General features: G+C 43.3%; 1 protein-coding gene, 1 long non-coding RNA gene and 1 pseudogene across 4 annotated transcripts; 2 read left to right on the top strand and 1 right to left on the bottom strand.

The window, feature by feature from the left end:
• Nucleotides 1–46126: 46126 nt before the first annotated feature.
• On the bottom strand, nt 46127–68079 carry LOC147912981 (uncharacterized). Its single transcript, XR_015549363.1, has 4 exons — nt 67742–68079; nt 60038–60132; nt 46988–47069; nt 46127–46362 (listed from the first exon to the last, which is right to left on the bottom strand). It is a non-coding gene; the product is annotated as an uncharacterized LOC147912981 (long non-coding RNA).
• CAMK1D (calcium/calmodulin dependent protein kinase ID) lies at nt 66726–475011 on the top strand. 3 transcript variants are annotated; one of them, XM_087420821.1, is made up of 11 exons: nt 66726–67183; nt 223967–224098; nt 315483–315557; nt 414634–414772; nt 420396–420522; nt 439209–439284; nt 460021–460133; nt 461639–461717; nt 468184–468271; nt 469196–469317; nt 470893–475011. In XM_087420821.1, the coding sequence occupies exons 1-11, from the start codon at nt 67092–67094 to the stop codon at nt 470915–470917; spliced, it is 1068 nt and encodes a 355-aa protein (XP_087276947.1). In that variant the 5' UTR covers nt 66726–67091; the 3' UTR covers nt 470918–475011. The 3 variants fall into 3 exon arrangements, with proteins under 3 accessions (XP_087276947.1, XP_004425420.1, XP_087276948.1); XM_004425363.3 differs by having other exon boundaries at nt 66727–67183; nt 469196–469313; XM_087420822.1 differs by lacking the exon at nt 66726–67183 and adding an exon at nt 162475–162493 and having other exon boundaries at nt 469196–469313.
• On the top strand, nt 148149–148259 carry LOC147912980 (U6atac minor spliceosomal RNA; annotated as a pseudogene).
• Nucleotides 475012–501718: the final 26707 nt, after the last annotated feature.

Raw genomic sequence — 501718 nt, 5'->3', positions numbered from 1 at the left:
CTCTTCATTGATATGAGCATTGTCCATAATAAGCCCCCAACAAATGGTAGGTGTTAGTGTCATTCTGCTTTGCAGACCTCTGTATACTAAAGGCAAATTCTTTTTAACAGAATCAAGAAAATTTTGAGTGGAAAGGGACTTCAGAAATCATTCAGCCCGGTTTCTTTTTTTTCCCTCCCTGCCTCTCTCTTTCTCTAATTTCCTTCCTTCCTTTTTTAACAGAGGAGTAAACTGCTTGCCCAGGGGAGTTAAGACTTGTCCAAAATCTTGATTGTAGCAGAATCAGGACCACAAAGGGACTTCTAGTCTGATGCTTTTCTCTAAGGGTTTTTAGCCTAATATTTTTTATAGGAAGTTTCAACCAGGACAAACTATTATTTTAATAATATAATTTTCAAAAAAGAATAGTTTTTTAAATAAAAGTACAAATTCATCTCACACGTTTGTATGTAGAAGAATTAAATAAAAGATTAAAAAGAGAAATTAAAAGAAGAAATAACAGTCTTTGAAAGATTAATTCAATTTCATGTTTATATTAACCAGGCTGATCTTGAGAGGCGACTTAGCCATTTTTAGACATTTTAAAGACAGGATTCCTGTTGAAAAGTTATTGTCTTAGTCATGTGTTGTCTTGGCTCATAGAAAACAGTTTCAGTTAAGTATGCTAAGAAAATAAATAGTAATAAGCTCACCATTCCTACACAGTGCAGGTGTATTATGTATACGTGTTAAGAAGATGCTTGAGGAATGGGAATATAAGACCTAGGAACAAAAAAGTAGTTGGAAGAAGTAGCTGAAAGCCCCATATTATGGGGTTGGGCAGAGTCCGGCATTAATTCTCTGTAGAGAGAATGCATTCAAATGTGTCTTTTTTTCACTCAAGGGAAACCAAAATAAAATAACACTTCTGAATATATGTAGGCTGTTTGAAAAACTAACAGAGTGGAGCACTGAGAATGCGGCCGCAGCGACTCATTTATTCCGTGAATATTTTATTGGGTCCAGGACAGCGTTAGGTGCTGCGTAGACATCCTGAATGTTCTGCCTTCACAGACCATGATAAAGAGAAATTGTGATGAGCAGGTACAATAAAAATGAAGAATGGCGTATTCCACAGACATCGACTTTGATGACAGAAGGAATCTCTGAGGAGGCGATAGTTAAGCTGAGACCAGCGGATGAGAAGAAACCAGCCAAGTGAGGAGAGGCAAGTACTCCACACAGGAGCACGCACCTAAGACAGTGCTGAGGTGGGAAAGGCTTTAGTGGAGGTGCAGCAACTCGAAGAAGACCCCTAGGTGAGGGGAGAAATGGGCAGGGCCCGGCTCATGCCAGGGCCTTTTGCCCATGGTAAGATGTTGGGATTTCATTCTCAAGTGAGGTGGGAAGCCATGGGGAGGTTTAAGCAAAGGAGAGACAATCTGATTTAGGGTTGTGAAGTGTTATTCTGGTTTCTGTGTGGAAAGCAGATGAGTTAGGAGAACGGTGCCTACTAGTGATGATGGTGGCTTCACTCTGGGACTGGCATTGAGAGGAAATGAGGCAGAAGGATTTGGGATGGAGTTGAGAGGAAGCAATGACGGGATGTGGGGTGTGAATCGGGACTGATGCCGAGGTTTCTGATTTGAGCTACCGGGTGGAAGGTGATGCTGTTTTTCTAAGAATGTGAAAGACTAAAAGAGGAACAAGTTAGGGAGAGAAATCAAGATTTTGGTCTTGGACATGAAGAATTTGAGGTTCCAGTGACTTATCTAAAGAAAGATGTCAAGAGACAATTGGATAGAATTCAAAAGGTAGTGTGGGCTAGAAATAAAAATTGGAGGAGTTAGCACATATTAGCATTTAAAACGATTGGAATGGATGAGATTACCTAAAGAGAAGAGGCCCAAGGCTTTTCTGAGGGAAATCCAACAATTAGCACTTGTGTAGAATAGTAAGACTTGACTGAAAAGTCATGGCAGATGAGGAAAGAAAACCAGGAGATGGCTTGTGTTGAACTATGAGAGACACTGCAAAGTTGAATAAGATAAAAATATTGTTCTTATGTATCGCGAGTAGTGATCTTGTAATTTGTTAAAAGACCTACTGTGAGTGTTTAATGTGAATTTAGACTGGTGATTCTTACTGAGTTTTAGGTATTCAGTATAAATCTCTTCACACAACCGAAGTTAATATTTAGCAGTATAATTATTTGGGGATTCTCTGATCATTATTTAATTTTATTAAAGCCTCAGTGTGAACTAAAGATGACTTAAATTGTACTCTCTGCATCACTGATATTCTTGCCTGTTCAAGACTCATGCTCAATGTGTAACGTTCTTCAGTGCATTATCTCACCATGTGTTTCTGGAGTTTTAATCAAGTAAAGACTTAAACTGAATTTCTCCTACTGAATTTCTCCTACTAATTACAAGTGGCCTGCTCCCAGTTCTCGAAAAACAAATGTACAAAACATCAGCAGTAATTTTGGGATAAGATGAGCAGCTGGGGACTCGACTACCCATTCATAGTGTATGTACAGTCAGTCATTGGGGAATTGAGTATAAATAACAAAACAATCTCCAAAATAAGCTACAACCATTCTTAATAATTTGAGGGGAAATCGATTTTTTGAGACTCTGGAGAAAATTATAACTCTCCTCAGAAAAATTTTACATACAATTTGAGGGAGTCATAGACCCCAGGTTAGGAACCCCTGGGCTAAAGCCACATAGGATGAGATTAGAAGCCAGTGCTTCTGCAGGTGTAGAATGGAGCCATTTTGTAGTGTACCTCAGAAAAGCGGAGCACACAGCTTTAGTCTTAAATACAGTGTCTCACATGTGTTTATGTAATTAATTCATTTACAGTATGTCCCCTCAGAGAGCAATTTGTCAGCACCCATAAGCAAAGTAAACTGTGTATTAGAATTCAACCAGAGAAGAAGAACCAGTACAAGATACATATGTACCTACATAGATATGTATATAAACAATCTCCTCATTATGTGTGTGTGTGTAAATAAGGGATTTATTACAAGGAATTGACTTCTGCAATTGAGAGGGGCTGGCTAAGCAAGTCCGTCCAAAGTGTGTAGGGCAGGCTGGAACTCCACAGGCGTGGGTGGAAGCTCTCGTCAGCAGCAGGTGGAATTTCTTCTCTCTCCTCTCCTCAGCCCTGCTATTAAAGCCCTCCAAATGATTAAGTCAGGCCCACCAGGATACGCTCCCTTACTTAAAGTCAACTGATAGGGACTTGAATTACATCAGCAAAAATCCCTCCTCAGCAGGACTGAGATGAGTGTTTGACTGAATAACTGGGGACTGGAGCCTAGCCAGGTGGACACATGAAGAGCCGTCCCAGACTGGATAAGAAGATCACCTTGTACCTACAGAAGCCAGTTCTGGTGATGGATTGTAACAGATCTATTTCAAGAGTACACCATGTGATTAAAGTAATTCTGATTGTTTTTACAAGAGCAAACTGATTATTCACAGGAATAGGTGTTATCCTTGAAAGCAGGTGCTTTAGAGAACTATACACTTATTTTTGCTGCTCCGAAACCTTTTCTTGAATCTTTTTGGAAGTCCCATCAGACCCATTTATAAGCTGCAGAAGAAAATCTATCTTAGTTTTTCAATACCTTGTTTTTTGACAAAAAGTAATATACAGCTCTATACCACTTTTCTTTCTTATTCATCAGACTTGGTTCAGAATTTTCCAAAATTCAGATGTCAGCTTCAAGAAGCCTTAATCCATCTTCTGTACCCCTAGGACACTGATCTTTCTGAAGCACAATTCTGGTCACACCAACGCTTAAAGCTTCACAGAGGCTTCCCGTTTCTCATAAGTACAGAGTTCTCAGGTGGGCACTCAGAGCCCTGGGCAGTATCATCCCAATCTGTCCTCGTGGCCTCACTTCCTTCTCACCAGCCCATGCTGTTCTCCAGCCAACCTAGAGTGCTCGAGAGAGCCGAGGACGTCTGTACCTCTCACCTGTTCCTTTAGCTGTGCCTCACCCTCTCACCCCCCTCAGCCCCTTGCCCAATTTGGGTATGAAAAGCCAGCCTTCGAGGTCTGGCTCAAGTGGCATGTTCCTCATGAAATTACCCAGAGTGTCTTCTGTGCTGAAATTTTCACAGCACTTTGATATTACTATTACTTTTGCACTTGGAACCCTCTCCAATACGTGTCGCAATCCTGCTACGAATTGTGACCTTAGGGCAAGAATGGTGTCCTCGCCTGGTTTTCCCACAGCACTTGGTGTGCTGCTCCCTCTTGGCCAAACAGGATGTGTTAGCATCGCCGAAGCTGTTCTGACATAGAAGCAATTCAAACTGAGTCCCCCAAACACAAAACGAACGCAGCTGCCCCGAGGTCAACAATTTGAATAAGGCAACTCTCAATTATATAGGTTGCTGTCTTTTTTATTCACATTATGGAATCATTACTCCAAAAGATTACTAAGGAGCTCTTGTTCTTTCCTTAACTGAACCAAATCATCAAAAACAGTGCTGCTGTCTCACCCCACGGCATTCATGATGGAACATGTACAAGGCCTTAAACTGTGAATAAATTCCAACTGAGTAATTACTCCTGCCTCCTTGTTCTACAGACACACTATGGAACGTCAGTATAGTCTACGACCACTTGCTTTTTGTCTTTTACGCCTCCTTCCCCTGTCCCCATGCCCCACCACTAACGAGCATTGTCTCAATATGAGGCCTGCACAGACAGAACTCGACCACGGCCTGGGGAGCTGTGCCTTCCATACATTTACAAATCATCCCGAATGATCACCTCTTAGAAGGTGATCTGTTTTTGTTTTGTTTGTTTTGCATTTAAGTGGAAAATCAGGCTTTTGATTGTTGTTGCATGTGAGCGTAGTCTAATGGTCACTCAGGTGGACCCGCGAGCCAGGCTGCCTGGGCTAGCATTGGCTTCGTCACCTGCTAACAGCACGGTCCTGGGCAAGGTAATGGATGTCTCTGGCCCTCTGTATCCTAATCCATAAAATAGAGATGGCAATGGCAACCTACCTCACAGGGTTGTTGCCAAAAGTTGATGTAGGACAGTTCCTGTTATCATTGTAAATGCTCAGAAAATAGAAGCTCTTACTGCACTATCTCATTATCATGGTGGGATTTCAATGAGCTGCCTGGCTCTATATTATAATAACCCAATAATATTTTCTGCTGTCTGCCTGCCTCTGTGTTTGGGGGAAAGGTTCTAATGAGAGACTCCTCTGTTTCTTTTCTCCATTCTACCTGCATAGCCGGCCTTTTCCTACCACAGCATTGCCTGTACTGGAACCAACATTCACCCACCTTCTCAAGGTTCTCAGTCTTCCTCCCTGACATACAGTGTGTGCAGCCCCAGAGCCACCCACTTGACCTGGGACCAGGAGGGAGCAGCCTTTGGTTGAAAAAAGAACAGATATCAGGAAGTCTTCAAATACAATTATATTAAAGCAGTAGATTGGGAACTGAAAAGCAATGCATCCATTCAGGACACAAGAAATGACCAATCTGGTATTAAAAAATTCTAAGATAGGGAATGCCAAATGCTCTATGTACATTACCTAATTTTTAACTCTATGGCTATATGAATTAAGCAATAATTTCCCCCACTTTACAGAAGATGAATCTGCAGCTCAGATCATTTGCTGTAGATAACAAGCAGTCAGTTACAGGGGTAAGATGCAAACCCAGATACGTCCGAGTCCAAAGCCCACACTCTTCATCCTATATCATGCTACTTCAATAACCATAGAAGAATAACCTGAAGTCTGTGCAGGTTTATGAAGACTGTAGTCAATTAATCTATGGCCCTTTTAATTTTCCCCTACAAGTAACATATATACAGCTTTCTCAAAAAAATTCTAGTGGAGGCCGTTGAAACAAGTGGTTCTTACTTTCATGAACTAGATACCAAGTGCAGGGACAAATTTGGAAATAATATACAAAATAAGACTTGGCAACTCCTTGCTACTTCTAGAACAGACTTCTTTCATTGTTCTATTTCAAGAGTTATGATTCCCTCGCCATTCCAGTCACCATCCACTTAAATCAGTCAGGTTAGCTCACTTTCCTTCCATAGTGGAATTCCAAGAGGCCAACCATTCCTCCCTCTGGTCGGGGAGACAGCCCCAAGTAGGTGAGCCCTGAGCGTATGCACTCTGCTCCAGACTTCCACCAGCACCTTCCACTTTATCTTGGTTTTGCAGTTCAGTGACAGTACTCATGGTTCCACGTGTGTATTTTTATCACGTGCCCTCAGTTAAACTTGGCTTAATGGGGTCCCTTCTAGCAAAGCAATAGTGTAGCCACATGACTTGGCATTGTGCCCTTGTGTTTTTAGTCCACGTAGATTCTGACTGAATAGATCACTCAACTTTCATTACATTTGAGGAAAACAACTACAAATCTGAAAAAAAAAAAACCTGAAAAACTGAAAGCTTATGTATTGTTACCGGGTGGATACAGCTTTTCTTGCCTTCTCGACTCTAGAGTGTAACCATAATGCACCAGTGTGGCTGTTGGGAGTGAGCAGCAGAAGCAGTACAATATTATAGAATTTTCACTCGGTTTTAAGTCTTAGGTTGCTATATTTCTTTTGTCTGATTTCCCTTTTTCCTAATTCTTGGATTCCATAGGTTTTTGAAAGCTCTGGGCTGGTAGGAGGCAATAGTCGCTGACCTCGAGAAGATTTATAGTTCAATGATGAAATAGGGACACACGCTTTTATAGCATGTCTAAGAAAAGATACGTGGATGCACGTGTGTTAACAGCCAAATAGCAGTAAATGAAGGCAGGCCTTGATTTATAAATATTTCATTTTATAAGATGTAAAAAGTGAAATTTCATAAATTAAAAGTTGGTTTAGGGGGCCGGCCCGGTGGCATAGCGGTTAAGTTCATGCACTCCGTTTTGGCAGCCCAGGGTTCGCAGGTTCGGATCCCTGGCGTGGACCTACACGCCGCTCATCAAGCCATGCTGTGGCGGCGTCCCATATAAAGTAGAGGAAGATGGACACAGATGTTAGCCCAGGGCCAGTCTTCCTCAGCAAAAAAAGAGGAGGATTGGCAGCAGATGTTAGCTGAGGGGTAATCTTCCTCAAAAAAAAAAAAAAGTGGTTTAATATAATTTGTTGAGTTTATGAGAAAAGGTCTCTACAGTAAAAAAAAAAAAAAAATCCTCCCATTATGCAAATACCTATCCATCAAATGATCAGTCCTAAATATGGTTTGTTACATATCAGTTTTCCTTAATGCCACTCAGCTCTGTATATACTAGTATGACATTTGGGAAGTGAGAGAAGTCGACTGGTTGAAGGGGTTGTTCTTTCTTTGTTGGATTTCCCTGACTTGGACATAAATGATAATTGGTTGTGATTAGAAGAAATAGGACATAAAAGTATACCTTGTGGGTGACCGAAATCTGAAAAGTCAGTGTCTTTAAGGAAGAGCTGTGTGCAAAACCGTAGAAAGGCTTTGGTTCCTGTCTTCAGGCCCTGCATTTATTTGCAGTTCACAGGGCGTTTAACCACTAAGAAGTTCAGCCAACAATTTCTCTGAGCAGGTGGAGGCTCGTCTTTCCTTTGATGGGATGCTTTCTTCAGAGGGACTAAGCCAGTCCTTAATCTCATTGATTTCTTTCCAGTCACATCATTGCAAAACATCAGGCTAAAAGGCATGGTTCATTATTTACCTCCCTCCCCAGCCCTCAGCCCCAAATAAGAAAGGTGAGGGGGAGCAATGGGGCAAGATAGAGTACAGATGTTACGTATGTATGTGTATGTGTACACACACACACATTTACAAGTGTTAGTTTAAAATTGATTTGCTGTGGCATTTAGGCAACACTTGAATTTGGAAATAAGAAAGTGTGCCAGTAACATAAAGGAAGAATCATCAAAAGATGTAATACCACAGCTTGAGGGATGACTGCGGATGACCTCATCTCTGTGGAAACTTCTCAGTGTGTCATAAAGTAGGATAAACAGACGTGGAGCCAGGCCAGAACCCTGGAGTGCTTTTCTCCAAAATGTCGTCCCAGACTCACAACAGTCACTAGATAAATTGTAGGTCTTCTCTCTTTCTTCTTTCTTACTCTTTTCATTCCCTCACCTTCCCCACTTCTTTCCTCCTAAGGAGTCATCTTGTTCAGCCACAGTTTATAAGCAGGGCCCATTGTTTAGTTCTGAGGAACGGGACAGGATTATATCCAGCATTCTACATTTATTCTTGTGGGAACAACTGACAGCTTATTCTTTAATGTCTACAAATTGCTTTGATGAAAAGCGTTGCATAAATGCCAAGTAACATTACTGCTTTTAGGGGTGTTTACTTTCAGCTTGGTAAAAGGCATTTATCTCTAGGCCCAATGGAAGCTCAAACTTCCACTGCCAGAAATTATATCTGTTTATCACACATACAAGAGAAGCAGAGATTCTTTTTTTTTTTTGTGAGGAAGATCAGCCCTGAGCTAACATCCCTGCTAATCCTCCTCTTTTTGCTGAGGAAGACCGGCTCTGAGCTAACATCTATTGCCAATCCTCCTCCTTTTTTTTTCCCCAAAGCCCCAGTAGATAGTTGTGTGTTATAGTTGCACATCCTTCTAGTTGCTGCATGTGGGATGCGGCCTCAGCATGGCCGGAGAAGCGGTGCGTCAGTGTGCGCCTGGGATCCGAACCCGGGCCGCCAGTAGTGGAGCACGCGCACTTAACCGCTAAGCCATGGGGCCGGCCCGCAGAGATTCTTGTATATGTATTCGTGACACTGAGATCATTGTAGTTCTTAATTATTTAAAAAAAAAGGAGGTCACTCAAAGAAAGCGGACATTGGCTAGGGACAGAGGAAAGAAAGGATGGAGAGGCATATTCTCCAATACTCTTCAAGGCTGTCTGACGTTGATTGCAAGGGAATTTAGAATTGGAGAAATACATGGAGTAGGAGGAGATACAACATTTAAATAGACAACTTAAGTCCAATGCAGAAGGATCCAGGCTACCTCTTCCAATAAATTAGTAGGTATGAGAAATGAAAAGGTGCAAGGATAGCAGATGGCTGCTTCTCATCACCATCTGTTGTCATGGAGTTGCCTTCTTTGAAATCGAAATGAGAATCCCTGGGATGAGCCTTAGAAAAGGAGAGATAAAGATCCCACGATGTGATACGCTCACTTCTGGATTTTGAATGCAAAATAAAGCTGTGGCAAAATTTGAATAATGGGAAGAAATGCGATCAATCAGTTAAGAAGCTTTGGTTGCAAGCAACAGAAACCAACTCTGGTTAACTATAGGAAAAGGAATGGATTGGAAGGATTTGAGGCACCTCGGAGAATTAACAGCAAAGCTGAATAAATAGGCCACGGAGAGGACAGGGACGCAAGCAATTTCAGACGTCCAGTGGATAGTGTCACCAGGACTCAGCCACCAAAGAGATTCTGGCTTCTGTACTGCTGTTACTCTGCTCAAGACTCAGAATCCCAGGAGAGAGAGTCTGATTGGCCCAGCTGAGGTCAAGGGGCAATTACTGCTAGTTTGAACCATAGTTCTCTAAATCAGAGGAGGAGGGGGATGCAAGGCACAGTGCTCGGGGAAGGCCTCAGGGAAGAGGAGAGGTTTAATGCGATGCACAAGGCCTAATGTTTAAGTAGTGGTTGGAAACCCTGGCTAGCAGGGCAGGGCGCTTTGACAGTCCCAACAAAACCACGTGCACCAGGAGAGGGGTAGTTCCCCAACGGAAAATTGAGGAACCAACAAAGGGAGTGAATGCTGGGTGATGAAAACAGATGTCCATTACACATGGGCGGGCAGTGGAAAAGACAAAGAGAATGCCACGCAGAGAAGTTCTGCAGAGACTCTTACCAATCCTTATTAGATATCTAGGACATCACTCGGAGGCTCTGCCGCGCTCAAGGCCTCACTTCTTACTTATCTCTGGTGTTAATTTCTCTTCTCTGTCACATACAGTTTCATACCTGGATGTCTACTTAGGAGTTCCAATTCTACTTCATTGAACTCGAGTCAACCAAAGGGTATCGAGCAGTTGTTACATACAAGACCTCATGCTAAGTGCCAATTAATGTTATCCCTGACTTAAGAAGGTCAAATCTTGGGCCGGCCCCGTGGCTTAGTGGTTAAGTGCGCACGCTCCGCTACTGGCGGCCCGGGTTCGGATCCCGGGCGCGCACCGACACACCGCTTCTCCGGCCATGCTGAGGCCGCGTCCCACATACAGCAACTAGAAGGATGTGCAACTATGACATACAACTATCTACTGGGGCTTTGGGGGAAAAAAGGAGGAGGATTGGCAATAGATGTTAGCTCAGAGCCGGTCTTCCTCAGCAAAAACAGGAGGATTAGCATGAATGTTAGCTCAGGGCTGATCTTCCTCACAAAAAAAAAAAAAAGAAGAAGAAGGTCAAATCTCATAGAGAAGTTCATGATCTAGCCAAATTCATGCTCTTTACTCCACATCCACATTTTTTTTTAATTCATTTATTTTTTGTGAATAGTACATTCCCAGACCATCAGCCTTGAAACCTTGGAATCATTTATAACTCAACCTTTTTCTTAATCTCGCATATTTATATCACTTATCAACTTACCCCCTTAGCAAGTCCTACCAATCCTTCCTTCCAACTCCTCACACCCATTTCTGCATTTCTGTTCCGGTGACACTACTTGCCCAAGTCCTTGTTATCTTATACCTATTTTCTGCACCAAGTAGCTAAGCTAACTAATTTGGATTCTACATTCCTCCTGTCTCTCCTGTCTGAACACAGCTTCCATAAGCCTTCCAGTAATTTCACTCTGACCTACGTAAACTCATTTTCCACTACTCCTAAAACATGTCCACAGGCAGGTCAGTCTTCTCCTTGTCCTTCAAATATACCACGTTATTCTTGTTTTCATGCCCCTCAGATCGTCCTCCTTCTCACCTGGAATGTCCTCCTTTATCTCATCCATCCATTTAACCCAGCGGTTCTCAGCCCTGGTTAAACATTCTCGTCACCTGGAGAGGGTTGTTTCTTTTTTCATTACCAGTGGAAAGGACCCAGCTAGATCAATTAAGCTCAAATAGCTGGGGTTTCAGTATTTTTAAAAGCTCCCTCATGTGATTCTAATGTCCTGCTAAAGTTTAGATGGACTATTTAAACATTAGGCCTCGTGAAAGTATCCATAAACCAATCATGCCCCTGAGGCCCTCCTGGACCACTCCAGCCACTGTGCCTTCGATCCCCGTCTTTCTTTGAACTTCTAGAAAACTACAGTCCACTTTGTCCAAACTAACAGCTAATTCTCTACTTCACTGTATTATTTCCTAGTTGTTCCTGGTGTTTTGTTTATATTATAAGCTCCTTGAGGACAGGAACAAAGGCTTAAATGATTAGTAAGCTCTTCCAGATAATGAAATATAAAATAGAAGGAGATAAGTCCAAGAATGTTTCAAATGACTGTAAGTGGGCAGTAGAGTGGAGAGCAAAGTGTTATGGGCTGAACTGTACTCCCCCCCGCCAAAATCCATGCGTTGAAGCCCTAACCCTCAGTACCTCAGAATGGGGCTGAATTTGGAGAGGGCCTTTAAAGAGGTCATTAAGTTAAAATGAGGCCGTTAGAGCGGGCCCTAATCCAATCTAACTGGTGTCCTGATAAGAAGAGGAAATTTGGACACACAGAGAGACGCACACACAGAGGAAAGATCATGTGAGAACACAGCAAAAAGAACATATGCAGACCAAGGAGAGAGGCTCAGAAGAAACCAAACATGCCCACAACTTGATCTTGAATTTCTATCCACCAGAACCTGAGAAAATTAATTTCCATTGTTTAAGCCACCCAGTTTGTGGTATTTTGTTATGGCAGCCCTAGCAAACAAATGTATGAAATAAAGGTGTGGGCAAATTAAAATGATGAATTTAATGAAAATAATCTAAATTGCTCTTACAAGCTCTGAGCTGTCAGATACCACTGGTTAACAGAATCAGAAACCATTGTGGGTTGCCATTGCGGGCAGTAGCTGATGCGCTTATTACTAAATGCTGGAGCATCATCACAAAGGATATTAGAAACACACAAATGCACAGCCACACACATGGAGCAGAGAAACATCTACACCTGGGGGGCGGGGGTGTGCAGTTCAGGTGAGCCCTTTAAAAGAAGGTACAGACCTTTCCTAAAGTGAGAGACTCGAAGCAGCAGGATCTCTGTCTCCATGCTGGCTTTGAAGATGCAGGCCGCCATGAATTCTAGAGCCCAGCAACCACTAGAAGGCTGATCTTTCCCTAGTCAAGCCACCAGCTGAGAACACAGCCCAGCCAACACTTGGATTTGAGCCTCATGAGAATCCAGATAAGCATGTACTTCTGACCTTCAGAAACTGTGAGACAAAAAACTGTATGTTGTCTTAAGCCATTAATTTGTGACAATTTTTTTCCATAGCAATAGAAAACTAATACAGAACATATTTCCTAAATCCTGGAACATTAGACCTAGGGCCCATCATGTAAAGCTCAAAGGAAATTAGTTTTTGAACACCAAAGAGTTAGGATGACTTCACACACCAGAGAATAAACTTATGGAACCTGTTATCCAGAGAACTGATACAGTTAAATAGGTTTTAGAAGGATTTCCATGGAATTATGGATGACCTTTTTAAAAAATTAGGGCTTATTCTCTACCTGCTTCCAAAAATGATTTGAAGTGACTTATAAGGTATGTTTGATGACAGTTAAAAAGACAAATAGAAAATAATAAACCACAGAGATGAAGAATAAGCAATATCAAAAATCTTGGCTAAGTATTAAAAGGAATTTAGTTTTGAATTTCTTAGAAGTCAAAGGTAATATGATAAACTATAGCAGAGATTCTCAGCCCTCGGTGTACATTAAAATCCCCTGAGAATTTGTAGAAACCATTAATGCCTGAGTCCCATTCCCCAGGATTCTGACTTAATTGGTACAGGGTAAGGATCAAAAGAAAGAGTCATTAAAAACTGCCCCAAGTGATTCTAATATGCAGCCTAGGTGGTGAACCACTGAACATAATTTTTATGTTCAAACAAAAGTGCCCATACTAATTTATCAGGAGAGAGACATTGTCTTTTGGGATCTATATTGTGAAATTTGTATAAAGGAGAATGTCTTTATATTTTACACTTTAGCAGTTTTGCAGAAAGTGGAAAGATATTCTTTATATGGCCATTTTTTATATTGACCTTTGACTAAAAACAGACATATCATCAAAATATAATTTTCAAAGGGATTTCTGTGGGAGGCTTAAGTAAATAAGTTTCTGATGATAGAACTTGATAGAGGAATTGGAGTTTAAATTTCCTAGAAATGTGAATGGACACATCTATCTTGGCAAATCTACTTCAAATATCAACCATCTTGGGAAAGGTTGTGGTAAGGACTGGTAACAAAACGTTCAAATTGAGCTCTCCAGTGAGAATCTATGGTAAAAATAGTCTGTTTAACTGAATGAAGAGACAGGATTAAGCTTTATGTATCAGACTTGCAGGTGGCACCTTGAGATTCATTTGCAAACACCTACATGTCAACTCAGGTTTTACACCAATCACAATTGAGATTTGATTTTTCAAGAGAACATTCTCGACCACTCTGATTTTCAAAATGTTTTGGTATAGATTCTACAAAAACACAAGTAGCACAGGACTTATTTTGAGATTAGTTTAGTCCTTAGATAATCAATGGGTTTGAAATCAAAAGCTGATGATATATCAGCGAGCGCTAGGGAAAATTATTTAGCAATTTTTGAGCACTTACAATAGTGGTTAAAACACATAGTACTTGCTACGTGCCCACCCTGTTCTAATCACTCTCTCTATATTAACTAATGTAATCTTTGTGGCAACACACAAGGTAAATACATTATCATCCCATTTTATAGATAAGAACACTGAGGCACAAGGAGGTTAAGTGACTGGCTTAAGGACAGCCCAGGGCTGGCCCTGTGGCGTAGCGGTTAAGTGCGCATGCTCTGCTGCTGTTGGCCAGGGTTCAGATCCTGGGCGCGCACCAACACACGGCTTGTCTGGTCATGCTGAGGCGGCATCCCACATAAAGTGGAGGAAGATGGGCATGGATGTTAGCTCAGGGCCAGTCTTCCTCAGCAAAAAGAGGAGGATTGGCATGGATGTTAGCTCAGGGCTGATCTTCCTCACACACACACAAAAAAGGGACAGCCTATTAGTGGCAGTTGCAGGATTTGAATCCAGACATTATGGCTCCTGAGCCTTTGAACCAATCCGTTACGTCACACACACAAGACAATGGCAGGCACCATAGGTGATTACAAGAATAAACGTAAAACATTCCCTGACCTTGGAGAAATATATTCCAGTGGAGAAACAGATGTGCACACACAACTATACCTGGGAGAAAGGAGAAGGCTTGAGTGGATTGCAAATGGAAGTAGCCAACGTGAATGATGTTGACCCAGATACTAGGCATTCCTGTAGCTCTTCCTCATTCTTGAAGGGCCAAGATTCGCTCTGGTACAATTTACTTTCAGTCTGAAGAACTTCCTTTAGCCGTTCTTTTAGAGCCAGTCTGCTGGTTGCAAGTTCTTTTAGTTTTTCTTCATTTGAGAATGTCTTTATTTTGCCTTTGTTTGAAGAATATCTTCATGGGACACAGAATTCTAGATTGAGAGTTCTCTTATTTCAGAACTTTTAAGAGGCTGTTCCACTGGGATCTGGCCTCTATGGCTCCTGAGATGAACTCTGCAGTAATTCCAATCATTGCTCTCTGATAGGTAAGATAGTTTTCACTAGCTGCTTTCGAGATTTTTTTTTTCCTTTTTCCTGGCTTTCAGCAGTTTGATTTTGATGTGCCTGTGAATGGTTTTCTCCCAATTTACTCTGTTTGGGGTTCATTGAGCTTCTTGAGTCTGCAAGTTGATATCTTTCATCAAATTTGGGGAGTTTGGGGAGTTTCAATTATATTTTCTGTAACAATCTCTCCTCTTACCTCTGGGACTCCATGACACAAATGCCAGATCTTCTGATATTATCCTATGGCTCATGTGGTTCTATTCATTTTTTTTAAAAAATACTTTTTCTCTCTCTTCTTCAGATTGAATATTTCTATCCTGAAGTTCATTAACTCTTTACTTTGTCAACTCCATTCTTAATCTTTCCTGAACATTATTCTTTTGTATCCACGGACATCTGCATGAAACGCATCTATAGACAGACCACTTTTTTTACCTATGTTCTCTCTTCATATTCCCATCTGCAACATGAGACGTGTGTTTCCATCAGGGTGGAGGTGGAGGGTTGGGTGGAGGAAGTGAGGAGGCCATAAAGAAGTGAATTCCCAAAGGATGCTCAGACCCAGTGGCCTTGACTTCAACAGACCAGAGAGAGCCAGTTCTCCACCCCAAGGGGCTTCCTTGCCACCAGACCAGCAGGAAATGTGTTATACATAGTGGGCTGTGGGCAGCAGAGAAAGGAGCAGCTGTTGCCTCATGGAAAATTCTGCTCTTAGAAAAACCTTTGGGGGCTGGCCTGGTGGCACAAGCAGTTGGGTGCACACGCTCTGCTGTGGCGGCCCGGGGTGCGCCGGTTCGGATCCCAGGCACGCACCGATGCACTGCTTGTCGAGCCATGCTGTGGCGGCGTCCCATATAAAGTGGAGGAAGATGGGCACGGATGTTAGCTCAGGGCCAGTCTTCCTCAGAAAAAAGAGAGGGGATTGGCATCAGATGTTAACTCGGGGCTGATCTTCCTCACAAAAAAAAAAAAGAAAGAAAGAAAAACCTTTGCATTGCTTCTGTTTCCCTTTCTCTTCCCTCAGAGTTTGTTATTCAAGATGGCCCCAGGATAATGGACACTCTCCTTGTGGGGATGGAGGTGGGAGAGTAGGGAGCAGAGTCCTTATATTTCTCTTCTTGTAGGGTGTCATCTGTTCCAGCTGCAGTTACTCCACCTGAAACTGAGTTTGTGACTCGATCATTGACCTGATGAAGAGGGCAGCAGCAGGGCCCAGCTTGTAGTTGAGGGATGGGCATTTGGGGGGCGGAGGGAAGCTGGAGCGGGACTCCTCAGAGCAGCAGGATTCACTCAGAGGTGTGATGATGCCCTTCCACCATGAGTTCTGTGCCTGCCGGTCCTCCCCCTCACCTCCTCGCTACTCCTCTGTTCTCGGCACTGCTGTCTCCCTCCTCTCCCAGGATGACTTTGTAAGTGCTACTTTCAGCTCCTCTCTAGGGCCTTGCAACTATTTCCCTTGCTTCTCACCAGTCTGTTTCCCTTCTCCAACTTGCCTCCTACTGCCTAATTATGCCCTAGGCGTTTCTCCTTCCATCTGTATCTGTATCTTCTTTGGCTTCTTCCCTTCCTTCTAGGTTGGTGCATCACAGACATGCCCCTGGAGTATTTTGGAAATGGAAAAAGAAGAAAATAGATCACCAAAATCCACACTTTGTCACCACTGTACCCCACTAGCCTTAGTTACCTGTGTTAATTTTCTTTCCTTCTAACATTTTATGTTGACTGCTAAGACCAACAAAGATGAATGTTTTTGTTTTAGACCCTTAATCTCTCCCCTCCATGAGTGAGCAGTGAAATTGGGGAGGAAAGGCAGTAAGGGAGCTACAAAATCCTCGAAGTCATTCATCTGGTTGATCTCCTATCAACACACTTTCCTCCTTTGTTCCACTTCAAGATTCTCACCAAACTGACTTCTGCTCCTGGGCTGCCTGTGGCTTCCTTTGATGGTCCTCCCTTCCTCAGAAGCTGATGGCGAACTTCCAACCACATTGCTTTTGATGTCTCAATTTTCTCCACCCACTTCCTCCTTATGACTCTCACCTGACCGATGGCATTGTCTGTGGCCTTTTCTGTCCCACCTTTCGAGCTACACCCAGCACCTGGCTTCCAGAGAGCTGAATTTAAATGCCCTCCTGACCCCCAAAATTATTCTCAGGCACTCCCCCATTTCCTTAAAAGCTAATTGTGATACTTCTCGCCCATCACTGCTTATTTCTTCTGGGAGAGTGACTTCCCACCACAATGATCCACGTTTACAGAACGATGGCCTCAGTTGGCCAGGCTGGCTCTACAAAATTAGCCACAAGTGGCAATAATTGTGATTGTGCCTGGAACATACCAGTGGGCATTCGATAAATGTTTGTTTAATCTTAATCTGAGCAAAAGAACTCAGAGTTTGGGCAAAAGAGAATTCTGATTTAAATTTTTTAAAAATTGCAGTCAACAAGGTATTTATTTCATGGCCATTATGTTTCAGGCACTGGTTCTTCTGATATTTGCTGTGATGAGATATATCATCAGTCAACCAGCCAAGAGCATTCATTGGGCGCCTTCTGTGAACTTGGCACTGTGAAAGCTTCGGGAGGCTGGGTGTTTTACAGGTTGGTGGATATGGGGGTCTGTTTGCTGTAAGACTAGGCTGACACATCAAGAATCCTGAATGTGGCCTCGAGCTTCTCCAGTCTCCACCTTAACAGGTCTGAGCATCTTGCTCAGTTGTCTTCCCCATAACTACCAAGCCGCAGATCCACAACTCTGATTTCATAACCACACAAAATGCAAAACTTCACACCACTCCTAACCAGTGTGGGTTCACTATCTAAAGTGAGCTCTAAGATCTACAGTGAAGACCGTGGGACTAGAAATAAGGGAACCTTGGTTTCAGTTCTGGTTCTGCAGGTACACATTCAATTGTGTGAAGTTTTCATAAGTGAGTGGGATGCCCTGCATCCTTTAGGTGAAGTTTCAGAGAGACACCACTGGGTAGCCCTTTCTCAAGATAAAAAAAGTAAATAGCAAAATCCAGAGTCCATGTGCTCAGACCACACGTTCCTTTCAGGTTGTTTGAAACCAATCGATCAGTGACCGTAGCTGGAAAAATTCCTTTACCTTTTGAACCATTTGGGCATGAGACAGTACAACATAGCCTAGAGCCTGAACCTCTGGATGAAGGTTTTTCTCAAATTAGGAAAGGTAATTAACATTTTAAGAAATATTTTTCTGTGAAACAGTCAAATTCCTTCCTCAATTTGTTTCCTGGATTTTATGATTGCTGACTTTCGGGGCAGGGAAATCTCAATCCCTATTTATTAACACTCAAATCCAATGGAAAATGTATTGTCGATTCTTTTGTTTTTAAATTAGGAAATACAAGCTCAAGCTGTTCTTAAACTAGTCAATAAATGTTGTGAATGCAGTTCACAAAGTTTATAGAGTGGAGAAAATTGGCCTTGTTTCTTTCACGTTACTAAAGGAATTTACCACAAGATGGCACCATGCAAGTGGTAGTTAATAAAAAGGCTTACCCTGTGTTCCTCTGACGTTAGGCCCTCATACTCAAGAGCAGTGGCGTATGGCACATCCCATAATTTATACGGGACAAATGTCTATCTTGCCACGCGGGTTTTTAGTGACTAAGGTCTTCCTCTTATGTTCTTTCAACCAAGCCCTCCTGGTAAGTCTAGAAAAGTCTGCAGTGCTTGTGATTCTCATTTCTGAGTCTGCAAGGATGAGTCTGAACTCCAAGGCCCAGTGACAGCCATTGTTGTGCTATCAACGCAACACCAAACCCACAGTTACTCACATATTTTGAGGAGAAGGTGGCTTAGTTGGGTTAATCCCTGAAGGCATTTGTTGAGTTTTCCCCTCAGCTCCTGAAGGAAAGTGTGGGAAGGTTATGTTCAGGGTCCTCTCTCTCTTGTGTTTTGTTGTTGTGGATTTCCTTAAGAGGCAAACACTTGGTTTCCTTAATTTATCTGTGGTAGATCAGCAGCAGAACTAGAAAGGTCGGCAGTGCTTGTGATTCTCATTTCTGAGAATGCAAGAATGAGTCTGAACTCCAAGGCCCAGTGACAGCCATTCACTTTACACACGAAAGCAAACCTAATGTTTTCTCCGTTGGACGTTCAAATCCCGGATAACTGGATGATTCGGAAATTGGAGGATTCCAACTTTCACGTGGTTTTTGATGCTTGGAAAGATAATCACAGGAAAGGATGTGTTCTTTTTTAAGTGTGTGAAGGGAATGGAGTGCGGCAAGTGTGTCCTTGAAGTTAAATAAAACTTTAACTAGTACTACCCTGTTGCCACGTAGCAAGGTAAATATTTGCAGAGCGCCTACTGTTTCTCTGGATTTGGGGCATGTGTCTACTGGGTATGAGACAATCTCTGTGGGGAAGTTAGCCTACCCAGTTCTTATCTCCCCCTTGTGGCAGAGTTCCCCAACTGTGACACAACCTCCAGAGGGAAGGGAGGCCTACCAGTTCTTATCTTCCTCTCTCAGCTGGCACTGGGGCATTCCGGTGGCAGAGACCAATGGGTCATTTGCAGGAGCCCTGGAGATAAGAGGTAGGCCCAGAGGTTCATCTTCTCAATATACATTCCTGGAGTTGTAGGATTTCCTAATGGCCTGTGATCAGAATGCACTGAGGGGTAGACCAGTTAGCTCTGGTTGTTGGGGGCATGACTCTGTCAGAAACACTAAAATATTGTGAAAGTGTAACGAGATGGAAAATCATATTTTTCAGAACTTTTCTGAGGTAGAATATTCTCAGGGGTAGGAAGAAATACTTTGATAAACGGCTTAAGGTGAAGGTCAGCTTCCCAAGCTCTACCCCACCCCACTCCCGAGGGCTTGCTAGAGTAATAACAACAAGCTGCCCAACTGCCTTCCAAGTGAAGAACTTGTTTGCTAAGCGGGATACACAGTGAAAGGCCTGAGCTACATTTTTAGGGACAGAAGAAAAGAGGCTGAGTTGTCACTTTCTCCTTCTCTATCTCCACTCTCCCAGCAAGTTCTCATAATCATCAAACAAACCCCTAAAGACCATGGATTAAAGGAGTGCCCAGTGACAAGCCTGTTAGACACCAAATGTGTGTACCCTGCCCAGATCAGAGAGTCACGGGGAGGAGTCCTCAAGGAGAAGTATGACAAGAATGTGAAAGGACTATTATCCGAGTGCCCACTGGGCGAGGACCCCAGCTTTTCCTGCTTCCTTGTTGTCTCTTTCCCCCAGGCATCTGGGGACAATAACAACAGCCATATATTCTGGATTTTCAAGAACTGTCCAGTTTGAAATATTCAGTCCATTTTTTTCAGGTAAATATATTTTAACTTGACAGCCAGGTCTTATATCCTGACTGTTGGCTCAGATATTAGTCACCACAGACTCAAGAGCTTTGAATTCAATGGTTCTCCCTTTTCTGCAGTAGGAAATCCCCTACAAGATGAACAGAGATGAACCACTTGGAAAACTGCCAGGCCAGGGCTGTGTCGACCCCAGTGGAACGCTATGGTTGATGCTTAAGTGAATTAGTCACAGGAAGAAGATGAGATGGATCAAAGACCAGCCTCAATGGAGATAAATAAAGAGCTTTGAGTTATTCAAGAAGTTGCTCTCTCGAAGTGTGAACGGACCTATAAAAACAGAAATTCAGTCTTCCGGCTCTAGAAATTTTGCTGCTTGAGAGAAAGCTCTCTAAATTGTCCAGCCTGATGGCACATCTTCTGGGTCATATTTAGCAGGCCCTCTTTCCTTTATCCCATTTCTTTCCCTTTCTTAAGTTCCTCTTTGGTTTTGCCAAACTAGTTTCTCGAGTCATCTTTTCATGGTGGGTACATGGGCAGTAAACTTTCTGAGTTCTTACATACATGTCCAACCGTGTCTATTGTCCCTTCACATTTGATAATTTGAGTGGGCAGAGAACTCTAAATTCAAAACCATTTCCCATAAAAATTTTGAACGCATTGCTTTATTGTCTTCTGGCATAATTAGTTTACGTTTTAAATATTTAAATAAGAGTTTCTCTCAGGCCATTTCCTTCAGCCATCAAGGCTCTCCACCCCTATTAACTTCTGCTTCTTAGACAAAGCATTTCCTCCTAATCAGGGTGGGGTAATAACTTTTTGTTAGAACTCACTTGGAGAGAGCAGTCTGTCTCAAGATGATCAAACACTTACACTCAGGGTGGAAAGCTATTAATCTTTAGTGCTAGGGGCTGGAAGCTGGGCCTTTTACGGAATTTGTGACTCATCATCCAAGAACCTAAAAGATTAATTTGCTCCTGTTCTTGCATGGCTTGAACATCAGCTGGATGTCTAAAATCTAGCACCTAGACACCATTTTAACTAATCTGGGAACTACATATTTCTGATCGGTGCCAGAGTACAGAACACTTGTTTGGTAAATTGTCAACTTCCAGGTCTAAAAACATCTGCCACTTTTGCTGAGTCACAGGGTAAGAGACAGCTAGGACACTTAGATGTCGGTACAAAAGACAGGAGTAATTCATGTTCTTGGCGAGAGGTGGTAGCTGATCATAGTTCCCTCAGGATAACTGATGAGTGTGAATGATGAATTATCCCAAGGGAGAACTTGCTGACAGTCAGAGCTGTTGGATGGAGTAGGATGGACTGCCTTGGGAACCTGTCAGTTCCTCCTCATAAGAGTTATTCTTGGTGGAGATACTATAAATCAGATCCAAGAACCCGTTGGATGGTTGGAATACATGATCTTTAAGTTCTTTGTCAATCATGACAATTAGTTGGCAGTACTTAGTGCAATGCCTGGTACACAGTAGGTGCTCAATATATGCTAAATAACATGTTTGTGGACTGCAGTATGCCTCAGCTGCCAAGATGAATGGCACGACGGTTTTCATTTGCTGTAATTCAAGTTGATACTAAGCAGGTTTTAGTCACAACTACCATCAACTACTTATATTGAAAAATTAACAGAATAGGCTGAGTTTGAATTGGGCACTCAATTTTGGTCCCAAGCACTTTATTGCTTGAAGTCATTTATCAGCACTACCACTAACTTGGTATTGTGTAGACACAACCAACACACAGAGGGCATGAAGCAGTTAAACAGCAAAGCTCTACTTAATCGTCTGGATTAGGCGCAGATGGAAGGGCTTTTGAATAATAGGAAAGAGGCTTCCAGGCAACACTTGGCCTGCAAAATACAGCTTTTCTTGTCTGTGAGGGCTGAAGAGGGCATCCCAGAGTGTGGCCCATCTCCTTCATCTACCCACTTGTGTGGTGTGGCTAGGGACAGAACCATAATGAGGGGAGAATAGAGACACGGTTGTCGGCTCCCATTTATTCAGTGAGAAAGTTAGAAAAGATGGAGCCTTTCAGATAGGATTCAGAGAGGCTGCCAAAAATGAGCATAACAACGTCAACACCAAGCAGTGCCTGGCCTGCTGCGCCGGCTGACAGTCAAGGCCAACAGTCGAAGAAGGATCTGACAGCCCAGGCAGACGGCCCTCACCTCTCCCGGTTTCTGAATCAAAAATTGGAACTTGTGGTCTGATAGAGGATGTTTCCTGCTTCGTGAATTTATTTTCATGTATGAAAATAATATTACAATAATAATCACAATCATATTACAAGTTTATAGGAAGATGCAAAAGAGAATAATTTATCCATAATTTTATCACACTTCCAGGCTCCCTGAAGTCACATATAGTTTATTAGAGATAAATGGTTTGTGACAATTGTAGTGCCAATATGCTTGTAATTGGATTTTTTCCTACTTAATATATCAAATGCATTTTCTAAACATTTCCTCCCAACTTTTATTTCACACCTTTAGCTTCCTGCGGCTAAATGGTATTTCGTCCAGCGGAAGGAATAATAAGGTCTAACATGTACTTTGTTGATTATATGCTAAGCTGACTGCCGTGTGCTTTCTGTGTTTATCTCGTTTATTCCCCCCAACTTTAGGATGGCAGGTGATATTATTCATCTCTTCTTTTCAGATGAGGAATTTCGGAGAGCGGATGGTAACGCTCATGAGTGGAGGAACTGGGGTTCAAACTAGGTCTGATTCCAGGGCCCAAGCTCCTAACCAGGGTGCCTAATCCCTCCCTTTCTACTTGAACATTTAAATTGCTTGTTTTTTTCTTTTCTTCTTTTTGTTTTTTTTCCTGAGCTAACACCTGTTGCCAATCTTCCTCTATTTTGTATGTAAGCCGTTGTCACAGCATGGCCACTTAGATAGGTGAGTGATGTACGTCTACGCCCAGGAATTGAACCCCGGCCGCCAAAGCAGAGCATGCCAAACTTAACCACTAGGCCCCCGGGGCTGGCCCCTTTTTGTTTCTTTTGTTATTACAACTAACCCTACAATGAACATCTTTACCCATAAGCCATTTGCAATGTCACGTTGTGACTCTAAACAACAACAGAGTCAAAAATTGTGAATATTTTGATGACAGTTGATGCTTTGTGACCAAATAATTTTGCGAAGAATTGTGCCACTTTATAACATATAAATTACATATAATTATATAGCACCTTCTTTATCCATTTATAAACTACATCCTTGCCAGCATTAGTTTTGTTAATTTAAATTTTGTTTTGCCAGTTTAGTAGCAAAATGAAAATGTAACATTTTAACTTCTTTTATTATTTGAACAATTGAACATTATTTCATATATTTGTCCATTGGCTATAGTTCTTTGAATCATGTTAAATTTTTTTTTTCATTTATCCATTGGAGACATTTAAAAAAAATCAATTAATAAGACTTTGTTCATAGTAATAAAGATATTAACGCATTGTCAGATTTGGTACAAATATTTTTCCTGGTCTCTTTGCATTTTAATTGCTCTTTTCATTTTGACATAGTTTCAAAAGGTCATATAGTCAGATATAGCCATTTCTAAGTTTTTTATTTAATATACTGCTTCTAGACAAAGCTGTCTCCTCCAACCTCTTCTCTAGATATTTCAAAAATATTTGAATTTATTTTCCTGTAGTCTTTCTATTTGGTTAAATAATACTATTTGAAATTTATATTGATTTTGGTGGGAGTTATACACCTAACCCGCTCCAGGCTGTTTCGTAACAAACAAACAAAAATCCAAATCCCACACCCTCTCCAGCTACTATTCTTTCCCTGATCTTCACCTCCCACTCACACCTCCACCCACTTCAGTTTGGATTCCATACCAATTATACCAAGACATCTCTCTCTCTCAACTCACCCATGACCTAGGCTTTCATTTCTGTTGGGTAAACTCCTAGGTGTAGAATTGGTGGATTGTATGGTAGGTGTCTGTTTAACCTTATTAAAAAACTGCTAAGCTGTTATCCAAAATGGTCATTCCATTTTTAAACTGCCACTAACACTGTAAGAAAATTCCAATTGCTTCACCTCCTTGCCAATATTTACTATTGTCAGTCTTTTAATTTTAATCGTTATTGGGTATAAAGTGGCATGTCACTCTGATTTTAATTTGCATTTCCCTAATGACTAATGATTTTGAGCATCTTTCTTTTTTTGTGTTTGTTTTTTAATTTTTTAAATTTTCTTTTATTTATTTATTTTTTTATTTTCTTTTATTTATTTATTTATTTATTTTTTGAGCATCTTTCTATGTGCTTCTCTGCAATGTGTATGTTGTCTTTGGTGAAATGTCTGTTAAAGTCTTCTGTCCATTTAAAAATTGGGTAGTTTGTCTTTTTCTTTTTGACTTGTAGAAGTACTTTACATATTCGGATATAAGACCTCTGTCACATATATGTATTGCATATTTCTCTCAGCTTGAAGCTTGCCTTTCAATTTTCTTAACGGTGTTTTTTGAACAGAATTGTTTTACATTTAATTATTTCCAATTTATCAATCTTTTCTCTCATAGATAATACTTTTGTGTCCTGTCTAAGAAATTACTGCCTACCTCAAGGTCATGAACATATTCTCCTATGCTTTCTTCTAGAAGCCTTATAGTTTTAGCTTCTACTTTTACGTCTAAGATGGATCTCAAATAAATTTTTGCATGTGGCGTGAGGCAGGGGTCAAGGTACATTTTTTTCCATGTGGATATTCAATAGTTCCAGCAGGACTGGTTGAAATGAATTTTCCCATTAAATTGCCTGGGCACCTTTGTTAAAAATCAACTGATTGCATTTTACACACACACACACACACACACACACACACACACACAATTTCTGGACTCCCAGTTCTGTTCCATTCATCAGTTTGTCTATCTTTGCACCAGCACCAACTGTCTTGTAGCTTTATGTAAGTCTTGAAGTCAGGCAGTGTAACCCTTCCACACTGGCACTTCTTTTTTCAAGATTGTTTTGGCTATTCTAAGCCTTCATATTTTAAAATCAGCTTGCTAATTTCTACAAAAAGCCTGGAGGGATTTTGATTGGGATCATGTTGACTTTATGGATCACTTTGGGGAGAACTGACATCTTATCAAATTGAGTCTTCTCATTCATGAACATGACATCTCTCTCCGTTTATTTAGGCATTTTAAAATTCTTCTCAACAACGTTTTAAACTTTTTAACGTAGAGATCTTGCACATCTTTTATGTAATTCTAAGTATTCCATAGTTTTGATGCTATTATAATAGTATTGTTTTTAAATTTTATTTATTGTTAGCATATAGAAATAGAAATACAACTGATTTTCGTATATGCACATTGTATCCTGTCATCTTGCTAAATTCATTTATTAGTTCTCTTAGTGGTTTTTTTGTTCTGTTTTGTCTTTTGTCCTCCCCAGGGTTTTCTACATACACAATTGTGCCATCAGTGAATAATGACAGTTTTACTTTTTCCTTTTCAAGCTCTTTACAATTAATTAATTACTTAATTTTTGCCTTATTGCACCGGATAAGAACTCCAGCACAGTGTTGAAGTAGTGAAGGCAGACATCCTTGCTTGTTCTCAGTCTTAAAGAGAATATATTTACTATTTCGACTTTAAATATGATGTCTTGGGCCGGCCCCATGGCTTAGCGGTTAAGTGAGTGCGCTCCGCTGCTGGCGGCCCGGGTTCAGATCCCGGGTGCGCACCGATGCACTGCTTCTCCGGCCATGCTGAGGCCGAGTCCCACATACAGCAACTAGAAGGACGTGCAGCTATGACATACAACTATCTACTGGGGATTTGGGGGAAAAAAATAAATAAATAAAATTATAAAAAAAATAAAAAATAAAAAATAAAATAAATATGATGTCTTTATCATGAATGGGTGTTAAAATTTGTCAAATGCTTATTCTCTACCCACAAAGATGGTCGTATGAGTTTTTAAATTTTATTCTGTTAATGTGGTGAAATACATTCATTGATTTTCAAATGTTAAACCTGCTTTGCATTTTTGGAATAAACCCCACTAGATTATGATATATTATTGCATATATATTTGCTTTATTTATATGCTTTGCTTTGCTAGTATCTTGTCAATATTTGCATCTTTGTTCTTGAGGGATATTGGTCTGTACTCTTCTTTTAATTTGTAGTGCTCTTATCAGGCTATTTAATAAGATTTGTGTTAGACTATTTGTTTCAGTCCCACAAATCATTGAATCTCTGCTCATTTTTTTCCTCAATCTTTTTTCTCTTAATTGTTTAGTTCAGAATATTTCTGTTCATCTGTCTAGGTTCACTGATTATTTCTTCTGCAGTGAACAATCTCCTATTAATCTCATGTGATGAAATTTTATTTCAGATATATTTTTCTGTTCTGGGATTTCCATTTGGTTCTTTTCTTTAGAGTTTCTATATTGTGCTTAAAATTCATCATTTCTCTCCTCTTTGTGTCTATCTTTTCCTTCACAATCTTTACTGTATTTGTTAGCTAATTCCAACAAATAGGTCATCTGTGGGCCTGCTTTTATTAGGTGTTTTTCTTCCTTTTAACAATGGGTACACATTTTTATGCATCTTTTCCTATCTGGTAACTTTTCTTTTCTCTGAGTTGATAATTGGCTAGTGGCAGGAAGGTTAGTTCACTGAAAGTTATTGATAGCAGAACTCTTCCTTTCTTCTGATTTTTACATTAAATAAGTTAAAAGTGATTTTCAAAAGTCATAAAACCTGGGTTGTAATCCCATTCCCACTACTCATTAGCACTGAGAGCTTGGACAAGTTACTTAAATTTTATGAGCCTCAAAAATGTCCTCAGATTTAAAATGAGGGAATTAGAAGAGATATCTTCGAGCTCTAAGATTTGGAGATTTTATGATTATAAGATGTTCGCACTAATGGGGCTGGCCTGGTGGCTCAAGTGGTTAAGTGTGCGTGCTCCGCTGCGGCGGCCTGGGGTTTGCTGGTTCGGATCCCAGGCACGCACCAACACACCACTTGTCAAGCCATGCTGTGGTGGCGTCCCATATAAAGTGGAGGAAGATGGGCATGGATGTTAGCCCACGGCCGATCTTCCTCAGCAAAAAGAGGAGGATTGGCAGATGTTAGCTCAGGGCTGATCTTCCTCACACACACACACAAAAGATGGAGCACAGGTGGTGGGGACCAAATTTTTAACTTTTTCACCTCCTTTACCTCTGAGCAGTTTTGCCTGGGTGATTTCCTTTGCTAATGAAGCCAGCCAACTGCAACTAACCCACCCAGAAGGCCTTCATCTTTGAAGTCCTTTTTGTCTCCACATCTCTCTTTTAGGAGGAAGGTATCTTTGAATCAGAAAGAACATCTGTGCTGATAAGCGTGGATGGAGAACATCACAAAGCAGAGAAAATTGGTGTCGTTGGAATTCATCACCAACGCAAATTTCTGGCTCCACCTCAGACCCACTGAATCAGAAATGCTGGGGGTGGAGCCCAGCACTGTGTGTTTAAGAAGCTCTGCGGGGCCAGTGATGACAATGCAGACTCAAGACTGAGAACCACTGGTATGGGAGAGTATAGCAGAAAAGAGCAGGAACATCTAAGAGGGTCTTGGGATGGGGGAGGGGATACAACAGTAAAACCACATAGAGGGATTTTTTTTGCTTTTACTCTTAAAAATAGAAACTAGAGTCTATTTTGGTCTCTGGAAAGTGGTTACTCAAAAAAGTAGGTGACATTTCTTTGGATGCTCTTTAGGCTGTTTGAGAAGCAGAGGAATGAGGCAAAAACCACACGGAGGGCTGCCCTGCAACCACACTGGCTTCTGTATGGATGGAGGTTTGGTGTCGGTCGTTCCCAGGAGGAGTCCAGGCTTATCCCCTTAGCCCCTCATGGAGCACGTGCCTCAGTTCTTCCGTGGCCTGAGTGTGGGCATCCAGCCTCCAGGTGGGGCTGGAAGTGTAGTTTTAGGAGCAGTCTGGAAGTTTTGGCTGACCTGGCTTGGGGTACACAGCATGTGTTATCTTGGGAGCACACCAGGTCCTATGATTTTGTTTCCAAACAGGGAAAAAAATTAAGGTGTTTCTCTGGCTGGAGGAACAGTGGAGCCAACTTCTGTGGAGCAATTGCAAATAGACATAGATTAAAAAGAAGGAGGAGGAAAGCTGATTAGTGGTTGGAGTAAGACAGAGTCTTTGTTTTAGATAGTTTAAAACCACAGAGGTTTGGTAAAACAAGGAATGTAGGCTTGTCCAGGAGAGGAAGAACATACTCTCGAGTGTTTACTGGTTTCCAAGGGATTATTAAATCTTGTTGAGAAATTTCTGCTACCTGGTAGAACATTGCTTTCATCACATCAATCTCTTGCTCAAGACCTCACTCCTCCCCGAATGCCAACGTGAAGGCTGCCTTTTGCTACAGCCTCAGGCCTGGGCTCTTCCCTAGGATTCTAGCCTCCTTCCTTAGCTTGATCCACTCTCACCTTTCTAACCTCATCTCTGAATTCCCCCAAGACCAACTGCTGTTTCTTCCGAGCAGTCTCCTCACGTCTCCCAGCACATACCACCCTCTTGCTCATGGCCATGCCTTTGCTCAGCCTGTCTGTCTTCCTAAAGTGCCTTTCCCTTCCCCGAGCTAAACTGTCCATCGTTCATGACCCAGCAGCCCCTCCCTGATTATGTCAGCACACACCAGGCTTTCTGTCTCCGTAATTCCGACAGTCATAGGCTCTACCGCCAATTTTGTGGCCAAATATACACTGTCTTGCAGTTTTTACGGACTGGCTCTCTATCTAGCGGGTTCATTCCACGGAAGAAGAAAGCTTAAAGTCAACCTCCTTTGGATTTTCGGCGAGAGCTGGGTTAGGGCTGATCACAGGGAAAATGAAAATACTGTATCATTGTTTGCTAGAGGAGACATTTGGTATGTTGGTTATCGATGACTTGAATCAAAGGATTCCCAATTGCGTTCCAAGGAACTCTAGCTGGGTATGATGTTAATCATTCTGTCCACCATATAGAACGCCTCTTAACGTCTAGACTGGGGACACCCCACCCCAGTGACAGCAGTTTCTTCATGTTACCAGCGTGGTTCTAAGTTAAAGACAACTGGCTGAAGCTCAAGGAGGGCAAGAGAATGAAAGTGGGGTATAGCGAGGGGCATATTTATTATTTTTGCTCTTTAAATTTCAATGCTTTGTCTAATTGGGGGAATATGTTAAGAAACATGAAGGACAGGCTAATTAAAACATGCTGAAAGGGAGGAAGGAAGACACACAAGGAGAAGGGAGCTCAAGAGAGTCTGACTTTCTCAGGCAGCCCTGTTTTTTTCACTGGGCCATTTCTGGTCAGTTCGTTTGGACCACAGTTGCTGTCCATTATTGGTCTGTGTATTTTGCTCATAGTCTGTGGGGAATTTTTCAGTTTTATGTGAAGAGGTGCTAGGCATTTTCCCCCAAATATATAATATGGCTATAAAATTCTAACAGGTTCTTCAGATAACATTTCCTCTTTCAGACATTCATGAAGTTGGAATGAATAGATTGCCCAAATGTAGAGGGTGCATGGGCCGATGGATGTGACACGAGTAGAAACCAGACCCAGCTCACATTAAAAATCTGGGCACCCCAGGGGCTGCTACTCTTTCTTTACTGACTTCGGTACGTGCATATCCACACACACTTAAGTCTCCTTTGTTCAACATGGACAAAACTGACAACCCCAATCAGTCATAAAGGAAGACTAGCCTTACCCCTCACTTCCTTTGCACTGATGAAGTTCTTTTTAAAAATTATATTACTTTTGCTTGCAAACAACATGATAAATTCATAAATATTAGAAGTGTAGATAAAAAGAAAGCATTCACTCAAAAGGACATCATCTAGTCATAACTACTCTTACCATCGCCAAACGCATTCCACTGTTTTTTCACATGAATGTATATCTAGAAGTATGTAAGTTTTTTTTTTTTTTTTTTGGCTGAGGAAGATTGGCCCTGAGCTAACATCTGTGCACATCTTCCTCTATTTTGTATGTGGGTCACTGCCACAGCATGGCTGATGAGTGGTGTAGATCTGCTCCCGGGATCCAAACCTGCGAACCCCATGCCGCTGAAGCAGAGCATGCCGAACTTAACCACTATGCGATGAGGTCGGCTCCATAGAATTATGTAAACTTTTAAGAGTGGTGTCACAATGAAGGTATTGTTATAAAGTTTTTCATTCATCAGTACATCTTAATCATATTTTCATATTATTAATCGTCTACATCATCATTTTTAATGGCTAATAATACTTCCTTTGTGTGGAGGTACCATAATGTTCTAACTATTTTCCGTTGATTGACATTTAGGATTTTTAAAACATTTGTATAAATAAGGCTTCAATGAGCATACTTTACATACATCTTTGGATACTAGTCTAATGACCTCCTTAGGATAAATCCTTACAAGTGGATTGACTAGGTCAGAGTACACATTCTTTTAAAATTTTTCCTACAAATTGCTAAAATGCTCTCGGTAAATGTCCATTCCTAAGATTCTTGCCAACAACAGGCACTATTCTTGTCTTTAATCTGATACATTTTCCTGGTTTTGATGGAAACTAGTGTTTTTACAGCAGTAACAGCAACTAGATCCAAGCGTACAGAGTAGCCCAGGTCTGGTTTGCTGTCCCAGGAGAGGATGCTGCGATGGTGCCTTGCTCCTGGAGATGTTAGTGCACAACGCTGGAGAGCTGTGTGTGAATCAGTGTTTGGTTTCTGCTTTTGTGCCCTAAAGAAAAGCTTCCTGATAGGCTAGGCCCTGGACATAAGGAAGCCATCAGCTACATTTCATTCACATCCCGGCCTCCCTACTCTGCAGCTATTTTATTTCCTATTGTCCATTCTTCTCACTTTCTTCAGGCCCCAAATTCTGCTGCTTTTTACATCCTTTTCCTCCTATCCAATCCGGCACTCAGGAAAAGATCTAGGATAAGTCATACCCACCTTGATATGAATTTAAATCAATGAGCTTATTTTTCTACTTGTTTGAGTTTAAAATTTATCCCTAATAGGGCCGGCCCCGTGGCTTAGCGGTTAAGTGAGCACTCTCCGCTGCTGACGGCCCGGGTTCGGATCCCGGGCAAGCACAGACGCACCGTTTCTCCTGCCATGCTGAGGCTGCGTCCCACATACAGCAACTAGAAGGATGTGCGACTATGATGTACAACTATCTACTGGGGCTTTGGGGGAAAAAAATAAATAAATAAGTTCAGTAGATACTCCCCAAGATATTAAAAAAAAAAAATGTATCCCTAATAGTATACAAAAAGCATTGTTTGTAATGAAAGAAATATATCAGCTGAAGAAAGATTTTTTCTTTTTTTAGCAATCCTTACAGATCAACTACATCAAGCCTAAATAGAATTAAGATGCACCTGAGGAATTGCAACCTTCCACATAGACCGTTATCCTAGTCAACACTGGGCAAGGGACAACAGTGACCATATGGGAAGGACATGTGATTCTCCTTGTCCTCGGTTTCAGGAAGGCGACTGCTCTCTGTGTTTTGGGTCTGTTCCTCAGTATGCACCAGTGGTGCACTGGTAAACCAGCTCTCCGAGGGGAAAAAAAAGCCCTGATTTGTAGCATTTGCAGATTTCCATGGTGTGAATATTCGCATGTGGCAGATTTCAAGCTACCAACCGTTCAACGACTGGCTCACTGTATTCCTGATTACTCAACAATCAGCTCGTTCATCAAGACAGCGGTTGCTTTTTCAATCTGGTATTCAGGGACCACACTTGTTTCACCTGTTTATTAAGATGGGCACACCGGAGGAATTGCACCTCTACATTACATATATGTTAGGTACCATGTGAAATCATTTTATGAAGATGACAGTTGATGGCTAACACCTGTCTGACATGTAAGGCTAGGTGGTCTCTTCTGTACTACACTGGGCTGTAACTAGACGCTCACAAGAGGGTTTAGGCAGTAACATAATTCTCTCTTGAGAAAAATTTGGGTCCTGCCTCTTTGGGGATCGTGGTCTTTCTTTGAGAAGGAGAATATATGTCAGATCCCTTAATTATCAAAACAGTTTGTCAATTCTGGGAGCTGGTGTCAGGTAACTAAAGAATAGGGAATTCCTATCTAGCAATGCAGACAATATGAAAGAACATGCCTATGAGGCCACACACACACACACTCTTTTCTAGATCACAGTCTCAAAGTTTAGTGGGCATCAGAATCACCAAGGGAGTTTCAAAAATGTAGGTTTCTAGCCCCCTCCTCCCAATATTCTGACACAGTAGGTCTGGGTGGGTCCAAGAATCTACACTTTATCAGCAGCTCAGCTGAATGTGTTATAGGTTTGGGGGTTTGTGGGGGACACACTTGGAGAGGCCCTAGTCTTGCCTCCTCTGAGTCTCACCCTTGTATTAAGGTTGGTTATCAGATATGAATATGTTCAGACCTGTAGAATCCCCCTTGCTTGGCCACAAATCAATATTCTATGCCCTTGGCTTTTATCAAAGGCCAATACAAGAACCAGCTACATGAAGCCAATGTATGTTTTCACTCTTGTTTAGATTTAATAATAAATTCTTCTTAGAGTTTAATTTTAGTTGGAGGAAAAAATCCTCCTCTTTATTATCTTAATAGGGAGCCATCTCGATTTTTAGCCCCCAAGATGCTCAGAATGAACTAAATTTAGTGTTCAATAACAATACTTGCCCACCCCTGGTTCCTGGTATAATTATGACTGCCTTTTTCTCCATAGTTTCTGATGTCTCCACTTTTATTTTAAGGTGCCTTAAATCCTTTTTGGAAGTACACAGTATGCAACAAAGCAAAAAATAGATAAAACAGAGAGAGATCTGTTAGATATCATTATACTAACAAGGGACAAAATTTATCTCTTGTTACATCCAGAGCTGTAGATCAGTAGAGGACTTCATAACACAGTATTCCCAGACCATTTCTTCTGTCTTTTAACATCTAGTTCTCTTCCCTCCTACCTTCATTAGCCTAGGGCTATACCTTCAATAAAGCCATCAATAGTGCTATGGACTGAATGTTCATATTCCCCCCAAAATCACATGTTGAAGCCCTAACCCCCAAAGCGGTGGTATTTGGAGACTGGGCCTTCTTCAGGTGAATAGATTAGGTCATGAAGGTGAGTTAGATTGAATTAGAAGGAAGGTTAGATTAGATCTTGAAGGTGGGGCCCTCATCACACAATTAGTGGCCTTACAAGAAGAGGAAGAAAGAGAGAGTGTCTGTGGGGGGGGATTTCTCTGTGTTCATATACTGAAGAAAGGTCATGTGAGGACACAGCGAGAAGGTGTCATCTGTCAGCCAGGAAGAGAGCTTTCCCCAGGAACCTAGGTGGCCCACACCTTGATCTCGGACTTCCCAGCCTCTAAAACTGTGAGAAATAAATGTCTGCTGTTTAAGCTACCTAGTTGATGGTATTTTGTTATTGCAGTCCCAGCTGACTGAGATAAACAGCATAAGCACTGTTTATCTAGGCAACTACTTTATACCCAGTACTCTGTTTTGGCTGCTCTTTCTCTGGAAAGGGGAAATATTGGGCAGATTTCTAAAACTGGACAAGTCTAACTTTTACATTCCCTACTCACGGAGGGACTGGTCTCTGTGACATTTTCCGACAAATGCAGCTTCCTGGATATGCAACTGTCCCAGGAGAAAGTGCGATCCTACCTCATACCAGAGGAGAAGAGCCACCAAATCCTGTCCAGCTCACAAGCTGTGCGCACCCATCTCCTTGCTCTCTCATGGTGGTGGGTGAGTGCCTCTGTAGACCCCTAGGAAGACGATGGTCTTGAGTTGAAGGTGCTCTGTGAAACGCTGCTCACCTCAGTGGCGTGGTCAAGGCTCTGAGCTGTCTCGCAGTACAGAGTTCTTATCAACTTCGAGTCATCCAAGGTTTCCCAAATGATTTGACCATAGGACTCCTCCCTTTTAATTTTTACTTTTTGAATAACGCCTATTTGATATGAGCAACCAAAGGGTTGTGCTTGAGACCTGGCTCCACTGAGTGCCAACGGATGCCCTCCCCTCTTTGAGGTGGGTCAGTTTTATGTGCCACCACCGACAGCAGCTGCCCCTCAGTCTGCCCTGAAAGAGAAAGCTTCACACTGAAAGACATGCTTGTTTTTTTTTAAAGCCAAACAGAGATGATTCTAGAACCATAAGGCAGTTGTCATGAGGCCAGCTACAATATCTAACAAAATAAAGGCCAGAGTGATCTACTGGTGGGAGTTATTGTGAAGAGCAAAATGGTTGGGAGGAAATAATAGAGATTTGAAAGTCTGTGAGGGGCCGGCCCGGTGGTATAGCAGTTAAGTGTGTGCACTCCGCTGCTGGCCGCCCAGGTTTGGATCCCAGGTGTGGGTTCGGATCCCGGGCGCACACCGATGCACTGCTTGCCAGGCCATGCCGTGGCGGGGTCCCATATAAAGTGGAGGAAGATGGACACAGATGTTAGCCCAGGGCCAGTCTTCTTCAGCAAAAAGAGGAGGATTGGCATGGATGTTAGCTCAGGGCTGATCTTCCTCACGAAAAAAAAAAAAAAAGTCTGTGAAATGGGAGAGAGGGAAACAGAGATTTGTTGTTTGGTAGGTATAGGGTTTCAGTCTTGCAAGATGAAAAAGTTCTGGAGAGCTGTTGCACAACAACGTGAATATATCAGAGCCTACTGAACTGTACACTTAAAAATGGTTAAGATGATAAATGGCATGTTATGTGTTTCTTTTTTTTTTACCACAATTTCAAAAAAATAGTCTGTGAAAGGTAAAGGAGAAAGGATGGGGGAGGGGACACACATATCTGGAAAGTGAATGCTTAAAAGTAGGTATTCGTAATAGAGAAACCTGGATCCATCATATAACCTGGAGCAGAGCATAGCTCTCTCTCATTTTTATTTTCTCTCTGTCCCTTTTGTCTCTTGTCATTTTGATCTGTAGAACCTGCTGGAAGACTAGACAAAACTAAGGTGGCCAGATACAGCGAGGTCACAGGTCATGTTGGCCACTCTTTTTTCAGGAGACTGAGGGTTGCCTACATCTTTAGTTAGTCCTCAAGGCATCTCAAATAGTGTAATAGTTCTTGATTCCTCCAACGCTAAGTCACTGCTTCAGGCCCAAGGTTAATGGAAGGGGGAAGAACTAATTCATTGATTAACATGTTGGGTCAGAGCCAGGCCTTTGTTTATGCTGAATTGCACTTTGGACTCAGAAATTCTGCCAAAAAACCCTGTGACAATGCCATCTGATGTGAGATTGAGACCATTAACTGGAAACAAGAGAAGCTTATCTATAATGTTCCTAAACTCCTCCAGTGAGCATGAGGATGGGTCCTTTTCTTCATACAGAACTGAAAAAACTGGGTGTCTGATGAGATTTGAGCCATAGGCAAGTAATAATTAATGTTATAATAACTAACATTTTATATCATGTTTGACATTCTGCAAGCCCTTCTATCTAAATCATCTCATGTGGTCCTGACCCACTGGAGGTAGGTCCTAGCATCCCCCTGTGAAGTTCAGAAAGGAAAAGTACTTGCCTAAGTACTTGCTTAGAATGACTAGTCAGTCATTTGTCTAAAGTTATAGAAGTGGTGATGGAGTTAGGATTTGAACACCGTGCTTTCAACAACGCAGGGCAGGAGGTGGCTTGGTGGTCACAAATGCTGATGAGATGCATTGGCAAATCCAAGAAGAATTCTGCTTTTAGAAGGGACCTACATAGGAAACCTTATTTGAGTTCTGATTTCTTGTTTGACCTCACCAATCCATTATGCTCGACTGTTCTCAAGGGTCTTACAAGGCTATTTGAGCTACTAAATACATCTCAGATGTGAACATGGTTGAGATCTAAGGACAGGAGGATAATCTCTGCAATTCTGATAAGCGTTCAGTCCTTTTCCCAGAATGAGGGCCAGCACAGAGGCAATGGTTCTCTTGGGTCCCAGCCTGCAAAGTCATGCAGTGTGCACTGCCAGCTTTCCACTGAGAGGGCCTCCCAGGTTCCAAGGCGGAAGGCCAGTGATGTAGACGATGAGGATGGGCTTTAATCTGTGAACTAGCTTAGCTACACAGAGTCCACGGCGAGAAGCAGCTGAGTTTCTGGGCCATTCTGGTGATGGAACTGGGCTTGTGTGAACAAGAGCCTCCCAAGGGTGATCCTGCTCTTAGTCTGCTGGGCAAGGAGCAGGCGGCGGCGACAAGGAGCAACAATACAGCTGATCACCAAAGACTTCAAGCTCCTCCACCTCTGGGTATTTATTCTTTCCTCATTCCTGCCCGAGTAGGAAGGAGAAACGTAGATGTCTTCCCCAAATCCTGTTCTGGTGAGAGTGACCTTAGGTGACAAGCGTCATGACTATAACTTCAATTTCCCCATTTGCAATAGACGTGCAAACCTTCCTTAGGATGACATCCATAGAGCCTTTCAGTCTGTCACCATCTTCTTTTTACTCTTATCTCTTACAACATCCCCCGGTGCACAGTATACATGGTCACAGTAAGCTATAGACTGAATGTCTGTGTCCCCCCCAAATTCACGTGTTGAATCCTAACCCCCAAGGAAAGTGATGGTATTATGAGGTGGGGCCTTGGGAGGTGATTAGGGCATGAGGGTGGAGCTCTCGTGAATGGGATTAGCGCCCTTATGAAAGAGACCCCAGAGAGCTCCCTCACCCCTTCCATCCTGTGACTACATACCGAGAAGACGGCCGTCTGTAAACCAGGAAGCAGGCCCTCACCAGACACCAAATCTGCCGGGGCCTTGATCTTGGACTTCTAGCCTCCAGAACTGTGAGAAGTAAATTTCTGTTGTTAAGTTATCCAGTCTACATTATTTTGTTATAATGGCTTGAATGGATTAAGACACAGTGGATATTTGAGGTTTGCCCCGAAATCACACTCATTCTCATCTTTGTTCTTTGCTTGTGATTTTCCCTCTGCCCGGAATGCTGCAGCCCTGAGCCCCATCTATAGAATTCTCACTTAACTTTGAAGACTTGTTCAGAAGGTGACCACTTACTCCTGTGCACTCCCACAGAACTTGGCATATACTCACATTACAGAATCTATCAAAATTTCACCTGATTATCTTCCCCCACTCCTAAATGGGGACTCTGTATCTGTCAACCTCCTAGCACATTTCCTGCACGTAGCAGGTGCTTGATACTACCAGCTGCAAGGAATTGATATTATGCAGCTTGGAGCTTCAGATGAACGCTCCAATGGGTATCAGAGAGGCCTCCTAAGGGAGGCATTTATCTCTGTCATTTATCTCTAGCGTCTCCAAGCACGACCCATCCTTCACTGCCATTGAAGAATAGTAAGTAGTCAATTTACTTCTAGAGGAGGGGTCCTCATAAGTACAGTGTGCTCTAGAATGTTCCTGTGCTAACAGATTTAGTGACTACGAGGACCACAGCTGTGGGCAGCAGGAAGCAGAAAGCACTGGCCAGAACTGGCAGCCTACCATCTCCATGGAAAGCTCCCTTACGATATTTCTTCCCTCCCAAAGGACCAATATGAATTTCCCCTTCGAAAGGCTCCAAACTGCAAAATCTTAAACTTGCTTGCATCAGACTTCATCAAGTGGCGTTTGGTCTTCAGAGAGGGATTTCATTGGGTGGAAACACCAGGAGGAAAGTTGGAGCTTTTAAAGGTAGAAATAGGACCAGTTCCTTTCAGTATTAAGTGGTTCTGTCAAAGAAGGCTGGGGAAAGCCGATGAGAAAGAAAATGGTCTCATTTCGGTCTCATCTCAGACACCTGGGCATCTTTCAGATACATGGTTGACTCTAAGGCAGGGGGAAGAGAAACTATCCCATTGTTCTCTGCACTCCCATTGTTACCCCACCCTCATCACAAAGAAGGCAGCCACAACCCACCCATCGGGACAAGCCATAGGATGGCTTGTTCGCTGCTAAGTCTCCAACACTTAGTGTAGTGCCTGGCTATAATAAATTCTCAATAAATGTTGAGTAGGCAAATGGATGAATTATCTGCTCAACAATTCAACCACAAAAATGCCCAGTGGATCCATTTGGGCAAACTGCTTGAAGGATCAAATCAATCATCACTTTAAGACAAGTAAGCCTCCTGTTTGTTTTATTAATAAGACTCATCCTAGGAATTTTTAAAATTAAGGTATGTATTATTTTACCGTATTCATTGGAATAGTTTAGGTCCTAAGTACAGAATTTAGATTCTTGAGGGCAAGGATTACACCTTATCTTTGCCTCCTCCTCACCCAAATGCCAGCTGATGATGCTGTGAGGTGATTTGACAGAGTAATCTTGAGACGTTGAATATTTAAATACATATTTTCTTTAACAAAAGATTTTTCTCCATTAATTATATTACAACTAATACAGAGTATTTTGCCAATAGAAATGATCCCAAATGAACAGGGTACATATTTGATATGCTCTTTTTACTGAAAAAATAAAAAAACTTGTTAGTATAATACATAGGACTTTGGGTGCACATATGCCTGTAAAACCAGTTGTAGTTTTTGTAAAGTGCATCTAAGAATGAGAATTTCTTATTTAAAAAAAAAAATCCTGCAAGAGGTAGAGATTTCATTTTCCAACATATGGTAATCTGCCTTGAGAAAATTCTCCAGTTTATGAGGGGGAGTTTTGACTAAGTGCCAGAGTGCTTTTCTGACAAGTGTTCTCACAATATTAAGTAGGAAAAAGTTTCCTGACTTGACTTTAATTTGATTCTCAAGGATTTAAAGATGTTTTCTTTGCAACCATGGCAATGTACAAAACTGGAAACTATTAAAAGGCAAATTAACCATGTAACATTAAACCTAATAGCATATCCGTTAGGAGCAAACTAATGTATCCACTTGTCAACATTCGAATCCCCTCAGATTCTGTAGTTTTGAGACTTCAACTCCCACAGCAAAGTCTCTGACTTTGGAGAAACTTTGACTGGAGAAGACATCTCTCTGTCTCTAAGTGGAACTTGACTTTAACTGGGATGAGTTGTTCTATCCAGTGAAGAAGATTCTGTCCCCGTCCCAGGGTGAGGATGTTTCATTGAATCACGATGTTTACAGCCAATGAACTCTTCCTAACGCTCCAAGTGCTGGGCCCTTGGTTCAATAAATAGTTGCCAACTTAGGTAAACCAGATATCCTGTGTGACACCAAAAAGCTAGAATTTTTACTTTCTTGACTTTGGATTCCAACCAACTATTCACGCATTGTAGTTCTCAATGGATCTGCTGCTCCTCTGTCTTTATGCTCTCTCTTCTTTGCTCAATGAGATTCTTGCTAATACTAAACCTCCAAGAGGAGGGCTGAGGCTGGTCCTTCTACTTCCCTTCCAGATGGTACAGCTTTTCCTTCACTCTCAGATGGGCTTGCCCATCCTCTCCACCCAGCTCCATGCAACTTTTCTTGGCTGAACTTTCCAGCCCTGATCACTACAAAAATCATGGTGAACACCCACGGGGTGCCCCTTTCCCCCCCGCACTCCCCCAAGTGGTTCAGCATTTACCAGGTTTATTCCTTGTCCCTTACTATAGCAATAATTGATGACTATTCCCCTGAAAACTCTTGTGAAATGAAAGCTTCCTCTTTTCTGAATTCTCTTCAAAAGTAGAAGTAGACCCAATTTTCACAAACACTGGAAATCTCAGTGCCAATTTCCCACCTGACACCACACAGGTTACCCCACCTGTGCTCTTGGCATAGCTCCCACTGTTTTTGGTACTGGAAGTGGACCCAGGAACTAATGAGATAAAGTGGCAGTGGGCAGAGAATGTTCTAGCAAAGAAGAAGGCAAAATAGTTCCCTTCCCAGGAGATGTTGCCTACATGCTCCCGGGAATAAACATTTCTCAGAGAGTGAGAGAAGGATTATCATTGGGGCTCAAATTTTCAGCCTTTTCCTCTTGTGGTGTGTGAAGGTTGTTGGTGTTTTTCTTAACATTGAACGTTACAGAGAAACAGTCTGCTTACAAAGACAACTCGTGTTTTCTGGGCACAGCACCTGAAGGGAGGCCATTGAAGAGATGTAATGGTAGAAAAAAGGAATGAAACCAGCGGTGTTCAATGAGTTCCTCTGCCTCTCTGGGTCCCAGTTTCCTCATGAGCAAACTAGAGGTGATAATGACCACGGTAATAATTCCCTTAAAGCTTTGTTGGGAAGAGTAAGAGATGATACATGTAAAGCTCTTAGCACTGTGCCTAGAACATACTGAGTGCTCAAGAAACAGCCGCCTTGGGAGGCTGGTTCCCCCAGGTCCTTCCTCTTTGCCACAAGGTTTTCATGAAATTCCTCACTCTCCTTGGGGGCTGAAACCCCCCACTGTGACCCCCCTGAGGATCCTACTCTGTGACCTCATAGCCTTCACGATAAAGATAATCACAGCTAATGTTTATCAGTACCCACCGTGTGCCAGGCACTATCTAAATGCTTTATATGCATTAATTCACTTAATCCTTGCAAATATGCAATGAGATAGAAGTATTATTATTTCTAATTTACATGGGAGGAACTGAGGCATGGGGATGTTTTATTTCACTGCCCAGCTGCTGCAATTAACAAGACAAGAAATAACAAGCGTTATTTCTTGAGGATGTGGAGAACAGGGAACCCTCATACACTGCTGGTGGGAACTCAAACTGGTGCAGCCACTATGGAAAACAGTATGGAGATCTCTCAAAAAACTAAAAATAGAAATACCACATGATCCAGCTATTCCACTAGTAGGTATCTATCCAAAGAATATGAAATCAACAATTCAAAAAGATATGAGTACCCCTATGTTCATCGCAGCATTATTCACAATAGCCAAGACATGGAAGCAACCTAAGTGCCCATCAATGGATGAAGGGATAAAGAAGATGTGGTATATATATACAATGGAATATTACTCATCCATAAAAAAAGACAAAATTGTGCCATTTGTGACAACATGGATGGACCTTGAGGGTATTATGCTAAGTGAAATAAGTCAAACAGAGAAAGACGAATACTCCGTGATTTCACTCACATGTGGAAGATAAACAAACACATGGATAAGGGGAACAGATTAGTGGTTACCAGAGGGAAAAGAGGTGGGGGAGGGTGAAACGGGTAAAGGGGCATATATGTATCCTGACAGATAAAAACTAGACTGTTGGTGGTGAACATGATGTAATCTGAAATAATAACATACACGTGAAATATATACCTGAAATAATAACATACACCTGAAACTGAAATAATAACATACACCTGAAATTTACACAATGTTAAAAGCCAGTATGACCTCAATAAAATATATTAAAAAAAAAAAAAAAGAAAGCCACTGGCCACAGGGTTCAGGCTCAGGGCTACCACTTCAGTGACACCTTTAACTGCAGAGTATTTTGTGACCTGATCGGAAAAAAATCTAACAACTATTTGTAACACCTTTTTGAGGAAAGTGTGTTTTGAGTTCCAAAAGCCAACATATCCATGAACTTTTGGATCAACGTCCCTTTGTGAAATCAGGGCTGCTGGTAACGGGGTGGGGAGTAGGGCTCCTGCCTGTCTGTTTGGGCTAAGCCATGTTATAAGGGAGTCACCCCCACCCTCACACAGAGTGTGGCTCAGACGCTCATCTCCCACACGTCCGGAGTGTCATTCTTCTAAGTCAGTGGGTCTGGCAGCCGTCCAGCAATTGTTTTACGCTTTTGGACAATCCACCTGGACTGGCCTACGTTCCAGTGGCTTCCTACACGTAACTCTCCAGAGACGGCCGTGCTGTTTCAAGTGCTGTCTCGCATGTGGGAGGTCTAATTTACAGAATGGATCTTCGGGTTATCAAATATTTTAACTATTACTTGTCACTTGGGTGACATTTTCTATGCTCTTTTCACATGTTAGCAGCAGGGAGACGGAATAGCAATTTCATCTTTTGTGTCCTTTCTTTATATAAGAGGGAGTGTTTAGTGCCTGCTTATAAGGAATTCTTTATTGCTGATGATTATAATAGCTCTACTTTCACGAGCCTGTCCTGTGTCCTGGGCAGTAGGCCCAGCTCCTTATATGCATGCTCACCATTTTCACAGATGAGGAAACTGAGGGTCAGAGGAGGCAAGCCATAGGTGGAGCTGAGGTTGAAACTCTAGTTCTGTCTAGTGCCAGAGCCTGTTTTCCTAACCATTAGGCTCTCCTGCCTAACGCTGCCTTGTGGTCCTCCACAGGGATAAAGGTGTCTGTAGGGCTAACCCAAACAACAAGAAACTTAAAAAAATTCCTCTTTGTTTCTGGAATCCACAATTTATGGAATTTATGTTTTATGTAGGCTAATATTGAAAATAATTTGCATTTTGTGAGTTTACAGCAGCTTAGGGTGTGGCAGGATAAGACTGCAGCTTGGGAGCCTGGGAATCAAGGGAAAAAACTAGACTGAGGTTAAAAATTAGCATCATGGGGGGCTGGCCCCGTAGCCTAGTGGTTAAGTTCGGCACACTCCGCTTTGGTGGCCCGGGTTTGTGGGTTCAGTTGCTGGGGGCAGACCTGCACCACTTGTAGGCAGCCATGCTGTGGCAGTGACCCACATACAAAATAGAGGAAGATTGGCACACACGTGGGCTCAGGGCCAATCATCTTTACCCCCCCCAAAAAACTTAGCCTCATAGAACCAACAAACGGTGGCTGTAGAAGTAGGGAACCAAGAGTTAGCTATGGGTCCAAATTTTATGATACATATTATAAAATGATGAATTTCCATTTGTAATGCAATTGCATTAAGTTCAGATGCTTCTAATTTGGAATTCACAGCGACCGAGCAGTGGCTGAGTTGAAGCTTTCCTGTGTTTACTTAGCAAAAACAATTTCTTTAAAGATCGTGCAAATGGGCCGGCCCCGTGGCTTAGCAGTTAAGTGCGTGCGCTCCGCTGCTGGCGGCCTGGGTTCGGATCCCGGGCGCGCACCGACGCACTGCTTCTCCAGCCATGCTGAGGCCGCGTCCCACATACAGCAACTAGAAGGATGTGCAACTATGACGTACAACAATCTACTGGGGCTTTGGAGGGAAAAAAATAAATAAATAAAATCTTTAAAAGAAAAAAAGATCGTGCAAATGAATAAGATAAACAAGGACCTGGGCTGTTAGGTTAACTGGTTTTTGGTGAGTTTTCAGTGCCTTAGATGCATTTCTTTCCAGACGACAGTGAATATTAAGTACATGTCTTCTTCCCAGATTATTAAATTGGCCCCCATAGATTCCTTCAATCAGGCAGCCTTCTGTTAGCCAAGGTTGTCATCCTTTTCTAAAACATTCTGAGATTAAGATGGTCTCAGATTGTGAACAGTCTTCCTTCTGATTTAATGAGGTTTGACTCGCCTCTGAAAATTTTCATGACTGCACCCACAATATTTCAGTGACGGTCAATGTTTGGTACGCAACGCTGTCATGTACATATTTAGTATATACAGAGCCGTGAGGAAATCGCTATGAACGCAGGAAAACCCAACTAATTGCAATAGAAGGGGGTTGGTTCCCCGCTCAGGACTCTCTTTCTTCTCACGGCCATTTCTGGAAAAGACAAGCTGTCCCAGATTCATACAATTTTAGGGCTAGAAGGGAGCATCGATGTAGCGAACTCCCTCATTTTTAGACATTCCTCAGGAATATCAGTTTCCTTGAAAACACAACCCAAAGAAAATGTGAAGAAAATCGGATGCCTCACGGGTCTGTCTTCCTAGACTAGTGTTTCTGTGTGTGTGTGCGAGGAAGATCAGCCCTGAGCTAACATCTGTTGCCAATCCTCCTCTTTTTGCTGAGGAAGATTGGCCCTGCATTAACATCCGTGCCCATCTTCCTCTACTTTATATGGAACGCCGCCACAGCATGGCTTGACAAGCGGTGCGGTGGTGCGTGCCCAGGATCCGAACGTGCGAACCCCCAGGCCGCCAAAGCGGAGTGCGCAAACAACCACTACGCCACCAGGCCGGCCCCACTAGTGTTTGTTTTTAATGGCAGCCTCTGCATACCTGCTCCTATGCACAGCCCCTCTCTCCCCCTCATCCTGTTCTTGTTTACTCACTTACAGAAAAAAATGCAAGGCTGCCTCTCTAGCTCCAAGAAGATGAGGATCTGATGCTGCTTATTACACATACCTTTTTTTTGACATTCTTTTTGGGTTGTTCAAAATAGATAGCTAGATAAAAGGAATCACATCCATACTCAGGCCACGTAAAAATTTCAAAATTGCTAAGATCATGAATTTAACTGATAGTAACTACTATCTAGCCCAGTCCACTGGTAACTGTCTTTCAAATGTCGCAATTCATTCATTCATTCAAGAAGCATGTACTGATTGACTGTCAGGTGCCATCCATTTATAGTAGAGCAATAATAAAGCACAGATTTTGTCTTGGAAGAGCTCACAACCGAGCAGGTGAGGCAGACTGACTTATCTCTATCTAAGAGGGTGGGCACCTTAGTTATTTCCTAGTGATGGTGATGGGTTGTACTGACTCACAGCTTATTCAGAGTTTGCTTGCGAACCAGGGTACTCATTCTCAAGGCTAGTTAAGTGTGGGGGTGTGAGGAAGACTTGGGAGTGGAGGGAGAATCAACAACCAGGACCTCATTGGCACCATGTTCTGATCAAGTAGGCTGGTTGGACTCAGCTGTGACGTGACTTGTGATGATGGCAAAGGCTACGAGTCAAGTTGATCTGTAATGTTTTATAGCTGGATGAACCAGACAGACATTCCTAAATCCTTGACAGCCGATCCTACACTGATCGTACACAGTGATCCCACGTGGAGGGTGCTGGGTAGGTGGTAGGCACCTATCATTGCAGACACTCTTTAGAGAAGAATCTGAGCCCCAGTAGATGAAGTTCAATGTAAAGCCAGTGACTCATGCATCACTTCTAAAGAGTAGAGTAAGTGAATTCATTTCTACTTCTACAGACTCTCTGCTTATCCCAAAAGGTTTCTGTTTAGGAAAGTAAAGTTCCAATGATCATAACTTTCTACCTCCAAGGCTTGGCTTCCTTTATGGATTCAGGTAGCCTTGAGGTTAATACACCTATTCTCAATTAAGAAAAATAAATCAAAACAAGCTTATGTTCAGATTTCCTTACTGTTTTGGGATTTTTTTTTTTTTTGGTGAGGAAGATTGGCCCTGAGCTAACATCTGTGCCAATCTTCCTCTATTTTGTATGTGGGACGCCGCCACAGCATGGCTTGACGAGCAGTGTGTGGGTTTGCACCCAGGATCTGAAACTGTGAACCCTGGGCCACCGAAGCAGAGCACATGAACTTAACCAGTACACCACCAGGCTGGCCCCCCATTACTATTTTGTTTTGATTTTTCCAATGCTGTAAGTGTTCCGTTTTTATAACCTGACCACGCTTTTTATTTTAAGGTTTTTCACCACAGAAGAGGCACAGAATTGGAAGATCCTTTCTTAGGTTTAGCCCAGACATCTGTTTCTCAGCACATTTGTTTTTTTACATGATTATTTTTTTATATGTCTTTTACATGACTATTTGTCTTTTACACGGGTAATAACTAGGAGAAAAGAAATGAGAGGAATCGATGGTTTTTATTTTCAAATAGAATTATTTATGAAAGCACATGCATGAAAGATCTCTGAAGCAGCGAAAAGTTCTATATGTGTATTGTAAGATTACAGTAATTAAAGCAGTGTGTTATTGGCCTAAATAGTAAAACACAGAGGAACAGAACAGAGAAGATAGTCATGAAGCTGATCCCAGAACACATAAGAGTAGATGACAAAGGAGCTTTCACAAATTGTTGCTAAAAGGATGAATTTATGTAACAAATTATTTAATGAATGATGGTTGGAAAATGAACTGCCTAGGAGAAGTCTCAAGTTATATTTACTTTCATCATCAGAGGTAAAGGCATGTCAAAATAAATTCCAGATGGATTAAGAGTGAAATTAAAAAGGGAAAGATCAATAGATGGGATTATACAAAGTGTAAAACATTTTTTGGTCAAAATATCAAGCAAAATTAAAACACACATTATACCAAACAGCAATCAAATATATTAAGAGCTTTTATTTTTTATTTTTTTAAATTTTACTTGTTTTTTCCCCCAAAGCCCCAATAGATAGTTGTATGTCATAGCTGCACATCCTTCTAGCTGCTGTATGTGGGACTCGGGCTCAGCATGGCCGGAGAAGCGGTGCGTTGGTGCGCGCCCGGAATCCGAACCCGGCCGCCAGCAGCGGAGCGCGTGCACTTAACTGCTAAGCCACGGGGCTGGCCCAAGAGCTGTTAAAATATAAAATGATCAATGCTTTGTACCAATAGAAAAATGAGCGAAAATACAGATAATTCATAGGAATACACATTAATGAAAAATGCATATAAAAAATTTTGTTACTCGCGAGTAACAAAAATGATGATTTAGATGCGATTCTATGATTCTATTTTTCATTTATCAAATTAGCAAAGATTAAAAAAATAATAGTTAACTCTAGGATACATCTGCAGGAAAACAAACCCTTTCATGTACTCCTGGTAAATATGTAAATTGGTAAAATCTTCTTTTTAAACAATTTGTCAATATGTATCAGGAGTTCTAGAAATATTCCCACCCTTTGCTCTAATACTTTCATATCACAAAGTAATCGGAGAGGTGCAGACCAATATTTATATCCTGGGATGTTCACTGTAGCCTTATTTATAATAATGAAAAATTGGAGGCAACTTAAATGTTCAACAGAGAGCAATTGTTAATAACGTTATGGCACATCAAGAAAATGGAATATTATGCAGCTAGTAAACATCATGTTTTCAAACAATATTCAACGACATGGGGAAAATCTCACGATATGATGTTTAGTGAAAATAGATATTCTTGTCCCGTTTTTGAAAAAAAATTATGAAGACACACCTGAATGTTAACAGTGGTTATCGCTTGTTGATAGAATTCCAGTTTTTACGGTTTGGTATCGTCCCGATTTTCTACAATAAACCTGTGTTGTGTGATGCAGAGCATAAATAAGAATCAAATGGGAATAAGCCACGATGTCTATTTTCAGTAAACTGAAAATCTCTGCCCACATGCATTTTTATTATATTTATTGTGCTCCATGAGTGAGTCAGACAATGCAAAGACCTTTATCCAGAATTCAGGTGCCTTCCTGATAGGTTCCCTAACCTACCTTTCTTTTTATCTTTCTTTGTTTCCAGCTCATCCTTTGGCCCTCCAGACCCAGCATCCTGGTCCCCTAAGCCGTGGACCCCTTCTCCCCATCTGGAATTTCCTCAGTGCTGCTCCCTGCACATTCAAGACCCCTGGGGTTCACCTCTACTCCAGGAACATCATCCCAGTCTGGCCTCTGAATTCCTACAAGCCTCTATTATATTTGCCTGTTACCTAACTTTCTCTGTGGGTGCCTGTTTCTGCAACTAAATTGCAAGTACCCACGGGGCAGCCACCGTGTGCCATCTAGTACAATAATACTTGGTATACTGGAGGTAGAGTTAGTACACGGTAGGTGCTCAATAAATATTGTCAATTATCTCATTCCTAATGTAATTATGGCAGTATAGTCCACCACCCACTTGGAGAACATTTTTTTTTGCATGTCTCCCCTCTACCCTATCCCCTAAAACAAGGTCATCTAGAGACCAGTGGACAATCAGGGGGCCTCGTGAGCATCCCAGACCCAATGGAAATTAGGCTGTAGACTGAGCAGACATTTATTACCCTTCCCTCGTCTCTTTGTGCTGTTCACAGATCTCTGCACCAGTAAGGTCTCACTTTCTATATTAACTCTAGGCAGACGCTGGGACTCTCCTCTCCTTTTAACCTTGCAAAGGAGAGGGAGCTGTAAAGCATAAAGACTTCTTTTTACTACCTTTTAAAATAAATGTAGATATCCTGCGTTTTAGTTACTGGAGTTTTAGGGAGGGTAGGGCCTGCCTTATAGGACGAGGGCCCAGGTGTATTTATACTGGAAACTAGGGCTGGAATGAGGAATGGTGGTGGGAACTGATGGCTATGAGGTACAGTTAAAAGTCACAGACTCGGAGCCTACATGGGCGGGGCGGGCAGGCAGCACACACAGGCACGGGGCTGGGGGTGAAACCAGAGGCAGAGAGAGGGGAACTGAGGTGGATGTACCGTGGAAACTCATGACGTTTAAGCTCTGTGACCCATCACTTGCTCAGGCCCTTGGAGGGTTCTAGCAATTCTATTGTTACCATCTTGATTGATTTTTCTAGCGAGGTCGCCCCACATTACATAAGCTTCAGGCCCCGCAAAACCTGGCTCCACATCTGGTAGGACTGTGGTGACCGGAGTGCTCTGTCTAAACAAGTAGGACTCTTCAGCTCCAAGTGATGACAGCTAGGCAGAAGTGTTCTAGAGCTTCTGATTTTTCAGGAGCAGCAAAGAATCCAGAATTTTGTATGAAATCTCCTACATTTTACATGTTGGCAACTTAACAACAAAAAAACAAAAACCGTCTCTGGCCAAAACAAGTCCTATCTATAGGCTCGAGTGAGCCCATGGCTGTCAGACTGGGATTTCCGGTTGTTTGAGCCTGTAGGAATTACAGAATTGCCAAACACTAGGGATGGCTCCATGGCTGGTACATCTGCCCTCCTTGTCCTCTGCCCATTAAGAACAGGTCTGGCCAGGTCTAAACCAGTGAGCTTTGCTCTTTTCCATGATTGCAGCCAACAGCCAGACATTCTCTGTCTGCCACTGATCACAGGGCAGGGAGCCGATCCAGAGTGTGGCTGGATGAATTGGTGTAAATTCATCCTCTTAAATGGCAAAGCCAAAGGAAGCACGTGGCCCATGAACAGTGATGTAACAGCAGAGTCACCTTGTGAACATCTGAAGACAATGAGGGATAGCTATTATTCTTCCCGGGCACAAATGAGTCTCGGGCACAAATGAGTCTTGGAGGTGGGTAAGTATTTTGTGCTCCTCTGTAGGGCTGCAGCCAATGATTTCAGGAAAGCTGTATATAACTCCTTAAATGGAGAGCAAATCACTTCTCTGTACCCTCAAATCCTCCCGAGGCCATGCAACCCAACATTTCATAATGGACTTCCACAATATTAACACTCTTTAGAAACTATAAAGGGCCCCCCAAACGAAAGGAACGGCTTCTGGGTACCATTTCATGCACAGAACATGAGCACTCTAATAAAGCTCCTGGTGTGACAGGGGACATCAGATGAGGCCACAGGCTGGAATTTGAGGCAGAACATGGCAGTAAGGGCTATGGGAGAGAGAGAGGCAAGGCTGATGGGAACAAGGGATGGCCACTGACAGCCCTGTGGGCGTCCCTCTGCTGTCAGCTCGGATTGGTGATAATGCTGCTTCGAGTAGTTGCATTTTGATCGCTAATTAGCCTGATGTGGGATCTGCTTTGCCACAGAGTGGCTTTGGGGGCTGCAACTTGGCTTTCAACTCATCTGTTGCAGTGACTAAGCATATCAAGCGTGGGGCTAGAGCCAGGGGGATCTGTTGTATAAATTCCACTTCTCCTGATTCTTATAGAGGCAGAAACAGAAGAGGGGGAGAGGGAGGATATGGAGGTATAGGGGAAAATTGCAAACATTTAATTCTCCTAGGGACATTAGGGACCATCTTCTTGTGCATGGCCTTCTTCTGGGAAAGGGCCCTTCAGAATCACCTGGAGGCCGTTTGGAACTACACATCTCACCACTACATAGAGATTTTGGCAGAACATGCCCTCCTCCACTCACCCCTGCATCCCCCCACGGTTTGCTCTATTCTAAGCTCTTTTTCTTGGCTGAGGCACTAGGCCCCTGGGGAGGAAGTGACCTGCCTACAGAGCACAGGTGAGAGGCAGGACTGAGCCTGGATCACCTTGTCTAGAACCTCATATCCTGACTCCTGGCCTAGTGCCCTTTCAACTATGTCCTGTCCCTCCTTGAGCAGGATGGTAGGCTTTCTATAGTTAGCTGGGGACAAGAGTTGGAGTCCCCAGGAAGGCTGTTTTGGTGTAGAATGGGAAGACCTGCCACAGCGCTGTGACTATTTCAGGGTCATGGCCATCTTTTCATGCCCTCTAGTGCTGGCGCTTAGTACCAAGCACAGGGCTGTACTTCTTGAAGGGACTCAATATGCTGCCATTTCATATAAGTCCATTTTCACGCTAAATTTAAAAAATCTTTATATTTTTAGAAACTGCAGCATATAACGTGTGATGGGAGAAGATGAAAGAAACAAGATGAAGAGTTTTTCTTTTCTCTAGGGAGTTAGACAGTCTGTCTGTCTGAAACCTCCCTGGTGGTCAACATCCCTGATATCTGCTTGGTACAATTGCCTCTCTTTGTCTACAAATTCATTCACTCACAAGTTAACATATGACTTCCTATTGTAATCCAGGCCCTAGTTCAGACACTGAGCATGTAAGACGAATGAAATACAGTGCCTGGTGTTTGGAGCACCCATAAAGAACAGTCTAAAAACTAAATCGACCCCTCCCTGATCATCCTTGAATTCTACTTTATATAGAATTCTATTTTACCTTCACACATAAGGGATCATTGGTTCACACAGGTAACTGGCCATTGAGAGAAGAGTGAAATATTTTTATTATTCGTATTTTATTTCCACCTGATCCCTGCTGATTCTTTTGCTTTTAAGTGAGTTAAAAATCCACTCTTCTTGACCTGCTGGTTTAATAGCACGTTTCATTCGTTTGATTACTCCTAACTAGTTGTAGCATTTAGGAATGTTCTAGAAACCAGTGGCATTTCTGCTTACATAAAAAGAGGGCCACTTAAAAATTGTCCAGGGTGAGTGGAAGAATAGCAAGGACTCATGCTCAGGCCTTGATGGAAAAGGGCCTCAAAAAAGTGGAAAAAGGGCCAAACAGCCTCAGATGATCCAGGTTCATGATTTCTCTGTTTTTGGTTGTTTACAGCTTCTCTGTGTCATATCTAGCTGTGGATTTTTAAAAAATTCATGTTGCTTGGGATTTGTTGGGCTCTTGAAACTGTGAGTTAATGTCTGTCATCAGTTCTGGAAAAATTCTTGGCTATTATCTCTTCAACTATTGCCTTTGTTCCAATATTTCTTTCCTTTCTGGATGCCAATTAAATGTATGTTACACCTTTTGAATATATCCTCTTTTTTAATATTTTCCTTGTTCTTTTTTTCCCTTTTCAAGCTGAATGCTGGATAGTTTTTTCCAACCCATCTTCCAGTTCACTAAGTCTCACTTCTATTAACCAGGCCATTGGGTTTTTTAACTTCAATGATTATATTTCTCAGTTTGAAACTTCCATTTGGCTCTTTTAAAAATCTTTTACGTCATTTTCTATAGTTTCCAGTTCCCTGTCAAAATTTTCAAGTGTGGCTTTTATGTTTATGAATATAGTAAGTGGAGATGTTTTATAGCCTGTATCTAAGAAGTCTCATTTCTGAAGTCTTTGTGGGCCTGTTTCCACTCATAAGGTCCTGTTTTCTTGGGAGCTTCAATTCTCTTATATGGCATTAGACGTTGAAAAAAAATACATATATATCAGGCATTGAATATATATATGATATTTTATATATATATATATATATATGAATAATGGTGGAATCTTTTTCTAGAGAAGTTTTTCACTTGTGTCTGCCAGGCATCAAGGGTACTTCCCATCTGAAGCCACCTTAATCCAAGCGCAAAGTTTGAAATTCCCTGGACTCAATGATGATGTGAACCTGTCTGTAAGCCTGAGAGGTATACACTTCCCCTTCTCCCAACCCTAGGGACCCAGCTTAAATGGCAAGTGGTTTATCTGCTTCCCCAACTTTGGAAGGCTCTGGGCTTCAGCCTTGTGAGGTGATCAAAACAAGAGCTTATTTTCAAAGCTGTTTTTTTCCAGATTGACAAATGCCTTGGGATAAAAGCCTTGTGGGCTAGGCCAGCGTCTCTGGGGTTTGTCCTCTCCTGGATCTTGGCAGGTGTTTCTTCACCACCTTCTTATTGCTTTGATGCTTTTAAGAAAATGAAACAAATATTTCATGCAGCTTTTCAAGTTGTCTTTGGTGGGAGGGTTGATCTGAATTACTCAGTCTGCTGTTGCCAGAAGTGGAAGTACCAGAGGACCTAGGTTCAAATCCTGGGCCTGTCATCTATTAGCTAGCTAACGTTGGCCATGTTTGTTCCCTCATCTATCTGATGTGTTCATTAAACCCTAGCTTCTTGACAGTGAGGCTGTAAAATTGAAACGTGAAAGTTTTTTATAAAGTGGTTCAATAACATTTTTGTTTTTTGTCTGTGTTTCACACTAGAATGTAAGCTCCATGAGAACAGTAAACTAATTATTTTCACTGTTGCTGCCCCAACAGTGCCTGGTACATAGTAAATGCTCAATAAACATTGACTAGGAGAAAGGGTTACTTTCTAAAGATGACCAAGTGCTTAATCAAAGGGTGTGTATTTTAAAATAAAAACATATTGGAAAAGCATACTCTTGGGGCTCAAGCTCAAATCTTCATAACAGCTTCTACTATTTAGAAGATCCTATTTCCTGTTATTAATTTATAAACCTGGTTGTTAGATCGATACAATCATGGTTATTTTGTTTTAGTTTTTCACTTGATATTATTTGGGCTAGATTCTTCACCTTAAGTGAAAGTATTATATCCCATTGCTTTGTGAAAACATGGTCTCAACCTGTCAGACGCTTGGGCTCATTCCAGCTGGGGCTATTATAGATGATACTGGCTTCTTTGTTTGCTGATGACAGTGAAAAGGATAAAATGCATCTATTGTCAAGCCTTGTTCAGGCTCATTTCAGAAGGAACAGGTCTGGGGGCTGGCCCAGTGGTGTAGTGGTTAAGTGCATGCGCTCCGCTGGTGGTGGCCCGGGGTTCCGATCCCGGGCGCGCACCGATGCACCGCTTGTCAAGCCATGCTGTGGCGGCGTCCCACATAAACTGGAGGAAGAGGGGCACAGGTGTTATAAAAAAAAAAAAAAAAAAGAGGAAGATTGGCATGGATGTTAGCTCAGGGCTGATCTCCTCACAAAAAAAAAAAAAAAAGAAGGAACAGGTCTGTCCGTGCTTGAAGCCCGGCATCTTCTATAGTATAAACAAAATCAACAAAAATTGAGTCTCCCCAGAGAACAGCTCAGGCTGCTTCCAAAGCAGATCAAGGAAGGAGGTCGTGCAATATGGAATTCAGGGTCACTGTTGCATCTTAATGGTTAAATTTTGCATTTCCATGGACAAAAATTATTTTAATAAATGCTCTATCAACCATTATTGCCACAGATACCCTTTTTTTTTTTTTAACTAAGGGGTGATTTAGAAATGGTAATGTGGTTTACGTTAAGCCATAGAGGCTGGGTGCCTGATTACCTCATTCAATACTCTTCCGCAGCTTTTGAGATAAATGATTAAAATAATTTTATAATCAGAACAACTAAATACCCATGTATGTTTTTATTTAACGATCAAATGATTGGGTGAAAAAGTCATGACATCAATAAGAAGTACCATTTATTGACTGCCTTTGTGTTATGCTTTACAGTTACTCATTATTTAATTTTCTTCAATTTAATTTAATTCAATCCGGCAAAGGAGAACTACTGTTATTTCCATTTTCCAGATACAGAAACAGAGACAGAGAGAGGTTATGCAACTTGTCCAAGGCCACACAGCTAGAGAGTGGCTGAGGCAAACCAGTGGTGCCAATTCCAGAGCCCAGGCTCTTTTCACTACTCACCACCCTCTGACTTCTCATTTCCATTGAAAGAACAGATGGCATTTTCTGTTGGCAGGAGTTCTTCAAGCTGCCCTGTTTGAGCATCCTCGGGCCCATGAGTTTGGGTGTTCATTAAATTCAAGTGTTTCTTTAGGACCTAGTGGTGTCTGCCCCTCGGGCTGTGGGTAAGGTGACTTAAAAGGTGACAAGGGGGTATAAGAAATGGCATCTTCTTTTGGAGGCTCAGTGAAGAGGTTAGACATCTGTGCACACAGAGATAAGCAACTGGAGTGGCCAATGAGGTGGTACATTCCATAATTATGATGGTCATTCAGAAATAGGAGGGGTGGGCATGCTGGTTGAGGGAGGGGAGCCCTGGCCCCCCATCTCTCATGAGATCAGGAGAGTAGAATTTAAAAGCTCCATTTTATAGATATAAAAGATGAGATAAAGCCTCCCCTGAACACAAGGATGTCAATTTGAAGTAGCATCCAAAGCCAAATTCGATGTATTTAGTCTTTCCTGAGTATACAGGAATAGCATAAACCTGGGATTTGGGTTTGGAAAATAAAAGATGTGAAACTCTCTTGGCGAGCACCCATTTGCCCCCTTCTCCCTCCCATTTGTCATTTGAAGGGGAGGCTGGTGGGGGAGGATATGATGGCAGATGGAGGAAGAGGGCTCTGACACTCTCCTTCCTCCTGGTTCACCTCTGAATTGAACTGGAGTGCATGCCCTCTGCGAGCTTGTGAATATTCTGATTTCTGGTGAAAAGCCTGCACGCAGAGGGTCAAATTAAAACTTTGGGCTTTGTGTAGGCACAGCAACAAAAAAGTTCAAGTGTCTTGTCCAAGGATGTGTATCAAGCCAGAAATAGAAGTCGGATCTCTGGCCTGCCAGTCTGGGGCTGCCTCTCATTTAACGTTCCGCGTGAGTCACAGACGCATCCAGTACAAGGAGGCAACTGACAGGCTCAGCATCTTTTCATAACCCTCGGTAGCTGCGTTGAGGGAAAGAGAGAAGTTTTTGTTCATGAGCTCATTCCAATCAGAATGTGTCCAGACGCCCAAATATTTGATTTGAGCCTGGTTGCTAAGAGACCTCCCACTGGGACCCAGCTGCCTGCGGGCAGGAGGGCGGTATTGGCATCGCTGCAGATTTCTGCCAATTTATTTTGAAACCAGAAAACCTGGAACCTCGGCCTCCTCAAGGCAGCCACGGGGAGAGGAGAGATCTGAGTCAGCCGAGCAACAGAGGAAAAACCCCCACTGACCTTCTGCCAGGGATCTGTAGGAGGGTTTAGGATAGAATTTTTACATTGTGATTGTTTACTTGCTGTGAAATAGGCCGGTATGGTAATGAAGAAGAAATTGCAGCTCTGTGCTTGGTCATGAGGGGAACATCTCGAAGCAACTCCAGGGGTTCCAGAGCCCTGCTGGATTTCTGAGTCAGAACTGGGCATCAGGAAGGCCGCCTTGATTCAAAATCAGAACGACACACCCAGCTTCTTGGGTTTTAATTGCCTCATGGCTTAAACCCCCTCAAGGGACTGCCAAGAGCAAAAGCATCTTCAATGAGGGTGAGGGGTCAGGGCACGAGGGAGAACTGGGGAAACCCCACTTTCTCAACAGAAGGCAGACAGCCGAACACCACAGGCTTAACATCTGTATTGTTATCAGTGAATGACCATCACTGCTTCCCCACTCTCCCCAGCAGAATAGAACCCTCTAGGCAGGACCCCTGGTCCCAGTGCCATTCCCAGGACCAGACAGTGACCTATGTAGGCCTTAAACTTTTTCTAGTGTATTTCGTTTCTGAATTTGGCTTTGGTACTTATTTATAAATAAAAGCATTTATGTGAGAAACATAGGTTTTGCTGTCAGGGTTTTTGCATGAGAGTTGTGATGGAATGCGAAATGTAAAGATCAGGGGTGGTTACCCCTGGCTTTCACCCAAAGCCCTCCTTTCAATAATGATTTGCTTGGAGGCAGTAGAGTCTACTGGGTTTTGCTTTTGGATAGAACCGTACTGTAGGCTCCATTCTCCTCTGCGTAGATTTGTGGTCTGGGGCAAGTTCTGATGCCTTAGTTTCCTCATCTGTCAAAAGCCATCCTGAAAGAAGCATTAGTGGGATTTGAGAAGAGCAGGTAGCAGTTTGGTGCTTGGGAAAAAACCAACTGGGAATAGGAAGGAGCTGGAAATTGAAACGGAAACAGAGAGTAAAGGGATGGGTCTGGGCTTAGCACAGTGTCCGGTGCGCGGTAACCAATTTCTAAGTCATTCTGAATTTGCTCTGAGACTGGAATGGAGGATGATAAAGGAGACACACAGCCAGTTCCACGAACAGAGGACTTTGAAAACCAAGAGCGAATAGTTGGAATGTAACAGGAGTCACAAATACATCACACAGCTGAGTCTTGTGATTCAAGAAGGGATCAGATCAGCAGGTAATATAATTTCCATCTTGGAAACCAGGGAGAAGATATCCTCCAGAAATGAAAGATACCTGGATCCAGAGAGAAGGCCTTTCCATAAAGCAAGTTTTTGCTGTTATTTCTGTGTGCTGAAGAAATCTGCAAGAGATATCTAAATCTGTCCCCCCCAATCCCTTTGGTTAATATACCACGTCATCCAAGGTATCAGTGACTTGTTCCCATGAAAGAAGCTGTGATATCATCAGGGCTGCATTACGATGTCATCACAGGATCCCTCCGGAGCCTGACCAAGAGAGACAGCCTCTTGTTTTGAATACAAATATCCCTGCTAATGAGGAACATTGGCAGGAGGAAGAAGAAGGCCACTCCAAACAAGATAAATGCAGCAGGCAGACGGAGGGCCAAATCTCGCATGGAGATCTTGAATATTCCACGGGATATTCAGCCAAAACCTGTCTCTTAGTTTTTCAGTCATGATAGATGACAAAGCCTGGGGTAAAAATAAACCCACTTCCAGTGTTGTTTTTGGCTGGTTCAGCAGGAAGCGCCGTTGTTAACCTTGAGGGGACTGTGGAGCTGTCTGAGATCTGGAAGCTTGGGCCTCTCCCGGGAGGGGAATGATGGGGGAGGCCAAGGAGCCTGAGAGCTACTCAGGCCTCAGTTCATCACTCTGCCCTTTTCTTAGTTCCCGTGTAAATTTAACTAGAAGGAAGGCTCTTCTCGGGCTGGTAGTTTAAACATCTTTTCCTAAATGTGTCAGTTTAAGGCCAGCAGTTGCATTAAGCAGAGTGACTACATTTGTCACGGGTGTAGTTAACACCCCGATAATTCCACACACTGGTTTGTGTACATCTGAGGTGTAAATTCCACGGACTCCTCAATCTGTGAACCTGGAAAAAGCAGCTGCTCCATGAATGCTGAGAAGCACTGATGTGACTTTTTGCCTGGTAACTTTTGGGTGGATATTTCCCTCACCTTCCCTCTGTTTTTGGAAACCCTTGGAGAAACAGAAGAACTACCGTGGCCAACAGGGATACTCTGTCAGCTTGAAGGAGCATATCCTTTTTTTAAAATTAAGCTATAAGTCATTCGCTTTTATAAAAATATTGGTCTCTGCTTGTAGGTCTATGGTTTAAATATAAAAACGGATATGTTTCCAGTTACAGACTTTTCTTTTTCTTTCTTTTTTTTTTTTTTTGGTGAGGAAGATTAGCCCTGAGCTAACATCTGTTGCCAATCCTCCTCTTTTTGCTGAAGAAGACTGGCCCTAGGCTAATATCCATGCCCATCTTCCTCTGCTTTATATGTGGGATGCTAGCCACAGCATGGCTTGATGAGCGGTGCATAGCTCCACACCTGGGATCCAAATCTGCAAACCCTGGGCCACTGAAGCGGAGCGCATGAACTTAACCACACCACCACCAGGCCAGCTCCCCCAGTTACAGACTTTTAAAGTTTGGGTTTTGAAGAGTTAATGCCAAGACACTCTTAGGAATAATGTATTGGCAGGATCTGGCTAATTGACAGGTTTCCTTCAGCTAGAAAACCCCCCTCCAGAAGTAAGAATCTGTGACATTCCAAGATTATTTACATCTAACATAAAATGCAACAATCTAGTGGAAGCCTTATGTGTGGATGTGTTTTTGGTAGAATATTTTTTCTTTTTAAACCATTCATTTTATAATCCAGGTAAAAAAACAAAGAGCCAGATGTGACAGCTATTTAAAAAAAAAAAGATGCGTACTATTAATACCTTGTGTTGATCGACTGCCTCTCTTCCGAGGAGTCCAAAGTGCTTTGCAGATGTTATGCATCCCCATATGTTATCCTCGTTTGAAGAAAGAACTGGAAAGTGCCTGAAGTCAGGGAGTGTGTTAGGCATCAGATGAGACCTGGGTTCTTTTATTTTGCACACACTTTGCTCTAGTTTGAACTCTATTTGGTGTACCAATATTGGAACACAAGCTACATGCCTTTCACCCAAGTTGTGTTTTAAAGAAGACCTCTATTGCTACCCACTCTGTTGTTTCGTTGTAGCCCTAAGGCAAAAGCCTGAACATGCAGACAGCCCTCGCCAGACCGACTGACAAATCCAATTACTTGTTGGCTTATTTCCTGCATCAGGCTGCTTGCAAAGTCATATTTGCATGGTGAACCCACCCACTCGCCAATAACATGATTCCAGGGCCACAGCTCTATTGGACTGGAGTTAAGATTCAGTGACCTGCCCCTGACTATCTTTGAGACTAATGGCTGCAGGGGATGTCCCAATAGCAGATTGCGTTTTAGAATCCTGGCTAATTAGTCTTTGCACATCCTTAGGATTTCACCCCAAACTTCAAGATTCCTTACTAAGTAGAAATTGAAATCTTTTACTAACATCAAAAGTAGGAATGTGGAGGGGGCTGGCTTGGTGGCGTAGTGGTTAAGTTCACATGCTCCGCTTTGGCGGCCCTGGGTTTGCAGGTTCAAATCCCAGTCTCGGACTGACACGCTACTCATCAAGCCATGCTGTGGCGGTGTAAGCCGGAGGAAGGGGGCCACAGGTGTAAGCTCAGAGCTAATCTTCCTCAGCAAAAAGAGGAGGATTGGTAATGGATGTTAGCTCAGAGACGGTATTCCTCACAAAAAAAAAAAAAAAAGTAGGAATGTGGGATGCAATACTAAAATTTTCTCTGGAGCTATTGGTCTACATTCCTGCAGAGGTGGACAGGATTGTATTGTGGTTAAGCTGTGCTCAACCAAGATTAGCAAGGAAACCACAAGCCCATATACTTTTCATGGGTGACAGAGCCATTACTGAAGTGCAGGGTGGGGTGTTGCTATGTTTTCAATTCTGATTGTCACACTTGTTGAAGCACTTAAAACATTTATTTGGGGCCTCAAAGGAAGGACAGTCGAGGCCTGTCACAAACAGATGCTTCAATTTCCTCCGGCCTCATCTGTGTTCCTCTCTGCTCACTGCACTCTAACTTGTCATACACAGCACCATTTCCTGAACGCAGAGCCTTCTGGGGGGCCTTTGTGGTGGTCATTAATGCTCTCTGCCAAATGGTTCTGGCTCTCCACCTTCTGAGTGCATGATAAGATTGTACTTCCCGCCCCCTTGTGGTTGGGTGAGACTGTGTCACTAGTTCTGGCCAATAGCTTGTGAGTGGGGTGAGGTGTGTTACTTCCAGGACAGAGCAAGTAACCGCTGGTGCAAGATCTGACTTGATTTCCCTCCGCCACAGCGACTAGTTCAAGTTCAAGACTTTCTGCCAGCAGGTCCCCACCCAATTTATGATGGATGTGAGACACAAACCTTTGTTATTATAAGCCACTAAGATTTGGGGACTGTCACCAGACTATTCTGATGGACACATCTTTCTTTGATTTTTGTACCTTTACATGTGTTTTTCCTTCTACTTAAAATCTGCACCCTCCCTTCTCTGCTTGGCAAAATCTTACTGATCCTTCCAGACCCAGTTCAAAAGTCTTCCTTTCTGTGAAGCCTCTTCTGACACCTCCAGGAAGTTGGACCTTCTCTATTCTGTGCTTCCCCACCACTCTCTGGGCCAACCTCCATTATAGCCTTAATCATATTTTATTCTTGCAATCTGTTTACATGTCTGTCTTTGTCTCTTAGACTTTGAACGTCTTGAAGGCAGGTACGTGCCTAGTTTATTTTTCTATCCAAACTGTGTATTTATTTCAAAGTACAGATGTCTCACAGAGAAATTAAGACATTCAGAATGGTTGACGGATGTAATTGTCAGCCCACCAGTGTTACAATTCATTGTCCCAATGCCCCCAGATATACCAAAACTGGTAACTTACCAAATATTGGAAATATTTCTTAAGATTGATTTCTTTCCTTCTTCAACATTATTTAAGGAACTGTTACATTTCAAAAATGTTTGTGGTTCAAATAGCTAAAAAGGAAGAAAGAACATCTTACAATCAGGCTCCCATCTTATGGTAATTACTCATTTTTACAGGAAAAGATTTTTAAAAGACATGAGGATTTGGAGAAAAATCAACCTTTATGGGCAATTTTTTGAGGCCATTGTGGTTGGTTGTTTAGGCCTGGCTCTGCTTATAAGAAATGGCATATTTATTGACTCAATGCCCTCAATTTTTTTGAAATGCATTTATGTACACCATCAAATGTACCTCCCTCAGCTGTTTGAAATATACCATAAAGTTCAAATATAAATTGATGAGATTCTATTTCAATGTCTGTTGGAGATCCTGTTCTGGGTAGAAAATTAGGGAGGTAGCATTGTTGTTTAGGCCTGGTTCCCCATGTAAGAGGCAGCATATTTACTGTTTCCAGTGTCCTTAATTTTACAAATGCACCTGTGCATATTGCCAAATGCACTTCCTTGAGTTAAGAATAGATTCTTTATTCTAACATGAACTGACAAGACTGTGTTTCAACGTCAGTTATAGAAGAAGCAAAATCCAGGTGTGGGAGAATGTCGGGAAAGGTCCCACACTTGTTTCAGGTCTAAGGCAGAAAGATCAAGGTTATGACCACTAGGTAAAGATCCAAGGGGGTGTGTTCACTTAAAAGTCCCCTGAGGTTTGAAAAAAATGAAACTAAAACAACAACAAAAAGATACATTTGTGGATTTAGCAGTCATTTCATTCTCCTATTTTGATTTTGAACAACTATCAATTCTTTTTCTTTATTAAAAAAAAGATGGTTTTTACATTATGATGGACATCTGTCATGTTTGCCTGCTCAACATCCATTCCTCCTCCTTCTAGAACAGCTTCTCAGTGTTTGTCTTGTGCCTTTTATTTGAGTAACACTTTGACAGAAGGATGATGGTGCCATAGTTAAGAAAGAGCGGGGCTCTGGAGCCAGGCTGCTTGGGTTAATTCACTCAGGCTGTGTGACCTGGAGTGTGGGACTTAACCTTTCCAAACCTCGGTCTCCTCCACTGTGAAATGGGAATCACAATATTACCTACTTCTTAGAATTGATGTGAGGATTAATAAATAAATACAGTAAAGCACTTAGAACAGGGCCTGACATATAATAGGAACTCACTGTTAGCTGTTATTATGAAATTCTTATGTGACAATTTCCTTAGGGACTTTATAAACATATTTTCTATCATTGGCTGTGGCTATAGAAGTCTCTAACAGGCTGAGATATATATATATATATATATATATATATATTTTGGTTTTTTCCCCCAATACATGTGACTTGATTTTTTTTTCCCCTGAGAAAACCAAAGGATTATTTCTTTGGAGATAAGTAGTTATACTAGGACATGTCTTGATATTGATCACCCATATATTTTCTGCTACATGACATACTCCTTGGTCTGTAGATTAAAGTCTTTCTTCATTTCTGGAAAGTTTTCTTGAATAACGTCTTTAATATTTTTTGTTCCATTATTTCAGTCTCTTCAGAAGGGATACTCTTTATGAATATATTGAACTTCATGTTTCACATAATTTTCTAGGTAATCTTTGTTCATGTGCCTTTTATTTTCCCACTGTTCTTTTTTTTTTTTTTTTTTTAAAGATTTTATTTATTTATTTTTCCCCCCAAAGCCCCAGTAGATAGTTGTATGTCATAGCTGCACATCCTTCTAGTTGCTGTATGTGGAACTCGGCCTCAGGATGGACAGAGAAGTGGTGCCTCGGTGCACGCCCGGGATCCGAACCCCGGGCCACCAGCATCGGAGCGCGCACACTTAACCACCAAGCCACGGGGCCGGCCCCCCACTATTCTTGATTTAGCAATTTTCCTTGTGCCATTTCCACTATAGTTGTTATATCTATAGTGGTTTTGTTTCCTGCTTCTTTCCTGAGTTCCTTCAGCACTTTTTTTTTTTTGCTGAGGAAGATTTGCTCTGAGCTAACATCTGTCACCAACCTTCCTCTATTTTATATGTGGGCAGGCTCTGTTTTATACGGCTGCTGACAAGTAGGGTAGGTCTGCAGCTGGGAACTGAACCGAGGCCACGGAAGCAGGGCACACCGAACTTAACCACCAGGCCACCGGGCTGGCGCCCCTCCAACTCATTTTTAATTCCTTCTGTTGTCTTGCCCTAATTTCCCTAAGCAAATGCATCTTGGCTTTATGTTCTTGTTTTATATGAGGTTTTTTTTTTGGTAAATTATGCTATGTCTGAACACAAATTTTACCTGTTCTAGAGCAAACTGTTTTCTCGTATTGATTCTTTGCTGCCATTGGTTTTTTCCTTTTTCTTCACACTTTTTTTTTTCTTTCTAATTGGAGGAATTTGGTAAAGATCTTGTGCTGGTTCCATCTTGACTTTTCATCACATGAACTAGATGAGTTCTTCCCTGAACAGCTATCCGTAAGAGGCTCATGTCAAGGAGTGGGCCTTAGACATTTTCCAGGCCAGCTGGAACTTTCCTCGGATCATGCTCAGGTTCTTTCTGGCCCAGATTTGTGACTAAAGTTTCTTTTAGTCTTTATCTGTTTTTTTTTTTTCAATTTTATTTATTTTTCCCCCAAAGCCCCAGTAGATAGTTATATGTCATAGCTGCACATCCTGCTAGTTGCTGTACATGGCACGCGGCCTCAGCGTGGCCGGAGAAGCGGTGCGTCAGTGCGCGCCTGGGATCTGAACCCGGGCCGCCAGCAGCAGAGCGTGTGCACTCAACCGCTAAGCCACGGGGCCAGTCCAGTCTTTACCTCCTTGAACAGAGATCTGAAGCGACAAGATTGAGTCCCTCTTCTTGACCTCGCCTCCCTGACAGACAGCTTTTTACAAAGGTGGCAGTTCTGTATGTTTCCTCATTCAGCTACACTTTTCTTAGGTCAACAACTTATGTTAATCGTCAGTATATAGGAAATATGCTCAAGTAACTCCCTTTTAACCATTTCTAAGAACTAAGTTCATAATTTAAGATGCCAAAAATTTTGCAGCATCTGTGAGAAGAGGCCTCGAACATCAAAGCGTTGTCAAACAATCTATTTGGTGGAGAGGATGATGCCCAACTTTTAATAAGGAAACATTTTCCTGCAATATTTCTTGTTGAGATTTAAACAAGTTTTTTTATGTAGGCTGTATCTTTATGAGGCCACCTGATAAAATATTTTTGATCAGTACATTTTTGGACCAACGAGTTCTTAAGATTTCAATGATTAATGATCTTCTGGATAAGCTTTTCATCATATGAAAAAACCCACTGATTTACAAGTCCTAAAAACCATCCAGTTTACATACCATTCTCCCTTCTACAACCCATGTTTTACAGGCTCAGGTAGGTAAAGTGTCTTACATGCAAACTTGGCGACAGACCTGGGACTTCAGCCTAGTTTTCTGGGTTTCTGGTTCTTTCCACTACCCCAGCTTGCCTTCCTGGCTTATCACTTTAGGTATTAAAGGCTGAATAGAGGTAATTTAGAAAATTTCAAATTTAGTCTATGCATTTGCTTTAAATAGTATTTATTTCCCCCACACCATTTGCCCAGTTCTGAACCTGGGCCAGGCAAACCTGATCTATTGGCAGGAGGATTGGTTGGAGAAGAGTTAGATGGGAATAATATTAGTTAATTCTTTAATGATGAGTTATTAAAAGTACCTCTTCTTTGGGCTCTTTATTGAAAATTTTAAGGGGCTTAAGGAAATATAAAGACTTGGGACCTAAACTTTAGGAACCCAGAATATGTGGCAGAGCTTTCTAGAGTGGAATTGTTGAAGAACAGACAGCTTCTGACTGATAGGTAATAACTGATTGACAGTGGAGTTGGGGTGGGATGAAGGAAGAGCCTGGCAGCCATCACCTATTCCTCCAGAAAAACACGGCAGGCTGAAGGAAATACTCAGTTACTGGAGAACAGTCCAAGCCAGGGCCCTCAAGTAAACAGAATTAGGCAGTGTACAGGCTAAGGCTTAACCATTCCTAGAGAATGGTGAGTTTTGTTTCTATTGCAATTTCCAGGATCAAGATCTTTTATTTTACACCGTGTCCAGTAAGGGACAAACGACTATACTAAAGCCAGACTGAATTTGTCTGTGGCACGTCTACCTATTTCTTTGGGCCACGGGATCCATTCTTCTGGGTCTGGCCTCCTCAACTCCCCATTAAACGTTTGAGTCTTGTCTCCAGGGCTTAATCTAGCTAAGGACAACTTGATAATGCTGAATGAACATCATTAAGAAGTAGGGAAAGAAAACTCCCTATAGCATTTCCACCAGTACAACAAACATCAAATAGCTGTCTTAACTCTATTTCGTCTTTATCTATCCAACACCCATTCATCCATCAGTTACTATGTGTAAGTTACTATCAGCCTACCCCAGCTAGGTGCTGGGGATACAGTGCTGCAAAAGGCAATCTGTTCCTTTCCCTCATGGACCTTACAGGCTGGTAGGTAAAGTCAGGGCCACAGAGCCACGTGCAACTGTCCCGTTGCTCTCCTTCCTCTTTGCTGCTCCTGGAAAACTGCCTCCCTTTGTCAGGAGAAAGAGAGAAAGAGAGAGATTCAGCACTTTAGTTCTGGGGACAAAAGCTGAGACCAAGAATTGTTTTGTGAGCCCTGGAGGCTGATCCTTAGGCAAGGAGCAGGGTGAAACAGAGAGGAAAGCACTGGATGAGAAGAAGGAGGAGTGGGAGGACAGGAAGGAGAAAAAGACAGAAGATGCTTACTGCAGGGCACAGGAGAGCATCAACTGGGATCTTAATTATGCCGGGATCCTACTCTTCATATTACCTACCCTTTGACACAAATAAAAGATACCATAGTTCTTCAAATATATTTCTTATTGAAGGGGGTGCTGTTTGCTTGCACATTGGTGATGTGCCCCAACTTTGAGAGAGGTTCCTTAGTAATCTGTCTTGTAAACTGGGTTTGTCGATTTAGTGTGTTTCTAACAGCCAAGTTATCCTCTATTCGCTCTCTTCAGCCTGGACGGCCTTAAGCTAACAGCTCCTGAAAGACGGAAACTAGCATGGAGGTGTGCAGGGCCGGGGCAGCCAGGTTAGCTTCTGACCTCCTTGGGGTCAGGGGAAGAGGGGAGGAGTGGAGGGCGGGCGGGGCGGGGGGTGCTTCTTCTGGGAGAGCACTGGGCGTGCATCCGGCCTGTCAGAACGAGGAAGAAGGTGCTGGATGAAGTCTCCTTTTCAGGGAGTAGAATTATTTTTTTCCCTTTTACAGTGAAATTGGAACAGTCCTGGGAAAATGGGACAGGTGTCACCAATCAAGAGACAGGGCTGTTTACCCAACTCAGCCGAGGGGCCCTAAGGGAGTGATATAGTCTTGATACAAAGAAAACTACAATTTTCTGGAACAAGAGGTAGTCCCTGCAGGTTGGGGACAGGGATCGCACATGGGTCACCCCCTGACAGGCGGACATGGGAGCGGGGTGGGCAGTCACGGTGCACCTCCAAGATAAGAGGCCAGAGGGAACACCGGGTTCGTTTCTCCAGCCTGTCGGAAAAGATGTTTCGAGGTACATGCCCTGCCACCGGGTGCCCTATTAAGCCCGCCGCGGGTGGGGCTCAGGAGGCGCAGCCATCCTTTCGAGCAGAGTGTGGGGCAGACGTTCACCTTCCTTCCACTAAGTCTCTGGGTTTCGGCCAAGGAGAGGAGAAACCAGGAGGGGCCGAGCAGGAGCGAAGGCCGGCCCAGGCCAGCCCAGGCCCGCCGCCCGCTCCCGCCGGGGCAGCCCGAGCGGCGCACGGAGCCCGCGCGGGGCCGCCCCGAATCCACCCGCCGCCCGGGCGCCCAAGGACCCCGGGAGTTCAGCTCCCAAAGGGAAAACTAGGCAGCGCCCGGCACGTCCTGCGCGTCCCCGGCCCCGAGGCTCCAGGCTTCCTCCTGGCCACGAGGCCCCCTCCCCCCAGCCAGAATTGGACGCTAGCGCCGATTTTGGTGCAATGCGAATTAGCTCCAGCCGCCGAGCCGGGAGGGACCCGCAGGCTCGGGGAGCGCCAGCCGCGGGGCCCGAGTCAACGCCCACCTCCGCCGCATCCCCGCCGCCGCCTCCCGTCGCCGTAACAACCGGCCCCTGGCCTGCGGGCCCGCACCGCGCCCGGGCCGGGGCCAGCGCCTGGGGCGCGCGGGGAGGACGCCCCCGCCCTCGGCGCCCCGCATCCGGGCGGCCTCGCCCCCCCGCCCCCGCCCCGCCGCGGCCGAGCGCGACGCAGAGGCGCCCCCTCCCGCCGCCAGGGAGGAAAGCCCTCGTGCCCCCGAGACTTGACTTTGCAGAATTAATAAAGCACCCCAGGGGGCTGGGGTCCTCCCGCGCGCGCGCGCGACGGTGACCCACACCTGCCGGGGTCCCGCGCACCTGCCCTCTCCCGGGCTCCGGGGCGCGCGCGGCGGCCGGGAGCGTGGCCGGGCAGTGGCCGGCGGTGCCCCCGCGCCCGGAGCACGGCGCTCCCGGGGAGCAGGACATCCCCGAAGGCGGCAGCGCGCGGGAGGCGGGGAGGCGGGGTGGCGGCCGGGGCGCGCGGGGAGGGCGGGGACCCCGCGGGGGGGGGATGAGGAGGGGGGAGGGAGGGAGCAGAGCGGGCGGCGGGGAGGGAGGAGAAGGGAGGCAAGAAAGTAGCAGAAAGTGAGGCTGGCAGCCGGCGGCGAAGGAGCCGGGCGAGCGGCGGCGGCAGGAAGTCTGTGCCCGAGACGAGCAGAAAGAAGAGCCCGAGAGGGAGCGCGGCGGCGGCGAGAGTGAAAGAGGAAACTGCAGAAGAGGAAGCTCTGCCGCAGCCCCGAGTCCTCCGGCTCCCGCGCCGAGCATCCCCGCGCCGCCCGCCCCAGCCCTCCCGGCCCCGCGCGCCGCCGCCCCCTGCGCCCCTGCCGCGGGCGCCCCCTCCTCAGCGCGCCCACCCGGCCCCGCGCGCCCCCCGCCGCCCCGCCTGCCCCCCTCCGCGCACGCCGCCCTCGTCTGCCATGGCCCGGGAGAACGGCGAGAGCAGCTCCTCCTGGAAAAAGCAAGCCGAAGACATCAAGAAAATTTTCGAGTTCAAGGAGACCCTCGGAACGTAAGTGGGGACCGGGGAGAAGAGGGTGGAGGCGGCAGCGGCCGCGGGTGCAAAGGCGGCTCCTGCTGCCGCCACCGCGGCAGGAACCGGCTGGCCGCCGCGTCCTCATTGTCCGGTTCTCGGCTCTGCGGAGCCCCCCGCGCCCCCAACGCGGGGTCTGCCTGTGCCCCGGGGCGCGAGTGGGCACCGCTCCTGGGCGGGGGGAGCTCTGGGCTTTCGGAGGACAGCCCACGCCGGCGGGCGACTTTCCACTTCCCCTGCCACCGCCGCCCTCTCCACTCTTTCTCCCCACGCGTGACTGTGAACTGAGCGTGGTGGATTTTCCTATTTACTGGCTGTGTGCGTTTACTCACCGTGTGTGTGGATGCACCGCGTCGACGAGAGACGTGGGCACGAGAAAATCGGGCTTCGGTCGTTCCCGTTTCTGCCCTGCCATCGTGTGTTCGTACAGAATTGACATCTGCACATACTAGGTGTAGGCAAGACTTTGGATGGCCACGCGATTAGGGAAGGGAAGAATTTCGCAGTGTTCACGGTCACGTGTGGGCAGAGCCTTACCTGAGCGTCTGTCCATTTCACACAGGCTCCGCCGCACACGCGGGGGTGCATGTCTCCAGGGGAGGGTCTGTGAGTGTCGCTGTACAGACGGCTTCTCTCCAGGGCTGCATTTGGTCCCATGCTGGTGGCTGCGTCTCAAGAAAGCAGAAATAATCAGAAGTCGATGGCGTGAAGGTTCCGAGCATGTGCTGCTCAGTTCCGCTGCTGTTCCCTTGCTGCCCAGGAGTTGGGTTTTGTTTGTTTTGTTTTGGAGTGCCTCAGAATAGATAGGGAGGCAGATAGTGAAAGAGAAGCAGGCACGGACTGGATGAGTCTGAAGTTCAAGTTATTTTCTTCCCTCATGTGATCAGTATCTGTTGTTGACCGGTATCTGTCAGTGTATATATTTACACACGCACGCATGTGCTGTATGAACTGAACATTTCGCAGGGGTTCGTGGAGGTGTTGATTAGGCTGGGAAGAGAAAGAGGAGATGTTTTGGATGATAAATCAGTGTGCTCTTATTTTCTTCCCTTCCCTTATTTTTTTTGGTGGTCGATTTGCTTTCCCAGAACCACATTTTCAAACCCAGATTGTTTTCTGCCCCATACTCAGAGTCCACTGGAGTTATTCGGTCGTTTTCCCTCACCCCGACCCCTATATCTGCAGTGGGTCCCCCAGAGGGAAGTTGTGAAGGCAGCATTCCCAGCCAAGCTTCTGATTCCCAGGGAAGCACACTTGCTGAGGACAGAATAGGGTCTCCCAGCTGTTGTGCTGCACTTTATGGAGGGCACCTGTGGGTATAGACTTTCTGTCTTTGTTAGAATGAAAACAGAAAGGACTTAGCTTTTTCATAAAGAGGAGCTCGGGGCTGCCTCTTAGCATGGCCAGTTTAAGGGGTGAGTTGTGGTCACAACTTTTTAAGATTACTGTTGAGGTTTATACCCGTTTGGGGTTGAGACTTTGAGATGCTCGAGTTACTGAGAAACAAGAGGCCTGCCCTTGCTTGTCATCCTGAGACCGATTAATGTGGCTGCGGATGAGGGGACCAGAGAGAGTGGAGTCCCATGGTGTGAGTGTGTGTTCCTTTGCATGGCATAGCCCCACCTGAGCCCCTCGCCCGGGTCCCTCTGCCTGCAGCCTCAAGCAGGCTGATGCAGTCTCCTCAACTGACTGCTGCTCCCTGGGAGAGCCCCGCAGCCGGACCTCTGCAGTGGCCGGGCTGGTGACGCTCAGTGAGCTGTGGCTTCCTGGAGTGGCTCCTGCTGTAGCTGGCGCTGTTTGGGGATGACTGCGGGTGGTTTCCGCCTCTGGGAAGGATGAGGATTTGCCTTCTGGTGCCCAGAGAATGTGGAACTCTTGCAGAACAATCTCTTGGACTCTGACCACGTTCCCGTGAACTTGGGTATGGGTCTCCGTTAGGGTTTCAAAGCTCGCCTTCTGCTTTAGAAAGAATACTTTGAAAAGAAGCTTCCCACTGAGGTCCCATAGGGCTGGCAGGGGTTCTAGAAGAATGAAACACAAACAATAAATTGATCAAAATGTTTTTACTCAATGATATAATAGTATAATAATCATAGATGACTTTATTAACTGAATACCAAGTACCAGGCGTTTTTCTAAATGCCTTAAACACATGATAACTCATTTTACTCTCATCATAACCTTATGAGGTAGGTATTTACTATTACCCCCAGTTGGCAGATGGGAAAACTGAGGCAACAGAGATTAGATGACCTGCCAAACATTAGCTGGTTATTAAATGTCAGAGCTGATATTCGAATCTAGGCAGAACAACTCATGATTATCCATATGGGGCTGAACCACTTTGTGGATTACGTAATGACAAATGTTTAATAATAATTTGACTTAACTTTAGAATTTGAAAAGCTAATTTTAATATTTATGTAAAGAAAACAATTATGGGGTAACCTGTTATCTAAGTATGTAACATTTCAAAGCTTTTAGATTATCAACATTATTTTGTCTCCTTGGGCTTTCTAGAAGTGGTCCGAAGTTCAGAATGCCCTGGGCTAAGTCCAACAACCTTGGCCTGAGTCTAAATAGGGAGATCACTCCCAGGCCCATCAGTGTAGATTTTGAGTCTGGGCTCCTGTGTTGTTTGTCATGAAACCCAGCATATGTCCTAGGCATCAGCGATTGTGATTGGAATTCATTTCCAAGGTACTCTGAGGGTCTGATTATTTTGTTTGTCACCTATGCTGTATGCTTTTCAGATCCAGAGGCAGGAAAGCCCTGCTTGGAGCCAGACTGTCAGCTTATGGTGTTAACGTGCTTTTAAAATAAAGGAGCGCTAGCTTTGCCAGACTTTGTAATCGGATATTTGGCTGCCTCATCCAGGTACCTTTCCTTGCAGAGCAGAACATTTACTGTTGAAGCTGAAGGGTCCAGCCATTTAGTCTGTGTGGTCAGAGGGACCTTGCTGCAGGTGGGAGGGAAGGCAAATGGGAGTGAAGGCTGGCCCAGGAGGGTGGGAAGAGAGATTGAGGAAGCCAAGGGCAGCATAAGGGAGAGGACTGGTCTCTGTGGTTTGGCCCTGGGTTAGCTGAGGCACCTCTGAGTCAGGCCTCAGGAAAAAGCTCTCCAGCTGTGGGATGCAGTGTAGCTCCCTTTGAAAGGGAATCCCAGAGCCTAAGCATACCTCTGAATAAGGTGGTGACTTAATTACTATTTATTAATCAACGACATGTTTTCAAATCCTTGGCACACCGTGAGAGCAAATAAATGTTGTGTAACAGCAAATTAGGAGTGGTAAACATTTCTGTCGGCGTATTTGCTGAGGCTGTTCAGGCCATCTCTACCGTAGATATCTTTCAGTGACTTCTGAAACCAGAAAACGAAAATATGCCCTTTGGAGAAGTAGACGGATGGGAAGCAAGCTTTGGTGTGATGTCCAGGAAATACCCCAGACACCTGGAAGTCACTTCTGTGATTTCCGTGCTATGAGAGGCGTCTGAATAGAGAATTCCTTAATACTTGACATGCCACAGAATGATGCGCCCAATATACCTCATTTCCCCTGGAGTATAGAAATGGCGTGTCCTAGAAAATAGATCTTCATCTCTGCAGGATATGAATACATGCTTTTCTTACAGACTGAACCTTTTACGTTGAGGTAATTGCTGTCTGTAGGGGGCTGGAGGAGGCCTCGAGGAGGATGTCAGCCTGGATTCCAGGTCTGGCTCAGCCGCTAATGGGGTCTGTGGGCTGTGGGTTGGTTGGTCATTTGTCCACATTATCCTCTCCTGGTCTCGGCTTCCTCATATCTGAAACCAGGGGGCAGGGAAGATGAGATGGTTTTCAGTGCCCTCCCAACCCTCAGATTTCGTGGCTCTCCCATCCAAGGAAGGTACTCGCAGTTGTCTTGCAGGAGGCTTCCACGTGTGGCCAGGGTGCCTATTTCCATTTGGAGGGACATTTTTATGCCCACGCTAGTGGCAAAGTGAAACAGCTCAGGACAGGAGGTCTTATCCCACTTACTGTCAATAGCATACTGCGTTCTCTTTTTCATTAAATGAGTGTCTGCTGGGTGTCTACTTTAGAAAGAGTATAAATAGAAATTTCTGTGGGGCAAGCACTGTCTTTTTTCCCTAGTATCATACTTACACTCCTTATTCTGAAATGGCTCCAGAAATAGACCTGTGGAGGACACAGATGATCGACTTATCTGAAAGCCAGGTGGAGAGCAGACTCAACTGTTCTTTTTTGGGGTGTATGTGTGGGGGAGAGGGAGAATGCCAAGCCACTTGAGGTAGTTTGTATATTTGACTGGCTGACTTAATAGTATTGATTCTGGGATTTCTCAGAATTTTAGAGTCTGTGAAAAACATTTGAAAGAATATTACCCAGAGGAAAATAGGAGTGGAAGCCTCTAGATTTCTACCCGAGGGTTTCCCAGCTGCAATATTTGTTAGAAGTTTGCATTTCCCGTGGCATGATATCAATTCACCTCTTATACATTTAAAAATATCTTTGGAGCACCTGCTGTATTCAAGGCGGGGAGGGGTATAGCACTGAACGGACAAAATGCCTGTTTTCTGGGAGAACATTCTGGTGAGGGAACCAGAAAATAAAAAAATGTGAATAAGTAAAATGTAGAGTGTGTTGTATATTGTACATGTGAGGGAGAAAAGTAAACAGGAAAGGGGATTATTTGGAGTGGGAGTGATTGCAGCTTGAAGTGGGGTAGCCAGGGAAGGCCTGAGGCTGAGAAGCAAGATCTGAAGGAGCCATGGGGATCGCTGAAGGTAGAATGTTCTAGTTGGAGGAAACACCAAGGGCTGAGGGCCTGAGGTGGGAGCGTGCCTGGTGTTTTTGAGGCCCAGCTACTTCAAGGAGGCTGGTGTGGCTGGAACTGAGTGATTAGGGGCAGGGGCGGGGGCGGAGAGTGGGAGCTGAGGTAAGACAGAAGTTGGGGGTGGAGGGTGGAGGTGGAGGGTGGCGCTCACGCAGGCCTTGTAGGCTTAGGAAAGACTGCTTTTGCTCTAAGAGAAATGGGGAACATTGGAGGGTTTTGAGCAGAGGAGTAATGATCTGACTTAGGTGTTTCCATGATCGCTGTGGTTGCCGTGTTGAGCATAGACTGTCGGGCTCAAGGGCAGAAGGGGAGGAAGTTCTGAGGCCAGTGCAATGAGCCAGGGGAGAGAGATGGGTGGTTTAGAGCTGGGAGGTAGCTATGGGGGTGATGAGAAGTGGTTGGGTTCCACTGTATTTGGAAAGGAGAGCCAATAGGAGTGGCTGCTGAATTGGCCGTGGGGTGTGAGATTCTCCAAGGATTGTGGGTTGGAAGGATGGTGCCATGTGGTGGTTTGGGTCAGTTTTTCTCAGGATTTTCTGAGCACCTGTGCTCTCTGCACGGCAGGGCTGTCCATGCTCTGGGAAGCTCTTGGGAACAGTTTAGAGAGTGAGCTCACGTCCTTTGGGCTTCTGGGCCCACCTTGTGAGGGACTCCTGCATTTTAAGGTGAACCTTTTTCCTTCCAAGAGCTTCTGTCTGGAAAGGGCTCTTGAAGTATCTCCTCTTCTGTCACAGAGGGAAAGTCGTGATAGGCTGGACATTTTAGCAGCTGGAAGACCTCCTCAGCTTTCTGTGAAAATGCTGGGTTTGCCATTAGAATTATCATAGAAAGAGCTAGATGTCTTTGACAGGTGGGCCTATTACCCATAACTGTCCCACTTGATTTGAGAATTTAAAGCCCAAATATTCTGTGAAAAATAATAAACAAGAGAACTCTTGATATTTCTTTCTTTGATAGGATGTTTTATATTTGCAGAGGAAAAGCCAAAAGTGTTCTTGATTGAAAAAAAAGATGAACTCTAGTGTCCCTATTGACTAGTAGAATGAGATTTGGGGAATTACGCTTTGGGGTAGAGCTTCTTCCCAGAGGGGCCGATGAGGCCTGTGCCTCAAGTAGAAATTTCTGGTTCAAACTTGGCAACTCAATGGATAGTAATTAGGCTTGGCAGGTGGACATTGTGTCCGCTGAGGGGAGGACTTCAGGGGTTAACTGGTTGAGCTTTTCTTTGGCTGGGTCTCCATAAATCCCTTTAATCTTTCCTTTCCCCAAATAAATCTCCTTAAATCCCCTTTAATCTCTCTCTTTCTCCTCTCTCCCCTCTGGGAGGGCTTAGGCCTTGGTCCAGCAGGGGATTTTCACCTTACCGGTCAACTTGCACCCACATTGGCAGACCCCAGGACCTTGTGCCTCTAATCCTTACCAGATTTTGCAGCAATCATCAGGGAGCCCACAGCCCCCTGGGGACACATTTCTATAATTGAAGAAGGAACTGCTTATGGGTGGCCAGTACGAAGCCTGGTGCCCTAGTCAGCTGACCGAAGTTTCTTTTCTGATTCAAGATGGTCAATTCAATGCACATGTAGTTACAACAGGAGGACACGTGGACTCTGGGAGAGAGGCCGACATGATCTTCTTTCTCAGTTCATGTTGGTTATGCCCCTTGGACTTGCTGTGTTGCAGCAGATCAGTTTTTCCTTGGGCTAATTTTCTATTAGATCCTGCTTGATTTTTTTTTTTTTTTTGGTGAGGAAGATCAGCCCTGAGCTAACAGCCGATGCCAATCCTCCTCTTTTTTGCTGACGAAGATTGGCCCTGGGCTAACATCCGTGTCCATTTTCCTCTGCTTTATATGGGACACCGCCACAGCATGGCTTGACAGGCAGTGCGTCGGTGCGCACCCGGGATCCAAACCTGCGAACCCCGGGCCGCCGAAGCGGAGCGCACACACTTAACTGCTTGTGCCACCGGGCCGGCCCCTGCTTGATTTTTTAAAAAATGTTGATTATGCAGTGTATGGATTATTCAGGCTCCAATCAGACCAAGGGTAACCTCCAAATGGACACATCCACAGGCCAAGTTTATTCCGTGGCAGACCGAATTCATTCCATGTCTCCAGTGATCAGCTGTGTGCCTGTGCTGTTTTTCCTAGTATTTCAGCAGGATTCAGAAATGGAGGGATTCTGTCTCTTGGTAACCCCAAATCTCGAGGATAAGTCTTTAAGATGGCGTATTTGCTGAGGCCAGGTATGGGAGGCATTGGGAGGCAACGGACCTTAATGAAAGGTAGTTCCAGCACAACCATTCATAGCTGTATCCTCTGGAGAGTTCCTAAATGGTTCTGAGTTAAGATGGAGATGGAAGTTGCCGCCTCGTGGGATTCTTGTAAGGATTCAATGACGTCTATGAGGTGCCTGGCACATAATTGGGGTTGAGTAAACAGGAACTGTCATCAGGTTCTAGTTGCCTTCCGCAGCTGTGGTTGAGGTCGACTATCCATGGATGTTCAGGGCCAGGACCCTGGGGAAGAACATGTCAGTGTCTGTTGGAAATTGATCTTTGGAAGCTCTTGTTGCAAATAGGCAGAATGGTGCATGTTTTAACCTCTCTAAAAAATTGATTTGGGAAACCATCAACAAGTCTTCAGTCAGCCAGGGAAGAACAATTGCTGGTTGTTCTACATAGCACAGTAGTGAGTAGCTAAGAATGTAGGCTCTGAGGTCACTGGGACATGGGTGCAAATCCTGGGTCCGCTGCTTCCTAGCCATATGGCTGTGGGCAAATGGTTTTCCTATTCTCAGCTTCATGTCCTCATCTGGATATGATGATGGATAAGACTAGTGCCTAATCTAAGGGTTGTACTGAGGATTAAATGAGGGTGTGTGGAAACTACTTAGTACTGTGCAAGCTCCATGAATATGTTCTCGGTTAGTGCTAGTTCTGTCTCATTGGTCCCTGTGGTGCTAGAATGCTGCTCTTCAGAGGCCATTTGCACAGATCTGGAGGGTCCATTGAGCCATTCAATATTTGGTCCCCGCAGGAGGGTGGTTCGTTCATATAGTGCTGGCATTAACCAAGAGACTCAGCCTGAAACGTCCTTCGGGCCAGCTCGTATGTGGAGTGACCTAGTTTGCTGTATATCATAGGCCCATTCCTTCCTCTAGTTACCTCATCAGCCTTGTCTCTCTGCACCTCTCCCTGCACCCCGAGCTGGGTGTTTTTTAATCTGTCCCTATCTACATCAGCTTGTGCAAGAGTCTTGTCTAACTGCAGTTTCTGTCTCCTCAGACAGCACACACGTCTGTGTGCAGCTGTCACCTTTCTTCAGCCTAAACATGCTTCTCCTTTCGGAGAATTGCTTCAGTGCTTCTCCTGTTTCTATTGGAAATAATGTTTGCATTTGAGGACTTAAGTAACTTAATTGCAACATTACAAAGCATCATGGAGATCTGTAATTTTAAAATCTATATATACTGAATTTTTTTTTCTTCAGTTATTTTATTGAGGCCATAATGGTTTATGACATTGTGTAATTTCAGGTGTACATTATTATGTATCAGTTTCTGTATAGACTGCATTGTGCTCATCACCAATAGTCTAATTTTCATCCATCACCGTATATATGTATATCCATCACCCTTTACCCCTTTCGCCCACCCCCCATCCCCCTTCGCCTCTGGTAACCACTAATCTGTTCTCTTTATCCATGTGTTTGTTTATCTTCCATGTATGTACTGAATTTATTTTAATGTTAGAATATTTAAAAAATGGCAACATGTTATATATACAGTGTGAACATGTGTTAATCAAAAATATCCTGGTAGGGGATTGTTGGATGAGGTGTGGGAGAAGATCTCAAAGGTTTAATTTCCCAGGTCACAGGATGTATGCGTAAGAGTTGGGGAGCTGATGGGCAAGATCCCTCATCTTGACCTCTCTGTTTTAGCCTTTTTGATGGCCAAACAAGGTCTGGGGTCACAATTTATTGGTACCTCTATAACAGGGTGAGAGGGAAAGAAAAGGCTCCCAGACTGAAAGTCATTGACATATCTGCTTGTCGAGAAGACCTCTCTGTCTTCATGACCACAGCACACATCACTGAAATTGCTTGTACACCAAATTGGATTTGGTGTACAAATCCTCTGTAAATGGAATCCTCACGGTATCGTAGTCAATAAAACCTTGGATGGTCCCTGATTTTCAAATGATGCTCCTGCCTGCCTCCTCACACCTCTGTCCTCTCCCACCAAGGCCCACAGTGTGGCGGAAAAAACAAGACCCAGAAACCTTTGTAGCTCTAGAAAACTTGTGGGTGGAGGGAAGAGAAGTTGTGCCAAGTGGGGAGACCTGGTGGAGTGATGGAGACAGCAGACACCCCAGGCAGGGCCAGGGCCCCCTGCCCCCAGGTATCTCTGCATATATGGGCTGATACTTCTTTAACCTAGAAAAAAAAAAGACTGCTTGAAATTTGCCTTAAAACATTAGGAGATACCTTGAAATGGATTGAGGGACCAGTCGTTAATGATGTAAGCGATTTTAAAGAAAGTATGTTTTCTCTATGACTTAACTGAAAAGAATTAGTATTTGAATGATAGACAGAAGGGAAAATAGGTAATTCTGGTCTTGGAACTTTGGGGGAAGTGGGGAGGCTCAAATGCGTTGTAAACTGGGAAGTTGAGGGCCGAGCAAGGCAAGCAGGAACAATACACTGTGGCCTAGTGGAGAAGGATCCTGGCCCGAGTGACCTCAGCCGTTACAGAACTGGGTCCTAGACTGGCCTGGGCCCTGGGAAGGGAGGGTGCTGTGGTGCTGCCTCTGATCTCTGCCTCCTCCTGAGGCACAGCCGTGCTCCCAGGACCAGGGCGGGACTAGTGACACTGTAATTCAGCCATGTCAGGGAATCAAGGCTTCTCCAGGTCCAAGTAGGATTCTTATTACCATGAAAAATTTCACTTCTCTAAGAAAATATGCCTCAAATAACAGCAACAACAAAAAGTTTAAAATGAACTTTTGGAGCAGACTTCGTTTAAAAGTTGGGGTTTATTGCCTGTATCTGGCAATAATGTATGAGAAGGATACTGCTTGGATGCTTTCTGCCTGTGTTCGCATGGTCTTTTACCGTAAAAATGGAGTTTGTGGTCCCAGTAACGATAAAAAACAATGTTGGCTTTTTATGGCCCTTTTGGCTCCTATGAGGGCTAGGAAATAATAACAAATATTTGTGAGTGTGTGTTTTTTAAATTGTGGTAAAAAATACATAACGTAAAATTTACCATCTTAACCAATTTAAAGTGTGCTGTTCAGTGGCATTAAATACATTTACCTTGTTGTGCAAACATCGCCACCATCCATCTCCAGAACTTTTTCATCTTCCCAAACTGAAACTCTGTCCCCATTAAACACTAACTCCCCATTTCCCCTCCTCCCAGCCCCTGGCAACCACCATTCTACTTTCTGTCTCTATGAATTTGACTACTAGGTACCTCGTATAAGTGGAATCATAAAATATTTGTCCTTTTGTGGTTGGCTTATTTTGCTTAGCATAATGTCATCAAGGTTTATCCACACAGAAGCATGTACCAGAATTTCCTTCCTTTTTAAAGGCTGAATAATATTCCATTGCATATCTGTACCACCTTGTATTTATCCATTCACCTGTCGATGGACGCTTGGAGCTGCTTCCACCTTTTGGCTGTTGTGAAAAATGCTGAATGAACAGGGGTGTATACAGATCTCTTCAAGTCTCTGCTTTCAGTTGTTTTGGGTGTGTTCCCAGAAGTGGAATTGCTGGATCATGTGGTAATTCTGTGCTTATTTTTTGAGGTACCGCCATACTGCTTTCCACAGCTGTACGGTGTTTTGCAGTTTGCAAAATGTTTTTACGTGCATGATTCCTTTTGAGTCTTAGAACAACCCTGTGAGTGGGCAGCAATTACTGCCCTCGTTTTAGAGATGAGAAAATGGAGGTTCAGAGAGGTTAAATGACTCAGGTGAAAAGGTTGCTAAGTGGCAGGTGGAGATTTAACAATGGAGATTTCTGACTCGTAATTCAGTTCTCTTTCTCCTGTGTCATGCTGCTTCCAGTTGGTTAGTGGAGTTGATGGGAATAGAGAATACTGACTGATTTAAAAAAATTCCTGCTGGGGCCAGCCCAGTGACGTAGTGGTTGTTAAGTTTGTTTGCTCCGCTTCAGTGGCCTGGGTTCGCAGATTCAGATCCAGGGTGCAGACCTACACACTGCTCATCAAGCCATGCTGTGGCAGCGTCTCATATATAAAATGGAGGAAGATGAGCATAGATGTTAGCTCAGGGCCAATCTTCCTCAGCAAAAAGAGGAAGATTGGCAATGGATGTTAGCTCATGGCCAATCTCCCTAACCAAAAAATAAGTAAATAAATAAAAAATAAAATTCCTCCCCCTTCTGTGGATGTATTATGGTACGGTAAGGAGACCATTGGAATCAGTTGTATGCTGGTAAACCCGCTCTGATTTGTAACAGTTGGTGATTTCCGTGGTGTAGATACTCCCACCTGGATCAATTTCAGGCTGTCCATGGTTAACCACCTACTGCAAAATTCTTGAATTGGGCTCTTATAAGCGGATGTGAGGTGACCCCAGCACACTGCTGAAGGAAGTGGAGGTCAGGAGATCTGAGTTGTAATCCTAGCTCTGTCATTTAAGAACTGTGGAATCATGGTCTTCTCCTCCTACGTCTTGATTACCTTGTTTGTTAAATGGGGATAAGTGTACCTGAATTACACCTGCTTACATTACAGACCTGTTGTAAGTCCCGAATGAGATAAGGTGTGTGTAGTCAGACCTTATACAAATAGAGGATATTATTATGTTATGAAGATTATAGCTTTAAAAATATTCCTTTCTCATACATGTTAGTATCATGCACACTCTTTGAAACCTAGCTATCGTCTTTTGGGCAAGGTTCCTGTAGAAATTGGGCCACGTGTCAACCTTGATTCTGAAAGCATCAACACAAAACCCAAAGTTTCGTAGCATAATGTGGCTCTATTCAAGTGTATGTTGTTTTCATTCTCAGTATTTAAGTGATTGATACCTTAAGAAAAACTCTAAAAAAAATTATAAAAGCAACATGTCGTTCTAGTAGAGAACTTGAAAAATATAGAAGAGTGTAAGAATCGACTGGTTGGCTGGATGGGTCCTGGGTAATCAGTCCCTCTGTGGGGGAGGGAGAGATCTCAGGAGAGACCCCAGAGGTCAGCCATGGGGGAGGACCTATGGGAGTAGGATGAGGCTGGGGTTGTTTTCTAATTGGTATGAAGACATTTCAATATTTTACCACCTGGTCTGATTGAACCACTGTGCACAGTTGAGTATTGGCTCTGGATATAGGGGTGGTGGTCTTTGTTGAGTGCTGTGGATGTCTGACTTTCTTCAGGGTGTCAGTATTCTGTGTTACCTTGGTGATAGTGGAGATAGTGTTGTTGGGATTATTGTCATGATCACCATCTCTACTCTGATCACCATCTCTACTCTCATCACCACCTCTAAACATGCTCGGGGTCAGCAGTGGGACAGAACCTGGTGTCAACAGGACCCTGCTCAACAGACTTCCCGTGGGCTTATTACGCATGTGGGAAGGAGGTAAAAAATATTCATATCCAAGTGTGGCTGACTCTGCCTGGTGGGGGTAGGACACAGAAACCTGGCTTCTTAGTCACTTCGTGGCATAAAATAAATACTGTTTGCTTTCAACTGAGAGTTTGTGTCCCTCCCAAATCCATATGTTGAAACCTAACCCCCAGTGTTGATGATTTTAGGTGGGGCTTTTGGGAGGTGATTAGGTCATGAGGGTGGAGCCCTCATAAATGAGATTAGTGCCCTTATAAAAGAGATTCCACAGAGCTCCTTTTCCTTTTCCTTCTACCATGTGAGGTCATATAGAAAATGGGTATCTATGAACCAGGTGTCATAGAACTATGAACCAGGAAGTGATAGGACTACAAACCCGGAAGTGTGTTCTCATCAGACACCGAATCTGTCAGTGCCCTGATCTTGGACTTCCAGCCTCCACAACTGTGAGAAATAAATGTCTGTTGTTTAGAAGCCACCCAGTCTGTGGTATTTTGTTACAGCGTTTGAATGGACTAAGACACTTGCAGGCACAGTCCTGCCTTCTGCCAAACTGCTCACCCCGAAACCTTCAAGCCAACCTCTCTTTAGAACATCATATTCGCAGTGAACACATTCTTGCACTTAGAAGGTGAAGTCTTTCTCACTCAAGTGGAGACCGGCTATGCCAGCTCCCTAATCTTGTGGGCCATGAAACTGAGGCACTTAGAGATTAAGTGGCCTGCCTGAGGTCTCACAGTTTCCCTCCACCATATCCAGAGTTCTGGTGCTCTGGCTTCCTATTGTCGTGTCATTCCTAATGATGGCAACAGTGAACATTCTGAGGCACCATCGCATCACCATCAACATAATGATGGTTACCAGAGAAGACACCATGCATGTCAAAGGTTTCCTGCTTCAGTCATTGTTTCTACGTTCCTGTATCCTCTGTAATTCATTTTGTAGGTATAAAATGAGCTCCTGAGGATGTATTTGGCTCCCAAGGATGCATTTGTCGCCCAAGGATGCATTTGGCTCCAGAGAGAATTTGGAGCCGTGAACAGTGGATGTCTTTGCGCACTCTGCGTGCTTTCCTCCTGCCATGCTATGGCTCCCAGGCCATGTGTCCCTAAGTTAGTGAGAGGGAACCACATTCAGAGACCTGAGAGCAGAGTGCGGGCTCCTGTGATCCCTACAGGGTCTCAGACGTGAATTAGGAGTGCCCTGTGCTAAGGCCTGTGTGGAGGCTTCCCCCTGGCCCAGCGGAGCAGACCTCGCACACAGGCAGCACCTGGCTCGGATGTGACACTTATGTGTGTCACGAATGTTTGTTGAATAAATGAATGGATAAGTGGAATAAAAGAAAGAGCGCTGGCTTTGATTAGATTAATGAAGTTCAAATCCTAACCGTACCACTTATGAGCTGTGAGACCTTGAGCAAATGATATAATTTTTCTGAGTTTCTGTTTTCTCATATTGAAGTGGGGATAACAGCACCTACCTTTCCAGCTTGTTGTGAGGTTTTGTTGCAGAAAAACAAAGGCTGTTAACCGTGCTACATGTTGTGGGCATGGGGCTAAATAAAGGAGCACTGATTTGATTTTTAAATACGTAGGTGTTAGATAGACCCCATTGTGTGATTTAAACTTCATTGAAAAGCTCTCTACCTGATACCTTCAGGAATACCATTAGAGATTCATTCCTTTGCCTTAAGGCATTTTCTCAAGTATAAGAATTTGAGCAATAATAGCCATTTATAGGTCAGTGTGAAAGAGTTTATATTTTGTTAGAATGTCCTTGGAGAAAGAGATGAGAAAGAGATCTTGAAAACCACAGGGGTTGGACTAGAATTAAGGGGTGGTAGTAATGTAAACTATGCTGGAGAGATTGGAGGCTGTAAAATCAGCCAGAGTCATGATGTTCATTCTTTCGTGCATTCATTCAACAGACAGTTCTTGAAGGCCTACTATGTGAGAAATACTATGAGGGCCTGGAATGTTCTATCTCTGTGGCCAGTGATGACCATACTCTTTGTGATCCTGATGGTTCATGTGGAAGCCCCAAAGAGAAGAATGTGACTTGTCCTCCAGTTGGGGGCATCATTCTTGCAGCCACCCCTCAGGTGGTTGCTCTGATGGTTGAGGTGTGGGAGGGGCTATGCCGGCTGTCTGTGGAAGGCCCTGCCTTGTCTGGTTAGCCTTCCAGCAGGATCCTAGTGGGGGCGGGGACATGGCAGCCTTTGAGTCTATAGGACCAGTGACTTGTGGCCACCCCTCCCTCATCCCAGAGTGTTCCTGGTGGCCATCCTCTCTTGTAGGAATTCTTGAATGTGTATCCCCCAGGTGTAACCTCATCCTGAGATTGTAGGAATGGCCCAGGTAGATGCAGGGACCTTCAAAAAGCTGAAAGACCTTTGTAAGGACCTTCGTAAACCCTGAAGGTCCTAAGAGCTGGGTGTCCTTCAGAAGATCTCTAGGAAGTTGGAGTTTGGGGTCTGCTGTGTGGGGTCCCAGGATGGCCAGTGGGTATTGTCTAGACAGACCCTAACCTGTGGAAAACTCCTGGGTCCGTTAAACACTGAGAAAACCAGGCCCTTCTTTACAAGCCCAGTCTGCCCCATAGGAATCAGAGAAACTTGAACTAGTCCTGGTGCTAGAACCTCGGATGGGTTTGTCTGGCCAAAGCCATCTGGCAATGTGCCTTCGTCTATTCCCTTTGAGCAGGCTTCAGACAAGACTTTTGAGAACTATGAGACTGAATCCACAGTTTTTTCTTTGTAAATTCATCAGATAGTATACATTGCGAGTCTCTTCCATGCCAGGCACAAAGGAAGTGTTGGTAAACGGAACGTGGTTCTTGTTCCCAGGGAACTTTCTGGGGAGACAGACAAATAAACATGTAATTACAATTCACCGTGACAGTGCTGCAATGGGGGGGTGCACGATATGGAAGCTGAGAAGAGGGGCACTTGGCCAGAATCGGGGCTCAGAAAGTTCCGGAAGTCAAGAGCCAGCCCTGATGGCCTAGTGGTTCAAGTTCTGCACTTTCCGCTTTGGCTTCACGGCTTCGTTTCCTGGTCGTGGAACCACACCATCTGTCTGTCGGTTGCCGTGCTGTGGTAGCAGCTCACATGGAGAACTAGAAGGACTTACAACTAGGATATACAACTATATGTGGGGCTTTGGGGAGAAGGAAAAAAAAATATAGGAAGATTGGCAACAGATGTTAGCTCAGGGCGAATCTTTCCCTGCAAAAGAAAAAAAACAGCAAAAAACCTTAAAAAAAGAAAGAAAGTTCCAAGAGTCAGACGTGAAAAAGATCTAACATTCCTCCGTAAGTGTTTATTGAGCTTGTGCTATATACTAAAGATAATGCTAACTTCTGTAAAACAAAGGAGCATGTATGTAATTTTAATAATAGTAATAATAATAATAGCAAACGTTTATTGAGTGTTTACCAGGTGGTAGATGCTATGCCAAGTACAGTATTTTACATGAATTTTTGCATTTAATCCACACGGCAGCTCAATCAAATAGACATAGTTATTATCACCATTTTAAAGATGAGGAAACTGAGGCCCAGAAAGGTTAAATAACTTGGCCCAGGTCACACAGAACTATCTGTATGGAAGAATTGGGATTTGAACCTAGATGACCTGTCTGGGGCCAAAGCCAGCACCCTTAACTATCACCGTAAAGGGTCTTCCCTGCACAGGTTGGTAAATTTTGCCCCCTCAACGCTTAACAGAGAAAATTGGATGTGTGCCCATATACCCACAACACAAAGCAGCAGGTGGTGATATAAACATGGTGCAAAGTGTTTTAGGGGTTTACAGGGAAGGGAAGTAATTTTTAACAGATGTAATAGATGGAGACGAATCATTCGAGCTCGTAACTGAATTGTTTTCTAGTATAGCTTCTCTGATGACCCACTTCCTGGATGGCAGTCATATATTCATTTAATGAGTGGGTGTTAAGCTCTTATGGCCAATGCTATACCAGCTGGGGCTTCAGTGCAGATGAGATATGTGGTCCCCTTCTTCCTGGAGTCACAGTCCTGTGTCCTACAGATATGCTGGCTTTATTCCAGTCTCTGTGCCCTGCTCGTGTAGCATTTCCTGCTTCCATCGCCTCCCCGTCGATTCTCCAGGGCTCCACTTAGGTCTGATCTTTTCCATCAAGCTTCCTCAGATGTACGCAGCCCACTTGGGGCTTCTCTGCCAATGTTTGTTCAATCTTAGAATCATCCTGTTGAGGGTCAGCTGTTCAAGCTTTTTTCTTTGTGAGAATGTTCTCTATCCGATGCAGCCGAGAGCTCCTTGAGAGCAGGGGACATCTCCCACACTTGGTGTCCCCTGTCTCTCCCACAATACCTTGCACACTGAGTAATAGAAGGAGGGTTTGTTTGGTTCAGCTTTAAAAATCCCAAGTACTGAAATTGCCTCCTGGTTGCTTAGGAAACTTGCTTTTCTAAATGTTTTCATTACTGATAAACTCTCCAGAATGCTCTGCCCATATTTTCTTCCTCTGGATTTCGTCTCTCTGCATCGTCACCGCTTTTCCACGTGTGGATTACTCACTTGGTGGGTTAGCTGGGGTGAATTTTTAATCTGTGGGGCTTTGCCTTGCTTCCTCTCTTAGCCTGTTGGCAGCTTTTTCTCTTGGCTGCCTTTGGGACTGTGCTCAGAGAAAGCACGCTGGTTGTCAGACCCCCCCAAAAGAATCTTCCTCGGTAGGATGGCCCAAAGCTAAATATAAATAATACTTGGTTTGTTACGCCCTTATATTTGTTGGGTAGCCACGGTTGGCTGTGTCCTGTGGTATCCTGTTAAATACTATTTTCTATTATTTTTCTTCTTGAGATTTCCCCCCTCACACATGGCTTGTTTGCAGTCCTGAGATTACTCATGGCAGCAGTGTGTACGTAGTTGGCTTTCATCTTTTCCCTTGCAAATCAGGCCTTTCATTTGTTTTATGACCTTTTTTTGCATGCCAATGTGTCTAAAACCCCAGGATGATCCCCTGCAGTTATCAACCGCATTATTTTTCTTCGGAAGATGTGATTCTGTAGAACTGAAGATGGAATGAGAAATTTCTGGGCATGTACAGTAGTGTTTCCCGATGTTCTTTCCCTCAGAATTTAACAAACTCTCTGTCTCGGTGTCCCAGATTCGTTGACTTGGAGGTGAAAATTTTCCTTGCTGTCAGTACCTGGGCCAAACCTTCTGAGTGAAAAAATATGCAGTTTCTCATTTGCCCACACCTGTTCTCTGAATGTACTAGATTTTCTGAGGAGGTTGCCAGGGCTGGTGTTAATGGGAAGGCATGGAGGTGGTTTGAAAAAGAAGAACAATGGCTACCAATATTTGAATATCCGCTAGCAATCAGGTCCCTCACTAGACACTTGACCTCTTGATGGGTCATTTAATCCGTCAATAACTCTGTGAATTAAGTACTGTTTGACAGTTGAGGAGAACTGACTGGCCTCAGGTCACATGATTCATAAGTCACAGGACAGCGGCCTGAACCTACAGGTGTCTGAAGAAGCTTCTGGAAGGCTGTGCCCAGCTCACAACTGTGCTGTCTGAGGTGCAGCAGGCTTCTCTAGGATGTGTCCTGGGAATCTGCACCACTGGCGTGGTCCTGGGGGCACCGGCAGGGAGAGTTCTGTGAGATTGTGTTATGACCACTGTTATTGAGTCCCCAGAGTGTCACCCTGCCACCCTTCTCCTCAGGCCCAGTAAAGCCTTGCCCTCGAACCTGGAGCTGGGAAGTTGTCTCATGCTCAGTCTGTGGGTGAGGACACTGGTACTTGGAATCTATGACCTGGCTCACGTTCATCAGAAACCTCCGTGCTGAGAGAGGAATGGGCCTAATAACTATTTTACAGGTCAAGGATGCGTTTTGTTATTGGGTTGCTATTTCTGTACTGGCAAAAGAAAGAAAATCATTTTTAAAACATCGAGAGAACTCTGAGATTTCAAATCAGACTGTTTGCAAAAAAAAAAAAAAAAAAAAACCCAAATCTAGCGTGCTCTCCCCAGGGTTCTGGCAAACAAAATGTAATGTTCTCTGGGACTTAAAAAAATACACGTCGTTTATAGTTTAGGTATCCATTAGCAAAAGGTCACGGAAGATTCAGGCAGATATCCAGAAATTCAGACAAAGTCTGGTTTATTTTCTCAAATGGCTAAAACGTGTATGGGAGAAGGGTTTCTCTCCTCATCCCTCTGTATGAGCTGGTGTTGAGCTGGTTCTTGGTGGCAGTTGAGTGACTAAGGGACAGATTCTTGACTCCCAATTCAGTGCTCTTTTCGCACTTTTTTTTTTTATTGTTGATGTTCTGCTCACACTAAAATAATTCTTTTTCTTTTCTTGTTACAATATGTTGTGTTTTTCAAAGTTTATTTGATCAGATTTACTTTTTCTCAGGGCTTGGTAATTTAAAAAAATCGTTATCGGGGCCAGCCCCATGGCCTAGTGGTTAAGTTCCGTGTGCTCTGTTTCGGTGGCCTGGGTTCAGTTCTCGGGTGCAGGCCTACACCCCTCGTCGGCGGCCATGCTGTGGTGGTGACCCACATACAAAATAGAGGAAGACTGGCACAGATGGTAGCTCAGGGCAAATCTTCCTCAGAAAAAAAAAAAGAAAAATCACTATTAACTACACAATAAAGGCCTCATCATATATTATGTATCTCAAATGATTTCTTTATATTTTCAATAATTGGAAAACACCAGGAGAGAGGCAATAGGAATATTAAAAAATTTGAACACCCACTCTGTTAAGAAAGATATACCAGCACGATGTGCACTGTTACTCATTGTTTCTCTTTAGGATCTGTTTTGAAATCTGTTTCCCTAATGATTTATATGCAAGATGACCTTTTCCTGCTGTCACAGGCAACTTCTCAGCATAAGAAGCAGTTAAAACTGTATTTTGTAGTGAGTTTACCTCCAGAGGTATCAGCAGCCCAGCTGTTGAACATTCCAGTTTGAGATGCCAATTTTGCACGTGGTTAATTCTGGAGAAAGTGTCTGACACATGCAGCAGAGCTCACAGGCCATTCCACAGCCTATTAGGCCTCATTCCTCTGGGATCCAGAGTGACGTCCAGGGTCCTGGACACCGATCCCTGGTGGGGCCGGCTTCCTGGGCGTGCAGGCTTCGAACTTGCACAGGGCCCCAAAGGGTCCCATGCTTTATTTAATGTGCTTTTCCCTCTGTCTTGAAATTCTTAATATTTTTTGAACAAGGATCTCCCACCACCCATTTTCATCTTGCACTGCGTTCTGCAAATTACGTACATGGTCTGATCCCTCTTAATTAAAAAGGTTTCCTCTCCACTCCTTTCAGTCTAATATCAAAGGTGTTTTAGTGATTAAAATTTTCTTAGAGTTAGTGGTTAAAAACATTTATTGAATACTGAAGTTTATTGGATACTTTGGAAAGTCTTGTATTGTGATATCATGGGTGGTAAGCACTACCTGAGTGTGGGCATACATTTTTTAGTATATAAAAAAATTTAGGAGGCACTACTTTGCAAACATTTGAGATGTTCCTAGCATGCTGTGGTCTGCAGGCTTTCTCGGTATCATAATGCATCTTATAAGTAGGTCGTGGTCTGTGGATGGAGACATAGCCCTGCCAAGGCCTGAGTCCCAGCTCCCCCACTCACCAGCCATATGTGTGTGTAATGCTGAGCCTCTATTTATGATTCATAAAATGGGCATAATAATGGTACACATTGTATAGATTGCTGTGAGGTTGTGGTGAGATGAGTCGTGTCAGGTTTTTTTTTTGCGTAACGGGTATTATATATTAAATGCTCAATAAATGTTAGCTGAAATCTCTTCATTTTGGGCTGGTTTTTGCCACCCTGGTTCATGGCGAAGTGGGGTATTTCTAACTCCTAGTTCGCTATCTTTCAAAAATGTGTCATAAAGTGGATGGATCATCTTAAATCCTTTAGGAGAACTTAAAACAAAAGTATGTCATTTTGAGTTGTTGTCCTTGCATATGTGGGGCAGAGATTGCTAAGTTTCCTGGTAACTGATAAGTCAGTGTAGCCAGAAATAATATTTGGAGTGTCAAGTTGAAAAGAGGTAAGAATGCGGTTCAGTACACACACACACACACATCTACTATATCATAGGCCCTATGGATACAAAAATGGAAAAGTCACAACCGCTCCTCGCCTCAACGAGCAATTAGAAGGGACCCTTTCATGGTATTGGCTACATGATCCCACAGAGCTAGAAAAAGGGAGCTGTTTGCTCCTGTGGTTTCTTCTCTGATGTTACAGTTCAGGGGCCGTGTGCCTGCAGTGTCTTAGGGCTCTCGTTGCAAGGAATGATGGGAGAGGGGTGTAAGTGCGAAATTCGTGGGTGTTTGGCCTGGATAACTGTAAGTGGGGGTGGGATGGCAACCGACTGAAGAGGGGGCAGCTCTGATTTCAGATCAGGTGAAACTCTTTTTCAGGTCTGAATCCAGCAGAGCACTGGATTCTAACACAGAATTGTAACATGGTTCCAGCTTCCAATTAAGCGGATAAATGATTTCAAATAGGAGATAAAGGTTTGGAATGTCAAGGTTTCCGTCACACTTGTAGTCTGTTTTATGTAATAATTATTCAGTTTGACAACAGAAAGGAGGCCAAAAAATCCTTCCTTTTATGAAGCAAATAACAGAATGGCATTTCTGCTTTTCGTGTGATGCTTGCCTTTATAAAATGGGATGATTTTTATCATAATGCACCCAAGTCGACATATTTTTTAAAAGCATTTCTGAACTAATTGAAGGCTCAATAATGATATAATGGGCTAGTTGGTCATTTACCCATCTCTTTTGGTTTAAAATGAATGGTTTGAGGTTCAGATGAAAACAATGAAAAGTATATCCCTATGTGAAGTCGCTAGTGCATTTTATGAATTTCTTCCATTTTGATTTAGTTGAAAGCCTTCCTTTTCCCTTTAGACTTAGAGAAATAAAAAGGCGGTGGAAGTGAAAAGAACCGTCTGTGCCCTCAAAACCATTGTAAAAGAAGGTCAACTTTGTACATACATCGAGCACTACCCATGGGCCTGCCACCTTATAAAGTCACAGAATTAACGCTGCCCCCTTCCCGGTGGGCTCACAGCTTGACGTGAGCAAATGTGACGCAAATCTGAATCCTTCCCAGAGAAATCTTGGGTCGTCTTTCTTAAATGGGAGGTCGGAAGAACTAGAAAAACAGACGGCTTTATTGTGAAACGTGTCATCTGTCCTGTTCCTCTGGTAACCAGGCCCAGCCCAGGTTGGTATCATATGGTGCTCACGTGGCCTGGGGCAGATGTAGGGACACCTTTTGGATTTTCCAGCTTCAGAGTGTTGACTCTGGAGAGGGCCTGGTGAACATCCTGTTCTTTGATCAGGTTGAGAAAACAGAGGCCCGGGTCAGCTGGGGCCCTTCCCCAGGGCCACCCAGCAGAAGGTGGCACATGGAGGGCAAACTCCCAGAGAGTTTGTGTGCAGGGCTCCTTCCATGGTTGCATGGAGATTCCAGATGCTAACTCTCTTTAGGGGACAGAAATGCATGTAGGTTCTCCTTTGAAATGAGTAAAAATGACTTAAATCTTCCTTCTTCTGTCCTACTCCCTTTTGATCAGAATCTCAGGGAGGCCAGAAGGGTAGTCGTGGGGAACCCCTGTCTCAGGCTCTTGTGAGAATTAAATGAACTAACATACGTCAGGTTCTTAGCACAGCGCCTGCCTCAGAGGAAGTGCTCTATCAGCATCAGCTCTTACTGTCAAGGGCTAGGCGACAGGTCAGCCATGGAGTGGGCATTGTTCTCTGTACTTTGTTACTCTGTGGCCTTCGTCTCTCGTCCTTCGGTGCCAGCGGCCTGGCTCTCCTGCCTGAGGGGACTGTTTTCATTTCAGGAGACCATGTGTAGGAGGAGTCCCATCTGCTAAATGATTGTTGGATTTATTTCTGTTGCCGCTTGATGATTTTTAGTTGTTGATGAATGGTTTTCTGTGGCTGACATTGCTAATTATGACACAGCCCTGCGTGTGTGTGTCTGTGTGTGCTATTTGTATATGATAGGCATTTTATACTGGCTTACTTAAGTTTTGTGTTGTCTTCTGGAAAGTCTGTGACTCACCTGAGCCCAGCACCCGGACTATGGGAGTTGTCCAGGGCGTGACTGTGAAATGAGCGCACATTAAGTATTCGAGTTTCGTCTTCTCTCTCTCTTTTTTTTTTTTTGGTGAGGAAGATTGGCCCTGAGCTAACATCTCTTGGCAATCTTCCTCTTTTTGCTTCAAGAAGATTGTCACTGAGCTAATATCTGTGCCAGTCCTCCTCTAGTTTGTATATGGGATGCTGCCACAGCATGGCTTGGTGAGTGGTGCGTAGGTCTGCGTCCGGGAGCCGAATCTGCGAACCCTGGGCTGCCAAAGCGGAGCATGCGAACTTAACCACTACGCCACCGGGCCGGCCCCTAACTTCTCTTAATAACAGCTACCAAGGAGACAGGTCCCCGCTCCCTGGTTTCTTTTCTGCTTGCCAACCTGGTGCTAACCTTTTTGAGACAGGAACTTCTGTCAGGTGCATATAATTTTCACAGTTAGGAAAACATATTGTCTTTAGACTCATTCTCAAGCTTTCAAAGTAGAGCAAACCTTTCAGAATTGATTAGCATCACAGTCTGAGTTTCTGGAAGGTTGTGGTGTGGCGTACACAGAAGCAGGCTGAGTTCACCTTCACAGTACTGGTCAGTTTTCATCATCTTATGAACTGGACAGTTTCAGATGTGCCAATTAGCCTGTGTCAGGAGCGTGCTGAAATGGGAGAAATGAGGAGTTTGGCAGGACCATTGCTGATTTGTTTTCAGAGCGTAGACATAGCCTTTTAGGGGACTTAGGGGTATAAGGCAAGAGGAGAACTTGCATCCATTGGCTTTTTTCCTACGCTACCTTTTTAAGGAAAACAGGCAAAAGCAATTGCATAAGCTCGTATTTGGAATTTATTAATGAAAAGCATGTTTTAGAATGTGTGTCAAGTCCCTCATTGTCTTCGGCCCAAACTCCTCCTCCTTCTATCTCTACAGTATGGTGTAATGATACTGCACGTAAAATCCTTATGGTGTGTATCACATTCACTTATACCAGATTATAAGCTACTTGTGAATGAGCCTGACACACCTTTTGGTAACTTACATAGGATCTTGCACATGAAAACTTAGAAATGAAATGGAAGATGTAACCATCTATCATTATACAGAGACACAAAAAATATTTATATTGTTTAGAGGGATTTTCAGCCATAAAAGTTTGAAAACCAGAAATTATAATGGACCAGACTACTCCATTTCCTGAACAGTTTAGTTAAGAAATACCATTACCATTACTAGTAGTAATAGCACCTACTATATTCCAGCATTTTGTGAATAATATGTCATGTAGTCTTCACAACGTCCCTGCAAGGTAGGAGTTTTTATCCTGTAAAAATTTTTAACAGTTGACACAGAGAGGATAAGTAACTTCCCCAAGGATGCACAGCTAGAAATGGAAAGATCCGGAATTTGAAGCCAGGTCTTTTGAAGTCCAGATATTTTCCCCTGTACCGTTGTATATGTACCCCAGTTAACCAAGAGGTTGCTCTAATGTAATTTGTTTAGGGGTCAAACTAGATAATCCAGGTTTCAGGATGTAGTTTTTGATCTGAAGTACTTGGTATGACTAAATAATCAAATTACGTAACTGTCAAATCCTTCTTTATTCTAGGCTTTACAGATTTAAATACAATTAGAATGGATCTTTCCAAATGTTTTTCTAGGTATTGTAAAGAGCCTTTTGTGCTAGAACTAATTCTGGTGAGCAGTTGAATGAGAACTCAGGGAAATTGACAAGAATTTCAGAACATGCTCAGAATAAAGTCTTCTTTTCAGCAGTGAATTGAGTGGCTGACAACTCAGGGAAATGTCACATTGACTTTATCTTAATGCCGGCTGCTTCAGCTTTGTATTTGCAGGTGTTGATTTCACCAGACACAGGCGTTGGGTTCCATTAAATCTGTCCATTTCAAGCCTTCTTGAACTTCAGAATTACTTGAGATTTTCTTGAACGTGTCGCTCTGCCTTTGCTACCTATTGCAAGTACAAAGAATGTTGAAATTCTGTTAGAAATATCTGTTGAAGAAGTTACCCATTAGGAAATGGGCATATTTCGGATCTTTTATAAATGGATATAACACTAAAATAACCTTTTTATCTTCCCACAACAAATATATTTAAGAATTCCACTCCCAGAGCTAACATCATTCTTAATGGTGAAAGAATGAATTCTTTCCCCTCAGATCAGGAGCAAGGCAAGGATGTCTGCTGTTGCCACATCTATTCAGTATTGTACCAGAGGTTCTAGCCAGGACAGTTCAGCAAGAAAAAGAAATAAAAGGCATCCAGATTGTAAAGGAAGAAGTAAAAGTGTCTCTATTTGCAGATGACATGATCTTGTAGAGAGAAAATCCTAAGGAATCCAATAAAAATCTTTTAGAACTAATATATGAGTTCATCAAGGCTGTAGGATACAAGGTCAATATACAAAAATCAATTGTATATCTATATTCTGGCAATGAACCATCTGAAAATGAAATTAAGAAAACAATCCCATTTATAATAGGATCCAAAAGAATAAAATAGGTAGAAATAAATTTACCAAAGAAGTGCAAGACTTGTACCCTGCAAACTACAAAATATCTTTGAAAGAAATTAATGAAGACCTAAATAAGTGGAAATACATCCTGTATTAATGGATTGGAAGACTTAATAATGTGAAGATAGCAAAGGTCCCCAAGTTTATATGCAGATTCAACACAATACCTGTCAAAATCCCAGCTGTGCTTTTTGCAAAAATTGACAGGCTGATCCTAAAATTCGTTTGGAAATTCTGAGGGCCCCAAATAGCCAAAACAATCTGGAAAAAGAACACAGTTGGGGTACTCACACTTCTCAGTTTCAAAACTTCTTACAAAGCTACAGTAATCAAGACAGTGTGGTACTGGCATAAAGACAGACATATATATAGATCAATGGACTAGATTTGAGAGTCCACAAATCAGTCCTCACATTTATGGTCTATTGATTTTCAACAAGGGTACTAAGACAGTTCAAAGAGGGAAAGAATATTCTTTTCAACAAATAGTGCTGGAACAACTGGATATCCGCGTGCAAAGGAATGAATTTAGGGCCGGCCCTGTGGCCTAGCGGTTAAGTGTGCGCGCTCCACTGCTGGCGGCCTGGGTTCAGAGCCCAGGCGCGCACTGACTCACCGCTTGTCTGGCCATGCTGAGGCCGCGTCCCACGTACAGCAACTAGAAGGATGTGCAACTATGACATACAACTATCTACTGGGGCTTTGGGGAGAAAAAGGGAAAAAAAGGAGGAGGATTGGCAATGGATGTTGGCTCAGAGCCCATCTTCCTCAGCAAAAAGAGGAGGATTGGCATGGATGTTAGCCCAGGGCTGATCTTCCTCACACACACAAAAAGAATGAATTTAGACTGTTACATCACACCATATACAAAAATTAACTCAAAATGGATCCATGACCTAAATATCAGAGCAAAAACTATAAAACAGAAGAAAACATAGGCATGAATTTTCACGATTCGGAGTAAGCAGTGTTTTCTTAGATAGGACTTCAAAAGCACAAGCAACAAAAGAAAAAACAGATAAATTGAACTTCATCAAAACTAAAAACTTTTGTGCTTCAAAGAATACCATCAAGACAGTGAAAAGACAACCCACAGAATGGGAAAATTTTTTTTTTTTTGCAAATCTGATAAGGGACTTGTACCTAAAATATGTTTTAAAACACTTATAACTCAATAATTAAAAGACAACTCAATTAAAAATAGATAAGGGATCTGAATAGACATTTCTCCAAAGAAGATATACAAATGGCCAATAAGCACATGAAAAGATGCTCAACATCATTAGCTGCCAGGGAAATGCAAATCAAAACCACAATTAGATCCTACTTCAGTCCCACTAGGATGACTGTAATAAAAACATGGATAATAACAAGTGTTGGCGAAGATGTGGAGAAATTGGGACCCTCATACACTGCTGGTGGGAATGTAAAATGGTGCAGCTGCTTTGGAAAACAGTCTAGCAGTTCCTTAAGAGGTTAAAATAGGGGCCAGCCTGGTGGCGCAGCAGTTAAGTGAGTGCGCTCCGCTGCGGCAGCCTGGGGTTTGCTGGTTCAGATCCTGGGCGCACACGATGCACCGCTTATCAAGCCATGCTGTGGTGGCATCCCATATAGAGTAGAGGAAGATGGGCACGGATGTTAGCCCAGGGCCAGTCTTCCTCAGAAAAAAGAGGAGGATTAGCATCGGATGTTAGCTCAGGGCTGATCTTCCTCACAAAAAAAAAGAAAACAAAGGTTAAAATAGAGTCACTATATGAGCTAACAGTTCTCCTTCTAGATATATACCCAAGAGAAATGAAACTGTGTCCACACAAAAGCTTGTACATGAGTGTTCATAGTAGCATTATTCATAGTAGCCAAAATGAGAAAATAACCTAGATGTTCGTCAACTGATGAATGGATAAACAAAATGTAGTATATCCTCACAATGGTACAATATTTGGCCATAAAAAGGAATGAAGTACTGATATATGCTACAATATGGTTGAAGCTTGAAAACATTAGGTTAAATGAAAGAAGCCAGTCACAAAAAACTACGTATTGTATGATTCTATTTATATGAAATGTCCAGAACAGACCAATTTATAGAGACAGAAAGCAGATTAGTGGTTGCCTAGGACTAGGGGTCGGGGGGGACTTGAGGGGAAATGGAGAATGACTGCTAAAGGGTATGGGCTATTTTTGGGGGGATGATGAAAATATTCTAAAACTGATTGTAGTGATCATTGCACAATTCTATGAATGTACTAAAACCATTGAATCAACACTTCAAATGGATGAATTGTGAATTATATCTCCATAAAGCTTTTATTAAAAAAATCTGTTTATCTATCTATCTATCTATCTATCTATCTATCTATCTATCTATCTCTCTATCTATGCACTAGTATTTCCTGCAGTATTTGACAGTTGGAAACAACTCATTTAATAATACAAAATTTATAAAATAAAATTTATAAAATAATACAAAATTTATAAAATAAGCACATCAATAGAATGTGACACTGCAGACTTTAACTCATGATGCAGAATAATATTTAAGAGCGTGGGTAAACGATATACTGTTTAATGTGAAAAGTAAGTTATCAAATAACATCCCGATTTTGTGTAAGAACATTTGTAATTATATGCATAGGGAGGGGTTGGAAGTATGTACGTCAATTATAGTGATGGTAGTCATCTCTGGTGCTGAAATGACAGATAACTTTAATTTTCTCCTTCTTGGCTTGATGTATTTTCTAGATTTTGTATGCTAATCATGTATTAGTTATCAGAAAGGGAAATTTTATGTACAATTTACATATAATAGACTGATTTAATACTTTAATAAAATAGTAAGGAACTAAGAAGATAACCTTACCTTTACATATTTCATTTTACAATTATTGCTATTCTCAGAATAATGACATTCTTCCATGTTTTGACACACATGCACCTTATTTGTATATATAATAGCTAACTTTTATTGATAGCTTGAAAAAATATATAGATATTGTAAGCTCTTACTAAAAGTTTTATGTGTGTATCTTACCGTGTCATAATTATTTCTTGATAAATGCTAGCTATAACCATTGGAATGTAGGTTCTGAAATATTTTATTCATTTTTAAAAAGTGGGCCAGAAAACTATCTCTCTTTCACGTCTGCCTCTCCCCTCCAGTAGCAAGTTGCTTTCATGAGTGAGTGAGGAAATGGAGCCTCTGGTGGGAGAGAAGAAACCTCAGGTATTTCTTTCCTGAACTTCTTTCTTTTCTGTAGGCATCTGCCACTTAGCATCTCTCCTGCGGCTTGTTCTGTGTGCAGCTGGAGGCAATTCTCGGAGCGGTGATTCTCAGAAGATGTCTGCTCTCTGGAGCTGTCTGTATCCATGGCTCCTTCACTGATATTTTGGGAGACTGTTTTGGGGCACTGGGTTGTTTTTCCCTCCGCTTTGGGAGGAGGTGACTGCTAAGCTCTTGTTGCTGTTGAATTTTACCTGAGTCCGCCTTGAAACTTACGTTTTCTCACTTTCAGCATTTCCCCCAGACTCCACCTTCTAGATCCTCTGTCTGCAAATAAATGGTGTCACGTAAAACTGGTTAAAAGCAGGGAGAAGAAAGCCCTGGAGTCTGCTGGTGTGCCTTCTTTTCCCAGGAAACATTTCCGGCAGTCTCAGTTCGTCGTCTCTGTTGGGGCTGTTAAGATGCACAAGAAGACATACGGATCTGCTAATTGCAGAGGTTAAAAAGCAAAAGCAAAAGCACATCTAAAGTGCCTCTTAAATTAATAAATTGCAAAAAATTCACAGTTGCAGGGCTTCTGAGGTGCTCGTGAGCAGCTCTGTGATTGCCTAAGGTTGGAGGTTCCAACAATTTTTCAGATACACTGTGCCAACGTGGAAGTTTGTCTGCTATGAAAGGAAAAACATCACACCCTGAGGAAGTCATGAGATATGGCATGAATGTGAGTTGTGTTACCATGCGCCAGAGTCACATTAGTGCCATTCCAGAAACTCTGTTGTTGGAGGAAAATGCTTTATGAGCATTGGATAAAGGTGCGGCTTGCAATTCCAGTGGTGAAGAACATTTTCATTAAATCTGCATGATTGGCATCCCAGGGAGCTGCTGGATATGCAACCGTACTTCACTGAAGGTGCTTCTGATCCATGTGGTTTGGTTCTGCAGGATCTGGAAAAGGAGGCAAGATCGTCTGGGGAGAGAAGGAGCTTGTTCTCCAGGGTGCTAGCGATTCATTGCAGCAGGTCCGGTTTTAAGGATTGTGTTACACAGTGTCTAGTCATGAAGTGAGCCGAGGGGTTTGGGTGGAAGGATGTTGGCTGTCATACGCGTGTTCCACGTGTATCTTTCATGCTGTGCAAGTCCTGGATGTGTGCTTAGAGCTAGGGCTGTGTTCTGCCCACTGCTCCTGGGACAGGCCTTTTAGGATACCAGGGACTCTGGAAACATCCTGAAACCGCTCCCCTGGGGGGATGTGGCTGGAGACACCTTCCTCAGGCTTCATCATGAGAGCAAGACTCGGTACCACCGAGATGCTGGCCTGGAGCAGCCGGGTGGCTTTCTCCTTCATCATGAGAGCAAGACTCGGTACCACCGAGATGCTGGCCTGGAGCAGCCGGGTGGCTTTCTCCAGGCCTGAGTGGGAACGTGACCTAGTTATTGTGCCTCCCAGCATGTTGGCACAATAACCAGACCTTCCTTCCTCCTCTCCTCACAGCAGGAATAATTCTGAGCCTCTCGGAGGCTGGAGGGCCAGTTTTAGTAACATGCCCTTTCCTGGCTGGCTCTCGTCCACTTATTTTGGGTGAGTGTGAGCGGCCATGAATTCGAAAGCTTTATTTATAAGGAAACTGTCTCGCTTGACCCTGGTGTCCTGGTCAACTCTTATCTGTATGAAGCCCTTTGCTTCTTGGGGAAGAAGCTGAGAACAAAGTGGTCACAAAATCTGTCACTTTGGATTGTCACCTGTGGTCTTCTGATTTTTTTCAATGCTTTCCACATGGATTTAGGCCAAAGGAGGGGGGTGAATTCAGCATGGTAGAAGATTTCCCAGAGCCCCAGGGAGGGGGCCACTTCTCTCTTAGAGCATTGAGTGCTGCCCATGGAATGCCTAACCCGAGGGGCCGGGTGACTCTAACTTCCGGGAGGTGGCTGGTGGTCCTGGATGGAATTTCATTTTGAGTCACGGGTGTGACCCATAGACTGCCCTGGCTGCTCTGGAGAAATGAATACGTAATGTTTACACTAAACTTGACCTTTTGTAAAGCCCCTGCCCTGCATGCTCTGTCCAACTTCAAGGCCAATGCAGAATTTTCATAGTCCGTTTGCTGTTGATTTGTACCAAGTATGCTGAAAAACCATAAAGTAGGTCAGTCTCTATTTTACTCCCCATGGAAGGGATTTCTCTGAGAGGTAGAATTCCAGAGCTGGAAGGGACTTTGTAAATATATAGCTTATCCCCATGTTTTACAGAGAAAAAAACAGCCCAGAAGGGTTAAGCGTGTTCGGGATCACACAACTAGTTAGGGAGAGAATAGGGCCCAATACGCAGAGCAAAACTCAAACAAGGGTGCAAGGCCAGGCGAGCATGGCCTCCAGGAGTGTGTCTGAAGACCGCATGTTCACAGTCTCTCAGTTCCCCCGACGCTCATGTTAAGGTAGAGCAGGAGCATCTAGTCTAATGTGTAAATGACACACCAGGAAACGGAAGCCCAGAGGGGTTGAGGGACTTGCCCAAGGTCACACAGCTAGTGAGTTGCTGATCCTGGTGTGAAATGCACGTCCAGCTATCCCCACGGACTGGTCCTTCTGGCCCACTAGATTCAGAACGTACTTAGGTTCAACGTATGAGAATATAGAATGCTGTCTGAAAGTAACCTTGACTATATGAGTCACGTTGATGGGATTCAGTTTGGGGTCTCAAAGTCCGCACTGAGTGGTGGGGGGTGGGGTTCAAGCTCGGTTCTGGCCGACTCGAGAGCTGCTGTGTTGTCACCACTCTCTGCTGTTAAGCGGGAGGAAACCCTTTTCTCGGGCACAGCTTACTGGCATCTCAATCTTGACCTTAGGGGGTGGAGGGGGAAGGTTGACCTTCTGTTTTAAGTCAGATTTCTGCCTGGATTCTTATTATTCTCAGCACAAAATCAACTAACTTAAAGCCTGTTTGGGGCCCTGGGGACAAGTTGTAGGAATCACTATGTAAATGAACTTTCCAGAGGGTTGCCTCTGGGAATTCCTAAAGCAGTCTTAGGGTTGGGATCATGCCTAAAGAAAATGCATCAAGCGCTCAATCTTAGCAGTTTATCTTCTGTTCAGAGTTGCCACATGAAGGCGGTTTCATCCCAGCTGGGGTCACTGGTTGCTTTTCACATTCTTAATTATTTTGCCAATTTTCCAGATGCCTTTGGAAATTCATGCTGACCGGTTTTTTTTTTTTTCATTCCATTTTGAGTACTGAATATTTTCCCGTCGCTACTTCAACTGGCATGAATAAAATATTCCTTTTCAGGATGATGGTTTTCAAATGTCTTTTTTAAAGAAAAGGAAAACACCCCAGATGGTTAAATTGATGAGGCCTGTTAAAACGTCCTTACAGTGCCAATGGGTGAATTTGGGAATAGGAATTCTGTCTTTCTCTAGGCCACATAGTGTCAAGTACAGTGCTTCCTGGTAGTAGGACACAGGAAGGAGCCAGGAGGAAATAAATAAATCTGAATGAGTGGAATCGAATCATTCAAGACTCAGAATAGAGTTTCCCCCTCAGAACCATCTGATTCTGTACTAAATTTATGGGGTAGTTACTGTCATTAACGACAATATAGGTTAAAATGGGGAATGATTAAAGATCATATAAAGAGTAAGTATAAAATATTCCATCCATCTACTCATTCATTTAATAAATTTTCATTTAGCTCTTCTTAAGTGTATGGCCTCGTGCTAGATCCTTTGAAAAAGACAAAATGCCACACTCAAGGAACTTACAGTATTACCAGGAGGAAAACTTATAAGCTGAAATAACTATGTGACAATTTAGAAAAGTCATAATTCCACAAAAGAGGGAAGGTGAAGAGAACATAAACGAAGCATCTTCCATACATCAGCCCCATTTATCCTCATAACTGGAGTGAGATAGGTTCAGAGATTTTAATTTTCTTACCCAGGGACATGAGCTAGTAAGCAGCAGAGCTGGAATTAAAATTCCTGAGAGGACAGTCCTCTGCCTTCCCTGAGCAGGGATGATGCTGCATGAGTTCAGACATGGAGACACTAATTCCACCTGAGGGGACAGGTGGTGGGAGTGTTAGAGCCAAACCTTGAAGCCTGGGGGTGTGTCCAGCTTTGGAGGTGGGAACCATGGGAGGACAAAGATGCCACTGTGGGAGATGGCAGGGTTGACATAAAGGGTGGGACTCCATAAGCTGGGCACAAAGGGTGCACGAGGGATCCAGTAGGAAGTAAGGTTAGAAAGGTAGATAAGGGGTCAGATCACGATGAGTTTGGAGTTCTAGGCTAATATGTTTATGATTTTAGCTGGTGATACAACCTATTAGGATATAATATTCTTTTTTTTTTTTTTTGGTGAAGAAGATTAGCCCTGAGCTAACATCCGATGCCAGTCTTTCTCTTTTTGCTGAGGAAGATTGACCCTGGGCTAACATCCGTGCCCATCTTTCTCTACTTTATTTGTGGGACGCCTGCCCCAGCATGGCTTGATAAGCGATGTGTAGGTCCACGCCTCGGATCTGAACCCGCGAACCCCGGCCCCCGAAGTAGAGTGCACAAACTTAACCACTACGCCACCAGGCCAGCCCCAGGATATAAAATATTCTAATATTAGAATATTCGAAACCAACCTCAGTGTTGGGTAGTGGGGATTGGAGCTGGGAGGGCCTGCAGGCCAGGAGGAGAGTTGAAAGGCTGGTGCAGTGGTCCCAGCGAGGTGGCCTGAACTGATGTGGTGGGGGGAGCAGAGGAGAGAGGGCAGGTGTGAGGGCCGCTGAAGCCTAGCGGCTGCTTCACCTGGGAGCTGGGAGAAGCAGGGCTGGGTTTGCCCCTCCAGTCTGACTCGGTGTAACTTGTAGCTGCTTCTTCATGGCAGATAGAGCAGTTTTATATTTTCATTTAAACACATGGTGCTTCGTGACCCATTTTGTTCTGCGTGCTTTGCAAACACTCACTCATTCACTCTCCATGACTACCCCATGAGGTAGCCCACTCTCCATGACTACCCCATGAGGTAGCCCACTCTCCATGACTACCCCATGAGGTAGCCTATTATTATTAGTCCCATTTTATATATGAGAAAATGAAAGCCGGCTCTAGGATCTGTGCTCATAACCATCACTTTAAGCCTAGCCCTCACTTCGGTGTTAACAGTGCATTTGAGATTCAAATTTTATTGTATTTCCCTGAATTCCTACTGTTGTCTCTTCTTGAAATAAAACGGTTGTAGTTTCCACATGGTGGAAGCATCCGGAAGGAGATTTGTCATGGGGGTTTTACATGAAACTGGATGGGAATTGCTGAACCAGGAGAAGGGGAGGATATTGGAATGAGAAGGACCAAGGAGATTATCTGCTAACTGAATTTTGGTCGAGCCTCCTCAATGCATGGGGAGGGAGGCAGAGGAGAGGGGTGCAGGGAGAGCAGGTAGCTTACCAGGACCTTCGGGATAGGCTGGAGTTCAGGGCTTCTGACATTTAGTGCAGTGATGAATGTTCTGTTATGCTTGGGGAAGACTTTCTGAAGAATAGTTTATTTTCGAGAATACAGGGCCTCCTTAAACTGGGGTCCACCGTGGGCTCTATGGGAGGGGGATGCTGGAGGCCAGCACTGGACCTCAGGGGGCTGTGTGGCCTGGGGGGGACCTCTTCTCCTCGCTCTGCTGCTGCTCTCTCTTCTGAAGATTTGCCCTGAGCTAATATCTGTTGCCAATCTTCCTTTTTTTTTTGCTTACGGAAGATTAGGCCTGAGCTAACATCTGTGCCAGTCTTCCTCCATTTTTTGTATGTGGGATGTCACCAAAGTGTGGCTTGATGAGTGGTGTGTAGGTCCGTGCCTGGGATCCAAACCCATGAACCTCTGCTGCTGAAATGGAGTGTGCGAATGTAACCGCTAGGCCATGGGGCCAGCCCCCCATTCTTTCTTCTTTATTCCACATCTTCATCATCTTCCTCCATTCCTCTTGTGGAATTAATAACTTCAGGAATTGTTGCCAAAATTGTTATTTTTCTGGTGAGTGCTCTTGAGATTTTTTTCAGTAGCAGGGCTCGCGTCCAGTGACAGCGTGTTCAAATTCTGGTTCCTCTAACTAGAATTTCCATAAGGATCTTCTACTTGATTTCCTTGTTGCTGTCTGAGAAAGAAAGCAGCCCTGCATTGGAGAATACTCCTTTTCTTGCAGGTCTCCTGTGGGTTAGGGGCTATGTGGACAGTTTTTTCTGATTTCTTCTTATCTCTGCTTCCCATCTAGGCCTTAGGTGAGCAGATCCTTGAAATCGTCTTAAGCACTTAAAATCATGCTTGAGTTCAGAGCCACAGTTGTGTTCCTTGGCTCCGTTTGCTGGTTCCTCTGGGCCATGCCCATCCTTCGCCTTCTGCAGCTGTTGCTGGCTCTGCTCAGTAGTTCAAGACCACATGGGCTCCTTGCTAGCACTGCCCACAAGGTGGGATGTTTGCTTGGTGTGTCGCCGTCCTGCTGCATGCTATTCCTGAGGTTTGGGTTTTTAACTCAATTCTCAACCCCAGGAAATGAATTATGGGGCTAGGAAGGAGCAGGTTTTACACCACATCTCCGCGTTTGGCCTGCAGCTGTGTTTGTATGATCTTAAAACAGTTTCTCTCTCATCTCAACTGTGCCCCCTCGGCGGACCCAGCTCATCTGCCGCTGTCGGTAATCTCAATTTTAATTAATCTTTCAAAGAAACAGATTAAGTTGATTGCTTCACAAGCTGAGTTTTGGTGTCCGTACCTTTCAGCTGCCTTCCAGAAGTGATTAAACGAGGAATTTTTATATCAGCTTTTATGCCCAGTTAAGATTATTTTTGGATCTTGTCTCAATGGTTTATTTCCATCATGTGCCTGTTTTTAACAGAAGAACTGAAAATGAGGAGTGGGGCTGGTTTTTGTCTCACTGTGGGTGTTCTTTGCTTTCGAACATCCTGCCATGGCAACAGTCTTTACTCCTGTCTTCCTTGTCGGCTCCATCTCCCAAGGAGCCTTCCCAAGGGAGCCATGCCGAGTCACCAAAGTTGAAGTCACACCTTGTGTTGGTTCTTCAGGATGCTTCTAGTTCTGCCTTCCCTTCAACTCCGAGCTTTTGCAAATAAAACTATCTATTACTGACCCACCCAAGCCAAGGTCCTGGGGCCACTGTTCTCAGGATCTAACTCGAGCACTGAATTTAACAGATGGTATTGCAAAAGGTCATCTGCTGGTCGATGACCCCCTAAGCTGTGCTCCTTGAGGGCACATGTTGTGTTTCCACCATCTCTGTGTCCCCAGGGCTTGGGATAGTGCCTGGCACATCTGGAGGTGTTCAGTGAGGGTTTTTTAAATGAGTGGATCTCCTTTAAGTGTGTGGAAAAGTTGACAGAGAGTAGTAAGGATCGCTTAGAGTCGAGGTGGAAAAAATGTTGGCTTGTAGCTGTGTTTTGTTTGGCCTGCATGCTGTTTAAAAAATTTCTGAACCAACACATTAGAAAAGGTAAATTGTAAGTAGAAAAATCCAGATTTCCAGCTTCTCTTGCAAAACGTTAAGACTCAGACTATGCTTTTATTGAGCAGTGGGCTCTTCTTTGAGGGGCCTATACACTGCCTTTTGCTTTGGCGACTTTTGCTCACCTGACCCCTAACATAATTTTGTAGAGCCATCCACACCCTCACACACTTGGAGTTGATAGCTAAAATTTTTCATCATAATGTGAGAGTTGCAAAGGATGTTATTTCCAGCTTATTGTAAATATTGACATCTTTACATAAAACTGATACATCATTCTTTTAATTGTAACCAGTGGAATCTACATCTCATAGAGACTTGATACCCACCATCATCCATTTAAAAAATGCTTGAATAGACTCTTCTTTAACCATTGGAATTTTTGCCTCATTCTTTTTTTTATTTGAATTCATAGTCTATTCCCACAGAATGTTATCCTTGGGTATTATATTTGTCCTTGCCAAAAAATGTAGATACATTTAAATTAAATTTCCTGCGGCTATAAAGGTCTATAAAAAAGTTCTTGTATTTAGTTATTATGATTGATTACTATTATACGTTTGAACAAAACATAAATATATTACAAAGTTTGATAAATATATTAAAAGAGGAATGTAAAATTTACTTGAAATATATCACCTAACGAAGAGCCCTGAAGCTCATCACTGCGGGGAGCTCTTTGTAATAGTTTTCTGCATCCATGGATGAGTGTTACTGATTGCTGGGCGAAGAAGGTTCAGCATTAGTTCATTCCTGTTTTTGTGTTTTAATAGATGTAAGCACAAAGAAACTGGATATAACCAAATAAGTAGATGGTACTAGGAATTGTGTTATAGCTGTCCTGCATTTTTTTGAGCTCTTTCCGAGTTATATGCCAGGTTGTTTATCCTGCCTGCATCCGTAGTTAGTTGCTACCAATAGTTTCTTCCTTTTCAGCAGGTAGTTCCTGAGGGGAGCATGCGCCCCTGGAGGTTGCACTGAAATTGGCATGGGGGTGGGGTGGGGTGGGGTGGTCCAACCTACACATGGCTCTTTGAGGCTCCCTGGCAGGAGGGAGTGGGAGCTACCTCCGCCCTCCCCCTCTCCCGAGTACATTCAGGAGGATGAAGGATGAGAGTCATTGCTGGACAGTACCCTCCCTAAGGTCAAGAACCATACCGTGGCTTAGTTCTGCTGGGCCCTCCCATGGCACCCAACCCAGTCTCTGTAATGTTTTAAATGGAATGTAAACGACAGTCAGTCCTCATTATTCACGGATTCTGTATTTGTGAATTCACTTATTCACTAAAATGTATTTGTAACCCCCAAGACAGCACTCGAGACGCTTTTGTGTTCATGCTTGGACATGAGCAGAGCAGTGCAAGTTCCCCGCTCAGGTTGAACAAGGCAACACTCTGCCTTCTCCTTTCGGCTCTCACACTGTCAACTGCTGGACTTTTCGCGGTCTATTTAGTGCCATGTTTTCTGCATTTTTGTGCTTTTGTTGGTGATTTCGCTGTTTAAAATGGCCTGTAAGCATAGTGCTGGAGTGCTGTCTAGTGTTCCTAAGCGTGAGAAGGCTGGGATGTGCCTTCAGGAGAAAAATACATGTGCTGGATAAGCTTGTTCAGGCGTGAGTTACAGTGTTATCAGCAGTGAGTTCAATGTTAATGAACCAGCAATACATATTAAATGAGGTGTCTTTAAACAGAAACACACATAAACCAAGGTTATGTTATTGATCGGTTGATGAAATGCTGTGAGCAGAGGCTCGCAGGAACCCGTCCCTGTATTTTCCCTGGGGGCAGTGGTTCAGTATTTGCGAATTCAGTGTTCCCGGTGACTTTATGGGACATAACTCCCGTGCATAATAAGAACCGGCTGTATATAATTTGCATGTGGATGTTATGACTTCAGAAATTTAAGAAAAAGTTTCAGGGTGATGTCTAGGTAGGCAGGTTTTTCGCTGAGAATATGAAGGGAGTGACAAGTATTTTATTTTATTTTTACAAGATAATCTTCAAGTGGTTCCCTAACAGGTGTGGCATCTATTCATGAGTCTTGAGAGTTCATCCAGAGGAGTAATGTTCTAATGATGGGAAATGCCTTTGCTATTTAAACTTAACTGTGAACTTACTTCTTGCTGCGTCCTTAAAGTCTGGGAGTCAGATGGAGGACTAAGGAGAACGCCTCTGAGGTTCTCTTTTATTATTTGATGAAAGCTTCTGTCACAGGAAGATAAAAGACCTTAGGAAAGAAGCCCGGAGTTTGGAAGCTGCGCTGACCTCCTAATTTACATTCGGAACCATCATTTATTCTCTGATTTCACATGGCTTAGATTGTTTTTTTAGTAACCGCTAGTGCCACAACCACTAATCCCTACTGAATAGTACGTAAAATGTAATCGTCATGGTTTTGAGAAGTTTATATTCTGAGCAACAGAGTGTATTTTAAGATATGACTTGATCCTTCTGGAATCCCCACCTGAGAGCTTTTGTCTGAGTGGACAGGGACTCCCAGCCTTTACCCAGAGTGTGATGTGGGCATTCGGGAAGTGAGTGCTTCTTACTTAATTCTCGTCTCCTCCCTCTGGGACAGATCTCTGGTCCAAGAATACCTTTCTTCTCCTCACCTCTCCCCTTTATAGAATGCTTTATAAGCTCCAATCAGATTCTAAGTCTGATTCTCCCCTCAATGAATTATAAAGCCACTGGTTTTCTTTCCTCCCCATGTATGTTGTTTTTATTCAAACATAATGTTATTTAATCAGTGCGTATTACTGAGCCCCTACTTTGTGTCTGGGCCTGTGCTGGGTGCTGGGGTCAAGGAGCCCACTTTCCGCTGGGGAGAAGGATCCATATCACAGTGTGGAAAGGCTGGTAGGGGAGCTTCCTGAGATGAGCCTCAGCATGGCGTGCTCAGGGTGTCTCAGTTTGCCTGGGAGAGTCAGGAAAGACTTCACAGAGGAGGTGGTGCTGGGTCTGAGCCTTGAGGGATGGGTAGGAGTTTACCAGCTAAGCAAGGGAGAGAGGGCTTCCAGGCAGATGGCCCTGCTCTGGTCCTAAGACCCAGAGGATGAAGGAACACGGGGTTCTGTTTTGGGGTTCAGGCAAGAATAGGGGAGTGGTGAGAAGAAGCTGGAAAGGGAGTTAGGGGCTGTGGTTGTCAAGGACTTTTTATGTCACATTTGGTAGTCTGGACTTTATCCTGAAGGTGGGAGCATTGAAGGGGAAAGATGATCAGCCTTTTTGTGCCTTGGAAAGACCACTTTGGACTTATCATTGGGAAGTTCCAGACAGGTGTCAGGGAGATCAATTAAATTGCTCTTGGATTCGTGAAAGGGGAGAATCGGAGGAGAGGTGAGCACCCAAACTGGCAGGGGCCATGGAGAGACAGGACAGACAGACAATATGCTAAGGTAGTCAAGTCTGGTTCTTTGGGGTCGTTTTGGATTTGGGAGCATCAGTCAAAGAGAGAAAGGCTAAGAGGTTTCATGCTTGGGCAGTTGGATGAAGGATGGTGAGAATACACACAGGAGCGGGTCTGGGGGAGAGAGCTAGTGAGTTATACATGCATGTAGACTTGCATGGCCCCATGAGCCCTCAGAGTGGAGATATCCAGGACACAAGAAAACAGATACCTCGTTATGGCGTACATACAGCTCCAGCATTATATCCCGGAAGCAAGGTTTTGTCTTTTTTGTCTTGTTTGCTTGTTTTTGCCTGCATTATCTACTTAAGTCATTTACGTTGATCTGTTGGTTGGCAGAAAAAGAACATGGAGCAAAATGTGGGAAAGTACCTAGGAGGAAAGAAAAATCTCTAATGATGTGGTCAACCTGGGCATGTGAAACCAGATGCAATGGAAGGCTGTGGGCTGGTTTTCAAAAGCGACTTACAGCAAGCTGTCACCTGCTGGCCATCCTGTGTTCACGTCTGCCCCGAGGAATTGCACAGCTGCTAAGAACACCAGTGCTGTCTTCAGGTGGTCCTAGTTCAGCCCTTCACTGGCACGGGACCTTGGGCACATCCCTGCTCTGTGCCTAAATGTCTTTCTTGCATAATGGTGATAATAGAACCCACTTTATTTGTGAGGATTAAGCGAGATAATTGATGGTGTTTCTCAGCCCCGTTCTTGGCATAGTGGGGACTCAAAAAAATTGTATCTAGAAATATTCCATGAACTGAACTTATTATGACTCTAAATTGACAAGCAAACATAAGCTGGGATTCAGGAATGATTTTCTAAGAGATTTATTTTTCGTGTAGGAAAGGCATCATAGAATTCCTGTAGAAAACTTTCCTATTAGTGCATTTAAAAAATATTCTATTTGCAAAAAGTCAACATAATGTAAAATAAGTCTATTATTAGTAATAATCTAAATTACAACAACTGTATTATATAATGCATTGAACTTTCAGGGTTCTTATTTTGCCGCCTACATCATCTCAACTGCTCCTCTCTCACAGGCCTCACACGAGGGCGGTTACTGTGGCCCTGATTTTACTGGTGAGAATGCCAAGGCCAGGGAGCTACAGGGACATCCGTCACACGGGTGACGGCACTGGGGCCAGTTGAAACCTTTCCTGTTGCTTTTGAAAGGAAAGGATCAAAGAGACAAAAAATGAGCATCTAGTTACTTGAGCTTTTGGAAGAGCAAGGAATTGAGGGAGAAACTGCAAATCGAGCAAATCCAGACCTTTCCTTAATATCTTTGGAGAATATACAGTTGCGTCTAATTCTCTTTGAAAATTTGGCACCCCTTATAAATAAATCTGCTCTTAATTAGTTGCAAAGATTTAAACAAGTGTAGAGAAGCTTCAAGAGAGAGCTATTTGTTATTGTTAATTATGTATCAGGGCCATACTAAGAATGGATTAGTCTTGATATGAATAACTTCCTGTGAAAGTGAGAATCAAAGATTTATAGAGTAGATCCACTTAAACATCCACTTTTTAATTATAAGGACCAAGGGAACTGTATTTGTGAAGTGCTAATTCATTTCCTTTGTATTTTTATTAATAAAGGACAGACCTATACAAATATCGAATCATTATGTTGTACACCTGAAACTAATATAATGTTGTACGTCAATTATACCTCAATAAAAACAAAACAGAAAAATAGAGGACAGACCCAGCTGCCAGCGAGGGCTTCTCCTCCCTGTGCTGTCACCATGGCCACACACATTGAGTTGACATAATTCTGGTCCAAAGCAAATATGTTTTAGCCTGTGCCGTCATAAGGTGGGTAAATGTGTGGTTTCTGTGGGGCCTTCTGAAATACTGAAAATAGCCCTGGTGTCCCCATTCCTCCCTTTGGGGACATCCATAGCTGTCTCCAGTCCAACCAGCTCATTTTGCAGACCTCGAGAGTTTAAGTCACTTGCCATGGTCAGAAACACAGGGACTTTGTGAGGTAATTCATCTTCGTATCCAGTGCAGATATAGGGCCAAGCAAACTGTGAGGCCAATCACTGGTGTTCTTTGTAGAAAACACGATGGTAGAGCTGTAATACACACTGTTTTTGTGTTCGGTTGGGAGGCAGGCAATGAACTGGGGACCCAACGCCATTGTTTGCTTAGAGTGTCTCTGTATTGACCACATGCCCAGAGTCCTAAGCAGCTATCTTAAAAAATTAATCACAGTCTATCAGGTCGAAACACAGAACAATTAACACCTGTAATTGTCTTGCTTTTTATGTATTGCATGCCAAAATCCCCAGTAAAACCTCACTCATTGAGACCCCCATAAATTTGGAATGCCAAGTGGTAACCAGCAGGGGTGGGCTGGAGTTTGTCTGAGCCAGTATCTAAGAAAAAGGAGTTTGCTAAGTAAACAAATGGTATCAACATGGATAGGGTCATATTATTTAACCACTTAAAGCTAATATTTGCCTGTGTAGTTAAGTGTTTATTACAACTAATTCTTAACAGGACCAACAAGACTTCTGCTTAGCAAAACTTTGCCAGCCTTTGAAAGTTGTTTATGAATCTCAAAGCCTTTAAATTGCATTTTTCTGGGAAAGTTTTAAGATCAGTGGAAGAGGGCAGGCGATAGTGTACCACTTGTTGACAAGAGTATGTGGCATGGAGGAGACGCTTAGCGCTTATTTGTCAAATGTATAATTGAATGTGTGAATAAAGACAGTGACATTGGGGTTGTGGGGTAACTAGTTGGAAAAAATAATACATCGAGTTTCTCAATGGGGGCCCTATGGGCACTGTGGCCAAGATGGTTCTCCTGCGCTGAGACCTGCCTGGGGCATCTCTGAACATTCAGCATCCCTGACTTCCATCCTCCCAGCGGCAGTGATGCCCAGCCCCGCAGTGATAAACCACACAGCCCCTACTTGCTTCCAGATACCCCCTGGGGAAGCAGTGCCATCTCTGGTTAGGGACCACCACTCCTCCCTAAACACCAAAATACATTCCAGATGTTAGAAAGTTGAATGTAAAAGGGAAATAACGAAATAAGTAGAAGAAAATATAAGTTAATATCTCACAGAAGATTTTTTTTTTTTTAATTAAGCTATTGGGGGCCGGTTCCGGTGATGTAGTGGCCAAGTTTGTGCGTTCCGCTTCGGCGGCCCGGGGTTCGCAGGTTTGAATCCTGGGTGTGGACCTACACACGGCTCATCAAGCCATGCTGTGGCAGGCGTCCCACATATAAAGTAGAGGAAGATGGGCACAGATGTTAGCTCAGGGCCAGTCTTCCTCAGAAAATAAACAATTAATTAATTAATTAAGCTATTGGGTTCTCTGCAAAATCATGCTTTGTAACTCAACCTGGTTCTCCTTCACTGCCTTATAAGTCTTTCTCTCTAATTATCTATTAAATTTTCTCAAGGGCTCTTCCAGCCTTTTCCGTACAGCTTGTTCTCAATTTTCTCTGCCTCTTTACAGAGAAGACTGAGGCAAGCCCAAGTGACCTGTTGCGCCTTCACTTCTCCAAACCTCATGATCCCTCCTTTCTTTCTAAGGAAGACTCCTTCTGCTGGGGCCTTATGGCCCTAGCTGCTGCTTCCTCGCTCACCCCCTCTTAGCATTTCCCATTTTGTCTTCTCCTCTGTCTCTTTCCATACTGCCTATAAACCATCTCAGACGTCCTGAAATTCTAAAGTAAATCTTTAACATCTATAGTCCTGCACCACTGTCTAGTACCCTATCTCGGTCCTCATGTTCACGGCTAACCTCAATAAATTCTCCTCAGCCTGGTGGAAAGAGCATGGGTCCTGCAGTGGGCAGCCCAGGGTGGAATCCAGCCCATTTGACCCCTCTGAGCCTGATGAGTAGAGTGGGGATGCTAATGCCTGCCATTCAAGGACAGGTCACCATGAGTGACAGATCTAAATGGTAGAAGGGTCATGTCACATCCCAGCTTGGACTCCTTCCGAAGCTCGCCATTGCCAGTGGGAGAGAACCTCAGCATATCACACAAGGCCTTGCTTCTTTTGCACATTTTCTTTGCTTACCATTCCCTCCTTCCTGCTTCAAATTCTGGTCCCACTGAGCTGTTTACGGTAACCATCCCCATCCCTGCCCTCCTCCCTCCAAAGCTATCTGCTTTGCTGTTTCTCATCTGGGTCTTTTCTGTCTGGCTCTCTGCTTTCCAGCTCCCTCCTTCCCCGCCATGGCTGACTCCTCGTTATTTTGCGGTAACGCCTTCTTCTGGAAGGTTCTTGGAGACCCCTCCCTCCACTCTATCACATTGTAGTACAGTTGTCCGTGGTGATACCAGGCTCCCCCCACTAGACTGTGAACTCCCCGAGGGCAGGGAGGAGGCTGCTTCAGGAGGTGTCAGAGGGTTGGGGCAGGAATAGCTGGCTGAATGAATATCCAGTCTGGGAGGAGATTTGATCCGCCAGTTCCAGCTGTGGTAGAAGTTGACAGACATCATTCAAATAGGTGATCTTCTTGAGCATTTTACAACAGTTCATGGTCTGAGTGCTTTTCCCCGAACAAATCTTCTGGGGAGAATAAAAACAGAATTCTTTCCCGAGGGACACGCTTTGCTGACTCTCTAATTTTCTCATGCCCTGTTTGCAAGTCCACAACTGCTGTCCCAGGTATGCGCATGGCGCAGTTGACTTCTTTGCTCGTGACAGTGTTTGAACCAAAGAAAGCTGCCTTCTCAGATCTTTTTCTTGAGACTTGTGCATATCTAGTGCAGACTGGGCGCTCAGGTTCCAGTGGGGATGTGGGAAAGCTGTGGTGATTCAGGAGCTCAGAAATGTGACCAGCCCTCCTTCTTCGACTCAGGTGTCACACACGGTACATACTCCAGGGGTGTACTCATCATTGGTATTTTCCCAGGCTCGTCTTTTTCAAGTAACATAGTATTTTTTCTCTTCTATGATTTTTATCTCTTTTTCGCCTTTTCCATTACTTATTTACTTACTTGGTTTACTCATTCTGTAGATGTATATTCAGCATCTTTCCTGAGCAGCTGCCCAGCTGGGTGCTGGGGAGTCAAATGAGCAAGATACCCATGGCCCCTACATTCATGGGTCGGAGGGGAAGTGGGGTGTAGGCTATGGATGTGTACACAGTAAAATAAAACAGTTACACCTTGTGATGAAGGCTGTGATAGAGAATCAGGGGAAAGAAGAGGGAATGCTATTTTAGATAGGCTCGTCAGGAAGCTCTCTTGTGCCACTTGAAGTCTTTTTTCTTTTTTTCCTGAGGAATTTGGCCCTGAGCTGACATCTGTGCCAGTCTTCCTCTATTTTGTATGTGGGTTGCTGCCACAGCAGGTTTGAGTGGTATAGGTCTGTGCCCTGGATCCAAACCCGCGAACCTGGGCCACCGAAGCCAAGCGCACTGAACTTAACCACTATGCCATGGGGCCGACCCTCCCCTTGAAGTCTTTTTTAAAAAAACAGCTTTATTGAGGTATAAATTCAGGGGCTGTACAATTCACCCATTTAGTGTACCATTCAATGGTTTTCTGGTATTTTATGTTATTAATTCTCTTTAAATTGTGGTAAAAATATATATATATAAAACAAGGTTTGCCATTTTAACCATTTTTAAGTGTACAATTCCGTGGCATTAATTACATTCACAATGTCATGCAATCAACACCACTGTCTGGGGCCGGCCCCGTGGCGTAGTGGTTAAGTGCGTGTGCTCCACTGCTGGCGGCCCGGGTTCGGATCCCGGGCGTGCACCGACACACCGCTTCTCCGGCCATGCTGAGGCTGCGTCCCACACACAGCAACTAGAGGGATGTGCAGCTGTGACATACAACTATCTACTGGGGCTTTGGGGGAAGAAATAAATAAATAAAATTATTAAAAAAAAAAAAAAAACACCACTGTCTGTTTCTAAAACTTTTTTATTGTCCCAAATAGAAACTGTGTACCCATTAAGCAGTAATTCCCCATTGCTCCCTATCCCCAGCTTCTGGTAACCTCTAACCTACTTTCTATCTCTATGAATTTGCCAATTTAGGTACTTAATGTGAGTGGAATCATACAGTATTTGTCCTTTTGTGACTGGCCTATTTCACTTAGCATAATGTCTTCAGGTTTCATTCGTGTTATAGCATGTATCAGAACTTCTCCTTTTTATGGCTGAATAATATTCTATTGCATGGATATACCACATTTCATTTATGCATGTCATTTGAAATCCTTTTTTTTAATGTGGTAAAATTGGTTTATAACATTGTATCAATTTCAGGTATACATCATTATACTTATATTTATGCATAGATTACATCATGTTCACCATCCAAATACTAATTACAGTCCATCACCATACACATGTGCCTAATTATCCCTTTAGCACTCTTCCCTCCCATCTTCCTTTCTGGTAACCACCAATCCAATCTCTGTCTCTATGTGTTTGTTGTTGTTGTTTCTATCTTCTACTTATGAGTGAGATCATACGGTATTTGACCTTCTCCCTCTGACTTATTTCGCTTAGCATAATACCCTCAGTGTCTGTCTATGTTGTCACAAACGGCTGGATCTCATTGTTTCTTGTGGCTGAATAGTATTCCATCGTGTATATATAGCACATCTTCTTTATCCATTCATCTGTTGGTGGGCTTTTAGGTTGCTTCCAAGTCTTGGCTATTGTGAATAACGCTGCAGTGAACACCGGGTTGCGTGTATCTTTGCGCATTGGTGTTTTCAAGTTCTTTGGATAAATACCCAGCAGTGGAATAGCTGGATCATATGGTAGTTCTATCCTTGATTTTTTGATGAATCTCCATACTGTTTTCCATAGTGGCTGCACCAGTTTGCACTCCCACCAGCAGTGTGTGAGGATTCCCTTTTCTCCATATCCTCTCCAACACTTGTTATTTCTTGTCTTGTTAATTATAGCCATTCGGACGGGTATAAGGTGATACCTCTTTGTAGTTTTGATTTGCATTTCTCTAGTAATTAGTGATGTTGAACATCTTTTCACGTGCCTGTTGGCCATCTGTATATCTTCTTTGGAAAAATGTCTGTTCAGATCTTTTGCCCATTTTTTAATAGAGTTTTTAGTTTTTTTGTTACTGAGCTGTGTGAGTTCTCCATGTGTTTTGGATATTAACCCCTTATCAGATATATGGTTTGCAAATATCTTCTCCCAATTGTGAGGTTGTCTTTTCATTTTGTTGATGGTTTCCTTTGCTGTGCAGAAGCTTTTTAGTTTGATGTAGTCCCATTAGTTTATTTTTTCTATTGTTTCCCTTGCCTGATCAGACATGGTACTGGAAAATATGCTGCTAAGACTGATGTTGAAGAGCGAACTGCCTATGTTTTCTTCTAGAATTTTTATGGTTTTAGGTTGTATATTCAAGTCTTTAATCCATTTTGAGCTAATTTTTGTGTATGGTGTAAGATAATGGTCTACTTTCAGTCTTTTGCATGTGGCTGTCCAGTTTTCCCAACACCATTTATTGAAGAGACTTTCCTTCCTCCATTGTATGTTCTTGGCTCCCTTGTCGAAAATTAGCTGTCCATAGATGTGTGGGTTTATTTCTGGGCTCTCAATTCTGTTCCATTGATCTGTGTGTCTGGTTTTGTGCCAGTACCATGCTGTTTTGGTTACTATAGCTTTGTAGTATATTTTGAAATCAGGGAGTGTGATATCTCCAGCTTTGTTCTTTTTTCTCAGGATTCCTTTGGCTATTCGGGGTCTTTTGTTATTCCTGTGAAATCTTGATATATGCTTTTTATTTTCTTAGGGCTTCCCCATAATTCTTATCAGATTAATTTGCCTGCCATATTGCAAGTAAATATTTCTTGATTCAGTTTACTGACAATTTCCAACAAGATGATGGTAGTAACAAGTCAGAAATGCCATTTCCTGGTGTGAGTGTGTGTAACTATGTGCACTTTCTTGAGTGAGTATATTTCTGTCTCTCTCATAAGTGAGATCATCCCATTGGTGAACATGTCTGGAGAAGATCATGTGGGGGGTAGAGTTGAATTGCAAGAACTTAGAGCAGTTCACCGTACCCCCCTGCCCCAAAGGTGTTTAAAGGAAAAGCCAGTTTCTTTGAAGCCTTATATTGTCTTGATTTACTCTTACAGTCTGCTCAAAACAGATTTGATCTGTCTCCTTGTAATAAATGTGTCTTGCAGGGCTGAAGAAATGCATAGAAAAAAAAAATCACTTCTCTGGAGGGCCATGCACCAGGGAAAGTGAGTTGATAAATCTTTTTGTTGTTGGTTTCATAAATCAAAAGAGGACGCATCCAGTACGATAAGGCAGTGGGGCAAATATATAATGTGTTTGACAATAGATATTAGTTCTTTCTTAGCTGGAGTGACATACATTTAATAGGTGGCCAGAGGCAAAGCAATTCTAGACCTCAGGGACAGCCTAGAGTCTAGCCTTTGTTGAGCCTCGGTTTTATCTTGAAAGATATTCTTTCCTCTGCCCTCTCTTATTGATTATTTTTTAACCCACCTCTGCAGTTCTACTCGATGCTTTTGCTCTTTCTGGGTTTCTACTAATTGCCAAAGGCGGCAGAGCATAATGATTTGTCGTAGTGGCTGCTGTGGCTGTGACATTCCAGAATGCTCATGGTGAACTATGCCCTTCCCTTCCTCAGAGGTCCTATCTCATGTTGAAATATGTGCTCAAAAATCTGGTGTGTTAATTCATTTACTGTGATTTGAGCCCAGCTCATGGCTCCCCCTGACGTCAGCTCACTAAACATTGACTCATGGAGCATTCATTTAGGCCAGTCTGGGTGCTGAGTAACCATCTCTGGGGTCGAGATGACCTGGGCTAGTCCTCCGTGTCTTTTTTCTTATTCCGTGGGCATATCTAAGCCTTGGCTTATACACTGCAAAGTTTTGAGTAGAAGTTTATTGTAAATGCATTTTAATTTGTAGTGATAGTCTCCCTGGCTTCTTATGCTCATTGTTGATCACAGTTACAAAGTCAGGAATCAAAATAATGGCTCCAGAACAAAGGCCAGCATGTCTGCTGATGTCTTTCCATCAGTCTTGTTTGAGGTTTGAGTCTGTCGGGGTGGGCTGGTATCTCAGGTGACGTAGGATGAGAGAAACAAGATAGGAACCTGAAGCCCGTGGCTCTAATAACACAGATGTGTTCCTTTCTCGCCTGCTTACAGCAAAAGGGGCTTTTCTTTCATCCTAATCCTCATCTCCTGGTGTTTCCTGGGACCCCACCTGTGGTTGAACTTGTGGCCTTGGTGGCTCTGGATGGGGGAAGCAGGAGACTGTCTGCTTTTTCGCCCCAGCCTTCTCCAGCATGTTCGCTGCTCCTCTTTGTCACCACTAAAGAAAGGAGAACAGGTGTCTATTAAAAATGAAACCAGTTGTAAGTTGTAGCAGACGCCTGGGTTGAGTGTAACAGAAACAGGCTGGGGTAGAGTGGGGGTGTTCGGCACTGAATTTTCCAGCCCCCTTTTTTTTTTTGGTCTTTCCCTTAGGTGAATCATCTGCTCACCTGTGTTTGGCCCTGCTGGGTTCTTTCTGTCCCTGGAGAGAGTTCGTGAACACCTTCCAACTGTCCTTTTCTACTTGGCTCACGACGGGCCCCTGCCCACTCTGGGTTGCATTACAAGGGTGGGTTCTGGGAGCCCGCAAAGGCAGTGCCCAGCCCTTTTCCCTGAGTGCAGCTTCTTAGCTGGAAGTCGGGCCCCTTTCTCTTCTCTGAGGGGCCTCGCTGTCTGGAGGTTCCAGGAGTGATGCCCGCATCTCTTGGCAGGTGGTGAGGTTTATTCAAGGGTTGGGGAGAAAGGGGAACCCAGGGAAATCTAAGGAAGCCTGCGATGGTCCCCAGGGATGCTAAGGGCAGGCCCGCAGGGGACAGGCAGCACACTGCGTCTGAGGCTCTGAGTGGATTTCCTACGCTGCCTGCACGGGGCTGTGCTGAGGCTGCTCAGGAATCCTTCTGGGGCCGTGCCGAGAACCTCTGCAGCATTCTGTGTGAGCCCTATGTCATCATGACAGACTGTCACCTCGCTTGGGAAATTGTAAATTTAGGGATTGTACTGTGGGAAGGAATCTTGTCCTGGATTCCAAGGGATAGAATGGAGGATAGCTACTATAAAGGCAAAAAACTCCTGTTAAAAGCAAATAGTAAATGCTCAGGGTAGGTACTTGCGCTCGCCAAGCCTCAGGTCATGCGTCTGCCAAGTGGGCTGATAGTGTCTTTTACTGCACCTGCTTCACAGGGCTGCTGGGTTGATCGGAATAAAAATGAGAACATGAATTTGAAAGTTGTCTTAACATATTATGCGTCTTATCTTACGCACGATGATAGTGTTGGTGGTGATGATGACGATGGTGATGATGGTGAGTCCTGGTACAGAAGGACATGGAACCATGTGTTTGAAGGAGAAGTTGCTGGTCGTTTGCTGGTATTTATGGATCTTGAATCCCTGGATGTGGAATAGTTCTGATTTCAAATATTCCGTTCCGTTGTTATACCATATATTTCAGACTAAAATTGTGCCATTATTTGTTTGGAAAAAGTATGTTATTTTCACAGAGTTTGATGGTGAAGAACCTGGGCCTGTGGCCTTGAATCAGGATCCTTTGACTTCTTTCTGGGTTGTGAAATCCGTATGCTTTGTACCTGGGGGCTTCAAACTTTAGCCTCATCAGAATCAGCTGGAGGGCTTCTTTTTTTTTTTTTTTCGTGAGGAATACCAGCCCTGAGCTAAAGTCTGTTGCCAATCCCCCTCTTTTTGCTGAGGAAGATCGGCCCTGGGTTAACATCTGTACCCATCTTCCTCTGCTTTATATGGGACACTGCCACAGCATGACTTGACAAGAGGTGCATCGGTTCACGCCCGGGATCCGAACCTGCCAACCCCGGGCTGCCGACGTGGAGCGCGCACACTTAACCGCTGCGCCACTGGGCCGGCCCCTGGTGGGCTTCTTAAAACCCAGATTCTAGGCTTTAGCCCCAGAGTTGCTTGGGGCCTGAGAATTTGCATTTCTGATAAGTTCCCAGCTGATGCCGATGCTGCTGGTCCGAGGCCCACACTTTGAGAAGCACCGCTCTGTACCATCCAGACCACTTTTCACAGAGCTGGTTCATAACAAAGTTTTCACTGGTGTGCAGTAAAATGAGGGAAATAACGTCCTGGGGTTTTCAGAAATCCAAATGTATAAAGTGGAAAGGATGGTCCCTTTTTTCCTTGAGATTTTGTCTTTCCTATTTTCTGATGGTAAATATCCTTTCTTTCATGAAATGATAGTAACAACATTGGTAGTTTGGATGTACTGACCTTCCTTGAAAAATTGAGTTAGCAACTCTACTCCAGTTCCTTGATTTTGAAAATTCTACGGTTGTCTGTCTGACAACTATCATTTAATAAATATTTAGTTTAGTTCCTTAATTGTTAAATTTTTTCCTTTTAAGTGGGAGGTGGGAGGAATAGAGGTGTGAAATAAGAGGCACATGTTTATTAGATTGGCTGAATCTTATTTTCTGTTTTATTTTCCGATGATAATTGTGGTAAACTTTTTCTTTTTGCAAAAACCTCATCTTGCAGCAAGCCCACTGTACAAGAAGACAGCAGTGTGTGTCAAGCAGTATACATTGGTTGTGACATGTTTCATCTCTGAAATCATCTTTTCCCTCTGTGGTTTCAGAAATAGCTAGAGAGACTGGTCAGCCACGAGGATCCTGGCCAGAGCTTTTGATCTGACATTTTATCTGTTTTGCCTCAGTATCTCATATTTGGGGGAGATGTTAGGTTTTATACAAACGTCTTGCATTTTTCAAACTTTTTACAGCTTTCTCAAGCCTCGCCAGTCGAATAAATCTAACACTAATGCCACTTGTAGGCCTCTTTCTGGAAGTGTTCTGATAAGCTTTCACCATTGTTTTGGAATATTTTAGGCAGAGTGTTGAAGAAAATTTAGCAACTCTTCCTCGTTCATTTGAATTTGGATAGTTTCCTTGAAAAATCCTCTTTCTTAGTCACAGTGTCCCAGCTTTTTGCCTCGATTTCTTGGATGATTGATTACTTTAATTCTGCATTTGGCTTTCCCTGTGTAGACATAGCTTTCGTTGAGTTTTTTCAGATCTTGCTTAATGGTTGGATGCAGTTCCAATTCTGGAAGTAAATGATGGAGAGTCAGTTTCTCTTCTGTCCTCAAAAGGTTCCATTTAACATTCATTTTGAATTTCTACTGAAAAAAGAAATCTAGTTAACCCTCTTTGATTTTCCCTTGTAAATCAGTCTGGTTTCTTAATTTGATTATGTTACTTCCCATGTTTATAGATTTCCTCCGCTATTTTCTTATGTCCCATTATTACAGTCAAGACCAACTTTCTTAGGTTATTAACTTTCTTAGGCCTTTCTAGTCTATTACTATCACTTGAAATGTGTTTGATTTTCTTTTTTTTTCCTGAGGAAGATTCACCCTGAGCTAACATCAGTGCCAATCTTCCTCTATTTTTTAACATATGGCCCCCCAGCACAGCATGGCCACTCACAGAGTGGGGTAGGTCTGCGCCTGGGAACTGAACCTGGGCTGCTGAAGTGGAGTGTGCTGAACTTAACCACTGCACCACCAGGGCTGGCCAGAAATGTGTGTGATTTTTCTGTTCAAAAATAAAGTTACTTACTAAGCCGCTTAGCCATTTCTTGTGATATCTTGGAACATATGTTGGTGATATACATTGATTTTGCAAGTATTTATATTTTCTAAAAATTATTTCTTCCAAGTGTTATGTATCCATGACTATTTTTCAGGGTCTTACTTACTTCTACACATTTTGCTTCTTTATTCTAAACTCAGTGCTAAGAAATTGCTTCCTTGTTTGAAGCAGATTGAAATCATGATTATTTCATCTTCCTTAAAAACGTTAGGCGTTTGACTGTGGGGCAAAAGTATTTATAAATATGATTGTGGCTATTCTTGTGCTAAGACTTGTGCAGTATAGCAGAATAAAAGACAGTATTTACAAGTCATTTTTAAAAATATTATCTTTCTTGGTTTTTTAGTATCTACATGGTTTTTTCCCTAGGAAACGTAGGCTAGTCCCTTTAAAAAAATCAGTGTTAACTATATTAATGGAGAGGTCTCTGCAAATGTCATTTAAAATTGAAATGTCTAGTTTGGATTTAACTTTTTATGGAATTATGCATGTAATTCCATTTGCATTTGCTGAGATTCTGTATTATTAATAGAATAGACAAATCAGCATTTTGGCGGTGTATGTAAGACTTTGCTTGTTTTTCCTGTCTTGATTACTGGTTGCACATAAAATTCAGAGAAGGAAAAAGAGGGTAGCACAGAGAGAAAGGATGGTGATGGAATGACTCAAGGCTCCCATGTCCTGTTTCTCCTTCTGTGACAGCCCTTGGCTGGAGGCCTTCATTTCTAAGCTATCCGGATGGGGCATGATGATGCTAATCCAGCACGTTGAGAGTAATCCCACAGATTGGAGTAATCCCACAGATCGTGTGTTGGGGGAGATACTGAAGGTGAAAAGGCTTCCTTGGCAGAGTGACGTTTCTACAAGGCAGGGATTCACTGGGCACTGGGGGGAGGTTCTGACTAGTCCTTCGCGATGGAGAGAGCCAGAAACCATTGCCATCCTCTCTGCCACGGTTTTTCCAGGGTGAGTGCAATTATGTTTGCCTGTGGATTCTGCACCCTGGCAGTCCTGTTTCTTCCCTTCTCTTCTTTCCTTATTAGTTCAGCCAACCCTGCTCAGCACTCCTCCACCACTCCCAGCTCTCCCAGGATGTTCTGCCAGAAACGAGCCTCATCGTGGGTGTGTCCTACTGGTCTGTTGGTGGACTCCCTAAAAATCTGCCAGCGCCAGAGATGCGGTAGACTGTGGGGCCCGTGGACTTTTTGCTGATGTAACATTGTTGGGGTTCTGGAGTCGGGCTGCTTGGGTCCGAGTCCCAGGTTAGTCATATGACTTTGGATGGACCAGAGGCTTAAGCTCTTGGAGCCTCTGTTTCCTCATCCGTAAAATGGCGACGGTAACAGTACTTGTCTCATAGGACAGTCCCTGGAAAGAACTTAGCACAGTGCCTGGCGTATAATAAGTTTTCGAAAAATAGTAGCTATTATTATTGCCTAAACACAGGGTGATGGACCATTCTGAGTTTTCTTCCATCTGTGTGTGTGTGTGTGTGTGTGTGTGTGTGTGTGTGACAGAGGGAGGGAGGGGGGAGAGAGAGAGAGAGAGAGAGAGATTGAAAGTAGCATAACCACTTTATGGTCTGTGGGGGATGTTTGAACACAGTTTCAATATCATGTCTTTGAAGAGAGCCAGGAATTTTGGAGGTGCCACTGTGCCAGAGAAAACAGGTTCCAGAGAAAGAAAACAGAGGCGGGATCCCTGGCAGAGCAGGAGGTGGCAACAGGTTTAGAGTGGCATTCAGCCAGGGGGATTGCTCAGAAGGTGGCCCTGAGGCCCAGGCTGGGGTGAGGGAGCACAGAGAGGAAGCATTTGCTGGGGCTGTGGGCTGGGGAGACAGGCAAGGGCCTGGGAACCAGGATTAAGCCACAGAGAACTGTAAGCCTCCTGGAGTTCCCTTTGCCTCCTCATTCCTTCAGAAATGAGGCACAGGCAGGCCTACAGCTGGCCACTGCTAGGACATGTGTTGGGGGAGCTCGTAGATCTCTGATGTAGGGGCCCCACTCTAACGTTGGAATCAAATGGACATTGAGCATCTGTATTTTCTTTCAAAGAAAATACAAAGAAAACCTCTTCCTGCCCACTGGGCACTCCATGCTCACTGAGAGACAGCAAGTGGCGCAAGAATGCATAAGCTCAGAGTGTCGCAGTAGAATAAATTGCTTGGTACCCAAAGTAATGTTTAGACCAGTCCTTGCCAGCAGGAAGCTCTCATTCTAGTAGTTCAGAGGAGGCAGATGCCAGGTCATCCAAAGAAACCTGTGATTACACATTGTAGTGCCATATGGAGGATAAAAGGTTGGCCAGCTGTTGACAGATGAGGGACACAGATGGACCCACTTTATCATTAGAGACGGACTTGCTATGTTACTGACTCATCCTAAATTATTAGTGTTCTCATTGGTGAAATTGCATTTATCTAAGTTGGTATCATACTTCCTGTGTAACTTTATACCTGAGTTTTTTCTTCCAACATTATACCTTAAATAACTTACCATGAATTATATAGTTGTATATATAATGCACTTTTTAATAGCATCTTATTCATCTTATTGTCTGGATGTGCCTTAATTTATTTATCTGCTCTCCTATTCTTCAACATTTGGCTTATTTCCTTTTTTTTTTTTGCTATTATAAATAACATGTGCAGGGAACATCCTGTGCATAAATCTCTCTTCAGAATCCTGATTCTTTTCTTTTTTTTCCTCCTGGTTTTGATTTTTATTTTCAGCTTTATTGAGGTATAATTGACAAATAAAGTTGTAAGATATTTAAAGTGTATATTGTGATGATTTGATAGATGTGTACATTGCGAAAGGATTCCCCCCATCTGGTTAATTATCACATCTGTCACCTCACATATTTACCTTTTTGTTTGTTTGTTTTGGTAAGAACATTTAAGTTTTACTCTCTTAGCAAATTTCAATTATATAATAGTGTTATCAGCTATAGTCCCATGTTTTACATTAGTTCCTCAGACCTTATTCGTGTTAGAGCTGAAAGTTTGTACCATTTACCAACCTCTTCCTATTTCGCCCACCCCTAGCCCCTGGAAACCACTTTTCTACTCTCTCTTTCTGTGAGTTTGACTTTTTTTCTAAGATTCCACACGTACGTAATACTACCATGCAGTATTTGCCTTTCTTTGTCTGACTTAGTTAACATAATGCCCTCAAGATCCATCTGTCTTGTTGCAAATGGCAGGATTTCCTTCTTTCTCATGGCTGAATAATATTCTTGTGTGTGTGTACATACCACATCTTTATCCATTCATCCATTGATGGACACTTAGGTTGTTTCCATGTCTTGGCTATTGTGAATAATGCTGCAATGAACATGGGTCTTGCAATAGATTCTGAGAAGGAGAATTACATTGAAAGATATATATTTGTTTTAAGGGCTCGCATGGTGCGATGTGGCTCTCAGAAACATTTTTACTAATTTACAGTCCTACTAGTAATGTATGAACATGTCCATCTTATCACATTCTTTTTTTTTTTGTGAGGAAGATCAGCCCTGAGCTAACATCCGGTGCCAATCCTCCTCTTTTTTGCTGAGGAAGACTGGCCCTGGGCTAACATCCGTGCCCATCTTCCTCCACTTTATATGGGACGCCGCCACAGCATGGCTTGACAAGTGATGCGTCGGTGTGCACCTGGGATCCGAACCTGCGAAACCTGGGCACCGCAGCGGAGCGCACGCACCTAACCGCTGCACCACCTGGCCGGCCCGATCTTATCACATTCTTGCCAGTGATTACCATTAAATTTCCTTTTTGCTAATTTGGAAATCCAAAATGAACCTTTTTTTTTTTTTCTTTAAACTAATCAAGGCATTACAAGAAAACCCCTTGATGTTCAGTTGAGCCGAGGTCCCAATTACTGCATTTGTTCAGGAGTTTCACACCGCCCCTGGGTGGGAGATGGAGAATGATGGTCTACCCGGGTCTACCCCTGATGAGAGAGGTCCACAGATTGACTGTAGATGAAACACTTCAACTGAGGGTGGGGTGTGGTTAAGGCATTGCTCACAGGAAACTTGAGCACAGCTGCCTGTTTCTTTTTTGCTTGGCTTTCCTGAGTGAGTAAACTTCTGTGTCTCTTTGACCTAAAATTTAGAAAGGTCCCTGAAAGGCCATCCATTTCAAACCTCATCTCAAGTGAATGGAAATCCACCCTGCTTTTTGAAACCCCGGGGGCAGTAGATTTCATAAGCATTAATGATTTTACCATATAGTTTCTTCAAAACTTGGCAGACATTATCTCATCAATATCCACCCCACCCCCTCCCCCCACCTTTTAAAAAATTTTAGGTAAGTGGGAGGCAAAATTGAGAAAACCGAGCCCAATGAGGTGAGATTGCTAGCCTGAGGCCACTTTCTAGAGGTTCCAGGAATAGTACTGGGTTGTCCCAACACCCACTGACTTTGGGGAGGAATATTTTCCAAGTTACTGTGAAAAATGGGAAAACCCACTAGCTAACGAGAGCCAAGTGCGTTTCCTGAATTTCCACAGCCTTTATGAACAACACACAGGGCACACATTAGAAATGAGTCAGACGCATGGTTTTCCTAGGGCATGAAGCTCTGTGCACAAACAGGTAGCTCCCCATTGGGCCCCAGTGGATTCTGAATGAAGCCAGAAAGTGATTCAGCCTTAGATCAAAAGAGAAAACACACACACAGAGACCCAAAAAGGAAAAAAAAAAATTATTATTTCTAAGTTTCAGAGAATAACTAATATTGGAAAAACTGGTTTTCAGCTTCTTAGGTTTTCACTTTATATATTTTTTTTAAAAAAAGATTTTCTTTTATAAATGAGCAATTACCATCATAGCTCTTTCATCTGGAGCCTGACTCTGGATGGATCCTACTTTTATAGTGACTTCAATAACTAAATTGAGTTTAAAACATTTTTTAGTAAACAATAAGAATTGGATATAATTTATATATATTTTTAGCCTTAGTGAAAAATCACATCTATGTAACTTGTAAAAATATGGTACTTTCCTGATACAGGTAGTGGAAGCATGACATACTAGCCCTTTTAATATTTTTCTATTGATGGACCACTTCAAATGGATAAACATTGTGTAATTCTTTCTATTATTTTATAAATTATAATATTTGTTTTTATAACTCCAACAAGGCCTTATTGACAATGGATTTTCTGGATTAGTAAAATTTTTTTATTTTTTATCTTTTTTTTGAGGAAGATTGACCCTGAGCTAACATCTGTTGCCAGTCCTCCTCTTTTTTGCTTGAGGAAGATTGACCCTGAGCTAACATCTGTGCCAGTCTTCCTCTATGTTTTTTTTGTATGTGGGCCGCTGCCACAGCATGGCTTCATAAGCAGTGTGTAGTCTGTGCCTGGGATCCGAACCTGTGAACCCCAGGCCGCCGAAGTGAGCGTGCGAACTTAACTGCTACGCCACCAGGCTGGCCCCTGGATAAGTAAGATTTCGAAATAACAGGTTTACTAATTTAATTAACTCTTTGTTTGGGACTTTTTAGGGGAAATCTTAGTCAAATATATTCCTTTTTTGAATTGTCTAGAAAAATGCAACATCCCAGAATACTTGGAGTTTCTGGTTATTTCCAACAGCCTCTCTCTTGCAAAGGGCTGTCGTGTAATCTAGGAAGACTGAAGATTTCAGGAGAAAACCAAGTGCGTTACATCAGGACTGTTAACAGCTGAAGCCGAGTTACTAACCTGCCTGAGAGTGACTTTCCTGTCCTCCTGTAAAATAGTGTCAGGTGTATTCTCTTCCCTTCCCAGAGGGCAGTCATCTTTCCTTGGGGCTCATGTTGGTGTATGGGACAACCGAGGGGTCCAGTGCTCTGGCCGTCAGAGGAGGAGGAGGGTGGCATGGTGCAGACAGGCTCCTTACACGTCACTGTAGCATCTGCTCCATGAGCTTGCCTCTCACCTCCTGCTAAAGAAGTAAACACGTTGCTTTCCCTCATGCCTAGAGAAGTCCCTCTTACTGGTTTGCACCGCCCACTCAGGGCCCTGCAGACTTGATCATGTAATCTCCAGCCTGTACCCCTCAGGAGGCAGGAGGTTTCCCGGGAAGTCGGCCCAGCTGCCTGCCTTTCTGGGTGAGGATTGCTAAGACCAGGCAGGTGTGGGCTCCAGGCGTCTGCACCTGGTCTTCTTCTCACTTTCGTATCCAAGCGCAGGAAGAACTTTCTCTCGAGCTTGAATCAGCCTGGGCTTTGCTCTGTGAGCTTAGTGAGGAGAATAAAATCGTATTAATAATGCACCTTGCTTATATGACTGATTCTGAGTGCCAGAGCCTTTGTGGGCAGAGCAATGTCCATTGTGCTTTTCATCAGGATTGCAGGGAGCTTAAAACCCAGGTGTCCCCAGTGAGCATTATCACCCAGTATAACCAGGACAACAAAACCATCTCCTTCGGTTTCCGTTTGATCCATGCCTTATTCCACTGTTCATTGTTTATGCTGGGCCATGTGCCTGGGTTCTTTTTGGTAGTCTCCAATTACACCCTGCTGATTTTATTTTATTTCCTTGAAACCAGGCATTGAGGAATGATTTTCATTGATTTCATTGAGTATGAAAATCCCCCCGGGTTCAACCACTCACAGTTACTGAGGAACAAATAAATCTGTTGCTGACGAATCTTTGGTAAGGATTGTAGCTGTGTCTAATAGGAGGGACAAAGGATGGAGGCTTTCCTTTCTCTGGTTATTCTTGATTTTCAGCGTGTGCTGGTAATGAGATAATTATACAATGTTATGATCAAAAAATAACTCCCTAGCTCTGACTGAAGGCGCAGCGTGTCCAGGAGCATTACCACATAATAACAGGTGTTACGAGGGGATGCAGTTCCCTGCAAGTGAATAACTGCTGTCTTTCAAGCTCCGGCATGCCACTGGAACACCCAGTTAAAATGGAAGAGAAGCTTGAGTTTCAAAAAAACAGCAAAGGAAGACCTTCCAGATAAATAGAAAATAGTATTCTGGCTTATGTTTTATTAGTCTGAGCTCTCTTTAGGAAATATATGGGTAATGTAATGATTTTTGTTTGTAAAAATTTACATAGTATTACTTATTTCTTTTGAGGGGTTGCTTAGGTACATGGCACTTGGGCTTATATCTAGAAGGTAAGATGATTTTACGGTCCAGAGTAATGGAAGAAAGAGGGGAACGCGTATGCTCCTTCCTTGTACTTCTAGGCACTTGAGAGTTTTCATCTTGTGCTGTCCATGGACCTCATCGAATATTATAAGGGTGACTACTTAATGTATCAAAAAGAAAGGCTCCTTCCGGCCCCGTGGTGTAGTGGTTAAGTCCGGCACGCTTTGCTTCGGCTGCCTGGGTTAGGGGGTTTGGATCCCAGGTGCAGACCTACACCACTCATCAGCCATGCTGTGGTGGCGATCCACATACAAACTAGAGGAAGATTGGCATATATGTTAGCTCAGGACGAATCTTCCTCACCAAAAAAAAAAACAAAAAAACAAAAGAGAGGCCCCTAAATCCTACCCTGTGACAAATAAATTCTATCTCTGGCCACTGAGTGAGGTGCTGAGGACTGCCCAGGTACACAGTGTCTCTTTTTGTCTGGAAGTGTCAGTGACAGTTTGGTCTCCCTCTGTCAGACTGATGAGCTTGAAATGATAGTGTGGATATCTCGGATTTGGATATGAGAAACATTGTCCCTCAGGTTTGTTCAGACAGCCATAAAAGTTTTATCCTGCCTAAGTTGGTTATTTTAGGGTTTGGTTCCTGTGGAACGGAAATCAAGAAAAAGACCCTGCATGGTGTGTATTGGAATTTAGGGAGGCCTTTTGCTAGCGCCCGGGTTACGACATTTGCGTCTGTTCAGGTGCGTCTGGTACCTTCCTGCTCAAGGTCTTGATCTGTCTTGTGCAGTGGCCGCCACCCCCCATCAGAGTACACCCTCCAGGGCCTGATGTCTTGCCCCATTTGCCTCTTTGTCCCCTCACTTCTCCACTCACTGCAGCCTGTACACCCTCCATGGAGGCTTCTCTCCTCAAGGTCTCGGCTGCCCATTGTGAAGGGCACTTCAGTCATCACACGTATGCTCATAAGTCCCAAGTCGCATTTCCAGCCCAGGTCTCCGTCTCAAGCCCTAGCCCTTATCTCCAGCGGCTCCCTGGACGTCCCTAAATAGTCAAGTCCAACATGTCCCAAGTGAACTGTCCCTTGCCATCCTGCCTCCCCTCCCCACTGAGTCCTCCATCTCCCAGTGGCCCTACATTCTCCTCTACTTGGCCCAGCCAGACATCCTGTTAAGATCTGGGCTCCTTCCTCTACCTCACATCTCTCCTCCCAACCCCCATTTCTGATCACTCTCCCACATGTTAAATTTCAATCTCTTGAATTTATGTATTAACAGTGACCACCCCCCTACCCCACGCCTTCCATGCAGATTGTTCACGAAGGGCCCAGAGTGATCTTCTGAAGCACAAATCTGATCGTGTTACTCCTCTGCTCAAACTTCATCAGGAAGTTCACGTTGCCCATATAAGTGTACGTGTAAGGAGAGTCACCATGTGCCTGGTGTGCCTGGGACAGTCCCAGCTTATGTTGGTTTTCTTAGTGCAAATACGTCCCTCTTAACATGTCCCAGTTGGGATGATAAACTGTATGGTTTCCCTGCTTATAAGGCCTGTCACAAAGTGCCACCCTCATGCCCAGCCTGTTCGCCTCCACCTTCCCTGTCCCATTCTGCTTCAGCCACATGGAACTCCTAGTGTCTGCCATGTTTTCTCTTCTATCTCCTGCCTTCACACACGTGGGTCCATTCACCTTGAATCTGACCCATCAGCTGCCTTGGCCTGGCTCCTGCACATCGCCTTGGCCTCTGCATAGATTCATTTTATCCAGGAAACCTTCCCTATTCTCTCCCCTGCACTAGACAAGATGCCCCCTCCTGTACGCTCCCCAGCATCTGTCAGCTCCGTGCACCACTTACTGTGCGTGTATTTAATTGTGCATGTTTCTTTATCTCATGCCTCAGAGCTACATTCTCATCTCCTTGAGGGCCAAGGACTGTATCTTGGTCACTGCTCTCCACGGTTTGTCCAGTGCCTGCCAATATCAACAAATATTGATAAATATTTGTTAAACAAGTAAATAAATGGGCCAGATAAAAGTAGGATTCCTCCAAAATAAGAAAACATAATGTATCAGTCATCCCAATTTGTATATGATGACAGGAAGACATTAGGAACACTAGGAGCTAGGAACATTTTTTATTGTGACGGCCGAAGAACTGGGAATATAGACTAGAAAATTCTCATCCTGCTGTTAAATAACTCAGGCTCACTGAGATTGTACTGGAGAACAGACCATGCCAGGTATATGTCACCTCTTTAACTTTAGCTGATCCTGGTATTATTTTACAATTTTCTCTTTAGCACAATGTTCGTGGTAAGTGGTTATTTTGAGCACTGCAACGATTCGTCTTTAATGAGACCTCTTTGAGCTTTGGAATAGTTAGCTGTGGAGTCAACCCTGTGACACCCGCAAGGCACCTTGCGCTACTTGTTGGGCTGCTGTGTTTTTGCTGAAGAGGGTTTTCAAGGCAACTGGGCATCTCTAGTGTTTCAGAGGGGGGTCCCAGCAGGAGAGGGAATTTACTCCAGATGATTCCAATAAAGAGACTTGAAAATGGAGGGGCTAATAAGTGTGGGTAGAGTGAAGAGAATCAGCAATAGCTATTTGGGTGCCCAAAGGCTAGTGCCACCTCTAGGCCAAGGGGCAATGGGAGGAGCCCAACAAGCCCTGGAGAGTGGGTGCCAGAGGGGACCGTGGTTGTGGGGACACAGCCATTGCTGGAGGCCTGGACTGAAGCATGGAGGGAACAGGAAAGAAATTCCTGGATCTCTCTCCTCTTGCCTTCTGCTCTTCTGATGGCATCCCACATTGGCCAGCCAAAGCCAGAGGGCCAGCGAGCCTCGGTGATGCCATCTGCCGAGGCTGGCCTCCAGGACAGAGAGTGGATGCAAGAGGGGAGAAGGCAGACTTGGGAGGGCAGAGAATAACCAGCCCCTGGTTCTGTGCTTCCACTGGCAATCTTGGAGGCTGAAGTTCTGTGCCCCTTCATTTGCTTTCATGCATTTTACTCCCAGGGAAATGTCACAGGGCTGGAAATACTTTTCTAGCTTTACTGAATTTACCCTTTCTTAACAGGAAAGCGCTGGATTATGTCCAACCTGCCCAGCATGCTTGCTGGCTCCTGTGAGCCCTCTCGCCTAGGCTCTTGGTTTGTGAATTAGACTGAGAGTTTTTAGGCTGCTGTTAAAGACTCATACCTCACAATTCTTTCTCACCAGTTGCTTTTCTTATCCTACTTTCAAAATTCTGCCTCATATGATTCCTCAGAGGCGTCCATTTCTCTCTATCTCTACTACCACCACCTTAGTCCAAGACACCGTCTTCTCTCTCGTGGGCGGGTGCAGTAGCTTTCCAGTGGTTTTCCTCCCTTTTGTGTTGTCCCTCATCAATTCAGCCTCTCCATGGGAGCCAATGCAATCCTGGAAAACAGCAGTCAGATCAAGGCACATGCTGTTCCAAAGCTTCCATCGCCCTCCCACAACAGGCAGAATACAACCCAGCTTCCTGAGCTTGGTCTGAGAGGACAAATGTGGTGTGGCCTCTGTCCACTTCTCCAGATCCACTCTCACCTCTCGCAGCCACGCCTCCCTTACCGCCCCCTCCCGCCACACTGGCTTTGGTTGAGTTCTTCCCCTACCCAAGCCCTTTCCCATCTCAGGGCCTGGTACCCGCTCTTTCCTCTTTGGTGGCTCTTCCTCTCCCTCCTCCACCCTTCTCTCTCTGCCTAGCTGGCTTCTTGTGCTTCAGCCTGCAGTTTAAACGTCACCTCCTCAGAGCCTCGTTTCCTGACTACCAAACGTCAAAATGGCTCTTCCCCGTCCCCTCGTCTCTCGCATAACACCTGTGACTCTGCACGTCCATCTCGGGGCACCCAGCACGTAGCGCAGGGGCTGACAAACCATGGGCACCAAGTTCAGGTCTGAGGAAGGTGCGACAGAGACCACACAGGTGCATCTGGAAGACGAGGGCAGAGGAGGTTGCGCCTGTAGCCGCATTCCTTCTGTGGTTTCGCTTCTGGGAAGTCCCTGCACTGTGCATGCATGACTGTTCGCATTAATTTAATTTACTGGTTTAGTATCCGGTGAGCCACATGGGCCGAGGGAGCGCAGCTCTGGGAACAACACTTCACCACCCAGTGTGGGGCCACCTCCTCCTTCCATTTTGTCTCCCACGTTCTATCCTGCTTGCTTTCTCCTCTTATTTTTCCCAGCCTTCTGACTTGCTCATTGTAGTTGCCACACATAATGATGAAGACACACACGCCCCTTCTCTCTCGCCTGCCTTTATCTCTTGGACAGAAGTCAGCAGCTGGGATAATCATCGAAAATCCTTTATCACTTCGGATTCTGCTCTTTTTGGAATGTGTGAGCATTTGGATGGGATTAACCGGATGTTCACCTTTGTACTTGCCATGAAAAGAGGGATTGCTCAGCAAAGCAATATGATCAGTACTTACCGGAGGGAAGCCACGGGTCTCTAAGAGACCAAAGCCTCTTGGATCACTTACCCTGTTCGTAGAGGGGCTGATGTCAGTGCGACAGCTTGGCAGCGCCCTGCAGCCCTGAGTTTTTGCTTCTGATGAGAGTGAAAGGGATCATCAGTGTGCTTCGGAATATCTAGAGCTTTCACGAAATCAAATTAGCCTTTTCCCCAAATCATTTGAAGTAGTTACACAACCTTCCTCCATCCTACTTGTGGGCCACATGCTGTAGTCTGAGAAGGAGGCAGTACTTTGTTGGTTTTGCAAGTGGGGAAACTGGGGCCGAGAGCTGCCCGGACTGTGAGGACCACCCGCTTCCTTAGGGGCAGGGCTGGGCTGGAATCACATGTCCTGAGCGTTGGATCTCTCCATTGTTTCTCTCTGGGGCTTTTCAGTCTTGGAGCTTTTGTGCATCAATGTGATTAATATTTTTAAATGCTTTTGTTGGGTTTTGAATAACAAATCAGGAGTTTCGCCTCGTTTTCTAATTTTTAAAAATTTATGCTTCCTCCGTCTTGTCCTTATTGCCTTATTATTATAGTAGGGAAAGGAAGAACAAATTAAGACAATAAACCAAAATGTTAGAGGCAGTTTTGTGGGAAAGTTAATCAAACACACATCTCACCTCTACGTCTGCCACTCGGAGCCCTGAGCTGCTTTTCACAGCTTCACTGTAATCCCTGGTTACTGAGGGCAGACGTGGAAACCGAGACCTGCTCTTAGCAACTTCCTTACCGAGTGTGAGTCTGAACCCAGTTCCTAGAGGGAGTCAGGTCTAGATGAATGAGGGCTATGGTCATTCAGTCACTGAGGTGTGAGAGTAGATAGAGAAATGGGGACCGAGAGGTTGAATGGGGTGCGGGACCAATTCTCAGACACCCCCAAGGGAATTGGTTAATTACGTACACTACCAAGAGGTAATAAATGACCCCCACTTCCCCAGGGAATAATTTGCTTAAAAGATTCGCTAATACTCAAGGAAAACCAGTGTGGCTCTTCAGAACGCCACCCTGCTTAGTGAGGAGCAGCCAAGGGCCCGGGAGGGGGGGGTGGAGGGAGTGTGTCCTCTCTTCCTCCAGGGGCAGCGACGTGGAGAATGTCCATGCTTTACAGGCCTCTCATCTTGCCCACATGACCACGTCTGACTGTTCTCCTTCGTTTCTGCTTCCCTGAAGGGATTAGCCAGGAGAGCTAGAAGTGATGACTATTATCCATCTTTTCTATATTACATTTTAAGATTTATGACCTCCTCGCTTCCATTGAGGGTTTGAGGCTGTTGGCTGCAACCTCTTGCAGCTCCTGGCTATTTTTTCCTGACATCTTACTACCCTCAACCGTGACCTTCCTTTCAGCCATGTGCTGGGGTCCAGACAGTCAGGGCATGCCTGGGAAAAGATAACCGAGAAAACTCGGCCGCATCTCATTGAGCAGAGCTGATTGTGGTGACCCTTTGGGTCTGGCATTATACATTAGGAAGAAGGATTCTGGGTAAATCTGAGGAATGGCAGCTTCCAGATTCTGCAGGCTCTTTGGGAATAGTGGGAAAGGCTTCTCCGGGAGGCTGGGAGCAATTCTTCACCTTTGGTGATGGTGAGGGAGAGAATGGGATCTGTTTGGCCCACAGAGATGGACTGGGACTTGCCCGAGGTGGTGGGGGGACAGCTCCAGAGAGTTTTCCCAGCCCCGTGAAGCTGTGACTCTGAAGTTCTTTCCCATCAGCCCACTTTCGTTTGCAGGCAACTCTGTGGGTGATTCAGGGCTCCTTCGTCTGCTGTCTTGTTTGTGTGTCTCTGGCAGTTCCAACTAGGGAGCTGTGGCCAGGTTTGAAGGCTTTTACTTTCCCTCCAAAGTGGGAATGAGTGAATGAATGAATGATGTCAGGGCGCCAGCATGTGCCTCTCTGCAGGAGATGTCAGGGTTGCTTGCCCCTTGAAGATGCCCCATCATCCAGCTTCACGGTTACCTCATCACCTATGCCCTGCTCTCGTTGGGGCTGACCCATGCTCGGCACCCCTTGAAGCCCAGATTTCAGCCAGCTTCTCCCAAGATGATGAAGTGTCCATGACAGGAGCTCCTACACAGCAAGTCATGTACAAGGTCCACAGAATCAGAGTAAATGCAAATGCTACGTAACGATTTAACAATCGCTGTAGGATCTCACTAGGTAACTGAAAAGAATCGCAGGCTGTGCCCAGATGCATTCAGGGCATGAGGGCAGGTGGGACACGAATTACGTCATTTCACTGGGGAGAAACCGACAGGCTGCATACCAGGTGCTAGGTCGGTTTCGTCTCAGCCAGACTCAGGATTACCCTCTTTGGGCTGTTCTTCTCTTAGAGATTAGGGGGCATGGAGAGCCCCCGGTCTCCCAGCTGAACAGCTTTCCTAACCTCAGCTACTTTTATGCCTGACACTTTCCTGGAGGTTTGTGGATTATTCCCATCACTGCCAAGTGCCCTTCTCCAGACCACAGGATTTAATTACCAACAGTTGATAGTTTTCCTTCTGCCCTCGTTTCCTGCTCCAGGTGCATGGTGTTTGTTTGTTTGTTTTTCCTTTCTCAGATTGAAGGGTTAGTTTTTTGTTTTTTTTTTAATATTCGCTTTTTCAAACAAAATAGTCTAAGCTTTCTTATGGTCTCTGTCCCAGTTTTGCTTGGTAATTTAGTCAATAAAATAAGGGTGAAATTGGGCCAAGGAAAGCAGAATCTGATAGTTCCAGTGCATGGAATTCTGGGATGCCTGTTGAGGATTCGCTTGATTTGAAGGGGACTGGGATTATTGTTGGTATCTCCACAAAACGCCTTACATGTGGCTATTCAGAAAGCTAGCACTTAGTGTTTATTTGCTGAATGGAAACCACAGAAAAGAAGGAAAAACAAGGCCATGGATTCAGAGCAGTAACATATTGTGATGGTTAATTTTGTGTGTCAACTTGACTGGGCCAAGGGATGCCCAGATAGCTGGTAAAACATTATTTCTGGGTGTTTCTGGAAGAGATGAGCATTTGAATCAGTGGACTGAGTAAAGAAGATTGTCCTCCCCGATGTGGGTGGGCATCATCCAATCCATTGAGGGCCTGGAGAGAACCAAAAGTCTGAGGAAGGGAGCATTTGCACTCTCTCTTCTTAAGCTGGATGTTTCTCCTCCCGTTGGACATCAGAACTCCTGGTTCTTGGGCCTTTGGCTTCTGACACTTACACCGTTAGCTCCCCAGATTCTCAGGCCTTTGGACTCAGACTGAATCACACCACCGGCTTTCTGGGTTAACCAGCTTGCAGATAGCAGATTGAGGGACTTCTTGGCCTCCATAACCATGTGAGCCAATTCCTATAACAAATCTCCTCTTACCTATCTCTCTCTCTATATCCTATTGGTTCTGTTTCTCTGGAGAACCCTGGCTAATACACAGAGTGATGAACCTGAAGATGAGCTATATGTTTGTAGCCCTGCTCCTTGCTGTCTCTCAGCGTTGTGTCTTTGGGGTGCTGTGAGTTGGTCAAGCCTCACCTTGTGAATGGCTGTGTTTAGAATCCCAGCTTAATAGGAAGGGACTACCTGTCTTATCAGGCAAGGATTTCAGGCTCCCAAAGGCTTCCTCCTGTCCAAGTTTGGTTGGCTCCTCAAGTGCCTCTTCTGAAATGTGAATGGTCCCTCTGAGTTTGAAGTTCATCTCTGCCTTAGTGTAGTAGGACGAGAAACGTGCTGTTCTTCATCTGCAAGGTGAAGAGTTGGGTCATGAGTATCTATAGTATCTATCCGAGCTTAGTTGGTCAGTCACAAAGTATGTACGAAGCCCCCCTGTATTAGGGATTCCCAAGACCACTCTTGGGTTTGATAATTTGCTAGGAATACTCACAGGACTCAGCATAGAGTCGTACTCATGGCCGTGATCTATTACAGTGAAAGGATACAGAGAAAAATAGCAAAAGGAAAAGGGACATGGGGTGAAGTCCAGGGGAGACCAGGTTTGAGCTTCCAAGAGCCCTCTCCCAGTGGAGTCACACAGAATGCGCTTAATTCCCCCAACAACGAGTTGTGACAACGTGTGTGAAATGGTGTCCACCAGAGAAGCTCATTACAGACTCAGCGGCTGGGGTTTTTACTGGAGCTGATGACATGGGCACCCTCTGCCTGGCATGAACCAAATTCCAGACTCCCAAAAGGAAAGCAGATGTTCAGCATAAACCTTTCTCCCATTGTGGAAGCCTTCATAGGCATAGTACGGTTTACTCCTCAGCTCAAGCAGAATGAAACACTTATATGGTTGTCCACCATGGGAGCAGCGGTGCCGTGGATTTCAGTGACTTTTCCTTAAGTCCTTGGGGTCTTACCTGCGGTGGGGCCATTCTTCTCAGGGTGCCCTTAGTGTTTCCAAAGGCCTAGGGTAATACTGAGCATTTTTGTGTATGTCAACAGAGAAAAACTCTCTTACTTTTCTATTGCTTTCTTACTTTGCATAACCAGTCCTAAAATTTTTCTCTTCCAAACACTAAAAAAAAAAAAAACTGTCTATTGGAGTATTTCTCAAATTGCAGTTGGCTGTAGGGTGATGATATAGAGTGTGTGGGATTTGGGATTAGACACATATTGACTTGTAATTTCTGACAAGTTGCTCTACGTTTATGAATCTCATCTGCAATGTGGGCGAGTCCTTCAGGGTTTGAGGTTTTGTGATAATGTGTATGGAGGGTCTGGCACTGAGCCCAGATCCTGGGTGCCCAGTAGATGGCCACTGTTGTAGTTATCAGGGGCCAGGAGCCGGGCTGGATCCAGTCAACACTGTGAAGTAGACTGGGGTCCTGGCTTATATATTCCAGGCCATTCTTCCCACTAGTAATGAGCCCTCATTCCTGGCCCAGAATTAACTGGTGGCTATAGGGATAATAGCGTCTAAGAGGTGATTGCTTAAAGATTCCAGAAATTTAAGGACCTAAATTAGCAAATCTCCATCCATGATTGGAAAATTTAAAAATTCCTTGTGCTGTTCTCAAGCCTATTAAATAATACTCTTGTATTAGTCAGGGTTCTCCAGAAAAACAGAACCAATAAGAGACAGACAGATGGGTAGAGATTTATTATAAAGAATTGGCTCATGTCATCATGGAGGCTGAGAAGCCCTGCGATCTGCATCTACAGGCTGGAGACCCAGGAGAGCTGGTGGTGTAACTCCAGTCTGAGGGCGGGAGAAGGCCCGTATCCCAGCTTAGAAGTCAGGCAGAGAGTGGATTCTCCCTTACCTTGCCTTTTTGTTCTATTCGAGCATAAACCACGTTGACTGCATAAACAGTTTAAGGACGGTGAACCACTTTTATCAGTTAGGGTAGTAGGAACCTTCCACAAATCTAAGTTCTCAGATGCCAGTCGAGGGCCAACCTTGGAAGCAGGCCTTTCCAAGGATAGAGGTCAAGCCTGCTCTGAAAACTTTCCTGCACACCCAACCCGGTGCCAGGCTTATCATAGAGCGACTCCAGGGCTGATGTTGTTGGCCCTTCACCCTGGGTGTTGGTCTTCCTTCTCTTCATCTTGGACCACCAATCACACATCTGCCTTGGAGAATCCACATTCTGAGAGCTCTTGGGGTCTTGTCCACCTCTAGTACTTTCCTTCACATCAGGCGAATTACCTCATTCGTCCTCTGCCCTGATGGAATTATGTATTTGGCTGTTGTCCTGTGTGAATTAGAAGGATAAAATGGCATGACTCCTCAGGACATTAATTCAGTTCCTTTCTTTTTCTTTTTTCCTTGAGGAAGATTAGCCCTGAGCTAACATCTGTGCCCATCTTCCTCTGTTTTTGTATGTGGTTTGCCACCACAGCATGGCTTGACGACAGATGTAGGTCTGTGCCCGGGATCTGAACCCGTGAATCTGGGCCGCCGAAGCGGAGCGTGCCAGACTTAACCACTATGACACGGGGCCGGCCCCAATTCAGTTCTTTTGTTGAATGGCATGTTCAGCTTCTAAGAAAACCCTGTTTCTAAGCACAGGTTATTCCATCAGCAGAGGTCTGTGGCCATGTCTTTTTCTTGCAGTCACCTTCTGGTTTGCTGTGATCCCTTTTCTGTTCATTTCACTGATCTGGGAGTTAAATGTTGTCAAGAAATTTTCTACTACTGCTGACCACTCACACAGGGTAGTGGGTCTACATGTCTGGTGTTGTGCTCAGAGTTATTAACCTTGAGATTTAAAATTCTCACCGTAGCTTCTGAAGTTTGAGACACCGTGGCAGAGACACGATGGATTTGTTCTCTGTAGCATCGAGGAAGCCTACGTCTTTCCTTCCTGCCTTGCCCCATGCGACCACACAGTTAATAGTTTTGACTTTAGTTAAATAACAACAAATAAACTTGCCTTTGGACACTGAATACAAATCACACCCTTGAATAGCACCATATTTCTTTCATTTTTTAGAAAGACACATACTTCTATTTGATTTTGGCTTTCTATGGAATTTTCCCAAGACCTCAGCCTTCTGGTGCAGAATTCTTTCCCATCTTCCCCTCCCAGTTATTAAAATGGAGCCATGCACCCCTCATGTGGGGGAGACCAGTGTCTGGATAGAATAGACATCAGGCACACCTTTCTGTATCTTCCAGAAGCTATTATCCCAGGTCCCAGTGCCTGGCTGTCTGAGGACTATTGTTCTGTGTACCACAGGCTGAAATTATTTTTCTTTTCCACAGCTCATTTTTGAAGTTATTGTGACAGGTACTTTCTGTGGGTAAAAAGACTGCGTGTGTCTCAGAGACCAGACGCGTTTTTTGTTGTGGTTTAATATTTATTGAAAGTGCTCACCTATGGGTGCGTTTATTCACTGGAGGCCAAACAGTGAGAGCCACATGTTTTCAAAATTATTCTGTGAATGTACATCCCTTTATATCTTCAGTAAGCTTTATCAACATTTCGTGAGCTACGGAGATTCAATGGATACCACAGAAACGTTGTGCATTTTATTGTGTGTGTGTGTTGGAGGGCTCGGTTGTGATGACAGCTATGGATTTTTGCCCTTACTGTTCATCCTCCCTCCTTCCGTTACATTTTAGCATCGTTGGAGTGAACATCTGCTGCGTGAACAAGTTGCTCAGCAGGACTCCTGTGTGGTTTGCACTTGAACCTGACGGGTGCAGAGTCCTGAGGGAGCAAAGATTTACTTTGTTTCTTCTGCTGTGTCTTTGATACCAGACAGGCTGAGGAGAGTTTGTTTTTCTCAACAAAATGGGAAAGAATTTGGTGGCCTGACTTGTCTTACTTTCTAGCAGAAACTTCTCTTTAAATCTGGTGAAAGCCAAAGATGGGGTTCCTCTGGCCTGGGGTTTATTTCTTGCAGCTCTTCATAAAAGTCTCTCTTTTTAAAATTTTTTGGTGAGGGAGATTGGCCCTGAGCTAACATCTGTTGCCAATCTTCCTCTTTTTGCTCGAGGAAGATTGTCGTTGAGCTAACATCTGTGCCAGTCTTCCTCTATTTTGTATGTGGGACGCTGCCACAGCATGGCTTGATGAGCAGTATGTAGGTCCGCGTCCAGGAACCAAACTCGTGAACCCCGGGCTGCTGAAGCGGAGCACGAGAACTTAACCACCACGCTGCTGGGCCGGCCCCAAAAGTCTCTTTTTAATTATGTAGTAATTATGAAATAGTAGATCTGTGGCTTGGTTTTGTTTTTTTTTTTTCCTCCTGCCGTTTCTTGTTATATTTTCGTCCTTTTGGATACGTATTTTTTTGTTTAATTTGGTGTGACAAAAGCCAAACTCTTTTTTTTTTTCACTCTCAGTCTAAACTTACCTCTTCTTTATATATTCTACTCTGTCTTCAGAGATGGGAACTAAAACCCCTGAGAAGCACTTGATAATAATCAGTTTCAGTAAAATCTCCCGAGCACAGAATGGACTGGAAATTGTATAAAATGAATTTTTTTGCACAAAAAGGTGAAAAAATGGAAATTTGCAATTTATTTTTGAATTTATGAAAGAGGATCTCTTTGATGGCATAAAAATGCAGCAGCAGTAATTCCTCAGGTCTTATTAGTGAATTAGAGTGAACCAGAACTCAATAAAATTTAAATCATAGGCTCAAAGAATTATTCGAGTAGTCTATATACTAGTAATTTGCTTTTCTTAAAACTTTGATTTCTCTTAAACATTATACAAAAGTGGACCTTCATCCTACTAACGTTTTGTGTTAGATCTGCAAAGCCCTTCCATTCATATTCACTGTAATTTCACCCCAAACCTTGAACACTCATCTTCAGTTGGAATTTTCCTATGTTTAAAGTCTAATGATGTGGCTCTTTTAGATCATGAAAGGTTGTATGTGGAATGTTTTTCTCTTCTTTTGTTTTGTTTTCTAACAAGGAAAAGATCAAAAAGAAACTTTCCACCATTATTGAGCATTTTGGGGAAAGTAGAAACCTGCTTCCTCCATTTCGTTTGTAAGGAGAAGCGCATTAGAAGTGAATATATTTGGAAATGTCCAAAATTCACCAGGAGAAGAGGCAGCGATGGCAGATTCCAGGCAAAACTCTGAAGAAGGCGGATATTTCTTTGCCTCCTTCTCATCTTAGGTTTTCTTCTCATTTCCTTGACTCTCTCCACTTCTCCTCCCTCACTTTTTCTTTCCTTTGTAATCTTTCCCTTCCATTTTGAGCCATTTGCTTTTACTCCCTTTATATATTATCTCACAGCAGTTGAGTAAACAGTGACACCCCTCTCAGAGAGATCTATTTTGTTAAGGAGTCTGGAAGACAGATCCAGAGAAATTCGCCTTCAATAGTGAAATTTTGGCTTCAGTAGGAAGGATATTTATGAGCAGAAAGTCATCTCAGAGAGTGTCTGTTTATAAGACCTGTTCAGTATTTCTGGAACAGAAATGATGGATGCCCACTGTGTGCCAGGCACTGCTGTCAAACACCCAGATGGATAAATGATGTCGCTCGTATTTCGAGGACCTGTGGTGGCAGGAGAGGGGACAGACAAGCATAGAAATTAGTAGTCCCAATGTAATATTGTAATTTTCTTTATGGAGGCATGAGCCACATGTTGTGTTCGTGTAGTCAGGCATGAGAATGACCATGGAAACCTCCATTTCCCTGGTCTCTGAGACTTTGAGGAGGAGAATATGCTAATTGAGTTAATGTGAGAGTTCTGAAATGAAACTACCTTGGAACCTGTTTAATCTACACGGCTAGAGTTTAGTTATACTTAGTTTTGGTTCCCGCATTTTGTTTTAGCTTCCTTCAAAATGAAGGATGGGCCTTAGGTCTGTTCTCTGCTGTTACTTGGCTTGCTTCCATGTTAGCCTTGCCATTACCGACTGTGAGATATATTGCACCAAAATATGGGCAAGAAAGGGGGAGACACTATTGGGCTGCAGAGTGGACAGACTTTCCTTTGGGAAGTACCATTGTTCATTCATGTTAATACACATTTTTAGACAGGAGACTGTCCTAAGGTCTTATCTTTTTCTGACTTGCCCTTAGCCATTATAGTCATCCCATTTGCACTGTCTGCAGTAATAAAAAGAAAAAAAATGGTTCCCAGTCTTTTTGATGTAAAAGTCATAAACCATGCCTTGACAACTGCAGAAAATTATATCACTAATTTATTTTTATTGCTGGTATAACTTTCAATTGCCTTCCTTATCTTTGCGCCTGACTGTTGTTCTCTGGGACGGTTAAGAAATGTTTTGAAGATCAGTTCAGAGGTGAACGAATGATGCAGTCATAAGAGCAGATATAGACGTGTTGTTGGCATTTGGTGAATGTCAAGTACTAGTTTTAACAACAATAAATTTGGGGAAGGAAGGAGAAGTTCCCAACTACTGAAAGGAAAATATTCTGTGTGAGAGGCTCCTGTCATTTGTAGATACCACTGTTCATTTCTGTGTCATATAAGAAATATGGCGTCTTTGCCTCGGTTATTACCTTCATCATTCAGCCTGCTAATATTTGAGGAAGCTCAGATTCTTCAAGTAGGGACAGTAGCCATGATATAAATCCTTTCTATTGTTGTAATCTCGCTCTTTGCAGCAACCTCTGTGCCAGTAATTACTGAACCCTTTGGAGTTAGAACTCTCAGTTCTTGTTGATCTAGTTTTTAGTCTCCCCTTTCCCTGATGCCTTCAGATGCTACGTATGTTGTATCTTGGTTTGACTTTGACTTCCTTTGAGAATTCTGTGACTTCTTCTAAGATATCATGAGACACCCTTAACTTCTTCCTCTTGGGAATAATTGGACTAAATGGAGGGAAGGGACTCTGGAACAAGACTAAGAACCATTCCAACAGGCAGGTTCCCCAATTCTTCCTAAAACACTTCACTTTTTCTAGGATAGGTTGTTTGATCTGATTTTTTTTTTTTTTCGGTCTTGTGTCTCATTTTAGCTTTGAAGGCAAAACTTGAAAGGAGTAATTTAATTATAAAGATTTATTCAAAGACATTGTCAGGACTGATAAAGGTATTGGAAGTTTACTGCATCCTCCTTTATTTCCTGTGTGTGCGTGTGTGTGCGTGTGTGTGTGTGTGTGTGTGAAGAATTTTCTGCAGAATGATTGACAGCTTTCCATCACATCAGGACGAGAGGCTGAATGGGCAGCCTTGGGCCTCTGTTGCCCAGTGGGCAACCTCCAGAGAGTTCTCTAGAGGAGAAATTGCAGAGCTGGACTCCTCGCCCTGGTTTGTTTGGAAAAGAGAGTTAAGCGGCACTTGAATAAGTTGAATTTTCCTTGAGAAAAACAAAGTGAAGGATTTTTCTGACATGAGACATTTTGTTTTGGCTCATGGGGCAGATTTTTTTTTCTCTTTCACCTTTTGTTTTCATTCTTTGTACTATTTTTAAAGACAGAAATGAGAAGGAATTATCCCTGGACCATTTCTCCCAGTGAGAAACATTGGGTGTGACTTTGCGGAACTGGAGTGTGGCCATCAGGAGAACGTATGGCAGAGTCGCCCAAAATGCTGACTCTGTCCCTTAGGGCCCTGAGATCTTGGCCATTTTCTTAAACTCTCTGTGCCCTGGTTACTTCATCTATATGATGAAGACAATCATCTCATTGGATGTTGTAATGATCAACTGAGATCATTCTTATAAAACACTTAGAATAATCTCTGGTACATGGTAAGCAGTTCCTGGTTATTATTGTATGATTGTACACTAATTCTGTTAGGTCGTATAATTCTGTTACGCAAGTTTCTAGTTTCTTGGTACACTGATGTGGTCTTAGAAACTCAGAACAAATGTCCACGCAGGCCAATGTTAAATGAATATTTGGCCATTACTTGGTCATTTGGATCAGACAAGAAGGCCAATCTAGCAACTTATTTTTTTCGTCAAAGCCTGGTTTGTCACGATCATTTGAAGCATGCAGAGCCCCTCCAAAGCGGAGTGGGCAGGGCCCAAATGGCCCTCTGAAAGGCTGCAATCACCTTGAGTAGCTGCCCTGGTGTTGAGGATATAAGATTGGAAATGGTCCTTTGTACAATATGGGGAGAATGACGCTTGGCTATTAAGCAGCTCTGCCAATAACCAACTGTGTGTAGCCTGGGTCAGGCCAGCTGTTCATTCATTCATTCATTTATTCATTTACTTATTTAACTCACTCCATTTGTAAACAATGCTAAGATATTTTAAAGTAAAGATATCTTATTGCAGCATTATTTACAACAGCCAAGATATGGAAACAACCTAAGTGACCATCAACGGTTGAATGGATAAAGAAAATGTGATATATATATACACAATATGGAATATTATTCAGCCATGAGAAAGAAGGAAATCCTGGCATTTGTGACAACGTGGGTGGAACTTGAGGACATTACGCTGAGTGAAATAAGTAAGACAGAGGAAGGTAAATACTGTATGATATCACATATATGTGGAATTAAAAAAACCCAAACTTGTAGAAACAGAGAGTAGAATGATGGTTCCCAGGAGCTGGGGGGGCGGGGGAATTGGGGAGATGTTGGTCAAAAGGTACAAACTTGTAGTTGGAAGATGAATAAGTTCTGGGGATCTAATTCGCAGCATCTTGACATTTTACCCCTAATAATACTTAACATGAATATCCACCCCTCATCCCCCCAAGAAAGGAAGGAAGGAAAGAAATTTCCCTATATAACCAAACTAACATTATCACAGCATACACAATCAATAATAATTTTTAATATCCTCCAGCATCCAGTTCGTATTCAGGTTTCCCAGCTGTGGTCAGGTCCTCTACTGAATTTACTTTTTGTCACTGTAGTCACTTCACATGAGGAACAAGGAGGTAGGACTAACTGAATGAGCTCTGAGGCTCATTTACGCGTGAAAGTTTTATGTTTAGTACCTTTAGGAATAGCTGCTCTGATTTTGTTCGTTTATCTCTTGTTCCTGGAGGAGGATTCAAAATTTATAGACAAACTATGGCTCTATAGCAAGATGAGGTGGAAATTTGGAAATTATTTGGTTCATGGACTCAATCGAGACAGGTTGGGGGTGCCTCAGACCGGGCTTGACCTGTACGTTGGGCAGACCTGGTATTAGCATAGGTTAGATAAATTGTACTCTGGCCAGAGAGAACGAGACAGTGGATTTGTTTTAGGCCTGACAGGTTTGGGGCTCATATTTTGTACTCTAATGCCATTTAGAGTTACAAGGAGGACTTTGACAGTCCTTTTGAGTTCATTTTGTTTTTTTTATTTAAGACTCTGGTGTTTTATTCAGGGAGCCTAAATGCTGGGTGTCTCAGGTTACCTGTCCAAGGAAACTCCCATTGTTCCAGAACTGAAGAATGACCAAGTCCTGCAGTGACTGCCTAGCAGATGTCTGTGCTCCCAGCCCCCGAGGTCACCAGCAGGTTGGCACATTCTCTGCATGGTGCAGGTGCCCCTGTGAAGCCTCTTCCCAGCTTCTAAGCCTTCCCACCCGGCCCTGCCCCAGATCATCTTGTCACCGGGCTGAGTCAGAACATGCCCTTTCCCACCTGAGTTATGAGCCAGTTGAGAAGTAGGGCTGAGGGCTCAGAGAGATGAAGACCAAAATATTAACTTTACTTTACTTTTGATAAAAGCTAAATTGGAGGACTGTGGTATGTGACAGTAAAGAGCTTCCTCATTCTGAACCTCGGAATCAGGTGGTGCTGGTCCCCTGCCAGCCTCCTCCCTTGGCAGAGGGGAGAGAAGCAGTGGGTGGTCTCCCAGCAGGCTCCCAAGAGAAGGGAGGAGGGAGGGGCTGACCTTCCCTGCTTCCTGGTCGTCCCCCCTCCCCCACCAGGTAAGTCCCTCCTCCTGCCCTGGGGAGGAGGGGGAGATAGGGGACATAGGGAAGTGCAGCCACAGAGACAGGGACATCAGAAAGGGAAATGACTCTTCCCATCTACAGTTCCTCTTGGGACCTGGCATTCCCCAGTGTCATGGGTGCCTTGTGGTCTCCTCCCCTGGGGCAGTTCCTTCCCTCAGTCTTAGCTTCATGGACTAATTTATTTAGAGAGGTGAGAGAAACGAGATAAGTTCTGATAATAGTATTGTTCAGTAAATACTGTCATTCATATGCTATGCACTCCTTGAATAGATAAATTTTTTTAAAAATTCATCTCCAAAATTTCCCCCCAACTCTGAATATTTGTTGGATGAATGAATATACCAATCACTTATTTGTATTTGGGGGGCAGAGACTTGAGGATGGTTGTGTGTGTGTGTTGGGTGGGGCGTGGATGGAGAGGAAGTGGGATGGAGAGCTAAGGCTTCCTGGAAGATTTATTCCCTAGAGGAATTCCGGGCTTCTCCAAAGGGGTGCCCGTGTCCTGAGAGTCCGGAAGTCAGCTCTTCTGGCTGACGGATCTTCTGCCCCTGGGTCCCAGGAACCATGGCAGAGACGTTGGGGACTTGAGACAGCACTTGTTTTGGGAGCCCCCTCCTTTCCCTCATCGAGGGAGAGGGTGGGGATGAGCCATCCAGGTCCCATGAAGAAGTTGGTGTGATAGGGAAGGAGGAACCAGGAGCTGCAGAGCAGGTGGATTGAGTAAGCAGTGATCGCCCATCCCTTACAAAGCATAGAAACCACGCTTTGTTTTGAGGCATGTTCTGAGAGCAGAGTATGGAGCAGGACGACGACGTCTGTTCACATCAATGGAGCAGAAGATTGCATTCCAGTTTTTTTTGACATTTAAAAAAATCGTGGTAAAATATACATAATACAAAGTTTACCATTTTAACCACTTTTAAGTGTGCAGTTCAGTGGTATTTAGCACGTTCACATTGTACCATCACCATCCACCTCCAGAACTTTTTCATCTTCCCCAACTGAAACTCTGTACCTGCTGGGAACCTGCCTCTGGTAACCACCATTCTACTTTCTGTCTCTATGGATTTGATTCCTCTAGGCACCTCATAGAAGTGGAATCATGCAGTATATGACCTTTTTGTGACAGGCTTACTTCACTTAGTGTGATGTCCTCAAGGTTCATCCATGTTTTAGCATGTGTCAGAACTTCCTTCCTTTTTAAGACTGAATAATATTCCTTTGTATGTCTATACTACTTTTCGTTTATCCATTTATCTCTTGATGGACACGTGGGTTGCTTCTACCTTTTAGCTATTTGAATAATGCTGATATGAACGTTGGTGTACAAATATCTGTTTACATTACATTTTTTAAAGTAAACTTTTTATTGGAGTATCATATATGCATTTCATTTTTGGTGACCACAACACACTTCCCACTCACATTGAACCTGAACTTGTTATACTATATTTATATAATATATATACACAAAAGTTAATGACTCAGGATGAAAGAGGCAAGGCTCAATGATAAAATGTATTCTAACAATATTCTAATTATATATGTAATATATAATATTAAAATATTCTATAATTAATAATATAATATGCAATGTATAATAACATGTAATGTTATATGTATATCAATAATGAATAATATATATTATATATAATTTATATACTATATCATATAATACAATACTATATATTATATATTATATAATATATTGTTAGAATACATTTTGTCATTGAACCTTGCCTCTTTTGTCCTGAGTTGTTAATTTTTGTGTACCTAAGTGTACATTTAATCTTGCTGGATCCAGTTCACTAAACCAGCATGTCAAGATCTTTTAGAATTCTGAGTCTTCCACTTGGTTTAATTTTGGGTCACCCACAAATATAATGGTCATATCCTCTCTATCTCTATACAAGTCTCTATGAGCTGCCCTGGTTGGCTTATTTCTTTGGGTCTTGCTGTGTAGTCATTCACCTATCTACCCAACTTTTCTGACCTCTAGTCCCATTCTTCGTTTCGTTCATAAGGACATCATGAGGGAACTTGTCACCTTGTGATATGTATGTCTGCACATTTCCATGCTATAACTGTTTACAAACCTGTTGAGAACTGAACTAAGCCAGGCTGGACAACATACTCTTAGGTTTTTTCAGTAGGGAACAGTAGCCACCGAAAAGTTGTAGTGAGTGTTAGTGAGGGTTAGCTGTTTTCCCGTAGCCTCACTACCAGGTTATAATGAAAGCAAGTTTCAGACCAAAGTCAGCATCAGATGCGTGTTAAACAGATGTGTGTTAGGAATCAGGCAGAATCCAGCCCATAAGTTCTGTTCTGTCACCTGAAGCCCCAGCTCTGTGCCTCTTAGGTGCTCTGATGACCACCTGGGATGAAAGCTTCCCTTGAGGCAAATTTGCCAATATTCCAAAAGCAGGATTCCATTATCCTTATGATAGGCACCAGGAAGCCGGAACTTCTGTACACCAATGGCCAGTCCTTTTTCGGAATCAAGTCTGAGGGTACAGGCTATGGATCTTGCTGGACAGATTCCTATACCCCGTCTGTTCAAGAATAGCAAGTGTCTAGAGCCAGCCCTGATGGCCTAGCAGTCAAAGTTCAGTGTGCTCCGCTGCAGCGGCCCGGGTCTGGTTCCCGGGTGTGGAATCACACCACTTGTCTGTCAGTAGCCATGCTGTGGCGGTGGCTCCTGTAGAAGAACCAGAAGAACTTACAACTATACACAACTATCTATTGGGAAGAAAGAAAAAAGGAGGAAGATGGGCAACAGATGTGAGCTGAGGGCGAATCTTCCCCTGCAAAAAAAAAAAAAAAGGGAGTATCTAAAATATTTTACCTCATTCTTAACACTTAGCATGCTAATTAACAAACTCCTAATTCCATCAAGAAAAAAATCGTTTCTGACATTCATTCTGCTAATTAGCAGAGGGTCTGGTATTACTCAAATACGGAGAAGGGAAGTGCTTCTAGTTGTCACTTCTTGAGTAAGGACTTGTTGATTAGGATGCTAGCTGACCAGCCCAGGACGTTCAGCTATAGTTTACATATAGTAAAAGTTCACAAATCTTATTTTTCTTTCCCACGTAACGACCACCTTGATTGAGCTATAGAACATTTCCAGTGCCCTAGAAGCCTCCCTGGTACACTTTTCCCAGTGGGAACACCACCCCCTCCCAAAGGTAATCACTATTCTGACCTCAGTAATCACTATAGCTAGGTTTTGCCTGGTTTGAATTCCGTATAAATAGAATCATACTGACATTTTGTGAGATTCATTCATGTTGTTGCAAGTATAAATTCTTTATTTTTTTCTCATTGCTGTGTAGTATTCCACTGTATGAAATTTTGATACCACTTCTACACTTGATGGGCGTTTGATTGTTCCCACTTTGGGGCTATTATGAATCAAGCAGCTCAGATCATTCTTGTGCATGTCTTCGGTGGATGGAGTATGAATTATTGTCCCTAGAATTGAAGTTTACATTCAGTAGCACATGGAGAATATCATATTGTCCATGCCAAATGCTTTTAAAGTAAATTGAAGGCATTGTACAAAACTATATCAAACAAAGGAATGAATTTAGTCTAGTATACTTGTGTTTAGCAAATCTGTTCTGGTACAAAAGCAGATTATTGCTTTTGTATTTCTTGACTGTAATAAATATTCTAAGCCAGAAGGTCAGTTTCCCGAAAGCTGAGATTCTCATGTGAAACTATGTTATTTCCTCATGCCTTTTCTAGAAGGGGTGGGAAAAGAACCTTTTCGTTAATTCTGCCAGTAGGCATCATTTTCTAATTTTAGATCTCATTGTGAAAAAAAGGCATGAATTACTGAAAACTCTGAGAACATAAACTAGTGTTGGGGGTCTCCTGAATTAGAATGAATAAGGTTTTGAATTATTCATTTATGTTTTTCTTTCCATGTCATTTTGGGTATTGTGATGAAAAAAATACTTGCTGCTGATTTAGAATCCCTGAATACTCTTATAAAAATTTAATTCCACCCATATTAACTAGGCTTTCAAGGCTTCTTTAGAGGGTCTGTTTTCCTCTAATAGGTTGCTTAAGGGAAAATCTGTTAGCCCGGAGAATTGATGGATGGAAACAGAATAGGGAAACTGAACTCTGACCACCAGTGGGGGATGCTGCATTGATTTAAATTTTAAAAGAGTCTGTGTTTTATGAAAGTGAAGAATTAGGTTAGCACTCCCCTTGGCAAGAATGGAAAAAATTCTAGTGACTTATACCACACACATCCCTCTTTATAGCACCTAACAATATTTTTAACAACCCTACATGAGGGGAGTCTGGCAGCATGAACCAACATCACAGAGGCGGCAGTCCTGTCCTGGGAATCTTTCCTGTGCATACATCTGCACATGTAATGAAATGACATTAGTACAAGGTTATCATTGAAGCTCTGTGTGTGACAACAGAACATCAGAAGCCACCAAGTCTCCATCAGTCAATAAGGGACAGTTAAAGGATGGATGTGTGTACAGTGGAATGCTATGCAGCTGTTAAGAGAGAATGATGAAGATGTGTGTTCTGATATGGAACGATGTTCAGCTGCATTGCCACGTGAAAGGAGCACAGTGGAGGATAGTGTATAGAGTGTGCTATCTTTATGTAAGAAAGGTGGGGATACAAAAATGGATAGGTGAATTTGCATATATTTGCATAAAGAAATACTGGAAGGATAAACAAGAAACTAATACAAATGTGTACCGTAGCAGGCAGAGGGGAACGGAGTGATTGGGGTGGATGTAGGAATGACTCCTTCTGCGTGTAGCTTTTTATATTGTGTTGACTTTCTGAATCATGCAGAAAACAACCATCCAACAAAAGTGAATCTGTCCAGGCATGCCCTTTGACATTGAACTAGACAAGAGTAGGTGGGCAGAAAGGGAAGCTGGTTGAATGCATTGTGAAAGAGTGGGGCTGTGCACTCCGTTTCTTGTCTCAGAAGCTTAAGTCAGTGCATCCAGTCATTCAGTGAGCAAATGCGTATTGAGCCAATCTGCCAATCTGACGTGCCGGGCGCTATCTTAGGTGCTGTTGCTGGGAGCCTTCAGGTCCAAGCTCTCAGGAAGCTGGCGTTCTTCAAGAGGCAAAAAGACAAGAAGCAGAGGATGAGTGAGAGAGAGAAGAAGCTCATGCTGCTAGGGCCTAGGGAAGGGGGTGAGAGGAGTCCATGCTGAGGTCAGAAGGGAGGCTAATTGCTGATCTATGTTCTATGTATTCGTGCTGCATTGGTGAACAATCTGGTTGCACATGGGATAATAAAGTGGGATAAATTCTCACTTTTAATCTTTTACTACAGCAGTCACTATACTCCAACCTACTATTGTTTTAGCAGAAGACCAGCATTTAGCTGAATAAATAAAAAATTGATTTAACCATCATGGTTTGTTTTCACAATAGTGGGGCTATATTGAGGATAATGTTATCTATATGATTTGTGACTATAACTATAGGTTATTAAACAGACAAGGTATTACTATGTCTATTATTTTTTTTCATTCAAAAAGTGGTTAAATATACATTGTCCCTTTACTATCACATATTAGCTCTAGAAAATTGAAATACACACACACATAGAGTTCTCACATTCCATATATCTTTGTGACAATCATTGTCTGAAAATACGATGGACATATTTCCACAGTAGATAATGTAGACATTTGAAATGTAATTTCTCCTGTGTTTGTTTTTTTCTTATTCTGGTCTTTTCCTGGCAGATTTCTCTTTCATAGTTTCTGAATCAGATGGAAGATTAATATGGTTATTTTAAAAAGTTTCTATGATGAAATGATTTTTGAGAGAGAGAGGTTTTTCTCGGTTTGTCTGGGTTCAATGACTTTTTGGTGAAACTTGAGAAACAAAGATCAAAGCCGTAGAAAAATGTGATGGTCAAAGTACTTCTTGTATCTCCAAGTCTACAACAACAAGTCTTGCTCAGATAGGAAGGAATAACAGTGCAGACTGGCAGCCAGACTTGGGAGTCTGGAATTTTCTTGGCAACCAAAGTCCAAAATATAGATTTCCTTGGAGCCAGCATATTCACAAACAGTCCTAGTTTTGTGATTTAGTTAAGAAAGCACCAGAAAGCAGATTTGTTTTAAGAGTTAAAAAAATGCAGAGTAATACAGATCCTTACTTCATCGTCATGATAAACTCCTCTCTGTAGAATAGTAAGGAAATGTCCAGGGGTCCCGAGAATCCACTGTCATCCTAGGAAATGCACAAGGAAGTGATGATGAGCGCTTGCCATTGTATTACCCCGTTCAGTATCGCTGAAGAGACTTTGGGCCATCTTTGAGGACTGGCTGCTTCAGAACCTTGTCAGGTCCGTTCTCCTGGAATCTTGGGGTGAACTCAAGAGGATGTGGTCGTTGCTTCCGAGTAGATAAAGGAAAAGAGAGGCAGTGACTGCGCGAGCGCTTCCAATCGGTCACCTGTGCTGGCCTCACAGGAATGTTTGACAGCATCACTGGGCCTGGCTGGGGGCGTCACCCAAGCTAGTCCATGATGGCCTGACTTCCCGTTCTCCATCACTAACGCGATGAGGCAGCCTTGCAAAAAGTGTTTGAAGTGCGTGAAGCAGCTATGTTCAAGGATAATGCCAGGAATCTGGGAACTGTGAGGATGCATGTCCGGTGCTCGCTAAGTTGCATTTTCCTTCCGAATTTAATTTCCAGGGAGGAAATAAGAACAACAGGGATGCAAATGTGAGAAAGGATGATGGGGAAATTCAGGGAAGGTGGCTGATTCGCTGATGCCTTTGCTCTCTGGGCCAGTGGTTTAACAGGAAACTTTTTAAAGGAAGCCGACCCCAAAGCAGTGCACCAGCCTCTGAAATCTTTCACAGTTATTTTTAGGCATTCTTCTCTGTGATTGTAGTCCATACACGCTCCTAACAGAAGACTAACTATGCCGACTGGACACTATTGTTTTGCCACATCTTTAGAGGAAGAAGTTTGTTGCTCATCCCAGAAACCAGACTGCTTTGCTCGGGAGCAACTCCCTGTTTTCTAAATACGCAGTAAACACTATTCTCTGCCGTCTACTTCACCTGAATATTCCCAACCAAGATTTCTGACATCTTTTGCACACAGCACAATCCTTAGCTCCTTTGTGAGTCAGTGAAAGAAGATGAGTGTATATTCGCAATGGTCTTAGTGTGTCGCCAAAGCCCAAATTCTGTTAATTTCATGAACAATAAATGGATCCTTTTATGGGCATATTTTACCAAATGGACAGTTTGTATTTCTGGCCTGTTAAGAGTATTTTGAATTGCTGATATGTATTTGGCCACATTTGTGAGAGTCTCAAGGCAGTCGGACAGAATGGGTGTAAAATACGATAGTAACAAGGACAGCAGAAACAGAAGGAGTTGATAGTGGTGTATTGCATCCGAGCTCACTAGACAAAATTTCTGTGTTGTTTGTGTTATTCAGCAGCAGAGGGATCAAAGGACAGACAAAACAGGCTCAGGGGGCTGATTTGAGTCAGGGAGCATTTATTTCTAGCCAATTAAGGTAATGGGGTCCTGTCATGTTGGTGAGAAGAGCTCAGAGGGCAGCCCTTAATGACAGCGTGGGCAAAGAAGATTCCGAGTGGGCTGGGAAGAAGAAATGAGCGTCACACCAGAGAAGGTGCATCTCTTGGCAGAATTCTGTCTGGCAAACAGCAGCTGGAATTCGTGTCAGGGGCAAACTTATTTCCTGACTAATTAGGTTAGGGAATGAAAATAAGCTCTATGAATTTTTTTTTTTAATATATATATAGATATATCATGTGTTGGTGCTTACTAGTATTTATTAATAAATTTGGTCATTTGTTTATATTCACAAGTTGACCTTTTTACGTAAACAACAAGAATTCATAACCTGCCAGCGCATATGTATCTGTATCAACCAATTTTCTCACGTCTGAGTTTGCCACGGGTGTGTTTTCATTACCAAGTTCCTGGCGCTTTTTTTCTCTCCTTGGGCCATCGACTTGAAGGATGTGTTGCAAGTGCTGAGCTGGGTTCTGAAAGCCTGGTTAAAATATATCTGAAAACAATAATAAGTCACTGACTGTTCCCCCTTCTTCTTCCCAGGGTTGTTGAATGCCTAAATGGGAAATTAACTAAGATGATTGATGTGCAAACACCTAGCACAGCTCTTGGCAGATGGGTGCTCAATAAATTGGTATTTTCCCTCCACCTCAGTAGCACTTTTCAACTTCCCCTGGAGGGTTCTCAAGTGCAGAGAGGGGTAAACACACAAACTCGGCCGTGAGGGGTAAACACACGAACTCGGCCGTCTCTGGATGTTTCACGGGCTCCCACTGAGGAAGGCTGATGCTCCAGGACGCCATGCATCATGGTCTTGTGCCTTCACCTACCCCCTGCACACATACTGTAATTTGAGTAGTTTAACATTAGTGGCTAACGTCAGACCAGGCAGAAAGGAATGGTCAGTATATTAACCCCAATATGTTTTCATATTTCGTATTCTTTGAAATTTGGCCACTTATATATGGTTCACAAGGCAATTCTCTTAAGCAGAAGGTTTGATTAAATAGCATACTCGTTCCCCAGCCCTTCTGGACACCGGGCATTTGCATGTACAGCCACAATGTGGAAATCTGATGAGAACACACCCATCAAGTACTTAGAGTTCTGTGGATTTTAGTTACATGCAGAGCTTTAATGGTGGATTTCTAATTGAAGGGTCAGATAATGGGGCAGCATTTCTTTACCAGCTCAGTTAAACAAAAATAAAAAAGAAATCCTGCTCATCTGTGCATTTCTGTAGCAGCCACTAATTACAGACAATTCTCAATTACCCATGAATTCAGGGATTCTTGCAGATAATTCTCTGATAATCCAAAAATTTCACTTTCATTGTTAGTTCTTATTTCTATTGAACCAATCTTTAAAGACAACGTTTGAAAAAAAAATGAGGTAACATTATCTAGGTGGTTGCATTTAATCCTCACTTTGGCCCTGTGATGTAGGTGTTACCCCCATGTTACAGATGAAGAGACAGAAGGTCAGGGAGGCTAAATGCAAGGTCACCCACTGAGTCATGGAGCTGGGCTGCAACTTCACCTCTCTGACTCAAGACCCATTCTCTCTCTCTCATAAAACCACTGCCTACCCACTAGTAGAAATGTGGTAAAATGTCCTGAAAGTTAGGAGGAGGCCAGAAAAAGGCTAAAATAATCTTGAGAATCATCAGTTTCTGAGTTATCAAGAATTGACGTGTATTTGAGAGAGTTAGCCTCAGTTTCTTCCTATAAAAGTATTGATAAGAATTGTAAGGAGCAAATGAGATAATGGATTAAAAATACTTTGATAAGTACGACCAGCAATAGATATGCCAAGGCAGATTGTCAGTCCTTTAAACCTCTGTCCCTTGAGAAGAGTCTGTGCCTGGGACTGTGTCTCTGGCCCTTCTGAGTTGTAGGAGGGTCGCCATGGTAGTTCTGAAGGGCTCTTTACGCTGGTTGAGAGCTACATCTGGTCCAGACAAATAACAGCTGCCAAACAAAGGGAATGTGTTAAACGAGGATTGTCATGGCCAGGAGCACATTTGCTTAAGATCTCCAGAACTTTCTGGCTAAAAGGCACACAGGGTTTTGATAACTCATTTTGAAGCAAACCAAGTACCTTGTTCTCTCTCTTGGCCCCTTGAGAAGCTTGCTCGTGAATATGGGGAGAGCAGGAGGACCAGAAAGATGCTGCCACGTTTAAGCATGGGGTGAATAGTAAGAGTTGGTGGTTGGGAATCCACCGCCATGTTTTCTTGACAGTTGGAACTCTGGTAAGTTACTAGAGCAATGTCCCAACCTAAATAGTGCAATTATTTAATGCATGTCTAGACATTTTCACCTCGGTTAAAAAAAATGAAATTGTCAGTTACACAAGGGCGTCCTCGTTGACTTTTCCCTCATCGCTGTTCATTTTCTGAGAACATCGGCTGAGACAGGCTTTGTAACGCCTGGTGTTGTAACTGGCACACTGAAGGATGACGTATATATTTGTTGAATAAATGAGCTACAGAAGCATCTGCAGAAGCCGGGCTCCATTTGTATGACCATCTGTAAGTAGGATGACCTCTTGATTGGTCTTTATTCACATGAAGCTTATAAAATATGTGCTTCGGGTTTTTTTAATTGAAATTTTTATTGAGCTATTTGTAGATTTACATGAAGTTATAAGGAATAATATAGGGAGATCCTGTGTCCCCTTTATCTGTTTCCCCCAGTGGCAACATCTTACAGAACTATAGCACAATTTCACAATAGCACATTCAACAGCATGTTGACACTGATACAGTCCACCCATGTCATTCAGATGATCTGCTGATTTTATTCAAATTTGTTTTTTTAAACTGATTTTAAAATGGTGAAGTATGATTGGGGAGAGTAAAAGCCAGATTGTGAGCTCCCATGGCAAAGGTGGAACCAGAACTTTCTGGACACCCATTGGGTTGAGGCTGGTTCCCCGCTGCGGGGGAGAGCTGAGTGTGGGATGACTATGGGGGTCCCCAGTGGGGAGGAGAGGTTTTCCTAGGGTGGCCTGGGGCTAAGAGAAGTAAAAGACTGTTGGGCAGCCCAAAGGGTAAGGCGGGAGCCTTGTCCTGCATTTTCCAGGAAGGAGCAGCCCCCTGGGGGGGGACCTTCCAGCCTGTCACCCCCCTTCACTTGCAGCTCATGTGGCAAGAACATGTGCAGTGGTTTAGGGTCGCAGGGGCCCTAAGTCTGGTCTACACCCGAATCCCAGACCACACCCTTCCCCTTCTGAACCAGAATTTCCAGAAGGTTTGAGAAGAATTAGCCTCTGTCTTTGTCATCCTTTCCTTTCATGTCGTTGTTTTTCTTATTGGATTCAGGCAAGCAAATAATTAGGTATTGGAGGCTGGTGGTGCCTCTTTTTATTCATTATTTAGCAGCCTTTTCCCAGTCCCAAATCTCCCATGCCCTCAGCAGCCCACACAGCATCATGCCCCGAGTTAACTCTTTCCTCTGAGCCAGACCTTCCCTGTGGGGTGTGCAGGCAGCCGGGAATACACTCACTGCTTCCACTTAGGCATAACCAAGAAAGGCAATATTTGCATAATATTCTTTTATTTGGTTTGCCACCCTCTGCTGTAGATTTGGAAAATAAAAGACACACCTTTCATAGGAATTACTATTTCTTAAACAAATAACTACATAACAACAGCTTACTATGTGGGAACCCTGAGAACTTTTTTCCCAGGAATAGCTAATATAATAAAAGGCTTTGGCAAAAGTGCTTATGGTATGATATTATTTAATAAGGTTTTAAGAATCCGGTTTTTAAATTTGCAGCTTCTGGAGAAAATAATGTTATATTTTACTTGGAGAACAATTTCATTGAAGTGACCCTTTCATGGGATTTGGAAAATGCACATGTTAAATTATTCTTTTAAGCCTTTGCATATAATCACTTTTTGCAGAACCTTGTTATTTCTGGCAGATTTTTTTCTCTGTCTTCACTTTTTTGGTTTACTAGGTTATTCTTCTTCCTAAGTATTGAACATTTTCTTTAGGGCATATTCTGATATTTAAGTAAATGGATGAATACCAGAAAAAATGATAGAGAGTTTCTGCCTGACTGCTTTGAATTTTTCTTTGGATCCAAAGATATATCTCAGTGATACCAAATGTTCACATATTAGAAAGCAACCAGATAATTAGGTTTTTCAGATTGTCTCAAAATGTCCACGATTATATAAACACAGCTAGCCTGAGGGCTACTTTTGCCTCCCCGATTTCACAATGATTTTCTCTAATGCTTTTGAAAACTTTGACTTTCTATATAGTATACATTGGCTTTTATAAATTAGGGAAAGTGTGCTTTTTTCCCCATGTTGTATGAGATATAAAGATTTAAATAAGACTGTAAAAATTGGCTCTAATCTTGCCACTCAGAAATAACCAGGCTTTTTCTATGCATAAATAGTGAACACAATGACTTTCATATTGTATTGTTTCTTCCACTTCTCATTAAAGGACATACCTTGCACATTTTCTCATATTGTCAATCTTTCCCCAAAATACTATATATGTCTTTTGAATCCCAAGAAACCCTGTCCTAGCTTGAAGTGTACATCATGGCTCAATGCACTGCCACCTCCGTACTGAACAGGGCCCCAGTGTGGGCAGGGGTTGACCTATCTTCTTTCCATCAGGATCCCATTAGCGCCCTCTCATCTTCCTCCTTCCTCCCCATGTGTGTTTTTCTACATGTTTATTTTTAGTGCTACTTTCTCCTTGGCCAATGTCGATCAGAAGCTAGAGGCTGAGTGGCCATTCCTTGCCTCCAGATTCTCTGCGTGTGCCCAGGCCCCCTGCAGGCTGTGGGCAGCAGGCTTGCTTCTCTTGGAGAGTGGGAGTTAGCCCTGGTTTGGATCAGTGTGTCCAGGTACAAATGGGGGCAGCTTCCTTTATGGTTCTCTTGCGTGTTTACTTTGGGGCCTGATGTCACATGTTCTCCATGTTGACTCCTAACTGGAAACAGCATCTCATTCAAGATGGCGCACCCAGTTTTTAGTGGTCGGTGTGGGGCTGGCTTTGTGTATCAGGTGACCGCATGAAGTATGTCCTGGGTCGTTGATTAGAGCTCAGCAACCAAAAACCTCGGGGTTAAAGGTCAGGAGCTCTCCTGGCTGCCAGGGTGCTGGCTGAGGGCCGTTCAGCTCATAAGTACTGAGACTCAAGAAAGGCAGGACCAGAGCACCCCGCCCCCTCACCACCCCAACCTGGGTTCCCCACCCATCTCTCCACCTGCTGAATGGATCTCAGATTTCTTCCGTCACTGTTGGCACAATAATGAGCAAGATATGTTGAAATGCTGTTTCTGAGCTTGACTGCGAGTCCCCATTTAATCTGAAATGTCTCTGCCCTTCTTATTATTCTCCTTTCTCCAGTACACAGCTGTTTTATGTGTCTAACTCACTTGACTGAGGTGTGAGGGCATTTTCAGATACAGATGACATGCTATGCATGCAATGCCCCATCATTTGTCTCTATTTATTCCTGTCTAAATTTATCCTGTGCATTGATGGCTTAGGCACCGGCGAGACCCGTGAGCCTCAGATGGTCTGTGCACATCACTGATTGCTCAGCCGAGTGTGTCTTCTGATTCTTTCCTTCCTGTGATTAAAAACCTTCCTTCTCTTCCTCTCCCTCGAGCGCACCCCTTCTTCCTGTATGGAGGCCTCGTCAACTCTATTCCAGCCTGCCTCTCCTGGCTCATTCTTTCCTCTCCCTCCGCTCCTGCTCTCAGTCTCACTCTTTTTGTGTTCAGCATTCATTCATTCATTCATTCATTCAGCTGTTATTGGATATCTTCTATGTGCCAGGCCCACTGCTTGAGGCCAAGTGTGTAGGGATGAGCAGCATAGTCCCTGCTTTCCAGAAGCCCACTGCGCTTACCTAGGGAGCCAGGTAAGCAGACGAGTGTCCAAGGTGGAGATTGCTCTAATTGTGGGCAAATGCCGACGGAAGCACAGAGGGAAGTGGGCACAAGTCTGTCCAGGAGTCAAGCAAGCCATCAGTGGTGAACTGAATCCCTTGAAGAATTTGCTAGGCCACTGTGGGGTGGAGGGAAGAGGGCAGGTGGAAGGAATAGCACACACAGAGACTGGAGGCATAAACGATGTGGCACGTTGGTGAAGATTGGCTAGCAAGATGATCCGTGCAGAAATCAAGGGCAGAAGTTGTACTTGGAAAACGTAGGCTGTGGCCACATCCTGAAGATCCTTGTATATCAAAATAATAACATGGTCTGTATTATGTGTAAGACACTGAGCATTTTATAGATATTAATTCATTTAATCCTCATAACAACTCTAAGAGGTAGGAACCGGCATTGTCTCCATTTTACAGATGGAAAAACTGAGGCCGGAGAGGCTGAGATTTACATGAGGTCTTTCAGACAGCAGGAGTTGGAGCCGGGATTCAAGCCAGGGAGTCTACTCTCGGGGACGAGAAGGCTCCAAGTTAGCCCTCCTCACAGCCCAGCTTGCTGCCTCTCACTCAAGAGCTGGCTGTTATCCTGCTGGCTTTAAGGAGCCATGGAAAGGTGTTAAGTAGTGGGGGAAAAGATCTGAAATTTGCACAGATAATTCTTTTTCTTTAGAGACAGATGGAGCCTTGATCCAGGAAGACTGCTTAGAAGCCCCTGCAGCTGGAAGAATCTGGTGGAACATTCTTTTAGAATCTCTTTCTCAGAATCATGTATACCGAAAAGGCAATTCTGGAACTTATTTTTAAACCAGCATTTGTTTATCACAAAACATGCCCTAGGCTAATAGGCTAATAGAATTTAATGTTTGCATTACCTAATAAATGTGTTTGTGATTTAAAGTATTTTGCTATATAATAAAAGGAATTTTTTTTTTTTTGTGAGGAGGATCAGCCCTGAGCTAACATCCATGCTAATCCTCTTTTGGCTGAGGAAGACCGGCTCTGAGCTAACATCTATTGCCAATCCTCCTCCTTTTTTTCTTCCCCAAAGCCCCAGTAGATAGTTGTATGTCATAGTTGTACATCCTTCTAGCTGCTGTATGTGGGACGCGGCCTCAGCATGGCTGGAGAAGTGGTGCGTCGGTGCACGCCCAGGATCCGAACCTGGGCCGCCAGTAGTGGAGCGTGCGCACTTAACCGCTAAGCCACGGGGCCGGCCAGGAATTGTTTTTTTATTAGACACTTTTCTTAAGTCCCTTTGGACCTTCCTTTCACTTCTGGGTCGGGTGGGGGGCTGGAGGTTTCCCTAACAGAACTTTTGGGGAACCACTGGAGAGGGAGGAGGGGGAAGCAGGTTGTCTGTGACAGTGTCCCTAACTGGTACCTCTTCCATGAGAGTTGTTTGTTTTTTTTTTTACCATTTTTTCTTATTGTAGTAAAGTATACATAACATAAACTTTACCATTTTAACCATTTTTAAGTATACTGTTCAGTGGCATTAAGTACATTCACATTGTTGTGCAACTATCACCACCATCCTCCTGTTTTTATCTTCCCAAACTGAAACTCAGTACCCACTAAACAATAACTCCCCGTACCCCCTTACCCCCCAGTCCCTGGCAACCACCATTCTACCTTCTGTCTCTATGAATTTGACTACTGTAGGTACCTCACATAAGTGGAATCAGACAGTATTTGTCTTGTTGTATCTGATTTATTTCACTTACCATAATGTCCTCAAGGTTCATCCATGTTGTAGCATGTGACAGAATTTCATTCCTTTTCAGAGCTGAGTAATATCCCACTGTATGGATAGACCACAGTTGGTTTATCCATTCATCTATCAAGGGGCACTTGAGTTGCTTCCATCTTTTGGCTACTGTGAATAATGCTGCTATGAACATATATCAGATATCTGTTCAAGTCCCTGCTTTCAGTTCTGTTGGGTATTCCGTGAGGTTTTAACCCCTCCTAGATCTGAGTTTGGGAAGTATAATGTAGTTGTGTTCATGGCGTAGAAGTTGCCTCCTTCTGCCCTTCCTTACCTGCCATGTCTAATGAGTCATATTTAGTATAATATTAGAGGTGAGTTTCAGGAGGAGTGTTTTTAGAACTGGTTCTCCTCCCCACTTTTATGAAATAAGCATAGTGGACATTAAACAAGAAGCATTTACTGACAAATGCCAAATAGGAGGTGACTGCTCCCTGAGCTGTGGAAGTGCCGGTGGAGATGGGGGATGAGAGAGGGAGGGACAGCCAGAGCAGTGGTGATTTGAGCAAAGTCTGGGAAGTAGAAACTGGGAATTCTTGAGTTTGTACTTCATGGTGGTGCATGAGGAAGAGACAAAAGTCTAGAATGAATTTCAGATTTCTTGGGTGACTAGATGGTCCCCTTAACCAGGATGACTGGCAAGTGGGGAGGGTGATGAGAGATCACGGAGCATGCATCTATTTTGGGCCTCTCCAGAATCAGGGAAGAAGCCCCATGGGCCTGCATGTGATCTGCAGAGTAGGGCTAATTATAATGCAACTGCTGTTCAATGGAACTGGAAAATGAAATAAAGATACTGTATAATTAGTGTGAATTTAGATCCTTATTCAAAGAAGATGGTTATATTTCTTTACGGAAATTTCTCTTATCGTGTCAGGATTTTATATTTTGGGAATCTGTAGTGAAGGTTAATATGCTCTTAGTTTGTTTCAAAGGTAACAAATGAAACTAGGAGGGTAATTTGATGTTAAAACATTATAAGTATTTCCACCTAAATTTTTGTACCCTACTTTGAACTTGAATTTGGGATGAGTCAGTACTTTTACTAGCACCTGCTTTGTCTAGCTCTGTAAACCCCTTCTCAGCAGGCTTACCAATCTTCATTCCTAGCAAACCCGGCTCTTCATCTCCTCTGCTCCAAGTCCTGTTAGTATAGAATTGGAGTGAGGTGTACAGTGAGAGGAATGGATGTTATGGGAAGGGTAATGGGTTCCCTTTCCGATATCTTGATCTTGAGATGCTGGTGGAACCTCCAGGTCGGGGTAAGTAGGTGGTTGGATATAAAGGTCTAGCACTCAGGGTCAACCTGAGGCTTGAGGCAGCTATGGAAGTCATCCCTATGGCCAAGGGGCTGAGCTGGCCACAGAGAAAATAAGGCACAAGAAGAGGAAAAGACCCAAGAGAGAAGACTGTCTTCTTCTTTGTCTATTCCTGGACCCATTTTAGGTGACAGAGTAAGCGGTAGGGCCAAGATTGAGAGATGGCATCTGACCTGGACCATTCCACTATCTTCATATGCACAGTGCAGACTCCTGAGCAGAGGAATGGGACAGGCTGGAGGAGACAGGACGAGACATGGTAGCTACCTGGGCTGGGGGAGAAGAGACCCTGGAGGAGACTGTGAAGAGAGGTCGGGTGATAGGAGATTTAAGAGAGGAGGTGTGTTGGAGGTCAAAGGAGGACATTGAGGGAGGTGGGAGCAGTCAAGATGCCAGAGGGGGCAAGATGACTGACAAGTGTCCACTGTTTCTGGCTGTGTCAGGAGGCCCTCATGACTTTGCCGGAGTGGGTTCAGGTAATGGTGGTGTATAACCCAAGATGGTATTCTTCCAGCCTGTTCTCTCCTTAGCTCTTGAATTCCAGACACTCTTGTCAGTCTGGATGTGATGCTTCTTATCACTGTTCCTTACTAAAAATACCCTTCAGCAATTCAGAACATGTTCTAAAGACTTCTGTTATATGTTTTAAATGCCAATATTTGAACTCAGACACCTCTAGTCTTCTCTCTGGAGGCATCTCCAGAAAACTCATATTACCTGTATTTTTGAACAATAAAACGGGGTATGCTTTTATTTTTTGGGATTTCCAACGACTAAGATGCTTGAGGAGCCAGAGTTTGTGGGCATCTCCATGGATCACAGGGAACATGGATTTAGTGACCCTGGGATCCTGGGGGACCTTGGGCAATGTACAGTAATATCTACCAGTTCCCCTTAACTTCTCTCCCTGGACTGTCCTTTTTTTTTTTTTTTTTTTTTTTTTTGTGGTGAGGAAGATCAGCCCTGAGCTAACATCCGATGCCGATCCTCCTCTTTTTTATTTTTTATTTTTTTTGCTGAGGAAAACTGGCCCTGAGCTAACATCCGTGCCCATCTTCCTCTACTTTATATGGGATGCTGCCACAGCATGGTGTGACATGCGGTGTGTTGGTGCGCGCCCGGGGTCTGAACCTGCGAACCCCAGGCCGCCGCAGCGGAGCGCGCACACTTAACCACTTGTGCCACCAGGGTGGCCCCCCCGGACTGTCCTTTCAACCACTACCCTGGAAATCAGAGCTGTCGTGGATTCTGATCTTAGGCTCGCTGTTTCTGAGTTACTGCTGTTGTGTGAATCTGTTCCACTGACACTGATCATCATAATAATAGGTGCAGAGTACTGAGTACCCACTGTGTTTAGGGCACTGGACCCGGTGCTCAACATATGTTCTCTCATTTAATTCTTAAATTATTGCCCTATGAGGTGAGTGATATTAACCCTCTTTACTAAAGGAGGAAACTGTGACTCAGAAAATTTAAGTAGGTGTCTTGAAGCTGATGATTCTCAAACTTGAGCATCTGTCAGAATCCCCTGGAAGGCTTGTTAAAACATGATACGGTCTATGCAGGAGCTGAAACATAATGATGTACACCTGAAATTTACACAACGTTGTAAAACAATGTGACCTCAATAAATAATAAAAAACAAATGCAGTCTGCCAGACCCCACCCCCAGATTGCTGGCTAAGTCTCTGACTGAGCTGGAGAAGTTCCATTTCTAAGAAGCTCCCAGGTGCTGCTGGGTCTGGTGCCGTAGGGATCACAGTTTGACAACGACTGCTCTTAGCCACTCAGCTGAGCGACAGGGCGGTGGTTCACGCCCGGGCCTGTCTGACTGCAGGCGTGCTCGTAGTTTTGTGTAAGTGCATCTGAGGAACCGCATTGGCGGGAGGCCTGCTCACTGCCGGGGATAGACTCAGGGCCTCCTAGTCGGAGATTCAGGTGAGCGGCGATTTCTCTTTTGGGTGAGATCCTGGTGGCACGGGTGTACTGAGGCGAAGGGAGCATTTGGGGGGCAGGAGCTGAGAGACTGCATTGCCTACATAGAACTGAAAACATTCATCACATCGACTAAAAGTCGGTCTGCTTTATTATCACTCCGTGCCAGCAATTCTAAACAATGTCTGTGATAAATACTCTCCTCCCCACTGCCTTTATATGCCACTGCCTGGCAGCTAAAGATAAAAACACTACAACACCCTTCATTGTTGGGGCTCTGGTAAGCTCCCCATTCAAGGGCCTCATCTTCTACTTCTGTATTTTCTGCACATGCCTAAGTGCTTAATCCACATCTAATTGGTAAATCCTTCCTCCTTCGTCTCAGTTCTAGTGCTGAAATAACCTAATTTAAAATACCCGAGGAATAAGTAAAATGCTGTAGAGCTGTGCATTTGGTAGGTGAGTTTCATAGCCATCCCTTCTGTGTATCAGACAGTGGTCTGACCACTGGACACAGGTGAACCCGTTGAATCCTCACAATGACCTCTGCTGTTGTCCTTGTGTTAAGAGTGAGGACACGGGGGTGCACAGAGGTTAAGTAAGTAACTTGTCCAGGGTCAGACTGCTAGTGAGTGGGCGGAGCCAGGATTCCCACCAGGCAGCCAGCTACAGAGCCCATTTTCTTAACCACTATGCTCTACTGCCCCTCAGGCAGACAGTCGGTGCTTAATAAGTGCACATTGGATGGTCACATGTTAGTGGGTAGGCATATTAGATGCCAGCAGTCCAGGGAGCTCTGGTCTCCAATGGGAGCGGGGTGCTGTGTGAGTCACTTGCTCTACTCGATGGTGACTCTGGGTCACTCAGGGGGACGGGAGATCCCTCCGTGTCGCATCGCATCTTTCTTGCAGGCTGCCGCAGCGTTTACCTCCACTGTAATGAAATGTGTTTTCCCTTGAGGGGGTGGTTATTGGTATTTATAGAGCATCTTATAGCTGAAGAGCTCCAGAAGCAACAATTACCTCTTAATCCTCTTAGCATCTCTCTGAAAAGAGGGAAGTTGAACTGGTACGGCCTGCTCCTCCTCCCTCTCCTGGCTCTCTCCACTCCTGTCCCCGTGGTCTACAGAATGCACACAGCAGCAAGGTGCAAGGAGGAGCGGGGACATTCGGAGGGAATAAGTCATTTCTTGCAAGTCACGTTCAGAGCCAGGTGGAAGGGTAGGGCTCCTTGTGGGGGCTTCGAGGTCAGCTCACCCGCATCTCCTCTTCTGCTGGCAATGCTTTGTACTACAGGTAGCTAAACGGAGAAATAACCTTCTTCCTGCTAAAGAAATATCCGCAGCCACTTCCACTACCCTCCTTATGCTCAACGAAAGCAAGTTTGAATTATAGGATCTTGTTTTCTTCTCCAGCAGTGAATTCATCTGTCTTGGCAGCTACAGTGTTCAAGACAAGCTTTTCAGAGGAATAGCAGAGAAAATGAAACGGAATGAGGTCTGGGGAACGTTCCTTCGGTGTTAGTGGTTTTTTCCCATATGCATGTGTATATTACACACATTTGCATCTAGGCCTGCTTCTCAGCAGCCTATGGGGCGAGCATGAGAAACAGCGCCTGGTTGTGACTGTCTTTGTTATGCATATGTAATCGAATTCGGCGGCAGCACCTGAAGACGTACTGAGAGGAGATAAGACTGATGTTGGTCATCCGAACACATCAATGGAATGCCATGATGGTGCTGGAGGGTTCCTTGTTTATGCCAATGTTTTTGTGTTACTAAGGGTGGAATAAAGCCTAGATAAATAAGATCCGCTATTGCCGAGGTTCAGGAAGTTTTCAGACATTAGGATCTCCTATTTCAAGGGTGTTAATAGTTATTTCTCTGGCCAGATCATGGTGCTCGCTGAGTGTGCAAAAGAGATAATGCAGTTAGAGAAATGCTCATCCTTAGTTTCCTGTTCTTTTTTTCTCATGATCCTTCATTATAATGTCTGGCTGGATTAGTTTCCTCCTTCTTGCCATTAACCACCTCTGCCCAGCCACTTCCGGTGTGTGTGTGTGGAGCAGGTGAAGCCCCCAAATTCCAGACTTTGGGAGACTCCCGTCTATTGTTGTTGAGGGGCCATCGTGTGGTCTCATGCTTTTGTTTTAAAACATTTTTATTTTATTTTTTCATTTTTATTTTTTGCTGAGGAAGATCTGTGCTGAGCTAACATCTGTACTGATCTTCTTCTGTTTTGTTTGTGGGTCACCGCCACAGCATGGCCGCCAACGAGTGGTGTAGGTCTGCGCCCGGGAACCGTACCAGGGCCACTGAAGTGGAGCGTACAGAACTTAACCACTAGGCCACGGGGCGGTCCCAATTTTTTTTGTGTGTGTGGGGAAAATTAGCCCTGAGCTAACATCTGTTGCCAATCCTCCTCTTTTTGCTGAGGAAGATTGGTCCTGGGCTAACACCTGTGCCCATCTTCCTCCACTTTACATGCGGGATGCTGCCACAGCATGGCTTGATGAGCAGTGTGTAGGTCCACACCTGAGATCTGAACCCTAGAACCCTGGGCCACTGAAGTAGAGCACACGAACTTAACCACTATGCCACCGGCCTAGCCCCTGGCCTCAATTTTTAATTTTTTTAATGAGCTGATTTCGTACCTGGGGAGCAGTGGCTCCAAGTTCAGGCTGGTGCACCCAGCCAAGGTTCTGAGCCCTGAAAAAGGGCAGACTTACATTCTGACGGCTTCACTCTGTGCCTATCCACATGTCTGTCATCCATAAGCTTTGCAATGGGAAAGACATACTGCACCAGCTGGGCTCTGAGCTCTGGCTCTCCCCCAAGGCACCCACCCCCTCTGCTGTGGTCCCCTCCCCTTCTCCCCTCCTTAGAATGTTCTCTGCAGCCAACAACACCCAATCACTGTTCCCTGTCGTGTTTCACCTCCAGATAGAGGAAAATGTATTAAATATGTGTTAAGAGAAAGGAAGGCCAGTCAAGGAGATTCTGGGATGAAACAGGAAGGAGGAAGCACGCAATACTTCTGCCTTCTTCCCTCCAGGAAGGCAACGATGCAGAGCTGTCATTATCTTCCACAGAATTATAGGAGAGAGCCAGAGTTCTTGGAAACGCCAGGGAAGTCAGGGAGCGCTTCCAAGACGGCTGAGGGAAGCCAGGAGGGACATTAGCTCGGGGGAGGATGAGCTCATAAGCGGGGACCCCTGTGCAGTGGAAATAATGACTTCCTTTGGCCTCCTCTGCGGAAAACAGCTTCCAGGGGATGGCTGGTGGAGTTAAGCCTGGCTTGTGGCTTTCTTAGATGTTCTCCAGGTTTCTGACATGTGTCAAGTGGCTTTAATGGAGAGGTCGTTCTGCAACTGCTTATGTGGTGACCGTGACTCTGTGCAGCTGGGCGTGTGCCCGTGGTGGGCAGGTGTGAGCGGAAGGAAGCAAGGACCTTCCTTGTATGCCCCACTGACATCTGTGTCCTTATTGGTCTCTTCCTTTCTCCTCTGACCCCAGCCATTTTCCTTTATACCACCAGCTACCATCCAGTGTGAAAAGGTTTCATATCCAATTATCATCCCGTGGGGAAAGATTTCCTTTGCAGATTTGTGTGCTGAGCACAGCAGAGCAGAGAGGAACCTTTCTGAAGGAAATGCTGTAACATTCTGCATGTTTTCCCTGCTGCTCAAACGGGTATTTCTAAGTAAGAATGCAAACAGGCCCGAAATAGAATGTATTAGTCAGTATAACAGAGAAGCGAAGTGTATTTTTAGCAAATGTGACTAAAGCATATTATTGGGGTGAGTGAGGGAGACCGAGGCGAGAGAAGAGCAAGGTGGTCAGGGGTGAGGGTCTTGGCTGCCTCGAGCTGTCCCCGGGGCTGAAAGACTGATGTGGCCTGAGGATGCCTGGCCGGTAGTGGCTACTGGGCGACTGAGGGCTCCTTGAGGATACCGTGCTGGTTTTAGAGCCCTGTCTGTCATGGAGGAAGTGAGTAGAGCCGGGCAGTGTGGTGAAGCCTGTGGTGAAGTCCAGAAAGGCTTGTGGCAGCAAACCCACCAGGTTGCGTGGAGAGGCTCCCCCCCAACATGACTGCCATCAACCCCTCTCTCAGTGGAGGATGGGGCAGCCTGGTCAGACAAAGCTGTGGGGGCTGGAGGAAGGCAAGGCAGGGGGGCTGTGAACACTGCAGCAATCCTGGAGGGAAGTTGGGGACTTATTATGGGGCCTCCCCCACACCACCCAAAACTCTCTATAATTCAATTTCTTGGTCTGCAAACAGAGTGTGTTAATACTTCCTCAGGGAGTCATGAGTCCAAACAAGGTCACAGATAAGGGAAGCTTGGACCTTTCAGAAGAAAATTGCTCAAAATACCAAGTTGTAATATTATTTTTTTCCCTGCAGATTAGCTAGGGTTTAACACCTGATAGCAATATGAGTTTGTGACGGCCTCTTGTAATGGCACTATTCGCGATAGAACAAAGTTCAACCCCAGGCGGGTCCTTCTGGTGTCCATCTGGGGCTCTGCCCAGAGGGCCTGATACCCAGGCAGTTTCCCCTCCTAGAGGTCCTGTGGCTGAGCTCCAGCCCTGGGGTCTGGTCTCTCTGTGTTGGCCAAGTTCACTCTGGGATCCTCAGCTTTCCCGTGGGTCCCTGACACCCACTCCCATGTTCTCCCTTGTAGAAAATGGCCATCACCGTTGTGATGGTTAGTTTTATGTGTCAACTTGACTGAGCCATGGGGTGCCCAGACATTTCATCAAACATTATTCTGGGTGTTTCTGTGAGGGTGTTTTTGGAGATTAACATTTGAGTTGGTAGACTGAGTAAAGCAGATTGCTGTCCCTAGTGTGGATGGGCCTTGTCCAGCCAATTGAAGGCCTGAATAGAACAAAAAGGCTGACCCACCCTTGAATAAGAGGAATTCCTTCTGCCTTTGAACTGGGGCATTGGCTCTTTCCTGCCTTTGGATTCGAGTTGAGACATTGACTCTTCCTGGGTCTCCAATCTGCTGGTCTTTGGGCTGGTCTTGGGCTGGTCTTTGGCCATCGGCTCTCCTGGGTCTCTAGCTTGCCCGTTGAAGATCCTGGAACTTGTCGACCTCCATAATCACATGAGTCAATTCTTTATAATAAATCTCTTTATTTGTTGGTACTCTTTCTCTGATTCTATTGGTTCTCTTTCTCTGGAGAACCTGACTAATATAATCATCTGCCAAGTCAAGTCACACTTTGTGGTCCACCCAAAATGCCCCCTTCTCTATAAGAGGATTTCATGAGAAGGCAGTGAGTGAGCAGAGCGGTAGAACTTGGGGTCTCTCCTTGTTTAGTCTTTGTATAACTGGCAGTGGGTCGGACACTTATAGCCATGGGGTCTCCACTTTTAGAAAATTCGATGCATAGGAATTTAAACCTATGCCAAAGGAGAAATTAGGAGTTAATTTTTCAGATTAAAATAGGATTCTTCACCAAGTCCTTTTAATTAACAAGTTCCCTCTTTTATTTGGAAAATTTTGGTTGACACTAACCCTTTCAGGAATACATGGATGACCTCAAATGAACTATCCCTCTCCTACTAGCCTCTGCTGCATATCATTGAGTGATCTTATTGATCAATTCATGAGGTTAATAACTTGTTGACTTATTTCACAGACTGTTCTCTAACAACTGGTGTGGACCGGGGAGTTGCCCTGTGGCAGAGTGAGCTTTGGTTGATTTGTACCTTTTTTTGTTTATTTGGACTTGATTTTATTGGATTCAGGCTGAGTCAATCCTCGAGTCCTTTTCTAATCATTTGATGCCTGCAGCAAGCCTCAGCTCACCGGAGTAATGATTCATATCCCAGAAGAAAGGCACCAGGTAACTGGAATCATTTCTGCTGGGTCCTACAAGGGACTCCTGTCATCAGGAAGATGGTATCAGGCTCAAAAGAGTTCTGAAGAGTCAGTGGGACTGAGATTTTTCTCTCTGTTATGACAGCAGAACGCTGTGTCCTACACAGACCCTTGCCCATATTCAGCAAACATCAATATTATCTAAAATGGAAAGTGTAAATTTGGGGCAGTGCATTCCCCACCCTGTAAAAATACCTATTAATATATCCTTATTAAATAATAAGCAAAGCTTATGGGTTCATGGCTTCTCCATTCTTGTGTTAACAACCTGGGCATTTCAGGATCTCCAGGGCGACTTCTGATGACGAGCACAAGCCTGGGAAATACCCTCTCCTAGGGCCTCAGGAAATCTGTTTCCTAAGCTCCCCTCCCTTCACAGGCGTCACCCGCTCTAATTCTCACGAAATCATTCACTCTAAGGTGGAAGTGACTGATAACGACTTAGTATTGTGCTTCACAGAGTTAGTTGCAAGTCCAGGGTAAAGTTTCCAGTGATAACTATTTAAAGGATGTAGATTTTTTTCCCTGAGGACAGAGGCTTTCCAAGCTTCCTGAAATCACAGGGGTGGGTGCCCAAATCATGTATCTGGTGGTGGTTAAATACACCTGCGGAGTCTTCCATGTGCCCTGGATGAGTATACTATGAGAAAATAACTTTATTTTTAGAGTCTCCTACCAAGCCCGGAACGAAGGGCTGACTCGGCTTCTCAGACCGCAGCATAAGCAGTGACTCTATGATGCTGGTGCCGGAGTAGATTTTTTGTAGACCGTCCACATGACGTGAACTAATGGAATGCATCCCAGCTGTTTTCTTTCCTGGTAGTTACTGTGGTGTATAACCACTCAAGCTATTTATACCCCTCCAGGTAACCTCCACCCCTCTCACTTCCGGGCTTTTATCCCGGGCTCTCACATACTTTTGCCTGAGGTTGACCATCTGCCTGGGCAGCTGTTCACAGGCGAGGGCCAACTCGGCAGAGAGCCACGTGCTGCCGAGAGCTCAGACACCTCGGAAGCTGCTTTCCAGCCTTCTGCACAGGGGAATGTATGGCTGGACATGGTGTTCCTTGCTCTAGATAGCGTGGGACAGCTGTGCACGGGGCAGCCACACTTGCAAGTCCCGGCGCTAAAGGTGTTGGTGACACCTGGCCTGGGAAAGAGCAGGCCAGCGCCACGCTGGTGTCTCCAAGTGTTTCTGGGTGCAATTTTGATGGCCCCCCTGGGAGAGCAGCACTCCTCATATGCCACAGCCCTCGCCTCTGCTGTTAAGCCTTAATTGGGCCCGGGAAACCACTCCTCCCTGCCTCGTGCGTGGAGGCAAAGGACTTTCAAGAGACGTTGTTTTGAAATGAATTAGGGTGTGATAAATGTGAAACAGCAATACTGCCCTTGGAACTGTCACCAAAGCCAGCTGCTTGCAGGGCCCTGTGACACTGTGACTTGCTAGATTCTTCTACCACCTGTGGCTGTTTGGTTCCTGTGGTGTGGAAAGAGAATTTGGGGGCTGCTCCAGCTTAATTGGAAGGTGGGGAAGTGATGGAGGGGAAAGAGGGTTTAAGGCAGAGGGAGGAAACAGGATGGGTGTTGAAGAAAAATATCAGAATGCCAGGCCCGCTGGCCCTCGGTTGCTACTTTCCTAGTTAGGCCAGGCTCACCTGCTTCATTCACTATGTAACGAAGAGGGAAAGAATGCTGTGCAGACGTTGGAGATTTGATAAATGCTGATTGAGTTGGACACAGTCAGATTGCCATGGCCCATTTCCATGCCTTTCACAGAATCATCCTGCCCCATGCACATTCGCTTGTAACTCCGGGTCCCTGGAAGGTATGAGTGTGTGTGTAGTCTCAACTGAACGTTTGTGTCCCCCCAAAATTCATATGTTGAAATCCATCCCCCAATGTGATGGTATTAGGAGGTGGGACCATTGGGAGGTGATGAGGCCATGAGGGTGGGATTAGTGTTCTCTTCTGTAAAGTATTGTGAGAGGATTAACTGAGATGACATACGGTATTTCGCACAGAGCCTGGCACAGAGAGAATACCCACTCGCTGTTAATTGTTTAAAAAAATCATTAAAAGCCCTGTAGTGATGATTCTCAGTCATCTTCTGTTTAATACATTTCTAACTTGAGGCTTAATTTTTTTTTTTTTTTTTAACGTGGCCTCTTTGAGAAGGATCATTATGGGCAGCATTGACTGTGGATTTCATTGCTGTAGGTCCCAGGCCGTGTCCTCCTGCTCTGGGGCTATTCTCCCAGGTGGGAGGTTTGTAGTAGAGAGCCTAGAACACCATCACGGTGGGTTCCCTTCACTAGGAAGCTGGAGTAACAGAAATGCACATGCAGCTGCCGTCATTTACAGCAGTAACTGTTCACACAAGGGCCGTATGGAGAGAGGGGAGACCTTCCCAATCCAGGGAGTTGGCTGCCTCTGCCCCCATAGTCATCCGTGGGCTCCCAGCCTGCCCATCTGGTGCGAGTGAGTGGACTGGCATAGGCAGAGCTTGGAGCTCCCCTCCGCTCCTATCCCTGCAGTTGGCCCCAGGTTGTTCATCTTGCTGGGCTGACTTTGCAGCCCCACTCCTGCCTGTCTCTGGCTGAGCGTGGATTTCCAGCTTCCATAGCCCGCTCTGTGCTTCCCGGGCGGCCAGCTTTGGCAGGTGTAATGTGGTTTTATTAATGAATAAACCCTTGAACATTTGCTTTATATGTTCTTCTTAATAACTTAATAGGGCGTTGTGACGTGTGTACTGACCCATATAGGCAAATCTTTTCGTGACACAATCTATAAACAACCCTTTTGCAGTCTCCAGTCTGTCCCTTGGGCTGTTCCCAAAACAGATCTTGCTGGTGTCTCCTAGAAGCAAGTGGCAGCGGGGCCAGTGAAGTGATTCTGTGAGGGTTGAGGGGCCCAGGCTGAAGTCTGGAGGGGGGTGGGTGCCTTTGGGGTGTGCACAGGGGCCCTGGTGAAGATGTGGCAGGTACCCACAGCCTGCCCACTTTACAGAGTGTTAGGGCAAGAAGGAACCTTCCAGGATCCCCTTGTTCAAGTTCTTAACCTTTCTACATTGTGTAAAATATCTGATGCAAGCTGTGCATCCTCTCATGAGAAAAATGCACCTATGCACACACACCTGCAATTTTGCAGACGATTTCAGGAGTTCACTGACTGCCTGAAATGTACTAATGGACCACACATAAGGGACAGCTGAGCCAGTGGACTCTGGATCCTCCCTATTCCCTTATTCACTGGTGCACTCGTGTCTGACCACTTAGCTAGGTAGTGGCAAAGCCAGAGCCAGGAGCTCGCTGAACTGGCCTAGACTCTCAATGCATTGCTCTTTCTACAAACCCACAATGCTTTCACCTAACCTTTCTTCCTTGCTGCTCTCAGTGACATCCACATGGAAAGGACTATTGTCTTATTGCATCTCAGTGTAGACGGTTTATTCCATTTGCTTTCCTAACGCAGCTAAGTTGAGGGGAGGCTTCATTACTTGCCCTCCTATACCCCAGTCTGTGATTCAAAGTTAGTTCTGGGAAGACAAAGAGGGAGGGAGGGTGTGTGACATCATTGCTGGCCACAGGGGCTCAACTATCCCACTTTGCTTGACGTTCCTTAGTTAGTGGTAGTTTGGATATAGAGAATAAGGTCATTTTAGAACAGAAGGTATACTAGTTTCCTAGGACTGCTCTAACAAAGTACCACAAACTGGTTGGCTTAAATAACAGACATTTATTATGTCAACATTTTGGAGGCTGGAAGTCCAAAATCAAGGTGTGGGCAGGGTTGGCTCCTTCTGAGGGCTGTGAGGGAAGGATCTGTTCCAGGCCTCTCTCCTTGGCTTGTAGATGGCCATCTTCTCTCTGTGTCTCTTGACATTTTCTTCTCTCTACATGTGTCTCCTTGTCCGAATGTCTCCTTTTATTAAGGATACCAGTCATATTGGGTCAGGGCCCACCCTAATGACCTGACTTTAACTTGATTCCCTCTATAAAGACCCTCTCTCCAAATAAGGTCACATTCTGAGGTACTGGGAGTTAGGCTTCAACATGCGAATTTTGAGGGGACACGATTCAACTCATAACAGAAGGCATTTGCTGATTGACAGGTCTAGGTGACCTTGGTGTCCCAAGCTTGACCTGGTTGAATGCCCTTTCCATAACGCTACACTATCAGATTTATTGAGACTCCATTAGATACGTTTCCTGTAAAAAATGACAAGACAAGTCTTTGGAATGTTGGAGAAAAATCTTGATTTTCCTGGAACATTTTGCAAGTTTGCCGAGCACTTACCTGACCAATAAAATCTGCTAGGGGGTCGGGGTGGAGGAAGTAAATCTGTAGGCTCAGCAGCATTCATTGGAGGGTTAGGATTTTCATGCTTGAGTCAATGAGGCTGTGTTTTGGAAGAATCTCACATCTTTGTTCTAAATGTCTGACTGCCCAGACCTGATCCCAGTTGTGCTATGGTCAATGAGAATGAACTTTCCATTGGAGTTACATTTTTATAAATGGTGTCAGTTATGTCCTAATTTAGGAGTGGAGAAATCACACTTTCAGAGAACGAACACAGAAGGAGATTAAGACACCACCACCAACATACATAGGTGAGGAATTCATGAGTACATTCAATTTCTCATGGAGGAAAGATGAGTTATGTCTTTTAGCCTAGAATAGAGCCTGTGACATCAACCTGTTTGTATCTGTTTTACGTTATTCATCGTATGTGGGATGGGATCAAGCAGGTTGAAGAGGAGCTGCGGCAGTGGGGTCACAGGTGTTTTCCGGTGGAAGCCACTCCCCTCGCCCGAGCTTTAGAAGGACAAATGGAAGATGCATGTTGTTTTAGAATGTGGGAATTGCGATTTGGGGACCCTGAGGGGAATTACCGTGTGAAAGTAATTGAAGGGATATTATAGGAGATTTATCCTTGGACTTGAGACCTTAAGGCGATAAACATCTCTTCAACACAGTGCTTGTGGAGGGAAAAATACTGGGCCTGCTAGTGGTTTCCAAGGGGAGCTGTAAGTTGCGTAGCAAGATGGGATGTCTCAGGACTGGCAGGTGTTGTGTCAGGACTGACGAGAAAAATCTCAGCCGTTTATAGCACAGTACATCAGATGAAGGTAAATACTGGAAGAAGCTTAAATTCAGTTATAGAACCAGATTATCTAGGGTGGATTATCTACAGGAAATGTTGAATCCCAGGCTAGTTTCACTCTGTGTATTTTTGGCATGCGGCTTATTTTTGAGTCATTTTTCCTTCTGAGCTGGTGTGTGCTTAGATAGTGCATGCTAATTTTTAACATTAGTTTTATACACACTCAGACACACACATTATACTCGAAAGTCTTATATAGTAAGACGAACCTGCTGCCTCCCTGCCCCCCCCAACCCCCACCATTTCAGCCTAGTGTGTCACAAAGCCTGATATTTTTGTATTCACTTGCGTAGTATTTGCTGTGGCCTTAGATTTTGTTACTTTTCACCTTCATTGGTTTGATTGATTAAGAGCTGGCTATCTCATTGTTTTGATTTTGAGACCTAGTAGTGAAACTGATGCTAAACACAAACTAGAAATCAGTGGGGTAAGAGTGGCTTAGAGGTGGAATTTCTATTTCAGGTGAAAATCTTCTCATTTAGACTTAAAAGCACCACTGTCGGGGCCGGCCCTGTGGTGTAGTGGTTGAGTCTGGCATGCTGCACTTCCTTGGCCCAGGTTCACAGCTTCAGATCCCGGGCGCAGACCTACACCGCTTGTCAAGCCATGCTGTGGCGACAACCCATGTACAAAATAGAGGAAGACTGGCACAGATATTAGTGCAGGGCTAATCATCCTCAAGCAAAAAAAGAGGGAGATTGGCAACAGACATTAGCTCAGAGTGAATCTTCCTCATTAAAAAAAAAAAAAAAAGCACCACTGTGAAATCCTTCAATTAGAAAAAAATGTAAACTGTGAACTTGTGGGCTGAAAACTTAGATTCTGATTACTTCCAAAGCAAGTACTTTTTCCCCCTCTCATGAATTTCTCAGAACAAAAATTTCCTGCCCCAGTTAAAGCCCATCCTGTTTATGGAAAACAAAAATGCCTTCAACTTTTTTACTGCCTAAAAAGTTCCCAGATGCAGACAAATATTTGTTTCTTCTCACTGCCGTATGGACCTCTGACTTTATAATAATGTAGGATGTAGCAATGACATCAATTTTAGTGACTGTTTAGAATGAGCTAAATGTTATCGAGGAATATTTCCAATTCAAACAATGATATGCCTTTTTCAGTTATCCAAAGCACTTCTATTTTAATGGGTCAGTTCTTTCCAGTTTTTTAAATTTATCTTAATTTTTAAAATCAAAGAATTTTCCAGTTAAGGAAGCAAAATGTTTAGCTGTCTAAGAAATGCAGAATGCCAGAATGGTTCATTTGGGTGTATTGCTCATTTAAGGTTTTATGTTCTTGGGAAAGTTGGAGAATAAACATTTAGGCAATTTTGAAAGAATGAAACACTCCAGTATGTTACATTAGTAGGATAAAGAAAGAAAGAATGTACAAGACAATTTATTGTTATCTGTCAAGGATTTAATGATGTGAAAGATTAAAAAAACTGGAAATATATATTCACCTAGTGTAGGAAAAGCTTCCTTTTTTCTTAAATGCTCTTTTTAAATGTATGTTTTCTTAAATGTTCATTTGTTCTCTAAAGGATGTGGACAGGTGTCTTAGTAAATTACCTTGGTTGTTAATGTCTTTATGAAGTTCATGTTCAGTTTTAAAACTTCAGACTTTTTAATGACTGTATTATTTGGGGTTAAGATTGACTGTAAGTCATAGAAAACTACAGATAACTATGAGTGAAATAGGATAGGGGCTGTTTGTCTCTTGTACAAATCCTGGTAGGTGATCTAGGGCTGGCGTAGTTCTTCGTGATGTCAGGGACCCAGGTTCCTTCTAGCTTATTGGTCTGCCTTAATCTCATGGTGCAAAATGGGGGCATCCGTATCCCAGGCAGCAGAATGGAAGAAGGGACAGAGAAAAAGAGGCAGAGGGCACCTGTGAACTGGCTACAGCTTATGCAGTTAGTCATGCTTAACTGCAAGGGACCATGGGAAATAGAGTCTCCATTCTGAAGTATATGGGTCTAGCTCAAAATCAGGGGCTTTTTCCCCACAGAAGGAGAGCGTAGCTAGTGGAGAACAGCTAGCAGTCTCTGCTGCAATAACAAGCTCCAGCTATAAATACAATAGAAACAGTCCATTAATAACATTTAAAAATAAGTTGAACTTCTTTTTGTGGTTGTTATGGACTTAAATTCTATTAGCTTTAAGATTTGGTATGGCCCTATATAGCAAGACCCGAAGTAAACATTGTTTGTTTAAAATTACGAAATGCAATTATTCACACTCTAATAAATTTTATTTAAATGTGTCTATCTGTACCCCAAATGACTGGGGTTGAAAAGTACACAATAATTTCACCAAAGCCTAGTTTATGAAAATTGACTAAACTTAAGCCAAGGAAGTGGCAAGACAGTACGAATTAGTTGATTAGACTGGAAGGTACCTAGGCTGGAACAAGAGATGAAGGACAGTGCAGGAATATATTTATTTGAGTGAGGTGAAGAAGGGTGGGAGGAAAGAGAGAAAACAGAGATAAGAGAAAAATGTGAAGATAGTTAGAAGTCGTAGCAAGGGAAACTTCTGTGATGATTGGGAACTCCTGACCAGGGTTCCAAGATGATAACCTGAGCCAGACTGAAGGAACTGATTGGCCCTGTGGCCAAGATCTTAGACGGACCACCTGATACCCACAGAACAAAGGGGAAGAAGACTTCTGGGTTATCCAGGTAGAGAAGCCCTTAGGCCACGACAGGTGGGTTTTGGTAACAGAGAGAGGTATCCAGGAACTCCTTGGCTAAGATATGGCTAACGTCTGTATCCACTGATGTGCCCAATTTCCAACTTGAATGACACCTGGATTTTGAAGAAAGGGACCACTTCAGGAGGCGTTGAGTTTATTCCCATTACTGGATGTCTTTAGAGAGAGGCCGGGAGACAGCTGCTTGGTGAGTGGGGTTGACACAGAAAAGACTCTGGCTTCCAGATTGGAGATGGGTGATGGGGAGCAGTAGGGAAGATGACCTCTGAGATTGAGAGTGGATGGAAAACTAACTGATGTTAAGACCCCAAGCTGATCTTGGGGCCCCCCAAAAACACCAAAGGCCTTGTTGCCATTGAACACCAGACTTTATTACATTAAAGTTTGTTGGGGTGCAGTTCAGTCCACTGCGGTCCAGCGATTGAGAAGCAGTAAAGAGAAACAATAATGATACTGCCTTGCTTTGTATATAGAATCTTTTTCTTCCACGGAATGTCATCTAAGTTTATGACTTCTGTCAGTGTTCACAGTAGAATTTAGGTAGCAGATATTCATGCACAGTTTTAGCAGAGGATAAATTAAGGCATCGATTGTGAATGACTTGCCTTGGGTCATACCTGACATCTACTTTCTTGGCTTCTAGATGGGCCTTTGTTTTTGCATCCATATCAGACTTACTGCTTTATAATCAGTTATGTTATTTGTTGATTAATAGGCTAGATGCAGGAGGGATGGAAAGGGGATCAGGTAAATAAAAGCTTCCTGGGTAGTTCTCCATATTTTGTCTTTTCATCAGTCTGAGTTCTTAGAGCCGAACTGATGCGGTCACTTAGGGGGACCAGTAACCTTGGCTAAGATGTGGATGGATGATTCTGGGTCACTGCCAGGAGCCTACTCCTCTTTCTCATTCTGATAAGAACCGTTCTGCTAAATCATTGCTGCCCACAATCCATATCTGCATGCATATTTCATGATTTTCTTACTTCTGAAAAAAGTAAGATGAAAAAAGAAAGACTTGTCAGAGCCGAAAGCAGAAATGAACACTTTCATGTTGCTGGCCCTGAGTGAGCTATGAGGATCGATTCTCCCGCCAAATGTGAACCTCTTACCAGGAGACTGTCCAGGGAGTGGCACACATGGGGTTTTATGACAGGATTTGGCTGGAACGACACATGAAGGACTGTTTTTCCACTCTCTTCAATAGTTGGGTTGGAAGTAGGGGACTTTTCACCTGAGAGAAGACCAAGGAGAACAGAACATAGAATCATTGGCGGATGGTCTGCCCTTTAGCTGTTAGGTATTGAGGAAACCCTTTCACAGGGCACTGATGGGCATTCGCAGCCCTATTACGTAACAGGGTATCTCTGCCAAGGCCTCGTGTTCAGTTCCAGAACCCTTACCAGGCATGCTGGGACAGACACACTGTCCATGGCCTGTTGAGGAGAAGGAGTTACAGGAAGAAAAACCCTCCAGGGTCATTTAATGAGACCATGGCACAGCCAGGATGCCCAGAGAGGGTGTGGTTTTGGCTCTGTGGAGGATCAAGAGGGGGAAAAAGCCATAAAACTTCTTTTCTCTCTTGGAGCAGAATCATTCACTGTGTGTGCCTCTCCAGCGCTGGGCTCACCTACTTTTAGACCTCACTGGGGATAGAGTCAGAGGAGGTCCAGCGTCACCCAGGGTGCATCTGTTCTGGTGGGACAGGTGACCAGCAGTGGGAGCCTTTCCCTTGTGGGATTGGAGGAGCCCTTGCTGTCACTGCCACTGCTGGTGACCTGCCTTGCTAGTGATTGAGAGTATATTTAGTATATAGCAGAAAAGACCAGGCTTTGAGGCCTGCCACCACCCTTTGTCTTGTGACTTTGGGCAAGTTATCCTCTGAGCCTCCATTTGGAGAGGATTATCTGTCCAAAGTAGCTTGGGACGTTCTGGCAGTTTGTCGTCTAGTCAGTCAGTCTTTGAGAAGACACCAAGGGGTGGGTTCTTTGTGAGGGACTTACTGATGAAGTAGTGCACCACGCTCTGCACCTCACATTTTGTTGGTTAGGCGTTATGTTGTCAAATTCCCTGGTTAGGACAAAGAAGAGGAAATTGTTCTGTTATTATATGCCTACTTTGTGAACACTTTCACATAGATTGCCTCAAGTAAGCCTCACAATTACCTGCTATGGTTGGCATTATATTTCTCCTTTCAGATGAGAAAAGTGACGCTCCCAGAGGCAACTCGCCAAAGACATCTGGGCTGATAATGGACGTATCCAGCATCCAGATCTATGCCCACTTGACTTCCCTGCCTATACTCTCTCTATATTCCACACGGTCTCTCAACTCAAAACCATTCTCCTTACACAGAGATGAAGGAAAACACAGGGGAAATGGAAATAGGGTAGCCCCAGCCTATGTGGGTAGCAGCAATGCCCTGTTTATTTTAGTTCATAATTTTTTTCTATAAATAGTGCTCTGGGGCAGAGTTTATTCATTCTTCAAATTTCTATTGAGCCCTATTATATTCAAAGCACCGTCTACTGGCGAAAATTCACCGGGGGTGCAGTGATTCAGAAAATCTGGTTCTTGCTTATACTATAATGAGGGACATAGGGGACTTTACATATGCTCAAGTCCTGGTTTACCTGGGGACATAGGTTGCCCTGTGCTAAATGCTATTCTGTGCCCTTATCCTGCTGTGTGCCTGGTTATGTATTCATTCATGTATTCATTCCAGCTCTGTGCTAGGTGCTGAGAGGAGAGTAAAAACAAGAAGTTACCTGGACCCCGTTCTCCAGGAGCTGATGGTTTATTTGAAGAGATAATATATCCCAGAGATTCTCAACTGGGGGTGATTTTGCCCCCCAGGGGACATTGGGCAACGCACGGCAACATTTGGGGGTTGTGTGTGTGGCTGCTAGTGTCTAGTGGATAGAGACCAAGGATGCTGCTAGACATCTGACAATGCACAGGATAGCCCCCCACAGCCGGGAATGATCCAACCCAGTGTCAGTGGTGCTGAGACTGAGAAACCCTGGTGTGTCCCAAGGGTGTATTCCCCAAAAGCCAGCTGGTGCTGTTGGGGCAGCGTGTGATAATTGCCCAGGTGAGCAGTACCAAGATGACAGTCATGGAGGAGAACCCACAGAGCTGAAGTCTCAGGGAGAGTTCAAAGGAGGCTGGACTGCCCGTGAAGCGGAATAGAATTTAGGCCCCTGGAGGGAGGAAGGGCAGCAGGAGTGGGTCAAGGCTTAGAGAGGAGTGAGTGTAGAGGAAGCAAGGCAGTGGGAAGACCAGCCTGCACGGGGCAGAGGCTGCGTGGGGAGTTGGGACTAGAAGGTAAGGAGGTGCAGTGTAGACTCTGGGGCAGAGTGACACCATGATGGATGCGGGGTTTTAGGAAGGTTGCTCTGACGGTGTGAGTGAGGCTGGTGGGAGAAAGGCTAGTCGGAAGCAAGGAGACTCCAAAAGGGAGAAGGGGGACGTGGTGCAGCAGATGGAAAATCAGACGGCAATCCATTGTGAGAGCTGGCAGGAACATTGGCCATCACCAGCCTGCTCTCAGTTTACCCGTAAGAGAATGAAGTGCAGGCAGATCAATGCCTTGGCTCAGTGGCTTAGTGGAGGCAGGCCTGGGTAACAGCCCAACCTTCATTGGGTGGGTTTTGTCCTCGCATTACACAGGGAATTACGTGCCTTCTCCATACCCTCCCACGGTAGGCGCTGTCTTTATCTGCATTTTGCAGAGGAGGATATGGAAACACAATTTCAGTAACCTGCCCAAGGTCCCATCAAGGGGGTGGCAGAGCAGGCTTTAATCTGAGCAGGTTGACACCAGGAGACTTGCTCTTAAGCAGTAGCCTTGGCCTCGCTCCCAAGCCGGGGCAGCTCATGCTCCATGAGGCCAAGCAGCCTGACTGCTGGCTGGCGGTGGAAGGGACAAGGGGTGATTCAGCGGGCATCGTGAAGGAGGAAGGCACAGGACTCGATGCCTGGCTGCCACTCGGAGACCTGCGTGTGCCTGAGATCCTGCGGGGGTTATTCGTTTGCCCTTTCCATCCTTCTCCCCTTGGAGCCCATCTTTACTGCAAGAGGGAATTGGCTTCCCTGGCCCATTGTTTCATTCATAACGTAGCATCTCCGCATTCTCTGCCTTGGCACAGGCTTCATCGGTTCTGCGCTGTTGCCCATTCAGTGTATCAGTGTGTGTGTGTGTGTGCGTGTGCATATGCATATATGTATGTGTGTGTGGGGTGTGCATGTGTATGTGCATATGTGTGTCTGTACATGTGTACGTGTTTGTGTATGTGTGTATGAACGTGTGTATGTATGTGTGCATGCACATCTCTACGTGTGCGTGTATGCGTGCATGCGTGTATGTTTGTGCCCATGTGTATGTGTGTGTGTGTAGGTGTGCGCGTGTGTGTACTGCTGGGATCGTGGGAGGAGCGTTTGCTTCTCTCCCTGCCTGAGCAGCTGGGTGGCTGTAGATAATGTATTTAAACACATTCAATGAGATGCGTGAACCAGAAACAGTCCTGGGAGCCGGGTTACAGCCAAGTAGCAGGTCCCTCTTGGCAGCGTGTGTCACAGCTGTCTGGCAGCCTGGGCTACTCTTAACAAGGGAGAGGCGGGCGGGCAGGGAAGGCACCAGAGCAGAGGGAGAGGAGGGCATGTGGGAGAGAAGACATTGGCAAGAGCCAGCTGGTGGGGAGGTGAGGGGGACGGGGAGCATTTGGGAGTAGAGATCTTATCACGAGACAGAAAACTCCAGTGAGGCCAGACTTGCTGGGCTGGCTCTGCCCTTTAGGAATAAATGCCACTGAAGGAGGATTAGCGACATTGGTGACTTACCTGACATTTGTGTTTGTGTTTCCTCACCAAAGTCTTTTCTCCCTTCTTCTATTGTCAGGCCAATCTTTCAGAGTTAGGTCTGCGGCTCCTGCAGGGTAGTCTCCAGGATGGAAGATCATACTAGAAGGTTTTCTCAGGGAGTCCTACTTTGTAGTAATGTTAAAGTCACAGTGTTTCAAAGTCCAGGTTCCTAAGCAGGGAAAATACTGGCCTTAGGAGACTTGGTGTTATTCCAGGAGACTAGGGTTCCTGTCAGACGGCGTCCGCTGGCTTTGATAATGGAAAAAATCCCACAGGGGTCCCTGCTTTCCTGCGTTAGCTGAGGTCTGTCTCTCTGGGAGAGATGGTAAGCATATTAACCATATGGCTGGATTTGCGATCCTCTGGGAATCTGTCTGGTCAAAGACGTTGACGGCCACTTTGTCCCTTTCTCTTAGCCCCTCCTGGGAGGTGGCTGCTCTTCCAAGTTTTCCGCGAGTTCTGCAGTGCACAGCCTTGGGTTACCTGACCCCGCTGTGCGTCCATGGCCCCTCTGACGCTCTCCTGAGGCCTGGGCCCAAATCTCTCTTGTAGGGAAGGCAGAAGGTACACTGGTTAGGAGCGTTCAGCGGTTGATAGCAACAAAGCAACATGCCTAAGCACAGGCTTCACTTCTGCCTGCTTCCAGTGGACGGCAGAGCAGTCACGGACTGTTGTCATCTTGTTTCTTAGTCTTTGGTGTTTTTTTTTTTTTTTTTTTCCTGGATTGCTGTTTATTTTTGAGTTTTTTTTTATGGTCGTTATTACTCCCATCATATCCTGATTGGTGCAAAAGCCATGAGAATGTGGAAAGTCTTAGTGAAGAGAGGTATATGATCATTGTTTTTAGTGCCATCGAGTGGATTCTGACTCCTAGCTCCCCTGTGGACAGCAGAGCGGTACCCTGCCCGGTCTTTTTGCACCATCCTCTCACCTTCTGGCAAGAAGATGAGTATTGCTTCGCTCATCTTTTCTGCTGCTGTTCATAGGGTTTTCATGGTGAATTTTTTTGGAAGTGCGTGGCCGGGTCCTTCTTTCCAGTCTGTCTTAGTCTGGAAGCTCCGCTGAAACTCGTCCAGCATGGGTGACCCTGCTGTGTTTGAAATACCAATGGCAGAGCTTTCAGCATCCCAGCAACACATCAAACATGATTATAGGGGAGCTCAAGTGACACTTGATGGCAAGGTTGGCCACTTGCACGGCATCACTTTGGATGTGAGAACAGATAGACTCCCAAGAGCCTTCAAGAACTGAACTGGTTGTAGGGAGAGAGCTTCTGGGCCTCTTTTCTCTCAAGGGTGCCAAGGAAGTGAACATTCTCCTGCCAGACTTGCTGGCAAGTGTGGGAGAGGAATACAGAGATCATTAGGCCTGCTCCGTAATTTTAAAGGCAATAAAATTGTGATGTAAAAAGCTTCTCAAAGGTGGATCAGAAGCTTCCAGATGTTACAATGTTAGGAAGACCAGTCTCTACTTTCTGGAGGGACTTTTCCTGGCCGAGTGGTCCATCCGGCCACTTCCCCGGCCCACAAAAGGAGATGAAGTTGTGCTCTTCCCAAGCAGTGCCTGTCCCTTATTGCTTATTCAGCACGGTTGCACAACCTAGCAGAAATAAGAGTGAGAGCAAACGGGCCGGCGCTAGTGTCTGTTTTATAAGAATTTAATTACGCTTCTCATGGCAAAGTCGGTGTCTTCTTTGCTTTATGGCTTTAGCACTGTTTGGTCTTTGTTAAGGTCAGGACTGCATGCTCTGGCGTGTGCCAAATACTAACAAAGGAGAGGAAAGTTGGGCTGATCCGATAGAACACATGATTTCAGACAGCAGCCTTCCCTCCCTGCTCTCCCGTTCCAGCTCCCTGTTGCATCACATGTGTTTGAAAAATCTATCATTTCCTCCCAGAGAAGGGGAATCCTAGAATTCATTCTTTTGTATGAGAGTCATAGATTAGCAGAAAGGAGAGTCTAGGTTGATCCCAGACTCTACCACAGGGTAAATGTGTGCAAGTCACTCAACTTCCTAAGCCTTTATTTTCTCATCTGTATAATGGAGGTATGATGCCTGTCTAGTTTGCTGCCTGGGGTGGCTGTGAGGATCAGAAGAAATAATGTATGAATGAGTGCTTGGGAAGTTTAAAATACTCTATACATTGTAAAGGAGTAAATGGAAGGATTCAGGCTCTCTCTCTCTCATGCTCACCCAGTGCTTGGTACCACGGGGCACTAGGATGGGGACCCTATCTACTGGAGGTCAAATGGTGTCCTTAGTTCCTAGCACAGTGCTCAATAAATGTTTGTGGTATTAATGAAAGGGGGCAAGGAAACAGTCTTTTACTATTTCCCTTATAAATGCAAGGCTGGGAACATTTTTCAAATTAACTGCACTAATTAATAGAGAAAACGATTTATTGGATTGTTACAATGCTGAGCACCTCATTAAAAATTTTAAGGCTAGCAAAAGAATGGAAATCGGGATCTTGCAGAGATCTCTGCAACCGCATGTTTACTGCAGCACTGTTCACGATAGCCAAGATATGGAAACAGTCCAGATGTCCATCGGCACATGAGTTGTTAAAGAAAATGTGGTCTATACACAATGGAATATTACTCAGCCCTGATAAAGAAGGAAATCCTTCCATTTGTGACAACAAGGATGAACCTAGAGGACATTATGCTAAGTGAAATATGCCAGTGATAGAAGGACACATATGCATGATTTCACTTACATGTAGAAACTAAAATAGTCAGAGTCATATAAGTAGAGAGTAGAATGGTGGTTGCCGGGGAGGGGGCAGGGAGAAATAGGGAGTTTTTTATTCCATGGATATAAAGTTTCAGTTAGCAAGATAAATAAGTTGTAGAGATCTGCTGTACAATGTGGTACCTATAGTTAACAATATGGTATTGTGCACTTTAAAATATGTTAAGAGGATAGATCTGGTGTTGTGTTCTTACAAAAAGAAGAAAAAAACCCACAAAAGAACACAAGGTAAAAAAAAGTCTTTCCACCATTCCAACCTGATCCAGTAATGTGATACTGAATTCACTGCTTGTATTATTTGTAAAAAACAAAAGATATTTAAAAAGAAAAACAATTTTTCGGGATAGGCGAGGAGGAATTTTTGAACAATTTGAAAACCTTCCAGCTACTGTTTGAATACACCTTACTGTCTGTGATAAGGCTACAGCCTGGACTTTTCTCGCAGCCCTATTTCTTCATGATTCTTTGTTCCCATGGGTGGTCTGTGTAGTGCATCCCTCAAGCTGATGAACACAGGAGAGAAAACCAAGAGGCTAAGAAAACTCTGGAAGCTCTGGACCAGTGGCAACAGGATTTCCCACATCAGCTCAGATGGTGTCTGCCTGCTCCAGGGCGTAGCTTTGAGGATTCTGTCCTTAAAAACAAGGGATGCCCAGCAACTGTGGGCATACCTTCTCTTTTTCATTTTTGTTTATCGGATGGGGGAAGGCTTAACTCACTGAGAAGAAGCACATTGTGCCTCAGAGGGCATCTCAATTCCTGGTTTCCGCCGTTAGAGCGATTTCCCACTAAAATCAGGAAATCCCACTGCTCCTTTTCCAGGAATGACAGGGGGAGTAGGTGCTATAGGAGGTTGACTTAAGCCCGGCTGCTCCTTCAGTGTCTGAGGGTTGCTGGCGAAGGGGCACCCAGAGGAAAGAGAGCTTTTTCAAATTTCCACAAAGGCACTGTGAATGGGCTAGTGGCACCATGAGTTTTCAGTTTCTAGAAAACCACCAACCAAATCACCCTTGACTCAGGCTGTTTACCCTCCCCTGGTCCCTTATTGCTATTCCTGATTCTTTTATTTATCTCTTATCTTTCTTGTCTTCAGCAGTGGCTCATTTTGATCCTTCTTTCATGTGAATGTAGATGCTTCTCAAGATTGTGTTCTACAATGAACTGCCCCTCTTTTCTCTTTATACCGTTGCCCTCGTTCACCTCATCTATTCCCTAAGCCTCACCTGTAATGTTGAGGCCAAATTGTTCTCAGACCTCAGGATCTCCTAGGGAGCTTGCAAAATGCAGAGTCATTATTCGCAATAGCCAAAAGGTGGAAACAACCCAAAAATGTCCATGGACAGATGAATGGATAAACAAAATGTGTTATATACACACAGTGGAATATTATTAAACCTTAAAAAGGAAGGAAATTCTCACATGCTACAACATGGATGAACCTTGAGGACGTTATGCTAAGTGAAATACGCCAGACACAAAAAGACAAAAATACTGCATGATTCCACTTATATGAAGTCTCTAGAGTAGTCAAATTCGTAGAGACAGAAAGTAGAATGGTGGTTGCCAAGGGCTGAGGGAGGGAGGTATGGGGAGTTGTTGTTTAATGGGATCAGGGTTTCAGTTTGGAAAGATAAAAAGAGTTCTGGAGATGGATGGTGGTGATGGTTGCACAACAAGGTGAATGTACTTAACACTGCTGAACTGTATGCTTAAAATTGGTTAAAATGGTAAATTCTATGTTATATATATTTTACCACAATTATTAAAAAAGCAAACACATCAATCTCCTCCTCTTCCCAACTACACTCCTTATCTTGAGGTCTGCATTTAGTTGATGTAACCCTGAGAAGGTTGGGAGGGGGGCTTGGGGAACCCACTTGATTTAGTTTCTGCATTTAAGTCAAAGTAATAAAAAAAGGAGTGTCCTTGCTTCTCTGGCCATGCTGAGGCCACATCCCACATATAGCAACTAGAAGGATGGGCAGCTATGACATACAACTATCTACTGGGGCTTTGGGGGAAAAATAAAAAAAAAAGGAGCGTCCTTTGTCCTTAGACTCTCTTTGAGAATAATAAAGGAAAATGAGTTCATAAGCAACATCAACACTTCTGGAAAGTTGCCTCCCCCCAACCTGGATGACTGGGTTGGCAAGTTGATGGTGTATGAAATCATCTTTGAGAAGGGAGTGTGGGCACAGAGGCTGTGACCATTCACATCTTACTAGATTTTCTGAGAGGCAGGAAGGCATCTCAACAGAGGAAGCAGCATGTGCTAACATTCAGAGGTTGGAGAGAGCCTTCATTTGGGTAATTGCAAGTCTTTCCGTTCAGCAGCTGCTAATGGGGAGGGCCCCGGGCGAGAGGCGTCCCCTCCCTTGGTGAGGGTGCCATTGCCACACTGAGCCGGGCGCACACAGCCATTTCCTGACCTGGAATCCCACTCTTGGAGGAAAAGTGATCAGAGACCAGTATTTGACCAAACCAGTGTTGTTTTATCGTTACATCCGTGAACATGGGTTGTCAGCTTCCTGTCAGGTGTGAATTTGCATGTATTGACACGGTTGGGGTGATGGCACTCTTTTCTTCCAGAACTCTGAGGTTTTAGAATGTGACTTCTGAGTGATCCTTGTCTAAAAACAGGTCCCAGCAAAGCCCTGTGCTATGCTTCACACACTGTGGTTTTTCCTCTGTTCACCCAGGACTTGGTCAGTGATTGTGGTTTAGAAGTTGTTACACGGTGCCAGGTGGATTCCACGAAGGCCTGTGTTACCCAGCCGGTTCGCTCCAGGGCTCCTGGCTGGGGTCATATTTCCACTGGGGGCTGGGATCGCTGAAAATAACATTCTGTGTTGTTGCCTGCTATCATTCTTGTAGAGAGGAAATGCCCTTAGACTCTCTAACAGAAATCACATTGAGAATAAGTAAAAACCTGAATAAGAACCCAGACTCTAGCCTTCAGCATAGGTGTGTCTCGTAGGCCTGAGCTCCAGGTGCGGCACTGCTCTGTTCAAGAAGGTTTGGGAGGCCGTGTGGGCTTTATGAAGCCATGCAAAGCTGTCTTCAGATCTCATTTAATCATTTCTCGTTATCCATGCTCCTTCGTCAACAAGCACATCTGAGAACTGAATATATTTTCACTAAGGTGGCTACACACGAGTGACGCAGAATTGGATCATTTGCCAAGAGGAGTGTGGTCCTGGATTTTCTGCCAGCTGTCAGTGCAGCCTCCAGGACCACCCAGTAATTCAGTCCTTCCCCAGAGTCACCAACGACTTGAGATTTCATTCCAGCCACCTGTGAATGAATCAGAGGCGTGCCTGCTTCAGGCTGCAGTGGGGACACAAATATACAAGCTTGGCATTTTATGGATTCCTGTGCATCCATTCTACAGGGAAGACGGTGGAAATGAATGCAAATGAATGCAGACCGGCAGTCCTGACAAGCCGTGAGAAGCCTTAATTCAGCACTGTGTACACAATTGATTTCTCATTCCTCAGAGGCAGTCCCTGCTCACTGATAAGAAATGGAGACCGAAGGAGGGAAAGGATTAGGCTCTGCGAAACTCAGATTCTGAAGCAGGAGGGTTTGACCTTCACTTTTCATTCCCTCAGCACTTATACACTGTGCATGATTTTAATATGCAGTTGGTGGTCTGCTTTGTGGCAAATAGGCTCCAGTTTTTTGTCATTGATCTCTACCCTCTCTACCAACTTCAGTGTGCTGTGGGTGGCCGTGAATCCAGGTTTTGGAATTGGCCTTCCTTGGCCGTTATGGATTATCACTCAAATGCTGTAGTTAACTCAGACATTTATTACCTGGTAGGGCCTAGAGGCTCGTGATTTTCCTCAGTGGCTGCAAATTAGAATCTCCTGGGGGAACTTTTAAAAAATACGCGTACCTGGGCCCTATTCCAATCCAGCTGGATCAGAATCTCTGGGTGGTTCCCAGACACTGGTATTTTTTTTCAGTCAACTCCTTGGATGATTCAAATATGCCAAGGTATCAAGAACCCTAGGGCCACACAGAAGGATCTGCGCTCCTGGATGGGCACAGAAACTTGTTTCCACCGCACAGATCATTAGAATGGACTGTCTATAATTTCTCACCAAGCAGCGGCATCTCAGAGCACGTCTGACCTAGGAGTGTGGAGATCCCTGGCTTTGTGCTATTAACAAGCTGCATGAGTTCACACAAGATGTGTGTTTTGTTTCTCATCTGTAAAATGGGGATAATGGTCCCCACCCTGTGTTCCGCAGTGGGCTGTGGGAAAGGATCCAATGAAATCAGACATGTTTGGGAAAGCACCCTGGAAAATATAACGAAGCACTATGCTAAAGGAAGCTATCATTATTCCCCAGCACATTTCGGTGGAATAAAAACCCCAATACGTTGTAACCTTGTCTAAAGCCTTAGCTTGTGGTTTGAGTGCACAAGTAAGAATCAGAATGTATGAACTCATCAGAATCTTTATAAAACCCTTTCCAAAAGAGGCAACTGGATGAATGGAGCTGGATACCTTTGTGATTCATTTGGGGTCAGTCAGCACCTCAGAAGGCAATGCCTTAACCTGCCTCTGGTTTCAGATCACCCTGAAGTTTCCACCTCCTGTTCCACCCAAAAGCCCGCTTTTTTGCCCCTGCCCATAGGGAGATTCGGGCTCAGTACTGAGCTGTTCTGAAAGATAGCATGTCTTTATTTTAATAGATAAGGCTTCATTTTTGCTTCCAGGATTTAGACTCCTTGGTGCCACTGGTGTGTTGTTTCTCTCGTCTTCAGTTGTGCCTTCGCGGATGTCTTTGAGCCTGGAAGTGGGTGTGGCACAGGGGACAGAGCATCTCTGTATTTTGTTAAACCCAGGAGGAAGGCTGTGCTCGTAAAAGCTCACTAAAGCTCATCAGGGCGTTTGCTGATTTCCGAGGGAAAAAAGGTTCCTGCTCCAGGTGATTTCAGTGTTCAAAGGCGGCAAGGGGAAAAACAAGGAAACCGCGCGGGGCTGGTGTTGACAATTCCCATCATAGCAGGACCAACGTGAACACACTTTGTTTAAATTTGCCCAGGTTGTTTTCTTTTCCTGAACAGAATTAATGGCACAGACCTCAAAGAATACAGTTGGGATTGTGTCGTCATCCCCTTATGAGTATCAAAGGTTTGGATTTACCGCCAGTCCAGCCCCTGAAGAGGAAATTCTGATGGGAACTCATGACCGTCTGTTCCCCAATCAGGTGTTTCTGGCTGCAGCTGCCTAGCTGGGCTTTTGCTGGCTTTGTTGACTGGCCTTTTATTTCTCTGCCTGTCGAAGGTCTCTTTCCTGGCCTTCCTGAATGTTCTCTACAAGAGGTGTTAGGTGGGTGGAATAACTGGACTCGGGCAGCCTTGGGGAAGTCATCATGTCAGGCTTTTGAGTTCTTGGGACTGGACGTAAATAAATCATGTGAGCCTCTGCAGAATGAAGCAGTGTTATTGTCAATGCGTGGGCCTTCTGGCTTTCGGTATTAACCTGCTAGTTAATCAAGTCATATAATGTGCGGCAGGCCCACAAAGGATGGCCTGTTAGGAATATGTGAGCTTCTTGAGGGCAGGCCCCGTGAGTTCTTCATAAAAATTGCGTAATAGGGGCTGGCCCGGTGGCATAGTGGTTAAGTTCGCATGTTCCACTTTAGCAGCCCCAGGTTCACAGGTTCGGATCCTGGGTGCAGACCTACACACCACTCATCAAGCCATGCTGTGGTGGCATCCCACATACAAAGTGGAGGAGGATTGGCACGGATGTTAGCTCAGGGACAATCTTCCTTGGGCAAAAAGAGGAATATTGGCAACAGATATTAGCTCGGGGCAGCCTTTCTCACACACACACGCAAAAAAGTGCTTAATAAATATTGGCTGAACCAATGACACATTATCTTCTATTTAAAATGAAAACTCAAAATAGTGAAGGCTTAAGTGATGGATGTGGTTGTATCCCCACATTTGTCTTCTTTGTTTAAGTCAAACATTTGTTCATCTCTCAGTCTACTTGATTGCAGTGGTGGGCTGTGTTTGATTCTAATAGCATTATAAATTATGCCTTCTTTACACAGGCATTTGTCACTGTGCTGTCCTGCAGAGAACAGAGTTCCCTGGGTTGTTATGATGAGGTAATGACATAATGGATCTGAAAGTGCTTTTCAGCTGGAGAGCAGTATGGGAACATTAAGGTTTCATTAATGCTAATACTAATAACAATTAGTTGTTTCATCAGACTGCTCTCATTATGAGGCCGAGGGTGATAGAACACATTATGGATTATTAGCACAATGGTAACCATGCACACACACTTGTATTTCTTATATTTAGCATGCTATTCATTATTATGCAAATTTCGTAACAATTTAGGTCTGCCTTGAACCAGACCCTGGAGAGTTTTCATCAATAAACAAAAATTTATTATGGTAAAAATAATAGTGCCCGTTCAATTCTAGGCTACCGTATGCTAGATGCTACACTGTTAGCTCACATTATCTAATTTAATTCCCACAATGATGCAGTGAGGCAGGAGTGTTATTTCCTCTTTACAGATAAGAAAACTGAAGTTACTTGTCTCAAGTCAAATAGGAAGTATATGGGGTAGGCAGGATTGCAACTCATAGGTCTGCCTTGCTTCAAAGTCTGTATCATTATTTTTATTTTTTGCTGAGGAAGATTGGCCCTGAGCTATCTGTGCCAATCTTCCTCTGTTTTGTACGTGGGTTGCCGCCACAGCATGGCTGACGAGTGGTGTAGGTCTGTGCCCGGGAACCGAACCCCGGGCTGCCAAAGCAGAATGTGCTAAACTTAACCACTAGGCCATGGGGCCGGCCCCAAAGTCTATATTAATAATTATGTTTTAGTAACAGTTTAGTTCATTTGGCTCCCTGGCATGATTTAACAAAGAAGGCTAGACTACCATAGGCTTCAGTCAGAGCTGGCTTACAATTTGAGGGAAGAAACAATATTATTCACTTTTCCCACTCATTAAGAAGCTCCTAATACAGTGCCTGGTACACAGCAAGTGCCATGCATTTATTGGTGTATGTCTATAACCCTCTTTTAAAAAAATGCCTTTTAATTTATATACAGTAAAAATCACTCTTTTGTCATACAGTTCTATGAGTTTTGATGCACGCATGGAGTCATGTCTCCAGTACCACAATCAAGATATAGAACATTTCCATTACCTCCCAAATTGTCTTGTGCTGCCCCTTTGTAGTCAGACCTTCCCTCCAGCCCTAATCCTTGGCTGCCTTTCCCCATAGTTCTCTCTCTTTTTTTTGTGAGGAAGATCAGCCCTGAGCTAACATCTATTGCCGATCCTCCTCCGTTTTTTTCCCTTTTTCTCCCCAAAGCGCCAGTAGATAGTTGTATGTCATAGTTGCACAGCCTTCTAGTTGCTGTATGTGGGACGCCGCCTCAGCGTGGCCGGACAAGCGATGCGTCGGTGTGTGCCCAGGATCCGAACCCGGGCTGCCAGTAGCGGAGCGCCTGCACTTAACCGCTAAGCCACAGGGCCGGCCCCCCCATAGTTCTCTTTTTCTATAATTTTTCGTTGTCAGAATGTAACATAAATGGAATCATATAGTATATAGCCCTCCAAGTCTGGCTTCTTTCCCTCAGCACAATGCATTTGAGATTCATCCATGTTGTTGCATGTGTCAACAGTTTGCTCCTCACATGAAAAGAGGTTCAGCATCACTAATTATTAGGGAAATGCAAATCAAAACTACAGTGAGATATCACTTCACACCCGTCAGAATGGCTATTATTAAAAAGACAAGAAATAAGTGTTGGAGAGGATGTGGAGAAAAGGAAACCCTCGTACACTGCTGGTGGGAGTGCAAACTGGTGCAACCACTATGGAAAACTGTGTGGAGATTTCTCAAAAAATTAAGAATAGAACTACCATATGATCCAGCTCTTCTACTTCTGGGTATCCAAAGAACGTGAAAACACTAATTCGAAAAGATATATGCACCCCTATGTTCCTTGCAGCATTATTCACAATAGCTGGGAAGCAACCCGAGTGCCCATCAATGGATGAGTGGATAAAGATGTGGTATATTGATATACAATGGAATACTACTCAGCCATAAAAAAGATGAAATCTTGCCATTTGTGACAACATGGATGGACCTTGAAGGCATTATGCTAAGTGAAATAAGTCAGACAGAGAAAGCCAAATACCATATGATTTTACCTATATGTGGAAGATAAAAACAACAACAACAAACAAACACGTAGACACAGAGAATAGACTGATGGTTACCAGAGGGGAAAGGGGGAAGGGTGGAGGGGAAAAGGGGTAAAAGGGCACATGGGTATGGTGACAGTTTAATTAAAAGAAAAAAAATACTTTGCTCCTGTTTATTTCTGAGTATTATGCCATTTTATGATATCCAACAGTTTGAGCCATTCACCAGTTGAAGGGCTTTTGGGTTGTTTCCACTTTGCGCAATTATGAATATAGCTGTTATAAGTATTTGCATATAGATTTCTATGTAAATATGTGTTTCCATTTATCTTGGATAAATACCTGAAAGTGGGATTGCTGGGTGATATGGTAAGGATATGTATAACTTTATCAGAAACTGCTGAACTGTTTTCCAAAGTGTCTGTACCATTTTATATTCCCATCAGCAGTGTATGGTCGTTCTAATTACTCTACGTTCTTGCTAGCTCTTGGTATTGTCAGGTTTAAAAAAAAGATTTTAGCCATGCTAATAGTCATGTAGAGATATCTCACTGTAGTTTTAATTTGCAGTTCCGTAATAACTAACAATTTTGAGCATCTTGTCATATACTTATTTGCTATTCGTGTGTCTCTGATGGAGTGTTTGTAAATCTTTTACCCGTTTTTAAAGATCGAATTTTCTGTGAGCTTTGAGAGCTCTTTAAATATTTTGGATACAATTCCTTTGTCAGATATTTGATTTTCCCATATTTTCTCTCATTCTCTGCTTTTTCTTTTCATCCTTTTAAGAATGTTTTTTGCAGAGCAGAAGTTTTTAATTTTGATAGAGTCCAATATTTCAATTTTTTTCTTTTCTAGATTGTGCTTCTGATGTCATAGCTAAGAACTCTTGGACTAAATCAAGATCACAAAGACTTTCTTCTATAAAAGTCTTATAGTTTTATGTTTTACCTCAACATAGATGATCCACTTTGAGTTAATTTTTGGTTAATTAGGAGTTAGGTGTTGTGGTTCCTCTTTTTGCATAAGGATTGTCCTGGCAGTATTTGTTCAAAGGGCTATTCCTTGTCCACTTTTGGAGAAGGTGCCTTGCACCTTTGTCAAAACTCAGTTGACAATATTTGTATGGGTCTACTTATGGACTGTGTTTTCTGTTTCATTCATCTTTATGTTAATTCAATATATGTTTTGCCAATACCACGCCATCTTGATTATTGTAGTTTTATAGTAAATCTTGAAATCAGGTAGTGTGAGTCTTCCAAATTTCGGCTTCTTTTTTCAAAACGTTTTCAACGATTATATTTTCTTTGCCTTTCCATATACATTTTAGAATTATTTTGTCAATTTCTATTAAAAACAAAAACCTACTGGCGTTTGGATTGGGATTGGGTTGAATCTGTAGATCAGTTTGGGGAAAACTACATCTAAATAATAATCTTCCAGTCCATAAACATGGGCTTTCTCTCCATTTATTTATTTATTTATTTATTTATTTATTTATTTAATTTTATTTATTTATTTTTCTTCCCCCAAAGCCCCAGTAGATAGTTGTATGTCATAGCTGTACATCTTTCTAGTTGCTGTACGTGGGACGCAGCCTCAGCATGGCCAGAGAAGCGGTGTGTCGGTGCGCGCCCGGGATCTGAACCCGGGCCGCCAGCAGCAGAGTGCGAGCACTTAACCGCTAAGCCACAGGGCCAGCCTTCTCCATTTATTTAGATTTTCTTTGATTTCTTTCATCATTGTTGTGTAGTTTTCAGTATACAGATCCTGTACACATTTTGTTGTATGTACACCTAAGTATTTCATTTTTTTGTGGCTATTGTAAATGGTATTGTTTAAAAATTTTTCATTGTTAATTGTGTGTTGCTAGTATGTAGAAATATAGTTGGTTTTTACATATTGGCCTTGTTTCCTGTGATCTTGCTAAATTCATTTAATAGTTCTGGATACTTTTTTTGTAGCTTCTATGGGATTTTCTACCTAAGTAATCATGTTATCTGTAAATGGAGGTAGATATATTGCTTCCTTTTCAATCTGTGTCCTTTTTATTTCTTTGTCTTGCTTTATTGCACTCGCTTGGGTGTTCAGTAAGAGGTTGAACAGGAGATAGGAGTGGTGAGATCTGATATCCTTGCCTTGTTCCTGAACTTTTTTGTAGATGCCCTTTTATCGGTTTAAGGGAGTTTACTTCTACTTTAAGTTTGCTGAAGTTGTTGTTGTTGTTATTGTTTTTAATCATAAATGGATATTGAATTTTGCCAAATACTTTTTCTGCGTCTATTGAGATGATCCTTTGGTTTTTCTGCTTTAGTCTGTTAAAATGGTAGATTACATTGATTGATTTTCAGGTGTTGAACCAGCTTTGCATTCTTGGAATAAATAACTCTTTGGTTGTGGTGTTTATCCTTATAAACATTCAATTTGCTAATAGTTTTTTGAGGATTTTTGTGTCTATGTTCATGAGGGATGTTGGTACCATTTTATATTCCCACCAACAGTATTTTGAGATCAGAGAAATCTTTGACTCATAAAATGAGTTGGAAAGTATTTCCTTCAATTCAGTTTTCTGGGAGTGATTATGTAGAATTGATATTATTTCTTCCTTAGATATTTGGTAGAATTCATCAGTGAAACCGTGTGGACCTTCAGTTTTCTTTTTTGGAAGGATTTTAACTGTGAATTCAATTTCCTTAATAGATACAAGAGTATATTCAGGTTATCTGTTTCTTCTTGAGTGATAGTTTTTATCTTTCAAGGAATTGGTCTATTCTGTCTAAGCCAGGCATCAGCAAACTAAGGCCCACAGGCCAACCACTTATTCTTGTAAATAAAGTGTTATTGGAACACAGCCACATCTATTTATTTACCCATTGTCCGTGGCTACTTTTGCATTTTAAGAGCAGAGTAGAGTAGTTATGCCAGAGACCGTATGGCCAACCAGCTTTAAATATTTACTTTCTGTCCATTTACAAAAAGTTTCCTCACTTCTGGTCTAATTTGTCAAATACACAGGCGTAGGGTTGTGTAGCATTCTTTTATTAGCCCTTTATTGTCTATAGGATCTGTAGCGATATCTCTTCATTCATTCTTGATATTAGTAATTTGTGTTCTTTTTTTTTTTTTTCTTGGTTAGCCTGGCTAGAGGTTTAAAAGTTTTAAACATTTGTTTGAAGAACTAGGTTTTGGTTTGATTGATTTTTCTCTATTGTTTTTCTGTTTTCAATTTCATCAGTTCCTGCTCTTATCCTTATATGTTCCTTCCTTTTGAGAAATTTGGGTTTAATTTGCTCTTCTTTTTCTAGTTTCTTGAAGTGAAATCTTATATTATTGAGTTAGGATCTTTATTTCTAATACAAGCATTTAATACTATACATTTCTCTCTAAGCTGTATTCCACAAATTTTTGATATGTTCTATTTTTGTTTCAATCAATTCAAGATATTTTCTAATTTGCCTGTCTTTGACTCATGGCTTATTTAGAAAGCATGTTGTTTACTTTCCAAATATTTGGGAATTTTCTAGGTAATTGATATTGATTTTGATTGAATTTCATTATAGTCAAATAACATACTTTGTATGATTTCAATTCTTTAAAAACTTTGATTTGTTTTATGATCCAAAATGTAGTATATCTTGGTGAATATTCCATATGCACTTGGAAAGTCTGTGTGTTCTGCTCTTGGTGGGTACAGTGTTCTGTAAATGTCAATTAGATTAAAATATTTGATAGTATTATTCAGGACTTCTATATCTTTGCTGATTTTCTACTTGTTCTGTCGATTACTTAGCAGTGTTGATGTCTCCATCTAAGTTTAATGTTGAATTTGTCCTATTTTTCCTTTAAGTTCGATCAGTTGTTGCTTTATGTTTATTTTGAAGTCCTGTTTTTAGATATGTACACATTTAGTACTGTTATTTCTTCTTGGTGAGTTTATTCTTTTATCATTATATAATAATCCTCTTTATTCCTAGATATCCTTGTTCTGAAGTTTACCTGATATTAAGATACAGCTTTCTTTTGGTTAGTGTTTCCATAGTGTATCTTTTTCCATCCCTTTAATTTGACTCTATCTGTATTCTTATATTTATAAATAAGTGTTTCTTGTAGACAGCATATACTTAGGTCTTGGACCTAAGTATACATTTACATTTAATGTAATTATTAATATAGTTGGATTTAGGTCTACCATTTTATTATTTGCTTTCTGTTTGTCTTTTCTTGTTTTTGTTCCTCTCTTTACCATTTCCTACCTTCTTTTGGACAATTTGATATTTTGAATATTCTATTAAAATTTCTCTGTTGGACTCTTGGTCGTATATCTGTGTGTGTGTGTATGTGTGTGTATTTGCTCTGGGGATTACAGTACACATACCTACCTTTTTGTAGTCTACTTTGAGATGGTATTTTGTCACTTGAATAAAATTTAAAAGCCCTACAACCAAATAGATTTCTTTACTGTGTCCTCTTTATATTAAAGTTGTATGTATTACATCTACATACATTAAAAATCCCACTTAATTTTTGCTTTCAATAGTCATCCTAATTATAAAGAACTTAAGCAGAGACAAATAATCTATCATGTTTACCCAGATAGTTACCAATTCTTTTTTTTTTTTTTTTTTTTGGTGAGGAAGATCAGCCCTGAGCTAACATCTGCCAATCCTCCTCTTTTTGCTGAGGAAGACTGGCCCTGGGCTAACATCCATGCCCATCTTCCTCCACTTTACATAGGACGCCGCCACAGCATGGCTTGACAAGCAGTGCGTCAGTGCGCGTCTGGGATCTGAACTGGCGAACCCCAGGCCGCCGCAGTGGAGCGCGCGCACTTAACCGCTTGTGCCACCGGGCCAGCCCTACCAATTCTTTAGCTTTCCCTTTATTCTTGAAGTTGTAAGTGTTCACTTAGTATCATTTTCTTTCAGACTGAAGAGCTTCCTTTAGCATTTATTTTAGGCCACATCTTTTGGTGATGAATTCTCTCTCTCTCTTTTTTAACTTCACTGAGAATGTCTTTATTTGACCTTTATTACTAAATGGTATTTTACTGGATATAGCTTTCCTGCTTTCAGCTTCCGTCATTTCTGATAAGAAATCTGTATTCATTTTAATCGTTGTTTCCTCTATATCTGATGTGTTGATTTTCTTTGCTTTCAAAATTTTTCATTATCTTTGGTTTTCATCAATTTGATTATTATCTGTGTATTCTTTTCTTTGAATTTATTTCGTTTGGCATTTGATGAGCTTCTCGAATCTGTAAATTTATGTCTTTCACCATATTTTGTAAGTTTCAGCCTTCTTTCTTAAAACATTTTTTCTGCACCAATCTCTCTGTTTGCTTTTCAGAGTCCTTAAGAAGTTGGTTTTTGTATTCTGTGCAGAGATTTTACTTGTAATGAATGGGAGAGAGAGACTTTTCTGGGCTTACTCCATCGTGGTCAGTTCAGCAAGTGTACATCCTCCTTTTTAAAAATGAATGGTGGCATACTATTTGGCACTTGCTTTTTTTTTTACTTAAAAATATATCTTGGAGATAATAATACTGCTATTAACAGTGACAGTAAAATAGCAGTCATTGAGTGCTTTAAGTACCAGGCACTGTTCTAAGCACTAAACATATATTAACCCATGTAATCCTTGCAACAACCCTCTTAGGTAGACAGTATTATTTCCCATTTTACAGATGATGATAGCTCATTGGAGAAATTAAGTAACTCGCCCAAGGTCACATAGCTAGTAGGTGGAGGAGTGACCTAGGTTGTCTGGTTCAAAGGTCCATACACATAACTACAATTATATAATGACAATGATAATAATATCTAACACTTAACTATCATATACTAGCACATGCTAGCTAGAAAATTGGTATGGAGATAAATGTACAAATTACCTTCAGAATGACATGCCTTTGTTAGCACATCACAGTTATCATACTAAGGTAACAAGTATATTCATTCTGCATGTAGGAAATCTGAGAAAAGTTAAGTGACTTGCCAGAGAGGTGGCAATAGGATTCTTTAGTATAGACAAGAGGTCTTTTCAATGACTGCTGCTGTCCACTCTGGGAGGTATAGTACATTTCTAGGCAGTGAATCTTGGAATAATAGAATCATAGGAGGTTATAGCTAGAAGAGACTCACAAGGTCTAATTTCACCTCCTGATTTTATAAATCACATGTCATGATGTATCAGAAAGCATCCTGTAAAAGGTAAAATGATATATGAATGTTAGTTGTTATCGATAAGGACACAGTTCTAGAGAGCTGAAGTGATGAAATCTTCATCTTCATTATCCTCACCAAAGCTGCATTTGTAGGACACAAATGGCCCAGGCACCCTGCGGGACACATCTCAGATATTTAAAATGACCTTGCAAAATAGATATTATAATCCCCATTTTTTTTGTATAAGGAGACAAATGCTCAGAGATGATAGGTAACTTGTCCAACCAAGGTGACACATTTGGGTCTAGATCATTCACACTTGCTTACTGAGTACTTCTTACCTTCTTACTGAGTATTTATTATCTTCTTACCTGAGTACTTCTTACTTCTTACCTTACATATGCCATATCCTAATCATGTGTAATTACCATGTAATATGTTGTCCCAATTGGGGGAATTTTCTGAGTTGAAGGGAGGCCCTAGTAGTAATTATACTTGGACTGTCCTGGGTAAACTGGGGCAAAGGGTCACCCTACCTATGAGCCTTTATTTCCAGATTGCATAATTTATATTTGCCATAGTTTGTTTGACATAGATGGTATAAAATGCTGTAGATGGCCAGTGTTCGTGAATGTTTGTTAATAAATCTGTTGGTCTTTTTTCTAAGGCCATTAGAGGTGAGCCACACAGAGCTGGGTATTCTTTTATGCAGTGGACAGAGGTCACTTACAAATTTTGCTCATTGTTGCTGAGCAAGAAAGGCTGTCCTTTAAGCCAATATGGTTTGAAAATATGAGTGCTATGAAAAATCATGAAGAAAATTCTTAAGCCAGTGTATATTTTAAAGATTCTTCTCCAGGGCTAGGTACTCATGAGCCTTTCAGGATGAATATGATTAAATATGGATGAGAATAGATGAGATATCTTTTTCCCTATATTACACTGAGATGAAGGAAGATCCATTGTCATGTGCTTCATGGAATTAAGGCTTTGGAAATGGAAACAACTTAAATGTGAATTTTCTCTTACATACTCATGAAAAAGATATCTAGCCAACTGGTCATGATGTATCAAGCTGGATAATAGGCCTTAATATACACAAGCACATAATGCTTATTGCTATTCTAAGGAAGAGAATTGTATCCCTATTCTATGTTTGGGGAAACTGAGGCTCAGCGTGGTTAAGTTACTGCACAAACTTGCCCAGCTGATTGGTGCTGGCGTAGGGATTTGGATCAAGGTCTGGCTGGCTCCAGAGGCCGTGTGCTCCTAAGCACTTCTCCGTAATGAACTGGGAAGCTGTTGGCATCAGCACAAGGAACGTGGCTAAGCTGCTCCGTTCAAGCAGTGAATGGGAAGTCTTAGGCAGGCGAAACTTCCTGGTGAACATGAATATCTTATTTGGGGGACGTGCTGGACTGAATTATCACCCCAGTGTTGTAAATGCCTAGACCTTGGGCCAGTCACCCTACCTTTCTTGGCTTTAGTTTCCTTTCCTGAGAAATGGGGAGATTGAACTTTATGATCTCTATGGCTCATCCAGGTCTAACAGCCTGTGATCTAAAATTGATTGGAGGCCCCATTCAGCATGGTAGATGTTCTGGTGGGTAAATACAACTCACTAATTGGCATGCTTATAGGTTAGGCTTGCACAACTTAATAAATGGAGAAGCGTGAGAGTCCTGGTGTGATATTTACAAGACCCGGAGATTTTATAGGGGTTCTTGGGGGAGGCAGTGGTTCTCATGTGCTGTCTGCCAAGAACCATTTTTGTGTATTACTTTGTGGACCCCTTCCACCTTTCTGCATTGCAGTTCCAAGCTTTCTCCCTCCTCTTCTGTCATTAGTCTGGAGAACGTGGTGATCAGAAGCCTGAGATTGTCCAGGATAATTAGAGCACAGGTTTTTAAAGGACCCTAAATGTGAGGCTTCCCCTGTGGCAAATAAAACAGGAGGTACAAGCTACATGAAGTTTAGATTAACATCAGTATTCTTGCTTTGGACATTAGTGGCGAGACCATCACAATTTGATGATGAATTGCTGATACTTGGTTTTTTTTCATAGTATGGAGTGTGGATTAGGGACCCAGTCAGGCAAAAAGTGAGGCTCCCCAGTGACCCGCTCAGGGTGCATTCGTTCCCCTTTCAGCCTTGTGCTGAAAAGAGTTAACGGTTGCCAGGGATGCATGGAAATTACCAACATCAGAAGGTTCTTCTTGTTCCGGCCCTTCCTCATCTGTATGCATCACATTTGCTTAAACATATTGTCTGCGGGCAAAGTCCAATTATTTGGAACCAAGTTACTAATGATAATCATAATGACTACAACGTCTACCATTGTGAACTGCCGTGGAGCAGTGGGGACGACAGGGAATCGTCAGAATTGAGAAAACAAAACAAAACTGAACACATTTTGCACAGAATCGCATGGTGGGGCACTCTTTCAAGACTCGTCTTCCATGTTGAAGTGATAAATTATAGGATGCAAAGTAATTATAACTGAGAAACGAGACTTAAAATTGCTGTCACCTGACATTACTTCTCTCTCTCTTTGTTTCCTAGCAATAACATTTTCAGAATGTTCTATCTGGGTCGGTCACAAGCTGAAAAATGACTTTTACTGGCTTTCCTCATGGAGTGGTTGATGTGGCAAATAACTGCTAAATGATGAGTTTGGGTATAGTTATGGAGGCCAGGGAATTGATGATAAAGGCAAAGGAGAGTTGCTGTCTCTAATTACAGAGATTTATAATCTAAGAATCAGGGAGCTCTCTCATGGTTCACTTCTAACAGGTCCCTAATCCAGCTCTTCCCAATAAAAAATATTCCAAACACCACACAGTGGAGAGCTTTGGCCAGGCTAGCCGGTCATTACCACTTGACAACACTTTCCCTGGGTAGGTTATTGAGCAATTAAATCATTCCTAGAATAGAAAAGTCTTAATTTTTTTCCATTCATAATTGGGTTTCTTTTTCTTAATTTGATAGCGCACCTGCCCTTTTTCTTCTTTGTTGTTTAGGCTTTGAAAAAACATATGTTGTCTGAATTCATTCATTCAACAGATATATATTGATCACTTGGCCAAAAGAGTCATGTTTAATTCTTTTCATTTTATTTGCAAGACTGACATATCTGAATGCATCACTGTTTATTGGCGGTGGTTGGTGTTTCTCTGCTCTGAACCATCTCCCTCTTGCATTGTTTGCCTGGTTGTGAGATTATTTGAATGGAAGGAAGCATCTCATGTATCACTCTGGGTACCATCTCGTCGTCATTCTTCTGTGATGTGATGCAATATTCCTTCAGAGAGTGACTAGTGATCAGTTTATCCTTTTAAAGCCTGATTTTCATGCCATAAACTTTCAGTTGTTTTTACTATTCAATCATACTGTACTTTATTGTGCTGAACTTTTTAGATAAAGTTTTCCATACTTCTTCAGTCTTCAATGCCATTATTTTAATGACTCTGTATTATCCTCATGATCTACCCTTCCTCTCACTACTCTTCACTATGACACAGACAGTCCACTCTAATTGGGTAGTTTAATGGCTATTTTATTAGTAGAGAAGTGCATTTGGCAGATGGTAACAGAGTTCCTATAACTAACACGGCGTGAACAGATTGTGGATTTATTATCTCATGTAAAATAATTAAAAAATAGGGAATCCAGGGCCAGCCCAGTGGCGTAGTAGTTAAGTTTGCACGCTCTGCTTCGGTGGCCTGGGTTCGCGGGTTCAGATCCCAGGCACAGACCTACGCACTACTCATCAAGCCATGCTGTGGCGGCATCTCACATACAAAGCAGAGGAAGATGGGCACAGATGTTAGCTCAGGGCCACTCTTTCTCAGCCAAAAAAAAAAAAAGGGAATCCAGGGCTAGTGTGGTGGCACTGTGAAGACACAAGGAACCTAGGTTCTTTTTATTTTTCTGTTCTGTCACCGTGAGCAAGAACTTCTGTCCTCAAGGTCAGGGTCACAAGCTGATTCCTGGAGATCCAGCCATCATGTCCTTATTCTAGAAGAAAAGGAAGGGCAAGGTTAAAAGAACATGCCTCACAGCCGGATCCACCCCTTTTGAAGAGCTCTTCTGAAACCTCACACGTTGGATTTGGCTTAAATCTCACTGGCCCTCTCTAGCTGAAAGCGAAGTTGGGAATTGTAATTTTGCAACTTGGTGTATCAGAGTAATGTTAGCTGTTGTAACAAAGAAATCTCCAAATTTTAGTGGCTTAACACAATGGCCTCTATTTTTCTCTCATCAGAGTCTAATACAGATGTCTGTGGTTGGCAGTAGGTCTTCCACGTGAGGACTGAGAGACCTGGGCTCCTTGCATATGTTGGAACTGCCCTCCTCTAGGACTGCAGAGTCCTCTGCATTGAGTAGGCAGGTGGCGAACAGTAATGGAGAGTCATGTGTGGGAGGTGTTTCTGGAACACCTAGAAGGGGCCCACACCATCTGCTTATGCTCCATCGGCTAGAGCTTGGTCACATACCCACATGTACCTGTAAGCCAGGGAACTAGAGGCCAGCTCTGTGTCCGGGACGCAAAGGAAACGGGTTTGGTGAACAGCTAGCCACGGGGCACGTTGCTGCCCCACTGACATCAGGATTCTGCTCCTGGGAAAGACGGGAAGACACACTGAGACGCACGAAATGAGTAACAGTCTTGGCCGCAGCCTGATGTGAGCTCCTGCTCATTTTCCCATGAGGACTCTTCCTGTTCCGAGTCACCCGGGTTGGCCTTGTCCCTGCCAAGTCTGTCTGGTGACACCAGCCCTTGCTGTTTTCTCCGTTCCCCTTCTTGTCTGTACCACAAATTTAGCTCTTAATTCTATGATGACTTGTTTTTATTTGTTCAGTGCTTCCTGGGTCTTGTCTTTTTTTCTCTAAACACATGAAAGCAGGGACTTTATTCTTTTCTTCAGTCATTGTTAGTGGTTAACTGTGCCCCAGTAAGTGGTGTTTCCTCCTCATGAGAATGGCCAAGAAGTCCTCTGTGAAATCAGTTTAAGGAAATAATGAGACCAGGACTTAAATAGTTAAAGTTAAAACTTTCTGGCCAACATCCAGAGGTCATTCTGAGGACTGCCGGGCCTCTTGAATCATGTTCTAACACTGTTGGTTGTGTTCTGAACCTGGACAAGGCCCCCCGTTCTCTGGGTCGAAGTTTATTCTAGAAAATTCCCACTCCTAAAAGGTTACTCAAATGCTCCTGCTTTTGCAAAGGTTCAGGGCTCAGTTTTGGCCAGGCCAATTTTGTTCTCTTTCTTCTGAATTCTTGTCATGTTTTGTGAATGTTTTTGTTTTAGGGCCTGTCGCCTCATCAAAATAATTAATATTTACTGATTCCACTAAGGAGTGAGTGTATAATTTCCCTCTTTTCATTTAATCCTCACAACCCCGTGAGGTATGTGGTGTCACTATCACCTTTGTACTGGGGAGAAAATGGGCTCATAGAGGTTGAGCAACGTGACCCCGATACTGTTGAGAAAGTTGGGCCTGTTAATTATCATGCTGGGATGGTATACATAAACCGGAACTGTTGTAAGGGAACTGGGACCCAGAGTCTCCTTCCTTATATGCTCCCGACTCTGCAGTTTCCTGGAGGCATCATTGTCTGTTATGCCTTTGGTTAAGTTTTCTTTAAAAAATCACGAAATATTTCCAATTTACTAAAAGGTTCAGAAAAATAAATGAACAGACTCCCGTGTACTCACCAACCAGATTGAGCAAATGTTAATTAACATTTTGCCATATTTGCTTCAGATTTCTCCAAAAAAACATGTTATGCATGTAGGATATAGTACACATCCCATTCCCTTTCCCTCCGCAGAGTCAACCTGTACCTGAAGCTGGTGTGCATTCTTATTGTGTGTCTTTATATTTTTATACATATGTATATACTACATGTCCTAACAATGTAGGGCTTAGTACTATTGGTGTGTGTGTGTGTTTATTTTGTAGAGTGACATACATGGAATTAGTACTGGGGGTATCTTTTAGTAATCTGCTTTTTCTTACCCATTATTATGTTTTTGAGATTTATCTTCGTTCATACATGTGGATCTTGTCATTCAATTTAACTGCTACAGAATATTCCATGGAATGACTATATCATTGCTTACTTTTCTCATCTGGGATATTTGTATCTCTCTATCCTTCTAGGTAAATATATGTAGCTCTAACATTCTTTTCAATAGCCATATAATAGTCCATGGTATGGATGTGCGATTTCAGTACTACTGGAATTCTTGTTGTTTTCATTATTTTCCATTTCTTATAGTGTTGCAGTAAGCGTCTTTATACATACATCCTTATATAATGCATTTATTTCTATAGGATAGATATCCTAAAATGAAATTTTTTTTTCTTTTTTTTCTGGGGAAGATTCGCCCTGAGCTAACATCTATGCCAGTCTTCCTTTATTTTGTATGTGGGTTGCCACCACAGCATGGCTGACTAGTGGTGTAGGTCCATGCCTGGGATCTGAACCTGTGAACCCGGGCCACTGAAGTGGAGCATGCCGAACTTAACCACCAGGCCATGGGGCTGGCCCCCTAAAATGAAATTTAACAAGTATAACCAGATTAGTTTCCAAAAATGTTGTGGCAATTTATAGGCAGCAATTTTCCCGCATAAATTGACCTTTTCGCAACCTGCTGAGAAGAAAGCTGTCCTGTTGAGGTTTTTTTTTTTAGCATTTTCTGGACTGCTGGTAAGATTGAGCATCAGTTCATGTGTTCATTGGCCACTCGGTGAACTGCATGTTTGTATCCTTGCCCACATCAATTTGCAGGACCGTAGCATCTCCGTTGGGCATGGTTTCTGAGAGCAGTGCCCCCTGGAGTGGTGCGTGTGGCAGCTTTAGTGGGAAGCCCTGGGTGTCATGGGGATATTAACTCTTTGTCTTATGGGTTGCAATCCTTCCCCTGCCCCTACCAAGCCTGTCATTTAAAAATTTTTTTTCTTACAGTGTTTTTACTATGCCTCAATTTTTCATTTTAAGACTTGAATATTTCTTCTTTTCCAATATGATTTTTGAGTTTTGTATCTTGCTTAAGAAGGTCAACTTATGCATACCTTCTAATTCTTTTCTCCTAAAATATTTCCAACATTCTATGGTATTTTTTACTCGGAAATTTAAGCGACATCTTTAAAGAATCCGGATTTCTTGATATGTCATTACAGCATGGCTAAGGCGTCGGAGCTCATTTACTAAATATCATTTGCTTGGATGCTGTATCAAATACGCTGCTGAAGAGCGGTGACATGACGTGTGTTCTCATCTTTTCCTTTTTAAAGTGTACACTTTGATCTTTTCTGTTCAAATCCTGTGAAGCTCACGAAGAGAGAAGGTACTGCCAGCCAATGGCTGCACACACTTGGAGGGGAGACCTGGGTTGGGATTTTTACTTAAAATCCAAGTAAAGAAACAAGGCCATTATAATTGTCCCTGATATTTACCCTTGGGAAAGACGCCAGGACTGAAGCATCCTGGAGACTGACAGATGATCTCTTTAGTTCTACAATCCTGTCATTTATGAGAGTCGAGACATCGTGATTTGTTCCTGGAAGAGAAAAAAAAAAAAGGCAGTAGTGACTAGAGAAAGGGAGTTCATTTTGCTGCTGCTTGTAGGGTAGATCTGATTTAATGGTGAAAACAATATGTGGGTCCAGTTTCTATTTTTAAGCATACTTTTCAGAAGCATTCAAGTATGTGGCCGATGGAAAAAAAACGTTAAATCATTTCAGTGTTACGTTGTGTGTGTGCGTGGTTTAGATAAACTTCCATAACCTTCTTTTGTTGGTATATGAAATGGCTTGTGCCGTTATGAGGATGGAGTGCCAGTTCCAGGAAGGGCCTGAGGGAGGCGCAGACCAGTGGCTAGGCGTCTGGCAGATTAGCGATTAGATGTAGAATAACATTATTATTCTCCATGCGGCCAGCGCTGTGCAGAAGACACGTGTGCAAACAGAGCGTAGGAAATGGAGCTGTCTCAGCGCTAGGGTTCCAGCCTGTCCTCGCGGTGGGGCCTGAAGTTCACCTTTGTAGCTCTTACCTGAGGCAGATGGTGGAGCATCATGTCCATCTTGCAGGTGGCAAAACTGAGGCCAAAAGAGAGTAAGTCTAAGCAGCTCCATGGGGTCATTCAGGCAAGAAATGAAGGGCCTTCTCCCAGCTTTATGAGGACCTTGGACTAAATCACTATCAATTCTACTTTTCAGGGGGCATGAGAATGATTTGTTAATTTAGCTAGAATGATGGCATTTTGCAAGCCAGTGCTCTGCTTGATTCTTTGGGCTTTTTAAGCTCTTACACAGAAGAAAAATGTGTCCTACAACCAGTGGATTGGCACATCCCTCAGAAAACGAAAACAAAAACAAAAACCCGCCAAACCCTTGCCATGGCCAGGGGCCCTAAAGCCCTGTCTGGTTTTCCTGGACCCTCTGTCTCCTCCCTCCTTTGCACAGCTCAGGCACCCTGGCCGCTGGCTCTTCCTTAATAAAGGCCCTCGCCAATCCAGGGCCTTTCCTTTGTGGTTCCCTCCGCCTGGAAAAGTCTTATAGATATGCTCATGGCTCTCTTCCTGCTTCCATTCAATTCTCAGCCGAGAGGCCTGCTCTGGCTACCCCATCTGTATATCAAAGTGCATGCCATTTTTTTCCCCTGCCCTATCTTTGTTTCTAGCTCTTAAACATCTGACATATATATTTGTTTATAGTCTGCCTCCCTTCTGTCTGGCATGGGAGCTTCCTAGGGCAGGAAGCTTGTTCCATTCATCTCTGGAGCCGCAGGGCCGGGCAGCTACACGTTTGCTGACTAAGCACCTGAGTTCTTTCCCCTTTGCCAGCTCACGGATCTGTGACGTGCTCACTGAGGCAGCAGCAGGGCTAGAGGACATTTGCCACTGTCCCTCACCACCTCCAGGAGGGAGCGCAGAGTGAATGTGCCATGGAAGGCGGTCAGCAACAGCTCGCAGTTCAGGTTTCTTCGAAAGTGAAGTTCATCTTCACAGGGCCAGAGCTAACTATGGTTAAACTCTCTGGGTCGTCTCCAGTGTCGTTCGGGACTTACTGCTGAGCAGGGGCTCGTGTGACATGCTCCCAGAAATATACGCTTGGGTTTCAGAGGGGATGCCCGTAGGTATGGCACTTAACCCAAAGAAGTGGCTCTAGCACCTTAATGGGCCAATTATGAGAGATGTTTTGGGGCAGGCGAGCTGTTTGGAACCCCTCAAATCACCCTGCCCCAGGGAATCTCATTGTTTTGGGGGTTGACCCTGTTTTCCTTCCATAAATCGCAGAGCAGCCTGACCGTGGATAGTGAGTGTCAAGGAAGGAGAAGCATGGAGTTCCTAATGGCTGCATTCTGCTCTGCATGGGGAGAGAAACAGGTGTGCTGCTCTGCCAGCAGCGCGTTTCTCTGCCCTAATGGGACAGCCAAGCAGAGTGGCCGGTGCCTCTGCAGGGAGCAGAGCATTCAGGTTGCCCTTCCTGTCATTTGAGACCGGCCAGGGCCGGTAGAGGCGGAGTAGCCCCTACATTCCTGTCCATCGTCTCTGTGATGGGTCTGCACTTCCATGGCCAAGAAACTGAGAAAAGCCCAGTGAACAGTATCCCGCTGCTCCTGGACCTCATTTCCATGCAGCACTATCTCAGGGGATGAGCTGTTGTTTTTGTGGGTAGCCACTAGGCAGACTTATTCTCATTTTCGGCCAGAAATCATGTCGTAATCAGCACCTTACATCAAATTGATTAGTAGTTGTGTGTGCGTGGCGGGATGTGGTGCCACATGAGTGGCAATTAGTACACCAAGGCACTAATACCTATGGACGTAGGCACTTTTCTTTTCTTTCAGCTGAGACCATGTTAACATGGTTATGCTGTAGGAAATGGGAGAACTTGTCAATTGCACTTGAAGGCTAAGTCAGTTCTGTGAATCAGGGCATGAATAATGAGATGTGTGGGCGGTTTAGGAAAAGAAGAGATTAGCAGGTGGGACAACATAACGGTCAATCTTAAGTCTACAGAGTTTTTATATTTTTGAAAAGAATGAAAATCACTATGTAGAATTTTAAGATATAAAGGCAATAAGGAGGGGGCCTATTTTTAAAACACTGAGGAGTGGCTTAGGAACACTAAGGGAAAGTCCAAATTAAAAATTCTTCCATTCTCCTTTATTTTTTTTAAGATTTTATTTATTTTATTTTTTCCCCCCAAAGCCCCAGTAGATAGTTGTATGTCATAGCTGCACATCCTTCTAGTTGCTGTATGTGGGACTCGGCCTCAGGATGGACGGAGAAGTGGTGCCTCGATGCGCACCTGGGATCCGAACCCGGGCCACCAGCATTGCAGCGCGCCCACTTAACCACCAAGCCACAGGGCCGGCCCTCTTCCATTCTCCTTTAATGAAGAGTGTGGGTTCCTGGAAGTAGGAGGGAAGGAACCTTCTGCCTTCAGCTGTTGGGATTGATATGGACAAACAGTGCCAGAGACCTAGAAGGAAGCTGAAGTTATCGGGGTTCCATTTGCGGGCTCTCTGGTTGATAAAGTTTCACTGAATTTACCCGTCTTGGCCCAGATTGCTGTTGACACAATGTGGGTGAGAATTTGGATGATTTTTTGGGGGGGAAATACAGTGAAAAAAACCTCTGCACCTCACCCACTCTTCTTACTCTCCCTGGATTATGAAATTAACTACACCTGGAGAGGAGGCATGGTTTAAAAATGAAAAAGCATGACTTTGGCATCAAAGCAGGGTTAGAATGTTAGTTTATTACCTTATTAGCAAAATTTTTAACCTCTTTGAACTTCAGTTTTCTCAGCTGTAAAGTGGGCATAATGTTATCGTGCAGGATTATTGGTGGAATTAGAAAAAGGTTGGCAAATAGTTTTTTTTTTTTTTTTTTTTTTTTTAAATTTTTTTTTTTTTTTTTTTTAATTTATTTATTTTTCCCCTAAAGCCCCAAGCGATAGTTGTAAGTCATAGTTGCACATTCTTCTAGTTGTTGTATGTGGGACGCAGCCTCAGCATGGCCGGAGAAGCAGTGCGTCTGTGTGCGCCCGGGATCCGAACCCGGGCAGCCTGCATCGCAGCGCACGCACTTAACCGCTAAGCCACGGGGCCGGCCCATGGCAAATAGTTTTTAAAAGAAGCTTCTAATAAGGCTTTAATAAGCAGTATTGATGGTGATGCTGATGATGGTGATGGTGGTGGTGATGCTGGTGATGATGGTGATGGTGATGATGGTGATGATGTTGGTCGTGGTGGTGATTATCTAGATTAGGGAAGCTTTCTTCTTTGCAGAATAACCTGTCTTCCTAGGGAAGGGAATTGTTCTCCGTGTTGCAACTCTATACATACAAGGAGGCACAGAGTAACTTGCATCTTGACCAAGTTCTGTTTACAACCTTGTATATGGAACTGTCTAGAATGCAGCTCAGTGATGAAAAGATGTGTAGGGCATTTCATCTGGTTAGCGTAGGGAGATTCAGCCAGTTACGGAGTAATTACTAAAGTCAAAAGGAAGAGAAGGGAATTTTCAAGGTGAAAATATAAAAAGTATCTTTTATATCACTCAATAGCATAAGTAGGAAAAACGTTTGTCATAAATGAATTTCCTGCATGACAAACCATATCACTTTCTCAGGGAGGACATTTATCCGTTTCTGTTCAAAATGATGGAAAAGAACACAAAGAATTACCTACGACACATTGGATTGGATTGAGACTATTCATCAGCTCTGTTCACTTCCTTCCTTTGTTCAAAACCCCATGCCTTGTTGCTGCCTGCTGCGCTAAGTGATACCGTGCCATCTGATATTTACAATGTCTGCAGTGTGACAGCCAGCTACCTTTCCAGTGGCAGCCTTCCATCAACTCCTCACACCTGGGTTTGAACCCCCGGCACCTCCAGGCACTGGCTTTGAGATTTGGACAAAACACTGAACCTTGATCAAGTCAGTTTCCTCATCTGTAAAATAGGGATAAATACTAATAACATATATTTGTAGTTGTATGAGTTTCCTATCGCTGCTGTAACAAATTACCACTAATTTGATGGATTAAGACAACACAAATTTATTATCTCATAGTTCCGGTCAGAAGTCTGGAAGTGGGTCTTACAGGGCTAAAATCAAGATGTTGGCAGGGCTGTGTTCCTTTTGGAGGGTCTTGGGGAGAACCTGTTCTTTGCTTTGTCAAGCTTCTGGAGGCCGCCTGTATTGCTTAGCTCACGGCCCCCTTCTGCAACCACATCACTCTGAACGCTGCTTATGGTGTGCCATCTCTTTCTCTGATTCTGACCCTCCTGGCTCCCTCTTATCAGGACCCATGTGATGACGTTGGGCCCCGCTGGATAATCCAGGATACTCTTCTGCATTCTGAGACTGTTAACCTAATCACAGCTGCAAAGTCCCTCTTGCCACGTAAACTAACCTTCACGGGTTCCGAGGATTAGGACGTGGACATCTTTACGGGGCCGTTATCCTGTCCCCCACAAGATTCTACGGTGTTGTGAATATAAATGGTGTGTTTTGTAGTTTATACACACATGCACATGCACACATACGCTATGTTCTTAGCATTGTGCTCTGCGTGATAAACCATCGCTCTTCTCCCCTACTCCTCTCGTGTGTATCATCTGCCCTATGCAGACAGGGTCCTGGCTCTCGATCATGTTCTGCTTTTGTCAACTTGCCTTTCTTGACTTCTCTCCATCTTCCCTGACGTTTTTGTCTGTTGAAACCTACTCATCCTTCCACTTTAAGTTCCCACTTCTCCGTGAATGAGTTCCCTACTACTGTTTATGAATGATCTCTGTGAAGAAAAGTTTTTCTTCAAAAAGCCATGAATCTCTTCATTGGTGAAGGTGTCCAGGCTAATTGTGAACCAAGTTGAGAGCGCTGAATCACCAATTCATACCAGCCCTATTCAGACAGGTTATCCAGACAGCACAAAGGTGAACTGGCTGTATGGTGGGATTGTTATTGGCATTTCGTCAATAGGGTATAGCTAGTTGGTTAATCCAACTAGAACATCTAGTGAAAGGCTTTAATTACCCTGATAATCATTTTGTATAGATGATTATTGATTATTCTCTCTCTCTTTTTCCAAAATTTTCTCTACTTCATTAAATAACTTTTAGTGGAAAAACAGTACATATACATAGTAAAATGGGTAAAAAAATTAACTCTCCCAACTAGCGTCATTCTCAGGCTTCTGCTTGGAGCCAGCAATGTTATTTGCTTCTTGTCTGTCTTTCCAAGGATTGTGTGTGTGCATGTGTGTGTATGTATGTGTGCGGGTGTGTTTTATGCAGGTGGGAATGCAATAGACACATTGCTTTGTACCTTAATTTTTTTCATGTAACAATACATCTTGGTTGGGGCCGGCCCCGTGGCTTGGTGGTTAAGTGCGCGCGCTCCGATGCTGGTGGCCCGGGTTCGGGTCCCGGGCGCGCACCGAGGCACCACTTCTCCGTCCATCCTGAGGCTGAGTCCCACATACAGCAACTAGAAGGATGTGCAGCTATGACATACAACTATCTACTGGGGCTTTGGGGGGAAAAATAAAATAAAAAAAACAAAAAACAAAAAACAATACATCTTGGGGATAATTCCATATTAGCACACGTAAATCTACTTAATTATTTTAAATGGCTGCATAGTACTCCACTGTATTTTTAGATTGTAATTTACTTGACCAGTCCCTTATGGGTGGATATTCAGGATATTTTCAATATTTTGCTATTTCAAACTTTTGTTGATTTTTTTTTTACCAGATTCTTGATAGGCCTCCCATTTTATTAATGTAGGTAAAGTCAAATGTCCCTTTAGTGAAGTAATTATTATACCAATAAGGACTCTATTTTTTTTATGAGGGAACTTGAAAAACTAATTAAAAAGTACATCGATGTGTGAATTTGGTTGGCATGGAGCTTAAGAGAATTTTCCTACAAGTTACCTGTTGATACATCTGCCCTGAACAAGAATTAAAATAAGCCTAGAATGGAGCCAGCCCGGTGACGTAGTGGTTAAGTTTGCGTGCTCTGCTTCCGTGGCCTAGGGTTCACGGTTTGGATCCCTGGCGTGGGCCTATGCACTGCTTATCAAGCCGTGCTGCAGCAGCGTCCCACATACAAAATGGAGGAAGATTGGCACAGGTGTTAGCTCAGGGCTGATCTTCCTCACCAAAAAAAATAAAAAATAAAAAAAATAAAATAAGCTCAGAAGAGTGTTTACAATAAGAGCCCTCCAGAGGGTTCCAGTGAGTGGGAATGGCCATGTGAGGGATGGCCAACTGGGATTAATGGTAAGTAGCCATCCCAGCTTGGGGGTTATGGTTTTGTCCACCATTTGACAACTATGTCCAGCAGCCCCTACTAAGGCTGTTATTGAGCATTAAGAGGACATTGGATCTTTGTAGCAGTCATGAGAGAAGGAGACTGGTTTCCCTGCTGTAAGGGATGGCAGTGAGAAATGGGAGGGTCCTTCTGAAGAGCCACCCGTGTAGGGAGAATCTTTGTCAAACAGAAGATCTATGAAGACCACGGCGAGAAGTACCACCTAGTGCACAGTTGAGGAAGAAAGCTGGAGAATATACTGGGAGCTCCAATTTCATCTAAGTCACTACCTCTATCATCCAAGTCCAATCTGCCCATGCAACAAATGCATATATGGCCCACACGGACACTTTATGTGCTCTTCAGTGTTACTAGCCTTTCAGCTGTGGCTACAAGGAGACTTTGTAATTCCAGAAGAACTGAATCTTTCATCCTGCCATCACCTCCAAACACCAGGCTTCTATTAATGCTCCCTGTTCGCTGCTAAGAAAAAAATGACTGACTAACATGGGTTCCATATCAACCTTTCACAGGTGACTGGAGAGGAGTGGAGAAAAAATATGGGACCCTGTCAGAGAAGTGAAGGGGAAAAAGTTGTGTTATTAAATGAAGTATGTTCTTTAAAGGATGGTAATATGCCTTCATTTGGAATTTATTTGTCTTCTGCATTTGGATCAGTGAAGCAATTAACAGTAAAGATTCAGCACCACAGAAAAATCTTGAGAAACCAAAGATGTCACACGCAATGACTATGCTGGTGTTTTGATGCCTTCTCCTGTGACGAGCACTGTCACCACCCAATCCTGCTCCAGTGGTGTTAGAGGCAGGGCTGTACTCAGAATGAGAATTGATCTGCGCAAAAATCAGGCTAATCGTATGAATATTTAAGGACATCTCGTCATGGTTCTTGAAGCTTTTATGTCAGGTTGCTAGTTGTTGTGGAATTTACTAGTTGAAGAGGAAGTCAGGATTTTTTGAGTGGAAAAGAATGGCTGTTTTTCTCCCTATTCTGATGCATAACTTACTGAAGTTAAGGATAGGCCTCTAATTTGAACTGGTTGGTGAGGCACGGGTCCAAATTAATAAAAGCCTGAGTTACAGATTAGCTTTTTAAGAAATGGAATTTTAATACTTTAGCTCAAGCATTAACATAAGCTAACATATGGCTTACTGTGTAATTGCCAAGGAGAGGGTTTTAGAAGACATTCTTTAATGAAGGATGTTATAGCTAAATGGAATACCAATTTTTATGCACACATATTTGTTCTTGAAGCATATGAAAGTAAAACTTCACTTTTCTTAGCAGTTTTATTTTTCAAATTGGGCATGGCTTTCTTTAGGTCAGTGGACTGAATTAGCACTACAAAATGTCATCAGTGGTATGTGAATTAGTGAAGATTTTAAACTGAAGATTCTACCAGAAAGAGTTAATGCCACTTCTAAAATTGCCTAATTTTTGCCTGGAGAGTTGCTTAGACATTGCAACTATGGGACTCCAGTACTGTTATTATCCATTTGGATTCTCTGGGGTCAGTAAGACTGTTGCTAGGGTTAACAGACAGATTTTCCTATTTTAAGAATTGATTCTGCTCTGGAACAATAAGTCTAAAAGGCATCCGTCTATTTCTTTGTTGTCTAAAGCCAAATATCACTGACTTCATTTTTCGCTGTTTAGGTTTTTTCCATTTTTTTTTCACCAGCCCTTAATATTGTCCTGGCCTGACACTGGGGAAAATAGTATGCTTAGTGGAAAAGAACATTTTAATTTATGTTCTGAGGCCTGCGGGTAACGTCTTTTGGCCCAATTGCACGGCACAGTAATGGTAATAGGCTTGAGGCGATGCTGTTAATAAAGTTAATAACAATCAATCTGATTTGTATGTAGAATAACTAAAAAGCACAGAAAGGCAATGATCCAGTAATAGCTGGCTCTCAGCTCGTAGGGCAGATCATTTCAGCACCATCTGATTATTTCTTGGTCTAATTTGGGATGGATATAATTTTACCAAGCGATTGCTTTAGTGTCCTGTTGTTAATCAAAAAGACAGCTCTGGTATTCTGGTTGAAAATCTGAGGCGTCTTTTTAAGGTTTTGCCAGTTCAATTGGATGGACATTTGTGGAGCACCTAAAATGTGCAAGTCACAGTAGATTGTCGGAGGCTAAATGTCCATTTTGTGATTAAATTGCTCTTGTATGAGAAAACAATTTTTAAAAAAATTATGTACACTTAGAGCAGCCAACACATGCATTACTCGTCTTGGATACTATCTGATATTGTTCTTAATAACTTCTGGTTAAAGACCATTAGAAATCGAGACAGCAGAATCCATAGATTCTTGTTTTTGCTTTTTATGGTAATAACTGGTGGTGAGTAGGTGGGTTAGCCAGCATATCTCTGGGCGTGGCTTAGCTTTGAGTTCTGGGCCCAATATATAGCAGCAGATCTGAAGGTGAGGTACTCTGAATGGCTCTAGGAATTTTTTTTAAAATTATTTTATTGAGATCATAATGGTTTATAACATTGTGTAATTTCAGGTGTACATTATTTATCACTTTCTGTATAGACTGCATCGTGCTCACCACCAATAGTCTAGTTTTCATCCATTACCATACATATGTGCCCCGTTACCCCTTTTGCCCCCTCCACTTCCCCTCTGGTAACTACTAATTTGTTCTCTTTATCCATGTGTTTGTTTATCTTCCACACGTGAGTGAAATCATATGGTGTTTGTCTTTCTCCGTCTGGCTTATTTCACTTAACATAATACCCTCAAGGTCCATCCATGTTGTTGCAAATGGGATGATTTTGTCTTTTTTATGGCTGAGGTAGTATTCCATTGTATATATACACCGCATCTTCTTTATCCATTTGTCAGTTGATAGGCACTTGGGTTGCTTCCACGTTTTGGCTATACTTAATAATGCCGCAGTGAACATAGAGGGGCATAGGTCTCTTTGTATTGTTGATTCATGTTCTTTGGATAAATACCTAGTAGTGGGATAGCTGGATCATATGGTATTTTTTTTTAATTTTTGAGAACTCTACATACTGTGTTCCATAGAGGCTTCACCAGTTTGCATTCCCACCAGCAGTGTATGAGGGTTCCCGTTTCTCCACATCCTTTCCAACATTTGTTTTTTGTTTTTTCAAATGATTTTTTCTTTATTGATGTCATAATAGTTTATAATATTGTGAGAGTCCAGTTGTACATCATTATTTGTCAGTCACCATATAAATGTGTCCCTTCACCCCTTGTGCCCACCCTCCAACTCTCTTCCGCCTGGTAACCACCAAACTGTTCTCTCTGTCCATGTGTTAGTTTGTATACCACATATGAGTGAAGTCATACGGTGTTTGTCTTTCTCTGTCTGGCTTATTTTACTTAACATAATACCCTCTGGGTCCATCCATGATGTTGCAAATGGGATGATTTTGTCTTTTGTTATGGCTGAGTAGTATTCCATTGTGTATATATACAACATCTTCTTTATCCAGTCATCTGTCAATGGACACTTTGGTTGCTTCCACTTCTTGGCTATAGTGAATAATGCTGCAATGAACATAGGGGTGCATAAGCCTCTTAGGATTGTTGATTTCAAGTTCTTTGGATAAATACCCAGAAGTGGTATAGCTAGATCATAAGGCATTTCTATTGTTAATTTTTTGAGGACTCTCCATGCTGTTTTCCGTAGTGGCTGCACCAGTTTGCGTTCCTACCAGCAGTGAATGAAGGTTCCCTTTTCTCCACACCCTCTCCAACATTTGTTATTTTTTGTCTTGTTAATTATAGCCTGAATGGCTCTAGGAAATTTTTAACAGCTGGAAGGTAAATCTCTATCTGTAGTTCACAAAACCCTTAAATGTCTGTTTTTAGCCAAGGCATCCTCAGGGCACATGGATTTTGTGCTGCTCTCTCAGGGAACTTGGGAATATAAGGAATTCCCAGAGCCCAGTCCCACTTCTTATCTTCGTCCTCCCATTGGTCCACGGGAGCTGGGATCCCTTCATTCATAGAGGACTGGCTACAAATCCTCAGGGTGGGTTTTAGAGCATGGATAGTTGATGGCATGGATAATCAACCATTACAACGGCAGGATTCCGTTCTTGAAACTGAGCAGGTAAAGCAAAACAAACAACCCTTTTCAGAGCCATCATTTATGAAGTTGAAAGTAAAAGGAGTTGTTTAGAATTCTTTAGTCAGTATAGAAAATGTGATGTTTCCCTCGAGTTTTAGAAATTCAGCTCTCAAAAGATTGTTTATTTCCTCTTGGCTGCCTGGCTTATAATCAGAGTAAGCTGCCTCCAGGTGATGATCTGATTTTCTTTGAAATGTGGAAGAAAAAGGGGAAGGATTCAACTTTTGTAATTTGTACAGCTTATCTTCAGAAGCTGAAAATATTTAGCATTTCAAGAATAACTTCTTGTTTGACCTTTTCAGTAATTTGTCATCGAGATTTAATTTAGATGGAAACTTGGTATGTATTTTTAAAAATAGAATAATAGTTTTCTTTAAAAATCAAATAAATATCTTGTCATAACTTGAAAAAAATGGAATTTTCAAAACACTGGAGTTTTTATTTCTCCCATAATTATATATTTTCTTTTTGTTTTTATGAGGAAGATCAGCCCTGAGCTAACATCCATGCCAATCCTCCTCTTTTTGCTGAGGAAAACTGGCCCTGGGCTAACATCTGTACCTATCTTCCTCCACTTTATATGGGACACGGCCACAGCATGGCCTGACAAGCGGTGCCTCGGTGCGCACCCGGGATCCGAACCCCGGGCCGGCAGCAGTGGAGCGCACGCAACCACTACGCCATGGGGCTGGCCCCTCAATTATGTATTTTCTAAAGTCCTTTCATCTCACATCCCTCTCCTCTTTCCTACCAAATTTTACTAATTTAACCAGGATGAATGTTTATGGGGATAAATATAATAAATTAACAAATTGTATATTTTTACCAGTGAAGACAAATAGTGATCTCAGGATTATTCACTTGTAGGCTGTTACTTAAGCATTCATGCACATAAGTGAATGGTTTAAAATCTATTAGGAAAGACTCAATGAATTTTGATGCTTCAACAGAAACCTTTGAGGTTCTTTCTGCATAGGCTGCATAGAAATTTGGAGGAATACGTTATAAAGGAGGAAAGGGACAGTATTATTTTCCTGTCCACTAAGTGGAAGTCATTAGCATATATCATTCATTTTGCAGATCTCTAGGACAAAGGAAATTTGCAAAGCTAGATGGAGAATCAGAGGAGAGCCCCAAATAATGGTGATCTTCAAAATTGTCTTGGGCACCGGTTGGTCCAAGTATTGTTAGGTATAGAGACACAGAAAAGAATGTAAACTTAGGACTCCCGCTGTCACACAGGCCAGCACATAAAGGACCACAATGGAATGTGTAAGTGGGGTAACAGGTGTAAGCCAGCCTTGAGGGAGACAGAATGAAGGCCTCATTCTGTCTGGGTGGGAGGCAATTGAGAAAGCCTTCAAAGGGAAGGAAATACACCAGCTGAGCCCTTTAAAATGTAAATGGAAGGCCAGCCCGGTGGCTTAGGCGCACGCTCCGCTACTGGCGGCCCCGGTTCGGATCCCGGGCACGCACTGACACACCACTTCTCCGGCCATGCTGAGGCCGTGTCCCACATACAGCAACTAGAAGGATGTGCAACTATGGCATACAACTATCTACTGGGGGGCTGTGGGGGAAAAAAAAACGGAGGAGGATTGGCAATGGATGTTAGCTCAGAGCTGGTCTTCCTCAGCAAAAAGAGGAGGATTAGCATGGATGTTAGCTCAGGGCTGATCTTCCTCACACACAAAAAATAAATAAATAAAATGTAAATGGAATTTTGCCAAAAATGATGTTCAAGGAAGCGGGGAGATGGGCAGGACTGGAACCAAAACCAGTGGTGTGAAAGGGCGTGGGCGTGTTTAGGAAACTTCTGGCTGACTGATGTGGTTGGTGGAGGTGATAGGTGTATGGTGGGGCGTATTTGTGCTGGGGAGGATGGCTCTAGTGGTAGATGAGCCTGCAAAGTTGGCGTCAGGTTGGGAAGAACTTTGAATACCATGCATAACTTGCGAAGGAGTTTAAACTTTGTCCTGTGTAGACATGAAACCTCAAAGTTTTAAGTAGGGTAGGAACTAATGAGATCTTTGCCTTAGAAAAGTAATTCCAGTAGCAGGCAGGAAATAGCAGGTGGGAGGTAGGCTTGCTGGGGCCAGAGTGGCCGAGAGAGGGTCCTGAAAGTAGTTCAGAGTGAAATAATTGGAACTTGAACCAGAGCAGTGGTGTAGGGATGGAAGACCAGACGGGCATCTGAGAGTCTTTTTAGTGGAAGACCTGCATATACTTGGTCATGGAAATGAGAGAGAGGAGTGAAATAGACAGGGTTCTAGAGGGGTTACTGTCAGTAGAAATGAAAGAGAATAGAGGAGAGAGAAGTTTTGGGATGCAGATACTGGTTTGCACTTTGGTTTTGGTGCTCTTGAGAGGCTGGTCAGGAGATTTAGCTGGAGAGCCCTAGTAAGATGAGATTTGCACATGAGAGAGATTAAAATTTAGCTAAAGGTTAGGGGGCCATGAGAAGATGCGTGGTGGTGGAAACTGGAAACAACAGATTTTCCAGGGGAGGGCGTAGACTAGGATGAAGGGAGGGCTGAGGATGCAACCTTGGGGATCACTGACGTTTGCTGCGAGGAAGAGGAACAGGTGGAGATGGAGAGGAAGTGGACGTAAAGGTGAAGAGAGAACTATGTCGTGGAACTCAGAAGGGGAGTATTTTAGGAAGGAAGCCAAGACCGTCATGGGTCACATGAAAGATCAGTAGGATGTGCAGCAAGAAGAAGCCGTTGGATTGAGCAACTGGGAGACCCCGTGGTTCCAGTCAAGTAGTGGTGGGGGGAGTAGTCAGATTGCAGAGAGCAATGGGGCGTGGATGCCAGGCAGGAGCAGGCCACCTCACAGACTGCCATTTCAAGATGCAAGTGCAATTCAGTCTGCCTTGAAGGCTCTGCCGTTCAGTTTTAAATGTGCAATGCTTGTATTTTACAGTAGATAGAGTGCAACTTGCTTTGACCTCTGTGTTTTTAAAACTTTGTGACTCTCTGTCCCTGTTTGTGTTCCTAGGAATTCATTTCCTTGGGTTGTCTAAAGGCTTTACAGGCTCTCAGATCATTATTCTTGCTGTCTTCCGTCCTGCCACCAGCCTCCTCCCAACCTTCCTTCCTTCCTTGCTCTGTGTCTCTCTCTCTCTCTCTGTCTCTCTCACATACACATACACAGGCACACACATCATTTCGTTGTGTAATTACATTGAAAGTGCCCAAACTCTTCATTCATGAGTTTCTGCTTCTGATGCGTTTAATTAGCTTTCCTGGAACAGAGGAAGTGTCTTCAAATGATTTCTATTTATTGCAGGAACAATAACAATTTATGCTAATCTTATGTCCCCTAGGAAGACCTGAGAGGTCTGTCTTTGGAAAGCTTAGAGAAGGTTAATGCATGTTATTTGGCTAAATGAGGAAGTGAGGTAGATTTGCACACTTGGGGAGGATGGCAGCTCACCCAAAGGCAGGGTCAGACCCTCCATTGCTATTACCTTCCATGCTTGTGAGACAAGCTCTCTGCTGGCTGTGTGCATCAGCCCAGCAGAGGTTATTGCAGAGGACCTGGGAGGGGTTAGGAAACCTAAGTTTTCTTTCCTGAACCTTACTACATGAGCCTCAATATTTTCATCTGTAAAATGGAGGTAATGGTAACTTCCTGTATACTTCTTGGGGTTGCTGTAAGAATTGCATTAGTTGAGGGGCCGGCCGCATGGCTTAACGGTTAAGTGCGTGCGCTCAGCTACAGGTGGCCTAGGTTCAGATCCCGGGCGTGCACCGATGCACCACTTGTCCGGCCCTGCTGAGACGGCGTCCCACATACAGCAGCTAGAAGGATGTGCAACTATGACATACAACTATCTACTGGGGCTTTGGGGAGAAGAAGGAGGAGGATTGGCAATAGATGTTAGCTCAGGGCTGATCTTCCTCACAAAAAAAGAGAAAAAGAATTGGATTAGTTGGTATATGGCAAAGCACTTTGTAAATGTCAAGTGGTACACAACATCTGGTACCCTACAATTATTCATATAACTTCTTCCTCCTTTAGGGAGGTAATGGATGGAAAGGTTTATCAAATTTTTCCAATGTGTCCATCCCCAGGCAACGCCACTGGAGTAGAACCAGGCAGACTTTTTATTTACTTTTATTTTTTATTGTGGTAGAATATACATAACATAAAATTTACCATTTTGACCATTTTGATGAGTACAATTCAGTGGCATTAAGTACATTCACACTGTTCTGTAACCATCATCATTATCCGTCTCCAGAACTTTGTCATCTTGCCAAATGGAAACTCTCCATTCCCTTTTCTTCTAGCCCCTGGCAACCACCATTCTACTTTCTGTCTCTATGAATTTGACTAGTCTAAGTATCTCATATAAGTGGAATCATACAGCATTTGTCCTTTTGATTCTGGCATATTTCACTTAGCATAATGTCTTCAAGGTTTATCCATGCTGTAGCATATGTCAGAATTCCATTCCTTTTTATAGCTGAATAATATTGCGTTATACGTCTTTACCACATTTTGTTTACCCATGCATCCATCAATGGATATTTGGGTTGTTTACACCTTTTGGCTATTGTGAATAATGCTACCATGAACGTGGATGTACGAATATCTGTTCGAGTCCCTGCTTTTGATTCTTTTGGGTGTATACTCGGAAGTGGAATTGCAGGCTGACTTTGAGTCTGAGATGATGGGACTATAAGCTTGTCTTGTGACTCTGCTCAGTAACTGTTGATAGAAACCCCTGGAGTCAGGAGGGGGGCACCCTTGGCCACCTGGGGCCTGCCCTGCACCCTTTCACAGGTGCCTCATTGTCAAGCCCCTAGCTGCTTAGCCCATGAAGCCCATTATGTATTTGTGCCCCATTGTCCTGCCTATACCACAGGGTCCCAGGTAGTCTGTCCCTCTCGAAGTCAGGAACAAAGGCAGAGAAGCCCTTGATCCAGGAGCTGCACCATCGCACCTTGGCTTCAGCCTCTTGCAGCAGCTCACCAGCAATGGCTCTGAAGGCGACCTCTAGTCCCCTCCCTATTCTATCGTGGGTCAAGGGGTTGATTCATGCAGAACCCACACTTCTCACTCTGTTTTCAGGGAGGGAATGATCCACAGAACAAGGAAGCATTTTTCTCTTCTGGCCTCCTGACAGCTACAGCTAAGCAGAGTACCTCCTCTGCATTGGCCATAGTCTGTTACTATCCATACAGATGGCAGCTTGGTCGCTGCTGCTAAAGGGATCCTCCAGCTTCTGGAAAATGGACGTAGTAAATCTGACAGACTCAGGAGAGAAACCACTGTGGTGTTCTCAGCATCAGGGACCCAAGTGGCAGATAGTGAAACTGAAAATGAATGAATGGAGTGCCTGGCATAAAAATACCCGTGGTGCTAGAATCTTGGTCTTTCCTTGTTGATTTTTCTTGCCGTGACATAGTTCTTATCTGCCTCCTAGAGGATGCAAAAGGGAACATGTATGTAGTGGCCCAAGGTCTTCTTCCATCTAAGAACCCTCACTGTGAGGTGAATCTGCCTTGATCTATCCCTGAGACAGAGGTGACAGGGAGGGACAGCTCCTGGGTTGGGAGATTCCCTGAAGTTGTTATAAATTGGTTTTCTTGGGTGAAAGCCATTGGCAGTGACCAAGTGTCACTGGGAATGTCTGAGTCCATGTATCACTGTGTGATAAATCTGTTGTGGGTTTTTATGTGTTTATATTTCATAATTGCTGTTCTGACTGGTTCCAGAAGGTTTCTGTCTATGTGAGGCATGTGGTACTGTGAGCAGGAGAATCTTACGTGGCCAGTAATTTGTGGATTTGGGCAGAAGATCCTTGTTCTGACATTTTCCATTTGGTTCTTTTGTGGAATGCCTACCTTCTGCCCCTCAGGTTGGTATAATTAGATACAGACCTTGAAGATAGATGGACTTGTCTCACGAGAGTTCATGTTCCAGTAGGAGCGCTGTCCTGAAGACTCACGGTTAATTGCACTAAGTGGAGTGAATTCCTCTCACTGGAAAGGATTTTGAAATATATATTTGTCTTCGTTTGGTCCATGACAGATGCATATCCCCAGCAGATGAGTAAGGAGAGGGAGAGAAAAGTATGTTCTCCTTGCTCAGGTATCTCTTTGATGTTGACTGAAGAACAAAGGCCCCGAGGCACCGGTATTGGGATGACATTGGTCCTTCTGGTGGTTTCTTTTGATGCAGTAGAGTTTGTCTCTAATTATAACTGTGAGGAAGCCATGTTTAGTGTCTCTCTGAGGAAATAAGTGTCGCTCCTGAAAGTCTAGGGACAGAGAATGACTCAGTGGGTCGTGATTTTCCTTGGGCCGCATGCACAGAGCCCAAGTTACTGAGGACTGGAGTGGATAATGGAGGAGCCTGTTTTTGTTCCAGAGTTATTAGGGAAGTTCTGCCCCCAGGCACTGCCTGCTGGCAAATAGAGGAGGTGGCTGGGGGGGGGCGGGGGGGACGACAAGGTGGCATTGAGGCGCTGGCTCTGGGGCTCGCTGACCACAGGGGACCTCTCCGGAGAAATGGGCTCTCTGGACCCAACTATCCTGGTTATATTTTCAGTTTGTTGCTCTGCCCTCGTAGAGTTAAATTTATATTTTCAGATAGGAAAGTCTCCCCAACTCAGGGCATTGTGTGTGTTTTTGTTTGTTTGGTTTAAAAAAGAAACAAGCTGCTCATTGAAGACTTGCATGCCCCTACCAATTAATTCACCCGTGTCAATGCCACGTGTTGCACCAACTCACACTTTAATTACATCCTTACCTATCTGTGAGAATTAATTAAATGTTTGCAGAGTGCTCTGAAATTTTCTTGGGATGAAAGGGCACCCCGTGAGGAATGTAGAAATTTTAGTATTACTTGTCTCATCAGGGTGGGGGTGCTGACAACTTCAGATGGACATGATCCTTCTCTGCAGGAACTTTCCTGGGAACCTCCATGTTTGCTCCAAAGTGACTGTTGCAACGTTGTTCTGCGGGGTGGAGGTGGCACTGGGAGGTGGCCAAACCCATGTGGACATCCACGTGTCCCTTTGCACAAGGGCGCATTTGCCTGTGTGTACTTGTTTGCATAACAATATTTGGTCGGGAGTGATGCTGGATAAAAAAATAGCAATAATGCTGGTGGTCGTTCTTGTTATTATTGTTCAGACTTTGGTAGTGGGATCGGAGGAGCCATTGTGGAACCTGAAACTCCTGAATCTGAGCTGCCTCTTTTCCTCCCTCTTTGTTCACAGCGGGGCGTTTTCGGAAGTGGTCTTGGCCGAAGAGAAGGCGACTGGAAAACTCTTTGCGGTGAAGTGCATCCCCAAGAAGGCGCTAAAGGGCAAAGAAAGCAGTCTAGAGAATGAGATCGCCGTCCTGAGAAAGTAAGTGCCCAGGGGGACGGACCCCCTTCCCCGACCGCCTTTGGATGGTCGAGTCCCTAATCCAAGGGAAGGAGAAGGCTGCCGGGAGCTGGCTCTGTTAACCATGACTGACGTCACGTAGTGCATTCAGAGCTCTTTTCGTATATATATTATCTCATAGCATTTGCAGTGGTCATTTGAGATAGTTATTATTTCCAAGGGATGCAGCGGTCAGGCGGACTTGGTTGTGAACTGAGACCTTATGCTCACTCTAGCTGGGTGACCGTGGGCCTGTTACTATACTCTGCACCTCCTCCGTAAACTGGAGTTAATAATGTCTCCCTCTCAGGGTGTTCTCAGGATTGAGTGAGATGGTGCTTAATGAGTGTTTGTAAAGTGCTTTCAACAGCACCTGCTACATAGTAAGTGCTCAATAAACGGTAGCTGCCGCCACTGCTACGAGTATTATTATTGTTTTATTGTTGTTGTTGCTTTATTTTATAAGAAGGAGATGAAGCTCAGAGAATAAGTCATTTGTCTGATGCCTTGTAGCTCATATGTGGTATTGCCTGGAATACTAACTCCACCAGTGTTATTTCTACACTCTGTGATGGGTCTTCCGATCTCTGTCACACACATGGCACCTGCACCCACAAATTCCATACGGTTCACTGCTTAAGTGCTTCACATCTTCCTTGAGTTTTATTTTTGCTCCCCATGTGTAACAGAACCAAATCAAGATTTCACCTGCAGAATTATAGCACACACAGAACCTTTCTGATGTGGCTGAATCCACCCAAAAGATGATTTCTCATTAGCATGGTATCCAGCCTGCTCCCCATATCATCATGATCAAACCCTTCCCCTGTGTCTCACAAAGTTTGGGGGAACAAACCCTTATATGGTACCTGCTTTTGCATGTTTGGAGTGTATCTGAGCATTGTGCTATGATATTTTTAAGAGCTTCTATTAATAAAAGATGTTAGACATAGCCTTGAAATTTTTGGGGTTTGGAATCAGCACATAGCAAGAATCACTGGACAGATAAGCAGAGCAGAGCAGAAACAAGCCTTGTAGGGCCTCAAAACAAAATGTCACACTCCCTGCAGTCTTCCTGAATAAGCCACCTTCCAACAGTGCCCGGTGAGTGATGCTTTGCTGCCATCAGTACAAACCCAGCGCCACCAAGGTGGTGGGGACAGTCCGTCCTGTCCTGCAGCAGATGTGTTGTGTGTTCCAGACGAATGGGTCTCGATAGCTCTTTTGTGTAAGGGTTTTTGCTTATTGTTTGGTTGGTTTCTAGGTTCCCTGGATTGTCTGTTAGGGGCCCAAAGTGTTTCAGATTGTCCTGTGGAGGATTGCATCAGATGATTCTGTGGAAGAGAATTTGTGAAAACAAATTACTCTAAGTGCATTAGCATCAAGCAGGAAAACACTATGTTAATGAAACATTTATTTAAATTGCTCATTTTCTGATATGAAATCAGCACTCGGAGAAGAGGGTATTTGCTGGGTATTAAGTTGCAGCCACTTTGCAGAGATTTGACATTTTAGGTGGAATTCTGGGTGAGCCCAGAGCCTTCCAGTGCTTCTGCCTTGGGTACAGGAGTTACCTGCTGCTGAATCGAGAGTGGTGCCTTTATTTTTATGTGACTTCCTCAGAAGCTTAGAAACCACAAAGCCCGGGAAGTCAGTTTTCATTCTCCGTGTTATTTTCCATCTACATGGGCTGGGGGCATGGATGTGGACTTCATAAGCCATCTTGATTTATGCCACAGCCATTCCGCTTTAATTAGTGTCTCCACCCTGTGCCTCACCCAAGTAGTAACCCCAGGGAGAGGGCATTTAAAAGCAGGGAGGGCCAGGAATTGGGAATAACTCATTGTAACAGTTTCTCACTATGAGCTCTTGGAGTACCTTGACGTGTGACCCTTCTTTTGGGAATAATGAACAAAGAAATGATTTCTCAGGGGATAAGAAGGTAATATGTACCTCTGGTACTGATTTATTTTTTGTTTCTCTGCCAATGATTTACAAGTGGAATAAGAGGCAGTTCCACATCATAAGCAGCCAAAAGCAAAGTCTATGAGTTGTAAAGAAAGTACTTTTGGAACCACTGTTAGAATGCCGTCATTGAAACATTCATTCATTTAACCAATATTTGTTAAATTCCTCTGCTTCTGGGGGCACAGCTAAGGAACAGGTAAGATACAGTTCTTACCTTCCAGAAGCTCACAGTTTGTTACTAAATAAGTGCACTAATGTAGATGCTGTGAGAGAAGTCTGACGAGGGGCTCAAGGGCTGCCCAGTTCCTCCATTAGGGTTGAGTGTGAGAAAAGGTTTCATGGAGGAAGTGAGTCCAGACAATGAGCTTATTTTGCTGGGGACAGAAAGGCAGAGGGATATTCCAACCAGGAGGAGCAGCCCGAACAGAGGTAAGGAGATGGTAGGCAGGCTGGTGTGCTGGGAATTCCACGTAGCTCATCTGACTGGGGCAGAGGGTTCCAGGTGAGGCGTGGGAGACCAAAGGTTGGAGAGGTCAGATTGTGGGGGCCTTGTATACCCCGCTTTGGACTTTGAACATTGTCCTGTAGATAGTAGGGAGCCATTGAGGGGTTTTAATGACAGGAGCCACGTGTTCAGGATTGTTTCGTAAATATTATTGTGGCAGAACTTAGAAGGATAGATTGGAGGGGGCAAGAGTCAACACAGGGAGAGCAGTTAGGAGGCCATTGGAGGAGTCTGGGAAGCAGTGCATTAAAACAGGGGCTGTGGGTTGGAATGGAAGAGACAAATATGAGGGTATGCACAAAATGGAATCTCGAGGAATTAAGGATTTGGAAGGAGTAGGGAGAGGGTTAAGAGAAGATAGGATTCGAGGATGACTACCAGGTTTCTGATTGGATAACTGCGTGGATGATGACCTTGTGAACTGAGATCAGAAATACAGGAGTAGGAGGGCAGGTGATGAGTTCTGATGCAGACGTGCTGAGTTTGAGGGTCTTGTGGGTGGCTGGGTAGAGATGACCAGTTGACTATGGAGGTCTGGAACTCATGTGTGATCTGGGCTTGCTGGATGTTAAAGGTTTCTGAAACAACATATAAAAAAAATCTTTTGGTGTTTTCCATAACTAAATCATTGTAGATGATTACCGAAGACACCTGCTTTGTTCTGAATTCTGCCACATACCCTGGTCATTTGTATATTTCTGCACTATTTTTCATCCAAGTAGGCCCATCTGAGAGACTGCTTGCCCTCCTAGTGCTGAGTTTATTGCAGAGTGAGAGATTTATGTATTTCATTGGATTAAAGTAATGTAGCTAATATGTCCTTAAGGATGGCTTTATACTTGCTCTGAAAATGGTTCCAAAATGAATTTTCTACTTGATAAGTAGATATTAAGGCAAGCTTGGAGGGAATCAAAAGTGACAAGCATCATAGTGGGTGGTTGCTATGCAGCAGAGAGAGCTGCTGGTCTGACTTGGGCATTCAGGGGGCAGGATCTGTGTGGTTCTGCACGAGCTTTCCCCGGAGGAATCATTAGCTCCAGTCCCACGCATAGAGTATTTTATGAATACTCCAGTATTATGAAATCTCACATCATCTACATACCTTGGCTTGGATTATAGAGCTTATGGTTTCGGTGGTGTTGTTTACTCAGAGGGCCGGCACTACGCAGATCTAATTTCAAGGCAACACATAAAGCATTTTTGGAGAAGTAGAAAGGCAAATCTCTAAACAGTCTGCATTTAAATGAGGGATGAAGAGAGAAGGAGATGCATAAAGCTGGAAAATGGGAGACGGGAGAAGTGAACCAGATGTATCTAGCGTAGCCTTTTTACTAATAGTCGGGGAAACAGGCTCAGACTGTTAAAGAAGCATCATCTGAATGAAACGTGGCACCAGAATTCAACATGCTCTTCAGATGGTTGCTCGGTAGGCTGCAGAGATTATGTTGCCTGAAGAAGGGGCTTGGGCAGGAATTGCTTTTAAATTGCATGTTCCCCTCCCTCTGGGTACACTGGGAACCTCAGCTGGTGGTCTCTGCCTTTTTCTCTCTAAATCAGTGGTTCTTGACGCTGGTTGCACATTAAAATCACCTGAGATGCTTTTCAGAACATCCTGATGCCCAGGCCCCATCCTCGACCAACTGAGTTAGACTTGGTGGTTATGATGGGCACTGGAAGTTTTAAAAGCACCCTCATCCACCCACTGATGCTAACACACAGCCAACTCCGTGCTGAGGACAGCTACGTTAGGGCCCTCGCCTCCGATGTCACCTCCCTGAGGATGAAGATGCTCTGCGTGTGTCCAGGAGTATGGAAAGATGTGTGCACATGTGTACGCACAGACACACAAACACACCAACACACCAGATGTTTCCTTTAGGAGAGAGGTTTCATTCAGAGGACTGAACTCAAATGTGGTCCCTTTTGAAGAGCTGGATTTCGTTATAAGAGAAGGGAATTGGCTTGAGCCCCTCATCCCATCAGCGGGGAGCAGGCACCCGCCACTGGCTGGGTTCCGCAGTGAGAACCTGGCTTTTTGATGGTGGCAGAAGAAGCAGGGGCATCGTGGCCATTCCTGGCCTGGAGAGGCTGGAGTATAGGGGTTGGTCGAATCAGCACAACTCAGTGCCTAGCATCAGGAGGGGTCAGGGTGCTAGACCCAGCAGATGCCAAAGCCTGGGATTCCCTGCGGCCAAGGTCAGGATAGATTGCAGGTAGTGTGGTGGGGCTGGACCTTCTGGAGGGAGAGTGGGTCAGCACCATAACCAGGCGACAGCAGGACTCCAGAGGCCTCGTGCTCCTTGCAGTGGCTTGATTCTCTGGTTCTCTTGGACCAGACACGTTTCTCTCCATGCAGCCTAACTGGAGGGAAGGCACTCAAAGGAGGAGACAGCTGGTTTTATATTAAGTAATAACCTTCAGAGAAAGGCTTCTCTGTAGATTAACTCATTTAAATCTGGCTTGCTTCTGCTCCCACTGCTTTGTTCTGATGGCAGGCTGGCCCTGTTCACTTGTTTAAATCACTGCCAAGTGCCAGTTTATTGTGTGTGTTAGAGAAACATACGCTTCAGTAGAAATTCATCGATTCAGGGCGAACAAAACCACATTTCCAATGACTGAAAATGGCTAAGCTGGGAAAACTGATCCTTGAGTTTCTCAGGCGCCAATGCAGCTTTTTAAGGATCTATCTGATCTGCTTAGAAGATGATGTTCTAACATAGAGAGACCTTTTCTCTGGAAAGGTAGAATTGGAATTAAGGACACAGGCAGGAAGTGTGAAAAGTAATGGCTAGAGGCCGTATGATAACAAATAGGGAGGTAGGTATATCTTTTATGATCCTAGATCCCTTGACTATCCTGGAAAATCCATAATGAAAGTTCCCTGAATTACAAAAAAAACATGCAATTCAAATAAACAGGGGTTGAGGGATGTGTAGGTTATTGGTGGTGGTTATTGTTGTTGTATTATGTGTGTGATTCAAATCACAGTCTTGGCAAGCTTGGAGCATGACGCTAGGCTCGCTGGAATGTCGGCACAACCCATCCTGGATCTGTTCAAACCAGGCTCGATGAAAGCATCAAATCACAAAGAAGATTTGACACTCTTCCCTACAGCCCTCCCAGAGACCTGATCTCAGAATCTCGCCTGATGTAGGGTACGTCGTCCTCCTCTGCTCTGGGAGCCCTGTGGATCGGGCTCCTGAGTGAGGGGTTTCTCCCTGCCAGGCAGACAGGAAACTCAGCTTTGTTCGGAGCACCGTTTGGCGGTCATTGTTATTTCACCCTAACAACAAGCATGTATATAAGAAATAAAATGGGTCTGATGCCAGCACAACTTTACAGCAAGGGAGGATACATTTGCTGCTTCCGAGGGGCCTTCACGTGGTACTCTGTCCGTAGCGGATAATCCAGGAACATTTTTTATTTCATTGGAGATCCAAAATCAATGATTAGTTCTATCAGTTTCTTGAGCATTGCTTACAGAACCCCACGAATGGAAGGGAAGTAGAATTGGTGGTGTCCCTGACTGCAAAACAAGGATGTTCAAACCAGCCTGAGCAGCCATGTTGGTTTATCTGTCCCGTGACCGTGAACTGCTGGGGCCTCTCTCTGCCTATGGTTTCTGCTTCCCAAATATTGCATAAAGCGTGGGTCTCATGGAACGGTTAGTCTCCCTTTCTTCAGTCCTTGCTCCCACAGGACTCTGCAAATGAGAGTTTAAATGCATGTCTGTGTGGACCCTCCCCACCTAATTCCACAATGTCCCCTGCTTGATAGAATCCAGACTCCTTTGTAAACAAGCCCCTGGCTTTGTGATCTTGCCCGGGTTCATCTCCCCACCCCCATACCCCATGTTTCGCTTTAGTTCCCCCGAAAGGAACAGATGATTCAGGCCTCTGCTTCTCCCTCCCTCTTTCCTGCTTCAATGTGCTTGAGCCTCAGTTCAAGATGCCCCCTCCTTCAGGATTGCCCCGTGATTGTCCTTGCCTGGGTGGGCCCTTCCCTCTGAGACCTCACAGCACCAAGGTCTACCTCTGTCCCTGCTGGCTCTGTGACTGTGAAGTCTGCTTCCTGAGACTGTGGATTTCCTGAATCCAGGCTGAGCTACAGGCATGATGGTGAGAATGGAGGCAAGGGATGGGGTGGGGCGGATTTCACAGTAGAAACACGGGGCTTGGCTTTTGACTCAGCGAAGAGGGATTAGAGTAAGGAAGAAATCTATGCTGACTTCCAGTTCTCTCTGGCTTTGGTGACCCAGAGGATAGCAGGTTCATCAGCCAATATGATGCATTCTAGAAGAGGAGGCAGGTCATGAGAGGAAGATAACTCTCCTATGGCAACAGAGCAGGCTTAAATCTAGTCTGGCTGTTCCTACCACCTTTTCTGCTATATATATTACTCTGTAGATATTTAGAGTCGTTGAAGAAACAATGTGTTTTATCACACTTTTAGAAACAGTGTCAATTATTTGCAAGTTTACTTCAGTGTGCCATCTCCCTGCCATCTAATCTGAGTATGTGCTTGGGGAGTTCAGCCCTTGTGTGAATTAGCTGGTGGTTTAAATTCCTCTAATAATAGATCTTGGCAAATGTTTTCCCCCTTCTTCTGTAAACTTACTTAGCTAATGATTTATACAGATTTCACATAAATGATTCCAACAGGAGTGTATATATATCTTTTAGCCTAATATTCCTTAAAAAGTCTGAATAGCTTATATTGAGGATGACACAACACGGAAGATTAAATACAAGGAGTCCTGAGACAGACTAGGATGGCAAATGCAGAAAAAGAAGTAAATATACACCAAAGGGTTGCTGTTAATCTTTTTGGTTAGAATTTAGGTTGTGTCAGTTCTGTTTTCTATATGGTTTTGGCATTATTTATAGGAGTAGAGAAATGATTTTAGTGGTTTTGTTTATGACTCATTTTTCTAGTTTAAACTATATATAATTTGGTGAATAAATTTTATTTTACATACTTGAAGTCCAGGGTTATCATTTGGGTGGTTGAAACAGTTACCATTTTAAAGCTGAATAACGGACTCGTTTTCTCAAAGTCAGCTTAAAATTGAGGCCAGAGTCCTAGGTAACTAGTCTGAAGTTTTTAGGAAATATATAATTAAAGGAATCATTTCTAAAGTAGTGTTGCGTGGAATTTGGTAAATGGGATTTAACATCCATTTTTATAGCCATTTGCATTTTTCTTTTATAAATGTGTAAAAAATAGTGTTGATGATATGATTCAGATCTGTGGTAGATATCACTGGGGCTCCAAAGACATGCAAGGATATTTGTAAACAAATACAGTGTTACGAAGATGTGGTGTGTTCGTTCTTGTTGAAGGCTACAGAACTCATGTGCTAAATACACATGCACGTACATATGTGTATATGTGCATATTTGTACACACATGTATGCATTACATGTATATATGCATATATGTGATATATAGATATGTATATATACACATTTACACACATTTTAAATACATTTCAGTTTTTTTATATCTTTCCACTGAAGAGCACAAATTTTCTTTTGCTTAATTTAGTAACTATACCCCCAAGGCTGTCAAAAATCTGCTGTCTGGGTACCTAAATAAGATATTAAGGCATATGAAAAGCCTTTTTAAACTTGAAGATGTTCAAATGTTAGGGATTATGCAAATATTACGCATTACCACTCTCATTATACTATTGTAAGAGCTCAGAATATCTCTGGGGAACTAAGGGCAGCAACTATTGTATCTATTTTAGGAGAAAATAGATAGGAGAAACTGAGTGCAAAGTGTGTCATTGGGGTGAGTGATGGAGCTGGGGAGACAGCAAAGAGCTTCTCCCTTGTGGAGATGCTCTCCATCTTTTAGGGTACCCGCCTTCCCTTCTGTTAGGAAACTGCTACTGGAATTTTGGATGCTCTAGGAACAACTGATAGGAACCGAAATCTTATGACTCCCAATGAATACTAAGAAATAGATGTCAGTAGATTTCAATAGATAATAGATGTCAATAGATGTTAACAGATTAATTGAAATAGATGTTAATTATTTAAATTAATAGACTGATAACTCTAAAATCAGAATTCAATCTTTTGTCCCAACCTAATCAACTGAAATCTAGAGCAGTTTATATCTATTCTTTGAGATTTAAATCCAGATATTCTCATTTGTCATAATTTAGAAACTAGCTGGGACTTCTACAAGCGTTGTTTTATGTAAGTCTCACGATAAACCTGTGAAATGGATATTATTGTCCACCTTTTATCCATATTTTATTTATCCACATATCCACATGAAGAACTGGGACTTATTTAAGAAATTTCTGGAGGCCACATAAATCGTAACGGGTAGAGCAGGGACTCAGACCCCAGTCTGTCTGTCTTTCCCATTCCCATTATTCTACCTGGTGTCCCCATGGTCTGTCTCTAAGACAGGGCCACACATTCTTGATGTAGGCAACAGCCCACTGCAGGTAGGGAGTGCTCCTTAATGGTGAAAGAATACATCTCTAATTGTCTATTTTATACACCTGAGAGAAATTATTGGCGACCTGAGAACCAACCTGCCTAAGTTTTCATCTGACTACACCACTCAGAAGCCGTGTGACCTTGGGCAGATTATTTCAGCTCTGTGCCTCCATTGTCAGGAAAATGGGGATATTAGTCCTTGCCTCACATATTTGCTGTAGGGATTAAAGAATCAATGCATGCGAGACACTTAGAACAGTGCCTGGCACATCGTGTGGGCTCTCCAAATGTTTGCTGCTTGTATTATCATGGGTCCGGGGGGTATCTTGCTAGACTGGAATAGGCAGAAGGTGCCTCCCAGAGATCACCTCCCACGGAAGCAGGAAGTCTTGCCTGCCTGTACGCGCCCTGTGGGAGGGAGCTCAGGGATACCCTGCCAGCAGAGGACACAGAGGCAGCCGCAGTCAGGTGCTGGCCCCCATCCAGTGGAGAGAGTACTGCAGTGATAATACCCAGTGCAGCTGCAGAGTTGTCAAGAATATGTCACCTTTACTATTTTTCTTGCTGGAAAAAACCATGAAAATGGATGCTCTCCTTGTCTCTCCTACTGTCTGTGTCCTGTAACATTAGAGTCACAGAGCATTAGAACTGGAAAAGGAGCTTAGAGATCTTGGTCCAGTTGTCATGCCTCCTAGATGAAGAAACGGGTCTAGAAGGGTTAAGTGACTGGTCCAAGGTCACACAGCTAACTCGAGCAGATGTGCAGCCAGAATGATGGTTTCTGGCCTCTTCATTTAGGACTCTTTCCACATAAGCACACTGGCTCTTTTGTAGAGCATCCGTCAGGAGAATGCAAGAAAATAACTCTTCCTTATTTTTAAAAGCCCGTTGGTATGTTCGGCAGGGACTAAAGACTGCCCCCATAGCTTGGCCGGATTCCAGTAGGAGACACTGAATCTGGTTTCAGAAATTCCCTTGGTGATTTCAATTAGATGTGCTGTTCTTTCTGCCTTCTCCTCCTTCTTGGTGATACAGTGTTGCTGTGGGCTGCTGTGATTGCTCTCCTGTTCTGCCCCAAGCTGCCTCTGGTTCTCTGGAATTCACGGATGAGCCTGTGTTAGAGATGAAACATTGGGATTGCTTCCTTCCCATTTCAGGTGTGTTTGATGACGTCAGCCCTTTGTGCCAGTTCCTTGTCAACAGAATGAGGAAACCACTCCTCCAAAGTGCAGTGGGAAGAAGCCAGCTGCAGACTGTGGAATGATTTGGAAAATATGGAGAGTGCCACTCTGGTGTGAGGTTATAATCCAGGAAACCTCTTCCACTCTCCCCATCCCCCTGCAGGCCAGAGAGGCGTGCTGAACACCTGAGTCCTGCTCCTGTTCCTTCTTTGCCCTGCTTGACCCTTTGCCCTCTCTGTACCTTTCTGGAATGTTCTAGAAACAAAGGGACATACAGTCGGGGACATCAGAGTGGGTTTATGGGACATTGAGTCGTCCTGAGGGTGGCCTAGGGAAACTGGAATAGGAAAGGGAAAGCCACTGAGCAGAGCCTGAGTTAACCACCACAGAAAGGTATCATTTGCGGGATAAACCCACCTGTTCAAGAAGCCATGGAATTTTCCTCAGTGGCTGATTTTTATACATCAGTATGTAACTCTTTCTAGGTGTAGAAGTAAACCTACAGAAAGAAGTTTTCACTCAAGCATTAGATATTCTTTCTAGTGAGTCTCCTTGCTCAGAGCAAAGGGTAATACAGCTATTTCTTTAAAATGAATGCTTCCCTGGGCCCAGTTAGGTTGATTTGTTTGATTTGTATTTCCAGAAATCCAAACCCAATTCCGTAGCTGTGAATGCCTGGTGTGTTCTTGTTGTTGTTGTTGTGTTTGTTTGTTTAATCCTGGTAGGGTCCCCTTCAGGATAAAGCCACTTGATGCAGCCACTGGGAGGGTGGCCTTAAAGAATGGCAGAGTACAAATTGAGTGTGGTGCCTTAGATCTTGGGGGGAATGTTGGTGATATCTTGTATAACATCAGACTTGGGAGGCAAATCTGTTTGTGAGCTCATCTTTCTGTTTAACTCAGTAAAGGTCCCGTCTTCTGTTGGATTCAGAACACAGAACATTGTAGGTGGATCCTGGAAACCCCCACAGCTGCTGTCACTCAGGTTTTCTTTTAGAGATGTCAGTAGAATGGTCAAAAGTTTGATTGACTTGTTCTTGGGCCTGGAGTTAGTTAGTTCCTCCCTCTGTCCCTCATCTCTCTCTATTGTGTTTGTCATTTTTTTTTTTCAGAGTGCTTCATTTCTTAAAACCTTGTAGAAGATTGTAGGAATAGGTCAGTAAGCTAAATCTTACCCACCAACAATATCTATGAATAAGTTGCTTATTGTCACTTATACCTCAATAAAGCTGAAAAAAAAATAAGTTGCTTATTGATATAATTTCCCGGAGGAATATGGCAAGTAGTTTTTACTTTCTAAAACATAGTCATTTAATTAAGTGACACAGTATTTCATTATGCAGACTTGGATGCTTTAGCTCATTTAGACAGTTTGGGGACAATCATTATTAAGTTATTATGAAGTCTATTATTATTATTATTCAGTATAACTTTTCCAGAAAGACAATATCCCTCTTTAAAAAATAATTTAGAATGAGTGGATTTTTTTCTTTTTGAAGACCATAGTGTCAAGCAGTATAGTACAAACTTCTGAATGGAAACTTTGTTCTGAAGAAACTACTTACACAAGAAATATGCTGGAATATTTTCACAATATTGTTGCTGAGTTGGCTGAACAGATGGCAATGAGACTGCATATATATCTCAGACTCCTGTATTCTCTCTACTTAAGAATTCAATTAGTACATACATTTAATCTCTTTTTACAGTAATGAGCTGCATTCACTTACTTGCATAAATCATAATTTTTTTAATGAAATAACCCATAATACCAATATATCATTTAGAATTTTTTCATTGTATCTTTTTTTTGAATGGTATCATCTACCAAATTTATTATATAAAATCTTGTTATTTGGAATTCAGTTTACTCAGGATAGAGATCCAGTTGAAATTTATCTTTTCTGCTCCTCTTAAAAATTGTGTGGTGAGCCTATTATAGAATAAAAAACACTTATGAAGGTATTATAAAACCTACCTAGAAAAATGAGTATTTCTTGAAACCAGTGTGCTACATGTTGGCAATTACCTTTTCACCTAAATAGACGTGGCCTTGGCCCTGGGTAGCTGTAGGTTCAAGAGTCTGCAAGTACTTGAAATAACTCAGCTTCCTTTAAAAATATTTTGTAGCTCCGACTTTTAAGTAATTTAGATTTGTCTTTTTCTAATTACTCTGAATTGGAGACCTCTTAAATCTGCTTAAGAAGGCCGCATCACGCTTGCAAGATTGTTGATATTCTCCTAGCCTTTAATTCTTCTTTTCCCCCTTCATTTACCTCTTCAAGATGTTCGTGTTGTGGTCTCCCCTCTGGCTGTATTCACATCCTCTCCTCTGCCTGGAATGCACTTCCTCTGGCCTGGTCTGGCCTCAGCTGGGGTCTCATCTTTTGGTACTTGGCTGCTCAGAGTGTGGTCCACAGGCCAGCAGCTCAGCATCAGCATCTCCCGGGAGCTTGTTAGAAATGCAGACTCTCAGGCCCCGCCCTGGACCCACTGAATCAGAATCCAGGTGGTTTGTGTGCACGTTTACCCTTGAGCACTGGTCTAGGAAACTTTCCTTCAGAAACCAAGATGATTTAGCTGCCCCTTCTGGTGTTTTACTCCCTTCTAACACTTACCATAATATAGAGTAAGTGCCCATTTCTTCATCTTTCTTTCCCACTACAGTGAAAGCTCCTTGAGGGCAGGGATGATATCTGAGATCCAAATGTATTTCTAGTGCCTGGCAGAGTCCCTGCTACATAGTAGGTTGCTTCATATGTTTTTGTTGAATTGAATTATACGAGTTTCAACAAGAGGGAAGATGGAGGAAGACAATATGTATTCTCTTTCCTTTAAAAAAATCAAAATGCTTTATTTCCTTGAGTGAATAGAATCTTTAAGTATTTTGAAAACATAAGACATGTATCCTAGCAGAAATGTTTTTGAGAGTGGCAAATTTGTATTCATTTCAAAGATGGAAATTGGCACTAAAAAACTGAAAAACAAAAAGTTTCAATATAATACATTAAATCCCTAGTGGAATTGGCACAGAATTTCCAGTTTCGTTGTCAGTTCTTCTCAGATGGGACACATAATAGTCTCTTTTAAAATGTAGATCGCAGAGGGAAATGTGTGAATGGCATGCCAAAGACATGCCCCTATTGTTTAAAATAATGCTAGTTGAGATTTGCCTCTCTTTTTACAGCTTCTCCAGAATTTTAAATATAAAAAGACGCTATTAATGGCCCTGAAGTTTCAACAAGTGAACTACCTTCTGGAAAGAAAGTGGTACTGTTTTGAGCTGAATTAGTCTTATTTCTTTTTTTTTTTTTTTTATAATTTTTATTTATTTAATTTTTCCCCCAAAGTCCCCGTAGATAGTTGTATGTCATAGCTGCACATCCTTCTAGTTGCTGTATGTGGGACTTGGCCTCAGCATGGCCGGAGAAGTGATGCGTTGGTGCGCACCCGGGATCCGAACCCGGGCTACCAGCAGCGGAGTGCGCGCACTTAACCACCAAGCCACGGGGCCGGCCCCTAATAGATCTTATTTCTTGAACCTTATTGATCACTATACACACAATTTCAAAAATGAATAAAACCCAGTCCATGACTCAAGGAGCTGATAGTTGAGACAAGGAGCCTTCCCGGAACACCCAAAAAGTGTGCATAAAAGTTGCCTGAGCACACTGTGGGAGAGGCTTTGCAGAGGGGTTTAGAAGAGGGACCATCATAGCCACTTGGTGAGTCAGAAGAAAGTGCATGGGGGTGACCTTGAAGGATGGATAGGCTTTTCCAGGGTGGAGGCAGGGGGATGGGGAAGCATCTCAGCGGATGGAACAGGTAGAATGGTTGCAGACAGAGAGAGATGAAGAGTGTGGGCTGAGTTTGGGAGTGTGGCTGCGTGTTTGAGAAAATGCGAGTGAGAAGGAGCAGGGAAGACCAAGGTCAGGGCACAGAGGCGCTTACCTGTGAGGCTAAAGGGTTTGTGCTTCATCTGCTAGACAGTGGGGCAACCACTGAAGAATTTTGCATAGAGGAGGATTGGGAAGGACTGTTGGGAAGATTGAGGATGACTCCTGAGATGGTGTGCAGGATGAAGGAGGATCAGAGCGATGTCAGAATAGAGCCTGGGAGACCACCTCTGGGATATGATGTGAAAGTCGTGGCTGGAGGGGAGGGGCCCTGAACAACCAGGCAGACCTCCCTTAGACACTGAGGAGGAAGATCAGTGGAACTCTGCTTATAATGAGAGGTAAGGAAGGAGGGAAGCCAGCTTTAAGTCTGAGTGACTAGGAAGGTACTGGGACCACTAACAGAAAATTCAAGAAAATGGCAGGACACGGTGCTGTTCATTTGGACATTTTTCTTTCCTTCTCATAGGACATCTAATGACAGAGTTAATTAATATGACCCCATAGCCCTGAGAGAAATGAGACCAGGCCTGAAAGCAATCAGGCCACAGGCCTGCAGCACTGTGAGAGAAAATCATACTTGTTTCAGTTAGAGATGCCTGCGGGTGAGAGATGTGCTCTGGCAGGGACATTGGGCAGGGTAGGAGAGAGAGAGGGCATGAGGGAAACAGATTGTTTTTATCATTATGCAGGGCTGATTTACATAGACACCGATGAAGAGACTGGATATTATGGTGCTATATTAGGTTAGTACTGTTGAGATGCATTTCACTCATTAGGACCAAAATCCAGGCCTATGAGGTAGGTCATAATTATAGTCTGGATTTTTATGATGGACCAAATGAAACAAATGCTTAATATTATTGGCACCATATAGTGGGAGGATTCATTCTCTGAAGTTCTGACTTCTAGGACAGTGGTTTTCACTCTGTAGATTTTAAGGATTTCAGAATGCCTCTTGTTTTCTGTTTCCTTCTTTTTTTTTTTCCTCCCTTCTTTCCTTCGTCTTGCCTTCTTTTGCTACTAAACTTCTTTAAGTAGTGTTTTTACATCTACTGCTGTACTTCCTTACTCATCAATTCATTCACCAACCCCTTTACAACATGGCTTCTGCCCAACTGTGGAACTGAAACTGTTTCCTCAAAGATCGCCAGTTCATTTTGAGTTGCCAAACATCATAGCCTTTTCAAATTATAGATTCTTCTTGATTCTTCTGAAACATTAGACCCTGTTCCCCAACACTTGACCAACACTCTTCTTAAAACTCTCAGATGGCTTAATTATGACTTGGTTTAAATACATTTGCCTCCTGTCTTAGTCCGTTTGGGCTGCTATAGCAAAATACTAGAGGCTGGGTGGCTTATAAACAGCAGAAATTTCCCTCTCACAGTTCTGGAAGCCGGGAAGTCCAAGATCAAGGCAGTGCTTCCTGGTTCATAGATGGCATCTTTTTGCTGTGTCCTCACATGGCAGAAGGGGTTAGGGGCTGGGTGGAAACTCTTTTATAAGGGCACTAATCCCAATCATGAAGGCTCCACTCTCATGACCTAATCATCTCCCAAAGGCCCCACCTCCTGACACCATCACCTTGGGCATTAGGATTCTAACATATGAACTTGGGTGGACACAAACATTCAGTCCATAGCACCTCCCTACTTTTCTGAGGGCTGTTTCTTCTCTCCTTTGTGGACTCCTCTTCTTCCTCCTGTTTCCCAGATGGGGACATTTTTCAAAACTCAGCACCCAGTCTGACTTTCTCTCCACATATTCATCTGTGGAGATTTCCAGGTGTTGTCTCTTGTTTTAATTCGGAGGACTTCCAAGGCCATACCTCCAGCCCTGATGTCTAAAGCAGTGGTGGTCTTCACAGTACACAAGATGATCCATTGGGATGCAGAAAGAAAACATTAGAACTGTTCCTTATAATTTTATCTTTAAAAATAAGAAAGAAATCAAGAATCACAAATATCATTTAGAATTGACAGTTGGTGTGTCAGGGAGACAGTCGCAGCCCTGTGAGTCATTCCGAGGGAGCAGTGGGCCCACAGAGGCGCCCTTGCTGACCTGCCTTCCACCTGAGGAGACACACGGCAGTTTACACGTGTCTAGTTAAGTGGATTTGTGGATTACATGGCCTACTTTTACCTCACCTGACCTTCACAAAGTAGACAGAGAACTTAAGAAGATTCCTGAAGGAAATCATGGCTTGAAGAGCATACTAAAAATGCAAGCACAGGCACGCAATAACCACATGAGAGAGCTGACACTTCCACTAGCGGGAGTTCTCTCAGCCGTGTTATGAGGACGGAACAATAACTGACATAGTCAATTCTGTTCATCTCACTTAAAATACTATTATTAATAAGATTCTAGTGAAAGCAAAATTTAATTATTTCTTTTATCTGATTCCTTAAAGTTTTAATGTTGTGTAAGTTTTCACTGTGCATATTAGGATGCTAGTATATCTGTTATTGTTTATAAATAATTATGCCCGTATTGGGGGATGCTAAAGGATTTTGTACTGGAAGGGGTATGTGGTGAATACCATCTGGAGGCTGCTGTTCTAGAGATTTGGGCCTATAGTTCTAGGACTTTATAGACAAATCCATGCCAGTGTCTGGCTTGATTCTGCACGTTTCAGCCAGTCAGCATACCTGCATGCCATATATCGCCAGCCACTTCTGCTCAGGTTGTAGACCTGGAGCGTCCAGTGGGAAAGGAACCACATCTGGCACAGTGACACAGGCAAGTCTAAAATTCAGCCCAGAGGGAAGGGACAGAAGAGAGGCATGGAACCAGCTCAAGAACACTTTTACCTGCATCTTGGTTTCTCATAGAGTAGACTGGGAAGTCTTTGTCAGTCTCTGCCAGGCATAGGGCGCTTGAGGGAGGTCATGGCCACCTTGATGCCGTACTAGTAAGCCTTCCCCTCCACCCACCCCTCCTATGCCGTGGTCCCCTGGCCCATGAACACAAGCCAGGACAGGCCCATAGGACACTGGTAACTGCTTCATAGTTCTTCCTACTAACCAACTCATGGACTCCATCAGGAACCCTGCCCACAAGCCTCTGGGGATGCCTTGCCTATGGAGCCCGCCAACTGACCCACGGGCACCCTAACTCTCTGTGCACCTCACCCTGCCCCATCCTCTCACTCTCAACCATGGCCGGCTTCAGCACACAGTCTCACAGATGGTGAGAACAAGCCTTTGTAGATGGCTAGTGAGCAAGTGCAGAAAGCCAGCCTGACTCGGTGGGGTTGGGAGAAAGCTCGCAAACCTGAGCATTTCAGGGCACCACCCTAGGGAGCACAAATGTGGGGCTCTCAGCACTCAGCATGGCTCTGTGGGATCAAGAGAATGCGTACAATCTGAAGAATTACCCCGCAAGAGGGAACACGAAATGTGGAGTGGATGCATCCATGGAAAAGGTCTGAGAAGTCTCAGAGTCCCTCGCCAGAATGACAGATGAAGGAAGAAAGTCCAGCCAGTCAGGCTTCAGCCACTGAAGCCTGAAGCCAGTCAGTAAGGCCTGGAGGAGATGACGCCTTCAAATGCAAAGACACCAACACAAGACTTCAAGGAACACAAAAAATCAAGGAAACGTGACACCACCAAAGAAACACAATAATTTTCTGGTCACCGACCCCAAAGAAATGGAGCTCTGCGAATTATCTGACAAAGAATTTTAAGTAATTGTTTTAAGGAAGCTCAGCAAGCGACAAGAGAACACAGATAGAAAACTCAATGAAATCAGGAAAGTAATACATGAGCAAGATGAGAAGTTCAGCAGAGAGAAATCATAGAAAAGAACCAAACAGAAATTCTGCAGCTGAAGGCTACAATGAGTGAAATGAAAACTGCAATAGAGAACATCAGTGGTGGACTTGATCAAGCAGAAGTGGAAGTTGGTCAGGTGGATGTGGTTGGGTGAGGAGTCCTTGGAAGACAGAGGAACAGCCTAAGGGGGTGGAAGAACATGGTATGAACAGGGAACAGCTTTGGGGCTGAAGCAAGATGAGAGACAGCTCTCTTCTTGGTTCTACCTCCTGGGCCCGTGGTTATAAGGCCCTGCATAGTCTCTCTCGTGTCTTTCTCTTCCTTCCCATGCCTCTTCTGCATTCTGTGCTGGGCCCTCATTGCCTTATACCTGAGCAATTTCAACAGCCTTTATTCTCTACCTTTTCTAATCTATCATGTATCATCACTAAAGCCAACTCATCTAACAGCACCCTTTGATCATCTCGCTTTCCTGATTAAAGAATGGCTCTCTGGTGGTTAAACCACTTAGTCTGGCATTCAAGACCCTCCAGATTTGGGTGTTAGTTTGTTTCCTGTTGTGTCTTTTGAAGGGGAGGAAGACTATCCTCTACACACTCTCAGTCCTTTCTGGCTGGGCTACAAATTAAATTGACATGAGACTGAATAGTAGAAGAAAATCAAACAAAGCTTTATAACATGTATACATGGGAGAGACCAGGGAAACTGAGTTTTTCAACAAATGGCAGAGGTTTTCACCTTAAATAGCATATTCAGGTAGACAAAGGAGGATGTTGGGGGTGGGGGAGTCAGCTATGGGAGATTACCAGAAAGCACAGTAATCAAGAGTATGCAGATTTAAGTCCTTGCCTTCTGCACTGATAAGAGTTTCTAGAGATAAAGTCATCTCCCCTTCTTCCTGGAACAGGGAGGGAGATACCTTTACAAATGGAAATTTCCCTTACAAATGCAAATGTTTGGTAAACAGAACTTTGATAAGAATGGGCTTAGCAAGGACCCTCCCAGTCTATCGATCACTTAGTGGGGGAGAGGTCAAAGTGTCTTTCAGAAAATAATCAAGGTAGAGAGACATATTTTGAGGTGGCAAATTCTGATCTCCAACACTTCATGACATGTCCGTGTCTTCCCACTGGGGTAAACAAGAACTGTTGTCTGCTTTCTCCATATACTATGCTTCCTCATCTCAATCTCTTCATTTTGGTAGTTCCATAATCCCCTCACCTGTTTTCTACCTGTCATAAATCTTATCCATCTTTGAAGGCCATCTCTAAGCCTCAAATATGAAGTCTTTCCTGACTAGTCCATCCAGAATCCTCTCTCCATTCTTTAAGATGCTGTCCGCATCAGAGGGGAGCCTGGGCTGCCCCACCTTTTCTCATTGTTCACACTTCTTAAGGCAGCAGCTAAGTCCTCTTCTCTGTATCCATCCCCATAGTTCCCACCAAGGTAAGTCAGAAGTTCAGGGAGTGACTTTGAGTTTCAAAGGGGCCTAAAAACTTCGCTATTTCCCTTGCTCAGGTGGAATTGTTTAAAAAGGTGTCCGCTCTAAGCCTTTTCTCTTGTGTTTCCTTGGGCACTTTTCCTTAGGCAGAGAATCCAGGGATCCTGTCTTTTCTGTGGAGGCAAAGATTGCCCTGTGAACCCTCATAGGGTCTTCAGGCAGAGCCAGAATTCCCCAGTGAGGGATATCCTGAAGGTTTAGTCATTCCAACCTGGCTGCATGAGCCAGACCTCTCTTGTCTCTTTTTTTTTTTTTTTTTTTTTTTTAAAGATTTTATTTATTTTATTTTTTCCCCCCAAAGCCCCAGTGGATAGTTGTATGTCGTAGCTGCACATCCTTCTAGTTGCTGTATGCGGGACTCGGCCTCAGGATGAATGGAGAAGTGGTGCCACGATGCGCACCCGGGATCCGAACCCGGGCCACCAGCATCGCAGCGCGCACACTTAACCACCAAGCCACAGGGCCGGCCCTCTCTTGTCTCTTGATAATTCTTAAGGCTACAATTTCTCATCAACATGATCTATAAGTAATTTAACTAACAGGTGTTCCTGAATTGGAAATCTAGGCTGTACCAATGCAGTCAGACTAAAATGTACATTAAAAAATATATATATATAGCTTCAATGAAAGTTTAGAGCCTGCTGGGGTTGGCAGCTTGTCTCCCAGGTCACAGTATTTGGTGTACAAAGCCGGTGACTCTGAAAGTGTTGAATTAGCTACAGATTAACTCCTCTGAGAACTCTGTTTCAGATGACGGTGGGAAATGTACTTCGTATGCAGAAGCCTTACTGTTCAAACAAAGCTTGTTAACCAGCTCAAGTTTCACTTTGTGCTTGAAAAATACGATGTAAATCATAACTAAATGACATATCGTTTAAGCCCCACTAGAAAGAGAGAGAAAAGCAAGAGTTATGGAACACTATGTCCTGTTGTTCAGGAACCAGCCCAAGAAGAACTGGAGAGTGCTTGGGGAAGGTTCCATGAGGAGCCACAAGAATGGCCAAAGATTGGAAATTAGGTTCTGGGAGGAGAGCCAGAAGCGACTGGTATTATCTTACCTGGAGAAATTTGACAACTGGCATCCATTAACATACATTTATTATTATATTTGAGTGGCCAGCATTCTGTGGGGGCACTGTACTTTTTCTCTAAGTCCTTGAAGATTTAGATTCAAAACATGTAGACATAATAATCCATGGCTTTTGTTTTACAGTGAAGCTAGTGAGTCCCAGAGAGGTTAAACAAGCACTGTTCACCACTCATCACTGGCTGAGCTAGGATCAGGGTGTGGGACTTGAGGACACAGAAGTATAGGGGAGGCACATTTTTACTTTTATTCTCATAGAGCTCTTTTGGGCTGGATCTGCGAATGAAATTGACACAAGACAGATCAACAGGAGAAAAGCATACAAATTCAGTTAATACAAGTTTTGCATAACATGGAAGCCTTCATAAGGAATGAAGACTGGAAGAAATGGCAAAACCTACTGGCTTTTGTATTAGGTTGAACAGAGAGCAACAAGGTCTACTCGTCTAGAATTCTCTTGCTCTCAACTTCTTGTCCTTGATGATGAGAACGTTACTTTCCTTCTGGTATAGAAAGGACATTGTTCACATGGGAATTTAATCTTCTGCTTTTAAGAAAAAGAAGGAAGTTCAGAGTGTTTTTCTTGTATTTGCTGTTTTTAACTCAAAATATTCAATATGCCTTTAACTCAAAATATTCAATATGCCAGAGAGGCATATTATGGGGTGGTATGTTCTGAACTCCTTCAGAAGTCGTAGATGAAATTTAAGTTGGACAGAAACAATTTCTTGTCAGGGGAAGAGTATCTAATATTGGAATGAGAGACTGTGGTCTCTTGTCTAGAGATTTAGAAAATGCAGTCTCTACTGGGACAGTTATGGTGCTACCTAGGGTGGGGAATGGATGAGGTGATTTCTCAATGGCTCTTTAATATGATGGCTCCGACTATATGAGCTGGTTTTTCCTTGGCATGTAATATAAGAGAAATTGTTCTGACAAACCTATAGTGTGATACTTGCCATTTTTAAAATAGCTTATCCCTTTTCAGTCGGATGTGTTTTAAGATAAACAGCAAAAATGATGCTGTTTTCCAATAAGACCCTTAGATTTTTATCTGATGTTTTCAACAACTGAATTGACTTGAGTATCTCCATGTTTCTAATACACTCCATGCTTTGGGCTTTCTCATTCAGGTAGCATTTCCACTTAGAGTTTTTATTTTTTCAAGGACTGCATGAGTGTGATTGTCCTAACTAGATTTAGAATAATCAGAATATTATGATGGCAAAGTGGCTATCAGCACTCGGGCACCCTTTTCAGCGGAAACAATTTCTGCACTCCTGGGAACACCTCTTTTCCTTTTTTTCTGTGCATGCTTGGAGAGTGGAGAGCTGGACTTGAATATCTCAGATTTTGGTAATGTCTTGTGCATGTAGGTTCTTAAAATGATGCGTGAACCCTAAGATTGATACAAGTAAGTAAATAAAAAGCTAATGCGGGTGAGAGGCTTATACTGGGTGTATTGCTCTTATTTGGAAAAGTAGCAATCAATTTTGAGTGGGAATTAAGGATGAGTAATGTGATTCTCCAGGAAGAAAAAAATGGACTTTCTTTAACAAAACCAAAGAGGCCATTGTCCAAGAAGAAAGCCATAAATATGAAATGACCTGGTGGGAGAGAGAGAATGCTGATGATGGTGATGGTGATGGCATATCTGTTGTTGAACACACATATTCATGTTGCTGTGCATATTTGTCTCTGAACTTGGTAACAACACCATAAAGCAGCTGTTGAATCTCTTATTTTACTGATGAGGAAACTAAGAGTCAAAAAGATTCAGTAGCTTGCCAAAACTGAGATTAAAATCTAGATCTCTCTCGAATCTAAGTCTTTTTTTGTGCATCGTATTGCCTCCTAATACAAATGTGTTATAATTCCTGGATTAAAAAAAGCTAACCAACTTAAATAAGGGAAATCACACACAGCTTGAAAAGGCTACTAGTAAATTGTGTGGACTCTTAGGCAGCCAGGTTTTGTCATTAGGCTGGGAGCTGATTTTCAGACCACATGTTACCTTCCCTACATAGAGCTAAATTGAGGATAAGCCCTTGCTGGGAAATTCTTCATAACTCAGCTTAAATCACCAATTGGTGATTTAAGCTGGTGGTTCTCCAAATTTAAGAGACATCAGAATCACCTGGAGAGCTTGTGAAAACACAAATTTCTGGACCACCCGCAGATTCTGGGGCCCAGGACTTGCATTTCTGCTCCCCAGTGATGCTGATCCTGTTGGGCCAGAGACCATACTTTGAAAAGTGCTAATTTTAAGTTGTCTCAGTCCAGGGCCTCCATTCGGATCCTGTGATTATTTCTCAAATGTATTGACTAAGTGCCGAGCCTGTGAGGGCCTTAAAGGTTAGCCTGGACCGCTACAGCTGTCCTTCTCCCACCAAACCTACTTGAAGTTTTTCATGAAAATTTGAAAAATCTTTTAAATATCTTTAAATTGTTTCTATTCTGTTTTCCTGTGTAGCAGCCTAACAGAGACCTATATTCTGTATTAGCTAAAGAAAACCAACTCTAGTTGGCTTAAACAAAAGATGTTTATTAGGAGAATACTGGTATATCTTAGCTAATTGAAGGAAAAAATGAACAACCAAGATTTTCCTGGAGAGGCAATCAGGTCTGTTCCTGGGATGTCATCTTAGGAATTTATGATCTTCTTTCTAGGATGTAACCATTAGTATAACTCAATGCCAAGTCCGTCATCCCCCCCCCCCCCCCCCCCCCCCAATCTCTCTCTCTCTCCTTTTCCAAACTCCAGATTCCTGGGACAGCATAGACCTGTCTTGGGTCCAGAGTTCTCCTTGGATCAAGGAGATATGGCTCACAGGCATAACTTTGATTCTTGGGGGCCATCTTGGTGTTTCAGGAGCTGTGTCCAGAAAAGGGGGCCTCTTTGTGAACCCAGCACCCCACCAATGGTTGTCTGCCATATGTGGTTCTCAAAGTTGTGTTCACACTTACATGGGCATCAGGGAATTAAAAATGCATAGTTTTATTCCTCTGAAGAGGAACATTTCTGTTATTGCAGCAGAGGTGTATGGAACCTGTCCTGCTTGCAGTTTAAATTCCTAACCCACTGTCACCCTTACAGAGTACCTTGTGAGGAGGGACTCAGCCCTCAAAGAGGTGCAGAGCATGCTGATGGTTGACTTTTAGCAAGAGAGAGTTACTTTCATTTCTAACTCTTTTTCATTTTTTGTGAAACGCCTAGATAGTTTTGAATCCAGTGTATATAAACATGTAAACGTGCAAACGCATGTAAACAGGTGACAATCACATGTCTGAACACTCTGGCATTGACATTTCCTTCCGAAGCCTGGTCCTACCAGAGTTGTCTGGTGCTACACATTGCAGAGGCTGCACCAAGGACCCAGGGCTCCTGATGGCTCCCCTTCTGCCCTCCTTGTAGAGTGCTCACTTTCCACCCACCTTTTCACTCCTTTAGAGCTATCTCAGAGTTGGTGGCCTCCTTGAGTCTAGAGGTTAGTCTCTATGTGAGAAAGCCATTGTCCAGGTCCTTATGTTCCATGGGAAGGAAATGGAGGGCCAGGGCCAGGAGAAGCTGGGAGTGCCCCTGATGGGTGCCATCTTCTGGGCTACAAGTGGTAGAGGAAAGAGCCCAAGACAATTAAAATAAGACCAACTATATGTTCGAAAAGTTAGGATGTTTATGTAAGATAGCAAATGAACTCTACTAGAGAAGGGATGCAGTAAAGTTATGGTTAGGAAGTCTGTCTCATTAAAGATAACACCTGCTCTCCAAAGCTAGTTCCAAGAGAAGACTCCTCTAAAGGGAAGGAGCCTGACCCATAGCCTCCCCTGTAGCCCCAAGAGTAACCTTCTGCTCACTGCCTCGTGCTGAGGAGCGTGACCACCCATTGCTGTCCGTTTACATCCAAGCACTCTTCCTTTGGTCTCTACCTGGGGCACTTCTGAGACCACCCTATGCTAGGGTATTATTACAAGGAAAAATTAAACATGGAGAGTTCCATAAATCAAGACATTTCTGTCCTTCAAGGGATGTGGGGTTCTGTCCAGTCTGTGTGGATCTGTCTGGGTATCTGCCTTCCTCGTTCCCAGGTTCCTTTCACCATCTGTCACCCGCCATCTGGAAGGAAAATGCTGAGTATACAGACCCCTTAACATCTGAGCCAAGAGAGAAAAGTCTGGTTTCCTCTCCCGCCTTCCCTCGTTCACCTCCACAGTCTCGCTTCCCTGTCTCTGCAGAGTTCCATCCCATGTACCAGCTGATGGGCACCAAAAAATAACCTCACTTTTCAGACAAGATCTGGCTTTTACTTCTGCCCTGTTCCTCATAGTCTTCAATAGATGTATCCTTATCAGAACACAAACAGAGAGCAACAGCATTGACACAACAAGAGATATGCACGTTTAGTGGGAAGTGTTTTCCCCCTCACTCACCTTCATGACTGCCTGAGGTTGACTCATTGATCCGATATAACCATGAAATATATGGTGGATAAAGCAAGGATATCTCTCTTCTTTGAAGTAGTAACCAATTGCTGGTTGCCGAAGGGCATTATCTAGGCTCTTCCTGGTTAAAAAATGTACTCAATGCCTCACACGGTGTGCGTTATATATAAGTAACACATATAAGTAACACAGTTAATTATATGATCAGTTCAGTTCAGGAAATGTTTACTGAGCAACTCTTCTGAATACACACATCCAAACCAATATCTATTGTGCAAATCATCACAAAAGAAAAAGTATTTAACATCATAAAAAACCCAGGAAAGATGGAATCTCAGAATAAAGAATAGCCTTTTAAGTAAAAAATAAAAACAAACCCCCAAAACCCTCCCTTTTCTCTACTCATTTTTCTGATTCCATCACCGACAGGTGAGAACTTGCCCGACCTTTGTACTGAGAACAGCTTTTGAGAACTGCAGCTCCAAGTCAGCTCTCCTGCTTTGCTGATAAGGAACATGAGTCACAGGGAGGCTGCTAGCTAACCAGCTACCTAGTAGCTGAGACTGGTCTTAAACCCGATCTACAAGCAAATTGGGGCTGTGGTGTAGGTTCCTCTCCCTTGGGGCATCTTCCCGTTAGTGGTTTTCATTTTATTCACTCTTGGTTTCAGGTTCCTCCTCTGTCAGTGGTCTAGTTGGACGTGATCTCTGAGTGAGTACCAGGTCTGATTTTATGGTTTCCTTCCCTTTTCAAGGAAAACAGCCTTCTCTGAACGTTGAGAGAGGCTGTGATGGTAAATAACCTAAAATTAATCAGCAGCAACCGAGGAGTAGCCAGCCCACAACCACTTTTCTAAAATACACTCTGACTTCCAAAATAAGCAGGCAAAAACAACAATTTGAAGCCCCTCTAATAATATCCCATGTACAAAATTCTGAGAGATTTGGAGCTAGCGGTCTATTGACTGTCTAGTTGTCTGTATTTATTCGGGGTTAGTGGTGGATTGCCATGATTTATTGGCTTTGATTACAGCCTAGGGTTTTAGACTCTTGACTATATATGAAAACCACTGGGGCCTAATCCAGATCAATTAAATCAGAATCTCTGAGACTGAGGTCCTGACATGCTTATTAAAAAAAATATCTCCCAGGTGGCTCTAATGTGGACCCAGGGTTGAGAATCCTTGGACCAGACTAATCAACACAGCAGAAAGGACCAGAGCAGTGGGGGCTTCATAGGAACATGCAGATGGAATGGCTTGTGTGGGCTGTTGTGGAATTCATTTTCTTCGTGTAATAAAACAATTCATTAGAGAAAAATAGTTTCACCCTCCTTTTCTTATTTGATGCTCAAGAGAGAATGTTTGGCTTTGCCTTAGCATCTTGATAAGTGTTTTTGTAGATGTATGACCGTGTCGTCAATAAACCCAAGAGATGAATGAGGAATGGCTTTGTTGTAGAAAGAATACACTGAGTTATTGAAGATTTTGCCTTCAAGTTCTTTTAAACAGTGACTTTCTTAGTTTGTTTTTTTTAAAGGATATATTTACATGCAGCTTTGCAGGAGGATATGAGTATTAAGTAAAGGAGTTCACATTTCTGTAGTGTTGAAATGAGTTAGTTTATAGCAAATCAGTGTAAAGTGAATATTCCAAAGGGGATGGAAAAAACTTGAGTCATTCAGTGCTTATTGCAATTGGCAGGGCATTTGGGGACCGCAGCTGCTCTTGGTCCCTCTGTAGCTCATATACGGGTGACAGCTTGCAAGGCACAGAGCTCTGCCAGCTGTGCACCATAGTGACTGGGTGGGGAGAATTCCATAGCTGGTTTGGCCACCTGAAGATGGGGAACTTGTTAAGAATAATGATTAGGCACCCTGACTGCATGCTTAGCATCATCCCCAAGGGTTTTTAGTCACAGAATTTAAGTAGGAGGCACACCCATGAGGGTTTGCGAGAAAACCTACTCTCAAAAAATGCCTTCTAATTGTTTGGGGATTTGTGATAAATATGGTAAATATCAGGTGGGACCTCCGAATCCCTAGTCAGATTTAGTAAATATTGAGTCAGTATTTGTGTGCTTTGTTTTGGTAATTGACACACCAAGGGGGCATTGATCTTGGAGAACTTCCTGTTTCCTGTATGCAAGTCTCTCTCCCCACCACAGTGCACCTGCTCAATGCTCTCTCACCCCGGAGAGGAAGCAATAGAGAAAGAAAGCCCTTCCATTGAACTGGACATCCAAAACACAGACAACCAATTTACCATTCTCAGCTGCTCAAGAAGCAACTTATGCTCTGCATTAGACTGGAGAGAGTTGTATCCATTTCCAGTACCTTTTTTTTGTGTCATTTTTTTCATAGGGAACAGACTGTAAAATGTAACCCAGAATCGTTTGGTGTTGAAGAGAGGCTGACTTGTTTATTGTGGCTGGAGGCAGTTTGAAAAGCGTGCCTGCAGGCCGTGGCTGTGCTTCCTGAGCAGAGAGCACTTTGCGTTTCGTGATTTGCATGTGTTTCTCTTAAACTGGAGAAAACTGAAGCATTTTTGGATGGCAGCAACAGAGCTGCAAGCATTAAAGATCAGGCTTCCCAGGTAGGAAGGGACAAGTGAAAAATCTTCCCTAACCCCTTTCTTGCAATGCAGATGTAAGGCATTCTAATGTTATGAAACTGCATCTTTGAAAAATCTGCCCCTCCATCACTGCTAGCAGCTTCAGATGGGGGTGGAGGGCAGCAGGAAATGGCAATTTTCAACATTTACCACTTCCTAGGAACGGAGACTTTAAAGAGAATCAGCCTCATGGGAACATTTGTGCCCCTTCATTGCCGTTATTTAGTAATTTCTGAGACTAGGTTTTCTCTGGCCAGAACATTCTGTAAAATGTAGAGTTGCTAATATTCTAACACAAACCCTCTTTTTAAATGCCCTTTGCAGTAGAGACCTGCTAGTGTAACTCTGTGTGCCACACCCCAAAGCCCAGGAGAAGAGGAATGGGAGCCAATGAAACTTAAAGCATATGAAAATTTCTTTGTAAATTACCATAGGTTAAAACATGCAATCACTAGCTGATCATTCTTTTTACAACCTTTAGGGAAGCCGTTCAGAGTGTATCGAGTATTTGTCATTTTCTGTAGCACTTTCTGTATGATTTTAGGGCACTGAATACTTTGTTTCTTGCTTTAGAGTTAATTATGTACATATTTTTACTTCTTAACTATAGTTCTTTAGAGCTGGCTCTCGTCTTCTCTCTTTGTTTCTCCTATGGCTCCTAGGAGAGTGCTTTCTTCATAGGTACTGTTCCATAATTATTGTTGAATGAACGCACTTTTACAAGACATGAGTGGGATTTGTTTTATTTTTCAAATTCAGCTCCTAGTGAATTCATATATCTAGTCGGGTAGATATAAAGCTGTTGCATGTGGAATAAAAGAATCTTCCAAGTAACCAGAATCATAGAACCGTAAAATTTTACAGCCGTAAAGGACCTGAGAGATTTTAATTCAAACTATTTATTTTACAGATGAGCGATTATGGCTAATAGAGATCAAGTGACTTGTCCAAAGTCGCAGAGCGGGCAGTAGATGAATCAACCATCCACCTTACTCATACATCATTAGCCACACACAAACTGACATGCCGACAATTGTTTTAGCCACCTGTTATATAGTACACTTAAATTTCAACAAGCTTTATGCCCCTGATTTTCCTTGCGGAAGATATTTAATTGATTTTTAAATTTTATCTCCTCTGAACTTGCGGCTAATTAATTGCTTTGTTTTCTCTGTCTAGTTTCTGAAATTTCTTCATGCCGCTTTCAAGGAAACCGACCTAAACAGTTTGTCTGTTCTCTCATGGTGGACACAGAGCAGTGGCAGGTGGGAGACTGATTATGCAAATAGATAGTGGCCAGACCATGTGTAACACTAGAACTCTGACCTCTTATCTGCAGCAACCCGTCCAGAGAGCCAAATAGTAACCCCTGTGGCAGTTGCCCCTAAATGGCCACAACTTAATCAATAACTGACACTTCCCTAATATTTGTCTTGGTTTCCAACTTAGGACCAGCCTGGGGGAGCTCAATATGCTCCCCAAACCAACCCACAGAGGATGCCCTGCTTCTAGTTAGCCCGCCTACAGCTTCCCCCTGCCAACAGCCTCCAGTCGGGGCACACCTGAAGTCTCTTTTTTCGCTACAAAGCTTTCCCACCTCTCTCTGCCTGCTTTGAGTGTCTGCCAAATGCAAGTGATGGTGGGTAACTCCCTCACTTTAGCAAGCTCTGAATAAATAGCCTTTCCTTGTTCTCTTTTGGTGAGTTTCACCCGCATGGGGGAAGACCCACAAAGAAGACCACCTCTGCCTTCTTCAGTATTCTCTCTGATTATGATTGTGCAGTCAGCTAGACATCTGAGTAATAGGTTTTTTTGTTTTTTTTTAAAGCGCATTTGTCTCTGCTTCATCAAAAGAATATGTGAAAAAGTCTTGGTCAATAGCTTGGCTGAAATCAACATACACTGTCTGTGGTATCCTTCTGACCTGTCACCCCAGTAACCCTGCCAAGACAGGACAGGAGGTTGGCATGTCTGAGTCATCACCCCAATGTCTTCTGAATGTTCATAAAACTTCCATTTAATTATCTCTCTAGAATTTTGCGAGGAGAATGATGTCAGGCATCATCTGTCCTTTTCTTTTCTGGAATTCATCCTTTTCTCTCATTTTGAAAATCAGGATTTTTCTTACTCTCCAGATTTAAGGTCTGAAATCACAAATAAGTTTCATAATTCACCAGCCAGGTATATCTTTCTTTTGAATGTCAATAATTAACTTTAATTAAAGGGGTGAAGTTATCTTGTTTTAGAGACCATCTTGTATGTCAGTTCTCTCTGCAGTGACATTGCCAGGGTGGTACTCGAAGGGGTGAGGGGATAGGGATTTAGTCCTCCCAAGTGTCCATCAGCCCCCCCACCCCCCCACCCCCCAATTCTCTGATGTGAGAATTGACATGTTCTCAACATTAAGTGAAGTGCCATGTAAATGCAGTTGCAAGGCCCTCATTTCTGAACATACTGAATTCATAAGCCCTTTAAGGAATAAAGCGTTAATGTGTGAAAAGTGCTTAAAACGCAGCCTGGCCCGTAGTCGGCACTCAGTGTCCGCTGGCTGCTGCTTTTACTCCTGTGGCTACTCCTGCTGTTATTCAGGAGATTTCCTGGAGCAGCTGCTCTCCCTCAGTCATGTCTGCCTTACCCCTTACAGTCCTTAAGCATGCTAAGCTCTTTTCCACTCTGGCCTTCGCCCAGACCATTCCCTCTGCCGGAAACTTCTCTCTCTCCTTTCTGCCTGGCTGGTTCCTCCTCATCTTTCAGATGGCTCTTAACTGCCACTTCCTCCAGGAAGCCTTCCTAAACTCCAGTCTAAATTAGGGTCCCCCTTTTATTCTCTTAGACTAGGGGGTCAGTAAGCATTTTCTGAAAAGGGCCCAATAGTAAATGATTTAGACTTTGCATCCAGGTGACCACTCAAGTCTGCTGTTGCAGTGCAAAGGCAGCCATAGATGATATGTAAATGAGTGGGTGGGCCGAGTTCCAATAAAACTTTCTTTAGAAAAACAAGTGGTGGGCCTCTGGCCGTAGTTTACCAACCTCTGTTTTAGATTACTCTGTAGTTTTTCTGCACAGTATGATCATATCATTGTTTATTGTCTCTCTCCCTCTGGACTGAAGCTTGTTAAATACAAGGCCTGATTGGTGTCTATTTCTGCATCTACAGGACAAGCCTAGTGCTGGGCACATAGCAGGCACTTAATAATCATTTAGTGAATGAATGAATGAGGCAGAAATGCAATAGGCATTGAGGTCTGCCTTCTGCCTTCTACCACGGTCCTCAGTCTGTCTGCCAAACTTTTTCTTTCTCTTCTAGCTCTGAATATTTCTTTAAAATAAAATCCTCACTGGTTTTGGGTCTTTATTCCTTCCTCCCCCCAAATCTGGATCCTTCTAGACTTATCTGTCTTCCCACCCCTGGATCAGTCAACTGGTAATTACCTTTGGTTGGGCAGTTGTCGTGCTAGGCGGGAATTTGTGATCCCTTCTTCTCTAATTAAAATGTGGGAGTGAAGTTATGTGTATCATTATGAGAAATGAGCTCATGTTAAGAGCCTGATGGCATTCCTATTACAGGGAGGAACACTTGACCATGTCAAATTGTCATTAATGTGATTTGAGGGAAGGAAAAAAACAAAACCAAAAACCAGCCACCACCTAGCAACCCTACCCTAAGCATTTCAAGATGTAGTAATTTCTTTTATACCAAACACGTTTGTTTAGCTCAACCATCCTTAAGTCTATAGGTGTGATCCTTATTTTTATAGGCAGCTAATTTCAAAGTGACATTTAGGGACATGCTGATCCCAGTTGTATTTTTCTTGCTTTATGAATGCCTTGCACTTAAGGCTGTCATCACCTCAGAGTCCACAGAGCCAAGAGCTAGAGGGAATGTGGAACTACCCAGCAACTGAGCCAATGATGACGGACTCTGCTTTTTCTGTCCTCATTTCCTGCAGTAAGTTCTCAGGGAGTCAATGAACTCAGGCTTTTTTCAACATCTCAAATGTAGAAATGTTTCCCATGATTGGAAGTTAAAGGCTAGTTTAGGTTACAAGCAGTTTGTCTCCTTGGGAAATGCATAGTTTTTTCAGACACTGCTTTCCTGGTAGAAAACTATTTCCAGGTGGTTCTTATCTGCTCTGGCCGGCTTGGTGGTCAAGAGGTCCCAGGGAGTGGTTGACCTAGGCAAGGCAGCCACGTTGTAGCCATGCCCAAGGGCCCGGGAACCAGGGCTGTGGGAGGAGAATAGAGTATATACTGGTCAGGGTTCAGCTGCAGAAAGCAGAAACTCCTATTTAAGCACAAAGTGATTAATACAGGGTGTCTTAGTCACCTGGGGCTGCTGTAACAAAATACCACAGACTAGGCAGCTTAAACAGCAGACAATTATCTCTCACAGTTCTGGAGGCTGGGAAGGCCAAGATCAAGGTGCCAGCAGATTCGGTGTCTGGTGTCTGGGAGAGCTCTCTTCCTGGCTTGTAGACGGCCACCTTCTTGCTATGTCCACACTTGGCAGAGAGCGAGCTCTGGTCTCTTCCTTTTCTTATAAGGGCCCATCATGAGGGCCCTACTCTCATGACCTCATCTAAACCTAATCACCTCCCAAAGACCCCGTCTCCCAATACCATCGCATTGGGGGTTAGGGCTTCAACATATGAATTTTAGGGGGACACAGATAGCCCGTAACAGAGGGATTCAGGTGCTGACACACTTGGAAGGATTGGAGAAGCAGAGCTTCCAGGAATGATTCTCAAGATGATTCCAGAGAGATTCCCTTTTTGCCACGGTCTGGAGGTGGGGAAGGATCAGAAACACAGAGAATGATCCAAATCTGGGGAATCACTGAGATGCTGCTAGCTGTGGAATCAGCCCTTCCCCCTGACTATTGTTAGGAACTAGGGCCTGCTCCCCGGGACCTCTGCAACCGTGGTGGGCAGTAAGTCCAGGGCCATCTTGAAATTCTTAATCATTTTACAAGTCGGGTCTGATGAGCGTGCTCTGGGGCTTGGTGCCTCAGCTCACGTGAGGATCCACCCCTACTGCCTGACAGCACCTCCAGGGTGGGTTCCCAGCTGCCCACCCACCTGCCCCTCCCAGCGACCACTGCTGCCCTCCCCGCTGGTGGCGGCCTGGATATGGATGTGGGGAGGGTTCTGGACTGTGGTGGAGGTGGAGAGGGGCACTGCCCTTGCATCTTGTGCCTGAGGGAGCGTGATGTTAAATAGCAAATAAAAAATGCTATGAGAGGTTGAGAAAGAGACTGTGCAAGTGAGGGGAAAACTTTTCCCCTTGCTTTTTGAACATGGGCCCCTGCATTTTTATTTTGCAGTTATGTAGCCGGCCTTGGATACATCTAAGACCTGGCCGTGTGTGGCCGCCTCTGCCTCACTTCTGCCTTCCCTGCTCTCCTGGGGCTCAGTACCTACTGGAGGAGTCTGGGAAATGTAGTCTTTTAGGGCTCCACCCTCTGCGAAGGGCTGGAGATGAGGGAGCCAGCAGTCCTAAAAAGGGTGATGACCCAGTAAAACCCAGGAAAAGGGGAACAGGGGCTGAGCAGAGAGTAGGGAAATTTGGTCGAGGGGTTGAATTTATCCCCAAAGCTCCTGATTTGAGCTACTCCTAGGTACCTGTTCCTAGGTAGCGTCTGTCTGTAGCCTATCGACGAGTGTCGCTCAAACTTAGGACACAGGAGGGGAGCGTGTTTAAAAAGGAAGATGTGCGGATCCTTCCTCTCAGAGATTCTGATGCTGAAGTCCTATGGTGAGGTCCAGAATTTAAATCAAGGGTTCTCTGGAGACCGTGAGATATGTTTCAGATCAATTGCTAGTATCCTGTCCTCCAGGCTACTTTGTCCCACCCACATTTTCTTTTCAGACCTGGCGTTTTTTTTTCCTTTTCTGCATTTTTCTTGTAGCTGTTGTATCTACCTTAATTACCTTCCTCATTGGTAAAGGGACTGAAAGAGTATTTTCTTTCCTGTAGGTCCTCTAGTACACGTAGGATATTGAAGATAAATGCTAAGATGAGGCTTTTAAGTTATCTGTGGAGTTTAGGGTCAAATTCATTCAACATTTAATGAGCCCCTACAATGCAGCCCTCAGTGGGGATGTTGAATTATAAATACACAGCTCCTGCCATGTAGGAGTTTGCAGCCTCTCGGGGAAGCTTAACACTTCTCCCCTTGCTAGGTTGAAGCAGTTGGGGGAACAGTGTTTATTTGGAAAAAAACAAAGAAAACACTTTTGCAGATCACACTTGGGTTCTGTGGTGGCGGCTCTGAATTTCCTGAATGCAGTGTCGAGCTGAATCTGTAACACTGTCCGTGGTTGGTGGCACATCTGTCACCCCCCTTGAGAACTCAACTCAGCTGTGATGGTCCAGCTGTTCCAGCTCTGGACACTTCACTTTGAACTTCCAGGAACTGAGGCCAGGGCATTCTCAAGGTGGTGTCCTGCAGTTCACAGCTCTGCTAACTCGGGGTCCTTGGCCTTCTGGGTTGAAAGTCTCCTCCCACAGATGCGTTTACCATTTGGAGGGAACAGGATTTCCCTTTCTGGGAGGTACTTCAGTAAATGAGGGGGTGGCTTTGAAGTAACTGCCACAGAGGGGGTGGCTCTGACCTAAACCCTAAGCAGAGACAGGTGCCTTTCTTCTGACAGAGAGGCGTGTCTGTGGCCCAGGTGTTCCCTCATTGATGGTGTGTAGAGAGAGCCAGCTCCTTCCTGTAAATTGTTGCCATTCCAGCTTCGGATTCTTGCTTCGTTCATATCCTTGGCCAGTTCTTCTGTACCAACTCGCCAGTTCTCCTGGGCTGCCATGGGGACTGAATTCACCATCTACCATCAGTTATTCTCTATCCAAAGATGAAGGAAGCTTGATCTTTGGTGAGGCGAGCTGGGTAGTTTTATTTGTGCTCTCACCAGATCTCTGGGTGGTTTACTCTATCGTCAAAACACCTGGGCCAGTTGCCTGGCCATAATGTCAGCGTTGGCATCACTATCAAACAACAGCAATAAACATTTGCTGGCACCAAGTGCATATGTTAGTTACTGTGATAGATGCTGCAGATGAGAAACACACATGCACAGTCCAGCCATTGAAGAGCCTGCGTTCAGACAGACAATGCTGTAAGACACGTGTGTTGGTAAGTTACAGAATGACTTCCTGTGCAAGCGCTCTGGTCACATTTTTTTGATGAAGGATAATCGCTTATTAGCTTCAGAAAGACCTCCTTCATGCCTTGATTTTCAGTGGCGCCACATGAAAGCAATTGCTGAACCTGGGTCCCTGCTGTGAAAATGAAAATACTGAAGGATATTCGATTGCTTTTCCATTATTCATGCGCATCCGTGGAAGACCATCATGGTGGCGCATCTGCTGGCAGCATGTCATTACGTGTGGGTTCCCACTTCAGCCTGAGCCTGTTTCACTTCCTACAGCTGGTCTCTAGCGTGATCAAATTTGAATGCTGCACATCTTTTGCCCGTAAAGAGCTCCCAAGATACACCGGTCTGTGCTTTATCCAAAGAGGGGACCAAAGAGAACAAAGGATGTAGAGATCCAGAGTAGTTTTAACTAATATTTATTGAGTACCTACTATAGGCCAGGCACCCTTTTACATATCTCGGGAAGCAAACTTGTTTAAAAAAAATGGAATAGGTTTTGGGCTAGCCCATTTCCTGCAGATTTAGAACACCCCATGAGAAGTTAAATCCCTGGGCGCTCTTTTAGAATTTGCCAGTCTGATAAAGGCTTATTGTCATAGAGCAATGCTGAACGCAAATGATCTTTGCAATACCATCTGGGCTGTGGAGATGAAGGCAAGATGGAAGGTCTGATCTATACTGATGGGTTCCTGAAACTTTCTTTGCTTTTAGGTTGTTGATTGAAACTCGCAGTCTGGAGACTGCCCCAGCCTGGGTGGAAGGAGAATTAAACTGAAGCAGATTAATCTTTTAATGAGTGGCTCATAAATGACATGCTTGTCTGCTCTATGTGCGACGCTTGGATATAACAAATGTAGTTTTATTAGGTCGACAGACAAAAATATCTCAATATGTGTGATGTGATGTAATCTCTGCATTTGGGGTGGGAGTTGGGTAAGGAGAGGATGGAGAAGACAATTACTTTGGAATCAGCAAAAACGTACACAATTCCTGTTTAATAATTCAAAAGAGTGCACAGATATTCATAGAGTTGAGAAAGGGATGGAATCTCCCCATAAATTAGGGAAGGCGATAGATATATTTGTGGATTGTCTGGGTCCACATGGTCCTATGGCCGATAATAAGTGTTTATCATCATTATCTATGGAGCAGTAATGGTGACTTAGTATCTTTTTTGGATTACTTGGACCAGTCATTCTGTTTTCTTGAGTTGTAAAACTATCGGCCAGGTTTTGGGTGAGAGTGTTGGAAATAGAAGTGCCTCCCTGCCCCTGCCCTATTTTGAGAGTTGGTGGGGGAGATTCAGTCGATTCAGGGAGGCAAGGTGCTGCCTCCTCTAGGTTCTTGTTTAGTAATCGTAGTGTCCTGGAGCCTGGAGGGCGTGGTGTAGGGATGTAGAGAAGACACAAGCATCTGGTTTACTGGATCCTGGGAGTTTCATGTTCATTGTACCCAGCTGGCATCACAGGAGTGGGCTATGCACGTGCCTCAAAGGAGAAATCATCTTGACCGAGGCATTTATAAAGTAAGAAGAGCAGCCCAGCCTCCAGTGTTCCCTCCCTACTGAGTCCCTTTCATGACAAGGTCAAAGACAGGAACACAATCAGAAGAGATGGGGAGCGATCTGCGACTTTGGCCTTCTCACTCCACTTGAGAGATGCTAGTGTTTTTATGAGCGCTTGTGAGCTCGTAGCATTTAGATACAGCGTCCCAGCTCATAATTATTAACACAGTTTCCAGATGGGCTCCAGGGGAAAGACTTGGGGCTTCCCCAATGCCAGCCTCTGCAGATGAGAAGAATGCCCAAAATGTATAAATCCCTTATTGTCAGCTAGAGGATGCTTGAATGCATACATTAAGGCAAAAAAGCCTGCAGTCAACAAGTGGCCTTATTTTGGAAGAAAATATAGAACAATAGAAGTTTGTAAAAATACTCAATCCAGAAGAAAAAAAGGAGAAATACTCACTAAAGTAGATTTGACTCTAGTTTTCCACTGCTGGGTAGGCACCCCAAGTTGTGATTACATGTTCCCTTTGAGATCTCCCCAACTCAAGGGTGACTTCAGAAATGGTAGACCAAAACAATGGACCCTGCATTTTAACTCCAATGGTTTATGTAACTCAAGGCAAAACCTAGAAAGAGTTTCCACTCTGCAATCCACTCACATTTTGATTTTTGTTTTTTTAAACAAAATATAGAGAGGTCAACGACATGTGTTTTGATTCCAAGGAAATTCCAAGCTTCTTTGTTTAGCAAACATTGATCTGGTGAAATATCGTAGTCTCTCCCTCTCTGCAACCAAAGTGTTTGATAATGAAAGAATTTTCCCTCTAATTTACTTAACCATGCAGGCTGTTTGCTTAGAAGTCTTTAAATCCTTTATCAGTCTTCTGTGTTATGAACCGCTACCCACAAGCATTCTATGTCCTGTAAATAATGTGAGCAAGTTTTTCTTTTATGACAAATTTTGTTCCATTCAGTTCTTGCCGTTCCTTATCTGAATACACATGGGAACAACGTGTGCTCTGACACTCTCTAAATCTCATGTGGGTCCCTGACCTGGCAGGTGCTCAGAGTGACATGGCTTCTTACATGGGAGTCTCAATTCAGTCCTCGAAAGTACAGGCTGTAAACAGGACTTCACGTCATTAGAAGGGCTTTCTTCTCACCCGCAGAGTTGCTGAACTTCTTAAATCATTTCAGCTACCTGGTGTCCATCAGGTAACTGTGGACTGGGAGCTCAGCTTTCAGGAAAGGACAGGAAGAAGTCCCCTTACTCATGAGTCCTGCCAGGGGAACGAGATCCCGTGGCAAGGGCTCTATTCTGAGACTTCTCATAGGAGATGGGACTTCAGAATCTTCTAGAACTATGAGAATGCCTGTCTCCCGATTTGAAAAATCTCCCCCAATGATTCTGTCTGCCTTCCCACACTCCTTTGGAACTGCTGTTTTCTATGATCAGTTCTTAGTCTATCCAAAGCAAAATTTGATCACAGCAGGATAATTGGAAAGCTCATTATGAAGTCACTTGTCATCTCCCTCCACAATTTCTTGTTTACTTCGCTTTCATAGGCAGTCCGCAGATTAAGGGAAATCTCTAAGCCAATTACTTTTCCAACCCAGAAAAGGCGTGAAAGCAACCCCAATGTAAGAAAGATTCCTGGATGACAGAAACTTTATATTGTACAAGAGAGGGTGACCTTTCGAATGGAGCATAGGACCATGGAGGCACTCAGAGTTAGGAGATTAGAGTGAGGTAGCTTCACCCCTTCTGGTTAGTAGGTCCATTTTATGTTATGAATTCCTGGAACCCCAGAAACGTCTCTGTTTAAATGTGAGTCAAAATAAAAAGTGATGCGTATTCTTTGAACACTTGGTACACATTTATTTGTGGAGTGCCTGCATTGTCTCCGGCTCTGTGATGGACACTGGGCAGAGACGGGTAGAGGCTGCTGAATGTGCACACTCGGGCTGTCCATGCAGAAATTTGGGAATTGAGATGTCGGAGCACAGACCAGTGGTGTAGCTCCAGCCCTGATCTCGCCCTGAAACTGTACACATACATTTGCAGCTGCTTGCTTGATGTTTCCCAGTGAATTTCCTGCAGGAGTCTCAAGCTCATGTTCAAATTCCTTATCCCCTACCCAGACTGGCTTTTCCTGCCGTGTCGTCGTCTCAGTTGGTGGGGACACAAGTTGTGCAGTTACTGAAGCTGGGAACCTGGAGGTCACACTTGCCGCTTTCAAGGGAAACAGTCACAACTCTGCCTCCCACCCCACTGGAGCACCCATTTACTGGATCGTTACATCATCTTGCTTCAGCCTCTGAAGTATCTTAAGTCTGTCATCTAACTCCCCCCCCCCCGTCCATTGCCATCATCATCTCTTACTTGACCAAAGGAAATAGCTCCCTTAACTGGCCTTCTTGCCTTCCCTCTTCCAATTCATTCTTCACATTTTCACCCGAGGAGAACTTTCTCTAAGAGCACAGCTCCAGGGCAGCGATAAAGAAGCCTCAAGCAGTCAGCTGATGGATGGGGTAGCCCCTGTGTGAGCTCACTCTTATGTCTTCTCCACTAGATTTCCTTCTCAAACACAGACCTGATCACGTACTCCGTTCTATACAAATCTTTGCTTGCTCCCCATCTCCAAGATAAAGACTAAACTCCATAACTTCCCACGCTGAGCCTGTCATAATGTGGCCCTAAACTGTCTTTCCAGTCTCATTTTTTACCCCTGTCCAGCCCTTGAACACACATTCTTGCTCTGACTTATTCCCACTTACCATTTGTCAAAAATACTGTGCACCTGGAGGTCTCTGGGACTCTGCATTACCCTGCTGTGCCTAGAATACTCTTGCCGGCCTGAAAACTCCATTCCTGCTTCACAGGCAGCCACGTGTGGCCGTTTGGTACAGCTGGCCCCACACTGCAGGCAGGGCAAGTCCAATTCTTTCCTGGACTCCCACTGCCTTTGTAAGTTTGTCTATCAGGTGGTCCCAACTCTGATCACTTTCCATCCTAAATACTTAGTTACGTCTCTGCCTTCTCAGGTCGAAGGTGCACCTGCTGAGGCCTGGGACCATTTCTCATGTATGAATTCTTGGCACCCAACCAAGCCAGTGTCTGGTACAGAATCGTTTCTCAGGGTGAACGAAGGTAGCGACACAGGCAGTGGAGGGAGATGGGTGTTGTGCAAACAATTCAGGTAAACATCCCGAGGTTGGTGGAAATTGGGCACAGGAAATAGTACAAGTGCCAGCGTCTTGGAAGATGACGGACATTAATAAGTAATCAGATAAAATATGTAACAGACAGTGAATCTTTGACTAGTTAGCAAAAGCATCTGGCAGCGTTGGCACACGGGATACTGAATTTCTGCCTTACCTGAGACTTAATCAGTATGCTTAGCTTCTCTGGGGAACTTTCCAGAAGTACTTATTTGATGCTATTCAGAGGGTCTCAGGAATTTGAGGGTCACTCTTAATTATCTCCAGTTGACTCATTCCTGAGCATAGTAGTAATTTACCACCTGTAACTTACAAGTGATATTTTGAGCATTTCTAGGGATTGCTTTAAATGTTTCAGGTTCCAATTAACTGTAAGAATGTATATTGTTCACCTGTTACGTGTCTAGGGGTACAGAAAAACTGAAGGGCATGATTCCCAGTTGCAGTGTGAAGCTCCAGGAATGGGAGAGGGGTGCGCCTGTGCTGGTGGTGTGAGGCAAGGCATTTCCAAACTTAGTCGATCACAGAATCCTTTTTCCTCGACGCTGGTGTACAATAGAACCACACTTTGGGAAATACTGATCCAGTGCAATGTTTTCGTTTTACAGAGAAAAAAACTCAGGCCAGGGCAGATGAAGGCCGTGAGACTAGGAAGTAGCAGAGCTGGGCCCAGGACCCAGGTCTCCCAGCTCCCAGGTCAGGCCACCTCCCTGTGAACCACCAAGCTTCTAAGCAGGGTGAGAAAGTGGAAAGGAGCCATGTGTGTGTGTAAGAGAGAGGCAGACAGACACACACCTCGGCCAGAACTGGCCCTGGGCAGTAGGTAGTGTTTGCTTCAGTGTCTGCTCCCCCTGCCCCTGTCAATAGCATTTTGCCCCTGGCTGCCCCTCCTTTCCCAGCACCTGGTGATTCCAGGCCACTCAGGGGCCCTCTCTGACCCCCCGGTGGCTCTTCTCCATCCCCTATTCTATGTTCCAAGCAGAACTTCTACAGTATACTTCCTGTTCACTGCCTTCAGAGGAATGATTCAAAAGAGGGGAGTTAGGAGAGAGTTGGTGAAGGTGGGGCACGAGGCAGGAGGGAGGGGAGGCCCTGGGGGCAGATGTGCCACGGCCAGCTCTCAGAGCACATGGCCTGTGTGGCCCGCAGTTCTGCCTCTGCCCTGGGCTGCCTTTGCAGCCGCCTCCCTCCCTCTCCGTTTGGCAGGGAGCTCTTGGAAACAGGAGTTATTGGGAAACCAAGAGTAAACAGCCCGGCCGCTTCTTGGGGCCTGGGACTGGAGGGCTGGTGCCAGCAGCTGTGCTCAGACAGTCTGCGGGGCCCTGGGTAGATGCGGGGGGCTGGGAGCCACGGGGCGGAACTGGGCATTGCACAAGTAATTGGTGTCCTGACTGCTAGGGGCAGATGGAGGTCAGAGAAAAGGCAAACTGGACGCTCTTCCTCTGTTTGTCCCTCAGCCAGGCAACTTGGGGTGGAGAGCAACCCACATAGCTCTTTACTTTGGGCAAAAGCAGGTGCTTTATCCTCATTTCACAGCTGAGCAGAGAGGTTGTGGCTGACCACGGTCCTGCAGGAGAAGGACCACCAGACCTCAGACCCCAGGTCCTCTGACCCATGCATTGCTTTCTCTCTGCTGCATGGGCCCCTCGCAGATAGAGCAGCATCCAGAGGCAGAAAAGGACGCCGGATAATTCACGGAGAATAGACCAGGCTCTTCTCTGCGCTATCTGACCCTGCCCATTTCCCCTTAACATGCTTGGCTGAGCATGCACTGAAGTTCTTAAAACAGCAAAAATCAGTGGGTAATGGCTTCGGCTCCGAGATGTGCCCGATAGTGGTAGGAACCCTGGATGGTCCCCATGGGGCCAGGCTCCTGATGGAAAGCATGGGTTTAAGTTCGTGGCTTCCTGATGATTTTGAGTGTGGAAACATCCTCCCCTGTCGAGTCTCTGATCTGCTCAAGACAGGAGCCAGCCCAGAGGACCCACACTTCTGTTTCACCCCTGCGGTTAGTACAATAACAGGCCCCATTACTGATCCTGTATCGGGTGTCAGGTACCACGCTAACTAAACACTTTGTATAGATGAGCTCTTTTAATCCCTGTAAGGATGCTGGGAGTTAGAGAGTATCATACTCATCTTGTAGATGAGGATCCTGAGGCTCCTCTTGCCCGTGGTCCCCCAGCAAGGAAGTGGCAAATAGTCAAGCCCAGTTCTGTCTCTGTGGCCTAGACTCGTCCTCACCTCCCTGTAGAGCGAATGCCCGTTTACTCTTAGAATGGGCCAGTTCTTTGTTTTTCCCAGCTTTGTGGAGATGTAATCGACATATAACATTGTGTAAGTTGAAGATGTACAATGTGATGATTTGATACATATATATATTGTGAAATGTTTACCACAATAAGGTTAGTTAACACCTCTATCACTTCACATAATTACTACTTTTTGTTGTAGTGGTGGTGGTGAGGACATTTAAGATCTACTCTCTTAGCAACTTTCAAGTAGTCACCGTGCTGTACGTTAGATCCCAGGAACTTATTCATCTTATAACTGCAAGTTTGTGCCTTTGACCAACATATCCTCCTTACCCACCTCACCCAGCCCCTGGTAACCACCACTCTACTCTCTGTTTCTATGAGTTCAGCTTTTTTTTTAGATTCCACATATAAATGAGATCATCAGTGTTTGTCTTTCTCTGTCTGACTTATTTCGCTTAGCGTAATGCCCTCCAGGTTCATCCATGCTGTTGCAAATAGCAGGATTTCCTTCTTTTTTCTGACTGAATAATGTTCCATTGTGTATCTATCTATCTATATGTATATATATCTATATATTTCTGTATATATATCACACATCTTTATTCATGCATCCGTAGATGGACGCTGAGGTTGTTCCCACATCTTGGCTATTATGAATAATGCTGCAATGAACGGGGAGGTACAGATATCTTTTCCAGATATTGATTTCATTTCTTTCAGATATATACACAGAAATAGGATTGTTGGATCATATAGGGGTTCTGTTTTTAATTTTATGAGGAACTACCATACTGTTTTCTACAGTGGCTGCACTGATTTACATTCTCACCAACAGTGCACAAGGGTTCCCTTTTCTCCACATCCTCGCCGAGACTTGTTATCTCTTGTCATTTTGATAATAGCCATTCTAACAGGTGTGAGGTGATATCTCATTGTGGATTGTTTTTAATTGAGATATAATTGACATATAACATTTCATTAGTTTCAGGTATACAACATAATGATTTGATATTGGTGTATACTGTGAATGATCATCACAATAAATCTAATTACCATCTATCACCATACAAAGTTACAAAATTTTGTGTGTATGTATGTTGAGAACCTTTAAGATTTACTCTCTTAGCACCTTTCAAATATGCAACATAGTATTATTGACTATAGTCACCATACTGTACATTACATCCCCAGGACTTATTTATTTGTAACTGGAAGTTTGTATCTCTTGACCACCTTCACTCATTTTGCCCACCTCCACCCCCCTTCCCCTCTGATAACCATCAGTCTGTTTTCTATATCTGTTTGGTTTTATTTTGTTTCGTTTGTTCCTTTGTTTTGTTTTTTAGATTCCACATATAAGTGAAATCATATGGTGTTTGTCTTTCTTTGTCTGACTTATTTCACTTAGCATAATGCCCTCAAGCTCCATCCATGTTGTTGCAAATGGCAAGATTGCATTCTTTTTTATGGCTGAGTAGTATTTCATTGTATATGTATACCACATTTTCTTTTTCTTTTTTTTTCTTTTTTATTTTTTTGTGAGGAAGATCAGCCCTGAGCTAACATCCGTGCTAATCCTCCTCTTTTTCCTGAGGAAGACCGGCTCTGAGCTAACATCTATTGCCAATCCTCCTCCTTTTTTTTTTTCCCCCAAAGCCCCAGTAGATAGTTGTGTCTCATAGTTGCACATCCTAGTTGCTGTATGTGGGACGCGGCATCAGCATGGCTGGAGAAGCGGTGCATTGGTGCGCGCCCGGGATCCGAACCCGGGCCGCCAGCAGCGGAGTGCGCGCACTTAACTGCTAAGCCATGGGGCCAGCCCTACCACATTTTCTTTATCCATTCATCCACTGGTGGACACTTGGGTTGTTTCCATATTTTGGCTGTTGCTGTAATGAACAAGGGGGTACAGATGTCTTTTTGAGTTAGTGTTTTTGTTTTCTTTGGGTAAATACCTAAAGGTGGAATTGCTGGATCATATGGTAGTTCTATTTTTAATTTTTTGAGGAACTTCCATACTGTTTTCCCTAGTGGCTGCACCAATTTACATTCCCACCAACAGTGCACAAGGGTTCCTTTTTTCTCCACATTCTCACCAACACTTGTTGTTTCTTGTCTTTTTGATAATGATCATTCTAACAGGTGTGCGGTGACATCTCATAGTGGTTTTGATTTGCATTTCCCTGATGAATAGTGATGTTGAGCATACTTTCACTTCTCTCTTGGCCATCTGTGTGTCTTCTTTGGAAAAATGTCTATGCAGATCCTCTGCCCATTTTTTAATCAGATTGTTTTTTTGCTGTTGAGTTGTATGAGTTCTTTATATATTTTGGATATTAACCACTTATCAGATATATGATTTGAAAATATTTTTTCCCCTTCAGTAGTTTGCCTTTTCATTTTGTTTATGGTTTCCTTTGCTGTGCAGAAGCTTTTTGGTTTGATGTAGTCCCACTTTGTTTATTTTTGCTTCTATTGCCTTTCCTTTTGGTGTCAAATCCAAAGAATCATCACCAAGACCTATGTCAAGGAGCTTACTGCCTGTGTTTTCTTCTGGGAGTTTTATGGTTTTAGGTTCACTGTGGTTTTGATTTGCATTTCCCCAGTGATTAGTGATGTTGAGAACCTTTTCATGTACCTATTGGCCAGGCCAGTTCTTGATTATCCGGGTGACCACTGACAAAGGGAAGAAGAAATATCTGAAACTCAGCAACAAAGTAGAACCTTGTTATTCACTCCTAGACTAGAGGAAGTGAAGTTACGTTTCACTTGCTCTTCTTTCCTTGAAGAAGAAGGGAGGAAGGGTTATGGGAGGAAATTGTCTTCCCCTCTAAAGGCAGGTGCAGTGCCCATATTTGGTGGTTGGGTGATGTAACATGGTGGTCAAGGGGAGGGTCTGAGGCCTGCCTGGGTACACATTCAGGCTTCAACTACTCACAAACTGAGTTATCAGACTAGTTCATGTCTTTATACCTCAGTTTCCCCATCTGTACCAAGAAGCTAATAGTAGTGCTTCTTTGGAAGGTTAGTGTGAGATTAAATGAATTAAAACCCATAAAACACAGGAACAGTGCTTGACTCACGGTATGGGCTCAGTGAATGTGACCTATTTGTATTAGTTGGCATTTTCTGTGCATTCTTTGGTTTTTCCCCTTCCGTGTTTCTACCCTCAAATACTTCTCCAAATAGTTCTAGAAAATCAGTAGCTCTTCTGCTAACAACAGACACCGCCTGGGCCAGCAGAGTGAAATCTCGGGACCTGATGATCCTTAGGGAGGGCAAAGGGAGCTTTAAATGAGGATCTAGAAGGCTCTGTGGTGTGGCTGGACATGTGGGAGCTCTCTCACTATTTTACAGATAACTCTACTCTCTGACTTCTGAGATAGAAGATGTGCATAGAGGTCATGGCTATTTGGAGTGGTTTCTAACGTCAGCAGAATCATTTTACAAATGAAATCTTTAACGATACAATCAAGGCTTGTTTTTCTCCTTGGATGATGGAGGGTTAGAGAAATGATGCTATTTATGAAAAGATCTATGTGATTGATCAGAAAATAGCGCCATATTTAGTCTTTTCTCTACTTTCTCTTCCCGATGTGCAGTATTTGGCCAAATCGTTCAATTACCGTGGCCTCAGCTTTGCGGCTGGGACAGTGCTGGCAGCATGGGCTTGGATTTCTGGCAGGATGGTGCTAATCTCACTTCCCTTCTTGCCTGGGTGACCTGGACCATTGTCCCCACCTCCCTAAGCCTCACTTTCCTGTCTGTGGTAAATGGAGATCGGAAAGTCCTACCTCATAGAGTTGTTGTAAGGGTGACGCGAGAAACTGCATTAGAAGTAAAAATGCATTCCCTTGGCCTCCAACTTCCATGGGATTCGTTCACTGGAGGCTCTTCACTGGCCTCTCTCCACACCCCTTCCCCGTGCGAGGAGGAACCAATAAGCGATGGAGAGAAGGGCCGAGCTCACACAACTTAGCCCCCAGTGGCCTCTTACTTCCTCAGAGGAAGCTGCCTGCCCAGAGAAATACATACTGATCCTTCTGCAGGGGAGACCTGTAGCTGTTGTTAGGGGCCAGGGGTCAGCGGGCTGGGCTGCCAAATTCAGGGGTCAGTATTAGCCAACTCACAGGTCTAAAGCCGAGTTCTCCAGTCGGCTTATCAGGACTAAAGCTCACATTTTCATCTCCATCCTTCGTGTATGTCTTCTCTGACTCAGTTTTCTGTTGTTTCTAAACTCAGCAGGAGGAGAAAGGGGCATTATGTATTGACCCCCTAAAACCCAGGAGAGTTTAGAGAGCACTTGGCATATAGTGACTAATGTTCAGATGGCAGTGGTGACAGAGGAGTGGACCTGGAATCAGAGAGAATCTGATTCTCTCTGCTATGGATACATGACGTCTGAGACTCGATATTCCTCATCTGCATAATGCAGGAACTAGAACACCCTGTGCCCTGGGGCTTCCTAATTAGATGGGAGGACAGACAATCCTGACTCTCAGTGAATGTGCAATGAAGGAATTTACTTCACCCAAATACCATGGTACTGAATGAGAAAACGTGTATGCAATTGTTCTCTTCTTAAAAGAAGGAATAGAGTCAAATCCCTCATGAATTACACTTTGGGGATCATTTCAGGGACCCTATTCCTGGGCTCCTAACACAAGGCTAGTGTGGGAAGGTCTTTGGATTGGGCAGAATAGATGTTTCCAATATCTATCAATCTATCCCTTCCCCTCCCCCCTCCCTCCCCCCCCCTTCCCTCCCTCCTTCCCTCCTTCCTTCCTACTAGGCTTTAAACCCAAGAACAAATTTATCACACACATGTCCCATTTCCTCATTAGTGAAAATAATCCAGGACTCAGTGTACTAGAACCTTCTAATATAAACTATCCCACAGCAGCACCATAAAGGGTAAATTGCTGTTGAGAAGTGTTGTGGGTTTTGTAATGAGAGGAATTCGGAAAACCTCCTAGGCCACTTAGTGACGTGTTAATTTCCCAGGAACATCTCCCCTGCACAGCTCCCCTTCACTCAACATCCCTGAGCACACGTTGTCTCCACCGCAGACACAAAAGCATAAACCTTCAAGCAAATAGCTGGCGCCTTTAATTACCTCTAGGATGCAAAGCAAGTCGCAACTTTGCAGATTGCTCAAATGTATCCTGGCACTTTCCTTCTCAAACACAGAGATACTTTTGCTTTTAAATCTAACAGGAGTCCAAACCCAGAGGACATTTTTTATTTTATTTTTTGGGAAAGTGGAATTTAGTAACAAAACAAGACAGACCCACTAGAGGAACTATATAGCTACCAGTGGAACTAATAGCAGATTTACTTGGTTTAAAGTATTTTGCTGTTTGTGTGGAGAGATTTAAGCTAGTCAGGTTTTAAATAGCATTTTTTCCTCTTCCGTGGTACTTCAGTACTTTCACTGTGATGAGAAGAGGGAACCACAGGTTGTGTTTTACAATACAAAATCCAGCCCCATGGGCCTGAAAAATGGCAGTTGTAAAGAGCCATCACTACAAATCAGAAAGATTTTAAAAATAAATTGGAGTTAGGAACTATTTCATTTATTCAACAATTGTAATAAACAAGAACTTGTATTGAGATTGCAGAACATCCATTTTTATAAGATCCCTCGCCTCTCTTCCCCTCTCTTTTTCACTCTAACATAAGTTGAATCAAATTCTTCGGAGACACAAACCAGAAAAGGCATTGTGGGACAGTGGTTAAGTGCGTTGGCTTCCATGCCTGCCCTTTGGGATTCGTATTGGTCTATGTAATCTTGGGCAAGTTATTTCAACTCTGTAAGTGTCAGGTGTCTCATGGGAGAAATCATAGGGTTGATGTAAAGAGTAAATGGAATAATCTATGCAGAGCACCTGGGATGGTGCCTGGTGGTCTGTAAGTGCCAGTAACAGCTGTGTGTTGTTATTGTCTTGATTATTGTTGCTATAATTCCAAGTTCTTGTCTTCCAGGTCCTTACCCTCTAGCAGAGAGGTCACACAAGTAGATAGACCTTCATCTGTGATGGAGATAAGGACAGGAGTGTTCTAGAAATGGGCATAACCCAGACCAGGGGTCAGGGAAGTCTTCCTGGAGGGAACAATGACCCAGCTGTGTCTTAAAGGGCATATCGCAGTGATCAAGGAGAGAACCATGGGGAACACCAACATTTCAGGGCCTGGTGGGGGAAGGGAAGCTTGTCGAGCCTGAGAAAATGTGTTTAAGTGAAAGAAAAAGCAGAGTCCCAGAAGCTAGGATGAGAGGAGGTTTAAGAGGGAGAACATGATCTACTGTCAGATGCTCTGGAGAGTTCAAGAAAAATAAAGAGTAGACAGTGTCCATTTGATTTAGCAACAGTGAACTCATGTGGCTTGCATAAAGGCCATTTCAGTCAAGTAGTGGAGAAGCAGCCCAGTGGTGTTCTGGTAAATGTCTAACAACTGGCTGTCTTGTAGCATTTGCCCATTTCCATGGTGTAAATACTCCCCACATGGCTCATTTAAAGCCACCAACTTGAGGTCACTGAATCCAGATTGGGAAGAGGTGCTCATAAACCTGACCTCAGCAGTTATGGCCGAGTGGCCAGGTGACAAAGCAGAGATGAGCAGATGGCTTCAAGTTTGAAATTCATGAACTTTCTATAGGATTGATATAAACAACGTGGCAATGTGTGTGCTATCCTTAGTGCAGCTGCATCTGCGAATCTTGATGCTCCATTTGGCCCGATCCTGCTCTCTGGGCACACTTGTGATTCTAGGGTGCATTTTCCTTCCTGTTCTCAGCAGACTCCTCTTCTGTTCTCTGCCTCTTGGAAAAACCTGCTGTCTTATTGTGAATAAGAGAAAACTAACCTTTCCTGATACTAAACATATACTGGAATATCAGAAAAGGAAGAGTTTGAGCATAAAGGGTTGGTCCCTCTGTCTCTGACACATTTCAGGGTAGAGCGTGTTCTGACCAGCTGACACAAGTATTGAGGTCCGCTTGACAAGGATAATCTTAGGAGTGGAAGGTGACTCAGTCTTTCTTTGCTTGACCACCCAGTTGAATGATACTTTGGGCTTAAAAAGCAACCTTTTTGATCTTAATCTGGTTTAGATTAAACTTCTCTTAGTTGAATGAAAATATACTATCCAACTGCCCTGACTTTTCCCATCTACTTGCTGGTTATAAGTCTTGATTCAAAATTATGCATTGACTTTCTGGTTAATACATCAGTTTCCTGTGAGTTTGATTAGTAGGATTCAAGACCTGAGAACCCTTGAGAGAAATGATAACAGCAGACACTCATATAGCAATTAATATATACAAGGCCCTCCTATAAGTAGTTTACATATTAATCCAAACAATAACCCTATGAGGTCTCCATTTTACTGATGAGGAAACTGAGGCACAGAGATATTTAGTAATGTGTTCTGAGTCGCACAAAAAGTGACTATCAGAAGCAGGATTTGAATGTAGGCATTTGGTTTCCAAGTCTGTGTCCTAACCACTACCACTACCTAACTGGTGATTCCAGAGCTGAGAATGAGATCCTGGACCCTTGGACCCCATCTAAGTGCAGAGAATCTGGAAGATTCCATCTAAACTACTAACCACAGGGTCTCTGCCCGTCCCTGGAAGGGAGGCCACGGAGGCTGCCTAGGGCCTTTAAGAGCCTCCTTCCAAATTTGAAGGTGTACCATTCCCTCTTCTGCAGCTCCTCTGCCCTCACCTGGTTTCTGGAGACTAATCTGTGATTACTCTGACCCAAGATATCTGCTTTCTGGTGAAGATGCTCAGCCTGGGTTCTGGGAACACATCCCTGGCTACCTACCCGACTAATAAACCCCATCCTCCCTGCACCTCAAAATCTCTGGATACTTCAAGAGAATGTTATTCGAGTTTGGTTTTGCCCTGGGCTATGCTGATAACGCCTTATTTCCCCACTTCATTGGGCACTTCGTGTCTGAAACTAGAAGTGGTCACTTCATGTCTGAGGCTAGACCATTAAGAGGCTAATAAAAAGGGAGCTCGGATGCAGTAGTTAAAATATAAAGTTATCCCTCTTAGGACTCTCCTCTTTGGCTCTTCAGTACCTTCTGAGAGGGTGACGTGCTTCCATCTTCCCTCCTCCTTGGACCTCAAATGGATGCCCTTGTGAGCTGCTCTCAGGGAGGTTGCACTTCAAAACTAGGAGCTGGAAAAAAGATGATAAGGCACCTTCAAGGGTTGTGTAGAGGCCTCACTGCAGAGCAAAGGTAACTTCTGAGGCAGAGGGAAGGTTTGATGTTCTCTGGCTTGTTCATATGCCAGTTGTCTCAGGTTGAGTTTTAATACTGCGGGTTTAATGGTGCCCTGGCTATACTGTGAAGTTCACTGGATCAGGGGCAAGAGACAGCTGGATTTTTCCCCTGTTGTCCCGGTAGGGGGAGAAGAAAGGTGATTCTTCTGCCAAGGGATGGAAGTAGCATATTCCTCTTCCCGGGCAGCGGGGGCAGGTCAGTCTAGTTCATTGAGCATTAACGTCATCACCTATGTAATGATTTCCAAAACATCTAAAATGTCCATGATTTTGTGGACAGAAAATTCTTATAGAGACTCTTTGTTGTTAGTATTGTTGCATTAAAACAAAACAAAACAAAACAAATTAGTCCAGTCTTGGCACATGAGCCCTGTAAGACAAATACATGACACAGCAATTCATTTTTGGAGATGGTGTCTTCAGAGGAGATGATTATTAAATAGAATGAGTGTTCCCGGTTCTGTCTTAAGACCTGCCTAGATGGTACATGGCATGGGTCTTTGATGGCAGGAATAAAGGCAGGTGACGCCACGACTGAATATCTACTGTTCCCTACAGTTTATGGATAATTAACCCCAGCCTTCCCCAAAGACTCAGTTTTCAGGATCCTTAAGTCCTTCCTCTAGCAACCTCAAGGCTTCAGGAAACTTAAAAAAAGCTCCTTCCACAAACAAAAGTTTAGGAGTCCATATGCAGAATGTCTACCCTCCAAATTGGTCTGTAAATGTGTTAGATGGCCCCCAAAATGGGTGGCTGGTGCGCATGACAACCCACTTAGTGGTAATATCACAACCATCGCCATTATATGTGACTATGAAAAGCCATAAAGAACACAGGAAAGTGTTGATCAGAATCCTGATTGCGTTTTCGTTGTCTAAAATGTGCACAGTGGCCTTGTAAACTGCCATCTTTTGCTATTTTGAAACTTTGAAATCCATTTCAGCCCTTTCAACTGTATGGATGTTGAGGGTCAGAGGGAATTTTTTCTTGTTCATATCAGCCACTTAGCTTTGTTAACTCTTATTCTTCCAAAATGATTGGCTGTGTCTTGATTATTTTTTTAAAAGAAGGATAAAAAGTAAATAAAGTGAAAAACCGTTGAAGTCATGGTAAGGTTTAAGGGTATTTTGCCTTAACTGAACTGAAGCTGAAGGTATAGATTTTACTTATTTTATTCCTCTGTTACTTCTGTTTTTGGTTTGGATATGTGCCCCTACTTGCGATGCTTGTGGAATCATTGGTTCATAAAAACGTCAGACGAAAGGATCCTAGACCATCACCTGAATAATCCCCTCCTAAATTAGGGATATTATCTGTCCAATCATCAACAGGACGACCAGCAGTGGAGAGGTCACAACCTTACAAGGCAGCCCCCTCTATTTTGGGACAATTTGACTATTAGAAAATGCATTCTTGTGTTTGAATCTCTTGCTTTGTCAACTTCTCCCATTGGTGCTGTGTAATAATACTGATGGTGATGGATGATTGTACTGAGTGCTTACAATGAGTTAAGTACTATGCTTAGCACTTAATGTATCACCTCACTTAATCTTTGCAAGAATTTTTCAAGGTAAGCAATAATATCCCTATTTTACAGAGAAGAAAATTGGGAGGTAAAAAGGAGAATGTAACTTGCCTAGGAAGTGCGGAAAGCTGATTCCAGAGTCCGTGTTGGAACACTGGGTTCTAGAAGCTTCCTCATTTGGGTTTCTCCTTTCACACTTGCTCCCTTTGTCCTCTTCCTCCCCATCAAGTATTATTTCCACAATCCTGCTTGCCACCCTGTCAGTTTCCAGGTTTGTAATGTTACTAGCGTGAACTCCCAATGCTTTACGTGTGAACTGGCCTTTCCAACAAACGTGCAATGGGACCTTTCCCTGGCTAGTCCTGGAACAAGTGTTAAAGTGGTCTAAGAATCACATTTCCTTTCTTTTTTGCAGCCACATAACGTTTTTGCTCTACTTGCATTTGTTTTCAACTAAAATCCACAGGACGGGGCCGGCCCTGTGGCTTAGCGGTTAAGTGCGCGTGCTCCGCTACTGGCGGCCCTGGGTTCGGATCCTGGGCGCACAGACGCACCGCTTCTCCGGCCATACTGAGGCCGCGTCCCACATACAGCAACTAGAAGGATGTGCAGCTATGACATACAACTATCTACTGGGGCTTTGGGGACAAAAAAGGAGGAGGGTTGGCAATAGATGTTAGCTCAGAGCCGGTCTTCCTCAGCAAAAAGAGGAGGATTAGCATGGAGGTTTGCTCAGGACTGATCTTCCTCACACACACACACACACACACAAAAACCTACCTGTGGCCCAGAAGTTTCACTGCAAGGTGTTTACCAATGAAAAATAAAAGCATGTGTCTACAAAAAGACTTGTAAAATCCACAGGATGCCCCTTCCCCAATCTCTATCAATTTACAGCTGCTCCATACTCTACTTTTTTACTTTATTCTTATTATTAATACATTATTATTATTATATTTTAATATTTACTTTAATATAACCTAAGGGAGGCAGTGTAGGGCATGGTTAAGAGAGCCAGACTGCCTCGGTTCTCATGCCAGTTTTTCCACTTAGTAGCCGTGTCACCTTGAGCCATTTATTACTTGACCTCTCTCTGTCTCAGTTTCTTCATCTATAAAATGGCATCACAGTAGTGCTCACCTCCTTGGGTTGTGAAAATGGAATTAATTGGGCTGGCCCCATGGCCAAGTGGTTAATCTTCTGCATGCTCCTCTTCAGCAACCCGGGTTCATGGGTTCGGATCCCGGGCATGGACCTACACCACTCGTCAAGCCGTGCTGTGGTGGCAAGCCACGTACAAGATAGAGGAAGGCTGGCCCAGATGTTAGCTTAGGGCTAATCTTCCTCAAGAAAGAAAAAGAGGAAGATTGGCAACGGATGTTAGCTCAAGGCCAGTCTTCCTCAGGAGAAACAAAAAGGGAATTAATTAATACTTGAAAGCACTTAACACAGAGCTTGGCATGGAGGAAGAGCTCAATAAATGTTGTTGTTGTTATGCCTGACCTTTGTTGTTATTATTATGTGCAAACTGAATCCAGATCTCTGATGAAAATATTAATCTGTGATTTAACATTATATACGCATTTCACTATGGCAAATTCAACCTATGTGTCTCTCTTTTATGTGATTAAAAATACTGTAAAGTTATATTTTGCATGTAGTGTGTGTTCTCTATTATGCAAAATCCAGACTTTTATACATTACAGCATTCTAAATATGTACTACTGTGTTGGGTTGAATATATAAAAATGAGTGCACCATACTTCATGGGCAATTTAAAGAATTTTCCAGGGAAACTTTGACTACCATATACATAATTTTTGCCATTCTGGCTGACTTTAGAGCCGTTCTTTGTAAGTTTTAACTGAGCCTGTGTAGAGAGGTGTGTGATAAACCACTAGAACCCTCCATTCTGCCTCCCCCAAGGTGACTAATTACTCACTTGTGGCTCCTCACACCCCACGTAGCTCATGCACCCTGCAGAAACCGACATGGGAGTGCCCTGTAGCTGTTATAATACAGGAAGACAGATGGGGCTGATGTCACCTGGTTCTTTGAGTGCTGGCCATACCGTAATTGTGTTAGAAGCTGCTGACCAGGAAGAATCAGCTGAAGTCTCCAATCTTAAAAGAAAGACATGGGCTCAAATCATTATAACGCAGTGTGGTGAGGTAAACACATTCCCGACTAATCGTCAGTGCAACGGGCGCCCAGACCTGGGGGTTCTCAGGGAATGTTATGGGGAGGCAGTGTTTGAGGTGGGTTTAAGGGTTGGTAGAAGCAGCTGACAGAGAGGACTGAGAGGGTGTTCTGAGAAGGAAAGGCATGTAGGAAGCCTGAGCGCCCCAAAGTGTATTTGGGGCAAGAGAGGAGTCTGTGTGACTAGAGGGTGAGAGGAAGGACGCAGAATGGGACAGGGCCAGGTGCCCTCGGGTGAGTGGGAGCCATTGATAGTTATAGTTACTGTTTTTGACTCTTGATTGAGATTCTCCAGTTTTTGTATTCCATTTCAGTCTAAATGTGGAGATATATTTGAGTAATTAATTCCATCAAGTATAGTTTCAAGAAGGAAATTGGTCGTTTTTGCCCCTCTTTGGAAATGGAATTATCTCAAGAAAGGAGTGTGTATATGTGTGTGTGTGTGAGTGCGTTTAAGATATAGTTAAAAGTTGGTAACGAAATACAAAGAAATGAAATGAGTTTTCATACCAGGGAAGTAGGATTATGGGCAGACTTAAATAATATATTCCTTATATAATGTTTCACAATGGACTGAAAAGCAAAACTTTAATTATCTTGGTAAGTAATTACAGGAGCTAACATTTAATGATGCTTCCAGTTCTCCAGACTCTATTCTAAACCTTTATATGCATTAGCTCATTTAATCCGCAGATCAGCCTCTCCAATAGGCTACTATTTTTACCCACCCTTCACAGAAAAATCCGAAGGACAGAGAGGTCAAATATCCCGACCAAAGACTTGACAGCGAGGGAGCAGGGGAGCTGGGGTGGGAGCCCAGACAGTGTGCCTCCTAAGTCCCCACGCGTAACCCCTATGTCATGTGACGCCCACTCAATGGTATTTAAGTAAATAACCTGTGTGTTTGGGGGGCAAGACGGGAGGAGGTGGTGGCAGGAAATTGAGCTTTGAGATGCTTTCTCGATTTTTGTCCCCGTCGGGTCACAGGAGTTCAACGTATGTTATCATCATCTAGGCAGTTCATCCTGAGTGTCTCATAGGTAAGGTGGGGATAGATTTTTTTCCTGCAAGGACACGTGTGGCCTAGGGTTTGGAATAAAGTTATTCATTGAAAATGCATTGGTGCTTTGCAGTCAAGTTACTAGTGCTCCAAAGGAAACATGATTTTTAAGCTAACCAATTAACTGTTGCTATTATTTTATTTTAAAATGTTTTGTTTTTTCACAATGACCAAAGGAATGTGTGTTCCTAGAAGATGAATTAGAAAAAATGTATAAGCAGAAAGAGAAAAAACACTCATAATCCCACGTCCCAGAAATCCCCACTTTTCACATTGGCATCACTTGTGTTAAATATTGTCATTCATCTCTTTTCCCTCTAGAATGTTTCAGTTAGCATCAACCTTTCATTGGAGTGGGGGAATGAGCCGCTGTGTGACAGGCAAATATGGATGCTGTGGTGCCTGGAAAATGAGGAACCCCATGGCAGGGCAATTTGAAGTATTTCCTGCTTCTGGGAGAGCTGTTTTAACTTCCACGAAAGACATCATTTTCTATCCCAGCTGCATCTGTTTTCTGACCCTGGGGACCAAATGTCAAGGACCCTGGTCGTGCACACCCAGCTTTTCTAGATGCTGAAATACCTGCTGCATTATTTTCACTCTCCCAGGTTGCATGTCTCTGATCCACCAGCGATAAAAATAGTGAACAGTCACAAGAGACAGAAATGAGACAAAAATACTGGTGTCACTGGAATGCTGTTTCCCACTGGCGAAATCCTTGAAATTCTGACACCGCGTTTTCAAAATCAAACGTGATGCGATACGTGTTTTTCAAGCCATTAATTTTGTTGTATTACATCAGTAATGGGATTAGAGCTGTTTATTTATATTTATTTTGAAATGACAACTCAAACTTTTCTCTTTCACGCGTACATCTCAAACAAGGTCAAGGGTAGAATGCCAGACCCTAATAGATTTGATGTATCTCTTTAATGGGCATCCTCTTAAAATTTGTTATTGTGTGTGTGTGTGTGCACGCGCATGCTTGTGAGTTTGTGTTTTTAGTTTGCATGAGTGGTATCCTTTTGTAGATTCCATTCTGTTTCTTAACATTTCCAGTTCACGCTGTTTCTAACATCTGGCTATGCTACATATTTCATTCTAGTTCATTGTTTTTAGCTGCTTCCACCCCATTTTACTCTCCATCTCCCTGGTGCTGGATGTCTGGGCTGCCCCGCTCTCCTGCCTCCATAAGGAGTATCGTAATGAACACCCTTGTACAGCCCCTTCATGGACTTGGGGGGGAGTTTCCTGGGGGCCTTGTATTCAGGAGAAGGCTTAGAGATACTTAAGTTCGTTCAGTACTGCCAGGTTATTTTATTTTTTAGTAAGTACTTATTGAGCACTTTCTGTGTGCATCACATTATGTTAGGTGTTGAGAAGGATTCTTGGGGAAAAAAGAGAGGACTCTGTTCTCAAGAAGTTTAAAATTCATGTGAGAAGAAAATAGCAATAAAGAGAATACGTGAGTTAGTGATAAGAATAGTTATCATTCGTTGATTATTTGCTATGTGCCAGCACTTACATGCATCATCTTAGTCCTCATAAGCTATGAGTGTGTATTATTCACTCCATTTTGCTATTAAGGAAAAGGCAGTTCAGACTGGTTAAGTAAATTATCCAAGGATGCACAACAAGGATGATGGCAGTGCTAGGGTTTAAATCTGGGTCTCTCTTACTGCAAAGTCCATGGTCTCACTGCTAGGTAGTACTATCTCCCAAGATGAGATGTTGATTTTTAAAGAAGCCATTGAGTCTTGGCATATAGCAGGTGCTCAGTAAATACTTCTGAGTTATTAATTGAAATAATAATGGCTAATATTTTTTCAGTAATATCCGCTAAGCTCTGTTGAAGTGTTTAATGTCTAGTAAACTGTTCAATCTCACTATAATCTCATGAGGTTGGTGTTACTACTATTACTTCTGTTTGGCTCCTGAGGAAACTTAAGGCACAGAGCTTGACCAAATCTGCACAGAGCTGGGTTTTTAAAAAAATTAAACATTTTATTTTGAGATGATTATAGATTTATATGCAATTGTAAGAAATAATATAGAGAGATTCCATGAACCCTTTACCCAGTTTTCTCCCAATGGTAACATCTTGTAAAACTGTAGTGCAACATGGTACCCAGAATATTGCCATCCATACAATTGAGATACAGAAGGTTCCAGGATCCCTTGTGTTGCCCTTTTGTAGCACACCCACTGACCTCTGCTCCGACTGCCTCCTTAACTCCTGGCAACTTGTAATGTGTTCTCCATTTCTATAGTTTTATCATTTCAAGAACATTATATAAATTATATATGTAATTAATGTGTATTTATACATATAAATTACATTATAATGTTATACAGACAATATATAACCTTCTGGGATTATTTTTCACCCAGCATTCTCTGGAGATTATTCCAGGTTGTCACGTGGATCAATAATTCATTCCATTTTATTGCTGAGAAGTATTCCATGACATGGGTGTACCACAGTTGGTTTAACCATTTACCAGTTGAAGGACACCTTGGTTGTTTCCAGTTTGAGGCTATTAAAAATAGATCTACTATAAACATCCATGTACAGGTTTTTGAGTGACATAAATTTTTATTTTTCTGGGATAAATCCCAGGAGTCTAATTGCTAGGTTATATGGTGGTTGCATGTTTAATTTTTTAAGAAACTGCCAAACTGTTTTCCAGAGCAGCTGAACTATTTTACATTCCTACCAGCAATGTCTGAGGGATCTACTTTCTCCACGTCATTGCCAGCATTTGGTGTCACTTTTTTTTTTTTTGGTGAGGAAGATTAGCCCTGAGCTACTGTCTGTTGCCAATCCTTCTCTTTTTGCTGAGGAAGATTGGCCCCGAGCTAACAACTGTGCCCATCTTCCTCTATTTTATGTGGGACGCCTGCCACAGCATGGCTTGATAAGCGGTGCGTAAGTCTGCGCCCAGGATCCAAACCCACGAATCCTGGGCCGCTGAAGCGGAGTGTGTGAACTTAACCACTACACTACCGGGCCCGCCTCCTCACTATTTTTTATTTTAGCCATTCTAATAGGTGTGTAGTGGTATGTTTTTGTAGTTTTAATTTGGCTTTCCCTAATGACCAGTAATGTTGAACATCTTTTCATGTGCCTATTTGCTGTCTGTTTATCTTCTTTTGTAAAATGTTTCTTCATGCCCATGTTCTCTTTGGATTGTTTGCTTTTTTGCTGTCGAATTTTGAAAGTTCTTTATGTAGTCCACTAGTGGTCCTTTGTTGGGTTGGTGGTTTACAAATATTTTCTCCCACTCTGTGGCTTGTCTTTTCATCTTCTTCACAAAGTTTCATGGAGCAAAAGTTTTTAACTTGGATGCAGTCTAATTTATTATTATTATTTTTTAGTGGATCATGCTTTTGGTTTCAAGTCTAAGAACTCTTTGCCTAGCCTTAGATCCTGAAGATTTTCTCCTGTTTTTTTTTTCCTAAAAGTTTTATAATTTTAACTTTTACGTTTACCTCCAGAATCCCCTTTTGAGTTAATTTTTGTGTACTGTTGAGACTTAAGTCAACGTTCATTTTGTTGTGGTTGCCCATTGCTTCCAGTTTTTTGCCTTTTGCTCTGATTTCTCCAGCACTATGTGTTTAAAAGGCTGTCTTTCTGCACTGAATTGCTTTTGTACCTTCAGAAATCAGTTGGGCACATATGTATGTGTTTGCTTCTGCATTCTCTGTGTGGTTCCATTGATGTACGTGTCTGTCGCCTGCCAGTACCACACTGTTTTGATTACTGTGGCTAGACAGTAAGTTTTAAAATCAAGTAATGTTATTTCTTCCACTTTATTCTTCTTTTTCAAAATTATCTTAGCTATATCCTGTTCCTTTGCCGCCGTTCATATAAATTTTAGGATAATCTTATTTACATCTACTAAAAATCTTGCTGTGATTTTGATAGGCACTCTGTTAACCTGAATATCAACAGGGAGAATTAACATTTTTACTATGTTGAGTTTTCAGTCCAAGAATATGGTATGTCTCTCCGTTTATTTAGATCTCCTTTGATTTCTCTAATAAGCATTGTGTTATTATAAGTCCTGCACATGTTTTGTTAGATTTATACCTAATTATTTCATTTTTGTATGTGTGATTGTAAGTAGTCTTGTATTTTAAATATCGGTGTCCATGTGTTTACTGCTAGTATATAGGGCTACAATTGATTTTTGCAAGTTTTTCTTATATCCTGAGACCTTGCTGAACTCTCTTATTAGTTTTAGAAGTTTTGTGGGGTTTTTGGTAGATTATTGGACATTTTCATATTAGGAGACTCTGGATCTTTTTTAAACCTTCTTTAGATGGCTTTTGCTGACACTGCTCTAGTGGGAGAATGGGAGGTGTCACTGATTACTGCCAGGTAGAGAGAGAAGTCCAGTTTCTACACTAGGCCTCGGTTGACCCCTCGGGGGTGGCTGCCCTTACTGTCGGGTGGGAGGAGAAGCATAGCCTTCCCTCATGGTCTCCACTAACACTGCAGTGAGGGGGATGGGGGAAGAGAGGCCTTGTTACAGGCCAGCGGGGACAAAAGACTCAGCTCCCTCGGGACTTCTTGGTAGAGACTCGCAAGGGTGGAAGTCCAGGCTCCCCACTCGGCCTTTGTTGGTGTGGATGATGGTGGGCCACAGTTTTTTCTATACTGTGTGGCTGGAGTCAAGTGGTTATTGTCTAAAGTTTTGTCTTGCTAGCTTGCCCCTTTTCTGGTCCTTTGGCTTGAGAGAAAGAAGGCTCTTGTGGGGCTTTTTTGGTCTGCCTCCATTGGTGTTTCTGGGTTGCCACCTTTTCCAGCTCCAGATCTGGGATATATGAAGCATAAAGAAAACCCAGGGAGCTCACTACTGTGTTGTTCCTCAGATCCCCAGGTTCTCAGCCCATCTGTCTTCTTCCCTCCACCTCGCAGCATCTTCTTATGTCTGTGTTATATCTAATGTCCAGGGTTTTCAGTTGTACTTAGCCAGATGGACGGGGAAAAGTGCATCTCCTTCCTGCAAGAGGAGGTGAAGAGCTGGATTTTGAAATTCAACAGTTTGGCACCCCAGCCCTTGTTCTTAACCAGTCTGCTCTAGGTCCTCCGAAAGTGGAGAGAGAGCACGGCTGGAGTGGTTAGGGAGGCATTTGTGAAATCAGTCAAACTTGAGTTGGTCAGAAAACTTAGGTTTTGGAAAGCTAAGGAAGAAGGGCATTTTTCTCCCTAAAATAGCCCAAGCAGAGGGGAGGAAGTAGGAGTAGGGTGTGTTTGAAAGAGAAGGAAAGAACCTGTTTCACAGCAGTGAGGGCTGTGTAGGGAACAAGCACCGTCAGGGTGCTCCATCTGGCTGGAACGTTCCTTGCTTTAGAGATGACGAACCCAAGATGGGAATAGCCAAAATGTGCCTTCCCCCCTACCTCTACCTCCCTCCCTCTTCTCTCTCTTCTTCGCTCTCTCCTCCCCACCTTCCTCCCTCCCTCCGCCCCTTCCTCCTTTCCTTCCTTCCTCCGTTCCTTTTATACAGGGGAGCCTATCTCATTTAGAAAACCGAATCTCTTCTTGGTCCAGTTGAGGCCAACTCAGCTGTTAGTGAATTCTGCTGACAGGAGAAAGTAATGGAGATGGTTGCTTCCCATTTATCTTGAACCCCCTTAAGCCTTAATTTCTTCGTCATACTCTCTTCATGGTTGTTGTGAAAATTACATGGCATACCAGGTGAAGTATCCAGGACCATGCCCACTACACATGACCAGAGCCCAGTTTCCCTGGCTGCCAGAACCTTCCTTCCCTTCACCAACATCTCCCTGCGTGCTGGTGTATGATCTGTCTCAATTCTCTGGTTCTCCCCTTGTGGAAATCGGTGAAGGGCTTGCTTTTTGAATGCTTATATGTGGTCAAATTATAGTAGAATCTATAGATGTCTTCACTTGAGGTTTTAAAAGATTTGCAAAGATTAAATTTGGGCATGTCTGGGCTAAATGTCGTGTTACAGTAAGTCATGGAAGTCTGGACTTCTAGTAGAGGTTGGGCAGGAGTCGGACATTCATACCATTACTGGTGTTAGGATGTTGTTCTGAAATGCAGATGACCTTGGAAGAAGTAGAATGTTAAGCATTATATTCAGGGATGCGACAAACTTTCCTGATCTGATAATACCTTACATTTAATTTATTCTACAAAGTGTTTTGGGGCTATGGAGCAAAGGTAAAACCACAGAGCAGTAATGGCCCGCATTTAAAGAAAAGGGATGTTTTTGTTAGATGCTGAGTTCCTGTTTGTTAGTTTAAAAAAGCATACAACAAATATTACTCTTCCGTTTAATTTACCAGGGGATTTATTTTATTGTGATTTTGAAAACTTGAACTTGATGCAATAAACTTTGCACTCCACTTGATGTCATGGAAACATCTTGTTCCAAGGCGTTGAAAGCCCAAGATGACAATAAACACATCTACGTGTAAATATAAAGTGAAACCAGTAAAGAAACAGAGCTAAAGGTGTGTCCTGTCTTCCAGAAGTCTTGTGTGTTCTTTCCACGTGGAGCTTGTCAGAACATCACGTGGGGCAAAGTTGGAGGCCTTCTGCGTGGCTGTTAAGTGAAGAGCTTATTGTGTGGGAAGATCTTGATTATAGTCATTACAGATGGGGACATATTCTCTACCTCTGGTTTTGTTTCAACCTCCACAATATCTTTCAGAAAAGTGCCAAATGGTAACTCTTACAATATTCAAACAGTTGTTTTTCTTAAATAGTACAGTTCCTGATTTTGTTATAATATTCCACTTCTCTGGCCTTGAACCAGTGTTTGTTGGCAGCATCATCTCAAGTGAAGGCTCCAGGTACAGAAGGAGGTGAACATCCTGAGATGGTTATGAGTTCAGTGCCATAGAGGACAGGAGGAGAGTGGACAGAGTCAGGCCTGCCTCCCTCTGCACTGATGACCTGCTCCTTACACAGTGAGCTCAGAGGGACCTCAGGGCAGATGGTCTTGGGTATACCTTGCTCTTGGGTATAATTTGGACTAGATGACCCCTGAAGTTCTTTTCAACCCTGAGGCTATAGGATTTTAACAATTGAGCCCAAATTCCTCACCTTGATATTTGCAGCCATTTATCACCTGGTTATTTCTTATCTAACTATAATACCCCTTCTCCTCCCCAAGAAGATGATGCTGGCAAGTTCATTTCTGCCTCTGGACCTTCTCTTGCTTTTCCTTGTGAACCCCTGCCACTCCCCGTCCCCCACATGCATACACCATGACTGGGGTGGACTCTTCTCTCCTTTTATTATCCACATTCTGCCCAGTGAGATTTCCTTTCTTCATCTTACCAGTGAAGCTTTCCCTAATGACCTAAGCGTCCCTCTACATCTCCCTTCTTTGAGACCCTATTGGACCCACTTCTTGCACAACACAATGTAGCATTTTATTTGTTGTTGTTAGTGCCATGGAGTGGATTCTGACTCCTAGTGACCCTGTGAACAGCAGAGCAGGATCCTGCCTGGTGTTTTTGTGCCATCCTCTCCCCTTCGGGCACTGTATCAGATAACGCTCCACTATTCATAGGGTTTTCATAGCCAATTTTTTCAGAAGTGAGTGGCCAGGTCCTTCTTAGTCTGTCTTAGTCTGGAAACTCTGCTGAAACCCGTCCAGCATGGGTGACCCTGCTGGTATTTGAAATCCTGATGGCAGAGCTTTCAGCATCACAGTAACACATAGCCGCCGCAGTATGACACCCCACAGATGGGTGTGTGGTTCCCTGACCCAGACACAGACCTGGGCTATGGCAGTGAGAGTGCTGAATCTTAACAACTAGACCCCAGGACTGGCTATAGCTATTTTTTTTACATTATAAATGCTGTTTTTAGGGTGAGAGTCACTAGAGTCTTCAGAGGGTACACCTAAGGGTCAGTGGATGGGGATGCCAAGAAGATGCAACAGTGGGGATGAAGCAGGGTCCCCCCATCAAAGTGACAATTCCTCGAGAGAAGAAACCCTGCCTTATAATCCTTGGGATTCCTTCCCAATACTTGATGATTCATTATCTTACAACATAAAGAAACAAATGAAAATGAGGTAAGGAGCAGTTCTGAGGGTGCAGTCAAGACATTATTTTGAAAGTGTGCAGTTACTTAAGTCTCCAGAGATCAACACAGACCCTTTGAAGCTGTGGACTGCTGTTCTCATAGAGAGTTTTGTACGTGCACAGTATTTGTCATTAAACTTGGCAAAGGATCTGGGAGTAGATCCTTTAAGGAGGGTGGTGAATCTTAGTTAAAAAAGCTTTCAGTCTATTGAGTGTGGCCTTGAACAGTCGAGACATTTGTCTATCATTGTTCAGGACCGTCATTCAGAATAGGGAATAATTCAGATCCTGTGCTATGAAGAAAATAAAGCAATGTAAGGGGAGAGTGGCTTTCGGATATGCATTGGTCACTCTCTGAAAGTTTATCCAGAAGGATAAAAAACCATGAGAGCAGGGTTGGCCACATGGTGTAGCAGTTAAGGTCGTATGCTTCTCTTTGGCAACCCCGGCTTCAGAGGTTCAGATCCCAGGCACGAACCTACATACCCGCTTATCAAGCCATGCTGTGGCGGCGTCCCACATATAAAATGGAGGAAGATGGGGGCAGATGTTAGCTCAGGGCCAATGTTTCTCAGGAAAAAGAGGAGGATTGGCAATGGAGGTTAGCTCAGGGCTAATCTTCCTCACCAATAAAACCCCCATGAGAGCAGAAGTTGTTACTGTCTCTATCTCCAACCCCAGTGCGCAGGAGGTGCCCAGGAAGTAATTGTGGAATGAATGAGTGAATGAATAAAAACTCTGAGGCACTGTGGCAACATCTGTTGTTGCCCATCCAACTAAGCTGACCGTTCCCTGTGCTGGGTGATGCCCTTGCCGTTCTGGTTGATGGATGAGCTCTCTACCTGATCAGAGCCACACTGAACTCTATTCCAGGCTTCTCTGTGGTTTGCAGACTTTGTAGCTAAAATTCACCTCCCTCCTGAAAGTATTTGCCCCAGTTCCTTCCTGGTTTTACATGTGACTGTGTCAGAGAGGGGATCAGGGAATGTCACATTTTTGAACAGAAACAGGAAGTGTGAGGAGCCAGCCTTGCAGAATCTGGGGATGTGAATTCCAGGCAGGGGACATAGGAATGTGAAAGCCCTAAAGAGGGCATAACCTTGACTATTGGAGAACAGCGAGAAGACCCATATGGCTGGAGCAGAGTGAGTGGAGTGGTCAGAAAGGCTGGTAGGACCAGATTGTGTCGGGCCTTATGGGCATCCTAAGGAGACTGGATTATATTCCAATTGCATGAGGTGGCTATTGAGGACTAGTGTCTAACTTAAGTGTTTCCCATATATTTGAACCTCACAGCCATCTAGAGTAAGTCAGTCACATGTAGTTATTCCCAATTTAGAAATGAAGGCTATGAAACCCCGAGAGGTTTGGAGGCTGGAAGTCAGACCTTCTGATGGCCCATTGGGAGTTCTTTCTGTACGTTGTCTCATGCTTGGCCTGAAAGATGGAGTGCCTCCTAATTCGTGGGTCTCCCCTTATGAGGCCCCAAGAGGCTGACCCACACTGAGTCAGTCGTGCCCTGCTCTGATAGGTAAAAAGGCAGTAACGGGCATGTTAGGAGCTGGGCATGAGCTCAGAAGCCACTTTTTATGTGGATTGGTCCCATCTCTGGTATGGCATATTCAGTTTTGGCTGCCACACTTTGGGAGAACGTGGTGAAATTGAGAGGTGCCAGAGAGGAGCAAGAAAATAGATAAAAGAGTACATTCTTGGTCTTAGGGAGAAGGTTAATGGAATTGAGGGATTTGTACATTTTTTCCCCTGAGAAGCAGCAGGGAGAGGTGAGGCAACAATGATCCTCAAATAACTGAGGTTTCTGGCTAGTTACTTCCACCTCCACAGAAGATTAAACTGGAGAAAGTCAACTTCCGTTGCTGTGATAGAGAGCGATGGGGCATAATGAGCTTATTAACAATAAGCATCATTAGAAACCTAAGCAGACCACTCAAGGTGGTTGTAGAAACTGGGTCGCAAGGACTGTGTGAAAATCAAAGACTTATTCTTCCGAAAAGATGAGGCAAAGACTTTCGTCAGGGATGCTCTGACCTTTTCTAGTCCCTTGGCTCTCTGAGGCTGTGATCCGGGTAAGTTTGAAGTCCACACAGAAATAATATTTCTCAGGTTTGGCACAACCTGCCCTTTGACAGAGGATTCTTTCTGGGCATCTCAGTGGCGCTGTGGGTACCTGGGAGAGAGGCTGAGGCTTGCTGCTGAGGGTCTCAGTGGCCCTGGTATCCACTCAGAGGAGCTTTTTGTTTGTTTCTTGAAGAATGACCATCAACCCCATCATGGTGGAAAACAAGTGTTTTCCATGTTGCTGGAGCAGTTCCCTTGACAGATCTTTGTGTGTTAGCATCTCCCTTTCTCACCTGCACCTTATTTTTCTCAAGCCGCACAGCATAGAATGTGCAATGATTCATTTAGGAGAGAAAAAAATAAAACATAACCCAAAACCCCCATCTGCTTTGTCAAGAGACACCTCCAGATAAACAGATGCCCCCGTGGAGCCCTTCAGCAGCTGTTTTCAGCCATAAGAAAGCCCCCAAGCGGCCATCTGTTGTCCCACTAATTGTCCTTCAGGCACTGGTTCTACAGGGACAGGACGCGAGAGGGAGATTTCTGGACTCAACACACAGCTCAGTGGCATGGGGACCAAGGAGCTCTGTCCCCGTCCAGCTGGTGCAGCACATCCCTTTTCTTCTGTAGATTCTGTTCAGGAGACACTCTGCCCAGCCCTCTGGATCCGCCTGATCTGCCTTCCCCACTGAGTGTCACCATGATTTTTGACTTTGTCGCGATGCTGATGTTTTACGTCCTTGCAGCTAGAGTCTGGTGCAGCTGTTCTTCCTACCAGCACATTCCCTGTCACCCTCCTTGCCGCCAAGGGGCAACATTTCAGTGTTCCCCCCGGGGGAGGAGACCTCATAATAACGTGAGCTGGGAATTTTGAGGTCAGGATGGTGGCCAGGATTCTGTCCATGTTTGGTGGGGCTTGGGTGACAGCATGAACAGGAGATTAGGATTGGTTTTGTTCAATTATTCATTCATTCATTTGGCACATGCCACATGCTGTGCTAGGAGATAGGATACAACAGTAACCAAGACAGACAAAGTCTCCATTTTGATGGAGTTTACATTGGAGAGGGAGGGGTAGGGGAAGTAGACAATAAACCGGATAATTTCAGAAGTTGATACGCACTATGAAGGATATACGATAGATCAGGTGAGGGTGAGTGAGTGGTGGAGGAGGAGGGTGTGGGGGCTGGGGAGGCCTGTCTGTGGACTGCAGACTGAGAGCCCGGATGTCCCAGCTGCATGACTGCTCTGGCACAGCCAGTCTGGCTGTGGTTGACAGCAGTGCTGAGAACCGTGATCTCCTGTGACTTCCAGCCCAGCTCAAGCGTTCACTTTCTACTTTTCTCAGGAAACTCACAGGCCCTCTAAGTTGTTTGTTTTAATAAATATGATCAATGAAACATTTGAGTTAGTGCAAAACTGTTTTGACTTCACCATTTGGAGTAGATTAAACGTAAAGTTGTCTTCACTCACCAGTTGTTTTTTGAGTGCCCTCTGAGCCCATGGCATTGTGCAGGAGCATGGGAGGAGGTCCTGTCCTCAGGGACCTCCAGTCTGCATGTGGACGGAGGGATAAATACACCGAGAAAGAGAGGAGGGCCCCTGGGGACCTTCCCAGGGCAGAAGAGGTCTGTCTGCATTTCAGACCTATTGGTACATGGTCCTGCTAATGGCCAAAGTTGGTAGAAATGAAGCCTACATATTTTAATGCAAAAAGCCTAATTTTATTTATAAATGTTACACCTACGTTAAAAGCGGGAGCAATGATCTGCAGAACTAAGACTTTTATCTTCTAATGATTAATTCTTTTTTTTCTTCTTTTCTAAAATATGTGATTCCTGATAAAACTCAGCATTTCATTTTATATTCAGATGATGCTCCACGGAACATTTTATTAGTGAACTATTTAAAATGCATATTTCAATAATGAGAAACAATCCACTAGGCTTGAAAGAAAACCAACTTATTTAAAGTGGACGAAATCTCCCTCTTGATTACTGTGAGTTTCTCCATCCAGACATTTTAAACACTTTCCAGATAGTCCTTGGAGTTTTTGTATTTTTTTTTAATTGGGGTAAAATACACGTAACATAAAACTTACTGTCTTACCACTTTTAAGTGTACAATTCAGTGGCATTAAAGTACATGACATTGTTGTGCAGCCGTCACCACCATCCATCCACACAAACTCTTTTCATCTTGCGAAAAGACCTTGGAGTGTTTACAGCTTCTCTTGTGAATAGGTGTCTTTTATTTAGCCAAGGAACTATATTAGGTATTTGATATATGTTATCTGATTTAATTCTCACCATTATCCTATGAGGGGCATATTATATACTGTTTTTACAGATGAGGAAGCAGGTGGAGAGGGGTTGAGTAACTTCTTGGAAGTTATACAGCCAGTAGATGTTGGAGTGGGAATTGGAACTCAGCTTCCTCCAAAGCCAAGATTTTTTTTCTATTGTTCCACAGTGATTTTCAGTTCGAAACTTTGATTCTGGCATCTTGCCTTCTGTCTGTCGCTGTTTTCAGCACAGATAGGAGCACTGGTCACGTTTTCTCACATTACTGGGTATGTTTCTCTGCGCACGAATTTTCCTCATCGGTGAATATGAACACCAACCCAATAGGCATCTGTAAAAGCAGCGAAAAATCAAAACCAAACTTTCTTTTTGAAGAGGATTTGAAGACATATCCCTGAAATGCGACAACTGTATGTGCCTCTGTTTAGAATCTTCTCCTCCTCTAAAAAGTCATGTGTTGGTTTTAGCTCTAAGAGGAGGAAGTGAATCTCCTCACTGTTATGTGGACCTTCCTGCCCATTGACGATAGCACTTGCATCTGCTTGTGTGAAAACACATGGACATGTGACATAAGTGTCCGTAATCTCCTCCTTGGCTGGCCCGGGTGCGAAGGAAGGTAGTGGCGATGTTAATACTGTAGAAGGTCCAGGGAAGATCCCAATGTTGGTGCTACTGGACTTGCTAAGGTACATGTGCCCTCATTTGGGGGGAGGCAAGTCAGTTGCATAAAATCGTGCAAATGTTAACAATATTTTTTATTCTTGGAGGAAACAGTCTGTTGGAGAACATGGTTAGGAACTAGCAGTAAAGCATCCTCAGCTGCTTTCCCCTTTATGAGGCCTTAGTGCTATATTAAGGCATATCACTCAGATGGTAACAGCAAACATATGGTAGAAGAGGGAAAGAAACATGTTCTTTCTCTAGTTTGACATGCAAATGAGAGGGAAAACATCGCAAAGGCACAAGCTGGCTTCTAATCTTAGAGAGTAGAGGAAGGCCACTCCGATAGTCCAACCCGGGAGCCTCGTAGTACCTCCTGTCCACCTCTCCACTGCCACTCCTCCCCACCTTTTTCTCCAATGACCACAGGCAGCAGGATGGTGGGGGGAGGTGGGTGGGGTTCCAGAGGTCCTTGTGGTGAGAAGCACCTCAGGGAAGAGAGGAGAGTGCTGCTGTGTGTGCAGGAGCCACTCCCCCTTCCTCCTCTCTCTCCATCTTCCTGGCGGTGCCCCTCCCCGCCCCTTACAGCGGCACCTCCCTCATTGATTGACTGGAAGCTCAATGCAAAGGGGTAGGGATTGATGAAGGCTGAGCTCCTAGCTGTTTTGGCAGTTTTTCTCACGCACAGATCCAAAGCTTTCATCGTGTGACCCTCCTCAGATCTACTTTTAATGGCTCTGCATTGCCATCTGGATGAAGTCCAAAGGCCTGGCCTGGTTGCTGTCCATGATCTAGCCCTTATTCTAGGCGTTATCCCTCCACAGCCACCCACCTTCCCCATGCCCACCCGGGGCCTTATAATCCTACCATCCCAAACCCCATGCTGTTCCCAATACACCTTGCCCTTTGCCACCTCAGGGCCTCTTGCAAAGGCTCTTCCTACTGCCTGGAGGATTCCATCCACCTTATCCCCCACCCCCACCCCACTTTGCTTGAATGATTCTTTATCCTTTATCTTATCCTTCATCTGCCTTATGCATTTCCATCAGGAAGTCTCCTCTGAGCCCCTAAAACTGGTCAGGCTCCCCTCCTACATGATCCATAAACCCCGTATTAACATGTCACGCACAGCAACAGAATAGCCTGCTTGCTGGAGTCTCCTCAGACAACCTGAAGGTGTTACTCATAGTTATATCCTCAGAGCTCGATAAATGTCTGCTGAAGGAGTGGGTGAACGCCACCCACCGTTGGCTGTGCAGCCCTTGCTGCCTATCCCTCTCTTTGCATCATCAAGTCTGTGAATGTGTGGGGGAGGAAGGTGAGGCTATCTACCTTCCTTCTGCTGTGGTAGAAAGAGCCTCCTCAGAGACACTTCTCTGGCCACTGTCACCTCCATTCCTGTCCCTCTCATCCCTCCACTTCCCTCCCAGTGTTTATTACAATCAGAGACGTCTTACTTGTCTGTTGTCCTTCTTCACCCTCTCTGGACCGTCCTCTTCATGAGGGCAAGACCTCATTCCTCTGCTTCTCTCTTCTGCCCTAACATGTAACTCCTTCCTGGGACACACAAAGTGGTCAATATCTATCTGATGAACGTATAAATTAATTAATTCAGATGACAGCAATCTACAGGACTTTCAGCATCAGAAAGAGAAAGTCTTCTTTCTCTTTTTTTGCTTTACAGTTATGGAGAAAAAGCTTTTCAAGAGGTATGATCAGAACAAGACAGGGCTTTAAGGGTTAGTTCATCCACCTTATCCCTCCACTCCCAGGAAACCTCAGGAGAATTTCCATCCTCATTTTCTCTAGGACATACGCATGTGAAAACTTGTTTTAAAGGAGATCGAGTGTTTATTTACTTTATAATTAACATTTTGCTTTTCAGTGTCCATCTGTTTATTATTTGTTTGGTTACACTGATTTGCATACTAATACATTCACTACCAGATCATTTACACCCTTAGGTATTTCTCATTATGATCCTCCCTGGAAAAGGATTATTATTTAACAATCAGATGACTCGCGGATAGATATTTCTCATTTGGAGATTCTATGCATGTCCCTGGTGTTCAACTGGAGACTTTTATGCACCTGAAGTTTTACATGAAGACTCTCTTGGTAGATCTACTGGAAAAATGGATGATTTCTGATTGCACTGGTACCTCAAACTCTGTGACTTTAATGAGAGGAAAAAAACCTGTAATATAATGTTCTGCGAAACTCTCCTTTTGGGTGATAGAAACCAACAGATGTCCTTATTATTATTCCACAGAACAGCTCCTTCCTCTCATCGAGAAGAATCTGTGTTCCTAGATCCAGCAATTTCTACTCCTAGAAGACTCTTTTCATTTGCTTTCCTCGTGAGAATGTGCCTCCCAATTTTGGATTTTGTTTACTGTCAGCTTGCCTTACCCCCATTCAATTGGGCAACGCTGTGTCTGAGTTTTAGGTTTTGGCAGCAAGGGTGATGGAAAGTAAAAGGATTTTAGAATCAGAAAAACCTAGCTCCATGGTATTTGGCAAGTTAATGAGCTACTTGGTTCCCAGGTCCCCTCACAGTAGGAATAGGAATTGTGCTGTCTGTCTCACAGGTGGCCCTTTATAAGTTAGCACAGAGCTTTCCACATCGTAGGTTCTCAGTAAATGTATGTTGTATCAATGGCATTGAGCCTCCTTTGAGGATCTTATTATTTGCAAGCCTGTTGGACAAATCAGAAGCAAGTGGTACTTTATCTTCTCTGTGGAAACCATGAGGATATGAGAAATAGATAAACAGATGAAAAAATATCCTTTTGTGAGATAAAGTGAGGCTATTTGCGTCTCCCTGTCATTGGTAAAAGGAACATTTGCGCATTTTTTACACATTCTCAGAGAATATTCCCAACCAAAGCTTTCCCATGTGCTCTGTGTGTGTGTGTGTGTGTGTGTGTGTGTGTGTGTGTGAGTTTGCTGGGGATGGTCTCTCGCAGTCTTCACTCCAGTGCTCTACAAAACGATTGTTTTTTTGGCGTATGGTGACATGAAAAACATTGAGAATCTCTGCTCTAAACTGCATATTCTAGGTAAATTCTTTCTTTCAAATTGATTTTAAAGAATTCATCAGTCATCATAGATATCCTTTGGCTTAAAATATGGTTTTGATAAACTATTTTGACTCAAAAAAAAGTAAATATTTAAATAATAGAAACATTTAAATCTATGACCATAAAGAATAAGTTGATCCTGGATAGATTCTCAGACATATGACTGAAGACGTGAGTTGAGAACACCTTAAGAAAAGGAAGCAGGAATCACTTGGAGCAAATTTTGACATGGATGAAATCTCGTGTGCTCCAAGATGCTGTACCTATCTATCACAGTGTGTTGTAATTAATGCTGGCTTGGGCCGGCCCCGTGGCTTAGCGGTTAAGTGCGCGCGCTCCGCTACTGGCGGCCCGGGTTCGGATCCCCGGTGCGCACCGACGCACCGCTTCTCCAGCCATGTTGAGGCCGCATCCCACATAACAGCAACTAGAAGGGTGTGCAACTATGACATACAACTATCTACTGGTGCTTTGGGGAAGAAAAAAAGGAGGAGGATTGGCAATAGATGTTAGCTCAGAGCCAGTCTTCCTCAGCAAAAAGAGGAGGATTAGCATGGATGTTAGCTCAGGGCTGATCTTCCTCACAAAAAAAAAAAAAAAATGCTGGCTCATTGATGGGTTGGACTGTGATTTCCTTGAGGCCAGAGCTGAGAGTCATGGCCCAGCACTTACAGGGCCTGGCATATAATAAGTGTCCCATAAATGATTGTTGAATGACTTAATGAATATCCTTGTAGAAGAGATGGAAAAATGTGAACTATATAATACCACACTTAACTGGATAGATGATTGGTTGAGCAGCCACACCCAAAGGCTGTTGATCAGTGGACAGTATAAACCTGAAAGGAAATTTCTAGAAATTTTCCCCAGGGCTGGCTCAGAACATATTCTTTCTAATATTGAAAAAAAAATACCTTGGATGAAAACATGGAAGGCATGCTTATTAAATTTACATATGGCCAGAAGCTAGATTCAAAAATAATTCTAGCAATAATAAATGACACAATAAATTAAATTTACCCTGACACTGGTTTCTTTTTTTCCCATGTTTTTTATGCTTTTAATTTAATTTTACCACCCCCTCTTTTTAGTTTATTTTAGGGTTTCTAGCTATGATTGGATCTTGACAATATAGGAGAATACTGTATAGTCATTTCCAGTGGATGTAGGGGAATATATTGTGAAGAAAACTTAGGAGTTTTTCCTTGTGTATCTGAGGTAAAATATACAAAAAAAAGATGAGTCGAAAGTAGTCTTGGAAGAGTGAGTTACATAACTTTTTTTTTTTTTTCCCCAAATGACTATAAAAACTAGGGATAACTTATTTATTCTCCTGGCCAAACTACATACTCTTTTTAGGCAGTCTGTGAGAGCTAGCCTTCTTTGGGGTGTAAAAGTCCCACTTGGGCCTCTCACCCAACTGTCTATTCCACTAGAGCTACCTGAGTAACAGGATAGAATTATTTCTTTGAATTTTCCAACAAAAATAAAGCTCTCCTTTTCCATTAGTGTGAGTCAAAAAGTAAATAAAAACCTGAGGATTGGGCCAAGTGACTAAACCCTTGACACCAACATTCAGTTCCTTTCATGGTTGTGACAAATCAGATAACTCAACATCTTAATATGCCGTCAGATTTAATATTTCCTTACCCAGAGCCTTTGCCTCATCCCTGGAAACCTCCATGACATTTCTTTGCAGAAGCTGGCTTTTCTCTCCCTGGTTGTGTGCCTGCCTCATTGCTTAGCTTTCTTCATCTTTCCCTCAAGGGAGTTTCCTGAGGAGCTGCAGGGTTCCTAGCTCTTCTCCTGGGATTTCAGTAACCTTGAATGTGGAGGCTTCCCTCTGATTCTGTAGAGGCTCTAGGCCTTTTGTGCTAAATTATACATTTTCCTCACTGGCGGTGCAACCTTTGATTCATATCTTGTGTAACTCCACGGAGAAGTGACTTTCTACCTTATTTTTTCATCAGCCGTTACAAGTTGATATTAATTTCATGTTAATATTCCTATAAGGCTGCTTTCAAGGGATCTCTTCTTTATCTCTGAGGAAAGTGAAAGTATGTGTCAAATTGCTCACAGAGAAAATTTCATATGGTAGAATTAGATTTCGAATATGCGGAAATCCAAGTGGGATTTTTTGAAGGTTAGATAATCTTCACAAATGGTTTAAATCCATTCCTTTTCTTCTGCCAAGCTGTCGTTTTCCTGGCATCTGACCTTTACCATTTCTCTGAGATCTCTCAGAATCATTCCAAAGTCTGTATCCTCCTCGGTCTTCCTTGTTCTTTTCACATTTTAAAGTGATTGAATATTTTCATGAAATGTATGAGGAGCAGTTAACATTTTCCCACACTTTCTGTTTGACAGCAGCAATTATTTATTCCCTACTATTTTTAGTTAGGATTAATAATAATGACATACTCGACATTGAGCTAACACTATCATTTTCAAATTTATTTCTCAACCTAGATATGAAACATACCTCTATTTTTCTTGACACTTGTGGAACAACTTAGAAATATATGAACTTCCTCACTTGTTGGACCATCTGTATCAATTAGGATGCATCTGATTGTAAGCAACAGAAAACAAAGCTCAAATTAGCTTAAACGATAAAGGGGGTGAATTGGTTGATGTGTTTGATCCTTCAAAGATAAGGGTGGGCTTACATTTGGTTTGATTCAGTAAAACAATAATGAGATGAAAACCTTGGTTTCTGCCCATCTCTTAGCTCTGCTCTCCACAGCTTCATTCTATAGTTAGTTTCTTCTTGTGGTCACAAGATGGCTGCCAGCAACTTGTAGAACAACTGCTTCCTTGTTTAAGTCCTGAGCCAAATGCCCTAATCTTACTGCCAGGGGTAGAATTAACTTTCCCCACAGTACAAACTGTGTGTGAGTGACGTGGACCAAGTGAAAATCAAGAATTTACCAAAGGAAGGGGGTTGTATGGCCAGTGGGTGGCAACCTGGTATTCACCACACCATCTGAGTTTCTAAAAAATAACTTAGGAGCAGTTCATCTAAAAATGATGCCTATGATGTACCGTACCTAAGGAAATGTTAAAGTTAACCTGTCCATTTTCATAATGAGGCTGTCTGACTTTATTTAAATTATTTTCATACTACTTGAAGAATTTCTGTAATTTCTCATACATGCCTAGTTTTTTTTTAAAGTAATTAAAACATTGTAAATAGCTTCTGTTTGATATCTTCCACTAAAAAGAAAATACATTTCTATGAGAAGAATTACTTACTCTTTTTAAAAAAATTCTGTTAATTATTTTTATCCAGAAACTGGATAAAAACTTGAGTCTTGGGGCCAGCCCGGTGGTGTAGTGGTTAAGTTCGAGTGCTCTCGCTTTGGCAGCCTGGGGTTCGTGGGTTCGGATCCTAGATGTGAACCTGTGCACTGCTCATCAAGCCATGCTGTGGCAGCGTCCCATATACAAAGTGGGGGAAGATGGGCACGACTATTAGCTCAGGGCCAATCTTCCTCAGCAAAAAACAAAACAAAAACTTGAGTCTTAGTATGGGAGGTGATTTCTGAAGTAAAGCATTTGTGTAATTGACTTTAAAGGATTTTTTTTCCCTAGGATATTAGGATAGTAATTTCCCAAAATGTCGTGAGAATTTTTAATATTCTTTCATTTTAATAGTTCATAGCTTCTCTCTGTCTGATTTGTGTAGCTTTAAAGAACTATCTCTGACCACAATTGCAGATAAAGTAGAAATTTGAAAAAAAATCTCATTATGTAACTAATATTGTTATAGTATTACAGAAATAGTAAAACTTCTCTTTCTCTGGAAAAACTTGCTTATCTTAAAGAAATATGGAGAAACACACCCATACTTTCATTTCAAAGGCAGTTACTACAGTAGAAAGAAGTGAGCTTAGGAATGATAACAGTTGTGGGTTTGCATCCAAGATGTGCCACTCTTGGGCAGGTTGCCGAATCCTCTAGAATCTCAGCTTCCTTCCAGTAAAATAAGGATAATCGGTCCCTCCCCTAGAGTTTTCAGTGGTTCCAGTAAGATATTGAAATGAAGTATGATTAGCCCAGTGTCACACACAGAGAAAGCTCTAAGTAAATGGTAGTGATTACAAGAAATATGAAACTGAAAAGAAAAGAAATATCAATATCCAACTGAATTGTGGGAAATTATTCTGTTACTTTAAAACTTTAGAAATTCTCTGTCCTTTGTCTTGTTGGATTCTTGTACTTTAGAAACCCATAACAGTTTCCTTTCAAGTTTTCTGTATTGTATTTCAAGTTTTACAATACTTAGTAAAAAAGCTATCACTATAAAAATTTACATACTTATCTACATATATGAATAGATATGAAGAGGGAGAGAGACTGACTTCTGACTCTGGGCAAGAGGAGCCTCTGGTTCACTGAGTTCCATTCTGACCCCATGCTAGCCGTGTCCTTCTCTTGGGGTGAGGGGTCTGCAGAGTCAAGGACATGGGGCCAAGGAGATGCTCCCACCCAGTGCGTGTGCCCTCCATTTTGACCCTAGACATCCTCCCCATGCCACCGCCTTGAGAGGAGTCTGAGAATTCAAAATTCAAACCTGGTGGGAGGTAGGACATATTTTATTTAAGAGTTTGTTGTTTCCATTTATAACTTCATCTGTACAAAAGTGGTTTCTCCATAGCATATAAAGAAGTTGTATCCTGGGACATACTGTCGTCATAGCCAGTTGAAAGTTTGAGGTAGTCACCTAATTTTCCAATCTGTAAGCGGAGGGCTGGCTACAACATTGGTTCCCACGTTTGACTAATTATTAGAATTGCCAGAGACTTGAAAAATATATCTGATTCCCAGGTTCCACTGGCCTAGCAATGGTGATTTAGTAGGACTGGGTAAGAGCTGGAAGCGTGCATGGTTTAATATTACATGGCGGAGCTTGACCATCAGTCCGTTTTCACCACCACTCCACTAGACAGACTTTTGTGTCATTCTGTTTCCTTTATTTAATCTCCACCTCAGAGTCTTTCAAGTATAGCTGGAGATCAGGGACTAGTGTTCAGTGAGAGACACTTTATCTATTCAGTATCTCTTTTTTTTTTGTGAGGAAGATCAGCCCTGAGCTAACATCCGTGCTAATCCTCCTCTTTTCGCTGAGGAAGACCGGCTCTGAGCTAACATCTATTGCCAATCCTCCTCCTTTTTTTTTTTTTTTTTTTCTCCCTAAAGCCCGCAGATAGTTGTATGTCATAGTTGCACATCCTTCTAGTTGCTTTATGTGGGACGCGGTCTCAGCATGGCCGGAGAAGCGGTGCGTTGGTGCGCACCTGGGATTCGAACCCGGGCCACCAGTAGCGGAGCGCGCGCACTTAACTGCTAAGCCACGGGGCCGGCCCTATTCAGGATCTCTTAAGATCTCTGCTTTGCCAAGTCTGAGCACACGCTAATACAGAGGCAGCATGAGGTCCACTGTCTTGACTTTCATTCTGTGTTGTTATTAGGTACCAAGTTTGAATGACAGTTAGGAAGAAAAGAGAGAGCAGAGAGGTATGTCTCTGAAAGGAAAGAGAGGCTGGCCTGATAAATGGCTGAGGCTGTGTGCTAGGAGCCCATGGAACTTTAGGCAGGTTCCTGCATTATCAGAAATTCCATTGAGTAGCTGGCACTTTCTCTGTTCAAAGTGGGGTTAATGAAGGTGACAAGGTCTTTCCAATATGTACAGTGTATTTTCTGAAGTCAACACGAAATATTCAGTCAATGGCCTTCCAATTCTGGAGATGAAGGAAAACTCTGAAAGAACAAAACCTCAGATAATGACAGATACTGTTTTCTTTCTCACAATCCCCTTTTCCTTTAGAGGAAAAAACTATTGGTGAAAAGAGTCACGAACTTGACATTTTGCAGGATTCCAGTCTTTCCATCACTATCTATTCAGAGCTCCTGTGTTAGCCTCAATCTCCAAGGAAACCCAGACATTTACACTCCGGTCAAGTTGACTTCTTCTGCTTGTTCATGATGAAAGAGAAGAGTGCGTATGAACTTTCCACTTGGGAAATTAAAAGTGGAGTAAAGTGAAATTTCATGTTTAAAGTTATGCTATTAGGAGGAGAGAGAGGGTTAGGACTTCAGGTGCATTTATAAAGAACATCACGTTGCTTAATTTAAATATTCCTGCAGAACCAAACACTATGGTTACTTTTTTCAGAGCTGGACTTTTACACTTGCATATTGCTTCTTAGTTCCTTTAGCATAAAACCCACGCTGTTGAACTTGGCAACAGAGGCTTTCGTAAATATTCCTCAATCTGCCCTCATTGATTTGTCTCCCATGACCCCCATTCACCTGAGTATTCTAATGTCCCAGCACAACACACCTCATTCTTGTGTCTTTGTAAATACTGTTCTCTCTCTCTGGCTTGCTCTTTTCCTTGTCTTTCTGTGCCTGGCCAACTTGCTAACACCCAGAGTGCATGTCACCTCCCAGGATGCAGCCCTGCCAGAGAGCCCAGGCAGCGTACAACATGGGAGCAGGCTGTGCTTCCATAGCCCGTGTCTGGCTCCCTCGTAGAACCTTGGTCATATTATGATGTTTGTGTACACATCCGCCTTCCCACACTGGCCTGGGAGCCACTTGGTTTCAGGGACTGTGGTTTATTTATCTTCACGTCCCCACTGCTTGGCCTCGTGTCTGGCACTTGTAGGTACTCTCTCAATGATTTATGAAATTAGGTCTGAGTTTTATGCAAGCCCTCTGAAGATAACGTGCCATGATCCTCCTCCAAGGGCTCTCGTATGCAGTGAACTTGAGAAAGAGTGACATGACAGAAGAGGTCGTGCTTTTCCCTTCTCTTCCCCTTTGGCCCCCACCTCCTTCGGTCTGCAGTGCAGTTGGTGGCATTCTTGTGCAGCGTTCCACGGTGACATCTGATGGGCTGTCTTATTAAGCAGAGCTTCTGTGTGTTTATTCATCATCAAACCACGTTAGACCTCCAGATGCTAAGTCCACCACCAGCCCCGTCCCTCATCCCCCAAGAAAGAAGAGAGAGAGGAAAAAAAATGAGAGAGGAAAAGCCACCAGATGGTTCATCTAACTCCACATCCATACTGCAAGATCCTAGAACTGCCAGTCTTCGTTCCCACATTAGAATTTGCTTCCCCCAAGGCTCCTGAATTAACCAGCACACATCCACACAGAGGCTTCACTGCCTTCTGATTTTGCATCATGAGACTGGGAAATCGTCCTGACTCAGGGTTGTGCGTGCTTTTCTGGAGGCACCACGCTCTCCTCCCTCCTCTACCCAGGCCCTTATTCTTTCTGTTTCTTTACCCCTCAAATGTTCCCGGCGCCCTTTCCCTACGATAAATCATTCTGCCAGGTTCTCTGCCTGCAGAGTGTAGTACACAGTGCTGGCTGCCCACCAGCCTCTGGTGAGATAACAGCTCCAACACTGTGTACCCAGCACTGTGTGACTTTAGACTGGGTTGAAGGAGAGTGGTCTTCAAATTCTGTGTATGTATGTGTATGCACGTATGTGTGTGTGTATACGTACATGTATACGTGTACATGCATGTATATACATACACGTATACATGTACATGCATGTATATATGCACACAGTGTATATACACGTGTGTTCATGTTTGTATGTATGCATGTGCACACACATGTATGTTTGTATATATGCACATGCACATATGTGTATGTGTGCATGTATATACATACGCGCATATCTGTACACATGTATCTCTGTATGTGCATGTATATACATTTGTATAAATGCTTGCATATGCCCATGCATGTGTTTATATATGCATACATGTATGTATACACACAGGTGTGGGCACACACATGTTCTATACGTGTGTGCATGGGTATATATGCGTGCACCTGTGTTTATGTACATATGTGTCTGCATGTATGCGTGTGTGTGTGTATGTGTGTATATATGTAGCTCCTTACTCACCTACCTGTCTGTCTTGTTGCATTGTTGGCTTCTTCCTGATTTTAACATAACTTAAAAAAAAAACTTGAAAGAGTCCAGAGATTCAGGAAGAAGAAGCACATTAGCGTCTTCAGGACTAACTTTCTGAGGACAGGTCTTCCCTTTATATCTGAAAATATATTAATAATACTAGTCTTCTCTAAGTGGAGTAGGGAAGAAGGCTTTTTATTCCCTTCTGTATTATTTATTGCACTGGCTTCCTTTTTCCTTCCCTTTTTGCTGTTTTTTGTTTCCTTCTTCATTTTTTAGTAGCAAACCTTTTTAAAAAATAAATTCTTATATAGAACTCTAATACATAAACAGGTATGAAACATAGTGTTTTATCAGAGTGAACGTATAAGTTCAATTTTATAGCAAATTCCTATCAATGAGACCACAAGTGACCACACTGGTAGTCTCCACTTGTGTTCACACTTGGTATCTATTGCAGTTGGACCTGCACAGTTGTATTTCATGAGAGTTTCTAAAATATTTGTTGAGAACCTGGAGGATTTGAGGGAAACCAGATTGGAAAGCACTGGTCAAACATGACCTCAATGAAGTCTAGCCATTGGACTAATGTGCTCTGATGCTTGGAGGGAAAAATCTCTATGCCTTGCTCTGAAAAAGGCAGAGTCACCTAAAATGTACCCGGCGGCCTGCATATGTCCTCAGTCCTGCCAGCCCTCCGTGCTCTTTGGCTTGCAGTCTGTAGCCACCACCCGGGCACATCAGCCTTTCTCCAGCGACTGCCACCCCCCTCCCTGGCTACCCCGGTGTCATTGTCAGGGACAATCCCTGTGGCTGGATTTCTCCCATTCCTTTATCTCTCTTGGCACAACTGCTTTCCTAATTCCCTTTTAAATCCTGGAAGAGAAAACCAGGTGAACAGCACTACTCTTATTAGCTTCAATCCATTAATAGGCTCATTCCTGAGAACTTGTGCACAGCCCTGGAAGAACTCACCCTGGGAAGTTTCTTAAGAGTTGACATCCCCCAGGTTTTCATAATCTTTTATTAGCAGGACATAATAAAACTATAAAGTGAGAACTGCTTCAGCATTTAACACCCATCTACTATAAAACTGTGATCTGGAGAGGTGATGCGTGTACCGCACACCCCCTGTTAAAAAATCATCAACAAAGTGACACGTGTTCTTTCTAATCATGACCGTAATCTCAGTTACGAAGAAACTCGCTCTTGCTTTCTCAAGAAAGAATACAGAGTTGTCTTTTTTTTTTTTTTTTTTTTTTTGGTGAGGGAGAGTGGCCCCGAGCTAACAGCTGTTGCCAATCCTCTTCTTTTTGCTGAGGAAGATTGGCCCTGGGCTAGCATCTGTGCCCATCCTCCTCTACTTTATTCTTTGGACGCCGCCGCAGCATGGCTTGATAAGCGGTGTGTAGGTCCCTGCCCAGGATCCGAACCTGCAAACCCTGGGCCACCAAAGCAGAGCGTGCGAACTTAACCACTACACCACTAGGCCGGCCCCCAGGGTTGTCTTTATTACACACACTCATAAAGATTATCTCTGTGTTATTTAAATTATATATATTAGATATATATGTATATATATGAAGCACACAACCACCCACAAACACCCTCATGAATCCCCAACATGTAAGTGCTTGAAAAAACTGTTTTCTTCCACTTGAATGTGCCTGATTTTCTGAAGCCTGGGTCTGATCTGAACAGGCTATGTGATAGCATTAATTACTGATGTACAAAAGTTAAAGAAGGCTCAATTCGGCACTGTTATCCCTGAACATGGGCACTTTCCTAGAACAGCGAGGAACGTTCTACAGCACATGTTCAAGAAGGTGAACTGACGTTAGACAGTAGTTCAAAGCAGACTTCCCTCCTTCTCTGTTTTTCTTCTTCTTCTTTTTCACCCCATCTTTTTCTTTTACGATTTGCCATAACTCAATGGCTCCATGTTCCAGCAGATTGAGTGAGCTGCCCAGGACCATGCTCACCTCGTCCCAGAGGCTTCATTATCTCGAAGGAGCAGAGGCAGCAGCCCTGAGCCTCTTCTTTCCTTACCGGTGCTCCCGGGTCTCTGTGTCGACGTGAAGGCTATGCCAGTGCCAAGGCCACGTGGCTGAGCCTGCCATTCAGGGCGTCTGTTGGCTTGACATAGTCCTGGGTTCAGGTTGTGAAGTACAGGACCTCGCTGTGGTGTCAGCCCAGGTCTGGAAAGCACAGGGCTTTCGTGGGAGGAAAGAAAAGGGAAATAATGATACCCTTACCCAAGATTTCAGTGCCTTGTTTTTGGTCCCCTTTCACCTGTGCTCACATAAACACAAGTGTTTAGAGCTAGAAACCTCTAAGATGCTTCCAGAATTCAAGCCAATCTTCAGTGTGGGGCACGGAGTGTGTGTGATGAAGCTGCACGATGCAGCCCAGGCAGCTGGCACCTGGTTATATGTGATCCGCAGTATTTCATGTAGGCGTGGCTTCTTAATTCTCACTGTAATGATCTCCAGTGAACCTGGAACAAGCTTTCTGAGATTGCCCTTCTAAGGTACCAGTGGATGCTGTATTTACATATCATTGGAGCTGGGAAATCAAAGTTACAAGACTTCATCTCTGTTCCACGGCAGGGGAGCGCCTGGATGTTCTCCAGGACTCCAGGAATCTATTCCCTTGTTAAAAACATCCAGAGGAGGGTATATTATCCTTGACAAAAAATTACCCAAAAATCTGGACAAGGAAATGACAACATTCCCTTAAATGCATTATTGTTTCAAAGCCTTACTAAGAAATATTAGGAACTAATGTGACAGTTAACCCATTGAAATTTGTTAATTTTTCATACTCTTTTCTTGAGAGGACTAATGTGTTGGCTGTATAGTCTTGAACTTTTATCCTCAGGACAGCCTAAATCTTACCTTTAAAATCAGACCTGTTATGGGGGCTGGCCTGGTGGTGTAGTGGTTAAGTGCACAAGCTCTGCTTTGGTGGCCTGGAGGTTCATGGGTTTGGATCCCGGGTATGGACTTCCACACTGCTCATCAAGCCATGCTGTGGCAGCATCCCACATAGAAAAAATAGAGGAAGACTGGCACAGATGTTAGCTCAGTGACAAGCTTCTTCAAGCAAAAAGAGGAAGATTGGCAACAGGTGTTAGCTCAGGGCCAATCTTCCTCACCAAAAAAAGAACAAAGAAGAAAGAAAGAAAATCACATCTGTTATGACGTAAATGTATTTAGCTAAGATAAATTCAAAATGGACTTGAAAATGTGGAATTACCAGATCCCAAGAGTCTAAAAGTGAATTCTTTCTTAGCATCTATGGTTTCCAGTAACTCAGTAACTTACCAGTGGTTCTCAGACTTTCCATTTGAATCACTTGGGAGGTTTTTAAAAAATCCCAATGCCTAGGGCATATCCCAGACCAAATACATCATGATCTCTAAGGGTCGACCCAGGTATCAGGATGTTTTAAAACTCCTCAAGTATTTCTAACACATGGCCCATTTTGAGACCCACTGGTAACTTATGGGTGGTAACAGGAGTAGGAAAGAAATATAGAGAGTCAAATCTAACCTGTTCTGATTCAGGTAACCAGCTTTTTGAGTGTCTCTGGTCTGTAAGACTTTAGGAAGGCCAGAATGAACTGTTCATTCATTCATTCATTCATTCTTCCACAACAGTCATTGGATGTTTGATATGTGCCAAGCACTGGGTTTTTCGCACTGATTTGGACCGATCTTATTCCTCCCTTGGACTAGAGACAACCAGGCTTCAGCTGGATCTTCTGGAGCTGTTCTACACATGAGCAAATCACACGGGCATTTCTCTGTTGGTCCAGGGCGTTGTAGAGGCTGCCTACGGCAGAAGGAAAAGAAGGTCTTTTCCCCGTAAATGGCTTTCTGTTTCAAAATATCCTATTCCATCACTAACTGACAAACTTACCCATGCAGAAGAGGAGGCTGTTGAAGCGTGAGTTGTAATCCATGTTTCTGTGTAGCAAGCACTATTCTAGAGAATACTGGATGCTGGCTTAGAATCAAGCTTTGTGGGCCCTTATATACCCCGATACACGTTTCCTCATTATAATTTTTAGATTCCTCGATTGTTAGAGTGGGAAAGGACCTCGGAGAGTATCCTGTCTGACTGGTTAATTTCTAGATGTGGAATCTGAGACCCTGTCAAGTGATGTGACCAGCATGTGGTCACATAGAGACCAAGCCAGCCTGGTTGGCGCCCCTCCCATGGTATCACTACAGCCTCTAGCCCTGCCCCCTACCTACAGTGCTGGCCGGGCCCCCACCTTGTGTGCCCTGCATTGTACTGAGGATGCCTAAGATGCTGTTTTGAAAATATGGTCAGCTGAGCACAAAGGGTTTTTATTGTTGTTTGTTTGTTTTTATGGATTCAAAGCAAAATTCATTTCACAATGAGAGCGTATCGCACGTGGTGCTTAATCCTTACAAAAACAACGAAACTGTCTTGCTTGCTTGAGATGTGGTTGATTTAGGTACCAGCCTTTGCTCCTTGGTCTCCCATTGGTTACAGCGCCATCTGCTGGCAGCAATGAGAGATGATTTGAAGCTTTGAGTTTTGAATTCTGGTCGTTGCTGGGGTGGCCTATATTCTTAACAGACAAGATCTCTCTCTCTCTATGCAATATGATACATATATGTGTATATATAATATATTTTACCTTACACATGTATATATTGTATGTAGTTAGATAGATAATGAGACCACATATTTTAATGTTATTTAACAAATGAGGGAATCAAGTCAGAATTTAATGACTTGTTCAGAATCTTACAGTTACATGCATCAGAGCTGAGACCCAACCTAATCTCCTGATTGATTGCTTGAGTAGTAAAACTAGTCAGTGTGTATTTCTTTGTATCCAGCATTATGGATATATTTTGGTGAACCAAGTGTTAATGATTTTTATCAAGAACTTTTAAAAAATGCCTCTTAGTAAAAGTTTGGCGATACAACAGTCTAGCAACCTTTCTCTCCTTGGATTCAGTGAGATAATTAAGCCCTGATGCCCTGAGACATTCATCGCATATGCTGAATTAACCTTCTCTCTAAGGTTGCCATCCTTGGGAGAACTGAGAAAATAGTCATTTGAGTCATTTTTCTCTCTTCTGTGGTTCAGATGAAGAAATCTGGTTCAGAAAAACTGGAAGGTGAAAATCCCTTCCCACCCTAGCACACTATCTGAGGTAACTAGTTACCGGTTTGATATGTATTCTTCTGGCCTTTTTAATCTGTGTATGAAATCATTTGAATATGTACACATATATGCATACAAGCAGATACTTGAGATACAGTGCAGTATGTACAACAAGCTGATAAAAGAACTAGGTGGTCCAGAGGAGGGGGGATCCATCCTGCAAGAGGTAAGGAGCAGCAGAGTGTTCTCAGTGGAGATGATATAGAATGAGTCTTGGAGGCTGAGCAGTTTAGTAAGAAGATATGAGAGGAATGAGCACACCTATATGACCAGAAAAGGAGGTGTGCACAGGTGTACAACAGCTGTCTGGGTCCAGTAAAGTTTTGGCGTGGGGCAGCGGTGGAAGGTGAGATGCGATGGGCAGGTGAGGACCAAGCAACATGGGACCTTGTAAGTCGTGGTGCCATTGAAGGATTTCAAGCTAAGAAGTTTGATCAACTCTATATTTTGGAATGCTGGCTCAGGAGACAGCATGGAGAACGGTTAGGAAGAGAGCAAGACCAGAGGGAGGTAGGGAGAACAATTAAGTGCTTATAAACTGGGAGTGATCATCTATAAAATAGGAATAATAATGCCTACTTTATAGTTGCTGTGAGAATGAAATGAGATAACATCTGTGAATGAGCCTGTTAAGTTATAAAAAGGAAAGGTATTATTTGATACCATCTGGCAAATATTTCAACTCTGTCACTTTCCCTTGTGACTGACGGTATCCTATTTTCATTAGCGTTATTTCCCGTACTGCTTATAATGGGAGAAAAAAAAAATCTGACCCAGGAAAGAAGGAAATGATTTTATTTCAAAAAAATGATATAGCATTTACTTAAATGAGTGTTTACCAAGACATCACAAAATTCTTAATGTATTTTTGAGGGAATTTGCCATGCTGGAGACCCATAGCATCTTTTTTTGTGAATAAAATTTAAGTTTTCTGGGCCATTTAGAAAAAGAGAGTGGTGAGTGGTGAAAGACCTAGTCCTTTACGGTCTTTCCTTGAAAGGGGCTTGCTTTTGCCAGAATGAAGCCTTTCCCTGGCTGGACGGCTAACCCGGAAGTGCCTGAGAGAGGACAGGAAGCTGTTCTCTGGCTCATTGACGTAACTTCCGCCTTGTGTGCCTGCGGGGTGATCCGTTCCTGTGCCATCTTCACTCTGCCTTCTCTGTATGATCACTTTGTCTCCTGTCTGTTCCTTCTGATTAAATTTCTTTCCATCTCTTATCCTCCTGTGACCTCTTTAACCTGGGTAGATAAGTGACCATTCCCCAGGGACCATTTTGCAAAGAATGCCAAGGAAACGTGTTTTGTTGCCTTTTCCTTCTTCTGATAATTTTCATAATTGCTGCCACAGTTGTTACCAGATCATGATAGGATAAGAAAAAGTAAAACACGCTGAACTTTTCTTTTCTCTCCTCTTCTCATCTGTTTTTTTAACTTTCCTAATTTTACATGGATTTCAAAATTTGTGGATGCTTGGACCGTGGAGAATTAGACTGGAGAGAGAAATGCTGTCGCTGTCATTTCAAGGAAGCATGTGTATTCAACAGAATGTGCCTCCTTTGGGTCTGGATCTTCCCTCCAGCTTGGGGCTTTGGAATGGGGGCCTGCTGGTGCATTTGGCACTGATTTTTTTTTGCATGAATTAACCTTAAAATGTTTTCCTGGCTCTTTCTGGGGTTTTCTTGCTTGGCTGTCAGTTACCATGCAGGCAGGAGTCTGCATCAGTGCCCATATGCTGTTTTCCCGTTCAGCTTTTCTCTCTCTGTCTGCCTGGGCCCACTTACCTCTGTCCACCTCTTCTTTCATTATTGGGGATTATGGAGACTTTTGTGTAGATTGCCATATACCCTCTGGATATAGATGTATTGGCTAATGCTTACTTTGGGCCTGGTAGATGGTAAATGATTAAAATTAAGTGAGGTTCTTTTCATCACGTAAAGTTGCTTTTAGAGACGTTATTCCTTTGAATTATGCACATTCTAGAAAGGTTTGCCGTTTGGGGGTGAATATTCCTCGTGTATGAAGGTTCTTTTGGCCATGTTTTGGAAAGACTGAATGCTGCCCTTCAGGGATTTAGCTGTGCAAGCTATGCAGGGTTAGCTTAGGTTTCCATTTGCTTGTAACTGACATCCCCGCCTCTTTTCTCTGTCCCCTTGATTCTCCCTTTTGATGACACTAGCAGATCTGGGCTGATGAAAGACTCTTCCTAATTATAGTTTCTGGACTCCTGACTATTCCTTCTGCTTCCGAATACCTGTTCCTCTGGTTCGCTTTGACCCACTGGGATTTCATCTCTCAGGATGTTTACAACCAAGAATCTTGAGACCTTCCACTAGATTTCAGGATAGTTTAGCAAATCTCTCTACCTCTGGAAGTAGATATTATATTGTTATGAAATTTAATACCTTAACTTTAGGTGTTATAATTTTATACAAATAACTCAATTATTTAAGCTCTTCGATATTCTCCTTATAACTTAGTTAATATGAAGTTATAGCATAAGTGGTAGAACATGGGTTTGGGAGATAGAACCTCAACAATTCCAGTGATGAGTTGTATGACCTTGGAATACTTACTTAACCTCTTGAAGTATTAGTTTTCCTCTTTTAAAAATGAGGAGAATAAGACCTACTCCATAGGATTATTGCATTAAATGAAATAATTAAAAATACTTAGTACTGTGTTGACACATAGTTAACACTCAATAAATGATATATATAAAACAGCCTTGTAAGTAGGGCCTAAAGAAAGTTATAAAATTAGTTCATCACTAGATTTAGATGTGTTACATCCCAGGGGACTGAGGAAATTGCACTTATCACAAAGAGTCAGAGTTGAAATGTTTGCGAAAACAATGTAAGAGATGTTGGCCAATTTTCCAAACATAAAAAAAAGATAGAATATGAGCTATATGACTGGGAAGTTTGTCTTCAATGCACAGAAAAATTCTGGAAGAGTAAATTAAGCAGATGGTTTGTGATCATTTAGTAAAGACTGTAGTGGTTGCTAGGAGCCACCATGGGTTTACTAAGAACGAATCTTCCCAAACATCCATTTCCCTTTTAAAAGGTATTATGTGGCGTGTAAAACTGAGGAATGCCATTTCAGCAAAGAATCTAATTGTCTGCTTATGGCTAGGATGGTAAAATACGGGCTAGATGATAGTACTGCTGGGTTTGCAACTTGACAGCAATTGAAGCCAGCTGGTTAATGTCATGGTTATGTTGATGGGGGTCTCTGGTGGAATACCAGGGAGCTCTGACATATATCCTTCTCAGTTAAGACTTTAAGTAGGAATTTCAGTGAAGACATACGGGATGGTTGTGTACCAACCAAATATGCAGATGGCCCTAAGTTGAGAGGGATAGTAAATATAATAGACAAGAGAATAAAAATTCAGAATATTCCTGATCATCAGAAGCATTGCATGGAACCCAAAAAGATTGAATTTAATGAAGCTAAAGGTGAAGACTTTAAGCTCAAAAGATCAAGACTGAGTAAGAAAGGAGATCTTATTTGATAGAAGTTCAGGTAAAAATAATCTGGTCATTTAATTGACCCTAAGCTTAATATTCTTCTGTTCGTTCATTCATTCAACAAATATGTATTGAAAGTATTACCTGCTGTGCACTTTTCTTGGCACTGGGGAGACAGTGGTGAACAAAATAGTCAAAAAATCCCTACCTCCTTGGAACTTATATTTCTTATATGCCAACACTTGTGTAGCTGCTTAAAAAAAAAAAACGAACCTCTTGTTACGCTTTATTTGCAAAAGTGTAATATCCAGCTCATGACGGTTAAGAGTTTTACTCTAGTATTTAATACCCTATTTGTGATGCTGTATTTTACCCTGGGATCATTACTTTCAGTTCTGAATACCACAGTCTGGACAAACAGGAGTGACAATAATATGATGAGAAGAAAATAAACCCTGTTATAGGAGGATTGGTTGACAATCAGAAGATAAGACCAAGTGGAGACTTATCTCTCAAATATTTGCGGGATATATAAGAAGAAGGGGTAAGCATGCTCTCTGTTGCTCCCAGGAGTCACTGCTCGTTACGAGGAGGCTGATTTCTGGTAAATATAAGAAAGGCTGCCTGGGAAGTATCCTAGCTGCAGCCAGATACCCACCTGTGTGAACTCCCCAAAGGCTGAGATATCTCCCTTGTGATTCCTAGTGCTGGGTCTGGTATGTGGTGGGCGCCCAGAGATGTGTGCATGGGTACTCACGTGGCATTTTGTGAAGATAATCTAGGTACTAAAATAATGTTAAAATTTTAACTTCAATTTTTGTATATCTAAAGAATCTGAGGGTGGAATGAAGTACCTGAGAACAGATGTGGGAGGCCAGAATATTTTCTTCCATGACGTTCTAACGTTTACAAGTTAATTAAACCACTTTTCTTAGAACACATTTAAGAGGCCATTTTAGGATTCCTTTGAAATTTCTAAAGTATGCTTATTCAAACATTACCCATCCCAGCTCGACCGCCATCATTTTCTTGAGGCCTTAGCCCTAACTCGGACCCATACGAGGCCTTGCCTTCTCTGAACTTAACGCCACTTCTAGAGTTTAGCATTTAATTCTTTCCTAATTGCTTCAGGGGTCTCTCCATCAAGGTGATAAGCGTTTTGAGGGCAAAATCTTATTTTATATTTTTCTTGTATTCTCCCAGACCAGACACATGGCAGAAACTCAGTAAATGACAATTGCTTGATTGCTTAATTCATTAGTTAAGAGGAATAGTCAGTAGAAGTCTCATTCCAGCCACTGTGAGAACTCATGTGAGACATGGCAGGTTAAGTAGACTTTAATTTCTCTCTCCCTTGCATCCAAAGAAGGGATTATATTCTTAACTTATTAGAGCCTCCTACTTTGGCTGGGCAAGTGCTTTGCGCATAGTTGATTCTTTGTATACAATTGAATCTCTGTTAATGGCTGTCCTCCAGGCCTCAAACAGCCTTCTTGGCTCAACCTTGGAGGGCAGCTAGGGCTGCAGGTACAACTCTCTAAGCCCAGTTTAGAGGCTCATTGACTGTGATTCACATCACTAGGGTGGCCAGATTTAGCACATGAAAATGCAGAGTGCCCAGTCACATGTGACTTTCAGATAAACAGCAATGCAATATTTGGGACATACTTATACTAAAAAAGTATTCATTGTTTATCTAGAATTAAACACAACGGGGTGCCCTGCATTTTATCTGGCAATTCTACCTATAAACCCCATTCCTTTCATTTTCCCATCAATCTAAGCTTTAATTAACCCCCAAATTAACATGACTGAAAGAAAATATTTGTGCCCATGTAATAGATTCCAATGGAAAACTTCTAAAAATTGAAAAAAAAGAAAATCCATACCCTGTATACTTTTTGTGGTCATATTCTTTCAAGTATATACAATAATGATAATTCCACAAAGGTCTAGAATCTTGGCAGTTCCAAATTAATCTCTCTTGGTTTCCTTGGTTGCATATTTACTTGGTTCGCTGATATTCTGCTCAGATATCACAGTAACCACTGCTAACAAATAAATAATTAGGCTCTGTGCGTTGAAATCGGGTGAAATGTGAATTTAATGTAATCTATCATCTCAGCTCCTACAAGTCAACTGCAGTGACTAATAAGAGCTGAGAAATCAAAGCAAACATTACCACTCTGAGAAACTGTTTTGATCTCTTTCATCTGCTCAGAGGGAAGATATATCCACCATATAAACTTCTTTTTGAGGGGAAGACATTTCACACTTAGGGAAATTGCCTCCATTTTCCCTAACTAAATAATGACTCGTGCTGTTTAATAGCAACACCTTTTAAATATCATTCAGTCATTCAGCAGGCATTTATCAAGCAGATCGATGCTAGGTTAGGGGGGAAACAATGAGCATGATGTAGTCCCTGCTTTCAAGGGTTTACAGGAATCTGCACGTTAAATGCTTGCTTTTAGGTGGTTCAGCTGTCATTTCAGTGAAAAGCTTGTGGTAAGAGCTAATTAGTTCATAGAGTAATGAAATAGTTCTCCTCTCAAATGCTTTAAATAAATATCAAGCCTTACATTCTGAGCAGGTGCGACTCTTAATGAGGAGTTCTAGGGGCTAGCGTTAAGCTGTTTCCTTCTCCCTAGGTTCTGTTAGGACTTTGCTGCTCAGAGTGTGGTCCACAGACCAGGAGCATCAGCATCTTCTGGGAGCTTGTGAGAAATGGAGACTCTCTGGCCCTGCCCTGGACCCACTGCATCAGAATGTGCAGTGCAATCAGAATCCCAGGTGATTCGTGTACCCACTGAAGTTTGAGAAGCACTGGTCTGTTACAGAATTTCTCCGGCTCTGCTTTGTGCATACAGATCATCTGAGGATCTTATTAAAACAGATTTCTGGGCCTTGCCCTCAGGGATTCTGATTCTGTCTGACCAGGGTAGTGCCTGACAATTTGCATTTCTTTTTTTTTTCTTTGGTGAGGAAGATTGGCTGTGAGCTAACATCTGTTGCCAACCTTCCTCTTTTTGGTGAAGAAGATTCGTCCTGAGCTAACGTCTGTGCCCATCTTCCTCTATTTTTTGTATGTGGGATGCTGCCACAGCATGGCTTGATGAGCGGTGCATAGGTCCGTGCCCGAAATCAGAACCTGCAAACCCTGGGCCACCAAAGCGGATGGCGTGAACTTAACCACTACACCACTGGGCCGGCCTAGAATTTGCATTTCTAACAAGCTCCCGGGAAATGCTGGTGCTGGCTGTTTGGGAACCACACTTTGAGTGGCATCAGTCTAGTCCGCTTGGGGTACTGAATTGACTTTGGGGGGTGGTGGTGACTAGAACCCCAATGAGGGGGTTAGTCTGATTTTCCTTTGCTTACACTGGAGTCATGAACGTGATAATGAAGCCGTTGCTTGGAACATCTAGCCTGTTACAGGAGTGGATTTGCACACAATGAACTGTTCAGGCCAGTCTGTGATGGCCATTGTGAGTCTACAGAAGAGGGAGCAATTAAATTCCCCATGGGGGCTCAGCCATTTGAGTTTGGCCCTGAAAGACAATAGGATTTTTAGTTTTGGCCCATTCCTGGGATTCACATGAATATATGCAAGGAGGCTGGGATATACATGAAGCGACAACAGTTAATCCAGTATTGCTACATTGTGGAGTATAGAGCCTCAGGAATAAAGGGGAGCAGAGAGTAGGGGAAATGGGTCTGGGGAAAAGTTTGGGGACAAGATTGGGAAGAGTCTTAAATGTCACGTTAAGGAGTTTGGCTTCTGTCTTGGAACTTTTTTGCTATAATGATGTTTTTAAAGTTTTTAAAAGTTGTCATGTCTAATTGTACTTACTATTCTGTGTGTGCTTTTTTTTTCTTTTAGGATTAAGCATGAAAACATTGTTGCCCTGGAAGACATTTATGAAAGCCCAAATCACCTGTACTTGGTCATGCAGCTGTAAGTACCATGTTTAATTGATGAGTGCAGACCAGGGGATGCAAACTCAAATGCCTAAAGGGCCAGGTGGGCCAAGTGAGACATAGAGAGTGGTGAGAACTGTGGAACATTGGAGAAGCATGGATCCATCTAGAAACAGTGGAGCAAACACAGGAGTCAGCAGGCCTCGCTTGGTCTAGTCTGCAGCTGCCGGGCCAGACTAAAAATCTAGAGCCCTCACCATGGGATCCTATTCTGCTGTTGCCTGGTGCCTCTATTCAGGATGTCTCTTTTGCTTTTAAATATGCAAGGTCCAAATGTGGCTTCCTGAAAACACTTCAGCGGGCCCACTGCGAAGTACACTCTGCTCTTGTCTCTAGGAGAAACTCCCACCCTTGTCTTCCTTTCGAGGGAGGCTGGGGGAGGGCAGCAGATGGTCGCTGTGTGTTCTGTCCTTCCCCTTCTACTCTTCTGCTGGCAAATAAGTAAATGCGCATGTGACCCAACTGGAATTCACACCAGACATCAGAAAAGAATAATTGGACATTACCATGACATTACCACCCCCATTAGATTATTTCTGCCTTCCAGTAACTCTGGAGATTACCAGAAGATGGAATAAATGAGAAAGCTGAATATCCAGCTGGAACTTTCCTTGAATGTGTGTTTTTTTCGATGTAAGATGAAATTAGCCTCCCCACAAATGATTCACTCTAAGTAACGTAATTCCTAGGAGTAGCCTGGGACTAAATTTCTTATAATTAAGTGATGGAAACTGCGTAAGAGTGTGTCGGGAGAGAGGGAGAATCTCCCTCTGCCCTTTTCCTTAAGGTTCTTATGGCTGGCCAAATAATCAACAAGACAGGTTAGCAGGAGAAAATATTACCAAGTTTAATAACATGTATACATGGGAGAAACTCAGAAATGAGCAACTCGTCCTTCTGTCTAAGCTGCCCGCTTAAGTATTGTAGCTAAAGGCAAGGAAGGTGTTGGGGGTGGGTAGTGGTCTGGGACCTCAGAGGGCAAGAAGACAACTCACATGGAGATAGAAATGCAAATGTTTGCCTGACACTTCTTCTCAGGGTCATCTATAGAGAATGTGGTCAGGGAGAGAGAGAGTTTTTGATAAAAGGGGCTTGGTGCCTTTCCTATTGTAACCTCTATCCTACGTTATCTTTACAGCCATCATGATAATAACTCTTTCCTGAAACAGATCTTTTGTTTTAAATTCTTTAGGCAGTTTGGGAGGGGAAACTCAAATATTCTTCCTGAGTTCTCTGAGTCCTTATTGTCTTCAACTCAAAATAATCCGCATACCAGAGTGGTGCCTCCTGGGGTAGCTTGCCCTAAGCACCATCAAGTGTTACGCTTTAACCATGACTTGGGTTAAATAAATTCTGGAACGCCATATTATTGAGCTTAATGACCAAAGAGGATTTTTGTTGAAGGTCAAAATATATACTTAAATTTCATTATTTATTAATGATTTTCAGATTTCGGATTGCCAAAGGTATTTAGAACAATTGAGGGTTAGGCTAGCAATTTAATTTTCATCTATTCTCTTTTTCCTTATGAATGTTTAAACAACACATTAACTTGGGATCATTTTTAGGATGCAAATAAGTGTTCATCAATGCGCTTATTTAATCTTTCCTTATCTTTAAAATCTTTTTAGTAGGTTATGACATTTCTATACAAACGTTTTTAAAAGTTTCCAAACTGGAAGCATGTGAATGATTTTTCTCTGGCGAATGACATCCTACGTGGTGACTAGCAGATGGACATATTTGTGTGTTATTATCAGCCATGAGACTGGCAGTTTCAGCAGTTTCTGACTGCTGGTTCCCAGTTACCTAAGTGCAGCCTTTCCTAGCTCCTTGCGATTCCATTTGTTTTGTAATTTATCACAGTTCCGGTTCTTCCTAGAGAGTGTAGCTCTCCCCAAAAATGAAATACTCCCTAGGAGCTCACGTGCCTTTGTTGGAGGTAGCATTTGCCCTTAAAGAACCAGGTGAACCGCTTTCCCACCAAATATTGACTGCCCAATAGGAAGAATGGGACATTTGGGTGACAAGAAAAAGCCCCACAAACATGTTGGTCGTGTATTTAAATGTGTGCATTTTTTTTATTGGTGATGCAGAAAAAAATACTAATACTTGAATCCAAAGCTGTATGTACTCACTTGCTTAAGTTCTCTGTTCGTGGAACCATAACTCAAGAAATCAGTTAAAAGTACCCCAAATATGTACATCTCAGCTCAGCCTCTTACTAGCTAGGTGAATTTGGGCAAAGCACTGGGCCTCTCTCAGTATCAGTTTCCTTAATGGGAAAAAGTGGGGCTGTTAATAATATTTACATTAGAGGGCTGTAATGAGTATTGAATGAGAAAAATGTGTGGGAAATGGTCTGTGATAAATAGTAGGGCCTCAGTACAGACTGTTTTCTTTATGGACATTTATATCATTTCCTCAGTATGTCTCTGCAGATGGTCTTTCATTTTGTGAGATAGAGTTCAAGTAGATTTAAATTGTACCTGTCTAAGCAACTTGATTGTGTACTTACCTGCAGAAGTTTATGTAAAGGTCAGCTGGCACGAGAACATAAAAGTGTCTGGAACGCATCGAACCTCAGAACAAAGTTTGGAAGTTGTGGTCTGCACAGCTGTCCCCACTCTCTCACTGAGGTTTTGTATCACAGATTTCTCCTCTATTTTGCAATTTTCCCAAAACCTCCTTAATATGGACCACACTCATTCAGAATTTATATTAATTCAGAGAGGAGTTGGGCTGGAATTAACCTTTAGGGGGCACTGTATGAGGTCCGTCGGGCACGTTAATCACAAAATCCAGCTCTAGAGGTGATGAATGTTTCAGGTACCTAAGGAAAAGACTATTTACCTGCACCATTAATCAATTTAGAAACACTATTTACAAAAATATTAGATATGCTAATTACAAACTGTTAACTTGTACAAATTCCTTTTTTATTGGCTCATTATTTTTTTTTAATTTTTTTTTTTGGTGAAGAAGATTAGCCCTGAGCTAACATCTGTGCCAATCTTCCTCCATTTTGTATGTGGGTCGCTGCCACAGCATGGCTTGCTGAGTGGTGTGTATGTCCACCCCCGGGATCCGAACCTGCGAACCCTGGGCCGCCGAAGCAGAGCATGCAAACTTTACCACTATGCCGCTGGGCTGGCCCCTCTCATTACTTTTTTAAAATCAACTTTACTGAGGTTTAATTTATAGACAATTAACTGCACTCATTTAAATGGTGATGAATGTGAGAGAATCCTACCCATGAGACCACCACCACAATCAAGAACAGAAAATGTCCATCACCCCAAGAGATCCCTTTTGGCCTCTTGAAGTCCTCCCTCCCTCACCCCTGACCTCAGGCAACCAGTGGTCCACTTGCACTCAGTAGAGATTATTTTACATTTTCTAAAATATTATATAAATGGAATTATATGGTGTGTGCACTTTTGTGTCTGGCTTATTTCAGTCATCATAATTATTGACGTTGATCCATGTAGTAGATGGATCATTAGTCCGTTCCTCCTTATTGCCGAGCGCCGTTTCATTGTTATGGGTATTCCATATTTGATCCACTTACCTGTTGATGGGCATTTGGGTTGTTTCCAGCTTGGGAGCTATTATGAATAAAGCTATGCGAACATTCACATACAAACCTTTGTGCGGATGTCTACTTGAGTGAGGACCTAGAAGTAGGATGAGTGGGCCATGTGGTAGGTGTTATGTTGAACTTTTTAGGAAACTGTTAGATGGTTTTCCAAAGTGGTTCTACCATGTTACATTTTCGCCAGCAGTCTATGTAAGTTCCTGTTCTCTACATTTTTGCTAGCCGTCGATGCTTTCAGTCTTTTCAGTTTTAGCCATTTCAATGGGTGTGTATCAGTACCTCATAGTGGTTTTAATTTGCATTTCTCTGATGATTAATCATGTCAGTCATCTTTTTATGTCCTGATAGGCCATTTGTATATCTTCTTTGGTAAAATGTCTGATCAGATTTTTTGCTCAATTTTTATTGGATTGTTTATCATCATATTATCAGGTTAGAAGTGTTCTTTATATAGTCTATCCTTTGTCAGATATATGTAATATGGATATTTCCTCCCTTTCTGTAGCTTGATTTTTTGCTTTCTTAGTATGCCCTTTTAAAAAACAGCTTTATTGAGATACAATTCACATACCATACAATTTACCCATTTAAAATGTACAGTTCAGTGGTTTTTATTTGTTAGTCACAGGGTTGTACAATCATCATACAATCTAATTTTAGAACATTTTTGTCCCGCTAAAAGAAACCCTACACTCATTAGCAGTCACTCTCAATTCTTCCCTCCCCCAGCCCCTGGCAGCCACTTACTCTCTTGTCTCTGTGGATTTGCCTATTCCAGACATTTCATATAAGTGGACTCATACAATATGTGGTCTTTTGTGACTGGCTTCTTTCACTTAGCTTAGTGTTTTCAAGGCTTATCCACGTTGGAGCATACATATATCAGTGCTTTGTTCCTCTTTGTTGCCAAATAATATTCCATTATATGAATCACATTTTGTTTATCCATTCTTCAGTTGATGGGCATTTAGGGTGTTTCTACTTTTTGGTCTCCAACACTTTTTTATCTGTCTTTTTGTTGACAGCCTTCCTTGTGGATATGAAGTGGTATCTCGCTGTGGTTTGATTTGCATTTTCTTGGTGACTGATGATGTTGAGCATCTTTTCATGTGCTTCGTGGCCACTTGTATATCTTCTTTGGAGAAATATCTATCCAAATATGTTATCCATTTTAAAATTGGGATATTTGTCTTTTATTTTGAGCTGTAAGACTTCTTTATATATTTTATATCCAAGTCCCTTATCAGACACATGATTTGCAGTTATTTTATCCTAGTCTGTGGGTTGTCTTTTCACTTTCTTGGTGATATCGTTTACAGCACCAAAGTTTTTAGTGTTGATGTAGTCTGTTTTTTCTTTTGTTGCTTATGCTCTTGGTGTCATATCTAAGAAACCATGACCTAATTCTTAATCATACCCTTTGAATAGGAAATGTTTGAATGGTGATAAAGTTCAGTTTATCAGTTTGTTTTCATTTATGGTTTGTTCTTTTTGTGTCCTATATGAGAAGTCTTTGCCTACCCCACATTTGCAAAAGTTTTTTTCTTCTAGAATTTTTATAGTTTTATCATTTAGGTCTATTTCAAGATAATTTCAAATTAATTTTTATGTATGGTGTGAGGTAAGGACAATATTCCTTTTTTTTTTTTAATAGGGATATCCAATTTTCAGCACCATTTGTTGAGAAGATTTTTCTTTTCCCAATTAATTGCCTTGGCACCTTTGTCAAAAATCAATTGACCCTATATGGCTGGATTAGCTTCTGGACTCATTATTCTATTGCTTTACTCTATATGTCTGTCCTTGGTTAATACCACACTGTCTTGTTTACTGTAGCTTTCTAGTAAGTCTTGAAATCAGAAAGTATAAGTCCTCTAACTTTGTTAGTCTTTTCTTAAAATTGCTTTGGCTATTCTAGATTGTGTTTTCATATAAATTTTAGAATCATCTTTTTTTTTTTTTTCCCAAAAATGCATGTGGGAATTTTGTTTGGGATTGCATTTAATCTGTATGTCAATTTGGAAACAATTGACAACTGAAAAGAATTGAGCCAGGCCTGCCCAGGGGTGTAGCAGTTATGTTTGCACACTGCTTCAGCAGCCCGGGGTTCTCAGGTTCAGATCCTGGGTGTGGACCAACGCACCGCTTATCAAGCCACGCTGTGGCGGTGTCCCATATAGAGTAGAGGAAGATGGGTGCAGATGTTAGCCCAGGTCCAATCTTCCTCAGCAAAAAGAGGAGGATTGGCAATGGATGTTAGCTCAGGGCTAATCTTCCTCACCAAAAAAAAAAAAAAAAAAAAAAATTGAGCCTTTCAATCCATAAACATGATCAATCTCTTCATTTATTTAGATCTTTCGTTTCTCTCAGTAATGTTTTATAGTTTTCAGCATGTAGGTCTTCCATATCTTTGTTGAATTTATTCTGAAGTATTTTATTTTTTATGATCCTATTGTAAATGGGTTTTTATTTTATTTTTCCAGTGATTTGTTGCTATTATATAAAAATACAGTTGATTTTTGTGCATTAACCTCTGACTCTGCTAAATTCACTTATTAATTCTAATAGTTGTTTTGTGGATTTCTTAGCATTCTCTATCTGAAAAATCATGTCATCTGCAATTTACATTAATTCTAGTTGGTCCCCGAAGGAATTCTATTTGTTAGAACTTGTGATAGTTTAGTCCTAAATGTTAAGTGTATTTTACGGTCATAATTATATTTATGTCAGATATTTTGAAAATTCAAATTGGCCTCTTTCCTATTCCTTCCTCTCCTTCATTGGTTATTTAAATCAGTGAGATTTTAGAAAAGCAATAGGAAAAAGAAAAGAAAAGAAAAAAAGCAATGACAGAAAACTCTTGATGTATCGGAATATAATACTGGGAAAATCTTTGGCTTGGTTTGAGGATTGTGCGGGCTTTATTGTTGTTTTTGTTGTTATATTTTTGTTTTTGTTGGCAATGCTCAATAGTTTTTATTCCTGAGACTTCATTATCTTTTCTGTGTGGGTCAGTGGAAAGTGGGATTTTGGGGGTTTTTTGGAGGACGTAGGAAGTCCTTGTTTTCTGAATAGTTGGGGAGGATCTAGAACACAACATTTGTGGGAACTATATTTCACAATCTCTGTGCCTGGGAGGTTTTTGGTGTCCTAGGAAACATCATCTTGGGCACCAAGGCTCAGATTTAATAGGGGATGCTCAGCACCCAAATTTTATTGCTTAGCTCATTGCTATTTCGATTCTGAGTACTGTAGCATATTTGTTCCTGTGCTACTGCAGCAAAAGAGGCTTGATTGTTTATAGAGGTCTATATTTAAATTTTATTTGGGTTTTTGGACAAATATCTTTTTTTTTCTGAATGCTGTTTTTTGGAACATTCTTCTTTAGATGGTGTGAGGTCAATATGACATTGAGATAAGTTACCAATGAAAAGTCAGCTTGGGGGCCGGCTCGGTGGCATAACGGTTACATTTTCATGTTCCACTTCAGTGGCCTGGGGTTCGCCGGTTCAGATCCTGGGCAAGGACCTACTCATGGCTCATCAAGCCATGCTGAGATGGCGTCCCACATAGAAGAGCTACAACTCTACAACTATGATACACAACTATTTACTGGGGCTTTGGGGAGAAAAAAGAAAAAAAGAGAGATTGGCAACAGATGTTAGCGCAGGGCCAATCTTAAAAAAAAAAGTCATTTTGTTTAGAGTTAATTTCTTGTCTGACTTTGCTTGTGGAATATCAGCCCATATATTTGGAAATGCAAAAGGACACCCCCTCAACTCCTCCCCTTTCACATCTATAACAACATAGGATGTAAAATACACTTCATGCTGATACAATTCAAGGGATACATTAGAATTACTTTTTTATTTAAAGAAAGAGATTGTATTCCCTATTGAATCATGGCATATTTTCAGTAAGACTTAAATTTCTGTATGTGGGTAACTGTGGATTTATATCATCAGCCTGGACCCCTCTCCTGAATCTAGGCTTGTATATCCAACTGTCTGCTCAACAGCTCCATTTGGCTGCGTAAGAAGCATTGCTCACTTACCAGATCCAAAATAAGCTCCTGAATTTTCTACAAAATCTTCCTCTCCTGCTGTCTATCGCGTCTTTGCAAATGGCACCTCCATTCTTCCAGTTGCTCAGGCCAAAAGCCTGCACTCATTCTTGGCTCATCTTTTTCTCATACGCCCTCCAATCCTATCCACTGGCAAATTCTATGGTCACCAACTTGAGATGATTTCGAGAATCCAGCCACTTTCTCATCATCTCCACATCATCTCCATCTACCACCCTGGTCCACGCCACCTTCGTATATAAAACTTTTCTTTCTTCCCCCACTACGCTGTTTTTTCTCAGCGTATTAGCCAGACCTTGCCACGCCTCTGTTGAAAACTCCCGTTGGCTTCCCATCTCAGGGTATAAGACCAAGTCTTGTAGGGCTCTTCAAAGCACTCGATGTCCTGACCCCCTGGTGACCTCTCTGACCTCCTCTCCCACTTCTGTCTCATTATTTCCTTCAGCTGCAACCAGCCTGGACTCCTCGCTGTTCCTCGAAAATGCCTAGCCAGCACCATCATGGGTCTTTGTTCCTGCTATTCTTTCTTCCTGGAACACTTTCCCTTAGATATCTTAATGCTATCATGGGATGAAAGAAATGTTAGAATTTCTACCAAACGTCACCTTTTCACTGAGCCATTCCCCAGCTCTCCTGTGAGATAGCATCTTCCCCTACCACCTCCCACCACACACACTTTCATTTCCTGTCCCCTTCCCAACTTAATTTTTGTCTGTAGCACTTGTCACAGAAAATTTATCTCTGCTTTGTTCTGTCTTAGAACAGTGCTTGCATATGATGGTAGGCACTTAATAAATATTTGTTCAATTAATATGATTACATATAAAAGGAATAATGGTTAACGCTTATTTATTCACTCATTTAATCCTTACAAAAAACTTAGGAATGACTGTTCTCCCAATTTTACATGAAGAACTTGAGCAGAAAGGTTGGATCATGTACTCAAGCCAGCAAGTGACCCAGTGGATACTCAATGTAATACAATACATGGATGACATTTTCTAGGAAAAAATCTTTTAGATAATATTAATGTGAATAGTTTGTTTTACCTGGAAAAACTTAGTACTTATGATTCAATAAGTATTTTATAAACAGAGATGACTAGAAAATGCCCTGTATCTTGCAGTGGTTTGAGAGGGGAAAAAGTTTACTAAATAATATCACAAGAAATCAGTAAAGCCATCTCCTTTCATTCACAGCAGTGATGATGTTTCTTTCTTCAATAATTTTTTCAATCAATGACGGAATGGATGAGTGTGTTCTACCAATTTTGTGATTGTTGCCTTCTGCATATTCCACGTGAAATACAAATATTTCTAATATTCCTTTCATTGCATGATGGAATTAAGATATGTACACTTAGTTACCTGCTGAGCTTGAAAAATTAATGATTAGACACACTTTCTTTAAAGAATATTAATTTGATTCTTGAGTAGTGTAAGACATGAAAATATATGCCGCTTCCAAGAGAAAATATGGTTTATCTACTCTGTTGGCTTGTGCACGAAGCTGTTTGAACGTTTCCCTGTTTGTGGGGGTTGCCGGTGTTAACTTCATGTGGATATTGTATTCATAATTCATGCAGTGTGTTCCCAGAAACAGTTTTAATTAGAACACAAATTATTACTCCCAATAGAAAGTTTTTTTAAAGTAGCCAAGCGTAATAATGAATACAAGAGTGTTTCTGACTGTGACACCTTAATATATTTACATGTAAATTATCAACATCTTATCTTTGTTCGCGACAGACACTAATTGAGAGCCTAGAGGTCCTGTGACTTATGGTCAGTATTGGGTGGGGGGGAAGGGGGTTGGTGGACACACACAAGGCACAGTCGATGTTCTTCAGTGGTTCTCTATGGAGAAGCCATCATAACCCACAACCATTATGTCCCTTGGGGTTTGCGCAGGGAGCTCTGGGTCACAGGGAAGGCCCAGTGGAGGAGACACTCTTGGGTGGAGGGTGATTAGGACTTAGCCAGATGGATGTGCTGGGCCTGGGGTAGGGTGAGGGCCGTGTTCCAGGCTGAAGAGCTGGTACAAAGAGAGACATTAAGGAGCCTGGGTGGGACATGAGGGATTTAGTCTGTGAGGGATTCAGTCTGGGGGGGCTTCAGTCTGTAGGGGATTCAGTCTGTGGAGGGTCCAGTCTGTGAGGAGGTTAGACTGGGTGAGGGGGTCCAGTCTGTGGAGGGTTTAGTTTATGAGAGTTTCAGTCTGTCTGTTTCAGTTTCAGTCTTTGACCCATTGGCTATTAAAGAGTATGTTGTTTAATTTCTACATATTTGTGAGTTTTCCAGTTTTCCTTCTGTGATTGATCTCTAGTTTCTTTCAATTGTGATGGGTTCTGGGGGGGGCTCAGTCTGTTGGGATCCATCTTTTTTAGGGGTTCAGTCTGTGGGGTTTTGTCCTGTGGAGTTTCGATCTGGCTGGGATGGGGGACTTTGTGACATCTTGGTGGGAGATATGGCTGGAGATGCTGGCAGAAGCAAACTCAATACTTCTGGCTGCTGCTGTTGCTGCTTTGTCATCCTTCAGGCTAATTATTTAATATGCTTTTTTTTCCCTCCTGCCACTGGAAAACCTACTGAGACGCAAGGGGTTTAGAGAGTTAAGAAGATATAGAAAAAAGAAAATCCAAGGTCCAATATAATCATGAACCAGTTTTACTAGGTTCAACTAGGTGAGATTGCCAATATACCATTGTAGTTTTTGAGATCTTTCTTCTCTTTTGCTGTAAGCATTTACAACTATAAATTTTCCTCTTTGCACTGCTTTTGCTGCATCCCACAAGTTTTAGTATGTTGTATTTGCATTTTCATTTGTCTCAAGATATTTTCTCATTTCCCTTGTGATTTCTTCTTTGACCCATTGGCTATTAAAGAGTGTGTTGTTTAATTTCTACATATTTGTGAGTTTTCCAGTTTTCCTTCTGTGATTGATCTCTAGTTTCTTTCCATTGTGATTTGGAAATACTTTGTATGATTTTAATCTTTTAAAATTTATTAAGCCTTGTTTTGTGGCCTAATATATCCTGGAGAATGTTCCATATGAACTTGAGAAGAATGGTATTCTGCTCGTGTTGGATGGCGTATTCTGTATATCTGTAGGTCTGTTTGGTCTATAGTGTTGTTCAAGTCCTCTGTTTCCTTACTGATACTCTGTTTGGTTGTTCTATCTATTATGGAGAGTAGGGTATTGAAGTCTCCTACTATTTGTGTAGAGCTGTCTATTTCTCCCTTTAATTCTCTCAATATTTGCGTCATATGTTTTAGAGCTCTGATATTTTGTGCGTGTTTGGTACACATATCTTCTTGGTGAATTGACCCTTTTATCAATGTATAATGTCCTTTTTCTCTTGTAATAGTTTTGACTTTTTATAACCATGTTTTTAAAACAGCCATTTTTGACTTCAAAGGTTTTCACAATAGTTTTCTAAACATCCTTATCCACTTTATCCAATTTGAATGAAATTTAACATCTTTCATTAAATTTCTAATGAGTTCTGTAAAGTCTGCACAATTTTAAAAATCTCTTATATTATATGAACAATTGTAAAATTTTTGATAAATAACATCTGGTCACTAATACTCAAATTTGAGAACCCATAAAAGTACATAAAAAGTAGAGTCATGCTTAGAATATAGAGCATCAATTTCAGAAATTTGCCATTTATTAACTTACATGTTATACATATATTCATTTGATTTAAGGATACATGTAATACCCTAAAGTCAGCAAGCTGGGGCTTATAAAGTAAAACAAAACAAAGAAGATATCACCATGGATTTCATTGCTTCTAATTCCCTAGTAGATAAAAACTTGGGACTTGTAAAAAAATGTATCTATGCAGTAATAAATTTCTGACTATATCATATTAGATATTCTGGTTTGAGATGCTCCTAAATTGCAATTCTATTTGATGACTTATTAAAAGAAAGAGGCGGTCTGCTCCAACCAAACCATTTTCCTCATGCCTTGCAAATAGGATGTGTATGTTCCAGCCTCGGGTTCCTCTCTGATCTTCCCAATTTCTTTAATGCTCTTTCTGTTCTTCTCGGGCATTTAGATCTTCTCTTTTCTTTTCAAGCTCTAGACTACATCCCTCACCATCCTACCCAGGCTCCTTAATGCCTCTTTTTGTCCCAGCCCTTCAGCCTGGAGCCCAGTCCCCTACCCCACCCCATGCCCAGCACATCCATCTGAATAAGTCTTAATCACCCTCCACTCAAGGGTGTCTCCTCCACCAGGCCTTCCCTGTGACCCCAGAGCTCCCTGCACAAACCTCAAAGAAAGCAATCATTGTGGGTTATAATTGCTCCTCTCTCAAATGTGAGCTGCACGCCCTCTGTGATTCCAGGGGCCCAGCCCATAGGGAATTCACTCTTTCCCGAAATTCTGTGACATTTTTTATCTATACTGGTCATGATGCATCCTGATATTCATTCATTCGCTTAACAAGTGCTTATAGAGCCCCTATTGTGTGTCTGGCATTATTAGCCAGTGGAGATACAGCAATGAGTATAATGAACTCTCTTCTCCTGTAGAGCTTATATTACAGCAGAAGGGACAGACAGCAGTAAGAATTAACTTATTAAACAAGTGAGTGTATATCAGGTAGTGATGAAGTCTATCGAGAAAAATAAAAGAAAGTGAGGGGGATACAGAATGTTGGAAGGTGAGCGAGTGGTTTGCTATTTTGTGCAAAATGCTCAGGGGGGCCTCTCTGATCTCTGACACTTGAGCAGAGACTTAAAGGAAGCGAGGTGATAAGCCACTTGGCCATGCCTGACTTCACGGGTGTGGGACCAGAGCAGTCGCACAGACCTCCAAGCTCAGAAGGGCCCCACACTTGGGGTTTAATGCTTTGCTCTTGCCATCTTAAAATTCTTAATAATTTAATCTTAGTCCAAGGGGAGCCTCAACTCCTGTGAGGTTCCACCTCCTGCCACCTTCCCAGGACAGATTCCTGGCCGCCTGCTCCTGTTCCCAACCGGTGGAGGCCTGGGCACAAGTGTGGGGGTGTTCGGGTCAGATGTGTCCACCCAGCACGCCAATGTGAGCTGGAACCTCAGTGCCACGTGGATTTGCACTCACCCCACGGGTGAGTATCCCCATGGCTGAAGGAGCATGACATCAAATAACAGATAAAAAACACCATGACAGGTTGAGAGACAGGAGAAGAAAGGAAAAATCTTTTTTCCCCCTGCATTTTGAACAAGGAACATACATTTTTATTTTGTACTGGGCCCAGCAATTTATGTGGCCAGCCCTGCATGTGCCTGTCAGAAAAAGAGCATCCTGGCAGCAGAACAGCAGGTGCAGGATGGGAGTGAGCCCTGTGGTGGAGGAAGATCAGGGGCCTGTGAGACCCATGGAGAGCCAGTGTGCAGGTGAGCAGTGCAGCAGGGCTCTGAGAGGAAGGGAGGGCTGTGTCATGGAGTGGGGCCTGGGTGGGGCCAGGAATGGGGAAAGTAGGGGAGAAGTCTGAGGGAGGAGCTCTAGAACACTCCAAAGTTTACTAATGTCATGGCACAGTTACTTTTCCGTGGTTGTATCCTGGCTTGCCAATTTGAATATAAGTTCCTACAGGGCAGGGACCATTGAGTAGCAGGAGGTAGCCCAAGGTGACCTGGGAAACAATCTCATCCAACCCCAACTTCTGTCCTTTTGAGGGAACCACCGCCCCTTCATTGGAATCGTGGGAGTCCAAATGGTTTTTCAGATTGTTTTATGGGGAAAGTTGAGGCTGTTAGGTGTAAACTCCCTCATGTTCACACTGGGAGATTTTCTCAGGCATCTGGAGGGAGATGTGGGGGAATCTCACAGGGCTTATATAAGAAATTCATGTAGGAATGCTCTAGAAGAGGAAGAGCGCTAGACAGGAGTCGGGAGTGGTGGATTCCAGGCTCTTTCTGCCTCTGGTGAGTTCTCATAGCTCAGCGCTGGCCTCTCGGGGTCTGTCTATAAAGCAAGGGTTCTTTATTTCCTTCCTTCCTTCCTTCCTCCCTCCCTCCCTCCTCCCTCCCTCCCTCCCTCTCTCCTCCCCCCTCCCTTCATCTCAGGTCTGAAATTCCATGGTCTCACATTTCTTTTGCTCTCCCCATTTTCTCAGTGTGAATCTCCGTGACACAAGTGCAGATGTTAGAAATCCACTTGTTGGGTTTTTCTGCATTTGAAAGCCAGATCTCTCCTTTTCCCAAGATGATATTTCTAAAACCATGTCTTATCTCTTTGCATCCGTGGGGCTTTATAAATAAGGCATGCTGGTGATGATGCTGGTTTGGCAGCCCTGATGAATGTATGAAATTTGATGTTTCACACGGGAGTGGGAAAGGGAATGGCTGGGATTGTAGAGAGGTTGTCTGGTTTCTGTTTTGAAGCAGGCGTTGAGAATTCTGCTGGATCCCCCTTGGCCGCATCCAGATGATTAATTTTACAGCTTGAAATGAAAACCCTTGCTCCTTTGTAGCTCAGGCTGTCCCTGGCTAGCCTTCCTCGCTTTTTCTGACTCCCAATCTTCTTTCAAACATTGAAGCCCTTGGTGGCTGACTCAGATTTCTACCCCCTCCCTCAATTCCTGTGAGCGGCCTGATCAGTATGGTACTTTCAGTGTTCATGCAGACAACCCACATGACAACCCACGGTGTTCCTCAACCAGCTCCTCTCCTACGACACAACCCCATGGCCACTCTCTAGAATGGTGTCCCCAGACTGCCACGGCTCTGTAATCTTAATCTCCACCGCTCCATGTCTGCCTTCAGCCTAGCTGACAACAACCCCTCAACGTTTTCTATCTTACCAATTCTTTGACGTTACTGAGAACCCTCCAATGCTTTTCTCCTTGGGCTTCCCTATCCAGCCTAACCCCTTGGAGTATCCCCACCATCACTTCTCTGCCAGCATCCTTTACCTGCTGCATCCACCCTACAAATGCAAAATTCGACGTCAGCGCAGCTGCCTGCATCCTCTGTCCCCACGTCACAGCTGCTGGGTACTGCTGGAGACAGCAGTGCCCAGTCTGACGGCTCGGAGCAGCTGAAGATTAAATGTTCTCCAGTCTCAGTCCAGTCCCCAGTACCGCTCAGCTCTCCTTTCACATGATTCTGGTTAGATTCTTCTTCTGTTCTCTAGTATTCCACATCTTCCAGACACTCATTGTTCCTCCTAAGCTACCTGCCCTGCCAATTGAATCTTAGAACTGTATGAGCCTTTGAGGGAGGTACTCTGTAAATCAATGTAAGTCTACTAAAATGGTATCAAACTTCTTTGTAAATAAATCACCCATATTTTGGTTGCATTGGTTAACAAACAGCTGGAAATCTTTAATCAAAGTATTCAGCAAGTTAAGTGTGAAAAACAGCAGCTTTTGAAGTTTTTAGCAAATGGCAATTATTGAAAACACAACTTCAAACACATCCCTACAAAAGAAAGAAGGAAGCTGAGCAAATTAAGTGATGAGAGCTCGAATGGTGTAGAAGAGTTAGTTTTGAGATTCTATAATTGTGCTTTGGAATAACTCAATCTGTGGGAAGTGTCTTGGTAGAGCTCCTATTTTGAATTGGATAATTTTATATCCGTACTGCAGTGGAGTGAGGTTGGCAAGGCTGGTTATTTTCCAGCATCCAAATTTGGAGAAACATTAAAAAAAATTATTAATGGAGACAGTTTATTTGACAAGGTTTGTCTTTTAAAAGTATTTATCGAAGAAAGGTTGCAAAATGACAGTACCTGTGAAAAAATATTTGGGCTGAAATATTTATATATTTTGATTAAGAATTTATAGTTTAGAATTTGTCTTTTTAGCAGGATTTGCTCTGAATTTGCTGGATATTGTAGCACTTGTAGAGAGACTATTTTCCAAGTTAAAAGTGTTATGGTCAGCAGAGAAGAATCAATTAAAGACGTTGACATTTTCAAACTGAGTGATCATAAAACGCAACTTTGAAGAAATTGTAAGCAATTTATGACAAAATTAAAAATAATAAATCCAGATTGGAAAAAAAATGAATTTTTCAGGTATGGATTTAGAGATGGAGATGAATAAAAATTGATTAAAATATGTGAATATGTGCCAAGAGTAATTATTCTGCTTATATTAGTTTCTGACATTCAGACAATCAACAGAAGTTAAAAAATATTTTTGTTTTAACATACATGGATATAAGTTGTTTTAGTGTTTTGGAAATAATTTTATTTTAAAAAATAGTTTTTAAACAAAAATTCTTTTTATAGGCCTACCAAGGTGATAAACCAGTTTGTCCATAAGTAAAAATTTCAGACACCATGTGGTTTTATTAACTTCAGTGGCTCCTTTCACTCTCAAAAATGTACTGGTCAGATGCTAAATTATACAGTAGTTCTCCCCGTGATACTCTTTCTAACCTGCCTTCTCTCTAGGAATTAACCCAGTCCTGCCTGTCTTTTTTCACTGTGCCCCATAATGCTCACACATCTGCCTCTTCTAACTGTCAGCCTCTTGCGAACAGGATCATTGTCTTTTTTTTGTTTTTTTAAACAGTTTTATTTATTTATTTATTTTTTTGTGAGGAAGATCAGCCCTGAGCTAACATCCATGCTAATCCTCCTCTTTTTGCTGAGGAAGACCGGCTCTGAGCTAACATCTATTGCCAATCCTCATCCTTTTTTTTTCCCCAAAGCCCTAGTAGATAGTTGTATGTCATAGTTGCACATCCTTCTAGTTGCTGTATGTGGGACGCGGCCTCAGCATGGCCGGAGAAGTGGTGCGTCGGTGCGCGCCGGGGATCCGAACCCGGGCCGCCCCTAGCGGAGCGTGCGCACTTAACCGCTAAGCCACGGGGCCAGCTCAGGATCATTGTCTTAATATTTTTGCATCCTCAATGTCTAGCCCAATGCCTGGAACAGAATAGGTCCATAATAATGTTTATTAAGTAAATGAATTTAGGAGTCTAGGGTTTTTTTTGTAGAACACCCCAATAAATTAACCTATCAGTAAACATTTGTATTCAACACTACCCCTCTCTTTTCATCAGCCCTGCGATAATCATTTATTCAGACCCCTAGTGACTGAGCAAATGAGACCGAAAACATTTCGGGGCAGCTAAACGTGGTATTTCCACTCCTAATGGATGCACGAGTGTGCTCTGAAAGGGATGAGGTTGCGTTGCGTACAGTTGTGGCATCTGATGCCTTTAAAACAAACAAATTAAGCCATAAGGAAGACACGACGTGGGGGGAGTTTCTTGTCTGCTAGAGTGTGATATGCATACAGGTTGCTGTTACATGTATCCCAGAGCCCATCGGCCAATTGGTATGGCTTATGAGAAGTCAGAGGGGCTGCTGTGCAGGGGCTGGGCCGCAGCGGGAAGGGTTTTCTGATCTCTTGGTGTTTGAAGAAATGGTCCTCGTCCCTGGAAGAGTGGAGTTTCCTTGCGTGGCAGGGGCTTTCTGACCGCATCTCTGTAGCATCAGATGAGACGGGGGAAGAAGCGAAACGGTGTTGGGTCAGACACGGGTCGGTGCATTAGATACTGAGTCTCAGAAGCGGTCCCAACCAGGATAGTTCCTGCTGATTTATGCCAAGTTCTTTGGAAGAAAGGGCTGCAGCTATTTTAGGTTACAAGCCCTTGTAACAAGCCCTTGGTAAGGGTTCTCGAAGGAGGTAGCTAAATTTTTAAAAAACGTTCCTGAGTATAGTAGGAGATTATTAATTCGTGTGTCTAAATACTAAAAAAAAAAAAAAAAAAAAAAAAAAAAGCAAATAGCAGGGTTGTTCTAAAATAATATTTGAATGACTACTTATTTTAAAAATCACATCACTGTACGGATTAAAGAAGTTCCCGGAGCCACAGCATAGAAAGATGATGGGATCTGTCAGCTTCTTGTGTAAATATGTATTACACATCCTCATTTATGATTCTTAAAATGAAAAGAAGAAAAACTGAGAGAACATATTCAGAAGATATTGGAGATCGGTCGAAAAGTTTTTCAATCATCATGCTTTTTATTTATTTATTTTTTGGTGTTAAGATCTTTAAACTCTGGAAATATAGTTAATATAGTAATATAGTTAATAAATTTAGTAATAGGTTACCCTTTGCTGTGTAAAACGGGCAACTGTTTATCTAGGGTGGTTAATATACAATACTCCAGACAGAATGGAAATGGAGTAGCTTCCTCTGGAGATTCCAACAAGGTCTGTAGCTGGATAATGTTTTTCAAAGGCTCCTAAAGAGTTAAGCCTTGTCTTCCAAAGGTTATCTAAAAATAGTCATTACCAACTCCACTCTACCAGAACTGTGACCTTTAGAGTAGACATGTTAGAACTGTTTGGAAACACCAGACATACCTGAGTTTGAGCATCTTTTACAAGGACACTGCTGAGGGACTCTCATGTTTGCAAGAGCCACCAGAAATCAATAACTACAGTATTAACTTTGCTCAAATATCTGCCTTTCTAAGAAGTACAACTTGCTTCACTGATGGTAAATTGACCCAGGCCCCTTAGAAAAAGCCTGAGTTGTTCATCGTCTGTTTCCAGGAATAGTTCTCCAGCCACTGAATTATGCATATTTTTGTCCAGAAAAGTCACTCCAGGCCCCTCTCCACAGTGATTCACTGTCTCCCTGTTCTCAGTCACCCTGGGCTTGATAGAGAAGGGATCGCGTTTTTGAGTGGTGGAAACAAAGTCATGGAAGATCAAGGACTGGCAAGTGCTCAGAGATGGATAGACTGGCACCTTGAGAACAGATGAGTGGACAATAATGGGAATTTTAGACTCTGCAGGAAAGTTTCGCAGGAGATTATGAGGGCCAGGTGGGACTCTGCCTTGCCTGTTTCTGCCCTTCAAGTGTATTTTATTTTGTTCCATCATCTCCCAGCTATAGCTGCCCACTCTGCCTATGGCCCGGAGAGCTGATGCATTCACTATGCAGAGAAAGAAAGAGTTTTCTGAATTAAAGTACCAATGGAAGCAGTGAGACCCATGGAGTGGCAACTCCAAGTTGGAACAGCAGTACTTCCACAGGGACATCTTGTTTCTAAGGTTTTGGATGCTCAGTTCAGCCTATTTAGAAGTTAATATTGTTTACACATTGAAAGTTCTATCATTTATGCCATGTACATACATGGAAATATTATGCCCTGGATAAGGTTACTTTGTGTGTGCTGATCTGGGATGGTTGAGAAGATATGATGTCAATGAATAAACACTGTGCAAAACATTGTGTAGCGTATACTATTATTTATGTTTTTAAACCAGGTTATATAGACACATGCTTTCACATGCAGGAAGCACGTGGAGGAATATTTAGAAAACTACTAGGTGTTGATTCTTAGAGGAAAGATTGAGCGTTTAGAGTAAGAAGAAAATTTATTTTTTACTATGTATCCTTTTGTACTATTTGAATTTCTGTTTTTAGAATATTAAAAAAAAAATTTAAGATACCTCATTTGTATATGTTCCCAGGACTTCAGGACTTGTAAAAATCGCTTACCAAATCTTTAAGAACCTTTGATTCCTTCAGCACACTGGATCTTTCACAATTTCAAATAGTACTTATGTTGCTACTACCAATAATTCTCACAGTAGTGAGAATCAGTAGTCTCTATGACAAAAAATTTCATTTTGCTGGCATAATCAGAACCTAAATCTTCCTCTGTGAAGATGTGATTGAGAGTGAGAAGTAGTTACATGGATGTATAATACAATACTCTAAATGGGAGGAGGTCTGATGTGGCACGTTTTCACAACAGATTCATTTTCAATATCAGTTTTCATACTGAGCCCTTAATGATTTGGGTCTTTAATTATCTCACTGAGCAATTCATGTTGATTCAAGATCAGCCATTCTCTTTGATTTATTGATTCCATGCTCAGAAAAAAATATCACACACTGTGTTTTGACAGAGAGCCTTTTAACACAATGCCTCCTGTGTTGTGCCCCAAAAATTGTGTGCCAGAAATTTTTATGTGTTCCCTCCCTAGTCGGTTTTACATTTGTAATAGATTAAAGATGCTGTTTAATTTCCATTATGACTTTAATAGATGATTGTGGAATCTTGTGAGTTTATGAGCTTCTAATTTTGTTGTAATGGGAAATGGGTGATGAATGGCCATGAATGGTGCCTAAATCTTAAGAAAATCATATTTTTTCATGATCAAATCACTAAACTAAACCAAAAGCCTATGTGTGTGTAGGCATCAGGCTAGACAAGAAGCAACATTTGCCACAGTACAAGCAAGAGAGTGGTTGACTTAAATAAAGGCCACTTCTCAATTCTGGAGATAAAAAAGAGGGGAACATTGAAGTTAACAGCTGCTAAGGGCTGCAGTAGCCGGAGAGCTTGGCTTTGCCAATGAAGAACTACATGGCTATAACAAATTGTGCCTCCCTGCCAATTATCCCCATGTTCTTCTCTCACAATATCTCAGGAACATCTCGGCTCATAAGCCCAAGAACAGTGTGTTTCAGTTTTTGTGATGGACAGATCTGAGCGTGGCCATAAATACAATTGATTAATGACCTATATATGTGCAGGTCTCTGATCTGTTAAACTTAGTTGAAAATAAATAATACCTGCTCACCAGAAATGGACATGATGAAAAACAGCAGGGGATTAAGATGAATGAAATAGCGTTTTAATCCAGGCTCTGTTCAGAAAGTATTTTCATGTTCTCATTTTATTTTGTAAGATTAGAAAATGTCATTGTGACATGTGTCCTCTCTTTTTCTAGAGTTGCCCTTGAGGGGCTAGTCCCTTCCAGGCCTGACATCTCTCCCGGCCACCAGGTGAATGAGTGGCTTATGGTTACCCTGTGTGGGTCGACTGGCAAAGCTCCATTTGGTATGAATGACCGAATCATAGTGTAATGGCGTCTGCCAACACAGGTCTGCATTCATCCTAAAAAAATAAATTATTTATTGGAATAAGAATAAATACGAACCCATCACTAATTACTAACCCCTGTTTAGCTTCTCAAGGAAGATGAGTAATGCAGAGAAAGATTTAAAGAACTACAAACAGCTCAATAGAATTTGGTGCCTTAATATTGCAGTTTTATTATAATATTGGCAGTTTTTCCCTGCCATGTTTGGGTAGAAAACTCATCCTGAATTCTTTTGATCCGCAAGTCAGTAAGGTGATGCAGATCCTTCGAGGGCCTAGAATTTCATTAATTTCCAGAACGCTACAGCTTTAGCTTATCCTCAGATGTCTCTGTAATGAGTTATATTCTTTCAGATTTTTGAGAAGGCTGTCTATGAGAAAATAAATAATACCTGCTCAGAAGGCTGCTTCTGAGAAAGGAAGCATTAAGTTCCCTTCTCAGCAGTCCTGTATAATGCTCTAGAGGAGAGAGAGTGGCGTTCCACACCATTGCCTCCTGCTTCATGCAACTTGGCTTAAACTGAAAGAAGAGGGATTATGACCACCCTATGGGGTGACTGTATCTTTTCACTTAGGAGGTTTCCCTAGCAACCGGCTTTAATAACTTTCTCAATTCTCTCCTCCTACCCACCGCCTCTCCTTTCCAACAAAGCTTAATCTCTGTTAGTTGGTTAACTACACTCATTAACTAAACAACGTATACTCTTGAATAACTGATTTCTCCTTTTGGGAGTTTAACAACCTGCTTCATAAAGAGGCTTTGCCTCTCTCTCACCCATCATCCACATTTGAACAGAAAACTCAGCTAAAAGCACGTATAAAGTGGTTTTCTCACAAAAGTGTAGATATTAGGAATTGATTTGAACTGAACCTACAATTTACGACTTAAAATGTCTTTATATTCAGTTTATTATTGAGTAGAGAACAAAAGGAGGTTTACATTTGGTCAGTTCATTTTTATGGTTTATTCTGATTCGAGGTTCACAATTCCATTGAAGGGTTTATTCAAAGTAAGCAAGACATTAACATTCAGATAATTCTCTAATGTACAGAGATTATGGGTGCTGATGGATAGTTATATTGTTTTATGATCCGGTCTTGACGGTAGCACTATCCTATGGTCTGAGTACTGGTCCTGTGCACTGAGGACTGGTTGGTTCTCTTCGATCTCTATATGGACCCATTAGCTTCACTCAAGCTTTTCAGTGGCCACAGATGGCACGTGACTATAGACTTGATGAGAATTAGAGAGAACTAACAAAAATATACAAGAGCCACCATGTTTTAAACATTTACTGTGGTAGCCACTGTTCCATGTACCACTTGTGTATTGATTCTTTTAATATTTCAGTGCCTGTTATTGAAGTCAACTCAAGTCATACCTTCTCCTGACAACAGGTCGACACCCTTGTTTCATAATGCAAATGATCACGCATGTATGGCTGAACCACAGAACCCTGAAACAAAAAAGAGGGGCTCTGGAAACTTTCTCTTCCTTTCCCCTAAATGCTTGAAGACTGTCTTCAAAGGGATGCTTGAAACAGAAGAAGGGTCAAGGTAGATAAGCCTTCTAGAAATTGGGCTGACACATGAAGTTGCAGGGTGTTAGAAGCAGAGAGGTTGAGCAAATAGGAAGACAGGCTAATGACAGTCTGAACGGGCACTTGAATATAGAGAGGGAAAGACTATGGACAAAAAAGCTTAGATATCTAGCAAAAGACTCCATATCTCTATAGTTTAATATGCAATATATGTAGTGCATCTATTCTGTAAATAAAATGAAGAGGGGTAGGTGCAGGAGGCCTTGCATAACACATGAACATCCTATGGCTGTAAATTTTGAGATTGCCAGCAACAAGGAAGGAAAGTAACGCTGATTCCTCTGTAGCTCTGGGACCCCCTCTGGCCTTCTCTGACTCGCTTTGGCTCGTACAACTGACATAGTTTAGTAGTGTCACCTTTGATTCCAAAAAGAGAAGATACAGACCTGGCAGCTCCCATTTTGCTCATTTGTTTGCGAGGTAACGTTGTTTAAACCAAATGGTTGTTTCCTCTGTCACAAAGGGCTCTATTAACAAAGCACGTGTTTGATTTCATGCGTTGGTGATTTTATTTCCCCTTCACAGCGGTTTCTGGATTTTGACTTAGCTGTTCAGTTTAGCTGCCAATCTAGCCCATTCAATAATCTGGTAGTAGAGTGTGCTCTGCTTCTGTCAGTACCTAGTGATTTATGTGATATGTGATATTAATGCAAGACAAATAAAGAGACAGAGGAGAGAGTTCAGAAATAGACCCACACACACACAGTTACACACACGTGGGTATAAGAACACACACACACACACACAATTTGGTGTATGTTAATGAAAATATATCAGACAGTAGGGAAGGTAGATTGTTTAATAAATAGTGCTAGTCATTTGGGGAAAAAATAGATCTGAACCGTACTTCATAGAAATTAAGTTCTAGATATACCGAAGCTAGAACTGTCTAATAATGAAGTAATGCAATACTACATATCATACTACTTTTTATCATATTGAGTTGTGAAAAGCTTTCTAAGCATGACATAAAACTAAGACACCGTAAAGAATAATATAACTTTGACTGCATGAAAACAAAAAATAAAAACTTCTTTATGGCTAAAAACAATTTAAAAAGTAAAGAGAAACAGGAAAAATATTTGCAAAACATATAACTGACCAAGTTTTAATTTTCGTATTAATCAAAGTGCTCTTACAAATAACAGGAAAAGTACAAGCCATTTAAGTAGAAAAATGGACAAAGGCCATAAACAAACGATTCCAGGAAGAGAAATTCATTCATTTTCTCAATACTCATGAATTGAGCGTCGTCCACTGTTGTGGGTGCTGGGAATTAGCAGTGGACACGACAGATGATGATCCTGCCTTAAGGAGTTTACGTTCTCCTGAGACTAGCAGTCAATAAACAGTTCATCAGCAAGAAAACAGCATGTTGGTCAAGAGTATGGGATAATATGACAGTGTATTAACCCTGTGTTTCTGATGTTTTGACTCTTGGGGCCTTGCTGACCCTGGAGAGATTGCCCCTCTCAGCCTTAGCTAATTCCCAGGAATAGTAGCATCATGTGACACATAGCGACATTTTGTTCAACAATGGTAGTCCCATAGGGTTAGTACCATATAGCCTAGGAGTGTAGTAGGCTATACCGTCTAGATTTATGTGAGTACACTCTGTGATGCTTGAATGACAAAATTGCCTAACAATGCATTTCTCAGAACGTATCCCTGTCCGTAAGCGCCTCCATATGCAAACCAAGCAATGCAGAGCCCGGTACACCCTAACCACCTCAGGAACAATATTCCTCTGCCCTGATCCTCCAGGGTCAGGTACCAAACAATTTAGGACAGCGCCTATAGCCAAAAAATTATTCAAACTGAAATTATTCATCACTGAAATTATTCAAACTAGCCAATCCTAAACCTTCTTGCCCTGCCTCGTCTGTTTCCTCCTGCAGAAACCACAATAAAGGCTCTCACCCACATTTCCCCCCACTCTTTCCTACCGCCTGACTGACCTTGGTGCTTCCTCATGTGGCCCTGCCTCCTTCTCTTGGAAACTGTCTGTAACAATTTGTCTTTTCAATGACAGTTGTCTCTTGATCTGTTGGCCTCACTGTACTAAATAATAATAAAACCTATATTTTAGAACAGACGGAGAATGACTTGGAGTTTCTTTAGGTTTGCTGGTCAGAGAAGGCTCCTCTGAAGAGGTGACATTGACATAGAGATCTTTAAGTCAAGGAGGGAGCTGCTATGCACAGATCTGGGGAAAGAGAATTACAGGCAGAGGAAGTGACTTATGCAAAGGCCTTGTGGTGAGATAACGCTCGGTGCAAATGAGGAACAGAAGAAAGGTGATTATGGCTAGAGGCAGAACTGGAGTTGGAGAGGATGGTGAGATGTGAGGTCAGAGCGTCAGGCAGGAGCCTGCAGAGGAAATCAACAAAGTGACTTTTTAAAAAAAAGAAACTATCACATGGTAAAGATTTAAAAGGTTAATAATACCCATGAGGCAGAAGAGAGTGGAGTAAGAAGCATTCTTGTGAACTATTAGAGGGCTTGAACATTTGTACAGTCTTTTTGGAGGACAAGTTGGGTATATTGCTCAGAATTTTAAATGCACATAATCTTTGACCCAGCAATTCCAAAGTCTAGAAATTATCCAATAAATAGATTTATGGCATCGTTATTTGTGATTGCAAAACAAAACAAAGTGGAAACAAACTATTAATAGGAGAGACTGATTAAATTAATTATAGTGCATTGATGCAGTGCAACACTGCACAGACAAATCAATATGTGCTGATACGGAAAATGGCCCAAGTTCATTATTCTATGTAATATTTATTTATTTAAATATATATTTATTATTTATACACACACACACATATGCCCTTTCTAGGGGAAGGAGGACATATATATTTTAGGTTTCATAATCATTTTCAGGATGGACACACGGCAAATTTTAGGACACACAAGAAACTTTGGTTAGTTATAGGGAGTGGAATGGGGGATGGAAGCAAATCTGGCATTTTCCATTTTATTCCCTCCTTATTCCCTTTATTCCTTCTGGCATTTTGAAGCCACGAGCATGTATTGTTAGTATAATTTAGAAAATAATTGTCCTTGAAACAACAAGGAGATACCACTACACACCTATTAGAGTGGCCAAAATCCAAGACACTAACAATTGCCGGTGAGGAAGTACAGCAACAGGAACTCTCACTCATTGCTGATGGGAATGTAAAATGGTACACCCACTATGGAAGACAGTCTGGCGGTTTCTTAGGAAGCTAAACATAGTCTGACTGTATGATCTAGCAATCACTCTCCTGTCTTTACCCAACGGAATTAAAGACTTATGATCACACAAAAACTTGTACATGAATGTTTATAACAGCTTAATTCATTAATTGCCCAAAACTCAAGCAACAAAGAAGTCCTTCGATAGGTGAATGGGTAAACAAGATGTGGTACATCCAGACAGTGGAATGCTATTCAGCGGCAAAATGAAATGAGCTTAAGCTATCAAAACACTGACGAATGTTAAATGCATGTTGTTCACTGAAAGAAGCTGGCCTGAAAAGGCTACCTATTGTATGATTCCCACTATATGACATTCTGGAAAAGACAAAACTAAAGAGGCGGTAAACAGATCGGGAGTTGCAGGGGGTGTGGTGGGTGGTTGAATAGGTAAACACAGTATTTTTTTTACAGCAATGAAACTGTGATGCTGTAATGGTGGGTACTTGAAAGACACCACATTTCCTTGCTTTGTCGGCTGAGGGGGCCTAAAAGCAGTGAGCATATCTAACGTCCAGCTCCTTGTTTTCCCCCCAGGACAGGAAACCTAAATCCCCCCTCCTCAAGGATGGGTTGCACAGTGTGACTTCCTTCCAAAGAGTGGTGTGAAAAGAGAGAAAAAAGAGTAGCTTTCCAGTGGGGGAAGCCTGACAGATAGTGCCTCAGCCAGATGGTCAACGTTAACATTAACTGTGACAGGCCACAGTGAGAGCATGTACCCTTGTGTGGTCTTCCACCCCAAACCCGTAACCCCAGTCTAACAAGAGAAAAAGATCAGACAAATCCCAGTTGGGGGACATTCTGCAAAATTCCTGACCAGTCCTCAAAACTGTTATGGTCATCAAAAACGGAAAATGTCTGAGAAGCTGTCACAGCCAAGAAAAGCCTAAGGAGACACGACGATTGAATGTACTGTAGTAACCTGAATAAGATCCTGGAACAGAAAAAGGACATTAAGTGAAAACTAAGGAAGCATCAATGAAGCATGGGCTTTACTCAATAATAATTTATCAATATTGGTTTATTAATTATGACAAATATACCACATTAATGTAAGATGTTAATAAAAGGGAAGCTGGTTGTGGGATATGTGGGAAACAGCTAAGGTTCTATTTCCAGCTGGGTGGGTTCCCTGACTGTCCCAGTCTGTCCCCTTAGGTACTGACAACAGCCTGGATCCCACCCCGTCTCACTATCTCACTCCCTTAGACACTGACATTCAGATGGTTGGCCTCTGTATTAGTTTCCTATGGCTGCTGTGACAAATTACCCCAAAGTTGGTGGCTTAAAACAACACAAATGGATTATCCCGCAGTTCTGGAGGCGAGAAGCCACAAATGGGGCTCACTGGGCTAAAGTCAAGGTGTCAGCAAGGCTGCCTGCCTTCTGGAGCTCCAGGGGAGAATCCATTCCTTTCTTTTCCAGGTCCCAGAGGTCACTTGCATTCCTTGATTCCTAACCTCTTCCTCCATCTTCAAAGCCATCAGTATAAGATCTTCCTCTCTCTCTCCATCCTTCTGTCGCTTTCTCTCTCCCTCCTGCCCTCTGTGTCTGTCTGTCTGTCTGTCTGTCTCTCCCTCTCTCCTTCCATCATCGTATCTCCTTGTCTGGCTCTTCTAAGGACCCTGTGATTATGTTCAGCCCAGCTGGATGATCCAGGCTAATCTTCCCATTCCAGGTCCTTGATTTAACCACATCTGCAAAGTCCCTTTTGCCACATAGCTCAGCAGACTCACAGGTGGTGGACATGAGGACTTGGACACTTTCGGGAGCCACTGTTCTGACTACCCCAGCCTCTGTGCTCGGTCCTGCCCCTCACTGGCCTGGTTCCTTTAGCTTCAGCCCTGCCCATTCCTAGCTCTCTCTCCTCTCCTCCATGGCCCTGTGGCCGCTGCAGTGTGACAGTGACATTAATTATCTTAAGTTAAAGGTGATATTTCACATCAGATAATAGGGTCCAGTGCTTTAGTTACTGTGGAGTGCCTTGACATGCAGAAGGACTTACAGACCACTTGAAAGATGCTTTTCTGTTAGTTATGACCATACTTTCATTACATCTGATTGAGGCATTGAAGTCCTACCCAGCTCTAAAATTTAACAGTTCTATGATAGAATCCATTTAACAATATAGTCAATTAAAAAATAAAGGAATATTTCATCTCTTTGAAAATCCTGCCATACTTTTGACTTATAAAAGAGACAAGTGGACCTTGACGGTTTCCCAGGTTTTTCAGTCATTATCCTGGGGTGAAAAAGCTTGAAAATTGCTGCTTTAAAATTATCCCAGGAGTCTGAATGCCTGAAGAAATATCCATCTACGTAATTTATATATTCATATTCATATTCATGTTCAACAGTAATTGTCTTAATAGATGAAAATGTCATTCTCTAAAAGCTGTCATTTACTGCCTAAATTCTACTTGTAATTCTTGTTGTTCTTCTTCATTATATTTGGAAACATAAGAATTTTCTACCCAGTAGAACAAGTAGTTCTAGTAATAAATTTCAAATTCTTGGTTTCATAGGAAAATGAGACCTTCGAAGAAAACAGCCTATGAAGCTGTATTGGTTTTATGTAAATACACACAGTTCAGGGTTAGAAATGGCTCCATCTTGGCAGTCTTGTTGGATATTCTAGAATATTTATCTGCCTGGATCCTTTCAGAGTGGAGCAGAGTTCTCAGGAAGGCAGTTGTTTGCTGTCACACTAATGTTACTTTTCACTGAACTTAGAAAAGAAAAAAACAATACTGAATACAATATAATTTATAGTAAAAACAAGCTACCTTAGGGGCAAAGTCAAGGCCAGAGCAGTGTGTAGGAATAATACGTGGATTCACCCAGAGTTTAGAGGAAGTGATGGAATCAAATTTGGGTTAAATTGTCTTAAAGTCTCCCAAAATGGTTCTTACCTTTCAGATGTCCAAGAACCAGACTAGAATCTGGGATTCTCTAGGGAGCAGAAAATCATTCTCTACTTTTAACCTCCTGGCTTGCTCCTTTGTGGCTAAATGTCAAAGCAAGGGAGATTAAGAATAACAACCTGGGTTCAACTGTGACTAATTTTTTTGGGAATGCAATGATGACTTTAAAGATCAAGGACAAGGGACAGACCCTGACACGGACGCACTTCCTGTGTTTCCACTGATATTTCTGAGCCTCTGGCTCTGGTCTGGATTTTGGCCAGGCATTGCTCTGGGTTTGGAGTAGAGATGGTGGGCTGTATTCATTTCGGTTGCCATGTGGTGTGAAGGTCAGTAGGCTTTGCAGGCAATCTACAGGAAATGACTCTGGTAGTTTCCAAAACTACTAAATCTCACGAAGTCCATTTAGTTCACTTGGCAAGAATTGTTTGACGAGAAAGCTTGTATGGCCTTGGAATGGCTGCTCTTTACTGAAACAGGGACATTAGTTGTCTCAAGGTAGTAACTTTGTAAATACTGCTCCATTGTCAGGCTTGATACAGTTTTTTTTTTTTAACATTTTTTTGGTCTTTTTTTGCGGTAACATTGGTTTATATCATTGTATAAATTTCAGATGTATGTCATATCTATTTCTGCATGGATTACATCATGTTCTCATGTTCACCACCCAAATACCAATTACAATCCATCACCACACACATCTGCCTAAGTATCCCTTTCGCCCTCCTCCCTGCCCCCTTCCCCTCTGGTAACCACCAATCCAATCTCTGTCTCTATGTGATTGTTTGTTGTTGTTTTTATCTTCTACTTATGAGTGAGAGCATATGGTATTTGACCTTCTCCCTCTGACAGTTCTTAAGTGTGCCTAAATTGTAGAAACATGTTTGTAAAATGTTTAGCATGATGTTTGATACATAATAGATGCTCCCAAAATGTATCCACTGGAATTCTTGGATGTATCAAGTCACCACAAACACTGAATTAGCAAATACTGAGCCCTGTTGCTCCTAGGGGAAAACAGGGATGGGTGCCTGTGAGCCTCTGGTCTCAACTCTTTCATCAGCCGGTCAATACATAACCTTCGTTTATGTGTGTTTCTGTTTAAAGACACCTCATTTAATATGTATTGCTGGATCATTAACAGTGAATTCACAGCCAACAGCGCTATAACTCAGGCCTGAACAAGCTTGTCTAGCACGTGTATTTTCTCTGGAAGGCACATCCCAGCCTTCTTGTTCTTAGGAATGCTAGACAGCACTTCAGCACTATGCTTGGGGCCATTTTAAACAGCAACATCACCAGCAAAAAGCACACAAATGGGAAAAACATAGCACTAAAAAAACTGCAAAAAGGATACTTGTTGACAGTGTGAGAGCAGAAACAAGAAGGCAGAGTGTCACTTGTTTGACCTTGGCTGGAAATGGTGCGAGTTGGGAGACTCAGGTTTTCTCCCCTCTGCTCCTGTCTGCAAATGACCACAAAAGTGTTGCAAGTATTGATGTTGGGATTACAATGAAATGTTAGCAAGTGGGTGAATTCACAAATATGGAATCCGTGAATAGTGAGGATTGACTGTACTTGTATTTTAATTTCCTTGAAAGATAGATTTGAAATATCTTTCAAATATACAACGCACAAAAATTATGTATTTTTCTCCAAATACTGGCCCAAATCCAGACCAGAGTCAGAGGCTCAGAGTAATGTCAGTGGAAACACAGGAAGTGCGCCTGTGTCAAGGCTCTGTCCCTTTTCCTTGATCTTTAAAACCATCGTTGCATTCTCAAAATACAGCAACACTGCTGAAGTCGAACCCAGATTCTATTCTTAATCTCCTACTTTCAGCAACAAAGGAGCAAGCCAGGATGTTAATCCTAGAGAAACATTTTCTGGTCGCTAGAGAATCCCAAATTCTAGTTCTGGATCTTGGACAGATGAAAGGTAGAATCATTTTGAGAGACTTCAGGACTATTTAACCCAGATCTGATTCTATCATTTCCTCTACGTTCTGGGTGAATCTGTGTATTATTCCCACACACTGCTCTGGGTCGTATTTCACATTTACTACCTAAAGTAGCCTGCTTTTTACTGTAAGTTATATTGAATTCAGTATCATCCTCCCCTCCTCTTGGGTATGAATGAAAATATACTGCTATTTAAAGGTTGACATTTCCACTTTTTAGTTGCCTATAGCTTATTCTTTAGTGTCCAGTGAATTTTCACTCCCATGGCTTATTTATTGGAATTATAATATGAAGCAATTTGCAAAAACAAACAAACAAACAAAAACCCCCAAATCAAAAACCTGCACACAGATTACAAGATTTTAATTAAAAAATTAATTGCAATTAATTGCCACTGTCTCCGTGTTTTTAAGTACAGCCCTGAAGAGACTTCTGACTTCTTCCAGCACGAGCTGGGCTGGGGGTGAAGAGAAGAACAGAGGGCTACACCTGTCTCTCTAGTCAGCTAGATTGCCTCTTCTGTGTCAGTTCAATTTTGTTTAAGGCAGTGTGACTTCTTAAAGCGACATCTCTGTGATAAACCCCCCTGTGCTTTTCACTTTAAAATGTTTCTTAAATATCCATCTTCCCATGAACTTCAGGTCATTTGCCAGTATTCACTGTAGGAGATTGGTATAAATTAAGGCAGTTTTATTTTTCTCCAGATACGTGGTGCAATACTCACCTGCTCCTAGAACAGAAATGCTAGAGTTTTTTCCTGCTAGAGCAGATAAATCCCAGATCTTAGGGCTTAACGTGATAGAAGCTTCTTTCTTTCTCATTCGTGTAATATCCAATTGGGAGCCTGGCTGGGGTTAGGGGTTCTCTGCCAGCTGTCATTCAGACTCCCAGGCAGGCAGAAACTCTGTCATATTCTGCACAGAGGTACAGATTTCCAGTCAGCAAAAGGGAAAAGAAAATGAGCAGGGGACCAGGCAGTTTTTATGAGGTTTTATCAGGTTTTTATGAGGACATCACTTTTCCCCACGTTCCTTGCCCTGAAGTCATTTGTGTGGCTCCCCCTTAGATATGGGGGAGGAGGCTGGAAATGTGTGCCCTGGCTGGACAGCCAGCAGTGCTGTATTCCCTAAAAGGGAAGGATGAATCATTCATGGACAACTAGCTGTCCCTGGCACACAGCAGAAGATGGTGTGGGATGCAGTTCTTGGTGCTGGGGTGGTGAAATGATTTCAGAGCTGATGTCAGCATTGAGGAGATGAGGTTGTTGGCAATATTTCTGTCCAGTTGTCCCCATGTTCAAGCTAAACCCCTCTTAGTGCACACCTCCAAGGTATAGAAGCCTTGTTCTTTCCAGTTAGGTTTCAGGCAAATATAGTACACGGCATGGGAATCTCTTTGTGACACTCATTGGAGCTACTTGAAGACAGGCTCCATCTCTGCCTCACGCAGAGAAGATGTTCGATATGTGCAAGCTGAACAAATGTAACGATAGCTAACTTTTACCATGCACTATTGTGGGCCAGACCTTATGCTGAGCGCTTAACATCTGTAATCTAAGCTAATCTCTAAGTCACCGTTACGGGGCATGTTCTATTATTATGACTCCAATTTTACAGCAGAGGAAACCATGCACACAGAGGCACATAACTTGCTCATAGCACATAGCTGGGGAGCAGCAGAGCTAGGATTTGAGCCCAGGCCATCCATGGGGTTGGGGGAGGATAGGTCAAGAAAATGAGTAGCACTGGGTGTGAATGAGGGTGACATATTGTCCCATTTTGGTACTTCTTGAAGGTTTCACACAGTGTGTGCCATATTGGCTGAAGGCCATCGACCTGTGCATTATTTTAGATCCCTACTGGAGAGGCACCATTGTTCCTTTCAGATCATGATGCCAGAAATGAGGACTCATGGGGATGTTACAGTCCTATAATCCCCACTTTCCAGACAGAGGAACTGAAGCTCAGTAAGTAAATGGCTTGCCCAAGGTTACATAGTAGGTCAGAGTTGTTTCCAGAAAAAGTTCATCTGATTTTTGGGTTCCTTCCAAGCAATAGCTGGTCACCATCAAGAGGATAACTAGTGTCAAATAAACCTGAGACTTTGCTGAAGTTTAACCATTATTTTTTTTATAAATCTGTCATTTGTGAAAGAGCTGTATAATAAGCAATTGTAGTCAACACTAAAGCCGGTACCTCTATCTCTCCAGAATTGTAACACAAATATGGTGTCCTCCCTGTTGGACCTACATGCTCAGCCACAGAATCAGGTCCAGTAAGAGATGCGCTGACTGGAGTTGCTGTTTCCTACGCTGCAAGTGGGAGAAGGCTCAGAGGGTCCTGCTGGCAGGGCTCAGGGCAGCCTGTAGGAAGCCACCAGACTACACGTTGTGGGAGTCGAGTCTCACAGTTGTCTCCTGGTGACTTAAGACAATTGACACCACTGTAAAGGCTCTTCCATAGCACCAACCTGGAAAATGGTACATATTTAACTGCCTTGTCAAACAACAGCTATTCACACGTTGCCCAGATACTTTTAAAGATGAATTTGAGTGAGTAGAGAAGTAAAGCACTGTCACACAGTAGACTCTCATATTTATTCAACGATATAAACTCCATAGCTGAATCATCCAGTGTTTGATCCTTGATTCAGTCTTCTTGGCGAGCCAAAAATCAACCAGTGTTGTCCTCTGAATTATTTCCTAGCTTTTTCGAAATGTGTGTGTGTGTGCGTGTGTGTGTGTGTGTGTGTGTGTGAGATAAGTTATTCAACTCGCCTTCCAGTTAGTTAACTGTATTAGTTAACTGTTACTGCAGGTATGCCCACAGCTATGCTATATTCATCCTCTCTTTTTTAGATATAATTTTATATATAAAAATTTTTATATATATCTCTTTTAAATTTTTTTATATCTCTTTTAAATGTAATTTTAAGAAGTAGCCTCATTAGGCAAGGGTAGAAAATAGAACATTATTTATGTAAAACTCCTTGCTGTTACCAGTATTCCGTATAAATATAGCTTATTACAGTCAGCATCCCCCCACCATTGCTGGAATATAAATATGAGTTCATTGTAACAATTATATTATGATATTAGTTTTGTATGAAACATTGAGTGAAACTAGCTGGGGAGAAATGAAAATGTGGGCTGATGCAGAGCTCAGACCCTGTATCCACCAGTGGAGTTTGGAGTTGAGACCTCTGTCTGCCACAGCCAGTCCTCCCAGAAGATGTCACATTGTCGAGTCTCTTATTTTCTGTATCTAAGGTGATAACACTCAAAAAGAAGAGAGATTTCACCAAGAATGAATCATCAAGTATTGAAACTCAGGTGAAGTGCATATTCTGGATGACTGACAATTTATAAAATGACAACTGGGAGTAAAATGGGTTCCGTAAAACTTTGTGAGTGGGAGCAGGGTCGGACGTGGAGATCGTTAGATGGTAACCGTTGTTTGTGTAATTCCTTTGAATGTTTGATGGCATTCATTTTACACATCTCCCATGGAAAGTCTATTATTTAGTGTATATTTATAATATGAGTTAAATATCATTTGTTTTTCTTCTTATTCTAGTAAGTTATTCCCTTGCAGTGGTGGTGTTGTTAGTACTATTAGTTCTAGAAACATGAAACAAGACCTGGTAAAAGTTGTTGGACAGAGTCAAAATATAGAGGCACTGGGTATTCTGTCTCAACCGTTACTCCTGATGAGTAGGGATCAGGGATAAGTTAAGGCAGCTGACTTATGAACTGCGTAGTTGGTGGTTTTTTCACTACAGATCAGATTTCTTCATACTCAGGTCTTGATCCACCATCGGATCCTGAAATCAACTTAGTGGATTGTAACTGGCTTTAAAAAAAGAAAATAGAGTAGAATAAAAAATAATAGTGTGCCATACTTAATAAGGGTAAGAAAATATCGTTTTATGCAACTTTTGTTTCACTTATGTGAATATGAGTGTGTATAATATATGCTGGTTCACTAGGAGCAGCCTGGTCATTGGTTGTGAGTAGGGCTGTCCATTTCCATTTGGGCAGCTACCTCTATTTGAGGTAAATGAAACCAGGAACAAAGGTCGTTGGTGTAACAAGGACTTAGGCCAGAATTCAGTTGTTCAGCTCTCTTGCCAAGAATGGAGACATATTTTCTGTCAGTCTCATCAAAATAAGATGTATGGTCTGTGCTGCTCTAAGAATAGCAATATCTCCCTTAGCTGGACTGCCTGGAGGACAGGAATGCTTTTATTAATTGAATAGTTGGATTCACTAAAAGTAACATTAACTAGAAAATCCTGATTTCATCATTTCAGCAGTAGTCGAACATCTTTATGAAATGTATTGTCATACTTCAGCAACCTTATTGTTTAGCATGTAGTTATACTAAAGTCATTTAATTTTTATTGATTCAGGAAATGACAGCAGCATCATTCTGAAATGAAGAACCACAGTGCAGCAACATAGATGTGGACATTGAAGGTGGAAGAGATCTATTTTTCATTTGTTCTCTCATTTATTCTTTAAATCAAGCATTTTTTGAGCGCCTACTATGTGCTGTGTTCCGGGAACACAAAGATGATAGCCTGGCCCTTGGTCCAGAGGCAGAAACAGATGAGTAGATATACTATGACAATTCAGGATGGTAAGTGCTAGAACTGAGAGAGATAGGTACAGTTACCTGGGATGTTGAAGGAAGAAGGACCAACTGTGCAGTTTGGGAAGACACTATCCATCACAAAATCTTCTAAATAAAGCTTGACAGGCAAATAAGAGTTTTCCAGCTGGAGAAAGATAGGAGTTATAGAAGAAGTGGGGGACGATCCTGACTCCAGAACACAGCCCAGGATTTGTTTTGTTAAACAGTCAACACTTGATGTGCTTTGAGTATCAATTGCTTCTTTCTCTTAAAAATCGAATTCAGAAGAAAAATAATTCTAGTTATTCAAAGTACCAATTACTGGAGGTCTGGCTAATTAAGGTTTCATTGTAACTTTAGTGTTTCAGAAAGCAGGATTATAATAATGTGTTTTTGTTTTAATTATATTAAAAGAAGTTTTTGTTTATTTGGTTTGGCTAGGGTTGAATTTGATCTGTGTAATTTTGATTTTGAGTTCTCCTTTACAAATCCAAGTTGGCATCTCATATCCTCTTCCCAACAAGAATTTAAAGTGTTTATTAAAAGGGAGGAGAGAGGGGCCAGCCTGGTAGCGTAGTGGTTAAGTTCACATGCTCCACCTGGGCAGCCTAGGGTTCACCGGTTCGGATCCAGGGTGCGGACCCTCGCTCCACTTATCAAGCCATGCTGTGGTGGCGTCCCATATATAAAGTAGAGGAAGATGGGCACAGATGTTAGCCCAGGGCCAATCTTCCTCAGCAAAAAGAGGAGGATTGGCAACAGAAGTTAGCTCAGGGCTAATCTTCCTCACCAAAAAAAAAAAAGAGAGAGCGGCAAAGAAGCACCTGTAGCAGGGAAGGTGGCCAAAACCTTTGGAGGAAGGACAGGAGGTGTCTGCTGGGGCGTGTTACGTAGCAGACGTAGAATGAGGCATGGCCAGAAAAGAGAGAGATGATGGAGAGATGACTTGACCAGGGGGAATTCCAGAACATAGAGGGCAAAGGTCAATACAATTGATTAAACATATCGTCTCCTGCCACTAACCTCTCATGGATTCCCTGTTCTTTGAGTATGATGGAGACAGGTGGATATTCTGAGGAAGTGTGGCATAGCAGAAAGTGCATGCGTTCTTGCAGACCTGCCTTCAAAGTCCAGGTCTAGAGTCTCTTTGAGCCTCCTTCCTTAGCTGTAAAATCAGCCACAAAAAGACTCCCCTCAGACCATTTTTTGTGAGGACCCCTAAGCATTTATATCTGCTTTAGCACAAAATCTGGGGCATAGCAGGTACTCAGGAAATGGGTTCCCTCTCCCCTCCCCTCTTACCCCACCTATAATCCTACGTGAGTCTTTCACTAGGAATTATGAAGGTGATGTTGTCATTGCAATGGCTAGGGCATCCGACTGTAGTTTAACCTTTTCTTTCTAAAATTCAGAATATGTTTCTACAACAGAGTAAATTTCCGTGTAGCACAAATAGTACCATCATTTTAGCTGTGGCCTTACTGGCGCCCCCCGCGGTTCCATATGTGTGCAGACTGCCTGTTCCGCCTGTGATACCGGGCTCACATCCCAAGCTGATGGTGCCCACCCAGTGTGAGCCTGGAGTATCTTAAAATTCTAGTGATGTTTCCATGGGCTTACATGCTCTGTGGTTGAAAGATATGGACTTTGAGGGGTGGTGACCGGGAGGCAAGGAGTAGGATGAAGCAGTTTAACTCAATCAGAAGATCAAAAAAGCATGGGAAGGATGACATATGTGCTCTATATATCTACTTCCCTTCTCTTCTGCCAGATTCCTGATCCCAGTTATGTCTCGACTTAGAAGAATAAAACTATGATCAAGGTAGCATAGACGCAATTTGGTTTTTTGTTAAACTCTGTGATATACTTTTGATACTTGTCTCTATAAAATCTTTAGATGACCTCAGCAAAGGAGTTGGTGATCTTTTCCTCTGCCCGTAACTGGAAATAATTTATGTGTCTCTATACCCTTTAATAGACCAATTTCCTCCCATCATTTTACAGATATTAACTCCCAAGACAGTGCAATCACAACAGCTCTACAGACAGGTGGGCTGTTTACTTCTTTTCGTGTTTGTTCTATAGTGTGTCTACATATGATTGTACTAATCTGGAATGTTCTTGGGTATTAAATATAGACAGCTTGTTTGATGCACTGGAGCTTATTTCAGATGACCCCAATTGTATGTTAGGGTCCTGAAGTTCCCAGGTCACACAGTAAGAAGGTGAGCTGGAACCCAAACTCCACACCTCAAACTTAATTTTATTGTGTCCCTCTCCATTCCTGTGGGAGTTTCTTATGCAGTATTAACCTCCAAAAGATTTGATTTTTGGAAATATTTGACACAGACAACTACATTGTACATAACACTACATACAGATGCCCATTCTTTCAAAACCCTGTGTTGTAAAATTAGAGTGAGCTGGCCTTGAAGTCCAGTTGAGATGCTGATTAGGGAGAAGGCTTATTCGGTTGCTGGGGGAGAAGTCATTGGCATGGCTCTAGGATTCTATGAAATTCTGGGGGTGAATTCCTCTCCCCACTGAAGTCCTCAGAGGCAGATGGTGAGTAACAACTTGTGTCACACAATTAGTTCAAAATATTACAGTCAAAAGAATCTTCGAAGGCCGGAGCTGGATGGGCCTCTCTCTGTGGCCTCACTCAGGCTGCACAGTGGCTGAAACAAACTGAAGCCTTTGAGTGACTCCGGTGGCTTATCTGTGGCCTTTCTTTTGTTACCGTTTATGAGCAGGGTAAGCTGATTAGAAAACCTGGGGGATGATTAATTTGGAAACTTTTTTGCAATTTTGAAGCAATCGTCAGAAACTCTAGACAGCATGAAAATAACATGGAACTTGAGGAGTAAAAACAAATCTTTACTTTTTACTAGCTGTGGCCACTTGAGCAAACTACTCAGCTTCTTTTTTTTTTTTATAATTTTATTTATTTATTTTTTCCCCCAAAGCCCCAGCAGATAGTTGTAGGTCATAGCTGCACATCTTTCTAGTTGCTGTATGTGGGACGCGGCCTCAGCATGGCCGGAGAAGCGGTGCGGCGGTGCCCGCCCAGGATCGAACCCGGGCCGCCAGCAGCGGAGCGCACGCACTTAACCGCTAAGCCACGGGGCTGGCCCAAACTACTCAGCTTCTAAGCAGAGGTTTCCACCTCTCTAAAATCAGTATCTGTCTGGCCTCGCTCAAGTGTTGGAAGAATCAAAAGATATGGCAGAGGCACACGTGCCTTATAATGTAAAATTGGATACCTGGGCCCTCAAGTCATCAGACACCGAAGGTCTTCTGTGTCCCAGGCTTAATAAGCGACAGGAGGAGATCGGGTCGGAATAGAGGCTACAGAGCCTGAGTTGCTTTGGGGACTGAGATGAAATTCATTGTCAGCAGTGTCTAACGCAGTGTGCTGTGGGAGTGATGCTTAATACATGGGTTCCCCAGAGTTTTGAACTGAGCCAGGTTCAGATCCAGGTCTGCATGTCAGTAAGAGATTTGAAAGCCAGAAAGAGCCTGGGAGGACTGAAGCCGGGAGGGTTAATGAGAGAAGCTGAGATGGCTGCTGGAAGTGTGCCTGAACTTAGGTGTGAAACCGAGGTGTGGGAGAGGAGCTGGGGAGGAGGTGCCGCCTCCCAACAGCATCCTAGTCAGTGGCATTGCCAAGAGAGGGGCCCCTGATTCTCTGGGGACTTGAATTGTGGTGAGGGAGGGCGGGCTATATTGAGACGAGGTGGCAGCCCAGCTACAGGCCTCACACAGTTAGACCTTCCTCCAGGGTGAGTCACCCTGGCTGGGGGTGGGTGAAAACCTGACTGCAGAGGCTCGGGGAAAGCCTCCGTGAAGTTGGAGCCTCCACAATGACATAAATGGAAATTAAAAAAAAAGAAAAAAGACACCGAGGGTTTGTAAAGATGGAATACATTGTGGCTGAGAAAATTCTTGGCTGAGAAAACGTGGGGAGAGTGCTAAGGCCCTTGTTGGAGGATTTTTGTTTGTTTTTCTTGGTAAAGGGAGATGTGGACTAGGAAGGGACCAGCTGTCCCCACCCCGTTGCCATCGTGGAAACAAATAGACAAATAGAAAAAAAGATTTTGCGATGCAATTAAGTCTGGGGAGGGAAAGTGAAAGTATGAGGAATGTAAAGAATTGAATGCAGTCTTACATCTTAGGGGGATAAAAATATCTATAATGGAGGCTCGTAGCCCAAAGCTGAGAGTCTGCTAACTCAGAAACAGCGAGAAGCATTTTCTTCCAAAGCTGCAGAATTGGATGACTCCCTCTCTGTCCTGTAACAGCAGCCTTGAAAACATCTATTTACCCAAAGCCTTGGGAGGACATTAGAAGAACTTATGATTCAATCAGTTTCAAACTATTTCTGCAGAGTTTTGTCACTTTGTTTAATTTAATTTTTAATTTTTTAGTAGCCAGTGGACTTCAGGCATATTTAGCAATTGGGATATTTCAAAGGAAAGATAACTTTTTTTTTGGTGAGGAAGATTGGCCCTGAGCTAACATCCATTGCCAATCCTCCTCTTTTTGCTGAGGAAGGTTAGCCCTGAGCTAACATCTGCGCCAATCTTCCTCCATTTTGTATATGGGACGCTGCCACAGCACGGCTTGATGAGCGGTGCGTAGGTCTGTGCCCGGGAACCGAACCTGTGAACCCTGGGCTGCCGAAGCCGAGTGCACGAACTTTACTACTACGTCACCAAGCCGGCCCCTAGGAAAGATAACTTTTGATAGGAAGCCAGTAGGAAGGAATTAAAGAAAGTGAACTATATGCCCAGAATTTCTTAAGTTCTGGGGACCCATATTTACATTTTTTTGTTGTTGCTGTCTGTTTTTGTTTTAAGATTGTCATACTTCCATAGAGACCACTTGGGGCACTTCCAAAAAATAAAGAAAAAGTGCTGATGGTCCATTGAGATGAATTAAAGGGAAGCAGCTCAATTTAACTCAGGTAGAAAGTACAAGCCAGTTACACCATAGTTTTTTCTGAGTCTACTCATTGATTCATCATTTTGAATACACAGATGATTTTGCCTCACTACTTAATGGAAAAAAATGCTATCTGATGGGTCCCACTCACATGGCAGCTGGGATTTTCATTCTTTTCTGGATCTGTTTACGTGACCATTTGTGAGGCGATAGCCAAACTGTCTTACTAACTTGTGGCTTTTGCTTCCCAATGTGAGAAACCTGTGGCAGGGACATCGATGGTTTAGGTTATCCTTTGAGGTCTTATCCCCAGTGCAAAAGCAGACACCTTTATTATTTGATTTAATAAAACTTGGAACAGCCAAGATCATGCACTTTGAAAACTGAAAATGAAAATATTGCAGGCATAGTCTTCTAGATTTTGAATTTACATTAGCAATACTATGCATTTGTAGGGTCCTCTTATTTTCCCCAATAGCTTACCCTTCTGTTATGCCATGGCCTGTTTACAGCCTCTCCTGCCCTTTCTACCCTCCTCTGTGAGAAAGACCAGGAAGTATCATTCTCATTTTAAAATGTTGAAAATGAGGCCCCAAAGAGAGGTAAATTATTCAAGGCCTGCAACTCTTAAGCTATTTAGCAAAAAGACAAATTCCAATCCCCAGATCTTTTGATTCTTGATCAAGGATTTATGCCATTAAACGAAGCCTAGGGTGACCCCTTTCTTTGGGGCTTGGGTTCACTTTCATTGTATCAATAGGTCAAGGGCAAAGGATAGCTCCTCATGTGATTTCGTATCTTCTTGTGAAAATCCATCATGGCTTTAAGAGTATTTCAGACTGTATCACGAAATGGCCTCCTTGATTCCTCCTTCATTTGTTCATTCATTCCTTAGTTCCTTCCTTCCTTCCTGCCTTCCTTCCTTCCACAACTATTTGTTAAAGACCTCTGCCAAATACCATGAAATGTGTTGAAGATAAAAAAAATATATGAGCATAATAGCATCATTGCCCTTTTTATAATCTGAAAGGGGGAAAAAATAGAAACAAATTAATACAATGACATTCTGTCATCTGGAATTAGAATACATGTATCCTCAGACAGAGAAATCTTTAAGGTAGCTAACTCATAAAGGCTTATGAAGAATTGGAATGCCTTAGTCAAATTTCTTTGCTGCCTTATATTGCCAGTCACTCTATATCCAATTGTAGACGTGGGCTAATTTGGGATCCTACTTCCTCAATCAGTTGATTTGGTCAGTTAGAAAGGGATGAGGGCAGGGGGCCAAAGACATAATCCTAATCTCAGGATTTCTAGTAGAGGTGATGTGAAATCATCCATTTTCTGCAGTTGCAGGAGGCATAGGATTCGGCCTTTGGTGATGGTCCCAGGCTTGTGAGCTGCTCTGAGCATAAGCCCTTGTCAGAGAAGACTCTAGTGCTGCATAGAAAGGTGATCTGAGTACAGGAGCAGACGGATCGTTCATCATTTCTCATTCAACAAGTATTTATCCTCAGTGTCACATAGTTGCTATGTGTTGGAAGAACACAGCTGTAGAGGTCGCTGTAGAAATACTCACACAGATTCATTTATCAGTCTGTCCATATCTCTTTACAGAAGCTGACATGCCTTCTGAACAGTAGTTTTCAAACTTGTCCCCCAGAGTCCTAGGGTGTGCTGGGGAGCCTGGGATCGAGAGAGGAAATAAGGGAGGAGCCCGGTGGGCAAGTGCCAGTCCTCCTTCCTCCAGAATAGGGTCACCTTATTTTGATTTTGACACCATCAGCAGTTTTGCCTCTGTGCCATCTGTCACTTGTGGTTACAATCCCATCAGAGGATGGTATGAAATATTGGTTATGTTCACTATCATGATAATTAAAACAGAAGTCAGTAACTGCTCGGTACAGCATCTTCATGCTGGTGCATCCATAACCGATAAGCAATGGAGGGGGACCAGCAATGATCTCCTTGCGTGAAGAAAAGATATTAGAAATAGAGAAGCACCCATTTCTTGCCGTATTTTGTGTAAGCCCCTCACGGACTGCACATATCCCGTTTGTAGAGAGATGGTGAAAACATACATTGATTTACTTATGTCACATGAAGAACCTGAACGTTCCAATGTCTTGGTTCTCTCCCTTAAAAAAAGAGTACTAGATGTACTGAAATAATGTAGGGATTTGAAAGTCTTTTTATTGATTGCCTCTTCTGTTAATTCTAAGGTTAGCCTTAGTGTGGCGGAGGCTGGCTTAGCTATTTATCAAACCCGTTTCCTTTTATTCCTGGACACAATGCTAGATTGTATTTCCCAGCTAGATTCGGCCACATGACTGCATTCTGGCCAATGGTATGTAAGTGGAAGGGACATGTGCCACTTCCAAGCCCAGACTGTCAAAACCTCTTGTGCAAAATCCTTTGTGCTCTTTCCCCTGCTGGATTGATGGAGATGTGTACCTTTCCTGTTGAAGAAGATGGAACAACTGAAAGGAAGGCTCTCAGGTCCAGGAGTGACATCCTGGGAGAACAGCGATGATCACGAACACGTGAGCCTGTGTGCACAAGAAATAAATTTCTACTGCATTGGGGCCATTGTAGATTTTTGGAGTTCGTTTGTCCCAGCAGCTCGCATCACCTCATAGAGCTTGTCGTCCTAATTTCATTGGGTAATTTTATTCATCCTACTTAGAGAATAAGATCTCCAGGAAGCACTTAAAAATTCCCAGAACAGCAGAAATTCTGAACTGAAGGGCTGGAAACGTCCCTTGGTGGATGGTGATGTATGTGTAGGAACAACATTGCTGATCAGGTTGAGTAAGGCCAAATTTGCAAAGACCTTCCTCTTCCACACCCCCCACCTCCTAGCAAGAAGTTAACTGTATCAGTGTGGGTGCTGCTTAAGGCTTTTCATTAAGAGAGTGGGAGACACCCACGCAGTACAGAGAGACAGGACAGTGTGGTGACTGACTCAGAGAATCCGCTCTCAAGTTAGACTGCATGGCTTTGCACCCTGACTCTGCAACTTAGCATGAAACTTGGAGCAAATAATTTCTCTATCCTTCGGCTTTCTCTCTTTAAAATGTGATAATAATAGCACTCATCTCATGGCTTGTTGTGAGCATTAAATGAGATACTACGTAAGTGCTTAGAACAATATCTGTCACATCGTTTTTCAAAGAAATGTGATTATCATTTGTTACTAACTGATTCAAAAACAATCAAATTCTTCTTCAGTTTTCTCACTTCGAATCCAAGGTATATTTCTGCAAATAGGGACAATAGCTGGGTCCAGATGGAGTGACATCAGTTTATGCTATAAATGACAGTGTTATGCCACCTCCAGCAGAATATTTTGGACAATCTATTGACAACGCTCTGTAGTTGAGCTGCCCCGCATCATTCATTCCATACCTGTTAATTGAGCACCCGTTATGTACTAGGAACTACACGAGTTATGGAAGATACGGAGATGAAAAATAAAGAGCTCACAGATTAGTGGAAGAGACAGAGAAGCATATAAGTGCTTCTGATACAGTGCGACAACTCTTGATTTGTACGTGAAAGCTGTTAGCGCTCTGGAAAATAACTGGGGAGGCCTAGGACGCAGGCTTCGTTAGGCTCAGGTCCTGCAAGTTGTAGGGTAGAGGCTGGAAAAATGTGCAGCCTGCAATGCTTGTACTAACCCACGTGCTGCTGCCCAGAACACTCTCCAACCTTAGCCAGTGAAAATGCAATACTTTGGGAGTGAGGACCCAGGCAGAGGGAGAGCTTGCCAAGAACAACACTGTATTGCACTGAGAGCAAGGAACCATCGCACAGCACGACCTCTAGTACAACAGAGGAACCCAAGATGACAGAGCCCTGTCAGGAACGTGTCCACCCGGGTGTACACCAAGGCATCCATAAGCACACCCAGCATACAAAAAGTCATGCAAATCCCCGTTGTGTTTGACGTTTGATCAGTTTCCATAAACTTGTTCAGACTGTAACATGGAGTTTTGTGTGGTGGGTCTGCTTTTGTACAGGTTGCTTGTCTGATTCATCATGGAATCAAAATCCATCTCCCACATAAACCTGCTGTATAGAACTCCCAATCGTGAAAGCCTATTCTCTTTTTTATTCTCTGCCTCTTTGTTTTAATTTTAGCTTCATAAAATCTAATGGCCCTGTGATTCCAGGAACAGTTGGTTTCTGGCTAAAAGCAAAACAGAAAACTGCCCGTTTTAGTCACATAAGTTGATGTGGCAAGTACTTGCTTCTGAGGAATCGAGATCTGTGTATAGCCGGGCAGTCAGAGCGGACTGGAACAGAGGCGCCATCTGCAGGCTGAGGGAGAAAAACACACAGGGAGAAATAAATTAAACTTGATTTACAGGAAAGACAGGAAAAGTAAAAGGAAGTTCAGTCTTTACAAGATAAAACGCAAAGAACTCAGCAGGGTCACTTATAGATAAATATGCATGAGAACATGTCCTTGCAAGAATTCTGAGAAATTGCCTTCATTCCTGCCTTTTGGAATTTTCAGAACTCCAAAAGGTTGTGTTTTCATTCATTATTTTTTTCTTTTTCAGAGTGTGGAGACCCTAAAATTTTCCCCCAGAGCACTTGCTGCTTAATGCTACTGCTGGCTGATCTTTTAACAAAAAGCAATGCCACGCAAAGCATTCTTTACTTTGATAAGACGAAGTGAATGTCACTTCAAACTGTCATTATGAGGCAGGGAAGGACAGTCTACCCACGGTCTTCACACCATGTTGCTGTCTGTCCTTTCCAGCAGATCTAAATATCTACCCACCTGCACCCAACCACCTATTCCTACAAAGACAACCGTGCTAGTCTAGAATTGAGGGAACATCGACAATGATTATCAATTAGTTTGCCCATATGCCGCGAAGAATAAGTTGGTCCAAAATAAAGTTCTACCAGAATTCTTCTCTTTAAATGTATACTTTCCACGAAGGTAACACGTTTTTCTTGGGCAGACCTGATTTCAATATTCTGTGTGCCATGCGATCTCATCATGTTTCCATGTGCTTGGCCACATATCAGCTGTTCTTTTAACTTTGTTGTCGCTTTCATGGGGACAAAATAGGGTTTATTCTCTGATTTATGTATTTCCTCAGAACCTATCTGCTAAGCCTCTGCTGTCGTGCCAGGAACAGGGAACACAGCAGATGCAGAAGGCACTTTTAAAGGTTTCACCAAGAAGCTCAAGAGCCCGAGTTCAGTTGCATCCTAAGGAACACCCTGCTCTTCTTCACCTGAAGCTGCTCAGAGCCTCAAGCTTAAGCTTGAAGCATCACTTTGTGGGGGTCATTGTGGCAGATTCAGAGATGTGAAGATGGAGCCCTTGTTTCCAGACTGCTTACAGTCAAGTGGAGGACGGGGGCCAGCATCGGCATGCACAGAGACTTAACACAAAGCCAGCCTCAAGAAGTGCCACGGAGAGGTACACGGGCAAAGGAGCGGAAGGGTCAGCTGCAGGATTATTTGGCTGAGAGAATTAGAATCTCGTGTTCCCTCCCTAACCCCTACTGTGCACACACACACCTCTTTACTGATGAGAAGACTAAAACAGAGAGAGGAAGGGCACAGAGCTTATCAGCAGCAGGCTGCATTGTCAACTTGACACTTTGAGGAGCTTCAAAGACCACTCTCTGTGATGGAACAAAGCATAATCATGTGACAAAATACATTTCCATACGGAAAAGAGCCTTTTGAAATTCCTGAAGGCATTGAACCTATTTCATATCTCTTTAGGGCTTGTGTTAAGTGGGTGCCTCCTTTAAGGAATCAAATGGCAGGAGACTGGTGCGAGACACCTTACCATACGTCTTGTTTTGGCTCTGGGGTTTCCATGAATTGCTTTTTACCCAGAGGTTGGTTGACGTGTGGCATTAGGTTAGCTTGGTTCTCGGGAATTCCAGGGGTGCCCATTGCTAACTAGCTTTTCACAGCAATGACATTTCAGGCCTGGATGTTGTGTGTTGGCACAGCACATCTGTGTGCATCTGCTGCTTGTTGGTTAAAAAAAACCTACCAGGGTGGAAATGTAGACTTTGATCAATGTTTGTAGGAATCAGAGTAGAGAGGAAGAGAGAGAGGACGATTGGGCCATCCCATGCTTGAAATCCTTTCAGCTGCAGCTGTCCATTAGCATTGGGGAAGACCTGGGGAAGGTCAGCCACACATATAAGTGGCTCCCAAGAAGTGGCATTTACCTGGATGAATTGATGCCCCACAGTCCAAGGTCTAGACCGCAGCTGATTTCTCAGCACACCAAGAGTAGATTTTTTGGTCAGAACAGAATCCCATTAATCAATGGGGAGAATACCAATTTTATTAATTTATAGTGAAATATATAATTATCCAGTGGGCTCATGATTGCTAAGCAGCATATTCTTTCCTTTTAGGCAAAAATGCCTGAGAAGGCAAACTCTAATCAGGATGCTTGGATGTATGGGATCAGAGCAAGAGGCGGGAGTGGGCTTATTCTAGTGGCTGCTGCTGTCAAGCTGTGATAGTCTGAAGTCTTTACCTCCCTGGCAGGCACACCCCTGCCACAGTTCCTGCTCATGGTCGGTGGGCCAGGACTCTGCCTTCTCTGACAGTGCTGGAAGGTGCTGCTGATCCTGGTGACGGTTGGCCTCTCTGATCCTCTTCTCTAGGCTTCCCTTGCTGACCGACTCCCATTCTCACCCCACCCCCATGAGTATGTTCCCTTTTAGAGTATTAACACAGACAGCCCTCTACCTTCATACATAGTGTATTCCCCAAACCATACACTAATGTGCAAGACTTGAACAACACGCTTACGTGTTTCTATCCCAGGGAGATTTAGAAATACGTTAATATTTACAGAAATAAAATACATAAAAAAATGTAAAATCCCTTATTATCCCTAGTCCTTTAGTCACAGTTTCTGATACTGTATTTCCAGCATTCCATATAATTCGTTGATTTTTGTTCTTTCCTTTCATAATTAAACCCAAACAGTGGACAAGGCTGGCGTCCAGGAAGCACCCTATTGGGTACTTTTGCTCCATGTAATGAGTTGATCTTTGTCTCATCTCAACTACATTACTTTTGTGAGATCTTCATTTCTTATCACTAGTTGCTTCAGTTGCATTTATGATTTAACATCTATTTTTATAAGTAATAATAGGAAAATACCAAGAATATTCAAACAATTGAACAAGCACCACTCTGTAGACAGAGTGGTTCTACTCAAATGTAACTTTTAGCTAGAAGTCATTGCTGTAATGCGAAGCTCAAATTATTAGTGTGAAAAATCTAATTTTTGCATATAAAAGGTAATGTCACTGTTTGATATTTGATCATATAATGTATTTTTGTGTGTGTGTGTGTGTGAGGAAGGTTAGCCCTGAGCTAACATCCGATGCCAATCCTCCTCTTTTTGCTGAGAAAGATTGGCCCTGGGCTAACATCTGTGCCCACCTTCCTCTACTTTATATGGGATGTGGCCACAGCATGGCTTGATAAGCGGTGCGTCGGTGCGCACCTGGGAGCCGAACCTGTGAACCTTGGGCTGCCAAAATGGAGTGTGTGCACTTAACTGCTGTGCCACCAGGCTGGCCCCCATATAATGTATTTTTGAAAGTTAAATATAGAAAAGTGAGGGTTGTTTGTACCCTCCATCAGATTATACTTGGATCTTGGGGGAGGGGAGAAGGAAGGCATTTTGCTTATTTTAGTAAATTCCATAAATAGTTATTGATTGCCTAGTAATATCAGGCTCTGTGCTGGGCATCTATTTCCGAGTCCTGGGTAGTGGGAGAATGAGGGGAGCACCTCTCTCTTGCCCTTAAGTATGGTTACAAATCATCTTTTTGAAGTCGTTTTCAAATCCCTTTAGTCCAGAGAATCTCAACCTCGTCACCATTGACATTTTGGGCTGGATAACTCTTTGTTGTGGGGGCTGTCCTGGTATCGTAGGATGTTTGGCAGCATCCCTGGCTTCCACCCACTAGATGTCAGTAGCATCCCCTGGTCTCGAAATTAAAAATTGTCTCCAGACATTGCCATATGTCCCCTGGGACAAAGTCCCCCCCAGTTGAGAACCACTGCATTAGACCCTCCAACTTTGTTGGCTTTGCCAGAAAAATTTGCCTTGGGCCTCCCTACTGTTCCATCTAAGTGTTTTGCTTCCTGAGTCCATTGGTTCCAAAAGTCTCAGAGCTGTGCATGTGAGACAGAGGGCCATAGGGGAGACATTGCACTCAGTTCACGACAATGAGCATGTGCTGCCTATGAGAACTCTTGTCACACTCACATTTGCACACCTGACACCCTCACCTCCTTTGCCTGTAATCCATCTCATGAGGTGAAGGCTGTGCTTATGTAATGTCAATTTAAACAACTCGACCACACCAAACAGTGTGGTACCATGCAGATGATGTGCCTGGAAAATTGGCTGAATAGTTTTGTTAACTCACTTTCTCGAATTGAACTGGTGTCTTGACCCAGTGCACACTTAACATAAGAGATGACAATAGGGAGCAGTTCAAGACTGAATGAGAGGCCAGGCCACCACCGTCAACCACAACCCAGCTATTGGGACTCTCTCATTGGAACAAGGAGGGAGGCAGAGGACAAAGGAGCAGGTGGAGTGGCAATGATCTTCAGTCCCTTCCAGACACCAGAGTCCACAAGCAGTGCTTGTGACTACGTGAAAAGTCAGGGTACTTATTCACTGGGAGCACACTGATAATTTCTCTTTCTAAATATATTGGTCAACATTAAAGACAGAATGCCGTTGAAGTTTGGAGCAACTGGACTCAACTTGAGGGTCAGGGCAGAGCAGGAGGCATAGGGTCAATGGATAAAAGAATGGGTTAAAATTGTGACCTGTTCAGACAATGGAACAATATAGTACAAAATTAAAATAAATCAGGTCTGTATATATCAACGTGGACAAATCTCAAAATGTTGAATGAAAAATGCAAGTTGCTGTATAAGAAAGCTATTGTATATAAAAGACAAAGCAATACTATATGTTATTTCTGGATACATATGTGTATTAAAAAATTTAGGGGCTGGCCCGGTGGCATGGTGGTTAAGTTAACGAGCTCTGCTTTGGCCACCCGGGGTTCGCAGGTTCGGATCCTGGGCGTGGACCTATGCACCATTTGTCAAGCCATTCTGGGGCAGGCGTTCCACATATAAAATAGAGGAAGATGGGCACAGATGTTAGCTCAGGGCCAGTCTTCCTCAGCAAAGAGAGGAGGATTGGCAATGGATGTTAGCCCAGGGCCAATCTTCCTCACCGAAAAAAAAAAAATTTAAAACATGAACTGAAAAGTTGCCACATTGATCATCACATTTGCTTCTAGGAAGAGAGGAGAACAGAACTGAGGAGAAGAACAGGGTTGAAGAGGGAACCAAAGGGACTTGAATTTCATCTGTCATATTCTGCTTATTTCATTTGAAGGAAAACTGAAGGAAAAAAATGTTAAATTTGTAAAATCAGTGGTGACTACCAGAATGCTCGTTATAATGTTCTCTGTAATCTTCTGGATCTTTTAACTTATGAAAATTAAAGTAATAAACAATGAAGGCTTGTGCAACTATGACGTACAACTATCTACTGGGGCTTTGGGGGGAATAAAAGAATGAAGATTGGCAATAGATGTTAGCTCAGAGCCGGTCTTCCTCAGCAAAAAGAGGAGGATTAGCACGGATGTTAGCTCAGGGCTGATCTTCCTCACAAAAAAAAAAAAAAAAAAAAAAACAATGAAGGCTTTTTGGGCATGTTTTGAAAACATTTGAAAAGTAAGAATTTAATCAGAGAGAAGAGGAGAAGTGTATTTCAGAGAGAAATCAAGACAGGCACACAGTTCTGCTATGATACATCATGGGCATTCCTAAACCTCACCGTGCAGTGCGAAATCATGCAATAAAAACCACAGCTTAGGGGAGAAATGGTGTTAGGCACACAACACTCAAGGAGTTCATCAGTGACATGTTGGAAAGCAAGGATAGGAATCTAAGAACAACAGCGGAGTTTTATGCATGTTAAATGATTAAGAAGTAAATTAACAATTACCTTCAAAACTACCTGGAATTTGCTTGTGGAAGTGGGTGTAGGAAGGGTGGGCGCTTGCGAGTTGTTGTGAAGTGCTGAAAGGAAGATTATCTGGAATCACATGGAACGCGGTGGAGGAAATGTGGGTAGGTAGGGCTCATAACCGGGGGTAACCCGAGGTAGCTGGTAGGTGATTGATGAGTATGCTTGTGGGCATTTTGTATATTTCTACCCAGCTCAGTTCTCTTTGTTCACCTAATGCAACGTTTCTCACCCTTTTCACAGTTGACATTTTGTACCGGATACTTTTGTGTTGTAGGGGGCTGTCTATCAGCATCCTTGGCATCTACCTGCTAGATGCCAGTAACAGCCCCCGCACTTCTCTCAGTCATGACAGAAATGTCTCTAGACGTTGCAAGATGTCCTCTGGGGGGCAAAAATGCCCTGATTTAGAACTGACCTAGTGCTTTTCACAGACAAAATTACATATCAGCAAATGTGAAAATTTGTTATGTATTATTCCTTAATATATCAGTCACGTTGGAACAAGTTCATATTTTCATAACAAGTGTTACAGCAAAAATGACTGTATTTCATTAAACTTAACATAATGAATTTCTGATTTAAATGTGAAGGAATCATCTTGAGTTTTAAAAATAACTCGAAGTTTCATATTGAATACAACAAAAAGATAAATATAAATTAAAAATAAAAGTTGAAACAAGTTATACTTTAAAACACACAAAATAAACATGTGGCAATAACAATTGAAGTTGAAACTGATTTAAAGAAATACAGACAAGCAGTAAATAAAAAGTGGAACATATACTTAATGTAATTAGAGTATTTTAAACTAGCAAATATATAATTTACATATTTCTCTTCATGAGCCTCAGAAAGTGTTCAGTTTATCCAATTCAGCCATAATAATAAATAAACAAAAATGTCAAGCAATTAAAAAAACCTAGAATGCCATTAATTTAGAAATAGTCTAGTGACAATGTACACTTCATAGTCTTTTAATATTATATTTGGTTTAATTTGTAGTTTAGGGACATATCTTTTTTTTTAAGAAGTCTTTGTATTGGTTTTGTAAGTAGTTTGAAAAATTACATTTTGATTTTCAACATTTATGCCAACTTCCTGGTGTATTTGTATAGCCAATTTATACTTTAACAATGAACTATAAAGGCAATAATGAGGAATTCTTAACTGCTTCTTCTTCATGGTGGCCAGTGTAATTAGGCTTTCATGTAAGGAACTGGATTTTCCTCATGCAAAAAAAAAAAAAAAAAATGTATATATATATGTATATATTTCCAGTAACTTATTTGGTGCTGAGCAAGTTAGAGTAATGGAAGCTTTAGAAGAAAAGTTTATGAAGTGTATTGTTACAGAAGAACCACCTCTTACTCAAGGCAATTATTTGAAATTTTGAAGTGATCTTTCCTCCTTCCTGTGAGACTAATACGTATACATTTTTCAACATGAAAAATTTTATTATAGAGAAAGAAATTCTCTATATTTGAAGAAATAGAAACCATTAATGATTTCAGTGTGACATTATAGACCTGGAAGAAAGGGTGTATTAAATACTAAATTATTTTCGTTAACAATGCTCAGGATTTGAATTTTTTATTTTTCTGAGCAGGAACTGTATCTTCCCATCCTACTTTACTGCTTCTCGTACAAAGCAAGAGGAAGATAGAAAGCTAATCAAACCTATGTATCATTTCAGCGAACCATTGATTCATGTGTTTTGGGTTGGTTCTAGTTTTGTGATTTTGAATTGTCTCCTTATTCTATGTGAAAAATACCATCTTGAAATAGAGTTCAAAACACAACTTTTTATTGTTCGTAGCCATGATTTGGTTTATTTTTCAGAGCAGGTAGAGAACATAATATCAGAATTACTGTTAAGTGTACCCACCCTTAATTTTGATTTGGTTGTATCTAAATTACACTATTTGGTCTTTATATAGCATAAGAATGCTTTTTGTCAACTCTGGTTTGTCTTTTGCCATTTGCTCCAATGACGGTCCCCACAGGGCAGCAACCTTGTGCCCAGGAGGATTTTAATTAGTAGGCACATAAGCCACCAGATGGCTCCCTTAAGTTTTTAAATCTCCACTTGGATAAAGAAGTTGACTTTCCCTGAAAAAATTACTTGAGTAAGTTTTGAATAATGCTCTGAAGTCTCAATGTGAGCAGGTCTTCATAGTCTCAAGCTGAATTTCTGGGTTTAACGCTGTCAGGAGGTATTATACAAGATCCTCCAGATGGTTTTACTACATGCATCATGACTTATCATCTTCTTTGGCTTTTCTTTTTGATTGTTTTTTCATTCAAAGTTGAAATGCCTCGTATCTTGTTTCTTTTTCTCCCTTCTAACCTTTCTCTATTGAATGTGCAATGCCTTAGGAGTCTCATAACTGAGGCTTTACCCTTCCTTCCAAAGCCATTGGGAGTTCACACCCAAAGCAGAATGTAGAGATTGTGTGTTGCTCATCTGACATCGATATTCGCTGCCAACTTTGTCCACTTGCTTTGCGTGGTTCTCACTATTGGGCACTTTTTTACATCTGCAAAGCATTCAGAGACCCAATGGGATAGATGCTTTAATCAAAATGAGGCAGAGGAAAGGGATTATGGGATTGTTTTTTCATTGTGGCAAGAGCACTTAACATGAGATCTCCCCTCTTAACAAATTTTTAAGTGCACAGTACAGTGTTGTTAACTACAGGTACAACGTTGTACAGCAGATCTTCAGCTGAATAAGTTCTAGCTTTTTGATAAAAGCCATTCTAACAGGTGTGAGGTGCTATCTTATCGTGGTTTTGATTTGCATTTCCCTGAAGATTAGTGACGTTGAATACCTTTTCCTGTACCTATTGGCTATTTGTATGTCTTCTTTGAAGAAATGTCTATTCAAGTCTTTTGCCATTTTAAAAATCTGGTTGTTTGGTGTTTTTGCTTTTGGATTGTAGCAGTTCCTTATATATTTTGGATATTAATCCCTTAGATATATGGTTTGCAAATATTTTCTCCCATTCTGTAGATTGCCTTTTTATTCTGTTGATGGTTTCCTTTGCTGTGCAGAAGCTTTTTAGTTTGATGCACTCCCTTTTGTCTATTTTTGTTTTTGTTGCCTGTGCTTTTGGTGTCATATCCAAAAACTCATTGCCAAGACAACGGCAAGGAGCTTTCCCTCTGTTTTTCTTCTAGGAGTTTTATAGTTTTAGGTCTTATGTTTAAGTCTTTAATCCATTTCAAGTTGATTTTTGTGTATGGTGTAAGAGAGGGGTCCAATTGCATTCTTTTTCATGTGGATATTCAGTTTTCCCAACACACCATTTGTTGAAGAGACTGTCCTTTCCCCATTGTGTATTCTTGGCATCCTTGTGGAAGATTGCTTGACATATATGTGTGGGTTTATTTTCAGGCTCTCGATTCTGTTCCATTGGTCTGTATATCTATCTTTATGCCAGTACTATACAGTTTTAATTATTGCAGTTTTGTAATATATTTTGAAATCAGGAAATGTGGTGGCTCCAGCTTTGTTTTTCTTTTTCAAGATTGCTTTTGCTATTTGGGATCTATTGTGGTTTTGTATAAATTTTAGGACTGCTTTTTCTATTTCCATTAAAAAAATGCCATTGGGATTTTGATGGAAATTGCATTGAATCTATAGATGGCTTTGGGTAGTATTGACATTTTAACAATATTAAATCTTCCAATCCATGAACACAGGATGTCTTTCTATTTACTTGTGTTTAATTTCTGTCATCAATGTGTTGTAGCTTTTAGTATATAAGTCTTTCACCTCCTTGGTTAAGTTTATTTCTAAGTATTTTATTCTTTTTGATGCAATTGTAAATGGAATTGTTTTCTTAATTTCCTTTTTGGATTGTTCATCGTTGTGTATAGGAATGCAATGGATTTTTGTATGTTGATTTTATGTCCTGCAACTTTATTGAATTTGTTTATTAGTTCTAACAGTTTTTTGAGGGGTCTGTAGGGTTTTATACATATAAGATTGTATCATTTGCAGAGACAGTTTCTTCCTTTCCTATTTGGATGCCTTTTATTTCTTTTTCTTGTTTAATTGCTCTGACTAGGACTTCCAGTACTATGTCGAATAGGAGTTGTGAGTGTGGGCACCATTGTCTTGTTCCTGATTTTAGAGGAAAAGCTTTCAGTTTTTCACCATTGAATATGGTATTAGCTGTGGCCTTGTCATATACGTCCTTTATTATGTTGAGGTAAATTCCTTCTGTACCCGGTTTTTTGAAGGTTTTTATCATGAAAGGGTGTTGGATTTTGTCAAATGCTTTTTCTGCATATTGAGATGATCATGTGGGCCGGCTCCGTGGCTTAGCGGTTGAGTGCGCGCGCTCTGATGCTGGCGGCCCGGGTTCGGCTCCCGGGCGCGCCCCGAGGCACCACTTCTCTGTCCAACGCGAGGCGAGTCCCACGTACAGCAACTAGAGGGATGTGAACCTATGACATGCAACTGTCTACTGGGGCTTTGGGGGGAAAAAAATGAATAAATAAAATCTAAAAAAAAAAAAAAAAAAAGAGATGATCATGTGATTTTTATCATTCATTCTGTTAATGTGGTGTATCACATTGATTGATTTACATATGCTGAACCATCCTTGCTTCCCAGGGATCAATTGCACTTGGTCATAGTGTGTGATCCTCTTAATGTGCTGTTGAATTCAGTTTGCTAATATTTTGTTGAAGTTTTTTTGCATCCTTGTTTTCTTATAGTGTCCTTATCTGGCTTTGGTATGGGGTAATGCTGGCCTCATAAAATGAGTTTGGAAATGTTCCCTCCTCTTCAGTTTTTTGGAAGAGTTTGAGAAGGATTGGCGTTAATTCTTCTTTAAATATTTGGTAGAATTCACCAGGGAAACCATCTGGTTCTGGGCTTTTCTGTGTTGGGAGGTTTTTGATTCCTGATTCTCCTTACTCATTATTGGTCTGTTCGGATTTTCTATTTCTTCCCGATTTAGTCTTGGTAGGTTGTGTGTTTCTAGGAATTTATTCATTTCTGTTAGGTTATCCAGTATGTTGGTGTATAATTATTCATAGTAGTCTCTTATGATATGATCCTTTTTATTTCTGTGGTATCAATTGCAATGTCTCCTCCAAAGTTTCTCATTGAAGCTTTTTTTTTTTTAAAGATTTTATTTATTTATTTCTTTTTCCCCAAAGCCCCAGTAGATAGCTGTATGTCATAGCTGCACATCCTTCCAGCTGCTGTATGTGGGACGCGGCCTCAGCATGGCCGGAGAAGCGGTGCGTCGGTGTGCACCCGGGATCCGAACCCAGGCCGCCAGCAGCGGAGCGCGCGCACTTAACCGCTAAGCCATGGCGCCGGCCCCTCATTGAAGCTTTACACTGAGAACTGCTGCGAGTTTCACTCATTTCATAAATGCACCACAGTAGGTCTCATAGTGCAGGTTATTATAATGATGAAATCTATGAGGAGAAATTTGCCTGATGTTTCTGTGATCACCAGATGTAAGGGAGGGAGGAGTAAGCAGACTGACTTGAGCAGGCCTTCACCAATAATCCTCATTTCTTTTTAGAGTTTGAATGACTTTGTATTGACCTTACCCAAAACCATTCACCAGAATACTCTAGGAACTCAAAAAGAACCAACTGCTAGCATTGAACTCCTACCTGCCTGTCAATTTTACTTCTCCTTCTTCCATGAACAGTTTTTATCTACAAGTCTCTTTTGCATTTATCCTAGAGCAAAACCTGTGGATAACCCTCTGTTACCAGTTGTGGGGGCCAGAAAGTAATTGTTCTTTCCAGCCTTTAGATTCCAGTCTTCTGGGAAGTGTGGCTGAGAAATCTACATGGGAGAGCTTTAGAGCAGATCTTAAATTTTAGTACACGTAAGAATCACCTGGCAATCCTAAAGCAAAGATTTGTAGGCCTCACCTTCAGAGGTTCTGATTCAATAGATATGGGTGGGAAAAGGGGCGTGAATTTGCATTTCATTGAGTTCCCAGATGATGCTGATGCTGCTGATCCAAGGACTGCCCTTTGAATGGCAAGACCTTCAAGAACATGTTTCTAATACTTAGTCGTCGTCACCTCTCGGGAGGAATGCCTTCTAGGTGAACAATAGAGCAATGCCGCATCAAACCATTTGCAGTCTGAACCATGTGTGAATTTATATGACTTGGGACTCATGACTTCAATTTGGGGGTAAAGAAACCAGCTTGGTTCATCTCAAGAATTCCTAGCAAAGAGTAAATAACTCTTGGGGTATCAATGAGGGAAGAGGAAGGGCATTGGAACATAACCTGCAGAATATTCCTCCTGGTTTTGTGTCTTCACTTATATCTAGAAGGAGATGATTGAGACAAATCTCAAGACTGTCCCATTAGTAACATAGAATTGATGCCTGTTGTTGGACATGGAGAACCATGATGAGTGATGAGAAACGTGGCAAGTCTGTGACCAGCCTGCTCCAACAAGTCATTTCAAGGCATTCTTAGTAATCTTTCAACCCAACCATTGCTTAAGGGCAATGAAACCCAAAAGTGATATCTTAGATAAGATGACTGCTGACAAATTCTCTAATCTCAACTAAAGTAAACACAGATCCTTTGTCCTTCGCCAGTGCCCGGCACAAAGCCCTGATTCTCTTGACAGAGGTTTGACATGGAAATAGGAGCCTTTCAAGCATTTTTTGAGAATGAAACTGTTACAATGAAGAAAAATTTTTTTTCTCTTGAATGGCCCTGAAGAATCAATAAGAATTCATATCTAAGGCTTCTCAAATCCATGGAAAGGTGGTTGTTCTTGGCATATTATGCTGAGGAGCCTATTGTGTGTGCTATCATCCTGTAGTCTTTTCAGACTTAGAATTAATTGCAGCCCAAGGACATACATTGCACTGTGTGTGTGAGTCCTTCTCAGAAGCCAACAACAATGCACCGATCTTCTGGAATTTGTTAATTCACTCAGCAGATACCTTTGGTGAGACTGTGTGAGATGATATAACATAGGCCCTGACTCATGGGGCTTGCGGTCTTTGGGTGAGGTGTAGATGTATGTACACAAATAATTATAGGCTGGTTAAATTACGTTATGTGAGTAGCAGACATTAAGCCGTCCCCAGTATGCTTGGGAAGCATCAATGATGGAAGGACTGGTATTGCCAGGGGAGATGCAGGTGAATAAAATGTTGAGGAAGGAGGATGAAGCTGCCAGGCATAACCGAGATCTTCAAGGCCAAGAGAGTAGTGTCCAGAAAAGCATGGACATATGGCCGTGGGGATAGGGACCATGTTGCAACTCATGTAGTCTCATTGCCTGCCACAGTTTCTGGTACATTTCAGTCACTCAGTAAGTAATTTGAGACTGATCACAATACATTTTCTCAGAGTGGACATCCTTGACGAGAGCGAGCAGTTTCTCTGCTTCTGGCTCGCTCCACATTGAGCTTATGAAAACACCTCCTAGAACTCCATATAAGAAAGAATGGCCGGGCTGGCCCCGTGGCCTAGTGGTTAAGTTTGGCTCACTCTGCTTCAGCGGCCCAGGTTTGGTTTCCAGGTGCAGACCTACACTACTCGTCAGCGGCCATGATGTGGACGCCACTCACATACAAAGTAGAGGAAGATTGGCGCAGATGTTGGCTCAGGGCGAATCTACATCAAGCAAAAGGAGGAAAATTGGCACAGAAGTTAGCTCAGGATGAATCTTCCTCAGCAAAAAAAAAAAAAAAAAGAAAGAATGGAATTTCATTAGAAGAGATGTGTTAAGGAAATCATTTATCACTCAATTTTACACTGTTGGTGGCAGATGAAAATCTGGGATCCTGGGTGTTAGACGGCTCAGAGCTTCAAAATTCAGTGTTGCTTTCTCTGGCTACTATTCATTCATATATTTCTTCATTCATTCACTCATCCAAAAAATATTTACTGAGCATCTATAGGTGATAGGCCCTTTCTAGGCATCAGGAATACAGCAGTGAACAAAACATACAAGGACCCTCCACTCACAGAGCTCAGTACCTGGTGAGGGAAACCTCTAGTAACAGGTAAACACCTGTGATCCAGGGACTTCCAGATAAGATAAGGGTTGTGAAGATCTGATGGGAAGTGACTGGTAGGAGATGGTAGGTTTGAGTGGGCTGGAGACAAGCACTAGTTATGGACACAGTGCAGGACTCTTGCATCAGATTTACCATTGTAGACCTAACGTTCCCTAACAGAAGTTTTTGTAGGAGTTATTTAAACGCCTCGCTGGTTTCTAAGTGCAGTGGACTCTGTAACTGGCAGGACCCCTGTTTTAATAATCTGGGAGGTGCATTAGGGAATGAAGGCAACAAGGCCAGCCCTGTGGCGTAGCAGTTAAGTGCACGTGCTCCACTGCTGGCGGCCCGGTTTCAGATCCCGGGCGCACACCGACGCACTACTTGTCAGGCTATCCTGTGGCGGCATCCCACGTAAAGTGGAGGAAGATCCTCACGGATGTTAGCTCAGGGCCAGTCTTCCTCAGCAAAAAGAGGAGGATCGGCATGGATGTTAGCTCAGGGCTGATCTTCCTCACAAAAAAAAAAAAGAAAGAAAGAAAAAATATCGGGAATGAAGGCAAGTGGAGATGCCGTTGCAGGGCAGGGTGGATTACTCTGGACAACAGAGGGAGAGAGACATGGGAGAGATCCAGGAGGGAGACACCCGGAGCCAGGCTGGCTGAGAGCAGGAGGCGCTGGGGAAAGATGAAAACCTCTGGTAATGGATGGGTGAGGAAGGCCTTCGGAGCGAGAACAGAGCTGTCTCGTGAGGACTTGCTTTTCTGTTGTCTGTGCAGAGTGAGAGGCGGACCCTTCCTCTGTGTTTCCTTAAAAACCTCCACTGAGTCTACTTGCTCGTGAATGCTTTTCTGTGGCTGGATTCTGTTTGGTAAACTCAAAGAAGCACTGAGTTTTGTGTCCAGGCTGACAGTGGGGTGTGACAAAGTCCGATCAGGGGACGTGGGAACTGGAAGATAGCAGGAGCAGCCGACATCTGGGTGCACTTTAAAATAATCCCACAGGGGTTTGAAATTAGCACAGGTTCGGGCCAGCCCCGTGGCTTAGCGGTTGAGTGCGCACGCTCAGCTACTGGCGGCCCGGGTTCAGATCCCTGGCGCGCACCGACGCACCGCTTCTCCGGCTATGCTGAGGCCGCATCCCACAAACAGCAACTAGAAGGATGTGCAGCTATGACACACAACTATCTACTGGGGCTTTGGCGGGGGGGGGGGGGGGGGGGGGGGGGGGAAAAAGAAATTAGCACAGATTGTAAGGCCATCCCCTAAAAGTAATAGAAATGTGTCCTTCAGTATCCTCATGTAGCCAAGTGTTTGACACATTGTAGCTGTTATGGACTGAATGTCTGTGTCCTCCCAAATTCGTGTTGATATCCTAATGCCTGGTGTGATGGTATTAGGAGGTGGGCCCTTTGGGAGGTGATTAGGTCATGAGGGTGGAACCCCAGGGTGGGATTAGTGCCCTTATAAGAAGAGACATGTGCGTTCTTGCTTCCTCTCTCTCTCTGCTCTTTGTCATGTGAGGACACGGCGAGGTGGCCATCTGAAAACCAGGAAACAGAGTTTCACCAGACACCAGATCTTGGACTCCCAGAACTGTGAGAAATAACTGTTTGTTGTTTAAGCCACCCAGTCTGTGGTATCTTGTTATAGCAGACCGAACAGACTAAGACAGTAGCCATTCTTTTTTTTTTTTTTTTTTTGTGGGGAGATCAGCCCTGTGCTAACATCCGCCAATCCTCCTCTTTTTTTGCTGAGGAAGACGGCCCTGGGCTAACATCTGTGCCCATCTTCCTCCACTTTATATGGGATGCCGCCACAGCATGGCTTGCCAAGCAGTGCGTCGGTGCGCGCCCGGGATCCGAACCAGCGAACCCCGGGCCGCTGCAGCGGAGCGCGCGCACTTAACCGCTTGCGCCACCGGGCCGGCCCCGACAGTAGCCATTCTATTGGACAAATGTGGGTTTCCTCCCACACTGCCTACCAAGGGATTTGGGCCGGTGAACTCTAAGAGCTTTACCATTTAAATTTTTTGAAACTATAAGATACAAGTCCCTTTTCTTACCGAGTTTCTAGTATTATGGCAGAAACAAAAGAAATGTAATCATTGAAATGAATGCAAACTACCGAGGACCACTTGAAACAGGAGAGAAAAATTAGAAAACAGAATAAACAATTAACAAATATTATTGAATAAATAAGTGACAGAATATTGAAAGTTTAATTAGCATGTGGCTAATGGCAGAGTAATGGGGGCACTTGAGCAGCTGGAAAGCCATGTGGGCTGGAACTTGAGTAGACTGTGGATGGCAAGGTTAGAAAGAAGGGTGTTCTAGAATGTATGGTGGGAGAAAAACAGCACAAGCATAGACATGGAGACAAGAATGAATGTGTGTAGTAAAAGAGAGTAAAGCTTTCGGGGCTTCGTGTTAGGCGTTTGCACACGTATGGGCCCACTTATCTTTTTAAACTTTATTTATTTATTTTTCCCCCCAAAGCCCTAGTAGATAGTTGTATGTCATAGCTGCACATCCTTCTAGTTGCTGTATGTGGGACGCAGCCTCAGCATAGCTGGAGAAGCGGTGCGTCAATGCGCGCTCGGGATCCGAACCCGGGCCGCCAGCAGCGGAGCACGTGCACTTAACCGCTAAGCCACGGAGCTGGCCCCCACTTATCTTTTTAATCAAGCAATCTCTTTGAGTCACACCTCACTAATTTAGAATTTATGATTATTTGGAAAGAGCCTACAATTTGGGAGAACAGAGATTTATTAGTTGTTTGAACAGTCTCAGCAGGAGAATTATAGAATTTTAGCTCAAAAAGGAAAAGGTGAGGTACCCACAGCTCAGAGAGGTTAAATAGCTTCCCTCACCTAACACAGCAGGTCAATGACAGCCCCAGAATTAATTAAAGCCTACGTTTCCTCGCATCATTTTCAGAGCATCTCATCTCAGAAAGAAGGGGAAGGTTATCTACTGAAGGAAACAAACTATTAAAAATACCACAGAAGTATCAATTACATGAAAGCAGGCCATAATTGCAACATGGCCCCCGGAAACATGCGTCTTTTGCTACTGTTTAAGATCATCACTAATCAGCCCATATGTGAATGAAAACAAGACCTCCACGAGGCAGCACAGTTTCTCTGTACACTGAAAGTAAATTTTCTCTATTAAAGCACACCGTAAATTATCATGTTAATGTCCTTGCAGTAGTTTTAATATACATGAGCAGGTTTTAAAAATGTATTTCTGGGTTGGTATCTTTTTATCTTTGGTTATCTTTTATAAGTGTCAGGAAAATGGCATTAGCGTATACAGAGGAGGGACCCTGTGGTTTGGTGTTTGTGTTCTGGGGCTTTTAGAGTCCCCGAGAGTGTTCTGGAGTAACACAGGGTAGGAGCCACTTCACTTCTCTAAGTTCTCGTCCTCGTTAGATTTATTACAGCCATCACGCGGTGTCTTTTGGCTTAAGGATGGAATGTGACTGCTAGACAAAAACGAAACTTTGTAAATCCACTTTAAAGAAGGCAGTGGAACACATTGCTATTGTCACAGACACTGAGAAGTCCTTGCATTGAGACGCTATTTGGGGAAGTTTTAATACTTTGAAGAGCTTGACACCAGGCAGCCTGCTGCCTGGGATTTAAATGTAAGGAGATGCTCCTTCTGCCTTGAAAGGAAATAGAGCCCTGCCCAGGCTCACTTCTCTGGACCTTCACTCTGGTCTAACCAGGTGACATAATATGCTCCCCCTGTGTCCCAGCTTCTGCCACCTGAGATGTTTGATGGCACCGTGGAAGTATTAAAAACACATTTCCTTCCAAAACAACTTTTTCAAAAGTTTAACATTTAACATAATAACTAAGTGCATTTGTCTAGTACTTTGCAGCAGGAGAGAGTCCCTGCCGTGTTTCTCTTTAGCCCCGGGGTTTGGGGGGAGTTGGGGAGCCCCTCTGATCCACGACCCTCTGTCTGAGATCACCTTGCAGATCCCTGTCCTGGGTCTTCACCGATTGCCACAGGCCCGAATCAGAAAATGCACGTGAAAGCATTTTGTGGTCACAACTATGGAAATCCTCACCAACGTAAGGCATTAGGAAGTTCCTACATGTGCATGTATTTCAAAGCTCCTTTTTATATCTAAACTCAAAAATAGTGTGTTTTCTTCCTAAACAAAAAGGACATAAGAGTAGTCATTTTAAAGAGAGAGTAAAATGTAGCCTCAAGTCAGATATAGTAATCCAAACGTGATTTAAAATAATTTTTTCAAAGAATATTCAGCCAGAAGAGTTAGTAATCAGACAACACTTAACAGCTCCCTTCAAAAGTCGTTAAGTACCCACTGGCAATGTCAACTAACACTTTATTTTCTCAACATTCATCTCTCATTTTGGAATCCGGCAGGTAAGATTAATATCGCAAGGCATGTCTACGCCTGCTTCTGAGGGGGAAGGAATGTAAAGGATTTCAAAACAGGTCATGTTTTCCCAGCAGATGTCTTTTGGGCTCACTCTTCCATACCATGTGGTGGCCCCCAAAATACATCACAGTCTTAACACAACTTCCAACATCAAGGCAATGAGGCTTATTTTTTTATTTGATTTTGTACAAGTTCAGATTCTGATGTATCACTTTATGCCATTAAAGATGCGTCTGAGAGCTGCAGAATTTTTTTTTTTGGTGAGGAAGATTGGCCCTGGGCTAACATCTGTGCCCATCTTCCTCTACTTTATATGGGACGCCTGCCACAGCATGGCTTGATGAGTGGTGTGTAGGTCCGCGCCCAGGATCCGAACCTGCGAACCCCAGGCCGCCAGAGCAGAGTGTGCGAACTTAACCACTACGCCACCGGGTCAGCCCCGCAGAATTTTTTAACTGTAGCATATTTCTAAGTAGATCACAGCCATCTAAACTGGAAAGTGTGCTCAAATGCCTTCCTCTGAGGGAAGCAGAGATGCTGCCGCCATAGCACTGAGCTGTGATTCCAGACATGCATCACATGCATTGGAGGGCTCATATAGTCTCGGCATTGCCTGCCTTAATAAATGTGGCAGATCTGCAATTTTTCAAATTAAGTTAAAAACCTAAGGAAATACTGCATGTTTTTCTAGCAACCCATTTTGTGCTCACATCTTGCAGGGACAGCCCTGTTTGCTTTGTGATCCTAGTTGGCTGCTTGTACAGATCCTTGGGCAGGACTGGTTATGCCTGTAGAGGCATTTGAATTGTGTTATCATTTTAGTCCATTAGCAGAGCCCCTGTCTGAGGGTAACAGCCACTGCAGGGCTGAGATGGTCCGTGATTGTGAATTGGCATCAGAGCAGTGTTAAGTGGCCTGACATGATCCGCGTTCAGGAATTGTGGGCTATGAATTATAGTCTTTTGGAGGAAGCACTTCAGTATTGCATTATTGGTGTGGTAATAAGACTGAGCCAGAGAGTGCTTCTCACATCATTGTAAGGAGATGCTATCTTTGTGTTGTTGACGGCTGCATGAGATGAGGCAGACTGGTTTCTTATCTGCCTTTTGCACTCCACTCGCACAACCTTCCCCCAGCTTTTTCATGCTGCAGAGCTGCATGCCTTGGTCACCCAAGTCAGTGATTCCATAGAGGCTGCCACTGTTGTTTGGCTTTTGGTGTGTGTGTTTGCGCGTGTGTGAGTGCCTGGTGTGGCCAAGGAACAGCAAAGGGGCCAGTGTGGCTGGTGCAGGGTGAGGTAAGGGGAGAAGAGATGGAGATAGGGGTTGAGATGCAACAGGAGGCCTGATCCTGTAGGGCTTTGTAGCTCTACGTGAACTGTAGGACTTGGGTTGACTCTGAGGAAAATGTGGGGCCTCTGGGAGATTTTTAGCAGAGGTGAAGTATGATCTGACTTAGGTTTTAAAAGAATCACTCTGGCTGCTTTGCTCTGTTGATAAGAGACTGCAGTGGCAATGGTGGATGCAGGGGGGTCATTAGGAGGGGCTACCACAGTGACCTGGTGAGCCAGTTAGGATGTGCTTCAGACCAGGATGGTTGCAAGGGAGATAGGGAGGTGTGGTAGGCTTTAGGTATATTTTGAAGGTCAGTAATATTCCCTGGCAGGTTGGATGTGGACCAGTAAGGGAAAGAGAGGAGTCAAGAGTGATGCTAAGATTTTTGCCTTGAGCAACCGGAAGGATGGAGTTGCTGTCAACTAAGATGGAGAAGAGTGGGGTTAAGCAGATTTGGAGGGAAGATCAGGAGTTTATTCTTGAACAAGCTGAATCTGAAATGTCTGAGACACATCCAAGTGGAGTTTGAGTAGGCATTCTGTACATTTAGGCTAGAATTCTCAGCTGTGGATAGATGTTGGGGAGTCACTGGCATTTCAATTTGAATTTTCATCCACGACCCAGGATGAGATCACCAAGGTAGTGAGAATAGACAGAGCGGAGGACCAAAGACTGAGCCCTGGGGCTCCCCAACATTTGGGGACTGGGAGAAGAGGAAGAGTCAGAAAAGGAGACTGAGAAGGTGTGACTGGTGAGGTGGGCAGAAAATCAAGAGCAGTACCTTGGAAGGTGAGTCAGAGTGTTTCAGGAAAAGTCGTTGGTGTCCAATGCCACTGGCTGGTCGGTCGAGTAAGTTGAGGACTGAAACTTGACTGCTGTGTTTAGCAATGGAGAATCGCTCCATTGGTGATCTCAATGAAAGCATTTTCAGTGAAGTGCTACAGCAAAAGTGTGATTGGAGGTGAATATTTTAGAGAGAATTGTGGGGAAAGGATTTAAATTTGGATGTAGAGAGTGTATTTGAGATGCTTTGCTACCAAGGAGAATAGAGAAATAGGACAGTAGCTGGCAGGGGAAGCAAGATCAAGAAAAGGATTTTGTTTTGTCTGTTTTAATGAGAAAAAGTACAGTATATTTGTGTTCCAAGGAGAATGATCCAGCAGAGAAAGGGGAAAGTTGATACTATGGGGGAAAGGAAGTAGAATTGTTCAGGTGGGTCCTTGAGTAGTGGAGAGGGGCTGAGATCTGGTGCACATGCAAGATTGACTTTAGAAGGATCAGGTATAGTTGTCTATGAAAGGGGAAGGAGGCAGAGTAACTTGGAGCAGGTGCCTTAGGTGGTGAGAGTCTGTGGAAATTCCTTTCTGCTTGTTTCTGTTTTCTCAGGAAGGAGGAAACCAACCACATCATCTGCTGAAAGTCTTGGAAAATAGAGATTGGAGGAGAGGAGAAGTGGTGAAATGGTTGTCTGTTGGAAGGAGTCAGAAAGTGAATGGACTAGGGAAATAGACTACAATTGCCAGGCAGCATCGGGGGTCAGCGTGGTCAGGAGTTTAAAGTGGGACCAGTCAGCATGCTCGTGTGTCTTTCCACTGCCATGTTCAGCTGCACTGGAGCAGGCACAGAGTAGGTAGAGAGTTGGATCTAAAGGATCATGGCTTCACCAAGTAAATAAGATGGGAGAGGAGCAAGGGCATCTGGAAGGGGGTGATTCTAACAATTGACTGTGAAATTAAAGCTGGTTAAGGGAGCAAGAGAGAGCATGGAGTTGACCTGGGACAGTGATAGATGGAAAAGGTGGATTGGAGACCGCAATGAGGTTGAAGGATTGTTGGAGCCTGGGTACTAGAAGGAGTGGGCTAGAAAGATTGACGGCGGAGATCAGAGAGAAGGATGTCTGATGTTAAGATTATGGACGGTTGCAGTTATTGGTAATGACAAGGTCTAGCATTTGACCAGGCATGAATGGATGATGAGGTAGCACTGGAGGATCTGAGAGGACCTCCATTCAAGGACCTGAGAGATGCAGGCATCAGCAGGGTCATTTCCGTGCATAGTGAAATGACTAAGTTTTAGTGGTGTTGGAGAGTATGACAGTGAGCGAGGAGATAAAAATCATTGAAAAATGAGGGGGAGTGATCTGGAGTGAATAGTTGACAGCAACAGTGAGGGACAGTGGTGCTAGCATCTGGCAGAATCATCTGTCATGATTGATTGACAGCATAGGCATTGGAGCCAAAATGGATTTCATTTCAGATCTTTGCTCCACCACTTACTGTCTGGCAAGTACTAACCACTCTCATTCTCAGTTTCCTCATCTGTTGAGGAGAGACAGTAATAGTACATACCCAAAGATTAGGCAGTCATGAGGGTTAAATAAGATAATGTATATAAAATATTAAGCATAGTGCCTGGCATATAGTAATTACTTAAAATATCAATATGATGTCATGCTCCTTCTCCGAATCTTCATGCAAGACCTTCTGCCTCGAGTTTGGAGTGCATCGGCAGGATATCTTTCTATTCTTATATAGCATGTTTGCGTCAGAAGGTTCATTTGCCTCCATTTCTTAGCCTTTGCTCCACTATAGTGTGAAGGGCAGGTTTGAGGAGGATCTACCAGGAAGAAGAAGTGCAGCTCGAAAGCTGTTCTAACAGCTGAGAGAGGTGAAGTCCTCTTCCTTAGGATGGGTGGAAATGAAGACGGAACGTGAGACTAGAATTATGTTAAAAGAAGAGTAGGCAGAATTTAAAACTTGAATTAATGGTGAATGGAGGTCGCGGATAGTCTCCCAAGTTTCTGGCTTTGGTGACCATGCAGATGAGAAGGAACGCACTGGAGGGAGCTTCCAGCTCTTCCTGGCAAACAGCTGTTTCATTAATGGAGTGTATTTCATGACACTTGGCAATAATCAGGTCGTGGGCCCATTTTGTCAATCCTCAACCCATTCAGAATTAACCATTCCTCACTGTCTACAGCCATAGAAGAATTATAACACAAGGTAGTGTTTTAGAAACATCAAAATTAAAATGCCAACCAGTGTCTCTTCACTCAGTACATTTCATTTTGTTCTGCCACACACCCCTATCCAATTTCTTTGTAATGATCATGTGTGTTAGTATTTCTTTGAGCCGTTTGGCTCAAATGGTTTCATGGTCCCTGAGTTGAACTTGCTGCCTTAGCCAACTAACTCAAAACATTCATTCATTTTTTTATGACTTTCAAAACCATAAATTATATATACATTGATTGTATATATGCTCAATTTCTAAATTATTTTAAAGTTTTTGCAAGGACAGAGGTTCAAAGGTGAGCAGGTCAAATCTTAAGCCTCTCCAAGACTCTGTGATTAAGCCCCTGCAGTAGTCTCCATTCAGGTCCTCCATCTCTTGTGTGTCCCTTGAGCAATTGGTCCGTGTTAGATTATAGACACAAAACTCTTGGGCTTGGCTGTAGAAAAATCTTAGAGCCACATCTGTGACTGCTTCCACCAACTACAGAGAACTTCGTGGCTTTGCATGCTCCCCTCTTCCCGTCTTAGCTTTATTCTCTTCTTTGGCTTTATTTTTCCTATAGTAAATATGCTTTCTCTTTCTGTATTGCCTGCATCCTTTCAAAGGCCTTTCAAGCCCACACTTTGGAACAGGGCTGGGCATAAGAAGTAGTTCCTTACGATGGATTTAGGCATTTGGATAGGTCCCTCCCCACACCTAGCAGAGTGCCTCTCACAAAACAGGCATTCAGTAATCATTTGTTAAAGCAGTAAAAGTTTACTCGATCCCTTCCTTGAAATGTAGATATGATCCTGAGCATTTTCTTCAAAGTGCCTTAGGATAGTAATTATATTAATAATAATAATAATAATGGCTAGTAGTTATGGAGTGCTTGCTCTGTGTCTAGTTTTTCATACATTATCTTATTTAATCCTCCTAGTGATCATGTGAGATAAGTACAATTATTATGCCCATTTTACAGATAAGAAATCTAGAGAGGAAAGTATCATATCTAAATTCGGGGAGCTAGAAGTAGAGGCACGAGGATTCAGCCTCCAGCACCTGGAATGTTCTCCACTCCCCTGTATTTACTATCCACATGATAACACTGGCAGAAATGTCTCCCTAGAAGGAGATGGACACTCCCAACCATCTGTGGCACTAGCCTTTCCTCTGTACACTTTGGTCCAGGTCACCAAACCCCATGTAGAATGCCCTTCTTGGACCTTGGAGGCATCCTGGCAGGTTCTAATCCCAACAGAGTTATGGGGAGGCACAGTCTGTCAGTGTCTTTCTTTAAAAAGAAAAGAAAAGAAATTAAAAAGCTGCACTTGCCATGAAAAGATGTGGAGGAAACTTAAATGCATATTATTAAGTGAAAGAAGCCAATCTGAAAAGACCACATACTGTATGATTCCAACTATATGACATTCTGTAAAAGGCATAACAATAGAGACAGTAAAAGGATCAGTGGTCTCCAGGGGTTAGGGAGGTGGGAGAGATGAATAGGCAGAGCACAGAGGATTTTGAGGGCAGTGAAACTACTTTGTATGACACTGAATGGTGGATACATGTCATTATATATTTGTCCAAACCCGTAGGCTGTACAACACCAAAAGTGAACCCTAATGTAAACTATGGACTTTGGTGATAATGATGTGTCAATGTAGGTTCATCGCTTGTAACAAATGTCCCATTCTGGTGGGAGATGTTGATAATGGGACAGGCCATGCATGTGTGGGTCAGGGGGGTATATGGAAAATCTCTGTACCTTCCACTCAATTTTGCCATGAACCTAAAACTGCTCTAAAAAATAAAGTCTATTAAAAAAAAAAAAAAAAACAACTGCACTCCTCATCGCCTCACCCCCAATACTTCATTGCTGTAGGGTTGAGAGATGGCTGGCAGCATGCTCAGATTGCAAGGGAAAAAGAAGGATAAGCTGATTTTGATTGAAATTCCACTGTAGGCAAGTTGAGGAATTTTCAAGAAGCGCTGAGCCCGTGAATGCCATGGGTTCCTTTTGTTCAGATTTGGCACTGGCTGGAAGGCTCTGCTGCCGGAGGGAGCTCCATGGAGGACAGCCAGATCTGTAGCAAGTCCTGAAATCTGCTCTTTCTTCATCTGGAGATTTCAAATGATGCCAGGTGCCAGATGGCAGGACCTCTGTGAGGCCTCTATTCTCCTGCAGCCCACAAGTTTCTTCCCCGATGAGGAGGACCATGCTCTCACCTCTCTCCTCTCTTCCTTCCAGCACCTTCTCTTCTCTGTTATAGCCCCAGCCCTGCCTCTGCACCCTGTCTTCTGCCACCACCGTCCCCTCTGTGTTCCTATAAAGTGGTACAAGAAGAGCACGTGCTGCGAGGGGCCTCGACCCAAGAGACCCAGGGCTCTAACTGTTGAATAGATACACGTCATAATCGTGATGGGCTGAATAGTTTTATTTATTCATTTAACTTTCAAATTCTTTTAAAAATAATACTGACGATTTCTTGATTTTCAAGCAATTCATTTTTAGAAACACAAAGCAACTTAGGACCTCATAAGTTTTCTGGGATTTCCTAAATCAGGATTTGTATTTTACAATTTTGAGAAATATTTCAATACAAAACCCAATAAAGAATGTATGGAAAATGAATGATAAGAAAGTCAGTGCTGTACACTTCTGTATAAGTGCCCGCTGTGTGTGTTTACTTGGATATATCCACATGCTGTCATTCCAAACTTTTTCTCTTCCCTCCCAAAACACTTTTTTCCTCCTGTCTACCTGGTTGCCCAGGCCAGAAGCTGGCGTGACATTTGCATTTAGTCAGGATTCCTTTGGTTGCAAATGAGAGCAACCCTGAGCAGAACTGAGCTCCAGGAACTCATAAGCCACTGCTGTTTCTCTCTTGTATTCATTCATTCATTCATTCATTCATTCATACATTCTCTCTCCTGATTGCTCTCTGCATCTCCTCTCTCAGACTTTGTGTTCATTTCAGCTCAGCTACTAACCAACCAAATTGTTTATCTTTTCTGTAACCTGGTTACCTTAAAATAAGGCCAATAATAGCTTGCCTTGTGAGAAGCAAATGAAATTCATATGGTTGCACAAATGTTTGTCCCCCAACTTTATTGAGATATAATTGAGATATAACATTATGTAACTTTAAGCTATACAATGTGATGATTTGATACATGTATATATTGTGAAATGTTTACCACAGGAAGGTTAGTTAACACATGCATCACTTTGCATAATTACCTTCTTTTTTTTGGTGGTGAGAACATTTAGGATTTATTCTCTTAGCAACTTTCAAGTGTACAATATAGTATTGTTAACTGCAGTCACCATGCTGTACATTAGATTCCCAGAATTTATTCATCTTATAACTGGAAGTTTGTACCCTTTGACCAACATCTCCCTGTTTCCCCCACCCCCAACCCCTGGCAGCAGCCATTCTGTTCTATTGCTGAGTTCACTTTTTTAGATTCCACATATAGGTGAGAACATACAGTACTTGTCTTTCTCTGCCTGACTTATTTCACTTAGCGTAATGCCCTCAGGGATGATCCGTGTTGTCACAAATGGCAGGCTTTCCTTCCTTTTTTAGGGCTTAATAATATTCCATTGTATGTATATCATATTTTGTTTATCCATTCATTTGTCAATGGACACTTAGGTTGTTTCCATGTATTGGCTATTGTGCATAATGCTGCAGTGAACATGGGGTACAGGTATCTCTTAGAAATTAAGATTTTAGGGCCAGCCCCATGGCTTAGTGGTTGAGTGCGCGCGCTCTGCTGCTGGCGGCCTGGGTTCGGATCCCGGGCGCGCACTGACGCACTGCTTGTCCGGCCATGCTGAGGCCGCATCCCATTACAGCAACTAGAAGGATGTGCAGCTATGACATACAACTATCTACTGGGGCTTTGGGGGAAAAAAAATAAATAAAAATTAAAAAAAAAAAAGAAATTAAGATTTTATTTTCTTCAAATATATACCCAGAAGTGGAATTGCTGGATCATAAGGTAGTTCTATTTTTAATTTTTTTCAGGTACCTCCATACTGGTTTCCATAGTGTCTGTACCAATTTACATTCCAACTAACAGTGCAAAAGGCTTCCCTTTTCTCCACATTCTCACATCCATCCACTTCGTCTCCACATCTGCTTCTTATCTCTTGTCTTTTTGTTGATGGCCATTCTAATAGGAATGAGTTGATATCTCATTGTGGTTTTGATTTGCATTTCCCTGATGATTAGTGATCTTGAGCATCTCTTCATGTATCTGTTGATCATTTGAATGTCATTTTTGGAAAAATGTCTATTCAGGTCCTCTGCCCATTTTTTAATCAGATTATTTGTTTTTGATTTTTTTCTTGCTATTGAGTTGTAGGAGTTCCTTATATATTTTGGCTATTAATCCCTTATCAGATATATGGTTTGCAGATATTTTTCCCAATTCTGTAGATTGCCTTTTCATTTTATTGATTGTTTCTTTTGCTGTGCATAAGGTTTTTAGTTTAATGTAGTCCCACTAATTTATTTTTGCTTTTGTTGCTTGTGCTTTTGGTGTCATTACCAAAAAATCATTGCCAAGACCAATGTCAAGGAGCTTACTACCTGTGTTTTCTTCCAGTAGTTTTATGAATTCAGGTCTTAAGTTTAAGTCTTTAATCCATTTTGAGTTGACTTTTGTGAGTGGTGTAAGAGAGGGGTCCAATTTTATTCTTTTGCATGTGAATATTCAGGCCCAGTACTATTTGTTGATGAGACTATCCTTTCCCCATTGGGTATTCTTGGCTACCTTGTCAAATATTAGTTGACAGGATATGTATGGGTTTATTTCTAGGCTCTCAATTCGGTTCCATTGGTCTGTGTGTCTGTTTTTATGCCAGTACCATACTGTTTTGATTACTGTAGCTTTGTAATATAGTTTTATTCAGGAAATGTGATGCCTCCAGCTTTGTTCTTCTTTCTCAGAATTGCTTTGGCTATTTGGGGTCTTTAGTGGTTCCATATAAGTGTTAGGATTACTTTTTTTTATTTCTGTGGAAAATGCCATTCAAGTTTTGATAGGAATCACATTGAATCTGTAGATAGCTTTGAGTAGTATGGACATTTTAACAATATTAAGCTTTCCAATCCATGAACACAGAATATCTTTCCATTTATTTGTGTTGTCTTAAACTTCTTTTATCCAAGTCTTATAGTTTTCAGTGTATGGGTCTTTTACTCCTTGGATAAATTTATTCCTAACTATTTTATTGTTTTTGATGCTATTGTAAATAGAAATATTTTCTTAATTTCCTTTTTGGATTGTTCATTTTTAGTGTACAGAAATGCAGCTAATTTTTGTATCTTGATTTTTTACCCAGCAACTTTACTGAATTTGTTCATTAGTTCTAACAGTTTTTTTGTGGAGTCTTTAGAATTTTCTACAAATAAAGTCATATTATCTGCAAACAGAGACAATTTTACTTCTTCCTTTCCTGTTTGGATACCTTTTATTTCTTTTTCCTACCTAATTGTTCTGGCTAGGACTTCTAGTACTAGATTGAATACAAGTGGTGAGGAGTGGACATCCTTATCTTGCTCCTGATTTTAGAGGAAAAGTTTTCAAGCTTTCACCATTTCACCATTGATGTTCTTACTGTGGGCTTGTCATATATGGTCTTGATTATGTTGAGGTGTGTTCCTTCTATACCCAATTTGTTGAGCATTTTTATCATGAAAAGATGTTAAAATAGTCAAGTAATTTTTCTGCATCTATTGAGAAGATGATATGATTATTTTTCATTCTGTTAATGTGGTGTATCACATTTATTGATTTGCGTATGTTGAACCATCCTTGCATCTCAGGGATAAATCCCACTTGCTTATGGTGTATGATCCTTTTAATATGCTGTTGAATTGAGTTTGCTGGTGTTCTGTTGGAAATTTTTGCATGTATATTCGTCAGGGGTATTGGCTTGTAGTTTTCTTGTAGTGTTCTTATCTGGCTTTGATATCAGGGTAATGCTGGCTTCATGAAATGAGTTTGGGAGTATTCCTTCCTTTTCAATTTTTTGGAAAAGTTTGAGAAATATTGGTATTAATTCTTCTTTAAATGTTTGGTAGAATTCACCAGAGAAACCATCTGGTCCTGGGCTTGTCTTTGTTAGGTGGTTTTGATTATCAACTTCCTTACTCATTATTGATCTGTTCAGATTTTCTATTCATGATTCAGTATTGGTAGGTTGTATGTTTCTAGGAATTCATCCATTTCTTCTAGGTTATCCAATTTGTTGGTGTATAATTGTTCATAATAATCTCTTATGATCCTTTTTATTTCTGTGGTAGCAGTTGTAATGTCTCCTCTTTCATTTCTGACTTTGAGTCTTCTCTCTTATTTTTTCTTAGTGTAGCTGAAGGTTTGTCAATTTTATCTCTTCAAAAACGAGCTCTTAGTTTCATCGATCCTTTCTATTGTCTTTCTAGGCTATATTTCATTTATTTCTGCTCTCATCTTTATTTCTTTCCTTCCACTAACTTTGGGCTTAATTGTTTTTTCCTTTTTCTAGTTCCTTGAGGTAAATTTAGGTTGTTTTTTTTGAGATTATTTTTCTTAATACAGTCATTTATTATTATAAACTTCCCTTTAGAACTATTTTTGCTACATCCCATAAGTTTTGATATGTCATATTTCCATTTTTATTTGTTTCAAGATATTTTTTAATTTCCCTTTTGATTTCTTCTTTGACCCATTGGTCGTTCAGGAGTGTGTTGTTTAATTTCTACATAGTTGTAAATATTCCAGTTTTCCTCCTGTTATTGGTTTCTAGTTTCATACCATTGTGGTTGGAAAAGATACTTGGTATGATTTCAGTCTTCTTAAATTTGCTGAAATTTGTTTTGTGACCTAATATGTGATCTATCCTGGAGAATGTTCCATGTGCACTTGAGAAGAATGTGTATTCTGCTGTTGTTGGATGGAATGATCTGTATGTGTCTGTTAGGTCCATTTGGTCTAAAATATAGTCCAAGTCCAATGTTTCCTTCTTGATTTTCTGTCCGGATCCATTGTTGAAAGTGGGTTATTGAAGTCCTCTGCTATTATTGTATTATTATCTGTTTCTCCCTTCAGATCTGTTCGTATTTGCTTACTATACTTAGGTGCTCCAATGTTGGGTACATATATATTTATGATTGCTATAGCCTCTTGATGAATTGACCCTTTCATCATTATATAATGATCTTCTTTGTCTCTTGTTGCAGTTTCTGTCTTAAAGTCTATTTTGTCTGATGTAAGTATGGCTACCCCTGCTCTCTTTTGTTTTCCATTTGCATGGAATATCTTTTTCCATCCCTTGACTTTGAGCCTGTGTGTGTCCTTAAAGCTGATGAGAGTCAGTCTTTTGTAGGCAGCATATAGTTGGCTCATGCTTTTTTATCCCTCCAACCACTCTGTGCCTTTTGATTGGAGAATTTAATTCATTTACATTTAGAGTAATTATTGATAGGTAAGGACTTACTAATGCCATCTTATTGTTTTCTGGCTACTTCGTAGTTTTCTTGTTTCTTTTTTTTTTTTTTTTTTTAAAGATTTTATTTATTTTATTTTCCCCCCAAAGCCCCAGTGGATAGTTGTATGTCGTAGCTGCACATCCCTCTAGTTGCTGTATGTGGGACTCGGCCTCAGGATGAACGGAGAAGCGGTGCCTCGATGCGCACCCGGGATCCGAACCCGGGCCACCAGCATCGCAGTGCGCGCACTTAACCACCAAGCCACAGGGCCGGCCCTCTTGTTTCTTTATTCTTTTCTTGTAACCTTCCTTTGTGAATTGATGATTTTCCATAGTGCTATGCTTTGGTTCCTTTATCTTTTGTGTATCTACTGCAAGTTTTTGCTTTTTGGTTACCATGAAGCTTATATAAAACGTTTTATAGATATAGGTCTATTTTAAGCTGATAAAACTTAACTTGGATCACATACACAAACCCTACCCTTTTACTTTCCTCCTGCCACAGTTTTTGATATCACAATTTACCTCTTTTTATATTGTGTATTCCTTAACAAATTATTTTAGCTACAGTTATTTTTAATACTTTTGTCCTTTAACCTCTATATAGAGTTAAGTGATTAATATACCACCGTATTGGGCCGGCCCAGTGGCGCAAGCGGTTAAGTGCGCACGCTCCACTGTGGTGGCCCAGGGTTCACCGGTTTGGATCCCGAGCGTGCACCAACACACTGCTTGTCAAGCCATGCTGTGGTGGCATCCCATATAAAGTGGAGGAAGATGGACACGGATGTTAGCCCAGGGCCAGTCTTCCTTAGCAAAAAGAGGAAGGATTGGCAGATGTTAGCTCAGGGCTGATCTTCCTCACAAAAACAAACAAACAAAAAATATACCACCGTATTATAATAGTGCTCTGAGTTTGACTATATGCTTGCCTTTAGCAATGTGTTATATATTTTTATGTTACTACTTAGCATCCTTTTCTTTCAGCTTGAAGAACTCCTTTCCGTATTTCTTTGGAGGCAGGTTTAGTGGTGATGAACTCCTTCAGCTTGTGTTTATTTGGGATGGTCTTTATCTCTCCTTCATTTCTGAAGGACATCTTTGCTGTGTAAAGTATTCTTGGTTGACAGTTTTTTCTTTCAGCATTTTGAATAAATCTTCCCACTCTCTTCTGGCCTGCATGGTTTCTGCTGAGAAAACAGCTGATAGCCTGTAGGGGTTCCCTTGTATGTGAGGAATTTTTTTTCTCTTGCTGCTTTAAAAATTATCTCTCTGTCTTTGATTTTACACAGTTTTATTATAATGTGTGTTGGAGAAGATCATTTTGAGTTGAAATGTGGGGGTACCTTTGTGCTGCATGAACTTGGGTGTATACATCTCTCGCCAGATTTGGGAACTTCTCAGCCATTATTTCTTTAAATAAGCTTTTTGCCCCTTTCTCGGTTTCTTCTACTTGTGACACTCCAATAATGCATAGATTGTTTCTCTTAATGGTATCCCATAGTTCACATAGAATTTCTTTACTCTTTTTCATTCTTTTTTTTCTTTATTCTCCTCTTGACTGGGTAATTTCAAATGACTTGTTTACTTCATAGATTCTATTTGTTTCTTTTTTACGATTTCTCTCTCTCTGTTAAACTGCTTGTTTTGTTCATGTATTGTTTTCCTGATTTCTTTGAATTGTCTTTTTATGTTTCCTTGTAGCTCACTGAGCTTCCTTAAAACAGCTATTTTGAATTCTTTATCAGGCAAATCACAGATCTCCATTTTGAGAGGAGTTGGTTATTGGAAAATTATTGTATTCATATGGTGGTGTCACATTTCCTTGATTTTTCTTTTTTTCACGTTCTTTGAACTCTTGCATTGCTGTCTTCACATTTGAGGAAGCAGTCACCTCAGTGTCTTTACTGAATGGCTTCTGCAGAGAAATATTATCTTCCGTCCCCCCTGTTAGGGATTCTGAGGCTTTCTCAGACTGACTTTATGGATACGCATGCTCCACACTTCTTGTTCTCTCTTGAGGGGGTAGTTCTTAAGATTTCGTGCCTTCTCTGGATCCTATGGAAGTCATGCTGGGTGCTGATAGCCTTCCATATGCTCTCTCTAGGGCAGTGCTGAATACTCAAGTTTGTGTACTTTTTCTCAATCCCATAGAGTGGGGCCTGCTCTCGGCTCTTGCTCACTCTTGATGCTCTTGGAAGGCATGCACAAGGAGCCAGCCTGGGGTGGGGTGCGTGTGGGGGTATGGTGTGTGCAATGTTGGGGGTGCCTGTGGGCCAGTTGAGGGGATCTGCAGGCAAGGTGTCCCCAGAAGCTCCCGGGTGGGCTTCCTGATGGAGTCAGCAAAGGAGCTAGTAGGATCTGTGACCCTTTGATGTCATCTGAGAGCCCTGGCTGCCGTTCTTCCAGCTGCTTCCCACCCCCCAGTCATGCAGTTCATCTCAGTATTCTGGATGGGGGAAGAAGGAAGTGTTCTGCACAGCTGGGGAAGCCCAGCACTCATTTACACACTTTCTCTTTCCCCCACGGGAGAAATCACAGGGCGAGGAGATCTTTCTTGGCACTGAGCTGTGCCTCCTTGGGCCAGGGCTGACACGGGTAAAGTGAAACTGTGCCTCTTACTCTCTCCAATGGGTCCAATCTTGAACTTTTTTTTTTTTCTCTCCACTGGTGTGCTGGAATATTTCTTCTAGGCTCTTAGACTTCCACAAAGACATTCTTATCGTGGGTGATGGTTAAAATAGGTGTTCTTTGGGGGAAAGATGGTAGAAAACTCAAATTTCACCATTTTGATTGCACAAATGTTTTTGAAAAGTAAAAGACTGATAACAGTTATGAGTCAAAAAGTGGTATTATTTATGCCAGATGTTTTTCCTAACTTGTAATAATATTACATAATAGCATAGTAATGGAGTAGTGCTGTTTGCTATTTCATCCTGTCAATTTGGGGTCTAATTCTCCTGACTTCTCACTATGCATTTCTCTGCCTGTGCCCAACAGCTCCCCCCATCCCCTCTCCTGTTCCCCATTTGGACAGCATTCCCTGACACTCCTGGTTTGGGGTTGTGGGAAGGCATGCACAGAGGCCAGCCTATGGGGGAAATTCACCAGCAGGAAAGGACTTGGTGTTGTAAGTAAATGATCCACCAATGGGTGGAGGTACCACATCAAGGAGGAGAAACCAGATCAGAAGCAAGAGATAGAACCAGAAAGATAGGCAGGACAGACTTGTGAAGATAGATGGGCTTACAATTAGAGGTGCTAAGAGACTGAGCAAAGCACAAATAGGTAAACCAAGGCAGTTTTGGAGCAAATGGCAAGAATTTGGAATGCAGTGCCTGGTCTGGAGAGATCTATTTTTGCGTAGGACAACATACTCTATAGTGCTGGTACTGAGTTGGACCTAGCATAACAAAATCAATAATGTACATCTCTTTGATTGAGGACATTTAGTATAGTACCGGCATTCATGTATTGGGCCAATGGGAGTTAATAATGATAAGATAACCAGAGATTTCTAATCAGATTTAAGATTTTTTAAGCAAAGCAATTTCAGGTAATTGGTGGCTCCTGGACTCCCTAAGGGAGGGGGATTTTCCAGATCATCCTTTTGATGTAACAGTAGGAATATGTGGAATGCTCTCTCAACTGCTCCAGTATTAGTGACTTCAAATAATTTAATCACCGAAATCTTATTATTCTTCTGCCTGCAGGCTTTCTAGCAGAGGGTGCAATTATATTAACTGTAGGAAACAAATGGATTCTAAATTGAAGTGTGTGTGCAGCCCTTCCCAGCACCTCCTTGCCTTTCTGAGAGTCTCATTGCTCTCAGATTGCCTTGTCTTCCTCTCTTCGTGCTTGGCAGAGACTACACGCTCTCGAAACTATTGCAGACAGTCAGAGTGAGAAGAGACCTGAATTCAACAAACCCATCTAGACAGATGGGTAACTGCATCTCACAGTCCTTACGAAGGAGCAGAGAAGGCACTGATGACAAAGGGCCAGGTTCTGATGTAGAATTCATCAAACAACGAATTCAGTATTGGCTGCAGAGTCTGGGAAACCTCAGATACATTTTTCCTAGAGTTTGTGATATTCAAGTTTGGGGAACTTTTAGGGTTTTTTATTGTGAAAAGTTTTGAACGTTACAAACGTAGAGAGAATATGTAATGAGCCTCTGTCTTGGCCAGGTTCTCTGCAAACAGCCTCTGAAGTGGGCATTCGGATGCAGGTGCTTTGGGATCAGCATCTGCCAGGAGTGAAGGAAGTAGGACAGGGCAGAGGGAGGAGTGGAGCTGCAAGGCGGGCTCGACAAGGATCTCAGCCGATTCCAGGAACTCTGGAGCTGGGATGGCCCCTGAGGGATTTCTCCTGCCTTGAAACAAGTGTGGGGAGGGTCGACATTTCTATCCTCTCATTATGTGGCTGTGGATGTGGGCTGTCCCCAGGGGGCGAGGCATGACCTTGGACAAACAGTGCTCTCATGCTAAGGGAAATGCCTTAGAGGGACTCAGTTGGAGCCTTCATCACCACCGCTCCCTGTGTCTAGGGGGCCTGAAGGGGAGCGCTAGGCACCACACAACAGTGTCCACTACATTACCCATCACCCAGCTTCCACTATTGTCAGCCGAAAGCCCATCTTGCTTTCTATCTACCTCCACACACTTCTCCTTCTTCTACCCCCCTGGTTAATTTATTTTTTGTTTTTTGACAGCTTTATTGAGGTATAATTAATGTACCATAAAATTCACTCATTTGAAGTGTACGATTCAATGATTTTTAGTAAATTTACCAGTTATGCCGCCATTACCCTGATCCAGTTTTAGAACATTTTCATCACCCTAATAGCACACTCCCTTTTAAAAATTGCTCCTGGTGTATTTTGAAGCAAATCACTTAATGAGATTTTAATGCAATTAAGTTCTTAGCTGAAAGGATCTGTTGATAGGAATAAGAGAAATCACGTTCATGAGTGAGTGAGGTGCCATTTAAGAGTTATTTGAGGTCACATAATATAAGACCTTGGAAGATGTAACTAACTAAAGGCTGTTTCCAGAGAGAATGACTCCAACTCCCTTTGTTAAGTGATTTATTCCCAGAGGTCATCTAAAAATATCGAATCTGACAAAGGGCTCCATGCTTTCTGGTTCTTTTCTTGTTCCTCAAGAGAAGAACCTGCATTAGAGGTAGGGGGCCATTTAAGTAGGTATATGTAGGTGTGTGTAAGACAGTAGGCAGTAAAAGAAGGCTGTCTACAAAAGGTTATAGTAGTTCCAATGGCAGACCATTTTTGTATGTCACCAGAAAAGAAAGAGAGAACAGATAGGGAGAAGATGGAAATGATAAACTAAGACAAAGGGGAAAATTCCATTTGTTAAATGGCCAAGGCAAAAAACTAGCCTATTTCTAGGGTTGGTATAAGAATATGCCTTCATTGTGCACATTGTCATCCTGTTGATAAAACAATGGGTCTAGGAAGAGAAAAGAGAGCACTTGAAAAAAAATGAGATATAATCATATATCATAAAAATTTTTTTTTAAGGTATACAATTCTATGGTTTTTAGTATATTCACAGGAGTGTGCAATCATCACCAATATGTAATTCCAGAACATTTTCATCACCCTCAAAATAAACTCTGGGCCCATTAGTGGTCACTCCCCGTTCCATCTCCCCTCCCCCCCCAGCCTGTGGCAACCACTAATCTACTTTCCATCTCTGTAGATTTGCCTATCCTGGACATTTCATTTAAATGGAATCTTAAAATATGTGGCCTTTTGTATCTGTTTTCTTTCCCTTAGCATAAAGTTCTCAATATACATGCTGTAGCATGTGTCCATACTGCATTCCTTTTTCTGGCTGAATAATATTCCGTGTATGAATTATATAGATATAGCACATACTGTTTATCCATTCATCAACTGATGGACGTTTGGGTTGCTTCCACTTTTTGGCTATTGTGAATAATTCTGCTAAGAACATTCATGTACAAGTTTTTTTTTTTTTTTTATGGACATATGTTTTCAGTTCACCTAGTAATGAAATTAGTGGGTCCAGTTGTAACTCTATGTTTAATTTTTGAGGAACTGCCAAACTGTTTTCCCCAGAGCAGCTGCACCATTTTGCATTCCCCCCAGCAGTGCGTGAGGATTCCAATTTCTCCACATTCTCACCAACACTCATTTCCGTTTTTTTATTTTATTTTGTTTTTAAATTCTAGCCATCCTAGTGTGTGTGAAGTGGAAAGGCACATTTTAAAAGACACTGACAGCAAAGAAAGGTGAACACCAGAAACGAAAGTCAAGTTCTGTGCTTGGGGCTCTCAGTGCTGTGCCCACAAAGCTTCGTTGTCTGTGCTTAGTGAGTAGGTTTGGCGGCCATTGCTGCTGAGCCCTGTCACTCGTGGGACCATGAGGATGCCCATTCTGGCCTCACTCATTGATCACGGCCTGCTGTGCTTTGTAAGACCCAGATTGACCAAAGCTCATAGTTGTTTTTGAATAAACATGTGTGTGCACATGTGCACACACTCACACACCACCCCCCAAAGGAAAATGCTAGAAACAGAATGTGCTAAAGAGAATAAGAAAGGTAAATAATTCTGGTAGCACTGAAGAAAGTGTGTCTCTGCCTAAGGTGATTTTTGTGAGTTTTTAGAGTGTTACTATATATGGATTTTTGTTTGTGTTTTTGTTTTTCCAAATATAAGAAAGGAGAGTCTGAGAAAGAACTTTCTTCTGGAAAACCGCAAGTCAAGGACGGCCACTTTGTTCATAGGATGTCGTAGGCCCCTTTGGCACCTGGACAGCACTTTAGACTTCTAAGTGGCCTTGCAGTGGTTTTGTCGTCAAAGATGCATTTAGTGTTTGACTCGATGTCCACTATTACCTATAAAAGTAAAAACACCAGTTACTGAATCTCAGAGCTGTCTTCTTGGGGCTCAGGGATCTTAGAAAAGCTTGCCAGAAATTGAATGAGAAATTGGAGCTGCACGTGAATTATGTACAAATGTGAATTTTCTGTGCTGTACGTTCCCATTCCATTCAGGGGAATGTTTGAGGGGGTCTCTGAACAGACAGCTTCTGGAAACACTCCTCTCTCGTTTTCCTAACCGTGCCACCTCTTCCGTTCTGCTCTTCGTTTCCTATTCTTTTTCCACGTTGTTTTTTCTGCTCTCTAGTTTCTCTTCTAGAATACTGACTAGAGTTGTGGAGAAGAGGGTCTTTTCGGAGGAGACAGCATGCGGCAGTGCCAGGGAGCTGAGCCATTGTGAACTGTTTGATGGTGGGTGATCCTGCCACAGCTCAGAGCGTCGTTCTCCTCATCAGTAAAATGAGGGGCTTAACCAGATGGCCTCTGAGGGCCCTACCTTTTGGAGACCAGGCATTTATCTCTCTGAATACTACAGATGATGACACTGAGATTAAGCCACGGAGTCCTGGAAGCTTCTAAAACCCAGAAGCTGAAAACGCCTGTATTAGTCAGAGTTCTTCAGAGAAACAGAACCAGTAGGATGTGTGCGTATATAGTATTTTATATGCATTACATATAACATACATATATTATATATAATGTGTGTAAAGAGATTTATTGTAAGGAATTGCCTCCCACTTTTATAGAGGCTGACGAGTCCCAAGATCTATAGAGTGAGTCGGCAAGCTGGGGATCCAGGAGAGCCGACAGCGTAGTTCCAGTCCAAGGCCAGTAGGCTCAAGACCCAGGAAGAGCTGATGTTTCAGTTCAAGTCCAAAGGCAGGAAAAAAACTGATATCTCAGCTCAAAGGCTCTCAGGCAGGAAGAGTGTCCTCTTACTCAGCCTTTTTGTTCTATTCAGGCCTTCAACTGATTGGACAAGGCCCACCCACATTGGGGAGGGCAGTCTGCTTTACTCACAGACCGCCGATTTAAACGTTAATCTCATCCAGAGAAACCTGCACAGACACACTCAGAATCACGTTTGACAAAATATCTGAGCACCCTGTGTTGCAGTCAAGTTGACACAAAGTTAACCATTACAGCCCCAGGCAGAGATGCAACAAAGAAAAGCTAAGGAACTATCCTGGTACTTGGCCCAGCCCAGAGCAATGCAACGTTATTCCTCTGTTCACCTCCCACAGCTCATGATGTTTCAGCTTTTCCTGTTCTTATTCATTAACAATATATATTTTTAATGGTTCAAAAGCAAGCATGCTTAGCGTGTCTTTCAGAATAATCTTGAGCGAGAAATAATTCTCTCAAAGGTCTTGTAGAACTACAGTTGCCAAGAACCATCCTGTGCACGTGACCTTGAGAGGAAAGAAGGGGAAGGACGTGCGAGGCTCATGTGAGCCAGGGCCTCGGGCTCTGGAGGGATGCTTGGTGTCAGGAGGGGGACCCAGTGGGCAGGGTATATGGCTCAGAGTTCTCCTTTAGGACAGTTTTAAAACTTGAAGAGGGAAAGAAAAGAGTTCCTGGAAAGAGCTATCTCTTGGAACCTGAACAGCCACTGGTAGTTGCTACCAGCTTCTGATTTGGGGTCACTGGCAGACCAGAGTGACTCTTCTCTTGATAAGGACAGCAGCTGTTTACGTGGCCCACCAGAAGGGGCTTCTTACTGGGCCACATCTGGAAGGCCCACATCCTGCTGGCAGTGGACATAGCAGGGAGGGCCCTGAAATGTTCATTAGTGGTGACTGATAATGAGCAAAGTGTGGGCTGCTGAGGCTCAAATCCTTCCCAAGACTTCTGTTTCTCTATTAAATTTGATTGTAACTAACAGGGTTTCGTACCCTTCCTTCATTCTCTCCTTTCCTCTTCATTCCTTTTCGTTCATTTCCTTGCTGCTGCATATAGCTTTTGGCCAGGGACTCCTCTCAGCTTCTCAGGCCACAGGCAGTTCCTTGCCAGGTGGCCCCCATAGGCAGTTCACAACATGGACGTTTGCTTTTTTATAGGCTAGCTAGAACATGTCTCTGATCTCTTCTCTTCTGCGACCAGCCAGAGAAAACTCTCTGCTTTTACCAAAACTCTCACATTATTAGGTCAGGCCCACCCAGATAATCTCCCTATTTTTAAGGTCAGCTGACTTGGGGCCTTAATTATCTGCAGAATCCTTTCATAGAATAATTGGGGAAAGGTGTATGCACTCTAGGGGCTGAGACTTTTGGGGCCATGTTAGAATGCTGCCTGCCACACTTTCCATTCCTGGGGACGGTGGGAGTCTATAGGCTACTGTAAGGGTAGTGGGAGAAACGGGTAGGAGGTTGATGGGATCAAGAAGTGGGTCACAGAGGGAAAAAACCACATTCCTTGACATTTTTCAAGTTACTCTGTTATGTTTGTTTTTTTTTTTTACAAATTTCCTAAGTAACATTTTTGGGAAAATTATTAATCAAAAGTAGAATTCTGTTTGGGTGGAAGCAGGAATTGGGCTTGCTCTGATCGACAGCAAATGTTAGAAGTTCATGAAGTGGTTCATAAATAGTTGAATCAATATTTAATAAATAATTTATTTTTGTAGAGAGACAATTTCAAGTGTAAAAGCGTGAACTTTAGGTCTTGCCACTTATCCACACCTAGACCATAGGCAGCTCCTGAGTTTCAGGCCTGGCGCCAAGGAGATAGTGACTCTAGGTTACCACTCAGATCTCAGGGGGTGGATTTTCGCAGGGTTGCTGTCCATTGTTTGGGGTTAGTAGTGTCCATCCTTAGTGGACCTTATTAACTTTGGAAAAAACCTTTCTTTGTCTTTATGTGGAGGCTCTAATTAATACAAACATAATGAGGTTTTATAGGTAGTTAAATGTTGTCTTGGAACATGTTGCAAGGATGACATTTAAAGGCATGTGGCATCTTGTTTCACTCTTTGCTAAAGGTTGAGGGTAAATGTGTGTGTGCTAGAAAGAAAAAAAATGGAAATCCATCAGCAAGAATTACTTTTGCCCAATATGGGGACTAGAACACATAGGAAATGTGTTCTGGAGGCTGCTGAGTGGGGCCATGAGTGGGGGTGTTATTGTACCCTCGGACTTGCAGCAACTTGAGCTGAGTGGGAAAGAGCCAATACAGTGGATACTTGCCTGGAATGTCTGGCACCTGGCCTGTTTCGTTATCTGCCTTCTAAAGAACACGCTAATTGAAGAAGACATTTCATATATGTGCATAATGTATGTCTATGCGTTTGCCATGGAATGCTTTAAAATAATTATCCATCATAATGAATGACAACAAACTACCATGGCTTAACTGCGTTTATTCTGCAGACTGCTTTGGTCTGGGGTTTTTTTTTTTTTTCTTTTTTGAGGAAGATCGGCGCTGAGCTAACATCCATGCCAATCCTCCTATTTTTGCTGAGGAAGACTGGCTCTGGGCTAACATCCATACCCATCTTCCTCCACTTTATGTGGGACGCCGCCACAGCATGGCCTGACAAGTGGTGCGTTGGTGCGCGCCCAGGATCCGAACCCAGGATCTTAATCGCTGTGCCACGGGGCTGGCCCCCGTTTTGGTCTGTTTTGATCTGCCCTATCCAGTCCCCATGGCACAGATTGGGCCATGACATTGCCAGCCAGTCACTCACACCCCGGGGGTCACTCTGTCCCCGCACACTGCTCTATCTCACTCACTCACTCTTTGGCAGATCATCCTAAATGGTTTTTTGGCATGACTTTTGAAATGGATGATGATATAAATGTGCTGAAGAGTTCTCTTATTAAGATGATTTTAGGTGTGACCTTCTTTTGCAGGCAAGTCACAAGGTTGTGTCAACTCAGGGTCCCCGGGCACAGCCAGGACAAGCCAGGTGGGAGAGCCATTTACTAGGTGGGCCAGGGGCCCTAGAACGTTCTTCAGAGTGTGGGGTGCCTACTCCAGGCAAAAAAGGCAAAACTCAGAGCAGAAGAGGCCAGGGGGCGATATGATTGGTGAGACACAGGTATAGCATGCAAACCAGTAGCAAGTTTAGGTGCCTGGGAGAGTCAAGAATGGATGGATGGATGGATGGATGGCGTGGATATTGAGAGAAAATTGGCTCACCTGGCAGTCTGCTAAATAGGGTGAGCTTCAGAACACTTCTGTTAGTGCTCCATAGTGCGTGCTTTGAGGATCTGCATGATAACTTAAGGATGCCATGCCCAGCTAGACCCAGACCCCACTCACTATGCATTCTTTGTGCAACATCTTTCTTTATTCAACGAATATTTAGTTAGCTTTTTGTCTGGTATGTGCTAGGCCCCAGGTGAAAGCAGCAAAGAGGCTAACGTTGACTCTGCCTTCATGGAGAGTCACAGTCTGGGGTGGGTGGGGGCGGTATAAGAGGATGAGCATTACACAGACAAATATGTCAATAATTAATTCTAGCTGGTGAGTGGTGTGCAGAAACACAGGGGCTAAAAGAGTCTGGTCTGGGGATTAGGAAAGGCTTTTCGGAAGTAGCAACATTCCAGCTAGGACCTAAACGATGAGTAGGAATTAGATAAAAATGTGAGGCTTCCACAGGTACAAAGGTGGCCAGGAGCCAGGGACCCCTGCAGTGGGCGGCTGTGATCTTGTACCTTTGTTGATGCGTTTTGCAAGGCAGAACAATAGAGAGGCAATTTTTATTTTGTTGTTTCTTTTTTGGTGAGGAAGATTGGCCCTGAGCTAACATCTGCTGCCAATCTTCCTGTTTTTGCTTGAGGAAGATTGGCCCTGAGCTAACATCTGTGCCAATCTTCCTCTATTTTGTATGTGGGTCGCCACCACAGCGTGGTTTGTGGAGTGGTATAGGTCCACGCCCGGGATCCGAACCTGCAAACCCGGGCTGCCGAAACAGAGCGCACTGAATTTAAACGCTACGCCACTAGGCTGGCCCTGTTTTTCGCTTTTTTGAAGGCATTGTAAGATCTTTCTCATTCTACCTAAATTCATGTGCTCTCCCACATGTGCAATAAGATTTTCAGTGGAGATTCCCCACTGGCTGAGAAACACTAGAACTAATATAAATACATGTAACAAACTCCCATTAAAACTGGACGAACAAAAAGAAATTAAAATGCAGTTTTTAGGCCAGTCCTATAGTTGGGGCCCTATCCAGTTGTCTTCAGATTCTGAATCTCTGGGCATATGTGAAATTGCGTAATTGTTCTCCATCAGTGTTGAACATAGTCATTTACCCAAGATAGACAAAGATGTGCTTAGAGCCAACTGGCAGTTCCCTACATGGGAGTTACCAACTTTGTGGACTCTCCGTAACCAGGCCGTATTCCTAGACCTATACCAGAGCCATCTCTTATCTCTTTCAGTTATTATGTACTCAAGGAATGCCAAATTATTTAATATTAGAAAAATTATAATAAAAAAATAATTGTGTTGCCAAGTAAAATCTTCCTAATTGGAACTATTTATGGAAAGGCCAATTTGTAATAGTCAAACAGCGCATTATGGAATTTTTCCAAAAATTATATTGAAAACGTTCAAGAATATGTGTTAAGACAAAGCTCATGCTGTGTGTGTTCTACCAGAAGGTCACTCTGTGGGGCTATGGCATGTCAATTAGCACTTCATTAACCTGGAACATCTCAGGAAATATGCCATACTAGGTCAGTAGCATTCTGACAATCCTCCCCTTGCAAGTCCTCATTATATAAGGTTATAGGAAGACATCTAATTAATGCAGAAGTCGTCACAATCCTAAATTGTGAGGTTATGTAATAAGGCTAGAATTTCCACAAATTTCCATCCTAATCAAGTGCATGGATATCTTCAAACACCCTAGCCTATCTGAGGGGAGCAGAGAGAAGACAGGGGCTCTCCTGTCGGGAGGAGGAGAAGCCCTGTGTCACCCTCCTCTCATTGCAACTCCCTGTTCCTGGTAGCACCCTCACATTGATCCCTTGTCAATCAGTGGTTTGCTCCTGCCCCTGAGATCCCAGAGGAAAAGGGAGAAGGAATCGACATTTACAAAACACTAAAGCATGCCAAGAGTCTGCACAGGGATTCTCCTTTCATTATCTCACTCAATTCTTAAAGCAGGTGTAATTCCCCTTTTTATAGATGAGAAAAATGAGGCTCAGAGAGCCCAAACCTGGGTACCCTTCTCTTCTCTGTGTACTCAGACATCTCCAGTCCCAAGGTCGACACCCCATCTCATATGCCAGTGACTCCCAGCTCTCTACCTCCAGCCCTGGCCTTCATCTTGCCAAGTACAATGGACATTGCTTTGTCCTCCTCTTACTTGATCCCTCAGCAGCATTTGTCAGGGTTGACCAGGCCCTCCTCCTTGATTTCCATGGTACCACACTCTCCTCCTTTGCTTCCTACTTCTCTGTCTGGTCCTTTGCTGGCTCTTCCTTGTCTGAGTATTGGCGTTCCCCAGTGCTCAGACCCCTTTCTCTTATCCAGCTACACTCTCTCTGTGGTTGATTACATCTAACCTTTTGGCTTGGAAGACCATCTACGTGCTGATGATTTGCTAATTTTCAACTCTAGCCCCGATCTTTCTCCCTGAACTTCAGACTTGCATTTGTGGCTACCTGCTTGACATCCCATCTGGTAGGCTTCTCAGACTGCACACACCTTACCCGAGGCTCTAGGTCTAAGCTATCCAATATGGTGGTGCCATGTGGCTATTTACATTAATTAAAATTAGATAAAATTTAAGAGTTCTTCAGTTGCATTAGCCACGTTTCAAATGCACAAAAGCCCCCTGTGACTAGCGGCTACCATATCAGACGTTGCAGATAAAGGTTATTTCCATCACTGCGGGAAGTTCTGCTGGTCAGTGCTGTCCTAGTTGTTTTTATCCCTCCAAACCTGTTCTTTCACAAGGGTCCCCATCTCAGATAATGGCACCACCATCGACCTGTTCCTCAAGTCAAAAATCTAGGAGACATTCTTGGTTCCTCTCCTTCCTGCAAGCCCAGGTCAACTTCATCAGCGAGTCATGTCTGCCATGTCTCCGAAACGTACCCATGTCTGTCCACTTCTCTGCGACTCCAGTGTTCCCCAGACCCTTTCTCCCCTGGATCACTGCAGTAGCTCCCCACCTCCTCTGCCTGCTTCTCTACAACCCATTCTCCACACAGCAGCCGGAGTGATCTTTAAAAAATGTAAATAAGTTCACCTGTCCCCTTGCTGAAAACTCTCCAATGATTTCTTATCACCTGTAGAATAAACCTACCTTGTTTGAACATTAGTTTATATGATATCTTAGTCTATTTGGGCTGCCCAACAAAGTATCACGGATCAGGTGGCTTATAAACAATGGACATTTATTTCCCATAGTTCTGGAGCCTAGAAGTCCCAGATCAGAGGGCCAGCATGGTCGGGTTCTGGTGAGAGCCTTCTTCTGGGTTGTAGACTGCCAACTTCTTGTATCCTCATATGGTGGAGATAGGGCAAGCTCACTCTCTGGCCTCTTCTTATAAAGGCGCTAATCCCATTTATGAGGGCTCCACCCTCATGACCTCCCAAAGGCCCCACCTCTAAATACCATCACACTGGGGGTTAGGTTTCAACATGTGAATTTTGGGGGGACACAGACATTCAGTCCATAGCACATGGCCCTGTACCATCTGGGCCTTCCTCTTTCTCAACCATTCTGACCATTCCCACCACACTCCAGTCACCCTGACCTTTTTGGTCCCCAAATACTGTAAGTCCTGTGCTGTCCTTGGGGTCTTAGGGTGGGCTCACCCCTTTGCCTGGAAGCTTTTCCCCTGATCATCACGTGGCTGGCTTTTTCCTTTCGTCCAGAGGGGCCCCCTCAGAGCCCACTCAAAGTGGCTGCAACAGATACTCATCTCAGGCTTGTTTCAGTTCTTTGCACAGCACTTGGAACTCTCTGATATTTTCATCTTTATGTATTTGTTCATTCATTTATTTTCTTGCTCTTCCCCCCTCACTACAATAAAAATCACAAATGTTAGGGAATCTATATGAATAAGATCTCCTTTGCCCTCTTGGAATACAAAAAGCTAAAAATGATTTCTAATTATCTTTTTTGGAATGTGAACGGGCTCTTTGAGTGAGAAGAGATTAGCTATTTTCTCTTGAACTTTTGATCATGCTGATAATTTCTCAACAAATCCTTTAGTGCTTTTCTCATGAGTAATGCAAAAGTAGGATTTCTTTATCAGAGTCTCAGCAAGCAAATTTCCCAAACAAATTAAAGTGTCTTTAGTTCTTTCTTATCCATCGTTTTGGCTGTAACCACTCTTCGCCTGGCCAGCCCTGAGGGGCAGCTGGCTGAGAACTGAAGGGGTGTAGTTGGAGAGCAGGGAGAGAAGAAGATGATTCTAAGGAATCTCTGAAGTTCCACCCAAAGCAATGAGAGTTGTTGATAGATGGATGGAAAATCAGCACGTACCATGGAGCTGGCCAGCATGGTATCGGAGGAATGGATTTACTTTCCTGAGCCTGCCTAAGGGTTGCAGGAAGTCTGCAGGACAGAGAATATATAAGCAGTGGGCCTCCAGAATGGCAGCTACAGACCTTCGTTGGAAGACAGTGTACACACTGTGCAAGGGACTCTAGTTCCAGGATGTCCCTCACCCCACGCCCACGTACAAAAATGGTAACACTCTCAGTAGCATCTCTTTCAGCAATGGGTTACCTTAGATCACAAGCAGCTTAGAATGAACTGTTGTCTGATGCAGCCCATCCCAGCTCCACTGCTTGGTTCTCAGAGTCCTTCGTCATCTCCAGGTGCATTTTCCAGATAAGTCAGGCTTCTTTGCATCCCTTGTTCATTCCTGCCTCCACCCTCTTCTCCCTGCCTGTCATACCCTTCCTCCCAACTCCTGTCTCTCCAGTCTACTCTTCCTTCAGAAGTCAGCTGACACTCTTTAGCTAAATATTGTGCAAGACTCTGGAGATGCAAAGGAAATTAAGACAGCTCCCTCGGGAAGCCTTGTCTAACCATTGATTTCTCCCTTCTACGATGTCCTGTGGTCATCCAGCTGGGATCACAGTTTGGCAAGTCATTAGTCACTGGTCTTGATTGTCAACTTGAGCTTATTTTGTGGTTCCCCAAATACAGACTAACACTGCATGCCAAGTGGCAGGCTTATAGAAAGTGTTCACTTAACACTTCTTTCATTGACTGTATTTCCCTGAAGATATTTAGTTCACCAAAAACTTCTTCATGGGGCCGGCCCCATGGCTTAGCAGTTAGGTGCGCGCGCTCTGCTACTGGTAGCCTGGGGTTCGGATCCCAGGCGCGCACCAATGCACCGCTTGTCCGGCCATGCTGAGGCGGTGCCCCACATACAGCAATTAGCAGGATGTGCAACTATGACATACAACTATCTACTGGGGCCTTGGGGAGAAAAAGGGAAAAAAGGAGGAGGATTGGCAATAGATGTTAGCTCAGGGCCAGTCTTCCTCCGCAAAAAGAGGAGGATTGGCATGGATGTTAGCTCAGGGCTGATCTTCCTCACAAAAAGGAAAAAAAAAAAACTTCTTCATGATCTCTCAAATGACTGGGCTCTGCCTGCCCACTGGGCTTTTCTCCACTTGATTGAATATGGCTCCTCCTTTAGGACAGCTCAGATTCACTTTTTCCTGCCTGTCCCCTGGGTCTCTACTGGGTATCCTTCTGTGGTCTTCCAAAGCACCTTCTCCCCACCACCCCCCAATGTCAGAACCATCTACACTGTGTCTTACTTACCTGTGTATCTTAGTCCCCCCACTGGACCATGCACCCCTTGGAAACGAGAACAACATATTGTCTGGCTTGATACAAGATTATTTGATGATTAGGTGAATAAGAAAAAGCATAAAATGTAAATAAAGTAGCAAAAAATGGTTTTTCTCCCCCAATAAACCTTGAAAAAAATATTTAAAGAGAATGCACAGTCAAAGATACACTGCGTGAATATGGACTATCCTTTATGTTGCCAAGTGTGTTAGTTGGCTTGGGATGCTGTAACAAAATACCACAGACCAGGTGGTTTAAACAACAGATATTTATTTTCTCATCGTTCTGGAGGCTGGAAGTCCAAGATCAGGATGTGGGCAGGTTTGGTTTCTCCTGAGGTCTCTCTCCTTGGCTTGCAGATGACTGCCTTCTTACTGTGTCTTCTCACGGTCTTTTCTCTGTGTGCATCCCCGGTGTCTGTCTCTCTCTTCTTATAAGGACACGAGTCATATTGGACCAGTACAACCTCACTTAACCTTAATTACCTCTTTCAAGGTCCTATCTCCAAATACAGTTACATTCTGAGGTTTACTGGGTGTTAGGATTTCAACATATGAAATTTGAGGGGTGGGGGACACCATTTAGACCGTAACACCCAGATATTGAGAAGGCAAAGTAACCAGAATCAAAGCATAATGGAATACAAGGGGTTAAATTGATCTGGTCCATTCAATGGAGAGGCCTGTGTTTGTGTTGTGGAAATATCTGAACAAATTGAAGCCTGGCAGATATTGCGAAATTGAATTCTAGGAATAAAGATATTTTTATTATTAAAGTAGGATTTGTTGAAGGAGGAAAATATTGAGGGCAGAGGTCGTGCGAAATAAACCCTTAATCTTCCCAGAGTGGGTGAGAGAGGCCCCCCCCGCCCCCAGCAGCAGAGTGTGCAAGTGCCAAAGCCAAATGAAGCAACGAGGATTGAGAGCATGGGCCTGGGTGGGAGGAGGGAAATCCGAGGGACTGCCGAGTGGGGACTTGATTAAGGAAAAGATGGAGAAGTTAGGCCTTTTCTTTCTCTAGGCGGAGTGAAAAAATACACGTATCTGCCGTCTGGGCCTTAGGGTTTCCCAAGTGAAAGATGCTTTGCTTGTAGCCTTTATTAATTACAGCCTGCATGTTTCAAGGGTACTTTCCCCTTAGGATTAAATGTAAATAGGGGAGATCACGTTTAGAAAACACATTTATAATCAGCCTCGCCTTGGGGCACATCAAGGCCGCATTTCTCTTGTAGCCATATCACCCGGGTCTTTTCCACTCTCGCTGCCTAGTTATGTGACAGCCTGTGTGAATTTCAAGGTGAATCTGCTGTAACACTGCTTTTTATTATTCCAGCATCCCCGCTAATATTTCTCAGACTACTGTCTCTAAAATTAACAGCACAAGGCTATATTGTGTGGCCTTGTGGGGGAGGAAAAAGTTTTCTTCAACTCTGAGTGTCCCTGGGTCTGAAAATTAAACTGACAAAGATTAACAGGAGAAAAGCATACACGTTTTGTTGAATTTTTATGTGTACATGGGAGCCTTCACGAGACAAACAATACATTTGTGAAGAATTGACAAGACAGAGGGGTTTGGGCTAGGGGTAGTAACTTGCGAAGAAGTAACTAGAAAGATAAGGGTTAGTGAACAAGGTTTGTTTGCAGAGTCCTCTGCTACTGTCTCTGGGCTGAGAAAAGTCTGTCTCCAGCAAAAGGAGAATTTATTTCCTGCCTTTAGACAGAAAAGGGGGAGCTTTGTCTCTGTTTACTACTTCTTGCTTGCCTCCATCTCAAAATAATTTTTATGTCAAAGACGCATATTTTGGAGTGACATATTCTGGTTTCCTTTGGCCTTCTTCATTTTGTTTTATTGTATCAACTTCTATTCTAGAGTAATAGATTTTTGGAGCCCATTTTTCAGCATTAGCGTAAGTACTATCTTTTAGTGAATGTGTGGGTGATATTGTTATAAGACATAAAACATTTTAAATTATAGTTAGCAGTAAATGTTAAAATAAGAGAAGAATAGCTACCAAAATCAGATGGAGAAGTTCAAGTGCATATAGAGAATAGCACGGTTTGCCTAGTATTAACAAAGTATGCGTGCTCTGCTGACAAAGTTATACTACATTACAGTATACCATAGTGGCATCAGAATTTACAGTTGACTTGATCCAGCACCTTTGAAACTATGTTTTTTGACAATTATTTCTTTTTCATATTAATACATACCAACCTAACTCATTTGTAGGCTCCCTTATAATTTCATTAGTTTGCTGTTGATGGGTATTTAATTATATCAAGTTTTTGTTTGTTATTTTACAAATAAAAAGGTTTCAGTTAGCTTGAATGTATCTTTGTGTACAAGTGAAAAAATATTTATAGGATGAATTATTAGAAGTAAATTTTGGAGCAAAATGATGTGTGCATTTTAAATTTTGACAGATATTGTTAATTCCACAATGTCATATTTTTTAAAATCTAATGAAATATTTTATAGGTCCAGTTGACAGAAATTTATAATGAGTGAATCCAATTAAATAATTAGCCAGTCTTAAACTTAAAACTGCGCAGTGCTTGAACTCATATAGTCTTTTTTTAATTGAGATATAATTGACATGTAACATTATATTAGTTTCAGCTGTACAATATAAGGATTCAATGTATGTATATATTGTGAAATGATCACCACAATAAATCTAGTTAACAAATTGTTTAATTTGAAGAGATGTGCATTACTTAAAATTTTGCAAATAAACCAAAATCTTATTGAGATTGTTACACCAAACTATTTCACATCTGTGTATTTAAAATTCACATACAGGGCCGGCCCCATGGCTTAGCGGTTAAGTGCACGCGCTGTGCTACTGCTGGCCCACATTCGGATCCTGGGCGTGCACCAACGCACCGCTTCTCCGGCCATGCTGAGGCTGTGTCCCACATACAGCAAGTAGAAGGATGTGCAACAGTGACATACAACTATCTACTGGGGCTTTGGGGGAAAAAAAAGGAGGAGGATTGGCAATAGATGTTAGCTCAGAGCTGATCTTCCTCAGCAAAAATAGGAGGATTAGCACAGATGTTAGCTCAGGGCTGATCTTCCTCAAAAAAATAAAATAAAATAAAATAAATAAATAAATAAAATAAAATTCACATACAATGATAGCAGTACACTGTAATAGGCAAGGAAGATCAGAGACTCAGCAAACCCAAGTTCCACACAAGGGCAGGTTGTACTAAATAAATGTCAAAGTTTGAATTGAGAAGAGAAGAGCTGTCTCTGAACCATCTCTGTCTTCTTAATCTTTGGTAGCCAGTTTATCTTTCCACGTTTGTATCCCCCAAAGCTGAGCCTCTCTCCCAATAGGTACTGTTAATTAATTTTATTTATCGATCCATTATTAAGATTCTCTTCCATTTCCCCACTCACCTGACCCCGACCCTTCTAACTGCGTTTTGATGCTTTGCGTGATTTAACTGGGGAGCTCCATGCATGTAGGAAGCTCGCCAAGAGAGCAATCTGTCAGTCAGCTCAGCAGCCAACCAGCCAGCCTACGCGTGGTGTGCCAGTCTGAGAATGAGATATGCGCCTCGCCACAAAGCTCGGCTTATCTCCTCATCAGTGATTCTGGGACCGTAACACTGGCCTTGCCTAGTTCGCAAGTGGTTTTGAACATAAGTGGGTGTCTTGGTCAGCTCAGGCTGCTGTAACAAAATACCATAGACTGGGGGGCTTAAACAACACACATTTATTTCTCACAGTTTTGGAGGCTGGGAAGTCCAAGATCAAGATGCCAGCAGATTTGGTTCCTCTTAAGAGCTCTTTTCCTGGCTTGCAGATGGCCACCTTCTCACTGTGTCCTCACATGGTAGAGAGAGAGAGAGCCCCAGACTCTCTTCCCCTTTTTGCTTTTTTTTTTTTTTTTGGTCAGGAAGATTGGCCCTGAGCTAACATGTTGGCAATCTTCCTCTTTTTGCTTGAGGAAGATTGTCACTGAGCTAACATCTGTGTCAGTCTTCGTCTATTTTGTATGTGGGACACCACCATAGCATGGCTTAATGAGCAGTGTATAAGTCTGCACCCAGGATCGGAACCCACGAACCCTGGGCCGCTGAAGCGGAGCACACGTACTTAACCACTACGCCACCAGACTGGCCCCTCTTCCTCTTTTAATAAGGGCACTAATCACATCATGGGCGCCCCACTCTCATGACCTCATCTAAACCTAATTACCTCCCAAAAGCCCCTCCTCCAAATACCAGCACATTGGGAGTTAGAGCCTCAACATATGAATTTTAGTTGGGGGGATGACACAAATATTCAGTCCATAACAATAGCCTTTTGAGATCTATGCTTAAGGAGATTTTTTTTTTTTTTTAAAGATTTTATTTATTTTATTTTTTCCCCCCAAAGCCCCAGCAGATAGCTGTATGTCACAGCTGCACATCCCTCTAGTTGCTGTATGTGGGACTCGGCCTCAGGATGGACGGAGAAGTGGTGCCTCGATGCGCACCCGGGATCCGAACCCAGGCCACCAGCATTGCAGCGCGCGCACTTAACCACCAAGCCACAGGGCCGGCCCAAGGAGATTTTTGAAAAGTATAAAATGACTTGCAAATTTGAGCAATTTTTATTAGTATTGTTACATTTTTTTATTGGCAAGTTTTTAAACTTTTCCCTGTGCCTCGGTTTCCAAAGAAACTAAATTCTTTCTGAGCAATGTTCAGAGAAATAAAGCTCTCGTGCAACTGAGATTTCGGAAGTGAGATATTAAATGTGCAGAGAATTGAGACTCTGTGACAATACATACTATAGCAGTATCTTACACGTCAACTCTGATGCCTCAATTCTTACTGCATTGGCGCCCTATTGCAGTGCAAATATTATTATTCAATAGAATCTATTAATCCTATTAATTTATTATAGATCACATAGAAGAAAAGAGGACTTTGAGAGAATGGGAAGCAAGAAAGATCAGTTTTGAGGGAGGGAGAGGTCTGGCAAAGTGTGGATCAAGCAGCACTGAGGGTGGGAGGTGGAGATGGGGAAGGAGTGAGCATTCTTGCCTGCGGTCCTCCAGCAGCCTGCAGAGCAGAGGATGTGAGTAGCAGGCAGACCAGTGGTAAGAAAGCACTGGGATACTAGTAAGGAGTGCCATTATTGGAAGGTGGGCCAATGGTAGAGGATGAAGAAGGTTCACCCTACCACTAGTAGCTGTACATCTTCTATAGTACATCCTCAGGCTCTGCAAAGTTTCAGACATTGAAACTTGTTGGGGAAAGGTTCTAGAAAAATGAAGACTGGCAAGAACTTGGTGTTAGCTGCCGAGAGAGGATATCTTGGGATTTTGGCTTACCTGAGGATGGATCATTTAGGCAACATGGTCATCAAAATATAGTCTCTCCACTGTTGTTTCAATTTCTTTTCACTCTTTGAATTGCTTTTTATTTCTCCCGAGCATCTTTCCTTTCTTATCTAGACTGCTCGGTTTGCTTAGGAAACGAAACATTATCCTGACACAATATCACTTGGAATGACTCTAGGTAATGGAAGAGACTCTAACACATAGGCCTTTTATAGCTGCAATTCTGTTTTCTTTATTAGGTTTTTAAAAAGAAGGTATCGGTGGATCAGTCATTGTGCATGAATTGCCATGACTTGCAGAAAATGAATCAGCTTTGTGTGTTGTGAATGTGTGTGTGTTACTGCTAGGCCTATCTTTTACTATATCTATTAAAGTTGTTAAAGTTGTCTGTGAAACTTTTATGCTTTTAATATTTCAAATAAATCTTTTTTTATTTTATTTTTGGAAATTTTCTTTTTTATAAAAAAAAGGTGTGAATGTATCCCTTGAAACTACTTTCCAAGATGGCTAAATTATTTGAAAGGAGCACTATTTTTCTTAGAGAAGTACATACTCTGAGAATGTGAAGGCTAAGATGTTAGTTGAATTGTTTCTATTCAGGATTGCACAGTTCTATTACTTTGTTAAAACTCAGAGCATCATAAAATATCAAATTAAAAGGATCTATAGAGGTTGTCCACTAGGGCTTTTTTGACCTTTGCCAACCTAGGCCCCTTTTCGATAAATACAAAAAAATGTTTACTGCAATCTGAAATTCAAAGCAAATTAAAATTAAATATTGTTGGATCATATGGTAGTTCTATCGTTGATTTTTTGAGGAATCTCCATACTGTTTTCCATAGTGGCTGCACCAGTTTGCACTCCCACCAGCAGTGTATGAGAGTTCCCTTCTCTCCACAACCTCTCCAACACATGTTGTTTCCTGTCTTGTTAATTATAGCCATTCTGACGGGCGTGAGGTGATATCTCATTGTAGTTTTGATTTGCATTTCCCTGATAGTTAGTGATTTTGAACATCTTTTCATGTGTCTGTTGGCCATCTGTATATCTTCTTTGGAGAAATGTCTGTTCAGGTCTTTTGCCCATTTTTAATTGGGTTGGTAGTTTTTTGTTGTTGAGATGCATGAGTTCTTTATATATTTTGGAGATTAAGCCCTTATCAGATGTATGGTTTGCAAATATCTTCTCCCAATTGTTAGGTTGTCTTTTCGTTTTGTTGATGGTTTCCTTTGCTGTGCAGAAGCTTTTTAGTTTGATGTAGTCCCATTTGTTTATTTTTTCTATTGTTTCTCTTGCCCGGTCAGATGTGGTGTTTGAAAAGATGTTGCTAAGACTGATGTCGAAGAGCGTACTGCCTATGTTTTCTTCTAGAACTTTCACAGTTTCAGGTCTTACATTCAAGTCTTTAATCCATTTGGAGTTAATTTTTGTGTATGGTGTAAGGTAAGAGTCTACTTTCATTTTTTTGCATATGGCTATCCAGTTTTCCCAACACCATTTGTTGAAGAGACTTTCTTTTCCCCATTGTATGTTCTTGGCTCCTTTGTCTATTCCACTGTTGGGTATTTATCCAAAGAACTTGAAAACACCAATTTGCAAAGGTACATGCACCCCTGTGTTCATTGCAGCCTTATTCACAATAGCCAAGACTTGGAAGCAACCTAAGTGCCCATCAAGGCACGAATGGATAAAAAAGCTGTGGTATATATACACAATGGAATACTACTCAGCCATAAGAAACGATGAAATCCAGCCATTTGTGACAACATGGATGGACATTGAGGGCATGATGCAAAGTGAAATAAGTCAGAGGGAGAAGGTCAAATACCGTATGATTTCCTTCAGTAAGTAGTAGATAATAACAACAATAAACAGACACATAGGGACAGAGATTGGATTGGTGGTTACCAGAGGGGAAGGGGGGAGGGAGGAGGGTGAAAGGGATAATTGGGTACATGTGTGTGGTGATGGGTTGTAATTAGTATTTTGGTGGTGAACATGATGTAATCTATGCAGAAATAGAAGTACAATGATGTACACCTGAAATTTTTACAATGTTATAAACCAATGTTACTGCAATAAACAAAAAATTTAAAAAAAAATAAAATAAAATAAAATAAAATAAAATAAATTCAAAAAAAAAAAAAAAAATTAAATATTGTTACCAAAAGCCAAAGCAAAGCAATTTAATAGAGTGTCGTTTTTCTTTCTTTTTTTGTAAATCGTATGTGACTTTCGGGTTCTGAGGCCCCCGAGGGCATGCCTCTACCCTCTGCTGGAAACAGTTGACTAGATTAACCCCTTCATTTTACAGATAAAAAGACTGAGGTTCAGAGATTCAAGGAGTGCTCATGCACTCAGCGTGTTAGGAGCAGAACTTGGTCAAAAATCCAGACATCTTGTTGGCTGCTCAGTGCTTTGCCCACAACACCCCCGTCACCCAGGTTCTTTAAGGAATTCTCTCATGCAAAGGAGACGTCTTATCCAGTGTCATCTCCCTGTATCTGATGATGCTGATATTCCAGAAGGTTATTCTGAATTTACATTTTTGCAGCAGGATGGAGGCAGAGGTCAGAAGAGACTTCTCAGGCCTGGCTAGTCCATGGGTCCTGGTTTATTTATATTGCCTTTATTTTGTTCCAGACATTTGTACTGCCATGACATAGAAACACTTCCCTGGTATGGCTTCTGGGGAATAGATGGGGCAAAATCTAAATCTGAAAATGGATTCATTTTTGAAATACAATTTGAGTCTTGTATCATATTGAAAGCTCTTATTGATGGTTTTCCCTGAACAATTCAACAGGTCCTCTGGAATGTCTAATTTGTTCTTTTTTCTTCAACAGTGTGTCTGGTGGCGAGCTGTTTGATCGGATAGTGGAGAAGGGATTTTACACAGAGAAAGATGCCAGCACTCTGATCCGCCAGGTTTTGGATGCTGTCTACTATCTCCATAGAATGGGCATTGTCCACAGGGATCTCAAGGTGAGGCTGTCGCTTAGCAACATCCTCCAGCCACTCTGCAACCCACAATGCATCTGTCCAAGAGGATTGGCTCCAGAGGATGGATGAGATTGCCTTGATGTAGATGTGGATGGAATGAACGGTGGGCGTTTGTGTACTGTTAGTTGTCGAGAGCTTTGAGACCCAGAAGTAGCTTGAAAGAAGATGAAGAGCAATGGGCCTGGCCATTGTTTAGGAGATTTTATAACCATTATGCAGCCAGAGGGCCACAGGGAGGTAGGTTGTGTATTACTTCATGCCTATCTAAGAGGTAATTTTGTTCATAACATATGTGCCATGAAGACACTTCTTCCAGTGTAGTTCTTCAGTCTTCTTCCAATTCCAGACCTGTTTTGGCACAACACGCTGTATGAAAGAAAAGGAGCAAGTAGGTAGAGGGCATGAGATGAGAGAGAAGGGAAATAAAAGGTTTTCAGGAAAGATAGGTTAAATGACCTACAATTACAGCCTTCTCCCAATGTCCTGTCGGTTCCTTTCTTATCTTTTCCTTATGGGCTTTTGGCGTAGTGACCCTTCACCCAAAGGCACTGAAGGATCTGGGCCTTACTTGCACACATTGGCATTACATTTCTCTCCAGGTCTATGTAGATACTGAGGGGTAGATATCAAACATATAGTACCAAGGGTGGATATCGAACATATCACGTTGAGGAACAGTAAAAAGCAGTGTGGTTGACCCAAGGCCATAATCTGGCTTTATTCTATAGCAGTCACAGGTCCAGCCTTCAGAGCTCACTGCACCAGTCTAGACATAAATTCCACCCCAGCACACATACTCACCACTCATATCGTAAACACAGGGATTATGTTGTACAGAAGCCATGCTCTACACAACTGTGAGAAATCTAAATCAATTTAAAGAAAAAATCGTAAACATTTGTTAAAACAATTTCAGCATCTGCACATTGTCTGGTACTGGGTGTCAAGGTATTAAAATGGTGTAGCTTTTCCTTTCATAAGGACTCCCTGTAAAGTTTTCTCTTCTCTCCATGTTATCGTTTTCCATTGACTAGGGTAGCGGATCCCAAGTGTTAGCCTACATCAGAATCATCTACAGGGCTTGTAAAAACGTAGATTGCTGGCCCCACCCCAGAGGTTCTGATTCTGTAGGTCTGCAGTGGGGCCCGAGAACTTGCATTTCTAAGGGGATGACAGGTGATGCTGATGTTGGCCAGCGAACCGCTCTTGGAGAACATTTGGGAATGTTAATCAAGTCTTTACAGCCTTTGCCCTTTGCAGGCTTCTCGATGGGCGAAATGGGCTGTGAACGTGATTAGCTGGACTTCAGGACCTGGAGGTCCTTCACAGGGCTAGGGAAGGGCTGATAAGCTGACATGGCACCTCTATGCCAGGCAGCGGTGCCTTCTCTGCTCTTTTGTGCCCTCACCAAATGCTGATTCTATGCTTCCAGAACACAGCAGGCAGCTGCCTCTGAACAAATTAGTGTGGTGCCTACGGAGATGTGATGTGATGGGCTGGTTGTCTGTATTTATTAGAAAGAATTTCTAAGCAGATAGACCATCTCCTAGAAGGGCAATGTTTCTTTCCCCTTTAGAAAGGCAGATTGCCTGTATGGGAAATACTGTTTTTTACACCCACATAATGTTTTTGGAGAAGTACTTGCAGCTCCCAGCCTGGGGAGCTTTAAGATCACCAGGCTTGTCATTGTGGAAAGAACATTGTCATTCTAGGATCATTTTGTGATCTCTTTTCAGAGGCACAAAGGAGTTTGATCTATGTGGGGGAAGTTGGGGTTGGGATATTACATTTTCATAATCATGTAAGAAAGTTAAAACTATATGATCTAGGCCAGAGCAATAGAGAACATGATTGAATTAATTTAAGATTAGGGCACAATCGGGGATACTCCCCCACCCCCATATGCAAATATATCTCCTTCTCCCTCCATAAAAGTATTCTCGTGTCTTCTTGCCCCAGGAAGCTACTAGAAACAATCAATTGTCCTTTTTCCAAAACAAGGGACTGAGACAGGACATGTCCACTACTGCCTCCTCAGATTAGGGTACGGCTTCTCAGCCCCTGCACTCTTGACATTGGAGCTGGATCATTCTTTGTTGGGGGGGACTGTCCTATGCATTGTAGGATGTTTAGCAGCATCCTGGCCTCTACCCACTAGATGCCAGTATCACTACTCGAGTTGTGACACCAAAAATGTCTCGAGGCATTGCCAAATGTCCCCTGAGGGGTGGGGCAAAATTGCCCCCAGTTGAGAATCATCAGATTAGGAATATGAGTATATGTAACATTAACTTTATTGGAAGTGTTGATTCGGATCTTTTGAAAGCTTATTATGTGAACTATTAAAGGGTTGGGATTGTTATTCCAACTCAGTTATTGGCCAACAGTTGTCTCGCAAAGATGCCAGAAAAACAATTTTTCAGGTGGTGCTAGGCCACATAAGACCCCAGGCAGAATTGCAAGATCCCCTCCACCCCCCTCCTGGACTCCCACAGCCCTCCTACTGCAACTGGGGGCCCCCATCCAGACTATCCCTGAGCCTGTGTTCTCTCCCACTTTCCTCTGTTCCCTTTTTCCCCCCATGAAAAGCCTTGCTGCTTTACTAATCTTGAGACAATTAAGAGTGTTGATCTAAGCTGTGAATGTCCAGTCGGTTTAACCCTCCTTGGTAATTGTCCTCAAAAGAGCACTTTGTTGACCCAAATCCATCTCCTGTAGGATGAATGTGTCAGGAGGGATGTTGGCTCTTTGGCAGTCTCTTGCCTGGATGCAGACTTGTTTAAGAGCATGAGATCACTGACTTTCCACTCCTTGCTTAGATTTACAGCTGCAGAAGTACTGGGACAGGAAGAGTGAAAATCAGAAACTTAAAAAAAAATTTTCTCTGTACCCATGAACAATCCTTACTGTTCATCAAAGGATAATCAGTAAACATTCAGAGAAATCATGAACCACATGCACATTCTGATTAGGTTATTTCCCCCACTTTCTGAGTTTTATTCTTATTTCAACTATTGATTGGCCGATTTTGTTCTCTTTTAAATCTCATTGAAAGCATCCTCAAGCGTACAGTTGATTTTCTTCTAATCTCATGCTTTGTCCGCAGAATTAGTGTCACAGTGAATGTTAAATGCCATTTCTTTTTGTGTTTTTACTTGGGGTGAAAGATAGTATTTTTTTCCTTTGGCTTCTGGTAAAGAAAAAATTTATTCTGACACTTGTTAAAATGGTAAGGAAGACTTTATTCAAGACTACTGCAAGAGGGGTATTGCAGTAAGGGAGAGATTTGGACTCAACTCCAAGTTCATCAAGGACACGTGGGGATATGGCCATTGAGCAGAGCGAGGGGTCATGGATGGAAAGTTACTAAGAGGAGACTCAAGGGCAGGGGGATTCTTGCTAAAAGCTGGCTAGAGACTTAGACGTTGGCAGACTCTCTCCTTTGACCAAGTCCACTGGCTCTCCATCCTTAGTCCATTGGCACTGCCCACATAGTCCAGTCTTAGCAAGAATCCCACTGAGTCACTTTAGCGAAAACCCCCCACCCTTGATATCTGATCGGTTCCTTATCCCCCACCCTCCATATCCAACCACGCTGCCTGCCTTCAGCAAAACTGCTCTCAAGTTCATGTAGCCAGAATCCCCCTTACCCTTGATGTCCCCTCTTAGTAATTTCCGTCCACTGACCCCCCATCCTGCTCCTGGGCTATAAATCTCCACTTGTCCTCATTGTATTAGGAGTCGAGTCCAATCTTTCTTCCCTACTGCAAAACCCCACTGCAGTAGTCCCCCTGAATAAAGTCTTCCTTACCGTCTTCAACAAGTGTTTCAATAATTTTTTTAACAGCATCAAAGGTGGAGGGGTGAAGAACTCGAACAGATATCAAGGGTGAGGGATTCTTTCTAAACCGATTTAGCAGGAGTCTTGCCAAGACTGGGCTGTGCAGGCCTGGCAAGGACAGGAGGGCGAGGTCGAGGCCTAGTCAAGAAGAGGGCTCAGAGGAGCCTGACTAAAGTTTGGTCAAGCAGGGAGTCTTGGTCAGACCTCAGAATTTCTTCACAGCAGTGGTTGCACATCAGAATCTCCCCATGGAGTCCTAAACTCCAGAGGCCTGGGCCCAATCTCAAATCTACTGCAGAACAATTTCCCCAGACATTTAGTACTCTCACAGGTGATTCTGTCACACAACTACGCTGAGAGCCACTTTTCTAAACAAGTCTAGTCACCCTACGTAAGAACAGTTCCTATAATTCAATACTTAGGAACCAAAGATTCACCACAAACCACTGACAAGAGAGACTATTGCTTCACTCTTGGGGTCGGATTGAGAGCCAGACAGGAAGTGGTGAGTCCCAGTTCAGATTCTTCCCTGTGCGTTTCCTTTAAGGTTAAGTGTAAATGAGAGACACAATTACTTACTCACTGGGTGAATCTTCAGAATTTTCCTGGTGGGGGGACGTTACTGGGCAACAGCAGAGGTATTATCCCCCAGTGGCAGGTACAAACTCTGAGGCCGTAACATCTCCCTCAGTCTCCATAAGCCCTGCCCCCATTTTTTGCTGAGAACAACAAGACTGTCCAATTTTCCGTGAAACGCTATGCAGATGAAGCTCTTTTGTCTCCCTGCTCCATCCCAGGAGCGCTGCCCCTCAGCCCCCACTGCGTAGACACCATGGAGGGGCCACTGATGTGCAGAACTATTGCTGTGTGTCGTGTGTTACTGCTGCCTGAGCTCTGTCGTGTACCGTTCAGGGAGGCAAGCGAGAAACCATCATTTTACAGAAAGGCAGACAGAACCTCAGAGTACTTAAGGACACGTGGCTGGAAAGTGCAGGATCGTCCAACTCAAATTCGTGCTGTCGTGACCTCCCTCTACTTCCCAGGGAGCGGAGTGAGCAGGTGTCAGCTGGCTCAGTACAGGGGAAAAGGCCACACACCTGCCAGCACTACAGGACCCGGGATGTTACGAGGGCAGAGAGAGACACTGGGTTAGGGAAAGTTTATAACAAGGGTCGAAAAAACAGAACAGAGTAGCACCTGCGAAAGTAATTTTGTTTCTGGGAATCCCCTTTCCCCTAACCCAAGAAATGTGCCGACAAGCCTGAGAGGCATCAGCTTTCTAGGTTGCCTCAATATATGGTTATGTTTTTTGTTTTTTATTTTTTGGTGAGCAAGATTGGCCCTGAGCTAACATCTGTACCAATCTTCCTCTGTTTTGTATGTGGGACACCGCCACAGCATGGCTTGATGAGCGGTGTGGAGGTCTGGGCCCAGGATCCGAACCCGTGAACCACGGGCCACTGAATAAGAGTGCACAAACTTAACCACTGTACCACCGGGCTGGCCCCTGGTTAATTTTTTTAACTACAGAAAATACTAATAAGGGAAAGGGACTAACATTTATTGAAAACCTGTAAGTGCCTGATACTGTGCAGGGCCGTCTACGTTGCTGTTCTTCAACACGGCTTTTGCTCATGCGTTGACTATGGCTAAAGGTCAAGTATAGTCTTTAATTGTAGTGGGTTTTGTGGTTTGGTGAGTCGCCCGCAATGAACCCAACTTTAAACACAGTTTGTAAATTTTTTTTCCTTATTTTCTTTCTAGCCTGAAAATCTGTTGTACTACAGTCAAGATGAGGAGTCCAAAATAATGATCAGTGACTTTGGATTGTCAAAAATGGAGGGCAAGGGAGATGTGATGTCCACAGCCTGTGGAACCCCAGGCTATGTTGGTAAGGATGTGTGAGTGTGTGTGTTGTGTGTGTGTGTGTGTGTGTGTGTGCGTGTCCCCACATGGCAACTTCATCTGTCTTCTTAAGCATTTGAGCCTGGCGCATGATCACGGCTGCCTTCATTTCCCTTGAGGGAAGAATAAAAAGATTGAGAGACACTGGAACGAGTTACAAGGGAAGTGATTTCCCCTGAAACCTTTTAATAGTTGGGTCGAAATCCTGTTTGATTTGGGTGTGGGCCTGACTGGAGGCTGGGAGTTGATTTAGATGAATTCCCACGTTCTAATACCAGAAATATTACATGTATATTTATGTTTTCAAAGGATTTACAGTGAGACACTGAGATAACAATCAGGTGCAGACACAATAAAACACTTAAAATGTTGAAATAGAAGCAGCCAGAAAGAAAACATTGGTAGGAGGAATCTGGTTCAAACCTTGACAAAGTCACTCTCTTGAATTAACCAATCCTGATTTGTACTGGAGAAGCCAAGAATTAAGGTTTTTCCTAAAATCAGAACCCCAGATCCTTTGTACCAAACATCTGGAATGCAGAAAAGGCTACAGCAGATCTGAACACTTGCACACTGAGATTCATCTTCTGTCTTCTGGGGACCTGGAGAAAGGCCATTGGAACTGTTTGTGAAGTTTTTGAGACTTCCATTTACATGAACATATTCATTCAGCAAATGTATACTAAAGTCCCTACTGTGTACGAGGTGCTGTTCCAGGCACTGGGGTGAGGGCGTGAATGAGACAGATTGGGTGCCTGTCTTCACGGAGCTTACATTTTAGTTGAGAGTGACAGCAAACAAAGAAATAAATAAATGAACAGGATTATTCAGATCATAATAAGTGCTACGAAGAAAATAGAATGGGGGCAAGCAATAGAGTGACAAGGTACGAGGAAGGATTAGGATGGTTAAGGGGACAAGGAGGAGAAGGGCATTTGCCTTAATGATGAGAAGCAGCCAGCATGGGAAAGTTAGGGGACAGAATGTTTCAGGTAGAGACATCAGCTTGTGCAGAAGCCCTAAGTGGGAAGAGGTCTGGGGAGAGGGTACAGGCTAGGAATTCTGAGAGCAGGGGTAAAAATGAGAATGGAAAAGGCTTTTGGAAGATGGAGGCTGAATTATCATGCAAACCATGATGGCCTTTCTGTTTTTTTCTTTTTGCTGAGGAAGATTAGCCCTGAGCTGACATCTGTTGCCAATCTTCCTCGTTTTTCTCTTGAGGAAGATTAGTCCTGAGCTAACATCGGTGCCAGTCTTCCTCTATTTTGTATGTGGGTCACTGCCACAGTGTGGCTGACGAGTAGTGCAGGTCCGTGCCCGGGATCAAAACCCACGAACCTGGGCCGCTGAAGCAGAGCACGCCAAACTTAACCACTATGCCATGGGGCCGGCCCCGGATGGCCTTTCTTAATAACAGTAAGACTGCCCTGAAAGAAAGGAGGTGATGTTATAGGAGCAGTGTCATTCCTGTTTGGTTTTAGGTACAATCACGTGACCTTCCCAGGCAGGCTGAGGAAAGCAGGCCTCAAACTAAATGGGCAGGGGTCCCAGAGCATTGTGGGAAACTCCAAATGACCTTTGAGGCTCTTCAAAGCCCTTCAAATTCTTACATAATAGTGGGTGTTATGTCACAGCTGTTTCCTTTTTAAAAGAACTCAGAGGAGAAAAGAGCGGGCTGAGGGGAATGGAGAATAACATGAGGAAAAGGGAAGGAAGCAACAGAGATTTAGAAGGAGATGATGTTGTAAATGTGGCAGGGGAGGAGAAGGAGTGGTCAGTGCTGCTTAGCTCCTGACGGTCACAGGCAGGGATTGTGTCCCTGGATTATGTGTATGCACTAGATGGAAAAGGAGAGATGGTTCTGCTCATGTTGAAGAGGCCAGCGCAGGCCCTGATGGAGATTCATGGCACAGGAAGCAATCTCTGTTCTAGGAGAGTAAAGTGTGCTTGCAAAAAGAGCCTGGACCCCGTCGGGGCACTTGGAGTCATGGCTGTGGTGTGAGATCCACGTGTAAACGCATGTGTATGCCCGGGAGGTGGGGGTGGTGGGTGGAAATGTGAGTGTATGCGGTGTGTATGCAGAATTTCTCCAACTCAGTCCAAGCCATCAGGCATGCGGCAAATAAAAATGAATGAGACAAGCTTGTTCTCATTTCTCTGAAAAGATGGGGAGGAAAGAAGCCTGTTCCAGCCATGGTGAATCATAGACCTTAGAAAACGAAAAGGCCTATGAGGTCATGGTGTCCAGTCTCCTTGCCAGCATGGCCTTGCTCTCTTCAGCAGTCTGGTGCCCGGGCCACCCCGGGCTGAGAAGCTGCCCAGGGTGCTGTGGCCTGCCCGGCGTCCCCCTTCAGGAAGTCGGCTCTCAGGCTACAATTTAATGTTCTGACAAAAAATGTCCATATTTACATATGCATCACACTGTTCTCATATTTGGCTCTGATGTTGGAAAGTTCTAGCACCCTATAAATTGATTTTTGCCTCTTTGCGTCTTGGCAGAGCCCGCGGAATGGCAGTTTCTCTGGGTTTCTAAGTGGCTGCGGTCAGAGTGGTCTGGTTCTGTATGGCTGTGAGACATGGATGAGTCTGGGAGCTGGGAGGGATGTGTAGATGGGGCCCTTGCTCTCGCTACATTGAATGGCGGGAAGTGGAGCCATCGGGTAGTTCTCTTGTCAGATACCGCGTTTGAGTGGGGAGAGGGAAGGGGAGGACTGTGGGAATATAGCAGTTCTGTTTGTTCATGTTTATGGAGCTCTGAGACTCCTGGGAGACCTTTTAGAGCAAGGAAGGGGCCACACTGGGGAGCTCGTGTCCACTTAGACATACCTCAGACAGTGAGCAGCTGAGCTTGGGCTGTTTCCTCCCCTACAGTCTGCATGGCAAGCTCCTATTCAGCCATCAAAGCCCAGCTTACCTTACCCCATTTGACTGCATTCCCAACACCCATCATCTCCTTTGTCATCCTAGTTCTCTTTCTAACCGTTTTCTCACCATGGCTCTGATCACATTGTATCAGAGTCCATATTTATCTGTGTCTCTCCCCCATTGCACTGTGGATTTTTCTAGAGTAGGGACTATCTTATTCATCTTTGCACAGATGCTTACTGAATTGGATAAAAACCCAAGGTTCATGAAAATTAGCAATTTTTTCTTGCTCTCCTCCCCTTCCATTCATTCAGCGTGCATTTATTGAATTCCTATTATGTGCTGTGCACAGTGGTTTGGTGTTAGCGATATAAATATGAATAAGACAGAGTCTCTGACCTCAAAATGTTCACGGTATTGAGAGAGACAGAGGGCAAACAGGTGCATTGAATAATGTATGGTAAGTGTTACATTATTCATCCATTCAAGAATTATTTATTTAGTGCCTACCATCTGTTCTAGGCACCGGGGATGCGTCAGTAGAAAGAAAAGAAAAACAGATAAAATCCCCCACTCTTTGGTACTTACATTTGAGTGGGAGAGAGACAGACTATAAGCAAACAGCTAAGCATATTGATTAGTATCTTAGATGGCGATAAATACTATGGAGAAAAATCAAGTGGGAAAGAGAAAGGAAGGGTGTGTGTATGGAGGGGATTGCAATTTTAAATATAGTGATGAGGGCAGTCCTCACTAAGAAGGTGACCATGGGGTAAAGGTTTGACAGAAGTGAAGGAGCTGGCCATGCTGTTATTTGGAGGAGAAGCATTGCAAGGAGGTGCAAAGACCCTGAGGCAGGAGTATGGGGGTGGAGGAGGGAGCAGCAGGAGCGAGGAGAACAATGGAAGATAACGTCAGAGAAGTAACAGGTGGTGCCTGTGCAGACCAGGACTTATAAGTCATTGTCAAGACTCTGGTTTCTACTCAGGGTGGCGGGAAGCCATTGGAGGGTTCTGAGGTGAGGCATGGCATGATCTGACTTTTACCAGGATTCCTCTAGGAGACAGGCTAGGATAGGGATAGATGGCAGGGGGAGGGCCAGGGTGGAAGCAAGGAGACCAGTTGGCATTATCCAAGTGAGAAATGGCGGAGGCTGGGCCAGGTTGGCAGACTGGAAGTGGTAAGAAGCTGTCAGATTCCAGATGTAATTTGAAGGTAGTATCATCAAGATTTTCTGAAAAATTGAGAGAGAAATTGAGGATAATTCCAAGGTTTTTTGACCTGAGCACCTGGAAGGGTGCTAGTGCCTTTAAGCGGGATGTGGCTTGTGGGAGGAGCATGTTGCAGAAATATTACCAGGAGTTCGGGTTTTGATTTATCAAAGTTTGCAAGGTCAAGGAGGCAGTTGAAATACGAGTCTGGAGCTCTGGAGGGAGATCCAGTCTGGAAATATAGACAGTTGATTCTCGTTAATCCACGGTAGTCATGTTATAGAATGTTTCTGGCAACCCTGAATTAGTGAATGCTGAACCACTGCTCCCAGGAGAAATATAGTGTTGGGTTCCTGCAAACCTCTGCTCACAGCATTTTCATCAACTGATCGACACATACCTTTATTTTATGTGTATTTCTGTTCAAAGACACCTTATTTAATATTGTTGCTTCATTAACACTGAACTCATAGCCAACAGCACTATAGCTCATGCCTAAATGATATTTATCCAAGGCACACGTTTTCTCCGTAAGGCACATCCCAGCCTTCTTGTGCTTAGGAACACTAGACAGCACTTCAGCAGCGACCCTTGGAGGCCCTTTTAAACTGTGAAATCAACAAATGCACAAAAATATGAAAAACCTGGCACTAACTAAACCACTTGGCACTAACTAGACCATGAAGACGATACTTGTTGACAGTGTGAGAGCTGAAACAAGTGAGCAGAGCATCATCGCTTTGTTTGACCTCAGCTGAGAACGTGTGCTTCAGGCGACTCGAAGTTTTGGCCTCTCTGCACACGTCCACAAATGACCACAAAAGCATCGCAAGTATTGATTTGGGGGTTACAAATACATCATAGTGAGTAGACAGATTCACAAATGCGGAATCCGCGAGTGATGAGGATGGACTGTATTAGGGAGCTGTTAGCCTCCGGATGCATTTTAAAGCCATGAACCTGGATGAGATTGCCAGGGGGTGGGTGTAGATGTGGGAGAGGAAAAGTCCCAGGGCTGGTTCCTGGGGACTTGGGAGGATGAGGAGGCAGCCACAGAGGAGACTGAGAAGGGGCAGCAGGTGAAATGGGAAGAGAACCAGGGGAATGTGGGGTCTGGAAGTCCTTCAAGGAGGAGAGAGTATCATGTGTCAGTTGTTGCTGCAACGTCAAGTGAGATGAAGACTAAGTGAATGTTGATTACTGGTTTAGGGGACCTTAAATTATGAATTAATTGAATAATTAGTTAACTAAGTCTGTGGGAGCCTGGCAGTCAGAGTAATGCTGGGAAGAAAGGGAAAGAAGTCTTTAATAATTTTTTAATAATTTTTATTTATTTATTTATTTTTTCCCCCAAAGCCCCAGTAGATAGTTGTATGTCATAGTTGCACATCCTTCTAGTTGCTGTATGTGGGACGCGGCCTCAGCGTGGCTGGAGAAGCGGTGCGTCGGTGAGCGCCCGGGATCCAAACCCGGGCCGCCAGCAGCGGAGCGCGCGCACTTAACCGCTAAGCCACGGGGCCGGCCCAAGAAGTCTTTATAAGAGGACCCTAGTGTGGTGTCAACCGTGGGACTGAACAAGGCCACCTCCACCTGCCCCCCAGCAGTGGCTTATCTCTGCAACATTGGGACACTATTTGGCGTCTTGGACAAAGAAGCCACAGCCTCACTCCTGCTGGGCAGTTTTTGATTTGAACAGGACAGAGCCCACCCCATTTGGCATCTGTAAGAGAGAAGAGAGAGAAGGCTGTTTCCCTCTCCAGTTCTGGGGCCACACTGTCCCATGAGCCCAAGCCAGGAGCAGACGTTGCTGTCTGCTTTCAGCCTGGTACAAGTGGGGTCTTTGGATTTAGGAAAAAAACGTCTGAGTGCAGGATGAGGTAAAGCTTCCTTCCTCCCCCAGGGCAACATGCAACTTTAGTTCAGACTCTTTGTAGGTAGAAGTGTTGGTTTCAATTTGTGAGCCGCTGTTGTGTTGTTGTTATTGTTGTTTATTATTGTCTAAACGACTATTCAGTTGAATAGTTAACTTGCCAACATCAGGATTATTACTTCCATTTAAATGAGCTCTCTGATAATGAAGAAATAATGAAAAAAGTGCCACTTATCCCAAGTCTCCCCAAGCACACGGTGCTTTAAGAGAAGGCAAAGGATCTGAGCACTTTGAACTTCACCCTTTACCCTTAGCAGCTGCCCCGATCTTACACACCTTTGTAAGGAACCGCGGCTCTTGCAGAGTCACGTCACTGATGGCAGGAGATCGCGGGCATCTCTGCATCCATGTGTGTTGATTTCCCACTGCAGGCACCTCAGAGGGCTGGATCCATATAAGGTAGCATGTTTCCAATAGGAAGTAACTGACATGTTTCAGAAGCAACAGCACAAATACACGTGACAGAGGGATCAGCAGGGGCTGGAACCACCAGGGAAAAACTCGTGGAAGAGGTGGGATTTGAAGGAAGGTAGAACTTGGGCCAAGATGAGAAGAGTTACAGATGTGGGCAAGCAAGAGAAGGAAGGCCCAGAGTCCTGAACTTATAGGACCTGGGAGAAATGAGCAGACTCACTTGGTTTGGAGAGAGGGCCTGCATAAATAAGTACTTAGAGGTAATTTAGGAGAAATGCTGGGGCCATCTGGTGGAAATTGGCTCCTCGAGGTAATGTGGTGACCATCAATATGGTATTGACCTGGACTGGGAATCCATTTGAGTCGGATATAACATTCCTCTTGGTGTTGCCAATAAGAAACTTAGTAAAATTACTTATGTCACCTGCTCTGCTGCATTAATTAAAACATACAAAGGGGCTCTCTTGAATCGTTGAATATTAACAGTAAGTCACAGAAAGGACCCATTTCAATCATGTAATTAATAAGAAACTAAAGGTGACACATCTACTCTTATTTGGTAGGGGAAAGCCTGTTGTTTTATTTCTGGATATTGCTATTTGCACATTGGTGTGACTTCTCCAATTCTCTGGGTCTAGTTCTCCTAGTTAGAGAAAGAAAATGAAACTATTTTATAAGAACTTCAAACCTTTGTCTATAGATGAAGTACCCAGAGGAAGCCAAGCATGTGCTCTTCTTACTAGCAAGTGGTTCGGGAATCCTAAACTTCACTTTAGAAAAAGCCAGAAGGCTGGGGTGGAGGAGACTTGAACTGCTTTGTGATGTTTTTGAGCAAATGAGATTTTTTTTTTATTGAGCCTTATTGAGTGATGATCCATCACTTTGCAATATTTCATTTGGAGTGCACACTGGCAACCACACTCTTTCATTATTGGATGTTACTCAAAAATAGGAAGGAGCATTTACATCTGGTCCATCATTTTGTTTATAAGCAGAACTACATCATGGTTCTTAAGATGGTGGCTAATTGTTATGTTACTGAAGCTGTGGGGAAGGAGTCATTCCCATTTCCTCCCATAATTTAGTTGTAGTGTTGCTTGCACAGACATTACAGAAGTCTTTGGTCTAGCTCTGGCTTCATTTGCCTAAAATAGTTGAAACAAGTTTCCTTGTGTTCTTTTCTAAATGGAGATGGAGAACAGTTGGTCAACATTCTCGGCATATTTTTTTCATGCAGTTAGAGAAACGCTCTTAATTCATGGTCATTGCATTTTTAGAGCTCAATGTGGGACTTGAGGTTATGGTGAGATCTTGGAAACCAGTGGTTCCAGCCAGCGCCGTGGTGGGATGAGGACCTCTGTTCTCCAAGCCACCCAACCCGTGGTTGGTGGCAGTCTCGCAGTGGGACTTGGATGAAAGTATCCTGTAGATCTCTGCCATTGATTAAATATGAGCGAGGCCTGAGTCCTTCACTTAAACTCTTGGGTTCTTAGTTTCTTTTATGTAAAATAGGCTCGCCAGACTAATTGACCGCCATGATTTTCTGGTTCTACCACATGTATTTCTATAGACATGTGACTTAGTATCCTTGAAGCATATAAATATCCATATGTCAAGGATATTGACTGTCATTTTTCCCGTCTTCACTCAGAACAGATAAGAAAAAGTTGGATTAAATTGGCATCACCCATTTCTGCCCTCTTCAGCAACCTAAGTCATGTGGTGCCTCTCATCTTTCCTCTTAGGTCATCTTTTCCCAACCGTTTAATCCTCACTCTTCCTGTGGTCATTTTCCCCCACAGAGCTTGACTTTTATTTGTTGTTCACTTAAATATCAACATATTTTAGTACAAGGCTATAAGCATTACATCATTGCTCTCATCTTCTCAGACAGTTAGTGTTGAAACAGGATTTTATATAACTGATAAACTATCATACAGGGCTCAGACGAGTAGGCGGAGGATCCAGATGAGAATGTTCTCTTTCCTTCTCTCTCAGCAGCTATTCAGTGACAACCGCAGCAAGCATTTCATCACACCAGGTGCTGTAACCAGACCCCATTTGTTAGAACAGGGCCCCCTAAGTGGGGAGACTTGTAGGGCCTGCTCCTTTATTAGCCTTGACCCCGTGACACAGACAGGGACAAAAGCTTGTTATCAGAATGTGGGCAAAGTAAACCCAGCTCTCTCTTGGGGGGGCCCCCAGGCCACATTTCCAGTCCCGCTAAATCACTCTTAGCACTGTAAAGCGCTTCTCATCCTTCTAGAATTTCTTAATGGCTCCTCTGCAATATTTTGTAACTTACTCTTTTTTCCTGTCTTTTAATGATTAAAAACCAAAACATTGGAATGACTATAACTGTCTTCTTAAATTTGAAGTGTAGCTTCTTGTTGGATTTCAGAAGAAAGGATGGGCTTCGGTGCAAAGTGCCTATCCCATTGTGGTCACAAACTGGTTTGGGTGGAGGCTGACTCTCGGAACAACCTACAAGGAACACACCGCCAGATTACTTGTTGCCACATTGCTCTGAAATGCCTTACTCAGAACATTTTCCTTCCTCCGTCCCACTGAATTCCAGGGCTCTCCCACATTTTGAAACCCCAGCTGCCCTCCCATTTTCCACTCCCTTCCCATTCCTTAGCCTCATCCTCCACCCACCAGCCACATTTTGGCTTTGGTAGCATTTGAATAGTAATCCAGCTCAGATTAGAATGGTGATTATAAACCAGGATGGTGCTTTAATGGGGACTTTTCATGCCTGTGGTAAAATTCAAGAGGCTACTAGGAAAATGAGAGTGAGCAGCTCTTTCGAGAAGCATTTTTAGTAAATTACAACGCTGAGAGAAGGATAAGAAAGAGCAAAGGAACCTATACCAGCAGAAAGAGAGTGGAGCTGTCCCAAGAATCTTCTGCTCCTCTTAACTTCTGAGACTTTGGGTTGAAGACAAACCACAGGCAAGGAATGATCCTGTATTTCAGCTGTATTTTTATTTGCCAACAATCCAGATGGCAATACTCTAAACTTAGGTGAAGCAACACCTGTTGAAGAGGCTCACAGTGAAGTTTTTTCTTTTTTAATACCCCTGCTGCTGAAAATTCTACTACTGACAGGAAGCAGGTCTGACTAACTACATTCAATATCACTTCCTTGTTGTAATGAGATTCTTACTGAGGCCAAATTCGCCTCTGAAATTTATGCCTGCATTTTATTTGCCTTGATCTTTAGAATATTGTTTACCATCTCTGAACAGCCCTCTGCTGGGTAGAAATGTCATCTCTCTCTCCCACTGTTTAAAAGAAATCCTTCCCGCCACCTCTCTGACACACAGTGTCACTAACTATTTGGAACCATATTGCACTTGATTTAAGACGCTTACTCATCCACCAGCAAGGGAACTGTGTTCATCCTCAGCACCTGTGGAAATTCCTCAAGGATAGGAAGACTAGAATCCAAGTGTATAGCCCTGGACCAGAATCCCTCATGATATTCCTTAAAATGGTGGGTCACATGCAGCTCTTCAGTTGAGCTCAAATTCTTTTCCTCAAAGGCCTAACCCCAGGACAAAGTGGCAGGTGCCCTGCTGGGCAGGAAACTGAGGTATAGAAAGATAATGAATTTTCTGAGATATGCTGGCACAGAGCCCACCTGTGATTCTGTCCTCTGATTCGATGCTGGATCTGAGGTGACAGAGATGATCGTGGCCCTCTACGTGTACAATCTAATCCTTTTTAAAGCATTCTCATAGAAATTCACTCTCCCATGAGACCACCCTACTTCTCTGCTGGGCTCCTTCCTGTAATTTCTCTGTCACATTGCCTAGCTTGTCTAGCAGAGTAGAACTTGAATCCAGTTCCTCTGACCCCCAGGCCCTCTGATCTCCTTTCATGAGCCACTTGGGAAAAGCCATGATATTCCAAGAAATCTTCACTACCTTTGACCATGACTGACTATTGTCTCTTAGGGCTGTTTCCTCCCCACTGTCACATGCAGGAAGTTCAAGCCAAATGCTTTTCTCCTTGGCCCCCTCAGGGAGGTGAGGCCAGCTAGCAAGAGAACAGATGAATCTTAGACTGAGCCGTATGCCGGAAAGTCGCCTGTCTGCCAGCCTCTCCTTGCTGACATCATAGGAGATGTGGCAGGTTGGATGTTTCAAACACGTTTTCAAAAACAGAAGCTGGTTCAAAGACAGGGAGAGCTGCTGCTAATCTTAGTGTCTGGTCAGCTGTATCTCAGCAGGTAGGGGAGATGGCAGGAGCTTTAGTTTTACACAAAGAATTGGGGAAAAAGTTAGGATATACCTATTTTTATAAGCAGTCTTCTGGAACAATTTTTTTCTAACTCCTCTTGAAAAAAGAATTATAACTGGGGCCAATGAAAACAAGGATTGGTTCGAGCTGGGCATTGCACCCTTGTAGCTACTTAAAGGATGGGAGAGAGCTCAAGGTGACGGAGAGGGTAATCTTGATAACGCCAGGCCTGGAGAGTGGGGATGGGGGAAGGCAGAGGGCCAGGGAGAGACAATGTAAAAGAAGTACATCTCTCTTCTCTCAATAAATGCAGAGCTATGAAGATGCCACACACACCAGCGTTCCTCATAGAATCTCTCATAATATGACAAATTATCCTCGTTTCTGTAGCGCTGTCTGACAGCAATGATGGACAGGCCGTTCCTGGGTTGCAGTGTCTATATGGGTGCCTGGACCCTGTGGGGACGATGTAAATGTGTTAGTGATTAAGGGAGCAAAAGGATCAATAATTCAATGAGCAAAAGGATCAATAATTCAATGAACAAAGGAACCAAGTGGATGGGAGGTTTGTACAGGGGGTTCATAAGGCTCCGTCCAACTCTAAGATTCAAGTTCTCATGACCTGCCCTTCCATCGCATGTGGGCCCAGCTCAGTCCTGACTTCTGAAGCTTTTAATCAAAAGGATGGAGGGGCTGGCCTGGTGGTCTAGTGGTTAAGTTCGCACGCTCCGCTGCGGTGGCCCAGGGTTCGCAGGTTGGGATCCCGGGCATGGACCTACGCACAGCTTACCAAGCCGTGCTGTGGCAGGAGTCCCACATGTAAAGTAGAGGAACGTGGTCACAGATGTTAGTCAGGGCTAATCTTCCTCACACACACACAAAAAGGATGGAAATCTTCATTTATAAATCATCTCCATTATGTTAAGCTAAAATCAAGGGGAAGTACCAAATGATATCAAGGATCCGTCCAGCCTTAATCCTGGAAAATAATAAAACCTACATTCTGTTTTTCCTCCAATGGTTCTCCCAACTCTTCATCCTTATATGATAACTACTACTAGTTATATCCATAACTTTTTATGTGCTTATTATTTCCTTTAAGCCTCACAACAATCCTAAAAGTTGGGCTCTGTTAATGTTCCCATTTTACAGATGAACAAAATGGAGGCTTGGAAAGAGTAAATGACTTGCCCATGTCCACACATACAGTAAGTGGTGGATCCTAGGTTTCTTGCACTAAAAAGTCAATGTGCCTGACTATTTAAAACTTCTTAAATCCAGACAAGTAAAGTTGTTTTAAGTGAAAACAACCTAAATCCAGGCCATCATTTCACATCCTTTACCTCTCATTTAATTATGAAATGATCCTTCATACCTTTCCCCCTCGTTCAGCTTTATACCCATTACTTGATCCTTAGAATACAACGTGATGGCATATTCTTATACCACTAGCCACAGCGATTTCTTCCCCCTCCATATCTTTCCCTTTCTTTCTGTTTGCACCTTCTCCATCATTTGACTATTGGAGGTAATATATTCTTTCCCTGGATATTTTCAGAGTTTTATTTGGAGTAAATTCAGTATTTCCAGAGCTTTATTTAGACTAAGTTAAACTTGAAAATCAATAACACCTCTCCCATCTTGCCACAATCTTGTCTGTCTTGGCCTGATCGTCGTCCTTAGGGAGGCAGCTGAGGCTGGCATTACTGCTGTGGCTTGGGTCTCCACTCAACGCCCAGAGTAACAGGCATGCCATGGGGGCAGAGACCAGGTCTGCCTTCCTCACCCCATAAAGCCGGTTCCTGAAAGGGGACCCAACTTTGAATAAAGGGAGAAACACCACCTAGGTCCCGTTGTTCTGGACCATTAACTTTCATTTTCTGGCATCAAGGGATGCTCCTCCCACCCCAGGCTGGCCCGTCCTGATTGTGTCCCTGTCGTTCACGCACTGGAAGGGGTCATCCTTGAAGTACTGAGAGCAGTGGCACTCAAACATCCATAGAGGAGAACAAATCGCTTGAACGTGAACTTGGTAACAGGGTGAGATCTTCTCAGTCTCTTCTCAGCAGAAACTGCTTCAGCACACCCCTGAGAGCACAGGAAAAAGGAAAATTCTTTTCCTACTTAATAGGAGCCTGAAGATTGATTGCCGTGGCCCCCACCCCCATCCCCATCCATTTTCCCAACAAGACAGACGCTCTTCTCATTTCCAGTTACACTGGGTTAAACCTTTTTCTTGTCTCTCTTTCAGTAAGGAAAATGGGCAATTTAATTGTTTTAAAAACAAGATGAAAGGTTTCTGAAGTTTTTTTTTCTTTTTGAAATCTCTGGAGTTCTTCCCTTGACCAAGATCCTTGCTCTAAATCAATATAAAACAGCTTGGTTTATAGAAGACGTTTCCCACCAAGTGGAATTTTCCACAGTGGGTTGGTAGTGAGTCTCACAGCAGTAAATTCAGTTATTTTAAATTTTGGACCTACGTTTCACTAAGGAACATGAGTTAAGCCTGGGACTCAGAAGGAGGCCCACATCTGTCCATGGATGTCTCCAGCAGCTCGTGGGATGCTCTGCTGAGGCTGCATGGTTTACATGGAGATTAACTTCTATTTACTGGTATAAACTGAACAAGCCAATGGGATACTGTTTCTATCAGGAATAGCCAAGAAAACTGAATTAGTAACCCCCAAGATCTGACCAGGAAAGGAGTTCTGAAAGATCATTTAACAGAGGATCTTTTCTCTCGTTTAGCCCTAAAACTAGTATTTCTGAAAACCCTTTGAGAAAAGCTTTTAAAAGGAGAGCAGCATGAAAAACAGCCATATGCAGAGAATTAGGGATAATTCTGCCTCTTTTACCCCCAAAATTCATGTCAGAAATCATTTGCTGGGCCGGCCCCGTGGCTTAGCGGTTAAGTGCACGCGCTCCGCTACTGGCGGCCCGGCTTCAGATCCCGGGCGCGCACCGACGCACCGCTTGTCCGGCCATGCTGAGGCCGTGTCCCACATACAGCAACTAGAAGGATGTGCAACTATGACATACAACTATCTACTGGGGCTTTGGGGGGGAAAAAAAAAAAGAGGAGGATTGGCAAAGATGTTAGCTCAGAGCCGGTCTTCCTCAGCAAAAAAAAAAAAAAAAGAGGAGGATTAGCATGGATGTTAGCTCAGCGCTGATCTTCCTCACAAAAAAATTAAAAAAAATTAAAAAATAAAAAAAAGAAATCATTTGCTAAGGACAGGTATTTCTCAATTGATCTTACTTGTACCTATTATGGGTAGTTCCCAATCAATAGTTGCTTGCATTCCAAAATTTGTTGCTCTCTCTCTTTTTATTCTTTTTTTCCTGTACCTACTCACCAGAAATATTTGAGGGAGCTAAGTTTATTTGTAAATCAGTTGTACGGAGTTTGGAAAAAGTTTTCTTATAGAAGTAATGGTGTGTGTGTTGAGTAGGTTGGGTTCAGTTGAATAATCTTTTGTTGATCGACCAAAACATACTAAGCCCTGAAAATACAGTCTAGCGAGATGTCCCTGTTCTCCAGCAGCATGAAGTTTTGTAATTGACACTGTGATTCGCACAGCAGTGAAGGGATGTGTAAGGTACAGTAGGTGCATACAGGAGGCTAGTGTGTTATAGGCTTTTGGTGAGTGGATCTGGGAGCACAACTGCTATGCCCAACATGTTACTCAGTTAGAGCTCCCCCCACCCCAGCCCTACTCTCTACACCTCTAAAAGGATGGCTTCATCCAAGCCTAAGGGACAATCAGAAGGTTGGACCTATGGCCTATCTTGCATACGTCCTTTTCAGCACCTCCAGGTGGATGGGTCTCTCTACTGCCACCGATGGCCACCGACAGCCCCCAGGGACTGTGCCTTGAAATGCACTTGAGGAATGCGTGTGCCCTCTCCACTTGAATAGATTTTCCTTCTGGCATAGCTGTGCCAGGAGACTAAGCCCTTTCTTGCTTTGCCTGGGGGCTGATGGCATCACAAACAAGCCACATCGCCTTTTAATGACTGCTCCCTTTGTCAATAGCTCCAATTAAGTTATTTCAATTCAAAGCCTCCCTCTATTAGGTGCGGGGATGGCAAGAGTCGTTGCCAACCTCCTCCTACACAGGAATTGTGCTGGGTACAATTAGGAGAGAAAATTATTTCTCCTTGATTAAGAAGTTCTTCGGCATCTGCAGGCAGCGTTGGGGAGAGATGGAGTTGTGGTGGCTCAGAGAACGCTTATCACTTTGCAAGGCTCTGGATGGACTGTGCTCTGGGCCTCCTCAGCCTGGAAGCTCATTTGTCGTCTGAAAGTTCTTGAAATTGGATGCTGCGACATTTTAGAATTGCAGCAGAATTCTTGCCAACGGTATAAGATTGATAACACAATACGAGGAAGTTTGGCTGGTTCTCAAAGTGAAAACTGGTCTCTAAAAAGATCAGAGTGAGAAGTGGACTTTCCCAGGGCTACACCACAGCTAAAAGGGATCAAGAAAATGGCAGGGGGTGGACCCCAAACCAGGTGAATTCAACAGGTTGGCGAAACAACACAGAAGGAGAGCAGGAGAGAGACTCTCCCAGCTGATTTAAGGGGTTCATCATGGTTTGGTCCCCATATCAAATTCTCAGGAGGGCTTTGAATATTGCCTGAGAATTTATTTTTTTCAAGAATTACTATGAGATGAAAAGTGATGTGGGTAGGCTTGTGCAAACAATGTCCCAGAGAACATTTGGTTCCAAGACTCACATCACAAGTGAAATTAGAATGTGGGCCATTAGTGTGGGTGCCATTCTACAATTTTTAAAATATTTTAAGTTGGTGAGAATATTATTTCCAAATCCCTTTGGTTTGTCTTTTTTATCATTACATTACACTTCCATTTCACCCTCTGCATTTGTTTCAAGTGCAATTAAGAACCTCACCAGAAGGCAAATGATTCACCTGCCTCCAATTGGTTAAAAAATGTTTATATTTTGTTGTTGTTGATACAACCCAGATAAGACACACCATCAAAAGGAACAAAAAATGTTTGGCACAAGAACATAGACTTCCACCCCCAATATTGTTATCCTGGCATTTACTTTTGTTAATGATTTAGAACTTTTCCCCTAACATCCATGCTACTGACCCAAACCAGAAATCTTTTTTTTTAAAATCATATTATTGGCGTTATAACATTTACCATTTAAAATCTCATATTTAATAAATGATACAAGTGTCATCTATGGGTTCGAGAGTCTAAACGTCTCAAGTAACATCCAAACTCCAAGTTGCATAAAAATCAGCCACTTGGTTTTCAAGTCTTTGCAGTCCCTTGCACAATTCTCCAAAACCTTGGCGAATTTGCCAGACTGAAGGTGACGTGCTTGGTGGACCAGTGCCCCCGGGTGTGCAGATTTCTGGAGGGAAACCGCGTTCTTTATTCTTTGGGTTACTGAACAATGGATGGGGGCCGGTACCTTCCTCTTTCTAACAGAAGATGAGGAGGAGGAGGCTATTCTTTTAAAGAATCCTCCCTCCCACATCCACAGTGCTGGAGAACTGTGAGGATGGAGAGCTGAAGAGAACGCAGAGTATTCGCCCTTCCTGGGAGCAAAACCTGCTTTGCAGGGGGACCCGTGTCTTCCTCCCCCTCTATACTTTGTGGCTCAAGGGATGGGCCCAGTCTTTGCTCAGAAACTATGGAATCAGCTGTCAAAGGTGCTGACAGCTTCCTTCCTCGTGTGTCTGTCCCCATGTCGCACCTGGTACGTGACATGAGTTTGTGCTCTAAATCCTGTGCTGACCTCCCAGTGCCTCTGTGCCACTGTTTGACATCTGGTTCCGGGGAGTGGCTGCTCAAGGCTGGCTCTCTGTCTCCCGAAAGAGCCCTGCAGACTCCGTGACACAGAAGGCAGGGCCTCTGCCCCCCAGCTTGGCTCTGTGCTCATGACATCTGCTGTCAGCTCTGCCAGGAGATGAAGCTGGGTCAGACGTTGCTCTGCGAGCCTTCTCTGCCTCTTTTGAACTTTCCATCAGGCCACAAGGATGGCCCGGGAGGCTCAGAAATAAGTTCCTTGCAGATGCAGCCACCTCCCACCATCTGCACCTGTGCGGCCGCTCAGATCAGAACTTCGGCTCAGAGAAAGCATACCTCCTAAATTATCAAGACATCGACTGTGGTAAACGGCTCCCTTCTGTCAGTTGCCATAATGTAAGAGTTGGAGAAATATGCTCTTAGCAGTTATGAGGAAAAGGAGGTATTGACACAGCCAGCTCCTAATCATCCAAGGGCCACTTCTCGAATTTGAGAGTTTTATAGTTCTGTCAGTGCTACTACACTGAGGGTGAACATAGCAAGGAAAGGATGTACAAATTTATTTATTTTGCTCTTGTTAAAAAAAATAAAGTCTGATCAGAAGTTTGGAGGAATTAGGGCTGAAACGTAAAATTAGATTTGGGGGTGATCTGTGGATTGTATTTTTTACCACTGTACCCAGAAGCATTCAACAACAGTTTGTATACTTCCCTGTTCTTGCTCAGGAAGATTTATCTTCAATAGAATGAAAGAGAAGATTTCCATGTTAGTTTTTCTGCAAAGGGACTTTTCTTACAGACTGAAGAAACTCTCTCCTTCACCATCAGTATATTCCAGTGGAAAGAGCCAAACAAGGGTGAGATTGACCTGGGTTCACATCCTATCTGGCCCATATCTCCTGAGTGGCGTCAGAAAAGGACCTCATGGGAGGCTCATTTTCCTTATCTGTCAGGTGCAGATAAGGGTAATTGTCAGAGTTGTTGAAAGGATTACAGTAGAAACCTTTATGAATGACTAGCATAAGACCCGGATCATGGCAGGCACTTAATTCGGGTTAGGTCCTTCTGCAAGGAGGTTGCTGTAGAGGCCACTTTCCAGCTGGGTCACTTTGGGCAAGTCCCTTGACCTCTCAGTCCCTCTGCGCCCTCACCTGTAACTTGGTAATAATGATGGTAATGATAATTCAGCTCTTCCCCCCGCGGACTATTGGGGTAAGTGAGTTAATGCATCCCAAACCCGTGGACCACACAATTCAACATAGAACAAGTGCCTTGTGAGCTATAGCTATTTTTAGTTTCTGTGCTTCTTAATTTTTCTGGAATGTTTATGCTGTGACACCTCAATCAGATATATTTGAGTAAAAAGGAGGTTTTGCTTGAGAAGAAGATTTCCTGTCTTTTCTTGTATTTATTTACTCTCTGCACAAATATGTATGGCAGGCACTGCTGATTGCCAGACACTGGGTGGGCATCCAACACTGAGCGGTAGCCTCAGGGCCAGGGACAGGAAGTGTGGGAATAGAACAAAATGAGCCCAAACCCCCCGGGATGGATGAGTCTTGATGAATGGTGGATTAGAACCACGGAAGTGAGATGAAATAGGATTTTTCCTGTTTCCCAGATGAGAAGATGAAATGACAGATAACCCACCCAAAACCTTAGCGAGTGAATGAAGAGCAGGCCTTATGCAGGATTCCCAAAGACCAGATTTTAGGTCTAACCTCTACGTGATTGTAAGCTCCGTGAAGGCAGAGAGAGGGGGCTTCACCTTCCTGTTCCCACAGCACCAAAAAGGCCCTACACGGGGGCCAGAAATGCTTCCTTGAATTAATTTGAGGTGAAGTCACACCCCAGGCCCCAAACTGAGTCTTTTCTCTGACTCAGTTTGGTCTGAGTTATGGTGCTTGATACAGCACTGACATGAAATAGCCACCTACTAGGTATTGGTTGATTGGTTGATTAATTGGATTTGATTGATAATCTCCAGTTACACACACAGACACATACACACACACACAAATACACACGCCCTCATTTTTTTCAAGTTAGGAAAGCCAACAAATACAACAGGTCATATATCTCTACTCAATTTTTAGAATCACGAAAGTTCAGCCTGAGTAGCACACAGAAAAAGAAAAAAAAAACCTAAAAAATGTCTTATGTCTTAGGCATTTAAATGGTCAGGCTTGTGTCTCTCCTTTGTCATTTCACAGCTCCTGAGGTCCTTGCCCAGAAACCTTACAGCAAGGCTGTTGACTGCTGGTCCATCGGGGTGATTGCCTATATCTTGTAAGTATTGCTTGCTGCCTTGGCTTCTTGTTCCCTTTTTTTTATTGTGGAGAAATATACACAACACAAAATTTACCATTGTAACCATTTTTAAGCGTACAGTTCGGCGGTATTAAGTACCTTCATATTGTTGTGCAACCGTCACCACCATCCATCTCCAGAACTCATTTCATCTTCCCAAACTGAAACTCTGTCTCCATTAAACACTAACTCCCCATTCCTCCCTCCCCCAGCCCCTGGCAACCACCGTTCTACTTTCTCTCTCTATCAATTTGACAACTCTAGGTACCGCATGTAAGTGGAATCATACAGTATTTATCTTTTTGTATCTGGCTTATTTCACTTAGCATAATGTCCTCAAGGTTTGTCCATGTTGTAGCATGTGTCAGAATTTCATTCTTTTTTAAGGCTGAATAATATTCCATTGTATGTATATGCTACATTTTGTTTATCCATGCATCCATCAATGGACACTTGGGTGGCGTCCATTTTTGCCTATTGTGAATGATGCTGCTATGAACATAGATGTACAAATGTCTGTTCAAGTCCTGCTTTCAATGATTTGGGGAGTATACCCAGAAGTGGAATTGCTGGATCATATGGTAATTCTATGTTTAACTTTCTGAGGAACCTCCATACTGTTTTCCAAAGCAGCACCACCATTTTCAGTCTCAACAGCAATGCACAAAGATTCCAGTTTCTCCATATCCTTGCTTGTTATTTTCCATTCTTTGATAACAGCCATCCTAATAGGTGTGAAGTGGTATCTCATTGCGGGTTGATTTGCATTTCTTTTATGTCTACTGATGTTGAGCATCTTTTCACGTGCCACCTCGGCTTTTCTGGGGATATAAACCACTATGAAAATATTAGAACAACTCCAAAAGAAATCACAATGGGTAAAAATGTGATGAAAACCAAAATTGAACCTTTGGATTCCCCATTTCTTCTCAGGTGCTTTGTCTCCATGAAACACAGTCATAGGCCACAGATTTGCTGCACTTATTTCGGGATGATCAGTTTGGGTTTTTATTGCTTTGTTTTGCTTAAGTCCACTATACAGTTATTTTTAAGTTACAGTTTCCTTTTGCAATGATGCTTTCAAACACTTATTATGGAACATAATTTTAGGGTGAATTTAGGTAAGCTAGTTTCTGTAATTGATAGGAAATGAATTTCTCTTCCTCCTTCTCCCCAACGAAGGAGATATTTTCCAGCAGACAGAGCCCGTTGCACACAGTGAAAGACTGTGGGGGATTATGTTCGGAGAAAAGTCTGACAGTAGCTGGCATCTTCAGGGAATGCTGGAAACATCTCCCGTATTGACTTTGTCTCATTATCTGGGAAACAAAGGGTCTTTCTACAGCATGCATTCAATTGGGCAGCTCTTGCAGTGTAGTGTGGATTTAGTTGACAGCTCCTGTAGATTCTTGCCATTATTGCAGGAGAGTTTTATCCATTATAATCTGCTTGGCCTGTAGGGCTCCCACTTAACGGAAATAGGTAAAGGCCTATAGCATCTGAGCTATAGAACTAACATATTGCACTTATATAGTGCTTTCACTTTCAAAGCACATTGACCACCTTCTGCAGTAGTTTCGTTCTTTTTAGCAGGGAGGTGGGTTACTGACCCTTTTGAGAATCTAATGAAAGCTGTGGACCCTCTCCCTGATAATTAAATGCACACACACAGACACACACACACACACACACGCCCCATATTAGGGGAAGCTTCTGGGTAAACAGATACTTGGCGTGGCCCTGTGTTGTTTACTCTGGCTTCCTAAACCCTCAACTAAACTTCTTATTAGAGGTCCTGCCTCACCAAGCTTAACTGTGAGAGGCTTAAAGAAATGAAGGATGGGCCAGTCCCCTTTCTGCAAAGGACTGAAGCTGGTGTCATCTAGAGAAGCCTTCCCTGGGGCTAGGCAAAAAATAGCCCTTTATCTGGCCTTCTGTTTGTTTCTTTACATCTATCTGAATATTGAACCACTACTCTGATCTGCACTAATGTCTGTAGATTCCCTTTGTATACATAATTGTGTGTATAATTATTTCTCTCAAGTCTTGGCGTCGGGGCAGGATATTGGTACAGCTATGAGGAGGTGTATTCTGCATTACTGGGTTAAGCAGTTTAAAACTAAGCAGTCATGGGCCAGCCCCACCGCCTAGTGGTTAAATTCAGCACACTCCACTTCAGCAGCCCAGGTTTGGTTCCCAGGTGTGGACCTACACCACTCTTCGGTGGCCATGCTGTGGTGGTGACCTATATACAAAATAGAGGAAGATTGGCACAGGTGTTGGCTCAGGGTGAATCTTCCTCAAGCAAAAAGAGGAAGATTGGCAACAGATGTTAGCTCAGGGCAAATCTTCCTCAGCAAAAAATAAAATAAATTATAAAACTAAGCAATAGTGTGTTAGTCAGCTTGGGCTACTATAACAAAATACCATAGATTGGGGGGCTTAAACAACAGACATTTATGTCCTGCAGTTCTGGAGGCAGGAAAGTCCAGAATCAAGGTGCCAGCTGATTCGGTTCCTGGTGACGGCCCTCTTTCTGGCTTGCAGATGGCCACCTTCTTGCTGTGTCCTCACATGGCGGTGAGAGAGTGCAGGTTCTCTGATATCTCTTATGAGGGCACTAATCCCATCCTGAGGGCCCCACCCTGAGGACCTCGTCTAAACCTAATCACCTCCCAAAGATGGCGTCTCCAGATACGATCACATTGGGGGTTAGGGTTTCAACATATGAATTTGGAGGGGGACACAATTCAGTCCATAGCAGTCTCATGGAAGAGACTGTGGACTGAATGTGGACTTGTAAAATGTGTGAAGTACTTAAAAGGAACAGTACGGGGTGCTCTGGTAAAGTAGAATAGGGGTTACCTCATTTCTAGAGAAGTGGTGGGGAAGGCTTCTTTGAGAAGTGGCCTTTAAATTGAAACCTCAAGGATGAGTAGGAGTTTTCCAGATGAAGGTGGGGGAGAAAGTATTCCAGGCAGAGTGAATAGCATGAGGGAAAGATGCTTTCAGCTGCAAGTAACAGAAACACCCAGCCCAACTGGCTTAAGTATTTTAAAAAAAGAAAGTCTTACCTCACATAATAATAAGTTCATAGGTGGGGAAGATCCAGGATTGCCCAAGTCAGCAGCCCCATCTCAGATTGTATCCATCTTTCTTCCCCGCCAACCTCAGTGTGTTGGCTTTTCCTTACAAGCCCTCCCAACAGACAAGGTGGCCGCCGGGGCTTCAACCCTCATGGTCGGACACAGTGCCATCTGCTGGAAGAAGAGGCGATGTTTATCCTCATATTTCTATACGAGCTAGAAAATCTTTCCCAAAAGTCTCTCAGCCGACTTTCCCTCATGTCTCATTGGCCAGAGATGCCTCCCATGCTCATTTCTAAAGCAGTCACTGGCAAAGAAAATGGGATTATTGTGGTTGCCCGAGTGAAGCAGGTGACCATGTGGAGGAGGGGAAAACCCTGAGTAAAATCACAGTCCTGCTAGTGAGGAAGAAGGCAGGAAATGGATTTGCAGCAGGCAACTCACTGTGTCCGCCGTGGCCCACAGGTAGGAACATATCGGAAAGAAGGCCTGCATGGTTAGAGTATATTATCAACACTGAAAATCAGAAAGTTATATTCAAGAGGTAGGCAAGAGCCAGAGGAAAGAGAGACTTGGCAGAAAGTTTGGGTATTAACCCAAGTGTAATGGGCAGCCAAAGAAGGATATTGACCAGAGGTGTGACCTGATCTGATTTTCACTCAAGTATTTTTATGGCTACTCTGAGAACAAGGGATGGGAGAGGGCAAGAGTGGAGGGTTGAGATTGGTTCAGAGGCTCTGGTCAGATGAGTGGCGATAGTTGCTGCTACCAGGAGGCGGTGATGGAAGTAGAGTGGTAGATGTGTTTTGGATGTGGGGGATGAAGGAGAGGGATGTTTCAAGTGTAAACCCAAGTTTCTGGCTTAAGCAATCGTGTAGATAGCTAAGGAGAAAGAAGGGGGGTGGTGGAGGAAGAAGTTTGGGGGGTGAGATGAAGAATTTAGTTTTTGGCATGTTAAACTTGAGACCCCTTTGAGATAGAATAGTGTATGTACATGTGGGATTTAGAAGTCTGGTGTAGAGATACTGGCATTGATATCTGGGTATGATTTGAATATTAATACATCCAAATCCTTATAATTACAGTATACAATACAGTATTTGCTGGGTTCAAATATAGCATTAAGCAAAGAAATACTGTACTTCTTTATTTCTATTTTAAGTATAAACTTGATAAGCTTAAACTTGACGGTTACGTGGTCACCACTAGCTTTGCTCCAAGGATTAGTCTCAGATTGATTTCACGACTGTGTCAGACTTCAAAATGGCAGCCTGGGCTTCTGTTTTCCTTGGTGCCTTCCAGAGCTCTGAGAGTCTCAAGCAGAGGATGAATGGACTTTAAACATCCAGTTGTACTTTCCAAGATGTTCACATCCTTATGAGTGATAGGCCAGATCCTGGATATAATTTGCTACCTAATATGGCTATTCTTGGAGAACCACTAGCCTTGAATTCATCATTATCATTGTCAACAGCTAGCATTTCTTGAGTCCCTTCTCTATTCCAGGCACTGGGCTAGGTGCTAAAGGTATCAAAATGACAAAGATGCGATACCTCTCATCAGAGTACTAACAATGTACATGGCACGTCAAGAAGTTTAGATTAAGTGACATGCAGGGAACCTTGTGTACAGCCATAGGAGTTCCTGGGATGAAGCAACCATTGAGGACAGAGGTATTCAGGAAGGAGGTGGCACCGTTCCAGATGTGTCTAGACGACTGTATAAGACTAACATAAACAGAGAGGAGAGAGGAGAGCATCCCAACCAGGGAAGGGATGCAGGTACAGGAACAGGGGTGCCTGAGGCACGTTTGAGAGCTGATGAAAATATTCTGTGAAAAGCCTGTGGCCTGGGTTGGTGTTCTTGCCACAAGGCTGGCTCTGGGTTGAGCTAGTATTAGCAATTAGAACTCATGGGTCTCAGTCTCAGGCTCATGTTACTTCCCATTGACCCACTGCATCTGGTCTCCCCATTCCCATCCTTCATCTGAAGACTGATGAGCAAAGCTGTGAGCAGGCCGTGACCAACAGGAAGCACACTAGGGAAGCCAGCTACCCCGTGGGGATCCGTACAGAGTTCCTCATTCCTTATATCACCTGTCATGGAACAGAGGTTAGCCTCTGCAGGCTTTTGGACTGCAGCATTATTATTTTCATTTGATAAACCTGTCCCACTGATATATCAGATTGCAGCAAAAGTGGCTATGACCGGCCACAGCACCAAATTTTCTGCTGTCTGCATGCCTTATAAACATTCTTCATTTTGTCGGTGCAGATACTTGATGAATTGCCTCTCTTTTGATCTCCACACTCATTTCTATGTTATCCATCATTTGGAAGGAGAAATATTTTTTCCTGTCAAGGATACTCATTTTTTAAAACACATTTGATGGATCCTTATCCGGCCGGGAATCTTTCTTTGGGGATCAGGACTTGCAAAAAAACATCTTTGCCCACATAGCTCAAGTTTCTGGGAAGGACTGAAGACGAAGTGTGCTAGACACCCTGATGAACGTGTTGGTGTCTGATGGGGTTGGCTCAGCCGTGATAGCACAAGCCCTAAGGGAATAAATTTCCCCACTCAAGATGAGAATCGCATCTCATTGTTCAAACTCAATTTTGTGATCATATGTCGACTGCCTTTCTTCTCACAACTTCAAGGAGATTATTTAATGATCACTTGTCTACATTATGCTCAGGGGTACAACATGCTGTGGAAATCAGTAAATGTTTGCTGATATAAAAAAGGAGAAAGATAATAAGGAAACTGGACATTAGGAAAGGCTAGATGGTTAGGGTGGACTTGCCAAGGATGGTGAGGGCACTTGCCCATACTGTGACCTCTGACCTCTCTGCCTAGAAGAAACTCCAGGCAAAATACTTATGGTAATCCCCTTCCTTTTTGACTGGCCTCCTACATTGTTCAAGTTTTAAAACTAGATCACATAAATACTGATTGGCCAATGTACACAGCGTAGTTAGCTTTGTAAGAGCAGAACTTGGAATGCGTAATCTGCTGTGGCCCTTTTCTGAGACAAAGGATGAGCCTCGCCAAGATAGTCACCATCACTTGGAACCATTGACAGCTGCCTCTTGATGGATCCATATGTCCCAGGGAGAGAGCACGAACCCAAGCTTCAGTAGGAGAGAATGTGGTGTAATTCCTGAGCCCCAGTGAAATAACCAAGCGTGGGATAGTGTGATGGTTGTTACTACTATCAGTATGAGGAGTATTAACACTTATAAGAATAATTAACTGGCATTGCCAGCTGGCAGCAATCATCTTATCTTCATAAGCTTTGAGAAGCAAGACACACTGCCTCATTCAGGCCGCCACGGGCCTGTTGCCAGCACAGGTCAGATGGGTGCAGTGAGGTCCCAGGTTCTTGGTCCACAGACACAAAAGAATTTGAGAGTGGACACACAGCAGAAGTTTTAACAGAGAGAGATTTATTAGCAAAGCGAAAGTACACCCCCAAGGGGAGGGGTGGGCAGGCTCCCAGGGGAGCACTGCACCAAAGTTGTGGTGGTCGGTGGCTAAGGAAGATCGGGTCCAGGGGTGAGTGAGGGTCTTGGAACATGTGCCAATCGGGGCATTGTCTCCACCCCCACGTCGGGAGGGGGAGATTTTTCCCTTACATAGGCATCTCCGGACCTGTCATGGCGGTGGTCCCCCGCAGGAGGGTCAAAACCCCAATGCAAATGAGGGTGTAACGAGGCTTGGGGCCACTCTTCGGTCAGGGTCAGGGGGAGTGGTCAGGGTCAGGGGGAATGCCGTACGTCCGAAGAGCCACTGCCGGGTAATGAGGACGCTGCACCTGGTGGAGTGACCTTGCTCCCAGCTCATATCTAGCTTCCTGCCTACCTCAGGCCCATGGTCTGGACTTTGGCTTTCAAAGTTTAGAAACTAAATGAGCTCTGTTTATTCATCTTGCTCAGACAATCCCAGTGAATTGATTCACACTAGTCAGACTCAAATGAGATTAAAAAACAAAACAAAACGGGAGTGTCAATTTACTGAATCATAATGAGATTCGTACCCCGTAAGGTAATTGGATATGCATGTCATGAAACTAGCATATTCTCTCCCCGATAGGAAGTGTTCCATGAGAAAGCAAATGAAAACCAGAAGCTTCCTTTATGAACAAGGAATCAGAGCAGTGGGGTTGGATGGCCTTAGATGTTTCCATAAAGCCTGTAGTAGTCTCCAGCTCACCTTTCTCTACCAAAGAGTATTTCTGCCAAGCAGCATAGCAATTCCTATTGGCTGGTCATAGAGGCCACGTGCTGATCAGTTCTGACACATCCCTCTCCTTCCTCCTGCCTTAAAGACCAGTCACCACCCCGCCCTTCCCTTTATCATTCGAGCATCATCGTTTATGTTTCAGCAGGCATTAGCTGTTATAATTCCCAGGTATACTGATTTTATTTTGCTGACTGCGTCTCACTGTGGCTGCTCTCCTAGGATTTTCAGGAAGGTATCTACTCTCCCCCCCATAGTCTACACTGAGTGGATCCTGCGACTGGCTAGATGCCTTTTGTTTATTAGCTTTATGCTTGACCATCTTTCAGCTTTGTTCCTGGGCCCGTGACCCTCTGCTGCTTCGCGGGAAACACTTTATTGGTTGTCTCTTGACAGTGGGTTTACCTCTAACCCCTTAGGAAAGAGCCAAACATAAAACTCTCTGGTTGCAAAAAGTGGGTGCCCAGGTGTGCACAGCAGTGATGAGGAAGTTTTACAAGCAGTGCAACTGAGATTAAGACATTCTGCATTTTAGATGATGGTGGGAGCAACTTCCTGCCAGTGACTTCAGGGAAGGTGGAATCCACCAATATCTGTGCCTGTCTTTGCAAGGGCCCTGGGGTAGAGAGGGCACCTGGAAGGAGAAGCAGGAAGGGAATGTCTCCTACATCACTTTTACACTCTGAATGATGTGGCTTCGGGCCAGATGGCAAAACATTTCACTTCCTCCGCTCTGTTATGTTCATCTCAGCATAATCTCCTGCAAACTGTCATTTAAGTAGCAGTTAAATGCTTCGGGATATTTAGCCTGGAGAATGGAAGGCAGGGGATTGACATTCATTCGCTTAACTAACATTTATTGAGCCTAATATGTGTCAGGCAATATGATGGGGCCGCAGAGATGGATTCATTACCACCCGGCCTCGGGGGCGCTTACTGTCTGTTGGAGGCAGCAGACAGTAAACAGATAAATCACAATCCAGTCTTGCTGGCTGTCACTGAGATGGGAGGCAAGAGGTGGGCGAGCTCCCAGAGCAGAGCCATGAACCCTGCGCAGGGCTTGAGGAAGGCTCCACAAGACGGGTGATGGTGATCTGAGTCTGGAAGGACTGTCTTAAATTTTGGCAAGGTCATCACGCACGGAGATTGATGGCTTATCCCACAAGACCCAATTATCTAAGGCTGTGATATGCTTACTGTGTGTGAGAAAAGATGTACCATTCAATTTGAAACATGATTTTAAAAATAAAACTTGGAAGATTTGATCCAGCTTTGAGTTTCTGATATTTAAAACTTGGCGATGGGGAACATAATTTCTGAATTATGAGGATTTTTAATTCACCTAACACCATACCAAGCGAACGAAAGAATCAGAAGAGGCCTTTATTATGTTTTAAAATATTTACCATCTGGAATATAGCACAGCAGCATGGAGGCAGGAGGGAGGCAGTGCGTACGTAGATAGTGAAAGAACCAAAAAGTGCAGAGAGGAAAATGGCCAGCTTGCCGGGAGGTGCAGTGGCAAATGAGCCGTGAATTCAGACCACTTACTCTGAGCTGGGGTTGTGACTAAGAGGAGTAGAGATGGAGGAGGGAAGGGGAGAGGTTCCAAGTCACACCAGCAAGTTGGGAAATGCTTGTGCAGGTGGTGGGAGGACCAAGGGAGAGTGGCCCAGAAGCTCACCACTCAACTCCCACTAGCATGGTGCACTGGGCTAGACAGCACACAAGACCACCTTCTGGCTTCTGATCTCCTTGCCGGGGTCTCGGGGCTCGTCTTCTAGTCAGTCTCGGAAGTGCATCGTGAGACAGTAAACCAAAGCCAGAGGACAAGGGAAAAGTGCCATCAAAGGCCGAGGCTGAGGCCAACAGGATGGAGGTACCAAGGTATTTCCCAAATGCAGTTGTTCATCTTCATGGACCTGTAACTCCTTACCAATCAGAATGTGAGAGAGAGAGAGAAAAGGAACGAAGGGAGGGAGGAAGCAAGAGCCCCACAACCAAGACAGCAAAGTCTAGATGCAAAAATCAAATTGGAAATCCGCCATGGGTTCAGAATCATCACTTAGCGCTTGTGTTAATCACCTCCAGACTGGATGTCTGCACCCCTCGGCGCTCTGGTATGAAATTCATCACTCTCCAGGACTCATTTTAACTGCTGACAGTTTTGCTGTGTTTTTCCTAACAACATTCTTGGCTGTTGGAAGCTCTCCTCACTCATCCTCTTTCTCACCGTCCGTTCCACTGTTAACATGAGCTTAGCTGGAAGTGGTTTTGTCTGAACTTCCTTCAGATATGTTTTGCCCTCCAGGAGGAGATGTGATATCTCTGTGCTAATCCCCCATACTTCCTGGAGGTGGTGTCCATTTGGCTAGTGCAAGAATCAAAAAATCATATACTTGGAAGTGGGACCGTGGCTCACAACACAACAGCTTGGATGATGTATCGTCTAGTGCAGCCCTTTACTATGTGCAGAATTTGTTTTAAATTTGTTTTACTCCCAATGGATTATGCTGCTAACTTCTCACGCTTGGGGAAGTATTTGGTCATCTTCCCCTCCCTGCCCGGCTCCCAATCTTCAGCTCTAGTTGTGTATAAACTTTCTAAGGAATGTGTTTCCTTTTTCCCCTAGATCTTTCCCTGATCTGTTTACTCATTCTCAGCTTTCAAGGGATTATCCACATCCCAGGGGTTGGGTGACACGGGACATTTATCTGTTGCATTTCATCAACAGCACATGGTTTTAATATGTGAACCATTCCTGGTTTCTCCAGCCTGATCTCTTTCGAGTTTGCAAGGGGAAAGCTCTGGCATGCACATAATTAAATATATGATTGCTGAAATAACTGGATTACATTTTTGTAATGACTCAGGTCTCATTGGTCATTCCATTCTATAAATCTGAATAATATGCTGAAACCTGTTTTGCTCACTAAGTGGGCCTTGCAGCTAAGCACAAAAGAATTATCAGCTTAGAAAGCTTTGCTTTATTTTATTATTTTTAAAAGTCTGTTGTATTATCCAGAGTAAGATGAATAAAACTCAGATTTCTTAGTACAGGCTCCATACATTCATTCAATAAACACTTAGTGAATACCTGAGTGCCAAGACAGGTCATTGCATGTCGGACAGACTCTAATTGCCAGAGAGGGATGCCCAGATTTCATTGATTTTGCGAGTGTTTTTCAGAGACGTAGTGCCCTGGACTGGCCTTATGTGGCTCATCTAGTTTGCAATATACATACAGGTTTGTTGTTTTGGTCATTTTCATGGCACCCTAGTCTAATTGCACAAAAATATTCTTTCTTCACAAATATGCCTTTGAGTAAATGTTCTCAGGAAAGCTTGAACTATTCCTGTAATTGAAGGCTCCTTGGCCAAATGCTTGAAATATTTGTACACAAAGATCAAAGTTTAAAAGCAAGTTTCTAGTATGTTCCATCCTCATATTCATAACAGTGCACAAAGTAATGATCAGAGGCAGCATCTCTCTCTCTCTTCTATAGCAGTTTAGAAGTTTAGGTCAGACTGTATGGTCAATAGTGGATGATTCAGAAGCTTTGCACAAATATATTCCTTCATTTTCACATGTAGAGTGTAGGACATTGGACTGAGTCCCTCGGGGCTCATCCACTCCTCTCTCCCCATCATGTTGTTCTTCCTGATGGTGAGCAGCCGCATCCCACTTCAGAATATTTCAGCTGATGGAACCTGATGGGAATTAGATGGAGTTGGTAGAATGGAAAAGAGAAGAGGCGTATAATGATTAATGATTGCTGTGTGACGGGCACTTTCTTGTGTTAATATCTATTATCTATCTATGTGTGTGTGTTATATATAATATATATTATTATATGGTATATGTTATATATATTACAATATCTCTATAAGGTGGGCATTATTTTCCTCATTTCACAGAAAGAACTGAGACTCAGAGAAGATATATAATTTCCCCAAGGTCACTCAACCAGTGCTTGTTGGAGTCAGGATGTGAATCTGTGTCTCTGTTTCTCTGAATCCCAGGCTGAGGAAGCCCCCCCCACAGCCTACCAGAAAGCAGAGTCAGAGTCAGTCCTCAGCGAGCAGCAGCAAACCTTTGCTTGAAAAAGCACTTCTGTGTTCTCCTTCAGAGTCCTTTCATCCAATTAGACGAAGACAGCAAACTCTGGGTTGCCATTTGATGACCATTCAGTCGTCAGTGTGGACTGTTGCTCTCAAATGCTTTTCATATAAAATATTTAAAATAAGTGTTGGCACTTCAGCACATTTCGGGTGCTTAGAAAATTCACTTATGTGTGTTACTTGATTCCCCGTTACTCCGGGTCATGAGGTGTGCCTGAACTTCTGCCCAGTCCCGCAGAGTTCCACCCGGTCTTGACAGAAGAGATTTCTATCCTTTATGTCCCCTCACAGCTCTGGGGGAGCAGAACACTGAGCGAAGGGCACTGGGCATGATCATATTGGAGTTTGGTTCAATGCAGACCCAGGTTCATTTCCCTCTGATGCCTGTCTCCCACAGACAGGGCAGTCATGGTCCTAGTCGTTGTCCTCCCATCTATCTTTCAGGAAGGCAGGCTGCGTAGAACATTGATTTTCTAACTGCAAGGACTCTGAGCTGTTCTTTATTTCTTTGGCAGATCTTATCCCCTTATTTCTGGCTCTGTTTCCAAATATATGTGAAAACACGACCCCCTGACTTCAGAGGCAGGTCTAGGAAGAGAACAGTTGTGGCATTTCCCCATCTTTGAGTGACATATATGGCTGCACTGCTTAAAGGCTAATATGACTTGGCTCTGGAGTGGAGAGAGAGAGTTAAGATTCGATTCTGCCCCCTTAGGTGTGAGCAAGTGGCCTGATCTCTCATGCATTTCCTCCTGTGGAAATGGAAGATTGAAATACATACCTCATAAGTACACATTAAGTGAGACAATATGTGTAAGGTGTGCAGCCCAGGCCTGGCACACAGTACATGCTTATCAGATGGTGGCTGTTGGTATTCACTTTTACAGGACACACACAACATAATTAGTTTCTCTTCTGTAGAAAAGTCAACATTCCACTTGTCCTATTTGAATATGGCTTGACTCTGAACTCTGAGGAGCAAGAACAGAGTGTCTTCTTCATTGCTGTGGGATCAGCATTTGGTACACATTGATGCTCAATAAATATCTGTAGAATTGGGTTGAAGTAGCTCTTGTTTTTCTAGGCCAGAGCACTGGCCAGATAGATGGGCAGGTCTGCTACTGGCTGGGCCCCAGAGGCAATCTCTTCATCTCTCAGGGACTCACTTTCCCAGTCTCCTAAATGAGGGGTTGGACCAGATGACGACTTCTGGACTCCAGAATAAAATCCTCTGATTCTGTGCAAATCTTCCTACTACACAAAGTCCTTGTTCACACATACTTTTCAGCTTCTGGTTGGAGGATTCAGGCTGGGAACCGGGGGGACAATCTGTGAGTTGTGTCGTCACGTGGGCGTTTGCTGGTCGGAGGGAATCCAGAGCAGGGTTGGGGGGAAGATACTTGTTGAGGGTTTGCTGTGCTCATTCCAGTCTGCTTTGAAGGACATCACTTGTAGTGGATGACGGTGCTCATTAGGAGGCCTCACTGCAAAAATAACTGAAAAATAGTAACATAGGAGAAAGTTTAGTTGTATTATTTTTTCGAGAGTAAACACCCATTTCAGGATGTTTAACCTACTTCCTAAGTCAACTTTAGTGTGTGCTGTTGTGCGTGCGTGTGCGTGCACACACACACAAGCATAAATGTTTTATGTAAATATTTCCCATTTCTCAAAGAATAGTCAACAAATATGTATGGAATACTGTTGAGTGCTAATGAAAAATACAAAAGAAATACAATGTATGACATAGTCTGTCTCCTAGGAACTCACAATCAAGGTCAGAAGACAAACATAATAACCATGAAATCATCCTTTTTGAATTTCTTGAGAGGACCCAAGAAAAAGATGGGATTGTGTGGAGTGTAAAGAATGGGAAATGTTCGGGGAGCCAGTGAGCGGGGTAGGGGTGGCAGTCTTTGAAGCACTGAAGCGTTTACAGACTCATTCATCCGGCAAACTTTTGGGCTGGGTACCAAGATTGCAAAAATAAATGAGACACTGTCGCCGCCCTCAGGGAGCTCAGGTCTAACAGAGGAGATGATGGGACACAGATATCAACCAACATGTGTACCATAATGGCGGTGCCTAGGGGGCTGGAGAGCACAGAGGAGGGATGCCTGCCCTGGTCAGAGTGGGGGTCGGGAAAGGCATCATGGTACAAGGGCCATGCACGTGGAGCTTTGGGAGCAAGGAGGAACCACAGAGGTGGATATGGAGAAGAGCGTTCCAGACACAAGGACAGTGTGTGGAGGGGAATATTCTCATTGAGGGTGAAATACTATGGCTTCCTATGACCAGCTTCCCATTACCTTTCCTGTCTATTTTTATGGTTCTTGTTGATGATACTTTTGTTTATTTTGAAGTTTCGTGTTGACTCTCCCCCACCGCCCACCCACCCACCCCCACCCCGGCCAAATAGAATGTAAACGCCATGAGACTAGAACTCTGATGGTTTCGTTCAGTGCTGTAACCCAGGCCTGGGACACAGCCAATGCCCCATCAGCATTTGGGGACAGCTAGAGAACTGCCTGACAGGCAGGTTTTTGTCCTCCGTCCCCAGTGGGGACCTGCGGAGCCTGTGCCCAGGAAAGGTGGATGTGGCTCAGGAGAGCCTGGAGCAGCTGTGGCAGGCCTGTGCTCGCTTCTGGGTCAGAAGGCAAGAGAGGGCAGCCAGCTAATGCTGGATGGAAACCTAAGAGGAAAAATCCATCCTATTCCCCCCGAGGAGGGATCATTTTTGTTCATGCTAGGGGCGTGCTGGCACATGCAGAGACAAACTAGCTGTTCTTCCTACACAGCCATCCCGATGATGCTAAAGTTCCAGGTAATTGGAATTCTAGTACCCCATATATATATGTACATGCTTGAATATGCCAAGAGAATTTCTGAAAAGCGTTCACAGGAAATTAATAGCAGAAGTGGGAATGAAGATCTGGGAGGAAACTTTCCCTTTCTACCCTTCTGTATTTGAACTTCTTAGCTATGAGCATGAATTATCTATATAATTTTTTTTTTTAAGAAGAACAAAAATAAACATATTTGGGCCCTGCCCTTAGAGAGTCAGATGCACTTGGTTTTGGGAGGATGCGGGACATCTTAAGATTTTACCAGCTTCCCAGGTGACACTGATGGGCACCAGCCTGGAATTACTGATGCAAACGGCACAGGTCACACCTCCTCCCAGGAGCCTTCCCTGATCACCCTGGTCAGGCTTCTCACTCTCCCCTGATTTCCTGCAGCAGTTGCCAAGGAGGAAATCACACACACGCACACACAAACACATGCACACACACACACACATGCACACGTACTCTCTCTCTCCTTGGGCGTCTAGGCTGTGCAGTCTGGCTGGCAGGGCTCACTTCTTATGCAGCTCTATAGCCAGCAGGGCCTGACACAGTGCTCCGGCCCCTCCTCCCCTTAAATGTTGCCTTCTCCAGACCTCCATCCTTGGCCCTTGACTCGAAGTCACCAGTTTAGGGTGTGGAGGGCCAGGTGATAGAAGATGTAAATGTGTGACCAATGGGTGTGAATAATAGGGAGCAGTGGGGACTGGTGAGCTGGCTAGATTCAACACCTGTCTACAGGCATTCAAAGTCACATTTGTTTTTAATCACTGCTGGCCAAACAAAACACATCTGTGGGCCAGATTAGGCCTGTGGAGGGTCTGTTTGCAACTCCTGTGTCTACAGATTCTCACTGAGTGATTGTATCCACTCTCAGCTTTCGTGCACATGCTGATGGCTCTAACTCAGCGTTCCCAGGCCAGACCAAGTCCCTGGCTTCAGACTCCTATCCTCAGCTGGATCCCTTACATGCACCTGGTCCAGCTCACCACAGCCTGAATGGAATTGCTCATCTTCTGTGTGATGTTGGCATTTTTTTTTTTTTGTGAGGAAGATCAGCCCTGAGCTAACATCCGTGCTAATCCTCCTCTTTTTGCTGAGGAAGACTGGCTCTGAGCTAACATCCATTGCCAATCTTCCTCCTTTTTTTCCCCCCCAAAGCCCCAGTAGATAGTTGTATGTCATAGTTGCACATCCTTCTAGTTGCTGTATGTGGGACGTGGCCTCAGCATGGCCGGAGGAGCGGTGCATCAGTGCGCGCCCGGGATCCGAACCCGGGCCGCCAGTAGTGGAGCACGTGCACTTAACCGCTAAGCCACGGGGCCGGCCCGATGTTGGCATTTTTAGTTGCAGTGAGTAGATTCTCTCCAGTTACCTTAAGGAAAAGGGATTTGTTGAATGGCTTCGTGGTGACTGAATAGAAGCCCCCAACACTGATACAGCCCCAGGCACTGGCTCCTCTCGCAGCCTCACCCCTGAGCTGGTCTTCCCCTCCTGGCATCTCTGCTTCTCTCTCCACACCCACGCCATCAGCTCGCCTCTCTTCCCAGCCATCTCTTAGCCTTCCGTCCAAACCAGTGTGATTACGAGAGCTGATTACCACGGTTGACAGCACCTCCATTCTTTCTGGCTGGAGGCCTGGGAGTCATCCTGGCCTTCACTCACCACGCTGGGAGACACCAGATCCTCCCGGGCTCTCTTTGAACCCCTTTTGGAATTGTTCTGTTCCCCGATCCACCTACCACCAGCTGCACCCTCCTATCCTTCCTGTGCTGAGTGCAGCTGCTAACTTGTCTTCCTGCCTCAAATCCACCCTCCTCACAACTGCAAAGCCAGTTGCCCAGATGGCTTCTCTGTCTACACCTTTCGGGGGCTTCCTCTTACCCTCAGGAGAGACCACCCACCTTAGTGTGAGAACACGGCCCTCCATGGGCGCACCGCCATCCGTTTCACCAGCCTCATCTCGCAGGCCTCACTGACTCATATGTTACACTGTAGCAGCAGCAAACTACTCTGAGATTCTTCAGTAATCTGTGCTCTTTGATGCCTCCATGTCTTATTCCTGGTTAGCCACTCCCGCCTGTGGCCTCCTCTGTTTCTCCTATCCATCTCCTGGTCACCCTTTGAGACAAAGCATCGGCATCTGCTACTTCTACTCCCCCCAAAACTATTTGGGTTCAATGTCCATGCTCTGTAGACTCATAATGGCCTCTGCGTATGTCTCTTACTGCCTGTGTTGTTATTATCCATTAACATGTCTCTCTCTTCCACTGGATTGAGCTCTTGAAGGGGTTCTTGTTTATCATCATATGTCCAGTATCAGACTCAGTACCTGCTATATAGTGGGCGCAAAATAAACATTTGATGAATAAATGAATGCTACGTATACATAAGTAACATACACTTATGTATGTTACATACAACATACACTAAGTAAATACGTGTATGTTGGCTGGTTCAAAAAGATGACCATGAAGTACCATAAGGTCCATGTGGATGTACATTTTAAAAGTCACTGCCCGATGATAACCATCCTGACAGGTGTGAGGTGATGTCTCATTGTGGTTTTGACTTGCATTTCCCTGATGAGTAGTGCTATTGAGCACCTTTTCATGTTGGCCATCTGTATGTCTTCTGTGGAGAAATCAAAGAAACAGAAGACAGCAAGTGTTGGCGAGGATGTGGAGAAATTGGAACCCTTGCACACTGGGTGGGAATGTAAATCGGTGCAGCCACTGTGAATAACAGTGTGGAGGTTCCTCAAAAAATTAAAAATAGAACTACCATGTGATCCAGCAATCCCACTTCTGGGTATTTATCCAAGAGAATTGAAATCAGTTTGCCTTTAAAATGAGAATTGTACGAGGGACTGTATACAAAGGTATGGTGTGAGGGAACCACAAGGAACAGCATCGTGACCTTGAGCTTATAGCAGCTGAGCTGTAAACACCCCTAAACCCAAGGCGATGAGGGGAGGGAGGGAGTGGTTACCAGACCCCAGGGGGAGAGTCTGGTAGAGGCAGCTGCCTTGAGAAGAGCAGTGGCCCTTAGTCAAGGGTATAACCAGCCTGAGCGCTGGCTGAGAGGGGACCAGGACAACACATACCCTTTCCCTGATATCCTCCTTCCTTCACCATCTCCCCAGGGGTCTTGATTGGCCAACCCCTACTGGATGTCAGAGAGTTCAACCCTCATTCGGCTGTCTACACAGGTCAGCCCCCCAGGGACAGAGCAGAGCAGAGAGTGGCTCTAAAGGGCAGACAGAAGGTGTCGTGGACACCCACCTCGTGGGGGAGTGAGGGTTGAGTAAGATAATACAGCAAAGCACTTAGTGGAGTTCTTGACCCAAAATAAGCACTCAGTGAAGGTGAAACTAGAATCTAGTAGTACACTTGCGTAAGTGTGCCACAGGTAGATGCGATGGCGAACTAGATAGCAACAGGAGAGACTGGAAGGTGTGAGTGTTCTCCCTGGACCATCATCCTGAGGCCGGATGGAGGCGATGGAGGAGCCCCTCGAAGGCCTGTTGGCTCTATTGGGCGTGACCTCTGGTCATTGGGTTGGCAAGTTGAGATGTTATTCTGAACCACAAACTTTTAGGCCTAGAACAGTTGGGAATGGCTTTATTGTCTTTGAGTAACCATGGTGAGATAATTTGTAGATTATTTAAACGGTTTGATATGTAAGATAAGAACACAGGCTTTATATCTGCAAATAGGCAGGTTCAGGACCACGGAAGTCAGCGTTCTGTATATGGAGATAAACAGCCCAAAGTTGTTATTTCTCCTATTTGAACCCTCCCCACAAACCTACTAATGAAATTCCCTGTCCAGGGAGCTCTCTGTGAAATGTCTAAATCTGATGAAAGTTTTACAACTTCTTTTGCCCTTCTGTTCTTTTACAATCCTTACTTTAAAATTCTCTTTCATAATTTTCATTTGCTGTCTTCCAGCTAGATCCATTTCCTTGTCTTCTGTCCCCAGGACAGCCACATAAACGCAGTATTCTATACTCCCTCGAAAAGAGCTAAACCCAGAAGAAATTGGGATATACATTAAGAAAATTGGCACAAGAAGAATAATTCCGAAAGATTTTTTTTTTACTTGAAAAGAAAGCCATACTAGGAAGTAAAACACACTCAGCTGCTAATAAACAAAAACTTCACATACCTAAAATTTAGTTATTTTCCAAAACGAACTGACATTTTGCTCTGTCTGCTTTTCCTAACATGCACATTTCATTTATCCCAAATCCTCGTTATGGGAAGCATTTACACGTCCATCTCCTGGCCCCGGGGTTTCCTTGGGCAGTGAAATATGTGCTTAGTGGTTTCAGAAGCACTGGCTTTCATTCATTTCGCCAAAAGCAGCAAATCTTTAAAAATGAAATTTTCCATGCACTTAGCCCCTCAAACAACCTTGTGGGGATAGATGACTTTGAATCTTATCAGCCCACAGAATGTCTCAGCCTTTAAAAATGTCATCAGTTGGGGCCGGCCCCGTGGCTTGGTGGTTAAGTGCGCGCGCTGCAATGCTGGCGGCCCGGGTTCGGATCCCGGGTGCGCATCGAGGCACCACTTCTCCGTCCATCCTGAGGCCGAGTCCCACATACAGCAACTAGAAGGATGTGCAGCTATGACATGCAACTATCTGCTGGGGTTTTGGGGGGAAAAAATAAAATAAATAAAATTTTAAAAAAAAAAAAAAAAAAAAAAAAAAAAAAATGTCATCAGTCATTCCCCTCTGCAGCGTGGCCGCGGTACCATGTGTCACGGCAGGAGCAGCTGAAGAATGGCTGTACCAAAGCTGTGTTACGAACCTTTATTAAATTTCTTATTTGCCGACAGCCTAATCCCTCGCAGGCCTGATTCCTGCTAATTTGTTCTCATTACACTGTCCTCTAGGCTGTAGCTGTGTCTTGAGCAAAGTTTGGCTATGTGGGAAGATTCGGGGCTCCTTTGGGGGCACAACTCTCGCTGGAGCTGCCACCCTCTGGTTGTCGTGGGCCCAGAACCAAGTTCTGCGCCATCCACCTTTGCGCCTGGCCTTCCAGAATCCAGCCCTGCCTTCTGTTGTGTTGGTCACTAACAGCTGCAGCCTCAATTACACCCCTTGCCAGCTGCCCAGTCCCAACCAGGGCTGCCCCAGCCCCACGTGGGCCTCCAGCATGTACTAGATCTTTCCCTGGGTCTCGTGGCCAACCAAACAAATTGGGAGAGGGAGTCACAGAGCCACAGCATCTTAAATCCAAAAAGAATATTAGGAATTTTCTGGTCTGGCCCTCATGTTCAGATGAGGACATTTGGGTCCAGAAAAATGTATCGGTGGCCTACTAATGGTAAAAGTCGCGTCGGAACTGGAGTGAGAATCCATGATTTCATGGAACTAATTGTATTTTCAGTATTTAATAAAAATTTCTGTTCTTACCGTGTTTGTTAAATGATTGTCTTTACCTCCAGAGCTACACGTTACTTGCATCAACAGCCTAATATGATCTTTAAAAGTCAACTTTGAAGTGGTTCGGTGGAAAAATGAATGACATGTTACGATATTGCAGTATTGACGTTTGTGCCAGATTCTGCCCGTGCTTTATTGCATGTTAATGGCCAAAACTATAACCTTCCAAACACCCTCTTTGGACGTGATAGGGTGATGATGTGCAGTGTAGGGTGACTTGTGGCAGCTTGGTACTTAAGCTTGAAAAATTTCCTTTCTTCCTCTGATCATTTATTAAATAAAATGAATCTGGAAGGGCCCTGAAATGTACATTAAACATATATTTTGTTATTTCCACCAACTCATCATCTATTAGGGACAATATCACAAATAACCAGATTAACAACATTCATACGCAGAGGCTGTCTGGTAGGTTTGTAGGGTGTACAGGACTCTGGTGGATAATGTGCAAAAAGGTAGACTTAAATATATGTATTTACCTTCGATCATCTCCTGAGAACCCTCTTTGCTATTTATTAAATCAAAAATGTATTTCTGGCGGCCGGCCCGGTGGCGCAAGCGGTTAAGTGCGCACGCTCCGTTGCGGCGGCCCGGGGTTCGCCGGTTCGGATCCCGGGCGCGCACCAACACACCACTTGGCAAGCCATGCTGTGGTGGCGTCCCATATAAAGTGGAGGAAGATGGGCATGGATGTTAGCCCAGGGCCAGTCTTCCTCAGCAAAAAAAGAGGAGGATTGGCAGATGTTAGCACAGGGCTGAAGTTCCTCACAAAAAAAAAAAAAGAAAAAAAAATGTATTTCTGTGTCCGTAGAATGTGTGAGTTCTTCGCTGAGGTTGTGTCTGCAGGACACACAGTGCAAGTTTTCTAAGCTCCAGGGAAATGGCTCTTCCTTCCAGGCAAAGCATCCGACCACCACCCTGGATGTGCAACCATTTCAGATCCTTCACCATCTTGTCTTCCAGGCTCTGTGGCTACCCTCCTTTTTATGATGAAAATGACTCCAAGCTCTTTGAACAGATCCTTAAGGCGGAATATGAGTTCGACTCCCCATACTGGGATGACATCTCCGACTCTGGTAGGTCTCTCCACTCTCCATGGGCGGCCCCTGGGACTTTACACGCAGACCATCTGACCCTAACGGGCCCGGAGGGCTCAGAATGGTCCTGAGGATTGTAGAGAAGCTTCCTGAGCTACAAAGCAGAGGGCTTTGTTGCAAAGCAGAGGACGGCTGGGCCACCAAGCCGCAGCATGGGGACTCAGTCTTTCATCACTTGTCGTTGTGCCCTGGTTTGGGTGCTCTGGGAGTGAAGCAATATTAGCTAACATTTATTGAGTGCTTCCGTGTGCTGAGCACATGTGCTAAGTCACTCAGTCCTCAGGACAACCTATATCAGATGGGTGTTACTACTGTTCCCATTTGGCAGATGAGGAAACTGAGGCCCCACAGCTGGTAGGTGGCAGAGCTGGGATTTGAACCTGAGCCCTCACTCCAGAGCCCACATCCTGGTTACCATGCCACACCGAAGTGTTCCGATTTCCTCCTCAGGAATAAAGATCAAAAGCCAGACCCATGTAAATGACGTCTCTCAAGCTTGTCTGCTCACTGACAAGATGAGGACGGTAGTAATACTCCTCCCTTCCACAGAGGGCAGTATAAGGACCAAATGAAATAAGTGGAACAGAGCTCTGTACTCCCTGATGAGTTATTCAAATAGGGCATTTGTTATTTGTGTTAATTCCTCCTGACTGGAAACACCCTGCTTTCTTCCTCAGTCTTCCAAAACCTGGGACTGGAGTACCGTTCTCCAAGGCTTACAGGAAATTGCCACATGGGGAATATTTAATTTCTGAGCTAGGAAGGGCACAGCCTTCCCCAGGAGCCCAGTCCTGGGGCAGTGAGCTGCCAGGCCCTCCGATGATACAGATTTCCGGCCTGGCACATGGGTGCCATCTTCTGGTTCTGTGACCCAGTCCATCATGTTCTTGGTGTCCTGCTTCTGGGTCATACTCCATCCTGGGCCTCCAGGCACTCTCCACTTCCCCACCAGGGCACGTCTCATTGCCTCACAATTCCTGCTCTTTGTAATCGGCTAAGGGGGCTGCAGGTGGGGTTTCTTGAGGGCTGTGTATCCACAGCACCTGGCCGGCTTCATAGGTATTCAGGGGATTTCGTTCAATCAGTGATGTCTGAAATATGGAGAGGGCATCAACACAACAGCTCCCCAGGGTAGCAGTGAGCAGAATGAGAGGCACGTGATGACAAAGATGTTTCACCTCTTCTCTGAACCAGATATCACTAGCTTCAAGAGGGAAAAGACTTTGAGTTGGGTAGTCAGGGTCCCAGGCCTGGCTTGGCTACCTCTTCACTTGCAGGTCACCACTCAGAGTCCCAAACCTTGGCTTGCCTTTTCACCAAATGCTGGTACCACCTGCCTTTGTGTCCAAGGTGCCCTAGGGTCCATGGAGGGCTAGTCTTATAATTTTCGTGCTGCCCGTGACACTCTCAAAGACCTGGTGGTATCATATTGTTATATCTCAAGCCATAGACTGACTCTTCTCTCCTGCTTTCTTTTTGAACAGCAAAAGACTTCATTCGGAATCTGATGGAGAAAGATCCAAATAAAAGATACACGTGTGAGCAGGCAGCTCGGCACCCGTGGTAAGAAAGATCACCCTAGAAAGACCGTGTCCTCTAACGCCTTCCCAGAGAAAACTTCGTGTTGGCTGTTGTCATTGTGAAAGCCACAGGGATGATTAATAATTTCATTCAGGCCAGTGGCTGTAATCCTTTCCCCAAGCCAACAGGTGGATTCTTCTGTTCCCTCAGGACACAATCTTCTGAAGGCACTAATGACTAAGTGTGTAAAAGAGAGCTGTAGCTTTTTCACTTTCCATGAAGTATTTTAGGATCATTTTTATTGAAGGTGATTCCCCAAGGAGGCATTAAGATTAGAGTTTTATTCCTTGAGTTTATTATTCAGTGGTGAGTGAATTGACGTTATATATTCTTTTTCTTTTATGATGCTTTTCGAGTTAGGTTTCTTCAACTCCAGAGGGATTAACTGAGGGTTTATGGCATTCCAGACTCCATTTTTAGCAGTGCCTGGGAGGCCACATTACTAGGTTTGAAGCCAAATTCACTGTCAACTAGCGGTGACTTTGGGTTTATACCTAATTTCTCTGAGCCTCAATTTTCTTATCTTTAAAATGAGAACAGCCATATCTCGCTTATAATGTTGACGTAGGAAATAATTGAGATAATGCATGTGAAGGGCTTAGCACAGTGTCTGGTACCTAGTAAATGCTTCATTAAGCTATAATTATTAAAGCACATGAGCATCCATTCTGAAACAAAGGCCAGCAGTAATAAAATATCCAACATAATAGAAATAAGCGGACAGACCTTGACTTCAGAAGTCCCCCCTAAGAAGTGCTCTAGAAAACCGCCCCCTTGTGTGTTCCACCATCTCCTGTAGGATTTCCTCCAGAGTCTTACAGGCCGGTTAACCTTCCAGAGGAGACCTGCTTACAGGTGGTGTCATGACCCAGTTTTACAGCATTTTCATTGATGGTAACAGCTGTCATTTATTGACACCTGTTGTGTTCTAGGCACTGTGCTAATTGCATCTCATTTATTATCTCATTAAAATAGCATCTCATTTACTTTCTTTAGAATACCCTGTAAGGTAGGTTTTATCTCTATTTCAGAGATAAGGAAATAGATGTAGAAAGATAAAATAACTTAGCAAAGATGACACAACCAGCTAATGGCAAAGCCAGAACTGTCAGATTCCAAAATGAATGCTCTTAACCGCAATGCCAAAAGAAGGAAAAGAGGAAGAAAGTTTCTGAATAAGGAGGCAGTTTTGATTGTATATCATCTTGATATTTTTTAGTAAGTCATTTTGGGCCGTAGGTCAAAGTATGTGACAATGAAGATAGTAGAGGTTTTCTTACTGCATAAACAATAGGCCCTTAAAGCTGTATGAGACTTTTTTCCTAGTTTTATATATTTTATAAAACATATATAATATATATATAAAATATATTTTATAGAAATATGTAATAGAATATATAAATATGTAGAAACAAATTTGTATATTTATTTATATATTTTGATATAATTGACTTATAAGACTGTATCAGTACACAGCAGAATGACTTGATACAGGTATATATTGTGAAATGATTACTACAAAGTTTAGTTAACATCCATCACCTTTATGTAGTTACCAAAAAAACGTTTTTTTCCTTGTGATGAGAACTTTTAGGATCTACTCTCTTAGCAATTTTCAGATACACCATACAGCAGTGTTAGCCATAGTCGTCAGGTTGTACATCACATCCCCAGGGCCTGTTTATCTAGTATGTATGAGACTTTGGGGATTATCTCATAGAGGAGGAAGATGACCTCAAAAGAGAGGAAGTGATTTGCTTCCTAGTTCTTGTGCACTAATCCAGCCTTGCTCTGTGGAAGGCGGGAAGGAGGCCAATGAAAACCTAATATCTCCTTCACCAGATATTTTTGAAAAACTAAAGAAGAGTGAGGTCAGGTTTACTGAGGGGCCCTACAGAGGGGGCAGGGTGGGCTTAGGAGAATGAAGAAGGACTTCACGGAGATGCTGAGCCTGGCACCAAGAGAAGGCTTTTCCCAAACCATCCAGGGTGGGGAGGGGATTCCAGGTAGAGCGAATGACCTGGGCCATGCATGGAGGCTTAAACTGCACATCCATCCTCGGTACCCCAGTATTTGGTATTTCTGGAGTAAGACTGGGCAAAGGAGCAAGGTAGGAGTTGAGACTAGAAAGGAAGGCAGAACTAGCAGAGGTCTGGCGTGAGCTCTGGTGCAGACTGCTTGAGTTCAAGTCCTGGCTTCACCATTTATTACCATGTGGGCAAGCTCCTCAGCCTGTGGGCATCCCCTGTAGAACTGGGATCATAAATAACAGCGGTACCTATACTGTTTTTTTAATATTGTACCAAGGAATTTGTTCTTTTCCCATTGGGCAGTGGGGGCCCCTGAGAGATTTGAAGCAGGTTGATCAGATTTGTATTTTAGAAAATTCAGCCTGGCTGCAGAATAGAGGATGAGTTGTGGGAGATGGGCATGGGAGGGTGGCAGGAAGGCAGACTAGAGACAGAGAGGAGGCTGGCCCAGAGAAGGGTGGACGTGGCCTGCCCAATGCAACAGGGATGGAGAGGATGGAGAAGACCACGAAAGACACTCCAGGGGCGGGGAAGCTACAGCTCCTGGGCAGACCACTGGTGGGTGGAGTGAGGCAAAGAGAGGGGTCTGAGGTTATCCCCAAGTTTCCAGTTTAAGGGACTGGGAGGATGATTGTGCTGGGAGAACAAGCAGGCTTGAGTGAAAGAGAATGAGGAAGGTGCAGGAGTCATCTAGGTGGAGATCTGTGGTGGGCGCTTTGCTGAATGAGTCTGGAGCTGAGGAAAGAGGTGAAGACTTCGGAATCATCAGCTTGGGTCACATTAAGACATATTAGCATGTGAGCTACATGGATAAATGCCTTCTTACTTCAGAGGTGGTTTTTTCCCAATGCTTTATAATTTTCACTGTGAATTTCAAAATTCCCAAGAAGTCAAACATTGGAAATTGATAAGAACCAATGCATTTGACTCAAGCATCACTGAAACACCCCACTTGCCTGCATTTATGATATACTTGTTTCTTTGATGTAAAACTGCCCGGGCAAAAGAGAACGTGGATTCAGTTGAGAGCTGGCAGAAAGTGGAGTGATTATTCAAGCGAAGCCTAGCTTTATTAACATCCCCATTCTGGAATCTGTGGTCTCGGCACATTGATGATATCCAGAGGGCATCATCTCTTATTCTACACCTGCTCTTCCGGCTTAATCAAGGCCACCTAGGGCCAGGAGAGGCGTCTGGAAGTCACAGACACCTTCCATTAGCCTCAAAACAGACCATTCCAGACCAAAGAGGGCTCTTTTCAAAGTTGTCCTCATAGAGGGCAGCCAGCCCATCTTACCAGGTGTTTCCCAAGGCCTGATCACTGGAGGCTTTGCCTTTCTCTTGGTGGTGCATGGTAGGGAACCAACAGGATGCTGGCTGGTGGCCAAAGAGTAGGAATGACAAGTGGCAGGATAGGAATCCATTTCTAGTTTCAGGGAAGCACCTTGATGGGGTTCATTTATCTGGTTCGGATTGTTCTGAACCTCTATCTCCAGTTTCATTGACCAGCAAATCAAAGTGACAGTCCTGGGTATCAGCACCCCAGGTGATACTTAGCCAGATGCCGTTTCCATGGCAACGCACTGTGCCTACCTGGGGGGACATCGTGCGATGGTCAAGCCAGGGCAGCATCTGCAGCCCTCTCCTCAGTGTTCATGGAGACCCCTCCCCTCTTCTGGGCTCAAGCCAGCAGAGCTGTGGTTGCCCCTAGGAATGGGGCAGCAGCCCAGGAGTCTGGGATACACACAGGCATCACCAAGCCTGTCTTGAGCAAGTGTCTGGAAAAACACAAAATCACAGCCATGGAGGTAGAGCAGACCATGTACAAAACACAAAAACACCAAAAGGCAAGGAAGGATGAGTGTGATGATCTGTGTGTGGAGAGGGGATAACAAGACAGGCCTCACAAAGCACGATTTATATAAATCCCATCTACAGTGTTAGTATAGGGGCTAAAACTAGAAAACGAGGGAGAATAAGAGACCTGAATGAAATGTGGGTGCCCATAGCTTTCCGTGTGTGTGTGTGTACAGATTTTTAAGGAAATTCTTCTGTATCAGAGGCGTTCAATTCCTAGGACAATAGAGGTGACAACCATGATCCCTTCCAATTCTAAGATTCTGTGCCTCCAGTTTTGTTGATGAATAATGATGACGCTAATAGCAGCGAGCATCGTGAGCTTCATACGCTGTCATTGTAAATCTGCTGACTCATCAGGAGCAGCAGCCGCCATTTCCATTGCAGTGCCCATTTGATGAAGAGCATGTGCTATGGTGGCCCATGATGGCTGCACCTCCCAAGAAGACTGCCTAACGGGAGCCTCTGGGCCCCTGTCCACCCTGCTGGATCCTTACCCAGCTGCAGCATACTCCAGGACTGTGGGAAATGAGCACGGAACATTCCTAAAGTGATTGCAAGTTTGCATTTTCCTTACATCTCGGCCCATGCTAACCCACAGAGAAGGGAGTCTCCTTGACCCCCTCACTGGTCTGTTTGGTTTGGAGCCTGGCTCTGCCCTGTGGCAGTGCTCAGCCCAAGGAATTCCATACTTCCTACCACTTCTGCCCTCTCGTTTCCAAGAAAGAGCTGGCCACTGACAAGTTGGAATTGGCATCCTTTTCTGAGGACGTAGCTTTTTAAAAAACAGGTGCAGGAGGAAACACATTAGCTGTCAGGGAGAAAAAGCCTCATAAAGATGTCTACAGTCCCCTCCCTCCTCGCTACTCTTGTTTCGGATGGATTTGCTCACTCAGATATCCTATTTCTATTTGTCGCTGTGTGTCTGGGGAAAGGGGGCGATTGACAGTTGTTGGAAATGGAAACCTGGTTCACTTTGGTTCATTTGTGAGTGTCCTCTTGGCTAAGTATTTTCAGCTGCTGGGAAAAAGAGAAGTCTATTAAGGGGGGGTGGCTTTTAGCTAGGAATATCAGACTGTATGCTAAACTTAGGCCCAGCCTGGCACAGACTTAATGTCCCGTCCGTCATCTATGTTTTCAATTCTAAAGTGAAAGCCTGGGCAGGTGGGAACATTTTTTATTCAGGGATGATTTCTTGTCTGGATAAGCCCTAAGGTTGTTCCTTTCGTTTCCCAAAACAGTTGGATGTAATAGTCTGTGGCATCCAGGCTCTTTTGGATCTGGGGCCATCCGGGTCTGGGACATGACAGGTTTCCCCACTTACCGGTCACCTTCCAGCCAGGAAGGATGATCAGTGTCCCTGGCATCTATCTGCCCCTTAACTTTTCCAGGATTCAAGAAATTATTTCTTAGGCATCAGATACCAACTTAGAAGTTAATAGTTTGGTGCTAAAGGAAAGGCAAGATGGAAGGATCCAAGCCCAGAAAAGATTGAGAGCAAAGCACAGCTTCCTCTGAAACTGGGGGGAAGGCCAAGTGGTTGAACGTAGAGGGAGGATGGTGTTGAGGGTGAGATGGGATGTGTGGGAGAATGAGCTGTGAGCGACCTCCGGGGGATCAATAAGACCCAAGATTGTAAGCCAAGAGAGAGAAGAGGGAGGTGGTATAGCAGAGGGAGGAAGTAATAGAATGAGGGGGACTCTAAGCAGGAGGTAAAGAACAAACCTACCTTCTTCCCTGCTCACAGAAGACTCAGAAACGAGGAAGAACTAATGCCCAGTAATGTCAAGGAACCAGTTCAATGTAGAGTGGACGTGGTCCTGGCAGTTCTGAGAACTTTTCTAGGAAATGCAGGAGTAGACGATATGCCAAGCAGGGCTGAGCTAAGGCTGGGAACCTCTCCCTGAGCACAGAGAAGATGAGGGGCGCCTGGTGTGGTTGTTGGTGAGTAGAATGTGGCAGGGCTCAGTTCCTCTGGGATGGAGCCAGAAGGGAGCTGGGGGCCCAGGAATGTGAGCAAGTGCATGGAGCAGAGGTCATGGGAAGAGCAGAGAGAAGGGGCCTTGGGTAGGAGGAAACTGGGAAGACGGCCCTGGATAGGGATCTGGCGGTCAGAACAGACAGGGAACACGTTTGAGACCTCGGAGGTGAAACACTGCAGGATGAGAGCTGGTGTAGAGGGAGAGGGAGGGAGAAGGAAGGGAAACTGAATTCAGGCTGTGTTGTCATCGTGGATTCTGATGTCAGAAGGAATTGGGATCAAAAAGGGAAGAAGCAGGAGCCAGGCAGAGAGGTCAACCTGGGAAGGTGCCGACCCATCCTGGAGAGGATGCAGAGTACAGAAGTAGGACCAAACTTGGCTTGCGGTGGTGGTGGACTGTGTGCGTTCAGACAAGAGCCATAGGGTGAAACAAGCAGCCTGGAAGGGCAGTGGGAATCTCGCCTCTCAGGGAACCTTAGGAAAGGGGTAAGATAAGACTTCCCTGGGAAAGCAGCTTGGGGCCCAGTGCCAGAGCCCCCCAAAAAACTCTTTTGAAGAAGCATCTTTGCCTTGCTTTCAGGATCGCCGGTGACACAGCCCTCAACAAAAACATCCACGAGTCCGTCAGCGCCCAGATCCGGAAGAACTTCGCAAAAAGCAAATGGAGAGTAAGTCTTCTGTTTGTTAAATTCCCAGTAAGCTTAACTACTCACATGAAACTTGCCCTACAGTTTGACCATTTCTGATTTCTAAAAGTTACTGTCACCCAATTGGATGAAAATCCCCAGAACCTCACCCAAATAATTTTGCTAATTTTAACCGATAACGATGAAGACTTGAAGGGAATATCATGGTGTGGAAGAATCAAGTATGTGATTCAACATTTCTCCTCTGTGATTCAAAAATAGCAATAGCACCAGCTCTTACTCATGTGCTATTTCTTAAGAACATAATCCCTGTTGTCTTCCTTTACTTTGCTGGAACTTTCAATAGTCAACTTTTATTAAAGTGATATGAAAGGCAAAAAACAGGAACTCATCAAAATTTTCTGGTAAAAATGTGATGGATTTAAACCATTGAGGTTTCGTGATCGTCGACTGGTGACCTAAACCTTGTGTTCCCAACAGCATGAGTGATTAAGAGCTGGCTGTTTTGCCATGAGGGACTATAAAGAAACAAAATTAATTCCACTGACCTACTTTATTCAGAGGAAATGCTATTATTTAGGACAAAAGCACCAATAATAAGAAAATAAAAACTATTTTAAAACATCCTATTTTAAGATATTATATTATTATAATATCCCTTCTCTTGAATTGTGGAGAGAATTGGTTTACATTTATTCTGTTTATTATGTCAGAAGAAAAATATTTTTTTTAATCTCCAGAATATATTTTGATGGGGGGAGGGGTCAAATAAATTTGCATACTTTGGGAAGAAGAGGCAATATAAGTTTCTTCTCTAGAGTATCATGAGAACATTTTAAGATGTTTGAAATGCTTAGGGGAACAGGAGGAACAATGGGAGACAGTCTGAGTCTTTTCTAATTCACTGGAATATTTTGTCTGCTTTTTTCCTTTCTTACATTTCAGCAAGCATTTAATGCCACAGCCGTGGTGAGACATATGAGGAAACTGCATCTCGGCAGCAGCCTGGACAGTTCAAATGCAGGTGTTTCGAGCAGCCTCAGTTTGGCCAGCCAAAAAGATTGTGCGTATGTAGCAAAACCAGCGCTTGTCCACGGGCATTTAAGACAAATCTGGGATGGAGAGGAGGGGACTGTTTGCTGAGTATCTGCTGGTTCTCAGGCACTTTCAAAACTTCATCTCATGTAATACTCCCAACAACCCGAGGACATTATTTAATTTTTAAAAAAATTAAATGTGAATACACAACCTTAGGTATTATTGTTTCCATTTATAGAGGAAATGTCTGTCTCTTCTATGTCTGTCTGTCTGGACAAAGCCCAGACACGTTCTGATCAATCTCCTCCCCCTGTGATTTGCTTCTTCTTGTTCAGTGACTCTGGGGGGCTGAGGAAAGGAGGGCAGAGATTCAGGACAGCCTCATCTCACTTACTTTTAATTGATATTTTTTGATGAGGATGATGATAATTGGAGCTGATTTATGTTAAGTGCATTGGCTTTGCAGTCAGAGTAATAGTAATAATATTTCATTATCCTTCCTCTTTACATGGAATATTACATCACTGAGGGCAGACTTACACTCTCCTTGTTTCTCTCTCCCATGCCCCCTCTGTATATTTAACTTAATCTCTTATTAGGCCATTCCACTGGCTCCTCTCACTTCAGACAAGCTGCCTTGATGGTCCCCATCGGCCCTCATCTCCCTAATCGTTGAGCACCCTTCGGCTTGGTCTCGCTCTGGGCATCACATTTCTTCCCATTTCCCTCAGAAAAGGGTTCCCTTCCTCTCTAAATAGTCCTCCCATCTCATTCGGGAATGTCCAGCCCTTAAATTTTCCCAAGAAATCTCCCTGACCCAATCGCAGACTACTGTAGACCCACGTTTACATGTCAGCGTAGATCCTTTCCACCCTCTGGTCAAAGGGAACCCCACAATCGGTCATTTCTTTGAAGATTCATACAGTGGCTCTGACAGCAAAACCATCTTAGTAATTTATTTTATGGATCTCCTTATGTCTGAGCCTACAAGTTCATGGTGGGAGATACACTACTGGAACTAAGAAACAGGATTCATCCCACATCAGGACCTTCTGGTACCAACACATCCACTGGGGAGCATTGTAGTGCAGCGTGTGAGTTTTTCTAGGCCAGGGGACTGCTGAGCTCACACAGGAATAGGGGGACAGCCCAGTTTCAGTGCTCTGTGTCACAAATGCTTCTTAGCCAAGAGTACAGACAGCACAGCAGGCAGGATCAGAAGGGGGCATCACATTCTTTTTTCATTCTTAAAATCCCTGCTTCGCGGAGCTATGTAAGAAATAAACAGTTCTTATAATGACGGTATGTATTCAACACCTAGCCCGATGCCTAGTCCATAGTAAGTGCTCAGTAAATGGAATCTATCCTATTATGAAGGCTAAACCATGTCATATTCAAATGCAAAGCAGTTATAATGAAAAAGGAGGGGAGAGTTGAGTCTAAGAAAGCATTTTGGACACATTGCAAATGTTTTCCTATAGGTAGGTGAAAATTTAGAGTCAAGTGCATAGAAGTTTGGCCCCCACAAACCCTTGCGGCGGGAAGGGGGGGTGAGTATTTCCTTCTGAAGTTTTGAACCCCTTGTGTCCACTGTCCCCCTGCAGGTCTGGCCCCCTCCACGCTCTGTAGTTTCATTTCCTCTTCATCGGGGGTCCCAGGAGTGGGAACGGAGCGGAGACCGAGGCCCACCACTGTGACGACAGTACACTCTGGAAGCAAGTGACTGGCTCTGGAGGTGGGGCCCGGGGGGCATGGCCAGGGAATGGGGCCCCCGGGGGCCACCAGTGCCACCAGCCACTCCAGAGTGATCCCACCTTGCATGGTGCGCCTTCCTGCACAGGACTGGAAGACAGAAGTTTTTTTATGGCCATATTTTATACTGCAATTCTGAAGTGTTCATTTCTCACAAACTGTACTGACTCCAGGGAACTGATTTAACAGGATCTGGTGCTGTATATACGAATCTTGCAATGCTCTATCAGAACCTTCTTTGTCCTCTCCCCAACTCCTGTCTTTTCGGCTCTTCTCAGTATAGGCAACCGTCTATGTTGTATTTTTTCATTAATGACAAAAAGAGGTTTCAACTGGATTATTTAAGTATTGGTAAATATTTTGTGCATTAGGGCTTTATTTTTTTCCTTTTAAGAAATATGTCCTTTCGATATATACTTCTTAGTTACATGACCTGTATCTTTTGCTTGTCGATAGTAGAGTTTTATGTTAACCTTTGAGAGATTTTTTTTTCCGTCCAAGGGGAATTTAAAGGTATTTTAAAAAATTCTAACAAGAGGATCGAGAAGCTGTCTCCAAGGCGAAGAGTGCACTTTACTTCTGTTCCGTCTCTTTCTCTCCCTTTCCTTGGAGGGGCAGCTCTCTAAGAAGACAGCTTAGTGGTTCTGCAGGCCTGTCTTCTCTCCGGAGCAGTTTTGGGAGGGAACCTGCAGACAACCTCTCCTGGCAGCTTCTCCAGCAAACCCCTCGCCAACCGGAGACCCTAGGGACCTCTTGTCCTCAGCGGTCAGAAATTAAGAAGCCTGCTCCCCCGAGACTAAAGACTAAACTTCAGAGGCTGGACTTGCTCTGAAGAAGATGCCCACCCAGCAAAGATTTAAGAGCCCCCTTTAAGGAACAAGGAACAAGAAGGAACAAGATGTCATTTAGTTTCAAGTGAACTTCCCACCCAGCTCTCGTTTCTCATGAGGGGTCCCACACAAAAGCTCTGCTCTCAGCTATGCAGTTTTAAAATGAATCTCTCTCTCTCTTTTTTAAAAACGCATTTCTAATCTTATACTTCAAATGGCCTCTGGCTCACATAAGTTGTTTCTGCAAATTTTTACCCTGTTCTTCTGATGTTATCGGGGGAAGAGAAAGAAACGGCCTTGGAAAAGAATCCATTTATCTAGGGTGGTGAGGAGAGGTGACCTGCCAAGCAAGCAGGATACTGGCCACTGCAGTGATGGCCAGAGAGTACCTCAACCAGGCCCAGCCAGTGCTGGAAGACGTCCCTCTGACCAGGGAAATCTGAAACCAAAGACCTATCATGGTGGGGTCACCAAAAATCCCAGTTTGCCCAGGTCTGAAGGATTTCCCGGGATGTAGGACTTTCAGTGCTAAAACTGGCAACGTCCCGGGCAAACCGGGCCACGTCCTTTCCCCACGTGGTGGATAGGTGTGTGGGCTAGAGTGAGCACAGTGTGTAACCCAGGGCAAACCACTTTTCAAGGAGGCTTCAAGGATGCTGCCTTGGAGAGGCAAGCAGGTGGCTCCAAATGCCAGCTTTGCAAAAGCCCGCCCTCGGCCCTGCTGCCCACGTAGTGCTGCGAGTCTGCATTCCGCACAGTCAGCCTCAAGCCCACCGGGTGTCCCTGTAGGTCTGCCTGATGGTACAACAACTTTCCTGGCTGTTGTCCTCATGCCCTTCTACAGTTGGCCAGACTCGGCAGGTCTGTGGGTCAAGCCATCTTTGTCACCTTTGCCTATGTCCAGGCTAAATGTTTAGTGATAGCCCCTAACACACACACACACACACACACACACACACACACACACAGTGTTACTAGGTTCAGCAGCTCCCTCCTGCCTCTCTTAGGATGCCAGTGCGGGTATGTATAAGAGCAGCCAGAACACAGGCAGCTGGCCAGTATTTTAAGGCATTGGCCGGCACGGCCCTGTGGCCCACCCAGAGCCTTGGCTGGTATGGATCCTTCACACTGGAGAAGCCACTCTGGAACCATCGTTCCAGGGCTGAAGACAGGAGAGCTAGGGTTATTGCCTCTGTGCTTGCCAGCAGCACTCCCTACTTTGTGCAATTTCCACAGAGCACTGCTGGGTTTCCTTTGGATACGTGAAAGGAAAGTGAGGGCCAGCAAAGGGCAGCTCCTCCCGCTTCCACAAACAGAAATAAGACGTACTCTTTCCCAGGGTCACACAGTCACTTCTGGCAAATGAAATGAAGGTCTCTGATTCAACCAATGCACGAAACTTTTGCATGTTCTTCTGAAACAATACTACTTCCGCTTTCTATCTTCTCACACTCTGCAAAGTTTGCCTTGTCCTTAAACACATTCCAGACCAAACACTGTTCAGTTTGTTTCTTAAAAAAAATACTGTACATACCTGTATGTAACCCACCACTCTTTTGGGGGGCACCTGGTCCAAGGTTGGGGCTGCAAATGTACCTGACATTTGCAAAAATGCGTTCCAATCCTCTGATTTTCAGAGCTGAAAATGTTGAGATAGAAAAGGTGAATTGGGCAGATTCCCCAAAGGGAGCTTATTTCCCGAAGACGCCAAGAAAACTAGTCTGCAGATGAGTTAGCTGGAAAACCTCTGCTGTGGACAGCAGGCTGGGAGGGGAAAGAGGAAGACAGAGGCCCATGCCCCATTCAGCCCGAAGCTTCATTGTGGTCCCAGTGCATCCCAACCTGCAGCCCGGGCGTGGGCGCAGGAGCCCAGCCCCACTGTGAAGTCGGCCCTGCATGCTGGCCAAGGCCTGGCCTGCCTCCTGCTCTGCGCCCAATCAGATGGGAAGGCACATCAGCCCTTCCCGGCCTTCCCTGCCACCGGCAGCAGGAGCAGCTTGGCTTGTGCCTCTGGGGGACTCCGCTTCTGCAAACACAAAGGCTGTGCATTTGGCAGCCAAACCCGCAGCATGTGGCTGCCAGGTCTGGTTTTGCGGACAAAGCAAAGTGTGGAATGGCTTCTCGGTGTCTGTATCTTTCTACACCAAAGGGACAAACCGTTGCATTCACCCTCTGTACTAATGCCGCTTCTGCATTCGCCATATCCATTTTAAACCTTTTGGTCTCCGGGGAACTTCTCATAAGATGATTATGTCTTCTGATCATTTACCGGATTATTTTACTTAGAGGTGATTTTATTTTCTTGTGGACAGGAAAAAAGAAAATGAGAAGAGTGTTTGAGGCTTTAGTCATAAAGATAAAACATCATGAGGGACTCGAAAGCCCCAAACACTAGATAAATTATTTCTCAAAGGAAAACCTTAATCTGGACAGACTGAGATTCCCAGGTCCTCCTGGTAGCCCTGCACTTCGGGGAGCAGGGGTGCTGGGGCAGGGCTGGCAGCCAAGCTTTCGGGAGAGAGAAAGCAGGAAGAGGAGCCTCTGCTTAGATGACTGTCCTGTACACTGTACAGTGTCCTTCCCAGGGACACTGGCCTTCAGAGTGGCATCAGACGTGTCCAAATGGCGACAGGAGAGCCGCAACAGTGTCTCTGTTTTGAAAGATGAGGTGGCGTGTTTCAGAGATCATTTGTCTTAATCCCATCTTCAGGTTGGAAGACATAAAAGGCCTGTCCAGAATAAAATTTGGAACAGTTTCTAAATTGGGTCTAGTCACTACGGGTAACGTTATTGCCCTTCTTGCAGCACCCCCAACAGTGAGCGTGTTTTCCAGAAGCTACGACGTCAAACCCGGGAACGTCCCCGTGTCTCTTATTACCAGGCTTGTGATTGGTTCAATTTTTCCATAAAAACATGCTTGTCCAAAAGAAGGGAAACTGTGCATTTACTCCATGCATGTAGTCAACTCTGCAAGAAGTTGAACCCACCTAGGTTTGCGGCACTGCAAAATTGTTAATGGGCCCATGTAGCAAATGATTCTCTGCCTTGACAATCATGTACACATATCAGGATTTCTATCATAATGATAACGAGATTGATGACTTCTTGTTTTCCTCCAATAAAGACAATTAATCACCTTCAGATGTATGTGGTTTGTTTCCTCCCTAAAGAGCCGAAGGTGGTGTTTCCAGAGCTCTCTGTCCTCCTCTCTCCCTAAATGTTTCATACCACCGGCCCAATGAGCAGGAAGTGCCAGGGGTGGGGGAAGGAGTGGGCACATCTCGGCGTCAGCGTTTGAGGGTGCCCACGTTTAACACCCTGCTGGATGGGAAAGCTCCCCTTTTTCTTTGCTGCTGCAGAAGGTGGCTGGAGGGGGCCCAGCAACTGAGATCACACTCACTAGATAGCGGTTGAGCAGGCACACACCCACACATGTCCATTTCCTCAGCGCAGCCTTGGAGTTCTCGATGCCCAAAGAAAGATTCTTTTCTGGGCAGAAGGCTGGCTGCTATCTTTTTTGGGAGGGGGACCCACAGTTCGTAGGTTATCAAATATATTGTGAGGATTGGGTCTGACGACCAGACTGGTCCTCCAATCCAAAACAGTAAGTGGTTGTGTAGGGGGAGACATGAATTGGACGTGTGTTACAGAAATGTAGAATTAACGCTGTCCCACACAGCCAGTATAACATGAAAACAGCAGGGCTTTCACGGAAATAATGAGCCCCAAAGGAATAGAGTATACACCATCTGAATTCTAGTTTTTCCTTAGTTGATTATGGCTTCTCTTAGCCCGCACCCTAATTATGAGGTATATCAAAAGAAAGGGATCATTCAGTGGGTGCATAGGTGACGTTGTTAATGCATATCTTATGGAACAAAAGGACTTTGGTAACTGAACCACTTTTGAAAACTGTTTGTAGGGATTTATTAAAGAGAGGGCTCACCAACTGTGAGTGAAAATTTAGCCAAAGCAAATGTACAGAAGTATAAAACTGATCCTAATGGAAAGTAGGTACTTGTTTGGGCCTTAGAGTTGAAATGTTTAAGGTCAGACTTTCTTTTTGCTTGGCTTCAGTATCATTGACCAGGCTAGCACCTCTATCCTTCAGACATTCACCCAACCTCCCTGTGGCTCAAAAAATGTTCGAGGTGCACTGAAATTCACCCCCCAATTTCCTGTATTTTCTCAGATAACTTGTGGTCTTACACATTCTCTTGTGAATATCTATCATTGACCATAATGCACTTAGAAAGCCTTCTTGTGCAGTAACAGGATTGTCCATCCAAGAAAGAGCAATGCCCGATCACAGCAGGCAGAGAGCTTGATGGCAAAAATGGGTACGAATTGTGTGCACCCAAATCCTCCTGGGCCTCCATGCCCCCAAGAAGAGCAACCATAACAAAACTCTATCTCATAGAGAAAGAGTCTGGAAACAGAATGTCTTCAAATGACATGTGTGCTGAGCCATTTGGCTGGGCTAGTTGTGGTCTCGGGTACATATGTCCTGGGCTGTGCCAGTGCTCTCTAGTTCGAGAAAGACTGAAGAAGAGAAACTGTGCTTAGCTTCATCTTTTTACATATTTGGTTGCAAAACCTGTGCTGAGCCCCTAGAATGTGTAATCCCCCAAAGAGCACCCCAGTCATATGATCTCTTCATAAGAGAACTAGTGTGTGTGCGCGCACGCACGCGTGCACCCACCATGCAAGGGCTTCCAGCGGAGGGGCTAGAAGTGGGGGCTGCTTTCCAATCCACACCCACCATGCCAAGCCACACACCCTGTGCAGGGGAAAGGGGGCTTGTTTATCCACCCCATTCATTCAAAGGTGCCATATAGGGACCTGCTGGCTTGTGTGTGCCCCAGCTGGGAGCTATGAGACAACTAGAACTTTGATCAGATTTGCAAGGCTGGAGAGCTGCCAACTGAGAGTTCAGAAGGCCCAGGCTCCAGGGGGAGTTCATCTGTCCTCTTTTGTTCAGAGATGTGAGAGGAGGAGAAGAACATTAGCCTTCAAGAGGCTATCACTAAGGATTGGCACACAGAAAAGCACTTTATAGACCTCATTTGGCATCACAGCTGTAGAAAAATGTGTTGGCCTCCCTTATCACACACAAGAAACCCAAGGAGAGTTTGCCTTTCCTTCAGGTCCACTGGCAGCAGAGAAATTAGATCGCAGAGCTCACAGAACCCATGACCCTCCCCAATCTATTCCCCTAATCAGTTCCCAACAATGCCTTTCAGGTGGACTCTGTCATAAGCTTTCTTTCATTCATTCATTTATTCATCCCATTTTTTTTGAGCACCTACTATATTCAAGGATTCTCATTCATACTCAAAAAACCGAAGTCAATCTGACATGGATCCTGCCCTCAAAGGCTGCATGACATAGGGAACCCTGGAGTCAAGCCTGGAAGGCAGGGTAAAGTGTGGACAGGAAGAATTTAATAGGAACAGTGTGAGCAAGAGTATGGAGGCTGGAAACACCATATGCGGATGGAATAGGACATATTTTGGGGGGCAGAAATGGTGTGGGCAAACCATTGGGAGAGAGAGAAAGGCAGGCTGGAGGAGCCCTATTATTATTATCATCAACAATAATAATAATGTCATGGATTGACCTAGATGTTCCAGATACTGTATTCTAGATACTGTGCTAAGTGCATTCCATCCAATCTCTCATTTACCATCAGCTTGACAAGAAAGGAGCCCTTATTGTCCAAATGGGTTCAGAAAGGTTCAGTTATTTACCTGTGGTCAGCAGAGTTTCAAACTCAGCTGGGACAGACACCAAAGGCCACTCTGCTCTATTGCCTCTCATGATTTTGTGCAGGTCATTGAATTCCAAACTACGAAATCTGGACTTTATTTAGTAGGTTATTGGAGACCACTGATGATTAGTGAGTTGAGGAGAGACACGGTCAAATCAGTCAACGTTTTGGAACATCGCCATTGCTAGAGTCCATTCTACATCTCTACGAGAAATCGATCCTCGTAGCCCAGCCTGGCCTTATGCATAGTCCAGTAAATGAGGAGCCACAGAAAGAGCACAGGCATTCCTGTCTAACCAGCCCATATGTCTTCTGCTGTTCTGTTGTTCCATTTCTCAGAAGCAGTGTTACAGGAGCTGGATTTGATCTAGAATCAGAGATGCAGACAATAATCATAACACTGCTGGATTTTTTTTTTAATTAGTCTATTCTCTTGCTCAGATTAACATCTCTGGAAAGTTCTGTTCATACACAACCCAGTTTGATCCCTGACCTGCAGACTTCCCTGTCATCTGCAATTCTCCTCCACATCACCTTCAAAGCTGTTGATTTATTTTCAAGAAAGTGTCTCAAATCTCTTGTTTTTTCCAGCCTCCCCTGAGAGGAACTGTGTTTAGCATGAGCTCATCTTCCTAATATGTTTCCATCAGCAAGCATGGACTCTTTCCAGAAAGACTTAGTGGGCCAGGAAAATGCAGTTCTTAGTCAACTTATTAACCCTTTTTCTCTTGGCTACCTCTTTGTCTGCCTCCTCCTATAATATCTTTCTTCTATAACTTTTCTTTAGCTTCAACATTATATTTTCTTTCTTGAGCGTGTCAAGATCTGGCTATTTCTATGGGCCTTGCTGGGTCAGCCTGTTTATATCAGCTCATGGGTAAAAGCTCTCTTGGGATGCTGAGCTGCCAGCCCAAGCTGGCTGTAATCATGCAGCGGAGCATACTGACCGACCCCTCTAATGTGGGCCAGCTGTTGCCCAGCTTGGATGTGGAAAACAGCTGACTTCTGTACTCACCTAGCTGAAAGTGCTTGTCACATGGCACCCCTGGGGGAGAAGAGAAAGCTTACTTGGGGGTAAGTCTTTAAAATTAATTGTCTTGTATCTGGATGGTAATCCCTACAGTGAAGGAATGTCTTGGGAGCACAGCAAGTGGGGCCGACTTCCCATCACCTCTGGGTTAGGTGAGTCAGACTGCTCTAGAGGAGAGCCCACCTCCTGGGCTATGCTCCCTGCAATGGACCCCAGCGTGCCACTGCCCGCTGGTCCCTGAATCACACTTGGAGTAGCAAGGGGCTGGAAGGAGTTTCTTCCATTGGTTCTCATGCCTGCATGTACGTTCACATCACCTTGGGAACATTTCAAAAATACTAATGCCCAGGCCAACTGAAGCAGGATCTCTGGTGAAAAGGTGCGTTCAGTGATGCTCAAGGGCAGAACCACAGCAGCCTAGTGATCATGCCACCTGGACTCTGAGAAACTCCATGGCTTCCAAGAAAACACATCTGCACTATAATTATAAGTGGAAACCCACCTTCTTCTAAGAGAGTCCGGGATTAACTCTAGCCCAAGCCTCCCAGGTCTAGCTTCAACCAGCATGTGGTACCTCCTCTTGTCTGAACTCATCTTCTGTCTTTCCCAACCCTCCTAAGCCCTCCCGTGGTGCTTTCTGGAACTCACTCACTCTCATCAGCAAACTCCCCTATATTCTATGTGTAGATGGAGAGGGACAAGGAGCCGTTTCCCAACAAAGCAGGGAAGGACCCATTGACCTGGCCACTGAAGGAATCGTTGCAGACTAGACACCCCCCAGCCCACCATTTGTGTCCACTACCACGTGTTAGAACCACCGCATCCCAGGAGATCCGTTAACTCATATAACAAACGGTATGTGCAGCCACTGTTTTAAACACTCTTCAGATACTAACTTGTTCAATCCTTATAGCAACCCCATTATATGGGTACCATTATATCTCAATGTTATAGATGAGGGAACTGAGGCACGGAGAGGTTAAATGACTTCTCCCAGCCATACCACAAGTAAGTGGCTGTTATGGGCTGAATTGTGGCCCCTAAAATTCATATGTTGAAGTACGAACCCGCAATACCTCAAAATGTGACCTTATTTGGAAATAGGGTGTTTAGGGTGGGCCCTAATCCAATATGACTGGTGTCCTTATTAAGAAAAAAAAAAAAAAGGGAAATTTGAACACAGAGACAGACAAACACACAGGGAGAACACCACGTGAAGACGAAGGCAGAGACTGACTTACAAGGCAAGGATGCCAAAGACTGCCAGAAAATCACCAGAAGGTAAGGGAGAGGCCTGCAACAGATTCTCGACCTCACAGCCCTCAGAAGGAACCAATCCTACCAACACCTTGATTTCAGACTTCTTGCCTCCAAAACAGTGAGACGATAAATTTCTGTTGTTGAAGTGAGCGGCCCAGTGTGTGGTGCTTTGTTACGGTGGCCCCAGGAGACTAATGCAGTGACAGAGCCAGGATTCAAACCCAGGCCGTCTGGTGCCAAGGCCCAAGCACTTACCACTCTGCATGGTGGCTGTTGGTGGCGTTCTGTCCTGCCCAGACACACCCACTCTTCGTCTTTCTTCCTTCACTCCCTTCTCTCTCTCCTTCTTCTCTTTGTTTTCTCCAACTCGACCATTTCTGCTTTTCCTTGTTTCTTTCCATCCATATCAGTTATTTATTGGCTGTGCAACAAAATACCTAAAACTGAGGTTTCAAACAACAAACATGGACTCTCTCACAGTTTCTGTGCACCAGGAATTGGGGTGTGGCCTAGCCAGGTGCCTCTGGCTCCAGGTTGCTCATGAGGTTGCAGTCCAGCTGCTGTTAGCTGGAGGTGAGACATCTCAGGACTTGGTGGGGACCGAAGGATCTGCTTATGAGCTGACTCGTGTGGGCATTGGCAACCTTAGTTCTTCATGGACTGTTGTATTGAGGACCTCATTCCTAGCCATACCATGTGGGCCTCTTCACAGGGCTGCTCACAACGTGAGAGATCCAAGAAGGAGAGAGAGCGAGCCTACGCAAGTACCCAGGATGGAAACCACAGTCTTTTTATAACCTAATCATCTTGGAAATGATACCCCACTGCTTCTACCATATTCTATTCATGAGAAGTGAGGATCATCCAAGGGTGTGAATACCAGGATGTGGGAATCATTGAGGGCCCTCCAGAAGGCTGCCTACCACACCATCCTCCCAATGTTGGGGTGCTCATGACCACTAGGTCACCCTTGCTGACCAGAGAGAGCAGGGGGGCCTGGACTGATCTGTGGTCCAAGTACACGTGGTGAGGGAGAGGCAGCGTGTGGACAGAGCCACTTGATGTGGAAAGAGCCAAGGTGTTCTCAAAACTACATATATTCAATGAATGTCTCTAAAATCATTTATTTGCTGTAAGAATATAGTGCAAAATACCAAAGCATTAGCAAACTGCCCTGAGGAAGCTTCAGGCTTCAAGACGCAGCATTTCTTATGTGTCCTTAGAAGGAGTTTTTAACTCCTCAGAGAAAAAAATAAGCTTTGCCTAAATGCCTCAAATCCACAGGCATACTGCATCTACCAAACGGTGCCAATATGTTCCTTCTTAAGGAACGCGTGAGTTCTGATGCTCCGCGTGGAGATGGGACATGAAGTCGTGCCCTGCAGCGGCTGGTCCTCATAACTAAGATTATACCCGTACAGAGACTGGCTGGAAAAGGGCTTTTCTCCTGGACCAGTTAAAATGGAGCCCCTCCACCCGAAGATGAGCAGGAACAAGCTCACAGGCAAAATCTACCCTGGATGGAGTAGACATGACACCTTCTCTGTAATGCCAACACGCATGTGCAGAGGGTTTTACAGTGTCTGAATTGTGAATTATCATTCCTCACAACAGCCCATGAGGTAACTGGGAATGGCCTACATCATTATTTCTGCCTCGTACATGAGGAAACTGAGTCTCAGAGAGAGGAAGTGACTTGTGGGAGGGCCAGAGTTGGGCCTGAGCAGGCCTGGGATGCAGACCTCCTCTCCACAGAGCCCCGTGCAGTCTCTCCCTCCCACAATCAAGCAAATTAGGAAGGGGCAGTGGAAAGCCAGCTAAGTGGAGGGTAATAAGTGGGCTTATATCACAGCTTTGTGGGGTTTTGTGGTTTTTTTTTTTTTTTTTTGGTGAGGAAGATTGGCCCTGAGCTAACATCTGTGCCCATCTTCTTCTGTTTTGTATGTGGGATGCTGCCACAGAAGGGCTTGATGAGTGGTACATAGGTCTGCGCCCAGGATCTGAACCTGTGAAACCCGGGCCGCCGAAGCAGATCACGCAAACTTAACCACTACACCACCGGGCCAGCCCCTATATCACAGCTTTGGAAGAAAATATAAGTGAGTTTTCACTGAGGCCTCCTGGGCCATCAGTAGATTTCATGCAGCCACGAGCAGGTCAGAGTACGACAGGAGGCTGACTGGGATGTTTCTTGGGTCTTTCCTGATCTGCTCTCTTGGTTGGTCTTCCAGCTCTCAACTCTGTGGCCGCCCACAAGCCCAGCACAAACAGGGTTGAAAACTTGGTCCTCTCCACTTGTCCCTCTTCCACCTTCTCCGGTGAGGCCTTTTTCACTCAACAAAAACTTTCTGAGCACCTCCTATGTTCCAGGCAGCAAGGATATAGCAGTGAGCAACACATACACAGATCTCTGCCTTCTTTGAGGTTCCAGGGTCCCCTCCCCCTTTCATTTCAGGTCTGTCAGCCCATCAGTGTGTGTTGGAGCTGTAGGCACGATCAGAAGAGCTGGAGTTGCGAGTCCATCATCCAGAGTTGAAGAAACAGCAAGTAAGCTTTCTACTCTCCAGAGGCAGGGCTGTGCAAAGCAGCCTTTCCCAGATGGGTGGACTCCATGATCCTCTCGTAATGGACCCCACACAGACATGTTGAGCCAGTGTGCACAGATTTCTGTTAAAACACTGACTGGATTATTGAGCACCAGACATTATCCAGCCATGTCTCATCAGCAACCTCCATGTTCTGCGCGGCTCCCTCCCCTCCATCAGCCCTGAGGGGAGATCAGAGAGTCCAAGAGCCTAAGTAGAGTCTGAAGACTTGGTCATGGTCCCAGATGTGCCACTAACGAGTTGTATAATCTTGGGTGAATCACTCCGATCTTTGGCCTTTTGTGTCTTCATTTATGTGATGATGGATCCCTAAGGTGGCTTCCACTTCTAGAACTCGCTGACACTCAGATATTGCCAAATCCCCGTGTTAACAGTTGGGCTGGGTTCCAGTGTCGCTCTTGGATTTTTTTGCTCTTTGCTGGAGAAGGGTGTTACTGTGTCAAGTGTACCCTGTTTGCTTCCCGAGAAACACGGAGAAAAGTCTCAGCCGAACCTGTGAATTTCGGGCTTTTCCAGACTTGGATCCCAGCCCAGGGGCAAGGAAGAGCATGAAGTAGGATTGTTAGAGTAGTTATGAAATGCACATTTCCTGTTTTTTCTTTCCAAGTCTGGTGTTAAATTAACAAGTGCAAATGTGAATGTTAACAAGGATGACTCAGGCCTAGAGAATGAGGTAGCGTGACACTGGCTTCAAATATAGTCATGGGCTGTATAATGATGTTTTGGTCAACGATGCACTGCATATAGGACAGTGGTCCCATAAGATTAGTACTGTAGGGGGAAGAGGGAGAATCTCCCTCTGCCCTTTTCCTTAAGGTTCTTATGGCTGGCCAAATAATTAACAAGACAGGTTAGCAGGAGAAAATAATACCAAGTTTAATAACATGTATACATGGGAGAAAGCAGGGACACTGCGTTTCTCAACACAATAGCAGAAATTCTCGTCTTAAATACCATGTTCAGCCAATGACAAAGGAGGATGTTGGGGGTGGGGGGAGTCAGTTACAGGAGATCACCACTAAAGCACAGTAAACAAGAGTAAGGTTATTATGCAGATTTAAGGCCTCAACTTCCACATTGATAAGCCTCTAGAAATGAGGCCATCCCTCTCTCTTCTCAAAACGGAGAGGGAGATATCTTTACAAATGGAGATTTCCCTTATAAATGTAAATGATTGTCTGGCAACTCCTCACAGGGTCATCCAGAGAATGTGGCCAGAGAGACAGAACATCTGATAAGATGGGCTTGTTGGTGCCTTTCCTATTGTAACATTTACCCTACGTTATCTTTACAGCCATCATGATAGATCTGTTCCAGGAAGGAGCCACCATGTCAAATTCTTTAGGCAGTTAGTGGGGGAGGTCAAATGTCCCTAGAGAAAACAACCAAGGTAAAGAGATAGATTTCAGGGTGGCCAAATCTTGATCTCCCACAGTACCATAGAGCCTAGGTGTATAGTAGGTTATAACGTCTGGCCTACTTTGTGTAAGTAAACTCGATGATGTCTGCACAATCAATGAAATCACACACATTTCTCAGAATGTATCCCCATCATTAAGCAACACGTGACTATAATGGCAATAAAAGGACTTCTGATTCATTTGCTGACAAAAGACAGCAAGAGATTGTTAATCTAGTTCACTGATCTCTAAACAGTTTTGATTGTGCACCCTTGTGATAAAATGTTTTTGAGCATGTGAGCACTCCTAATATATGAATATTTATAGATTTAGAATTGTAGCCATGTAGTCTTATACCTACCTAGGAACAAATAATACATACACAAAGGAAGAAAATTAAAAGGACGAGATCAAAACAAAAGAAACGCTTTTCAATACAATGAAGTGTTTATCTTGGTTACATTAATGTGATTTCGTATGTTGTTATTTTCGTAATACAGCAATTTAAAAGTCTGATCCCAAGACTAATTTATCTACCCTCTTGGTTTCTAAGTGCCATTGTAACAAAAAAGTTGCTATGCAAAAATATGTAGATCTAAATGGAAGAAATCTGTTGCTGGGGTGCTTGTAATTAGGGACTTGACCAAATGCAAATTGGAAACTTGCAAGACTGAAGGTAGCAACATTACAAGTCATTCCTTTTTGACAGTCTCCTTCTACCCTTCCTGCCAAGGATCCTTGTACCCCTCTAAATCATGTGCCACAGACATATAACTATAATCCAGGTACAAACAGTTCCAAAAAGCCCCTATTTCTCTGTAAAACAGTAGGTTAATGTTTATATTTAACTCTTAACAAAGATTTAAATCTTTTGAAAACTCACAACAGAATGGAAATATGTACTAATGTCTTGCTCTTGGTTAAGGCACTCCAGGGAGCTTGGAGCTTCAGACTACTAGAGCAATGGTTTCTGAACTCTTGAAGAATGCGGCTCCTTCTCATGGAACTCAGCATACTAGCAAGTAGATTGACAAAGAAAAGACACAGTGTAAAAAGCTTTTAAAAATTTGTAAAGAAAATGTGGTGTATATATTCAATGGAATATTATTCAGCCTTAAAAAAAGAAGGAAGTCCTGCCATTTGCAATAACATGGATGAACCAGGGGGACACTATGCTAAGTGAAATAAGCCAGTCACAGAAGGACAAATAATGCATGATCCCACTTATATGAGGAATCTAAAATAGACTCAGAAACAGAGAATACCATAGTGGTTACCAGGGGCTGGGGGCTGGGGGAAAAGGAGAGTTGTTATTCAAGGGGTGTAAAGTTGCAGATATGCTAGATGAACACATTCTAGAGAGCTGCTGTACAACACACTGCCTGTAGTTATCAATACAATCTTGTGCACTTCAAAAGTTAAGATGGTAGATCTCATGTTAAGTGCTCTTACTAAAAACAAAACGAAAACCAAAAATGAAACAAAACAAAAAACCCAAAAGGACACAAGGAAACTCATAGAGGTGTTAGAAATGTCCGTTACCTTGATTGTGGTGATGGTATCATGGGTGTTTGCATATGTCCAAACTCATCAAATTGTACACATTAAATATGTGTAGTTCTTTGTATATCAATTATACTTCAATAAAGCTGTAAAAAATGAATTTGTATTTTATTACTTACAGTAGCATCTATATCTATTGAGCAATAGTAAAAACATGTAGGAAACATAACTTCATCAATCTACAGGCAAGGCTTGGAACACTTAGGAATTAGGCAACCCTCGTACCCAGTCTGGAGCCCTTGACCATAGCCAAGACCCCTTAAAAACACTCCCCTAGTGGGAGGAAAAGGACTTGGGAATAAATATCCAGACCTCTTAGTGACTGTCTTGAAAACCCAAACCCTATTATACATTGTGACAAACCTTATACTAACCAAAGGGCCTTATGGGAAAGCAGGCATTGTGAAATTGTAAGTCCTTTTCTAGTTCCAGTCAATGTGCTGATGGACACTTGACCTCGTGGAGCAAAAAGTAAAATGAAGAGAGAGAACAGAGAGGGACACATAAAATGCTTGCACAGAAAGAGAACCATTTGTGGTATAGATGAGATGCGAGGCCATCCCCACTTGCAGTGCTTCTCAAGCTTAAATGGTCATATGAAACACCGTGGCATCTTGTTAAACTGCAGGTTCTGAGTCAATAGGCCTGGAAGGGGGCCTGAGACTTTGCATTTCTAACAAGCTCCCAAGAGGCACAGTGCTTGTTGGTCCAATCTGCTGATCCTAGACCATACCCTGAGTAACAAGACCCTAGCATCTATGTCTTCAGCAGGGGAGTCCAGTCTTTCTTCAGCCTTTCTCAGTTTGCTGGCAGTAGCCAACAGGTGTGGAATCCAACAGAGGCCAGCACTGGTGAGCTTCACAAAAAACACAGAAGCTACAGGTAGTAACTAATTATAGGGAGGTTGGCTACCCAACCAACTAACAACTCCTCAGGATCACTTCCAGCCAAATTTAATGGCACCTTTGGGTTAAACTTCTTTAAATCCAATTCCCATCCCCTCTGAGGGGCTGACGTAACAGTGAAGCCAAGGAGGAGGAGCCCTGTTGGTGGGCACCACAGCATCCCCTGCTGGCAGGAGGGAACTCTGGCAGGAGACAAGATGCTCTTTAGGAAAGAGGCAGTACAGTGGCTGAAGATGAGGGCTACAGGCAGATAAAGTGAGGGCATGTCTCTGCTTGGGCTGTTAGCACAAAACCCTTCCATTGTAGCTCTTCATGGAAAGTCTCCCAAAGCCACCAGGATTACAGCTCCAGCAGGAATATGCCAGCTCGGGAGTGCCGGGCAAGGCTGGTTCCAGCATGCTGCACCATGAAGTTAAGACCCAGGGCCACAGGGTGCACTCTTTCTTTCTTTGGGGACCACTGTGGCTCTTCCCCTTGTCTCCTTTCTGATGGAAGCTACCCTCTGTGATTCCAAGATGACACCCTGGCCCCCACACTACCATGAAGTGACTGGAAACTTCTATTGTCTTTAAAAAAAAGAGGAGATGCAAGATTCATCTGTTGTCTGGCAAGGGTCTCCCCTCTGCAGCAGACTTGGGAAAAGTGGCACAAGACACTGAGGGGCTGACGTAACAGTGAAGCCAAGGAGGAAACCCAACCCTCCCTGAAAGGTAAATGTGTGCAATCCTGTTTTTCCCAGAGGAAATGAGATGGTTTTTGAAAAGTTTCCTCAAGTGGCTGTGAACTAGTTTGTGCTCTTAAAAGCATCCACCCACACAAATTCACACTTGGAGCAGACTTGCTAGTGAATCATTTCAGGAGGCTACTAGGTTAATTTCCCCCCTTAGGATGAGCCACAGGAGCCTCTTGCTTCCCCTTACCACCCAGAGCTATTTTGTTACAAACAGAAATAGTGGAGGATGGATACAAATGAATGAGGGCCAGGGCCATGCCTATTCTGCTCACCTTCTTATCTCCAATACACCGGTCAGCACTAAATAGGTATTTGTTGGATGAGGTAATGAATTGCCAAATTACTAGGTCAGTAAATGGAACAGCGGTGGTGGCTCTCAGCTTGTCAGCCTCTCTGCCAATTACACATCCTGGATGAATACACGTGATCCCGTAATGCCGCTCACCCAGGGCTACTTCTTCCTGGAGCCTGCATGTTTGGGCACTGGCTGTCTCAGTTGTGGTGGTTCATTTTCCCTTTGTCCAAGCTCTGCTCTCCCTCTGGCCATTCATTAGTCTGCTAAATTTAGGGCCCTCTTAGGAACAGCTCTGCTTCCCTGCTTACAGAGGGCAGGTGGGAGGAGCCCAGTCATAGAGCCCTCACCAGGCGTGGTGTCACCAGCCCCACTATGACTCCATCACCTGCTTGTGGGGGCCATGATGGGCGGGGTTCCCAGCAGGTAAGGTTTTCCCCCATTCATCTGGAGTCCCAACTGGAATAGAGTTCAAAACCTTCCCTCTACTGTCTTATCCCCTTTGTTTGTCTTTCCTCTTGCGTCCGGGAAGAGAGGCTTTTCAACTTGAAAAGGTATTGGTTCAGAACTGAGCATCCCAGCCTAGCATGTAAGGGCAGCAGTGGGAAATGGCTGGAACCCACTTGGCGCCATTGGGGACACAAGTCCACCAGCCTGCCCTGGACCTCTCCTTAGTGTCAGCTAAGTGTCACCTTAGTGCCATCCCACCACTACGACGGGATTTTTTTCAGGGTTTTTTCCCCTAGTTTTATTGAGATATAATTGACATCCATCACTGTATGAGTTTCAGGTGTACAGCATAAAGGTTTGACTTACATATTGTGAAATGATTACCTAGTCTTCCGTTTTAATCATGCCTGTTCCACTAGAGATATTCATCACAGCTGGAAGGGGCAGTATTCCAAGTCAATTTAGTCAGAGACAGTTCCAGATGTTTCCTCTCCGTTGGCCAATTTTGTGTATCAGATGCATTCAGGATGCCTAGGAGAACGCCAGGAACTCTGAGGACCTAATCAAGAATGGACATGGTCAGGCAGTGGTTGCCAGGGATTAGCGGGAAGGGAGGGATGAGTTGGCAGAGCATAGGGGAAATTTAGGGCAGTGAAACTACTCTGTATGACACAATAATGGTGGATACATGTCATTATACATTTGTCCAAACCCAGAGAACGTGCAACACCGAGAGCGAACCCTAATGTAAACTATGGACTTTGGTGATAATGATGAGTCAATGTAGGTTCATCAGTTGTAACAAATGTCCCACTCTGGTGGGGGTGTTGATAATTGGGGAGGCTGTGCTTGTGTGGGGGCAGGGGGTATATGGGAACTCTCTGTACCTTCTGCTCAGTTTTTCTGTGAACCTAAAACCGCTCAATAGACATGGTTTCCTCCCTCAAGGGTAGAGGGGTGTTCTGGGGCAGAGATTGTGTTGAAGAATTCGTGAGGCAGATTCGGGGGTGGGTGAGGAACCTCCCTCCCAGGTGCCTCGTTGGTGATTTTGAGGCTCTGAGGAAGATCTGCTCCTCTGAGATGCGGTGCAGGAATAGAAAGTCATGAATTAGGAGCTGGAGCCAGTTGGGATGCGCTCTGGCAGATCGAGACCTGAGGGGTGGGTGGTCTGCACACAGTGCGAGCAGGAAAGAAAGGCTGTTCTTGGTGATCACAGAAACTCATCTAGCACTCCTGCCCCCACCCTGCCTCGCCCAGCCCCTCTCCCCCTCAGCTGGCTAATGCAATTTATCTTTGTTCTGGGAACATGCACTGAGCTGCGTGCAGGCATGAAATTCACATTCTCTGTCAGATGCTTTGTTTATTCTGGAGCAGACTCTGAGCAAGGATGGGCCTCCTTGTCTGCTTCCCCGCAGCCCAAACACCTGCCAGCCGCATGGCCACGCATAGGCAAGCCCGAAATGAAGGCCCAATGCCCTGTGGCAGGGGTGCCACCACGATGTCGGTCAGACAGTCAGACTGTCAAGGGTGATCTACTCACTCCTGGTAGCTGCTCAGAGGGAGGAGGGGGGCCTGGGGATGATCTTTCTCACTTCTTGTTTGAACTCCTGCAATTTGGCTGAATCTTCTTAAGGGCCTAGCTGAGTGGTTCTCGGCCGTGGCTGCACATTGAAATAACCCGTGTGAGTCTTCGCTGCTTCTGATGTATGTGGTCTGGGCTGTGGGAACTGTGCATGGGAGTTTTTAAAGCTCCCTTAGGTGATTCCAGTGTTTGGGGAAGCTGGGCGTCACTGGCCCAGCTGAAACATTTCTAGATCCGATGAGGATTAAATAGCCTGACCCTGCAACTCCTTACTGTCCTCATCTGGTTTACACAAAGCAGGGATGACTTGCAGGAGAAAGATTTGATCTGTATGCTTCTGTCCGTGGCTTCTGTAGAAACATTCCTCATCTTCTCTCCATGTTCTTTTATTTTTATTTTTTGCTGAGGAAGATGAGCCCTGAGCTAACATCTGTTGCCAATCTTCCTCTTTTTGCTCGAGGAAGATTAACCCTGAGCTACCATCTGTGCCCAATCTTCCTCTATTTTGTATGTGGGACGCTGCCACAGCATGGCTTGACGAGTGGTGTAGGTCCACATCCAGGATGTTAACCTGGGCCGCCGAAGTGGAGCACTGAACTTAACTACTAGGCCACTGGGCTGGCCCCCTCCATGTTCTTTTAAGGGCAAATACACCAGTTGGCTAATGAGAAGAAATTTTCACATTTTGAGGTACATGGGGTAGCTATTCTGATTTAAACCTGATTCAGCCTGAACTAAAGAAGCCTGACTTATGGCCTGTCAAACATACATTGTACATCTGCTTTAACCATTAAAGTAAAGAGTGCATGAAACTTTATCTCAAAGTAAAAGAATGCACTCTTTGAAGATAAGAAGTCATACTTCCTTTCCTACCATGCCAGTATCAGTACTCCTGAAGATAAGTTTCCCTTCCTGGACATCAAGGTCATGTTGACCTGCTAATCTGTAACTAAATAGCTCTTTGAAACTTTGATGAATATGTAACCTGGGCATGTTTGTATGTTCTTTGTTCTAAAAAGGTGTAATACTGTCCTGAAAACCATGCTTCTCCAGAATGCTTTCTGCCTTTGTGGAGACTGCCTTCCTGGGCTAGTAGTCCTCAGCTCAAGTAAAACTCACTTTATCTTTCTTATCTATAGAATCGTTAATGGTTATTTGTGTTGACATGGATCTCTCCCCTTTTGAGCAGAGGATTTAAAAACATTTTTGACACGAATTATATATCCCAGATAGGATCGACAGATAAAATACAGAATGTCCAGTTAAATGTGAATTTCAGGTAAACAGTGAATTAATTTCTTGAGTATAAGTATATGCTATGCAATATTTGGGATATACTTATACTAAGAAATTATTCAAATTCAACTGTGCTTCCTGTATTTTTATTTGATAAATCTGATGACCATAATAGATATACTAGTCAGAATTCTTTTTGTTCCAGATATAAAAAACCCAACTCAAACTGATTCAAGCAAAAAAAAAAAAAAAAAAAGGAAATTAATTGGTTTCCATAAACTGAAAAGTCCACGTATTTAGGCTGTGTTTAGATATATCCAGGGATCTCTGTCCGTATTTCTTAGCTCTTCTTTTCTCCATCTAGGTCCTTCTAAATTGAGGGGAAAAGGCCCCTGGTAGCTCCAGCCTCACATAGCCCTAAAGACTATGATCCCAGTGGAAGAGAGCAAATCCCTTCTGAGAGCTCCAGAAACATGAAAGGCTGATTTTTCTGGCTTTCAGCCACACATCTACCTCTGAAGCACTGTGGCCAAGGAAATTGAGTACTAGGTTTGGCTTGTGCTTATCACATGCCCAGCCCTGAGGCAAATGGGGTGGTCACTCCCCACTCGTTCACATGGACTGATCAGCCTTTCAGTAGACCAGGGTGTGGGTGGTTTTCCAAGGGAAAAGATTTTGGGCAGAGGTATGTCTACTCCACCCAAAGAAGAAATGTGCTGCTTGCTCATCCCCAAAATGTGAGCATATACTGCCTAAGGAAGGAGAATCTGAATTAATTAGGATGGCTGTGAGATCAGAAAGAGTGAGAGACTCCCTTAGGGTCTCTAGATGAACCACATAGTTGCTCAGTAGTTCTAGCAGGAGATCACACAACACCTTATCTAGCCCTCTGCCATCCCAGAAGGGCTTCTGCGTGTAGAAGAGATGAAGGTCTTTAGTGTGTCATTTAGTAGGGCTCGAGGGCCAGTGCTGCCCTTGGAAGAGGCATCTTTCTCCCAGCTCTTTGCACCCCTCTGACTATGAAAGTGGGAAACGTCTTGATCTGCTGTGGCTGAAGACACCCACTTCTGATGCCTGACTGACTCATCCACAATACTCTTGACCCACTGTGCCCTGGTAACCTCACTGAGGTGGCACTTGAAACTTCTCTGGCCCAGTGGGTGGGTGGGTGGGTAATTATGCTCCTTAGGGATCAGGAGATCTATAGGAGTTGCCACATTCTGCTTTGCATTATAAACTTCTATTCACGTGTCTCATGTTTGAGTTCTTTTTTTTTTTTTAATAATTTTATTTATTTATTTATTTCCCCCCAAAGCCCCAGTAGACAGTTGTATGTCATAGTTGCACATCCCTCCAGCTGCTGTATGTGGGACGTGGCCTCAGCATGGCTGGAGTAGCAGTGCGTCGGTGCACTCCCGGGATCGGAACCCTGGGCCACCAGTAGCGGAGCGCGAGCACCTAATCGCTAAGCCACGGGGCCGGCCCTCATGTTTGAGTTCTTGACTGTTCCACTAGAGCGTAAATTTCTTGAGAGCAGGGATTCTTTCTTCTACTCTTTCATAGGGTCCAGCATGGGGGCTTTGTTGAATGTTTTAAGTCACTAGAAGGATGGGGAAGAAGGCTCCATTTGCTGTTGTCCTCATGTTGCAGTAAATCAACATTCCTATATCAGAGGTAGAGCATACCTCTCTATCACGGAGTACATATCAGAATCAACTTTTTAAAACAAAATTGCCTATCTCATACTTCAAGAAATTCTAATTGAGAAAACTGGGATGTAGGGTTAGATTGGAATGTATATTTTGGTTTTTGAAGAGCTCCACCGATAATTCTGATAAACTGCTCTCTTCCTCCCACAAACCACCTTCAACTGAAAATGGTTCTGAAATAATTCTCTTCTATTGCTTGGAATATCAGAACTAAGTCTGGAGCAACAATGCCCGTGGTTTGATTTCAACACATTCTCACACTGTGGTCTACCACGATTGTGTTGGAAATAATTTAGTAGAAATGTCAGCCAACCTAAGGTTGCATGCCGCTAACCACTTCTAGTCTTATATTTAGAAGTACTTTTGTGCAAGCACAAAGAGGAGATATCTAGAAAAAGAGGCTCCTTAGTTAAGGGAGGTGGTTCCCCTTCTTATGATGGCCGACAGAGCTTGGTGGTGGAACTCAGTTCTTTCTCCTCTGACTCCTGGAAAACGTGTTGTGACAGTAATCCTCATGATATCTTGGGGCAGAACTGCCACTGGCAACACGATCTTAAATATGGTGATGAATGAATGCTCTGTTTTACCTCACATTACAATGAGTAAGAATCAAATCCAGCCCAACAATGTCAAAAAGAATTGGGAGCTGAGAAACATATGGTCAAGCAATAGCAGTGAGATGGACTCAGTGTGGAATTGCCAGGCTGGTAGAATAGGAAAGGAAAGTGGTGGGTGAGACCTTGGAGGAGACACACCCACAACCTGAGGCTCTGACTCACCTGTAACGTAGATTCCATCTGTCAACTCTGAAGTTATTCCAATGTCCCAGTTATCAGCAACCATAGAAGAGCTTTCCCATACACAAATCTCTTCCGTCCCCGTCCCACTCAACTCAAGCACCACTGGGAAAATAACAAAACTCTGTGGTTATCTGCTTAGGTCCTTTGCTGTCCCAATACTTAGGTCTTAAATGGAAACAAATGAATCAGAATCATCGAAGTAAGAAACTTCTTGCACCCCCACTCCTCACACCCCTCCCTCAATGAAAGCAACATTTTCCGGTCAAGCTAAGTTTCCACATTGCAGGTTTATACATGAGGATATTAACATCTAACCAAATCCATTTTTTTTTAATTTTTTGTTTATTGCAGTAACATTGGTTTATAACATTGTAAAAATTTCAGGTGTACATCATTGTACTTCTATTTCTGCATAGATTACATCATGTTCACCACCAAAATACTAATTACAACCCATCACCACACATATGTACCGAATTATCCCTTTCACCCTCCTCCCTCCCCCCTTCCCCTCTGGTAACCACCAATCCAATCTCTGTCCCTATGTGTTTGTTTATTGTTGTTATTATCTACTACTTAATGAAGGAAATCATACGGTATTTGACCTTCTCCCTCTGACTTATTTCACTTTGCATTATACCCTCAATGTCCATTCATGTTGTCACAAATGGCTGGATTTCATCGTTTCTTATGGCTGAGTAGTATTCCATTGTGTATATATACCACATCTTCTTTATCCATTCATCCCTTGATGGGCACTTAGGTTGCTTCCAAGTCTTGGCTATTGTGAATAACGCTGCAATGAACACAGGGGTGCATGTACCTTTGCAAATTGGTGTTTTCAAGTTCTTTGGATAAATACCCAACAGTGGAATAGCTGGATCATATGGTAGTTCTATCCTTGCTTTTTTGAGGAATCTCCATACTGTTTTTCATAGTGGCTGCACCAGTTTGCACTCCCACCAGCAGTGTATGAGAGTTCCCTTCTCTCCACATCCTCTCCAACACATGTTGTTTCCTGTCTTGTTAATTATAGCCATTCTGACGGGCGTGAGGTGATATCTCATTGTAGTTTTGATTTGCATTTCCCTGATAGTGATTTTGAACATCTTTTCACGTGTCTGTTGGCCATCTGTATATCTTCTTTGGAGAAATGTCTGTTCAGGTCTTTTGCCCATTTTTTAATTGGGTTGTTAGTTTTGTTGTTGTTGAGATGCATGAGTTCTTTATATATTTTGGAGATTAACCCCTTATCACGTGTATGGTTTGCAAATATCTTCTCCCAATTGTTAGGTTGTCTTTTCGTTTTGTTGATGGTTTCCTTTGCTGTGCAGAAGCTTTTTAGTTTGATGTAGTCCCATTTGTTTATTTTTTCTATTGTTTCTCTTGCCCGGTCAGATGTGGTGTTTGAAAAGATGTTGCTAAGACCGATGTTGAAGAGCGTACTGCCTATGTTTTCTTCTAGAAGTTTCATAGTTTCAGGTCTTACATTCAAATCTTTAATCCATTTGGAGTTAATTTTTGTGTATGGTGTAAGGTAAGGGTCTACTTTCATTTTTTTGCATGTGGCTATCCAGTTTTCCCAACACCATTTGTTGAAGAGACTTTCTTTTCCCCATTGTATGTTCTTGGCTCTTTTGTCAAAGATTAGCTGTCCATAGATGTGTGGGTTTATTTCTGGGCTTTCGATTCTATTCCATTGATCTGTGTGTCTGTTTTTGTGCCAGTACCATGCTGTTTTGGTTACTATAGCTTTGTAGTATATTTTGAAATCAGGGAGTGTGATACCTCCAGCTTTGTTCTTTTTTCTCAGGATTCCTTTAGCTATTCGGGGTCTTTTGTTGTTCCATATAAATTTGAGGATTCTTTGTTCTATTTCTGTGAAAAATGTTGTTGGAACTTTGATAGGGATTGCATTGACTCTATTGATGGCTTTAGGAAGTATGGACATCTTAACTATGTTAATTCTTCCAATCCAAGAGCACGGAATATCTTTCCATTTCTTTGTGTCTTCTTCAATTTCTTTCAGCAATGTTTTATAGTTTTCGGTGTACAGATCTTTCACCTCTTTGGTTAAGTTTATTCCTAGGTATTTTATTCTTTTTGTTGCAATTGTAAATGGGATGGTATTCTTAATTTCTCTTTCTGCTACTTCGTTGTTAGTGTACAGAAATGCAACTGATTTTTGTATGTTGATTTTGTATCCTGCAACTTTACCATATTCGTTTATTACTTCTAAAAGTTTTTTGGTGAATTCTTTAGGGTTTTCTATATATAAAATCATGTCATCTGCAAATAGTGAGAGTTTCACTTCTTCCTTTCCAATTTGGATCCTTTTTATTTCTTTTTCTTGCCTGATTGCTCTGGCTAGGACTTCCAATACTATGTTAAATAGGAGTGGTGACAGTGGGCATCCTTGTCTGGTTCCTGTTCTTAGAGGGATAGCTTTCAGTTTTTCACCATTGAGGATGATATTAGCTGTGGGTTTCTCATATATGGTCTTTATTATGTTGAGGTACTTTCCTTCTATCCCCATTTTATTCAGAGTTTTTATCATAAATGGATGCTGTATCTTGTCAAATGCTTTCTCTGCATCTATTGAGATGATCATGTGATTTTTGTTCTTCATTTTATTAATGTGGTGTATTACGTTGATTGATTTGCGAATGTTAAACCATCCCTGCATCCCTGGAATAAATCCCACTTGATCATGGTGTATAATCTTTTTAACGTATTGTTGTATGCGATTTGCTAGTATTTTGTTGAGGATTTTCGCATCGATGTTCATCAGTGATATTGGCCTGTAATTTTCTTTTTTGTGTTGTCCTTGTCTGGTTTTGGTATCAGGGTAATGTCAGCTTCAGAGAATGAGTTAGGAGCTTCCCCCTCCTCAATTTTTGGAAGAGTTTGAGAAGGATAGGTATTAAGTCTTCTTTGAATGTTTGGTAGAATTCACCAGGGAAGCCGTCTGGTCCTGGACTTTTATTTTTGGGGAGGTTTTTGATTACTGTTTCGATCTCCTTACTGGTGATTGGTCTATTCAAATTCTCTACTTCTTCTTGATCCAGTTTTGGAAGGTTGTATGATTCTAAGAATTTATCCATTTCTTCCAGATTGTCGAATTGGTTGGCATATAGCTTTTCATAGTATTGTCTTATAATCTTTTGTATTTCTGAGGTGTCTGTTGTAACCTCTCCTCTTTCATTTCTGATTTTACTTATTTGTGCCTTCTCTCTTTTTTCTTGGTGAGTCCAGCTAAAGGTTTGTCAATTTTGTTGATCTTTTCAAAGAACCAGCTCTTGGTTTTATTAATTTTTCTATTTTTTTGGTCTCTATTTCATTAATTTCTGCTCTGATTTTTATTATTTCCCTTCTTCTACTGATTTTGGGTTTTGTTTGTTCTTCTTTTTCCAGTTCCTTTAGGTGCATTGTTAGATTGTTTATTTGAGATTTTTCTTTTTTGTTGAGATAGACCTGTATCGCTATAAATTTCCCTCTTAGAACCGCTTTTGCTGTATCCCATAAATTCTGGCATGTCGTATTTTCATTTTCATTTGTCTCCAGGTATTTTTTGATTTCTTCTTTGATTTCTTCATTAACCCAGTCGTTGTTCAGTAGCATTTTGTTTAATCTCCATGTATTTGTGGCTTTTCTGATTTTCTTCCTATAGTTGATTTCTAGTTTCATACCGTTGTGGTCAGAAAAGATGCTTGGTATTATTTCAATCTTCTTAAATTTATGGAGACTTGTTTTGTTGCCTAATATGTGATCAGTCCTGGAGAATGTTCCATGTGCATTTGGAGAGAACGTGTATTCTTCGGTTTTTGGATGGAATGCTCTGTATATATCTACTAGGTCCATCTGTTCTAGTGTGTCGTTTAAGGCCAATGTTTCCTTGTTGATCTTCTGTTTGGATGATCTATCCGTTGGTGTAAGTGGAGTGTTAAAGTCCCCTACTATTATTGTGTTACTGTCTATTTCTGTTTTTATGTCTGTTAATAATTGCTTTATATATTTAGGTGCACCTACATTGGGTGCGTAGATATTTACAAGTGTTATATCCTCTTGTTGGATTGTTCCCTTGATCATTATGTAATGCCCTTCTTTGTCTCTTTTTACAGTTTTTGTTTTAAAGTCTATTTTGTCTGATATGAGTACTGCTACCCCAGCTTTCTTTTCATTGCCATTTGCGTGGAGTATCTTTTTCCATCCCTTCACTTTCAGTTTGTGAGTGTCTTTAGGTCTGAAGTGTGTCTCTTGTATGCAGCATATATATGGGTCTTGTTTTTTATCCAGTCAGCCACCCTATGCCTTTTAATTGGAGCATTTAGTCCATTGACGTTTAAAGTAGCTATTGATAAGTATGTACTTACTGCCATTTTTTAACTTTTTTTTTTTTTCCTCAGTGTTGTAGTAGTCCTTCTCTGTTCCTTACTTCTTCTATACAGAATTGATGGTCACTTTAGTTTGACCTCTGTCTGAAAGCTGTACTCTTTAACTCCCCTCCTCCCTCCTTTTATGTTTTTGATATCATATCTAACCTCTTTTTTGTGCATTTGTATCCATTACGTTCTTATCATGGAAATAGATAATTTTTCCTATTTGTGGTCTTCTCTTTTCCCTTAAATCAGTCCCTTTAACATTTCTTGTAGCACTGGTTTCTTGGTGACAAACTCCTTTAATTTTTGCTTGTCTGGGAAAATTTTGATCTCTCCTTCCATTTTGAATGATAACCTTGCTGGGTAGAATAATCTTGGCTGTAAGTTTTTTATGTTTAGCACTTTAAATATATCGTGCCATTCTCTTCTAGCCTGTAAGGTTTCTGCTGAGAAGTCAGCTGATAGCCTTATGGGGTTTCCTTTGTATGTAACTTGACATTCTCTTGCGGCTTTTAGGATTCTCTCTTTATCTTTAATTCTGGACATTTTGATTATGATGTGTCTTGGTGTGGCCCTCTTTGGGTTTATCTTGTTTGGGGCTCTCTGTGCTTCCTGTACCTGGATGTCTGTTTCCTTCCTTAGGTTAGGGAAGTTTTCATCTATTATTTCTTGAAATAGATTCTCTGCCCCCTTGTCTCGCTCTTCTCCTTCCGGGACACCTATAACACAGATGTTAGTGCGCTTGATGTTGTCCCAGAGGTCCCTTAGACTGTCCTCACTCTTTTTAATTCTTTTCTCTTTTACCTGTTCACCTTGGGTAATTTCTTCTAGTCTTTCGTCCAGCTCACAGATCCGTTCTTCTGTATCCTCTACTCTGCTTTTGAGTCCCTCTAATGAATTTTTCATTTCCAGTATTGTATTCTTCATTTCTGATTGGTTCTTTTTTATATCTTCCATTTCTTTGTTGACATTCTCACTGAGTTCATCTATTCTTCTCCCCAGATCAGTGAGCATCCTTAACACTCTTAGTTTGAACTCTCTGTCGGGTAGGTTGCTCATTTCTGTTTCACTTAGTTCCTTTTCTGGGGTTTTGTCCTGTTCCCTTACTTGGAATGTATTCTTTTGCCTCCTCATTTTGCCTCTTTCCCTGTGCTTGTGTCTACGTATTAGGTAGGTCAGCTACGTCTCCTGCTCTCGGATAGGTGACCTTATGTAAGTGATGCCTTAGGAGGTTTCCAGTGTCCTTTCCTCAGTTCTCAATGTTCCAGGGGTGACCCCTATGTGGGCTACGTGTGTCCTTCTGTTGTGGCCTGTTAGCTCTCCCTATAGGTGCCCAGGGAGGCCAAGTTATGCTCCTGGCCAGCTGTTGTAATGCTCAGCTGTTTGTAGTTGTTGTGGGCCCTTCAGTCTCTTTATCAGGTGTGGGGAGCCCCAGCACAGTTGGCTGTATGTTCTAATACCACATTTGTGTTGCAGTATTTCTTTTAACTGAGTAGGCCCCCAGTGTGGCAGGTTGTTAGGCTCAGGGCCTTACAATTGCTGTAAGCCTCTAGCCTATTAGGTCTCTTGTCAGCTCTCTGAGGATTGCAGCTGGGTGGGGCTGGCCTCAGGCTCAGGAGCACCCAATTGTTTCAGGCTTTGGAAGGTGGGGCAAACCTCCTATGTGGGTCTTTGAGAAGCACAAGTCTTCTGCAGCTGACAAGCCCTGTTGCCCACAGGTCCACACACACAGTCAACACAGTCCTGCCTGGTGTGAGCGCCCCGACCCCCAAGCGGACCCAGTCTCTCCACGGCGGGAGCCCCACACACTCCGCCACCACCCCACACTCTCCACCCGCTCCTTGTGCACACCCTGCCCCACTCAAGTCGGCTCAGTTGCCAGGCTGCAGAGAATCCAGTCATCAATCTATGCAGGCCCACTAGTTGCCTGAGGGCTTGTTGTTGGGTGGGGCCAGTCTCTAGGGTGGGCTGCCTGCCCTGGCTGAGCTGGATTAAATCGGTGCTCTAGCGGGTGGAGCAGACCCTGGGCTAGCAGGCCTCAGGGAGAACTCCAATGGCGTCTGTGTCAGCACGCTCACACCAGGCCACAACAATGGCCGCCGCCAATGTCCCAGTCCCTGGAGAGGTCTCACCACTCACCGAGATGCACTCAGGGCCTATTAGGTGAGTCTCTTTTCACCCCAGCACTGTGCACCTTTCTTTCTGGTGATTTTAGGATGCTTTCTGGAACGGGTGAGTTTGTGTGCAGGCCCTTTAAGAGCCAGTTTTAGTTTCTTTGTGAACCGGGTTTTCTGGGGGTGCTCCCCAATGCTTTAGTAGCAGGCACAGTCAGATATTATGCCGCTGGTCTCGATTGTGCTGGGTCCACAAAATACCCACAGCGGGGGCGCTCCCGGCTCAGGACCCCCCGCCTCCAGGGAGGCTGCGTACCTGTGGGCTGCTCCCGGCGGCCGTGAAGCTGGCGGCTTGTGAAGGCGGCGTTTTTCCTCTCCAGAAGGGAGTCTCTGCCTCTTCTACCCCAGTTAGGATTGTCCGTTGTTGCAGGAGTTCCTCTTATCCAGTTTTCAGTTCTGTCTCAGGGGTAATTTTTCCACGAGTAGTTGTAAATTGGCTGTGTCCACGGGAGGAGGTGAGTTCAGAGTCTGCCTACGCCGCCATCTTGACTCCGCCCTCCAAATCCATTTTTTTAAAATTCATACTTTAACTGAAATGATAATAATACTTTATAATTAAATTTTTTTTCCTATTGAGTTCTTTGCCTAGCAGTGGAAAGCTTTCTGCTGAAATACAGCTTCATGCCTCCTACACCACCTCCCCACCCTCCAAGGCATATGAAGCCATTGTCTAAAGAAGCCATTCGCAAGCCCAAAATTTCTCGGCAGACTTATGATGTACCTTATAACTACTGAAATTTTTCTTGTTCTATATCTCATTAGATGTGGGCTTACTTTAATGTGAAATAAGATTTTAAATCATTTACTATCAGGAAAGCTGAAATAAACATAAGCTATATCATATAACTCTATATTAGGTTTATAAAATTTTAAGAACATAGACTCATAAATATGTAGAAAATAACAAGTGTTTTTCCACTGCTTTACAAGTTATGACAGGTAATTACTAAGGAGAGCTGCCCAGAATATTGTCAAAGTGTTGGTATAGTATAATGTTTTGGGCCACTTTTGGTGTAAATTTACTGAGACAGTAAAATAAAATGATAGACTGAAAAAGTTCATGATCCACTATATCTTTTACCATCTTGCTAAGTATTCATCAAGAACATTTTCTGTACAAAAAGATGATGGCTCCTGATATAGGATCCTTAATTTTACCATCAGTGTAATGACTTTTTTTGTGTGTTTGTGAGGAAGATCAGCCCTGTGCTAACATCTGCCAATCCTCCTCTTTTTTTGCTGAGGAAGACTGGCCCTGGGCTAACATCCATGCCCATCTTCCTCCACTTTATATGGGATGCCGCCACAGCATGGCTTGCCAAGCAGTGGGTTGGTGCGCGCCCAGAATCCGAACCGGCGAACCCCAGGCCGCAGCAGTGGAGCACGAGTGCTTAACTGGTTGTGCCATGGGCCGGCCCCTGTAATGATTTTTATTACACATCAAATAATTAAGCATCCCAAACACTTTATAGTTCTCTCAACCCACCCTCTTTCTCTAGCTCTTGAGCTTTTTTCATTGCAGGGATCTTGTCATGTTGAGTTTTTTTTTAAATGCAGTTTTGCCTTGAAATTGTTGAGGGTATACAGCCTTGAAAAAAACTCTTCCTAAATAAGCCAATTTTGAGATCATATTTTAAAAAATTTATTGTTACCTTTAACCAGTGGTGTGCTATTAAACCAGTTTTCCAGAAAAAAAGAAAAAAACATGATTTGTTGTGTTTGCCAATTATAGTGGTGTAAATATTCCTGCCATGACTGATTTCTGGCTACCAATACACATCACTAAATGTGGAGTTGGAAGAGATACCACGATTGGCTCTCACAAGCTGGTATGAGCTAGAACCAGCAGGCTTCAGCACACCACTGATGCTAACCTATGCACATAAAGATGCACACAACCCAGACGTCTAATTTAACAGATACTTGTGACAAGATATTTTCACATATTGAGGTGTATGG

Source organism: Ceratotherium simum, chromosome 32 (genome assembly GCF_057802395.1).
Source record: "Ceratotherium simum simum isolate JZ-2026a chromosome 32, ASM5780239v1, whole genome shotgun sequence".
Lineage (NCBI taxonomy): Eukaryota > Metazoa > Chordata > Mammalia > Perissodactyla > Rhinocerotidae > Ceratotherium > Ceratotherium simum.
The sequence above is the reverse complement of the archived record's forward strand: the minus strand, read 5'-3'. Positions and strand labels throughout refer to the sequence as shown.

Excerpts from the sequence above, each read along its gene's own strand:
- CAMK1D (XM_004425363.3), top strand. The coding sequence starts at position 67,092 with ATGGCCCGGGAGAACGGCGAGAGCAGCTCCTCCTGGAAAAAGCAAGCC. Across the intron at positions 315,558-414,633 it reads CTGTACTTGGTCATGCAGCT|TGTGTCTGGTGGCGAGCTGT; the intron begins GTAAGTACCATG and ends TTTCTTCAACAG. Across the intron at positions 420,523-439,208 it reads TGGAACCCCAGGCTATGTTG|CTCCTGAGGTCCTTGCCCAG; the intron begins GTAAGGATGTGT and ends GTCATTTCACAG.